This window comes from Trachurus trachurus (genome assembly GCF_905171665.1).
Source record: "Trachurus trachurus genome assembly, chromosome: 20".
NCBI classification, from domain to species: domain Eukaryota; kingdom Metazoa; phylum Chordata; class Actinopteri; order Carangiformes; family Carangidae; genus Trachurus; species Trachurus trachurus.
The window spans coordinates 21413148-21895789 of NC_139911.1; the positions used below are offsets into that span (position 1 = coordinate 21413148).

Genomic DNA, 482642 nt, shown 5'->3' on the forward strand with positions numbered 1-482642 from the left:
TTTTCAAATGAGACATTGTCAAAAGTTGAACTTTTAATGTTTAATGCCCAATTTATATTATAAATTACACCCACATCAAATTAAGCCTCTCCTCAGCAGTAAAGCAGACTTGTAAACAGATTAATGAACTGACGTCATATTCTGAGGGCTGGAGGTCACTTGACCAGATGCAGCACAAAGAGAAAATTCCACTCACTCACTACATCAATGGATGTGCTGCGGTCAGCAAGACTGTTTACACTGCTTTGTTACATAACCCACAGGTGTGATAACCAACTCGCACGTACTGTAGCTTTATTAGTTGAAATTGAAAAACCGTCCAAAATCAGTCAGCCATTGTAAAATAAGAGAAAGTGTGCCTGTCGACCGAGCTCTGCCCTTCAAGACAAACAGAAAAGTCAGTGTTTTTTTTAATTTGTTTTATTGCTCAGCAGTAAAAAGTACAGTGTATACTACAGTACAAAAAATACATAATGTTGAACACTGCTCCACCGTGCCACTGAACGTTTTGTAAAATATCCACTTTGTCAGCGTGCAAAACAACAAGCCCAGCTGTGAGCATCCAATGCAGGAAATATCAATATGTTTAACCGTGTTATTCGCCACCACCGCATGAATCGGTGATTTCAGAGCAACATCGCACAATGCAGAGAATCTTTAGCGACAATAGAGGCAGGCAGCATTGATTATTGAATAAAACTGCAGCAATGCAAAGTAAAACAGATGATCGAAGGACCACAGGTTTGATAAATGAACAAAATATTCAAATGCCTCCGTATGTTCTCACAGTAAATATTCAGCATACATTTTAAGTGTCAGTGTTTTCTTCGTTTAGGGCTTTTGAGAGCCTCTAACACATGTTATGTGGTCCAGCAACTGATTCACTATCATTCAACATTTCAACAAACACAGTTTGCATTGCATGAACAAACACGTTATTTGTGGAGTTGGACACTTCTAGTAGCAAGGGATGGTCTAATGGTTTCCTACAGTGCTGAGAAAATCCTTCTCAAACTGGGCTGTAACCTGTAGCCACTCCACAACACAGACAACAGACATAAAGACACACATACAGAGGCACACACACAAACAGAGGCACACACACATAGAAACAGACAGAACTGAGCTGAAAGTGATACAAAGTCTTGTTCGACTTAAAGTAACAGTGATATTTGGTTAAGGGGGCAGCACATTTCAACTCATTCGCCCACACTCTACTGCACACTCATACAGTACGCTAACATGCATGAACAAGGCATTCACACATACACATACTGATATATAAAGGGCCAACATAAAGAATTTAAGACATCTATGTGGTCCCCCTTAAGAGAAGCTGGTGACACATGAGGGCGAAAAGCCATTTTTAGTCAGCTCCATGTGACTGACTGATGCACCATCATTCAGTCCTGCCAGATGTAGACCCCACATACCATTCAAATAGTCCACTCTAATTAACCATTAAAAATCTGGGCTCGTATTTATCAAACTGCTGAGAGAGAAAAATGACAGTCCTTCACTTTTACTCCTACTTTCAAACTTAAGTATAAAATCAATTACTCCAATTTTTTACGACACAAAATTATCTTAAATTTAAGAGAGGTCCTTTCAATTTAGTTAAAAGGTGACCTTCTGTGTAGACCACTTAAGGACAGACACATACACTTTTGGTTTTGAAATGTCAATATTTTTGGCCATGATGAACAATACATTAACTCTAAAAGTCATAATCAGATTTAGGTTCAGGTTTACACTGTTACTTACATTTGATAATGTGTTATCCCACATTTTCATTCATTCCATGCATCTTCATTGTCTCCACTTGTAACTGTGGTACTAATTTATACTATAATGGTCTCTGATGTACCTTCTCTAGGATCAGCAAATTTCTCTCCTCCACCATTTTCTCTTATCCTTTTGTCTCCATGTTGTCCCATCTGCTGTTATCTGCTCATCATGCATAAGGTACTGTATATAGACCTATAAAGAATGTTTTTTGAAACCTTTTATAACCTGCTTGACATGTTGGATCTCAGATATGTTTTTCTCTGTTCTGTTGCTTTACAACTAAAATATATTATTATTGTGATTATTATTAATATTATGTAAAAATATTATATATTATAAAAATAGGAGAATGCTGTTGTTTGTTGACATATTAATTGTAAGGATTTCACACAAATAAATGAACTTTTCAAATATCACCGAAGAAAATATAAGGATGTTGTTTTCTAAACAATGAACAATGGGGCAGATGCAGGTTACATCCCTGTCTCTGATTGGCCAATCCTGCCCTGAGCATACATACATACCATTAATAATCCGATCATTTGATAGTTTCCACTCTGACAATTCAGTTCTCCGACTTGATGGCATTTGTAACTTTCTTCGAAGTTTGATAAATACAGACCCTGATTTCATACACAGTAATTTGCAAGTAAATATTTTAGGTGCTATATTCAAGTTCAACAGGCTATAAGTATTTTGGGATTGATTTTTAAAAGGAAAAAAAAAATAAAATTACAAAGAACAGCTTAAATGCTTTTGTAGCACGTTTCTCTCTCTAAAGCAGATTTCATGTGGCAACATCCACAGTGCACTCACCATCAAGCCACTGTAATGAAACAAAACCACATATACTCTGTATTTTATAAAGACAATAAAAACCTTTTTATCACAATTAAGCCTTTTGTAGAAAATGTACATCAGAAAAATATGCAGGTGCATCCTCATAGTAAATAGTGTCTGTTTACATCACTCTCCTTTCTGGTTGCTCTTTGTGTTTATAATATACAGTATAAAGTCAAAGTCTCTGAATATTTACCACATATATAAAATAGACAACAACAGCAGGGGGGTTGGGGGGGGGGTAGGAGAGGAGAAGCTCTCCTTTCTGTCTCTAGATGGCAGAAGCTTTGTCTCTGTTGATGAAGAGGGTCTCCTGGCAGAAAGGGTTAACCAGGACCACGCTGCTGCCGCTGTAGTCTCCATTAGGGGGTAGACAGGTGTCCTGCTCCTGCAGATGCACACACACACACACACACACACACACACACACACACACACACACACACACACACACACACACACACACACACACACACACACACACACACACACACACACACACACACACACACACACACACACACACACACACACACACACACACACACACACACACAGAAAGGAAATTAACCCAGGTGTTAAAGTGTTAAACAATAGCTGTGATTCACCATTAAGGAGTGCACTGCAGTCTACTGTTTCTAAGTCAGTCTACAGGTGAGGAGCAGAGTCACACAATTTGGTGTGGAAGGCGAACAGAATAAAATATGGGTTTTGTGCGCCGCGGGGCTTTTAAAGGAGATGGTGAACAAAGATATCTGACAAAGCGAGATGAACAGAGAGGTAAGAGGGAGGCGGAGGGGAGGACGAGGATGTAAAAGCTTGATGATTGCAGAGACAAAAGGGAGAGATGACTCAGAAGAAACAAGGTACAGTAAGAGAGGGACTTAATGTAAGGGGGAGCGGGGGTTGTTTACGGTGAGTCAGCAGTAATGAGGCAGTGCCGAAGGAGAGAGGTGAGAAAAGGGAAATCATTTGTTTTACAGCAGCGATGAGGCCATTTTATCAGCGGGATCCAATCAAATCAAATTAATACTTCTTTATGATCACTTCCCCCAGAGCTCTCTCATTTGACCTATAGCAGCGGGGAAGCTATAAGGCTGCTGCACTACAGACGCAGGGAAAAACAACAACACCTGGGTGTCACCAGGGGCATCCTATACATGATCCAACCTCAGCTTCCCCCTCCTGATGCCCCCACAGGCAGCAGAGGAATGAAAGAGACAGAAAAGATTGAAATGGTCACTGGGCAGAAGACGATAAAAAACACACACATGCAAACTGAACAAAGCAATGGCAACGCAAAATGACGAGAGGAGGAGGGAGATTGCAGGTTTGGTACTCATTGAAACCCATACCCCTGTCATAGACTACCACATCCAACAGATGGTGCTGTAATGCACCAAGAAAGTGCACAAGCTGTTCTCCAGCTGAAGTGCATTATCAGTATGAAAACCTTTGGCCTTTGAAGGTTACATGAGAAAATATGTCTCTTTATGAAGCTACGGCATAAACCAAAACTATAGGTTAAATAATGAAATATGTAAAGAAGAGCATAAGCCCAACTATCAGATATATAAAGCACAGTGCAGAGTGCTAAACTTGATACAGATACAAAGTATGAAGGAAGTGGTGGCCATTCCTGACGAGCAACTGTGTTGTTCTTAAAATTACTTTTAAAGGGATAGTTCAACATTTTGGCAAATTGGCCCATTGCCATAATTGCTATAGTCATAGCAGTAGGTTCGTTACCTTGATTTGTCGGTGCAAGCTATTTTTAGAACGGCGGAGCAGAGCCATAAGCTGCTCAGAGCTACGCTACGGAGGCTCATGGGATTCGTTTTCGAGGTAAATGCAGAGACTGCTTGCTGAAAAACTGTCCCTGAAGGCAGCGCGCATCAGCAGTTTTGCATGAATTTACCTCTAAAACAACTCTGTCTGGTAATGTTCTGTTATTATCTCATAGCGTGGTGAATGTGCAGGTCACAACTTGTCCACCAGAGCGTTGTGGAGTTGTTGGATTGTGTATTTGATGAGTTTGATGAGGGAAACCAAGAAATCCCATGAGCCTCCGTAGCGTAGCTCTGAGCAGCTCGCGGCTCTGCTCCGCCGTTCTAAAAATAGCTTGCACCGACAAATAAAGGTAACGAACCTACTGCTATGACTGTAGCGATTATGGCAATGGGCCAATTTGCCAAAATGTTGAACTATCCCTTTAAGAATCCTAAATGTGTTTTTGTTTTTTTAATGATGAGTGATTTAATGAGATTTTGTAAAGACCAAATATTCTGTATCGTTTCTGATATTAACACCTGACCTTCTGAATCTGTGGTTCTGTTTCATACAATTTGCTGCGACAAGACAAGACAAGACAACAAAGACGATGACCAAGAAGATGGTCATCATCTTTGTTGCTTTCTTGAGAGCTCATATTGACTGGACACCTCTTGGTGCAAGACGCTCAAATAAACCAGTAAATCAATGCAGGCAGATGGGATTAATAAAGACTGCAACCTAACATGGCCTGCGTTCACAGGACTATACATCTGCAATAATGCTGCATTATTGGCCTGCACTTACTCAAACACTCAGTTAATATAAAGGTTATAAATGTTGCAGAGAGAAGACATGAAGTGGATGGGTGTGGAACATACATTCACAAAGTATGCATTCATATGAATGCTGTTCTGCTTTTCTCAGATTCTCAATTCAAGGGAATTCAAAGAATGGTGTGAAAAACTGTCAAAGAATTACTTAGAAGTACTCTTAACGTATTCTTGCAAGGACAGCATCCCTATAAATCATAGTAATACTGTGTCATGCTCAAGTGCTCTTCAGCAGGCCATGGGGCTTTGCTGACAGAGAAGATTGGACATGGATCCTCTTGTTCTTTCCATACTCATTAAAAGCATTCTGCTGACTGATGGTGAAACATCGAGTCCCACCCAAATATCCCACCACCTGAGTGTGCAGTGTTGTGTACCAACAGAGACACCGTGCCAGTTAGTTTGTACCTCGCTCTCCAGAGTGTGTATCTCTCTGGGCAGCTCCACGGCGTGTCTGCTGAAGTAGTCCATGGTGATGGCGTTGTTCCAGTAGCTGAGGTTGTTCTCCTGACTTGACGACTTCTTCTTCCTCCTCATGCAGCACATGGTCAACAGCACAGCTACGGCAGGCGGAGGCAGAATAAAGGAAATTGAGGGTTAGAGCAGTTAGTTGGAAGAGCTGCTGCTTCAAATAGCCTCTGAAAGCACCCACATGAGCTGCTCAGGTAGAGACTGTCACGTTTCTGGAAAATATATGCCACTGGTGGAATAAACTGTGGTGGAAAAGAGAAAAACATTTTCCAGCAAATGGTGATGTGCCATGTTATCATTTTCAGTTTTCTGAAACAACTATGTTGTCAGTCTCTTAAAACCAAATGGCAAGGACAAAAGTTTGGATATCATAACAGAAAAAACACCTTATCAAAGGGAATAAATACTTATTGCTCCATCTTTAATGGATCACAGTGTAAATGATGTATTTTGCCAAAGGTGCTTGATAGAAAAGACTTCTGGTCCTTTGCTGTCAGTATTGTGCTGTCGACTTTAAAGCAGTGAGATCAGGAGCTCAAGGGTGTCTGGTGTCTGTCTAAAGATAACACCAGACTAAAGGAATCATTTGAAAATACATTCCAAGAGTTATGAATATGATATATAAATTGATATATGTCTAAAAGACAAGCATACCTGCATATTTGTGTGGGCTGGACATGATTCAAATTCAAAGCACAGATAAAGCAAATAAGCCAGTTTCTGAAAATATCCAACTATTCCTTTGTATAGCAACCATTTTTAAATAACGTCCATCCAAGTAAAGTAATTTAGCAGCTTTATTGAATCTTTTACTGGCTGCTCTGACTGTAGGCTACTTACAACATGAGGACACAGGCACGCTGATGGCCAGCACGATCCACACGATGTCCATCCTGCTCAGGCAGATGGTCATGCGTGATGGCGGGGAGTCGACGGTGGGGCCCGAGCTGTTGCTGGGGGTCCAGGGCTCCTGGGTGGTGGCGGGCACCTGCCTGTTCAGAAAGTTCTTGCTGGCTGTGGAAGGAGCCTCCGAGCCGTTCCCCCGAGCCGGCTCCACCTCCACCGAGACGTTGCCGGGGGACAGGCCTCCACGTGTGGTTTCATCCTTCATGGACCGTCCCGTGGCGGGATTGTCTGTGCCGTTACCTTGAACAACCTGATCATCAGTGATGGGTACAGTGTGGTTGACTGTGGGAACCTGGGTTTTTAGGCTCGGCTCAGTGGACAGGGCTGGTGTGGACGCCGTGGAAGTCTGACTATCTGACGGGCTCTTGACTGAAGAAACCGCCGTTGAGTCGACCTCCAGCTCATTGGTGGGGGTCTCATCTGCTCCGTTCACCTCCCTCAGGGTAATGGTGTGGTGTGCAGCAACGCTCCCATCACGCTCCCTGAGTTTCAGGCCGCGACGCGCGGGGTCGGCATCTATGGATGAAAGGGGTCGCGGGGAGGGCTGCGGATCGGTGGGGTCGGTGGGCTCCTCCACCACCAGCTTCTGAGGCTCTACATGATGATGTGCAGTGAGTGTATCTCCTCTGTCTGATCCAGAGCTGGACATGAGAGCCAGGGGGTTTGGAGCACCTCTGGCAGTAGATTCCACAGCTATATTTGGGACCCATGTGCTGAGAAATGTAGGGCTGCTGCTGTTGCTGCTGCTGCTGCTGCTGCTGCTGGCCTGCTTAGTGCTGACTGTAACTGGGTTATGGACTTGAGGTGCCCTGACCAATTTCTGCATGTGGCCTTGGTTTACAATATCAGAGCTCGGCCCCTGGGGCTGGTTAACCCAGCTTTCGGCGCTCACAGTGTTCGGGGTGACAGTATTTGTGTCGTGAATGGGAGGGGGATCTTCACGGGCCAGGCCGGAGGTTTTGGTGGCGGTGTGTAGCCGGGCCACGGTGGGGAGGACGATGTTTGTGGGTCGGGTGCCGCCTTCGGACGACCACTCGCCGCTGCTGGAGCCTTCCTGATGCCAGCTGGGGCGGGCGTGTTCAGGGGGAGACAGGGGGTTGCTGTGGGCGGCTGCCATGGAGACAGAGTCCTGGGACGTCTGGCTGAGGTACAGCTCCTGTGCTGATGACACCAGTCCTACTGGCAGTGCTAGGAATGCTAGAACACCTGAGGATGGAAAGAGAAGAGACCGGACAGTTAGCACATGATAATAAAGGACATGTACTTTCATTTTAATTTCTCCTTTATTTATTCAGGGAAGGTCAATTGAGAGCGAGCTCTCTTTTTCAATGACGCCCTGATTACAAAAACACAATTATACAATATACAAGGTCATGATCCACAATTACATACAGGTTGTAAAACATTCGATAATAAGTTTTTAAAACTATCTAAGGAAATAAGATGATCCAGTTTCAGACAGTTTTGTAGGTTATTCCACTTTTGGGGGGCATAAAACTGAAAGGCAGTCTTCCCCAATTCTGTCCTGATACTGGGAATTTGTAAAACCAAGGTGTCCTGTGAACAAGTGTGCAAGTTACACATTCTAAGTGAGATTAAGCTGGTAAAATAAACAGGTAAGATTTCAAGTAAAGCTTTGTAAATAAAAACCATGCAATGTTGTTCCCTCCTTACACTTAAGGATGGCCAGCCAACCTTATTATAAAGAACACAGTGATGGGTTCGGAACACATCTCCAGTAATAAAACGAAGAGAGGAGTGATAAAGTGATAAAGCATGGCATCCATTTTTACATCATTTTCCCACAAATCCTGCTCTGCAAATGCAAACATAAGCACCACAAGCACGTCAGCTGAAACCGACTGCTCGTGTGTTCAGGCGAGACATGTAGGCTTATCATTCATTACATCCACTACACCCTTCAGCCTTTAATCTAATGAACCACTGTGTTTGTCAGTCATCTGGTTTAACTAGATTGCTTTATTAACTGCATTATTCACCAGACGGGCTCCACTGTGTGTAGCTGTGTAGCACTGAAGTAGCAGCTGTGTCTGCCTTTAGACGCAGTTCAAACAAAGCTGGATCAGTTTTAAATGCATCAGCGAGTTCACTCTCCACCTGGGTTTTAAAACAACAAGCAATTATTCTATTACAAAAACAACACCACAAAAATCACTGAATGTATCAATTTATTTAATTCTCAGAAAGCTTTAATAATTTTGACAATTCTCCATATTTAGAAAAATAATATGATAATGATAATAAGATCCATGGTTGCCAAGAATACTGTATGTCCGTTTTCAAGCGCAACAGGACAAAAAAAGACATTTTTACAAATTGTGGCTATTTTGACACTGTGATTATTAGTCACAGTGTCAAAAAAGCCTACTTAGCATGCTAAAACCATTTCAGACAGCCTGACAGATTCTCTTTCTTGGGCTCAGTCCCATAAGGAAGCCGTGTAGTGACAAGCCATTAGCAGGTGCCTGTGGGGAATATCGGTCCTATTATGTTATCCAGACAGCAAGAAAGTCATAGAGGGAGGGACGTGGAAGGATTTATTAATTTCCCCTTTGCTCCCTCTCCTCCATCCTTTATTGACACTGTTAAACACGGCTAATGTGACACATTAGCGGAGCTCCCATTGACTCATTTCCATGCATTCAGCTGAGAAAAGATGATGCATTAACACACAAAGCTGCCGTCATTTAAATCCCTGTCTGAATGACATTATGTAGCATGTTCCTGGCTGCCATGGGACAATAGGCTGTGGAAAGGGAGAGAATGTGATTTTAATGAATATTATTATTGTTATTATCAACTTATTGGTTCAGACTGACTATAGTCTGTAATTTTCTGATTATCAACAAATCCCACGAGGAGACGAAAACCCAACACTTTGACTTCTCAAATCATATTGTTCCTGCAGAAGATGAAAATGGGTCACAGATAAGCAGATTTGTTTTCTCACAGTAGTTTTCACCAAATGTTATGAAGACAGGAAGACACAGCATATTCTTTGGGGACCATTTTCAGCAGCGGAGTAGTATTACAGTATTACATATTTGGTTTGCTTCTGAGTGTTTATGGCAGCAGGCCTAAAAAGGATTAAAAAAACACTAGGGTGCCCCGTGTTTGCAGTTATGAAAGAACATGTCGTGCAGTGCAACAGTGGAGCTCAATGATGCGTTTTAATATTTTTTTGAAAAGAGTGTAGCTCTACGGGAGAAAGGAAAAAGATATATCTGACAATACCAGTTGGTAGGATCGAGTTCATTGATGTTTTTACTCCTTTTTTAATGGGATTTGTTGAAAATAAGAAAAATGGAGAATATTGCCCGGCTTATCCTTGGATGCTACTCTGTGAAAGAATGGATCCATACAGCTCAGTATGAACAAATTCATTTATTAAAGACTGCAGCTGCTTTTAAACTGCCATTGTGTATACTGTATGTACATTGTTGAAATGTATTCTAATAAGCAACAGTGCTGCAGATGCGCCCTCCCTCCTGAATGAGCATCCGACTTATATCAAAGAAAAGCCTCAAGGCAAAAGAAAATTAAATGTACAGAGCTGGGTATTCATGAGGTCTCTACAATAGGCTGCTCAGGAGGGAAACAACCGTCAGTGTTGTGATTGAGCCTGTATTGTTCTGATAAACCCCTAAAAAAAGACGCACAAAACACACTTTCTGAAGTGGCCTATGTGACCTAGATGTTGTTGTGGCCATCATTTAGCTCCTGTGTCCTTCAGTAACTATGGAAACCAAGTTTCCATTACCAAGATGGGCAACGGAGAAGGCGATTGGAGAGGAAGGTGAGGAGAGAAATCTGTTGAACATCTAGTTAGAGAGATGGAAGCAAAGGACGCACAGACAATTAATCTTCAAAAACTGCCAAGGATTGGCCTCTATCAGTAATCTCTAATTTTCTTTACCATGAAAAGCTTCTCCGTCTCTTTCGTCTTCATCCTCAGCAGGATTTAAATAACACCACAGCAGAACCCTAAAGCTCTGACTATTTAAACTCAGCCTCTGAATCATTAATCATATTCCTCCATACTCAATCACACAGGCTACCAGGACAGAGGACCTGGACCCTGTCTTCCATTAACCAAGCCTGTCACGTCTCTAATCCACCGAGCCCACTCCAGACCCATATGAGGAGATAACACATATGGTCATCTTTGATTTATGACTGCTCGTCTTTCCTGAGATGATCCTTCAGGCAGACAAACCCAAACTATCAAAGCTTAAGTGTCTGGGTTATTGTTGATCACTGGTAATGTCACATTAGGACAAATTTGCCAGATAAAGCCCCTTGAATCTGAATAATAAATAAAACACAAACTCATGGTTTTAATATATTACATACTGACTTTGAAGACAGGGAGGGTACTTCACATACTGCTGTAATGTGGATCCTTACAGCTGCAAGCAAGGCAGAGTAAAAATTATGTTTTTCAATGTTAGAAAAAAAAAGCAGATAAAAGACATAACATGGTGCTGTTTAAGAGCTGTGCTGGTTTGAGTCGTACCTTCAATCAGTACCCAGAACCTGGCTGTCACAACCTAGCAACCCGACACTCTGCTGCTAATGAATAAAACATAATACCCTGACTCCTTTTGCAAAGTAAGTCGCATCAGAAATGGGCTAACTAAATGCTCTGGCACACACACACATACACAGGAGCACATTCCTCTGATTTGTCCAGATGATTGGAAACTCAGCAGAAAAAACATGTAGTTTCACCCTGATCTGTAACCAACATACTCTACAGTTTAGTCAAATCATGTTTTATTAAAGATCACATCTAAAATGTTAAAGGGGAGATCTGCTTTTTAAGTTCACTTGCACTCAGACTGACTGCACATAGTCATTAGTGCTGAGCATGTAGTCAGGGTAAAACCAGTCCTCAGATTCTGTTTCAGGCACCGTGTTGGGTTTGTAGGTCGCTTATTTTGTACGTATTCAAGTGTTTGACTGTAGGGATCAATCACTTTTTTATTTAGCCTTTGAAGCCCTGCAGTTAGCCAGCTAGCTAAATGGAGGAAAATAGTGACAGTACAGTGACAAGGCGTGGTTTCTATTATTGGACCACCAGCTGAGTGCCTTTGTTATAAGTTAGTTTCTACCTAATTGTAAGAAGTAAAAGAAAAAGAGGACAAGGAGCAGTAGCTGGTTTAAATCAGCTTTTTGGCAACACAGAAGGAACCTCAAAGTCAGAAACACAGAGCACAGAACACAAACTAACTTGCTAACCAACCAACCGACCGACCTATTCACCGAACGACCAACCAACCGGCCAAACAACCAATCAACCAACCGACCAACCTATTCACCGAACGACCAACCAGCCAACCAACCGGCCAACCAACCAACCAACCAACCAACCAACCAACCAACCAACCAACCAACCAACCAACCAACCTATACCAACCAGCCAACCAACCAACCAACCAACCAACCAACCAACCAACCTATACCAACCAGCCAACCAACCAACCAACCAACCAACCTACCAACCAGCCAATCAACCAACCAACCAACCTACCAACCAGCCAATCAACCAACCAACCAACCAACCAACCAACCAACCAACCAACCAACCAACCAACCAACCAACCAACCAACCAACCTATACCAACCAACCAGCCAATCAACCAACCAACCAACCAACCTACCAACCAACCAACCAACTAACCTATACCAACCAACCTACCAACCAACCAGCCAACCTACCAACCAACCAACCAACCTACCAATGAGCCAACCTATTCACAAACCAACAAACCAGCCAACCAACCAATAAGATAACATGACATTGTTGCAGTGTGTTCTCCATACCCTGCTATGTGTGTGCTCTTGTTTGTTTGTAGAAACATGTCTGTTTTGACCTATAGGCTACAGTAGGCCTGTGTGTTACATTGCTGATTGTATGTATATCTGTGTGTGTGTGCATTTACACATGCACTGTGTTGCACTCTGAGGCAAATGGGTGTAATTTGTCACAGCGTCTGTGCGCCTGGCTGATGGAGTGAGAGTGTAAGCAGGGTGAACACAGACAGAGAGCCCGGCCCTGCCTCCACAAAGACATGCAGCTGAGAAGCATGGCACTGGGAGTGAATTAACAAGAGAAATGATTGAAAAGGCTCAGGAAGTGAACTGAGCTTCATGAACATCTATTATTGAGTCGAACCACTGGGAGGAACATGAGAAAATTGGACGGAAAGGGGAAAGAATAGCGAGGGCAGACAGGGTGAGAAAAGGTGCAAAGAGAAGGCCAGAGCCAGAGGCGTTTCATCTGTGATAACATATGGACAAAAGCAAAAAGGCCGGATTAGACACATTAGACTCTGCACCAAAAAAAAGACATTCACAGGAAAATAAGGTGTGAGAATACAGGAGGCATTTCTTGAAATATTTGTCTTGCTCAGCAGCACTCGTCCACTCAGCATGATTCTTTCACTACAGTGCCTGTTGGCTGTTTCTGGCTTGACATGATATTTTCTCACAAGCACGAAAAACACCCACAAAAAGAGCCAGACTGTTTTCAGTAGTGACAACGCGAGGGAGGAGGCACACAACAACACTTTTCTGAATCTTTTCACAGAGGAGGACAAGGAAGCCATAACTGGTGAGAGTAGATTTCAGTGGTGACATTGAATAGCGGCATAGTCTTTCTCTTTGTCCTTCTACCATACGTTGTCTTCGGCTGGGAAGCACAACTGTTATCACTCACACCAACCTGTTGCCCTCCCTATCTGTATCACCATACTGATCACCTTAGAATAGCACATGCTAATACCATGGAGACAAACAGCAGCAAGGAACAATTACAGTGATATTACAACCTTATTTATTTGACTAATGGTGTCATGCTGGTTTCCATTCACTAAACACAGAGTGTATGGAGCAGGGTGGGGAAATTTATGCAGGAAACCTGCTGAATTAGGGCTCTTTTGAGTGAATGAGAAGCCAGTGACATTCGTTGGAGTCCTCCATTGATGCCATCAGGGACATCAATAAATCATGTTGCAAAGCAGGGTCCTGTGCACTGATCCAATGCAGGCTTTGTCCCAACAATCTTTCACTATTAGACTCAATGTCAGGGGACGGGGGTGCCACAGCAGCCGGCACTGAATCCAAAGTCACACAAAACAACATTTACTCCTGCTGAAGAAACTCTGCATTTTATTTTTCCTCCATGGATCCACTCATGAGATAAGATCCTATTCCAGATGAACAGTATTGTTGAGGCACACTGCATTATGACTCTTCCAGCCTCATCAATCATACTGGAGCACTTAGTGTGCGGTATGCAGGCGATCAGTGCTTATGCACCAGCCTGGCTGCATGATCAATCCTGAGGGAGGGGGGGTGGCTACTCATCACGGACGGTGGGATATTTATCTCTTTTTTTGCAGGGGTCACCTCATGCTACGTGCCAACGATGTGGCTTTGAACATGCACGCCAACAAATCTGCCGATGAAGTGGGTGCTGGAGCCAGGCCGGTTGTGCCGCATCGGCAGTGGGCAGCTGGCAGTGGCACTATTCGAACTGGAGGCTCCACGGGAAGCCAAAAATAGAAGCTGCAAAATCATCCATCAATAAGGCTTGTGACGGTTCGTCGGGCTGTTCTTCTTAACTGTTACTGCCCTGTCATCTCCCTGCTCAGGCAGCATGACGGGGAATAACGAAAGAACTGTAGCACAGCCAATGAGAGTCTGTCAAGGTCACTTGAATAAATGAATCAAGCTGCAGCACAATGATAAGATCTGGATTAAGATTAAACACCTGATAAAGTAGCACAGAGATGTCTTATTTTATATATTTGCCGGCATTAATGTCCTGTTTGATTATTGTTCTGCGTGCTTATTCATCATTTTAGTAACCGTCTAAATTTCATTTAAAAACGTCTCCAGTTACAGATGAAAAAACAACTTCTGTCTTTTTAATGTTTGTTAACGTGCACCAAACTAAAATAAAACAAAGTATGTTTTAGGCCTTTGTAAAGGACAAAATAAAAAAAAATATTAATTAATAACCAATTAAGGAACTGTTTACATACTAGAGAGTGGTTTCAGTGTGAGTCCAATATTTTGCCATTTGAAGTGAATTTGCCATGGAAGAAAGGTGTGTTCCTGGGACAGTCTGGCCCTGATAACAGGAGGCAGAATCATGTTGAGGCATTGGAAATCAAAAGAGCTTATCAGTTTTAATGAATGGAGAGAGGAGCTGGCTGGGATGGCTTCCTATGAGCAGCTTACCCACAGAGTTAATAATAGACTAGATGGATTTAGGAAGATATGGGGCCCACGTTTGAGTGCAATAGGTTGAGGTGACCAAGGCAACTGACGTCCATGTAGCCCATCCTCGTTCTTTATGCATCATATGTTCATTTTTCTATGCATGATGACAAACATGAAGTATAATATTTCATTAGTTTTTTTTGCTTCCTTTTTTGCTTCCTTAAAATTGTATTTTTAGGTCTCAAAAGGAAGAAATAGGTTTAATCACAAAAATAACTCTTTATTTATTGTCTAACATCAAGGGCTCAATGATTTCCTTTAGAGAAACTCTGAGTCAAAATTCTGCAATTTATAAACCTACTTTCAGGCCAAAAACAAAAAATATCCAACACCCTGCAGGCTGCTGCAACCTCCAGATCTGGAGAGAAATGACAAAGCATGACGAAAACCTATGCAATCAATCGCTATGAAATGTGTAAGAACGTTTGTTTGTCTCTGCCCCCACTTTTTCAGAAACTGTAAAAGGAGTTTTTCTTGGATGTGCCTGGCCCATGAACTGAGACTGAAGGCATTTGAAGAATAATATATATTTGAAACAGTGTGTGTCCATCAATAACAATCTCAAAATGCCCTTGTGCAAGATGTCGACTACCCGCCTGTGATCTCATCTGAAGTTACACTGGGTTAAACCATTAACAGGCTCTCTGACATGAGGCCTGAGATGTAATTATAAATTACATGACCATCTATTTATCCAATGGCATAAACACACATAAGTGCTGGTTTTGGTGCCCCTGGGCATTAAACTATAACCAGGAATTAAGGATGTCCTGCTCACCAGTCGGACGGCCCTCCGTGGATCACATTTAGCCTCGTTTATGCTAATCACAACCACTCTACAGCAGCAGACAAACCTCCACGGGATTCCCCCCAAATCCCTCAGGGCAAATGGAGCCAGTTTTATCTACAGCGCTCATCAGAATACCAATAAGCCTATATCACACCATAGCAGCACACACATACACACCATGGCTCCACTCGCTTAATGGAAAAATGAATCCATATCTCACTTCGTGGGATAAAGGCTGACAGACCCAAATCAAAGTAATCATAAGCTTTAAATTGGGAGTTTTGTTGAAGGTAGTCCGAGCCTTTAATTTGAAGCTTTGACGAACCGTCAGAGAGAACCACAGAAACAGATCAGACCCATCAGCTTCAGGCGGACAAAAGCCTTTATCAGCACCGCGGCTGTCTGGAGAGCTGTCTGACTAACTGCTGGGGAGATTGGATTATCACGCCTGGACAGAGCGCTGTCGACCCACACTTCAATGGACCCACTGCACTTGTGCAACAATTACCACAACCAACAGGACTACACACCTCTACTAGCACCACTACGACTTACTAGTAGTTACTATGACAACTTCTTATCTGCTAATAATGAAACTAATAATGAGAAGAATTATGATAAAGTTAAAAAATAATAACAACTATAGCCGACAACAACTACACCTGTGCCTCCATATGATTATTGCACGACCATTAACTATTAATATCACTGCTGCTACTGCAACTATTATCTGGGAGATGTGCAATAACTGATGCTTGTTTGTTACTTTTTAATCTTTTTAACCCCTAACTGGGTGTGTCATGAGTGTGTGTATATATGTATGTTTCAAACTGTCATTTATGTATTTTATGTATATTAAGGCAGCTTTTACCATGCACTTGAGTCCACAACAAATTTCCCCTGTGGGACAATAAAGTTTATTCTATTCTATTCTATTCTATTCTATTCTATTCTATTCTATTCTATTCTATTCTATTCTATCTACAGTACTAGTGTTAAGGTGGCCTGCTCTCCCTGCCTCCCTTGCCTACCAGAAGCTTCCTTCTTCAGCTCTTGTTAACATTTCCATGCTAACCACATTCTCTGTTATAAACTGTTTTCTTGTCTGTAACAACATCTATTGCACGTCTGTCCGTCCTGGGTGAGGGATCCCTCCTCTGTTGCTCACCCTGAGGTTTCTCCGATTTTTCCCTGTTAAAAGGGTTTTCTATGGAGTTTTTCCTCAGTGGATGTGAGGGTCTAAGGGCAGAGGATGTTGTTGTGATGCCATGTAAAGCCCTTTGAGACAAACTGTTTGTAAAAACGGGCTATACAAATAAAATTGCCTTGCGTCACTGTCTACCCATACTGTTACTACTGCTGTAATAATACTATGTCTAAAAACACCTGTACTTCCATCTGCTGTGGCTATTTTTCCACCTGCTTACAACAATTTATAACCAACACCACTTTACTTTTTACACTACTACACCATGCAGCCTTTATACAATTATTCATAGATATTCCAGACATATATTGTCTTGGTATTTCATATACTTTTTTAGAGTTCTCTTCTGAATATATGAAGATCTAAGTGGCCTGGTTCAGTAATACCAGTAATAATAATAATAATAATAATTCATTAATTTTGTATAGCGCTTTTTCAGTGACCCAAAGACGCTTTACAGATGCAGTAAAATACAACACAAAGAATATAAATAAAAAATAAATAAAAAACTTATGGGTAGGGGAGGTTAAATGCTTGGGTGAAAAGGAAAGTCTTCAGTCGGGATTTGAAGAGGGGAAGTGATGGAGAGTCTCTGATGGGCTGGGGAAGGGAGTTCCAGAGGCGGGGTGCAGTCCGGGAGAAGGCACGATCGCCGTATGTTTTTAGCTTGGATTGTGGTACAGTGAGGGAAGAGGTAGTGGAGGAACGGAGGGTTCGGGTGGGGCGGTGGCAGGTGAGGAGGTCAGCTAGATATGGGGGGGCCAGGGAGTTGAGGGCTTTGTAGGTGAGGAGGAGGATTTTAAAGGTGATGCGATCTTTGACAGGGAGCCAGTGGAGGGAGTGAAGGACAGGAGTAATGTGATCACGGGACCGAGTGTGTGTGAGTAGGCGGGCAGCAGAGTTCTGGACCATCTGGAGTCTGTGGAGGGAGTGAGCGGTGATGCCAGTGAGGAGAGAGTTGCAATAGTCAAGACGGGAGGAGATGAAGGCATGAATGAGGGATTCAGCAGCTGGGGGGGAAAGACAGTTTTTGATTTTGGCGATGTTGCGGAGGTGCAGGTATGAGGTTTTAATGACTGAGTTGACGTGAGGATCGAATGACAGGGTGGGGTCCAGGATGAAACCAAGGTTACGTGCGAGAGGGGAGGGGGTGATGGTTGCATTATCAATGGTGAGTGAGATGGGACCAGATGTACGGAGGGCGGATTTGGTGCCAATGAGGAGGAGTTCAGTCTTGTCAGCATTGAGTTTGAGAAAGTTGTGGGTTAACCATGATTTTATTGCAGAGATGCAGGTTTCAATGTGGGCGAGAGGTGGGTTCTGGGTAGGATTTGTGGTATTGGTGCAGAGGTAGATTTGAATGTCGTCGGCATAGAAATGGAAGTCCAGTTTGAAGTTGCGGATGATGTGGCCAAGAGGGAGCAGATAACAGATGAAGAGGAGGGGGCCAAGGACAGAGCCTTGGGGGACGCCCTGTGTGACAGGGGAGAGGGGTGAGGTGTGTCCGGAGAGGGAGATGAAATGTTGTCTGTCAGTGAGATATGAGGTGAGCCAGTCCAGTGCGGTGCCCTCAACACCCAGCTGGCGCAGCCTTTGGATCAGAATGGAGTGGTTGACCGTGTCAAAGGCCGCGCTGAGGTCCAGGAGCAGCAGGATGTTGAGGGCACCGGAGTCTGCGGAGATGAGTAGGTCGTTGATGACTTTAACCAGGGCAGTTTCAGTGCTGTGGAGGGGACGGAAACCAGATTGGAAGGGATCATAGAGATTGTTGAACTGAAGATGAGAGTGGAGTTGAGCGGAGACAACACGCTCAAGGGTTTTGGATAGAAATGGAAGGTTGGAGATGGGGCGGTAGTTGGATAGGATTGCTGGGTCAAGGGAAGGCTTTTTGAGAATGGGAGTGACAGATGCAAGTTTAAAGATGGAGGGAACATAGCCAAGGGACAGGGACTGATTGTAGAGGGTGGTGAGGTGGGGGAGGAGGGGAGGAAGGCAGGCCTTAGTTAGGGGGGTGGGGAGAGGATCCAGGGAACAGGTGGTGGTCTTGGAGGCAGAAATGATGTCAGAGATAAGGGAGGAGGTGACTGGGGTGAAGGCAGTGATCAGGTGGTCAGGGAGGGGGAGGGTGATTGGAGGGGGTGCTGGGGCAGAGGGGTCAGAGATGGAGGCGGCCAGTGAGGTGTTGATTTGGGAGATCCTGTTGCTGAAGGAGTGGAGGAAGGAGTTGCAGAGGTTAGTGGAGGAGGGTGGGTTGTTGTTTGAAGGATGAAGAAGCTTCTTGACTGTGGAGAAAAGGATGCGAGGGTTGTGATTAGAGCTGTTGATAACGGTGGAGAAGTGGGAAGTCTTGGCGGCTTGGAGAGCATCACGGTAGGAGGAGATGTGACTCTTGTAGGCCTGAGCATGGACGGTGAGGTGGGTTTTCCTGTACAATCTTTCCAGTTGACGGCCGGTTTGTTTCATATTGCGCAGTTCGGGGGTGTACCAGGGGGCGGAGGTGACAAAGGAGACTGTGGTTGTTTTCCAGGGGGCCAGGGAGTCGAGACAGTTGGAGAGAGTGTGATTCAGCATGGTGGCATAGTCTTCGGGGGTGGAAGGGGCTAGGTCAGCGGGGGGGAGAGCGGAGGATATGGACTGGGAGAGTGTAAGTGGGTCAACAGATTTAATGTTACGGAAGGAGATGGAACGTTTCTGGAGATTGTGAGATGAGGGCAGAGGGACGGAAAAGAGGATACAGTGGTGGTCAGAGAGAGGAAAGGTGAGGGGGTGGGGGCTGGATATAGGTAGGGAGGAGGAGCAGACGAGGTCGAGGGTGTGGCCTTTTACATGGGTAGGGAAGTGGATGTGTTGAGTGTATTGAAAGCAGTCGAGGAGGGAGAGTAGGTCGGACGTGAGGGGGGCGCTGGGGAGGTCGACATGGATGTTAAAGTCACCTGTTAGCAAGAGTCGGGTGGAGAGGGAAGAGGCGATGGTGAGGAGCTCAGACAGTTCAGTCAGAAAGGATGGGTGGGGCTTCGGGGGGCGGTAGAGTAGGAGTGTAGTTATGGAATTGGGGAGAGAGAGGGCAAGATATTCAAATGATGAGGTGGGTGGGAGGTTAAGGTTAAGTTCAGTGACAGAGAGGGTTCGTTTATGGATGACTGCGATGCCCCCGCCACGCCCAGAAAGGCGTGGCTTAGCGATGTAACTGTAGGTGGGGGGAGTGGCTTGGTTGAGGGAAAAGAAATCAGAAGGTTGTTGCCAGGTTTCAGTGAGGAGAAGGAGGTCAATGTTGTTGTCCAGTAATAGTTCAGATATGAGAGGAGCTTTGTTGGAGAGGGATCGAGTGTTCAAAAGTGCAAAAGAGATGGATGGGGCAACAGGGGGGGTGAGGTGATGGTTGTGGAGGCTGGAGGTGGGTATTGAGCAGAGGGTTCGAGGCGCTCGGTGAGGGCGTGGTCTTTTTGCCCTGGGCCTGATGATGATGTTTATGGTCTGAATCGGGGAACAGGTGATGGGACAGGGGGGGGGTGCAGGGGATTGGGGAGAGGGAGGATTTGTAGAGGGGATGGGAGGGGAGGGGGGGGACACAGGCAGGCAGGGGCATGAGGTGTGTGGGAGGGTAGGGGGGGAGGATTCAGAGGGGGAGGCGCGTGAGGTAAACAGTCAGTCCTGTGCATTTACTGAGTGGTGGAAGTTGGAGGCCAGCATGCGGGAACCCAGGGTGCTCAGGTGAAGACCATCGCGTGCGTAGTAAGCAGGGCGCTCCCAGAACAGATCGAAGTTGTGAATGAAGGAGAAGTTATTAGAAGCAGAGACAGTTTGGAGCCAGGAGTGGAGATGGAAAATCCTGCTGAAACGACCTGCACGGCGGCCGAATGTGGGGAGTGGACCAGAGAAAAATACAGATTTACCCCAGCTATTGAGGAGCTTGAAGAGGTGGTTGAAATGTGGTTTTATTTGTTCGAGCTGGGTGTTGGCGGTGTCATTTGAGCCACAGTGAATAATTACTTTTGTTATTGTTGGGGGGGCTGACTCCAGGAGACGCGGAAGTTTGTCCAGGATGGTAGGGGCCGTGGCTCCTGGGAAGCAGTGCGTGACCGCGTTCGCAAAGCGTATGCGCCGGACGATGGAGTCGCCGACGATCATGGCAGTAACGGGAAAGAGTGGAGTAGGTGTTGGATTTACAGGAGTGGGGGGTGGTGTAGCAGCAACGGGAGGTCGGTGGTCAGTCGTGGCGGCTTCCGTGGTGTCTGTCACGGGGCTGCTGTCCGGTTCTGGAGGCTGCTCCACAGGTGGCTTGGGGTGGGTGAGACCAGAGCGTCGGATAACAGCGTCTTTAAGTAGTTGAAGGCGGGAGGAGGAGGAATTCCCCGGCTGATTGTGTCGCCAGGAAGAAGCTGGGGGAGACGCAATCGGCGGGGAGGACAGGTGGGATGGGATCCAGGTAACCGGGGGATGTGCTGAGTGGGTCGTCGCGGTGAGCGGAGAGCCCCCTGTGGAGAGACTGAGGACATGTTCCCCAGGTCGGACTCCAGCGCTGGAGCAGGTAGCGGCGGCCGCTGGCGGAGGACCAGACGCGGCGGCGGCAGGCAGTGGGGGAGCCGCGGCCGCTGTCATTGCTGGGCTCGGCTCGGTGGACGGAGAGGGACCAGACGTGATGGCGGCAGGCAGCGAGGGAGCCGCCGGCGCTGGAGAGGTAGGGGTAGCGGCAGCCGCTGGTGGAGGACCAGACGCAGCGGCGGTAGGCAGCGGGGGAGCCGCAGCCGCTGTCACTGCTGGGCCCGGCTCAGTGGGCAGAGGACCTGACGCGGTGGCAGCAGGCAGCGAGGGAGCCGCCGCCGCTGAGCAGGTAGCGGCAGCCGCTGGTGGAGGATCAGGCGCGGTGGCGGTAGGCAGCGAGGGAGCCGCCGCCGCTGTCACTGCTAGGCTCGGCTCGGTAGGCGGAGAGAGGCAAGTGTCGGGGGCAGGGGGAACATCAGGCAAAGGGAGGTCGGTAGGATGAGCAGTGACATCGGGCAGCAACACGGAGTATTGGTTTGAGAGGCTGAGGGGCGGGGGCGAAGTAGTACGATTCACCCCTTTTCTTCCGCGTGCCACCACCGACCAGGGGGCTTGTCGGGCAGGGGTGGAAGTGGAGGTGGAGGAGGGCCGACGACATGGTGATGGTGGATCCCAGGGAATAGTGTCGGCAGCAGCAGAGTTCATAGTGGAGATTATTATAGACTGTGTGGTCGCGGTGTCGATGAACTCGGAGAGGAGGGAATCTTTTTTCCTGAGTTCTTCAGAGAGTCGTTGGATGTCTTGTCTGAGGTGGGTGATGCTTCTTTTTTTCTTCTTGCAGTGGACACAGGGCACGGTAGATGATGAGGGGTAGGATGCCATGGTTGGAGCAGGCAGCTGAGGAGACAGAGAGAAAAACTCCGACAGCAAGGTGTATGTTGACAGGAATAGCTAGGAGCAGCCGGCTGATGCTAGCTAGCGTAGCTTCAGTACAGTCGGCTGGTGCTAACTAGCGTAGCTTCAATGTAGGAACAGGAGGCAGCAGAAACTTACACACAAGGACTCCAGTTGGAGTCCAGGGCGTTAGTTGAGGCAGAAATTAGGCAGGATGGTTTGATCGGCAGGTGAGGAAAACGTACCGGCGTGGGCCCAAACACTGGGCCCGGTGAGATGGTTGGGTGTCCGGTAAACGTTGTGTGGTTGACAGTCCAGAGTCCAGAGTTCAGTCGATTCAGCGGCGGAGCAGCTGAATCGACTGACCATGAATACATATGTTGCTTTTTAAGGTCTGGCAAAGATTCCCCCTCTATCATCACCTCAATGCAATCCAATGAATAAAGTACATCAGCTGCTTCAGTTGAGCTGCTCAGTGGCCCACGTCCCAAACTGTGTGTGAAACTCGACTGGATTCATAATTTCTACTACTCATCTTGCCACCATTAGCGCTCTTCATCCTCCTCCTTTGGCTCTTCATCATCATCTGTGCACTCTGTATTGTGACTGAATGCCGGGAGCATAAACTGACTCATTGGAAATGTTCCCATTTACAAATAGTTTTGGTTGTGTGAATCACTTTCATGACATTTTCTTTTTTTTCTTCTTGTACCTTTTTTTCCCACACAGAACGACACACACAAAGATGCACCTGCCACAGGATGAATCACGAGCCGAACCCTGCATCAATCCATGAGTAATGGTGGCGATTTTAACGCTTCTTCATCGTTGACCTTTGAAAGAGCTTGAAGTGCTGCAGACGAGGTTCGACAAGCAGTCACGATTTTGGGGCCCTTCACTCACGTCCAGAAACTTGAGCATAAGTGTTGTTGCCACTATCACAACTACTAATCATCATCTGATATACTAAGTCTCACTCTTTTTTATGTTATTCTCAGTTATGAGTCACAACTTACTTCATTCACGCTGCTTCGTTGACAAGCTGTACATACGCAGAGACACAGCATTCGTCTAACGGAAAGACGTATGGGTGTATATAAATAGCATCATCTTTACAGTAGCACAAACAGAGACATTCTTTTGGTTTGTTCTTGGGTGTGTTCCTCTGCCACTCTGGCTAGAGTGTCTGTCCCGTGGGGAGGGAAACAGACAGATAGGGCACATCCTGTGGACCGTTGGGACCGTCCCGGAGGAGGACTGGATGGGTTATAGGGTGGTGGAGAAGGCGGAGCGGGGCGGGCTCTGCAGATGCGAGGCCCGAGATAAGAGGGAAAGGCTTTCGCAACGGGATAATGGCTTCCTGTTTGAATGCTCCGCAAATTGTTTGTCAGCTTGCAGCGGCTTTGAACAGAGACGTGTTTATCTGAGAATCAGGCGGTGGGAGAATGCAAAAACAAGAGTATAACAAAGAGTCCTTCTGCTGTTTACTGGGGGTAGTGATTTAACTACAGCCCACTGTGACAGGAGCAACTGATCCGACAGGAAGGAGAAACATTAAACAGGAAGTTGTCTGGAATCTGGGAGTGAACACTGAATTGCAGGGCAACAGTCAAACAGTGTCACAAACACTGACAATAATGATTCCTAGTGAATTTTAACATTTTAACTGATGTTGGCAGCTTTAAAAAGACCAGAAATGATTGCAACAGCACACTTTAAATCACAAAAGACTTTAAAAAAAAGTCAGATTGGAGAGATTTCTCCAACCCTGTGTATTTGTTTACTTCATGCCAACGAGTCTTGGAAGCGACTGCCGTACTTGTCAGGCTTTGTTTTTGAAAGCCAGACTGCCAGACTAATTTTTAATTTGCTAGAAACATAAGATAAGCTCCCTCCATTGACATATGTGTGTTTTGTCTTCCACCCAACGTGCACACATAAAGTACGCGGAGCACTGACACACTAGGAAAACACTGCCTGCCAATATGTGGGATCATCCGTCTTAGCTCTTTTCTATCTGCAGCATCTCTTCTCTTGCCTGCAGCCTGAGGATGTTAAGGCACATCTGTCTCCTTTCAGATGGCTGGGCCAGAGAGAGAAATGAGAAATGTCAGAGACAGAGATTCAGGTGGGCTTCTTAGCACTGCACTGTAAAAAAAAAAAAAAAAAAAAAAAGGTAACCCCTGGTGGAGGTGTAATGCGTCCGAGCAAAGTCAGACCTCAGCCGGATCTCCAACAGAAAGCATGAAAGCAAAAGTGAACAACCTGGACTCAGACTTCCTCTCTTTAGATTAAACCGCAGCAAAGTAACCTTGTCCCACCTCTGCTACAGCTTAGAGCACTTGGTTCACAGCAGTCCAGTCCCAGTTTATCACTTGTGAAGGATTGAGGCAGATTTGTCACAGGCAGCCTTCGGCTCCACCGCCCTGAGGTGAAGCTTGGGGGTGCATACGAGATATCATCAGCCTGTTTAGCTAACCGTCCAGGAGCCCAGTGGGTCCCGGCCTGACCCCCATGTTCCATATTCATGTGACATTCTGCGCTGGGAGCCTGCCAGAGCTTTGTACATCCACTCCCAGAGCCCTGATCCTGTCCCCTGAATCTAAAGCAGCGCGCACTCACAGAATAGTAAGAAATAGTGGGATTTAGCACATTAGGTACAGTATCTCATTGACACGCCGGGGGTGTCTGATAGCATTTAACAGGGTCTCTGGAAATGAGGGAATCATGTTTCATTCAGAATCAACTGTACTGAAATATCCATTAGTAAGACACCTGAGTCCTACTGAAGCTAAAAAATCATTCCTACCGATATCAGACAACCAACTCTGCAGCCACACAACCAGCTTTATTGTCCAGTGATGGAAGCACTTTAACCCATAAACATGTGAACCCCCCCCCCTCTCTGTGCCCAGTGACTGCACCCTCACCCATGGTCCTCCTTGGGTCTCAGCTGTGTGGGTTTAAATAGCTCTGCTCTGTGAGATTGCAATACTGTGTGCTTTATGACCTCACTTGATGGATTTTTCTTTCTCTTTTTAAACACTTTTCTTCACATTAAATCAAACTTTTTTTCTGTTCACAACCAACTATGAAACCTTGGTGTGTATGCTAGCGCGCTGCAGCTCATATATCATGCTATTTTATTTATGTTTTCCAGTTATTATACCGATGAAAATTACATGAGGCCTGTCAGAATGCCTGACACAACTTTACCAGATATTTCCTGTTTTCTCTTTGCACATGCAGTCCCCACTGGCACACCCGGGCCCCGGGTTGAAACCCTGCTGATGCTCTCACTGCCCTCCTCCTCCTCCTCCTCCCCCCCCCACTCCCCTCCCTTTAGGTCCACTCACTCAGCAGCTGGCAGCGCAGGACCTGCAGGCTCGTCTTCATGGTATCATGTGATCCGACTCCTCCTCCACAGTGCTCATGGTTCTCTAGGTAGGAGAAAAGAAGAGATGTAAGATGAAACTGAAGCGCTCAGATATCAAAATCACATTCAAGTCGTGGTCAAGTGTCAGAGTGATATGCTGCGATTGCGTCTGGGCAGGTTTAAAATGGACATGGAAAAGGAAGAAGGGATTGTAGACAACATTGTGCAGCTTAAAGGGATAGTTCAACATTTTGGCAAATTGGCCCATTGCCATAATCGCTATAGTCATAGCAGTAGGTTCATTACCTTTAATTGTAGGTGTAAGCTATTTTCAGTACGGCGGAGCGCAGCAGCTGGCTGCTCAGAGCTACGCTATGGAGGCTAATGGAATTTCTTGGTTTCCCTCATTAAACTCATCAAATTCAACATCCCAAAACTCCACAGCGCTTTTGTAGACAAGTTGTGACCTGCACAACCACCACGCTATGAGATAATGACGGAACGATACGAAACGGAGCCGTTTTCGAGGTAAATACAGGGTAAATACGGAGACTGCTTGCTGAAAAACTGTCCCTGAACGCAACGCGCACCAGCGGTTTTGTATGAATTTACCTCGAAAACGGCTCCGTTTCGTATCGTTCCGTCATTATCTCATAGCGTGGTGGTTGTGCAGCTCACAACTTGTCTACAAAAGCGCTGTGGAGTTTTGGGATTTTGTATTTGATGAGTTTGATGAGGGAAACCAAGAAATTCCCTTAGCCTCCATAGCGTAGCTCTGAGCAGCCTGCTGCTGCGCTCCGCTGTACTAAAAATAGCTTACACCTACAATTAAAGGTAACGAACCTACTGCTATGACTATAGCAATTATGGCAATGGGCCAATTTGCCAAAATGTTGAACTATCCCTTTAACCTTGATAGTTTAATCCATGTACAGTAATGACTGCCACACAGTTACACCCCTTGCAGAGCATGATATGAATGATACATTTCTTATATTTCACAATGAGTAAAAGGTCTCAGCACACCTGAAGGCACAGGTGCGTAGGAAGAGGGCATAACCCAAAAAGTGCAAAAATCACAAAAAGGCTCCCACACACGGTCTCACTCTGTTATCATTTTATTGAAGGCATATCAAAAAACATTGCAACATTACATATATTCCCGGTGGGTGCGACTGACCAATCAGAAGACTGGAGGGCTCAACTTTTGGATGCATCACCTGTCAGAGGGCAACAACACTCAATTAAAGGGATAGTTGAACATTTTGGTAAATAGGCCCATTGGCATTATCGCTATAGTTATAGCAGTAGGTTCGTTATCTTTAATCATTGGTGCAAGCTATTTTTAGAGCGGCGGAGCAGAGCCACGAGCTGCTCAGAGCTACACTACGGAGGCTAATGGGATTTCTTGGTTTCCCTCATCAAACTCATCAAATACACAATCCAACAACTCCACAACGCTCTGGTGGACAAGTTGTGACCTGCACATTCACCACGCTTTGAGATAATAATGTAACGTTACGAGACGGAGCCGTTTCAGAGGTAAATTCAAGCAAAACCGCTGATGCGCGTTGCCTTCAGGGGCAGTTTTTCAGCAAGAAGTCTCTGTATTTACCTCGAAAACAACTCCATCTCATAACGTTCTGTTATTATCTCATAGCGTGGTGAATGTGCAGGTCACAACTTGTCCACGAGAGCATTTTGGAGTTGTTGGATTGTGTATTTGATGAGTTTGCTGAGGGAAACCAAGAAATCCCATTAGCCTCCATAGTGTAGCTCTGAGCAGCTCGCGGCTGCACTCGGCGGTTCTAAAAATAGCTTGCACCGACAAATAAAGGTAACAAACGTACTGCTATGACTGTAGCGATTATGGCAATGGGCCAATTTGCCAATATGTTGAACTATCCCTTTAACATACAAACACATCACAAAGGGTTAGGGTTAGGAAAAAAAAGGTCTAATCTTCTGATTGGTCAGTCGCACCCACCAGGAGTAATGTTGAGATGTTTTTTGATATGCCTGATGTAGGTCACACCGACCGGAACAATGCTTTAATAAAATGATAACAGAGTGAGACAATGTGCGGGAGCCTTTTTTGATTTATATTTCACAATAAAAGCCCAAATCAGCAGTGGTCAGCATCATATGCTGTACTTCCGATCAGCATTGGCATCCTGCAGGGCGCGCCGGTCAGTAAAACCAATTACAGAGTATTAAACATTGACCAGTAAGCCATGTTCTAAGACAGTCACTGTGTGTGTGTCAGTGAGACGAGGACCCAAGGGTGCTCTTTAGGAGAATGACTCACTGATGGCCTTCTCCTAAATGAAACGCCACACACACACACACACGCACACACTCCTCCGGGGGTGAAAGATGTGCGAGTGTGTGCGCGTTTGCTTCTCTTTGTGGAAATGCCCTTGGGCAACACGCACGCCCACGCCACTCACCCCCCCTCACGCAAATCCACATAAACGGACAGTCGGACACATTACGTCTAAAGAAGCGTATTCAAACATTGACACGCGCACACACCTAAGCACCCTTTACCCCACCTGCATGAATAATCTGTTGTGAGTGTGACGTGTGAAATTGGATTTGCGCCTCCCAGGACGAGAGGTCTGGTTGCGGGCAAGCCGTGTTTCTGTGGGAGATGAGTGAGATGAGAGGGGGCAGACAACAAAAGCACAGGGTACTGATCCCTTCATAAGGCTTCATTTCTTATAAACACAGCAGCAGAGAGGAGGCAACACGCTACATCTGAGTCATCCGCTTTATATTGCTGCCTCCGTGGCAACCTTTTAATGCCTGTAAACTACGTGGAGCTATAAATCTGAGTGACACAAGCCTGAAAACATCTGTATCAATCTATCCGACTATCTATTGATTAGGCTGCACAACACGACATCAATGCAGGAGATTTAAAGGAGTGACGGTGTGTTAGCTTCATGCGAGGGTGAAATAATGTGCACAGCATGGTATCAAATGAAAAACTGGGAAAACAATTTTTCATTCCTGCCCTGCTCCTCCTGGAGAGAGAGCTACAGAATGAAATTAATGAAAACAATAATGTAAAACAAGCAACTAAATTGCCCATCTATACAGACATGTGGACACAATTTTGTTCTTGTTCAAATTTTTTTTTTAAAAGGAAAACAGAGACACTCACTGCTTCAAACACTCTTAACTCACAGCTTTGACTATAATGGCGTGGGCGCACTAGTAATATAGAGCGAGTAATTGCAAAAGAGATGAGGCTGCAAGAATACAGAAGTATCAGGAGCAGAAAATGAGTTTTCCACTGCTTCACATCTGAAGAAATGACACTAGCTCGCAACTGTCCCAAACTCACACCCGCATCCCTTCGCAGCAACATCATAATTCTGCAGTGATAGCAACTCTCTAGTCTGTCTGTGCCTTATTTTTTTTTATTTTCTATTTTTTTGGCGGCATGTTGCTGGCCTAATGAGCTCAATGGCAGGGTGGGAAGAGAGCAGCTGAGCCTCTCCACGGTGATTACACCTCATCAGTGATGCCGAGGCTGGCGAAGGCTCATAGACACGCTCTTTAATTTCCAGGGCACAACGGGTGAGGCAAGTGGGCAAAGGAAGGTGGGCAGGGGGAGGGAGGGAGGGAGGTAGGGAGGGAGGGAGGGAAACAGGAGATAGTGACAAGGAGTGTTTCATTTATACACGCTATCAGAGAGTAGAGCAGGGTTTTTTGTTGAGAGGGGATGACAAGTTGTATAGACAAAACCCAGGCTGGGCAGGGCCCCTGCTGGGGGAGCTGAATCATAGTTCAGCTCTGCCCACATGTGCAGGTGAAAGATAATATGAGGTGACAGTTGGGGTCACAGCGTTGTTAAAACCTTGGGCAGGAAGAAAGGTTCATGGGCAACTGCTGAGTGGTTCGTTTCTACGAGGCTAAACACTTATTGCTGAAGAATCCCAAGTTCAAGTCCGCTACCTTGGACTTGTTTGCTGATGGGAAGCCAGTGAGGGATTGTTTTTATTGCTGCACTTCAGACCCCTTCCGTAGTGCAGATGGACAAGGGCTGTTTTCAGACATTAGAAATAGGAAAGGACGTGAAAAAAATACAGAAAATTAGACTTTCTTTCAGTGAAACCACTATGTCAATGCATTTGAATTTGAAAAATATTTTCAGGGTTGTCTCTCAAAACAAGTTAAACACGACTCAACTTTTGCTACAACCTTGTACCATACCATCAAACAATGAGAACTCACAGGAGCACATTCACCTGCCGAACTAAAACAGCCAATGCAACATCTTTGTCTGTACTGCAGTGCTTATCCATGTAGGGCCATGGGGAGCTGGAGCCAATCCAAGCTGTCATAGGGTGGGGCACCAGGTCATAATGACCAACAACCTCACATACTCATGTTAATGCCTAAGGGCTATTTAGAGTCTCCAATCAACCTGTCGTGCACATCTTTGGACTGTGGGAGGAAGCTGGAGAACTCACACACGGAGGCACAGAGCGAACATGCAAACCTGGGCCTGGGAATCGAACCCTAAACCTTCTTGAGACCACTATACTTAACTGTACCACCACCCGCCCTGCAGCGTCTTGTGTTTTAATTTCGTGTGTGGTCTGAACGCCTGGAGGTGAGCAGCTCCTGTTGAGCAGGGAGTAGATGAATGAATGGATGTATACTATATGTAAACCCTTGCAATGGGCAAGTCAAGGAAGACTGGAGGAGGGTTAAAAACAGCTTTAAAGGGACATTGTGTAACTTCTCCTGTTATCTATTAACGAAAATCTTTTTAATTTAAAAGTCTGTTTTTCATTAATCAGTAATCCCCCCCATCAACAAAGTGAAGTGTTCCTTTCAGCTCTGAATGAGCCGTTCATATCTTTCATATCTCCATGGAGCGGGTAAGCTCGGTGCTGCTGCCATGTGGTGTCGCCATGTTTTTACGTTCAGTGGCAGCGTGACGGTAGGAAACCACGGAAACTCAGCGGAGACACCGGAGCTGTCGGCTCCGGTCGAGGTGGCGTCTGTGAAAAGTCACCGTGGTAACGCAGTGAGGAGGAATGGAGCGTTACACTGATGCTGCATTCACCTGCAGTCGGGAAGACGGCCGTCGCTAACAAACCAGATGTCATTTTAGTCACAGAAGTCGAGAGAAAGCCGGTAAAACGTGGGTCAGGTAAACAATACGACATCGCCATGACAACATATTGTCACGTGTATTGTTATGCCTCGTGCTGACGGACCACTTGTTTACATAGAGGCTTGTTTATGCCGTTACGTGCAGCGGCTGTTGTCCGTCTGCAGTCTGCCCAATTTCATGTGAATGCAACATGAAAAATATGATTGAGTTGCTTGCGATATAAAGATGGGAGTAATTGCTACACAATGCACCTTTAAAGTCTGTGCAGCATTTGAAAATCTCTGTCCTTAAAAAGTGGTAGCCTAGTGTTAGCAGTCAGCAGGCAAACAGGTGGAAATAATCCCCCCCCCCCCCTCAAGAAACACATGGAAATCCCACGAGAGATCAACACTGTCCTCAGCAACATCAGACAGATTCACAGGTGTAAATACATTAACAGTGTCAGCTTAGCACTTTGCACATAGCAGCCGGGCTTTCTGCAGGAGAGGAGGAAAAAAAAAAAGTTGCATGGCAACTGACATGCACACAGACGGCAGCCATCACCATAGCAACCCTGATAGTACATTATATTCAAATTCATTCACAAGGACACTTTGGGGCTCAAACAGAATTGGGGAGAAAAATGAATAAAACGGGAGGAGGTTTTTTTGGGAGAACAGAGATTTTCACTCAACACAGGCAGAGTGAGTGATCCAGTGACAACCTGCCTGTCTGTGGGACTCGGTATGGGTCCTGGTTGCTGGAGATCCCACACTGCAGAGCTGAATAGTGTGTCTGGAGGGGGGCGCAGACTAGAGGCCGAAGCCAAGGTCACTGGAGACGGCACAATGAATTAAACCTGTCACTCCATCGCTCCGTGGCCACCAGCCGCAGGGATAACAATGCTTTTAATTTTGGACTTCCCTCTATTCTGTGGTTATGTATAGGAGCCGTGGCAGCACTCTGGCTGCCTGCCCGCAGCGGCTGCAGCCTGAAAGCCTTTTCCATAACGAGAGAAAAAGAAGGAGGGAAGGGAAGTGTGGGAGTCGACGACGACAGTGTGAACTACAGTGTTGTGCTCTCACAGTCAACTGATAAGTGGACCTCCAATCAAAAGGGCTCTAACTGATGCTTCTCTCCCTCCAGTTTTCGATGCCACGCTCTCACGCTTCGGCTTATCTCTTTTTATGAACTGGAGAGCGATTTCTGCCGGCTCCAGTCTGAGGAGGAAGGTACAGAATAAAGTGAGGTGAAGTGTGAAAGCTGCAGCTTTGAAGTAGCTGGACAGATACATACAGCAAAAAAATACAGACGGGCAACTGAAGCCGAAGCCACATAAGCTCCGTTTCAACACGTCCTACTTCTTGAAAGTCATTCATTAAAAATTTTCTTTCACATCTCTCAGCGTTTACGGCAAACTTACAGTGTGATCACAGTGGATCTGTGGATGCGCTGGGCCATATAAAAAGCTGGTTACATCAGTGATTTCGTTGCATCAAAGCCAAGACTCGATGTGATCTCAGAGAGTTTAGCTCCATTTCGAGTTGTGTAAAGCCAACTTTCCTCGGCCCTGCCCTTCCACAGCGACCCAGGGGACGCGCCCGCACAGAAGGCGTCCAGTTCTCCTTTGATGTTGTTTTACCCTTTGATGGAAATCAGCAAACAGTCCCTGATAGCGGCCCGGGCTGTGCTCGTGCTGTATCCATGTGTTTCCTGCACTTGTGCTGATGAGATCCTGACCGGGCTGAGACTGTGGCTGTGACTCAGGAGTAAGGCTTTACCTCTGGGGGCTACGGACGCCATTTTGGTGACCTTGCAATGCTGCTTGGCACCAAACATGGAAGACTGAGGCTTTATTGTGCAAATGGGAAGCTGATTACTGATTACGACTGAACAATTCTGTTATGAAACCTTTTTTTTTTTTTTTTTTTTTTTTTTGTCAGTGGGAGGGTTAAAAGCCAGAGCTGAGGACTCAAGCACAAGAGAGACTCTGGGGCTCTGATAACTTAATTGTGCAGCCAGGATACACACAACAAGTGATTGATTACAGGTATTGATTCAGTGCAACAACAGGCTGGAATTAAATGCAAGCAGCGAGAAGTACAAAGCAGGAAAAAGCTTCCTGGTAGGTAGACTTCTAACCCTTCTATCCAGAAAGACGCACGGCCATAATGCTGAGTCACTGTCACCGTCAGCTGTGGCCCTAGAAGGTAAAGGCTGGCAGGATGAATTGCTGATGCTGCGTCATGAAGGCTGGCGGAGGATGTGCGGGTTATCAATCAGCGCCATCTCTCCCCTCGGGGTCCTGCCCCTGGTTACAGCAACGCACCAGCCATTAACAGGACATTAGGCTCCCAGCATGCACTTCAGTCTGACCATAACGGCAGAGAGGGAAGACGTCTCCCTCCCAGCTTGAGCCAGCCACCATGATGTCTCACATGGTTACATAACAGTGTGTGTGTGTGTACACTGCTGCACTGAGGATGTGTGTATGAAAACGACAAAGTCAACATGATATTGGATAATTAAAGACACGTCGATGAGTGTAAATGTGCAGAACAGTCAGTGAATCACAGTGAGGTCAGGGGCCACTTCAGGATCCTACTGTATGGTGTCCAAAGGCAGAAAGAAATATCTCATACTTTAATCTTAATCACAGTGTTATTTCCTAAGAGTTTTGGTAATATTTTGACCAAAAAAGGAAAAAAAAAATCTAAATCATAAGACCCACAACAACAAAACTGATGGAGAAAGGCAAAATGTTGAGTCTCCTGGTTGTGAGTTTTAATAACATTTTTGATGGCATTAAGTGCTAAAGTCTCCTGGTTCCAGACCTCAGACCTGAATTTATTTTTTCCAGCACTGCAAATATCGTCTCATATTATTGTCTATGTCAACCGAAACAGGTGTCCTCTGTGGAATGGTTTGCCCATGCCTGCTCTAACCAGTCAAATGCACAAAGAGCCGTGTCGCTGCAGGTTTTTGTTCCAACCAAGCAGCAGCACACCAGACCTTACACATTTATTAATAGTCTGGGGCCATTGACTCGCCGTTTTAGTAAGCAACCGGAACCAGGGCGAGAGAGACAGGCCTTTCCGTCAAAATAAAAGCACAAAGCTAATAAAATGTGATGAAACTTTTTAATTTAAAGGGATAGTTCAACATTTTGGCAAATTGGCCTATTGCCATAATCCCTATAGTCATAGCAGTAGGTTCGTTACCTTTAATCCACATTCATTATTTTTAGAACGGCTCAGAGCTACGCTACAGAGGCTCATGGGATTTCTTGGTTTCCCTCATCAAACTCATCAAATACACAATCCAAAAACTCCAAAACGCTCTGGTGGACAAGTTGTGACCTGCACATTCACCACGCTATGAGATAATAATGTAACGTTACGAGACAGAGCCGTTTGAGGTAAATTCATGCAAAACCGCTGATGCGCGTTGCCTTCAGGGGCAGTTTCTTCAGCAAGCAGTCTCTGTATTTACCTCTAAAACGGCTCCGTCTCGTAACGTTCTGTTATTATCTCATAGCATCCACAAGAGCGTTTTGGAGTTGTTGGATTGTGTATTTGATGAGTTTGATGAGGGAAACCAAGAAATCCCATGAGCCTCCGTGGCATAGCTCTGAGCAGCTCACGGCTCTGCTCCGCTGTTCTAAAAATAGCTTGCACCGATAAATAAAGGTAATGAACCTACTGTTAAAACCTGCAGCCACATGGCCCTTTGTGGAATAGTTTGCCCATGCCTGGGTTAGAGCATCAATCTCTTCTGAACAGAAAACATGGACACATGTCGAGTAAAGACGTGAAACATTAAAAAAAAAAAAACCTGCAATCCAGCCTCACTATGACGCTTCAAGTCTCATATCTGCAGTACTATGAAGCATCTAAAGACAAGTCTCTGGCTATGAAACAGTTAACAGTGTCTGTGCTGCTGTATCATGCTTATACTTTCAGATTTTATGTGCTCAGTGAACAAGCTGTCAGCTCACATCCATGTCTTGGCAACAGTTCCAAGGTTAACATATTGTACATGTTGGTACAGAGGAAGCAGAACAGTGTAGCATTAAAGATGATACACCTGTCAATGGTCATTAATGTTAAAGGCAGTGAACGCAGCACCAGAGCCTAAAGGAACCGACTGAGTGTTCGACTCTGTTATCTGTTGTCAGACATATTTTTTAGAGTGTGTTTTCAGCTTCCTCCACACACACACACACACACCCCAAAATACAATATTTCTGCTTCACACTCACGTCACGTTAACAATGAAGAGGCCTGCAGTGGCTCAGAGGATGAATGAATTTCTAACTCGTTGAGAGGAGGACTCCCACTCAGCAGGAGCAGAGCAGCACCTGTGCTCAGGGGCAGCTGAGGAGGAGGAGGAGAGCAGCATCACCGGCCTCTTCATTACTCAGCACGCACACACCCAGCCACAACCATGACTAAGGCAATTTATCAGAGGAAAAATCGTGGCTAAAGCCTCTGTTTTCTGTGGGTGTGTGAGCACATGTGAGACACAGAACGGTGGCCGGATAGAATTCATGCTGATTTCTGCAGCCACCGCAGAGTCCATTTTACAAGCAGGAAGTTTTACAGCACGAGTTTCCTTTGCACTTACTGTAAGAGCTGTTTTCTGGAGCAGGTCCAAGTCTCAACAAGACCGAAGTCAGGTTTCAAGTCCTGAAGAAGATTTTTACTCAAAGTCTTTTAGGTTGAAGGAAGTCAAGCCTCACATCAGTCAAGATCAGACCGTGGGTTCAATTTTTGTGCTCAATTTGAAGTCCAGTCCTCAAGGAGGAAAGTTTCAAGTACGACAAGTCATGTTGACTACAGCTCACAGTAGGTTTAATTTAACAACCAGAAATCAGTGAACAGAGACAAAGAAAGAGACTGATTAGTGGATTGCTGAAAACGTTTTTGGTTTTGTGAAAGAAAAAAAACATGATGTAAAACTGAATTCATCTAACACAAATGCAGTTAAAGGAGAATTCCGGTCATTTTCTAAGTAACGCTCTACAGCTCTAGGTGCCCGAGTGCGACCATAGGAAAAAATCTGAGAAAAATATATGCAGACCAGACCTAGCTCTCCTCCTGCTAGCTGTGCTGCACTGCAGATAAACAGCAAAGCAATGGGGGCAGTTCTTCTACAGTAACCGTGACTTTGGCCTCTATATAATGCTCTAAATATCACTACAAATGCTTTGCAACATCCACCAGTTCCTTACCACACAACACTGAGTGTGCATAACTCTGTTAATATGAGAGAGCAGTGTGTTTTTATCACGTAGCTCTGTTTACTCTAGCTTCCTGGGTAGACCTTATAGTCGACTGTCGAGCTCCAAGACGACAGCTGGAGGTCTGTGGTCTAATATAGGGTAATTCATGTCAGTTCATGGGTCCCTGGTATGAACCCCTGGTCTATACCACTATAAATGTGATGTATCATTTCAGTTTATTTACTGCTTAATTTCACTGCAGCAAACTCTCAAGTTCAAACTTTGTTCAGCAAAAACACTCAAACTCTTCAGTCTCCAATGTGTCAAGTTTCAGGTTCAAGCCAAATACCTGCATCTCTGTGCTTTTACCAAAGCAAGGCCAGGCGGTCTGACAGATTCAGCGGGCGATTGAATCGGCCGCGGCAGCTTCGGCTGTACGCCAGGTAACACAAACCTGAGGTCGGGTTGGGAACAAAGAGCGAGGCAGGTAATAGAGCCCCGGGGAGAAACCTGTGACAGACTTGTTACATCACTGGAAAGAGGACACCACAATCTGGATACACGGCACTTGAGGCGATTGAAAGAGAAGCGGCTGTCAATGGAAGGATTTGATTAGTGTTGAAGTCAGAGCTGACTGCCCGACGCCGACGTCCCCTGTGGTTCTGTCTGTGTCCTGACAACGCCAGAGATTATCATTTTGCACTAAAGTTCAACTCTCACCCACTGTGGAATAAACAGAGAATAGAAGAAAATAAATCATCAATAAACAAAAGCCTTATTTGACAGAGAGAGTGGGTGATAAAGGGAGGAAAAGAAGAGAATGAGCCCAGCAAAAAACAACAACTAAATCCAGGGGCGTTTCTAGACCCTCTGGAGGCCTCAGGCAAGAGGTAACTTGGAGGGCCCCCAGCCCCAACCGAGACCACAAACATTAACTGTTAATGAATCCAAAAATCCCAAACCATTGATGATTCAATTCTGCATACTATGCCAACCCAGTCTCATATAAAACTTACCTTGGCTATTTTGGTCCAACGTGCAAAAACATAGAGGGTTTACAATAACGGCTCTTAAATTGTATGACTGTTACATTTTTTTCCCCCTATTTTTTTGCGTCCAAGTCATGTGACTTTCAAGTTTCCGGCCTGATAACAAAAAACATAGCAAATATTCCTAATATTTTTAGCGGAAAAATCTATATTTTGAGGTAGTTTCTGCATAAAAATGTCCTTTCACTGTATTTCTAGCGAGAAATATATTTTTTATTTTTAAAATATTCCTCAGTGAATGTACATAATCACTCACTTGCTTGTTGTTGCTATGTTGCTAGGGTGGTTATATTTTTATATATGATACTGGGTTGACTATGCACAACATTCGATACACAGCCGGTGACAACATCAGGTTGTCACCGATATGGACCAATGCCAGCCGTCCCTGGGGGCCCCCTTCCAGCTCAGGGCCCTAGGCAATTGCCTGGGCTGCTGCCCTGTTGCAACGCCTCCGACTAAATCGCTTTATAATACCTCAATGTACTGAACAACACAGACGTCTAACATTATATCCAATGTAATGGATTTCACCTGTAAGGCCTCCCCAGTGTTTGATTCTCTAATATTGCCGGTTCACGGACACCAACCACCTGGAGACCGACCTGGCTGTGATACCTGCAAATTCTCAGCACGAGCGTGTTCGTCCTCTCCTGAGAGTTATGGAGCCGGGCAGTAAAGGAGCAGACATTGGGATGCAGCTCACCCGCCCGCCACTGTCTGAGTTGTAAATATCCTCCTCTCCATCTCTGTCCCCCATCTCGCACTCTCCCAATTTCTTCTTACCGTCCTTATGTGACCCCCCCCACCCCTCCTCCTCCTCCTCCTCCTCCTCCTCGCCTCCTTCCTTGACTGACTGACTGACTGGCTGGCTGATGAAGAAGAGTAACATGAAACCACACTGTGTCAAGTCGTGCTATGCTTATCACAACCGGGAAACACAATCAAAAAATAACATTGCTGTAAAAAAAAAAAAAAAAAAAAAAGGGTGGGGGTTCAGGATGACAGTTCAACTCACTGCACTCACTGAATACATAACGACACTTACAGGAGTCTGATGCATCAGTCTGAACCCGATCCAGACAGATGCACGTTTTAATGCACCCCGGCTCTGCAGAGTTCATGTCGCAGCAAATGTACAGCCTGTCCTCACTGCCGTCCTGATAATAATGTAGTGCTTTCAATACTAATGTGGCTGCTTGTGTATTAATGTGAGATCATTTGACTGATCTGATTGAGATTTGTGCGAAGTATTACATTAAAAAGCTGAATAATGAAGTGCTTTCTAACAACTGTGCATCTGTGCCGTTTTGTTCCTTTCCTCCGATGTGACTCTGCTCCAGTGAGGTGAAGTGAGCTGCCGTGTCGTCGAAGCGCTGCTTATTCGCTTGTTTCGACAAAAACAGAACAAGACGGGAGAGGGAACAGGTCAAAAGGCAGGATGAGTAATATAAAAATGTCTTTTACAACTTTCAGATCAGCAGACATGAATAATTAGTCTGGATATGGAGATCTGTTGCCTCACCCAGCATCACAAAAATAAAAAACAAATCAGTTTATAAGAATGAAAGCAAACCATTCTTTACCCTTTCTCCTCTTTTAGATCTATAACAACACACAAGGAAGGAAACATTTGATCAAAGCCTCAACTTGAGCTCCTGCCTCTCAGAGCGCTGCATCTCGCGGTGCGGCAGGAAACTTGTCAGGCCCCAGAGACAGATTTATTTGTAAAGTCTGCCTCTCTCGCCTGGCTGCATTGATTATCGGACCGGTGGCGCTCAGCAGCGAGTGAGGCCACAATAACGAATAACACGCGCATAATCCTCCACGTAATAGCTGTCAAAGATCTAAATTTACACCAGGAAAATAGGCTGGAAGACCTTTGATGAAGTACTTAACCTCATCGATCAATGCTGGATAGATGTGTGTGTCTCTGTAGACGCTCCTTCTCTGACTTGTGAAGCATTATTTTTACATGCAGAAAGACTATTTTTGGAATTGATTTTAGAGCCAACTAATGCGCTTTTAACTGCAGCTCCTGATTTAGCATCCAAGAAACCCCCGACAACTGGTTTTAACTGAGTGTCTGTTTGGTGATAATATTCACTGCTGTTCTCCGGGCATGGCTGGGAATGATAGACTCAATCTGCACAAGAGCATGGCTGTCTAAGCCCCTGAAGCCGGGAGATGTCAGAAGGAGAGGCTGTTGCTCCTCTGTAAAGGGATCTCCAAGTTCGATTATACTACGAGGCTTGATGTTGGAGAATAGCCCGGAGCTGCAGACTCCTTTTTCCTCCTTCATCCCCCATCTCTCTCTGCTCCCCATTTCTTTAATGTCACATCATACTTTCATCCGTATAAGTATCCTCTGTTCTCTCATCTTTACTGCGGGCTCATGCTCTGAGTCCCTTCAACCAAAAAGGCTATCTTAAGGCCTGAAAGCTGATTTTTTTTTTTTTACAGGAGGGATGAGAAATAATTTCAAGGCTTCCACTCAATAATCACAGGGAATGCCAACATTAATTATGACTTATTATTTTATCATACAGTACGTGTCCTTGTGTAAGGCTAGCAGTCTCTCTCTGCTCTGCTCTTTTGTTTTGCACTAACGGGAAATTACACCGAGCAAGTCCTGATTGAAATGAATGAATCTGTGACTTTCACCAATTATTTCATATTTCAAAGCAAATGGCTGCTAGAAAATGGATTCACAAGTAGTTATTATTTTTGCAGTACATCATTTAAAGTTGCACGAATTAGCAATGGAACAAATTACTATATTTGAGCATTTAGTGTCTTAGGTGTTATGGCCCACAACTTTAATTGATTTTGTCTCACAATGACAAACACAACGCACACAGTGCTTCCCCCTGAACCCCACAGCAGATCAAATTAGCTAGTGCAACATTTAGCCATTAAACTGTCCAAAATGTTTTTTTTTTTTTTAAAAGGCACAGTGAAAATTAAATTGAAAGGTTTAAGACTGTTCATGTTTTGCGTAGAGAGCAACTGTTGGCTAACAATTTGATGATAATTGTGAAATAATCATATGACGTTGTCTTTATTGTGCTTCCATCTTTTTCTGCTAACTCCAGGGGGCGGGAGAAAAAGCTAACCCTTCATTCAGCTTCTGTGTGAACGCACTTACAACAGAGCGAGTGCTGGGATTTTGACGCAGCTCGGCTCCAGAGTTTGATATTTGCTGCAACACCCAGAGACACTTAACAGTTTGTCATCCTGCAAATGTCAGTTTCAAAATGGAAGCAAGCAAAAGCTCTTATTACGCCTGTAAGACAGACAGAAAAACTGTCAAAATGTAAGAGGTACTTCAGCACCGGGAACAACTCTAATTGATAACATTTTGGCAGACAGACAGTAGATTGACACCACAGGCAGTTGAGAAATTCAAGGTTTTCTGTTTGCGTAGCAGCAAAGTGACTGAACAGCATTGACATTGTAAGGAAACGTCCACTCTCCCCCCGGGTGCCACTGATCCTCAAGGGCACCTGGAAAAGCTGCTTCAGCATCAAATGCATAGAGAATTTATCTGAGGAAACACCTGCTCTGCCTCGCCTCCTGCCTACATTCAGCCCACTGAGACATTTTCAAGCATTATAAAGCATTTTGTGTTTTATGTAGAGACAGGTTGAAAAACTGAGAATGCCACTGCTGCAGATATAAGAAAAACGAAAGGTGCCATTTGGTGTGGAAAGTCGCCAATTCAGTGTATGCGATGTCTATAAACTCACTGATGTTGTGTGAAGGAGTAGTGGTGGTCAACACCATACATCAGATTTCCTGTAATGCAGGTGACGTGGGTGTCGACCATCTGACAAGTCCGTCTGCAGCAGGTCCAACATCTGTCACAGCTCACTGTCTGCCGGGTGGAAGTAATGGTCAACCTGCTGGTGGCCACGCCGCGCTGACAAGTTTGAGAACAGGCACCAGCAGAGAGAGGAAAACTCCACCACAGATGATCGACATGAGTCAAGAGACATTAATTCATTCATTAATAATTTGTTGAATTTTAATCTAATATCCAAACGGGATATAAATATGACTTTATTGAAACTGGACCAAAGCCAATTTCAGTGTAAATATAGCCACAACTCCGACCCTGCTCATGTGCTTTATTTTGAACTTGGGCTGCACATATTGACTTTAATATGACTCATGATGATCATTTTTGCATTTACCTTTATCAAAAAAGCAAATTCTGTGATTTGAATATTGCACTTTGCTATACTACAATTTCATATATATTTTAATTACTTGTTCAGCTTTGTTTTGAAGTGGGTCTAAAACAAAAACTGCACACATTTAATGAAACTTGAGAACAAAAGAGAAAAAGCTAGACAAGCCTTTCTGCATCTCTTGATCCTCCCACAAAGGAAGAAAAATGCAAACTAATCTGTGACTGAAGACTTATAGAATATATATTATTAAAAAGAAAGAAAAAGGAATTTGTCACTAAAGTGTGTATGTACTAATTCAGACATTGATAAATCAATGTGAATTTTTCCTGTTTAAGATGCATCAAGAAACTGGTTAGCAACCTCTGTGGGCCAGTCCATCCTATCAGATCTCACTCTCCAACCTGTTCTCTGCTGTGATTGGTGAGGCAGAAGGTATTTTTAGCCACAGATGTTCAATAAAAGCAGACACTCCTCCAGAGATTTTAAATTGAGACAAACAGACAAGGCAAAACCACAGCAAGATAGCATGACACAGCAGTAGCGCTCCAACGCCAAGGGTGCTGTCAGCCACCATCTATCCTCCTGACTCCCGACGGGCATCAGCGTTAACACAAGGTCTCCATGAACGCACCTCGCCTCCTGATGCCGAGCAGGTAAACCGTTACAGCAAGCCAGTGATACGTCATTGCAGAGAGCTAGAGCACAAACACATGCTCTGATAGTCAAAACTTTGGGTCCAGTGAGAGTGGAGGAACTATTAGTGCACTGCAGGACAACTGCTGCAACATTACATTGAGAAGGACCATTTGTCAAAGTGCTCCCCAACAGAAGTCCCTACATGTGAAGCTGTTTCTGAGAGGAAGGGGGGTCTTTAAGTGGTCTTAAAGACTCGTCCGACGGCCTCAGAAGAGACGCTGACTCATACGTCGATGGAGGTTAACCGAGCCGCACTCAAATCCAGACATGCTTTGATGAAAGGATGGATATTAAAAAAAAAGTTCACACATGAAAGAAGGACACAGTTTGCAGTCGAGCTGCGAGACTAAATGATTCATGTCATCTAACAAAGTATAAGTAGCAATTATATTCGCCTTGAGGGTGAGAGATTAAAAATATAGTGGCGCAAAATGACAAAACCAAGGGTTTGCCAGCCGAGCCCTGCTCTGCTCGGTTTTATTTAATGCAAAATAAGATGCCTGTGGTTTCCTCCGACACAGAGGGCATAATACCATAAACAAGCTTAATCCCTTCAAATCAACATGACAGATGTAACAGGGCGGGACAGTTTGCTTCTTTCAACACGCTGAAGGGGCGAGGGAGAAAACAAACTATGTTGTGTTTTGTTGTTATGGGACTCGAGTTTATCATTACTGTACTTCTAAGAAAGACATTTCACAATCTAATGCAACACAACAGTGTTTCCCAATCTTATATTTGAGACCCCCACTGTGAAACACTGTATATTGGATAACGTAATCAACTCAAGATCAGCTTCAGATCAGGAGTTTAAAAGTGCTGAGTCTTTAGTGCAACCGAGACCTGAATGCAACCGAGGACACGGTGGACACTGAAGTAGCTGTAGTAGGAAATAACTACCAAAGGAAATCCTCTTGTTCTAGGACAATGGTATGAATTTCAAGATGTAAGGCAATGAGAATGTGACAATAGACGGTGGAATTTACTCTTTCCTGTGAACGTAAGAGCTGATAATCCAACTAAAAGAGTACGGTAAGTATATGGACCACACAAGAGATATGTCCACAGCAGGAAGGAAACAAGGCCCTTTGGCGCATGCAGGAATGTCCATGAGGTAGACACAGCGCTGCTTCACACAAGAATTTGCATTACCAAGGAGGAAATCCATATTGTTTCCAATGTGTTTCTACACTTCCCGTCTCAGTTAGGCTGCTGCAAACGGACAGTTTTCCACAGCTTTCTACAGACACGGTCAGTAAAACGCACAACTCAGTGAGGCACAAGCAAAAAACTCCAGGAAGTTCCACACTCCTCACACACATATCCCTAATTTTACCTCTTGACGCAACCTCTTGTGCTGTGACAATGGCAGGAACGAAAGTCAGTGGGGAGGGATGTTTGTCGGAGCTGGGGGGGGGAGCGTATTGTACCTCGTTTCCTTTGAGTGGTGCAGCAGAAACCTCAGAGAGCCAACTGAGACGAGTGTGAACAAGAGGAGCGACATCCGCAGAGATCGTCCAAGGTCCAGACGCTTTCCCGCCGGGCACCGACCACGTGTCAAGAGACGGAGGGAGAGATGTTGTATTGTTCTCCTCTCTCCTCCTCCTCCTGCTGCTCCCCCCTCTGCTCAAACCCCCACTATTAGTGGGACGGATTAACTCCGAGAGCTGCTAGTCTGTGTCTGACTCGTATGCACACACACACACACACACACACACACACAATCAATTAGGGCCGTCTCCATGTGATTCAGGCTGACAGATGAAGGCAGATGCACACCACAAAAAATGACAATGACAATTGGCCCTAAACTGGATAACTGACTCATGGATGAGCAGCCCAGTTGTCCAATTCTCCAAAAAGACTAAAGGCCTAATAAGGCAATTACATAGAGTCTAAATTGCATGTGGTGCAACACACACACACACACACGCACACACAATTGCTTGAGGGTTTGCGAGTGATGGGAGCCTGGAGTCTTCTATCCGGACAGAGGTGACCTTACTCCCTCAGCCTCCGCGGGATAGAGCAATGATTAAAGAAGTAATATTTGGTCAGGAGGCGGGAGAGTAAAACTTGGTGGAAAAAAGAAGCAGTGGCAACTGCAGCTGTAATGAGTTTATCCGGCGCTCCCCGCGGCTCAGGGATTGATGTTTACCTGGAGATGACAGAAGATATGACGGTGTGGGGACCTGACAGGTTGACATTTTAAAGTGAGATCCCACCGACGCCAGTCCAGTGGGTGTCCAGTAATAGTGGAGGAGGCGATGGAAGGGCAGAGCTCTGACACATTGTATGAATTATATTACACAGCAGACGGCACCATGTGGCGCAGATATTGTTGACAGAGAAGAAGCAAATAACAAATGGGATTTATTAGAGCTGGCAGAAATTGAAGAATCCAGTTTGTCTGCTGACAGAAGGGGGGAAAGTATCAAGCGGACAAGAGTGTATCTCTGACGGAGCCAAAAGAAATCTGACATATTGTTGATCACTTGACTTTACTTCATTGTCAGTGTCAATGTGTAGGATTTTTATTCTGTCACTGTCAAAATGTATGATCTGACAAATGCAAATGCAAAAATATCTCTGTCACAGATAGGCTAACAATTCCTACTTACATACTATTTTCACTATTGGTAAATTTAGCCTCGCGTCACCAAAGAGCCTGGTGTCTGTTAACTCTGAATTTTGTTTGCATTCTGGTTCCTGTCTGTAGCGGAGACGGAAATCACCAAATTCACCAAAATAAAAGTGTTCACCAACATAAAACTTATAAAATAGACATTAACTTGTAATACAATAAGAGCAAAAGGTTAATTTAATGGCTTGGGGACTTTCTTGTAAATTATACAGTATTCCCTAAATTAAAGAGTTTCACCGCATTTTATTAGCTTGGTGCTTTTATTTTGACGGAAAGGCCCGTCTCTCGCCCTGGATCTGGTTGCTTACCAAAACAGCGAGTCAACGGCCCCAGACTAGGATATATTCATAAAAAAGTTCAATGTTTATAAAACTTCAAAACTCAAATTAATTCAGCAAAGACACAAGTCCAGAGGCTAAAACAAGTAAATGTATGCAGATCACTGGGTAGTGTGCTAACATTTAGCATGTTCATCCATGGGCAACTTAGCATATCAGCGTGTTAGCTTGCTAAACACTTCTACTGTCCTAATGTTGCTGAAAAACATCAAAGCCAGACTCTGCTGACACATTGAATCTGTAATAAATATTAGCACAGAATTCAACACACTGAGCTTGCACAACTTGTGAGTGGATACAATAAAAGCCCTTCAGAAACACCCAGAAAGTTTCAAAGACACTGATTAAACGTCCTCATCTGTGACTGGAACCCATGCTGAGAAATGGCCGCTAATTTCTTTTAGCTTACAAAATATAATCCTTTTCTGTGAAACTGGGCCACGCTGGGCTGATAAACGCCGTCTCGCTCGCAGCACCAGGCTGAACCGCTGTGAGTGAGAAAAACAAACCAATTACTCCAGACTCATTCAAACAGACGAGGATCTCTGAGCCCCGCTGATGATGAACATTTGGAAACAAACCTCTCTTACACAAACTTCACACTCCCGAACGGGACTCGCGTGTTTACGGCGAGTTAACTACACAATGGCGGAGGGTTAACTGCATTGAGCTTTGGTTGCATCGAGAAAATATGACGCAAGAGGATCAGCATCAGGTGTAAGCTCTTTAGAGGTGTGAAGTAGCCGCAAAGTTTGAAGAGCATGATGCGCGTATAAATAGCTTTAGCATGGATTACTGTCAAACACGCAACATCCATCAAACATCTCGTAGGGACGCCTATCGGAGAAATAATGAAGCAATCAGTGCAACCACTCAGCACCCTAATTACCAACAGTAGCCCAGGATGCCCACCAGCAGCATCTCAGAAAGAGTGTGTGTGTGTGTGTGGGTATTAGTTTTTAAAATGCTTTCAAGGGGGAAAATGTCTCACCACCAGACGTTTAATTACCACAGGATGGAGAGCTTTGGTTTGCCTGTGCCATCACTCATGGCTGAATTAATGAATAGGTAAACAGCAGAGGAACAAGCCAGACTCAGCATGATCTGGATGAGCTCCGTGACACCGTACACACTCACACAGAGAGGACAGAGGAGAGAGAGAGTCAGTAGCATTTAATATTATGGATGAAGAGGTGGTTCATGCCATGGTAGGGTGGAGATGGAGCTGAGAAGAAGAGCTGCATGGGCTTCTGGGTGATTTGTTTGGCGAGCCTTACACAGCCTATGATGAAGTGATAATACACAGATGATGCACGCCCTCTTGTTCTGGCTTGCGATGGGGAACGTAATGAACAACATGAGAAAAAAAAGATTAGTGTGTTTCATCACAGGAGTCCATGATGTTATCATAAATCCTGGTCTCCACTAAACAACAGTAATAACACAACACAAAGTGTCTTAGTAATGTGTTTTTCCAACAACGGCTTGGCATCAATCCTACAGCAGTAACCACAACAATACCATACTTCCTCATAGTGTTGTTGTGATGATGATGGTGGCGCCGCCCAGTGCTGCTTAACATGTCAGACTAAAATCTCACATGGGGCTCAATTAGGCTAAGATCCAGTGACTGTGAACATCCTAACATGTGTCTCTATTCAATTTCATATTCAACAACAACAGGCACGCTTCCCTGAGGCTATAATTGCTGCACAAGTTAATCTTTTCAGTTGGATTTGGTCAAAAATAAATAACAAAATTGATGGTGCACACTGGTTATGACTGGATAAGGAATATGATGAAAAATTGAGACACAGCTGTCTTTAGATGATGAGAAACAGAGATACTCTCATGAATATGTGCAGAATAACCAGGTTTATTGTGCTCTATATGGAAACTAATGTGCATGTAAACATTAAGATGACTGACAGTTAATAGTGAATCAAATGTTCTTGTTCGAGTACAAATTGCTTTTAACACCTTTGGTCAACTTTGTTTAAAAGTAGGCTATCTGATTCTTTTCTGAGAGGGAATAACATTACTGTGTTACTGCTTTTTCACAGTTTCACCAATGCTTTCCATACAATTTCAAAAAGTTGTATTATTGTGTGTTAAGCCCTAGTATTAAAATGTCCATCATTATTTCCCAGATCTCAAGGTGATGGCTTTAAATTGTCAGTTTTGTGCAACCACTACCCAGCAATGCTGAACTTATTTAACAATTAACTCAACTCAAATTCTCAATGTTTGAGAGGCAAAAAAAAATATGTTTTTCATGATAAATGACTCAAAAGTCAAATATTATAATGACCGTCAGTCATTATTTTAGTCATTTAACAGTTGTTAAAACATAAAACCTGCCCACTAACAAAAATTCTTTTACATTTCACTTTTGGCTGGAGAGAAATGTCCTCACATTCAGACAGCGGCACTGAACAGAGCGACAGCGAGACAAAACCAAGCCAGTGAAAAAAACAATATACCAGACAAAATGAATGTCAATGGCATTCCAGCGGCCTGTTTACGGCTATCGTAGTTAAATGTCAAATGGTTGGCCCCGCGGGGAGACAGAGCAGACTGGGAGAGAATTTGCAGGTGTCTCTCCCTCCATCACTTTACCGCCTCTCTCCTCCGTGTGATGTGGTGTGTGGGGATGGGACGATACAGCGGGATGAGCAGCAGTGTCTATTATTAGTGAAAGAGTGAGGGATGGAGCGAGCGCCAAGGAGAGAGCAGAGGAGCCAGCCAGACCTCACTGACATTATTTTAAGAGTTGCTGTGGTGACAACTTCTGCAAGAGATTACTTGTGTACCGCAGACGACAAAGCCGTGTGTGCACTGAAATGTAAAGGAGCATTCCAGTGTTTTTTTTTTGCGAGTTGTAGTCAATTTTATTTAATTTTAGACATATTTTGTTAACATTACATCCATTGGTTTTCATCCATTTTATGAAAATACAGTGCCTTGTAAATTTTTAGCTGGAGTCTGGTCCAGAAATGTGTTGTGTGACCCGATTGACGCACTTTATCTTTCCATTCAGTGTACATCATACCTAGGTTTACACATTATTTATAAAGTGCATGTTTTAGAGTGGATAATGGACGATGATCATCAGAACAATCACTGACATGTGATTTGTTTTCCCATTAAAGTAGTAACTTATAATTTAGAGTATTGAATTAATATTCAATTTAATTTGGTTACCACAGTTTCTCTTATATAATGTTTCTTGTATATGACGATGGGACTATGGTTAAGATGATGAAACTTAATCAGTGAAGTAGGCAGAAATAGACTTTAACTTGGGGCTGCTGCTAATAATGCAGGTGCTGCCCTGTGGCCCCTGTTGTTCTAGTTTATAATGTGTATTAATGGAGCTGAAAATAAACAAACTTGCAATTAAATAAATTAACACAAACTAATTACAACATGGTGAACAAAGGTCCTGGAGCAATTCTCCCCATTTTGCCCAGTTACCAATTCAGCCTTGATTAATTGGTAACAGCAAATGAATGGAACCTAATACATATGTGCAGGCAAAAGGTCAGTAGAGTCATTTCTACAGAACTTGTCGAATACCTTTCCTGACACTCCCTACAATATTAAAACATTTAAATACTATTCCAGGTATTTTTTCCAGCAATAGACATTCAATATTGCCTTTCCTTCCATATACTGTAGTAGGCTACCGTGTCATTGTTATCTACCTTCTAACACACACAGGAGGCTGACAGAGCAGCATACGAGGCAGCACTGTAAATACTGCATTTCATTTTTGATTTTTAAGTCTCTTTATGAGAGCAGCATGAATTAATGAATCCAGTGAGCCTACAGTTTGTTTGGCTGCACTGTAACAGCTGCTGTAAGACACTCGGTTATTCTTCTGTTACATTTCTGAAGGACAGCTGTTCGGTCTCCGTGAGGGGAAGATACACATGCCACTTTGAAAGGAACTCTGGGACATGCATGTTTAATTTCGTATTATTATCATTATCATTATTATTATCCCACTTAGTGTCAGTAACCACTTCCCCAAATCACCCAGGGCAGAAATCTTCACATCGTGGGGCTAAAATTCACTGAAATTGAGTCGACACAGCAAACAGGTAAGACACAGAATAATTCCAGTGGCACCAGATGCATAAACTCTCATTGCACTGTTGTGAGAGAGGAGAAGAAAAAAAAAATCATTGCAGTTGCTCCGGAGTGTTTGACATATCGTGTGTAGCACAGCGAGCTGCAGTGTTTTTACAGCACAAACAGCCTGCGCAGCGACTACTGTGTCCAATTTATTTGCAGCTTCTGACAAACCCAAAACGTCAAGTCATCTCTTCTCTCCAAAGGACGGTCTCCTCTTCAGGGAGGAGGAGGAGGAGGAGGGGGGAGAAAAGGGGGGGAAGAGGGGTCATACCAACAGCTTCAGCAGCAGTTTCATTTGGCTCCTGCTGCCCGTCGCTCGCGGCGCTGCCCTTCTCAGTTCATGTGAGATAATGTGCTGGTGAAACATGGATCTGGTGGATTCGGTGGGACCGGGCCAGAACCAAGTGCAGGTAGAAATGTGAAGGACTCTGGATGACACTTAGAGGAGGAAACACGTCCAAGTGCCTTGTTTGTCGTGACGCCAAACATCTGTCCAGCTGCTGTCCACTGTGATTTAGTTGTTGCCATGTTGCTCCTTTCTCCTGCCAATCCTGAACGCACTCCAGCATCAACGTCCCCCCCCCCTGTACAATGATGCCACTGTCTCCATGGTGATGTAGCTGCCATAAAACACCACAACCAGCACCACCACTGCACACGGGCTTTTGCACAAACAAACAAACACATAGATACAAACATGCCAGGCGAAATCCCCCCCCCCCCCCCCCCCCCCCCCCCCCCCTCCCGACACGCTGCTCTGTGTATGAAAATTAATTTGCGGTGCCGACGCCTCGCTCCATCTTATCCAGTATTAATGCTGTCTCAGATTACTAGACAGCTTTCCAGCCCCCCGGGGGCCGCCGATCTCTTCGACCGGAGAGTGAGACTGAGGAGGAGAATGAAAGCAAAACCATATAAAACGGCTGCGTAATAGGGGCTGACAAGCGGCAATAGTTTTATATTTGCAGAGTTCTCTGAGAGGTGGTTAATGCAATGATTACAATGAAATGTCAGCTCCCATGACACCTTTCGGAGGGGAAGACACCAGAAACACACTGAGATTATCCGGCTCCTGGTTTGCACAGTAGCTGTCACGTAGAGTTCAGTGGAAAGCCGCCTTTTCCTGTGCATTTGTTTTGAAGAGCATTTTGGCACAAGGTGCAACTCTGTCACCGTCTGATGAATCCCCCCCCACCCCCCCCATCCCCCCCTGCCTTCTTCCATCTCCTATATATTTCCTCTCTTACCTCATGTGACCCCGCTGAGGACTTGGCTCTCGCCTCGCCAAGCGCTGTACATGAGGAGCATCAGCACCCGCCGCTTTTCTACCCATCAATCAGAGTCTCCAGCAGCCATGAAATGAGCCATATGCAGCACGGGCAGGGCTCAGAGAGAAAACAATGGTTTTATACACTCAAGGGCTCCTGGTTTCTTTTCCTGGCTGCCTAACCTGCTACTCACAGTTTAAACAAGTCCCAGAATCAAATGTTGGCTTTGGCATTTAGGTGATAACAAATACAAAGTGTATGTTTTTTGGAAAAGCAAACACTTTGATTTAGCGAGCGGGGAAAAGTAAAGATGACCGAGCATTTAGGACAAGATAGGGGAGTTCTCTCAATCCTCCACAACAATTAGTTGCTGACAATGACATAGAAGCCCAATAATAAGCCACGACCACGGGGAGGGGACTACAGCATATGGTGCCACTTTAATCTGCAGCTTCTATCAGACAAGTCTGGCTGGTAGACAAGGTTTGATTTGAACCGACTACATCCTCCAAAGCTTCAACATAACAACAACAACCTAAAAATAAAACACTTAAATGCGACTATATTGTGTCTTTCCAAACTGTAGCACTGACAGGTATTCACACGTCGAAATTGAAAAGATCTTCGGTCGTTCACTGCTGATCTAACAAATATCCAGCTTTGAGGAAGTTGCCAAGGAAACCACAGAGACCAGAGGATCTCGCAGTCCTTTTTCTTTTGTGATTTGATAGACTAGCACTTTTCTGGGTGAGAGGGTGGTGATTTGCTTCCTTGTTATCCGGGGTCACAACCTGTTGTCCATTAGAGGCTCGGGAGTAATCCTCATAGGTGAACCCGGCTCCCAGACCCCGTAATCATCAGACTGACACCTGCTGGTATTGTCCCCTTTCATCACATGACCCCCATGGGCCGGCCCAGGGTGACGTGCAGCTCCTGGCCACGACTTCTCCTCCCTCCAGACCTTCTGATAATCCTATTAGACCCAGTCATCTGCACTGCATTAAAAAAAACTGTGCCGATTGATCCTAAAACACAAACCCTCTGTGTCCCCTGAAGCTGCCTCCAGAGAAGACCTCATCTCACCTGTGTTTCACTTTTCATTCCTGGATCCTATACACACAACTGTAACTGTAATGAAACAAACCACTATACCTCCTGCAGGAACTTTTATCAACATCTCCTGTGTGAATAAACGGTTAGATTAAAGAGACTCAGATGAAAACACTCCTCAAACAGAGGAGGGGGAAATAACTGTTGAGAAACTACTAACTGTCAAGCTCAAAGGCCTAGCCTGCGGAAAGAAAGAAAAAACGTTTCATGGACTGAGGGGATAAAGACTAGAGCTAAGCCCAGCCTTATGACTTCCAAACACAAAAGGCACCAGAGAGAAGGCTTAAGAACATTCAGTAACAAACTTCATATATATATATCCACACATTTAAGTTGATTGATTACCCGATTAGAAAATACTACTGCATGACTCATCAGTATAGACATGTGAGTGTGAGCTGTGTAACCCTTCAAAACACTGAACTGGGAATTACGGTGCAGTAGTGAGGGATCATCCTGTAGTTTGACATAAGCAGGTTAAATATTTGACCACACAGCAGCTCTTTGTTCAGTTTAAAGCTGAAATACACACAGTTTTCTTATCAAAAAGCTTTAATATATAAGTCTGTAGGAAAATATTGGAGAAACTCTACAATGCTGCTAGCAGCTACCTCAGGTTAGTAGCCTACTGTCACTGTGATGCTAAATGGTAATGTGAACATGCTACCATGCTCACAATGTTTAGCATGTAAAATGTTTTCCATGTTCACTTTTTGATTGAATGTGTTCATAATTATGCTAACACTTGAACAAAACGTATGACTCAGACTGGCAGTAATATAGTTTGCAGCAGGCCAAATTTAATTTTGTAGCCCTGATGATGGCGCTCACCTACAAATGGAAAATTACAGGATGACTAAGCTTTTACATTTCACTCTGATGGGAACCTGGGAGTCTGAACCATGGCCATCCATTAAAATAGTGTTTGGTGTAAATGTGAACCTTATAGCAGCACTAGAGTTAAAGCCAGGGGATCGCCAAAGGCTGGGAAACATGAATAACCTATCTGTATTTCATTCCTACTCAGCTTTTTCAGCACTAAAGTGATGGACCAACTTAAATGATCGGTGACTTTCCCTGCTAGCCTGACTGAAAATAACACATTTAAAATACTCGGCCATCAAGAAATGTTCACCATTCTTGCATTGGACTTGTTCAGTTCAACAACACCAGCTAACCCTAACCCCAACACAAACAACACTTAATTGAAACTCACGTTAAAAGCTTCATCGTTTTGCTGTTGACTGAATGTGTGGAAAACTACAGGACTCAGGCTTTAACTGAAAATCTCCTTTGTTCCCATTCAAAGCTGAAAACAAGCCTTTGCGTGGATTTTAGCTCCCCGGGGATCTACTGCAGTAAGTATTAGCTCAGCGTGTCGCATTAGCTCTATCAAATACACCTAAAAACCTCTGCAGCAACGCTCTGAGAAAACAATCGCCTTACATAACACATTTACCACTGCTTTTTTTTTTTTTTTTTTTGTATTACGAAGGAACTCGTTGGGCCCTTTCCGCCCCTTGGGTCCCTCTTGGCACAGAGAGTGACCATCAGTGGGTGGAGGTGCAGATTGGAGTGGCATGGCTGCAGCTGAGGAATGTGAGGAATTCCCCCTGTAAACACCTCATGCTCGGACGGTCACCACACTCTTATCTCCCCATGCCCATCGCCCCCTTTAATCTTCATAATGGTTAGTTATTCATTACCAGTGCTCTCCCTCTCCCTCCACCTCCTCCCCCTCCTTCCATGTGCCTCTGCTCCATCAGGTGGCAGGTGAGGCTTGGCTGCCACCAAGGACTCAAGTTTTTGTTTATTTTAGACTGAGGCATCACATGCTTAAATTATTCACTCTGATACCCCCCAATGGTCAAACAAAGGCTGCTCTGATACTACTGTATACAGTATAATAATGGCTTTCAAATGTCAACACCTTGAAAGAAAGATGCTTTTTCTTTTGGAGCCAAGCGGTTCTGCACGGCTACCCCAGGCAGGCTCCTTCTGGTCCTATGGGAACCCTTTTAGCTGATAGGATCACAAGTGGCTGATGGGGGAAAAAATTTATTTTTCTTCTTGGTTGAATAGAGCGACTTTCACTTGTTCTCCAGCGCTGCACCTCCCCCTGTGGTTCCTGTGTACTCTATGAGTTCCCCCCCTCTCAGCTTAAATGAAAGTCATATCGAAAGCAGCTGAAGGCCTTCGTTAATACTACTTGGCATTTAGAAAACACAGGAAAAAGAAACGCTGAGGCAAATTCCTGTTTTGCCAACCTGCTCTTTTGTCAGGCTGGAGGAAGGTACAAAGTCCATCCTGAGCACACACACTGTGTAGCATGAAGGGGCCCGGGGGGGCTGCATTCCTCCTCACGTACCACTCTCTACCAGTCATGACGGATGCTTATGTACAAGGACAAAACCCCGCTCACGCCGTCGTAGCCACATTCCCCAAAAACTTTCCCATCAGCTCAGACTTTCAGCTGCTCCAAGAGTCAGAAACCAGATTTTCCTTTTTTCCTGGAACTTCCCTGATAAGTTTGTTTAAGGGAGGTCTGTCCCTGTGGATGGGAAAGCTGATATTTTCCGACTGTTTTTTCATTGTTAACATAGGCTTTTCCTGACAGTGCTGATAAAGAGAGCATCTGTGGAGATTGTTGTACCGCTGTCCTCTCAACACTCCTCCCAACACTAGATATCGCACCAAATAGGAAGGAATTGGAAAGACTGACAGGCACTTCGCCCTCCATCTCAGTGGAGTGCAGTATTATTAGACTTAATGTCCTGAAAATCATATCCTCTGTATATTATTCATTCAGTCTCCTTCAGTGTTTAGAGTTTCTAACACTTATCATATGACTCAGGGACAATAAAGTTGGTCTGTCATTAAGAAATACCCCAACAATGAGGTTATTTGCCATTTAATTCTATATATCTATTAATGGTCCCCAGAGGATACATCCTAAAGACTTTGTTGATGCGGTTGAGGTTGATAATTGTGGTTTTAGGTGAGATACCACAACAACATTTGGATGGTTTGCAATGAAATTAGGTTTGGACATTCAGGGTCCTCAGAGGATGAATCCTAAGAACTTTGGAGATCCCCTGACCCTTCCTCCAGAGCAACCTGCAGGTTCACATTTGCCTATTTTATGTAAAAATGCCTCCACACATACAGATGGATTGTCATGGTAATTTGTACGAACATTTATGTTCCCATCAGGGTGAATTGCGATGACTCAGCCAAGTTCTTCGATGGAAATAAACATAATTTGATGTAAAGGAACCAAACAAACCAATTCAATCGAGTCAAATATAGCTAGATAACAAAATTATTTGAAGCAAATATCTTCTATTTATTGCAATGGGGGGGAAGAAGTTCTGGTTTTTCCAGTCAATAAAAAATGCTTGATATCTCTCCGGACATATGACTGGTCTTAGATCATGTTTACACAAATCATAAATGTTCTCATTACCATTAAGTGCTTTTCTCATATGTTCCCTAATACCCATTCATAGTATCACAGCATGTCAGCTCGCCCCGAGGACGCTGTCAGCTACAGATGTCAATACCCCCACTGACCCCGCTCCCTCCCCCTCCCCCCGCCACTGCACACATGGCACTGGAGGATTGTCCCCCCAGAACAAAGGAGCGGGGGGTTTCTGTGGAGAGCATGCAACCAAACATTCCTGTCACAATGGGGAGAGTGGCCGGCAGGTTCAATTAGTACACACTTTAGACTGTGCCTCCATACAATCCTAGTTGGGCTTGAAAACAAAGCTGGAGCTCCACATTCAAAGGGGGGTATTTGGTGATGCCCGTCTGTTCGTGGTGGTCTTACGTTTTAAGAGACTTTCCTCTATTATCTGCTTTGTTGCTGCCATGTTGCCTGAGAAATAAAGCACTTGAAGCGTACCCAGGGCAGAGATCTTCAAGTTGAAGGATTGATGGTTTTCTCTCCCTCTCTTCACAAACTTTAACGTGGCTATTTCATGTTTGGAAGTAAACAAACCTAGGTACAGCTGTAAATAAACCGAGACAGAGCCATTACCTGCAAATCTATAGGCTGCCATCGATTTCCCCAAGGGTAGTGCCACCCAAAGTCCAATGAAACAGTTTACAGAGCATTTTCCTAATTGATCATGATTCTCCATTTCTCAGCTTCCTGAAGAAACAAATCATCTCCAGACTGAAAATCTCAAATGTTTCTTAGTGAAATAATTGTGACTTTCCAGGAATCTCACAGCAGCAGCAGCAGCAGCTCAACTTCAGATGTCAAAATTTCCACGTCTCATATCAAGGAAAGCAAATCACGAGGGGACATTATTGATGCTCTCAGCTGATAGTGTGAATTAATGTTGCAGTGTTGGCTGAATGCAGCACTGACAGTGATGTGATGCTTTTGTCTGTGACTCTCTGCTGCCCATGACTGCCTGGGAACCCTCAACCAGGCTTTCAACAAATCAGATGCTGGATATATCATCCATATAGAAGAAAATGCACCAGAGGCACAGAGCTGTTAGATGTAAAGTAGGAGGAATCAGCTGATGGACTTACCTATTCCACAAGGTGCGCCGTAACGTCGGGTAGCCCCACTTGGCGTATCCGAAAGAGATGCAACCTCGAAGCCGCTGTGTCACACTTCACACACCCCGGGCGCACATGTTGCAAGTCCCCGCCGAGAAATGTCACAATCATGAGCTGCAGCCAGAGAAGCCAGTGAAGCCCCAGCGGCGGACTGCAGGGAGCGGACTGTCTGTCCCCCCTCCCTCCTCACCGGCCACTGGGAAGCGACACGGTGTGGTGTGTGTGGTGGTGGGAGTGTGTGCTGTCCAAGCGCGGGATGAGATGTGCGAGGAGGCGCCACCCTTCGCCGGAGTCGGACCTCCCTCCCCCCGGACTCACCTTTCCTCCCTCAGCCTGGGAGCTGGAGATGTGAGGTGGACGTGAAGCACACACACACACGCAGCGTGATCCGCGGCCACTGAACGCTGCACAACCCGACCGCTCGTTAATGCGTGGTGCGCAATTAAAGAGGCGCGCGCAGGACGCTGGTGCCACCCACTACAGGAGGGATTGTGTGTGTGGTGAGTGTACGGACAGGGAATTTTAATGAGGACTGCTGCAGAGTTTCTTCCCCGGGGGAGAGAGAGTCGGGATCCGTCTTCGCCTGAAAATCCACCGGCCACCGTCCCGACAGGACAAACCTTATAGCACGCGGGAAAGGAGAGCGAGGAGCCCGGCGTCAGTGGAGCACGCGGCCACCTCCTGGCCACCTGCCAGTCAGAGCAGAGGGACACTACTGGCCCACCTCTCTGAGACACCTGTTGATTCAGAGATCATCTACACCAGTTTTTTTTAACATCAAGGACCCCAAAATTGACACAAATTAGACCACGGACCCCCATTGGACAAAATTTTGAAGGAAACAAAAGAAATACACAAATATTTGTTCTGAGTTTTGCACATTCAAATTAGGGCCAATGGCGTGATTTTTTTAAGAAATATTATAGAGAAATTCTCTGGAAAAAGTGGTACAATTTCTCCAAAAACATTCAAACATTTCTAGGAAGAAGTGGTTAAAAAAAAAAAAAATTCTAGAAAAAAAGTGGTACAATTTCTCAAAAAAAAATTTTTTTTTGCAAAAATCTAGAAAAAGTGGTCAAATAAAAAATGAAAAAAAGAATTCTCAAAAAAAAAAAAGTTGAACAACTCTAGAAAAAAGTGGTAAAATTTCAAGAAAAAGTTGGGGACCCTCTTGAACCCTCTACAGGACCCCTGGGAGTTCCCGGACCCCACTTTGAGAACCACTGATCTACCCATCCCGATCCAAAGAAAGGACACCACAGTGCAATGAGACTGATTGATATTTCTCTTATTACCTGTTGTGCTGCTGCAGAAACAAAGAGCTGACATCAGCTGCAGCGTCTCTGACACACAAGCATCATGACAGTCTGTAAACTGATTAGTCGATTAATCGATGATTTTGTAAAGTCTACCCCAGTAAATATTTTTCATAGTTTCTACCTACTTAGCAGGTGAAATGATTTGTATTGACTTTTGGCTCTAGATCAGACATACTTTGGCCTATCTTGGTATATAATATTATTTTACATTTTTGATTGATGCATCTAAAACAAAAGAAAACTAAGCAGTTAATAAAATATAGAAGATAATAGATAGTTAGATGAATGGCAAGAATGGCACATTGCTTCTTCTGAGTCACGGACTGTGAAGGTTGGAGAACAGAATAAAGAGGCCGGCTGTCCTAGTTAGTCACGAGCATCACTTGAAGACAATAATAGATGTGTGAAATAATAAACCTGCTGCATAGTTTTGACTCCTGTGGCCTTATAATTAACATTTTTTTTTCATATTTGAACAAGCATCCTGAGCAAATATTGCTCCACTTTGCTCCTCTATTTAAAAAAAGTTGAGAACCACTGGTGTAACTGAAGAAGTGATAGCACTGTTGGTGGTTTGCAGGGAAATGTTCTTTTTGTGCAGACATCTACAAGTGACCTTTTGCTACTCCCTGTTTCAGTGGAGGCCCCTGGAGTCTGAGTCATGTTTCCCCTGTCAGCACAGCTCTCCCTCCTCTAATCCCACACCTCTCAAACAGCAGCTCAACCCTGAGTCCGTCAGATGGTCCATCTATTCTGAGCTTAAACCACTTATCCGTCCATATGGGAGGGGCCCGGGGCCTCTAACCTCATCTGGCACCCTGAAATAGCACATCAGTGTAGTGAACCAGCCTAAACCAAGACCAGGGTAAACAAAATCTGGTGTTTTCAGCATGTGGAGATCAACGGCCGATACAAGAGCCTCATGATCGCTGGGTGGGGACGAGCATGTTCGTTTCATCCAGGTTTAAAAGAGTTTAAATTAATTTCATGTCATTTCAGCTGCTGGGTGACTTATTATTGACAAATGAGTCAGCACCACCAGAAACACCAGAGTTCCTGGTATAGATTATAACAGATAATTTTATTTTGAAAAACTATTTTTTTTAAAATAGTATTCACTCTTTCAAAGTAAAAAATTGCAGGAGGTCAATCCTGAGCATTTAATGAGCCTAGATTTTCAAATAAATAACGTTATAGATCAAATGACTAATTCACTCTGTTGAGGTGATCATCTTTAAAACCAGCTTCAGTCACATGGTGACAAACTACTGCCCCCTACAGGTCAGAAAATACCATTGCACCCAATTACAAAACGTGACTCAACATTTTCTGCAGACCTTCATTGAGTCATCCATCACGGCTCCAGTCTCCCCATGCAGGCGGCAGCAACTGCAGTGCTCTTATATAAAAGTGACAGGATGACAAAACCAGTGCTACATTTATTTTATTTTCATACAGGAAACAAAAAAGTAATCTAATATACACTCATTTTCACAGGCAGGAGGAGGGGGAGGTTTACAAGGACAATGTATTGAAGAGTTACATTTTATGCCAGACGGCTCTTTTTCAGTCTGGAGGTGTCGGCTGCTGCTTTACGTTTACGTGACGGAGTGCCAGGGGTTTCCTCAGGGGGAGCTTCACTCAGGTAGTACGCTTCAACAGAAGGAGTTGGCTCCTGCAGGAAAGAAAAACAAGGATAGGACAAAATAAAGCCCATTTTAGCATTTAATCTGATATTAAAACTGACCTAATCACATGGAGGGAATCTGACTTCTTTCAAGATTAGTTATTGTGACATAAACTGACTTCAAAGCTCAAACGCAATTTGTTTTCAGCGACGTTACAATGGCCAGAATGCATAAACAAAACAGATGTTAGCATCCATTTTTCCACGCTTTGTTTCTTTGTTGAACTTTGGCGTTGAACAAAAATAACATTAAGCCAGTGTTGATCTGTGTGAAGGGCTCTGTTCACCTGCATGAGGTAGTCTGCGATGTACTCTGGCTTCAGGCACGTGACTCCTTGGGCGGTGGCCTCCGATACGTCAACTCTGAAGTCTCCAGGCTTCAGCCGACTGAAGTCTGCAAACAGGTGAGTGGCCTCTTTGTACAAGGATGGAGAGGGGCCGGATAAAACCTGGAGAGAAACACAGGTGAGAACCAGGATGTCACTACTGTACCAAAAAAACACTACAGTCACAACATTGTGGTAGTTGAGGTAGTGTTGGGGCAAATGCAGAGACTGCTTGCCGAAAAACTGCCCCCGACGGAAACGTGCATCAGCGGTTTTGCATGAATTTACCTCGAAAACAACTCTGTCTGGTAACGTTGTGTTATTATCTCATAGTGTGGTGAATGTGCAGGTCACAACTTGTCCACCAGAGCATTTTGGAGTTGTTGGATTGTGTATTTGATGAGTTTGATGAGGGAAACCAAGAAATCCCATTAGCCTCCGTAGCGTAGCTCTGAGCAGCCCAGAGCAGGGATTATGGCAATGGGCCAATTTGCCAAAATGTTGAACGTTGAATGTTGTTTAATAGAGGTGAACCATATGACACAAATCCACATTTACTAAGGTCACAAAAATGTAAATGTAAAAATAAACCTTTGAGCATTTGCAGCTTGTTGGACAGAGTTGCTGCTCCGTTGCTGCCATCTAAAACCTTTCCCTCTCTTTGCTCTAAATGATCTCGCCAGGCGAGGACACGTGATTTTTCAACTTAGGTCAAAACAACAAATAAACAAGCGCCAACCTTTGCTCCACCGGACTGCAGTAACCGCCTGAAGCCTGATTCTCTGTTCTGGTCAATGTTCAGCATGACCGTCCATCCACTGAAGGCCCCCTGCAAACCACAAAGACTTGATTAAGACTGGAGGGAGGAAAGGTTTCACACTCAGTCTGGTTAAATGTCCAGTAAGTGCGTAGTAGTACCCCTTGTTCAGAGCGCCCTTGCAGGGATTTCCTCCAGCGCATGGCAGCCAAGGCCAGTCTCTTCTGCTGAGAGGTGGTGGAGGGCAACGCATCTAGGATGGAGCTACTGCCCCACTCATACTCATCCTCCTGGAACAGAAACATAGTCCAGTGAGGATTTAGCTAGTGAAAATATTAAAGGTACATTGTGTAGGAATTACTCCCATCTAGCGTTGCGGTTGTATATCGCAAGCAACTCAATCGTATTTTTCATGCTGCATTCATGTAAAATTGGGCAGACGGCAGACGGACAACAGCCGCTGCACGTAACGGCATAAACAAGCCTCTATGTAAACAAGTGGTCCGTCAGCACGAGGCAAAACAATACACGTGACAATATGTTGTCATGGCGATGTCGTATTGTTTACCTGACCCACGTTTTACCGGCTTACCCGCTCCATGTATATATGAATGATATGAACGGCAAATTCAGAGCTGAAAGGAACACTTCAGTTTGTTGATGGGGGGGATTACTGATTAATGAAAAACATACTTTTGAACGAAATAATCGATTTTCGTGAATATATAACAGGAAAAGTTACACAATGTCCCTTTAAACACTTTTGGGGGGGATCAACCTGTTATCAACCTTTTAGTCTGAATTTACTGAACATAGCTCAGGAAAATCATGAATATCAAAATGGGTGGTATCAGTCAGGGCATTAAATGACAGGCTATAGACATAATTAGCCTATTTGTGGTGTTAAAACATCTTTAAATGGCTTCACATTTGAATGATATTTAAGGGTCTCTGTGTACACACACTATGTTAGTAGTTGATAGCTCATAGCTCTAAAACCATAGGCAGCAGATCTTCTAATTCTGACCTGGATGAAGCGGTCCACAGATCGACAGGCCTCCAGATACGAGCGGTGCAGGATCCACTTGCCGGCCGCCATCGCTGCCAGGTACTTCTCATTGCGCAGCGGAGTCCCTACGATGATGTGGGAGCAGCTGGAGTCAAAAGACTGCTTGTCCAGGACTACGCCGCCTAATACACCGAACAGAAACAGACACAGACACAGAAGACACAAACATACATTAAGATGTACGGTATCTAAACAGCAGCTAGAGCCAGATGCTCTAAACAGCTGATCCAGCTCGTCCACATGTCCTTGAGCAGAACTTGCTGAGTCATGTGAGCTGCTCTGAGTGAACTCTTTCACCTTTCACCACACACACACACACACACACACAAATCAAACTTTTCCTTGATGTTTCTCATTGTGAAAGATGCATTCTGGGATTTCTGGGGGAGTAGACTCTGTAACATTCAATAACTACCCAACTTGTGTTGAGCAGTGAAAACCTGACTCATGTGATGATGCTGATCTTCGGCTGGAGGAAATCTTCCCAGACGCCAGAGGCAGATCCTGCTGTTTAGTCATCAGGGATTAGCTCCTCTGACTCCAGGCCTGTGATTTGTTGCCTGTTTTTTGCTGCAGCATGATGAAACACTGTTAGAGCCCTAATTAGCTGGGAGACTCACCAAGCTCCTCTATGAGGTGGCTGTAATCAATGCGTTCCTGAGGGCTGAGGGAGGAGAGCTGAAATCTGGGTGGCTGCTTCACTTCCTCTTGCACCTCCAGAGAGAGAAACAACTTTTTTTTAGCACCAGCAGCTTCTTTGAAAGAGACACATTATAAATAATGTACTGTCCAAACACATTATATATAATTTGCACTTAAACCCTGCCTGCAAGTTCATTTTCATCAAATTAATTCATTTAAAAATGGTTTCTTACCTGTGGCTCAGGAGCTACTGGAGGGTTGGCAAGGGGGAAGGCGATGCTGGGGGCTTTGGGGGTGAGGATGTCACTTTCTGGCTCTTTGGCTGGAGGGGTCGCGAACCTCTGGCCAATATGCTGGTCAATGACATCACAAGCAGCTGAGAGAGGAGAGAGTGATTCATTAGTTACAGCTGAAGCCATGTTTGGACACATTTACAGCCTCATTACTCTCTTTAAAGGGGAACTTTGCAAGTCCGGTCACTTTTCTGCTGTTTTGCTAACCCTCCTCCTGGCCATGTGCATTTGTTTACAACAAAGCTAGTGTGAAATTAATCAATAGAACGGTACATAACGTTATATATGACATACGATGTTAGGACATGTATATTTGTGTAGTCTTATCTGTCATAAACAAGAGATTACGGGTTACGGGGCGCGTTTGTGTCGTGGTGCCACCGAGACAAGAGCTGGGACACCGGGGCGGCGGCGCTAGGGATGTCACGATTACTTGTTTTCACAATTAATCATGGTATTAAACGTCACAATTAATTAATCTCAAAGATTCTTAAATACCATCACTTCCCAAAAAAGATTATGTCGGAACCATATCGGCAGATGTGCGCCAAAATAAGGGTAAATGCTCAGACACTGGTCCATTTTACTAACGTAACATTGAATTGGTAGGAATTTAAATGTTAGTGTCATTTGTATTAAAAAACAAAACAAAACAAAAAACGATTACAATAAATGTAAACATTTGGTATAGATGACAATTTATGACCTGAATATTATAACACTTCCCCTGGGGGATTAAAAAATTGTCATATATTAATAGATACTTGAAATATTTTGTGTAAACAATGAGTAATGTAATTATATTTTGATTATATTTGATTTTACACATTCATAGTGTTGTGAAATTAATTAATGCATAATAATCGTGATAATCCTAACACCGTGATTATTTCTCTGACAATAATCGTGCTACGTGGAAGGCAGAGAGCCTCCATTCTCCCTGTAACAAGTTAAGCCATTTATTAAACCATCACAATTCTCCACAGCTGTTTAATTGATTGATTGTAAAAATGTAGCATAGTTAAGCTAAAAATCCTGCATAGTTCCTCTTTAAATGCAGGTAAATAAATAGGCCAAGTGTAAATGAACAGTTGGTGCAGAAGCTGATCTCTTACCCATCTCCACCAGCTCAGAGTCTGTCATGGAGTCTCTCATGTTGGAGCCGTCCTCTGCTGCAGAAGGAGGTGGTGGTGCCAGGGGCTCTGAATACTGAGAGGGGCTACCAGGCCACTGTAAATTGTCAGCCAGTTTTGCCCTCTCCTCCCTGGCAGTGGGGTCATCCCAAACTATCTGCTCACTCTGGGACGGCTCGGTGTTCAGGTCCATGGCTGCCTCTCTGGTTACCCTGGAGACAGGACAGAGCAGTCGGCGTTACAGCAGGAGGTTTCACGCCGGGCTGAGACGTTTGGCTTTGAGGCTTCCTCACCTCAGAGCTTCCAGGGTCCGTCTGCTCCCGCTACGTCCGGCCCGGCTCCCGTCGGGCGTGTGCGGCCTCGAGTCGGCGCCTCCGGACCCCATCCTGGTGAGTCTGACCGAGGTGCGCTTCCCTGTCGTCAGCTTGGTGGCAGACATGATCTCCTGGAGCTGTCTTTGCAGGTTCTCTCTCATCTCCAGTTTCTCTGACATATCTGGGAAAAGATAATCAATCAAATAAATCGCCACGTTTAGAGAATACAGAAACTACTGCTTCTATCACCAACACCCACCTGCAGTGTCGTTCATCTGATCTCGATCTACGCTGCCATCGCTTACACGACGAGCTGTAGCGTCTTCAGCGTCAGACTGAGAGACACACAATCAAACAAGTTATCAATTGGGACACAGATAATTAATATAAAACATAGAGACAGTCTCTACACTACAAGGTTCAAGTGGCCAGATTCAGATTTTTTCCTCTCAAGTGGCACAGATCGGATCTGTAACATGAACGGGGAAAAAACACATGATATCGGATATTGTCAGATCGGATATTCCCTGGCAATGCGAGTCGTATGTCATCAATAACGCGTCAATAGCGCATATTGAACATGTAAACAGACGGACGAAAAAATCGGATATAGGCGGCAACAGATCGGAAATTGGGCATCAAGGCCTGTAGCGTAAAGACAGCCTTAGATTCAAGTATCCAGCATCTTGACATCACACACAAGGCTCAGATGTAACATTATTATTACACCCACTCTGTCGTCCGTTGCCTCGGTGATGTCTTTGAGCTGTGTTCGTGTCAGTGGAGGAGACCGCTGGGAGCTGGTGGGCACCTGGCTCAGGTTCAGGCTCATCTTGGGGTTGTAGGTGAAGGGATACAGAGACTCTGGGACGTGTTTCTGCTCCTCAGCACACTGCACAAACAGCACAGGGTGATTGTTAGTACATGCAGCACATATCTGCACAAATGTGTCAGACTAGCTTGTTTTTTTTTTTTTTCTTTAAGAAATTAATTGAGCAAAACAACCATGAGGGGGAACATAGCTGAAACTCCCATCTGTCTCCAGAATTTACATATCAAAGCTGCTGATGGGAAGATAATTATTTACCCCCACTGAGCTGTGGTGAGTGAGCACTGAATGGCAACAGGAGGCACAAAGCTGATCCCAAATTGATTCAATTGTATCTTAACATCACTTCGTGTAGCTCCAGAAAAACATAATATCTTTACAAGCCTGTTTAAGCAAAAATGAAAATATTTTTCATGGTTCTCTTCACAATGACAGAGCTTGAATATTGTCCCTGATTGTTTCCTCTGTGGTTTCTGAATGGGTTTATTCACTCTGATTGTAGAGGAGCAGTGAAGTGAAAGCTAAATTGTTTCTGAGTGCGAATGAGGTCCTCTGTATAATAACTGCTCATGTTTAAGGCTTCTCTTGCTTTTTACCCAGAATATAGTAGAATAGAACTCAGCCAACTCAAGATCTTTATTTGGAATAAATGGTTATATCAAAAGATGGACGTGGTTTTACTTACTTTACTAAAAGAATCAGAAACTGCTGTCGATCAGCCAGTAATTTCAGCATGAATTCATCGCTCACAGATTAACTACAGACCTAGAAAAACACTGTGAGCATCTCCGGCTGCTTTATTGAAGATTCCCCGCAATAGTTGTAAGAAAATTGGAGATGAAACACTGCAGACACTCTCTGATTTTATGCATTTTGTGTAATCTGTTTTAACTTGTCATTTATTTCATTTTTTCTCAGTTTATTATTCCATCTCAATTTAGTGTTTGAAATATGTTCTACAAGTACAGTTTAATGTTATCATTATCAATGTTTTGTTGACTCTTCTTTTTATATTTGCTAGTGGTGAACTTACAGCCTCCAGCCAGTACTGTGACACCACATGAAGTCCTCTCTCCTTCACTCCTCTGTATTCTCGTGTGTTGTCCCCCACGCGGCCCTGGTAGATGTAGTGTGTCACTGTGTTGTCACAAGCCCACCTGAAAACAAGGTGAGGAAGACATGGATGAACTATTTGCATCCATGTTGTTTAGTACATCAAGAGTAAAGAGGAGTTTGTAAAAACTTTGTGGATTACCTGAAATCAGCTCCAAGTGAGGCAGCGATAGCGTTCAGCTCACTCTGCATTTTACTCAGCTTCTTTCCCACACAGATCACAACACCAGCCAGAGGAGCAGCTTCTTTCTCTGGTTCCTTGCGTACAACATTTACAAAATTGATATTATATTATATTATAATGGATATATTTAGCATTCATTTGTCCACAGAATTGTTTCCTGTACATGTGCGAGTCAGAGTTTATGTACTGTATTTCAGGCAGTGAGGTTTACCTGCTTCGCCGTTGTCTTGGTTAGCTGGGGGCTAGCTGAGACTGCTTGCATATCTGAGACTGCACTCCGGGAGCTATTAGCCAGCGCCATCTTCAGGTTTCTGTTGATGACATCTGTCAGTGGAGTTTCCACCTTCTCCTCTGGCCTGGATCTTCCACCTGGAGTCTCCAAAGCTCCTAGTGCATCCTAAAAAGAAGAGTCAGCACATGGATTATGAACTGCTGGAGCACATTTACTGCTTTACTTCAGCGCTCTGTTGCCTCCAGTTAGCCCTGACCTTGATGTCAAAGGAGGGCCTGAAGAGCTGGTCTCTGCTGAGGAAACGAGAGGGAGTGTCCAGCTGCAGGGACGGCTCCTTTTGAAGCGGCTTCCTTCTGCCGCCCTCCTGGTTTTGTTTGGGGGTGCTGAAGTCTTCTTTGGGCTTCATCTCGTCCAAAATAGAGCGGAAGGATTTGCTCTGAAAGCGACCCAAATCCAGCGGGGTAACAGCCTTACCCCCCTGGATACCCAGCAGGGGGATCTCTGGAGAGGAGCGAAGCGGAGGCAGCGGTGGCAGCGGCGGCGGCATGGTCGGCTTCTGAGAACCACCGACAAAACTCTCCTCATCCCTCTCTGTGAGAAAGGAAAGTACAGATTCTCAAAAAACAACAAACATGCCTCAAAGCGTTGTATCTTTGGTAAACATGACTGTCAAGACTTTAACCACTTCAAATATAATATCAGTTGATTAAGATTACTATTAAAAGAACATGAGACATCAAAAGACACGGACATCCTACAAACAATTCAAACTAAGTGCTGGACCACAATGAGGAGTGAATCAAAAATAGAAAAATAGAGTCTGCACACCGAAACGTCACATGTGGTGATATTCATATTAAAGGGATAGTTCCCCCAAAATGGAAATTTCACTCATTATCTACTCACCCTCATGTGGACTAAGGGCTGGGAGAAGTTTCAGAGTCCTCCATGGCTTCTCTGAGTTACAGGGGGTCTCGGCGTAGCAGTGCATGTCCATATAACGGTTGCAAATGGATACCAACTGTCTTCGTAACAAAAAGACACACCAAAAAACATCCAAATACCTCCATGCTGCTCGTATGTAATGTCCGGTGTCTTGTATTGAAGCCCCTAAATGCAAAATTGTCCCGAAAAAAATTGAATAAGTCTATATTTCAAGCTTGTTTTGTAGCGGAAGCTTCTCGAAGCTCCTCTTCCCGGTTCGTCAAATTTGGACGAACTGGGAAGAGGACGGACCCTGGTTCGTCCAAATTTGACGAACCGGGAAGAGAAGCTTCCGCTACAAAACAAGCTTGAAATATAGACTTATTTAATTTTTTTCGGGACAATTTCGCATTTCTGAGCTTCAATACAAGACGCCGGACATTACATACGAGCAGCATGGAGGTATTTGGATGTTTTTTGGTGTGTCTTTTTGTTACGAAGACAGTTGGTATCCATTTGCAACCGTTATATGGACATGCACTGCTACGCCGAGACCCCCTGTAACTCAGAGAAGCCACGGATAACTCTGAAACTTCTCCCAGCCCTTAGTCGACATGAGGGTGAGTAGATAATGAGTGAAATTTCAATTTTGGGTGAACTATCCCTTTAAATAAGGAGCATATTCCATTTTTCTATTTTTGATATCAAAAGATTGGATTAGGGTTAATTCACATGTGACACCTGCTAACACTGACAAAAAGAGCACATTTAAAAACACTAATTAGCTCTGGTTCAAATCTAAAATTCGGTGGCCCTTCTGGCCCCATGTCATCCCCCCTCTCTCTCTGCCTTCCTGTCTCAATTATCTTATCAATTGAAGGCAAAAACTCAAAAAAAAATACACTTAAAAAAACAAAACAAATTCACTATGATTATTTGAATCCATCGTGTTCAGCCATTGCAAATAAAATGAAAAACATCCATTTCCAAACAACCCGGAGCAACAAAAGTCCCGACCTACCTGGTGAGGGTGGGAGGTCAACCAGAAATCGCTCCTCCTGTGCCCTCTTCCCGGTGCGAGCAGACTCTAATATCCAGCGCAAGGTCACAGCAGGAAGTCCCCATTTCTTCGCCGCCTGGTACTTGGTGCCTTCGGGACTCTGCAGCACCAGATGAGTGTTGGCCAGCATGCCTTTCTTCTGGTTAGCCAGGCGCACCAAGTAATCTTGAACACTGCAGGAGGGAGAGAAGGTGTAGATGAAAATGAGGGACAGGCCTCATGAGCCTCATGAGGGTAAAAAGGTAAAGCAGCAGCAGGGAGAGTGGATTTACGATGGAACAATGTTTATATCATGCAGATCCGGAGAAAGTTTAAAAAGAGAGTCAGACCTTGCTCCAAGGTGTTTGGCCAGCTCCACCAAAGACTCTCTCTCTGCTCCAGTAAACTGGCTGACAGAGAGAACACAGTCCTTGAGAGGGACACGTCCGTCCATCACAGGCACAGGGGTGAACAAAGGGTTGGAGGAAAGCGGCAGAATACACTCCTTCTCCACACACATGGCCTTGAAATCAACAAGAGCAAGACATAACTGTTAGCTATCAAACTTACAGAGCTCGGATTCATAAAATCAGTTTACCTGATGATGACTTTATGATTGATCTATTAACTGTTTAATCAATAAAAAGTATACAAAAAGAGCTTTCCAAAGTTCAAGGCAACATCTTTAGGTATCCGTTTGTCACATCATACTGCCTACATGAGTTAAAATCAAACAGCATGTCTGTGATCTTACCAGCCAGGTGTCAGTGACCACCTCGTCCACTGTGGCTTCCACCGAGCAGCCCAACAGCGGCACCACGGCGTAGTCGGCCACGACCCGCGTGCGACCCATCAGCACCCTGCCCCCGTGCTCTGTCACCAGCAGAGACAGCTGGGCCTCAGACTCTGCACCAAAGCCAACGAGAAGGAAGCATTTCCCGCCAAAGAGACCCCCCTCGCTGCCCCTCTGAAGGATCGAGTCCGTCTCTGGTCCTGTGGTCTGGTCCGGCGCCCAGGGTTCAGCCTGAGGTTCAGCGACTGTGCTGACTGACTTTCTGCTGCTGCTCCCTGGTGCTGGTGGGGGCATTTCAACTGGAGGATAAAAGTCCAATAAGATATAAGCACCAGTCTTAAAGGGATAGTTCAACATATTTGCAAATTGGCCCATTGCCATAATCCCTATAGTCTTAGCAGTAGGTTCGTTACCTTCAATTGTCGGTGCAAGCTATTTTTAGAACGGCGGAGCAGAGCCGCGAGCTGCTCAGAGCTACGCTACGGACGCTCATGGGATTTCTTGGTTTCCCTCATCAAACTCATCAAATACACAATCCAACAACTCCAAAACGCTCTGGTGGACAAGTTGTGACCTGCACATTCACCACACTATGAGATAATAATGGAACATTAAGAGACGGAGTTGTTTTAGAGGTAAATTCATGCAAAACAGCTGATGCGCGTTCCCGTCGGCTGCAGTTTTTCGGCAAGCAGTCTCTGTATTTGCCTCGAAAACAACTCTGTCTCGTAACGTTCCATTATTATGGAACGTTGAATGTGCAGGTCACAACTTGTCCACAACAGCGTTTGGAGTTGTTGGATTGTGTATTTAATGAGTTTGATGAGGGAAACCAAGAAATCCCATTAGCCTCCATAGCTTAGCTCTGAGCAGCTCGCGGCTCCGCTCAGCCGTTCTAAAAATAGCTTGCACCGGCAATTAAAGGTAATGAACCTTCTCCTAAAACTACAGAGATTATGGCAATGGGCCACTTTGCCAAACTGTTGAACTATCCCTTTAAACATTAACATCACAGTGTATAATCACACATACATACCTATCGTTGGGTCATCATCCATGTACTGTGATAGCAGATCCTCCTCTGCTCTCTTTTGCCTGGGAGTGCTGGGACTGGCCACTGGGGGGCCAAGTGAGGCTCGGGAGGTGGAGGTGAGATGGGCCGGCACAGATACAGAGGCAACAGTGGGGGGCAGACAGTCTGGGTGGAGGTAGTCTGACTCTGGACGTAAACTACCTTTGGTGAAAGTGTCCAGCAGCCACTGCACTGTGACTACATGGGGCCTGGGAGGAAACACACACAGGAAACAGCAGTTATAGTTCAATTATAGGCAATAACTATTAGTTAAAGTAGCATATTTCTGGGGTTCAGACCTGTGAGTGGCTTTGGAGAGAAAGTTCTTGAGGTCCTGATCCAGCTCTCCCATGACCACATGTGTGAGTTCCTCACTGGGCTGGTTGAAGCGCAGACCTCCTGCGGTGTTCACAAGACGCCGCAGCTTCTCCAGTTTCTTCCCCGGCAGGCCGCACAGATACAGCTGCACCACATTTAACTTGTGAAACAGAGCCTCCAATGTTTCTTTCATGTTATTAATCCAGAAATGACCAGATCAAAATTAGGGAGTAGGAATTTTTCTATCATATATTTTATAATTTTACCGACCTTACAGCCATCCAGTATATCATCAGCTGGACAGACAGTGAGGTCCAGGGTCTCTATTGGATCTGGAGCCTCCAGGCGGCTGATGGTGCCATTGGTGAGGGCCGTGTCGTTTATTGTCATGCTGGCGTTGACAGAGATGTGGCTCAAGCCCAACAGGGATGGACCTTCTAGAGTTAAACAAATGTATTAAGAATTCTTCATTATATTATGTTATGGGTCTAATCTTGCAAATCAGATGTATGAACTTTCTTGATACTGCTTTGTCTTGCTGTGGGAAAATAAAAGGGAAGAGGCTGGATGGAAAATATGCCCACTGTTACTTATTTTTATTTCCATAGTTATTTTCTATTTACTCTACCTACACACCCACATTCTGCTGTTTTTTCTTTTTCTGTCATGTCTGAGCAGTTCTGTGTTTTACGTTTTGAGAAAATGTGATAAAAATATTTTTCGAAAAAAAAAAGAAAAATTAACTTAACGGCATTAAATATTCTCCGCTACAAACATGTGATCTGTCATTCTGTATCTCACCCTCCTTCTTGCTGGTGCCAGTCGGGGTTGAGGTGTGCGGCCGAGTGCTCTTTGATGAGTTGCGCTCCACAGTGTATCTGCTCTCATCTTGACAAAAGCCCTTCTCTATGCTGTCAAACAACCAGTGCAGAGACACACAATACACGTTCCACTTCCGAGCACACTCGTATTTCTGACCTGCAACCAAATACAAATTATCAGAACCAAAATGAGTTCAGTGAGGGCGCCACATTCAAGAAAGCAGTGAGAATGGTGAAGCATTTTTACAAACCTTGATGATACGCAAAGATTTGTAATAATTGGCTGTTGAACAGTTTGTACTTTCAATATTTGCAGAACAGAACAAATACTGATCAGGCATAGATTTCTACACTGCTATCATTAAAGGGATTTCTTCGTGTCTTGCCTCACTCCCGAGTCCATGGCCAGCAGATAGACACCATCCTTTCGACTGTGCGTGCAGTAACAAGGGAGATACGGGCAGAGCTGGCGCACCGCTAATTAGCTTAGCTCAAACACTGGAAGTGTATAGGTAGTGTTAGCCTGCCTCCCCAAGCCGAAATCAGCAGTCAGAAGCTGTTTTCATTTTAGCTTTAAACTCTGTAAATATATCACTTTATCAACATTTCAAACATTTGTAGGCGAGAAAGTAGCCGTTTAGATCAGCAGTGTGTCGTTAATTTGTCTAAATACCAGCTGTTTACAGTTTTGTTTGGACAAATTCGGCACTACTCAAGCTAGCCGTTGTGACTAACGCACTTCCGGTTACTTTCACAAAATAAAACACCCGTTGCCCTTTACATACAGAAAACCAAGACGATAGAATTTGTGCTTTTACTTTGAAATAGGAAGCTAACCTACCCTCGATGTAGCTAGCTTGAACCAAAATAAACCGTCTTTGCTTGAACCCTCCGTTTTGACTGATCTCGTCTCGTTACTGGAGAGTTTTGTCAGCTCTGAGACGAAGATCGGCCCGCCGGTTTCCGTTTAGAGTTGCTGAAGAGTTTCTCTGATGACTCTAGGTGGAGGCAGGCTAACACTACCTATGCACTTCCAGCGTTTGAGCTAAGCTAATTAGCGTTGCGCCAGCTCTGCCCGTATCTCCCTCCCTCTGTGCACACACAGTCGAAAGGATGGTGTCTATCTGCTTGTCATGGACTCGGGAGTGAGGCAAGACACGAAAAAAAAAGTTGGCGTATCCCTTTAACTGAGTCTTGCAGAGGTTTTAAATTGAAAACGATGGCTGATGTGCTGAAACTGCTGATGACTTACCTGTGGGATCACTAACAATGAGGTGTGTGCACTCGTTCATTTTCAGCTGACCGGTGTAGTTGCCTCCGTGCTGCTCGCAGAGCCGCTGCACCTCTTTGCGCTCTGTGCTGGAGAGACCTGTCACACACACAGTGCAGCCTCGCAGCACAGGGCACAGATAGTCCTCAGTGGGCAGATCAGTATACCTGAACAGACTGAAGGAGGAAGGAGGGAAAAAAAGAGTTATTGTTTTATTCCCATGTTGCAAATATGATTAAAACTGATATGATGCCACTGGGTAACCAAATCATTGCATACAGTTATCAGAAACAACATGTGAGTGTCAGTGATACCCAGTACCTGTCCTGAGATTTTTCCCAGCATGCTTTGACCCATGTAGGCAGCAGGATGGGTTTACCCAGGCTGGCAGCCACCAGGTACTTCTTGCTGCCCACTTCTCCTGCTATCAGGTGTGTGACGGACACATTTAGGTCAAGATAGACTCGTCCGCCCATGAGTTGCACCAGATCCATCACCTCTGTCTGTGTGGAGAGACAGACATTTAGACAGACTTCCTGACTCTAAACCAACTATACAAGTTGTGCACCACATTACTATGTTTGTACTGTAACTACATAGATTAAGACAAGCTCCTTTCCCTTGAATTAGTCAGAGTTTTACCATTAGACACTCACAGTAAAAAGTGTATCATTGACTGTGACCATGTCAATTCAAACAATGCTGTTTATGTTTTTATGATTTCTGACCCGTGTTCCTTTATCCAGGCTGGTGCAGGAAACAGTGACATCAGCCATGGCCATGTTATAGACAGGCTGCTCTGCTTTGGGAACACAACGCTGATTCTGCAGGCAGTACAGCACCACCAGTGGACTCACAACTCGGCAGCCAAGCTACATGACAAACGACGGGGAGAGGGAGGAAAAGAAAAGAATCAATCTCCATTACAGCTTTTTAACCACTTCCTGTGAAACTTTGGATCCTGGTGTGGACGTAGGGGTCAGACCTTCTTGCAGTGCAGAAAGGCTGGAGAGGTGAAGCTGCTGAAAACAAACAGAGACTTGTCCCTCTGGTCCAACCGTAATACAGCATCCTCATCGATGGTTTTCAAGTACTTCTCAGACTGCAGCTCCACAATGGCCTGCACACACACACACACACATACTGCATCACGTCATGGTCTCAAGCCTCTCAAGTCACTTTGAAACCCATAATAGCAATATATAAGCAAGCAATAAAAATTATGGATCAAAAACCAATGAGATGGCACCACTGTGGCATCCTGAGAAAACACAACCTTCTAGCATTTGAAAACTTTATAATTTACTGTAATATCAGACTGGTTTTTAAATGTCTTCATAACTGTGTATCATCCCTGTTTTCTGCACTGATAAAAAGACGCCGTAGCTCAAGCCGCGTAAACACACGAGCCTCCCACAATGGCGACTGCATTGTTCCCAAGTGTACAACATCATTTGGACAGTCTGCCTTTTCAATAAAAGGGGTTAACCTATGGAACACTTTACCCACTCACCTGAAACTGGAGACTGACACAAACACGTTTAACAGAGGATTAAAAGCATGGTTAAAAGCAAAACAACAATGCTCACATGTATAAATATGGACTTTTTCATTGTTACTATTTTTACTGTTAGGATCATGATTTCTGTTTGCTCAATCTCCTCTCGTTGATCTTGTGCTCTGTATTTTTTAGTATGCTACTGTCATTATGTAGTGTCATGCACTTGGTTTTATCTAATACTGTTGATAATATGTTCTGTATTTTTAGATTAGCCACCTATGGACTGGTGTTGAAAATTAGCACTTGTGCTAAACACACTCAAGCAAAGCATCTGGTCTGTCCACTGGAACAGTCTCAATGTATTTGTGATGTCCATATCAAATAAATAAACATAACACAAGCTGGCAATGGCAGAAAACATCAATATAAGTGTGATTTACCTCATAAGCCTTGGTGGCATACTCTGTTTTTTGTCCTTTACTCTCCACAAACTTCACAATGAAGCCTTCTTTGTCTTCTTTAGACATGGTCAACCTGTGGAAGCACCAATGAAAAGACTTCAGCATCTAGGTTGACAGCAATGATCGTTTGCAGGTTAAGCAGCACTTTACATTTCGGTAAACAAAAATAAAACCGTCCATAGAGTTGAACAGCGTTACACAGACAACAACAATAATAACCCACAACGACAAACAGTCCTGTAACGTTAGGTGAACAGATGGGTCCTTACCTCCTCGTAATGGACTCAGACAGTCAACAAATGTGAAGTCTGTACTGTGACAGTAATCAGTCTGAGCTCTTACTAGTCATAGGAGACCGGCTTGATGTTATTATGGCCTGGCAACAACAAATTCATCGGAATATACCAGTTTATCTCAGGCTACTGTCAGTTTTACAGAGGCTGCTCTAGTTACTGACCCTGTGACCAGTCAGCTAACTTAACAGTCAAACAACAGCATTTAACTTCACCTGAACATTAAAAATGATTCATAACACATCACTGTTCACTCTGCCGTAGACGAACAGTTACTAGTCTACACACCACGGACGACATTATTAAACATTTTACAATAAATTAATAATAACAGCTCAGCGACACTAAAATACAAGCTTTGTTGTTATTCGCGCCTTTTGCGCAATATCCGGTGTTCACTGCTAATCGGACCGGGAGGAAACAGAGTCCGTTAAAGGTTCCGCCGCAGAAAACTGAGCACTTCAGTGTCATAAAACTGAAGCAGAGGAAAGTAGCCTACAACTGTTGTTGACATTTTTTTAAATGGTCAGTACATTTGTGTTAATATTTAGTAGGAGAATAATCAAATCTATTATATCAATCTAAAACAATTTAGTAAAAGCCAGCTGGCTAAATTCACATTACGACATTGCACTAAATCCTGTATTTTTGTTCTTTTTACAGTCTATGGTTATTGCATGACTCCACGAGGCTTTTAGGCTAAATATGTTACTGATATGTTGCAGGTGATATTTACCTTATATGTACCTTCACAAGAGGTGACAAGTCAAATATGTTGAAGCTTTTATTTAAAAAGCCCACTAGTCAAACAAGTGCAAGGAAAACAGAAACACATTTATTCACTGTGGAAAAACTGCTTTAATTTGAGGCCATATAGCTATAGCCTACCTTTATTCATAGATAACATTACAACACTTTCCCTGTGCGCCAGCCGCCAGTAGTTAGGCTAATCTTGGTCAGTTCAAGTTCAGTTGTGGGAAGCAAAAGATCTGATTTACTCTTCCACTCTTCTCTGGTCGTTGTTTGTGCTGCTGCTTCAGACACTCACATGATATTACATAAGGAGCCTCGTGCTCTCTGCAGCTGGTTTTATTGTGGCAAGTAACAAGGGCTCAGATTTCCTGTGTCCAGCTGCCAAAGTATGTAGCTAGAGATACTTTATTCAACTAAACAGTGTCAGTGTAGCAATTGAGCTGGAGTCAGTGTGGTATTAATGATATAATCTAGTGATGGTATGAGCATAGCATAGCATTATATACTGTAGAAATGGATACGAACACGGATGGGATGTTGGGAAGTTGTAGGCTACTCACTACTTTATAGAAAAAACCTGTTAAACACAAAGTAACTGAAATCAGTTGTTTTTTCTTCTTCTTTTATTAGACAGTGTTACATCAAGTACAGTGACTTTACAAGCAAAGTTAATTTATCACAGCAGAATAATTGTAAGAAAATATAACAATAAACACTTTGATTTTAGACATTTCAGGATGTCAGACTCATTAGACTGTAGTCAAACAAGCATGCAGCAGATTAAGGAGTTGACGATTATTGAGTGCTTTGACTAATATACTGTAAGAAGATTATTGTATGAAGCAGGATGCTTTTATCTTGATATCTTTTAGCCGGTGGCCAGAGCCAAAAGTGTGGGAGCTCCACTGTTGTAACTCATTTTTTTGCAGTGGTCTGTCCTGGTTCTCCTCATTTCCTGAAACAGAAGCATACAAACATAAGGGCTGTCTGCTGTGGCATTGTTGTACAGAAATGGCACACATGGAGGCTAGAGTAGGCCAAGTTTCAGTTCAAAGTTAATAAGAATTTAACATAAACTGGTTTCTGGTAAATGTCTGTGGACTATAAGGTGGAAGAGCGATTTCATGCAAAAACCAAGATGCTGTTATTGAACGTTACCTCTGTGAGTCTTGGTCTCTGGATACAGTGAACATATGGCTTGGGTACGGCCTCTATCTGACCTGCAACTGTCTTGTAGCAAACTGCACAGTCCATCATTGGCTATGAAGGAATTATAGAAACACAAAAAGAGCATGAGGATGCTGTTGATTTAAAAAGATAATTATGGAATGAATGCTTCTGTTTTTGACATTTGCTCACTCTGTTCACTCTGAAGGGGCATCTCCGTGGGTCCGACTCTGTCGTTCCTTTAGGACACGTGGTGGGTTTCAGGTAGAAGTGGTGGTAGAGGTATTTCACACCGAATCCACCCTGCAAGTGAGCACAGGTTTATTTCAATACAAGTTACAACATGGTAAGGTCAAATCTGCCAACTCATTTAAATTCAGTATGGATTCATTTTCTCTCTGTCAAATCAAGATTAGGCTTATGCTCAAACTGATAAAAGCTACACCAGGAAAAATTTATCCAAACAAAAGGATTCAGATAAATGTAATTAAATCAAAGCAACCTATAAAATGTTACGCCTTCATTTCCAAGTACGGTAGTTTTTTAATTGTCTCCAAAATATTCTGTGGGGATAGTAAAAGAATACATTTCAAAGTGGATGCAGGGATAACATTTTCAGTAATAAAAAAGAAGAAAATAATAGATCTTTATTTATTTATTTATTTTCAATACAATTATTTCTAGAAAATTCATTTTCTTTTTTGGTAAACTTCACACCTAAAAGATAAAAAGAGTTTCTATCCAATCTACATTTACACATCCTGTTATGAACAGACGTGTTGGACAAGTGCAAAGTTTGACCTGTTGGTGGCGCCACATTAAAAGTCATTGGGCTTCGTCCTCTTCAGGACAAACAACTATGTAACAAATTTCACCTTACTTGAAAATATTTTCTCTCTTGCAGGACATTGTGTACAAGCTAATGATGCTTGGTAGCTTTATTTCAGAACAGAAAATATCTTCAAGAGGCTGTGATGCACAATGTGTCATAGATCAGCAGAACATCTGGCAGGTAATTCCAGTAAGAGCTCATTTTCCCTGTCTGACTCTGACTCAGATTTGTCTTCATAGTTTAGTAACTGATTTAACAGAAACTCATAATATCAATTCTGCAGAATCAGAATCAGATTTTATTTTTCAGCACATAAATCACTGTCCGTCACAGATCAGGCTGCAGGTCACATTTTAAAACAACAACAAAAATCCCACCATCCCTGATACTTGCACTGAATGCAATAGTCATGAAGCTTATTTTTCCTCAGATAATGTTTTCAGAACAGGGCCGTTGCTAGGAATTCTGGGCCCCCTTAAAGAATACTAAAGTGGGCCCCTAACCCCTGACTTTTCCCTTTTTTTTTCTTAGATTACGTATGTATTATCATTTTTTATATAGCCTACTTTTTTGATGTTAATGCAGCATTACTATGAGTATTAGTCAGGGTCTTATGCAGAATAATTCAGTCATACAAAGATTAGACTACTGGGGTTTCTTGTGGGCCCTACTGGGCACTGGGCCCCTAGAATTATCATCACCTTTCCCCCCTATACAACGGCCCTGTTTCAGAAGATAAGATTCCTCTTAACCTTATGTTGCCTATATTGATAATTTATTTCCTGTTCTGTAGCCTATTTGTGCTATTTTTATACTATTTTTAAAAAATCTTTTCCACGAGTGCAGCATTTTTTGTGTTCTTAATAAACATACAATCAGAACATTCGTGCAGACACTTCAGTTTCTGCTCTAGATGTTGGCTCTTGTATGTCTTCATTGCTTAATACCTGTTTTGCAACTGTTTGATATTCCACTGGTGGCTTTTCTATATATATATATATATATATATCTCAAAGCCATGAAATCTGCCAGTTCAAACCATCAGACTGACTGCTTCAATTAAAACACAACACATAAAGAGGTCTTCCCTTTTGCCAAAAGCAAATCCCTACTCGCATTACGCGGACATTTGCTGGTTCAGAGCCAGCGTGACCTGAGGCAGATGTGAAAACGAGTATGAACCAGAATGACCCGAAGATAGAGTGAGAGTGCCAAATAAAGTGAGAAAGTTCAAGAACCAGAACTTCAGATTTGTTTTTTCTCGCTCTTTCAGATCATAATTAAATATTAGATTTTTTTTTAAACTTCAATTAAATACTTAAAAAACATTCTAGAGGACTTTGGAAACTTGTGACTTTAACCTCATGCCATTGTGTCCAGTAAAGCGACTATTATTCATTAATGTCATATTAAACAAATACATTGATATTCTAATTAAAAGTCCTCACACACAACATTAAATAAACACATAAATCCACATAAATTCTTCCATGCAGAGAGCTGATGATAAAATCAGATGCCACGTTTACCTCGATCTCTGACTTGTCCACACTTTTATGGAAGCGGAAATGGTTCTGCACCCCAGCATGGGAGTTGAGTTGCTCAAATGCCAGATCGACCCCCTGCCTGTAGCTGTCAGCCAGGGCATGATAAGACTCCTGGGCCTCGGCGGAGTAGAGCGCAGCTCCAGCACAGATCAGCAGCAGCAACCTTGCAGCCATCTTCCTCTGAGTGTGTGTCTGTGTGTGTGAGTGTGAGGTCCCTCCTCTCCCAATGCTCTCATCCAAACAAGTCCTATTATGGTTGTGGGAGTAACGTGAAGCTAAACACACTAGACAGGCCCCTTGTTCCCTCTGTTTACTTGTCGTGCCCCAGTTCCCGTAAAACCCCCAGGCCATTCTAAATCTTGTCTCAAAACACTCACTCAGTGGAGACAATTCACAGGAAACACTGTTTGCCAGAGTTAGAAATAATACAATCATACACAATGGAGATGGATGAGTGGTCCAAATGTTGGAAACAAAGCCAACATGCAGTTTAAAGGTCGAAGTCAGTGGGTGAATGAACTCTTTTAGTTTCTTTTTCCACCTTGTTGACTCTGTTGTTGCATTAACAGGAAAGCAGCTGATTTATGGGAAACAGAGATTTTCTTGGGATCAGTGGATGTGGTGGTTAATAGCTGAGCCAGTTAATGAAATGAAACTAAGTGCACAGTAATCTCTGAGTCACGCACAACCAAACAATCTGGTAGCTGTCATTCCAGTTTGCTATTTTCTTTGATTTATGGCCAAAAACCTGCAAAAGTAACGACACTCCCACAAAGTGGTGCTCTGTATTGTGTGCTATTTAGAATTCAAACAAAAAACTGGCATCACAAACATGGCAAACACAGCCAGATAAAATCATGGAGACTACATTCATCTTTAGTTGTCTATGGTTTCAATTAACAAGCTCATCTTTAAAAAAGCCTAAAAACAAGTAATTGGAACACGACATTTTCCCCCATGTTTTTTCTTTCTTGTTTTTTGTTTGTTATTTGGCAAAGTAAGTAATGCTTGACTGATGATGCTGACTAAATTGATAACAGAAACACTCTTTTCACATCAGGGCCAAGTCCAGAGGTGCAGATCCGATGTCAGGATTGGGGGGGCCACAAAAGTAATTTTCTTTTTTGCCCATATGCAACTCATACCATGCCACCAAATCACAACTTTAGAGGCTCACCATAGCGTTCAAAAAGTGCTGCACAGGGAATCATTTATGTGTTTACCTTTCTTGTTTATTTGTTCTAAACAGCCAACAGCGCGTATCACCAAGAGTACCTGTAGGGGAGAGTGGGGTAATTTGTGCCATGGGGCAAGTAGTTCCACCCCTGTTATCTCGAAAACCATAGAAGAAGTTGGTCATGTGACCACATATTTTTGAAGGGGCATCCATTTCACTCATCCAATCAAGAAGGGAGACACATGGCTTGAGAAGAAAGCACATTTATGTTCAAAAAACAAGTTTTTGCCCTCCAAAGTAAAATTTCTATGATCAAGGTTTTTTGATTGCCGTGTTTGAACAATTATAGATAACTTTGAAAACAGTTCACACATGTTTTAGTGCTTTATTAAGCTACACCATGAGTCTATACAGTTAGCATGATGCCAGCTCAAAACAGCTGGGGAATCCTTTTTTCTCAAAATGCTGGGCATGGGGTAATTTGTGCCAAAGGGCCTGGGTTAAGTTGTGCCAGTGGCAGTGCTGTCTGTGTATTGGAGAAACATGGCAGTGGCAGTGATTTGCTTGAAACTTAACATGTGTGATGAGGGGCCGCCCCTGAACACACCTGCCCAGTCTGGTTGTGCTCGTAGCCTGGTGGATGAACAAAACATTGCGTTTCTTTGCGACACAGCCCCCAGCGTGCCTCAGGCCTCCGCGACTGCATGGGGACAAGCGAGGGCCCGATCATCGCCGCTTCTGGCTTTAATTTTGTATTGAATGTCTTGCTTTTATATAGCATTATCATTTGTGAGATTAAAATGATCTGTTTTACTTCAATTATCAATGGCACAATTTACCCCAGTGTATTTTCTCTAATGGCACAACTTGTGCCACAAAACCACTTTTTTTTCTAAAGCTATATTTCTGAAACAGTTAATTTAAGATTCAAAGTGATTGTTCCCAGGGATGCACAACATCCTAAACTATATGTACATATTTTAGTTGGGGGCATTATAATAATCCCCTTGCTTTAAAGGCAATTTAAGTAAAAAAAATTGGCACTACTTACCCCGCTCTCCCCTATGCAGGGACAAGGGCCTCAGAACTCCCAACTGGAAGTTGGTATTCTTCGTGTAATAACTCAGTAACTCAAACGGTCCATGGAAAACAATATTTTTTTTCCCAGCGTAGTTACAACATCATTGAGCCAACTGTGGTATTCATTCAGTTTTGGGGAATCACGACGTTTAAAAGCATCAGCGGCTGCAGCTGACAGACCAGCTAACAGCAGCAAAGCCAACATCAGGACGTCATTTGTTAAAACCTCCCGTTGTCGGACACGTCATTAATAGTTAGCATGTTGTATGATATCATGTTGCAACTAAGGCTGTCTTTACTTTTTCTTACTTGTATTTTCTTCTTGGCTGTGTTCCTCTGATCTTGTGCACTTTTGTTTTCTTTTTCTTGGTTCTGGTTTGTCTCTTGTTGGTCTCATGTCTGTCCTGTGTGCAGTAGGTCTACTGTACATCATCAATTTCAACTACTTGCATCAGATTATAAGGCATTAATTTTGATTCTGCTTGTTAAATCATTAGTAAGCTCAGCTGAACCATGCAGCCATGTTGCGAAAGCCCAACACACGTGTGCAACATTAAATGTTCAGTGCTTTACTGACCTCTCCTGGATTGAAGGTTCACTTCTCCAGCTTCCTAGAAAGCAGGAGAGGACAGTCATTAGTGAGCTGGGGTCAAAAGCAATCACATAAGCGTTTAAATTTAAAAACTTTGAAAATTTCTACCAAGGCAATGGTACAGTACATGCTACAGTTTTGAAACTTCACCAAAATGTCGCCCCAATACTGCTGAAACTTTTGTCCACTTAAATCTCCTCCCACAATTTTTGCTCGATTGTCACCAAACTTGCTCGAGAGCATCTTCAGACTGTCCTCCACAAATGATCCACACAGATTTTTGATTTATTGAAAATTGAGCCTACTGTACAGTGCATGAAAACGTTTGACTGTAAACAGTACTGTAAACATATACCACCCAATTCTTGATAAATACATTTTCAATCTTCCTAAAAACTAATTGACAATATTTTGGAGTCGTGGTTGATGAAGTTTGGCAAATATCAGAATTGTATCTCAAAAACTGAATTTTTGAGAACATTTTGAATTCTGCTCTCATGGGAACAACTGCAGTCAATCTAAGAGTGGCATTTTTAAACATCAGATTTTCTCTTATGAAGAAAAACACTTACCATTAAAAACAAATCACTAACATTTCCATGCTGTCTAGAATCTGCAATTTATGTATTATCAGATTTTTGTTTAGATAATACAATTTGTGACATTTTGACAATTTTCGAAATCTGCTACAACAACTGTTACGACAGATGCTGCCTGGTCGGTGATTCCCTGAGTCTATTTGAGAAGCAACACAGCAGGTCTCACTTTAAGACAATTAGCTCAGTGAGTTAGACACTGGTTTTTGGTGTCAGAGGTTGTGGGTTCAAGTCCCAGTAAGGGTGACACGTTAAAATACCAGATGTCCTCAATGGTGGTGTCACAGCATGCCTCTCAATTTAAACCAACACTAAGGAACTTTTCAACCTTCATAAAATATTTTCATAACTTTTGTGATGATACATCGACTTACAACAAGTTGAATGACACCTCTGTCATGGCCTGAGGGGGTCTGTATCTCTTTCTCTGGCACTAAGCAGCTTTGAGGAGCATGGTAGGAACCCTGCTCTCACGCTAGTGTTCATGGGAAATGGAGTCTTCCTTCACTTTCACTTTTGCGAGTCACAACAAGGAGGGAACAGGCAAAACAGCACTTTAGCAATGGATTATGGTTGTGTTTTCACTTTGAAATGATCCACTGGAAACAGAAACTTAGTTTTGATGTCTTTTGTTAATTTTAATGCAGGATATTTACAGGGCTTCACGCTAGTGTTCATGGGAAATGGAGTCTTCCTTCAGGCAAAACACTACCGCTTTGGTCCACAGGCGCCGCCAAACTCAACCAAAACTGAAAGTTCTTTAGTACTGCTTTAAAAAGGAAAAAAAAAACTTGACCAGCGCCAAACATTGACTGTGTTGGTTAACCCTAACCCTCTTCCTCCTACAGTGGATGAAAACGTTTGACTGTAAACATATAGGCTACCATCCAATTCTTGCTAAATCAATTTTAAACCTCCACCTGCACCCTGGACCCCATACCCTCCAAACTCATCAAGGACTGCCTCTCTGTCATCTCCCCACTCATCACTAACTTCATTAACGCCTCCCTCTGCTCTGGTTCTGTCCCCCAAACCCTCAAACTGGCTGCCATCATACCCATCATGACCCTGACAACCCAAATAACTTCCGCCCCATCTCCAATCTCCCCTTCCTGTCAAAAATCCTGGAACGTGCTGTCGCCTCACAACTCAGAACCCACCTCACCTGCAATAACCTGTTTGAATCCTTCCAATCTGGTTTCCGTACAAAACACAGCACCGAGACAGCCCTCCGGAAAGTCACCAACGACCTCCTCCTCTCCTCAGACTCCGGACACCTCACCATCCTCATCCTCCTCGACCTCAAAGCATCCTTTGATACCATCAACCACTCCATCCTGCTCTCCCGTCTGAAATCCTCTCTCCACATCACCGGCACAGCACTCACCTGGATCCACTCATACCTCACCAACCGACAACAGTTCATCAGCATAAACAACTGCACCTCCCCCACCGCTCCCCTGTCACAAGGCGTCCCCCAGGGATCGGTGCTTGGCCCACTCCTCTTCATCCTCTACATGCTCCCCCTTGGCCAGATCATCCGTCAACACGGACTCCAGTTTCACTGTTACGCCGACGACATCCAACTGTACATCTCCACCAAAGCCATCACCAACAACACCCACTCCACCCTCAGCAACTGTCAGCAAATCATGGATGTAAACAAACTATCTTCAACTGAACAGTGACAAATCAGACATAATCATCATTGACCCCACATCCCGCACCAAAGCCAGTCACAACTTTTCCCTCACCTTTGATAACTGCATTTTGTCTCCCTCATCCCACACCCGCAACCTAGGAATCATCTTCAACAGTAAGCTAAGGTTTGACCACCACATCAACCACATCACCAGGACCGCCATAGCCCGTCTCCGCCCCTCACTCACCTTCTCTGCTGCAGAAACCCTCATCCACGCATTCATCACATCCAGACTGGACTATTGCAACAGCATCCTCTATGGTTCACCATCCAAACTCCTCAGTAAACTGCAATACATTCAAAACTCAGTCGCACGCCTGCTCACCCACACCCGCTCCAGAGACCACATCACCCCCGTCCTCCGTGACCTGCACTGGCTGCCCATAACTCACCGCATACAGTTCAAAATCATCCTCCACCACCTGCACGGACCAAGCACCGAACCTGGGGGGACAGAGCCTTCTCCATTGCTGTCCCCTCCCTCTGGAACTCACTCCCCAAACCCATCCGCATCTGCACACACCTCCCTACATTCAAGACCATGCTCAAAACCCACCTTTTTAAATTAGCTTTTAATATATAATTTTTGTGTGTTCTATACTGTTTTCTGTGTTTTATACTGTCTCTGCTGTTTTTAACTGAATTACAATTTAAATTGCTGTATTTTATGATTTTTAAACTGTAAAGTGTCTTTGAGCATTTGAAAAAGCGCTTATAAATAAAATGTATTATTATTATTATTATAAATTCTGCTCTCATGGGAACAACTGCAGTCAATCAAAGAGTGGCATTTTTAAACATCAGATTTTCTCTTAAGATGCAAAACACTTCATCTACAGCCTGACCGGTGACTCCCTGAGTCTATTTGAGAAGCCACACACCAAGATTCTTGTCCACACAATTTCGCTCACTGAGTTAGGAGCTGGTTCTTGATGTCAGAGGTTGTGGGCTCAAGTCCCACTAAGGGTGAGGAGAACACATTTTTAACAAAAAAACTTAACCAGCGGCAACCATTGACTGTATCGTTTTCCTTAATCTTCTTCTTTTTCCTTCTTGTTCTGACGAAATCCACACACTAGGACTCTCTTCCAGACAATTAGCTCAGTGAGTTACAGTAGGAGCTGGTTCTTGGTGTCAAAGGTTGTGGGTTCAAGCCCCAGTAAGGGTGACACATGAGGACACATTAAAATACCAGATGTCCTCAAAGGTGGTGTCATGGCATGCCTTTAAATTTAAACAGGAAAAAAAAAACTTGCCCACCGCCAACCATTGTATATAATTCTAGACGTTTCTCCAACATCCAAGTGCAGCAGAGCTTTCACTTCTTTCTCCAAAAATTATTATTATTTTTTTTTTTCACAAGTTGTGTCTGATATTTCATATGTTGCTACACACTTAAACGTTTTACATTCATCACTGATCGACCAATCACATCCCTGGAGGAGGAGGGAATTCAAATACATTTGGAAAAATTCGGCTGTTCATTCCATTTGCCTGTCTGTCAAGCTGGTACATGTTGTTTTGGCAGCATGGAGCACCAGGAAGTAAGGGAAAGCAGTAAGGGAAAGCAGTTCTGTTGTTCTGCTGTTCTGTTGTTCTGCTGTTCTGCGATCACTGAATTTCTGTTTGCTCAAACATTCAAACTTTAAAGTAAGTAGCCTACTTTTACACAATATACAGTTAAAACTGCTAAGGGTAAAGCTATATGTTACTCATATGATCTTGGTAAACATTCTGCTTTACATGTACTCAGTAGCATCAGGGTTCATGGTTACCAACCAGTTTTAATGTCATAACGTACAGAAATATCCTTCTCTCTCTTCAGTGCTGTGCTGCAGTGTTGCTCAGTTTTGCCAGGAGAATGACCAGAGTCGAGTACATGTTTTTGGCGTATGTGATCTTTCAGTGGAATTTGAATCTTTGCAGAGGAGGTGAGTGTAGTGTCACAATACAAATACTCTGTCAATTTGTTTGTGTTTTTTCACAGAAGAAGATTAATTATTTTATTAGTTTACGGATCCATTTGGGGTTTACTGATGTTTATCTTGCTGTTGAGCACTTTGAAACATTGTTTGGACAACTGCTTTATAAAAATGGTTAATTGTTATCATTTATGATATTATAGGAGTTTATAGTTATGATTTGAGTATTTTATATCTAACTTCTTACAAGGCCAATGTTGTGACAATTTCACCTTTAAGTGAAACATTACTGATGTCTTTGATGTGTTACAGACACTGAGGAGTTTGGTGTTTTCATGGGGAGCTGCATCTTACCGTGCAGCTTCCAGAGCAGCACTGATACAGTCATCCACTGGTATCAGTTGACACCAGGATTTCATCGTGTCCACTCCTACTACGACCATAAAGACCAGCTGGAACACCAGGACCAGCGCTTCAGAGGGAGGACGTCTCTGTTCAAGGACCAGATCTCCAGAGGAAACGCCTCCCTGCAGCTGACAGGGCTGGAGGTTCAGGACCAGGGCAGGTACAGGTGTGTCACCAGCACCATCAGAGAAGAGAGGACTTCATTTATCAACCTGAATGTGGACGGTAAGAGAAACACAGAGTGTTAACACCAAATCATCTGTGTTCATGTTAATGCACTCATACAAAGGCTCCTCTTTTTACAGCTCCAGTTGGTAAAGTTGATATTCAACAGGTGGACAAAAACATCACCTGCAGCTCAGAGAGGATCTACCCTGAGCCTCAGCTCACCTGGTCCACCAGTCCTCCGTCCAATGAGACCTTCAAGAACACAACTAAAGTCCAGAGGACTGAACAGCTGCTCTACAACATCAGCAGCTCTCTGATGCTCACAGACCCTGATCTGACCTACACCTGCACCGTCAGCACTGACAGAAGCAGGAGGAGAGCCACTTTGTTTAAACCAAGTTAGTGTTGAAAAAGATGCAATCTTTTTATTTGCTCCCTTCCTGATATCTTATTTTTCTTGCATATTTGTCACATTTAAATGTTCATGATCATCAAGTTCAAGTTCAAGTTCACCTTTATTTGTATAGCACGTTTAAAAGACCTGTCACGGTCAGCCAAAGTGCTTTACAGCGCAGAAGTAAAAAGACAAAAATTACATAACAATTCACACACGCATATCAATATACATACAGAAATATACAAATGCTATGTACATGTATAAATATATACACATAACCATGGCGAGAACACAACAATTCAATCATGATCCGAAAGCCAGGGAAAAAAGATATGTCTTTAAGGCGGACTTGAACCTCTCCACTGATCCTGCAAGTCTAATATGTAGTGGCAGGCTGTTCCAGAGCTTGGGGGCAGCTACTGAGAAGGCTCGGTCACCTTTGGTTTTTAATTTTGTTCGAGGTATATCCAGCAACGGTTCTCCAGATGAACGCAGAGCTCTAGCTGGATATCGGACTTGTATGAGTTCTTTAAGATATAGTGGGGCCAGACCAGTTAAAATTTTTAAAACAATTAATAACACTTTAAAATCAATTCTAAAACGGATGGGAAGCCAGTGGAGGGAAGCCAGAACAGGGGTGATGTACTTTTTTTGGTACCAGTCAAAAGGTGAGCAGCAGCATTCTGTACCAGCTGCAGGCGGCGAAACGAGCTGTGGTCTAGACCAACATATAGGGAGTAACAGTAATCAAGTTTGCAGGATATAAAAGCATGGATGACACTTTCCAGGTCATTAAAAGATAAATAAGGCTTGACTTTAGAGAGGGTACGAATTTGATGAAAAGATCCTTTTACCACTGTGCTGATTTATTTTTTAAAATCAAGGTTGGAATCAAGAGTTACACCAAAGGGGGTGGTTTTAAAAGCAAGGAGATCCTGTCCATCAAATGAATTTAAACAGCCTTCAGGAAGGCCAAAAACAGTTACCTCAGTTTTACTATCATTGAGGTTAAGTTGGCTGAGGCTCATCCAACTCTTAATGTCGGCAAGACAAGCTAAGAGAGGTTTCAGTGGGTCCTTGGCGTACAGCCGGAGAGGGAGGTAGATCTGCACATCATCCGCATAACAATGGAAGGCTATATTGTGCTTACGGAAGATAGATCCCAGAGGCAACATGTACAGAGAAAATAACAGGGGGCCTAAAATCGACCCCTGGGGTACTCCACACGTGAGGGGGGCCACGATAGAGGAAAAACTGCCTATCTGTACAGAAAAACTCCTATCACTCAAATATGACTTAATCAGCATGAGGGCTGTCCTGTCCCTTTAATACACACATGATGCTCTAAACGTGACAACAGTGTCCCATGGTCTACAGTATCAAATGCTGCTGTCAAGTCCAGAGTCATTAGCATTGCTGGGCATCCTTAATCTAAATGTGACAGTGGTGGTCCCTGTCACTATGCCTCCAATTGATCATGTGCCCTGGCTACTTGGCCAAGGGGATGTCCCTTTGGGTGACTGGCAAGCGCGCATGGCTCTTACCCGGGAGGTGTGGGTTCAATCCCCGCCCGGGCCCTCTTCACCTTGCCACATTCTGGCGTTGTTGGCAGGATCCATGTAGCACTAGGGGTGGGTCCATGGATTCCTAATGTGTGGCAGCCTGCGCGGAAGCACGAGGGGGAGAGATGTGACAGTGGTGGTCCTGTCACTATGCCTCCAATTGATCATGTGCCCTGGCTACTTGGCCAAGGGGATGTCCCTTTGGGTGACTGGCAAGCGCGCATGACTCTTACCCGGGAGGTGTGGGTTCAATCCCCGCCCGGGCCCTCTTCACCTTGCCACATAAAGTTAAAGCAATTTCATTAAATACTTTCAGCAGGGCAGTTTCACAGCTATGACGAGACCTGAAGCCAGACTGAAATTTTTCAGAAATGTTGTTCTCCTCCAAAAATGACGATAGCTGATTAGCCATTACCTTCTCTAGCACTTTGGATAAAAATTAAAGTTTGGAGATGGGTCGGAAATTAGAGAGAACAGTGGGGTCGAGGTTAGGTTTTTTAATAAGTGGCTGTACTATAGCATGTTTCAAAGATGCTGGGAAACACCCTGAGCTGAAGCAAGCATGGACTAACCTCAAAATGAAAGAGCCAGTAGAGTTTAAAACATTCTTAAAAAGGCGAGAGGGAATACAGTCAGACGGGCAGTTTGTGGGGCGAAGCTCTTTAACAACATCTGACAGCTCCTCTAGTGATATCAGCTCAAACTGGTTAAAAACAGCTGAGCACAAGTGAGGCTCAGAGGGGTCAGGGGAAGCAACAGGTGAGACTGATCGCAAAGCAGAGATTTTGTCAACAAAGAAGTTAATAAAACTATCACAGAGAGCAGGTGTTATCGGGTCACTATTACAAGGGTTGACAATGGATTCCAGAACATTAAAGAGAGCTTTAGGCCTATTACCTAATGTTACTAGACACAAGGTTGGAAAAATAAGTAGTTTTTGCAACTTTCATCGCTTCATCATCAGACAAAGATAGCCCAAGTAAATATAAACGTAGTTTTTAAATGATTATTTCATTTATTAAGGTAAAAAATAAATACAAGTGAAGTAGGCTGAGAGATCTCAAACACCAAAACACCTTGCCCTGATCGAAATAAATTCAAGAACAGATGCAGAAGCTTTGTGACTCCAGTAAACCACGGTGAGAGTCATTATCCACTAATGGAGAAACTAGTCCTTGACCTTGAGGTCACGAAATGATGGCCGGACATTCTCCTTCAGGATTTTCTGGTTGAGACCAGAATTCATGCTTCCATCAAACACAGCAAGTCGTCCAGGTCCTGAAGCAGCAAAGCAGCCCCAGACCATCACCCTACCACTGCCATGTTTTACTGGTCGTGTGATGCTCTTTTTATGAAATGCTCTATTAGTTTTACACCAGATGTAACGGGACGTACACCTTCCAAAAAGTTCAGCTTTTGTCTCATCAGTCCACAGTATATTTTCCCAAAAGTCATCAAGACGTTTTTTGGCAATAGTGAGAGGAGCCTTTGTGATTTTTTTGGTCAGCAGTGGTTTTCACCTTTGAACTCCACCATGGATACACACGCCTTACCTCTTTAGAAATTGTTCTTGGTTCTTTTGTGACCTCCTGGATGAATTGTTGCTGCGCTCTTGAAGTATTTTATTCGGGCGGCCATCTTGGGAAGGTTTTCACCACTGTTCCAAACTTTCTTGATTAGGTGATAATCTCACCATGGTTCACCAGAGTCCCAAAGCTTTAGAAATGTAACAGCGACAGTATATCAGTGACTTTGTTCTTTCATCTGTTCTTAAATTTCGTTAGATCGCAGCATGATGTGTTGCTTTTTGAGATCTTTTAGCCCCCTTCACTTCCCAAACCCCAAAAGGTTCTATTGAAGTGATTTCTTGATTCAACAGGTCTAGCAGTGATCAGGCCAGGGTGTGGACAGTGAAATTGAACTCAGCTTTCCAAAAAAATTGATTTATCACAGTTAGTTCATGATTTATTAATAAATGAAATCATCATTTAAAAACTGCATTTCATATTTACTTGGGTTATCTTTGTCCGATATTAAAATGTGTTTGATGACCTTAAACATTTAAGTGTGACAAAAATGCAAAAAAGGCAAATACTTTTTCACAGCACTGTATGTACAATCACTATGTATCTAAAAAAAAAAAAAAACGTTTTCTCATTTTTAATTTTTTTGTACTTTGTGTTGTCATCATTTCAGATTCTGTCAGTTGGTCCAGTTCTGACATAACAATCCCCTGCATGGCCTTCAACATCTCCAGAACAGACTTCAGTCTCACCTGGAGCTTCAACCACATTGAGATCATCCTGACTCAGACCAGAGGGGACGTCCTCTACACTGTCTCAGAGGAGTGGAGGCAGCAGGTGAAGAATGTGTCAGAGTCAGGAAGTCTCACGCTACAACATTTATCTTCACATCATAAGGGAACATACACCTGTGAACTGAGAGATGCTGAGGAGACGCTGGTAACCAACACCTTTCTAGGGACACAGAAAGATGGAGGTGAGGCAGCATCAAGGGAGGAACTGGTAGCCTATCTGTAACATCTGTATGACCAGAATACTCCATCATGAGGCATCATGGGAAAGTTCAAGTAACTGACTTTTTGTGTTTCAGAGAATTTGATCAGAGGCATTAAAATCACAGGGGCTGTATTCGGTATTGTATTGGTCATTGCATCAGTCTGTGCTCTTGTATTCTGGTGGAAAAAGAAAAGAGGTAAAGTCATGTTTTTCCTTTACTTTAAAAAAAAATCAATTTCTTGTTTGTTGTTTGTGTTGGTAATGTTTTATGGGTTTATAACCTCAGGTCAACAGATTAACACAGGGCAGCACTGCTGTCTACAGTAAGTAAACCTGTTGAAAGTCCGATTACACCTTTCATGAAATCACAACAGAGTTTCTACTTTTAGGCCTAAGTTTGCAAGTTCCACGTCGTTTTCTCAAGCATTTTTTCATTAACTACTTCAGTGGAACTACAGTTGATTTCAGTATTTCAATCTATAAAGATGATCACAATGAGAGTCAGAGTGTCAGCCAACTGAAACTTTAATTTTTAATTGAATGCATGACATGGAAACATAAAACTAACATATACGAAATAACATAAAAATATCTGCCTTTTGTTTACAGGGAGATGCAGGGGAGAGAAGATGTTGATGAGTCAAAACCTCTTCAGAGTGATGATGCCGCAACCTACGACTCCCTGCTCCAGTCAAATGAGCAACAACAGAGATAACTTAGGACAAAATGACTTCTCTACTGGTCACTGATGTATGACACTGTCACAGTCAATTTGCCTTTGCAGTGAAAAACATCAGGAATCATTGCTACCAAGACGTGATCTGACTTCACATTCAGTAGTATGCCTCTGCTGGGGTTGGAGGGAGTGTGTTATACTACTTTGTTTTGTAGCTGCCCTTTTTCCACTTTGCTGCTGGAAAACCATTTACAACTGTGCATAATAGAAGAAAGGATAAATAAATACGTACAGGGAATAGTGCTGAAAACTTTAGGAAAGATGGTTTGAATCATTTACTAAATAAAACCATCAGCTTTTAATGCTGTACATACAGTACACTGCAGAAATATATTTTGTAATATTGATTCAGGTCATCATCAGTGAATCCAAGTATAAGGTTATGTGTCATTTTGCAGCCTATGTAGTGACATATATGCTTAGGATAACTAATTATGAGTGGATCATATTACATAACATTGCATTACCACAGTGTGTGAACTCATAACTTTTCATTTTGATCATCCTATGTAACACTGTATATCTAAAAAGCTGCTGTTTGTTGCCTGTGAGAGAATAAAACTCAATTGTACTGAACTCAGACTCTCTCCAGTGTGTGTTTGAAGACTCCAGTTTATTTTATTAGTTTATTGAAAGTAATAGTGGTGAGGTAGAAGTCTGGGACTGCCTTTAATGGTGCAACACAAATGCCGAATTTCACTTAATGGTATATTTATCTATTGCCTTTATTTTATTTGTAAAGGAAATCCCTTCTAGAGCAATGACAAATCAGTTTCAGTATCTGTCCAGCAGAGGATGATGTAACCCCAACAGCTAACCACTCAGTAAACAGGGGAGGACAGACTGAGAAACCTGCACTCTCTTCACTTTGTTCTCTCTTATTTAACACAGATGCTGAGGTCCCAACAACTACAGCTCGAGATCAACATTGAAAATATAGGCTACTGTAAATACACACAATGTTATAGAGTTTCTTACACAAAGTATCTTTAGCCCCAAACTGTAATTAATTGTAGCTGGAGAGGCTTCTACACTACGGATAGAAGGGTGTCCTATGTCTTTTTCCCTTTTCATACATCTGATTAGTCAATGAATAATAGAAGGAAATGAATTGCCAATAAACAGTCCAAGTAGACTGACTCTGCAGTCCTGTTATAAAGAGACGATTTTCAGATGTTATGTTTCACTGAAAGTGAAAGTAAAGTCTGCGACTTGGTTGGAAATTTCAAATTATGCCAAATCCCCTCCCTCCCTCCACACATGCAGAGACACACAAGGAGAGTGTGTTGCTACGTCTTCTGTGTGTGTGTGTGTGGGGGGGGGGGGGGGGGGGGGGGGGATTTCTGACCAAGTCACGGACTTTACTTTCACTTTCTTTTTGCCAACTGTAAGCTAGAGTGAAGATACAGATATCATAGGCTATTAAACCAGGAGACACGAGGCATCTGTTGGTACCAACCATGTCGTGATAGCTTGTCAGAAAACAGGCTAAATAATGCTCCAAAGTTCAGCTAGATTCTGGTGGGGGGAAACTTTTAAAAGGGGATCCTGAACCCTCCTGTCATCCGTGTGTGTGCCTCTTATGTGCCGTGTGTGTGCTGTATGTGTGTAATGTGTTACAATTCATCTGGTCCTACTTTATAGGCTTGGCTGAGCTGAAGAAAATAACATTAGCCTAGCTGTAAGCTGTAAAAACAGATTATTTAATAGATCAAATTAAAATATTAATGATATCTGGTGACACTGCAGGCAGCACAGACATGAAGAGAAATGCTATAGGGAGAGGCCAGACAGAGACATGCCCTGAAGATGCAGAAGATCAAGTAAGACACAGGAATAGGCCTATATTAAAACAGCATGATAACAATATATTTTTTAAAGCCTAGTCCAAATAAAACTAGTAATAAAAGCAGAATATTCAAATTAAAATGAATCTCAGGGTCAGTCATTGTTCTTTTGGTACAATAACTTTGTCTAGTACTAGCCTAGTCACACTGCAGACAGCAGAGAGAGACAGAGATTGAGGGATTGAGTCCTTAATGTTCTAAAATAGCTAATTTTCATATTAATTGAATTATGGGAAATGCTTTAGAACATTACTACTGTTTGTTTGTTTTATTTCCACTGGATAGGTTAGACCCAGCATCACCTAGATGTAAAATAAATAAAAATAAAATATTATTAGCCTACACATTGTCATTTTAAAAACTACATTTGAAGTAGGCTTAAATTAGCTAAGTAGCCTATAATCATAGCCTATTACTCACAGTGTGAACAAACCTCAGTGTTAAATGTTTTTACACATTTAATTGTAGGCTACATTTTGACACTGAATTGAGTAGAATTAACTCTATTTTACTCTAATTTGCTTGGGCCGGGCCATGTTATTTGAAACGGAGTTAAATTCAACTCTCTAACACTGTTTTCTACTGTGTGGAAGCACTAACCTAAACAACCTGACTTTTTACTGGTGGACTGAAAAAAACGCTAGCTACACAACGGGTTTATTCTTTTGTGACGGGACTTCGAGTAACGGCGTTATAACGGGGAAACTGTTTTTTTTATGATGATGAAAGTAGCGCTGTGAACCAGCTGTGGACCGACGCAAGACCGACTGCGATTCACGTCAGCGCGTTGTCTCCCAGACCCCCCCGCCCCCTTCCTTCCATCCATGTTCCCTTCCCCTCCCTAAGTTCCAACTTCCTGCTCCAAAGCCACAGACATGAACCATGTCCTCACCGTTTACCTGTCTGTGGCTTCTCCCGTGGCTCCTGACTTCTGTTCAAGGAGGTGAGTGACGTTACTGTGTTTTAGTCTAATCGTCGCGTGAGACGCCAGTTGCGACCCGTGCGCTCAAAATCACTGCTGTCTCAAAACCACTGCTGTCTCATACCACCCTGCTCTACTCTGTTCCTGTCTCTGTCTCACTGTAATGACCATGTAGGATAGCTACGCGGTCCGTGTGCGTTTTGTTTGTTTGATTTTTCCTTTAAACCGAACTGTCAGAGAAAGTGAAAGAGAGAGAGAGGGTGGGGTCTCCCTGCTTCCATTTCCCTGCAACTACAGAGGAGTGTGGGATATCACATGTTCACTCCTCCCCAATGAGTCTGTGAGTGTGTTGTGTGCCTAATGTTGTCTAAACTAAGTGAGTCTAGCTGACGTCTTTATCTGATGTGTTACAGACTCTGAGGTGTCCTGTGTTTTCATGGAGAGATGCGTCTTACCGTGCAGCTTCCAGGACGGCAAGGATGTGGTCGTCCACTGGTTTCAGCTGACTGCTGGTGAGCTTCATGTCCACTCCTACTACCACAACCAGGACCAAACTGGACTCCAGGACCAGAGCTTCAGAGGGAGGACGTCTCTGTTCAAGGACCAGATCTCCAGAGGAAACGCCTCCCTGCAGCTGACAGGGCTGGAGGTTCAGGACCAGGGCAGGTACAAGTGCTTCACCAGCACCATCAGAGGAAACAAGGAGTCATTCATCAGCCTGAAAGTGGACGGTATGAGAACACACAATAAATAGCCTACCAACGACCGTTCAGTTTGTTGTCAAGCTGAATTAGAAATTAATATTTTACAAAAAAGTTAATCTGAAAGTAGGATTGAAGTCTTTTCTCTTTTTATCCTGGCAGCTCCAGTTGGTAAAGTTGATATCCAGCAGGTGGACAACAACATCACCTGCAGCTCAAAGAGGATCTACCCTGAGCCTCAGCTCACCTGGTCCACCAGTCCTCCGTCCAATGAGACCTTCAAGAACACAACTGAAGTCCTGAGGACTGAACAGCTGCTCTACAACATCAGCAGCTCTCTGATGCTCACAGACCCTGATCTGAACTACACCTGCACCGTCAGCACTGACAGAAACAGGAGGAGAGCCACTTTGTTTAAATCAAGTGAGTATGATGCAAAGCACACACTCCTCATCTGATCAGGGCGGGATATTTAACCCGCGATGCTCTCCTGATCACTCCTGGCTGCTCTGCTGCTCTGGCTGTCTGTGAAGTTTCTCAATCCCACCACCTCCTCAGCATCCACCTGTCTGTGCTATACCATGCTATGCTATGGATTGCCTGTCATGTCTGTCAAGCAGATCATTTATCAGGGAATGAATAAATTGAGACAAAGCCAAACTTGCTTCAGCCATGCTAAAATGATCTACACATGCTTCAATTAGGCCAATGTGTACTATGCTCAGAAAAAATAATGAACTCTATCCAGAGTTGTCTGACTGGAATGAAGACATATACAGTCACTATGAAACTCAAGAGAATTCTCATCTAAAAAAAAAACAAGCAAACAAAAAACTTTTTTTTTTCATTTAAATTTCTCAGCTCACTACATGAGCATTATGTCAAAACCTCATCTGTTGACTCACCAAAAAGTCAGGTTCATATTTCCTCCTCATTACATAATAACAGAGTCCTCTCTGGTAGCAAATAAATAATAGCAATAACTTATCATTACTAATGGAATGCCATCACATTTTGCACAGACTTGCATGGTCCCAGAGCTTGAATCCTTTCCTGACGATCCCCCTCCAGCAGCAGCAGCAGGTAAACACCACTAACTCAGTGAGGTAGACTGACACCAGTTGATGGATTGGGGCAACATGTTGTGCGGACAATCATGGTTCTGACGGGATGAATCCTCAGTTGGATGACCATGATGGTGCCTTTATTCTTTCTCTGGTGTGACCATAAAGCTGACATTCATGGCTCTCACTTGTCCAGGTCATAGTATCTCAAAGGAGGTTAAATCGAAAGCAACTTCCCAAACAAATAACTAAGTCCAGTTGCTTTTGATTTAACCTCCTTTGAGACATTCATGGTTTTTAAGTTAAATATCTTGACTAACTGTTAGAGAAATTGTCAAGAAATGAAGTTAAGACACATCTCTGTACACTAACGATCCTCTTCCTAATGTCCTAATGATTTTGATTATGCCTTACTGTACCTGTGTTGTTCTTTTTAGTTTATGACCAAATACCTGAAGAAGATTGGCTGTTCCCATCAGCCTCAGTTGCACTCATTGATGAGAGAAACCTGGTACTGTTGAAGAAATCACTCTGATTTAACTAGGTTTTGAAACAAACTACAATTAAACAAAGAGAAAAAACTACAAACTAAAAAAAAAAAAACTTAACCAGAGTTACCAATTCTACTGTGAAGTAAACACACACCTCACACCAGGCACGAGACTGCAGAATAACTCTGTAATATCATTTAACTCCAGTCACTCATCTTGCACAATATATCTAACTCTTTGGTTGTTTTTCTGTCAAATCATTTCAGACTTTGTCAGTGGCTCAAACTGCGAAACAACAATCCCCTGCACTGCCTCACACATCTCAGTGACTGACTTCAGTCTCACCTGGACATTCAACCGCAGTCAGATCATCCTGACCCAGACCAGAGGGGACGTCCCCTTCACTGTCTCAGAGGAGTGGAGGCAGCAGGTGAAGAATGTGTCAGAGTCAGGAAGCCTCATGCTACAGGACTTATCTTCACATCACGAGGGAACATACACCTGTGAACTGAGAGATGCTGAGGAGACGCTGGTAACCAACACCTTATTCAGCATACAGAAAGGTCAGTGAATTAAAAAATCTGATATTATTCTAGAGCCATCAACTGGAAACATGAACAAGAAGTCACTGTCTCACTGTTGGCTGCTCCCACAATTTAAGATAACAGGTTATCATAATATTAATTAATAGTGTGAAATGTTACAACTGCTGTGTGAAGAGTTGTTGTCTTGTGTTCTATCTTGAAGGAGTTCTTAACTCGTAACAAGTCCGAGAAGATGTTTGTGGTGGGGGTTGCTAGGATTTTGCTTGGTATTGTGTGTTTGGTTGTTTCCTAGGCCGGGTGTGGAGCTTATTAAGTCTGGCATCATAGATTGTCCACCATATGTCCATATTTGGAGGATGCACACTCACTGTTAAAAGTCACTTTGCAGTTTGATGCTACTGCAGTCCTCTTGTCAGTCTGTAGTGGGAGTTTGGTTATTAAAAGGTTAACAAACTCTTTTTTTCCAGTTACAGGGGGTTGGACCTTTGCTACAGTTGAAGCTGTTATTACAGTTGTTATTATACTCCTATTACTTGGACTCATTGGACTGTTAGTCTGGAAGCTGTACGGCAAAAGGGGAATGGTAAGAAAACACATTCTGCTTTCACCTGATAATTACTTTTTGTACTGATTATTATGTGTTTGACACAGATGGCAACAAGACTGCTTTCACTTTGATGTATGCCATTCTGTTTCACTTGCAGGGGAGATATGGTTCAAGAAGAGAATGACCAGAGTGTGGATGAAACAAGGTTTTGTCTTTAAGTTGACCAACAAGCCAGACAACCAGCCGCTGCACTGAAGAGCTACTGATCCAAGTAATGCACCAAGAGCCCAACCAAGTCAGTTATCCTGATCGATATTGTGGAGTAGAAACTAAACAGTTGGAGTGCTAACACTACAAAGTGTGGCTGCTGAGTTACACTGTGCTTCTGCACCGACACTACATCCAGCTGTAGTTTGAATCCACAGAGCTCTGAGCAGGAGATGTGTGTTAATTTAATCTGACTATGGGACTTACATTTGTCAGGCACTTTTATCCAAAGCAACCTATGAGTAAGCTCCAGTTGTGTAGGAAACTGAGTTACCTTTAAGTCAAGTCACTTTTATGGCCTATTCAAATAGAGAAAGTTAAAGCAGAAGTAAGCAATCCGGTTGTTTTGGCTCATGCTGCGTTCCAGGCAGGCTTTTGAAACCGTAAGTTACGGCTTCAAGTCACGACTTACGACTTTGTAGCGTTCCAGCCAGGCAACCCGTAACTCATGTTTTTCCGACCTGTTGCCTGTGAAAGTCACTATAACGGCCACTCGTAACTTCCGACCCGTGAACTCGTACCAGATCGAACTGGTAGGCCTACTTCACAGGTCGGAAAAACACGAGTTACGGGTTGCCTTGAACGCACCATAACTTCTTGTCAGCCGATGGAGTTAGCAGCCCCCGCCCTCGTCCCTACGTCACCACATTCACGCGCATCCCTTGGCTGCACACACAGAGAGGACCGCCCCTTTATGCCGTTCTCTCTCCTCATTGGATAAAACTTGTAGGATACAAGGAAAGTTTTCTCCTCGGCTTACAGCAGAGCAGAGTGACTGACAGACCCGTGTTTCGGACCAAACACTCTATGTAAGTGATTGCTGTCGGAAGATATACCTATTTAAGACTTATATTAACACAAACATTCTGCTTACTTCTGCTTTAATAATAGTATAGTATACTATACTATAGAAACCACACAGTTCCCACCAAGAGCAAGTGCACATGGCAACAATGGCAGGAAGAGAGGAAGAAAGAAAAGGAGAGGAAGAGGCAGTGGCGGACTGGGACAGAAAATAGGCCCTGGCATTTTTGACAGAGAGAGGCCACACATATATATATGTATGTATATATATATATATATATATACATTGCTGTGAAATAACAGCAATATGAATGGAAAGCATAAGGAACATCCAGATCTGGACGTTTCTTATGCTTTCCATTATTTAAAAATCGGCTGACAGAGGGAGAGCAGCCTCGTTTGGTGATAAGAAGAACAGGTTCTTTAGGAACATGAGGAGAAAAAACATGCAGGTTTTCTGTAACATTATAAGACTGCGCCATCCCCCACTCAGGGTGGATGTCCAACTACCAAGAGATAAAGAGAGGTATTATTAGTAAAGACCAAATCTTTTTTTTTTTAGTAAGCCAGTTTAGGTTTTTTATGGTAAGTCTTACCATTTTCTTGATTTCATGATGACCTTGGCCTTGTATCCAATGAGCACCTGTTTTTGATACTTCGACCTATGAACAACACTCCTTAGCCAACCTTTTGGCCTTTTCTCTTTTATGATTTTTTTTCCTTTTTAGTAAAGACCAAATCTAATAACACAAACAAAAAATTATAGTATAGTTTCTGTTAGACAGGATCCTGCAGAAGAAGGTGTTTCACAGCTGCAGATCTGGGCTCTAAAGCTCTGCTAAGTACTAAGCTATGTGTACCAAAAGTGCCCATAAGTCCTAGTTAAATGTGTTAGGTCTTTAGGAGAGGAGGATGAGGAGGATTCCTGGATGGAGGTCTTCTGTGCTTGTCCAACTAGGAGGAGGCCCCGGGACAGAACAGAGCTGAGTGGAATTATCCAATCCTCTTTGCCCTTGAAATCCCCTTGAAATCCCTCAGGAGGAGCTGGGAAGCATTTCCAGAGGGAAGAACATCTGAAACGCTCTGCTTAACCTGCTGCCATCTGACACAAGCCCAGATGGAAGAAAATGATGGATGGATGGATGGATGGAGGCTGGGAGGTTCCCACATCTTCATTGTTTTGTGTTTCTGTTGTCATTTTGGGTCCGTTGATGGTCTTTGGTCACGTCGTGGTCATTTTGTGTCCCTGTTACACAATTTAACAGAGAAATCTTGACATATTAGCAGTATTATTACAGTTCTCAGTGCCTGCATTGCTTGAGTAAATTGTTGCCTTTGCTAAATATTCAGTGAAGTGCATGAAGGAAACATGTATACATCCCTAAGTGTCTGAAACCAAATCAGTTAACATTAAATGTCCACGTATATGAATGTAATTTCAATATCATGATTTCTCAACACTATCTCATGACGCTGTATGGTAATACCATCTAGTTCAGTGACATCATATTTCATAATTTAATATACTACCATATATATACAGTATCTCTGGTTCAGTGTATGTTTTTGTTTCATGTTACAGTTACTGCAGCTGTTGTTGTCAGTATCATCAGAATGAATGAATGTTTCTAACATCATACCAATGTCAAAGACAGTTTGCAGTATTATTTACCATATAACACTAAATTGCACTATATTAATCACATGGCAGCTTAAATTTTTTGTTTTGTCTGACTGTTATTTTCTTCCGTAACACAAACTCTTTGATTGTATTTTTCACCAGTCATTTCATTTTCTAACCCATTTAAGGGTGGAGTAAGTTATTCTGACCTAACACACATTTTGTTAGATTTTGTGAGTAGGTTAACATGGGTCAGTTGTAACACTTCTAATTTCTTCAATCAGGAACAAGTTATGAATCATCTGATTGACTCTGTATATGTTACAGCGTACCTTTACTACGGTCCCAGCGGTTATCAATGGGCTGATTGCCTGCTGGGGGCGTGGCTAAATCTACAAATGTTTGTCATTCATATTTTGTGTCTGTGTGTGAAAGCAAGTAAAAAAAAACCAAAAGCAATGGAACTATCTGTCTGTCTTCATTGAGAAATTGAATTCTGTCATGCAACAGTATATGCTCAGTTTAGCATCCTGTGGCAGACAGACAGTTTTAGAGGGAAAAACTAATTTTGAGACATGAAAGTATTTTTTCCCTCCGTTTATTTTTATGATACAATAGACTCATCAAACTTAAACCATGCTTATTGTGTGTCTATGTAGATATCTTTCATGCAAGTTGTAAGTGCTAATGTTTTAGTTGTTAGCTGTAAGGTAAGCTAGTTCATGGCTACAAGGGTCTGGGTTAGTAACAACAATTTATTATGTTAAAGGCAAGGCCCTTGCTTTGCCTTTAACATAACATAACATAACAATTTTATTTGTATAGCCCGTTTTTACAAACAGATTGTCTCAAAGGGCTTCACATGGCATCATAACAACATCCTCTGCCCTTGGACCCTCACATCCACTGAGGAAAAACTCCATGGAAAACCCTTTTAACAGGGAAAAATCGGAGAAACCTCAGGGTGAGCATTTACAGAGGAGGGATCCCTCACCCAGGACGGACAGACGTGCAATATATGTTGTTACAGACAAGAAATCAGTTCAGAACACAGAATGTGGGAAACATGGAAATGTTAACAACAGCTGATGAAGGAAGCTTCTGGTACTCATTTAATAACCCCAGGGTGTGTTACAACTAACCTGGGGTGAAGAGTAACATTTCACTCCTTGTGTTTGAGACTAAACCATGCATTTTCTGTTTGTGTTGCAGAGATAACATCTATGTCATTTAACAGCAGACACATTGAACTAGTTTGTCTCACATTTTGAACGCACTGGCTTAAAAGAGTTCCAAGATATAGACAGAAGTGTCAAAACTGTCACAACCATCCGTGGTCTCCCCTATCGCCTCCTGATTGGCCAACGGTGCAGAGAGAAAAATCTACAGCCAGTCAGAGGGGGCTCATTCATGTCCGTGTACAGGAGCAAGGAAAAAACACAAGGCAGGTCGGTACATGCTGATCATAAATGCTGGTCCATGAATTACTAGGGAAGAGTTGCTCCCAAGCCATGTTGAGTTTTGAAAAGAGTTGATGGACAAGACAAGAGAACAGTGATGATATGTGCTGTGATACTCCAGAAGTGAATCCTATTGTGCACAGGTAGAGAAGATATTGCAGGAGCAGCCAAAGAGTTAACAGTGTTGCGGAAATTTCCTTTAACTTTTGAGAGAGAAAAACGAAGTCCAGCAAAGAAGGGTTTCACTTATTTGATCTTGCAAGAGGTGGACTGTCATACACACAAAAGTCTGTACGAGAGTGCACACTGAGATTTGGTTACATCAGGTTACATAGGCACAAGAGCGAGAAGGAGCCATGTGCTCCTCCTTGGAGGCGGCATCATATATTGTCCAATTACATTATTGCATTCTTGCAGAATAAGTTTGCACAGTTTGCATTAAGCGCCTTTGGCATATCTTGGGTTATTATAAGATCAACTCATATGTGAAGGCAGGAAGCTCGTGGTTGTCTGTAAACCGAGGGTCTGATGTGGTCTTTTCACACCTCAGCGAGTTGACATTTCTTTGACATCTCACTGTGATTTTAAATATGTACAGTAGAGACGACTGCTTGCTTAAGCGTTATCATCACAAAATAACAGGAACCCAGTCGGACACTTGTATGCTGCCTCATGCACAGCAGAAAGTGCAGCTTTGCGCTTTCTTCAAAGTTCACCTAAGGTTCATGAACGTACATCTTCAAAGTTCAATCAAGGGTCATAAAATTTCCATTACAACAGTCAGAAGAATTGTTTGCTGTGACCAGGTCAAGACAAAGAGCAGTGGTAACACCACTGAAGCTTTCCAATGATGGAGTGCTGGCTGGCTGTCGGTCTGGGAAAGAGAAACAGGCCTGGACTCTGATCAGCTAGGAATATCTGAACCTGACAGGCACACAGAGTACAGACTAGAGCCTTGGTTCTGGTAAAGTGCTGTCATGTCAAACCAGTCTGCTTGAGGCATGTGTTTTACTTTCACTTGACTCAAAGATTCTTGTCAGCGAGTGACGCAAAACAAACAGGTCCTGTCAGTCCGCCGCTGGACTCAGAGAGATAACATGTCTTAACTCTGTCCCGCAGTTGTTTGTTCATCATGGGAGCGTATACGTTTGGTCTGATCCTCTCCTCTCTGCTGTGGATTGTTTCTTTGGTAGAAGGAAAAGGTGAGAAGTCAGGTTCACGTGAGTAAGAAAAAAATCAATTACTATGAAAGTACTTTAGAAAATACGCTTTGCAGATGCAAGTAGTCTCTAAGATCTAAAATTCTATGAATAATCTTAAATATAAAATAATCTGTCTCTGAAATCTTTGTTCGTCTTTCATTCATCACACCCCCTCAGACTTATTCTGTGACCCTTGTGAGGGGCCTAAACCTGAGGTTGGGAACCACTGGATTAAACTATAGGCTATAGCTGCATGCAGTAAACAGCAGCTCCACTCTGAGTCAAACTGTGACATGATGTTATTCATGACAATAAATCATTCAAGGGAGCAAGTTTTGCATAGGCTAATTAAGATTTTACTTTGATGACACCTTTTCATTTATGGATTTAAAATGCAGGTGTTATGTGAATGTGAACCCATAAGAACTTAAATTTAAAGGGATAGTCCAACATTTTGGGAAATTGGCCCATTGCCATAAGGAGTAGGTTCGTTACCTTTAAAGGTGTTAAGAAAAGAAAATTGAATTTGATCCCACTATGGGTCTTAAAATTAGTGTAGTACTCATCTATCAGACGTTGTAGCCCAAATGTTGTGCACAATTTTATTTTCGAGTTTATACGGGGTGAAAGTGAGGTCGTTTTTTCATCAGCCAATAATCAGGATCTATTATCCGTCAATCAAACATCTTAGAAAAACAAGGGGTACGATGGAGGAGACTCGTCCACCACCACCACCGACACAAAACTCTCCTCCGTACTCCACTCTCCTCCTGCAGATCCCTGCGGTCCATCACTAGCCTAGCTAGCTAAGTTAGCAATCTATGGGAGCGTGCCTATGTTCCCTCAGCCCTATGTTCCCTCAGCCCTATGTTCCCTCTGGACTCTCTCTACCTATCTGGACTCTGTCTATCTGGCCTGTCTAGCCTCTACCTGGTCTTTTTACTAAACTTAACCAACTCCTTTCTTCATTGCCTAAACCCAACCAATGGTGGGACCAAAGGGCTGTGGGAATAGGGCCTAATTTTCAGTGACAACAAAAGTTAGAAATGAGGGAACATAGGGCTGAGGGAACATAGGGCCTAATTTTCAGTGACGACAAAAGTTAGAAATGAGGGAACATAGGGCTGAGGGAACATAGGGCTGTGGGAACATAGGGATGACCCCCAATCGATAATGTAGCTAGCCTACTAGTTAACAGTAAGCTACGTTAGCTAAACGCACACACACACACCGAGCTCGGTCCCGCTCCAAACATTGAATATCCTGCCCGCTCGATAACGACCAATCAAATTCGTTTTCCTTACTCGTGGAAACTCATGGAAGGAGGCGGGACAAACAGGACAAACGGTCATTTCTGAACACCTTTTGTCAGTGCAAGCTGTTTTTAGAACGGCAGAGCCGAGCCGTGAGCTGCTCAGAGCTACGCTACAGAGGCCAATTTGATTTCTTGGTTTCCCTCATCAAATACACAATCCAACAACTCCAAAACACTCTGGTGGACAAGTTCTGACCTGCGCATTCACCACGCTATGAGATAATAACGGAACGTTACAGACAGAGTTGTTTTCGAAGCAAATACAGAGACAGAGACAGAGACATACAGTGCTTGCCGTTTTTGTTTTTTTGTGATGTGCTCCTGACGTCTGTGATGTGCTCCTGACGTCTGTGATGTGCTCCTGACGTCTGTTACTGCCATGTTATGTTAACTGTGTCATTGAGTCATTGAAACCAAGATGTGTTACTTAGATAAGGTAACAAGATAGGTCAGATGAAACTTGAAAATACATTCCTGAGATATCACGTGATATTCACAGGCGAAGCCGTCTTGGTTGGGGTGGTGGGGCTTGTACCTGGTCGAAACACAGTGTTGTCTTTAGTCTGGCAGGAAATAGCTAGCCTGATGCATCAGCCGCTTACTTCATTACATTTCATATAGCGTCTGAACACGAGCCATAGGGATTCGTTTGCTTCCGGGAGGCGGTTGCTTACATTTGCTTCAACTAATCGCTGCTGCTTGGTGGTCACGTGTGCTATACACCGGTTAAGCTCATAGGTTAATCTTGAGCGCTTGAGTTCAACGTCATCGCCTTCACTTACCCGTCTGTTCGCTGATTGGTCCGTCCGCTCTGGCGGACGGAGCAAACCGAAACGCATTGCTAGTGTCCTGACTACATGTTTGAGGCAAATGAAATTTGCCGGAACCAGTAGGCGGCGCTAGCCTGGCTAGGAAATAGCTCCCACTAACATTCTATTTAACATAACATCCTTATTTAAAGCAGAAGTGAGTGATATATTTGTGTTAATATAAGTCTTAAATAGTTATATCTTCCGACAGCAATCACTTACATAGAGTGTTTGGACTGAAACACGGGTCTCTCAGTCCCTCTGCTCTGCTCTGAGCCGAAGAGAAAACATTTATCGTATCCTACAGTTTTTATCCAATGAGGAGAGAGAACGGCATGCAGGGCTGTGTGTGCAGCCAAGGAACGCCGTGAATGTGGTGACGTAGCGACGAGGACTGTTATGGTGCGTTCAAGGAAACTCGTATTTTTCCGACCGTGAAGTGGTACCAGTTCGATCTGGTACGAGTTCACCGGTCGGAAGTTACGAGTGGCCGTTATAGTGACTTTCACCGGTAAAACAGGTCGGAAAAACACGAGTGGGTTGCCTGGAACGCTACAAAGTCGTAAGTTGTGACTTGAAGCTGTAATTTACGATTTCAAAAGCCTGCCTGGAACGCAGCATTAGCGAAAACGACCGGTGTTATGCCGAGAAATGCCTGCTTGCCGAGATCTGCATGCCGCACAACAAACGTGGAACTGGATCATTCATTACGGGGACGGGGATGCAGTTTTCGGCACAGCAGTTTATTGGCCCTGCCGAGATTTGCATCCCCTGGCATTCCACGAGCGACATGCAGATCTCGGCAAGCAGGCACTTTTCAACACATGCCGAGAAGTGCCTGCTCTGCTGGGGTTACGCACAATACGGTTTAGGTGTTTATACAAAAGAACATGCATTTCATACATGTAGCAAGTAGTGTATTTGGCTAAAACAGCCAGGGGATGCAAATCTCGGCAGGTCCAAAAACTGCTGTGCCGAATACTGCATCCCCGTCCCCGTAATGAATGAATGATCCAGGTCCACATTTGTTGTGCGGCATGCAGATCTCGGCAAGCAGGCACTTCTCGGCATAACACCTGATCACTCACTTCTGCTTTAACTGAGGAGGAGGAGCCAGTGGGGGGGGGCAGCTGAAGTGCTGACAGCAAAGTGACAAAGATATGACTCTATCCTGAAGAAAAAGAAAAAAGAGGCTTTTATACATGTAACTTGTGTCTGAATGTTTCTCTGTTTCCAGTGTCTCTGCCTCCAGAGTTGACAGTCACCTGTAAGCTTTCAGAGGAATGTGTCCTGCCCTGTCAGTTCCAGTCAAACCACAGCGGTGTGAGGGTCATGTGGACCAAGATGGAAACGGGTGTCGTGGTGAACTGCAGACGCTTCGGGAACACCACATTTGTTAGGGGCCACAAATCAGCAGCTGATGAGTTCAAAGGAAGAACGGGCCTGTATGAGGAGGACCAGGTGCTGGGAGGAAACGCAACACTGCTGCTGAGAAACATCAGGCCCTGTGATGAGGGGAGATACATGTGTCGCACCGAAACTGGATCTGGCACCGTCCTGTCTGGAATCATCTCTCTTGGTGTAAAAGGTACTAGCTGTTTGAAGGGATTCAGCCTTTAGTAACTACAGTTTCAGCTTTAGGGTGATTCTCTGAATTCAGTGCACATTGCATCCCTCAGGTTTACCTCAAAGATTTTTAAATGCATTTTAAAGCCATACATTAATGGATCCATGTGTTTTTGGGTTATAAAACACAAAATAGAAAAAAGAAAAAAAAAAGTTGCTAAGGAGAAGATGACTTTTTCATTTCATTTAAAACAAATAAAAATTGCAATTAACTTTGTTTGTTAACATAATAATATTCCTGACTACTTTAACCTAAACAGTACAAAAATCTGAAAATAAAAAATAAATTATTAATGAAATAGCAATATTTTAACACATCCCCGTTTTGTTAAACCCTGTAACAAGATGCCCCCGTTTAAAAAAAGGTTCAGTCAAACATCCATTGAGAAAGTGACATCGCTCAAGTCTTTAGAAGAACATACTGTAAAGAGAAGAAGGTGTTGGCATCTTTTCTTACATATATATCATTGTTTTTATTATGAGATGAAGTCAACCTTTCAAATAAATGTTTAGGAAAAAGAAAAAATCAAGTTGAAAAGTATTATGATTTCAATATTTTCAAGTCATGTGATACTACATGTCATGGCTACTTTTAGCCAAAATCTTCAACCACATAACATCCAACCCTGTAACAAAAACACTGATTGAGTTGGATTGAGTTATTGTTACAGGGTTGAAAGTTTGCTTCAAAAATCAATTTTCACGGAATTCAGAGAATCACCCTTTGTTTGTAGCTCTGTTAAAAGGTACAGTCTACAGTGTTTTTTATTGAACAAATTGCCTTTTATTATTGTACAGCACGATCACCTCTCTGGTGCATGCAGGCAGAGTATTTATGAGAGTTTCCTCTATAAGGATTAATGTAGGCTATTAAGCCAAAGGTGGCCCGAATAAGAGATGCATGGTAAAAACACAAAACATTTGTCATCTGGGTTACCAGGGTAACCAGGGACAACATCCTGTGGGCATTCCTGATCCAGGATGCATAGGATGAACGACCAAGTCTAGTAAACTTCCACGTATAGAGATATACCTTGTGCTCTGGACGAGGATCCCTCTTTGCCATGAAAATTAACTCAAGGAGAGTGGTTTGGTTTAGTTGTTGTGAAGAAGGCTTCAGGGCGCCCAAGAAAGTCCAGCAAGCTCCAGGGCCAGATCTCGGCTCCATCAGTGCAGAGCTGACTCAGGAATAGCAGCAGGCAGGTGTGAGTGCATCTGCACAGTAAGGCCAAGACTTCTGAAGGATGGCCTGGTGTCAAGAAGGGCAGCAAAGACGCCACTAGTCTCCAGGTCAAACATCAGGGACAGACTGAGGTTCTGTAAAAGGTCCAGGTACTGACCTGCTGAGGACTGAGGTACAGTCTTTTCTCTGATCATTTCCCATTGTTTGGGGGATCTGGAAATAAAAAGGTGAGCTCTGCCATCAGTCCTGTGTCATGGCAACAGTAAAGCATCCTGACACCAACTTCTCCCAACCATCCAAGACACTTGATAGACTCAATGTAATTGCAAATGAAAGCCTTTGACTCTACTTCAGTTAGCCCACCATACTAACATCTGACAAAAAGATCTGCAAACACTGAAGCAGCAAACCTTGTGAAGATCAATACTTGTGTCATTCTCAAATCTTATGGACGCGCACCGCTCTACAAAGGATCTCATTTGTGACAGATACCCTCCATCGTTGTTTCTCCACAGCTCCAGTTGATGAAGTTGATATTCAGCAGGTGGAAAACAGGATGACCTGCAGCTCACAGGGGATCTACCCTGAGCCGGAGCTCACCTGGTCCACCAGTCCTCCATCCAACATGAAGCTCCACATCACGACCACCATCCAGCAAACTGCACAGCTGCTCTACAACATCAGCAGCTCTCTGATACTTCCAGACAGTGATGCTGATCTCCGCTGCAGCTGCACCATCAGCACCAGCAGAAGCTGGAGGAGAGCCACTTTGTTCAAACCAAGTGAGTGAACACCGACACACACACTGGTGAACTTTACTCTGTAACAGTCAGTACAAATCCACTGGGGCGCAGGGCAAACCCAGGTATTTTTTCTCTTTTTTATGTTTGGTTCAATCCAGTATCTGTTCATTCAGTTAGTTGTATTGCTTTGTTTAACTTTATGATGATTTTCAGTCATTTAGAATCTTAAATATTATATACAGTTTCCCTTTTGTGTCATACCAGCCTCTATGGTTGGATCCAGCGTTGAAACAACGATCCCCTGCACGGCCTCAAACGCCCCCATAACAGGCCTCATCTGGAAGTTCAACCACAGTCAGATCATCCTGACTCAGACCAGAGGTGACGCCCCCTACACAGAGGGGCTCAGAGTCTCAGAGAGGTGGAGGCAGCAGGTGGAGGGTGTGTCAGAGTCAGGAAGCCTCACGCTACAGGACTTATCTTCACGTCATGAGGGAACATACACCTGTGAACTGAGCGATGCTGAGGAGACGCTGATAACCAACACCTTTCTAGAGACGCAGAAGAATGGAGGTGAGGCAGCATCAAGTGACCAACTGTTGGTCTCTGTGAGAGAATTGTCTGTATCTGTAACATCTATGTCCAGAAAACACCATCATGAGGCATCATGGGAAAATAACTGCCTTTTCTTATTTCAGTTTTGAGATGCACCGTCAATGATATTGCGGGTGGGGCGGTAGGATCACTGGTAGCAGGACTGGCAATAGCACTAGCGGCAGTAGCACTAGCAGCTGTTGTGGTATGGAGACGTTGGGGGAAAAAAAGGTAAAATCATTCTTCCTACACTGTTTTATTCATGTTTTATTTGTCGCTTCTATTCATAATGTTGATGTTTGAACATCACCAGGTCCGCAAAGAATCAGGAGTCAGTCAGAGTAAGTAAATCTTCTGTATTACAAAGGTACTAATGTGAAAAACAGTACAGACAGTATGTTGCAGTGTTAAAGGGATATTTCAACATTTTGGCAAATCACCATAATCCCTATAGTCTTAGTTCTTACCTTTAATTGTCGGTGCAAGCTCTTTTTAGATCGGCGGAGCAGAGATGCGAGCTGCTCAGCTAACGCAACAGAGGCGCATGGTGAGCTCACATCTCTGCCCCGCCGATCTAAAAACAGCTTGCACTAACAATTAATGGTATTGAAACTACTCCTCAGACTATAGGGATTATGGCAATAGGCAAATTTGCCAAAATGTTGAAATATCCCTTTAAGGAGAACTGAACTGGAAAAAAAAAATTCTAATATAAAATCAAATGAAGGAATCATGATGATGTCACGGTTTGTTTGTCAGTGTGTGTCGTGCTGAAGGAGAATAAGAAGTTATTTTTTTACATTGATGTTGAATTTTATCTCATTTTGCAGACAAACGGTGTAAAGGACACCTGCCCCCCCAGCCACGATCCAGACCCACTGCTTAGGTCACACTCTGCAGCCTTGATGGAGAAATGTTGAACACTGTGAACAATGACTGTGAGCAGGACATGAACATTCATATCACATGCCATCTCTCCCTACTGTGTGTGTATGTGTGTATGTGTGTGTGTGTGTGTGGTATGGAGGATGGGAGGGAGAGGCTTTATTTGTAAATGTTTTTTCTATGTTTCTATTTTTTATGTGTAAAGCACTTTGGGTCGCATGTCCATGCATTAAAAGTGCTATATAAATAAAGTTTGATTTGATTTGATGGACACGAGTAGTACAGAATAAGAGTTCAAGATGAACAAACCTCTACTGGACTGAAGAATCAGATGACGCTCTGATGTATTAGTTTTTCTCTTCTGGTATCTCAGTGACTGATGGTACTTCCTTTGGTTTACGTAGGATTTGTTTTGCTGTTGCTATGGAGTTTGTGTTACCATTGTGTTACCATCATTTTTTCCACGGTTTCTTTTCCTCCACTGGAGTTAGCATGCTAACCAGTTAGCCCTGGTGCAGTTGTTATGTCTGTAATATCCTGGCTGCCGAGCAGCGCTGCTCAGAGGATGTAGTCTAAACTTGTGTCTTTCAAACACAACCAAGACTCAAGCTCTGAAATGAAAATTTTGTCTTCCGAGTGTAAATGTTCATTCAAGCCACACCAATAAAATTAAAACAATAACATATCGATCTAGATATTCACTTCAAATTGGAGGAAAAAACACACAGCTATGCACGTGAAAAAAATGATCAAACAAATAATAAAGACGTAATAACACTGTGTGTGTGTGCGTGTCCCTGTTACAGCAGGCGTGGGTTCTCCTCTCTGTAGTCATGTGGGTCTCCTTTGAAGGGCAGGTGTGGAGGGTGGTTGCAGATTCCCATCAGGAAGATGATGATGGTGCCCAGAGTCATCACCGGAGTCACCAGGAAGAGACAGAGCCGGTCCACCGTGCGGGCGATGCCGCTCCAGTTATCTTTCTCCTGAGACACAGCAGCACGGTCAGAGTTAGTTTACACTTTACTGATGTACAGTAGATATGTGGCTCAACATCTGACACAGATTCAAAACTCACACTGAAACTGTCATGAAGGAAGGATTCACTACAGACCAGCTGTCTTATTTTCACTGTGTTAGATGCAGAGAGGCGTCCAAAAAAAACCAGACATCATCCAAACCCAAAGCATTTTAGAAAGGACACACAAATGGGGCGCCGTTTAGCCCAGTGGGTTGGACAGGCCCCATAAGCAGAAGCTACAGTCCTCGCTGCAGCCAGTGAATCCAGAATCTGGTGGCTCTTTGCTGCCTGTCATTCCCTCTCTCTCTGCCTCCCGATTTCCTGTCTCTCTCAACTAACCTATTAATTAAAGACAAAAAGCCCCAAAAATATACAAAAAAAAAAAAACAGGACACATAAAAGGAACAAATAAGGGAACAAAACACTTAAACTGGGTTTTAAAAAAGAGAAAAACAAAAAAACAAAAGAATACAATTACAGTGAGTGGATGAATGTCCAGAGTTAAGATAGATTAAAAAAACAAAACAATGGCAGACAGAAAGGGAAATAAAACCTTTGACTTTTCTCAGTAAAATAATAAATGAGTGTTTTCAGTGATGATGAGCTCATCAGCTGATCGTCCCTCTGCCTCTCTCACCTCGTTGAAGTCGTTCTTGTTGCGCATGTGTTTAATGATGTAGTTGGCTCCGTCCACAGCTGGCTTGATCTCTGCAAACAGCTGGTCTGTTACCTCGCCCTCTCCCTGTGGCTTCACCACTACACACACACACACACACACACACACACACACACACACACACACACACACACACACACACACACACACACACACACACACACACACACACACACACACACACACACACACACACACACACACACACACACACACACGGGAAAGGTCAGTGGGCGTGTGACAACATCCTGCATTAAGGGGAGAAGGGACGACCTGGATGAAAACAGAGGACGTACCTCCGGCGTGCGTGGTCCGTGTCACCAGCCCGTGTCTCTCTGACTGTTTCTCGAACATCAGCTCACTGCGGGACTTGACGCTGTAGTATTCCTCTGCTGAAGCAATGTAACCCACTGAGCTGGAGCGCCGTGGCAGAGCGCCGTCCCAGTACGGCTCCGCCTCCGCCGGGCGGGACATACGCAGGATCTGGGGCAACTTCTCCAGGAAGAACTGGACAAAGAAGAAGACGTATACATCTGTTACGATTTGATATGACAATGTGATCAACACAACACCACATCAATGTATCAGTTTCATGAGTCTGATGGCGCTTATAATCTTCCTTTAAACATACGCTCATTGACTTCTTTTCATAGGTTTAAAGCAGAAGTGAGTGATATATTTGTGTTAATATAAGTCTTAAATAGTTATATCTTCCGACAGCAATCACTTACATAGAGTGTTTGGACTGAAACACGGGTCTCTCAGTCCCTCTGCTCTGCTCTGAGCCGAAGAGAAAACATTTATCGTATCCTACAGTTTTTATCCAATGAGGAGAGAGAACGGCATGCAGGGCTGTGTGTGCAGCCAAGGAACGCCGTGAATGTGGTGACGTAGGGACGAGGACTGTTATGGTGCGTTCAAGGAAACTCGTATTTTTCCGACCGTGAAGTGGTACCAGTTCGATCTGGTACGAGTTCACCGGTCGGAAGTTACGAGTGGCCGTTATAGTGACTTTCACCGGTAAAACAGGTCGGAAAAACACGAGTGGGTTGCCTGGAACGCTACAAAGTCGTAAGTTGTGACTTGAAGCTGTAATTTACGATTTCAAAAGCCTGCCTGGAACGCAGCATTAGCGAAAACGACCGGATCACTCACTTCTGCTTTAAATATTTTGAGTTAAATTGCAACATGTTTCAGATGATGTTATATCAATATTATCTGTAACACAATGTAATTTCAATTTGCAATATTATGTTATTATTATACATTTCTCTTAGTTTTACTAGGCTACTGCTATGGCCCTTTGCAGCCATCAAGAGGTTGTGCTGTGCTCATTCTTGTACTCATTTCTTTTATGTTTGTGTTGATGTCTGTTGTCTTTGTAGTCCAGTCATTTTATGAGAAAAGGTTAAACAAATTGCAACAGAAGCAAACTCAACTGATTTTGTATCCTCAGCATGTCCTGATTGAGGGAAAAAAAGCCCCGAAGAATCCCATTAGGGGAAAGTTTTGAAAAACACCCAAACATATCCCATTTATACGCATATAAAAAAAAATTTCACATGAGTAGGGTAAAATTTTTAACCTTTAGATATCTCCATGAAAATTACTGAGTTGATTACTTACATTAAGACAAACAAAAAATGTATTACAAGTTTTTTGAAATTCTTTGTTAACATGAGCAAATTTGCATAAATCTGCATAAATTTGCATAAATCGCACCGTTTTAACGGCACATGTATATATGAAGTTGCTGTGGTGGTACCGGCATGAAAATTGGAGTGAGTTGACTCCATCGGTCAACCGACAAGTTGACCACTTTAAATTTCAAGATGACTGTAAAATCCCCTGATTCGCACAAACTGAAATACGCTGCTATGGCCGGGTTTTGGTTGATTTTTCAAGACAGCCACATCCTTAGTAGAGCAGGTATGACATGAGCCAACAGTGCATAATCCAATTACGTATGGCTAATTTGCATACATACAGCACCTGATCTAAACATTGGGTAGAGCAGGTGAAAATGTCTTGTTCAATCTTGTTAATATTACAGTTAAAAAGCTTAAGGAATGGAACCAATTTAGGCCCATGAGCATTAATAGAGACGGAGCGTGTCATACCTGCTCTACTAAGGATGTGGCTGTCTTGAAAAATTGCAGTCATCTTGAAATTTAAAGTGGTTTCGTGTTGGTTGACCGATGGAGTCAACTCATTCCAATTTTCATGCCGGTACCACCACAGCAACTTCATATATACATGTGCCGTCAAAACGGTGCGATTTATGCAAATGTATGCAGATTTATGCAAATTTGCTCATGTTAACAAAGAATTTCAAAAAACTTGTAATACATTTTTTGTTTGTCTTAATGTAAGTAATCAACTCAGTCATTTTCATGGAGATATCTAAAGGTTAAAAATTTTACCCTATTCATGTGAAAAAAATGTTTTATAGGCGTATAAATGGGATACGTTTGGGTGTTTTTCAAAACTTTCCCCTAATGGGATTCTTCGGGGCTTTTTTTCCCTCACTCAGGACATGTTGAGGATACAAAATCAGTTGAGTTTGCTTCTGTTGCAATTTGTTTAACGTTGACCCCTTTTTTGGCCTAAAATTACTGGACTATTGTTGTTGTATGTTTGTAGATTGTTGATTGTGTTTTGTCCCTTTTTTTTTTGGTTGTAATGTATTTTAGGACCCCCTCGAAAACGAGAGGATTCTTCTCAAGGGGTTTATCCAGTTAAATAAAATTTCTGAATGAATGAACTTTAATCAAATACTTCAGCATCATCTTCACTCCAGGGAAAACTAATGTTTAGTTGGAATAAACGAGTAAAGAGGCAGAAAAATAGATCTGATGAAATTAAAACTCAACATTTCATCAACTACAAAACACAGACACATACAGTAGAAACACACAAAACAACCAACTATGAGTTAGACTTTGTAGTAACGTTTGACCAGTCCTGACATTTTAAAGACATCTGGGTGTTTAAACATCTGAGTGTTATTACTGTTGTGAAGAAAAGGTCAGCGCCACAACACCAAGCCTGTGTAGAGTGTGAGTGTGTGTGTGTGTGTGTGTGTGTGTGTGTGTGTGTGTGTGTGTGTGTGTGTGTGTGTGTGTGTGTGAGTGAGTGAGTGAGTGAGTAGTTTTTACGGTGGCCCTGAAGTGCAAAACACAACGGCAAATCAGACAACAACGGCAAATCAGACAACAACGGCAAAAGAGAAAACACAACGGCAAAAGAGAAAACACAACACAAAAAGAGAAAACACAACGGCAAAAGAGAAAACACAACACAAAAAGAGAAAACACAACGGCAAAAGAGAAAACACAACACAAAAAGAGAAAACACAACGGCAAAAGAGAAAACACAACACAAAAAGAGAAAACACAACACAAAAAGAGAAAACACAACACAAAAAGAGAAAACACAACGGCAAATCAGAAAACACAACAAAAAAACAGAAAACACAACGACAAATTACTAAACAACGGCAAATCAGAAAACAGTGTATTTATGCATGTGGGGTGTCTGAGTATCTAAGTGTATGTTTAATACATAAACAAATATATATATAAAATTATTTCTAAATTTTTTTGTTGTTGTATCATAAATATGTGTCTGACATTTATAATAAACCAAACGGCTTGAAAATCGGTTGAATATTCGGTGAGTTATGGCGATTTTAATGGTTGATAGACCTCTGCCTCTGTTGACTAGTGCAGTAAGTAGACAGGCTTCCCCCTGACCAAGATGGCGGCCGCGTTGACGTATTCCACTCGAGGGTACCTACCTTTTCCGGTTTGGTTAATGTTGTTGTGTTTTCTCTTTCTGTGTTGTGTTTTCTCTTTTGATTTTGTGTTTTCTGATTTGCCGTTGTGTTTTCTCTTTTTGTGTTGTGTTTTCTCTTTTGCCGTTGTGTTTTCTCTTTTTGTGTTGTGTTTTCTCTTTTGCCGTTGTTGTCTGATTTGCCGTTGTGTTTTGCACTTCAGGGCCACCACAAGTTTTACCCTCTTGGTCCATTCAGGCATCACATGTGTGCTTGGTGTCCTGAAGTGCAGGTTGAGGACGACCGCACAGTTCAGCACCACCACGGTAACCAACACCATGATGAACATTAAAGGGATAGTTCACCCTAGAATGATATTTCGCTCATTATCTACTCACCCTCATGTTGACTAAGGGCTGGAAGAATTTTCAGAGTCCACCGTCCCTTCTCTGAGTTACAGGGGGTCTTGGCGTAGCAGTGCATTTCAATGCAACGGTTGCAAAGGGACACCAGAGCTCTTCGTAAAAAAACACACACAAAAAAACATCCAAATACCTCCATGATGCTCGTATGTAATGTCCGTCTTGTGCTGAAGCCCCAAATTGCGTAATTGTCCCGAAAAAAATTAAATAAGTCTATATTTTAAGCTTGTTTGTAGCGGAAGCTTCTCGAAGCTCCTCTTCCTGGTCCGTCCAAATCTCGCGTGATTTGCGCCGGCGTCAGTGCGGTTACTGCGAATCACGCGAGATTTTTGCAAATTTGCAACCGTTGCATTGAAATGCACTGCTACGCCAAGACCCCCTGTAACTCAGAGAAGGGACGGTGGACTCTGAAAATTCTTCCAGCCCTTAGTCAACATGAGGGTGAGTAGATAATGAGCGAAATATCATTCTAGGGTGAACTATCCCTTTAAATACCTGAGGGAGGCAGACACACACACACACACACACACACACACACACACACACACACACACACACACACTCACTTGACTCAAAGATTCTTGTCAGCGAGTGACGCAAAACAAACAGGTCCTGTCAGTCGGCCGCTGGACTCAGAGAGATAACATGTCTTAACTCTGTCCCGCAGTTGTTTGTTCATCATGGCAGCGCATACGTTTGGTCTGATCCTCTCCTCTCTGCTGTGGATCGTTTCTTTGGTAGAAGGAAAAGGTGAGAAGTCAGGTTCACGTGAGTAAGAAAAAAGTAAATTACTATGAAAGTACTTAAGAAAATACGCTTTGCAGTGACATCAGATGCAAGTAGTTTCTAAAATCTAAAATTCTATGAATAATCTTAAATATAAAATAATCTGTCTCTGAAATCTTTGTTCGTCTTTCATTCATTACACCCCCTCAGATTTATCCTGTGACCCTTGTAAGGGGCCCGAACCCGAGGTTGGGAACCACTGGATTAAACTATATAGCTGCATGTAAGACGGTAAACAGCAGCTCCACTCTTGAGTCAAACTGTGACATGATGTTATTCATGACAAAAAATCATTCAGGGAGCAAGTTTACTGCATAATTAAGATTTTACTTTTATGACACCTTTTCATTTATGGATTTGAAATGCAGGGGTTATGTTACAACATTTTTGCAAATTGGCCCATTGCCATGATCCATACAGTATAGTTTTAGGAGTAAGTTTGTTACCTTTAAAGGTGTTCAGAAAAGAAAATTTAATTTGATCCCACTATGGGTCTTAAAATTAGTGTAATCACTCATCTATCAGACGATGTAGCCCAAATGTTGTGCAAAATTCTATTTTCGAGGTCCGGGGTGAAAGTGAGGTAGTTTTTTTTGCATTGGATAATGCAGGCGCGTGAATTATTGTAATATTGATCAGCCATTGATATCAGGATCTATTATCCGTCAATCAAACATCTTAGAAAAACGAGGGGTACGATGGAGGAGACTCGTCCACCACCACCGACACAAAACTCTCCTCCGTACTCCACTCTCCTCCTGCAGATCCCTGCGGTCCATCACTAGCCTAGCTAGCTACGTTAGCAAGCTAACGTAGCTAGCCTACTAGTTAACAGTAAGCTACGTTAGCTAAATGCACACACACACACACACACACACACACACACACACACACACACACACACACACACACACACACACACACACACACACACACACACACACACACACACACACACACACACACACACACACACCGAGCTCGGTCCCGCTCCAAACATTGAATATCCTGCCCGCTCGATAACGACCAATCAAATTCGTTTTCCTTACTCGTGGAAACTCATGGAAGGAGGCGGGACTAACGGTCATTTCTGAACACCTATAATTGTCAGTGCAAGCTGTTTTTAGAACGGCAGAGCCGAGCCGCTACAGAGGCCAATGGAATTTCTTGGTTTCCCTCATCAAATACACAATCCAACAACTCCAAAACACTCTGATGGACAAGTTGTGACCTGCGCATTCACCACGCTATGAGATAATAACAGAACGTTACCAGAGTTGTTTTCGAAGCAAATGCAGAGACTGCTTGCCGAAAAACTACCCCTCACAGGAACACGCATCAGCGGTTTTGCGTGAATTTGAAAAGTAAATAATAGGGTTTTTTGTTTTTTTGTGATGTGCTCCTGACGTCTGTTACTGCCATGTTATGTTAACTGTGTCACTGAGTCATTGAAACCAAGATTTGTTACTTAGATAAGGTCAGATGAAACTTGAAAATTCTCATTCCTGAGATATCACGTGATATTCATATTCACAGGCGAAGCCGTCTGACTCTATCCTGAAGAAAAAGAAAAAAGAGGCTTTTATACATGTAGCCTAACTCTCTGAGTCTGAATGTTTCTCTGTTTCCAGTGTCTCTGCCTGCAGAGTTGACAGTCACCTGTAAGCTTTCAGAGGAATGTGTCCTACCCTGTCAGTTCCAGTCAGACCACAGCGGTGTGAGGGTCATGTGGACCAAGATGGAAACGGGTGACGTGGTGAACTGCAGTCGTTTCGGGAAAACCACTTTTATTACGGGCCACAAATTAGCAGCTGATGAGTTCAAAGGAAGAACAGGACTGTATGAGGACCAGGTGCTGGGAGGAAACGCAACACTGCTGCTGAGAAACATCAGGCCCTGTGATGAGGGGAGATACATGTGCCGCACCGAAACTGCATCTGGCACCGTCCTGTCTGGAATCATCTCTCTTGTTGTAAAAGGTACAAGCTGTTTGAAGGGATTCAGCCTTTAGTAACTGGGTCATTCCATGAAAACTGTTAAGTTTGGGCTTTGGGAATTTGAGTTTTTTGATCTTAACGTTTTTTTTTTTTTTAGTTTCATTGCATGCAGAACATGTAACACTTGCAAAAAAACATATTTTTCAAGCTCAGACACCCTTTTCTGACGGTCTTTTAGCACATTAAAACCCCGAAATCAGAGTTTCTTTTTCCACAGGACAAAGGTTAACAAATTGAACAGTAATTTTAGATTAAAATAAGACTAACAAAAAGTTATTCACTTCAGAAGTTGTCTTTTTGTTCAAAAACACCAATAGTTTCTTTAAATTATTATTTTTTAATCTTTTTTTTTTTGTTAAATCACACTGTGACGGGGTGGAATATTGTGACGGGGTGGAATGGACAAAATTTAAGAACATACTGATAACACAGAACAAAGTGTTTAATTTGATGCTGGGGGAGGGAAATGTGAAATTGATAGAGATTTAAATATTTTATACTAATTCAATTTGAAGAACAGTGCCACCCATCACAATGATTCCACCCCGTCACAGGCTTTTGTGTGACGGGGTGGAATGTGACGGGGTGGAAAATCTAAAGCAATATGGCCGAATTCCTGGATGTGCTAAAAGCTAACACTGCAGTTAGCATGAAATTACATCGTAAAATTAAGGATTTATACAAATGTAATTTGAAATTTTGATTTAAAAATTGTTTTCTCCACTTTTTGTGTGTGACGGGGTGGATATGCTATGCTTAACAGAGAAGGTTTTGGAGGAAAATTTACCAGAAATGTTCTAAAAGAAAAATCAGAACTCACCATTGTTTGCACTTCCCTCCTTCAAACTCTTGAATGATGTCATTTCCTGTTTCCTTATTCCTTACAGGAAGTGTATTGCATTTTGGCGCAAAATTACATTGGTGTGACGGGGTGGAATATGAAATTGATGGACATGGAGAAATTATGCTATTTTAATTAAAAAATATGACATTTTAATATAATTAACATATTTCCTATTAAGAAAGTATTTCTAACTATAAGAACAATAAATGTTTGAGATTTATTTGATATTTTTTAAGTTTTACATTTACATGAATGAGAAAAATGGTCAGAGCGGACATGTTTAACACAAAAAGTTATATATGTGCAAATTGTATATTTATTATTTACTTTTATTTTGCCTCATGCTAGAAAGTAAACTTTAATTAATGGCTTCAGACACTGAAAGTATTACTGACAGTTTTATTATGCCTCCTATACCTCTTTGAATGTTGGGGACCCAAACTTAACAGTTTTCATGGAATGACTCAACTACAGTTTCAGCTTTAGGGTGATTCTCTGAATTCAGTGCACTTTGCATCCCTCAGGTTACCTCAAAGATTTTCAAATAAAGTTTTTTTTTAAATGCATTTTAAAGCCATACATTAAAGCAGAAGTAAGCAATATTTTTGTGTTAATATAAGTCTTAAATAGTTATATCTTCCGACAGCAATCACTTACATAGAGTGTTTGGACCGAAACACGGGTCTGTCAGTCACTCTGCTCTGCTCTGAGCCGAGGAGAAAACTTTTCTCGTATCCTACAAGTTTTATCCAATGAGGAGAGAGAACGGCATGAAGGGCTGTGTGTGCAGCCAAGGGATGCGCGTGAATGTGGTGACATAGGGACGAGGACCAATATATCCATGAGGAGGGCAGGGGCTGCTAACTCCATCGGCTGACAAGACATTATGGTGCGTTCAAGGCAACTCGTAACTCGTGTTTTTCCGACCTGTGAAGTCGTACCAGTTCGATCTGGTACGAGTTCACGGGTTGGAAGTTACGAGTGGCCGTTATAGTGACTTTCATAGGTAAAACAGGTCGGAAAAACACGAGTGGGTTGCCTGGAACGCTACAAAGTCATAAGTCGTGACTTGAAGCTGTAATTTACGGTTTCAAAAGCCTGCCTGGAATGCAGCATTAACCAAAACGACTGGATCACTTAGGCTACTTCTGCTTTAATTAGCAACTGTAAACTGTTTTCTTGTCTGTAACAACATCTATTACACGTCTGTCCGTCCTGGGTGAGGGATCCCTCCTCTGTTGCTCACCCTGAGGTTTCTCCGATTTTTACCTGTTAAAAGGGTTTTCCATGGAGTTTTTCCTCAGTCGATGTGAGGGTCTAAGGACAGAGGATGTTGTTACGATGCCATGTAAAGCCCTTTGAGACAAACTGTTTGTAAAAACGGGCTATACAAATAAAATTGCCTTGCCTTGCCTAATGGATCCATGTGTTTTTGGATTATAAAACACAAAATTGAAAAAATAAAGTTGCTAAGGAGAAGATGACAGCCCAATTTGCATGTCCCTGCTGACCAGAGTCACTTTTTCATTTCATTTAAAACAAATAAAAATTGCAATTAACTTAATTTGTTTGTTAACATAATAATATTCCTGACTACTTTAACCTAAATATGGGAACATAGGGCCCTGGGAACACAGGGCTGACCCCTTCCAACACCACTACTCCAACATAGGGTTGAGTGATGAACCCTTATACCGAAATTAAACCCACCTCCATGAGTTAGTGCAATTTAAACAACAAACTTCTACAGTAGTACAAACAGTGTTAGTAGTAGTAAACAAAGCATTAGAAAGTTTGTACAGTAAGTACACCAGGAATTCCAGACATTATTAGTGGGGTAATTTAAGATAACTGCTTGGTAAAAATTAGCGCCATTCGGTTAATAGCCGTAACTCAACCACTGTTCGAGCAAGGGAAAACAAGCTTCTGGGGGGGGGGGGGGGGGGGGGGGGGGGCGTTTGGCTCAAGGTCATGGTGCAAGGGACCCTAGGTTGAAATTACTCTCAGGTTGAATCATCCCTTTAAAATAAAAATGACTTGACTTAGAGTTTAATTTTGAGAAAATTCTTAGAAATAAGAAAATTCTTAGAAATGAGGCAACATAAACCTGAGGGAACATAGGGCTGTGGGATCATTGGGCTGTGGGAACATAGGGCTGACCCCCTCAGGGGAATAGCAGCAGGCAGGTGTGAGTGCATCTGCACAGTAAGGCCAAGACTTCTGAAGGATGGCCTGGTGTCAAGAAGGGCAGCAAAGACGCCACTAGTCTCCAGGTCAAACATCAGGGACAGACTGATGTTCTGTAAAAGGTCCAGGTACTGACCTGCTGAGGACTGAGGTACAGTCTTTTCTCTGATCATTTCCCATTGTTTGGGGGATCTGGAAATAAAAAGGCGAGCGCTGCCATCAGTCCTGTGTCATGGCAACAGTAAAGCATCCTCACACCAACTTCTCCCAACCATCAAAGAAACTTGATACACTCAATGTAATTGTCAATGAAACCATTGACTCTTATAAATGCTTGTAAATATATTTCAGTTAGCCCACCATACTAACATCTGACAAAAAGATCTGCAAACACTGAAGCAGCAAACCTTGTGAAGATCAATACTTGTGTCATTCTCAAAACGTATGGCCACAGCTCTACAAAGGATCTCATTTGTGACATTATTTGTTTCTCCACAGCTCCAGTTGATGAAGTTGATATTCAGCAGGTGGAAAACAGGATGACCTGCAACTCACAGGGGATCTACCCTGAGCCGGAGCTCACCTGGTCCACCAGTCCTCCGTCCAACATGAAGCTCCACATCACGACCACCATCCAGAAAACTGCACAGCTGCTCTACAACATCAGCAGCTCTCTGATACTTCCAGCCAGTGACGCTGATCTCAGCTACAGCTGCACCATCAGCACCAGCAGAAGCAGGAGGAAAGCCACTTTGTTCAAACCAAGTGAGTGAACACCGACACACACACTGGCTGAACTTTACTCTGTAACAATCAGTACAAATCCACTGGGGTGCAGGGCAAACCCAGGTATTTTTTCTCTTTTTTATGTTTGGTTCATCTGCCAATCCAATAGAGAGCCTAAGCGGAAGCAGGAAGTAACGGTCACCATGGGACCTCAACTCTGAAAAACTCGCCATTCAAATGAATGAGACTGAAAATTGTATTTCGTGATCCGTTTGAATTGTGCCATGAGAAAAAAATATGTCCTCTACCTGTTTAAAACATCACGTTTCATCCCGAGAAATCGGCAGTTTGTTGTAAAGCTATTGTAGAATAAAATTCAGAAGAATCTGTAAGCAGAAAGACTACAAGTCGCGTAGGTGACGTCACACACCAAATGCCGCCCTTTCCCGTGTCAGTTGGTGACGTATTTTCTGTGGGACACAGATCTGTAGTCCGTGGAGCGTCTTCACCTTCTTTTTACAGTCTATGGTCTTCACACAAAATACATTCTTCTGTTGCCGTTTTATGATAAACGGCTGATTTCTCGGCATGAAACGTGACCTTTTAAACAGGTAGAGGACATATTTTTTTCTCATGGCGCAATTCAATCGGATCACGAAATAAAATTTTCAGTCTCATTCATTTGAATGGCGAGTTTTTCAGAGTTGAGGTCCCATGGCGCCGTTACTTCCTGCTTCCGCTTAGGCTCTCTATAGGGGAGAGTGGGGTAAGTTGAGCCACTTTTTGTATTCAGGATCACTACATCAAGACAATTATAGTTTTGTTCCTAACTAACACATCTGCATATATTTCAGGATGTTTTGCATCCCTACAAATTAACAGAATAAGTGTAAATATAACTGTTTTTAAAATATAGCATGTTCAAAAAAAGTGGTCTTGTGACTCAACTTACCACCATAGGAGTGGGGTAAATTGATCAACCCCCCCTTCTTTCCTTCCATCCATCTCCTCCCTCCCCCTTTACTTAATATTTCATCTGTCCAGGTTACAGGTGAACACAAACTGCAGGGACTTCCTACTGAGCCACCAACTCACTGAGATTTGGGGAGTTTTGCAATTACATTGCATCTTGGGAATAGATATTTTTCTTTGAAAGTAAAGTTTGGCACACTATAAACAACTTTTCCTGTTTATAGGAACATACTTACTGTAATCAAACATACAGAATCTTGATTTAATCATTTGGACATATACAGCCAAAATACATTCATTAAGTGTATAGGATAGGTGGCTCAACTTACCCCTGGCCAAATGGATCAACTTACCCCACAGCTACCTTGGCTTGGGTTTATTGCTCTCACAGCTAAAATGGTGCAGTTTCATGCTAGGTTTACTACCTCATGTTGTAGCTCATAGATACCACAACCCATGTATAAAACAAATTTGCAATCATCTCTTTTGGTCTAAACACAATTCTCATGAAACTTATGATCGACAAAATTCACTCTCGAGGGTGAAAAATTATTTTATGGTCATAAATGTTAAACCACTTTACTCAACGTGGTTCTAATCTACACAGACTCCATGAAATGATGCCTGCCTCCCAAATATTTGGTCACATGCTAACTTTTTCCTATAGTTTCCTAGAAACAAGGGGTGGGTCAACTTACCCACTGGCTCATCTTACCCCACTCTCCCCTATCTGTTCATTCAGTTAGTTGTATTGCTTCATTTAACTTTATGATGATTTTCAGTCATTCAGAATCTTAAATATTATAGTTTCCCTTTTGTGTCATACCAGCCTCTATGGTCGGATCCAGCGTTGAAACAACGATCCCCTGCACGGCCTCAAACGCCCCCATAACAGGCCTCATCTGGAAGTTCAACAGTCAGATCATCCTGACTCAGACCAGAGGTGACGCCCCCTACAGAGAGGGGCTCAGAGTCTCAGAGAGGTGGAGGCAGCAGGTGAAGGATGTGTCAGAGTCAGGAAGCCTCACGCTACAACATTTATCTTCACGTCATGAGGGAACATACACCTGTGAACTGAGCGATGCTGAGGAGACGCTCATAACCAACACCGTTGTGAAGGTAGAAGAAGAAGAAGGTGAGGCAGCATCAAGTGACCAACTGTTGGTCTCTGTGAGAGAGAACTGTCTGTATCTGTAACATCTGTATGTCCAGAAAACACCATCATGAGGCATCATGGGAAAATAACTGTCTTTTCTTATTTCAGTTTTGAGATACACCGTCAAAGATATTGCGGTTGTGGCGGTAGGATCACTGGTAGCAGGACTGGCAGTAGGACTAGCAGCAGGAGCAACAGCTGTTGTGGTATGGAGACGTTGGGGGAAAAAAAGGTAAAATCATTCTTCCTACACTGTTTTATTCATGTTTTATACAACAGTTAGTTCCGACCGGTCCCAACCGAGCAATTTGATTGGACAAGAGACGTTCCATGAGTGCTGATATACAGTATAACAGCACTGCGACTTTTTACGGACGTTATCACTCCGCTGTTCAGCAGTGGACAGGAGCTAAGTCAGAGCCAGGCTCCACATACAGGAGCTGCCCCATCTCTCTGCTGCTACTACAGTTAGAAATGGACCTGAACATTAAAACCTGGACCTGACCTGGTCCGTCTAATTGGAGATAAATCTCTACTAAACCCGGCTGGAAAAAAATGGCCGCGGGGGCAATTACGTTTTGACGGCGATGTGTTTTGATATTAGTGTTAGCTGTTGTTAGCCACGTAGCTCAGCTACTTAGCTTCAACTGTGTTTATATTGATTACATAGCAGATAAAAAAATGTAATACGGTATCGATAACGTCTCTGTATGTCTTCATGCTGGTCCTGTTGCTCCGGTGCTAATCAGACACGGGCTCCGAACCAGAACCAGCACTGAAGCAGCTCGGTGGAAAAGCTTGTAGCTAGCAAACTAGTATGAAATGTTTATGTGTTGCCTGGCAACAGCCTTGTCTCCCTTCCAGTTGCGGAACTATTTCTGTTGGCGGAGCCAAATGAATGATTAAATAAACAAACAAATCATAATCTCTTGTAGTTTATTACTGTTCTAAAATGCGCTCGTAGCACTGTTGTATAAAAGCAATATCACACTCGAGGTCGTGCTGTTGTACTGTATATCAGCACGGTGTGATTATCTGCGGCACTCGGCCTGCGACCGAATCACAGCCGTGCTGATATATACAGTACAACAGCACTCCCTCTCGTGTGATATTGCTTAATTATTTGTCGCTTCTATTCATAATGTTGATGTTTGAACATCACCAGGTCCGCAAAGAATCAGGAGTCAGTCAGAGTAAGTAAATCTTCTGTATTACAAAGGTACTAATGTGAAAAACAGTACAGACAGTATGTTGCAGTGTTAAAGGGATATTTCAACATTTTGGCAAATCACCATAATCCCTATAGTCTTAGTTCTTACCTTTAATTGTCGGTGCAAGCTCTTTTTAGATCGGCGGAGCAGAGATGTGAGCTGCTCAGCTAACGCAACAGAGGCGCATGGTGAGCTCACATCTCTGCCCCGCCGATCTAAAAACAGCTTGCACTAACAATTAATGGTATTGAAACTACTCCTCAGACTATAGGGATTATGGAAAATTCTAATATAAAATCAAATGAAGGAATCATGATGATGTCACGGTTTGTTTGTCATTGTGTGTCGTGCTGAAGGAGAATAAGAAGTAATTTTTTTACATTGATGTTGAATTTTATCTCATTTTGCAGACAAATGGTGTAAAGGACACCTGCCCCCCCAGCCACGATCCAGACCCACTGCTTAGGTCACACTCTGCAGCCTTGATGGAGAACTGTTGAACAATGACTATGAGCAGGACATGAACATTCATATCAGATGCCATCTCTCCCTACTGTGTGTGTAAGTGTGTGTGTGTGTGGTATGGAGGGTGGGAGGGAGGGGCTTTATTTGTAAATGTTTTTTCTCTGTTTCTATTTATTATGTGTAAAGCACTTTGGGTTGCATGTCCATGCGTGAAAAGTGTTATATAAACAGGGTGCGATTTGCCGGGGGGGATGGTGGGGATTTTCCCCCCCTCTGTTTTCGATGTCCCCGCCCTCTGGTCATTTATTATTATCCCCGGTGGGGATACGTGTTGTCCCCCCCTCTGGTCAGACAGAGCCTACTTTAGATTAAGTCTACATCATTTGAACCGTGAGCCTTCTCATCCCCCCCTACAGTAGCGCATAGCGTCTCCCAGACCGTCATATGTAGCCCAGGCTACTGTAAATTCTCAAAAAAAAGAAAAGAAAAAAAGGCAAGTCTCGAGATGCCTGTTGCACTGGGCCACCATCCGATCCTTCCTCGGGACAAAGTCTCTTGGACATATATTGTGTTTTTCTTCTCTTTAACCATCTCATTTCAGTTTTTGTCGGTTGGCAATCATCTGGTGCACCCGCTGTTTCTCTCTCGCGCTCGCTCACTCACTCTCTATGCGCATATAAATGTTATAAAACAAAATAAAAAGGAAAAAAACACAGATGCGCTAATTGAAATGACCTACTGTAGACTGACCACAGCTGATCACAGCTTGTCGTGCCACACCTGTTACGTCTCTATGAACACAACTACAGGTTTTTTTTTTTATTTGCTCAAACTTGGAGCCAGACCGCCGCGCCGCACTTAACACTCTGGTCTCCTAGTCAGTGGCGAGCAGCGCTGCTCAGAGGATGTGGTCTAAACTTGTGTCTTTCAAACACAACTAAGACTCAAGCTCTGAAATGAAAATTTTGTCTTCCGAGTGTAAATGTTTATTCAAGCCACACCAATAAAATTAAAACAATAACATATCGATCTAGATATTCACTTCAAATTGGAGGAAAAAACACACAGCTATGCACGTGAAAAAAATGATCAAACAAATAATAAAGACGTAATAACACTGTGTGTGTGTGTGCGTGTCCCTGTTACAGCAGGCGTGGGTTCTCCTCTCTGTAGTCATGTGGGTCTCCTTTGAAGGGCAGGTGTGGTGGGTGGTTGCAGATTCCCATCAGGAAGATGATGATGGTGCCCAGAGTCATCACCGGAGTCACCAGGAAGAGACAGAGCCGGTCCACCGTGCGGGCGATGCCGCTCCAGTTATCTTTCTCCTGAGACACAGCAGCACGGTCAGAGTTAGTTTACACTTTACTGATGTACAGTAGATATGTGGCTCAACATCTGACACAGATTCAAAACTCACACTGAAACTGTCATGAGGTAAGGAATCACTACAGACCAGCTGTCTTATTTTCACTGCGCTAGATGCAGCGAGGCGTCCAAAAAAAAACAGACATCATCCAAACCCAAAGCATTTTAGAAAGGACACACAAATGGGGCGCCGTTTAGCCCAGTGGGTTGGACAGGCCCCATAAGCAGAAGCTACAGTCCTCGCTGCAGCCAGTGAATCCAGAATCTGGTGGCTCTTTGCTGCCTGTCATTCCCTCTCTCTCTGCCTCCCGATTTCCTGTCTCTCTCAACTAACCTATTAATTAAAGACAAAAAGCCCCAAAAATATACAAAAAACAAAACAAAACAGGACACATAAAAGGAACAAATAAGGGAAGAAAACACTTAAAGCTATGGTCTATGATTTGAAAGAGGATGAGAAAATTTGGAAAAAAGCACCTCTCACACACCCCCGCCCCTCCCCTCCGAGCTCGTATGGCCCGCCCCTCGGGGCCTCCTCGCGACACGCCTCCCTCCCCCCCTCCCCTCACAGAGCAGAGCGGAGGCTGCAGAGCAAGCAACAAGCCTGCTGCCTTCAGAAACCAAATGAGGCTTTGAATGCGGAGTAAAATGTCATATTCACAGTCACAACTTCCACAATAAAACCAAAGATTACCTGTTCAACATAAACTCAGCACCGCTGCAGCCTGAACGGGTGTCTGCACCGCGGCGCCGCGGAGCTCCAGGCCCCGACTCTTCCTGCTCCTCTCCCCCAGACACAGGACCCTGTCCTGGGTCACCCAGCGCAAAGAGTCTCCCTGTAGCATGAGGCTGTGCTCGGCGCCAGCCTACTAATGGCGGCGGCGCCAGTCCCGATGCCGCCGCTGTGCACCAGCTGCCGGTGATGAGGCGGTGCCAGTCGCCGTCGTCGCCGTCCCCGGCAACGGGACCGCGGCGACCGCTGGTACGAGCAGCGCCGCCGTTAGCAGCTGTTAGCACAGCCTCATGCTACAGGGAGACTCCTCCACAGGGTGCTGTGTCTGGGGAAGAGGAGCAGAAAGACCGGGGACTGGAGCTCCGCGGCGCCGCGGTGCAGAGACCCGGCTGCGGCTGGGAGCGGCTGTGTGTCGGGGAGAGGAGGAAGACCAGGAGCTCAGCAGGGCCGCGGTGTGCAGGGTGCAGAGCACCCCGGTCAGGCTGCGGCTGGAAGCGGCTGTGTGTCAGGGAGAGGATCAGGGAGACTCGACGCGGCACCGGTACCGGTAATAACGGCAGCAACACATTCTGTGCTTATGTACCGTGCTTCTCTGAATCCTAGTGGGCCTTTTTCGGCAGACTGACCGGGGGTGGGGGGCAGCAGGAGCTGAATTGGTGGGTTCATGTGTCTGTGGCTGAGCAGCTCAGAGCGGTTACAACTACTTGTAGTTTCTAAGCGGAGGGGGTGGGGACGAGGCGGGTCGAGGAAGAGCAGGCGAGACGAGGGGATTGGATGGAGGATACGAGCCAGTGGGAGCCGGATGGGGCGCGCGGCGCCCATTGGTCAATTTCTATGCAGGCCCACGGCTGATAGACTGAATGGATTTTTTTCGTTCTTTTTGCTATTTATATTGTGTATATCGGACCACAGGACCATAATCGCCATATAACGATGTTAATAATAATTACCAATGCTCCAAATCGTAGACCATAGCTTTAAAACTGGATTTTAAAAAGATAAAAACAAAAGAATAAAATTACAGTGAGTGGATGAATGTCCAGAGTTAAGATAGATTAAAAAAACAAAACAATGGCAGACAGAAAGGGAAATAAAACCTTTGACTTTTCTCAGTAAAATAATAAATGCCTCTCTCACCTCGTTGAAGTCGTTCTTGTTGCGCATGTGTTTGATGATGTAGTTGGCTCCGTCCACAGCTGGCTTGATCTCTGCAAACAGCTGGTCTGTTACCTCGCCCTCTCCCTGTGGCTTCACCACTACACACACACACACACACACACACACACACACACACACACACACACACACACACACACACACACACACACACACACACACACACACACACACACACACACACACACACACACACACACACACACACACACACACACACACACACACACACACACACACACACACACACGGGAAAGGTCAGTGGGCGTGTGACAACATCCTGCATTAAGGGGAGAAGGGACGACCTGGATGAAAACAGAGGACGTACCTCCGGCGTGCGTGGTCCGTGTCACCAGCCCGTGTCTCTCTGACTGTTTCTCGAACATCAGCTCACTGCGGGACTTGACGCTGTAGTATTCCTCTGCTGAAGCAATGTAACCCACTGAGCTGGAGCGCCGTGGCAGAGCGCCGTCCCAGTACGGCTCCGCCTCCGCCGGGCGGGACATACGCAGGATCTGGGGCAACTTCTCCAGGAAGAACTGGACAAAGAAGAAGACGTATACATCTGTTACGATTTGATATGACAATGTGATCAACACAACACCACATCAATGTATCAGTTTCATGAGTCTGATGGCGCTTATAATCTTCCTTTAAACATACGCTCATTGACTTCTTTTCATAGGTTTAAATATTTTGAGTTAAATTGCAACATGTTTCAGATGATGTTATATCAATATTATCTGTAACACAATGTAATTTCAATTTGCAATGTTATGTTATTATTATTATACATTTCTCTTAGTTTTACTAGGCTACTGCTATGGCCATTTGCAGCCATCAAGAGGTTGTGCTGTGCTCATTCTTGTACTCATTTCCTTTATGTTTGTGTTGATGTCTGTTGTCTTTGTTGTATGTTTGTAGATTGTTGATTGTGTTTTGTCTCTTTTTTTTTTGGTTGTAATGTATTTTAGGACCCCCTCGAAAACGAGAGGATTCTTCTCAAGGGGTTTATCCTGTTAAATAAAATTTCTGAATGAATGAACTTTAATCAAATACTTCAGCATCATCTTCACTCCGGGGAAAACTAATGTTTAGTTGGAATAAACGAGTAAAGAGGCAGAAAAATAGATCTGATGAAATTAAAACTCAACATTTCATCAACTACAAAACACAGACACATAGAAACACACAAAACAACCAACTGAGTTAGACTTTGTAGACGTCGGGTGTTTAAACATCTGAGTGTTATTACTGTTGTGAAGAATAGGTCAGTGCCACAACACCAAGCCTGTGTGTGTGTGTGTGTGTGTGTGTGTGTGTGTGTGTGTGTGTGTGTGTGTGTGTGTGTGTGGTTTTACCCTCTTGGTCCATTCAGACATCACATGTGTGCTTGGTGTCCTGAAGTGCAGGTTGAGGACGACCACACAGTTCAGCACCACCACGGTAACCAACACCATGATGAACATTAAATACCTGAGGGAGGCAGACACACACACACACACACACACAGACACACACACTAGATGAAGTAGAAACTCTAATACTGTATTGTACTGCAGAATTAATCTTTTATCAATTAAACACCAAGCTCAGCTTTACTGGTTTAAGGGTTTGACTGTGTTTCTCACTCTAATGTTACATCATCATGAATGTAAACATAACATACATTTCTGTCAGAGTGTCAGGTACAGCTAAGCCTCCCTGATGTTTCCAGATGTGGCTGTGTTTGTGGCTGTGTGTGTGTTACTTACTTGACAATAAGCGGTACAGACATTGAAGTCTCGGGCAGCCTCTGAGAGATCAGCAGCAGGAAGACAGACTGAGCCAGGAGCACAGAGATGGACAACGTCATCTTCTCACCACCTACACACACACACACACACACACACACACACAGGTCGGGGGGGGGGGGGGGGGGGGGGGGGGGGTCGGTGGTTGAGTGGTTAGAGAGCACCACCCATGTTGGCATATGTCTAAAGCTAGTGTTGTGGTACTAGAGACCAGTCTTCACCACATTTTTAAGGTCTTGGTCTCATCTCAGAGTTGACTACATTTTTACTCGTTTTATCCCTGACCCCCCTTGGTCTTGGTCTTGACTTGGTCTCGATACGCTCTGGTCTTGGTCTTCACTCGGTCTTGGATTAGGTGGTCTTGACCACAACACACTAAACTCCCGACCAAGTCAATCTTTAGTGCATGTCACTCCCCCAATTTATCTCCCTGTTTTCCTGTCATTCTATCAAATAAAGGAAAAAAATAGCCTTTACTTTAATATCTTAAAAAAAAAAAAAAGTCCTGATCATGAGGCGCCACCGTAGCAAAGGGTTAAAGTCAAACTCATGACCTTTTGCTGCAGGTCATCCCCTCCCTGTCTCCCCAACCCTCCCTACATCGTCCTGATCAATTAAAGGCAAAAACTGCCCAAAACAAGAATTGAACACGCCCTGATCACAAAAGCACTACTCAGGTCAACAGGGGCAGTTTGATGCAGTTTTTGCTTTAGTTTATGACCACCATAAACATTGTACAGTACTGTGATGATGATGGAAAAATATAATGTGTTCATTTAACTTGGTTTATCATATGTCCTGTTTTGCAGAGAAGTGTGAGAAGGCTTTGTTCAGGAGAACAGCCTTGAGATAGTGGAGGTATGCCACCTGCTTTGATACAGCAAAGTTTCAAGAACACCTTCCTTGCAACGTAAGAGATAACATGGCTGTTGCTAGGCAAGGTGATACACTGTGTTTAAATACTGAGAGGCTTCTTTGTTTGGGGAGCTCCTCTCCCACAACCTTGTATGTGTGAGATCCTGTGCACTGTTTGAATAAAGAGATACTGACTTCATCATCCTTGCTCTGAGAGTGGTGACTTTTTCACCCACAGATGACAGCAGAGATCCGGAACAACAATTGGTATATATAAACCTGTATCTGTATGTTTAGACACCAACAGAGGGTAGAAAGTATTTTCTTTTTGCATTTTCTGTAAGCTAAAGCTGAATCTTTCATGTTGTGTGTGTTTGTAACGGGGTGAATGCACTGACTGTCAGCGGGCAGGTAGTAGACGAGCGAGGCCAGGAAGGAGATGAGCACACAGGGGATGATGATGTTGACGATGTAGAAGAGAGGTTTGCGTTTGATGACCAGGTAGAAGGTGATGTCCTGGTGCTTGTTGCTCTCCATGGGAATGTGTTTGTAAGTGTTCCTTTTGGCGGGCCGGTGGATGATCTCCCACTCTCCGTTCTCTGTCAACACCAGCCACGAAACACAGAGGACAGAGAAGGGACAGACACAGAACAGGGACAAGATGATGATTAACCCCTAAATGTGTGTTAGAGTGAACCTGATGCTCCCCAGGGTCACTGAGAGGTCACATCCTCAGTAGTGGCTCTGAAACCTGGGATACAACAACTGACACTTTTAACTATTAACCTTTAACTGGATTTTTAAGAATCCAATCATATCAACAACACTGACTGTCTTGCATGAGCTGCATGAAAGGAAAATGGACTGAAAGGCCCCACAGGGGAAACTATGGAACATTTTATTCTGCGTAATGTGAAGAAGTCTTGAAAAGATCATTTTAAGCAGCATGTGCTGAGTTTGACGTCTTTCTTCTTACCTTCTTTTTTCTACTAAAAGCCTAACTAGGGACGGGAGTTGGAAACTAGCATTAGCTATAATCTCTGTATGCAGAACATTAGTCACATTGACTTGTTTGTAACGAGTGGAAGTGTCACTATGTTAACCTGCATTGTCCCTATCAAATAAACTGAATTAAATTAAAAACATTTACAGAACATACAGTATGCAATGTGAGTTTCTGATAAACAAACCATAAGCTTCATAAAAGTAGAGACGTTAAAGGTCCAGTGCGTAAAATGGAAGTGACGGTGGCCTCCGAGGACAAATAAAACTTGTTTACCAGGATGACTGGGAGTATTTCAGGAGCAGTGAGCGATGAGGTGAAGATCTAAACCATATTACAATATGTCTGCTGTTTCCTCCTCCTTCTGCCGTACAAACATGGTGGAGCAAGATGGCGATACACTCTAAAGCAAGACCCTTGCTATATGTAGATATAAAATAATAATTATAAGGCTATGAAACCAAAATTAATTTTATTTTATAGCGATTATATACAAATATCTTCATGGGTAGTATATTCAGATTTTGCTAATAAACCTTGACAGTTTTTACACACTGGACCTTTAAATATATCCATAAAAACCACTCACACTGACCCAACAATCACTGAGCAATCACATCATTACTAATATACAAAGACAAGATGAAAAAAAAAGCACAGTATCTCAGAATCAGGAAGTTGATGTGCGATAACTACTGAAATATCAAGAATAGATCAACCAACCAGTTCTGCTTATCTGTGTGTGAGAGTGTGTGTGGTAGGACACCTGTAAAGCTTGCGGGGTCAATGACGATCCATTCCACCTTCCATTTGCTGGTTTCATCCTCTTCCTCTTTCAGCAGCATCCTGATCTCTTTGGCGTTGTAGGTCAAAGATCTGCAAGGCAGCATGGGTAACGGTCTGATCTGTAACGTTCTTTTTCCTTTCCTTAATGAATTTATCTTGATCCTGCTGAGCTGTGATCTATCATACACCCTTGTCAATCCAAAGGTTATCAATGTGCAGTTGTGAAGTGAGCACATCAGTGTGTGGATTGTGTCTCACGTGAATTTGAGCGTGCAGTTCTGCCAGTCGAAGGGGAAGTAGTTGACGTTGATGGAGCAGGAGGAGCGGAAGATGGCAGGAGGCAACCAGTAGCACAGACCATCAGTATAGACCAGGACGTTACTGTAGTAGGCCACCTGGAACTGGGCGTCGTTACTGAGAGGAGGCACAGATACCAAACATGTCTGAGTGCACACTAACACAGTAACACAGCCCTGCCAGCCCTCATTACTGGGAGCAAGGAAAGTGAGCCTTTGCTCAAACTTGCTCAACTGTGCAAAAGTTTTAGGCACTGTACTGTAAGTGAAGTGAAGATGCTTTTGACAATAATGCCATGATTAGTCTTAAAGCCCCTGTACAGACTTTTCATTTATTGTTGATTTTGGCGCCCCCTGTGTACAAAAGCGGTGGTGTTTTGCCAGAATGAAGACTGCATTTCCCACTGTCATGAAGACATTTGTGTAGATTTGTTTTGGAAATGTCGGAAAGAAGACAGGACTTGCATTTTTTTTTTTTTTTTTGCAGCGTAATGTATCTGTTCGTATCGTTTCGTCAGTGGTCCGACCCGACCATGCCTTCCAGAGGTATAGAATTAGACTACTTAGAAATAGCGTATCTTCACACTGATGGGCTCATTTGCTGTTGTAGGTAACAGAGACACATCAGCAGAAACCAGAGACTTTTGCGTATCCAGTTAAAGCAACATTGCGGAGTTTCAGCTCAGTGCTTCCACCATCTGGTTGAGAAGCGCTATCGTCTGGGGGGGAAAACGAAAACGAAACTTATCAGCCAGCGCATCCAGCGTTTATTCCCATTAATAAACGACAGTATTTCCCACATGTTTGCAAGGAGACTGTGTGGCGGGTGGTCGGGGGAGGGGGTGTGTGGGGTGGGGGGGCGGCGGCAACGACGACGACGACGACCGGAGGGGAACCGTAAGTTTCGCTTTTACCCACCACGTCTCTCCCTCGACGCAGAGGGGAGGGGGGAGGAGGGGGGGCGGTGTTTCGTACCCGTGCAGGGAAGTTACATAGTGCAGTTTCAGCCGACGCGACCCCGCTCAGGCTGCGGCGGCAGCACCATTCATCCTATTAACCATTCTACCATTGCAATGAGTCTGGAAACATTATTTTAAGGCCGAAAAACTCTGCAATGTTACTTTAAAAGCTCCGTACAGGGGCTTTAGTTTAAACAAATCATAATTTGTTTAAGACCAGCACCAGTTCTCCTCCTTGCATGCAGTTTTTCAAGGTTCTTGACCGGCAGGTCGTTGAAGCATCTTGGAGAACTTGCCACAGGTCTTGTGTGGATTGAGGTCGTCTCAGTGACTTTTGTCTCTTCATATAATCCATTGGGTCGTTGTCATGCTGCAGAACACATTTGGGGCCGATTAGAGTGTTATGTCTGAAAACAATCCATAAAGTATTGTGTTTTGTTGTGTCGTGCCGTGTCGTGTAAGGCAGTGGCTCTTAAACTTTTTTTATCAAGGACCCCTAAACTGACACAAATTAGACCACGGACCCCACATTGGACAAAAGTTTGAAACAAACACCAGAAATACACAAATATTTGTTCTGAGACTGAATAACTACTTTTAAATGTCTGGAAAAAAAAGTAATATTTCTGGAAAAAATTGTAAAATTGTGAGAAACGTTTGGGGACCAACTTGAACCCTCTCAAGGACCCCTGGGAGACCCCGGACCCCACTTTGAGAACGTAAGGTTGAGGTTAGGATACCAGTGACAGGCTGTTGTGCCTTTAAGAGTTTCAGCACTGGTTGTGTCGTAAACTGTTCAGGCCAAAAGTTCAGTAAAAGCAACGATATGAAGCTACACCCGTGTGATCGTTGAGTCCATACAAACACAATACAGAGGCCTGTCGAATGGTACTGCATCATGGATAAGAACCTAAACATCTTCAGTGCCTAAAACAATTGCACAGTACTGTACAACATGTTTTCTCTTGGGTTTCTCTACCTCCATTAACAAATAAAGGAAACTGAATCTCACTTGTTTTCCAGCACGATCTCTGGCAGCCACAGCATGCTGGACGGCAGCCGGAGGACATCGATGCCATCAAACTCTGTTGAATTCCACGTCAGCCGGTAGTCCACCCATGTCTGTAACACACACACACACAGTTCTGTTCAGTTCAGACAATTGCATGGGGGGAAATAAGATGCTGAGGAAACTGTGACTTGTTTACATACGTGATCTATCCACACGTTGGTCAGCAGTGTCTCCTCCACTTCTTTCTACAGACAAAGGACAGCAAAGACGGATTAGAGGACGGACAGTGTTCAATTGTTTTGACAGCTTTTTTCACCACTCAACATTATGATGGGCTGAATTTCACTAGTTGTCAACCCATTAGATCAAACACAGATAATGTAGAAGATTGGATTAAAGGGATACTTCACCCAAAATGGATAATTCACAAATGTTCTACTCACCATCATTCTGAGAACTTTCAGAGTCATCAAAATGCTTTTGGATTTTCATATAATGGCGGCGGATAGAGTTCACTTTTGAATCGTCCAAAACACACACTATGAAACATCCAGATATCTCCATACTGCTCGTTCTACTGACCCAAGTGTCTTGAAGCCGCAACATGAAAAAGTTGTTCGGAAAAAAATATTATGATCTCTGTTTTCAGCCTTGTTGTAGCAGTAGCTCTCACTGGCTGCACGAGATTGCTGTGAGATGTTCCATCGTGTTTATATCACACATCCAATGGTTTACAACGACAAACGAACATCTCGCAGCAACATCAACAGAACCACCAGGAGCTACTACTACAACAAGGCTAAAAACAGATCAAATTACTTTTTTTCCAAACAACTTTCATGTGGCGGCTTCAGGACACTTGGGTCAGTACGGACGAGCGGTATGGTGAATTATCCATTTTGGGTGAAGTATCCCTTTAAGATTTAATCGCGTGGATTAAGATTTAATCAATTAAAAGAAAATCTAATAAAAACACAGACATAACAGGCAAGTGAAAGTTTAAGTGGAAATACAGTCATCAGGACTGAGTCTCACAGTGCACCTGATGACATCCAGCCAGTGTTTTTTGTGTGTGAGCCTCTGGAAAAGCAGGAGTTGAATTAGAGAAAACACCACATGTACAGTCACAGGCTTTTTTGTTCAGGCAGGTGGTTGAAAAACACTCAATACACCACTATAAACCTGACAGTGAATCTACCTACAGAACACCGGGGGCCACTTGTGTGGGCCACACTGTGAGAGGGGCTGCTCTCACACACTCTCTCACACACACACACACACACACACACACACACACACACACACACACACACACACACACACACACACACACACACACACACACACACACACACACACACACACACACTAGATTTCAGCCATATTGGTCAAATCAAATAGGGTAATATGGAAAAATGGTTGAACTCAGTGCAGTTTTAAAGTTTTCATCTGAAATTTGCAGGAGGTCCGAGTGCATTTACTGCTTCATTCCACTGTAAATAGAAGATGATTGTTCTGAAAACACACACACACACACACAGAAAAAGATGCTCTATACCAGAGAGATGAGGTTGGAGAGTGTGAGGGCGAGGTAAACATCGACAGCCTCCTGCTGCCTCTCCACAGGTCGCAGTTCTTTGTTGTATCCTCGCTCCTTGAACAGGTAGTTGATCAGACGCTCCTCCTCGTTCCTGCCCCAGCACTCTGACAAACAGAGTTTATTCTTATTAAACAGAATCAGTCCTCTTGCTTGTGTCCAAATCAAGATTCGCTAAAACTGAAACAGTTTATTTCAGTGGAGTCCTTCAGGAGTCTTTCATACTGAGTGTACTTGTACTTGCCTTCCCTGAAGCTGAGACCCTCAGTGATATGCTGTTCTCCTTGTGTCTGCTCAATGTACTTCTAATTCTGACACTTGATTATCATACTGTGTACTTTGTTTAAAGTTGTGTTTGGTTCTGCTTGTTTGCTTGTTTTGGTTGGTCGGTGTTGCTGTTGTGTTGTTCTATCTCTGTAATCAGGGCGTCATTGGAAAAGAGATCCTGCTCTCAAATGGCTTCCCTGAATAAATAAAGGTTTAAAATGAAATGAAATGAAATGAACTCTATCAAGGAACAGCAATGTACATTATTATACAGAGCTATGAAGGAGTGGAATGTCCTTCCTAATTATGTTATACAACAAAGAAACATGGTTAGTTTGGTTTGTATTGTCATTTATGAAATGAAAAGCTGCTGCCTTGCAAAAGCTAATGGGGATCTTAATAAACCAAACCAAAGCATTTATGCACAGTACACGCAAACAAATACAAGTAAAATACAAACGGTAAACAGAAATATATAACACGGTTTGTCCTCTGCATCTCCTACAGTACAAGCTTCACCTTCATAAAGCCACTGATGGCATGCGCACACACACAAAACAAACAGGGTCTGAGTGTGTGTGAATGCTTTCGTGCCGTTCATGTTTCACTCCATCCCAGCAGCTGTTGTGATGCCAGTGCACAGGCAGACATTTCCCCTCCACACACTCCCACTTCACCACCCAGCCATGTTTGTTTTGTTTGCAGATACAGTGATTTGTTATTGAATCAAAGCGCAGTCAGGACGTAAAGCTTCCTTTCAGCAACTGACTGTGACTGAGTTATTTTTTATTCTTTTAAGTTCACCTGTTTTGTTTTTGACAACAGGAACTAGTGTAGGGCTGGAACTAACAAACCTTTTTTTAATATTAATTAATCTGATGATTGTTTTGAGGACCATAAAATAGTCAAAAAAAAATGTGAATCTAAAGTTCAGGTTAACAAACTCACACTGCTTCATTTCTCCAAGTATTGTTAAAAAGAAATTACGAGAAGAGAAGCTAAAAGTTCTTAATTCTTTTGGAAAAATATCTAAATGGTAGCTCAGTTATAAAAACTGATTGGCAGCATATAGTTGCTGAATCAAACTGTGTAATTTCAGTTGAAGAGCTACTGAAGTGTCCCGTGTTGTTTCTACAATGCTCAGCATGTGATTGTGGGAAAAAGCTCTTTTTTTTTTACGTATGAAGATGACAAAATATCTAGAAATGACACCAAATCTTTGTAGCTTATACGCAAAAAAAGTGAGCAGAGGAGTTCAAAAACACACATCAGACTTCAACTGGTGCAACATAACAAATTTCACATGTGTCAGAACCAATAAGAGCTTACCAGTGGAGAGCAGAGTTAGCAGGAACACAGAGGCCAGTGCTGCACGCTGAAGCTTCATGGCTGACTGGTGGTGAGGGGAGAGGACGCCTCACACACACCGACCTTCTGCCAGTGGACTGGGGGAGTGGGTGAGTGACAGGCAGCAGCTGCAGCTACACAAGGAGGAGAAAATAGAAAACAGGCGTGAGCAGCCGGCTGCTGTCACCTCCACACTCTGTACGGGAAACAGACACAGGGAGGAGGAGGAAGAGGAGGAGGAGGAGGGGGGTGGGCAGGCATCACAACATTGATCCGACCTGATGATCAGGAATCTGAAGGTGTTCGTAAGACATGAGAGAAACATCACCCTCACATCCAATACTAGGTGAGACCGATCTCAACACAAAGCCTTCGTTTCAATATAGTGTGTATACATCTGTAGAATATGCCTAAAAAGATAGGCGTCAAGGTACAAAACTACACTGCAATTAAAAAAAAATAAAATACAGAACAAGACACAGAATTACTATTTTGGCATTTGGTCAGCCACCTCGAAAGCAGGCCAACTGCTGAGGTTGAACATGACAGATTTAAACCTCTGATGAAGCTGTTACAATTCAAAACAAAATACATCTAGTGTTTCTCAAGCAGATTTCTTGTAAATTTAAGCAAATTTGAGTAAAAAGAAAACTTAAATCACTCACCTGCTGGAAACAAACCCATGGATGACGATTTCATGTGAGATTTTTATAGGCTATACTGGAAAAATGGGATAGTGGCACATATACTGTATGATACTATCAACTACCTCACTTACAAATATTCATCTTTCCTAAACTCATGTTTACAAACCCACAGCCCCATCAAAGCCACTGAATGTGCGTTCTGTGCTTTTACAGCTCAGAGCTGCAATCAACACATTTTATGAAATGAGAACATAAACCAAACAAAACATACTGTATAACAGACTAAGTTCATGTGTGTATTTCACAGCTGCCTCTGAAACCTGTATGATTGAAATCCATCATTTATTTAACACAACAAAAAACAGACAAAACATGACACATACAGACATTATTTAAATATGATACATTGTTTTGTTTAGTTTAGTATAGTTCATTAAGAATGTTTTAAAGATGTATTAAAACATTTAAAAATCAAGATCATTGTTCCTAAAGTTTGGTGAATTAAAAAAAAAAAAACAGTGTTTCCTCCCTCCTCTGCACTGCTGCTTGTTGCTCAGAGCGACAAGTTGACGTCGCTCTTCGTCTTGTTTCCGCTGCTGATGCTGTGGATCATGGCGATCATCGCTGAGTTTTTGTTCAGCTCGTCCTCCTTCTGCTTCAGCTTCGTCTCCAGCTGGCTCTTCTGCAGCTCCAGGGACGACGCCTGGAAAACAGGGACGCTCGCTTTAGAGGCGGTTGAATTAATCCCTATGTGGGATCTTAATGTCCCTCTCCACTGTCCTGTCAATTAAAGGTGTTGCTCTTCGTTTTTCATCTGTTCTATGATTTGTCTTTCTTAATCACTAATTTTATATAAAAAAAAAAAAATTTTTAAAGATCAAATTTAGCTGGACGATACTGATGCCTGACAAGGTGAAAAATTTAAACTCCAAATAAAGAACAAACTCAGATTTTATAAACTTCTCATGATGTAATTTTGTTCTAAACAGTGTTGTTCACAGATTTAAACAGAATAGTGGCCTGTATCTTTTAATACACTTCTCATTTAAAAAATGAGAAGTGTTTATGCTTATGCTAGTGTTTACTGCCTGCAAAATGTTGATGATTAATATTCATGTCTCTATATGTGCCACAGAAAATGTCAGCTCCTGTTCCATACGACTCTGCTTTAACTCTCTTCATTACCTTGATACTGGCGTCCTTCCTGGCCTGCTCTGTCTTGTTCAGTTCCTTCCTCAAAACATCCACCGTCTCCTCCAGGTTTCTCCTCTCTTGATCTTTTTCCTTCAGCTTCTCCTCCTCTGCTCGCAGTTCACCACGCAGACCTGCCAGCAATGAGGCAAAGCCTTTAAATCAAGCACTTTCACACAGTGACCACCACGTGGTGCTAGAGTGATAAATGTTGGGTTTCACATCCACTTTTAACTACAGCAGCTTTAAACCTGTAAATTAGTCAGAGTTTCCAAGATGCTGAAGTCTGACTCACATGTAATGTCACTATTCTTCTTGTGTAGATCTGACTGGAGGGACCTGACCTCCTCGCCCCTCTCCTCCAACACTGACGCCATCCTAAGAGAGGAGAGAATTTAATCCTTTGACTGAAACTGATTCATTGTCAATTTTTACACAAGACAGTTTTATTTAATACAAAATAAGGATGAAGAGATAAATAGCATGATTGAAATGTGTGTTTGTGGATTACTTTTCGTGTTGCAGCTGGAGAGCTTCGTGGTTCTTCCTCAGTGTGTCGTTCTGTTTGGTGAGACAGATGTGAGCTGTCTGCAGCTCCTTCAGCAGCCGCTCGCTCTCATTGAACCTGCACAGAGAACCACCCGTTACACATCTATGAGACTGTATGTGACAGTAAACCTCCCCCACCTAACTGACACACCCCTCAGAGAAGAACACCTCGTCTCTTACAGCCTGAGCGTTTAGTGAAGTCAAGTCAAAACCTTCAGTGAAGTAACCAAGACTGGATTATGTGTTCACCAGTCAACCAGTAAAGGTGCGTTCACACCGGACCTTTTGTTTTTGTCGCTGTCGCTCGTATCACTCTGAAAAAAACGCTCCGTCGCTCAGGTGCAGACGCTCGTCAATTTGGCACAGAGCCACAGACTCGCATTTTCGCTTTGATGACGTCATGCCCACTGCCATGTGTCTCTGTTTACACCGGCACCACCGGGATTACGGCAGCCAATCAGAGCTGAGCGACGAGCGACTGACGGCCGGAGAGTTGGGATTTCTCATCTCGAGCGACTGGAGCGAAAAAACGCTCCGACGCTGTCACTCCGAACCCCAGCGTTTTTTCCCAATCCTGATCAATCGGACACCTTCGAAGGGCATTATCCCACTTTATCCCCCAAAAAATTTGGGTTAGAAAAGGAGTAACCCAGGTGTCATTTTCAGGTCTTTCTCTCTTTTTTCATCTAAGATCTGTCATGTTGATTTTTATGTGATAAACAATACACTAGCACAACAATTTTTCAGCTTGAATAACCCAAGGAGGTGTGAATTTAATTTATAAGTATGTAAAAAAAAATGTTTATGTTTGAGTATGTCATTGTTCATGTAATGTGGCATGTTTAAATAAAAAAAAATAATAATAATAATAATTCAGTTTTTTCAAAAGGGTTATTGGTGTTTACATGGCCGTGCGTAACCGGGTTACTGCTAATATTCCAGTTATGAAAGGGTTAGTGACTGCATGTAAACATAGTGAATGTGTCCGTGTATGGTAACAGTGTTGTACACTGTCTTATCTTCCAGCTGCTGCCTCTCTGTCTCTGACCTGTTGAGCAGGGTGTTGTAGCCTCCTTTGAGGGCCTGGTGCTCCTCAGAGTCCCGCTGCAGCCTGGCGTTGTGTTGGAGCAGCTCCTCCATGTCGGCCTTGGAGCGCTCCACCTCCCGCACCTGGTTGCTCAGCTCGCCCTGCAGATCCTCACGCCGGCGCTCTGCGTCCTTCAGCAGACAGCCGAGCTTACGTGCCTGAACAACAACGTGGGAAAAAAAAAAAAAACTGTTAGCAGCTGGAGACCGGATGTGCACTGTAGTGTTTAGCAACCAACAGAAAATGAATAATGTCGGGCATATTCATGTGGCTGCATGTAAATTGTTGTGGTTGGTGTGTAAATGTCACCTCGGCCTCAGCTTGAGCTCGCTGGAAGCGATACTGAGCGATGAGGCGGTCGGCCTGAGACAGAGCCAGGGCCTTTGCCTCCAACAAGTCCTGCAGACGACTCTCTTTAGACTGAGGGGATGACAAAGAGACAAAGTGACAACCTTAAAAGAACCATAGCCAAGACTTTCATATTTTAAAATCAAGACTTATAGTTATTATTACTCATAACAGAGGAAGAGGACCTAATTCCTCTTTCTTGTAACTAGATTCATCAGCCACAGCTAACATGCAGCAGCATGCGTCACTGTCAGTTTTTCTTTCATCTGACAAATGTACTCACAGCAAATGCAGAGAGCTTCTGTTCATAAACATCGATGATCTCAGACACATGGGAGTCCTTCGCCTGCTCCTGCAGCTACAAACAAGACAACACTGTTAACAGCTGACAGCAGTTCATTCTCATCATTACACTAAGCTGTTTGGCAAAACCAAGATTCTGAGTGTCTAATGCTGCGTTCAAAACAACTCGGAAGTCGGAAAAAAAACAAGCTCCGAGTTGTAAAAAATGAATTGAACAACATGGAACTCGGAAATTACAGGTCGGAAACTCGGGTATCATTTCAGAACTCTGACTTTCCAACTTGACGTCACGACAACATCAAAACATGGTGGATCTCGTCTTAAACGGTTAGAATTTAGAAATTATAAGTTATTTGTTGAGGTTTTAATGCATATTTTTTGTGTATTATTGCAGTGCTGTGATTGTTGTATTGTGTGAAATTGTGGTCCTCGTATGTAACGGAAATAACGTTTAACGGTTATCAAGGCTATAACGTTATATGTGCACTCATCTGCAGCGTCTCCTTTCCTCTTATTTTGCCGCCTGCATATCGTTTTCGTATTCAGCGATGAGCCACAATGCCAAACTTCCTTCTGGTATCCATGTTTTTTCTCTTCCGAGTTCCTGCAGCGTTAACGCAATGATGTCGGAAGTCAAAAATTTCCGAGTTGGGAATTCCAACCTCCGAGTTGTTTTGAACGCAGCATAAGGTCCAGTGTGTAAAATGAGGGGAAAACAGTGACATCTAGCATTCTGATTCTATTATTTATCTATTAATTAATTATATTGTTTATTTATGTATATTTATGTATGCTCTAGAAACGTGCTCTCTGGTTGGCTGGATTTCCATTCCGTACAAACATGGCAGCACAAGATGGCGACACTCTCTAAAGCTGCGTTCACACCGGACCTTTTGTTTTTCTTGCTGGCGACGAGTTTACATGTTAAGTCAATGCAAACGAGCAATTAAGCATTTAATCACTCAGGCGAAAAATCGCTGGGGCTCCGAGCGACGGCGACGGAGCAGTTTTTCGCTCTGTCGCTCTCTGGCCATCAGTCGCTTGTCACTCAGCGCTGATTGGCTGCCGTAATCCCGGTGGTGCCGGTGTAAACAGAGACACATGGCAGTGGGCATGACGCCATCGAAGCGAAAATGCGAGTCTGTGCCAAATTGACGAGCGAATGCAGCTGAGCGACGGAGCGATTTTTTTGGAGCGATACGAGCAACAGCGATAAAAATAAAAGGTCCGTTGTGAACACACCTTAAGCAAGACCCTTGCTATATGTAAATATAAAAGAAGAATTATAAGTCTATGAAAACTAAACAGATTTTATTTTATAGTGATAGGTAGTAGTATATTCAGATTTTGCCAATAAACCTTGACAAATATTACACACTGGACCTTTAACTAAAGAAAACAGGTGTTTTTTCTATTGACTGACATGTTTTGTTGAGAACCATTAAAAAGCTATGTCCTTCTGACTGTAACCACTGTCACTGGTAGCAGGTAAAACATAAAGGATAGGCTACCTTACCTCCTGGAGTTTAGTAAGGACATTGCACAAGGTAGAAAGGAATGGTTATATCTATATATCTTATATCTAAATAGAAAAAAAGGTAAATAGAAAATGATCATTTGTTAATTATCTTGTAATTGTATCCTTTAATTTCTCTCTTAGAGAATGGGTGAAAATCTATTGATGATGATGAGAATTCCTCATTGAATCATCAATACAACTAAAAGTCAAAACAAAAATAAAAACTGAGTGATAAATTCTACATGATACAATTCTTACACCAAACAATATACAGGAGCTTCCCGGTAACTACTTATAACATATACATGCTGTTACTGTACCTCCAAACCAGTCTGGATCCTCTCAACCAGACTGTGGACAGCTTTGCTGGAACCACAGGAAGAGTCCAGGACAGTGGTGTTTGACCTGGGAGGCGGGACTTCCTGCACAGCAACACGTTTGACGGACAGCTCAGCTTCCCTCTGGCGATAGGCGTTGTTGGCCGCAATGCTTTCTCCCAGACTTCAATGAACAAATAACAAAAACTTCAGTACAGCATACTGGGGAACGGATTAATGTTTTGTCTTCAGGTTTGACTGTTTCCATATTATATACTTTTTTCTTCTTCTTTTTTTTTACATTAAAATACATTTCCATGTGTTCTACTAATGTCACTGTATTCGTTGATCACAACAGTTACTGAGGAGTGGTTGTAATAGCAGGATAAAATCTTTCTTTCTTTTTTTAATTAACCCAACAGAGAGTTGACCCATAAAGTGCACTATGATGTGTCTCTGTGGTTACTGTTGTATCAACCTTATATCAGATCTATTTATCATGCGGCCAACTTTTATCATCAACATCAAAATCAACAACTTCTTTTCAAATTTCCACAATTCTGCCTCTATATAGGCCAGGGCACATTGTTGATGAGATGATAAGTAAATGCAGTCAGTCTAGTAGTCTCTGTGGTGGTTGGAGTTCCGACACAAAACCAAAAGTTAAACTGAAGAGTTTATCTGACTGTCTCACCTGAACTTAAGCATTGAACGTGTTGTTTTGCTTTTATTTTCATGACTTTTATTCTACTGAAGTAGACAGGCTGACCACCTGGCGCCTTGCGATTACCAAAAGTGAAAATGAGAGTGACTGCATTTTGTGGCTGTTTCGGTAAATGAAATGAGTGAAAAGGTCAACGTTTCGTTGACCTTTTTTAAATCATTTGGGAGCATTTACCAGTGTGCATACATTGTTTCCTCTTTCACCTCATTTTGCTTTGTGTTTAGCACCTGGGCACACAGCCAATGTGCATGCACTACTTTACCCATGTTTCGGTGAATAACTCACACCAATGAGGGGAAATCTGGTAGAGGCGTGGCTTCAAACAACAGAGAGAGACCGGTGTGTACGCGCTCTCTGTGGTGGGACGTCAGGGCAAGAGAGAGGGGCGTAACGATCCTCTGATCCTGATAGATAAAGACAGAGAGAAACAGGTCACAGAGGAAACCACTGAACAGGAAAGAATGTTTGAGGTGAACGGTGTGTGTGCATGTGCAGGGTTTTCCCTGCCTGTTTAAGACTACGGCGGGCCGCCTTGGTGATTTTGGCTGTCTTCTTGATTAAAAAGCGTGAGTACATGGGGGCCGTTCACATGTAGTGTCTTTTGTGCGCATTACTTTCAATGTAGACGCGCGTCATGTGCGCTCACAACCCAAAGCGACGCCACAGCGGCGTGCATTCGGTGCAACATCCGACCTGCTTCTCCCTCCGGTGTCCGGTCTCGGGTTGTGTCTCTTCAGTTTCACTCGGAACCGACTCGGTGTCTAAGCGCGGCGATCAAGCTTTGATAAATACAGCGGCGTGTCGTGTTGGGTCGATACCGCGGAGCTATTTTTAAAAAATGAAATAAAATAAAAGCGCTGGTGGAGCTGACAACAGCGGAGTTTTCCTCTCCTAAAGCTGACGTGTGGTCAGGTCACAGTCTCACAGTGCACCCTTAATAAATATAAACTTCAACCTTAAAGCTCTCTGTCTGTCCACCTACTGTCCTGACCTGTCCCTGAACATCACACAGGAACAACATGGAGCTGCTTGTGTGACTGTATATTGAGTTTTAATGTTTACATCAGGCTGAGTTTAACAAATCAGTTTATACTACTGTGATTGAAGTAGTTAAAGCAGATATCAGCTTCACAGCCGTTTCGGCTAATGCTGCGTTCAAGGCAGGCTTTTGAAACCGTAAGTTACAGCTTCAAGTCACAACTACGACTTGGTAGCGTTCCAGGTAACCCGTAGCTTGTGTTTTTACCATCCTGTTGTCTGTGAAAGTTCCCTATAACGGCCACTCGTAACTTCCGACCCGTGAACTCGTACCAGATCGAACTGGTATGACTTCACAGGAAGGAAAAACACAAAGTACGAGTTTCTTTGAACGCACCATGAGTTAGCAGCCCCCGCCCTTGTCAGGCATCAATTGGTCCTCGTGCCACGTCACCACATTCACGTGCATCCCTTGGCTGCACACACAGCCCTTCATGCCGTTCTCTCTCCTCATTGGATAACACTTGTATCCCACAAGGAAAATTTTCTCCTCGGGTTACAGCAGAGCAGAGTGACGGAGAGACTCGTGTTTAGGCTGAAATACTTCATGTAAGTGATTGCTGACGGAAAATAGGACTATTTAGGACTTATATTAACAAAAACATTCCACTGATATCTGCTTTAAATAATAAGATATAGTTTATATCAGAGTTAATATCATAATAATAGTGTAGTGGCAGGAAAGACCAATTCACCAAATATTGTGTTGGTCATAATATACCTAGAACAAGTTACTGCTTGTGTCTGTTGATTTAAAAAAAAAAAAAAAAAAAAAGGCCTCCCGGCCCCTCGCCACCTTGGTCTCAAAAAAACCCAGGGAAAACCCTGAATGTGTGTGTGTGTGTGTATACCTGTAACATCCTGTAGAAGCTGGTCTCCATGTCTTTCACCTGCTGTCTCAGTTTGCTCATTAACTCCAGAGTCTTGAGCAGAGCCTCCGCACACACCTGACTGTACAGACACAAAAACGCAACAACAGTAAAGTGTATAAAAGTATAATACACTGTTTGTTTGTCAAGTATTAAAGTAGAAATTAGAGTAGAAAGTAGAAACAGAAATAGAAGCCAATGACCACACGCTGCATCGTTTGGTTCAGAACAAAGCAAATACGACGTTGAGGCAGAAGCGCTCGTCGGGGGCAGAGTGAGTGATATGGCAGCATCATCTCTCACACCTACGGCACACAGGCAGCTGTGATGTGTGTAACCTAAAACACATCTGGACACGTGTACTGATCCCATCGATGTCAGTGTTTACTGGGTTGTTATTTTTGCAAGCCTTTAGTTTATTATCAACTCCAGGGGCCTCATTTATCAACCGTGCATAGGGTTCTAAATTCGTAGGAATGAAACTTAATGTGTGTAAGTACAAAAAAATCCACAATTATCAAACATACGGACAGCGGTCGTACGTAATCAGTGATGATAAATCCCATCTTAAAGCTGTACAGAAAAGAAAATTTAATTTGAACCCACTGTGGGTCTTAACATTAGTGTAATAACTCATCTAATGCTAAATGCAGGTGTGACCAACAAAAGAAAAAATGAGGAGAAAGTAACAACTGCTGTTAATTCTGTTGGGTCAGAGGAAAGATCACTCTCAGAAATAAACAAGCTTTTATAGCTTGTCACACCAATTATTCAAAATGTCTGCTAAATTACTAATTGAGATTTTTTATTAATTAGGAAACAGGGAACATGTGTGAAGTTTGAGATTGCTGAACACTGTGACTCCACTGGGTTCTATTTGCAGTTTCACTGTTCGACCACTAGATTGTGTGTAAGCATGGTCAGAGTTGTGTTTAAATTTACACACGTTCCTAAGCACAAGTACAAGTTGATAAATTCCATATTTTGCATGGGAATGTTCTTACGCACTCATTAATCAGATCTGTGTGTACGCACGGTGGATAAATGAGGCCCCAGGTGTTTTACAGTTGTTCTACCTGGAGGTGGTTCGGCCTACACACCCACAGAGACCGGTGACTGGACTGGACAGCAGCCCAGAGATTTATGACGTTATGTTATAAATCAATAACCATTATAAATGGCGGTGAGTATAAGGTGCTTAGTGTTTATTACCAACATATCACTGTTTACTAAATCAACATCTAGTCTTACAAAATAAAGTTTGTGCAGTGTCTGCATGGAACGGACCTGCTGGACAGATGTGCAGCTGAAAGGACAGTTTCCTCACTGCTAAACCTGAGCCACTGTCCGTTCCTCCCTCGTTCAAGTCCTGAGGATGGGACACGGTCTCCTGGACATGCATGTATTCATGGGTTGCAGTGACGTCACGTCGAAGGGACCGCCGCCATATTTGTGTCCGATTTGACAGTTCTCCTCATATGACAGCATGCAAACCGCAGGATGGAAATGACAGTTTCTTGACAGAATGACAGGGTTTCATACATCCTGTCTGGGTTTATATCTCTATAACAACAGACTAACTCTATATTATCCCACTTATTACACAGTTTATGAATTAATTAATTAATTTGAGACGTAATGTTGATCAAAGTCCGAGGTCACTTCTCCGCTGTTTGCTCCTCACCCTCCTCCCGGTCGACTCGTTGTTTTCAACGAGCTTTTGATAATCAATCAGTAGATTGATGAATTATCATGTAAATGTTACAATATGCGCATTTATGTAGCCCTGTCTGTCTGTCATAAGAGATTACGATACGGGACACGTTTGTGTCAGGGACTCGCGGTGGCACAGACACAGCTGGTCACAGCTGTGACACTGCGCTGGCCCGTCCGCTCTGTCCGCTCTGATCGCAGGTTTGGTTCCAGCAGCGGTGAGGGAGGCAGAGAGCCTCCACTCTCCCTCTAACAAGCTACAAGTCATTTTTCTAATATCACAGTTAGTCTGAAGCTGGTAAAAATGAAACATAAGGTAAAAATCCTTGATAGTTCTTCTGCCCTGCTCCGCTGATCAGAGCGGCGTCCCTAGCAACGGCCCGTTTTACTTAGCAACGGTCTGTTATACAGAAATAAAAGACCCTAGATGCAGAATCAGTGAGTAATTAATAAGAAAGTAATCAAAATGCAGAATTCAATATATCCATGTTATTAAAAAATAAAGTGAATCCCCTCTTTTTGTGAGACTTGTCACAGCCCATGCTGCCACTGATAGACTGCCTGCAGTCAACCATTTATTCCGCCTATAACTTTACGTCTTTTGGGATGGAATAAAACTGCAGTCCGGGGTTTCTTTGGCGACTGCTATCACAGTCAACAGCACAATATAATCCTGGCATCTTTCAAATAATGTCAATTTTCGGTCTCTTGCTGATTTCCTCCTACTACTCCACTTGTTCTGGTAACGTAACATGCTGTGATCTGTGCCCAGATTGCCCTGATTCGGACACAAATATGGCGGCGCAGAAACACAGTGACGTCATGTGAATCTAATGAATAACTATATTCTTTGTGTTTTTCCTCTTCATTTCTAATCAACTAGTTTCAGGTTTTGCCGGTAGCTACGTGAAATTCACATTCACACTGTATATACGTGCAAAAACGAAAATGCATACATTGTGATAACTCCTGTGACCACAGCGGTCTTTAACAGGTCATAAGAAAAACCCAAACAGTCTGACAGACCGTAAATTCCCCATCCAATGAGATTCGATAAGAGAATCGATAAGGAATCCGACCAGTAAGCAATACCAAGAATGGAATCCTAAACGCTAAATTCTTATTAATTCTTATCAATTCCCACCTCTACTTGATGCATTAACACAGACAGTATCATGAAAGCGAAGCTGGCTGAGAACAGCACAGTGCTGCTGAGAAAAGTGTTGATTGTGTTGACGGTGTGGTCAGAGTGTCAGCGTGCAGAACATCACACGTCTTTATACAAACTGAGGCCTTGTCCACACGAGCCCGGGTATTTTTGAAACCGTGAACATATGTTCCCGGTTGTATGTTCTGTCCACACGCAACCGAGCTTTTGGAACCCTGAAACCGTGGTTTTTTGAAACCGGAGTCCAGGGTGGGGTTTTCGGCCGGGGTTGGTTTCACCGGGTGCGTGTGGACACTGCAACCGCGATTGTTTTTCTCGTTTACGCCATAGCTGCACACGTGCTGATGTAAACACTGCCAGCCCGCAGAGGTTGTTTGCAGAAGTTGACGTGAGCTCGCAAAAATGGAGGTGACAAAGTGGATTTTTCACTTTTCTTTTTTTTCTATTTTTACATCATCTAAATGCTATTTGTATAGTTTTTCGATGTGAAAAATATAACGAAACGGTCGTCAGGGCGATCCTCTTGTCAGCTCCAAACTCACCTTCAATCACAGACCACAGCTGGTTTTCCACACAGCATCATTTACAGTAACAAGTGACGCTACAGATCAGCTGGGCCGCTGCCGGTGTGTTTTTAAAATTACAGAACTACTAGCCTACAGTAGCGCCGCAGTTTCTTATTCCCCACCTTGTTTGATTGAGAGTTTTTCGGGATGATTTTCATGAATGAACAGGCAATAGCCTATGTCACTGTCAGACCGGGTACGATGGGAGGGGGGGGGGGGGTCGCACTGCTGTCATGCAGTGATAAAAAGAGCCTATGCGGAGATAAACGGAACGAGCCAAAAGCCGAAAATGTATTTGTGACGTCCGCTGTCGATATAAAGTGGATATGTTTCATTCATCCATGTTTTGACAACAGCCAGTGATAATGAGTTGCGCCGCACCGACAGCTCAGCCAGCCAGGTGATGCACACAGCACAAGAGTCAAGACACAGCGCAGCAACATGTGCAGGCTGCTGCAGCAGTGCACGCCAAAGGAACACCGCTGAAAATAAAATAAATAGGCTACACGTAGTTTTTAAATTGTTTTTGCGCATGTTTTCATCCATAAAATGACCAAAAACACTATAAGCGGATTTCTTGATAACGAATTATTTAAACAGCATTTGTATAGAAATTATTCCGTTCCAAGCCTTTTGATCCATAAGCGGTTTCCACTGTATTTTGATTGGTTAAAACAGCCTTCCACACGTGCATTGCGTCACTTGGTAGCGGATTCCACGGTTGCGTGTGTACGGAGTGTTTTTATTACACCACTCGTGTGGACGCGGAGCAAAACTCCGGTTTCAAAAATACCCGGGCTCGTGTGGACAAGGCCTGAGAGATGCAAACAAAGCACTTACAAACTTCAACCCAGTGCAATCACAGTAACATCTCCGTATGGATGTGTACAACATTAGCAGGTAAACATGATGTCACTCACCTGAGATCGTTGTCAGAGCCTGGGTGGAGGCTGCTGAGGGGGCTGTTGCTATGGCAACAGGAGAGAAGGAATTCCACCTGCGAGAGGCAGAGTTGAGCGCTGACCTGACGGGCCACTAAGGACCCGGTGGAGTCCTCGGCACAGAGGAGTGGGAGCGTTAAGGCTTCACAACCAACCAGACACACAGATATAGAGCAGGAGACAGAGCAGCGCTCAGGTGAAGGATATTAAGCAGCAGACGGGTCACATGTGTGATGCGGTGGCAGTGTTTCCTCAGGTGAGCGTCGTTGGCAGGATGAGGACCCTTCAGCAGCCCCAACAGGACCGGAAACAACATTTCCACAAAGCTCACCACATCAGGTCCACTGTCTGCTCCCAGTGCCTCCTGATGGGGGGGGGGGGATGAACAGTAAATAAAAAAGACGTATCCACATACATACTGTATATACACACATATGTCTATTTTATGCAATTATATACGTATATACACAACCCTGCCTAAAGCTTTAAAATGTTTTTGTAACACTTTCCAAACTGAAACATGTCAATGATTTAGTTTTTTCATCCGTTTTTCCTCCCCCCCCAATCGTGGCATCATGTGCTGCTGTTTAAGATCTTTTAGCCTCCTTCACCTCAGTCAAACAGGTTCTATTGAGGTGACTTCTTGATTCAACAGGTCTGGCAGTGATCAGGCCTGGGTGTGGACAGTGAAACTGATTTATATTTACTTGGGTAATCTTTGTCTAATATTTAAATTTGCTTGATGATCTGAAACATTTCAATGTGACAAATGTGCAAAAAGATAAGAATTCAAGAAGAGGGTATATGGGTTTATATAAGTGCTGGGCCATTAACGGCGTTAACGTGCTGCGTTTACACGAGACTCTTTAAGCGCTATAAGAAAATTGCTGCACGTTAATTTATTTATTAAGTTGGGTCCACATCCGCCCCACGAGAGCAAAACATCTGGCCCGCGACGATTCACCTGCACTGACGCACCTATTTATAGTATGAAACTAAGTGAACAACATGAGAGATAAGGTGTGAACTGCTCCACTCTGTATGTAGACCTATGCTTGTATAGACCTTTTCAGAGAGTATAAACAAAGACAGGTGTTACCAAGGATACGAATTAAGGCTCCTTGCTGGCTCATTAGAAAAAGCTCTGCTACACTAAATGGAATGGAGCCTTAATTCGTATCCTTGGTAACACCTGTATTTGCTTATACTCTCTGAAAAAGGTCTATAAAGAGCGCATGAAGTGAAGACGTATCGCGCCATAACATGGCCCGCAACAAAAGGTGGCAAAGTAACTGGACTGATGAGTTTTGTTTTATTTGACCGGACCTTGTCGACGCTGAGAGTGACAAAGTGACACCTGACACTCTCTCTCTCTCTCTGTATGTGTGTCTCTCACACACACACAAGTTTCAGCTATGTTTCAACTTATTTAACCCTAACTGACGCAGTCTCATTTCTAAACAAGGGAAAGGAGAGGAGAAAGGAAAGGAAGAAGAAAGGGAATATCGAATCAAGCAGCTTCACTCTTTTTACTGTTTTGTGATTGCTTATTTCTTTTATTAATAAATAACAAATTGTACATTTAAAATTTTTATTTTTTATTTTTTAATTAATCAGAGTTGTAACAGGGTAGGCGTAATAAGCTATGCTTCAGCCTATGCCTTTTCGGTCCAAATTTTCTTTTTCTGTTTACTTATTGTTTATTCTGATTGATGTTTTTTCTTTATTTACTTTTTTCTTTCTGGTTTGTAACTTTTCTTTTAATGACATGATTGACTGAAATAAACTAAACTAAACTAACAATCATGTCTGAAGACACATCCAGTGGTCGTAGAGAAGATGTTTATCCGTTTCAGAAGGGTTAAATTATTGGCATCAAGCAAATAAAACATCTAAGGAGATTGCTGAGACTTCTAAAATTGGGTTAAGAACTGTCCGACGCATTATTAAAAACTGGAAGGAGAGTGGTGAACCATCACCTTCAAGGAAGAAATGTGGTCCAATGTGACCACAGAGTCCAGACCTGAACCCCATTGAGAATCTTTGAAAAATTAATGGACGGAAATAAATATTGTGACATTGCAGTAGCTTATTGAAACGATGCCACAGAATGTATGTCGTAATATATATATAAATAAATAAATAAGCGGGTTAGCAGTGAGTATTTACAGCAGTGAAAATGAAAAATTTGAAAAAATATGCACTCTGTAGGTGGAGCTCCATAGAGAAAAAAAGCTACCAAAACATAGAAAAAGGGACCGACTTGCATAGTTCCCCTTTAAACAAAGGGTGGAGCACTCTGAGGTGACATAGGGTGAGGGAGACAAACAACCTCTCACACTTACAGACAAATTCAGTCTTGTTAATCAACCATATGTGCAGGCTTTTAACCGTGGGAGCCTGGAGGAAGCCGGAGTACTTGCAGAAAACCCACAAGCATAAATGCAAACGCCACACAGACGAGACCCTCCTGCTGTGAGGGGCCGGCGGGCGCTAACCGCTGCACAGGCCTCCCGCTGACACAGATACAGACAACCTGTGAAACTGACTGAGATACAGACAACCTGTGAAACTGACTGAGATACAGACAACCTGTGAAAATGACTGAGATACAGATAACCTGTGAAAATGACTGAGAAGGCAGCAGAACTACGCCACTAAACCGTACTCCTCCTTGTCTTCCTTTGCAGCTGACTAACCGCTCAGGGCTGTCGTACCTCCAGCAGCTCATTCAACAGGTGCAGGACCTGCAGAGAGCAAGACTCGGCGCCGTCCACAGGCGAGCTCAGCCACTGCACCAGAGCCAGGCCGGGCTCCGCCTTGCGTCCGCCGTCCAGTCCCGCCACCTGCCTTCGACCTGCTGCTCTCAGTTTGGCGCCCGCTGGTTTGAAAACCACCTCGCACAGGAGCGGCCGCAGACCTGACACGCTGCACATGGCCAGGAGGAGCTCCAACACCTGTCAACAACACACACACAAATCAGGATTCTTTAATGGTTTTTCACCGTTTTCTGACATTTATAGATCAAACACCAAAAATGTTGACTCAAGAAAATACTGGACAGATAACAGATCCTTAGAAGTACATTGGACAATGTAAACTCTCTGAAACTCAGCGCTACAGCTTGACGTTTTTTTTTTTTTTTTTTTAGTTTTGAGTACCTGTGTGTGTTACAGCCTGCAGATATCAGCATGTACTGACGTTTTAAGCCTCTTCTTCTAGAATTACAGTACTGTGCAAAGGTTTTAGGCACTTCAGATGTTTAGATTCTTTTCCATCATGCAATACCATCCGAGAGGCCTCTGATCGGTCCCAAATTTATTCTCCAGCATGACAATGACCCAAAAATTACAGCCAGTGTCACACCAAATTCACCTAAATCAAGTCATGATTTAGGTCTCTGCTGTTGATTGAACTCTGTATGAAGTTAAACCATAAATAAAGCCTGTTCATGGCATTATTTTGGAGCATCTTCACTTAAAGTTTACTTACAGTATGCCTAAAACATTTGCACAGTATAGATTTCACTAAAATGAAATCATTGCATGCCAGATTTCCGTGAGATATTATTCCCCCCTCATTTCCTGTTAACATGCTACCGTCTACCTGGCTAGCTAATAAAGGCCACCTCTTGTTCACCACAGAACAGTAAAGCAAGAGTGTATTTATAACCGTCTGTGTTTTGCTACGCATCGTTATATAAAAACATTGTGAATAATGTGCTGTGTGCAGATGCGGTCTGGTTTCTGAACTCTCACCTTGGCTGCAGAGTCTGGGTCTTTTGACTGCAGTAGTCCTAACACCTGAGACACGCAGGCTGAGAAGTGCTGGTACCTAGCAATGGAAAATTTGATCTCTCAGCGATACGGTTCACAGTCAGCCCATCACTAAAAAAAAACACTGAGGGTTTAACCTCAGTGTTTTTTTTAGTGATGGGCTGTGAGACTGTGATACTGTCAGAGCCATGCAAATCACATCTTTGTACTATATATACCTAGTGAGGAAGTCTGCTATTTTGGGATTCTTCAAGAGGTCAACCAAAAGGTCAACCGAGTACTTTCTCGTCAGAGTGCCGTCGCCGTTCACAATGATGTTGAACACCAGCTGGAAAGTTTGGTGTATGTTCTTTGCATCAAAGAGCTGATGGGGAAAGAATGAAACACAGAGACAAGTCAGAGTAAGCGGTAGTTATCATCTTATCTGCAGAGGGTGTAAAAGAAATGATATAAAAAGAGGAACCATGAGTTGCACATGTTGAGATAAGAAAAAAAAAACTGTCATTGTCATTCTAGGAAAGCCAACACACTATAAAAAGGTTTTCTAACAGGGGGCTTTATTAAAGGGGAACTATGCAAGTCCGCTCGCTTTCCCGCTGTTACGGTTACACTCCTCTCACCCATGTGCATGTGTTAACAACGAAGCCGGCCAAAAATCAATAAATGTCCTCAACTCGGAAAAAGTCTCCATGTAAGTGAACGGGAGTCAAAGTTTTATTTTGTGATCCAATTGAATTGTGCCATGAGAAAAAAATATGACCTCATCACGTTTCATGCCAAGAAATCTGCAGTTTGTTGTAAAACTATTGTAAAATAAAATTCCGAAGAATCCGTAACCGGAAAAACTAAAGGTCGCGTAGGTGACGTCACACACCACATGTCGCCCTTTCCCATGTCAGTTGGTGACGTATTTTTTGTGGGATAGATCTGTAGTCCGTAGAGCGTCCTCACACAAAATATATTCTTCTGTTGCCGTTTACGATAAACTGCTGATTTCTTGGCATGAAACGTGATGTTTTAAACAGGTAGAGGTCATATTTTTTCTCATGGGTGAGACTTTTTCCGAGTTAAGGACCCATGGCGACATTACTTCCTGCTTCTGCTTCGGCACTCTATAGAATAATACTGGGCATGATGGAAACTCTTCTCCATGTTGACATGATTGCACCATTAATTTCTGCAAATCATTCACCGTGTAGATTTCTTCTACTATCAGTCAGATTAAATTTGTAGTGGAGTGACTCAGCAGGGGCACTTGCATTTACATTGCGACATTGTGACATTTTGCACAATGATGACACGGAAAACCTAAACACTGGCTCAGAGATAACATTTTTCCGCCACATGTTTGATGAGAACTGTATCTGCAGGATGTTATACAGACTACACTGCTGCCACATCATGAGCTGATTGGATCACATATGAATAAAAGAGATCAAGTGTAAGTGTTGATCCAAACATGTATGCTTGATAGATCAATAATGTTAAAATGACAAACATGTTTTAATATCTGAAAATATAGGAAGTGGAAAATGTTAATACAAATTCCCATAATGCAAAATTCCATTCCAGAGTGCGAAAATCTTTGATTTACACTATCAAAATGTTTCCTAATTTGAGGGTGAAAAGATGGAGAATGAAAGTGGAAACAAGTATTCACAGTATGTACACCTATCTACATAAAATATTAGGATGTTAACTCAGTCGCTTTCCCACCTACCTTCTCTCCAACCTTTTCATTCAGAGTGAGGCTGGACAGGATTGACAAGGTGAACACCACCACAGTGAGACTGTTGTGAGCCAGGAAGTTGATCAGAGTTCGATAAAACGGCTTCACATTGTCCTACAAAAGCACATGAACAGAGTTGTCACATTTACAACCAAAACCAGGGTTTTAATGAGACAAATGTCATTCATCATGGCTTCCCCATTCACTTGTTCCTTTATTGCAATTTGTCAGAAATCTTGCAGAAGCAGCTGTTGGTGGCCGATTTATGGTAAATGGTGTTATTTTCACTTCCAGCCCCAACAGGTGTTAAAAACAGTCTGTAACCAACGCCACCAGTATGTTTTTCAACATAATGTTGTGAAGGTGTTGACAGAGCTCTTTGCTTTGACCCATCAAAGGTGTTGTTCACTCATGACGGACAAATATGGACACATGTGCAAACACACACGTAATCTGTATGTACTGTCTAGAGCTAGACTTCAGCTCTGCTTACTACCTGTTGCCAACATGTTATATCGAATGTCATAAGTAAAAATATGTTATATCAAAATGTAAAAAAAAAAAAAAAAGCAAAAAGAAAAGAAAAGACTATGATATGATCTATATACTACTAATGCCGTAACATATTATGTCAAAATGTCATAAGTAAAAGAATGTTATATTGAAATGCAAAAGAAAAAAAGGGGGGGAAAAAAGGAGAAAAGATTATGATAAAGATTTTATTCTGTGGGTAATGGGGGCGGGACTAGATAAGCTTTTGCTTCTCCCGCTTTCCCTTTCGGCCATGTGTATTGTATTATTGAACTAAGATGAAGTGTGATGATGATGATTTAAATTGACATGCCCGAAATAAACAAATTGATTGATTGATTGATTGATTGATTGATTGATTGATTGATTGATTGATTGATTGATTGATTGATTGATTGATTGATTGATTGATTGATTGATCATGAGATGCTTCTTGTGTGACACCTTGGTGATGAGAACCTTTATATAGGAACCAGTTAGGACTAAAGCAGCTGATGATAATGAGCTCTGACAGGAGACAGGGGGAGTTTCTAAACAGTCAGTACGTTTACATGCAGAGCTTAATCGAGCTATGCTCAAAATTCGATTTTGGCGTCTAATTGGACTTCTGTTCTTGTCCCAGTTTACATGCAACTGAGAAAATCGAATAACTGACGGGGTCCGCCCCCTCATGCGGCGTCACCCGTTGTTTCAGCGGATTAATACGCCCCCTGTCCTGTTGACTTTTCTATTACCTCGTAAAAAACTGAATATAAACAACTTAGTGAGCGTAATAATAAATTCTCAACTGCAGTTCCCGACCAGACGCGTCAGTCTGGGCCGGATACGCGCTGAGAATAGGATACGGGCTTCCTTTTTTCCTCTCTCTCTCTCTCTCTCTCTCTCTCTCTCTCTCTCTCTCTCTCTCTCTCTCATTTAAAAAAAAAAAAAAACTCTCTTGCTGGTGGCGCTGTGTGAAATGCATTGAATCGGCGCTGACGTGGGGTTTTTTTCTTTACTTTGCCGGGTTCGGGCGGCTTCTCTGCTCCACTTGGTGCCGTTTCTACGGTTGTGGAGCATGCGCACATGCATTGTCCAGTTATACTCCGACTTCGGCGTATACATGACGGAGAAAATCGAATTCCAATCGCATTATCTGGGTGTCTTAATCGGAGTTCTCCACCTCCGATTTCAGTCGGACTAAGGTGTTTACATGCACTTCAGTTGTCCAGTTATAGTCGGATTAAGGCAATAATTCGTTTTTTTCAAGTGTCATGTAAACGTACTGACTGACACATTTCAGCTGCTTTTTTGTCTTTCATTCCTTTCTGCTCCTCCTCCTTTTCTTGATGTGATCAATACTTATTCCCTGTGTCATTTCACTTCATTACACACAACTTCATTTATGGAAATATACTGTATGTTTTGATTTCTTTGTATAGGTGGATTACTTGGGTTGTTGCCAACATCTGATGAAAATTTCATATCAATAGCCTGATTAGAAATATATTTTCTAATTAAAGTGTTGACACGTTCAATACTTGTTTTTCCTGCTGTATGTGAGACTCACCAGAGACTTGATGTGGCTCTGCACAGAGTGGTTGTCACGACACAGGTTGGCCATGAGGCCAAGGCAGGCCATGATGATGTCATCATTGTGAGATTGGCTGAAGTGAAAGAGCATTAAGGCTGGATTGCACCAACAAGGTTTAATTTAATCTAAGATTAGCTCTAATCAGAGATTAGTAAAACTCAGTTTAAAATGAGTTAATCCATGTTTAAAATTAAGCAGAGCTCTGTTGCACCATTTAAAATTAATCTCAGTTTAGTAAAACTCAGTTTAACTGAATTTAAACTGAATTTAAACTGATTTAAATCAGTAGGGACAAGTGTGTATAAAGGAAACGAATTAAATATGCAAAATGGAGTTTTGTTCGTTGCAGTTTGTAAACAAAACATTCAAGCTGGGCAGCCTCAACTGTGTAGACTAGCCTCCTGCCCCTGACAGCAGCAGTCAAGACCGCAGAGGAAACGAAATACAGTCTGGGCAGATACCCGCTGTCACCAACACCAGGAGCCTCCAAGAGGGTCTGGTGTCACATGTTTTGTTTTGTTTTTTAAACAGGAAAGCCGAGCTGGGAAGACGGTGTTAGCAGTGGATGCTAACCGGATTTAGCATCGAGCTAGCTCCCCACAACGGTCCTCATACTTGTTACCAGTCGAGGCTTTAGTTGTCAGTGACGGTGGGGAATCGGTCTGCAGCTCCAGCGCTTCACTCAGACTGTATTTCTTTCTTTTGTCCTCCTGACTGCTGCTGCTGAGAGAGAGAGACGTGCTAGCACTCGTTAGCATCAGAGACAGCTAGTGCAGCTAGCAGCCCTGAGCCTCCTACTCTGCTGCAGTAGCTTCACCGAGCTCCGTCAGAGAAAACACTGTCTCTCTCCGCCCAGAAACGTCTCTGTGCGCAACAAAACAAAGCAAAAGAGAGAAAATTGAGAGACAGAGCTGCCTGTCTCTCAATTTTCCTCAAGGAACTTCATAATTTTGCTCACTCCAGCTCAAAAATGCTGCCATTGAAAAAATTAAACCTCCTCCACTGTCAGTTTAAAATTAACCCTAGATCACAGTTTAAACTGGAGTTTAAAGTTCTGGTGCAACAGGATTAAAATTAAACTTAGTTTAGAGTAAAAATTAAACTGAGGTTTAAAGGGAGGTTTAAATCTAATCTGTCTTAATTTTGAACTAGGTTTAAAGTTTAGTGCAACCGAATTTAAACTTAAACCATGATTTAATCTGGTTTTAAAGTTAAACCTTGTTGGTGCAATCCAGCCTAAATGGTTAGCTGGATGGTGTAATGTTTCACATTCATTCTGTTACAGAGAGTGATGTGAGATGGAGGTATTTACATGTTGGTCATGAGGAAAGCTATGAGCTCGTGGATGAAGTTTGTTGACTGGAAGATGCGAGTGTTGTATGTCAGTTTCTGCAGCACCTGTAAACACTGAAACACAAGTACAACGCATTAACTATTACAGAGTTCACAAAGGCTGACAACACTCATTGCAACCTGATTCATTACAATGTCAAAAATCAGTACATGACATCAAGATAATTTAGCAACAATCCTGTTCAATCAATGCATTTTATTCAGTATGATCTTCAAAATGCACACAGAGAATATACTGTACAGAAAAGAAGCAGACTGACAGGGTAACATTGGACATACCTGCAGTACCAGTGGCTCTCTAGGCGTGGCATTATGGCAGTGGATGACAGAGGCCAAGGTGCTGGTGAGGTTGTAGCTGCTGTGGAGTAACTCCTGACTGTCATCATCACAAGCTGAGGGAGTGTGTGCAAGTGGGGAAAAAACACAAGGATTTTTAAAAACTGCCCCTTCAATAAAGGTATGCCACATGGTGGTCATAGTGGTGCAGGGTTGCTACACATTTGACATTTCAAAATTCCATACTTTTTCCAGACCCTAATTACCAGACTTCTCAAAAAAAAAAAAATCTAATAATTTGTGACATTTGAGTAATTAGACGTGTATCATGTAAATAAATTATGCAATTGATCTTTTATTTCATTTAATTTCATTATTCTGAATTTTTGTGCCATTATGTCACCAAATAATTTCCAGGAGATGGTAGTGCATACAAAATAATTAACCCAAATAACTTCAGATCAGACCAAACCCAGATACGCATTAAGATAAATATATCTCCATATAATAGTTTCCATTTTCCATACTTTTCCAGACCTAGAAAAGTATAAAATCAAATTCCATACTTGCGTAGGAACCCTGGTGGTGGATAATGGCTATAGTGGGTGTACAGTATGTACACAGGTGAATACTACCTAATTGTGCCAGCAGGGAGATGATGGAGCTCGTCAGGGTTGGACTGGTGTTTGGGTTTCCAACCAGCTCTACTAGTCCACTCACACACTCACTGGGTAAAACCTGGCCTGAGGACAGCAGCTTCTCACATTTGAGGCCTGAAACCTCCTGTAAAAAAAACACACACACAGTATGCATAGTGCACATAAAGTAGGTTACATTAGTGTAAAACAGACAAACGGTACAGACATAATATGACCAAGTTCCCGAAAAGCTGAAATGTGTGTACCAGTTTTTGTCTTGTTATCACAAGGCTGGATTACATTTGTATTTTAGACCAGTCACATCTACAACTCCTCTGTGTTGGGAGACAAGTCTGTTGTCTTGTGAGGCAACATCACTACCCATGACAGCCACTCAACCATCAAACACTGTCCTCATTCTAACATAATTTGGTCTATTCTGTGAAGCATTTCAGCAATTCTTCAATTACTTTAATAAAGACATGACAAGAAAGACACCATCTCTCTTTATAATGCAACACAGGTACTGTCCAACAGCAGCACAATATAGTCTGTCAACAAAAACTGAACGTGTTGTACTGGACTGTATAACATTTGTCTGGTGTATTATTATACAGTAGTGTTAACTGACAACTGACCCCCGTTGGATGGGAACATGTAGTTTGTATTTTCTGAACAAGGAACATTGTGGTATAAATTTGCTTTGTGTTACTTCAGAACAAACTCTGTTGTGTTGTCTGAGGATGAAGACATTGTCCCACCCTGACCCCTATGTGTTTATGGGTGAGACAGTTGAGCCTGTGACGCAGACAGCAGCGCTCACCTCCACTTGTTGCTGTAGCTGTGAAGCATTTTGTGGTGTCCTGCTGGCTCTGTACTGCTGCATAGCCAACAGCAGAGACTTCAGACACGTAGTCAGGTCCATTCCTGTGAACAAAACGAGACATAACACATCTGCTCACACGGACAACAACGACCACTTGAAGTTAGGTGCGTTGCTAACAGCAGCTAGCAAGACAACCCCCGGTCTTTCATAACAACAGCAAATTAAACAAGCTATATTTAAAAAAAAAAAAAAAAAAGTGGCATATGATGTTAGCGGCTGCTCGTGTCTATAAAAGAATCACGTAAAACGTTATCCTGCTTATTCGTGGCAGACTACCTTTGACGTTATTTATTTCCTCATTAGCAACAACCACAACCTGCACAGCGACGACAGCCTCCTCCCGCTTCCAGCTTTGAACGAGCCGGAACGGACCATGTTCGAGAGGAGGGGGAGCAGACGGACGGGTTAAGTCTTTATCGATGAATATAATATTGATTCATGTGTGATATAGGTTTTATTCTGTTACACAACTAGGGGAGCCTAATGTTGGTGCATAATGTAAGCATATTCATCTTTAATTGATACGTCTTTGATTAATTAAATAAACACCCCCTCTGGTACATTTGTTGGAATAGGCCATGCGAGTACGTAATCAAAGGGGAGGAGTAGGAAACAGACGCACTACCAGAGCCAGTCTCTGGCACTACTGCAAAAAGTTTTTAAAAAAAAAGAAAAAGAAAAGAAAAGAAAAGAAAAGAAAAGAAAAGAAAAGACAGTTAAATTGTTAACTCCCCTTCCAAATTACCCCCCCCCCCCCAAAAAAGGAAATGTGAGATTTAAAAAAAAACATTTTTTATAAATCAGTCATGGTAATCATGGTATACCTGCAAAATGGTTTCTAAATTGAGGATTGCTGCCAACTATGACCAATGGGTGCATGCCATGCGTGCAGGTTATGTAGTGTGAGGGGGTTCGAGGTAGTTGCTTCTGTATTTAAGTGTGGAAACTGTGGTTAGACCATGCTTGTGTCTCAAAACTCACCACTGACTTTTTCCACTTTTTTTTCACTTGTGTCTTTTTTTGTTTCCTTTATGTGCTTGTTTGGTCACACAAATTAAACTGGCATATTCATGCATACACAATACACATGTGCACTAATAAATGAATCTCCCAAAATGAACAAACTAAATGTGCAAAACCCATGACTTATGGTACCAAGGTGTAATGCTTGAAAGTAGAAGGTCAGTGACAAACTCAGCTCAGATCAGCTTGTGTGAGAAGGGTGAGAAAACAGGATGTGTGGTGATGTTTTGTCCACAGAGTACAGACAGTAAAACCCAGGTCTTATTAGATAATACATGGCTGTAAACCTGACCTGCACAGCAGAGAGAGTCTATATTTGTGTGCAAGGCAAGAAAATTATTATTAATAAACGTTTTTGTGATTTCTCTATGACAGTCACAGACAACCCCACAGGATTATAACTGTAGCTGTACAGTGAGTTGACTGCAAAATTCAATTAAATATCCACAACAAATACAAATAAATGCAAAAATGTTGTTTTTTATTTTCTTTCTTATATAAATAACAAAAATAAAAGTACAAATAATGTGACATCCTTTCGCCATACAACCTCTAAACAGTGCTGGACAAGGCAGCGTTGTAAAGTACGTGTTCTCACACCAACATTTGGTTTTCTGTCCAGATTCTCTTGTCTGTTTTGACAAACACAAATTTACAGGAAATGACAAACAAGGCTCAACAACACAATAACAGTCTCATAGACCGCAGATCAGATCAGCTGTCTGACAATTTAGAGAATAAAAATCTACTTTAATCTCCTATCAAGTTAGAATGAATCATAAACATCCTTGTCAATACTAAAATACAGTATGAGGGGTGGGGGGGGGGGGGGGGGGGGGGCATGTGTTTGTTCCCAGGGGCCTGTGATCTCATTCTCATCGTGCTCTTTTTTTTAAATAAAAGCACATTTGTCAAAAGCATCAGAAAATCTGTCCATATCACTAACTCTAATGCTGTATGTTTGAATTGTATATAAAAACTAGTGGTAACATTATATTACAGATTGTCTTTAAAGCATCAAAGTGAGTCCAGGTTGTGCAATATGATCTTTGTTGCATTCATGAATTTTGTATTAATAAATAGCCCACTGAAAATCTGAGGTCTGTCCTTCTGCAATATTTTCCTGAATTTCAAAACAAGACCAAACCCAACACAGAGTGTATCTGGTCAACTCAAGGGGGCAGTTGTCGGTCTGAGAAGTGAAGCTCACTTCCGCGTTCAAAAAACTGCAATCCCCTCGGATTCCTATGGGGGCTGGTGTCAGAAGGGAGCATTCCCCATAGACCCCCATGTTAAAATCGCCGACTTTACATCCTCAGTAAACATGTTAAAAGCCTGGTGTCAGAACGTTTTTTCGTCTCAATCGATAGTTTCTACCCCCGCACACACTCTGAGGGGGGTGAATTTTTTTTTAACTCTACTGTTTTACTGTTATAAGGTTAAAACTCTGGCCAATTAGGGCGCGGAAACGTTGAGTGGCAGGTCCGAGCAGCTCCGTGGACAGCTGCTTCGAGGCCAGTGGGCGGGTTCTCGGCCGGCCAATCCAACATGGCGCTGTTCAGGCCGCCATATTTGAGTCACAAAAACGACTCCGCAAAACCAATGGGTGACGTCACGGACGCTACGTCCATTCTTTTTACAGTCTATGGGTCAACTCAGTTAAAGCAGAAGTAAGCGATCCGGTCGTTTTGGCTAACTTTCTGTCAGCCGATGGAGTTAGCAGTCCCCGCCCTCGTCATGGATCTATTGGTCCTCGTCCCTATGTCACCACATTCACGCCCATCTCTTGGCTGCACGTACAGAGAGGACCCCCCCTTTATGCCGTTCTCTCTCCTCATTGGATAAAGGTTGTAGGATACAAGGAAAGTTTTCTCCTCGGCTTACAGCAGAGCAGAGTGACTGACAGACCCGTGTTTCAGACCAAACACTCTATATAAGTGATTGTTGGAAGATACTGTATAACTATTTAAGACTTATATTAACACAAACATTCCGCTTACTTCTGCTTTAAGTATAAGTCTGATGTTATTCCTCTGGGCCAATGAGTTTATATGTTCACAAAATGACTGTGAACCTTACTGTTACACTCAATGACCTGCTCATATTCATCACCATTAACCCACAACCTGTAGTTTATTTTGACACCATCCCACGCACACATCTGCTGTGCCAAATACTCACTACTGCACCATACAGTATGTGGATCAAAGCACCGCAGAAAATAGTCCCCAACGAATTCCCCTGTGTCTGTGGTAAACAGTGTCCAGTGATTTGAGGAAATCAGTTAGTCTGTAAAAAAAAAATCAAAGAGCCAGAGTAGAGGAGTTACTGGCAAGTGATATCACTGTCCATTCAGTTCTTCTTCTCATGAAATGATTGTGACAGTGCTATTTATTCTTGATAAATAAAGTGTAAATCTTCTCAAAACTTTATTGATAAATCTCTTCCAAACACACCACTGCAAAGATTAAACCACATTTACCTTTGCAAACTGTGTATTCAGGCTTAAACAAAATTGGGGTTATTGAACAATAGGAAGGGGGCTTTGTTTCAATTTGTCAGCTTTGGTATTTGGTTAAACTTTATACAGCCAATTCTGAAAATGTGGACTTACTGCATACAGACTTACAGCAGGAAAAGGACAGCATATCAAACATCCTACGTTGTATAGCACCAACAGTTGTTAAGTATTGGTTTATGTACGGTAATCATTGCACTTGGTCAAAGGTGATTACTGATGTGTATAAAGAGGAATAAAAAGAGGAATATGTCTGAAAACAAAATTATTCCAACTTTATGGGCAACACTGTAGTTAGATTTGAGAACTTTTGACAGATGGAACATTTACACCAATGTAACCATTCTGTGAGTTTCCTGTTTCTGCATCAATTACACAGTCCAGAAACTGCCGTGAGTGGTTAAAATTGTTTTCTCTCGCGGTTCAACAACTGAGCCACAAACTGAAACTGTTCTCAAGCAGGATGCCTGGATTGCGCAATGAGTAAATTTTGAATCCTTCAAATGGCTCAAAACGGCTCAAAACTTTCCACAAGTTCATAATTTAACATTTGTCATATATACAAGTTATTATCAACATGAGTCCGTAACAAGTCCCGAAAAGATGAAGATCCCTGTTCCTAAGCACAAGTCCATTGTCCAAGTTCCTTATTCATTATTCTGAATTGGGTCCAGTCTGTGGTTCTTTGTGTGCCCACTGTTCAGACTTTTTCCCCCAAACCATCTCTGACGCTTTCTTCATCTATTTGATACGTCCTGTATGTCTCCATCAGGTAGGACTTCAACGTACTCGGAGGAAGGAGCATCTAGTAGAGGAGGAGCAGAAGGTCAAATACACCATGAGTCACATGAGTCACTGTGAGATTAAGACAGAAAGATCAGTTTAAAAAAAACAACTGAAAAAAACATACTTTCATAATCGTGGTCTTCAAATGGAGACTCCGCCCTCATCTCTGGCTCTCTGGGACTCGGACTCGGCGGCTCAGGACTCGGACTCGCCGGTTCAGACAGGCTTAAAGACGGCCTCTGGTGTTTAATCAACAAGGCTGTCTTCCTTTTGACGGAGTGGCGCAGGTGCATGGCCAGGCCCTGGTTCTTTCTCTTATAGTGACGAATCAGATCGTCCAAATTTTTAAAAAATGTCTCCTCCACGCCTCCTGACGCCTGAGGGAACAGCAGAGTGAACGGTGAAGAACAGTCAGTGGGAAGAAGAACATCAAGGAGGAGAGGGCACAGAGCATGACTGCACTGCAGCTGTGTTATCTGTTACCAGCTTTATTGATATCAGAACTACATGCTTTGAATGCTTGATTGCATACAGTGCTATTTATATTGTTATGTGACATTTGCATTCAGCTAAATACAGGTGCATCTCAGTAAAGTAGAATATGATGGAGGTCAGTGTTTTTTCCCATGATAGTGTAGCTACTGAACCAGACTAAAGCAGGGCTGTCAGACATGCAGCCCATGGGCCAAAACCAGGTCCAATCAGCCTGCGGGATGAATTTGCCAAATGTGAAAATTACACAGACAACAGAAGAGGCATAATATTGTTTAAATGTTTCAGGTTGTTCCTAATGTTCTGTAAAAGGACAGTTCATCAACTATATTTTGATTAAACAACATATACAGCTATTTTGTGTACTTAACAGAACATATCTTTGTTTTTTTTAATATACCAGTATATATTTATATTCTTGTACATAGTAAATCCTTTATATTTTATTCCATATTTCTTTATGCATCCTGTATTCTTTGCTACTGTTACAAGAGAATTTTCCACATGTGGGATCAATAAAGAGTCTTATGTCTCGTAAACATAAACATAAACTTGTACTTCTTTGCGCTAAAACAAAGGGAACAATTTAGACTTCTTGTTAGTCATAGTTTATTATTATTTATTTATTATTTTACTGGTCCGGCCCACTTCAGTTCAAATTGCACAGTAGCCTACAGCACAGTAGCCTACAGTGTGTGGCCCCTTAACTAAAATGAGTTTGACTCTGGTTTGAAGCCTCAGGAAACCTTTAGGTGTTATGAGTTCATTAACTGATTAGAGTGAAAAGTGAACTTTTCACAATATTATAATTTTTTGATTTACTAAATTTGGGTTTTTCATTAAATGTAAGCCATAATCATTACAATTAAAATAAATTCAGTCTGTGTGTAATGAATCTGTATAATATATGAGTTTCACTATTTGAATTGAACTACTGAACTTTTCCATGATATTCTAATTTATTGAGATGTGCCTGTATAGTGCTTTGTTCTACCTTCATCTCTGTTACTACCACTGCTGAATCTTTTTACTGTAACTTGTGTTCTACATTATTATTGCACATACTTGTTTGACTCCTTGTTTGTGTATATGCATATACACACATACAACACTTTGTCTATTCAGTTAGTATATTCTACAGAGCTCCTCTCTATGTTCGACCTTGTGCCTATTTGATATCTTGTTCTAATTTATCACATTAGCATTGTTCATACGTTGTCAGTGCGTAGCTGTGACATACAGGTGGACAACGCTCCATTTCTCTGAGCAATATGGACAATAGACCAATGATGAAGCAGTTCAGAAATGTGGAGCGTTAACTTCTGCTGTTTGTTGTCAGTATTCATACACATGGGTGGTGACTTCATGTCTCAAGTGTGGTGGAAGTAACTGGCCCTCAAAAGCTGTTAAGCACACCCTGAGCGATACAGGGTATTGTGTGGTGTGTGTCTGTGCCCTAATTAACGTCAGAGAAGTTTCCTGTGGTCTGGGGGTGAACTGATAAATACCATGTTCCTATTCTGGAGGCTGAAATGTTGATTAAAAGCAGCAGAAATGACAGGGTGAGTGATGACTCTGTTTTGGCTCATGGATTTTTTTTTTTAAATAATGAATGCTTTAGAGTGAAGTGACTTTTTGGTGATGTTCACATTACCAACACTACTCTAAATGCTTTTTTTTATTTAGGTTTAATTTAGGTTGAATATCTAAAACTCTGAACGTTCTTACAGCCGCCTAATAAAGACTCATTGGTCTTGTCTCCAGTTATTACCACGGACTCAACGCTCAATAGAACAATGCAGAGCAATGCTGAGCTGTGTTGCCTCTCAGGTGACACACAGTACTGATTAAGGTTGTTAGTGCTGTATGCTGACCCTTAAGACAGCAAAGGGTATTAAGGGTATTTTACAATGTAAAATATTAATTACAAATCTGCGTAAAGAATTTGCCCCTTGGGTTTTCTGACTGACAGTACTCTATGCAGTAAAGATGCACCTACAGTATCCAAATATCAGATCTCTATGAAGGACACTGAAAGGAAAAACTGTTCAAATGGGATTCACTAAAGTAACACAAAGCTCAACTCAATAAGTGCAAAATCAATGCAAAAACCAAACACAAATGATCACTTCAACATTTACAAGTGTGGGATTTCAAATGTTCTTCAACTATTATCTGATTTAAAAGTCTAGAGACCAGATACTTCACAGTGTGAATGTTTTTGACTTTTAAATGCTCCCTCTCTATCCAGATGACAAGTAATGAATGAATGTAATGACATTTTAATTATGGTTTTCCATCATTGGGGGTGATGTCTCACTGTCTCACAAATTGGACCAAACTGCTCACATACCTGGGCAAAACCAAAAAGTTACAAGTCAGTTGTAATTGAATCAGAACTGTGCTGCCGGACCAATTATGTCCGACTGATTGTCGGACATCATTTTAACATTTGAATCACTATGGTCCTACCGGTCCTTTCTCTATGGAATAAAAAAAGCTTTGGAATAGTTTTCTGACTATCTGAGAACCCCGCAAATTTGAGTGGTAAGATCCAACACTCAAGTGCTGCATCTTTAAATCTTTAAATAAATATTAGATATAGACTTGAAAGCTGTATTTCTAGTCTGACTTTTGTTTCGAGCAGACATGGGCAAACTAAGGCCCGTGGGCCATATGCAGCCTGTTGGGCTTTTCAATCCGACCCGTCGAATATTGGTACAAAATTGTCCAAATTCCAGCAGAGATTTTGATGCCCTGGCAACACCAGCAACATTGATCCTACTGAGGCTGAATGGAATTTGAAGCTAATGGCCTCTACATGTCACTTATATTAGTTTACACAAACACTCTCTATTCATCTGATACTGGCCCAGCCCGGCCGTCAAATTTTAAAAACTCATTGTGGCCATTCATCCATTATATTTGTTACTGGCATCAGCAACTGTAGTTTCGTTTTTTTGCATCTTATTATTAGCTTGTCAGACATAAAGCACTTTGAAATGCAATTGTGTGTGTGTGTGTGTGCGTGTGTGCGTGTGTGCGTGTGTGTGTGTGTGTGTGTGTGTGTGTGTGTGTGTGTGTGTGTGTGTGTGTTTACCAGGAGAGTGTACTGTCCAGTGTGTGACTGAAGCAGTCTGTACGTATACACAGTCTTCTTTTTACTGCAAAGATAAACAAGATAGACATTTTGGACACATGTCTTTGAAATTCAACCATTAAACATGAAGCTGATGAGTGACAGGCAGCAGCACAAACAGGAACCTGTTCCATGACCCTGTCATGCACAGTCACCCTGAGAAGAGACCTTTGTGATGCACAAGAGCGTGACGGAAAAATTGCAAAGACGTGGCAGCAGCCCACAACAATGGAATATCACAGCATGATAACAATTTACGATTTGCATATGTGAACCTTTTATAAACACAGTAATAAGACATGAATACATGTCTGTGTTTTTCTGTGTTTTGTGTTTTATTGTGTACACTGGAAATGCACAAAATGTAGAAGGAATGCATGTAAATGTTAAGTACAAGAAAAGTACTATATGCAAATCTATTTAGCATTCACTATATTTCATTATTCTTTGAACCAGCTCTGACTGAATGAAATCAATTATTTATATGTCCATTATGGCTGCAATATGTTTGTTGAAATAGCTGCTCCAAAATGACAGCAGCATGAAGCTAAAAATGACAATCAACACAAAAACTAATAAATAAATGACAGATCTAATATGGTTTAAGAAAATTATAAATCATTAGGTATATGGACAGCTGAAAAAATACAAAAAAAAAGTATATAGATACATATATACTGTATATCTATATGTAAAGAGGAAATGACCCTGGCCAACAGAGTGCAGAGTACTCACTAGACACACAGACACATGGCTCCCTGAATGGTCTCACTGTCTCGGATCAGGTAAGCTCCGTCTTTGTTCTTCTTTCCCAGCAGCTCCTCACACTCTGTCCTGCTGAGTGCACCGTGGTAGCACAGGGGCAGAGATGCTGCCATGGCTGCAACACATCCACTGCAACGACCTCCTGCTTCTGCTTTTCTCAGGACAGGTTCATTTCTGAAGAAAAAACAAAACAAAAAAACTCTGTATTCCCCTGTGATTTGATACAGGCGCCAAGGAAATCCAGTCTGGCCAGATGAGCAGCTAAGTGTTGATTATTTTGTCCTCCAAGGTCTGGTGTGGCTGCAGCAGAGAGCGTGGAACTGAAGAGGCAAAGCACAGACAGGTCAGCTGTGAACACACAGAGGTGCACGGAAGAATGACTGCTGGAGAGCACAGAGGGAGAAGAAAACCACTGAAGCTCCACAGGAAGTGTTTATGTGTAGATCTGTGTCAAATGTGTCAAAAGAAACAAGAAGTAAGCGGAAAATATGTCTGAGCATCACAACACTATTAATAGAGAGAGGAACTAACAATAATACAACAATATCATTTAAATATTCCCTCAGGGGAGGAAATTCACCTTGTACACGTTACGTTCTTGAATAAACTTTTTTTTTTTACATGGTTCACACCGTCACCACACAGTAAAAAGGTTCTGTGGCTCAAAAGCTCAGAGGTGTCAAGTTGTTTCTCTCTTTATGTCTGTCCTGTCAGCTGACACTGGCTGTGACCGTGTGTAGCTAATGGATGATTGGATTGATTTGCAAATCCAGTCTGGATTAAAATATTGGTTTGTGTTTATTCATAAAAATATGTTTTTTGGCCATATAAATATATACACATATGTATATTTTTTATAATAACTCCCTCATCTCCTCAGAGAGCAGATTTCTTCCATCTCCACTATGTCACATTATCATTTATCCAGGAATAGCTCTTTCTCTAGACTTGGAGCTGATCTCTCATGGTGCTGGTATAGTATTGAAGCATAATAGTAGGCTACATACAACATGATGAAACATGATTTATGATTGGGCTACACGTGATTAAACATGCACTTCAACTGGTAGCACGAAAGTCTGGTAGCTCTATTGTCAACTACTGGTGGATACGTCTTGCGTGGAGAAGAGTTTGTTCAGGAGAGGAGCTTCTTTCATTGAAAACGAAGCAGGTCTGGAGGACGCCGCCCTGTTCCAGCTGAGATGAAGAGGTGATTTCATGGTTGCTGTGCTGCTGCTGGTGCAAAGATAATATAAAGGCTTGAAGTGGAGATGTACTGTAGGTCCTTTCTGCTGCTAGGCATCATGGGAAATATCAGGAGGAGGCTGTTCTGAACAACTCACATCATCCAGACTGGTGCAACAAGAACAACTTGTTGCTTAATACATCAAAGACCAAAGAAGAAATCTATCTATCTATCTATCTATCTATCTATCTATCTATCTATCTATCTATCTATCTATCTATCTATCTATCTATCTATCTATCTATCTATCTATCTATCTATCTATCTATCTATCTATCTATCTATCTATCTATCTATCTATCCATCCATCCATCCATCCATCCATCCATCCATCCATCCATCCATCCATCCATCCATCCATCCATCCATCCATCCATCCATCCATCCATCCATCCATCCATCCATCCATCCATCCATCCATCTATAAAACTAAGATGACCTTGACCAGACAGAGAACACCATGGAGGAACACTTTGATGGTAAAGGCTCTGAAAACAGAATGCAGGAAAGCTGAGCGTAAATGGAGAAAAACTAAACTTCAAATCCACCATGACCTCTACAAACAAAGTCTTTGTAATTTTAACAATGGATTATTCAAGGCTAGACAGCAACACTTTACTGAAATGATTACAGTTTTTCTCAATCGCTTTGGTGCTTTTCTCACATCAATATTAACATTTGCACAACAGTTAGTGCATTTCTGAAAACAATTATTACAAACTTACAAACCTAGTGGATGACCTGCAAAAGCGCGTCACTTGCTCAAAATGGATTGTCCATCCCTCAAAAGCAAGTACTCATGTCAATGAAACTGTCAGTGTCGTCAACATGAGAAGTCCTGACACCATCGTTTATGAACAAGATGGTCAAATGGCTTTGTCATGTTTTCATTAGGACACTTTATTCTCTAAGTGTTTTCCAATGCAAAAAGTGATGATACTACCTGAAAATGCTCAAGACAGCACTATACAATACTTGTACAGCCATGTGAAAACTACAGTAAAGTTACACATTACTGTATTTAGTGGAGTAACTGATACTGACTACATATTGTATGTTTCACATTTTACTGCATATTTCCTGTAATTCTATTTTGTTCACAGTTGTTTTTTTTGTTGTGCAAAAGAAAAATATTCCTAAAGGTATTGTCATCGTTGCTTTGTCTCTCAACCTCATGTCATTGTTTGCAATCACCATTGCACAAATGGCTTTTTCTTGTTGCAAAGTAAAAAGGGGCCCTCTTCCACCTCTGTGAGGTTGTGTTGTAATCCTATGTGGTGCAGAGTAAAATTACAGTAATGTACAGTACATATACTGCATCAACCCATATTACTGTAGTGTACAATACTGTAAATATGGCAGATCTTTACTGTGAGTAGGTTGCTGTAACACACTACAATACAATACATCTGTACTGTAAAGCGGTGAGTCTAAATGTAAAATGTAAAAAAGTTCTTGTCCCACTGTATCTTACAGTAATATAATATATCCCCTCTATAATATAGTAATAATATCTTACAGTGATACATGTCCAAAAGCATTTGCAATTTGTTCAGAGGAAGGAGAAACTGCTACTATGATGTGGACAAATGACTACATGTTGTGGAGGTTGAACTAATAGTTATGAGAACTTTCATTCATGAGAAAAACTGTAATAAGAACATCAACAACACTCGTGCTCTGTTTGCTATGGTTGATAAGCTTACAACCCCCCCAAAAGAGATAACTTCAGAACTCTTTTCCACAGAAAAATGCAATGAATTTGCTTACTTCTTCAATGAAAAAATCAAATCTATAAGGCTAAATATCAACACATATCAGCAAAATAATACAATGATGCAATCCCTAAAATCACCTAGGAATAAATCAACTGTAATGTCAGAGTTTAATACAGTTGACCAAAAAACCTTAGAAGAAACAGTTCAGCATCTTAAACCATCGACATGTTGTCTTGACACAATACCATCTGACTTTTTTAAAACTATTGTAAGCTCTGTCCAAACAGATCTGCAGCAAATAATAAATTGCTCACTTCAATCAGGCACGTTTCCTAAACCCCTAAAAGTAGCTGCCATCAAGCCACTCTTAAAAAAGAGAACATTGGATACTACCATTTTAACCAATTACAGACCCATCTCAAATCTTCCTTTTATAGCCCAGATCGTTGAGAAAGTGGTTTTTAATCAACTCAGCAACTTCTTGAACTCCAGTGGACTCTTATTAGAGTGTTAAATGACATAAGGTTGAACACTGACTCAGGCAAGGTGTCAGTTCTGGTCCTGTTGGATCTCAGTGCTGCGTTTGACACTGTGGATCACATCATACTGCTGGACAGGTTGGAAACCTGGGCAGGACTCAGTGGGACAGTCCTAAAATGGTTCAGGTCCTACTTAGAGGAACAGAGTTATTTTGTGACCATCAATCCGATCGAGTGGCTATGACATGTGGAGTTCCTCAGGGGTCAGTCCTTGGACCCCTTCTGTTTAACCTGTATATGCTGCCTTTGGGTCAAATTCTACAGAACTCTAATGTCAACTATCATAGTTATGCAGATGACACACAGATATATCTTGCACTGTCTCCAGATGACTGCAGTCCAATAGAGTCATTATGTCACTGTTTAGAGCAAGTCAAAAATTGGATGAGCCAAAATTTCCTTCAGTTAAATCAAGAAAAAACTGAGGTCATTGTTTTTGGAAACAAAGAGAAGAGGGTTGCTGTCAGTAAACACCTTGAGTCACTGTCTTTAGAAACTAAAGACCAAGTCCGAAACCTTGGTGTGCTGAAAGACTCAGATCTGACCTTTAACAGCCATATCAAATCAGTCACCAAATCAGCCTTTTATCAACTGAAGAACATATCCAGAATTAAGGGTTTTTTGTCCCAAACTGATCAGGAGAAGCTGATTCATGCTTTTATCTCCAGTAGACTAGACTACTGTAACGGTCTTCTGACTGGACTCTCCCAAAAAAGTATCAAACAGCTGCAGCTCATTCAGAACGCTGCAGCTCGAGTTTTAACCAGAACAAAGAGATCAGATCACATCACCGCAGTTCTTAAGACCTTACACTGGCTCCCAGTCAGCTACAGAATAGATTTTAAAGTTCTGCTACTGGTTTACAAATCACTGAATGGTTTAGGTCCAGAATACATGAATGACATGTTAGTAGAGTATAAACCCAGCAGAGCTCTGAGATCTACTGACTCAGGTCAGATAGTGGAGCTCAGAGTTCAGACCAGACCTGGTGAAGCAGCATTTAGCTGTTATGCTACACACAAGTGGAACAAAATACCAGCAGAACTGAGATCAGCCCCAACTGTAAGCACTTTTAATTCCAGGTTAAAAACATTTCTCTTTTCACGTGCTTATAGCTGAGAACTTAACTTTTATTTGCTCTTGCTTTTAACTCTGTTTTTAGTGTTTTGTTTGTTTGTATTCTGTTTTATGCTTCTTTTTTTAATGTTTTGTCTTTATGTAAAGCACATTGAGTTGCCTTGGTATGAAATGCGCTATATAAATAAAGATGCCTTGCCTTGCCTATCTATCTATCTATCTATCTATCTATCTATCTATCTATCTATCTATCTATCTATCTATCTATCTATCTATCTATCTATCTATCTATCTATCTATCTATCTATCTATCTATCTATCTATCTATCTATCTATCTATCTATCTATCTATCTATCTATCTATCTATCTATCTATCCACTTCATGGACCAGGACGGCTCCTCTCTCTTCACTGCAGGACAGAGAGAATAGAATAGAATAGAATAGAATAGAATAGAATAGAATAGAATAGAATAGAATAGAATAAACTGTATTGTCCCTGTACAGTCCCCTAGGGAAATTTGTCATGGACTCAAGTGCATGGTCGTAGCTGCCTTGCAGACAACAAATAGCCTATAGCCTACATAAAATACATATGACAGCTAGAGAAGTAGCCAACATGCATGCACAAATACACTCATGACACATCCAATAGAAGAAGACCACAACACTGATAAGACTCTGTTGATATACTTTTATTATGAACAACGTGTTTTGCTTACACTGAAAGCGAAACGCGTTGTTCATAATAAAAGTATATCAGCAGTCTTATTAGTGTGCGGTCGTCGTCTTTTTCTATTGAATTTACGCACTCCTGCTACCCACCTGCACCTGAGGAACTGTGTCTGTGCAGGGAGATTCGCTTTTCTTCAACATCCAATAGAAGATTTAAAAAAGGAAAACAAACAGAACACCAAGTCATTGCACACTTCCCAGGCCTCAGAGTCATAGCCTACTTAAAAAAGACAAAAATCCACAAAGGCACTCAAATAGACACAGCGTTAACATCTGAAGTCTTTGGTTAACATCTAATTTTGAAATAAACACTATTTTTAAACCTTTTTTTTTGTCAAAACCCTAATGCAGAAGTTCATGAATTGAACCCCACTCACACAAAGCCGTCGTAAACAATAAGCTTTCAGAGCATAACCAGCAAAGACATTACAAAGAGGTTCAGCATACAGTTTTTAAAATAATGTAAATGTGACAGTGGTGGTCCTGTCACTATAGTCCAGTAATTTTAGGCCAAAAAAGGGGTCAACGTTAAACAAATTGCAACAGAAGCAAACTCAACTGATTTTGTATCCTCAACATGTCCTGAGTGAGGGAAAAAAAGCCCCGAAGAATCCCATTAGGGGAAAGTTTTGAAAAACACCCAAACATATCCCATTTATACGCATATAAAAAATTATTTTCACATGAATAGGGTAAAATTTTTAACCTTTGGATATCTCCATGAAAATTACTGAGTTGATTACTTACATTAAGACAAACAAAAAATGTATTACAAGTTTTTTGAAATTCTTTGTTAACATGAGCAAATTTGCATAAACCTGCATAAATTTGCATAAAATGCACCGTTTTGACGGCACATGTATGAAGTTGCTGTGGTGGTACCAACATGAAAATTGGAATGAGTTGACTCCATCGGTCAACCGACAAGTTGACCACTTTAAATTTCAAGATGACTGCAATTTTTCAAGACAGCCACATCCTTAGTAGAGCAGGTATGACATGCTCCGTCTCTATTAATGCTCATGGGCCTAAATTGGTTCCATTCCTTAAGTTTTTTAACTGTAATATGTTAACAAGATTGAACAAGACATTTTCACCTGCTCTACCCAATGTTTAGATCAAGTGCTGTATGTATGTATGCAAATTAGCCATACGTAATTGGATTATGCACTGTTGGCTCATGTCATACCTGCTCTAAGGATGTGGCTGTCTTGAAAAATCAACCAAAACCCGGCCATAGCAGCGTATTTCAGTTTGTGCGATCAGGGGATTTTACAGTCATCTTGAAATTTAAAGTGGTCAACTTGTCGGTTGACCGATGGAGTCAACTCATTCCAATTTCCATGCCGGTACCACCGCAGGAACTTCATATATACATGTGCCATCAAAACGGTGCAATTTATGCAGATTTATGCAAATTTATGCACATTTGCTCATGTTAACAAAGAATTTCAAAAAACTTGTAATACATTTTTTGTTTGTCTTAATGTAAGTAATCAACTCAGTAATTTTCATGGAGATATCTAAAGGTTAAAAATTTTTACCCTATTCATGTGAAAAAAATGTTTTATATGCGTATAAATGGGATATGTTTGGGTGTTTTTCGAAACTTTCCCCTAATGGGATTCTTCGGGGCTTTTTTTCTCTCACTCAGGACATGCTGAGGATACAAAATCAGTTGAGTTTGCTTCTGTTGCAATTTGTTTAACCTTTTCTCATAAAATGACTGGACTACTATGCCTCCAGTTGATGATGTGCCCTGGCTACTTGGCCAATAGGATGTCCCTTTGGGTGACTGGCAAGCGTGCATGACTCTTGCCCAGGAGGGACTCAAAAAGCCCCGAAGAATCCCATTAGGGGAAAGTTTCGAAAAACACCCAAACATATCCCATTTATACGCATATAAAACATTTTTTTCACATGAATAGGGTAAAAATTTTTAACCTTTAGATATCTCCATGAAAATTACTGAGTTGATTACTTACATTAAGACAAACAAAAAATGTATTACAAGTTTTTTGAAATTCTTTGTTAACATGAGCAAATTTGCATAAACCTGCATAAATTTGCATAAAATGCACCGTTTTGACGGCACATGTATGAAGTTGCTGTGGTGGTACCAACATGAAAATTGGAATGAGTTGACTCCATCGGTCAACCGACAAGTTGACCACTTTAAATTTCAAGATGACTGCAATTTTTCAAGACAGCCACATCCTTAGTAGAGCAGGTATGACATGCTCCGTCTCTATTAATGCTCATGGGCCTAAATTGGTTCCATTCCTTAAGTTTTTTAACTGTAATATGTTAACAAGATTGAACAAGACATTTTCACCTGCTCTACCCAATGTTTAGATCAAGTGCTGTATGTATGTATGCAAATTAGCCATACGTAATTGGATTATGCACTGTTGGCTCATGTCATACCTGCTCTAAGGATGTGGCTGTCTTGAAAAATCAACCAAAACCCGGCCATAGCAGCGTATTTCAGTTTGTGCGATCAGGGGATTTTACAGTCATCTTGAAATTTAAAGTGGTCAACTTGTCGGTTGACCGATGGAGTCAACTCATTCCAATTTCCATGCCGGTACCACCGCAGGAACTTCATATATACATGTGCCATCAAAACGGTGCAATTTATGCAGATTTATGCAAATTTATGCACATTTGCTCATGTTAACAAAGAATTTCAAAAAACTTGTAATACATTTTTTGTTTGTCTTAATGTAAGTAATCAACTCAGTAATTTTCATGGAGATATCTAAAGGTTAAAAATTTTTACCCTATTCATGTGAAAAAAATGTTTTATATGCGTATAAATGGGATATGTTTGGGTGTTTTTCGAAACTTTCCCCTAATGGGATTCTTCGGGGCTTTTTTTCTCTCACTCAGGACATGCTGAGGATACAAAATCAGTTGAGTTTGCTTCTGTTGCAATTTGTTTAACCTTTTCTCATAAAATGACTGGACTACTATGCCTCCAGTTGATGATGTGCCCTGGCTACTTGGCCAATAGGATGTCCCTTTGGGTGACTGGCAAGCGTGCATGACTCTTGCCCAGGAGGTGTGGGTTCAATCCCTGCCCGGGCCCTCTTCACCTTGCCAAATAAAAGTAGGCTCCAACCAGCTCTTATTCCATGACTGTAAAAGAGGACATACTGTATTTGATTTAAAAAATCTATTTTAAAAACTTTAAAACACTGCGAATGTTGTTTAAATGTACAGCAATACACGAACATCTTCAAGACTTGCGTGACTTTTGTCAGAACATACATCAGTTTGTCATGATGTCAGTTTAGTTTAGTTAACGTTAGTTTAGTTTAGACTCCCTGGTCCTCTTCCACCTCCAAGGTGAGTCTTGCCTGGCCCTGCCTGGGGCGTCCAGGTTGTCTAGAAACGCCCCTGGCTGCTGCCTGTGGGGTTAACATTGGACGTTTGGTATCACAATAAGACATACAATTAATGTAATCTGAGTGAGTTTCTGTCTGCGGTCAAATATTCATTTAGTCCGGTCTGGTCTTTGTGTTTTGTACAATACAATACCAAATAAATGAGACTTAATCTTTAACTGAAAAAAAGCCGTTAACCATAAATGACACATGTTCTTTGTCATAAGAGATAAAAAAAAAAAGTCTTATTGACAAAACATAAGTAGTGACTAAACTAAGAAGTGGACCTTGTCCTACGTGTGTGTGTCCTGCAGGAGGTGCTGTGTGCTACATCCAGACTATGGGGTGTTCAGGTGGAGCGGGTGGAGCTCAAGGACCTAACACTGCCTGTCAACCTGCAGCGCTGCATGGCTTTAGAGGCTGAAGCTGCGAGGGAGGCCAAAGCTAAGGTACACACACACACACAGACACACACAATCTGCCCGTAAGGTGCTCCCTGTCAGTTTCACTTGAAGAGAAGAGTTACAAAACACAGGAGTGTGTCTGAGCTCCTGCCATCTGTTTGATTTAATCAGAGCAGGATGCCCCAGTGACATTTAGACATTAGACATAATATGATCTGTGGACGTCAGCGAAGGGTTTGAGTCCAGCAGCTGGACGGCTGACAGGAACACACTGGCTGCAGGCTCAGGAGTTTTCCATGTTCTCTACATGAACTGTCACAACAGTGAACTGTCAGTTCAGATGCTCTACTGTGATTGGTCAATCACTTGCTGTGTATAACAGACCTTTGCTAGGGGGCGCCGCTCCGATTGGCACTGACAGTATTTTCCTTTCCATTGGGCTACTGCTTCAGAACAATAAAAAAAGAGAGGAGCGATTGAAACCCTTCATTCATGACTAATGGTTGAAAATTCCCCAGAGAATTTCCTGTCCTTGATTTTCAGGCAACAGTAGCAGATCGCTCTCGTAAAGCGGTATTATTATTATTATTATTATTATTATTAATAATAATTATTATTATTATTACTTAGCGGTAGTATGATAACTGTTTTTTTAAATTAAATTTTAAAAACTTTAAAACACTGCGAATGTTGTTTAAATGTACAGCAATACACGAACATCTTCAAGACTTGCGTGACTTTTGTCAGAACATACATCAGTTTGTCATGATGTCAGTTTAGTTTAGTTAACGTTAGTTTAGTTTAGACTCCCTGGTCCTCTTCCACCTCCAAGGTGAGTCTTGCCTGGCCCTGCCTGGGGCGTCCAGGTTGTCTAGAAACGCCCCTGGCTGCTGCCTGTGGGGTTAACATTGGACGTTTAGTATCACAATAAGACATACAATTAATGTAATCTGAGTGAGTTTCTGTCTGCGGTCAAATATTCATTTAGTCCGGTCTGGTCTTTGTGTTTTGTTTTGTATTTCCGGTCTACGGCCGCTCACCGGGGTGGTTCATGTTGCGGGGCAACGTGACGTAACAGGGCGGGATGAACGGGCAAAAAACCGACACTTTTTCACTGTTTGGAAACAACACGCAGCCGTTACTCTCGTCCCTCTATGTCTATGCTCTCACCCACACCGACTGAGTCAGGCCGCACGGCGGCGGGGGGCGCGGCCATGCCCGGCAGCAACAGGGTCGGACCCGTGTGCGGGGACGAGCTGGACGTCTCACACAAACACAGAGGTGAGTGGAGGTCGGTTAGTGTCGTTTACCTCTCTCCTCCCCCCGTCTCACTGACCTCCGACCAGCTCAGGGTTCACTGTTTCTTCCACCTCGGTGCTGTTGTTAGCGGCAGGCGGAGAGACGAGCAGCGGCCGTGTGATGGAGGTTATCGCGGCGGTGCTGACGCTGCTGTCCGCCACCTTCATCCTCTTCACCTTCCCACTCACGGTGTGGATCTGTGCCAAGGTGACCTGACATTTAAACACACCACACACTGAGCAGCAGTGGAAGAAAGTAGCTAAGAGCATGTAACGTTACTCCACGAGTGTATAAACTTTGTGACTTTTGTCTTAGCACTGTATTCAAAAGTAATGCAAAGAGAGAAAAAAATCAGATACACTTCAGTATTTTTTTTTTTTTTACCTCAATCTAGAAAACAAAAAGTAAACAAGTTGATTTAGATTTAAAACAGGTCAATAATGCACAATTACACATGAATGAGAGATAATAAACACCGGTGAAACGTGTTTTATCCATAGGTTTTATCGTTGCAGTGTTATAATAAATACAGAGTGTAAATGGAAAAAGAAATAAAAAAGTTGCAATGTGCTGAGTGAGTGACTATGTGTATTTCACCTTTTGTAAAGATGGCTCCATAGTGGCTCTTTGTGTTTGTGGTGTTTGTCTTGCAGGTTGTGAAGGAGTATGAGAGAGCTGTGGTCTTCAGACTGGGCCGGGTCATCGGAGGACGAGCTAAAGGACCAGGTAAACTGTGTTTCCTCTAGGTTTTTATTCCACATCACCAGAACTGTCAGGGCCTGTTCTTCTCTTTCTCCTAGTCTGTGTCCCACTCTGAGGGCCACAGTGTTTAGTAAATGACCAGTAATGACTGAAACGTTGCGCATACATGTGGTGATTAACTATTAAATGCACTTTGTTTGATTAATAAATGACCAGTGCCACGGCTGGGATCCTGTCACCTGACTGTGTCTCTGCAGGTCTCCTCTGGTTCATCCCCTGGCTGGACGTCATTCGGAAAGTGGACCTGCGGACTGTGTCCTTTAACATCCAGTCACAAGAGGTCAGCAGCAGCTCTGTCATGAATGAATCTGTCTCTCTGAACATACAGTGAGCAGGGCCTGGAGGCAGATGAGCTGCAACACTCAACACATGGAATATAAAAATATGAGAATGTACATGATTTGGTTTTCCACCTTAGCATCAGACTGTTGACTAGTTTTGTCATGATCAAATGGCAGGACGTCCTTCCTTCACTGCTGCTATTACGCTCTAGATCAGAGGTTCTCAAAGTGGGGTCCGGGGACCCCTTGAGAGGGTTCAAGGGGGTCCCAAACTTTTTTCTAGAATTTTTAAAGTTTTTCTTTTTTACTTTTTTCTCTACAATATTTCCAAAAATTCATGCCATTGGCCCTAATTTGAACGTACATTGACTAAAAAAGTAACGTTCTTCATCTTAAGTCTTAAGCTTCCAAATTGTGTCCAATGAAGGTCTGGATTTGTGTCAATTTAGGGGTCCTTGATATAAAAAAGTTTGGGAACCACTACTCTAGATAACACGACAGCAGGGAACTCAAACCAATAACAGTAGCAGTGATGTCTTCAGTTATATCCACCAATGTAAGGTGTTTGAAATGTGTGAAAATGTTGATTTTTGTTTTTTCACAAAAAACAAAAACACTCCACATCTCAAAAGTAGTGGGATTTGTCTGAGAAGATCTTTCCCTGAATAGAATAAACTCTGATATCATCAAATGTATAATGTAATACCCAACCAAAGAATCAGTCGACAGGACTGTAACCAGGTGGAAAGGAACTAAATCCACAGTTTTAGTTCAGATTCAGATTTTATTCACATACTAAATAATACAGTTAACAAGCAGATGTGCATGCAAGTTAACCTCAAAAACCAAGAAAATGCTTGTAGATAGGGGACCCAAGCAACAGGAAACATCCTCACACACACACCATATTCTACATATTTCACACACACACATACACCCACATAGGCACGCCAACACACACATACTCAGACAGCATCACTTGCCAGAACTACAAGAATCCGACAGAGATTAAATTACACATAAGAGGTGTCAATGTGTCATGGGAGTAATTCGTAACATTTTTTTTTTTGAAGGCAGAAAAGGAGTGAGAATTCAATGAACCCATCTAGCCCGTTCCAAATCTGCAGACCCTTGCAAACACCACTCAGGCTGTTACATTTACACTTTTTCACCAAATTTTTTTTTTTTTCTGGTGTTGCATGTGGGAGATTGGGATGAGCTCAAAAGCATAAAGCTGTAAAGACTGCAGTGTAGTTAGATGAGATGACTTGGGAAAGTGTTACACTATATTAAAGTAGCTGTAGGTTTGTGGTTCAATCTATATAGAGTAAGGAGAGCAGAAAGTGGAAGATAATGTCTTAATTTGAAGAATAAACCCGTATATTTATATTTTATTTTTACATCGATGTGATACTTAGAATTAGTGAATTCATGTGGATACAGTACCAAGATATTTACTTTTTTGAATTTATTCTCTGGATGTTTTAGCCATTAATATTAAGATGGATATGATCTATGTTACTTTTATTTCTGTTGGAATGTCATTTTTTTTTACATGCTTGTGATTAGAGATGTCACGATTACAGATTTTCTTGGTATGATTATTGTCAGAGAAATAATCACAATTATCACGATGATTTCGATTAACAACACTATGAATGTGTAAAATCAAATAGTCAAAATATAATTGCATTATCAATTATATAAACAAATTATTTAAAGTATCTATTAATATAGGACCAATTTTTTCATCTTTTTTTTTTTATTACAAATGAGGCACTAACATTTAAATTCCTACCAGTTCAGTGTTAAGTTAGGTAAATTTGCATTAACATAATTTAACCCAGTTACCGTGTATTTACCTTTACTCTGGGGTAGAAAGCAAGGGGGAGCATACGTCAGTCCGACTGCCCAAAACTCCGACGGCTCATTTCTCCGACTACCCATTCTACAGTGTTAAGGTTAGGTTTAGGGTCAGGTTAAGGGTTAGGGCTACTTAAGTCGGAGAAGTGGGAGGTCGGACTAATGGACGCAAAAATAAAGAAATGTATGGTCGGAGAAATGGGTAGTCGGACAGACGTCATGCGCCCGAAAGCAAGGTGGTTATCTTGCAGGTGATGATTCATATGGTTCATAATGTTGCGTAACTTTGTTTACATTCTGTGCGAGTTGCGCTGATCTGCCGACATGGTTCCGACATAATCTTTTTTGGAAAGTGACGGTATTTAGGAACCTTTACGATTAAATAATTGTGCCGTTTAATACCGCGATTAATTGTGAAAACAAGTAATCGTGACATCCCTACTTGTGATCAGACATTATGGACTTCAATTATTTATATTCACATTTTCTTCGACTTGTTTCATAATGAATAAAATGAACATTCCAGGCAGCAGTTTCACCTCACCTCTGTCTGCTCTCCTCAGGTCCTGACTGCAGACGCGGTCCCGCTGAGGTTGAACGCTGTGGTGTTCTACCGGGTGGTGGACCCGTGTCTCTGGGTATTGTGTGTTAAACACGGCCACAAGGCCACACACACGCTGGCCCGGACCACACTGAGGGGCGCGCTGGGAGCACACACACTGGAAGACGTCCTGACAAAGAGGAGAAGCGTCGCAGAGAGAATGGAAGTGAGTGAAATGATCATGGACACTACACCAAAAAGGTCAAGACTTAGAGTCGTTTTTAACTCTTCATTATCAATACTTGCTCTTTTTAAACATGACTTTATATTCAAAGTTTTGTTTAATGTGAAATTTTCACTAATACAAGTTTAATATGGACCAATATCTGTCCATCGAGTGCACAAAATAAGAATACATTCTTTTGCCTGTTTCCCAGGTGCAGCTTTTATTTCTTTTCTGTTTTAATATTTTTATCGAGGTTGTGGATTAATAAACATAAGAGGCAAGAAAGATTAGTTTTACAGGGTGCACTTTCTTAAAACATACCTTACAAATGCAACTTATGACTTATTCAAGTAATTTTTTTTAACAAGAAATACAATAACAAATAAATGAGACTTCATCTTTAACGGAAAAAAAGCTGTTAACCATAAATGACACATGTTCTTTGTCATAAGAGATTTTTTTTTTAAAGTCTCATTGACAAAACATACAGTAAGTAGTGAATCTAAGAAGTGGACCTTGTCCTATGTGTGTTTGTCCTGCAGGAGGTGCTGTGTGCTACATCCAGACTATGGGGTGTTCAGGTGGAGCGGGTGGAGCTCAAGGACCTAACACTGCCTGTCAACCTGCAGCGCTGCATGGCTTTAGAGGCTGAAGCTGCGAGGGAGGCCAAAGCTAAGGTACACACACACACAGACACACACAATCTGCCCGTAAGGTGCTCCCTGTCAGTTTCACTTGAAGAGAAGAGTTACAAAACACAGGAGTGTGTCTGAGCTCCTGCCATCTGTTTGATTTAATCAGAGCAGGATGCCCCAGTGACATTTAGACATTAGACATAATATGATCTGTGGACGTCAGCGAAGGGTTTGAGTCCAGCAGCTGGACGGCTGACAGGAACACACTGGCTGCAGGCTCAGGAGTTTTCCATGTTCTCTACGTGAACTGTCACAACAGTGAACTGTCAGTTCAGATGCTCTACTGTGATTGGTCAATCACTGCATTCTAAGGTCTGTTGTATATAACAACCTTTGCTAGGGGGCGCCGCTCCGATTGGCACTGACAGTTTTTTCCTTTCCATTGGGCTACTGCTTCAGAACAATAAAAAAAGAGAGGAGCGATTGAAACCCTTCATTCATGACTAATGGTTGAAAATTCCCCAGAGAATTTCCTGTCCTTGATTTTCAGGCAACAGTAGCAGATCGCTCTCGTAAAGCGGTATTATTATTATTATTAATAATTATTATTATTATTACTTAGCGGTAGTATGATAACTACGACCACTTCTGATCATAAACATTTTGTTCAGTTTCGTCCCACAGCACCAGGAAAACACAGACATTCATTTTAACAACACTGAAGAAGTCCCACCCCCGTCTCCTTTCACTATCAATGGCAACGTCCAGTTTAAAGTGATTAATACATTTACAGATCAATAAGATCGCATTTTAACCAACATTTTATCTCAAATTATGTTTTCACTAGTGAGCCGTGAAATGAGCTTCACCTCAGGGTTACAGTATACTGTATCTATCCTGTCTGGGTTTTTCCTTTCTCTTATAACAACCTGCTCACTCTACATTATCCTTTACAAATCACATATATCATGTTGAGACTATGAGCAGACCTCTGTATATACACAGATGCATCTCAATAAATTAGAATATCATGGAAAAGTTTATTGATGTCAGTAATTCAATTGAAAAAGTGAAACTAATACATGATGTTACACACAGAACAAAACATTTCATGTCTTTATTTATTTAATTTATTTTATATTAATTATGGCTTACCTTTAATGAAGACCTACAATTCAGTGTCTTAAAAAAATTTAATATTACAAAATACCAATTAAAAAAGGATTTTTTTTATGGACAGTATGTCCATCTAAATGCACTCAATACTTGGTTGGGGGTATTTGTCTTTTCCATGATATTCTAATTTATTGAGATGCACCTGTACACTATATATAGATGTATGTACTGCTAGAGCTTGAAGGTCGAACAAAAAGGTTTTTTTTAGGTTATTTATTTACATGATTGTTTCTAAATGTCATTTTCATTCTCCTGCAGTCTAAGTTTTTCAAACTGTCCTGGTCTCTGTTGCAGATGATCAGAGCCGAGGGGGAGGTGTTGGCGTCTCTTACTTTACGGGAGGCAGCTTCAGGAATGTCCCCTGTGGCTATACAACTCAGATTCCTTCAGTCCATGTCCACCGTCTCCAGCAAAGCGCCCATCGTGGTCGGCTGCTTCCCCGCAGAGCTCCTGGACAAGATCATCTCCCTTCGGCCCTCGCTCTCCCACAGGCTACACAACCTGAAGATCTCTGTGAAAAAATAATTTTGGAAAAAAATGCTGACTCAGCGGAAACAAACCTGTTGATGCAAACGGTTCATTAGTTCGTTCAACGCATCTTTTAGAGGAGGTTTACAGTGTTTGTGTTCTTTATGGCTCTGTTATTATTTGTTAATGTGTGCGTTTTTGACATAAGATATAAGTCTCACAGGGCTCAGAGCTGAACCTACAGCTCATAGTGTCAGAGAGCGGATACATGCTGGATCCTATTATCACAGCCTAATGCTTCACACATGAATATGTTCAGGTTCGACGGTTTAGCTGTGATTATCTCAGCAGATTTAGCTGAAGCCTCTTATAATAGAACATCCAGCCCTTCCTGACCCCCAGAAACTGGTTATTATACCGTTATTGTCTATCTGAGGCCCTGACTGATGACACTACTGCTCTTTAGTGCAACAAGATGTTCATTTTCTCTATCTGTTCCTCCCTTCAGCGCCTTAACCTGCGTTACACCAAACACTAAAATGTCACCATCTCTATGACAACCACATACAATAGAAATATTTTGGAGACTAAACTGGAAGGTGAGCTTCTGTTGTAGCTGGTCACCATCGAGGCCAATGATTGTTTGCTGCTGTTGATAACACACTCACTCGACTTTTCTTCTCCTATGTGAACTGTATTCTGACGTTCAGATGATTGTCATTGTTATTTTCACTGTGTTTTACAGATGTCACCTTTGACCTTTGAGACATGTATGCCAAGACAGTATGTAATAAAATGATTTAAGATCAAATGTCCACTTATAAGCTTACAACTGCATCTCCCAGCTTTAATGTGGTGAATGGGGCCCAGGTGCTGTCATGGTATTAACAAATATATTATTGTGTAACTCAATAAAGGTGTCAGGGGGATTTCTAATGATGCAGATTCAGTTTCCTCTCAGTTTAAATGGTTGATTGGACCAAATCTTCAAAACTGACTGGACTAAATTGTGTCAATGTGCTCATCTACACTACTGTACTGTCAATAAGGAGACAAATCAATGTATTGGTGGATTTGGATTCAGGGGCTGATGGCCCAGGAGGGTTTATTGGCCTGTCTGCATTTTAATTTAATTTTAATGTATTGGTTTATTTGACAGGGACAGTGCAACACTGATCAACTGAATTTAAAAGAAACTGCAAGTGAGCCAGAGTTAGTCAGTAAGGGTCATTTTTATACGCTGTCCCAGGCCAGATGTTACTGGCAACCTAAGAACCGAAAAAAGGGTAACAATTAAGCAATGCATTAAAATACAGCTGAACTTACATATCAATTCACCTAGTAGAGCTCATTATAACATGTACATAAGAGCTCATGAAGGCAGGTGACACATAGCAACACTGGCACGCAGACAAGGGGGAAAAAAGTAGATACATAGAGCTATGACATTAGCACAAATGGTGACAGACATTAAAAAGCAGGACATGCAATGACAAACATGGAGAAACAGCACGAACAATAACAAGCATTGGAAAACAGGACATGGACATAAGACAGTGACAGACATGTGGTTCACATGATTAGTGGGTAGACACGGCATAAGACAGTAACAGACATCAAATATAAGAATAAGAATTTTGGAAATGTTTTTGGAGGGAGGGGTGGTGGGGTGGCACAGTGGTTAACACTATTGCCTCACAGCAGGTTTGATCTCTGGGACCGGGGCCTTTATGTGTCTCTGTGGGTTTTCTTCAGCTTCCTCCCACAGTCCAAAGACGGGCACACTAGGTTGTTCTTTAAAGTATCTACTGATGTGTATGTTTTTACTGCACCTGGAGATTTGTTTTGGCCACATTTTCATGTTTTTGACACATTCTTGTATTTAAAGTTTTAACAGTGTGGCACCAGGAACTACAAGGCAGAATTCAATAAGAGGATCGCTGACCGACCCCCAGGTGGACATGGGTGAAGAAGAGAACGCCTGCAGGGATAACTGTGTTCATCTGGAGAAACAGCACCAGCAGATTATGCCAGAATAAAAAAAATAACTGTGTGATGACTGACTGTTGAATTTCCCTAAAGTGGACAGGCTGCTCTGTTTTGAGGCCGAAGCTGAAACTGCACCGGCTGCACTTTTATAGTGACCACATTACTGGTTTTATACTGTCTTCAGCTCAGTTCACACCAGCCTCTATTATTTGCCAAGTCAGGTGACTGATGAGAGGGTGTGGTCTCCAAAGATAAGCTCTTTACTGTAACTAGCCACAGAACATCGTGACCCTCCAGTGATCTTTCACCTGGTCAGTCACGGCCTGCAGACACAGACCGAGAACCCTTAAAACTTCATGACAGGTCAGTTAGGTCAAATACTCAGATTAACGCAAAGACATCAGGAAATTTGAATGTACATTTTCTCCCACTATCCAATCAGATTCCATTCGTTGCAACACAAACTCTCAGAGACACAGTCCCGATGTCATATCACAGCCATCAAGCTGTCAACTCTGCTGCTAAAGAAATTCTTATTACTGCATTCAGAGCGACTTTGTCATTCCTTTGAGACATGACAGACAGCTGAAGGTTTAACCTCTCAGCTGTGTGACAAGTGCTAAGAGACTCGACTACACAGTGTAGGTGCTGTAGGACCAGGTCTGTACTGATCCTGAACCCATCAGGTTCTAACAAAGCCTCTGCTGATAAAGATGTGGGTCAGGCCTTGAGGGACAGAGGTTTGGGTCTCAGTTTCAGGTCGGAGCAGAACTCCAGTGCAGTTTGATCTTCATTCTCAACGTGTTTCCCACCAGAGGCAACTCTATCATAAATGGGAATTACAGCACCTGCCCACAAGAAGATGCTCCGTAGGACAACATCATGCTGCTCCAAGAGCTAAGTTTTCATCCAGATGTTTACACTCAGTGGCAGCGAAAGAGATGAATTCAGTATTTATTAACGCTTAGCTAATGCTTAAAGTAAGGAAAACAAATTTGATTGATCGTTATCGAGCAGGCGGGATATTCAATGTTTGGGGCGAGACCGTTCGATTGACGGATGACGGATCCAATATCAGTGGCTGATGAATCGTGAGCAACGCGACGCATAATTCATAATAGGCATAATGTGCCTGCCCTGCATTATCCAATGCGAAAAAAAACTACCCACTTTCATCCCGGGTTTACTCGAAAATAGAATTTTGCACATAGTCTGGGCTACATCGTCTGATAGATGAGTTATTACACTTTTATGATAGTGGAATCAAATTCATTTTTCTTTTCTGTACACCTTTAATAGTGTGTACTTATTATAAAGTGTCACCTTGTCCTTTATACCCCAGGAAGGGGTCAATAGGAAATAAATGAAAATTAAAAACAAAATGAATGATTCTGGATGAGTTTGTATGGTTGTCAGGTTGACAGGTGAATCTAAGTAAGTCCCGTCCTCACACTGTGTCAGCTGCATGGAGGAGCAGTAGATCAGATCTTGCAGAGTTAAGTGTGTAGTCTCGACACAGTCACGTCCTGGTCAGTAAAGTCAGACTGGGCCTCTGTTCTGCCTTTGACTGTACGCTTTCATGGTGCGCTCTTACATTACATGTCTGCTCTGTTTCACTGCTTTTGAAGTGTTTTCAGAGTCAGAGCTCCCAGGAGAAGTTAAATTACATGTGTTCTTGTTGAATCAATCCAGTGAGTACAGGGTAGGATGGGCTGGGTGCGCTGTGGTCAGAGACTGTGGAGCTATTAATATATATCGCTGGTACGGCTTCAACTTTTGATGGCACAGATTACCCACAATCATGCTTTAACCTCACTAAGCAGTGATGAGGAGCAGCTGGGTTGATGGCCACCTACCAGGTTTTAGATTTTCATCCTTGTCTTGTAGTTTTCCACTGCACTCTGTTTTGTGTTGTGTTATACAACATTATTTTTAAGGGCCCTTCAGCAGAGACTTAAGATGCAGTACATGAACTAGTGCTGTTTTAAAGATATTTTTTGACTTTTTGGGGCTTTATTGTGACAGGGACAGCTAGAGAGTGACAGGAAATCAGAGGAGAGGGGGACGACTTGCAGCAAAGGACAGCGAGTTGGATTCAAACCCCAGCCACGCACCCCCTCAGACACCACCTCTTGTATTAGATAACAGTGTGCTAATGATGCACAATGTGTTCAGGGGCTGACGGAAGAGTCCAACATCCCAGCCTCTCACACTGATTAATAAACCGGTCAGAGGATCAATCAGTTCATGACACGCTACAAAACATTTTACATTTTAAGCACATACAAATAGTTTTTACTGATGAGCCATTCTTGTTTCCTGAAAATGAATTAGTCTTTGCATATAAAGTCACTCAAATGGGACATTAGGCGTGACTAACGACCTCCTCTGTGCTGCGGTTTTTACGACCACACAGTTCTCCTTGATCGTCTGTCACACTGGGTCTGCATTTCCGGTTCTAACATTGATTGGCTCTGTTCATACAACTCAAATAGACAGTTCATTGTATCCGTAGGTGGCTCCTAATCTACACTTGCAAACATTACATGTGGGGTCCCACAAGGTTCAGTTCTAGGTCCACTTCATTTCTCTATGTACATGCTTCCATTGGGAAAATTATCCAAACTCACAACATCGTCGTCCACTGTTACTCTGATGACACGCAGGTCTACCTCCCCCCTTGTTTCCAAAACATCAATGACTGGTCGGCTCACAATTTCCTTCATGAGGACAGAACAGACGTCATACTCTTTGGCCCCCTCCCACATCGTACTGCTCCTACTGCCCAGAACCTCAGTCACATCTCCGCCTACATCAGACCACATGCAAATAACCTGGGTGTTTTATTTGACAGTTTTTTGTTTTATTTGACACGTTTTAAAGCGATAGTTCACCCAAGATTGAAATTTCACTCATTATCTACTCACCCTCGTGTCGACTAAGGGCTGGAAGAAGTTTCAGAGTCCTCCGTGGCTTCTCTGAGTTACAGGGGGTCTCGGCGTAGCAGTGCATGTCAATATAAGGGTTGCATGCTGCTCGTATGTAATGTCCGTCTTGTATTGAAGCCCCGAAATGCGAGTCAATTTTTCAAACTTGTTTTGTAGCGGAAGCTTCTCAAAGCTCCTCGTCATATTTGGACGAACTGGGAAGAGGAGCTTCGAGAAGCTTCCGCTATAAACAAGCTTGAAAAATTTACTTATTTAATTTTTTTCAGGGCAATTTCGCATTACGGGGCTTCAATACAAGACGGACATTACATACGAGCAGCATGGAGGTATTTGGATGTTTTTTGGTGTCTTTTTGTTACGAAGACAGTTGGTATCCATTTGCAACCGTTATATTGACACGCACTGCTACGCTGAGACCCCCTGTAACTCAGAGAAGCCACGGATAGCTCAGAAACTTCTCCCAGCCCTTAGTCGACATGAGGGTGAGTAGATAATGAGTGCAATTTCAATTTGGGGTGAACTATCCCTTTAACAGACATGTGAATTCAGATGTCAGGTCTAGTTTCTTTCAGCTCAGAATGATTTCAAAGGAGTCAAACCCCATCTACTCAGGCATCTCTCAGCCATAAGGTCTACAACTAACGCTGCTGCCCAATTATTAATAGTTATAACAAAATCAAAGAAGCTAGACCACCTCACTCCTATCCTTGCATCACTACACTGGCTCCCTGTTCACTTTAAGATACATTTCAAAATCCTTTTGAGTGTCTATAAATCTCTTCACGGTCTTGTCTCTCCATATATCTCAGAACTTTGTCCTGTAATAGTCTGCCAGAAGAAGCAACTTAAAACCCATTTCTTCTCTTTGGTTTTTAATTGTATTTGATCTTTTTGTATCTTTTATACCTTGAGTTTTGAATAACCTTTTGCATGTTGCTTGTATGCACATATTGTTTTCACTTTGAAATCACATTGTGGCCTCACAAATATGACATCAATTTACTTCTACACAAAGAGACTTTCATTAACTTTGTAGGTAATTTAACAAACTTGAAATGTGTTACTTATATTAGTTTGGGTAACATTTAATTATTGTTCTTTACTTTTTAAATGTTGAATATTAGACAGAAAGTGACATCATTTGGTTTTTCTGCACTCATCCAGATTTCCTCATTTTTAGTCACTACCCCCTGCTTCTTGTTTTTGTTTACTCTTCTTTCTCTTTATCAGTCTCCACCTCCCCATCCTTCTGATCCTTACTGATAGTGATGCCACCTCCCCTCCTTCCTCCTCCCTCCCTCCCTCCCTCTCTCCCTCACAACAATCCTCCCTCCTTCAGTCACCCCCTCCAGTCTGCAGTCAGAGCTCCTTCTCTCAGTCTGCCTCTTTACCTCTGTCATTCCTCGTTGTCCCTGTGCTTGGAGGAAGGATGCTGCCTTGCAGACTGCTGGGTCTGTTGGGACTTCTCGTGCTCTGCAAAGGTAAGAAAAACACCAATGATTATGACTTTAGCGCATGAAATCCATCTTCTGGACAGTTTGGATGTGAAATCTTAAACCTGCATAGAGTTCCAGACTTACCTTTGAGGAGGGATCGACCCGGTCAGAAACTGAGATAAGAATAACTCGTGTCAAACTCTAAATACCTACAAACTTCAATTTGTGTGTAGCTGCAGACAGACAACAGCTTAGTGAAGTGTAGGGAGGAACAGCTTATATGAAGTCACCTCCCATCTGCCTCAGGATGAAGTTAAAAATGGAAAAGCCTGTTTCTGTTTCTGTCTGGTCGTGTAAAAGTAAATATACAGATGGTCAGACCCACACACAGTCTGTTGGTCAGTCATCTTTTAATTCATGGTTGACTAATGTGAGGCTGGATCAGGGGCATTTCCACCCTTTAGCTCCGCCCTCCTTGTTTGACTGACAGCTGTAATCACCTCTTGTGTTGGAGGTTGGGCGGGTGTTGACGGGATGAGGTGTTTTTTTATAGCAGTCTGATCCTATTGAGGGCAGTGTAGTACCTGTGTGTACTAATTGCAGAGCGGGGATCGCTACCGGCTGCAGCCAGCAAGCACTGATGCTAAATGCTAACCGTTTGCTTTGTTGCTAAGAGTCAGATGAGGAGATGGAGGCCACACACGCATACATGTGTGTGAAGCACTGAGCTAGAGCCAGGAGATGCTTAGCATAGCTTAGCTTAGCATTAAGACACAGCATGGAGGGTTTTATGGACATTTACTGTGGTGCGTTAAAGTAACATTGCAGAGTTTTTCGGCCTTAAAATAATGTTTCCAGACTCATTGTAATGGTAGAAAAATGGTTAAGGATGAATGGTGCTGCCGCTGCAGCCTGAGCCGGGTCGCGTCGGCTGAAACTGCACTATGTAACTTCCCTGCACGGGTACGAAACACCCCCCCACCCCCTCCCCCGACCACACAGTCTCCTTGCAAACGTGGGAAATACTGTCGTTTATTAGTGTGAATAAACGCTGGATGCGCTGGCTGATAAGTTTCGTTTTCGTTAAGTTTCGTTTTTCCCCCCAGACGATAGCGCTTCTCAACCAGATGGTGGAAGCACTGAGCTGAAACTCTGCAATGTTGCTTTAAAAAGACAGTGGAAATGACAGAATAAAATGAACAAAAATTGGGTGAGGTGGTAAACTTGATGCATTGAATTTTGAATGTTACATCATCGGTCCAAAAGGTTAAAGTCCCCTAAACCAAAAATTGACTTTTAAAAATGATTAACATGTCAATGTAGTGTTTGGGTTCTGCTACAAGACATTGGGAGTGTTACTATGTTCCCCTGGTCCTATGAACCAGATCGGGATAGGACCCTCTTTTTCAAAAAGGGTCCTATGTTCCCCGTTTTTCCCAAAAAGGGTCCTATGTTCCCCTGTCGCAATACATACTGGGGAACATAGGACCCTTTTTCTGAAAAAGGGACCTATGTTCCCCACTGTTACCGGCGGGGAACATAGGACCTTTTTTCAAAAAAAGGGTCCTATGTTCCCCGCTGTTGCTGGTCGATGGACTCTCTCTACTTATCTGGACTCTCTCTATCTATCTGGCCTGTCTAGCCTCTACCTGGTCTTTTTACTAAACTTAACCAACTCCTTTCTTAATTGCCTAAACCCAACCAATGGGACAATTACACTTCTCACTCAAAGTCACAACTCAACTTCTCACTCAAAAATAGGCAAAAATATGCCAAGTCATTCACAACTCCATTTCAACACAAAAATTGCATGTTCCCCGGGTCCTTTTGGGGAAAAGCAGGGAACATCGGATCCTTTTTCTAAAAAAGGGTCCTATGTTCCCCGGTCCGGACACAGCGGGGAACATAGGACCCTTTTGGGGAAAAGTGGGGAACATACAAAGTGGGGAACATAGGACCCGGGGAAAATAGGGATGATCCCCAAGACATTTCAACAGCAAAGTCGCTAATGCAGCCACAACTGAGCATTTTAGATTTGAAAATGCTGTTTCAAAGCCAGAGTCTGAAAAAGTTTTTTCAGCACTCAGTCAGGTTTAATACGCCAGAATCCCTAGCAACCAATTCCGTTGATTTTTTTTTGCATCTCATTTGTTGTTCACTGTGATGTGACACTTCACATCTACTTATACAGCTAGATGTTCAACAACAGTATCAGTGGGTGATGTCATGTAGGGATGTGCACGGTTACCCGAGTACCCGGGTACCTGAGTAGGCAATCTGCTATCCGGTTATGAATTTATTATCCGGTTAACCTAGGATTAAAAAAACGGCACATTAGAGCGCAGTCTAGTGTCGGATCAAACTACATTATCATGTCATGGCTTTTTGTAGTGTTAAACAGTTTCGGATCAAGCAACGTGATTTTCTGCTGTGTAAAAGTGTTTTTGGATCGAGCCTCGGACTTTCAAACCTTTTACAATAATCAGTAGATTATTTATCAGACTAATAAATAAGCACCGCTAATGATTTTAAAAAAAGAAAAAAAAGTTTTCTCCTCCGAGGCAGCTGCGGCATAAATGCGCTGCGCTCAGCGCTCAGAGCGCATGCAGCGTATTTATTTCCAGACATAAAGATGCACATCTGCCCCATATGTGCATCTTAAACTCCAGTCTCTACTCTTATTATCCACCTGATATTTTGTCTGACGACGCTGTGTGTCAGTAATGCGGACTGTCTGACGGACAGAGTGCATTTATGCAACGGCTGCGCTCTGACATGACGTCATTTTATTTTTTATTACAGTATTCGGTTACCCGGTTACGACAAGGTTAGGATACTCGGTTAGAAAATTATTCAAAATGTCCATCCCTAATGTCATGTGGTTTAAAACTCAGTGCGAGACTCATGTTTTGACATCGGCCCTCCACCTCCCCTAACCCTGCTGTCGCGCACCGCCGCCACTGAGCAACCCGGTGGCGGTGGGTGGGCGCAAGTCACGATGCATTTGCATACTCATGTATATTCATAGAATCTGGATTTTTCAATGAGGGAGAAATAGTAGACGTGTTTTTAGCCTCTTTGAGAGTTTTTTTTTTAACAACTTTTTTGTGGGAAAACAATTTTAATCAAAAAATAGTCATAGCTGAGCTTTTTTTTTTAATTTTAAAATGCCTCTTTAGGGGGACTTTAAGAATGAAGAACAAAAAAAAAGTGCAACTTTAGAAAGTCAACAGCAAAGAATGAGGCAAGAACCATCCAGTCAGAGCTCGAAACTCTGCGATGTGGTGGATGGAAGTGGAGAACATTAGAGATGAGTGGACAGACGCTGCTGTTCTACAGAAGGAGTAGATGTTGTAGTGTGTCTGAACAGGCCTAACAGAGACTGTGTGACATTAGTTGGTGTGTCGACGGTTCAGATTCTGAATAATCCTCAACTCTCCTTCTCCTTTCCTCATTGGCTCTATATAAACTATGTCCAGGAGTCTTATACAACCAGTATCTCTCTGCACAAAGCTTTTCCTTTTCAGTCTATTTTTACCTGACACTTTAATATCTCCAGCCTTGTAAAAGTTCTCAAATCATCTCATAAGTCAGTTCAGAATACTGTTCCAGACACAGCTGTACCAGACTGACTGTTGAGTCCAAAGAGCTGAGCTCAGATGAGAATCTGGCCTCCAAACAGAAACATTAGTGTCCATATCAGGCTGGTGATAATACCATCTGAATGGGACAGCGGAGCGTGCAGGCTGAGGACACTTTAAATAGGCTAGGAGACTCTCAGTTATCCTGGATACCTGCTTAATCCTCACTTCACAGCTAAAGAGGTCAAAGTAGACCAACTCTGAGAGCGGGAAGCCAGACAAAGAATTGATCCCAGCATTTACCGTCAGTAACCTTTGACCTCTGTGCAGAGGTCAGATTGTACAGAGAGCAAACATTTCAGCAAAGACCATGACAAAGGTGTTTTTTAAATATTGATTTTGGTCAAACTCTGGTTGCTTTTGTTAGAATCAGGGAACTTCTCTTAATAATTTAAATTTTTGAGAATTTTGCAGAAAAAGATTTACATAACATTCATGAAGGACTTAATTACCACCTCATACCTGTGCACCAGCTCATTCATGCAGTTATCTAATGAGCCAATCGTGTGGCAGCAGTGCATAAACTCCTGCAGATCCAGGTCAGGTAACGTTCACTTCCGACATGTGACTGTGGTAAAAATATGATCAGAGGCTTTGACTGTTTTTAGATGAGCTGGTCTGAGTATTTCTGAATGTGCTGATCTCCTGGATTTAAACATAACAGCCCCAGTAGGTTTTACTCTAAAACCAAAACGTAACGTGGCCTGGTCTCATGAATCTGGACTTGTTGGTACTTGAGGTTGTGTAATGTCCCTTGGCTGATAAGATTCTGTTTAATGGTAAAGTTCAAATTAGACCTAAAATTGAATCCAGTCTTATATGATTGTCTGAATTTAAAGGGATAGTTCAACATTTTGGCAAATTCGCCTATTGCTATAATCCCTATAGTCGTAGCTGTAGGTTCATTACCTTTAATTATCGATGCATGTGGTTTTGAGATCCACGGTGCAGAGACGTGAGCTGCTCAGTGAACACAATGGAGGTGAACGGTACAGGTCCCCTGTCCCTCATCAAACTCATCAAATACACAATCCAACAACTCCAACACGCTCTCATGGACAAGTTGTGACCTGCACATTCACCACGCTATGAGATAATAACAGAACGTTATGAGACAGAGTTGTTGTTTTTTTGAGGCAAATGCAGCCGGAACTACATTTGAGTATTTGTGTCGTAATGTTACATAATTATATACATGATTATCTCATAGCGTGGTGAATGTGCAGGTCACAACTTGACAACAAGAGCATTTTAGAATTGTTGGATTGTGTATTTGATGAGTTTGATGAGGGACAAGGGACCTGTACCATTCACCTACATTGTGTCACTGAGCAGCTCACGTCTCTGCACCGTGGATCTCAAAACAACACGCACAAATAATTAAAGTACCCACTGCTATAAGTATAGGCATTATGGCAATACAGGAATTTGCCAAAATGTTGAACTATCCCTTTAAGAAAGAAAAATGCAGTTCATCTGTCAGGAGTTGTGTTGGTCTTTTCAGAGTAACATGATACCTTTTTTCAGATTAAATTGCCTAAATAGTCAAAACAAATACACATATTTTCTCATGAAACCAAGAAACTTGATTATGAAATAATGAACCTGTAATCTTCCAACAATTAATTCTCAGCAGCCTCTGAATTTCAATCTGTCTTTGATAATTAAACTCCTCATCCTGCTAATGCTTCAGTGACCTTTGACCTCATCCTATCTGACTCGTTTGTGTTTTTTTAATTTTTAATTTGTGCTTTGTGCCCTGCTGTATTGTTTGATTCTATTTTGTTTGAGTTAAGTGGAAAGTAGAAAGGTATTCAAGAGACATAGATGAGAAAAGATAAACTATAGGACATATATAAGGGGTCAAAGTTCACTCAACTTTCACAAAGTAAGGGGCGGTGCGTGGCGCAGTGGGTAGAGCGGCCGTCCCATGTAGAGGCTACAGTCCTCGCCGCAGGCGTCCCCGGTTCGAATCCCGCATCGGGCAGACCTTTCCTGCGTGTCATTCCCCCTCTCTCTGCCTCCCCATTTCCTGTCTATCTCTACTGTCATCACTATCAAATAAAAAGCAAAAAAAGCCAAAAAAAATATACTTTAAAAAAAAAAAAAAAAAAAAAAAAAAAACTTTCACAAAGTAAATCTGGAAGTTTCATCCTCTCAACATGTTTAAGTGAAAGTCTGAGCAGATTGTTATGATTCCTCTATGAAAGACTCAAATCATGTCCTGACATCTCCTCTCGCACCACTATGAGGTCAAAATACAATTTTGTCCAACATAATTCCAAATCATTCCTTTCCCATGAGCCTCAGCTGTGGCCTGTTTTGTGCCTCCAGGCCAGGAGGAGGTGAGCGGCGAGGGCGAGTACTGCGACAACTTCACCGACCTCAACCTGTCCCACTGCTTCATCGGAACCAGCCTGTATGTGCGGCTGCTGCTCTACACCCGCTCCAACCTGGACTGCGGCCGCGAGATCAACCACCACCACCTCTCCTCGCAGCCCCTCTTCAACCTGTCGCGCCCCACCGCCTTCGTCATCCACGGCTACCGGCCCACCGGAGCCCCGCCCATCTGGATCGACCACATAGTCCACCTGCTGGCCGAGCAGGAGGACATGAACGTCATCGTGGTGGACTGGAACAAGGGCGCGGCCAACCTCAACTACTTCACCGCCGTCACCTACACCAAGGAGGCAGCTCACAACCTGACCGGCTTCATCATGACCATGGAGGTGAGGCTCAGAGCTTTACAGACTCTTTATGCCTCAGTTTTCATGTTGCAGCACATTTACCTAAGACAGTGAAGCATCTGGCAGCTACAGAGACAGATGTTTTCACAGGGAGTTGGTTGAGAGTTGGTTTTCTCATGTTCTCAAGCCAGGGAGTTTTATTTTATTTCTCCTCCTTATTTTTGCTTGAAGTTATGAATTATAACCAAGAGTGTGATAGCAATATGGACACCTTGAAATGTGAGAGTAGAGTACCTGGATTGTGACGTAGAGTTTTGAATGTTGTGCTTCTGCAGGAGGAAGGAGCTGCTCTCAGTTCAGTTCACCTCATCGGCGTCAGTCTGGGAGCTCACCTGGCTGGATTTGTCGGCGCAAACCTGAAGGGGAAGATCGGACGAATCACAGGTGAGAAGAAACAGGAGGAATTTACCAGTGAAGCAAACAAAGCAAGTTGAGAGATTTATGTGAAAACACTTGAGAGATTTTGTAGTTTCCTCTCTTCAATGTTTTTTATCTTTTTATCTTCTTAATTTTTCTATTTCTTGCATCTTCCTTTAATGTTTTCTTCAACTTTTTAAAGAATCTTTGTGTTTTATAATAATTATTGTTCATAAATCTAAATAAAACACCTACATAGATATTTGTGCCAGTGGCTTTAATGTGAATTTTAGAGCTACTCACAGCTAAGGTGTAATTAAAGCAGAAGTAAGCGATCCGGTCGTTTTGGCTAACTTCCTGTCAGCCGATGGAGTTAGCAGTCCCCGCCCTCGTCCCTACGTCACCACATTCACGCGCATCCCTTGGCTGCACACACAGAGAGGACTGCCCCTTTATGCCGTTCTCTCTCCTCATTGGATAAAGGTTGTAGGATACAAGGAAAGTTTTCTCCACAGCAGAGCAGAGTGACTGACAGACCCGTGTTTCAGACCAAACACTCTATGTAAGTGATTGCTGTCGGAAGATAGAACTATTTAAGACTTATATTAACACAAATATTCCGCTTACTTCTGCTTTAAACCAAACCAACACTGTTATTAATTGACATCAAACATGAGGTTAGTGTTTTATAAATGCCTCATCAGACTCCCTGTCCCTCCCTCTCCACAGGTCTGGACCCAGCAGGGCCCATGTTCACCAGTGCTGGACCAGAGGAGAGGCTGGACCCCTCAGACGCCATGTTTGTGGACGTACTGCACACCGACATGAACTGTGAGCATCTGAAACTCAACCTCACTGACCACAGATCGACAAAAATCTAAATCAACCTTCAACTTCAAGGTGACTGTGGCCAGTTTCATTCTCAGAGCTGAATCTGTGTGCTCTGTGTTTTTCTGCGTGCAGCTTTTGGACTGATAGGAGCTCACGGTCATATCGACTTCTACGCCAACGGTGGAGCTGACCAACCAGGGTGCCCGAAAACCATCTTTGCAGGTAAACACACACATACGAATGCATGCAGAGAGAGAAAACACATCGACACCCAGACACACTCAATTACAGCACCATCCTTCTCTCCCTCAGGTAAATCTTACTTTGTGTGCGACCACCAGCGCTCGGTGTTTCTGTACCTGTGTGCTCTGAACAGAACCTGCAGCCTCACCGGTTACCCCTGCTCCTCCTACAGCGACTTCATCGATGGGAAGTGTCTGCACTGTGAGGCCTTCAAACCTGCCTCCTGCCCTGTGCTCGGTAGGCGGCTGCATCCGAACACATCCTCAACACATGTAGCATCACTGTCCAGATTAAAGGGATAGTTCAACATTTTGCCAAATTGGCCCATTGCCATAATCCTTATAGTCTTTGAAGTAGGTTCGTCACCTTTAATTGTCGGTGCAAGCTATTTTTAGAACGGCGGAGCAGAGCCGTGAGCTGCTCAGAGCTACGCTACGGAGGCTAATGGAATTTCTTGGTTTCCCTCATCAAACTCATCAAATACACAATCCAACAACTCCAAAACGCTCTGGTGGACAAGTTGTGACCTGCACATTCACCACGCTATGAGATAATAACAGAACGCTACAAGACAGAGGTGTTTTCGAGGCAAATACAGAGACTGCTTGTGGAAAAACTGCCCCCGATGGCAACGTGCATCAGTGGTTTTGCATGAATTTACCTCTATAAACGTTCTGTTATCATCTCATAGTGTGGTGAATGTGCAGGTCACAACTTGTCCACCAGAGCGTTTTGGAGTTGTTAGATTGTGTATTTGATGAGGAAAACCAAGAAATCCCATTAGCCTCTGTAGCATAGCTCTGAGCAGCTCACGCCGTTCTAAAAATAGCTTGCACCAACAAATTAAAGGTAACAAACCTACTCCTGAGACTATAAGGATTATGGCAATGGGTCAGTTTGCCAAAATGTTGAACTATCTCTTTAATAAACAAACAGTCAGACCTACAGCTTATGCAGATGTAGAGCCTGACACCATTATTATCCACAAGCCAAAAATCGACAGGTTACTGTTCTTCAGACATTTTGATCAGTCACAACCTTGGATCCTTAGAATGGAAACTTTTTTATCTAGTTTACAACCAAAAGGTCCAAATAAATAAAACACACACTGAGACTGAGCTATTGCCACGACGACTGATGACTGATCACCTGTGTGATCTCACCTGCAGGTTATGATCTCAGCCAATGGAAAGACACTCTGCTGAGACTGGGACAGACCAAAGTCTTCTTCAGCACCACGCCTATGCTGCCCTACAGGAGTGAGTCCAGCACACACATGTCAAAGTGTAACATGGTCAAACATTTAGATCCAGTGACAGCAGTTGTCTTCTGCTCCATATAAAGTTAAAGGGTCAGTGCAGTCTAATTAGATTTATATTTTTTGCGATTTTTGCTCTGATACATTCATTTAAAGATGAAGATTTTTGCATACAAACATGTAGCCTAATCATCTTCTGAATTATATTTAGAAATTACTCATTAGTAGTAAAATCAGAGAACCCTTTAATATAAACCTTGAATAAATAGTGAATGAGACTAGCTCCCAGTCCTGATTATGCAAATTAAATGAAGAACTCATTAAATAAAATGAGATCATTTCAGTTATTTCAGTCTCTTCCAGCTTCCATCAGCTTCAGTTCAGTCAGAATGACTCAGTCCCTCAGGTGTTCTGTTAGTTTATAGAACAGTTTTCAAGTGGAAAATAAGAGTAATGTTGTGTGTCCTGTGTGTGGCAGAGCTGAGCTACAGAGTGGACATGGTGACCTGGAACCAGTACCTCCGCTGGGGGGTCTTCTACATCCGGCTGCACAGCGGCAGAAGCTTCACAGAGGCTCGAATAGACCAGTGAGTCCGTCACTCAAACGCCTCACACCACCTGTCACAATGAGACATCACACACATCTGGATAAAACAAAAAGCTGCAAAAGAAATTACACAATGGACAAATGAGATATTGTTGATCTAATCCCACATTGTTTTACCAACCTTTGATCTTTGTTCTTCATATTTACTCTCAGTCACAGCTGCTTATAAAGCTGCAATTCTGATTATGGAATTAAAAGCAAAAACATATAAATTTTACATGGAGATGAGAAATTATAACCTACTTGTCTTCTGATGAAATCAGATCATCTGTTATTATGAGAACAATTAAATTCATCCATTGATGAGGAGATAATGAACTAGTTGTTTCAAGATAATAGGATGAAATGGAGATAACTACAACTACAGCAGCTCTGAGCTTCCAAACATCACCCTCTAGTGGTCCACACCCAGATATTGGCTCTCATCCTCAGGCCTCGTTTACCAAGCTTCAGTCTGCAGGTCAAAGCATTACCTCTCCTATTTCCTCAACTCTCCTCCTCTTCCCTGGCAGTAAGCGCTTCCGGATGGAGCAGTACACCTCCACCCGCCTGCTGGCCCAGTTCGACGACGACCTGCAGCCCATCCAGAAGATCTCCCTGCGCATCAACACCGGCAACGTGATCGGCCCTCGCTACAAAATCAGACTGCTGCGGATACGCCTCACGCCTCTGGGCCAGCCTGAGAGGTCAGTCCTACCTCCTCCTCCCAGGCTGCTGTTCACTGCTGCACTGGGTTTATACTGTCATATTATAGATTATTGGTTCTGTATCATCTCACTGCTTTAGTTAACACATTCCCATCTCATAGTAACAGGAAATAACACTGATAATTTCTCTAATGTTTTACAACCAGGTGTATCTAAACTTAAACTTTACTGTTTCATTTGTGTCACTGAGAAACACGCTTGTGCCTATTTTGGAAACAATCAAAAGATTTTGCAACTGCAGTACAATGACTGGGATGTACAGTCACCATAGTGACACAAGGCAGCTGACTTTTAGCACTTTTTGAAAATATATTCTCTTGTTTATTTGTCAAAAAGTTATTTGTTGGCAGAATTGGGTTATTTTTTGACTAGTTTTGAAGTTTTTTCAATGTTTGACCAAATGATGTAAAGATGAATGAATCTTAACAAGATTATTTTTACATATATGCTATAAGAACTCCAGCCTATGTGTGTATATAGAGCAAGGTATTGGTTAATTTAGATGATCAGGTAATTGGAAAAAAACAACACAGTTGAAAGGAGAAGCTCAAAGTTCAAATGATGTTAAAAAAAAAGTCACAGATTAATTTCTGGTCAGCTGACTGGTAAATGTGAGCAGCTCTATATGGCATTGATGTACTTCTCTTCTCCTTCAGGCCTGTGATGTGCCGCTTCGACATCATCGTGGAGGAGAACATGGAGGTGGCGTTTCGTCCTTTGCCCTGTGACTCCCACCTCTGACCCTCTGCACAGACAGACTACTTGTTCTATGGAAACACATCTGAACTCACCCCCAGCCCTGCTGAAGCAGACACAGACGCCCTCTGGATGCTACAGGGGTGTCCCGGCTGCGGGTGGACCCCCGGGGGCCCCACAGGACGAGCTGCAGCCTCGTCACTGGCAAACAAGCTGTGGATAACTGCTGCTTACTGGAAAGTCAGGATATTCTTCTTACGTATGATTGAAGCCACATCTCTGCTAGTGCTGACGGGAATTTTGCAAAGTTAATAAAGAGCGACTGATGACGAACTGTGAGGTCAGGAAACGCAGCACCAAGGTTTGTTGTGAGATAAAGGAGAGAGCTGCTGCAGGAGACTTACGTCACGGTGAGATCAGTCCTGCTGATGGATCTCCACAAACCTGTAACTGTAGTCAGACAGACACACAGTGCTGCTGCACACCTCACACATTCAGACTGGAACACACAAAACGTAGTTAAATCAGATTACGTCACAGCTTTCTAATCCTGTTAAAGTATGACTCAGGGTTAAATACTAACATGTACGTAGTAAAATTAGAGACATAAAACATATCATACATCATATTTTACCCTGTAATCCGAACATAGAATTCATTTGGCTGGTCCCTTTATATAATAACTTCAATTTATACAGCACCTTTCAAATAACCCAAAGTCACTTTATAAAAATAAATAAATCAAAAAAATTCAGTTAAATAAAATAAATGAATAAAGAACAGAACTTTATATGACAGAATAACTGTTTGACAAAAATGTCAGAAGTTAAAAACAGAACTCTTTATCTTACCACCTAATTTTTCTAATTCCTGAATACAAAAACAGAAAGCATAAAAAAAGAAAATAAATAATAAAATAAAAAAGATTATAATATCAAAATGTATAATAACGAGGTAAATAAATAGTCAGCCCATAGGAAACACTGGGTCTTTACTGTATGCAGTGACTGTTGGGTCTTTATAATAATTACTCAATGTGAAAATGATAAGCTTATTTTTATTGTTGTACTTTTTCTTAAAGGGATAGTTCAACATTTTGGCAAATTTGCCCATTGGAGTTGGTTCATTACATTTAATTGTCGGTGCGTGTTGTTTTGAGATCCGTATAGGGATTATGGCAGTGGGCGAATTTGCCAAAAATGTTGAACTATCCCTTTAATGTATACCCTGAGACAGAAATCTGAACTGATTGGATTCATCACATTGATTATCTCCTCTCTGTGCCTTATACCAAGCTGTTCTCAAGCTTTTTGCTTTGCGACCCTCTGCAGGTGTTTCATGCTACAAACATTAATCTACCCTGTGAGGGGGATGGGGGGAGGGGGGGGGGGTGCAACCTCCAGGCTGAGAGCTGCTGCTGTATCACTGATGCTGCCATGACGTTTGTCCACATTAATATATATGAACACACGCGCCGTTTGGCTGCAGTAGCTGTGTATCGTGTGTGTTGTTGTACAAAGTGAAAACAAGGCTGTTCACCAGAGGACTGACACCAGCAACACTTGTGTAAGAAATAACTGAGCAGCCAATACAAGATACATTATGTCAATGTTGACACACAAAACTGTTGTTTTTTATGATGAATTTCCATCCAATGTTTGAAATAAATATTGATTTCACAACATGCTTGATCAAATTTGTTATGTATCAACTTCACATTTTAAGACAGGGTCATGATTGGAAATGAGTTCAGTCTGTGACCAAAAAGAGCTCAAAGTGTTTTCGCAGCATAAGAAAAATTCAATTGGTTGGTTGTGGTAAATGGAGTGAATAGTGAATTTGACTCTTAACTGTGAAACAACTGCAATTAAATATCTTGATCAGCTTTTTTCCAGTAAGAGCCACAGAGATCCTTCAACGTCAAACCCTCTGCTGTGAAAAAACCTTTAAACATTTGTTGTAAAATATTCCCGTAAGTGATCAGGTCAGTCTGCCCAAACCAGGTCACCTTTAAAAGACCAACAACACTCAAGACAAAATCCAAATCACAAATATTTTTATTTGAACAGTAACATTTCCTGAGCAGCCTGTGATGTCTGCTCATGTGTCACTGACAGAGAGGCTGGTTTAATGTCATGTTGAACTGTACAGATGGAAAACAACAGAGCCCAGAGGAAAACAACAGGAAACAGTGCAGCAGTGTGTGAACTAACAGACCTACATCATCAGTAACAGCTAAACCGTCACTGCTGCTGTGGACGCTACTGATAATTGTGTGGGAGGATGTGATGGCTGGAAAATCTGACATATCATTACTTCAAATGAGTAAATGTTCAATTTCACCTTTGACATCTCTAAGTAATAGTTGAGCTGCTTACATTAAAGCAACAATATTCCCATGAAGAGCGCCTGTTAAAATTATTAAATGACGGCTAAAGAACAAAAACATGAAGAGAACTCAATAACTAAGAAAACACAGAAAAACAAAGATGTGAAAACAGAACAGGTGTGAACGGATCACAAAGTCTCTTCGAGTGAAGCTCCAGCGCTTCAGGTATCAACATTTCACCTTCAGGTTAATCAGTCTCAGGTCGTCGGCTCTTGGTCGCACCGACTTGTTCACAGCTTTTTACTACATGGATATTGTGCTGTTGATCACAATCAACACGGGCACAATTTGGCCCAAGTCAGGGATAAAATACTTCTTATAATTGGCTGGTTTCTACTGAATCAGCAACATCCAAATGAAATACCTTTCCATTGTCCGGTCACCATTTAGGACCTATGAACAGCAGAGCACAGAGAGAGAAGAGGTCAGAGAAATGTGGGTCAGGGCCAGAGTTTAGAGAATAAACTAACAATAAGAGAGGATTTGACCGGTGTCAGTGGAGAAACGGGAGGGCAGAAGATGGGATTGGACCAGCTCAAGTATGATTAGAGGCTGGAAACCTCTTTAAAACAGTATCGTGTCAGCAGAAGGAGCAGGAGGCTGCAGGCCTGTTACACAACAACAGCTAAGACAGGAAATCTGACTAAATGTGTCACTTTGAGTCTGAGACGGGAGCTGCACGCAGGACGGGACTCAACTGGTCACCAGCGCACACACCAGATCTGAGGATGACTTGCAAAGGGGTAAGGACCAAAAAAAGTGAGTATTGATGTGGGGGTGGGGGTGCTTAGCACGATGCCACTCCTAACTATTAACAAATAATATGAACTGAAGATAATAGAAGTGGTAGGTACAGTAACAGTATATGCAATAATTAATTACTGCATACATTGACAGCTGGACTTTCAGCTCCCACATGCTTGAGCTTTACACTGCTGACTGGTATAATCAGAACAGACATGTCCATTTTCATTATATTTGTCGGGTCTGATGAGTGGTGATACAATTCGCTTCAGTTACACATGATTGTCAGCCTGTTACAAAATCATATCACTGACCCCCCCCCCCGGCAAAACATTTCTGGTGAAAAGTGACTTGTTTGCATCCCTGTTCTCTGATTGGTCAGCAGTTTCTTTAAGTGATGTGACTGAACACCTTTTACGGCTTCCTGACTGTGCAGCTTTATTGAGTTACCTGCAAAGTTGTTGCGGTGGTTTGGTCGTCTCATCATTCCGCCCCGGTAACTGAAGCGGTTGTTCCTGCGCGGGGGGCCTGTGTTGGGTCTGAACAGACCTCCTCTCCTGGGGCCCTACAGAGAAGGAGAGACACAGGCTTCAGAGTCACTTTGATGTCTTTGTGTAATCTCTGTTAGTTGTGTCACATGATTAGAGGGTCGGAGGTGGAACTCTGCCGTAACCCTTTCATAACGCTTTCACACGCACCATGTTGTCTTCTTGTCTCCTGCTGTCCTCTGGCCACGCAGGAAATCCCTCGTCCTCCACCTCAGCCATCTCATCACTGTACTCCAAAGCTGGCTCACTGACAGAGACATGAACACAAAGGCTTCAGCTACACCGAGAGTATGACTGTCTCCAATAACCCAATGTGTTACCTCGTGGCTTTCAAGAGCACGACCAGGGGTGAGATAATTAAAACACTGCACAAACCTGCTTCGACAGGTGAGAGAGGAAAAAAAGTGAGTGTAGTTTTACCTGACTGGACCGAGCTGGCGTTGTGACAAGCTGCTGCCTGGTATGGTGACCTTCACCCCCTCAAGTCTCTCCTGCCTCCTCCTCTCCAGATCATGCCTCAGGTCTCCTGGGCCTCGGACCGGCTGCTGGAGCAAACCCTGACAACATCAGTGCAATTATTACAACCACCAGGAGAAAAGATGATGTGAGGAAAGGAGCTGTTCATCTACCTGCATTGCCCCCAGTCTGGAGAAAAGAGGCTCGTCATCATCCAACAGTGAGTCGATATTAAGACTGAATCCTCTGCAGAGAAAACATGTTTTAAAATGTGAGAGGCTTTTATTAACCACATTTTTTCTGAAATTTATGACTGGTATGTTTGACCTACCGGTTTGAACTGAACCTCTCATCCAACGTAAGCTCCTCGGCCTCCTCCACAGGGAAGCTGTCTTTCTGAGGAGCTGAGAAGCGTTCGTTCAGAGAGACGCCACCACCTCTGAAATACTGCTCTGTAAACACAGACAACCAAATGATTATTTGTGGGGAAGCCAAATTGCAATGAGGAAAGACGTCAACATTATGAAATATTGATACACCTGCTACAATAACTCCATAGCTACACAAGAACATAACGTTTTGTGTTCTGCTGACGCACGTAAAATACAACATGTGGAAAAAGTCCTGAGTGTTGACTGTGCCGGTTAGACAAAGTCTTCAGAGTTTTAAAATGACGACAATACTGCAGGCAAAAACTACTTGGACTACGCTATAAGTCAATATAATCAATAAGGGTGACTATATGACGCTTTATATCCAACATAATCATGATCTAGTCTGTCCTTAGCTTACAAAATAAGGTTTGTGAAATGTCTGCATGGAGCACACCTGCTGACAGGTGTGCAGCTGACAGTGGCAGTTTCCTTATCGCTACCTGAGCCACCATCCGATCCTCGCTCTCTCACGTCCTGAGGAGTCTCCTGGACATACAGTATCCTGTATTCTGTGATTTCCTCTTCATTTCTAATCGTACCGTTTCATTTTTTGCCGGTACACGCCCAGTGTCTTCACTCTTTCTTTCTTTCTTTCTCTCTCTCTCGCTCATGCGTGCTCACTCCAGATTCACATATACCGGTAAAAATAATGGTGATGAGTATGAAATCATTACAAATAAGACAAAAAAATAGATGCGTGAAAAACTTGAAATGGAAACATTGTAAAAATTGCTGTGACCATAGCTGGACACAGTGTCTATTACTGCTGTTTTAAGCAGCGGTCTATAGGACCAATATTGGCCATCTAAGGTATAAATGCTCAGAAATCAAGTTTGTTTACTTTTAATAAGTTGTAAGCTTCAGAAACCATCTAACACGTATATTTAGGAAAAGTCACGGACTAAGAGACCTGTAGCTTTAATGTAACAAAAGTTATTTACGAAAGAAAACCCCAAACGGTCTGTGAGACCGACTTGGCCGTTCTGGTGTTAACACACACACTCTAAATATCATAAACCTCCTGCGTACTTAAACAATACACTAAAACCTCACATAAATTATGGCACAATTCCTGCCTCTGTTTTCTACCAATCATGATATAGACATGATCTGCTGTGTGTGCGTGTATATACACGGATAACCTTCACTGCAAATAATGAAATCCAAAAAATGTCTTATATTTTTGAATCAAATAAAGATATTTAGGAAGAAAAAAAACAAAATAGGATTTCCACTGTATTTCAAAACAGTATAAAATCACAACACAACAGATACAGACGTGTACGGTGTGCTGACCTTTGACCTGGTGCACTAGTGTGATGATTTCCTGTGCAAAAGTCCCAGTGTGCATGGCCGTCTCTCTGTACGTCCCAGAGTGCTCCAGCATGGGCAGGAAGTCCAGACGCTGCCGACCCACGTTGACCAGATCTAACGAGAGCTGCCTCTCTGAGGAGTAGCACAGCGAGCTGCACAGGAGGAGGAGAATGACCAAGGTTTAAAACAGCCAAAGGGCAAATAATGTTGGGAACAAGATGAAGACGACCCCTTGGTGAATAAAGAAAATAAAGGATCTTGTAGATTTAATCTACCAGTGACTGTCAAGGGGAATTCATAACTTTTTTAATACTCATAAAAATGCTTTGTTTTTACAAGTGGAAAATGCCGCGTGAGTCATCATTTTATGGTCTCTGATGATTTGCAGTGCAGTGCAGTGCAGCAGGTAAGCTGACAGAGTTACACTGTCTTACTACTGTACTGTGAACTGACAGTGACAGGATGACTCCTCTGAAAGACTCTAAGTTTTAGACGTCTCCGATGAAAGTTTTAAGTCAGATTCTAAATGTTCTTAGTGGAAGCTTTACATCCATATTATTTCAATATCTCATTGGTATTAAAAGTATCCATCTGAGAAAAAAAAGAGATAAAAACAAAAACCACAGCGTTACCTTACCCAACACACTTACCTGTCGTATGATCCACAACCAGTGTTTAGTGTAAAACTACATCCTACATACTGACTGAAAAGACTTAGGTGCACATAAGCATACAAATTCATAAACTTTTAAATTATGTCGATAAAGGCTTTAGCTGAAAGCTCGGGGAGTCCAGGATATCTAACAGACAGGTGAGTTAAAGGTAGGGTAAAAGTTCACACTTCTTTTCTAGTCATCAATGTGGCTTCATCTTCTTAGTTCTCCACTCGTCAGATGTTTCAACTACTGATCACAGTCCGGTTCATTTTTTATGACCACCACTGTGTCTTTAATTTGCCCAACAGGTTCTTCAGTGCGTCACTTGATCCTCAAGTAGCTTTAGGGGACAAAGTCTGTGACACTGTTCAGCACACCAACATCTCCTTTGGGTTACTATGGTGACACTTCTTTCCACGTCTTTCAGTGTTTCAGCGATGTTCATGGTGTCAAATCTTCATATCTCTTGACTGCTTTGATGATGCTTCAGTGAATTCATATTTTTGTCTTTAGGTTCGGTTTCTTCTTGCAGCAGAATTGATGATATTTCCCTTCAGATTTCTCTTTGTGTTAGTGCTGTGGATGCCAGGTTATCCATTCAGAAGCATCAGTTATGTTCAAAGCTTTGATGCCTTTTTATCCACTGGTGACTGGCGTCAACTACTCACACAAACAACTTCAGTCTCCTCAGTTTTGATGATGATTTTTAGTGTCACTGCTTCAGTTTCACCTTTTTAACATCAGTGTTGTTGTTCAGTTTGTCATTTCTTCCCAGCACTGATGTTTGTCCATGGCTTCCTTTCTTCTTCCAACATAGCTGGTGATATTTGTGTTCATGCCTTTGACTCCTCCTTTTGATAACACTGATGAGGCTGCTGCCATTTCTCCATTTATAATCACCGATGATGATGATGGCTTTCTCCTTTTCTTATATTTATGATGTTTGTGTTCATAGGTCCATGTGTCTTTCCTTGCAGCACGTTGGACAAGAACAAGACTATCAGACTGATCGTGTTTTTCTGAACTTGGATGGCATAGCTCAGTCTTTGCACAGTGAACATGCTTTGAATCCTCTTCCCAAAATAAGAAAGCCTTTAAATAAACATAAAAAACTCCAGGAGTACATTTCAGAGGATGTCCAAATAAGAATATCGTCTTCGCCAAGCCAGAAACACAAACACTGCACACAGGGAGGGGAAGTCCTGGTAAGTTCCTCGACTTGTTCTTCTCGTGTTCTTCTGTATATTCAGTCTGATAGAGCATCTAAATCAGCTGCTCCTGTCGAGCTCAAAACTTTGCCCATCTACTGTTAACATATTCAGATTATTGTCCTTTTCATCAAAAAGCACTGTGCTTAAAACATCCTTCTGTTTTACTGTGCAGGTTTCTTTAAGTGACACTGCTATGTCATGATGAAAGTGATGTTGTACGACAGTTAAGGCTGGCACAGCTGAACATCCATGTTTTTACAGAGCACCATCTGTCTCTGCTGGCACAGTTCAGTTATTGCTCTGAGACAAGAGCAGTCTACAGACATATCCTCCACAAGATCCAGGTTTGGTATTAAATCTTCTGAGCCAGATATTCAGACATTCATGTCTCAGATGAGTTGGTAGAGACAGTGAAACTTATCACAATCAGACATGGAGGTGCTGCTTTCACAAAAAAAGAGAGAGTGGGCTCCTCATAGATGGGAGAGAGCTGTATATATTATTTGTCCACTTCCAAACACAAATGAGGACAGTCTTCCATTTATCACAGCTGTTCAAAAAAAAAGTCAAAATAACAAAACGTTATACTGAAGATTTCCGACATACCAAAGCACCACATGACTCTTCCAACAAGTAATGACAGGAAATCTGTGGTAGCAGTAACAGGAACCAAGAGGGAATCAGTTTCTGTTCCTGGCCTTGTCAACACTGTCTTCCAGATGTGCTCGTCTTCACAGAGGGTCACAGTGACCGTGGTGGTGCATTTCTGCAACTCAATCCTCTTCTTGAGATTTTGTGGTCTTCCCTCTTCCAAGGTCCTTGTGATAAACAGACACCTTGGATGGTGCTGTGGAACAGGCATCTGCATCTGCATCTGCAGCCATGGGGTGTGGACTTGCAGGACTTATTGCCAGAACATCTTCACACATACCCCTCTTCCTTTTCAGCCTTTGAACTGACTTAACCAGACCAAAACTTTTCTCCATTTGATGAAGACATTTCCATTATGGTTGTCTTCTGCTGACCAAGCTGCCCAGCCTTGTTCTCAGTAATGGCTTCTTTTTGACATATTCTTCACATGGAAACAAGAGCAAATTTTAATTTGTATGGTCAGACATCTGGAGGTGCTGTGCTTTTCTAGAGACTTGATTTTTTTTCAAATTCCAGGTCCTTTCATTTCATCAGTGCATTATATTTCCATTTAATTCCTCCACACACATGCTGAGAGTGATGTCACCCATTCGTGTAGAATGAGACACAACTTGAACTCACATCAGAGAAAATACTTTGCTTCTTCATGAGAACAGGCGATGCAGATTTCTTTACAATGGCGCAGTCATTTTCTCAAAATGCTCCCAAACCTCAGCTTCAGTACTGCATTTCTACTGGGTATTTTTCTCCAGCATGTATGAGGTCTTCAGTTTCAATAGCAGCACATGTTTCTTCCTGGTGTTATCTCACATGAGGTCAAGTTCACCTTCATATCAATATGTAGTCCAGTGTAGAAACCTCTGTACATCAGACGATGGGGTCCTGAATATCATCTGCTTGATGCTTGTATCAGCAGTAACTTGCAGACGTTATGACATTTCATGTAAACTCTCCGGCTCTGGATCAACTTCCGCCAAATTCACATAGATGAAAATGTATTTTCTCTCCAGTAATTATTCGTCTTTCAATGAAGTCTCCATCTTCCATCTATCTCTTTCCTACAGCAGCTTTCCATGAACCTAGAAACAGAAGTGTGAACTTTTACCACTCACCACTGATAATTTGGTTTAAAAATACTCTACCTCTTTTGGTTAACGGGTCGGCTCATGTCCACTTTAATGGTCAATGTTTCCTCCACTGCGGCGGTCATGTTATTGGTTTTCTGAACGTTCCATGTGCGTTCCCTCTGACGGGGCATTTTAGGGTCCAAGTCTGGTAGGCGTCTGTCCAGACTTGTGCCTCTATCATCTTCCCACTCCTGTGCCCAGTTGGGCTCCGCCTGAACGGGATCCTCAAAACAATCTTGTCTGAAGGGTCGGTGCGCCGGTCTTTGCTCTTCTTGAGGAACGTCTTGATATCCCTGGGATGACTGCTGTAATCTTTGCTGATTCCTGGCTGGTCCGCTCCTTCCGCCTTGTCCACGATTCATCCTCCCTCTTGGAGGGCGAGGACCGCCCCTCCCCCTTGTGGGACCACCTCGATTGCCAAATCTCATGGGGTTTGGTCTGTCTTGGGGCATAGGGCTCCTCCTAGTTTCAACATAGTCGGAGTCTCTCCAATTATCTTGCAATCGGCCTCCTCTCATGTCTTCGTCCAACCTGTTGTCTGACGCCCTGAAACGCTCCTGTGAGGGTCCTGAAGGGCGGGGGCTCCTCTGTTGCTCAAAGTCGGGGTCACGGTCTCTGTAGTCATCGAATTTCTCCCACCTTGGCGGGTCTCTGCTCTCTGCCCTACCGTGATCATGTTCAATGACAAGTGGTCTCGAATGATGACTGTCTTCGCGGGGGCGGCTCCCCTGAACATCTCCATCAAACCCATCTCTGGGTGCGTCCACTGAGTAACGCTGTTCCTCAAAGTCCTCCTCATTCCTGTACCTGTGACAGCATGAGAGGAGGTAACATGGTTCAACAATGACACATGGAACCATTGCATCTTCAAATCTGGTTTTAAATTTTCACTTGACATTAGCTTTGGATACATCTCACAATCTATATCATTAAGCATTTTGATTCATCAACAAATAAAAAGAATGCAGCATACATTTTTTAACTACTTTTGCCATTAAAGCTACCATTAGCATTAACAAGTACAGTCTGTCTACAGTAACACATGCAGAAAGCTTTTGAGAAAAGACAAAATTTAAGCCATGCAATATTTGTTAGTGTTTTGAGTTGTGAAAAAGAAAGAGCATGATGACAGACAGTGAGGACAGGAGTTTGCTTTAAGAAAATAAGGAAGATGAGAATCCTCTGAATTCTTCGTTTCCTTTCTCCCTGCGATAGTGCTGCAAAGCATTTTGCTTAAAATTTACCCAAGGTGATCGCCGTCAGCCATTTCTCTTCTTTGCCTTTTAAAGGGGGCATTCCTCTCTTGGTGGTGATCCTGCCGTCGCCTGCCTCTGCTGGGATCCTGAAAACCCCTCCTTCCTCTTTCCCTACCTACTCCCCCTCTTTGGTTAGCCGTTCTTGCACCAGGACTCAGGTCTCTGAACCTTCCTCGACCTCTGCCCTGCCCCTCCCTCCAGCCCATCCTCTCCTCTCTCGGCTGGTGGTCTGTGTGAGACCTTGGTGTCTGTGGCAATCTTTCCCTCGCCAAAACTGAGGGGGAGTGAGACAACCTCTCCCTGTTTCCGTAACTCTGGAAGTGTTCCCTAAACCCCCCTCTGCGTCTGTCTCCGTCTCCTCCTACATTACGTGGTGTTGGTGGTGGTGAGGGCCTCCGGTCATCATAGCCTCCATCGTAATTGGGTGATGGCCCCCTGTGGTGAAATTCCTTGTTTGGACGTCGCTGATGCGAGAACTGGCGGTCTTCAGGGAAAGGAGAGGATCTTCTCTGGCTGTCCGGGTACATGTCTTCCCAGTTTTCTTCAGGATCCTTTCTCGGTTGGTGACCCCTGTCCGACGGGCTCCCATCCAGTTCCGCAATGACTTTATAGGGATCAAAGTCCGGCTCCTCCCATGGAAACCGCCTGATAATTGGATAAAGCTCAAGTTACTGCCAGGAACTGGAAAACAGATAATTAAACTTTAACTTATTCATTTCATTTCATTTAGATGACACTACAAATCATCATTTCTGTGTTTTAAGATACAAACATCTAAATAAGACTATTCCAGTACATTTACCTATAGTGTGGAGATCGCGACCGTGGTCTTGACATTTTGTCAACCTTAAAGAAAAGAAGAGGTTTTCATTAAGATTACCACTGCAGGCAGAACTACAAACCGCAGTACAGGCAGATGTTACAAAAGCAAGGTCAGTTGGTCTTGTTTCATATATAATGTAGATTCAATGTCAATAGGGTTACATCTAGTGGTGTTCAAATTCACCTTGATATCTGTGTTGAGCTCACATGATCTCACAAGTAAATCTGAACAATCCTCAAACCCTGACAATAAACAGCAAAACAACAGACTGTAGTCATATTGTCTGGACACAAATCCTTGAGTTGCTCAAACAAAAAAGCAACCCAACAATTGCTAAGAGATTATCATGATTATACAGGTACACCACAACACTGTCTGGCTGCTGTACTGCTCTATTAGTGTTAAGATGGAGGAGTTTAACAACTTTCTACAGAATCATATGATGTGTGGAAAAGTTTGTTCTCATATGAGTTGAGAAGTTGAGACAAGAAATCTCCAACAAAGATGTTACCCTCATGAAAGTGTTAGCTTCAGAGGCTACTGGTTTCAGCATTGTGAGTTAGCAGGAAATTCACTGTTAGATAAAGAGGAACTTGTCCCATGTAACACTTTGTACCCTGTTTCCAGCTGAGTGACGCGGTTGTCTGTTTACAGACAGGAACAAGTGAAGGACAACATCATTTCAAAGTGGCCAGTTTACAGGGGCACACATGGTTATCAGTGGATAGACTCCTCAGCTTTGCCCTTCACAGTGACTGTACAATGTTAGGACTTGTTTTGTAGACTCATGACAGCAGTGTTTCAATTGATTAGAGCCAAGACATTTTAGAGACCGCATGGACTGAAGCTAACATGCTAGTCAGAGTCAAACCAGTAATTAGCCGTAGCTGTGACACAAACGCAGACCAAAAACACTTTCTGGATTATATAACTGTGAGCATATGATTGCAATACAACGAATTCCTAATATTAACATGACCTGAATATGTATCAACAAATGTGTAATAAATAAATTGTTCGTGCAACGTAAGGTGCAAGGTTGAGAGTTGCATACGGTTAAATGTGTTAAACAAGAACAGTGTTTGCCTTTTTGTATCACACCACATACACACATGTAGCCTACATTAAGGCAAAGCTAGTTTATTACCATTAAATGAAACATTAAAACGTTGGTATTTAAGCTAGGCTAACGTTACGCAGTTGACTCACCTCCGCCACCGACACACGCCGGGCTACCGCGGCTAACGTAAACTAAAGCAAGGACAGATACGGGAAACACCGCAATGTAACAGTTTGTAATATCAAAACACAACCCTATGTCTTTCCAAACATAACCATAAACTAGCTAAAAGCGCTGAGCTTAGTGCTGAAGTCAGAAAATGGCTGTGTTGTCGTTGCCTTCGGCAACATCCACAAACCAGTAAACACGAGGTAATCGCTTCCGCCGCGTCCTTTCAGAATAAAACCACTGCTGGTGAACAGCCAGTCCATGAACCAGTCTCCACTGTGAACCACTGACACTCATTACAGGTGCAATTAATAATAATATCGTGAAAAAATAATTTATTTCAGTAGTTCAATTCAAATAGTGAAACTCATGTATTATAGATAGATTCATTACACACAGACATAAATATTTCATGTCTTTATCAGTTATGTGTTACATTTAGCCTATGAAAACATAAAATTCAGTAAATCAGCTAATTATCTCCAAACACCTTTAAATGGTCTCTTATTCTGGCTCAGTAGCTACACTCTCATGGGGAAGACTGCTGACCTCCATCATCTTCTACTTTGAGATGCACCTGTAGCCTATATAAAGTAATACAGTGTGTGTGGTCAAGCAACAACAAATCAACAGTGGTTGAGTACTCATGATCAAAGTATTAACCTCACAATGTAGATATATTAGAATATTATCAGAAATGTTCTTTTATTATAAAAATAACAGACTGTCCTATTTCAGTATCATTAATGCATAATTTTGTTAGAATTATCATTAAAGAAAAATTTTAATGTTGGTATTTTTTGACATGCATTATTCTCTATGAACTAATCATTTGTACCTGCTATTAGAAATGTTTTGGAGTAAAATGAAATTTCCCTCTGAAATGAAGTCAAGTGGACACATAAAGGATTTGCAAAAATTAAAATACATTACAAGAATATGTTTTACTATGTAGCCTATTTGTACATTATGGTCCAGTTTGTTGTAGAATGGTATGAAATGTCCCTGTGAATATGGAAAGTCATGATGATTATATAAACCTGCTACTGTACCACTCAAATGTCCAAATGCTGAGCTAATAGATCATATGTATTGTCATTGAACATATGTTGTATGGAAACAACTGTAAGAAAGAAAGAAAATTCTCAAAAATGTCTTTAAAACTTTTTTTTTTTAAAGGCTTAACAATTAGATCTAGTATTGTACTTTTGACTCACTGTCTGAAATATGACTTTGTATCTCATGTTACAGATTTATTGTTATTTGACTCACTGTCAGCATATATTATCATTCACCTTGGTTACAGTGTCTTGTGTCTACCATCCAATGTTGATTGATCAGGTTTTATTTTGAAGATCGACAGGCTAAGCAGGAAGTCATATTATGTTGTTAATGATAACTGAGTCTAATGTAATCAGGCTAACGTAGCCGTGCAAGCAAAAATTCATAATTCACTCCAATTTTTGCAGATCAGTTTTAATTTCAGTGCAGCATAAAGTCAATACACAGTGAGATATAATGAGAAATAAGTGGCTTCATCAAACCCTACACTAGATTTGTCATTTTTATATGTCACTTATGAATGTCAAAGACTAAACATCTCATACAGACTGAATCTTTATTATTTCACTTCAATCTGTCACCAGAGGCGACTGTTTCCCAATATCATACATCTGTTCATTTATCCAGCTCACTGACACAAATGGCTTGATGAAGTTTATTGTTCTTTTTCAGCAGTTATCCATGCACCACTTCTACAATGATATATTCCACCAAGCTGCAGTGTCACAGAGTTTAAGTAATATTAGGATAAACATTATGTCCTTTATTTTTATGTCATATACAAGGGGACCCAGGAGACCCTCTGACAATGAGTTACAGCAGAATCTGGTGGAGTGGGGAGCGAACATGGAGAGAGGGAATCTGACAGGAGTGTGAAAACTTAAACCAATGTGCTGTGGGTTGCAGCAGTGACGAGAAAACATCTTTTTCCTTCAGTGTGGAACTTTGGAGCAGCGGTAGAGCCACTTCCCCACAACAGGAAACCAAGAACTCCCTTTGAACCTGGATCCAATTTAGTTATGATGCCCCTAAAAAAGTCCCACTGACAAAGATCATACATTCACCACCACCACCACATCCTTTCTTTCGCTGATTTATATCAGAATATTCACCGAATGACCACAAAATAATCTGAAATAAAGAAGGTGTAAGTGAAACTGTTGAGGATACTGGAGGTCAAGTATTGACGTTGGGAGTTCATGACATAAAGGCATTTACATTCTACAGTTAACACATATATGACACATGTTGCATTTTTAAGGCTGATTTTGATATTTTTACAGTTTCAGGCCCAAAAGACCTTCGATGAATGAAATTTAAGAAACTTATTGGTATACTGACTGAAATTTTAGACATCACACCATGATGCAGGGTCATCAAAAATATAACTATTTAAATGAACAGCTGGTTTTCCTCAAACAGTTGTAGAGTTTGGTTAGCATTGTTCACTAGAATTAAATACCAGACCATCATTTCAGGAAATCAAATGTACAAAATGGCACTGCAGAATGAATAAAAGGAGATTTTTCTTGAATATGCAGAAATTTGTTTGGTTGGTGGCGGGTTGAAAACTATGGTCGGGGCCAGGCAATTACTAATAACCGGCAAAACCAATAGGTTCCCAGCAGCTTATGCTGCCTGGCCCCTATCTGGTACTAGACTATGACAAAGGGAAATCTAATGTAGGAAAATTACAGCTGAACAGTTAGAATATTGATTTTCTATTTTCATTAAATACTCAGAAATTTGGTAAGTGGCTTCGGAAATGTACATTTCTCTACCAGAATGAACAACTGGCACGATTAAATCAAAACATTGTGGTTTTGCTCACAAAATTGTACAGTTTGGTGGTCGGTTTGAATTGTCATAGGTGGGTGGGGTTTTTCTGGGGCGATATAGACTGTTATTATTTCTAAAATCCTGGTTATGGTCTTGATCATCCACACAGTGAATCTGGGAGTCTCAATATTCATGATTCATTCAAATCATAATCAAACCCTCCTTCCACATTATCACTTCTCTAGTTCCTGGATCTTTCAGTGAACAAGGGCCTTTAAAGAGTGAAAAGTGCACATGCTGAAGCAGCCTGAGGGTGAAGCACAGAGGACAGGTGTCGTAGGAGACGATGGTAACTGCACGGAGGTTTAAGGCCTCAGAGGTGATGAGCTGCGAGGTGGTGAACGCTGTTTAACACCAGTGTCTGTTTTCAATTGGTGAGGTATATTTTATTTGGGGGGAATGAGTTGAGGTGGTGATGTAAGCGTCTTCAGAGCAGTGAAACACAGAACTACTGTTAAGTACTATAAACTGCAGCTTGCATGGTTACAGTCAGTGCCAGACAAATACACAACACACTGTGTTAATATTTCCCTGACCTGCAGATAAAAATACAGGACATTTTGATTTTCTTTTTTTTTTTCACCCTTTTCCTTCCAAGTTTACTTCATATCTTTGCTGCGGATCGTTGCTAGTCCACAGAAAGTCCATCAATTAGGTGATGAGCAGCAGAAAAACCAAAGCTATAGGCTCTACGTGTTGGGGTGGGTGGGGGGGCAACAGTGGGGTTATATGTGATAGTTTTCTCCAGCATCAGGATGACACAAAATCTACAGCAGACTGAGTTTTTATAGAAGCAGGAGTCACCGTCGGCAGAAGAGCAGGTGAGCGGGGAGATAAACACACAGTGACCATCAGAAACACTGACGAGAAAGAGAGAAACTCCCACACACTGTTCAAGTACAAAGCTACAACCACGGCCATAAAACAGCTCGACTAGCTAGTCCTCACTGAAGATGCTACACAAGATTCACACGACAGCGTCTGTTTTACGGCGTCCCTCCAGATGAACTGCTACAGAGCCGCTCCCCGTCCCTACCATGACAGACTACACCACCCAGTCGGATCTATTTACAGAGTTTTACAAAAAGCAAGGATGAGAGATTAAAGCAGATGATACTCAAGTGATATTTGGCGGCAGAGCAGCTGGGCAATATTGTGCTCGAGCAGAATAATTGCGGACGAGACTTATGACACATGTCCACACCTTCAGAGGACTGAGATCAAGTCTGAAGTCGGGGGCTTTTGAGAAGATGTGTGGGATCTGTAAACGGTGGTTAAGGTGTACAGACACAAGCCAACATTGATCTTGAATTGCCCCACCTTATGCATACAAGCTTTACAACAGGAGCAAAGTCTTATCGTGAGTAAAGCTTTAGATAAATAAACCGGACCACTTAAGTTTACAGCCATTTTTACTTTACTAAACCTAACCGTTTCATATGACAAACATGCAAGAATCCAGGTATACTTCACATTATTTGCATGACTTTGTCAAACTCTTGCTTCTAAGAGTCAAAATTGCCCATTTGCACTGCCTGAAGAAGATGTGGCTGAAAGCTCGACAGTTGTGTGTGTGAGTGGTTTTGTAATAGAGATGAGAAACCAGGTATCCAGCTGCTGTTCCTTGTGATGACTGTTGTTTGTTGCAGAGGGAAGCGATGGGATCTTGGTCTGTTTTTCCTGGCTCCTGTTTCTACTGAACCCATAAGCTCCTAAAAAAGGCCCTACAGAGAGACACAAGACAACACAGATCATTTTCAACTTCCTGTCGTTGTTAGCCGTTAAGTTACCTCTCATTTCTGCAGCTCTTTGTTTCCCTACTTTAATTTTCTGCATAATATTCTGATGGTCCACCGCTAACCAGTTTAAAGGGATAGTTCAGCTCTTTTGAAGTGGGGTTGTATGAGTTACAAATGGCGATTAAGTATAATATCTGCAGTAGAAAGGTCTCTGCCCCCCTCCACTGAGAAACATCGCGCTGCACCGAGACACAAGCAGTACACTGTTGTCAATGAGGGACAATTAATCAGCGTATTTTCGCCGCCTACGAGAAGTCCCGTCTCAAAATAATACACCACTTCAAGAGTATGAGCCAAGTAGTTTATCTGGAACTAACCAACTCACCCAACCTTTCAACTCACCTTTCTACTGCAGATATTATACTTTTCCACTAGCGGCCCGGCCCGCTTTTTTTGCTTTTCCACTAGCCCTAGTACCTGGTACCAGGTACTATTTTTAGTACCGCCTCGACCCTGGTTTCAAGCGAGCCGAAGCAATACTAAAATGTGACATCAGCCGACTGCCTTCCACTGATTGGGCAGAGCGTCGTCACTGGAGGAGTGCGAGCACTACGTCCGACATGAGAATCAAACCCGGAAATTTCAAAAACAGAGCGGCAACAGCGACCGCTGATCTGTATCAAGACTGTTGTTGTTCCTTCACCCGAGTTAAATGATGATGTGAGTAAAACCACACTGTGGTCCTTAATCAAGGTGCAGACAAGTGAGTTTGGAGCTGACGAGCGGATCGAAAAAGGCAATCCAGCCCCGCGATCGCCTCCGCGATCACCCCCGTGCCGCCCCCGCCCCCGCTGAGGAGGTAGCCTACTAGAAGAACACAGCTGTAGTGGAAAAGCACCTTTACCGAGCCAAGCCGTGCCGTGCCATGAAAGTGTAGTGGGAAAGCGCCATAAGTGGCCATTTGTACCTCATACAACCCCACTTCAAAAAAGCTGAACTATCCCTTTAAAGATGCTTGACAGTTACAACTGCATTTATTACTGCAACTGTAACTGCTCTGACACTATAGTTTGTTCAAGGTGTTACATATATTTCCATGTAATGTGATCATCCTGTTTTGTTTGTCAACCATTGTATTTACACTCTTACTACAACGATTTTTCTAGCACATTTAAATTTTTTATTCTATTCATTATATTTATTTTTATTTATATATGTTCATGGTGTAATCCTGTATTTGCATCATAACAATTAAGCTGATAAATTCAGTTGAAGACAAATTCAAGAAACAACATAGACGTCAAAATCAAAGGTCAAATGTTAGGAATCCTCCAACTCCCATGGTGCAACTCAAAAACTACTTAGTAAAGCCTTCCTGCCATGTTCTCTCTCTCTCTCTACCTGGCTACTGGACGTCCAGTTTGCTCGGGCCGACGCTGTGGATGAGCTGGGTGGTTTCAGAGGCGGCGCTATACGCTTGAATCAGCAGGTTTTTGTTGAGGTCCCCGACCCCGCTGCCAGCCTGCAACTTTGGGTAAGGGGGTGTCTCTGCACCCTGACGCTGTCCCCGCCCCTGGGCGTCCAGGTCCATCAAGTGCTCCAGAGGGCACCCGTCGGTTCCCTCGGTGACGGGAGAAAACTCCTGAGCGCTCGCCTGCTCCTCCCTGGACACAGGACTGATGGAGACAGATGGAGAGCTTAAAGGAACAATGATGACAGAGACACAATATTTGGTTTATTAGCGCTTTTCAAAACACAGCTGAAGTATCAAATTGATATTTAGCCATGTAGACAGTTGATTCATTAATTACCAACTCAAAATGGCTAATCTGCAGCTTCTTGGATAATTAGTTTAACCCAGAGGTCAAAGATCACAACTACATTTCAACTCCTACTTGATTTTAAACAAATACTTAAGAGTTGTTAGTTAGTAAATGAAGAGTTCATTTACAAAAGCAGATAAATGCCATTTTGAAAAAGATGAGCTGATGCTTTTGAATTATTCTTTGCATAGTGTTGTTTTCAATAAAGCTTTAATTTTTGTAAATGTCCTGTCCAGCCCCTTGAAAGCCCCCTTGTCCCAGTTTTTCAGTTATAAAGACGTGTTATCTTTATGTGATAATAAATCAACAAAATAAATCGGTTTGGGTTTTAGGAAATTATAAAAGAGCATTTTCCACCGATCTCTGGCCAAGAGATGAAACAATAAATCAAAAAACAATGAATTGATCATTGTTTGCAGCACTAATCTGTCCAGTGACAATACATAAATCCTTGCTCCTTCATTTTAGACAAGACACTGGATGTTTGGATGAGCAGCGTCAACACAGGAAGACAATGAGACACAAAACTGGAAGAATGGGGCCACAGAGGCTGATTTGTATGAGGGGAGTCACCTCAGTGCAGACAAGACTTGGCGGACACTGAAATGAAGGAGAAATGAGCAGAAACATGGATGAAAAAGAACGACAGAACAACAGTGATTCGTCTTCTTACACTCTGCATCTATGTTCATTGAAAAAACAACGTGGGACAGAGCTACTGTATAATATATGTCTTGTGGACAGTTCAAAGACCGTGACACAGAGACAAACAACACATCCTACCTGACGTCCATGGACTGGACTCCGTCAGACAGCTCGTCCAGGCAGGTCTTCTCCAGGGGTCCCAGCATGATGACGGGGGTCTCAGCAGGAGTCGAGGTGTCCTCCTCCAAAGCCACAGGAGCCTCAGCCCGGGTGTCGGACGCTGCCAAACACAATCATGTCACAAATGATTCTGAGGAATTCAGGTTTCATTGTCTACAGTCGCTGTTTGACTTAGATGGTGTTGGATTTTTATTTATTTTTCCCATCAGACTCAGCTTTAAAATATCTCAGTCCACATAAAAAGGTTTTAGTTGAGTCTTTGTGATGATGGGTTTTTATTTAACATCTCTCAGGTTGAGAAGACTTTAGGACTTTAAATGCTCCAGGTAATAGAAAATAAACACTGTGCATATTCACATATGTATAAATGTGATGTCCACTGTATTTCTATGTAGATGATGGTGTTTGACATATTTTGTAACACTGCAGGCATCAGCGTGTTTCACCTGAGCTGTGCTTTGAGTTCATCACACGCTGCAGTATTCTCAGTGTTGGTGTTAGTGCCAACAACCATGAGGAGGCGCTGTCCCCCTGCCTGATTAACTGCTGAGTCACACTGCAGCTCAGCCTCATCTCATTCACTTCCATCAAAAACGCATCATGTTGGAGAAACAACAACACAGAGGCCGTGAAAATATTTTATGGCCAAATAAAAAGGGGGGAAACAAACAACTGACAAAAAATATAAAAGACAAATAAATTGTGTGTGTGTGTTAGAGGAGGCTTCATATGAAACTCTCACCTGAGGCACCAGATGGAGGCTCCACTTCACTTTTCCTTGTTCTCTTCATAATCTCTTCAATTCTCTGTGAAAACACATGAACAAACATAGACAGCTCTTCAAAACGTTTTCTGGAGCTTTTGGTCAGATGTTATGATCTTCATCAGCAGATGTGGTTGTAGGAGTTTTCTCCGTTGTCACAAAATTGTATGTGTTCATAACACCATTTCATGGTGAACAAAGAATATATTCTCTCTGGGTTTTTGTAGATGACATCTTGGCAAAATCATTGAACTGATGAAGATCATGTGTTAGGATAAAAAAAAAGAAAGAGCAGTGACTAAATGGAGCTTTGGTGTGAAATTGTTGTCAACTGCAGTTTGTAACATTTAGGATAAGTAGTAGTGTTGACACGGAGCACGGACATTTGGCAAACCTGTCTCTATGATTTATATATATAGTGTGTGTGTGTGTGTGTGTGTGTGTGTGTGTGTGTGTGTGTGTGTGTGTGTGTGTGTGTGTGTGTGTGTGTGTGTGTGTGTGTGTGTGTGTGTGTGTGTGTGTGTGTGTGTGTGTGTGTGTGTGTGTGGTACCTTCTTCCTCTGCAGTCGCTCCTGCTCCTCCTGGATGTGCAGCAGCTCTCTCTCCTGTCTCTTCCTCTCAGCCTCTTTCTGGGCTCTGAGGAAAGCCTCCTCCCTCTGAACAACACCCAGTAACAGGAACAGGCCGTCAGTCACTGGTTCTGACTGCAAGTAACTACACTCTGGCTCTCTGCAGGGGTCTCTGAGGTAAATCGCTCTTTGACTCTTTAACATCTTTTTAATTTTAATGACCATGCTGTTCAAAGTATTACAGATATCACAGAAGTACGAGCCAAATTAGGCTAAAATCTTAACTGAAGTCAGTGCAGCTCTGAAGGCTACAGTATACACAGCAGTATACTATATACTTGTGTAATATTAGATTTCAAATATATCTCTATATAATCACATTAAAAAAATAAAAATACATTGAGAACAAGATATAAGAATGCATGTAACCTGACCTCTCTGTCCAGCTGATCCTGCATGTCCTTCCATCTCTGCTCCTTCTGTCGTCTCTCCTCCTCCTCCTTGCTCCTTCTCTCCTCCTCCCTCCTCACTCTGTCCTCCTCAGCCTGCTGTGCAGCTCTCTCCTGCCGCTCCTTGGCCTCCTGCTGCCTCCTCAGCTCCTCCTCAGCCCGCAGCCTGAAGGAGCAAAGGAGGGTTGAATTGTACGTACATACATAGCAGTATTTCTCAGTTGGATCCAATCATTTGTTTTTTTTCTCAGAATATTCTCTAAACCCTATTTAAAGATTTTTAGAGGCTCCATTAGAAGATCAGACACAGCTGACTGGGTATTATTGATTACTGTGATGAGCATTGCTGGAAAAATAAGGTCAAAATAAAATCTATTGTCCACTGACAGAGAATTAATACTTTCCAATGTTTTAACAAAACAGAGAGACTGTGTTCCTCATGCACCACTGTGATAAACATCAGCTGGACAGACAACAACAGCTTATTTTCTAATATACTGACATCAGATTGGTGTTGTCCCTGTCAGTCCTACGGGAACAAGAACACACACCTCTCATCCTCCTGCCGTTGTCTCTCCTCCTGCTCCTTCTGTATCCGGGCCAGACGTCGTCTCTCCGCCAGCAGCCTGGACGCCTCCTCAGCATCCGTCGTGCCACCAACGCTGCGCCCCGTGGGTGTGCCTGGAGACTCTGTGCACAGAGGGGAGGGGGTTTAGTCGAGAGGTGGTCCTGTCTCTGATACTAGATACTACATACACACACACACACACTGGGCCTTTACCTGCGGTCAGTTCTCTGCTGGTGGATTTGGGGATCTTCTTCTCTGAAGTTTCAGATTTGGTCGATTTCCTCTCCAAGGTGCCATGACCTTTGGCCTCGGTGTGACCCCTGTCGTCGGTGCCGGGGGTGGTGGCTCTCTGCCTGAGTGGGGAGGGTGGGTACTGTCCAGGAGAGCAGGGGGACTGGGCACGACTCCTGTTTGACCTCACCCTAAAAAAAAACACACACAACCAGAATGGATCATCCAGCTGAGGTGTGTGTGTGTGTGTGTGTGTGTATGTGGGGTGTGCACGCGTGTCTGCATGTGTATGTGGTACCTTTTTGGTGTGGCTGGGCCTTTGCTGTTGGCCCTGAAGGAAGAACTGCGAGCCGGTGTGTTTGGAGTCTCCCCCTGTGAATCAGATTTAATTCAATAATGATGTGAGGAGGATGCAAAGCAGAGATGCTAAAGAGATAAAGTCACAGCAGACATCCGGATCTGAAGAAAATGGTCCAACTGCTACAGAAGGAGATGGTTTCAGGTAACTGCTGCTAAAGGAAGGTGAACACGCTTTAAAGGAGACATATTCTGCCCCTTTTCCACAATTTAAAATAGTTCCCAGGTGTCTGTTACATGCTTTGGTCAAAATACCTCAAGGATCAAACATCACAGCTCTTTCCATCCTCTCAAAACAGCTCTGTTCAGAACGGCTGCTTTCAGTGTCTGTCCCTTTAAATGCAAATGAACCACTGCTTGCCCCGCCCCTTCTAGGGTTGGTGTTATGCAAATTCAAATCCTAGTTACATCACTGGAAGACATCTGAGGGAAACCACATGAGGCGTGTTTCCATTGCAGGAACTTTGAGGTAATATTACGGGGCCAACCCCGTTGGTGTGTGTTTCCACTGCAGGAACCTCCCCCACAGGGCCATTTACAGGAACTTTTACGGGGGCCAACGGAGTACCTACCCTGGGCCCTGAAAAGCTCCTGGGTGGGGCTCGAGGTTAACCCGGCGCTGATTGGCTAAAGCTAGAGCAGGCTCTGATGCTACCAGAAAGCACCAAAACCACCGGCATTTTTAAAAGGGGGAGCAGAAGGGGAGCATTAGCCTAGCAGACACCGCTGTAAACAACAAGAAACAGCAGGAAGATGTACGACAAATGGACCGACGATGAGGTGCAGACATTGATTGCAGTCTACAGCACCGAGGAGATTCAGAGGGGGGTTGAGTCATCGCGGCGAAATGAAAATATCAGCGAACCTCGACACACTGGGGATCCATCACGCCACAAAACAATGCCGTGAAAAGTTAAAAAAACAATATTATAATAACTCAAGCAGGATTACAATCAGCCGCCATGTGCACAAACACACAAACCAGAAACACGGCTACCGCCTCAGCTCCTTCCATCCTTCTTCGTTGTTGTTATGATTTTTGTGCATGTGCTTGTGACCCGCCTGGGTGACGTCACGGTCGAAACTGTCGCACAACGATTAAGCGGCGATCGAAACTCATGACGTCGCCACGGGGTCCTACTCTGCAGTGGAGGCACGGCCACTGAGAGGACGTAGAAGTTCCTACCCCCTCCCTTTACCAGGAACTCCTGCAGTGGAAACACGGCTATGGATTTCAACCTAGGGAGCCTTCACATTACAGATTTTTTTTTGTCAATTCTCACATTTTGGAAGAAGGCAAGGCAAAGACAAACACTCATTAAAGAGCCTTCAGAAAGTGATATTTCCATAATATGTCCCCTTTAAATCTATGATCTTATTTTTCAGCAGAACTGAGTGTTTGTGTATGTGTTCAGTGAAGACATGGCCATTAGCTGAAGTACAATGTGCTTCTCTGTACCTGTGGTTCAGATGAGGATCATCAGATCACATTTTACGACCTATTAAAGCACAAAAGCTTCGCTGACTGTATAGAACTATACCACTGAGAGTGACTAATGCCTGCTGCAGCTCTCTGACTCACTCACTTACTCAATACAACATGAATTTTTAAACAATATAACTAGTGAACACAACAGATGAGGATCACTGAGGCCTGTCAGCAACACACGAGTCTGATGTGACAATCAACTCCTCCTGTCATGTCAGAATGATCCATCTCCTCTGCTTCATCTTATCATGTCTTCCTCTCTCTCACATTTAGCAGCAGACCTGTCTGAGCAGTAAAATATACTTCTGTTCTGATTGTCCTCACCTGCAGACTGCAGAGTACAGAAAGCTTCAAATGTCATCATGTGGATCAGACTTGTTTCACTTTTCCTGATCTGGCTCCGATTTGTACGAGAGGCCTGTGACTGATTTCCTGAATTTATATTGCAAACTGCAGATAATAATGTGGTAATTATGGTTCACTGCTCCCAGGATTTAAAAAAAAGATTAAAAGGGATTTTTATCCAGATCTTATGTTTCCACCTACACTGACAGCTTTGTGTTTTTATTTCTCTCTGTTCATTTTCAATGGACCAGATTCTCTTTAGATCACCACAGCCAAGAACATGCGTAATGGATCGAGGAGAAAAATAAAAACAAAAGCCACAACTATACATAAATGACATAAAGAGTTTATCATTAAAAAACAGATTTTCATGGAGCTTTCATTGACTTGAAAAACAAGCTGTTTAGCAATGAACGTTACTGGGTTTGTGTGCCATTAACAGATGGTGGCTGAAGGCACAAATCAGTTGAACAAACAGTTGCTGATGTAAAAGACACTAAAGTGTTTGACTGAGCCAACAGGGCTCTGTTTCTAAAATAAACTGAAAAGATGTGTCAGAAATACGGTCATTCATTTTGAAGAAACAATAAAACCTAAGAGACAGTCATTTATCACCAAAGTCGTGTGTGTGTTATTATCGTTGCAAACAATTGGTTCATGACTCCTGCTAATTTCCCCTTTTAGCTGTGAAAACCTCACTCACAAGCGTCTAGTGCTATTTGTAGGGTGTGTGTGTGTGTGTGTGTGTGTGTGTGTGTGTGTGTGTGTGTGTGTGTGTGTGTGTGTGTGTGTGTGTGTGTGTGTGTGTGTGTGGTCTGACCGTGGGTGTTTTGGCTTTGGCCTCATCAGGGAATCCAGCGATGCTCCTGCGGTTGGAGGAACTTCTGTACGGTCTGTGGTTGTTAGGGGACGAAGCTGTTCGATGGGACACAAAAGACACTGACGGGTCACAGACCGACACACACACACGGACAGATGGTTTGAACAATCCACATAAACACATGTAAACAACGATGATCGACACAGAGAAATCAGAAACTACAGTGAGAGAAGATCTTTGATCCAAAAATACATTTGATTAGTTTGTTAGATTAAAAACAATTTATATGAATATTGTTTTTTCACATAAAATGCTTCAATGTTCAGGGTTCAAACATATTTCATTCTTTTAATTTACAATTAACTAATTGAGATTAGCATCTTCTTTCATATCTGATGAAAACAGAGGAAATTAAAGCAGAAGTAAGCGATCCGGTGGTTTTGGCTAACTTCTTGTCAGCAGATGGAGTTAGCAGTCCCCGCCCTCGTCCCTACGTCACCACATGCACGCGCATCCATTGGCTGCACACACAGAGAGGACCGCCCCTTTATGCCGTTCTCTCTCCTCATTGGATAAAGGTTGTAGGATACAAGGAAAGTTTTCTCCTCGGCTTACAGCAGAGCAGAGTGACTGACAGACCCGTGTTTCAGACCAAACACTCTATGTAAGTGATTGCTGTCGGAAGATATAACTATTTAGGACTTATATTAACACAAACATTCCGCTTACTTCTGCTTTAATTGATTTTTTGCTTTTTTTAAACACTTTATTTGTAAATTTCCAATTATAAAACAGAGGAAATTAATTGTTTGTTTGTTTTTTTTAACACTTTTTTTTCCAATTATAAAACAATCATATTCTCGAAATTAATTGTTTTTAGCAATTTTTCGGACTCTCTCTTCATTATCTCTGCCCCTTCCTAATCCTGCATAGGAACGAGTGTAATTTCCTCTGGGAATGGGGATTACATGACCCCCTGACTTCTATCATCTCAGGTTGATTTTCTTACTAGCGCAATTTCTTCTTACTTCCTGGCTGCCCAAAACCCACATAATATTACGGAGAGGAGCTCAGAGCTATAAACTTTACAGGCTTTTGGCCACAGATTTTCTCTGTCTGCCTCATTATTCTCTGCCCTGTTTACTTTTCAAAGGCTCGTGCAGCCTGAGGGGCTGCAGGCACTACCCAGGGCAGAAATAACCATGCATCTCTATCTGCATTTCCTTCATTAAAAACAATCACATAGTCCTAGTCTTACAATCATTATAACATAAACAAAGTCCATTTTGGTTTTTGGGTTAAACTTCATAACTGTGCTGCTGGTTGATTTTCTACTTCTCTCATATTTTACACTTTTCATGTGTTGATCCATACGGAGCTGTAATCAGAAGAGATGAGGTTCTCATTCTCTCTTCTGATTGGCTGACTGTTTTCTGAGTGAGCAGGTAAAAATAGAGCAGATTTTAGGTAAACACCCACCACAACCAAATCCAGCAGGGTTTGATGGCGTTGCTGCTTCGGTACCAGACTGTTTAGGTTCGTACTCAGGGCCGGCCCTGTACATCTGGGGGCCCTAAGCAGGATAAAATTGGGGGCCCTGCCTCACAGTGTATATATGTACCATCAAATATTCATAAAACCAGCTACCGTATGCAACCTTGCATATTTTATTGTACTTTTATCAACATGATGGCGAGCAGATATTTTATTACTAATTAGAGTCACTGAAACACTTAAAGCTGTCTAATTGCACTTGTCATTTTTTCTTCTACTTTGTTTTTGTCTGAATGTTAATGTTAATATTGTGAATGGCAATAGGTGGCTCCAAACCTGCAGTATTAAATCACTACTTTTGATGTAGCAGAAAGATAAAAGATTCTACAAAAGATTACAGTTTGAACAGATTTATTTTCTTTAAATTATCTGTACAGCTAAATTCTAGAACCCTTAAAACAAAACTTCAGTTGAGAAGAAGATAGAGGATGTTGGTTGGTCAGCAGCATCATCAGCAGTGACCATTGGAGCTGTGGAGAAGATTAGTAGAATTTTTTTAGCCACTTGTGTACACACAATTTAATTTTCCAACAGAGATAAACATATTGTGGCAACAAACAAGAAACTTACCAACTGTATGACTGGAACCAGCCACAGGGGGATGAGGATGTGGCAACATGACATATCTAAGCAGCCATTAATAAATGGGTGATTGATCCTTTATCCCCTCACAGGAAAACAGCTGTTATCTTTTCACTGCAAACAGACCTTAAAATCAGCCAGGACATGTGAACTGCAGCAGGCTGGTACATAAGTGAGCTAACACAAGCACCGACATGTTTTTCAGCTAAACGTTCATCTGGTAAACATAACATTAATTAGCCTTACCTTGTCCTTGTTTTTTTTCATCCTCGACCTTCTTCTTTTTCCTATTTTCCGCACCTGACGGATATATCCTTTAGGACATCGTCGCTGTCCAAAAGCTAATCACCTCCTCGCAAATCGCGATCTCAGTGAGTGAGGGAGGGAGGGGGCCAGAGGAGAGAGAGGGGGGGAAGGGGTGGTGCGCGCTCGTTACCGGAGAACGGCCACAGTCTGCGTTACGTTTACGTATGCGTGTCACGGTCATTGTTGCCAGTTGGGTCAAGGGTTACACGTTGCCGTTGTCAGAGACGGTTAGACAAATGATTGAGCAAAGTTTGGGGGCCCCCTAGTGGCTGCGGGGCCCTAAGCAGCTGCTTAGTTCGCTTATAGGGAGGGCCGGCTCTGTTCGTACTGCACCTACCCATCTCTAGTGTCATAAAACACCTTTGAATCATGTCTGAATGTGGACAGTCATTCTCACCTCTCTCTGTGGAGTGGAGGGCGGCTGAAGAGTTGGAGAGCTGTTTGTTGATTGGAGGGTCCATGGCGGGTGGCGACAGGAAATCAACGACTGATAGAAAAAAACATAAAAAATAACTCACCATCATCGGCAGCACTGACACATTAACATGACAAAAGGCAGCAGAACAGACTGCTGCTGAAGCTGCTGCACACACACCGACGAAGGCAGCGCCACACAACACATTCAATAAACGCCCTGATCCCAAAACAAACACCCATCACACGACAAACACAAAACTGCCGGCTCACACAGAAAATAATCCTGCCGATCGATGAGCCATGCTGGCCGCGGAATGAATTAACCTTGGTGATGCAAGACAGAAATGAAGCAGCAGAATAGAGCAGAGCCCGTCTGCAACCTGCTTCATCATGACACCGAGGATGAGGATGACGAGGCAGATGATGCAGTCCCATGAAACAGACAAACATGGAACTTTACAAGAGCACTGATGGAAATATGTTTACAGCAATGTTCATGAATTTGTATGGTCCATTTTTTTTTTTTATAAACCAATACCTAAATAAATAATTATGGTAATATGGTTCTACTGTTACACTTGAAATGTCGGTAACACTTTAGATTTGGCTATTCACCATTAACTAGGTGCTTATTTATATGCATATAAGTAGTTCACTAGCTCCTTATTAGTAATTATTAAGCACATATTAACACCTTATTCTACATAGCTTTATTCTACCTCTATTACACCATGAATTAAGATTTTTCCTGATATTAACTCCTAATTATCGCTTATTCATTGTAAATGAATGCATTGTTGTTTCTGAATAATGATGTGAATAACCAGTGGGTTATTAAGGCCTTGTACAGGGGCAGTAGCACAAGAACAGTAATTCTTCCTTTATCACTCTGAATTAGTATAGCATTAATGCATTCATTTACAATGAATAAGCGATAATTAAAATAAAATAGGTAAAAATCTTACTTCATGGTGTAATAGAGGTAGAATAAGGCTATGTAGAATAAGGTGTTAATACGTGCTTAGATTAAAAAGAAAATAGAACGGCTCGCACACCACAAGGCTCCAAAATGCAGTCCATTTATTCACAGGAGAAGTGTAACGTTTCGAGCGACAACTGCTCTTCGTCAGACATGACGAAGAGCAGTTGTCGCTTAACGTGCTTAATAATTACTAATAAGGCATGTATTATGTATGTGCATGTATTATAATTACAGAATTAGTTAGATAAGTCAACAAATGTATGTCTTGTTTTTAGTTTATTCTGATGCTTATTGATTGAACAGACAGAAGCAGAGCTGCAGCTGGTGCAGTGTTAGTGTGGGAGGCTCATGTTCATCTGTTTGTCCCCGCTGACCCAGACTCAACTCCTTCTCCCCTCTAATGATCCTCTCTGCATCCGCCCTGCGTTCACACTGCAGGCAGGTCCACAGTGATATTACAAATCAACAGTCTGACTGTTCACCACAGTCTGGTGGTGAAGTTTAACTTTAAAACACAATAAACAGTGTGAGGGTTTTGTGAAATCCCCCTCAGGGGTTTGAACTGAAATGCAGCAGAGGTTCAGTTCAGTACAGGGAGGGGGGGGGGGGGGGGGGTGTCTGCTGTGGCTGCATTTGTAATATTGGACAGGGATGATTGAAAATGTCTGGTGGGTGGTGTGGGTGTGTGTGTGGGGGCGTTTGTGTGTTCTCTGTCTGTGTGTGCATGTGCCACTGTGTGTGTGTGTGAGAGAGAGTGTTTTGATCTGATTGCACTCGCCTGTGTGTAGGTGGGGTCTAATAAGTTTCATAGATAGCTACAGGGTAAACGTCTGGTATGATGCATGTGTATGTATGTGTGTGTGTGTGTGTGTGTGTGTGTGTGTGTGTGTGTGTGTGTGTGCATGTGTGTGTGGAGGGGAGCTGGGCGTGTTATAAAGTGCGCTCCCTGCTGAGAACGATATGTATGCATCGCTGAACACGGCTCTGGGCCAGGAAGACAGGAAGTGGAGCAGCCCTTTGTTGTGATAATGGTGGGGGTGGGGGACTATACATGTGTGTGTGCATGTGCATGTGTGTATGTGACACTCATTAGCTACAGAGGACACCGTGAGTGGAAACGTGAAGTGTAGATGAAAACGGGCTCGTTCTGTTACACACCCACAGACCCAGACAGAGAAACACAGATACACTCTGTAGACACAGTCGGTGTTGGAGGTCACACAATTATTTGCTTTTAAACAATAAAGCAGAATATTAAGTCGTTTTTTGTTTTTTTTTACCTGTTGTTACTTACTTTAGTAGAATATTCACAGATTTAATAAGAGTCCTATTACAGTTGCCTCTGCTGTCTGTGTGTTTTTAGACAAATATTATGATGTCATCAAATGATTAGTTTATTATGAATATATGCTTTGTCAATTCTAAATAGTGAAAGTAAAGTAGAGATAAGAGTATTATTCGGGGGTGACAACAAAAGAAATGAAGAGACTGTGATTTCACTGAGGCCTGGCTTTGCAGGTGTTTTCTACACGTTGTGTTGTTGTATTCTTGTGTAATAAAGAAGGTCACATTAACATCTAAACAGTAATTGGCTTCAATATGCAAATAAGTCATATCAGACTGAAGGAAGAGAGATAATAATAATAAGATGGAGCCTTAGCCAAGGTCATATGAAGTTATTTTTAAATTCCAGCTGCACAAAATTGAAAGTCAGGCATGTTTTAATGCAGACTGACGCACTGCTCATTTGCTGTAGTCTGCTGGATTCAGGCTTCAGTTTTGAATGAGATTCTCAATCTGCCTGCAAACACCTCCAGATACGACTCCAGCTTTTCCCCATGGAGTCTGCCAAGAACCTCCCAAGGAACATTAATGTGTGCACTGGAGGGTAAGTTGCGTGTACTGGATCAGATTGTGCATAAAAATAAGAATTTAGACCTAAAGAAGTGAATTTTAACTATCTGGTTGTTTGTTTCAGCTCCATTTGGGGCGTCGGCTGTCTGTGCTGGATATTGTTCTATTGATCTGTATGACACAAAGGACCACAGCTACTATTAATGTATGGGAAGAGCTGTGTACAAATTGCCATAAAGAACTTAATAGTCCAATACAGAATTTGACTGGAAATTAAAAGTAAGGTTCAACGTATGTGAAAGAACCTAATGTGGAATTGTGTTGGAGAAAATGTGGAAATACTGGGGATCATTCTCATATCTTTTGGGACTGGCCAGTAATCCAAGGATTCTGGAAGAAAGTCAAGGAAGAAACTTACAAGATCTTACAAGTGAACTCCCCTTTAGACCCACTGATATTCCTGCTGGGAGCTATACCTCAGGAGACACATAGTTCAGATCAAAGATACATGTTACGGATACTTTTACTGATTGCTAAGAAAATGATAACTGTGAACTGGAAGGATCCAAAACCACCGACCATAACTCAGTGGGTACAGAGACGAAAAGGGTCGACACCATGGAGCAAATGACAAGTCTACAACTGAAAATGGACATTTTTGAACTACTCTCTATCTGGGGGACTAATGGAGGAATATGGGTTATTATAAGATTGTTGTGTATATCTATGATTGATTGTACTGCTGTAACTCCCCTTGGTGCAAATATCCGTTTTCCATGTGTGATTAACTTTATGGTATTTCTATTGCTTTTTTTTGTATGTATTTTAATTCATAGGGTCCCATGTCAGTGAATGTTTTGTTTTGTACAGCTACTATGCATCTAAGGGTAAAGGAGACAGAGAGGGGCAACAAAGGACCATCGGTGGGATTCAAACCCAGACAGCTGAGGTTAGGGCTGGGCTTTCCAGGTGAGTCACTGCATCTCGGCATAAAGAGATGTGTATGCATGTGGATCGGTGAAGAAGCATGAACTTGTGAGTGTCTCCATAACAGAACTGTGAATATAAAGAGAAGACAGGCTAAAAGAAAGATTTGTTCCAACACGGCACTGAACATCACATCACGGTGTGACGGCACACAGACGTCCACAGACATGCAGACACGGGGACAGCCGCAGGTGACACACAGCAGGTGTGGTGGCGGGGTGGTGGGGGGGTAGGTGGTGGTGGGGGGGTAGCAGTGTGAGCGGGGCACACGGAGAGTCAGGTGGTCTGTACCGTTACGGGATTGGCTGGCACTGGAAGCAGCGGGAAGCTCATTGGGCTGAGCGGAGCCAATGGCAGGGCAGGGCGGGGTCTTAGGGTTACCTGGGCAACAGGTGAAGCAGAGCGGAGAAAGCAAAGCGTTACGCACTCACACGCTCGCATACACGGCCGCATCACAGACACACAGCTGGGAAGAACAACAACCGACTTCCATCCACACACGCGCACAAACAGACATTAATGACACAAACCACAGTCTGCACAAGGTTCCCAGCAGCAAGAGCCACATCAGAGCCTCCAGACGGACAAACAAGATTAAGTAGATGCAACATGAAGCTGAGCAGGGACAGCCTGTGCATGGCTGAACAGTGAAGCATCATGCAGGTTGGAAGGAAATCAAAGCTTCCTTCAAAACCAGGAAGTGTCAATACTCCAGCTCATCGACTGACAATGACAAGTTGTAGCACGGTTCAATAAGCTTCAGAGACTGCCTCCACACACACACACGCCTTTAAAGGGGACATATTTTGGAAATATCCCTTTTTGAAGGCTCTTTAACATATATTTTGGGTGTTTGTCTTGCCTTCCAGCCCCCAAAATTTGAGAATTGACAAAAAAATCTGTAATTTTCAGGCTCCCTAGGTTAAAAAAAATGATTTGAATTTGCATAATCCCACCCCTACCTGGTACCAGTGGTTTCTGTAATAACTTGTTTTTCTGGGAGTGGGTTATCAGCCCTCAGCCCAACCCCCAACCTGGAGCGCTCTGTGAAGGCCCTATGTGCCACCACGGCACGAAGTGGATAGAGAGAGAGAACTGGTACCAGTAGAAGGGGCGGGGCAAGCAGTGGTTCATCTGCATTTAAAGGGACAGGCACTGAAACCAGCCGTTCTGAACAGGGCTGTTTGGAGAGGATGAAAAGAGCTGTGATGTTTGATCCTTGGGGTTTTATGACCGAAGCATGTCACAGACATGTCTTTAAGACACTTGGGAACTATTTTTAATTTGTGGAAAGGGGGCAGAATATGTCTCCTTTAAGATGTTAGATGAGGGAGAGTTGACTGTGTCCAAGCATTTCTGGAACTTTCTAGTGAAGATTAGCCTAGAAATCTAGACGCACCCTAGCGGCAGCAAAAATATTTGCTCCGTAGGTGGGTCTAGAAACGAGCCATAGGAACTTTTTGAGTCTCGAACACCGATTGTGTTCACCAATCACAGCGCTCTATCTGTTTAGAGAGTCGTTGGGCGGGCTTAACACGATGACGACATACATTTTAATTGGCTTGTCAGGCTAACGGCATCCTGCTCTTTGCTCTGATTGGTCGTAGCGCTACCCTATTGCGTGCAGAGGCAGTTTGAAAGACAGCCTTCATCCCGCCCCCTGGATTGAGCCGACGTCTACCGGTCGTTGCCAGACTATACATTTTAATGATATAGTCTGGCTTGTCAGGCTAAGTGAAGATCATATCACTTCACAACTGGCCGGCTGTGTGGAAGCCAGTTTGACCTTCTCTCTCAAGTTCTCTTTGTGTGTTTGTACGTCAGATAATTCAAAAACGTAACCTTTACCACTAATGTCTTCCAATGTCCAAATACAGGCACATTTAGGTTTTAAACAACATTGTATCTCCACCTTGCTCATGAAGGATGGATTTTTCTCGTCTTCCAGTGTGGATGTCTGAAACAGCTCACACACAACATGTCGTCTGAACCACTTCCTGTAAAACCTAGTCCTCACACAGCCACAGCTCTGTGAGCACTAAACAAACAAACAAACAAACAAAACAAGCTGACAAACAGATAAACCAAAATAAATTTCTGAAACTGGAAAGTCTGGCCACCACCGATGCTCACAAAGAACATCACCAGTCTACACCAGGTTGCATTAGAAATCTATACAGGGGCGTCGTTTGCTTTGCTGCATGTCATTCCACCTCTCTCTGCCTCCCCATTTCCTGTGTCTCTCCACTCTCCACCAATTAAAGGCAAAACTGTAGAAAAAATATATTAAAAAAAGAAGAAATCTATACAACAGTCATCAAGACGAGTGGCGCTGGAGAAAAACCCAGAGAATCATCCAATGGGCACCATGAACATCAACCTTCCTTTCATGGTAATATGATACCCTGATACGTCTTTACAATGTGAAATATTTTCACATTTCTCCAAAACCCAGCTCTGATGCTTCTGCTGTCTTTAGTAACTTTTTTTAAAGGTTCTGTGGATCCAAAGTTAGGAATAAAGTTTCAATGCACAACATGAGTCTATAATGTCGAATCATCAACCTTCTGTATTATGCATATATTAACATTTTGACATAGAGTTGTTATAGCTGATTGATTTATAGCCAGGAAGGTCAGTGTATAGATGACTGATCAATTGCCCCCATTCTTCTTCCCATGACAGTCTGTTGTGATGATTTTCTGTCTTAGAAAAAAACAAATGGCTGCCATGATGGACGGAAAATCTTCTGAGAATAAATAAAATAAAATAAACAGCTATTATAAGTGCACAGATTTCAAAGTGCACTCCCACAGTGACAGAGAACTGCGCAGCATGAAACCCACACATACACACATTTTGTGTCTTTGGTGAGTCTCTGTCCTTTAATCGAGTGGAGCTGTAAGATGAGATGCTGCTGTTTCTGCTGCAGTGAGCGTTCTGCTGGGTCCGACAGATCCCAGAGCAGCCTCTCTGCCAGTCAGCCGAGCCCGGAGCCAGCCGAGCTGCTGGGTGGACCCTGATCCCGGGTCAGTGCCAGAACGGCGAGGCTGATGGGTACTGTGAATAATTGATGGCGTTATGAATGCACCACAGGATCTTGGAGCCTGGCTGGTGGCGCTCTTGGCCTCCTGCTGGCCGACATGACAGCAGAGATATCTCGGAAAAGACGAGACGAGAGGAGGCACGTCGGGAAAAAGAAAGAGGCGCAAAACAGGAGAGATTGGATTCCTGCACCGTAAACAGCCTCATGTCGCACTTATAGTCTGCGCGGCCTTGTCGCGTTCAAGGTTAGATGTGTAACTCCTGCTCTTCTGGGAATTACACCTGTCTCCCATTTCAAAAATAGAACAACAGAGCGGTGACACACACGCACACATATGTACACACACATACACACACCTGTAGCACATTTACAAAGCCAAAACCAGCAGTAGCGAATAAGCACGGCTTGAGCGTGTGTGATGACACAGTGACGCCTTGGTCACTGTCAACAAACAACCGGAGCCCTGGTGAGGTTTACAGACAAAGCGCTGAGCAGCTCCTGCATTGCAGCCTCCACACCCTTTTCCATCCGCTGCCCTTCTCCTTCCTCCAGCACCATCACTCCATCTCATCTCCCTCTCTCTATCCTCATTTCACCTGCTCTTTTTTTTTCACCCGCTTCTGTTTTTGTCATCCCTGCCCTTTCATCCCATCCCACCATCCCCCTCTCCCTTTTCCCCCTGACCTCCAGACCTCCTCCCCAAACACCTCTCCTCTCTTTTTTCCTCCACTCCCAGCCCCCATCATCTGTATCCACCCGTTTGTTCTCCCCCCATCGCACATCTCTAAGCAGCCCTGCACTGACATCATCACAATCTCTCTCCTTCTTTTTCCAGCATCTCATCAACAACACCGCCTCCCGTCATACTCACCCTCTGCTCCGTCAGGCGGTCCTCCCCATGTCCATCGCTTGGGTCTGTTATCCAAGTGGTCCCGAGCCTCCCCTGCACCTCCTGCTCCTCCTCCTCCTCCTCCTCCTCCCCTTCTTGTTTCTGCGCCCCCACCTCTCCGGCGAACCAGGGCCTCCAGCCTCTCCTGCTCGTTGCGTTCAGAAACAGGGAAGAAGAGACACTCTCTCACTGAGCCATCGCTACGGCGACGGATACCCGGCGATGCGCTCGGAGACGGCAGCGCCATGGTTACTGCATGCAACCGCGGCAGCCTCACCCCTCCGTCCTCTTCACACTTCGTCTGCTGGCGGTCACCAGCGCTCGCTCGCTGGCTTGTCTGTCACTCAGTGATACATTATACAGCGGCTCGCTCTCCTCCTCTCTGCCGCTCTCTCTCTCTCTCTCTCTCTCCGTCTGCCGCTCCCTCTAGGTAGCACTGATTCCCTCTCTATCTCTCTCTTACCTCACAGTTGCCCACCCCACCCTTCCTCTCTCTCTCTCTCTCCATCTCTCACACTCTCTCTACCTTGATCTTTCTCTCTCTCTAATGACTGAGTCTATTTCACAGATCTCTCTACAAGAGGGGACAAAATGCAACCAGTCACCACCCCCATGTACACAATCACACACACACACGCATGCATGAACACACACACACACACACAGACTGGTGGGTGGATTGGATATTGACACTGGCTGCATTTCCTCTCCTCTTTCCTTCACTTCATTTGGACTCATTCTGTTTATATGCTGTAATTTCATTATAATACACAACCTTTAACAAGACAACACTGCAATATATTTCATGCATGATAAAATATTATAATGATCCTGTATCAACAGATTTTCAGTCTGTAAAATAAAAAAAATAAAAAAAACATTCCCTTAAAGGGATAGTTCAATATTTTGGCAAATTTGCCTATTGCCATAATCCCTAGTCATAGCAGTAGGTTCATTACCTTTAATTATCGGTGCAAGTTTTTTTATGAGATCTGCGAGACAAAGACGCTAGCTGCTCAGTGAACACAATGGAGGTGAACGGTACAGGTCCCCTGTCCCTCATCCAACTCATCAAATACACAATCCAACAACTCCAAAACGCTCTTGTGGAGAAGATGTGACTTGCACATTCACCACACAATGAAATACTCACATGAAGCAAATACATGATACTACTTGCGTTTTTGAAATCACTCCGCCCAGCAGCCATGTAGTTCCGGTTACACATTTGCCTCAAAAACTTGTCCACAAGAGCGTTTTGGAATTGTTGGATTGTGTATTTGATGAGTTTGATGAGGGACAGGGGACCTGTACCATTCACCTCCATTGTGTTAGCTGAGCAGCTCACGTCTCTGCCCCGTGGATCTCAAAACAACATGCACTAATAATTAAAGGTAACAAACCTACTGCTATGACTATAGGGATTATGGTGATAGGCGAATTTCAAAATGTTGAACTATCCCTTTAACATGTCCGTCTTCTCATCTTTTGCTTGTTTTTTGTTCTGTAGCCTTTGTGTCATTATTGTTATGACTAAACTGGAAACAGCACTCAGTGTAATGCAGCACAGTTCAGTAGCACTGTAAACTACTTCCACCAAAATGTCGGTGAAATTGAACCAGCAGATCTCAAAGCTACTATAACCTTCATGAGAGTAGGATTTAAGGTGTAAAACTTAATTTGTTTTAGATATGTGTAGCTAATAAACGGCACACGTGCACACTGGTCTATAAAGGATGAGTTGTGTCCTGTTCTGTCCTGAATATGTTACTGTAGGTAATAATATTTGATATGGCACACTATGTCTTGAATTGGGGAAAATAATATTCTGGTCTTTCTGTCAACACTGCATTTAAACATAGGTATTCATCATTTAATGAACAAAGATATTCTGGGGTTGTAGAAGTCCATCTTTTCATTATATTGTAATTATGAAGACTGTGAAATATTGTCAGAACTACTGATATTACACTGTCTAATCTATTATTCAGATAACATATTAATATTAGATATTCAAAGAGACTTCATGGGTTATTACAGAGTCTCTGAAGGGATCACCAAATTAAATTTGAAGTCTTTTTAATACCACACGGAATGAAATTTAACACCTGTTTCACAATCAGTTGAAGGATTAAGTATGATAGAAAACCTAAAGAGCTGATCTACAATTATTTATTAGATATTTCAGTGTTCCCAAATGACTGCTACTACTTAAATTACTGCCATTGAAAATGGATGGATGGAGTCAGGTTTGTGTCAGCTGATGAATCTAGATTCAGTGTCTCATCTTTTTTAGCTCTGTTTTGGGTCTCCACCAGCTCAAGCTCCTGAAGGAAATGCTTTTTAAGACCATGTAATGCATGTGGTTGTCTTTAGTGGATCAGTTCCCACCTGCCTCTTAACTTCAGTGCTGGGTATTCATTAATTATTGTGAAAAAAAAAACTTTAAGTTTACTTTAAAAGTAACTTTAAGGAATCACTTGTGCTTTTTGCTTCTTTTTTTCTATTCATCATGTATAATACTGATATTGATGAAGGCTTGGTTAAAAAAGTAACATCTCATTGTGAGTGGCATAAAAATCCAGTTGCAAGCAAGTGAATTGTTAAAAATGAAAGGCCCTTCAAATAAAAATGGGCTCATAAATTATAAAAGACATACCGAAAAGTACAGCTGTCTTCCTCTGGATGTCTAATTTGTCCGCAGTTCTTTTAAGTTCTACATGATGCCTTGACTTTTTTTAGATATTTTAGATAATTTATGACATTGAGAAATGCTTTTATTCTACCGTATATTTGTTAGAATTTTATATTTCTCTACCCTCTCTCTATGTTGATGATCACATGCAGACAATATTTTCTTCTGGTTACAGGGCCAGAAAAAGAAATAAAGGTTCAGTTTAGGAGAGGAGACTGTCTTTATCTTTGCTGTGTCTATCTTCCACCTTCATCTTGGCACGTGGATCAGTCTTTCTATTTACAACCACATCTCACATTGGTTTTCAGTCAGTGACTGACTATTAATACTGTAGTGTCCGTAAGCAGACACATATACACTAATTGCACAATATAAAGCTGATCCACAGCTCCAAAGCACTGTTTATGTAAAAAGTGTGGAAAGGCCCCACCTCAGCATTGTGCAGGGATTGCTATTGCTGAAGGTGCATGCAGAGTCACGCACTAACTGCAGGAGGGAGGAGAGACGAGAGGTAGAGGAAGGTTCAGAGTCAAGAAGAGGGATTTAAAGGGAGAGAGGGAGGCACCAGAAATGTAAAGTGTGGGAGGGGGTGGTAGAGGTGGACAGAGATACAAACGCACTGTAGATAGAGATCAAAGAAGAACTAAGACAGAGGAAAGAGCAGACTGCAGTCTGAGTCATTTGGTGCAACTTGATTCAGGACTAAAGGAGAACTAAACTAAACTAACTCAGTTAATAAAGGGCTGCAAAAGCTTATTGAACCACTCGTTACGTCATTCACAAATGTAGTTTGGTCATGCAGTCCGTGCCTTATTTCTGTGTAAAATCATTTTTAGTTTAGTCTTGGTAAATTCAAATCAGGGACACTGTATTAATCAACATTAATTAGCAGCAAATGTTCCAGAGTGAGTCATGATGGATGAATTTACATCAGCAGTGTCTTATCAAAATGTGAAATTACCCTATCTGTCGAGATGAAAAAACATGACAAACTACAGAATTAACCGCAATTAGGGAAAACCACAAATAAAGTAAAAACTGACACATTGATTAAGGATTTTAAAAAACAGTGAGCCTAAATGTTTTGCTACAAAACCATCCAGAAACACTGTGATCAATACAAATCAATCTCCCTGCGAAGACGCGTTTTTCCTCCACCAATTTTTAAAATGTTACATCAATCACATGGAATATAATTTAATTTAATTTAAACCTTTATTTTAACTCGTTGGTCATAACTTATAATAATAACCAATTAAAAGACATTTTTCAAGTTAACAGTGGTGCTGAGAAGCTGTTAACGGCCAATCGAATGTGCAGAGGCTAAAAAATGCATTTAACACTAAAAGAAAATAAAGCTTATCAAATGAAAGCTTAGATAATAATAAAAACAATCATTAAAAGCTGCAGCTCCAAGTGTTTTATTAGAAAGCTATGAGAAATAACTAACATAAGATTTAAATCCTATATTAATTCTTCATTAAACTGTGCTTCAGTATAATCTAGGTCACATTGATTCTACAGCTTTTCTTCTCACAGTAGAAATATGTGCTTGTCACAGCACTGCGAGCATCGACGGCCTGTTCCGGTAATCGGCACATGATACGCTGGCAGTGATGTCATCGCCCCGTGAGACTGACCAATCATTATGTCATTACATTATGCATATGAGTGTGTGGAGGAGAGGGGAGGGGAGGGGGCTGTTAGCATGCAAACAGAGCCTTTAAATCAATAGAGACAGTGACCCCCCCCCATAATCCTCTGGGGTGACTGGTGAACCCTCTGTGGACACGACTGCCAGTGACTCGGGGCTTGTTAACCCTTCACGTGCCGCTCAGCATCTGAACAAGGCGCTAATAATTGATGTGCTCTGTGTGGAAGTGACGAGATTGTTGCACAATCACAGCAGATAAATGTCGGACTCTAAAAAGAATTCATAACAATATGAGTCAGTGGTTCTCAGCCAAGTGGTGCCCACTCATGACTCACGCAGAGCAGTGAACAAAGTGAGGGTCCTCATGTTTTAGGCTTCATCACCACTTACTGAGAGAAAGCCAGTAAAGCCGGGCCGACGCTGCACCTTTTTATTCAATAACTCACACTACATTAATCAGCTTTCCTGAGCCGACTTATATGCTCACAGTACAGGATCAGCTGTTAAACAGGGACAAGGAGCTCACACTGAAGGTAAGCTCAGAACCTCTGGTCAGCTCTGCTATCTCCTTTTATTTTTAATTATTAGTGTATTCTAACACATTTGACTAGATTAAAATGGGACAATAATGATGATGTCATTCTAAATAAAAGAGAAAAATTATGTCGGGGCGTTTGGTGAATTGCTTTTACAGCGGTTTTGATGCAGAGAGCCACCCAAACATCTCATGTTTCATTTGGATGCACACGATTGGTCAGCTGACAGAAAGTCAGTAGAGTTTCTGCATTAATGACTCGCTATTTCCTTTAAAGTCGGGTTCAGCCGAACAGCACCTGGGAACACACGACTCAGTTATAGATCGGCTTAATTAATTCAGACAGTGCCGGAGAGCAGAGAGCTCAGGCTGAGAAAAATGGTAACAAGGTGAAGGATCACTGGTGCCCGGTGGTTTTCATTACAGAGGCCAGTTCCTCCAAATCCTCCTGAGGCCTTGTTTCTGAATCCAAGTTTGTGAATGTAAACAACTAGTGATGAAGAGGGAGTAGACACAGCGTTTTTGTCTGAACCGTCAGATGAACTGAACCTTGATCACGTTATAGGATTGTTTCACCAAATTCTGTTATTTAATTCAGTCTAAATGTAATTATTTCAAAATAACTCACAAAATAAGTAGTTCATATTTTTCATTTCCTTGTGTGAAGAGATTTTTCTGATGTAGGGAATCGTAAAGTAACAACTCGAATCCTGCATCGGGCAGCCCTTTCCTGCATGTCATTCCCCCTCTCTGCCTCCCCGTTTCCTGTCTCTCTCTGGACTGCACTATCAATTAAAGGCATTAAAAAGCCCCAAGGAGGCGATGTATTAGATGGCAGAGTAGTGAGCAGTCTGTTTCTTCCATGTGATATCAAAGAAATATGACCATAGCCCTTATTAGAAATCGATCAATTGGAGATCGCTTTATTAGAAAGCTAAGAGAAATAACTTTTCTATACTCGTATTTAGATTAAAGCAGAAGTGAGTGATATATTTGTGTTAATATAAGTCTTAAATAGTTATATCTTCCGACAGCAATCACTTACATAGAGTGTTTGGACTGAAACACGGGTCTCTCAGTCCCTCTGCTCTGCTCTGAGCCGAGGAGAAAACATTTATCGTATCCTACAGTTTTTATCCAATGAGGAGAGAGAACGGCATGCAGGGCTGTGTGTGCAGCCAAGGAACGCCGTGAATGTGGTGACGTAGGGACGAGGACTGTTATGGTGCGTTCAAGGAAACTCGTATTTTTCCGACCGTGAAGTGGTACCAGTTCGATCTGGTACGAGTTCACCGGTCGGAAGTTACGAGTGGCCGTTATAGTGACTTTCACCGGTAAAACAGGTCGGAAAAACACGAGTGGGTTGCCTGGAACGCTACAAAGTCGTAAGTTGTGACTTGAAGCTGTAATTTACGATTTCAAAAGCCTGCCTGGAACGCAGCATTAGCGAAAACGACCGGACCACTCACTTCTGCTTTAAGTAGCTGCAGCGTAGCTTAACTGGCAACCCGGAGGCCGAAATGCCACTGACGCTGTGATTGGGAGAGAGCGCTGGGTGGCGCAACAGGCCAAAACACAAAATCAAAACATAAACATTTGTGGTCTGCAATTTTTTTTTTAATGCGAATATTCTGTCTGTACTATTGTTGTTAGTTAGATCAGTATTTCAAATGAACATGATTTCTTAGTCTCTGGTGACATAGTGAGTGATTTTATGATTAATTGTTGTATTTCTTACATACAGCTCCTTTAATGTTGTCATCGTTTAGCATCGTGGAAAATATGAAAACAGCTGAAAAACATATAATGTCTGTCATTTTAATATCAAAATACTTGGTTATATCTAGTAAAATGTTAGCTAATTCTTTGAACTGGTTGTATTAACAAACAGCTCTGATAAGCTCATGTAAAACTGTTTATGTCAGTTAACTGACAGATAAGACACAAGGTTCAACAACATTATTGTTGTATTGATTTTGTTATCGTTTAGTTGTTTGATTTTTTTTTTATAATTATTTTTATAATTATTGTTGTGATGTTTACCATGCAGCTTTTCATATTATTTGGAAGTTTAGTTTCATTTCATGTGTGTTTGATTATTTTCTGTGGCTTTTTAATGGATCCCAGGAAGAGTAGCTGCTACCAGGTGCAGCAGCTAATGGGGATCTTAATAAAATAAAATGAATAACAAAAAACTTAACTCTACAGTTTTAATATTCAATACACTTGTAAATATGTCTGACAAATTGGTGGATTTCTCTGATTTTTAATAAGATGCTGTGGTGGTTGTCATGGAGCCTGTGAGCCCAGCGACAAGATGTCATTCTGTTCTCCCACCTCCTCTAATGAGCAGTAAAGGCATCATTAGCGTGCTGTGACCTCTGACCTTTTCAACCCCCTGCTGCTGCCGTCTCTTCTCCTCGGCTGCCGCCCTGCGTTGCTGCTCCTTCCTCTTCTGCACCTCCATCTTCCTCCCTCGCTCCTTGGCGCAGCGCTCCAGCTGCTGCTGCGCTCTCAGCTCCTTATCCCGCAGCGCCTCCGACAGCTCTGAACACACACACAGTGAGACGTAAGAGGAGGGGACTTTGGGAGGTTGTGTTTCCTTCATGAAAAATGTATATTACATGAGGAAGATTGTAACTTTGCAGGAACTTTTCTTCATTTGACTAAACCCAGAGTGCTGAAGCTTCAGATCAGTCCCACACATTTTTTGCTGTGGATCTTCTGAATGGTCAGTATGAGCAGAGGGACTGCTTCAGTGTTTCCAGTGGGTTCCTTGCTATTGTTTTAAGACAGACATGAAGAATTGTTGTCCTATCCTTTAAACCCCCAAATGACCTTAGTGTCCTCAATTACAGCAGCAGCTCTGGTGGCAGAGCACAAGCTCAAACTGCTCCATGATACAATCAGGCTTGTCTCAACTCCCCCCCTCCGTCTTGCATTACCTTTTTCTATCTTTTGCTCTTTGTTTTTTATATTAATTAATGCCTCTTTTTAATTCTAATTTATATATTTTATATTTTTCATATCAAAGCTGGAATAAGTGAATACTTATATCCCGGTTCCTTGAATCTTCTATGATTAAAGCTACAGTGTGTAACTTCTATCGCCCCCTAGAGGATTTCTGCGTTATTACAACAATACGGCCGGCACCTCAATATGGCGTATGGCCCGGTGTAACCCGCCCCTCTCCTCCCCACCGCTACCGTTTGTCACTCTCTTTCTCGGCCAACAGACCTTCTGCCGAACGGAAAGGCTTTTTCTTTTTAGTAGGATCCACTTCTGAACCTCTTGGTCGCTTCTTCAGGTTGTCCGCCATGTTGCTTCTAGCAGCGCTCTCCTCCCCCCTCCCTTCTCGTTGTCGGGTAAAACCGAGTAGAACACGTTATTTCCTGTGTGCCAGCGCGGGAATGTCGCCAAAGACACCAAATACAAAAAGAACAAAATTGAAAAATACCGCGAGGTGTTAGAGGAGCCGAACGGTTTAATCAGCGTTGTATCATCTCCTCTTGTAGTGGCTTGGGTGAAACAGATATTTACAGACATGTACAAGTTACGCACTATAGCTTTAACATATATATTTTTAGGTATTGGACAGCTGGTACAGAATATAAAGATCACTTTGACATTTAGAGAATGTCTACCATTACAGACCAAACATCTTATTGATTATGTGAGATCTGTTGGGGTACTTGACCAGTGTTCCCCTCCTTTGTTCCTCTCCAGTTTGTTGTTTTCTATGTGTGTGGGATCCTTCCTGATCCACCTGAGCCGCTGTTCCTGACTCTGCAGTATGTAAAGACTGGATCGCTGGTGCATCCGTTCACCCATATGGCTTAATTGGGCCGACCCATGCTGAGAGGAATCTGGTTTCTTTTACTTCACTAGTTCGTGTTTACCTGTGACTCAGGTCCACTCTCAACATGTCCTGTCCTGTACCCTTTGTCGCCAATTCCAGGGGGAAACACAGGACCCAAATGCAGACAACAAAACGCAGGGTGCTGGGGTAACAAAGGTTATTTATTTAGGAAACACAAAAAGGTCTTCAGCTGTCCGGAAAAATGTTTTTTAAAAATCCTGAGAAAAATCACGGGACTAAAATCCCAGAAATCACAAACAGGGAAACAAAAGGATCTTCAACCAAAAGGACAAACACAACTCAGGGAACACCGAAAAAAACAAACAGACCAGAACCCAAAAGATGACAGAACCACAAAACTTGCAAGAATAGCTGCATAAAGGGGGAACCAAAGGGGGATATACAGTATATACTATATTTAAGGGGAAGACAATGAGACACAAGTGCAACACATTAGGGCGAGGCAGGTGCTGATTACAGGTGGGAACACGAGAGCAGGAAGAAGACACAAGCGGTTTTCAAAATAAAGCAAACTAAAGAGGGAGCACATGGAGAACGTGACACCCTTCAGTCTGTAAACAGCAGCTCATGATCCTGCACACAGCCTGTAGTGTCCAGCCTCAACCATCACTCTGCTCCTGCCAAGTTTGCTGCTGCTGCTGCTGCTGCTGCTGCTGCTGCTGCTGCTGCTGCTGCTGCTGCTGCTGCTGCTGCTGCTGCTGCTGCTGCCTTGTTGTCAACTGTTCATTCTGGCACAGATAACTGGTCAGCTGCCTGAACCAGACACTTCTCTATAACAACCTGTCTCTGTGTCTGGTCCAAACTGAACAAGAGCATAACCAACACTCTTATTCACTGACATAAGTTTGTAACGGGTTGTGCAATATTGTTGTTATTGTGTATTTTTGTGCATGATGCGTGTTTGTGGTCTTGTGCTGTCTTTCCGCTGCTGGTAACATTGTAATTTCCTGCAAAGGATTAATAAAGTATCTTTAACTTTAACTATCTTTAACTTAACAGATAAATCAATAATTAAAATAATCATTATGTCATTTTCAGTATTGCCACTTGGCTCCACAATATGAATTTGAATGATTTTTTTTTTTCGTGTCATGCCACCACTGTGGCCCATAAGTAGCCTACTAATAGTTAAAATCAATTCTATTAATTGAAATGACCCAAAATCACATCTTTGCCATTAGAGGCTTTACAGTCAGTCTGTTATACAATAAATAGATATTTATGAAGTTCTATTTTCCACTGTGACGTTTAACCACCAGCTAACGCACACTGTCTCCACAATGTGTGTCTGTGTGTGTGCCAGGGACAGATGAAGAGGACAGACCCCATAGAGCCCCACCAGCTGTAGAGTTACTCATACCTTGTGTCTTCTCTCTGTCCTCCTGACGCTCTTGTCCTACATGTAGATAGCGACGGGAGCCTTCAAATAGGTGGAGGAAAAACTGAGAGTTAGTCCATTTGTCTCTTAAATATGCTTTCTCTCTTTTACTCTATTTTTTATTCTCTCTTCTATTCTTATAGTGTTTATGATTAACTATATTGTATTTTCACAACTGTACAGCACTTGTTTTAAATGTGCTTTATAAATAAACTGTGACTTGACTTGCCTTTTTCTGTGGAAGATATAAAAACACAGAGACAACCAAAGACTCAAATACTGCTTGTGTTTGTCTTCACCCGTGGGCTCTGTCATATTTAGTTTATTTCTGTCCTGGATTATGATGATAATGGAGGCACATCAAAGAATGGCACCTGATTTGAAGTTTACCTGAAGGACTGCTGTGATTGGACGCCGATCGGGCAGGTGATGCATTCCTACTGTTGAGCAGCAGAGGAGGGGCCAGCGCTGTGTTTTGGAGAGCAGTCAGATGTGATTCATGCAACACTGAGCGGCTGAGAGACAAATATGAGGTTGAAAACATGAAGCTGGTGTGATGAACGTGACTCCTGCATTCGTCAATCACACAGACTTGTAATGGCTTCCCACTGCGATACATCTCCTGTCAGTCACCACCACGTCACGTTTAAGGACAGGCGTCAGAGCAGGACCCCCGAGCGTCGCCCTCAGCCCATTCCCCTGCTAGGTTTTTATTTTACAATCTGTCAAGCTGACATGGAAGTGGAAATCTATCGACCGACTGTAACAGCTACACACAATACAAGAGAAATCTGAGAAAAAAAAGGTCCTCTCATCACACACACACATGCAGCCATTATATATGCAAATATATGCAAATCTGAGCCAAGTCCTGAAGTGTCTCATGGGTCCTGCTTAGGATCATCCTTAGTCAAGATTACATAACGGACAAAAAACACATAAATGAGCTGAATCACATTTAAAGCCTTTCACCTCCATCTTTCAGTTGAGGTACCTGACTACACTGTGACTATGATGCTGAACATCTGATGCTGCATTAGTGTAGGAGCGTTTAGCAGCGCCTGTCAGTGACTGAACAGGGATGTACTGGAATGTGTGAAGGAAGAAACATAATGTTGGATATAAAAAGAGGACTACATGCTGCCTTGAAATAAATGGCAACATTTTTCTTTGTCAAAAATACACTATATAGCCTGCTCTAAATGTAATGACATCATCTCATCGTGTATAATTCAGTCTATATATAACTTGCAGCAGTAATGGTTAAATTCTTGTGTGTGCTACAGATTAATTTCATGCATATTTTCCTTGTTAGAGACAGCATTGAGCTCATATGAAGGTCGTCCATTAACAATATAGAAATAATATAGCTAGTACTCCTGACTGATGTGTTCCAGTGTTTAACACCTATGATGTCATACAGTCACAATAATCCCCATATGCTGAAAACCTACATTAGCCTACCCAATTATGCTGACATCAAATTCACAGCATTGCAGGATCTTTAAAGGGAAATTCTGTGTATTTTAAGGGCGTAACTCGGTCAATTTTCTTACACATTAAGTGTCAGCATGAGCATGGAAACTGAAAGCCCATTCAATTAATGTGGAATAGCAGCATCTCCTCACCTGTCATGTCCGGGCAGCTCGCAGCCACTTCAGTCATCTTCCCGTCCCTTCACCGACCTGACGGCAGCCAGAGAACCGTCAACACCCACAGGAGACCGCCGGTCTTATACAGCACAATGACTCAGGAAAAGACGACTGCAAAGAAAATACACTGGCAGGAGCTTATGGCAGAGAGACGGAGGAGGGAGGGGAGAGAATCTATGGATTTATGGTCCTTTCTCCGAGCTAAACCTTCCTCGCTGCCAATACGGTTAATGATAATTAACGGGTGGTTCTACTTTCCGTTTGCCTCAAAAATGAAAATACTGTGTAATGTGTAAAAAAGAAAAGAAAAAAGAAAGAGTTGTCACTACTATTTTTCTACGTATAGCCTGCTACGTCTTGTCATGTATCTGAAAAGGAATAATTTACTTACAGGATAAATTAAATAAATCTTGAACCGCACCCTATTTTTGTTCTTTCGTTGGTTTTTTAGCAGAAATACAAATCTGTAACCGCCTCACAGTTTGACTCATTTACATATTAATGCGCATGAAAATCATCACTCACGCCCTCAGATGCTCACGCCGTTATGGGTTGCCTGGCAACCAGGTATAGTGCTGCCAAAGAACTACACATCTTGGCGGAGCAATAAAAACAAAATTTATACAATTATAATAATTATAATTAAACTGATTTAGTGTTCTCAGATAGCAGACAGTAGATAGTAGACACATTAAATTCATATTCAAAGAAAAATAAGTAAATTTAAGAAAGTGGAAAATAGGAAATGCAAGTGAATCGACGGATGGTTTCTGCTCAGTCTTTTGGTTATGTGGAGCCAGCATAGAAAACATACCACACCTTAAAGACCCCACTCGTATAAAGATATCCTACTTTCATACCACCAGTGTAATAAAAACAGTGTTAATGATATTTGATTTCACTGTATTATTATTGTGGCCGCCCGCTCTCCCTCACGTGGCTCTCTGGCTCGTGTCAGAGCGCACGTGCCGGGCACAAGCGAGCCCCAGCGGCTGCGTTACGTCATTGTTGAAGCAAAACGAGGCGGGCTGCTGTTGACATGCAATATGGGTCAGTGCTGCTGGCAGTCTGCTCACACACACATGCAGGTTCACTGAGTCATGTCAGATCAGCACCATAAATAACTACAGTTAACACTATGAGATAATAACCAATCAGCACCTTATATTGTGTTGATAGGCCTACCACTTATAAACTCCACAGCCAGAACTCTTCAGCAGCTTCATATTAACACCAACAGACTATGAAAACAAATTCAATCAGAAAACTGCAGTCCATTGCATCTGGATTACAAGTATGATCCAATAAGCAAAATCAAGACCCTTCATCCTGGTAATGACTATCAGCAGTCAATTGAAACAAAAAACCAAGAATTAAAAATCAAAGATCGATAAGCAGGGAAAAAAACGTACACGGCACTTTAGAAACAGACACTAAAAATGCCTGGCATTAAGATCTTGGTCTTAAAACAAGGCTAAAATCAATATTGGAAAAGTGGATTCTGCATTGTATTTAAAGGAAAAGACATCAAGTCTCAATATCAGTGCTCGCATCTTTTGCTACAATTAAGCCTCTAAATTCAGATTAAACAGACACCATTTTAAATTGCTTGTTGGAAGAATAATACAAATCTGAAGATCTATCTGTAATCTAAATAACATAATTTTGCTAAGAAAAAAACACATAGGAGCTGCAGTGATCACAAGCCACAACACAAAAACAAACAGCAGTTAGGTACTGAGCTGCGACAGGAACGTTAGCAGGGCTGCTTTATGTTTCATCTCCACTACGTCAACAACACCAGTGGCTCTGGACGTGGTCGGCCCATGCTGTGAAGGGCATGAGCCCAGTTACCCCCCCAGAGCTCCTTCTGTTTTAGCTCGGCCTCTGTCAGACCAGCACAAAGCGTTAGGCGCCTAAAAACCACTTTGTCAGGTCGGTGGAGTTAAGATCTTTATTGGAAACCCAGCCTTCAAACATCATAGTACATTTTTTTTAGTAATTCAGAGTTACAGCAACAACAGCAACAGGCTCCATGTGGTCTAGAACAGTGGTTCCCAAACTGAGGTGCTGCCCCCCCCCCTCGGGGAACATGAGGAGGTTTCCAGAGGGAGGAAAGGAGAAAAATAGATGTCTTGTATATATACTGTATGTGACTGTTATTTGATTTTAAAGAGGTTTAGAGAATAAGACAGAAGGCTCTGCTGTGAGGTTTTACTGGTATGGATCGGTGGAGGAAGAGTTTGGGAACCGCTGGTCTGACGTGAGACAGAGCAGCCGGCCGGGCCGAGCTTCACTGTGTGTTGAAGCTACAGAGCGAGCAGCGAAGAGTTCACAACAGAACATGGAAACACACAAAAAAAGAAGGAAAAAAAAAAAACACAAATAAGGGAAACAACAGAAAAATACATTTGATTTTCCTTTAGATTTCAGGGGAAAGGAATTGTCTTCATTCGGCCACGGTTCAATTCAAAATGCAAAAAGTTTACTGTAAAACATCATCAGTGGGATATGAAGTTGACAAAATGACAAACTCTAAGGATTCAGAGCCATACTCAGTGTTATTACCTTTCTTCTATCATTAATAAACAGCTTTCAAACTGTCTTCAACTTTATCAACTGTCTCACAGGCTACAGCTACAATGATACAGACTGCCAAAGGAAAAAAAATAAAAGTAAAAATACACAAAATGGTTTATCTTTTTATTGGCGAATCCAGAGATTCTGTACTTGTTGCTAAATTCCACATAGTGTGAAATCAATATAAATACATTTTTAAAAGATGACGCATTTGGTGCAAGATATTTTGCAGTCATGTATCGGCTCGAGCCTCTACAAAAACAGTTAAGTGTTTGAATTATACCAGAAAATAAAGAGTACAAGTGATGCGGCACATTCGCCATTTTGTTGATGTTTGAAACAAAAAGGTAAAAAAATCTAGTAATGCTCCAGATATTCACCCCAAATATGATGCTGGTGATCAGCCTACTCTGATTCTCCAATCCAACTGCATGAAGGCAGAAAGGGGAAACTGTCTGCGTCATCATCAGTCACTAGGCAGCCTGCTGCATCGCCCTCCGGTTGCTACAAGTGATAACTGAGACAGTTGTACTGAGGCAGAATCTCACGTTCATTCATGTTAACAATAAACTCTAAGTACTGATGTCTTTTCTACCCCTTATGTGAATGCACTTAAAGTTCTCCATACATCAAAGACTGGTGATAAACAAATGGAATAAATTGAAACATACTGTAATGTAATAAACTGTATTGGATTGGCATAGGCTGATCTTAATAAAAATAATTGTTATTGGTGCGGTGTGTCGGCTCAAAATATCCCAATTGGAGCATATCTAGTAAAATCCCACTTCCTCCCTCTAGTTGCAGGTCTTTAGATCTGGAAGGGAAAAAGAGAGAAAACACAATTATTTCAACTTTTGTTCACACTTGTAATCCATGGTCATTTTCTGCTTCAAAGTTAAATTCCTGAAACATTTTTGGAGTTTCAGCTCATTTCAGCATTCAAAGCAAAACTGGTTCAGCCTTTGGTTTAGTAGCTGGGCTGATTTAAAATGACATAGATAATGAGCAAAAATAGTTGGTATAGTATAATATAATGTGTGATTAATCAACAAATTGTTTAAGCTTTCAACCACACACTGGGAGGAACCAGTTACTCCAGGTAGAGATGGGTGTCAACCCTTACTACTTAACCTGACTGAAAAGTGTCTGTAGCTCTGAATAAGCTGAAAACACAAGGTAGTAGAGCTGCAACTTTCAATTCTGTCGATGAATCAATACAGAAAATAAGTTGTAAAGTCATTTGATACGTGGTTAAATATTTGTCATTTTCCAAGTAAACATTACAAATGTTTCAATTCCAATGTGAGTAGTTCATCTTCACCCATCACAATCAAATCTGTATATTTGAGGTGAAAACAAATCTCCTTGGGCTGCTACAAATTATAAAATGGTCAATTTGGCTTCTCACTTAGTTTTTTAAAGACCCAACATAAGAACATCACAGGCAGACTACCTGAAAAAGCTGATGATGCATCACTGATCACATTAAAAAGTTAGTTTTCCCTGTTCTTTTATCAGAAATAACTGATTAATAATCACAATTTAACAAACTGATTTGGAAACTAGCCCTTAGCACAAAGGGGAGAGGAGGTCAATCATAAAATCAGAAGACACTTACGTCATCAATGTCCTCATCATCATCGCCAATGTCATCAAACTGGATCTCATCGTCGTCTCCGGGCCCGAAGGTGTCTGTCTCGTTGATTTTGGCTGAGGAGAGAAGACAGAGAATGATGTTGAAGAGACAGGAAAAAGTAAACTACATGTTCAACAATCAGAAAACCATGTTTCTATTATACTAGGATGAAATGACTGAATATTGTGAGAGGTTGTAATAAAGGTCAGGACAGTGAGGACCTCTGCTGGTGGAAGTCAGAAACTACACACGTCATCACCCACTGCTCCTCTATGAAACTCTCATGAACAGAACAACAATGTGAGCCTCATAAACAAGGAGCTACAGAGACTATAAATAAATCCCTGGACATGTGATGACCAGTCCCCCAGCTCACCATGCTCTGGCAGCTCTCCGTAGGCTTTCAAACTGCGAGCCTCGTCTGCGTTGTACTTGAGGATGACGTCGGCTTTGTTATCCTGAAACACATGAGGAGGAATGAGACCAAGGCTGAGGCAGCACACCGCTGGGTTCTGTAGCTACCAGGTCAACTTGTTACATAGATTAGAAAAGCGTCAGAAGGAAATACTGACTAAACCTTCATCACATGGACATAAACTGATATGTACAGTGACATTAGAGCTTTAAAAAACAAAAATATCAACAATCAAGGTTTAGGAAATGTGATGAGAGCTTTTTTGCTGATGAAGCATACGTCCTTTTAGGCAAGAGCCTGATCTGCCAGAAACTACATTTGGTCACAAATAATATCATTACTTAAAAGGATAGTTCAACATTTTGGCAAAATGTTACCAGACAGAGTTGTTTTCGAGGCAAATACAGAGACTGCTTGCCGAAAAACTGTCCCCGACGGGAACGCGCATCAGCGGTTTTGCATGAATTTACCTCTAAAACAACTCAATTTTGTAACGTTGTGTTATTATCTCATAGAGTGGTGAATGTGCAGGTCACAACTTGTCCACCAGAGCGTTTTGGAGTTGTTGGATTGTGTATTTGATGAGTTTGATGAGGGAAACCAAGAAATCCCATGAGCCTCCGTAGCGTAGCTCTGAGCAGCTCGCGGCTCTGCTCCGCCGTTCTAAAAATAGCTTGCACCAACAATTAAAGGTAACAAACCTACTGCTATGACTATAGGGCTTATGGCATGGGCCAATTTGCCAAAATGTTGAACTATCCCTTTAATCATTAATCATGCATAGAAGCAATTGGATGGATGAACATATGGATTGAATATAAATAAATATTTTTTTTTTTAAATCATCTAAGTTTGACATAATTTTTTCCCATGGTCTGATATCTGGAACACGGGAAACCTTTTAGTATGTGTGAAACAAAGGGAGCAACAAGTTGTGTGATACGTCCTCACAGTGAGGTCACTACAGTGTTGACGGCCAAGTGTGTGTCATGTGAGCCAACACACCTGGTAATCTCTCAATCCCACCAGGATGATGTCTGACGTGTTAATCCAGACCTGATGGAAAACGAGACAAAGCACAGATTACACCTTGTTTCATACAGCCATAGAGTGCAGTACGTACACACACACACACGCTCAACTGAGTCCATGCTACCACATTAACGGTGGCTGACAGACCATTGAGCCCGTGCTGATTCAGCATTACGTCAGGGGGGGTTTCTCATGTGTGTGTGTGAAAAGGTGTGAGATGACAGTCGGGACATTCCTACCTTTTTCCGGAGTTTTCCTCTGATGTGGCAGAGCCGCTTGGTGCCATCGAAACACATGGCCTCCAGACGTCCATTCCCCAACATTTTTATCACCTGAGCGTATTCTGGAAAACAAGATGGTGCAAGCAACAATTACATCAAGGAAATATCTGGACATGTCCTTTAAATCACTTGGGCAAAGGTCTTTAACATCCAAGAGTAGGACGGTTATTCTGAGCCACTTCTGGCAGCAACTTTTTCATTTCTATCAGGAACATAGAACGGTAATAAAATGTGGAGGTCTAACTTTCAATGCCCATGAAGCTGGAGAATTTCTTAAGAAGGTGAAAAATAAAAATATAAAACTAAACTATAAGAAATAAAATACATAATGACTAATTTACCACAGGGTATTATGATCAAATCACTTCCCCTGAGTGTATCTGGTTGTATCAGACGAATTTGTTGCATTTTTATGAAATATTACATTACACTTATATTGAGCTCTAGAGGAAAAATAAGCACAACCATGCATTTAATGAGCCAGGTCAGTGTTTCATCTGTAGTCCAGTGCAATTCTAGAAATGTAATGTATGATAGAAAAGAGCAAAGTGCAGACAAAAGGATCTGAGGAGAGAATAGACACGGCTTCAGTGTTGCTGGGATCTGAATAGGAAAGTTCTTGACACAAACACACAAAAAACTGTACTGACAGAGTATCTGAGGTCAGAACAAGTAGAAACAACATTGCTCTACATTCTGCTCTTAGACTGGATATTTTAATTACATCACATTCATGCTCCTCTACACAAATAGGGACTGAATTCACTGTTTATCATCTAACATAATAATATGCCCATTTCATTTTACAAATTAGTGATTGAAGAACACAAATTTGTCATCCAAGATGAAGCTATGAACGAAAACAGTAAGTCAGTTTTCTTTCTGACTGATTCATGAAATATTGAGAGCTGAAAATGAGTTCCAGTTTTATTTCCATCTTTTTAAACTCCAGTGGAGAGCCTTCATAACCTACGATACCAACCACTAACATCAGGCTTACTGCTTCTTTCTCCTTCATTTCCTATTATATTATCTACTGTCTGAATTAAAGGGGAAAATTATGATATTCTTTACACGTTGACACAGTCTGGTGTGATGCACATGAACTACACCCGAACTATTCAAAAATATTTACAAACTGCGTGACCTAAATATTCACAGGCGATTCTGCGCCCGGCTCTAAACATGACTGTGCATTGCGTAAGCGTTGCCTTCAGGAGCAAATCCTCCTCCGTACACTGGGCTCTCTTCCACATAGCAGGGATGTTGGCATCGCTGTTCACTGCAGCTGAAGCCGTGAGCATCGCCGCTCTGGAACTACTGGTCCTGGATATCAAACAGCCCAGTAATGAGCAAATTTGTACATGGTTGTGCACATCATTCATGTGATTCATACTCAATAACATCTGTTATATTAACAGTGTTTATCCCAGCTATTTTTTTATGCTCCTTTATAGTCTTTTTTTTTATTTACCTTGAATGTTGCACCAACTGGTTTGGCATTTTCATTTCGTTGTACATGTGACAATGACAGAAATTACAAAATAGTTGCAAAAAAGAAGAAAAGAGCTCATTCATTCATTGCAACTTCCAAACCCGAGCTGGTGTCTCCGGGCTGCTTGTTTTGTGTGTCCTAAGGTTTATTGTCTTGACTATAAAGAACATATTTACACTAGAGATGCTGGAACAGGTTTTCTTGGCTTCTTTTGTTTTTTTGAGTAAATAATCAATGACTTCCCCAAACTTGCTGCCCAGGATTATCTGCTGGTTACAGCTTTCCACTACTGTAAATTACAGCACAGACCTCCAGCCCGAGAAAAGCCTCAGGAATACTATAAAGTATTTATATTCCTAGTTTTGCTCGGTGTTTATTGATCATGTTTAATGAGATGTTCACTAGAACTGTGACTGTTTAAAGCGATGACAAGCTGCTGGGCTTTTCAGGCATCAGTTAATTCCCTTTTAGGGTTACTATAGGTAACTTTGTTGGCAACCACACTACAGTGTTACTGTAACCGACCCTGTTCACACTGTCCAACCAAATGCTGGAAAACACTTTATTTTCATGTCCCTGGTCACTTTATCACTTTTGGAAAGACTCCAGTGTAACAGCTGGCTCCTCTCCCCCGGGATCAGACCTGGTACTCACCCTGTCCATCCTCTTTGAACACCAGCTCTCTCTTCTCTGACTCATTCTCGTTCTTTCCACGTCGCCGATTCTTACCTCCCTTACCTGTAAGCAGAGTCAAAAAGATACAAGTTACAACTCTCCATTCATTCATTTCATCATCCCGCTCACTGGGTTAAAGGTCAATGTACGCATCAATTAGCATAATTCATTTTTAGCCAACAAAATTCATTCTTTATCACACAATCGGCCTGTAAATACGTGTGGGGATCATTTTTATATAAGTAGTGGTATTTTACAGTCCAGCTGGGACGCTACAGAAGATAAGATAACGTGGTACACGCTGACAGATACCGAGTTAACTTAGTTTAAGCGACGTTCAAGAAACACTAATGACCTGGACCCTCACACTACATCCCCATGTAAGTTCAATAAGACAGTAGAAACGACCAGGCGTTATCAGGGGTTAATTCCACAGAAACAAACCTGTCACAGGCCAAACCGGGGTGGGGTTTAACTAGCAGCTAGCCCGTTAGCTGTACCGGCTAGCCGCGAAATACACTGACAAACAGATAAAAAGTATAAATCATATTAATTTATCCAACACTGGCTCCATCACTACCGCGAGGAAATCCATCCTCGGTTGGGTTGACTCAGACGCCGTTAACGGTTCGGTAGCCGACTCTAAAGATGGTGCTAACTAGCGTTAGCCGCTCGGTGTCACGTTTTCACTGCGTGTCTCCGCGGCGACTCGACACAATTAAACAAACACCGACACAGGAGAACACGCGGTGACTTGTTCCTGTGGCTCTTACCTTTATTCTTGGGCATATTCTTTCACGCCTTGGCAACGTTAGTCCCACTCGATAGAAACGACAGGCCGTTAGACAGGAACTGTTTATAGTTGTCAGCGAAAGCTGAGATGTGAACCGAGCTAGTGAGCTACCGCTAATTCTTTCCGCCGGTCTGCGCGTGCGCTTAACAGGGCGTTCAAAATGCCGTTGCTTTATTCATAAGTCACTGTTGACAGTTACAACAGCCAGTTACCTTAAAATGCTTTATGGCGGTTTAAGAACAATATGTGTTTAGGTAAATTAGATTTTCAGTTTATATCTGTTTGGATGATCTCTTTCCATTCACATATCCAGACCACGCCAGGCTGATGTGATATGTGTTAATGGTGATTTCAAATGATTAATAGTTGGCCCTTTATTATAGCAGGTGAGACAATTTAGCTATTAAATATATCTATATATATATATATCCCGAACATATATGGAAGAAAACAGCAAACACAGGAAGAAGGTAGTAGTATTTAACAAATTAAACCTGAACAACTAGGCCAAATAATAGGTTGACATTCAGTTTTTTCATCACAACTAAATGACTGGAAAAGAATTGTTCATTGCTGCTTTATAGCCTATTGTATAAAGAGACCAACGAATGGTGATGTCTTATTACCCAGCAGCATAAAGTAATTATCGTTAACACTAAGGTGCAACATGAAAATGATATGATAAGATACAATGACTTTATTCATTCCCAAAGGGAAATTCATTTGTCTGTCAGCTCATCTTTCATTAGCAGAAGAGTTAAAATGCCTGAAGGTACAAAGGATCTTCTGTATGTCTCTGTCCTGCAGTGAAGAGAGAGGAGCCGTCCTGGTCCACTAAGATGTTATGAAATAGATGATCCCAGTTGTTCATAACGGCCTTCACCATCTTCAGTGTAGCCTACATCTCTCCACCACCTTCTCCAGTGAGTATATAGGCTAAAACAAACATGATTGAAGTCTCCTGATATTATTAAAAGTGCCTCAGGATGTTTAGTCTGTATCCTAGTGTTAGGGTGAAAAGTGTCTGTTTACCTTTACCTACCTGAATATTTACCTTTACTAACTGAGTTTGATATTACTGATTAACAAATAAAACAGAACATCATTGTTTTACTGACTGATGAAATAAAGCTGAACCTGTGTCTCTACACTGGAGATTTCCAAGCTGCACACAGATACCTCATCAGAACTAACACTGAACATAGCCTATATTCTCCACTTTGACATTACTGATCAATATCTCACTGAGGATTGTTTTATTAGATTGAGCACATAGACATTTTACCCATTTAAACAAGTTAATCCTGTGTGTGAAACTTTTGCCTTAAGTAAGTTGTTCTGAACTGTATTTGAGCTGTTGTGTCCTGTTGAAGAATGAGAGGGAGTCAAGCATTAGCCCCGTGGTACGAAGGGTTTACACATGGAGAGATAGGACAGAAAGAGTTAGGCCTATGTCTGTTTATGCTTTCACTTTAAGTAGTAAAGTTTAGTCTCATGTTTTAACTAACCTATTGTGTCTTTTATTTTTGACTAACCCATTGAGTTTAAAGACAACTGAAACTTGTAAGCAAACCATATAGATTTGTGTTGAGCTTGATTCATAATGCAATGAATACCAGTAACCTGTTTGATCATTCAGAGGTAAACTGAGGGCACACAGAGCCACAGTGAAAGCAAAACATCTCCAAGGCCGAAGGGAGGGGAGGATGAGAGGCTGGTGGCCTGCTGAATGAAGCATTGTGAGGAAGAGTTTTATGATCTGTATTATCTGCCCTGGACCTGGGATGGAAAATGTATGCCAGAGTAGGGAGGATTTTGTTGTGTTTCAGTGTTTCAGTTCGAAGTATTAAGAATTAATACGCCTTTGTCTTGGGCAGATGACAGAGATTCTCACTCTCTTGGGATGGTGGGTGCAGATAACTGCTTGCAGACTGTGATTTCCTGAACAGGAGAGTTTTTTGTATCTGATTCCTTTGATGATCCAATTTAATAAATAGTTAACCGGAATGTCGTTGTTTGTCCTCTCTTGGAATAAACAAACACGCATGTCAGTGTTTCTGTTGTTTCAACCTGACACTAGCAACAACTTCATGGAGAACTTCAAATAGAACTTCAGTGGTTTCTATGGGTGAGATGTACACAAGTATTGTTAGGCTATATGAAAAATAGGCTACTTTCTCTCCACCAGTATCTCCAGCTCATCACTCTTGTTGGACAGAGAGTTGACATTTCCCATGATGCCTAGCAGCAGAAAGGACCCACAGTACATCTCCACTTCTTTGCACCAGCACCAGCAGCAGCACAGCAACCATGAAAACACCTCTTCATCTCAGCTGGAACAGGGCGGCGTCCTCCAGACCTGCTTCGTTTTCAATGAAATAAGCTCCTCTCCTGAACAAACTCTTCTCCTCACACACATATTCATAACTAGTTGACCACGTATGACCAAAACATAGAACAAAAACACACCATGAATAAAGCAAACGTTGAGTAAAAACTCAGAACTACCAGACTTTGCTGTTGCCAGTTGAAGTAGGAGTGTTTACGCCATTATGCCTACAATTTGTTAATAGAATTCATAGCAATATAGACCTAGCTACATTTTAAAGAAATTCTGCTTTCTACTTTGTGTTCATTGGAACAACGTTTATTTGAATACGTAAATGTGTGTTGTAGTAACAGAGTGGAAAGCTTTCAGTACTTCTTTATCCTTTTTTCCCGCCACATTTCATTCAGCATGCTGAAATCACTTTATAAAACTCTTATGGTGAATTTCCACTGAGTTTAGCTCAAAATTTCGGCCCAGTCGTTGGGTATTTTAATGGTAAATCAATGAATCTATCAATCCGCCCTCCCTCTGTTGTTATCCCTCCGCGCCACCAGGGGGCGCCCTGTCCCCTCGAGCTGCTACTGATGTTTTGTTTTTCCCCGGAGAGAGAATAGACATTTTGGGGGCTCTCGGCTCTCGGCTGCTGGATGAAGCCTCCTCCGCTCCTGCACCGAGCGAACGCTGATTTTCGTCCCGGACGATCACCGGCGCGTTACAGCCGCCTGCTTCCGCCGGTACCGAGCCCAGCGGGGCAAAGAGAGAGAGAGAGAGACGGAGGAAAGAGAGCTAGACCCCCTCGGCCTGGACCCCAGCCCCCCGGCCCTCCCCCTGCTCTCCACCTGCCTGCTTGTTTTCACATAATCTGGTCAACGAGGTTCCTGTGTGATGGCTGACTTCAGCAGCAGGGTCACGGTGAGTGTCTGCACCGTCCTACCGCTGCTCAGCACACACACACACATACACACACAGAAATGACACGCTCTTCGCTTTCCACTACTTTGTTACTTTACTACCTAGTTGTGCGTATGTGAGTTGTTCACAGACTAGAGTCAATAGTCAGTAGTGTGTGTGTGTGTGTGTGTGTGTGTGTGTGTGTGTGTCAGTTAGTTGCAGGCAGCATGTTCATCAGCTGCTGCATCATGTTGTTAACAACACTATAAAGTTTAACTTCAGTTTAATGATAAGATCTGTTACCCCCCGACCCCCTCAATCTTAGGGCTTCATATTTTGATATTCATCCATATCAATTAATCATGCATAAAGTAGTGCCATTCACTGGAATAAAAGGAAGATGGTGAGAAGAATTGGCGATTTGAGAAGGTCGGAGGGAGGCGAAAGATAAGAATGTGAGTAGACATTACATACCAGAGACCCCTAAAATTATAATTTACTAATATAGGCCAACAGTTGAGTAAGCAGTGATTTGCGCTGTTGGCTATTTAGGACAAATAAACAAGAAAGGTAAGCACAATAAATGATTCCCTGTACAGTTGTTTGAATGATATGGCGAGCCTCTACCAAGTTGTGATTTATGGTGGCATGGTATGAGTTGCATATACCGGCAAAAAAAAAAATCACTTTTGTGCCCCCCCCAATCCTGACATTGGATCTGCACCCCTGGTTTTCTGTGTTGATGAGTTTTCTTTTTTTTAAACACTTTCCAATTAGCCTATCATATAAAACAACAACAAATATTAGTAATAATTACAATTACAAATATTAAATATTATAATTTAACAAATAACGATAGCAAAACAATACTGACAATAAACAAAGACAGACCAAACCCAAAATCAACGTGACAAACTAGTCACAACGTCCCTGATCCAGTGGTGATGTGATGGAGGAGTAGCAGCTTTCATTTGAATAAAACCAAGTTTCTAGTAGCTAATAAGGAGGAAGAGGCAATGACCCTCTGTAAATGAACAGGAGGAACAGATCCTGTTACGGACAGTTGTGTTATATATATTTTATTCCATTGTTCCTCTTTTTAAAGGTTGCCTTGTACAAACTGGCAAAGGGATAATCGATGAAAACTAGCTTTTTAAGCTAATTTGAGTGCATTTAAATGTGTGTTTTTTATACAATGTTTATTAATGTGCATTGTCCCTTTCAAATAAACTAAACTGAATCTGGATCAGAAAACCAACCAAAAACAGATTTTCCACTGTTTTCTGACAGTTTGTACAGAGCCGTCACTGCAGGAGTGAAGTGTTTGATTCAGATCAGCAGCAGAGTCTGTGTAGATGGACGGATGCAGAGAGACAGGTGACGTGAAACATAAAATGATCTTTGTTTGTCCTGTCAGACGTCCACAGAGCAGCTGGCGGTCAGAGCAGCAGGAAACGGAAACTGGGACGGTGCCGGTGGGATGGACCAGATCACGGTGGTGAGGATCGACGACAGTCACATCGCAGAGGAGCAGTCTCACGTCCAGGGGAAGGGGAAAGACGGCGGTGGTGGCGGCGACGAGTTGTACGAGGTGGAGTACTCTCCGCCGGCGGAGGAGGTGGCGGCGGCGGGGGAGGAAGAGGAGGACGGCGTGTACGTCATCGAGTATTCAAACCCAGAGGAGGAGGGAGAGAGCTACCAGTTCACCATGTCTGTGGACCGCTCGCTCCCCCACAAAAAGCCCGTCAGACTTCCTGTGGTGAGAGAAAACGCCAGAGCTCCTCCGCCCGTCGTCAGCAGGCAGAGACGGCCGAAGAGGAAGATGATGACAGAGGAGGAGGAGGAAGAGGAAGAAGAAGAGGAGGAGGAGGAGGAGGTCAGAGTGGTGAGCAACAAGAGCGTGTTAGAGTTTGGAGAGGACTACGACGCCATGATGGGCTCGGGGAAGCAGCTGCTGGTGTGCTCGCTGTGCCCGCCGGGCCGGACCTTCAAGAGGGCGTCGGGTCTGGCCGTGCACATGAAACAGATGCACCTGAGGGAGGGCAAGAAGACCTTCTTCTGCACCTCCTGCAGTCAGAGCGTCCGCACTCAGATCGAAATGGACACGCACACGCGGCGCCACGCCAACCACGACGCCGTCTTCACCTGCCTGCTCTGCGCGGCGGGGACGGAGGAGGCGTCGGGCTACAGAGGGTCCAGGAGGGGCCTGAAGAAACATCTGGACAAGGAGCACCCGGGCGTCGTCCCCCGCTGCAACATCTGCAACAAAGGCTTCAAGACGCTGGCGTCCTACCTGGCCGACCAGTTCCGGCACGTGGGCGTGTCCCCGTACTACTGCGCCCAGTGTCAGATCTACGAGATGACGGAGCGCGGGCTGAGCGTGCACAACAAGAACCACAACAACAAGAAGAAGGAGAGGCAGGAGGAGAAGCAGCCGCCCGCCGCTCCTCCCACCGCCGCCGATAACTCGGCCACAGACGACTCGGACTTCTGACTCTGCAGAGTCCGGTCTGGTCCCGTCCCCTCAGACTGAAGCAGCTCAGACAGACCCGTGGGCCGGTCGGACCTGAACTCTGGACCAGAACACGACTGGTGCCACATGTGACCACAGGGGCGTTAATGCCTCCAGGAGCTCCTCCATGTTCACCTCACACACCCAGTCAAACTCAACATTTCCTCTACACTTTTCACAGCACTCCATTTTTTAGGAGGCTTTTAAAGGGATAGTTCAACATTTTGGCAAATTGGCCTATTGCCATAATCCCTATAGTTTTAGCAGTAGGTTCGTTGCCTTTAATTGTCGGTGCAAGCTATTTTTAGAATGGCGGAGCAGAGCCGTGAGCTGCTCAGAGCTACGCTACGGAGGCTAATGGGATTTCTTGGTTTCCCTCATCAAACTCATCAAATACACAATCCAACAACTCCTGTTGCTATCAGCTGCAGTTTTTCAGCAAGCAGTCTCTGCATTTCCCTCTAAAACAACTCTGTCTGGTAACGTTGTGTTATTATCTCATAGCGTGGTGAATGTGCAGGTCACAACTTGTCCACCAGAGCGTATGGAGTTGTTGGACTGTGTATTTGATGAGTTTGATGAGGGAAACCAAGAAATCCCATTAGCCTCCGTAGCGTAGCTCTGAGCAGCTCACGGCTCTGCTCCGCTGTTCTAAAAATAGCTTGCACCGACAATTAAAGGTAACAAACCTACTGCTAAAACTATAGGGATTATGGCAATGAGCCAATTTGCCAAAATGTTGAACTATCCCTTTAATGTGAAAATCCATCAGGTGTATTTAGTCTGTTTAGTGTCATAAAGACCAAATGGCTGGAACCTTGAGACAGTGATGTGACTGTGGAGCAGGATGTTGTTGGCTGCAGCTGTTTGCCTCAGTGTTTCTGTTTGGTTTTTAACCTGCTCCTTTTGTTTAAACACTGAGGGATTTTTGAATGAGAGTTTTATATTTCTGACTTTGCCATAGTCTGTGTCATTTGACAGAGTGCCGTCCCTGTAGCGTCCATCAATGTCCTGTGTAAAATAAATCCAGTTCTATTCTCAGACTGAGTGGGAAATTAAGTTTTTCCACAGCCAGAGTTGTGTTGCAGTCGTTTCTCACATGTTTCAGCAGCATGTCCCAAAATCAAAAGACACACAACTGCACAATGTGATACAGCCCAGTGATATCAATCAATATATAATTGAGAAGAAATTATTACATAGACTATGAATTAATTATTTTTTTTGTATTATTATGACCCCTCAGGTTTATTTCCACAGATGGAGATCCACTGAGGACGAGTGTCTGGTCCTGTCTGTCTGTTCGTCCTTCACAAATGTGGATTTAAAAACTCAGACGTTACATCCAAACACTTGTTTTATGAATTTTATTTTTAAAACCCCTGTACCTTAAAAAAAATAAAAAAATAAAAAAATTAAAAGACTAACTTTTTAAAAACTCTTCAGAGACCTGAGTTTCTGTTTATGAAGGTTTTGGAGGATAAAACGAGGGTTAAAGGTGCGTTAACTGAGTTTGGGCAGAAACACTGAGATCTGTTTTCAACCATCATTTAATATGTTTTAATGTTTTTATTTCTGACAAGAAAATATGTTTTGATAAAAAAAATCTTTGTTCCATGCACATTGATCAGTTTCTTTCTTTTTTTTACTTGTGCAGGTTGATTTGTCTCTGCAGCCTCATTCATGTCTTTTTTTATGTTCTTATGTCATTAAAGGGAAACACCACTGATCCCTCAGCTCTGTGTCTTCATTCTCTGCTTTCGCCTCTTTATGGAACTGAGATCAAACCTCAAACTGATTATTTTTATTCTAAATCTATTGATCATCATCTGATTGTGCTCTCTGTGAAATGATGTACACACACCCCGTCGCCTTGGTTACCTGTGCTCACCTGGATCTGCGTTCAGCAGTGTGTCTCAGTCTCCCTCCAGATGTAAAGTGTCTGAGCCGACGTCTTTAGTCTAACCAGATGTTCTGTTGGGTCTTCACGTTGTGTCTCATCAGACCAGACTCTCCCTCAGGCCCTGCTGGGGTCTGGGTCCAGGACCCCAGGATGAATCCTACTGGTTCCAGACTCTGGGCTCCAGACCTGGTTTAATATCCTCAGTCATTGTGCAAAAAGTCAATTTCACATATGATGTGTGAACTGAAACAATAAACACGACTGATGAGCTCTGATCTGGATCAGTGAAGCTGGTTGTTAAGCTAGTTGTTTCTATTTTCAGTGAATTTCCTCTTTAAAAACAAACGTGTCCACACTATCCCACAAAGGACCAGTGTGGCTGCAGGTTTGTGTTCCAGCTGAGCAGCAGCACGCCAGACCTGACTCATTTAATCAACTGATCTCCGCCTTCAGACAGCTGATTGGTCGAACTGTGAGCTCTTGATTGGACCTGCCTGACCTACAGAGTGCAGTGACCAGTCAGTCATCTCGTGTTACTGATTATCCTTTTTATTTATCATTTTAATAGAAAGTCCAACTCTCACTGCAGGTACAAAAACAGAGAGCTGGCGTAGCAGCAGGGCTGAATGCGTCTCTGACAGGATCAGAAAGAGGAGGAGGAAGATGGAGAGGGAGAGGGAGAGAGAGAGAGAGAAAGCTATTCCCCTGTTTATAATTACAGAAAAAAAAGAATCATTCCTTTTACATTCCTTTATCCCAGAGCTGTACATGGAGAGACGAGGCAGAGATCAACACTTATATATTTCATTTGATATAGAAAATAAAAGAAAGTCAAACATTTGTGTCCGAGCCGCGACGTTTTGTCCCTTTATGTTGACAGACGTTCACGCGAGCGCAGGGAGGGAGGGAGGAGCAGTTTTCAATCATTCACCTACACATAATCATTCATGTTCATGTTACAGATGCACCACTTCTGGAGGAAGAGGAAGTTGCTCTTTTGTTTTGTTTCGTCTTTATAAGGTCAGTGCTCGCTGATTGTCTTCAGTCCTCCTCCTCGCCGACACGACAGGTGTGGGGAGGTTTTTGCAGCAGAGGCACACACAGGTAAGGAGAGAAGGCAAAGCACAGAACAGACGCCCTGAACGATGAGATCACACAGCTCACACCCAGCAGCTCACTGTGTGATGTGTTGGTCCGAGCTAAAGGAGCAGTTCACCCAAACTACAGAGAAACCCACTCTGAAGGACACAGCTGCATGGGAAGCCTTAAATCTTATCTCACTGTCATGGAAACAGTGTTAATTATCAGTTTATTGTGCTGTTATCTGAACTCCAAACACTGAGGAGAGCTGCAGCACCACAGAGACTTGGTTTAAAATGTTAATTTGCTTAAATTGCTTCCATTTTGTGAAACACACTGAGATAATGTTGTCTGATCAGGTGACTGTTTGGGTGAAGTGTGAACAACGCACACTTATACAACCTGTGACGCAGCAGGCGGAAGGAGAACACACTGGTGATCAATATTCAGCAGATTCTTTTGAATTTGGACAAATCTGACTCAGATTTCTGCCTTTAGATGAAAAGAAAACAGAGAATTATTCACTGTTAATAGAAAAAATCCACACGTCACTGTGAGGAGTTTCTGCTTGAGCCAGGTGGTGAAAAAATCTCCCATGACGCAATGTGTAACCTTGAAGTGGTTTTCTTTGAGTGGTTTGGGTGAAGTAACTCCTTAACTCCTGATTTGGTTACATGACAGGTAGATGTGAATGTGGTTTCTCTGCTACACAGCTGAGTTTAAAGGGTTTAGCAGACAGCAGACACACACACACTGACACATCTGCTTGGACAACAACGCCACCACTCGCTCGAGTGGACGACACTGAAGAGATGAACGACCACAGAGACGAAGCGCAGCGTGACCGGTCTGAGCCTGTGTGTCCTGCTCACCTCCCATCACTCACAGTTGTGTGCTTTTTTTTTTTTTTCCTCTGTCCCCCTCCCTCCTCCTAGACATAGAAAACTGCATTGTCTTGATTCATAGAAACCTGAGTTGCTCGACGTGTTTGTATTTACAGTTCAGCTCCGTGTGGGCTGCACATACAGAGATGATGGGGCGGCTCCTACAGAAGGTTCAGGTGCTCTCAGACCAGCGGCGGCAGCAGGAAGCTGGTTCCTTTCTTTTAGCTCCATCCAGTATGTTGTCTGCTCGTTGGGTAACGAGCTGTGAGCTCAGTCCTGCTGTCTGTTTGGTGTGGCTGCTGCCGGTCTGGAGAGTGATGCACCCACACGTCCTCTCATCACCCGTCTCCTTCAGTTAAAGCCATGTAGTAGCACCTGAAGCCTCAGAGTGTTTCTTCAACCTCAATTTAGATTCACTGGCGCGTTAAAGCTGCACAAGGCAAGATCCCACCAGCCTGAAAGATACTGTCCATTCTCATTTGCATAAATTACGTTGAGCTCTGGAGGTTAAACACTGAACTTTAAGAGTAAAACTATACCACTTTGTTTGTTTTTCCACCACTGAATTTCCTCCTTATATTGCTGCCACTGCCGGCACTTTGCATACATTTAGTCAAGTGCATCAAGTTATATTAATATTCAGGCATGCTGTGGCCACCAGGGGGCGTTCACAGCCTGAACTTGCCTTGTGAAGCTTAGAAGTGAAGCTAAAAATGTAGACAGTGTTTGTTCCCTTTCATTGATGAGATTCTTCTCACATGTTGAGTGAGAATGGCTGAAAAAACTAAAAAACTAAACCAAAAGAAAACCTCTATCTGTATCTGTTTCACCTCTCACACTGAGGATGGTCCTAACAGCTCACTGTTATTTAAATGCCAAGTCTGGTCATTCTATATATTTTTCTTCTTGTCACCAAATCCCATATACCAACCCAACACTGACACAGCATAGCTTTGTAGATAGTTCCCTGCAAACACTCCATCTCTTCCTGTTTGTTTGATAAAAAAACTAAAAGATTAAAGTTTAAGAGTCAAACCGACAAACTGTTGGTTTTGGTTTTTCCATCAGATTTGTCGACAAACACTAAAATCTACAACTGCCGGTGACTTTTCTCTACGTTTCTGGGCTGGTGGCCAATTGACACTTTGACTCAAACAGAATAATGTGTAGAGACTGTTGGACTGAGGCAATTTTGTTTTGTTCATCACCTAAAAGGTTAAATACTGGAGGCCGGACGTCTTCGACTCTGATGCACTGAAGTTCATTTTCTGAACAAATCCTGAGACTTGTCTTCATTCAGAAACATCAGGAACGACCAGATGTTTCCCCTCTCACACTAAGATTTTTGGAGATTTTCTGGCAAATGTGAAGAAACACGTCTGGAGGCTGCTCTGCTCGCTGAGGTGAACGTTCCTGTGCGCTGCTTCACGCCCTCTGTCCTGTTCTGTAGACGCCGTCATCTCAGAGGCTACTTGAGGTTGAAATGCAGGATCTACAGCTACGCACGACTGTGACGCCACTATAATAACATGATCCTAGCTCTTTAAATGCATACATTAGATTACCATGTTCCTATGTTCAGATTCCCCCCTGTTGAAGTAAATAAATACAGTACTTTCATTTTCCTGACGCGCTGATTGTCCAAAGCAAAAACGCCGCAGGAGGACTCGGCCTCCGCGGCGGGAAAAGAGTCGACGGGTCGTCGTTACAGCTGAGTCCGCCGTCGATCAGTGACACCACAGCTGAGACTCTACAGTAAGACAGCAGAAGATCCAATCGGAAGAGTCCATTAAGGTGCAGGACAGGGAGGGGAGGTGGGGAGGGGAGGAGGGGGGGTCAGTGGTGCTCTCTGTGCTCCTATTTGGCGTTAGCGGTTCCCAGGTCCATCAGTAGTCTGTCCCGCCGGACTGGACCGGAGTGGACAGGAGGGGGAGGGGGTGGTGGTCCGGCGGAGGTCAGATCGAGGTCAGAGTTGATGGGAGGAGGTGGAGGTGGGGGGGGGGGGGGGGGGGGGGGCAGTTAAAGGTCACAGAGCGGTGGAGGTGATCTTCTTCACCCCCCTCCGCTGGGCCAGAGTGGAGCAGCCCACCGGCTCCAGGACCGGGGGGACGTTCCTGTTGAGGGCTGAGTAGGTGGCTGCCATCGCTCCCTGCAGAAATGTAATGTCAAAGTTAAAGGTCCAGTGTGTAAAATGAGGGGAAAACAGTGACATCTAGCATTCAGATTCTATTATTTATCTATTAAAGAATTCTATTGTTTATTTATGAACGCTTGGCAGAGGTTCATAAAGGTGTATTGTCTTGAAATTTCCTACCAAGTCGCAGAGTTTACTTTCACTTTCATCACCTTACCAACTGGAGCTTTAATGTAAAGCACATTGAGTTGCCCCTTGGTATGAAATATGCTAACCAAAATCCTGTGTGTACATTATTTTATGTCTCTTTCACAAAACCACTCAGGAACAGGATCAATGTCTCACTTCTGACTAATGAAGAGAAGAAGAGTCGACACTGACACATAGAATTCTTCATGGCTCATTGAACTGGTCGGTCATGACTCTGACTCTTCGGCTTCATCCTTTCTTCACACTCATCTTCACGCTTTTATTGTGAAATGTTTTTAATCTGCTTTGTGCCTGGGGTGAACTGGATTAATGCTCCGCAGCATGTAAATGTCTGTGTTGTTTCCATAACAACTAACAGGGACTAAAATCTCCAGCAGCAGCAGCGGTCCGGTCTGAGTCACGTCCAGCGCCGCTGCTGCTGGAGGATTTTGGAGGATTTAGAAGATTCTTCCCAGCACCAGTCCAACAGGAACAGGACGTGACCAGTCTGTTTCATACAGTGTGTGTGTGTGTGTGTGTGTGTGTGTGTGTGTGTGTGCCCATGCGTGCGTCACCTTGACGAGGTGCGGTGCGTCCTGCCTGTTGAGGGTGTACTTAGGCAGCTGGTCTCTGTGTGTCACCCAGGGGTGTCTGAGGACCTGGCCCGCTGTCAGCCTCTGGTGGGGGTCCACATGCAGCATCTTAGACACCAGGTCCTGAGGACAGACAGAGGTCACACAGTCAACGCACAGCAAACAGAGCCTGACTGGGAGACGAAGAGGAGCCATGTGTCCTCACCTTGGCCTCAGCAGAGACAGACGTCCAGTATCCTCCACTGAGGGAGAACTTCCCACTGCCGATACGAGCCAAGATCTCCTCTGGAGTGTCCTCAGGACCGTTGGCAAAGGGAGTGAAGCTGGAGACAGAGGAGGGGACAGAAGGAGCAGGAGAGGGAGACAAAGATTATTTTATATAGGTGCAGCAGTTCACAAACAAATGATCAATTGGTAACTAGAAAAAAATGGCAGATTAATCAATGATGAGACCACTAATTGAACAAACTCTTTTAAACTGATTTATTTAATTAAACTAAAGTGACATCACTGAGAAAGGTAAGGACCAAAGTCAGCACCAACCCTGTCAACATGGTGTAGAGCAGGACTCCCAGACTCCAGATGTCACAGGCAGCATCGTAACCCTGCTTCTTCAACACCTGACACAAACACACACAGCATGTACATCAACATCTGGGACAAAGAGCTTCAACACACACCTAGAAAATGATCTCATTCCAAACTTTCAGGCACACATTTATTTATATACTTGAACGCCTCACAAGATATACAACTTCAGACTGAGCTGTGAAATCCAGAAATCCAGAAACTCATCACCACAAGTCAAGTAGAAAACATCAGCTCATTCAATTCACCACGTCCTCCCTTCATCCTGACAGCTCATGTTCATCTCATAACTAACAACATGAGGAGTTAAAATGATCATCTGACATCAGTATAAAGGTGGCGGGGACGAATCAGCATTATCACAGGGACAGCTGACCTACCTCTGGAGCCACAAAGTTAGCGGTGTAGCACGGTGTCATGAGCAGGCCGTTCTCCGCTCTCAGCTGTTTGGCGAAGCCGAAGTCACAGATCCTGATGGACTCGGCGTTCCCGCTCTCGTCCACGTAGAGGATGTTACTGGGCTTCAGGTCTCTGTGCACCACCTGCAGACACACATGGAGGACATGATAACAGATACTCTTCAGGTTATAGTCACTGTTTACTGTGCAGTGTCAGCACCAAACCAACTTGGACATAACTTTATATTATTTACACTGTTTTGCTGAACTGGGAAAATTGTTTGTGTTCTGAAAATGCTTTAATTTGGTTTGTGTAGATAAAAGCCTTTTGTCTTAGATTACAGCCTTCCTTTTAGTGGTGAGAAGATGAAGTATCCAAAAGGTTTTTTAAAGGCAACCAAACAGTTACAGTAAACATAGAGGCCGATGCCTTTGTATCGCTCCCAACTGTCATAGCAACATTAAAGGAAATGTTGCAAAAACATTTCAGTTAGACCAGTTGTGACATCTGCAGTTATTTCTCAATGTGAACTTTAATTGCGAGGACAGCTGAACTACACAAAACAAAACTTCCAATAATAAATAAAGGAAGAATAAATGGGGTTTAAATTGAGGAATTGAAAAATTAAACTCTTTATTTTGTACTTGATTTTTCCTGTAATTAGAACTACACATTTCTTTCCAGGAAGCTTTTCAGAGTCATTATGACAGAGCAGAGCTGACACTTTACTTTCTGTGCTTCCTCTTACTAATCACACCCACATTTACCCAGTCACTGCTTCCTCCAGCCTGTCACTGGGAAACACACCAAATTAATTCAGCGTGAATTCTACCAATGATTAAAATGACGTTTTTCTAATTAAATGCACCTCTAGCACCGAACAGCTGTAATTATGAGTGAACAGCTGTAATCTGTGTGTACACACACAGCCCAACTTCCACTGTCTCGTCTCCCTGTCGTACATGAAGCATCATGAGTCCAGAATCCGGCGGTTCAGTGACGTACCCCCTGCACGTGCAGATACTCCAGTGTCTTGGTGATGGTGTAGAGAACAGCGCTGGCCTCTCTCTCGGAGAAAAACTTCTGTCGGAGGATCTTGTCCAGCAGCTCGCCTCCTTTCATCAGCTCCGTCACCAGGAACACCGAGCGCCCGTCGTCATACACCTACGACGTGGAAACAGATCAACACTGAGTCACTACAGTTTAGTCACTGGCTGCTCTGTTAATGAACTCATCCACTCACAGTCATTCACATTTCACTCGATGTCACAGTTTCAGACATGAAAGAGGCTGAAAATAAAGATTAGAACAATTTGAAAATTGAAAATTTGTATCATTTTTTTCCTGATATCTAAGGGTAATGTTCACAATTTTCAATAGACAGATTAATCAATGAAATAATCAACACATGTACTGCTAAGTGCTCAACTCTGTATTTTGGTGCAACACAATGGACTTCACTAACAAAACGTTGAGAGAGAGCATGTGTGGTGGTGAATATGTGAAAAGTGTGAAAATTTGCTAATAGTTGGATTTCGCAGTCTCCAAATGTCTCCAAGACCAAAGTCATTCATATATAATGAAATGGTTTCAGATGAATTCCATGATTTAAGGTATAGTCTTGATCTATTACTGTATAAGAAGAGTAAGAAGAGAAAAATGTGTGAAAAAAAGGAGAATTATCATTGTTTGGACCATAGACTTGCAATTATGACATTTTTATCATGTAGTGAAGTGTTGAATAACACAACGCCCTTCTGATCGCTGACTTTAGAGTAAGTGGGATATTTCTTCTTATTAAAATTGTGAAATTCAGAGCGCCACAGCAGCAGAGAGGAAGTAAAGCATAGATGTACTGATTCGATAATGAATCAACTGAAATGAAAAAGCTCCTGAAAACCACTTTCTTTCTGGTGTTTGGACAAAGGGCTGAATCATGTGTGCAGCAGCCTTCTCAACACAGGAACTAAACAAATACATGAATACAGATAAAACTGTCTTTTGTTACTGGAACTGATGCAAGTGAGGAAATTTTCACCCAGCAGCAAAATTATATTTTTAACTCTAATTAAGACTGAGTCAGAGAAACAGTGAAACTCGAGTGAAGCCGTTAGCATCGAAACAGGACATTGTTTCTTAATCTTAATCTGTCCAGTGATGAACGGTTCAACACCTTAAAGTAAAGACAGCAGATGTTCACAGTCAGACGCTGAGGGTGGATTTCACTTGAATCACGTAAAACCGTTAGAACCACAGGATTATTGACCACTGGTTGTGTGTGTGTGACTCACGTCCTTGAGGGTGATGATGTTGGGGTGCTGTCCGTATCTCAGCAGGATCTCCACCTCCTCCGACGGGTCTCTCTTGGCCTTGTTGATGATCTGTGAAACGGACAAACGGACGTTAACGGTGTTGAAAAGCAGGAAGCAGACGTTACACTGCAAACCACCGTGCACGGATGCCATGTGTCTTTTTTTTTTTTTTTTTTTTTACCTTGACTGCGTACTCCATGCCAGTTCCTTTGTGTACGCAGCGTTTACAGATGGAGTAGGAGCCGACGCCGATGTCCTCTTTGATCTCGTAGGCGTCTGAGAACTGCGATGTGCTTCGGTGCAGCTGCTACATACAAAGACACAAAGATAAATATTATATCAGTGTTGATAATTGAGGGTGTTACAGTGTCGCTTCGCAGAAATAAGCACTTTTGTGGGTGGGTGTTGTTTGGATGCGTCCTATTGAAAGCTTTTGTTGACGGCTATTTATTTATTCATTACAAAATAATCTCAAACTGACGTCCACTTAGTGGCTTTTTCAGGAGCTTTGAGTGCATCTGGCACATTATCAGTAATCTACAGTCTTTCAGCCTCAGACACTTGCACGACCCAATTGGAGTTACTCACTAATGCCCTGCAGTTAACGATCAGCAAACTGGGAGAATAATGGAAATGATTTCTGTTTCAGTTTCTATGTGTCCTCCTTTCCTTTCACTGTGCAGCAGCAGCATTCAATAACACAAATTCCTGCTATGAATGAAGCTGCACTGCAGTTACGGTCCAGTGATCACGTGTTGGTCCACTCATTACTGTTGTAATGTTACTGTTGTTGCACCATAGGGGCTGATGACGATGTGACAGCATTATATCTCAGGCCCTGTTCAGGCCTGCTGTTGAAATTTACCTTCAGTGAAGTGGTCAGCTCTAAACACAAACAGTTCAAGCCTGAGGCCACTTGTGATTGGATCTCACCTCCCAGCTTTACATGCAAATAAACAGACGTGAATGAGGGAGAACAAGGAAGTGAGAGAGAGACAGAGAGATATAGAAATGGGCAAGGAGGAGTTCAATAAATTACTGTGGGTTAGGGTTATAAAGTTAAGTTTAAAGGGATAGTTCAACATTTTGGCAAATTGGCCCATTGCCAATCCCTAAGGAGCCGCGAGCTGCTCAGAGCTACGCTAATGGGATTCCTTGGTTTCCCTCATCAAACTCATCAAATACACAATCAAACAACTCTCGTGGACAAGTTGTGACCTGCACATTCACCACGCTATGAGATAATAACGTTGTTTTCGAGGCAAATTCATGCAAAACCGCTGATGCGTGTTCCCATCGGAGGCAGTTTTTTGGCAAACATTGTCTGCATTTTCCTTGAAAACAATTGTGTCTCGTAACGTTCCGTTATTATCTCATAGTGTGATGAATGTGCAGGTCACAACTTGTCCACCAGAGTGTTTTTGGATTTGTTGGATTGTGTATTTGATGAGTTTGATGAGGAAAACCAAGAAATTCCATTAGCCTCCGTAGTGTAGCTCCGAGCAGCTTGCGGTTCTGCTCCGCCATTCTAAAAATAGCTTGCACCGACAATTAAAGGTGACGAACCTACTGCTAAACATTTATTATTATTATTATTATTTATTATGGCAATGGGCTGATTTGCTAAAATGTTGAACTATCCCTTTAATCTATTTGAAATAGTAGAGGACATCAGGAGAGTTGTTGCTCCTTCAGTGTGTTCAGGATGTGTTCACTCTGCTAAAAGAATGAGGCCCTGAGTGATCAGCTCTCTCGCTGCATCTTGGATTCATTCACTCCTCAACGTAGATCACTTGTGATCAGATCACCTGAGACAGATGTTAACACCTGGCCTGAATGGGGCCTCAGGGCATGTCTGCTTATTCATTGACCTGGCTCATTAGTCCCTGTGTCTGACAGCTTGTTTTACAAGTGATATCAACCTCTGGAAGGTCTACATCTATACAACCAGTGTGTGCTTGTACCTTAACAATAGCATTGGGTAGTGGTTGTGTCTCCTCCTCTGTTATGGCCACAAAACTGAATCCTCTGAACAGCTGGTGGGCGTTGGCGCTTGGAGGAACCCCTGGAGAGTCTGAGACAGACACGGGAACAGCTGTTAATCCTCACCGCTCAATCAAATGAGACTTCATTGAGAATGTAGTTCAGTGTTGAGTAAAGAGGAGGAGGAGGAGGAGGAGGAGGAGGAGGAGGAGGAGGAGGAGGAGGAGGAGGTGAAATGACAGTTGGGCACCTCTGGGTGTTTTAGCTGTGAACTCCGGATCAAAATAGAAAGTGTCATCAGGTCGTCCTGAAGCCGGCTTGAAAGGAGGAGGGATCTCTCTGCGGAAGAGTTTCTGTGGAGAGAGAAGAGCCAGGATGAAACAGAGTCAAGACAAAATAATGAAAGAAATATATTCAGTCCAGGTTTGTTTCTGTGTCTCTGAGTGAAAAACACTGACATTCCAGTCGATGGTGCTGAAGAACTGGTGTCTCTTGATCTCTTCTACTCCATCTGGTCCAGCTCCTGCAAAGAGACACACGAGCAGTGAGTCCAGAGCAGCACGCGACAGACCAGCAGGGGGCAGAGTGACTGCTCTGTACATCACAGCATCACTGTCTAACCCCCACAGACAAATACTGAGCCACTGTCAGAGCCCACTGCTTCCTGATGAATCCTTTAAAGAACACCTCATTTGATCTGTTTTATTGTTTTATCAAGAGACAGTTATTAAGAAACAGCATTTGTTTATTTCACCATTTTCAGCAGCAGATTTATCTGTCACTGTCTCAACATAATGTACTCAAAATAAAAAAGATTTTCGGATAACCCTGGTCTCCATTGAGAAGATACTGTTCAAGTTCACTGAACCTGAGTTACAGACAGTGACTATTCCGCCTGTAACTGGACCTTATGTGTGGAAAACACTTTGAAGCCACAGGTCTGAACCAAGTGTGTGTGAGCAGCTGCTGCAGTGATGTGGGGATCCTAAAATACTTAGCACAGATACAACCAGGTGGTCTAGGTTGTGGATTGACTAAAACAAACAGAAAGCACCACTAGCAAAATAAATAGTCCATCCACATTTGGTACTGTAGTGAGTCAAGGATGGATGGAAGATGGTGTGCGAGTTCTTCTAAACTCCTAAATGAGCCCCGGCAGGCTTTCGTGTGATTACGCTGGAAAGAGTGAGAGTGAAATCCACCTCCTCCTTGTTTTCTGCAGTGACTCAATAACAACAGTGTCCTGCTTTGTCTGGAGGAGGTGAGCAACTGTGTCTTAAGATGTGAGGCGCCTTCATTGATTCAATCAGGGAGCAAATGATGCACTTGGCTGCAGTTCAACACAAAGCAGTGATAAAACAGTGAGTTAGACCTAATCTGTTGGCAGGGTTGCGCTTGAAAAGGTTCCTGAGGAGACTCTGAGCTTCTGAACTCAAGAACTGTGGCATCCCCAGCTTGGCCCTGCGAAGACACAGAGAGACACAGAGAGGGGGGGGTGAGACTGAAGGCTGTGGGTTTATTACTGAGGAGCTGTCATCAAATGTCCATATTGCATATCCAAAATGAAAGTATCTGAAAGACTAGACGATAATATGTCTCACACACAGGAAACACAGTCAGCAGAGTACAGAGAGTCTGCTCAGCAGTTTCTACAGTCAGAGGCTGAGAGAGACGACAGAGGAAACAGGAGGGGTTAATATTTCCTCTCCTTTGTTTTTTTTCTCCCATTATCTCAAACATAATTAGACTTTCTCTCTTCTCTTCTTCCAAATCTTCTTTCCCCTCCTCTGTCCCCTCCCTCACTGTTCTAAATGGATACCAGCACACTCCCAGTCCAGCCCTCCTATCCCTCCTCTGCTCTGTCCATCCTCATCCTCCTCTCCCTCCTGAGAGCTGCACTTTATCTCCTCTATTATAAATCCTTCACTTCCGCCTGGGCTGATTCTGTGGAGGGAGGGGGGCTGTCAGTCTCTCTCTGATGTACAGTAAGCTGTAATAAAAGCTGTTAGGTGGCGACTATATCGGACTTTTCCGGCAGTGTGGAGCGTCTTACTTGAGGATCATGGTCATGGTCTCTTTCCGGTCTTTTCCCTGAAACGGCAGTGTTCCCGTCAGCATCTCAAACTGGAAGAAAGAGAAGAGAGCACCACCACAGTGAGATTCACATGTCTGACACTCAGCTGCTGCTGTAAACTCTGGAGGTTACAGGCTTAATGCAATAAAATATAAATAAATAAATACATGCATACAACAATATAATAATATTAATTTCAATGAAGAACTCCCAGTAAATAACTCTCAAGCTTTAAAGTACAATGTGCTTCTGTAGCTTTGTTACACATAAGCACACAGTGTAAAGATTGTATATTATTTTGGATACATTGGCATCACTGTAATCAACTGAGGTCATAGTGTCAATGATTTGTGGCCAAGTTCTATGTTAACTTTCCATATCTAGTCCAATATAGAGTGTGGAGTGTCCAGATGTGTTGTGTGACAGTGACTGTGTAGTGCCAACTATTGTAGCCTATACATCATTGTAAGATACATTATATAAAATACTCCAATAAATGGTCTGTAATTATTGGGCACAAATCAAGTTCATAACAGATGCTGGAAAAGTAAAATTGAATGAAATGGCTGAAACTCTTCTAATACCCTCTGAACTACAAGAGTGGATAAACATTATGGTTAAAACAGCTTCATATGCTCAACAAGATGAATAACAGGAATAAGATCAAGGCACCAGTCTGGGACTTGTTTTGGACTCACATCACATTGACTGATGAACCTACAGCTTGAAAACCTTTTCCTGAGTGTATCCAACATGTTGTATGTACAGTATATGCTCTCCAGCTATGTAAATGCATCAATATGTCCCCTATACATCATTTACGAATATGGTACTTTTATTTTCTTGTTTTGCTATGCCACTGATGCTACATGTAATGTGCCTAAGATGTCTCACAATGTAAAATGTTCTACTGTCAAACACCAGAGATAAAAGAAATAAAAACTTGAATTACAAAAAAAGAAACTCTTCTAATAACTGATTCATGGAGTGATTTTAAGCAAATATACTGAATAATCTTTAGTTCCAAGTTCTTCACTTTGAAGATTTGATGTTTTCCTTTTACTGTTTACAGTTTAAAGCAGATAAAACAACTGTCATCTTAATTGGAAATAAAATTAGTATTTGCAGCCCAATTTCCAATTTAAAAACAAATCAAACACTGATGTTTAAAAAGCTCAATCTCCAATTCTATTTCATTTTTTATTCCAAGTTTTTTTTTAAATATGCGGCGTGGAACAGGATCCAAAATGCAGACAGCATCAGAACTTCTCCACTGGGTTTCTTTAAGGCGTTACACCTTCACATTTCACTGACCCGACTATTTGAGGCCGAGTTAATTATCAAACTAACCCTAACCCACACAATTAGCAGGGAGCGTCATGACAACCCTTCCCTCCCTGCAGCCTGTGGGCCTGCAGTGTGACCAATGAGCGAGCAGCGTCCCCTCACCATGAGCACGCCGTACGACCACCAGTCGGCGCTGTGTGTGTGTCCTCGCCTGTTCACCACCTCAGGAGCCATGTACTCCACGGTGCCGCAGAAGGAGTAGGCTTTGTTCTCGTGGTCTATTGACTCTTTGCTGAGGCCAAAGTCTGAACACACACAAACCAGAGCGTTATCTTCATTTACAGCAGTGAAAATATGATATGCAAACAGACCTCAGTGATAAAGTGTGGCACGCAGCGGCTGAAATGAACAACTGAAGCAGACACACACCAGAGGAAACACAATCTTTGAAGTGTTACATTACGCACCGGTCAGCTTGATGTGTCCCTCCTCATCCAGCAGGATGCTGAAACGACAGAAATGCTTTTTGTATTCTGAAGGAAATGTCTGGAGGGGGAAAAATGCAGCATGACTCTGAGTCTCAGTGTGTGTGTGTGTGTGTGCCTACTTCTCAGGCTTGAGATCTCTATAAATGATGCCGAGGCTGTGAAGGTGATCGAGTGCCAGAGCGAGTTCAGCGAGGTAAAACTTCACATCCTCCTCTGTGAACATCACCTGCAACACAACACAAATTTATGTTATTGTTGCATTGAACGTCACAGCATACCACTGCTATTCAACATCAGCACCTCGGTGAACAAACAGTGCTGTATATTCATGTTAATGGACAGTGACATTGCTGTGGTATTGTGTGTTGCCTTACACAACATGCTCAGTCTTAGTTTGCAGAAAATGGAGCACCCACACAGTTATGTAGTGCAGCTTTAAATTAATCTGAGGTAAAAAAAAATAAAAAATAAAAATTAAAGCATCTTTTACAGGAAATGTGCGTACTGAATCTTTTTCTTGTTTGTACAAGTACAAGTTCAATCGTTTTCATACTTGTGTTGTGCTGAAACTCCTGTGAAGCGGAGTGTGTAACATTGACAGGATCCATCCTCACCTTTGTCAAACTGTGCTAACTAGTCTACACCAAATGTTCCCAACCTATGTGTTACCTCTGGGTACTGAAAGTGTGCTGAAAAATCATTGCATCAGGCAAAACAGCACAATGTTGATGAAATGTGTAATTAATTAACAAAATATATAGTGGGAAAAAATAATGGAAATTGTGCCTGTGTGCTGAAATATCCCATCCATGGTATAATATGGAGTATTAAAATGAAGAGCTGATTAGCAACAGGAAGTACTGCTGGTCACTGTGTGGTTTGGGGTTTGGATGTGGGCCATCAGCGTTTTTGTTCATGTTCAATGAACGATCGCTCATTAATATGTAGCGGAAAACAACACCAGCCACCACAGTGTTGCAGCGCTAATGTAAACCCTGGTTGGATAAGGATTCAAAACTGGATACGAAGATGAAATCTGACACATAGTTTGATAAAGTTATTGCTCTCTGTGGTTCTATATGGGCTGTGGCAATTTTCTTTTTTTAAATAATAGCTTGCAGCAATGTACTGAAAAAAAACAAACAAAAAAAACTATGAACTAGTTCATTTTTGGACCCGTGAACTTAGTTCATAATTTAGTTCATTTTAAAATTTGTGAACTGAACTTTGAACTAGTTCATGTAGAAAGTGGACTTTCCCAACACTGCCAGTCTACACCTCACTTCACCCGATTCCTTTTCTCCGTCTATTTCTTATGAGTCTGACTTCATACATTCTGATTAATTCTATCTCCTGCATGTTAGTTTTTTAATGCTCTCGAGCTGAAACAGGTGAAGCAGGTGTCACCTCCTTAGAGAGACGAGTGAAGAGATCTCCTCCTCTGAGAAAATCCAGGATCAAGTAGAGCTTCCCCTCCGTCTGAAACGCTGCAGGAAGGAAGGAAACAGAGGAAAGTGAATTTAGATAAGATCGGAGAAGTTCCCTGCCTGCTGAACGTTTCCACTGCCAGCTTTGTTGCTTGCTAAAAGAGGAGCAATGAGCTCTGATTGGCTGGAGCGGAGCTGGTGACTCATCAGGGAGGTCTGTTATTGTCTGACTCACCGTAGTGCAGTTTGACGATGAAGGGATGGTTGACCTCCACCAGGATGTCTCTCTCCATCTTAGTCCTGACCCGGTCACGCACTGAGTACACATAGAGAGAGAGAGGGAGAGAGAGAGAGAGTGGAAAACACATACATCAGCAGATAAAGCTCTTACTGAAAAGCCAAAATAAAACAGCCTCTCCCTTATTGAGTTTCTGTTTGGGCTGGAGAGGCGCCGAGATGGCAGCGACGACAAGCAGGATCACAGGGAGAAAAGCAGAAGAAACGCAACAAGAGAGAAAATAGGAAGAAAAGGGAAGGAAGGAAGAAACAAACAAACTGAGAAAGAGGAAAAAACACAAACAAAGAGGAAGTCAGAAAAGAGAGAAGAAGGAAACAGACGAGCTAAAGGAGCAGGTTGTATTTTTTTCACCAGCAGATGGTGCATGAGCTGAACATCATTCTCCTCCATCTTTAGCTCCTGTTATCTGTTCGGTTTCACGTTCACGTGCAAAATTCCATTTTGGGAGACGACGACTGAGCAAACCAAAAAACAGCTAAAACTCCAGATGACTTCATCTACTAAGACCCTCCGCTGACTGAAACTGTCCAACCCAAACTTTTTGTCATCATACACAGATTTACTACATTGCCTCTACTCAATTTGAAGTTTGATGATGAGCAGTGGGAATAAAGGAATAGAGGAATTAGTCACTACAATAGACTTTCCAGCACAGCAGCACTCAGATCAGCCTTATTACAGTGTATTCCTGTCTGTTTACAGCCAACAGGTTAATGTGATCTGTAACTTTGATTTTAACCTGCTGTTTCCAGACATCACACGTCATTAGGGCTGTCACAATCATGACCTTCTAGTTGACGATTTTATTGTGTTGATTGTATGCCACTATTATAGTATCAGCCTAAACATAGTTTAATGATACACTGTATGAAGAAGAGACATTTATTGGCATACAGATGAATGGAAATCATTTTAACGATTATGCAAGTCAAATAATTGTGATCAGTCGAGTATGTAATAATTGTGACAGGTCCTTAATCTTGTTTGTGGAAATGGTAAAGGAATATTCAGTCTTCTCTCGTTAGTATTTACAGTTGAGTTTGTTTTTCTCCAGTTTCTCTGTTTTTTTCCTCTCAATAATCATGAAGGGAAGTCAGACAGTTGGATTAGAGACAAACATTTAAAATAACATGTCACAGGAAGTGACGGCTCTGTACCTTTCAGTGTGGCTTTCTTCAGGACCTTCATGGCGTACAGCTGCCCAGCATCTGGCCCAGTGATCTTCCTCACCAGAAACACCTACACACACACAGTTACATGCATACATGCACAAAGTGAAAACCTAAGTCTCCAGCTGAAGCATTTAATTGATACGTGTGTGAAACAGTGTATAATTTACACATTGTTAAGTCAAAGTATAAATGGGAATCAAAGTGTGTGTAGCCTACTCGTTGGTGTTTTGTGTGTTTGAATTTTTTGGGAGGTTAGCCCTCCTTTTCTAGGTTATACTTGTGTAGACCAACAACACACACACACACACACACAGACACAGACACACACACACACAGCAGGAAGCTAATTGTTCATTCATAAAGATGATGATATAGAGCTAGAGTGTGAAGGGCCCTCAGCCTGCCATTTCCATGGCAACGGGCTCTCAAACACTGGCACAAGGGAAACACTCCAGGGATCTGAGTGGAAGTGAAGCCCACACTTAACGCTGAAGTACACACTCACACAAACAAACACACACACACACACACACACACACACAGATGGAGGTACCTTGCCGAAGGAGCCTTGTCCCAGGACTTTGCGCAGCTCGAACTGTCGAGGGTCGGCCTTCTCTGAGCCCTCCTTCACATGGTGGGTGATGCTGATCTCCTTGATTGGCACGTCATCCTGAAACACACACACACACACAAACCATCAGGATCAGGATAAAGTTGTCTTCTTTTGTTCCAAGTGTCGCTGGAGCTTTTTGCTCTTTTCAAGCACCATGACCATGATTAAAGGTATAGTATGTAGCAGAGGAGGCTGGTCCATTGAGGCAGAGGAGGTTGGTCCTCCTCTATTTTTGAGAGGCAAAAGGAAAATTTATTTTTTATTTAAGAAAGAGTAACTGGTTGAAATAAATCATTACCAAATCTCAGTATAATTTATAAAATATTATATATGTATTTTATCATAAAAAAAGTTTGTTTTTTGGAAGAAAATCCACTTAAAACGGCTCAACTGCGCCGCCAGCAGGCTCAGGAGACAGAGCAGGCTGTGTGAGGAGCAGGGAGCAGGAAGGTGGGGGCTCTACGGAGGTGGCAAGATTTTTACTTCCCTAACTGGCCTCGGGGCGGGATCTTCTTCCATTGACTCAATGCATTTAGGATGTCTTCATCCTGACCTGTGATTGGCTAAGACACGTAAAATGACGTCATGACGGAGGAGGCTCTTCTGTACCAATCAGCAATCAGAACACAAGATTGACAGCAGGTTGGTCCAATGACAGTTCTCCAACCCCCCTTGGTTACTGTTGCTATGTGCGCCAAACTTTCACTCCCAGCCGTGCTGCTTATGCTGCTCCTAGCACAAGAAATACGGAGTTTTCAGAGATATTGGCATCGATTTGAAAGGAAATATCAGCAGATTTCTGGATAAACTGTTAGGAGATATCAGAGAGAAGCAGTCAGAGAGATTGTTAATAGTTTTCAGTTACGTGACCTGGGCAGCTGGAGGGTAAACAAAGACACGACCGGACTTTTTTTTTTTTTCTCCGCCATCAGCTCAGGTAAAAGCATAGCTATATCTAAGAGGTAAAAGCCAAATATGTATGTAATTTGAGTGGAACACTTTGTTTTGTTATTAATAATTACAGATTTTCATGGTTTTTGTTTTTCCTTTTTAAATCAGAGGGTGTAAATCCCCACTGTGGCATTTACAGGTGTTGAACACTGGCCTGCTTTTTTTTTTTTTTACATCCCACATCCAAGATCATGGCTCTGTCTTTTTCATTAGGCCTGTGTTAATCTGAAAACAGTAAGATTTAATAAAATTATGTTGTTTTTAAGAAATCTTGTAAGACATTGTTTTACTGTTTAATTTTCATTGAATATAATAAAGTAGGGAGAAGTAGTGCTATAAAATAAAATGAGGCCGTGGACTGGTGTTCCTCCTGTCCTCCCTAATTTTTTCAGTCACCAGCCGCCACTGGTATGTAGGAATTCCCCCCATCTAGCGGTGCGGTTGCATTCACGTTAAATCAGGCAGAAGTCAGACAGACAACAGACGCTGCATGTAACAGGATAAACAAGCGTCTATGTAAACAAGTGGTCCGCCAGCACGAGGCAAAACAATACAGGCCTGACAATATGTTGTCATGGTGATGTCGTATTGTTTACCTGACCCACGTTTTACCGTCTTTCTCTCGTCAAGTAAAATGACATCCGGTTGGTTTGCCGACGGACGTCTGCCTGACTGCACCTGAATGCAACACCAGTGCCTCCGTCCTTCCTCACACTACACAGTGGTGACAGTTTTAACAGGCCGAGCCCACAGCTCCGCTGAGTTTCTATGGTTACCTACGGTCACGCTGCCACTCAACGTAAAAAATGGCGATGCAACATGGCCGCCTCGGTTCGGTGCGTCGGCCACTTATGTATTTGTAACGACTTGTAACAACTCATTCTAAGGTACGAGAAAGCTTTCATTTGTATGCGGGTGTGATTCGACCACGGACACAGTCCAACTACCAACCCTGTCCAGAGGAGGTTCACCCACTGACACCCAGGTTGCCATTGAACACAAGGTGAATACAAGGAACTCAGTCCACGGAGCGCCTCAATCAACCAGAATGCATTGCAGTTGCTGAGCCCTAAGACAGGTTTTCACAGAAGAAGCGGTTACACTGAATCTCCTCCACATTCAAACACAAGTGATGAAGCAATGCGGCTAATTCAGACATGGTGTGTGTCTTCTAAAGGCCTGCTGGGAAATGTAGTGCATCAAGGAGCCGGTTATATCCAAAGGTAAAGTACAACAACGTTGACCGTGTCAGAAACTGGATTTTTCCAACTCATCCAGACTTCTTCACATCTCAGTGACTCACACAACAGGTTGAACAGGGTTCCCAAATGTTCGTCATCCACACAGCGGGAATCTACAACACACACACACACAGTTGTCATGGAGCCACCCCCGATACCTGGTTCCCGCTGAAGCTGAGTGACTAATGACACCATACTGTGCATGTGTGTGTGCAATCAGAGACACCACAGCTCCTTCTGCCGTTAACCCTCTCTGAAGCTTCCTGTTGATGCTCCACATAACCATGGAACGGAGCAGCCGGTGAACAGGTAAACAGGAGAACAGGTAAACACATCCATACTGCATTCGACCCGTCAGCGTCCTCTCCCTGCCTCCCCTTCATCCTCTCTATCCTCTTCCTCAGTCCCTCTCCTCCCTCTCCTCGTACCTGCAGTTCCCAGGTGTTGGCTGCTGGGTGTCCAAGTGTATTATGGGTCCTGTAGTCCCGACTGCGGCTGAGCTTCTGCGGCGTTAACATGCTCCTGTGCGTTGACGGTGAGGCGACAGGATGGAGCCAGCGCTGGCTTCTGCTCATCCTCTCTCTCTCTCTCCCTCAGAGAGATCTTTCCCTCCCTCCCTCCTTTCCTCCCTCGTTCCCTCCTACTTTCTCACTTTTTCTATCTTTATTTGAACCGTTCTCACCTCTCCTTCTCCATCTTTCTTATTCTCTCACTCCCCTGTCTCGTGAGAACAGGTTGTAGACTGGAGAGGGAGAGTGTAGCCAGATGTGCAGTAGTACATCTCATCTCACTCAATGGAAAGTAAAAGTCTTGAATATAAAATTAAAGTTACAGGTACATACATATTATTAGAATATAATTAGTTAAAAATCCTAATAAAAGCTCTTATGAAGCTTGTGCAAACATATTGTGCGCTTTTTTGTGAATTGATTTTTAGATAAAACTCACTGTTAGACCTATCTTTTATTTTCTTTATTGATTCATTTGCCTGTCACACGTAATGAACTAATTGTTGGTTTGTCTGATCTCCTTTGGTGTCTTCAAAAATCCCAGAATATTCAGTTCACCATCAGAGAGATTTAAACAATTGATCAATTCTCAGACTCCCTGCAGATAAACCAATGAATCATGTCAGGTCTGATACTGCGCACAGCTCCACTCTCAGCCACACAAGGACACACAAACATGCAATTAACACTGCATGTCATCAAGTGTGGAGCATCACATCGCCGTATGTAAATGAGACTCGTCCTCCAGACGGAGACGACCGAAGACCGCGTCTCTGAACGGAGCTCAGCGACACAAACAGCTGATAAACGCACAAAAGCAGAGTTCAGACGCTGCTGCCAAAAGAGACGGAGAAATGTTTGAAAAGCTGCATAGTTTAAGACTGTTGACATTTTAAGTGTGTGTGTGTGTGTCTGTCTATGTGTGTGTGTGTGTGTGTGTGTGAGTCAGAACACAGATGGAGGATCAGAGCTGAAGCGACAGGATGCTCATGTAGCACCTCTTAATCACAGGATTAAAACTGCAAACCCTGCACCTGTGATCTGAACACACACGTGTACACACACAAAAATGACACGTCTACACACCTGCCCCCTCCCCCCCCCCTCCCCCATCCAGACACACACTCTACCTCTTTCCACCTGTTATCATCCCCGTTTATTTCCATCCAAATTGTGCGATGGTGAAACTCACCAAGAGAAAACAGACGCGCGCGCGCACACACACACCCTCCGATTCACTCTTCTGTTGACTTATTAGAGTGTATTTCTGTCACACACACTCATGCAAAGCAGTGAACACAATGTCCACACATGCAAAGGGCGCAATGAATCCAGTCTTTGAGAACTGTGAAATCACTGCTAGTCAGTGGGAGATGTAGTCCACTCTATCACAGTCAGTACTGCAGTCAGTGGTGCAGCAGCAGCAGCAGCAGCAGCAGCTGTCACATCAAACTCATTCACAGAAAGGTAGGCCACCTGTCAGGAGAGGATTCATGTCCGTGATGGCTTGGAAAAAACTAGTTAGAGAGGCTGTTTCCATTGTCAAGAATAAACCACAGGAGGTGGAGCTTCATCCTCTCCACAGTGGTCCAGGTGTGCATCCAGCGTGGGCCATTTGGATCGTACCCTACATTTCCTCTCTGATAACATTGAAAATGAAAAATTTCTTTAAAAGGAATAAACCTTAAAACTCAATGTCTTTGCCTAAGAAAATGACAATATCCACAATTGCCTGACAACTGGGCAGACTCAAGGTGCTGGTGAAGATTTCCTTATATAATCACTACTGGACAGTGACTATGAGCTCAAATGATCCGCTTTAGTAAACTTAGATATATAAGATAAAATAAATATATAAAATAGACCACACACTGTGTTGATCACAGGAGAAAAAACTATCAGAGCAACTCCTCCTCTGTCAGTCGTGTGTGAACCTGTCAGAGTTCACTGGTTAAAGATGAGGCAGAAGATTGTTCAGAGACCATGATCTGATCCGAGGCCAGTGTTTGAATTGAGACATTTTGAAATTCCTCTAGTTTTAAATATCACAACCACCAAGCTTCAACAAAAGAAAAAAGAAAACAGCACTTTAGTGATTGTTTCACAGTCAGTTCAGTCAGCAGCTTGGTTCAGACTCATGTGTTTGTGTAACTGTGGAACAACACAACAGTAACAAACTAAAATGCACTGTTAAATACTAAGCACAGCTTTCTAGTCATTTATTTGAGGGAGAAAAGTGACTGAACAATTTCCACTTGTATCAGAGCAGAGTGTGACCTGGAGGATCTGTACTCCGTCTCCAGTGATGGAGCTGAGGACTTTGTCCACCTCTGGACATAATCAAATCAACAGCTGCTAAATTAGTCTCAGATAGTCAGAGCTGTGTCCTCAGAGGTGTCAGTGCAGCAGAGGATGGTCTCCTGCACCTGCTCTCATTCTGCTGCACTGGAAAGAACACTCTGCCTTGTTGAAATTCTTCAAACCAATCTCCATCATCTGACCTCAGGATGCAGCGACGGTGCACAACACTGATGGAACATTTTCATAGGCCAGTGGACTGTCAGTGCCTGCAAAGTAAACGTCTCGAAAATCAGCAGAGGTGTCGACTGTGTGACTGCACGATGCAAATCTTAAGAACAACTTGTCATGTTGAGTGGAGGCTGCAGCTCTGAGGTTGTTGTTGTGTGTTGTAGTGTGAGCAGAGATGGAGGAGAATGCCCAGTGGCAGGATTATCCCCACAGCTCAGCCTCCATCCGGAGAGTCAGACGACTGCTACATTAATTATGAGCTGCATTGGTTTTGTCAACTAGAGCTGCAACAGTCCATCCATCCATCCATCCATCCATCCATCCGTTTCTGTGCCACTTCTCCTTACATGGTGGAAGGGACTGGACCCGATCGATCCCAGTTGACATTTGGCAAAGCCTGGTTACACCCTGTACAGGTGGCCTGTCACAGGTCAGCGACACAAACAACCTCACACTCACATTCACACACATGGGCATTTTGTCACCATCTTTGGACTGTGGGAGGAAGTCGGGCACCAACACAGACAGGACCCATACTGATACAGATTAAAAGGAAACATATAACTGATATTAGAACCGATATTCATTTGCAGTAAAAATTTAAATTTTGGTGTCAACATTTCAAATACCACACCTTGGATTAGACTGGATAAAGTATACTTTGTGTTTGCTTTTTATACTGTGGAAATATGTGATAAAAAGACCTTCAATTTATGGAGAATAACACAAATCAGAGCCAATGAAGCGTGGTTTCAAATAATTTCATTTTATACATTATCAGTGAAAAAACAAACAGCCAATGCAGATTATCATAAAAATGTTGAATATCGGCCGATATTATCAACCATGCAGTCATTATTTTCTACTATTTTTATTTTTGTCGTCTCTTTTTCACCGGTATCTCTTCTCTCTGTTTCTAGCAGAACACTCTGTTGATTTTACTGTTTCAGACAAATATCATACGGAGATGTTCTATTGTTTTTTTTTTACCTTGACATGTTTCAACCGGTCACTGCAGTCTTCACCAACCGATAGTAAAAGCATTGGTAACAGAAGACAAAATGAACCTATTCAAGCTAGAGCAGCAGCTGAGTTTGTGTTTGTGAGGTGGAGGCGTGGAGGTCTAGAGCTAAAACATCAGGTGAGTCTGGTCACTTTTCCAGCTATCCTAATCTTTTAAAAATCAATCTTTAAAATTGTACGACATAAGACATGTGGCCCTCTCCTCCTGGTACCGTCTCTGACAGCTCCACTACACAAAAAGCAGCGGACTCCCTCAGACGCGGCGTGGTGAGCAGGTTCCCAGAGAGCCGTCAGTAGCACAGCTGGAGCGCACGCAGCACAGCAGCCCTGCAACACTTCACATCATCTGTCCACCATCACATCTAATTAAAGAGGTCTCCTGAGTGGAGTGAATCAGTGTGATGTTGTTATAGCGATCTGCGCACAGCAACAACAGACCTTAGCCAACAGACAGTCAGTCCGATTAAATTAACGTTTTTAACCTTTGGACCTCTGGACGGGGAAATCGACACAAGTGGGTGTGTGAGTGTCTGGCTGCAGGGCCGGATCATTTTCTTATTAAGCCCAGTGAAGACTCGGAGTGTGTGGTGGGGGCCGCTGCTCCGGAGCTCAGGGTCATGATGCCGCTGTGAAGGTTGGAGGGGTTTGTGATCACTGCTGAGTCAACTCTCTCTGCAGCTGCTCTTTTATACAAAACTCTAACTTTCACTCAGACACTGGATGTGACGGGACAAGAGAAAGAAAGACGTGTAAATATTTCATCTCTCTCCAGCTGAACAGAGCCGATGACATTCTCTACAACTGTGCTACAGCTGTGCACTCTTGAGCTTGTTTACTTTAAACCACAGAGGTTTATACTTTTCATTACTGGACTGATGTGTTGACATAAAAGTGAGATATTGCAATAGCACAGACAGAATTAGCTCCACAGCAACAATAATTGCCATTATTGATTTATTTGTTGATTATTTTTTATGGAGAAAAGAAACTGATCCTTATTTTGCAACAGCAGTTTTCCTGATGGTTTTGTTGTTGTCAATCAGTCAAATCAGTCTCTTTAACTATAATACACTGAAATAAACACTGTAGGTGTCATGTGCTTTACATGGAGAGAAAAAGTCTAAAATATTTGATATATTCATGTTTTTGGTAACTGGTATTTGTCACAATCAACCGGTTCTTGCTGTGTTCAACAGTGCATACTGTATTTGAAGCTGATGTTAGGACACGTCAGTGTTAGAGGATGAGGGAAGTGGTAACATGACCCCCCTCCCCCACACACCCCTCACTGCCCTTAAACACACACACCCAACACAACACAACACATAAACACAAATGTTTGCAGAACGTTTCCATGACTTTTTTTTTGCTATTGATGGATTTTAAACTTGCTGGTTTCAAAATAAACCAAACTGTGTCTGTGTGTCATCAGGGTTTCTGAAGCAGCACCACCACATCAGCTGATTTCACCAACAACTAACAACACTTCAGCTACTTGTGGCTGGAGATCCCCTCTGTGTCACTTCACTACATTCTCCAGCAGTGTGTCGGTTAGATCTCCAAAAACATTCATCAGATCTGAGGTGACAGGAAGCTTAAACAAAACAGTCACATCAAAGATCCAACGCAAACAGCTTCATCCAGACAATGTTTTAGACACAAGAAGACCACGACTTCAAATCTATTCACCTGTCTATATTACATTACATTAGATTATATCTGTTCTAACCAAATAAACAGGACAAAGGCTGCACAACATCCAGGTTGATGAAGCCACATCAGCAGCAGGACCAGGCTGTCCCTGTCAGACAGCTGACAACTTCTCAATCTATTCAGAACTACGTTTTCCAGTATTTAGTTGCACGCGTACAGGACACACTAACATGATATGTTAGCCCCGGCCTCACCTCGTCCTGAACCTAACCACCTGTTGAGGTGTTTAGGGTCTGTCGCCCGGCGCTTTGTAACACGATTTCAAGCTGTCATGCTTTCATGTATATGTCTGGCGGTGTAGCGGTATGTTAAAGGCTGGGGGGGGGGGGGGGGGGTATATCCTGGAGTCCAGTGACCGGTGGAAGTGCAGAAAAACAACATCAGTACATACGTCCTGTTCATTGTGGGTCAGCACCTCAGACCACTTCAACAGATCTAAATCAGCTGATATAGTCCGACCAGAAGACATGAAAGAGGTCACATGCTGCAGCACGTGCACATCTGATCTGACAGTGTAAGGACTTGACCTTTGACACATGCACGGACAAACTGACCCTCAGAGACTCAGGCAGGACTCAGGATTACTCACAGCCAGACTGGGGTGTGCTGGTCCACAGCAGCCTAACACCGTCTCCCTGTTCTTCCCGTTGAGCAGCCACGGCTCGCCGTCGAAGCTCCGGCTGGGCTGGCGGCGGCCGGCGAGCAGCAGGAGGCGTCGGAGCGACTTGAGCCGATCCCTGAGCGCCCTGACCAGGCCAGCGACGCCGCGCGCGCACGCCGGCTTGGCCTCGGCCTCGGCCCTGGTCCAGTGTGTCATCATGAAGTGGACTGAGAGGACCGGAGGCAGCGAGAGGTTTGGACCGGTCGGTGGCAAACAAGTGGATATGTGAGTGAGTGTGAGGGGATACCCGGAGGAAGAGGAGGAGGGGGGACGGGGGGGCAGATCCAAATTGGGATGGGGAGCGGGATCCCCCACCCGGCCCCTCCCCCCTCCTTCTCCTCTGACATGCAGCTGTAACCTTCCACCCAGTGTTTCCATCAGGTGTCCTGGAGATCCCCGTCTGCTGCCCACTCACATAACTCACTGACCAATGACCGACTACCACGACAACACACACACACACATACACACATACAAACACACACACACACACACACACGCCTCATTCATTTATATCTCTTTAATTAGCATGTCGAGTCAGCATTCGACATGCTAATTAAAGAGATATAAATGAACGAGGCGGCCCAATCTGTCAACTAAATGTGTGAGAAATTATTTACTTCATTTAAAAATCTGATCCATTCATTAATTCCCTTTCATTCTCTGTTCTCAGATCAGCCTGGGAGCCACAGAGTTTAATGTTGACACAAAGATAAAATGATCAGTGAATATAATCACACACCAAACAGAAACACAGACAGTCCTGTTAGTTTTCTGATAACTCTCTGTGAATAATAACAAAATATCAACACACGCAATGCACACACACACTCTTAAACTACTAAACAGTGGAAAATGTGTGTGTGTGTGTGTGTGTGTGTGTGTGTGTGTGTGTGTGTGTGTGTGTGTGTGAGAGTTAATGAACAACTTTGCACAGTTTCAGAGCCTTGCAGAGGGATTGTGCAATAAAACTAACGATAGAACAGAGAAGTGCAACAGAATAAGAGCAATAAAATTATCTGTGCAATAAAATGTATGACAGAACAGGGGAGTGCAATAGTGCAAAGGGAGAGAGTGTGTATGTGTGTGTGGTTGGAGGATGGAAAGACTGTGGATCTCTGGTGCTTCTGTCATGTTTCTATGATTGTATTCTCCCACAGGAGACAATAAAAAGTAACTAAACTAAACTAACTACTGCATTATAATCAACACTATATCAGCTATATCAACACATGATAACATGATTTGTAGCAAATGATAGTTACACATAACCCATGTGTAAGTATTGTCTACAGTAATGGGTGCAGTGAGACATTTATTAATTGTATTAAACAATATATTGGACTATTAATATATTTCAAAAGGGCATAAATAATAAAAATCAGATCAAAATCACATGTAAAAAACTGAAAACTGAGAATTCTTCAGTTTATGTTGAAAACACTAGTTGCTGACTATTTTCCTGTTCATTGATAAATCAATGTATCTCATTGGAACAGTCACTTGTTCAGTATAATAAACAAAGATAAAACTGACTGAATGTTCATCTCCCTTTTTGCATCAACCGCACACACAGAAACAGACACACACACACACATTCAGAACGACAGAGACATTAACCCGACCAACACAAGCTGACCCGCAGGCGACAGTGACGCAAATCAATTATCCCCAAGACCCACCGACCAGGACGGCGGAACACACTCCAACACACTCCAACACACTCCAACACACTCGAGCACAGACACAATGTGGACACAGACGCCCAAAATCCTCCACCTGTCACTTCCCCCACAACCAATACACAAACACAATGTACACAATGCTGGTGCGGACCGTCGACAGGATGCGTGACATTTCTTGGATTACCTCCACCTGTTGTCGCCTTCCCTGACACTGCACTGGTTTCCACACACACACACACACACACCAGTGGACGGAAAGCAGAGTGGACTGAGCACCTGCAGCGTTCTGAAACGTATTCAAGCTCAACATGTTGCTTCTACGTCTCTTCAGCATCAGTGTTTTATTCAGATCAACAGAACGATGATCAGATTGTGTTATGTCTTATTAATGTCCTGCATCTGTCAGAAAGGCTGCTTGGCTGTGTTGTTGCTTTGTGGATCCTGTGGATGTTTTGCTGTATGAATGTTTCTCATTTGCTGTTTCCTGTTAGTCTGCATGTGCAGCGCCTTGAAAAAGCTTACGTTGTTGTTGCTGCTGTCTTCATGGTTTCCTCCGTCTACCACTGTCACTGAACATCTCACCAGAGGAACAGCTGAAGATTCATGTCTGACACTAGTACATTTATAGAGAAGCTGATTAATGTGACATAGATGCATTAATTCATTTCAAGGGATAGTTCAACATTTTGGCAAATTCTCCTATTGCCATAATAGCAGTAGGTTCATTCCCTTTAATTATCGGTGCATGTTGTTTTGAGATCTGCAGGGCAGAGACGTGAGCTGCTCAGTGAACACAATGGAGGTGCACGTCCCCTGTCCCTTAGTATCTCATAGCGTGGTGAATGTGCAGGTCACAACAAATCCACAAGAGAGTTTTGGAGTTGTTGGATTGTGTCTTTAAAGAGTTTTGAGGGGCAGGGGACCTGTACCATTCACTGAGCAGCTCACGTCTCTGCCCCGCAGATCTCAAAACAACATGCACCGATAGTTAAAGGTAATGAACCTACTGCTATGACTATAGGGATTATGGTAATAGGTGAATTTGCTGAATGTTGAACTATCCCCTTAAGTTTGTTCAGTTATGAAAAGCCACTGTGTTCAATGTGCTCAGCAGCAAACAGCTGGAGACGTAGAGAAGCACTCGGCCAGATGTTTCCATCTGGAGCCGGTGGAGACCAAACACAGAGCTTTACTAGGTGACACATACGTGACTCTCAGTGAAATAATAAATAGAGGTGTCTGCTAACACATCAGTGTCTCACACATCTGTGTGTGTCAGCATGTTGTGGAGCTGTTCTCAAAAATCCTCACCCAAAAAGACCAGGAAATCAACTGTTGCAGCTTTTAGTGAGGGCAGACACCAAAAATATTCACTGCTTTATGCTACATGTGTTGTGTTTCAGACAAACCAGAAAAACTGTTGGTTTGTGTCTGTGTGAACAGCTATAGTTCTATTTCTCATCCCTCACCGTTTCTCTGTTCAACCTTCACCCAGACGTCTTCTTGTAAAGTGATATCAGTGCTGGGCATGAGACGGACTCACTTAGCCCTGACTGAGGTTACTGCAATAATGGATGGCAAGTGAGAGTGTGTGAGTGTGTGTGAGAGACAGAGGGAGGGGAAATGAGTGAAAAGTGACGCCACATTTCCAGCTTCACTTGCATAGCCCTTATTAACTCTGCTCATAAATATAGATGCAAGTGGGACTTTGGTAATAACACCAACCAGATTGTTCTAATGTATTTTTATCCCTGCTGTGTGTGTGTGTGTGTGTGTGTGTGTGTGCTCATAATCCTGCTGATTATCATCATGAATGTATGATGTGGATATCCCGACAGTCACCTGCAGCACCGACTCCTTGATTAAACGAGCTGAGACCGACTGAGGAGCTGTTTACTGATGCACAACGAGGGTTTGTAATAAATACATTTCACTTGCAGAACTTAATGAAATCATTGACAGAATCTATTTACTGCTGGAGAGGATTAGTTTAATAATAATAATCATGTTTCCCTGAAGTGGGGCAGACTCCAAACTTCCCCCATGTTCAGAGCTCAGACTGAGAGATTACACTGGAAATGAAAAGCATTAAATATGAAAAGTCAATTGTCACCATTCATTGTGGGGACTTGGGACTCTATTCTTATATTAAATTTAATTCTGCACAGAACATTATTTTTGGGGTTTGGCAATGAGAACTTCACAAAAAAGTACAACCACTAACTAGAAAATGCATTTCCTGAAGGAAATACGGGTGAATGCTGAAAGCTGGAAGCTGAATGAGCTGAATAAATTGTTGAAACTATGCTGAACTAAGTTAAGAAACTGCTGAAGAAATCTTGAAGAGATGAAATAATATATGAAGAGTATGAAATGGTTTGAAATTACTTGAATTGTTGAAGATCAGTATGAAGAAATTGAAAGTCTGAAGTCTACTCAGATTTACTTAAAACTGACAGTTTGAAAACATTTTTGAACCATTACTAATGTAGATTAAACAATATCTGAATAGTAAAAGTAGAAGATGAAAGATGGAGGATGTATGAAATGGGTGGTAATTACTTGAATTAGTGAAGAATAGTATGAATGAATTGAAGGTTAAAGTGCACTCAGATTTATTTAAAACAGTTTGAAAACATTTTTTGAACCATTACTAATATAGATGAAACAATATCTGAAGTGTAAAAGTAGAATAATATAGAAGTAGGGCAGAATAACTAAAAAATAACTACAACATCTGAAGGGTAAAAGTAAAACATGTTAATAAAACGTTTGAGGAAAATGTAGAAATCCTGCATATTTATAGTTTAACAGTTGAATGGTTGAAATCTGAAATAGGTGAGAAAATATTAAAAAGAAAAACTTATAAGAAGGATGTCGAATTTGTATGAAATGTTTGGAAAATTGCTTGAATTTTTGAAGATTAGTATGAAAAAATTAACATTTAAGTCTTCTCAAATAAATAAATAGATTATTAACAGCTTGAAAGCATGAACAAATATGTATAAAGATGTAAGTAAGAGAAATAGATTATTAGAGATGTTTAAAAATTCCCATCAAAGATATGAACTAATTTGGAGGCTGATTATGAGCTGTAAGCCTGTGTGTGTGTGTGTGTGTGTGTGTGTGTGTGTGTGTGTGTGTGTGTGTGTGTGTGTATGTGTGTGTGTGTGTGTGTGTGTGTGTCTCTGTCCGTCTGTCTGTCTGTCTGTCTGTCTGTCTGTCTGTCTGTCTGTCTGTGTCTGTGTGTCTCTCTCTCTGTGTCTGCACCACACAGAGCAGAGCAGTGAGATTTGAGCTCTGTGCAGCTCCCGAACAACAGCCTCTGAAAAGAGAACCGTACCTCTTACCAGAATGTGGTGATGACTATCGGGGCAAGGAGACCTTCCTGAGCGAGCCAATGTGCATTAAATGTTTGTAGGGCAAAAACTTTTCTCACAGTCGCAAGAAATATAAGGAGGTCATTTCTGCTTTTCTCAGAAAATCTGCTCCTACTTTTCAATGGGAGTCAATGAGAGGAAGAGAGGGAACTGGCTGCACTTAGAGGCTCCGAGTTTAAATTCTGTTAGTCTCTCTGCGTTTTCGAGCACACTGTGAGACACAGCACAAGTTTGTCTACCAAAGTGAGGGAAATTATGTGTCCAGAGTGAAATTTGTGGCCGTGGCGACAGGATAGAGAGCAAAGTGTCAGAGGATTTTTAGACCCTCTGTCACTCTAGCTGATGTCATCACCACTCTAGCTCTGAACATTCCGTGCCATTGACTTGCATGTTAAATTTGAATTTTGTCAAAAAATGATCATGAACAGTTGAAGGGTACTGATCAATAATGGTAGAAGATATGAAAAAGTTGAATGTACCATGAATACTTGAATGTTTTGTGAACGTTTTAAAAGTTGAATGAAGTCTGTAGGTGAAAGTATGTTGAAGCAGTTGAAGTTCAAAGAAGGAGAAGATTTGAACAGTTTGAAGACCGTTTCAATGTATTTCTATGGGAAAAAATGTTCAATAAAGTTTGAATATTTTGAAAAGTATGAATGATATGAAAAAGTTGAATACATGCTGTAATCTCCTGAAGAAGCCGCACGTTTTGATATATGAATTGTTTGAATAGTAGAAAGTATGAAGAAGTAGTTAAGGACCGTAAAAGGGAAGAAGAACCCAGAATAATAATATTAACTAGAAAATGCATTTCCTGAAGGAAATACGGGTGAATGCTGGAAGCTGGAAGCTGAATGAGCTGAATAAATTGTTGAAACTATGATGAATTAAGTTAAGAAACTGCTGAAGAAATATTGAAGAGATGAAACAATATATGAAGAGTATGAAATGGTTTGAAATTACTTGAATTGTTGACGATCAGTATGGAGAAATTGAAAGTCTGAAGTCTACTCAGAAAGTATGAAGTCTACTCAGATTTACTTAAAACTGACAGTTTGAAAACACTTTTGAACCATTACTAATGTAGATTAAACAATATCTGAAGAGTAAAAGTAGAAGATGAAAGATGGAGGATGTATGAAATGGGTGGTAATTACTTGAATTAGTGAAGAATAGTATGAATGAATTGAAAGGTTAAAGTGCACTCAGATTTATTAAAACAGTTTGAAAACATTTTTTGAACCATTACTAATATAGATGAAACAATATCTGAAGTGTAAAAGTAGAATAATATACAATCCGTTAAAGGGCAGAATAATTAAAAAATAACTACAACATCTGAAGGGTAAAAGTTAAACATGTTAATAAAAAGTTTGAGGAAAATGTAGAAATCCTGCATATTTATAGTTTAACAGTTGAATGGTTGAAATCTGAAATAGGTGAGAAAATATTAAAAAGAATAACTTATAAGAAGGATGTCGAATTTGTATGAAATGTTTGGAAAATTACTTGAATTTTTGAAGATTAGTATAAAAAAATTAACATTTAAGTTATTTAAGGGAAAATGTAAAAATCCTGGCTTTGTAATAGGTAATAGGTGATTTCAACTTAAATTGTTGAAGATTAGTATGAATAAATTGAAAGGCTGAAGTCTCCTCGTATATAAAACTGACAGCTTGAAAACATTGTTGAACCATTACTAATATAGATTAAACAATATCTGCAGAGTAAATGTAGAATAATGTAGAAGTAGTTAACTAATAATAACTATCTGAAGGGTAAAAGTAAAACATGTTAATAAAAAGTTTGAGGAAAATGTAGAAATCCTGCGTATTTATAGTTTAACAGTTTAAGGCTTGAAATCTGAAATAGGTGACTTCAATTTGAATTGTAATAGATAATAGCTGATTTCAACTTCAATTGTTGAAGATTAGTATGAAGACATTTAAAGTCTGAAGTCTACTCATATATTTAAAACTGACAGCTTGAAAACATTGTTGAACCATTACTAATATATATGAAACAAAATCTGAAGAGTAAAAGTAGAAGATGGAGGATGTATGAAATGAGTGGAAATTACTTGAATTGTTGAAGAATAGTATGAAGGAATTGAAAAGCTTGAGTCTACTCAGATAAGTTTAAGTAAAACTGACAGCTTGAAAAGAGGGTTGCCCTGTCGGTCTCTACTGTCAAGTGGGGGAGACCTGAAAGCTGAAGTAACAAATGAAAATAGATTAAAATCCCGATCAGCTGATCATTCACATGTTGTCCTCATCCAAATAAGCTATCTCAACCCCCCCATCTTACCTGCTCCTCCCTGGCTATATTACTGCTGTTGCTGCCACTTTCTGCTGCTGTCACCACTGCTCTGCTGCCTTTCCTGCTGCTACTGCTGGCATCTTGTTGCTATTGCTCCTGCTGCCCATTGAGCTTTTGCAAACCCACCAGTGTGTGTGTTTGTGTGTGTGGGATGTGTTAAATTGATAAACTGAAGTCTGAAATATTTCTCAAAACTGACAGCTGTAAAAACATTGTTGAGGCATTATTAATATAGATGAAGCATGTGAGAGGTAAAAAGTAGAACATGTGAGCAGGAGGTTGAATTATATGACTTGGTGGAAAAACACCTGAATTGTTTAACAAAAGTGTAAAAGATGTGTTTAAAGGTCTAAAACCAGTAGAAATAGATTTCACTGATGTAATTGTTCAAACACAATACCTTTCTTCAGTAATGTGGAATGTATCAACAAAAAGTACTAGGTAAACATAATATAAGAATGACTGTCCTTGGGATAGTTAGAATCTGTCTTTATTACAGCACTTGCAGGAAAGGAGGTTCATTTGTGCAATGCATTTCTAAAAAACGTTGTCTCCAAGTGCTTGACACAGCAGCATTACAACACTCTGCCCTTAGACCCTCACATCGACTGAGGAAAAACTCCCAAGAAAACCCTTAACAGGGGAAAAAAAACGGGAGGAACCTCAGGGTGAGCAACAGAGGAGGGATCCCTCACCCAGGACGGGCAGACGTGTGATAGATGTTGTGACGGCCAAGAATAAAACCTTATGGGCTCAACAGTATATATCACATGGGCACAGTCCTGACTGCAGTGGCCCATGTTCAAATTTGACTTGGCCATTTGCTGCTTGCTGCACAGATTGGATGGTGTTGTCATGTGTGGTCAATGACAGCACGATGGCTTGGTGGTTCTGAGCTGTGTGTCCATGCAGCAGTGCACCTCATCACTTGCCAGATGATCAACAGAAGAATGAGGGAGGTGAACCTGACAAGACAAAATAGAAAAATGTTTTGGAAAGTGAAGACCAAGACATAAATCACATGTTCAACACTTCCTTCCTAACTGATTATCATTTACCTTAAGTAAACACCTGCCAGAGAATCATCAGCCTGTCACCCTCAGTGCTCCGTCACACAGATCACAAGGTCCAGAAAGCTGTCCAGCCCTGTCGGTCTCTACTGTCAAGTGGGGGAGACCTGGAAGGAGAAGGCAGTGGACATGATATTGTTGTAAACCTACATTGTCAACAGTGTCATCCAAATTTTTTAATGACAAAACAACAAAGCGGTACCTTTGGCTCTGTTGTGAGCAGGCATAGAAGCTGGCAGCAGGATGACTTGTGTATGTGCGGTCCAGCAGTGAGGGCTCTGCAGACTGACGGTTTTGATGATGCTGTTGTTTCTGGTCAGACGTGGCTGGATGATGATGAGGTGGAAGTAGGTGCTCCTGATAAAAGAGAAGAGAAAGATGTTGTACGTTTTTGTGGCATAAAACATATGCAGAACTTGTAGCCTATAAATCACATACTGTCTGTCATACCTTCAGCAACCAGCAGCACCACGACAGTCTCATTCTCTTCAGCGAAGAACAACCAGGGCAGGCAGGAAGACGAACTCTGTGGAACCCAGTTGTGGTGGATCCACTGTTGACAGGATGATGCTGCAGTGCCTGGGCAATGGCAGACTGACAGCCACCATGTCCTGGCCGTTCCCAGCTGATCCTCACAGTTTTGGAAGTGGTGTGGTAAAGGTTGGAGAGGGGAACGTTGAGTAGGGGTCAGAAAGCACACAGAGTGAATGATCTCTGGTCAGGCCACCTGCCCTGAGGCAGGGGAGGTGACCATCCCAGCTCACACAACACAGAGAACATGTACTTTCAGCAGTTGCATATAAATGTGTATTGATGTTTTTTATTAATTTAACAGTTAATAGGATATATTATATTAATTGATAAATATTATTTATTGAAATTCATTTATTTTATTGTTCATTTTTCAGTGTCTGTTACACATGTAGCACAGGTATTGTAAACACTGGCTGTCCTCGGTTCCTGAAATTCTTTTGGCTTGTGCATTTACCAACCCAAAACCCAAAACCCTCCCTGGTAAATGCACAAGCCAAAACACACTTTTTTTTCCTTTTTTTTTTTTTTTACACAGATGATGCTTCAAGAATTTTCCTATTGATTGCAAACTGAAGAATGTACATGGTGATAACAACATGATGAAAATACAATTTTATCAAATGAGTCACTTGTATTTTACTAAACCTGTATGGCTTACCGCACTGTTTCATGAACTGTTAAAAGACAATACACAGTAAATGGGGTTGTGATAGCTGTAGTAGGTCTTCAGCACACCAGAATGGAGACACTGCTGAGGTTGAGAGATGAAAACCACGTCCAACAGTGTGTTCTTCTCTGTGGTTGGATCAGTGATGAGTTGTTGAAACCCTCTGGACTGAAACATCTCCAGTATTGGCTTTTTTTCTTCAGACTTCAGATTCTCGTTGAAATCACCACAGACAATGATGGGTTGAATATCCATGATCTCCAGTGAGTCCACAAGGCTGCTCAGGTTCTTCAGGAATGACTCGACACAGTAGTCTGGTGGTCTGTACACGGCTGCAATTAGTGCTCTCACTGGGGCTTCAATCTTCAGAGCCACAAACTCTAGGTCAGTTACATTATGTATGTACTGCTTCTCGTGCACTTGGATATGATTTCTGACATACATGGCAACTCCACCACCACCTTTCTTTGCCATCTGGGGAACATTGGTGTAGGACAGGTGTCTGTTTCGTCTGAACATGTTGTAGCCCTGAAGTTGAAGACTGTCTGCCACAAAGGAGCCCTGTAGGTGGGTTTCTGTGAGACACAAAACATCCGCAAGACACAGTTCGTGATGGCTCTTGATGTCATTGATGTGAGCTGGCAGTCCCTCTGTGTTGTGGTGAACAATGGTCAGAGTGTCAGGTCGGCTCAGTGTGTCTCTGAGATGAAGAAGTGGCATCATGTCATCCAGGTTCAGTTGTCTCATGGCCTCAAGCGCTTCAGTGATTTCAGTGTTGGCGTAGATTTTACTCTCATCCATGTCCAGCAGGTGCAGTCCACTGAGAGAGGTGACTCTGCTCAATGCCACATAAGCCATGCCAGGCTCAAAAATGTGTTTCAGGGAGACAACAGCTGAATGTCTTGTCATGCCTTGAACCTTGTGAATAGTGCATGCAAAAGCCAGCTTGATGGGAAACTGTCTGCGCACAGCTCCTTTCTGTTTCAGGTTGTCCTCTGATCTCTCGATATAAACAAGGTTGTCAGCTGATCCTGATGCTGTTTCATTATCCATTTGGAGTCCGAGCATGTTGACATGTGCAGATCCAGCCGGTTCAGAGGTTACCACTTTGATAAGAGTACCAAACGAACCGTTCACCAGTCCTTTGGAAACATCCAGGTTTCTAGTCAGCATGACACGTACGCCTTCTGCAACTTGGAGTGTGTCTGGTAGCTCATTTGTACCTCCTTTGAATGGTTGTTCTTGTCGTGTCATTTTCCCATTCCTCGGATCCTTTTTGTAGTCGTCTGCATCAATTTTGGTGACGTTGGAGTAATTTTTCGTCAGTATTTCAGTATTGTGAGCACCTACCTGTTTGTTGGTGGCAAAAATGTGCAGGGCATCAGCAGGGCGTTGAGCTGGTTCAGTGATGGCTTGTGATAACAAAGCTCTGTCTGATTCAGACAACTCTTCTGACTTGTCTTTCACACGGATCCTGTTCAGCATCTCTGCAAAGGCAACATCATCCTTCTGACGCATGATCTCAGTGAGCGTGATCATCTGAAAGTTTTCCTGCCACAGGTCAATGTCTTCTGGGTCGTGTACACACAGAGGTTTAGACTGTCGTACTGGTGGTAGCTGATAGAAGTCTCCAACAGCGATGACTGACATTCCTCCAAAAGGTTTCTGGCTGCCTTTGATCTGTTTCAGTCTGACATCAACATATGCAAAGAGGGGCCTTGACACCATGGACACTTCATCAATGATGAGGATTTCAGCGTTGATCAGTTCTGCTCTGACTTCATCCAGTTTGTTACCCAGTCCCACAAAAGGAGGTTTCAGACTTCTGGGGAGCTTCAGCAGAGAGTGCAGAGTTGTTCCACAGATGTTAAATGCTGCGGTTCCAGTGAAAGCAGTCAACAGCACAGTGGGGCTTGATATGTCAGTGTCGTCTGCATGTCTAGGTACTTTGCACAGTATCTTTGATGCCTCTGCGTGGATGCATTTGATCAGATGTGACTTTCCTGCTCCAGCTCCACCATTGATATAGATGAACTGCGGCTCTGGATTTAGGCGACGAACACGCTTAATGCACCAGTCTCTGATTAAAGAGAAGACACAGGCTTGTTTCTGGTTCAGGTTCTGGTACATTTGACGTAACACAGCAGGATCCATTGCAGGGGGCTCTCTGATGGCTCTGGCTTCTGTTACAGCGTTAACCTGGCGACTGTAGTCTGGGACATTTTCTTGTACATTATCGTGATCTGGCTCTGCTGCTTGCAGTTCATCAATGCACTCCATCCTCACAAGTTCAGATTCAGGTGCCAGGTTGTTCCATTCATCAATCAATCCTCTGTTCTGCTCGTACTCTTCCACAGCTTGCTCAATCTCTTTACTGTTTTTCTCATATTTGTCTTTGTTTCTTTTCACAATGTATTTAACTAGCTCACCGTGCTCACGGCCAGGCAGACGTGCAATGCCACTTTCGTAAAAGGACTGGTACGTTGGTAAGAATGGCCTTTTCAGTTCTGCATCTGATCTGTAGGGAAGGTACAGCTTCAGCAGTGATCCATAGTGCTGTTCAGGACTTTTTTCCTTCGAGGGGCGGTAAAATCTGATCACAGCAGGCTTGTCGTTTTTTCGCCTTTGAACAAATCCCGAGTCATTCAGCAAGCGGAGAACATCTTTGCCTTTTGCCTGATTGCCATAGACAAGTCTGCATGTTGCTGCAAAATCAGCCAGACACATCTCCTCAAACGCTGGTGTCTCAGGTCTGTTTTTGTACTTGTCTGTCAGTGATGTCATCCATATACTTGCACTTCCTGGTGTTGCGTCTTCCAGGGCTGACATCGGGCGGCTCATTTTAACTGGGTTGTCATCAGTTGGTAGGAATACAACACCTCGTGAACATTTTTTCAGTTTGATTCCACATGCTCTTGCGACCGCTTCTTGGGCTGATATCTCTCTCTTTTTCGAATATGCCTGCATGACTTCTCTCATTTCGTCACATTCGTTGACATGTTCCTTGTTGGAGTTCTCAATGACTGTTTTCAGATACTCTGACATTTTGGATTCTTGCTTTGTTATGTAGCTGGTCAGATACATGATGCAGGAATAAGCATTTAGGATAAAAGACACGTCAATATTTGCATTCCACGCTTTGAGAAGGTACGGATTAAACCCATTTACCCAGCAGTCTTTGGGGTCACGTTTCAAGGTCACTGAGCAGGATGTGGCAATTAAGCTCATGCATTTCTCATATTCACTGACTGTCAGTTTATAGCGAGCCAGGAGCTGCTCTAAACTCAGGTGTTCTGCAATCTCAGGTTCGTTCAGGAGTGCATTCAGTGGTTTGAGTTTGTCTTTGGCCTTTTCCACTGCTTCGGAAATGTCAGTGTCACTTTCAAATGGTCTGGTGATCATTGTCTCTTTGCAGGGTTGTTTAGGAAATCCAAATCTGCAGGCAGAGCCAAAGCTTCTGAAACATGTGCGAGAGTGGTTTCTGCTGTGCATCTGTAACTCCTTCACTTTTCTGTGCAGTTCAGGTTGTTTGCGTGGGTCAGGGAGCTGAGCTGTGATGTACTTTGAAACAAAGTCACACACCGTTTTGTCACTATCGGTCTCGAACACCGGTGCACCTTCTATCCATAACAGGCAATGAATGTGCGGGCTTCCTCTGTGCTGAAACTCTACTCTGTAGAAAAAATCCAGCACTTTCCCAAGGGGTTCTGCTTGTGAGAAAATCAGGTCTCTGAATAAAGCCTCTACTCGTTTATCAAACATTCGCATGGCTGTCACAGGATTGCTCCTCAGTATGTCACACTTTGCGGACCAGTCAAGCTCGTCAAAATTAACATCCTCACCTTGTTGTCTTTTTATTGCCTCGATGACCTCAGGCCAACGCATTTCAGCCGCTGAGAATGTACAGAAGAATGTCGGAACTCCCAACTGTCTGATCATGGCAAAGAGATCTCTGGTTGTTTTTTGCCAGTAGGCTGGAGTTCCTCTGAGTGGCTGCATGAATCTTACTGCATCTTTATTCCTCACAAGTCTTTCCACCTCACGTTTATTCAGTAACATATCAGATGTTATTCTGCGTCCGTCTCTGGTCATAGGCTTTGCTTTCCTTAACTGAATGCTCATGCTGTTTGTGGCCAAGTGAATTTCTGTCACAAACTGGGCAAAGAACAAGTAGTTTGTGTCTCTGGCAAAACGATTATCAACACAGAAAAGCCTAGCTTTGAAATAACCGCTGGGCGACAGCTTAACAAGTCTATTTTCATCCAGTGTGTTCTGACCTGTAGGGAACTGCATAGGAAAGGATATGGCCTCCAGTCTGGGGGTTTTGAAGAAACCAACTGGACTGTTTCTTTCAGCAGGCGCCACGGAGTAGATACCCTCACTAAAACTTAATATCTCTTCTGACACATCAGTTGGCTGAAGGCACGAGTCAAGCGCGAATCCGCCATTGGGCATATTTTCTTCCTGTTCCTCATCGTCACGTCTATGCTCAGTTGGCTGCTGCTCAGCATTGTCATCATTCTGCCCGTCATCAGGTTCATTCTCTGTCTCCTGAAATGCTTCATTCTCAAACACATCAATTTCCAACAGATCACCTTCATCATAATCATCATCATTCATTGTTTCACCTTCCTCCTCCTCCTCCTCATCAGGAAGTGTGGGATCACACAGTTCAGCATCATCTCTGATACTTACATCCTTGTACTCTGGGTGAATCTCTTTCAGTTTATGCAGCGCGTGAACCAGTTTAGACCAGGTGACAGTCTGAAACAGCTGATGACCTCTGTAACACAGTCTTCTCTTCAGTTTCACTCTCAGAACCTGAGACTCACTCCTCACTCTGGGCAATGCCTGTACAGTTTCTTGAACTTCAGAGGGGACACACACTACATTACCTCTTATTAAATTTTGTCTGCCTTTGGGAAGAGGAATAATCTTGGCAAATGGGATGCATTTGGCGATGAGATGTCTCTCCAAAATGTTGAGGTCACACAGTTCAGGTGGAATGTCAACGAGCTCCATGTTGTTGGCTACAGCAAGAGACGGCATGGCTCCACGTTTAAGGTGATCATGACAGGTGTGACAGATCCATTCTTTTCTCCTCTCATCTGGCATTGTGCACTGTTGTTCAGTTCTGCAGACTTCATCACAAACATGAACATATTTACCTGTTAGGCAGGATGCAACTAGACGTGGGTTTTTCACATAGGTTGACCTCTTGCACTGTTTCACTTGGTTTGGGAATGATGCCTTATGACACACGGTGCAAGGGTACGTTGGACCAGACTTTATATGGGATCTGAATATAGATATGGCCTCTGCGATCACACTGTTGTCACTCTCCTGTGCTTGTCTATCGAGACGTCTGTATTTCCTTTTTATTTTCGTAGCACATCTCATGTTGTGCATAGTTTTAAAAGCAAGATTGTTGTGATATTTTTCTCGCATCCTTTGCTTCATCAGCTCTCTGTGTCGTGCTCTGTGTGTCTGGTCATTACTGTAACGCCTTGTAATGTAAGACCGCTGCCGTTCTCTGAATTGGGAGTTTTCTTTGTAATTTTTGGTCAGGTACAGTTTCTGTTTTTCTTTAAAGGTTAAATCCTCTTGGTATCTTTTGGTCTGATAGAGCTTTTGTTTCTCTCTAAAAGTCACATTTCGTCTGTATTGTTTCGTGATATACTCCTGTTTCTGTTGTTTAAATTCAGGATCGGTCATGTATCGGTTCTTCATTTTTTCTTTGTTCTTTTGTTTAATTTCAGCGTTGTCTCGATAGCGTTTGGCAAAATATTGCTGTTTTTTTTCTCGGTTTAAGTCATTACAGTTTTTGTTCTTTTCGTAAAATTTCTTCTTTTCTCTGTATGTTTCATGTGAAGCATACTTCTCTCTTTGTTTTGTTTTTTTGTCTTTTTTGTTTGTGTCTTTTGCTGAGAGCATTAGTTTCCTCATGAATTTTCTCTTTTGGTTTTTATTGAGTTTGGACAGTGTAATGGAGATGTGTGAGACATGTGGAGCAGTTTCATTTGGTGGATCAGGCAACCCGATTTGATCCTGTTGTGCCACAGATGAAGTGATGTCTTGGGCTGTGACAGAAGTTACACTGGGCTGGCTCAATGGTTGTGCTTCTGTTTCCATGGCAGTGCACAGTTCATAAAGTAGCTCATCAGAGATCTCAGTGACTGCACTCGGCTCACTGTGAAGAGCATCATCTACAACAGAGGATGTTGTTGCAGCAGGAGTGTTTGTTGTAATCAGCACATCAGGGGTGGTTTCGTTGTCATGGGTTGCATTAGCACAGGGAAACGTCACAGGTTTCAACTCATAGTTGCAGGAGGAGGGAGTTCTGATCCCCCTGTGAAATATTTGGATTCTTTTAATCACTTCAAAGAGACTTGTGAATGTCACCATGACAGCCCTACCAGGTAAAGGGCATCCCAGCGGTATATGTCTACCATCCTCTTTTCTGCCGTGTGGGTCAAAGAAACCAAACCTACCAGATCTGGTTCTGAACAGTGCGATACACAACCCAGTCATCAACAGCAATGCATACTGCACTTCTGACAGCAGACAGCTCAGTCCAGCCATTAGGTCCAGAAAGTAATCAACACTTCCAGGGTCAGGGTCTCCTAACGTACCATATCGTGACCATATGTTCATGTTTACATTGTACACATGGCTGCGTGCAGTCACTCGGTCAGGGATCTCATCTGCTGTCAAATGGATAAAGTTTGGGAACCGTTTCCTGGCCTCTATGTACATTGCATTACCTTTATCCAAAACTTGATTGAGGTTCTCTGTTGTGATGTTTTCATTCTCATAAAGAAAGGCCAGAAACGTCAGGGAGTTACAGGTACACTGTTGGTTTCTGTATTTACCATATCTCACAGAAGCCTGGCTGCGCATCGCACAGACTCTTTTCTCACCAAGCTGAAGCTCCAGGATATCATTGTAAGCATGAGAGGGAACAGCTACATGTGGAGCATTACTGCCACGTCTCCTTTTTGCAATGTTTGCACAAGATGTTTGTCCTACATCTGAAGTATCATACTTGTGTTTGGCCTGGTGCACATGAGAACAATCTGCATCACTGTTATGTTGCTCCTTTATAATGTCAACATAAGAAACTTGTGGCACTTCTGAAGCAGCTACCTGATTTTTCACTGGGTCTGCATTGGAAGCCGCTGCTGGGCACGTAGCATCAATGTGACTTTGCCTATTTATCATGTCAGCATTGGAAACACACAATCCATCAGGTGGTCCTCCCTGTGTTACAGTCTCACTAACAAGTGTCGTAGACTCACTCACCATGCTGCTCTGAGAACCGGTACCCTCTGCTTGTTCACTTGGTGCTGCACTCTGAGATTCCCTCTGCTGTTGCCACTGGAGTTTTCTAGCTTGAGACTTCTTGTTTTTCCTTGGCATTGTTGATGCAGACAAATAGGCACAATACAGACAAACAACGACACAGACTACGCTATGAGAGGTTTGTTGCTTATTAAAGCAGAGACTGGATGTAAAAAGTTAATTCAAGTTAAATTAGTCTCAATATTGAGCAGGAAAGAAAATAGGGAACCTCTCTGTTCCAACACTCCAGTGCTTTTAGGACTGATGAGCCAGTTAAATCAATTTCTACTGATTCAGAAAATACTTGCCTCTTTAAATCAGTAGGAAAATTACTTTACTGAAACAGAAATGACACACTGGAGAAAATAGATTTTGCTCAAATTCAATGGCGATGTATACTTTCAGATTGCAATTGACCAACAAGAGTTGTTTCTTAATGAGGCAGAATTACTTGGTACTGGTGAATTTAAACTACTTGTTTCAGTTTTGATCAATTTCAAAAAGTCCCAATTTGGAACAAATGGACAACAGAGAAAAGGTAAAGCCAGAGTGTATAGAGGTAGGACAGATTGAGCGTATCAAAGGGAAAATAGGGATAGCATAAGAGGAAATGTCTCATTCAAGTGAAAATTCTTTTCGTTCAAGGGAGAACTACTTCAATGACAGTCTTTTTCGTTCAAGAGAGAACTACTTCAAGGAGAGCTGTTTTCGTTCAAGAGAGAACTACTTCAAGGAGAGCTGTTTTCGTTCAAGAGAGAACTACTTCAAGGAGAGCTGTTTTCGTTCAAGAGAGAACTACTTCAAAAGTGTATCTTGAGTATTCAGTTTGTATCTTGAGTATTCAGTTTGTTTCTTGAAGGCTTGGTACGTTTGAACAGCAAGCCTGAAAGCGTGAAACTTAGGGAGAGAGAAAGAAGGCAGAGACAATAGATAGAGCAGGATGGATGGATAAAGGGGATGGGGGGGTGAGAGGGACAAAACAGGACGGTCTGGAAGGCAGGTCTTCTTCTGCAAAATATGAAACACAATAAAAAAGGACAAATTGTTAGGTCTGAAACTATCCCTGTTATACTTGTATAACAGTTAGTTCCGATCAAGTAATTTGATTGGACGAGAGACATTACATGATATACAATATAACAGCACTGGGACTTTTTACAGACATTATCACTCTGCTGTTCAGGCGTTCAGGAGCTAAGTCAGAGCCACGCTCCCCATTCCGGAGCTGCCCCATCTCTCTGCTGCCTACTACAGTTATTTTAAAAAAGGACTGGAAAATTAAAACCCGGAGCTGACATGATCTGTCTAATTTGCGATCATTCTCTCTGTGTTGTTGTTAGCCACGTAGCTCGGCTACTTGGCTTCAACTGTGTTTATATTTATTACATAGCAGATAAACAAATTTACTACGGTATCGATAACGTCTCTGTATATTAAAGCTGGTCCTGTTGTTCCGGTGCTATTCAGGCACTGGCTCCGAACCAGCTCAGTGGAAAAAGGGCCACTAGTAGCAAGCTAGGAAATGTTTGTGTTGCCTGGCAACAGCCTTGTCTCCCTTCTAGTTGCGGAACTATTTGTGTTGGCCAAATCAAACAAATCACAATCTCTTGTAGATTACTGTTAACTAATAAAATGCACAACTGTTGTATAAAAGCAATATCTCAGAGAAGGAACGGAGGACTCTGAAAATTCTCACAGCTCTTAGTTGACATTAGGGTGAGTAGATAATGAGTGAAATTTGAATTTTGGGTGAACTATCCCTTTAAATGAAATATAAGATATTTATACTAGCCTACATGCAATTTACAACATGCAAAATTGTTCCATGTGTAACCATTGTAAAGCCAGCAATATAGTGTTAATTTACACATTACTATCAGTAGACTACGTGTCATTTTACATTTGACTAAACCATCTTTATTTTTTAAAGACTGGGTTAATTCTCACGCTCTCATCACTAGCCATTACTAGCCAAATCTCTTTTTAGTACGAGAGTACGAGGCTTGATTCTGGGCAAAAAAACACTCTTCAGACTCAGTAAATGTGGTGTTGCAACTGACTCTGTGTGACAAATCAAGTGGTTGTCAAAATCAATCATTAGTTCAATTTTTTTTTTCTGGTCTCTGTGAGGCACTACATGAGGACTACTGTTCTCCTTGTCTCTTTGATCTTAACATTAATTTCAGTTCAGATTTTCTTGTACTCACCAATCACGTGCAAGCGCAGAATCTTCTTCTCTTTCTCTGGGAAAAGAAGTAAAATGTTATGATATTTTTCATTGAGTTTTAGATTTTAATAATTAACTATTTTGTAGGGCTGGGCAACGATTAAAATTTTTAATCGCATGATTTCCCTGATTAATCATGAATAATCGCATTGCAAAATCCAATATGAATTCAAAAGTAGTGTAAAGTGCACTTTTATTTCAATGTTATGCTGCCATATGAACGAAAGTGCCATAACATTTGTTGTTAAAATAAAATAAAAAAAACTCGTCAGTCCAGTCACTTTGCCACTTTTTTATTCAGGACATGTCATTAATTATCTGCAGGGCCGTTGTATAGGGGAGAAAGGTGATGATAATTCTAGGGGCCCAGCGCCCAGTAGGGCCCACAAAAAAACCCTGTATGACTGAATTATTCTGCATAAGGCCCTGACTAATACTCATAGTAATGCTGCATTAGCATCAAAACAAAGTAGGCTAAATAAAAAATGATAATAAATAGGCTAAGAAAAAATATTGAGAAGTCAGGGGCCCACTTTTATTCTTTCAGGGCCCCCAGAATTCCTAGCAACGGCCCTGTTTATCTGACTAACTTGCATATTTCACTCAGAGGACCAGTGGATCAGCTGGCTGTATGAACCATTGTTTTCCCTCTCTCCATCACGCTGTACATCTTCACAACAAGCCATATGCTTTCTCCACATTTATGTTATTGATCACTCAGCCATATTTAAATTATTTTTATTATTATTTTAAATCGCCAATCACAATTAGTAGGTTTAGGCTATATTAAAACTGAGCAGCTTCAGACTACAGCCCCTCAACATCTCATAGGCTACTTATGCAGAATACCCTCGAAAAAATACACAATTTAAAATAGGCAGGACAAGCAGCATGGTGATATTTTGAAAACAAAGTAATGACAGGAGCCACTGTAAAACTCACGTGTCTGCTGAAGTCGGTGTCGTTTTGGAAACAGCGTGACCTGCTGTTAATATGTTAAACCATGCTCATTATAAACATGAGAGTCCAGGATCCTTTTAAAAACGTGATCCTGTCGCAGTTCATTCATGTTGTTTACCAGAGACCGGACATTGAAGAGGAATATGCTGGACATCCCGATAGCAACATTACCAACATGAAGCCAACTTCAGCAGAGACGGCCGGCGAGTTTAGCACGTAACCTTCCCCGCATGAGAGCTCTCTGGGCCGGCGGAGCGGGGTTAAGTGTCGCCGCTGTTTTGTCCGTCCCTCTCCCACCTTGATGGTTCTAACTTCACCACAGTGCAACAAGCGTCCGCACAGTCAGAGCAACCTGCGCGTAGTGCGCTAGGCTAAAGTAATCCAGCAACAGACTTTTACAAAATAAAAGCATGGGAGCAACATGCACCATTAGGATAATTATTAGATGGCATTTCATCACATTTTCACGTCACTATATCACCATTTAGAATAACTCTAATGCCTCTGCCAGCTGCAGCCACTGATGCTTTTGTAGAATGAGGGGTCGTTGTGGTGGTATAATTGATGATCAGGAAAACAGGCAAACAGGAACGGGGGAACGGAGACGGACGTTACACTCCACTACTGACCGGCCTCATCACCATGACAACCACAAACAATCTCCACTACACACACACACACTGAACCGATCACCGGCAGGGGGAAACAGCTGATGATTACCACAATACAGGCTACAAAATAACAACTATTAACTTTACACTTTCTAGACACCATGAATCCCCCAAACTGAACAACACAAACCTGCTTTGCTTACACAGGCGCTTTATAGCAGCAACATAACCGTTAACTTCTGAACGACGGCGTTTGTTTAACGACAACAACCGTTATCAACTTGTTTGTGGATAGCCGTTATCTTTAAAAGAAAGCAGTGCCAGCACCGTAATCTCACAGGTCTTTTATTATATTTTCATGGAAGTTTAATAAAGACATTATCATATCTGTTTGACCATAACACGTTAAAAAAAATACCGTCATTTAAACCGCTTCACAACAGAGTCTACGGGAGAACCGTAAGTGCATTACTTACCGCTAGGGAGTCCGAGTAGAATGAGCCTTCAGCCCGATGACGTAGGGGAGTTGAAGTTGTTTGATATGTTCAGGGACAATCGGATTCCTCGGATCTTTTCACACGGGTCTGCTGCAGGTGGCTCTGTCTCTCAGTCGTCGCTCTCAAACAATCAAATACTCAGGCCAGCTGCAGGCCACATGCACTTAGGCTTTTTTCTTTATTAAGCAGCACTTATATATTTTTATTAAGCAGTCTATGCATCAAAAACGTCTCATGACTGTAAAATAAGTTGAAAAAAAATGTAAATCTGATATTACACAAAAACGAATAATGCATCAAAAGTATTATTATTATTATTTATTTATTTATTTATTTTAGAGACTGATAACACGTAGCCTAATGTTTCAGAACCATGGACAGCAAACCACATCTACCTTTTTTCTTTTTTGCACTTTTTTGCAATTCCATTTGTTGAGAAACACCTGAATAACTGTTTTAGATGAGTGTAAAAAAAAATTACACTCATCTCAAAAAATAAGAAACTGCTGAAGAAATCTTGAAGAGATGAGATAATATATGAAGAATACGAAATGGTTTGAAATTACTTGAATTGTTGAAGATCAGTATGAAGAAATTGAAAGTCTGAAGTCTACTCAGATTTACTTAAAACTGACAGTATGAAAACATTTTTGAACCATTTCTTATGTAGACTAAACAAGAGTAAAAGTAGAAGATGAAAGATGGAGGATGTATGAAATGGGTGGTAATTACTTGAATTAGTGAAGAATAGTATGAATGAATTGAAAGGTTAAAGTGCACTCAAAACAGTTTGAAAACATTTTTTGAACCATTACTAATATAGATGAAACAATATCTGAAGTGTAAAAGTAGAATAATATAGAGGTAGTTACAATCTGTTAAAGGGCAGAATAACTAAAAATAACTACAACATATCTGAAGGGTAAAAGTAAAACATGTTTGAGGAAAATGTAGAAATCCTGCATATTTATAGTTTAACAGTCGAATGGTTGAAATCTGAAATAGGTGAGAACATATTAAAAAGTAAAACTTATAAGAAGGATGTCGAATTTGTATGAAATGTTTGGAAAATTACTCAAATTCTTTGAAGATTGGTGTGAAAAAATTAACATTTCAGTATACTCAAATGAATAAATATATTAACAGCTTGAAAGCATTTCTTGAACAAATATAAATAAAGATGAAGCAATACCTGAAGAGTAGCCTATAACTTGTAAGCAAGAGGCTGAATGATATGGAATGGATGCAAATGCAAGAATAATTAATAAAGAATAATAAAAATAAACTAGAAAATTTCCTCTCGGGAAATTTTGAATGGGCCGCGGGGCTACTGCCGGTTGTGCCATCTCTGTCAACATGGGAATCAAACCCACGATCTTAAGGTCAAGACAGAGCTGATCAGACAGACACATGATCATCTTTCTATAAGCACTGATGTGGAGGAGCTGTAATCACATTAGGTTAACTGTGTGTGTGTGTGTGTGTATGTGTGTGTGTGTGTGTGTGTGTGTGTGTGTGTGTGTGTGTGTGTGTGTGTGTGTGTGTGTGTGTGTGTGTGTGTGTGTGTGTGTGTGTGTGTGTAACTGTAATCACATGAAGCTGGTTCTAGAGTCTGTGTGTGTGTGTGTGACTGACTTGACACATAGTTAGTTAGTAGCTGCATCCTGTGTCAGTCTGATTTAGCTGTGTCGGTGTTTATAAACATTTAAACGAGCGCCAGGTGGATTGTTTATGAAGTTAACGAGCTCTGGCCTGAGGATCAAAGAGGTTACCATGGCGATAGGGGCCCCCGCAGGCTGAGACAGACAGAAACGTGGAGAAAAAGAGCCATTTTCTGCCTCTGCACCGGTCTCACAATTAGGCCTAGCATGACAAAACGGTAACTCCTATCAGAACAAAACACAGATCAACGTTGCTCTAAGGACTTACTGAAAATTTTGGTACGATTTGGTGTTTCTACAGTAAATATTTTGGCGACGCTGGCAGTTTTAAAACATCAGGCCGTTCTGCTTCTCTCAGAAAATATTTGTATTGGAGTCAATGAGGAGCAGAGACAGACGTGGCCACACTTAGAGGCTCCGAGTTTAAATTCTCTAAGTCTCTCTGATATTTTGAGCAGATGATAAGAGAGATAACAAGTTTGTCTTACAAATTCTGAAAAAATTATGTGTGTAGAGTGTAAATTGTGGCCGGGCCGAGTTTGGAAAGAGAAAAAATCTGGAGTTTTTCTGGCATCTCTCCCACTCTAACCGATGATGTCACGCACTCTGACACGAACATTCCGTGCAATACACACCCATTATAATCTCATAATTTCTCCAAAAATGATCATGGTCATTGATCAGGGATTGATCAAAAACTATATGACCCATCAAAACGTGGAGTAATACGACAATACACAAGACTTGTGTCTACTGTTTAAAGTTTAAATGAAGTCTCTAGGTGAAAGTATGCCTGAGCAGTAGACGTTTGTTAAACTCCAATGATTGGTCTTTTTCGCTCTTTTTTTTTCGCCCGTCCCATTGGTTTCAATGCAAAATTTTGCGCAGTTTTTCGCGACTTACGTCGCGAAAAATTCGTAAACTGTTGAAAAAAGTAATAGCATAGCGATCCCGATGAAGACGCACGTTTTGATATATAATATGTCCTGCAACTCTTCGAGTTGCAGGACTAGTCGCGAATCGAAAAAGCGTCCGGAAGATGAAAAATAATAAAAACTAGGAAAAAATCCACACAATAACAGTAGTGCCCGGGCTTCGCCCGGGCACTGGTCCCTGCAGCTATTTCATAGCTGTTGGGACCAGTGCCCGGTGCGATTGCCCGCGGCCCTAATAAGTGTAAAAAATAGTGTGAAAATATATATTTATGAATGAAAAATGTGAAACTCCTGTGTGTGTGTGTGTGTGTGTGTGTGTGTGTGTGTGTGTGTGTGTGTGTGTGTGTGTGTGTGTGTGTGTGTGTGTGTGTGTGTGTGTGTGTGTGTGTGTGTGTGTGTGTGTCTCTCCTGCTCTGTGTCGCACCACACAGAGCAGAGCAGTGAGATTTGAGCTCTGTGCAGCTCCGAACAACAGCCTCTGAAAAGAGAACCGTACCTCTTACCAGAATGTGGTCATGACTATCGGGGCAAGGAGACCTTCCTGAGCGAGCCAATGTGCATTAAATGTTTGTAGGGCAAAAACTTTTCTCACCGTCGCAAGAAATATAAGGAGGTCATTTCTGCTTTTCTCAGAAAATCTGCTCCTACTTTTCAATGAGAGTCAATGAGAGGAAGAGAGGGAACTGGCTGCACTTAGAGGCTCCCAGTTTAAATTCTGTTAGTCTCTCTGCGTTTTCGAGCACACTGTGAGACACAGGACAAGTTTGTCTACCAAAGTGGGGGGAAATTATGTGTCTAGAGTGAAATTTGTGGCCGTGGTGACAGGTTAGAGAGCAAAGTGTCAGAGGATTTTTTGAACCTCTGTCACTCTAGCTGATGTCATCACCACTCTAGCTCTGAAAATTCCGTGCCATTGACTTGCATGTTAAATTTGAATTTTGTCAAAAAATGATCATGAACAGTTGAAGTGTACTGATCAATAATGGTAGAAGATATGAAAAAGTTGAATGTACCGTGAATACCTGAAAGTTTTGTGAACGTTTTAAAAGTTGAATGAAGTCTGTAGGTGAAAGTATGTTGAAGCAGTTGAAGTTCAAAGAAGGAGAAGATTTGAAGAGTTTGAAGACCGTTTCAATGTATTCCTATGGGAAAAAATTTTCAATAAAGTTTGAATATTTTGAAAAGTATGAATGATATGAAAAAGTTGAATGTACCCAATAATCTCCTGAAGAAGACGCACGTTTTGATATATGAATTGTTTGAATAGTAGAAAGTATGAAGAAGTAGTTAAAGACCGAAAAACGGAAGAAGTGTACAGAATAATAATAATAAAGATTTGAATAACAATAGTGTGAATGCTTTCAGCATTCACCCTAATAAACATGAATCAATGTCTAATACTATATAATTATATCATAATTATTATTTTAATTCTGTCATTGAAAACATTTCAGTTTTTTTATTTTTCACCATTTAAAAAAAACATTCTTATAGTATTATGAATATGTAATTGATGTTTTGTCTCTTCTAATCAGCTATTTTATACATTTTCAATTTTCGATGAAAGCTAAAACGCGATATATATATACACTGTATATACACACACACCGGTAGTGAAGAATAATGATGGTGATCTAAAGGTTTTTCCACTGCTGCTCTCAGTGAGTGTCTGACTGAGCGCATCAACTAAACGCCTCAAATGTCAATGTATATATAAGTGTGTGTGTGTGTGTGTGTGTGTGTGTGTGTGTGTGTGTGTGTGTGTGTGTGTGTGTGTGTAAAGCCTCTCCATGGCAGCAGCGATCATGGATTGAGCGAGTGGGATTCCATTCCAGACAATCTGTACCCCCTAAGCCCGTTACGCAATCAAATTAACAGGCCGGATGGACACACATGCGTGCACAGTGCACACACACACATACACACACACAAGCTTGGGATTTGTCAGGTTAGAAGCATAAAGTGCATTTCCGCTGGCCTTGCCCGCGGCTAAGATATCACACATACAAAGGCACGGGGCCACCGGTCACCTGTCCAAGTGGAGAGCCTGGCTCCAGCGCTCAAATACTTGTATGGAAGTATTTCAAGAATAGACTGTGGTAAAGTGTAGGGACGTGCTGCTAACAACGTCAGCACGCTGCTCGCTTGTTAATAATAATAATAATCTTTACATTTTATAAAGCTCCTTTCATGCACAAATGCAGCCTTTTCTTTTTAAAAATGGCTAACGAGTCCGCTGTTCTCAGGTCTAAAGGGAGAGTGCTCCAGAGTTTAGGGCCATTACAACAAAAAGTAGCTTCACCAGTTTTCTTGTGGGACACACACAATATTTCCAAGATCTTGTCATTTTACTTCACACCGTGTTGCAGCAGGTTTGGATGTTTTCTGCAAACTGACACTAGCTGGTTTATTTCTGTCCACTGCTGTGCCTTTGTCATGAAGCACCTCTGTATTTTCTGCTCACACTCTATATAGTGTGAAAGTCTTGAGCTGCAACAATTAATGGATTATCGCACAATAATTGATTATTAAATACATTTTCAACTATTTTGATAATCAAATAATCTGTTTGGGTACTTTTTGAAGAGTAGAATAAATGTCCAAATTCTCGGATTTCAGCTTCTTAAATGTGAATATTTCTGGTTTCTTTGTTGCTTTATGACAATAAACTGAGTCTCTCTTTGGTTTGTGGACAAAACAAGACATCTGAGGACGTCGTCTTCTGGTTTGAGAAACACTGATTGATATTTTTCAAAATTTTTTAACATTTTACTGACAAAACAACTAATCGATTAACCGTTTAAATAATTGACAGATTAATCGATAATGAAAATAATCATTAGTTGCAGTCCTGAAAGTCTACAATCAAATTTAAATTAAGACTGAGAGTATTTTAGTCTCAGATTTACACAGGTTTTAGTGCGTCAAGCAACATTAAATGGAGGAAGAAAACCAAACCTACACCTTTAAATGTCATGTTTCAACACAAAAGCTGAATATGAAAGTTCAAGAACACACACACACACACACAGGTTTCCAGTTGATCTTTACGAGCAGTGACAGTGAACAGAAGAAGACAGCTCCACCTACAGAGACTCCAACCACATCGACACATGGAGCTCTGCTCTTTGACTGACAGCTGATCTGTGTGTGAACACGCTGACACGGCAGAAAACCTCACAGTTTGCTCGTGTGTATCATCTCCCGGTCCCGACAGCCACTGCCTGTAACACAAATAAATCCTCCGTTGCTGTTTTCTCTTTATCGTCTCAGTCTGACTGAACTGGAAACCTCAACAACATACATCATCAATATGACTCAAGGATGTATGTTGGTTTTCAAGGAGTGAAGAGGGTGGAAAGAAAGAATGGGACAAACAATGACAGAAAGACTTCAACATAAAGACCCAGAGAGAGATGAAGATGCAGCAGACCGAAGATGAAGGAGGGTCAGTGATGAAAGGATATGATTTGCAGCCGAGGCCGAACTTTATAGTACAGAGAGAGAGAGACAGCATTAAGTATAGATGAGGAGGAGGAGGGGGGGGGGGGGGGGGGGTCATCATTAATTCAGGAGCTGGCAAGACAAGATCCTCAATCACTGCTCTGCACATACACACACACAGTCTGAGCAGATGAAGGAGTGTGTGTCCTCTCCTGCGCTCTGCTGTTAACTGATCTACAGAGGAATACACAGAGGGAAGAGACTGCAGGGACGCTGCTGTGGACCAGATCACAGAGGAGAGGAGGAGAGGAGGAGAGGAGGAGAAACCTAAACCTGCTTCTTCTGATGGTCACAGAGCGCTCTCTCTCTCTCTCTCTCTCTCACCCTCTCGCTTTCTCGCTCTCTCGCTCTCTCTCTCTCTCTCTCCAGACCCTGTGGTATGTGCATCTTCAGTTTGTATCTCTATCAACCATCTCACATACAGGGCCGTTGCTAGGAATTCTGGGCCCCCTGAAAGAATACCAATGTGGGCCCCTGACTGGCCCACTTTTTTTCTTAGATCATTATCATTTTTTATTTAGCCTACTTTGTTTTGATGTTAATGCAGCATTACTAGGAGTATTAGTCAGGGTCTTATGCAGAATAATTCAGTCATAAAACGATTAGACTACTGGGTTTTTTGTGGGCCCTACTGGGCGCTGGGCCCCTAGAGTTATCATCACCTTTCTCTTCTATACAACGGCCCTGCTCACATACCAGCAGCAGAGGAAAACACTGCGTGGATTAATATTAATTCACTTTTCATTTCATTCATTTTCTTAGAAATCGACCCGACAGCAGGAGTGCGAGGGCGAGAGACATCAATTAACACCAACAGTCAGAGAGAGAGAGAGGAAGAGGAAGAGGAAGAGATGAGGTGGGGAGGGCTCAGAGTTTGGAAAAACTTTGTCGCCATGCCAACCAGGTTACCATGGTAATCTGTCCATAACACACACACACACACACACACACACACACACACACACACACACACACACACACACACACACACACACACACACACACACACACACACACACACACACACACACACACACACACACACACACACACACACACACACACACATCCCTGTGATCTGTTGGACAGTACAGCCACTGTCTGTGTACCCATTCCAGTCCTGACTCTCTCTCTCTCTCTCCAACTTCCTCTCATTCTCTACCTCGCTCTGCCTTCCTCTCCCCACCCTCGCTCTGTGCCCCCCACCACCACCACCACCACACACACACACACACACCGCTGTCGCTCTCTCTCTCCCCTCATTAGTGGAAATCAAAGCTCTTCATCTGTTGCCAATGGAGCCTCTCTGATCAGGACGAGGGAGCCTCTTAATTACACCTCGCTCGCCAGCCGCCGCTGCACTACAGGGAAAATTAATGAATGATCACACTCTCTTGTTACGCCACATTTTAAATCATCTCAGAGCCTGACTGCAGCCCAGATCACATCGCTGCTCCTCAAGAGTCACAACTCGGTCCAATGCTAACACACACACACACACACACACACATACAGATCACAGCAGCAGCAGCAGCAGCTCTCCACTCTGCCTCATCGCCAGGCTTGTCCCTGGTCATCATCAGTGTGAGAGAAGTGATGCTGATGCTGATGCTGATGCTGATGCTGGCGACTGTTGTTGGTCACGCGGACGCAGCCTGAGCGTCCGTGCTGTGTGTGAACAGTTAAATCCAACAGGGCTCAGGTGGACCCCAGCTGTCTCATTGGCTCCGTAGCAGCTTTCTGTTTACAAGATGGCAGCAACACAAATAATGTTCATCCCAAACAGAAATTAGAAGAAGCCTGAGCCACAACTCTGCACATGGCCACGGTGACATCATGGAGGACTTTCATGGTCTGATGGTGAAGAAATAACAGCACATGCTGACCCTCCATTTTCACAAGAACACTCACACCCTGCTGCTGTCTCATATTAAGATTAGATGAGCCCAGATATTGATTAATATCTAAATCTTCTTCTTCCGTTGCTGCTCCTCCAGGGTACACAGGCTGTTGACCAGTGTCCTCTTGTTCACTAGTTTTTCCTAGACCCCCCTGATCTAGAAACAGCTAGATCAGGTATCAGATAATGGGGCTGGTCCATGCAGCAATCTATTCACTTCAATTCTATGTTTGTCATGCGTGCTACATCACGTGTCAGCAGCACGTGCAGCACGCTGGTGGACAACAAACACAGAGCAGCAACGTTTTACACGGTTGGGAATGTAATGTTAAAGGACAATTCCAGGCTAATTCAACCTGGAATATAGTTTCCTTAATATTTTCAAGTTGATGGCTCAGTATGTTTAGGTAGAATAAACAATATCCAAACTTATTCTCACTGCTACGAAGACGTTGTGGCTCTGAGGTGATATTCCTTTGTTGATAAAACAAACGGGAGCTTACGGCCTGTAAACATAGTTAGCCGTCAGCTTAACTCTCACGCTAGACTTTGCGATTTCGCGCAAGACTTTGTATTACAGCTCTGTTCACAAACATGTCCTCTTGCTTGAAGACATTAAAAAGAAAATCTTCATATTCACTCTTTTAGGCCTAAAATATTAGGAAACTACAGCCCCAGGTTGAATTTGCCCGGAATTGTCCTTTAAAGTCAAGTCTGATTCCTTCACTGTCTTCACCATGGAAAGGTATACAGTTTATCAATTCAACAGTGGTATCAGATACTCCATAATAACTACTTTAAACAATCATAACAAATGCTTTAAACTTCAGGTCCAGCTCACGTCAGTGGACTATAAAAAACTCCCCTGGTTTATATTTAGGTAGACCACGCTCACAAGGTGGGTGGGGGTCAAAAGGTCAAGAGTACTACACTTCATGTGAAATACAAACACCTCCACAAGCAGCATAATTACTGAATTTTTATGAAATAAAACATCAACACTGAGGAACAAAGAGCGACTACCCTGTGCACCCTGTTGACAATGAGTGTGTCTATTGTCAGAGCTGTCGTCTTCGCCTGTAAATACCAATATTAATATCAATCCATCAGTTTGTTACGTAACATGTCAGAAAGTCATTTAGTGCACGTCAAAAGTTTCCAAAAAGCTGACCTGATACAGTTGATTTGTTGTCATTAAAACCAGCAAAACTTCAGCAACATTTCAAGGACTAAAAAAGACAAATAATCGATCAATTATCAAATTGAATAAGGGCTGCAGCTGATGATGACAATCAATGTGGGAAACACTGGGTATGAAAAGTCAAGTGATCAGTTAGACTAATGAACTAATCACATGCGTGTGTACAACATTTTGTGTTTGTTGAGTCAACGTCTCAGCTCTGTCCTCATCTAGCGACAGATCAGTGCCAGGATCAAGCAGGTTTAGCGCCTTGTGTAAACACGCTCCTCTGGGAAACCTTGAGTCTTAATGATTTCAAACTGCATCACATTTGTTCTGTGTGTGTCGGTGTTAAACGTGTCCCTGAACATCTACAGCAGTCGTCCGTGTAAACTGGAGGTGGCGGCAGCGCAAACAGCTCAAGGCTCGCAGGGTTAAACTAGACTTTTTTTTACTCTGTTGCCAAAGCAAAGTGCCAAGTCTGCTCACAACACAACACCCAGCTAGACCCGACACACACACACACACACACACACACTCTCTACAAATACAATATAAACAGACCGAGTCTATCAGGATGTCGAGTCTGTCTGAATCACTACTAACTAATGAAAAAACACAGACAGCCAACAAACCAGCAAGCTATATTAACAGTCCGTGTGTGTCTGTGTGTATGTGTGTGTGTGTGAGTGTGTTATACCTGGAATTGCCTGTTTCTAACGTGGAATAAAAGAGTCTTCATCGCGCTCCTCTCCTGTCACAGCGCCGCTCAGACTGATTAACTGACAAACTCGTTACAACACACAGCGCTGAGGGAGGCGCACACACACCCACAGGAAGACCCTCCAGCTGTTCATCGCCGCGATTAAAGCATGTCCTGTCATTGTTTCCCTGGCAACAACATCTGCACAGGAAGGTACACATCTGTCCTGGGACTGGAGCCCCCCCGCCAGCCACACATACATACATACACACACACACGTCACAAGCAGGAAGACCACGAACATGACAAACTTTAAATCATTGACTTCTGCTTGGTTTGAAGTTTCAGAGAGGAGAGGAGAGGAGAGGAGAGGGGAGGGAAGGGGAGGGGAGGAGAGGAGAGGAGAGGAGAGGAGAGGAGAGGAGAGGAGAGGAGAGGAGAGGAGAGGAGAGGAGAGGAGAGGGAAGGAGAGGAGAGGAGAGGAGAGGAGAGGAGAGGAGAGGAGAGGAGAGGAGAGGAGAGGAGAGGAGAGGGAAGGGAAGGGGAGGAGAGGAGAGGAGAGGAGAGGAGAGGAGAGGAGAGGAGAGGAGAGGAGAGGAGAGGAGAGGAAATGAAAAGGAACCAAAGGAAAGGCGTACAGGAAAGGAAACAGGGAGAGAAATGGAAAAAAAAATAGTAATAGGTAGGAAAAAGGGAGTGAGACAGAGGAAACAAAAGTCTGATAAATGACGTGAAAAGTTCAGCTTGTGAGACGAGGGGGACGACCAGTGAGAGTCTGACATCAAATTCCTCTAGAGACAGAGATGACGAAGAGGAGGAGGAGGATGAAGAGGAGGAGGGGTGGAAACAAGACGAGACGTTGGTTTTGAGTGTCTGTGTCAAATTCCTGCTCAGGTCAGCCAGACATTTTTCCCCTACAGCTCCTCAGTGAACATATAGGAGACTCCCATCGGCCGTCCCTATAGGCCAGATATGGCTGCAACTAACACTTGTTTTGTTACTGATGAACAGCAAAACCTCCCAGTGGAGAAGAATCAGTCCTCTCTCTTTTAAAACATGGAGGATCAATCTGAAACTGTGTGCTTTAGCTTTGCAGTAAAAGTTTCTTGCAGATTGGAAGTGTTTAGTGTATCAGTGCTGAATAAACACGCTGACTCCCAGTTGAGGAAACATTAATTCAATCTATACTGAATAGAGCTTGGCATTACTCACAGTACATTTCAATCAATTCACTTCCCCGTGGCCGTACATCTATTCTGTGTGAGGTGAAAACATGTCGTGCACATGTGAAACGTGGATTAGTTGTTGGCCAGTTGTTTCCAGTCTAAACCTGACACATTAAAATGCCTCTCAGTGACAAACACTGAACCAGTGTCTTGGTTTAATGCTGACACAATGCTTAAATGAACGAATGAGTTAGTCTAAAGAGGTTAAAATAAGGATTTGCTACTTTTATTAAAGGGATATTTCAACATTTTGGCAAATTGGCCCATTCCCATAATCCCTATAGTTTTAAGAGTAGGTTCGTTACCTTTAATTGTCAGTACAAGCTATTTTTAGAACGGCGGAGCAGAGAAATGAGCTGATGAGCGTTCCTGTCGGCAAGCAGTCTCTTTTTGGCACGACTCTGTATTTCCCTCTAAAACAACTCTGTCTCATAACGTTCTGTTATTATCTCTATAGTGTGGTGAATGTGCAGGTCACAACTTGTCCACCAGAGCGTTTTGGAGTTGTTGGATTGTGTATTTGATGAGTTTGATGAGGGAAACTAAGAAATCCCATTACGCCGGGATTCCACTGGATGCGGAACGATTCCGAAACGGGTCCGCTACGGAATGGCTGCGTACTCCGACTCCGTCAACTCACACCGGTTCCGTCCATGATGTTGATTGTTGCGGCTCCGCCGCACAGCGGGAACACGTGATCTCGGGTTGTAGTTTCCATAAAGTGAACCACAAAATCAAAAACAATTAATTTAATCCAGAGGAGTAGAAACAACTTGGTGCTGACCTGACTTGATTTTGCAATCACTATCTTCTTGTCCATGGTGTAAACGGGGTGAAATGATGTCTGAAAACCTCCGAGCTGCTGACTTCAGGCCGTCGCTGCCCATTACAACGTTTTCAAGGTGTAAAGCAGGATATATATAATATATATATATATATATAATATGCTCCGCTGTAAACATGGTGTATTTTATTTTGAAAATTAACCGGGTGTTTTATTTTGTATTTTGCCCACGATTTCCTGTCATACACGACCTGCTCTGTGCTGATTGATGCGCCGTGCTCCGGCGTCCGGCAAAAATAGAAGCTCTGCGTATGTGTTGCGAGGGCTGCCGGATGCCGGTGCCGTTCCGGACCCACGACGCAGCGGACCCGGAGTCGGTGGACGCTCACACGGTGATTATAATTAATACGTAACGGCTCCGCCGCCGTACCGGAGCGGATCTGCAGCCGTTCCGCATCCAGTGGAATTTAGGCGTTAGTCTCCGTAGCGTAGCTCTGAGCAGCTTGCGGCTCTGTTCCGCCGTTCTAAAAACAGCTTGCACCGACAAATAAAGGTAACAAACCTACTCCTATGACTATAGGGAGTATGGAAATGGGCCAATTTGCCAAAATGTTGAACTATCCCTTTAAACTTGCAGTTAGTTGTGTTTTGAAACAAATATACAGTCACCTTAAACTCCATTTTGGTCTCCACCAGCTCCTGAGGGAAACATCTGGGTCTGTAGCTGCCAACTGCAGAAAAACGCTGAGTTGAACTCATTAATGAGGAACCGCTACAATAATAATTAGCCTATCTGTCGGCCATATTAGTTCCATTTACTAGCTAAAACTCTCAGAGTACTCTGTCTCTGTCTCTTTGTTTGTGTGTCTTCTCTGTGATTGGTCTGTTCTTGGAGAGAGGGTTGCGTTCAGGAAAACCGGCGCCGAGTTACACAGATTACATCATCGCCCCATGACCTCACAATGGCCGTACCCACAATGCCTTGTTCACAACACGCACGCACACACACTGACCCTTCCCATTACCACAAAGGAATGAACCGACTGATCCTGAGCAAAACTAAACTGGGAGGACACTGGAATCTTTCTTCCTTTTCCTGCTTCTCTAAAACACACACACACACACACGCACACAGCGGATGGACACACATGGACACACACACTCATGCTTTTATGCCTCTTCCTATCAATCAATATTTCCTCTTTCTCTCTCATTCTCTGTGCCCATCAATATCCACTCAAGCCAGAGTGGGTGGGGTCAACAGTTCCATTGTAGGTGTTTAGGCCTGAGCGCACACACTTCCTCCCTCACACATCAACACACACACACACCAACACACACACATCTATTAGAAACCCAAACAAAAATAGCTGTTTTTATTTTTAAAAAGTAAGAGTAAAATGTGCCAAACTGAGAACATCTATTTTTCTGACCTTTTGTTTGTCTGGGCATGTGCTCGCACACACGCACACACACAGACGCACACACACACACAGACACACAATAACAGTCTACCACTTCTTGCTCCACAGTCAGAGGTTATGACCATTTAAACCATAAGTGGATGAGCTGCTTCCAAGGAATGTCCCTGTCTATCTGCTCACTCACTCTCACTCACAAACACACACACACACACATGCAAACAAAACATGCACAAGCACACACATAAACACACACACCTGAGCATGTTGAATAAGAGAGTGCCATGTGTTTGTGTGTGTGTGTGTGTGTGTGTGTGGGCGTTTAAAAGACGCCAGAGAAAGTCAGTCCAGATGGCCAGAGGAGATTAAACACCATCTGCCAGCTAGCGCACACACACATACACACACACACACACACACACACACACACACACACACACACACACACACACACACACACACACACACACACACACACACACACACACACACACACACACACACACACACACAGGAGGTTGTGCAATGATTTATGAAATGACTCTAATAAGGAAATTCATTACATTTTTAGCATTAGTGATAAAGGCCTTTATCTGAGGGAGTGATGAATTATTTAGTTTTCCTTTTGTAATCTGTCAGAGAAAATATGCTGAAAAGGGAAATGAGGATCCACATGTTGTGTCAGACTTCATCTCTCTGTGCTTCATTACTACAACTGCAGTGTGCGTGTGTGCGTGTGTGTGTGTGACCACTGACTTTCTATTACATTAGCCTGCTGCAGCTAGCACGTGCAGACTGGCCAAATGTCCAGTCTGGTGTGTGTGTGCTGGATCTTGAGTTGAAAATGGGGGAGTGTGAGTCTGGACAGGACCTTAAAGGAGACATATCATGTCCCTCTTCCACAAATTAAAATAGTCACCAGGTGTCTTAAAGACATGTCTGTGACATGCTTTGGTCAAAATACCTCAAGGATCAAACATCACAGCTCTCTTCATCCTCTCTAAACAGCCCCGTTCAGAACGGCTGGTTTCAGTGCCTGGCCCTTTAAATGCAAATGATCCACTGCTTGCCCCGCCCCTTCTACCGGTCCCAGGTAGGGGTGGTGTTATGCAAAATCGAAAACTAGTTACATCCATCGTTGTCAGACAACTGAGGGAACAGCTCATAAAACCATGGGTTTCAACCTAGGGAGCCTGAAAATTACAGATTTTTTTTGTCAATTCTCACTCACAATCTCAAACACCCAACAATGAGAGTCAGTGTGCCGTGTGTTTTTATTCTTGCTCAGCTGTTTTAAAAATGTAGCTCTTTATCATGTAAATGTCAAGTTTTAGTCATCTTGCATTTGCCAGACAAAACAAATCCTCAGTCCACAGTTAAAACCCAAAAACATGTTGACAGTGGAACCAACAGTTCAGACATTACACTGGGTCTTATTTAAGGAAACAGCAGTGTTGTTTCTGGGATAAGGAAAGATTGTCTCCAGGACTTTTCAGGTCGACCAGAAAACTCCACCAGTGTTTCCTCCAGATGTTCAACTTGTCCTGCTGTTGCGCTGAACAGCTGCCGTTCCACTCACTGAGCTGAAGTGGAGGAGACGACTCGGTCAGGCTCAAACGCTCATCACAGAACAGGAACAGTCAAGATGTACACCATGTGTGAGCTGGAGCGGCCAGCGCAGAGACACGACCTGACTCAATACCTCACTGAGGAAGAGATGTGTTGTTCAGGAACAAGCTGACTTCACTCCACACTGGAAGGCTGGGATCTGTCAGTACATTTATCAGAACTGCTCATTTGTCATATAAATATTGGGATGGCAGCCTCAGGACACATGTCGTCACCATAGAAACGAACTGGGCTGGTGATGCTGACACAAAGTGCAGAGAGGTGGACAGACAGACATTAAAGTGGTGGTCGGTGTCGGCCGCTCCCACAGTGAGTCAGTGACCTCATCCTGGACCAAACATGATACGCTGTCTGTCACACACACACTCACACACTCACACACTCACACACACACACACACACACACACACACACACACACACACACACACACACACACACACACACACACACACACACACACACACACACACACACACACACACACACACAGCAGATGGCAGCAGATGTTAGTCAGTTCCTCAGAGAGCAGCGATGTTCCTAACACTGAGTCTGGAAAACATTTTCTGCCTCGCTGGGGGCATCTATGAGTGTGTGTGTGTGTGTGTGTGTGTGTGTGTGTGTGTGTGTGTGTGTGTGTGTGTGTGTGTGTGTGTGTGTGTGTTACTGACTCAACAATGAGCACTACAGTCTGTATGTGAGGTGATTGTGTTGCCATCTTGTTCATATATGAACTAGTGATGATGAGTGTAGTGTGTGTTATCCATTCAGCACTCTTGAATGTGAGGGTTGTGTGTGTAGCTGTGTGTGTGAGTGCATGTTCTTCTTTGATTGTGAGGTCTAAACTGTGGACAGGACCATGATCTGTGTTGTGAATTTTATTCATTAGTATAAATCCCCCCCCCCTTCTCTGCCTCCCATTTCCTGTCTCTCTCGCAACTGTCCTGTCCATTAAAGGCAAAGAAAGGCCCAAAAATATACTTTAAAAAAAAGAAGAAATCTCTAGTTACACAGAGGAATCAGGTTCAGAGTCAGGCACCTATTTGATCATCTCATAAAAGAGAAATGAGACTCTGAGACTTTGGTCAGTATCCTACTGTTACATGATGGTAAATTGAAGATCTTCAGTATTTTGGCTGATCACTTTGTTCAGACAGAAAAAGACATCTGATGGCAGCCGTATGATCAAAGGCTGTGTATTGTTACAGCACTTACTTCACATTTACTTAATATGTCGTATTTTTGAACTGTGAAGAAGAATTCAAAAGGTTTTAGAATAGGGATGCAACCAATCATTATAAACATTGAAAGACAAAGATCAACTGATATCCAACAGGAGAATTTCAGTTGATGCCTCCATCCTTCAGGCTCATATGCCACGACCAAAGTTGTCAAATGTGTGATGAATACAAGCAGAAAATCCTCACGCCAGCCGCTGGAATCAGAATCGTTACATTTCTAATAATAGAAACTCAGTAAAACGATCACTGCTGAAGTGGTTTAGTGAACTTTTGTCAATGAGGTGCTCACAGGTACAGAAGTACTCCTGTCACTTTCACACTGAAAACGTCAGCAACATGACACAGTGAGGCTGCAGCATTACCCCAATTTAACCTGAGACCACACACACACACAAAAGAGTCACACTCAGTTAAGTCAGTGGAACAACTCACTCATTAACAGCTTTATAATAAATTCATCCTCACATCCCTGTAACATTCACACCGTTTTCACATCTAACTTCCTGCCTCAGAGGCTGTGAGTGTCTCTCCCTCTCCCTCTCTCTCTCCCTGTCTTTCTATGTATCTGTCTATGTGTGTGTGTGTGTGTGTGTGTGTGTGTGTGTGTGTGTGTGTGTGTGTGTGTGTGTGCGTGCGTGCGTGCGTGTGTGCTGCAGACTCTGGAGAGTGAGGTAATGAGTGCTCAGCTCTTCTCAGACGGTCGATCCATAAGCCATCTCCTCTGCATTTAAAAATCGATGTGTGCAGCTGGCCTGCCTGCCGCCGACACACACACACGCACATAAAACTAGGAAGACCCTAAAATAAGATCAAAGTCAGATTTGCTTTTATTCTGTAGGCTCTTCACCAGTGATTCCAGGACAAAGTAGCTCTCAACCCTTTGACATGAACAGCTTCCATTCACAGCCTTTCCCACACTGCTCATTCTTCATCACTATAAAGGGCTGAGGAGGTTCAACTGTTTCATGATAAAATACAAGTAGAGAACAAGCAGGGAGTGGCTGAGTCATTTGTCTGCAGCACGCGTTTGAGCTTTCTGTTTAATATCAGTTGTGTCACAGGTCATTAGTGACCCTGACGTGTTGGTCTGTCTCTCCCATGTCACTGTCTGTCTATCTATCTATCTATCTATCTATCTATCTATCTATCTATCTATCTATCTATCTATCTATCATACACCATAAAATACACCTGTCATTGAATTGGATGATCCAGTCGTCTCACCTACATGGAAACAGACAAACTGAGTCCAGAAACAAGCTCCATGTAAAGAAGAGTTAACAGTTCATTGCCTCCCAGTTATCTGTGTCAGTACAATGCAAATGTTGTCATTAATATTCAGATGTCAAGCAACTTTGCCCACACTCACTTCAGCTGCTGAGCCGCTGCTACAGAACAAAGAACTGGTCTTTTTTCTTTTCTTTTGCTGGTGCATGCAGTTACACACACACTCACTTTTTTACCTGATTGTGATGTGCTAAACAAAAGTTGGCCCTATTAATGATCAGTGATTTGAATTCTGAATGTCCAATGAGCGTGTACTGAATTTATGACTGTTCCGTTTTGTGTTTTGTGTTTTGTGTTTTGTTGTGTTGGTTTTAATCTGTTAAAAACAATGTAGACATACACAACCAGTACAATGCATGAAACTGGGACACATCATATGGGATTTTTCAGACCCCTCACCACCTCACAGTGTTACAGCTGTTACTGTGCTGATAAACAGACACAGCATCATTTCACATGAACATGTGTGAAACCTTTCTGTCAATTTGTAATTCACAGATTTATACAAGAGGATGAATTAAGAAAGGATTCCTATTCTAGTACATATATTTTCATTTATTTATATCCACCTCTCTTTAACGTGAGCACGTAATGTGCTAATGTGCATTAATAGCACACATCATTGTGTCATTTTGCCAAAAAGAATAATATTAAAGCCCCAGCATGTAACTTATTTGGCTTTTTATTAGCAAAAATCAAATATGTCTTTCATAAATACGTATTTTACTGAAGTGGAATCACACCCGCATACAAATGAAAGCTTTCTGGTACCTTAGAATGAGTTGTTACAAGTCGTTACAAGTACATAAGTGGGCGACGCACCGAACCGAGGCGGCCATGTTGCATCGCCATTTTTTACGTTGAGTGGCAGCGTGACCGTAGGTAACCATAGAAACTCACCGGAGCTGTCGGCTCGGCCTGTTAAAACTGTCACCACTGTGTAGTGTGAGGAAGGACGGAGGCACTGGTGTTGCATTCAGGTGCAGTCAGGCAGACGGCCGTCGGCAAACCAACCGGATGTCATTTTACTCGACAAGAGAAAGACGGTAAAACGTGGGTCAGGTAAACAATACCACATCACCATGACAACATATTGTCACGCCTGTATTGTTTTGCCTCGTGCTGGTGGACCACTTGTTTACATAGACGCTTGTTTATCCTGTTACATGCAGCGTCTGTTGTCTGTCTGACGTCTGCCCGATTTCACGTGAATGCAACATCAAGAATACGTTCTGATATGCAACCGCACCGCTAGATGGGGGGAATTCCTACATATTACACCTTTAACAAAGTTAGAATTTGTTAATAGCTTGAAACTGGATAAAAAGTAAGTGAAGAAGAAGAGTAAAACAAGGTGGGTTTACAATAAGAGTAAATAAAACATCTAACACAGAAATAACTGCAGGAATGTGATGAACGTCACAAATAAAGGATGGTATCGAGCAGTGCACAGGATCTGAGGGAGGAATTTTTTTTTGCTATAAGATGACTCATGACTTTAATAGTGAGCCATGCTGAACTTCACTTTCATACCAGCAATTATCCTGCTGCAGTAGGCGTCAGTTTTCTCACACGCTGGATGAATTATCTAAGAGCTAAACTGTGTGTGTGAGTGAGTGAGTTTCAGCTGCACTCACACAGCGCACACACAAGGTCGCACGTGTCCATGTACAAATGACCTGGAGGGCTATTTACTCGTCAATAATGTGCAGTCAGAGTCATGAGTGCATATCACACACACACTAACACAAACAGCTGCCATCAGTAAGTGCAGAGTGTTGCGCACTAACACACTGTTTACAACCAAGGCTCACTAGTGTCAGACAAGACCAACAGGAACCGCCGACGCCATGTAGAGCTTGGTGTGTGTGATGTGAATGGGGGGTGGACTTACAGCGCAGGCCGGCATGGAGTCGTCCTCGCTCACCAAGTCCTCTACTTCATGATGAACGTCCTGTAATCACACACACACAGATGAACACATTAGCATACATAGTAGTTAGCCTCAGTGTGATGCTGCGAGGCGGCTGCTGCGTCACTGCTTCACCTGAGCAACAACTGCCCCCACAACATCACCGCACATACTGTACAGGACTGTTTCACACTCATCACCCACCAGTGAGGATTTGTCACATTTACCTTGAGTGTCCACTTTATTAGGTACACCTCCAGTCTAATGCAATACGGAACAATCACTTCTATACCAATGTTGCCTATAGTGATCGTTTTTTTCTGACACATTCATTAAAGGAGACATATTATGGAAATATCACTTTAGGTTGAAATCCATGTGGTTTTACGAGCTGTTCCCTCAGTTGTCTGACAATGATGTAATTATTTTTCGAATTTGCATAATAGCACCCCTACCTGGTACCAGTAAAAGAGGTGGGGCAAGCAGTGGTTCATTTGCATTTAAAGGGACAGACACTGAAAGCAGCCGTTCTGAACAGAGCTGTTTAGAGAGGATGAAAAGAGCTGTGATGTTTGATCATTGGGGGATTTTGACCGAAGCATGTCACAGACATGTCTTTAAGACACCTGGGAACTATTTTAATTTGTGGAAAATGGGCATGATATGTCTCCTTTAATATGTTATCTCAATTATGAACTGAGCACTGAGGTCATAGTGCTGGTGGAGTATTGGCCTGCATTATAACATTCTGCAAAAAGCACATAAAACTGGAAAGACCTTTCATTATAATGAACTCCAGGTCAACACTTAAAGCTGATTGGCTGAGGATGATCGGCAACATCTCAAGTGTGTGCAAGTTGCCGGCTGATAGGAAACACAACCTCTGGATGTATTTAGACATAAAGTCTGGATGAAAATCAGTAACAGATTTGGAGTAACATGTTTACTGGCATTCATGGCTGTATCAGAGACTTCAAAAAAAAAAATTGCATTACGCACACATTTTGTGGTGTCAATAGGAGAGATGACAGAAAACGATGCTGTAAGAAGAGGTGAAATAAAGGTCCCCGCCCCCAGCAACACTGTACTTAACAGTCAGCACCTTAGACCCTATAGTAAGCCATAACTTAGCCTGTCAAGCATCTGTATATGTAGAAACACCACTGATTACATTAAATGTAGCTGTATGTTTTTTTTGTTGAGTGCACATGATTAGCCAGACTTTTCCTTTAATTCGTCACCATCCGTATGTTGTTGTTATGATCAATCTGGTTTGAGTGGTGGCGAATCTGGAAGGAAGCTGTAAACTGTAAAAAGTGGCAAAGCTAAATAGTGGATCTCAACGTGCAACACAGTAACAGTATCAGCATCTGCCCTGAGTGACCTCCACCAGATAGCGTGCTTCACACCCCAGGTCTGGGCAGCGCCCGGCCGCTCCCTGCTGTCTATTGCAGTAAGTAAGATACACATCAAGGACTGTGCTGTCTACCAAACACGACTTGTTTTGATTTTTACGCTGACAAACGTTCAAAGGTGAAGCGAGCTGCTCAATGGGTAGGCGTCTTCTACTTTGAAACCTCGCTCCTGCTCCCCGTGAGGAGGAATCAAAGCAGAGTTCAAACTAAAGCGTGAAGCCGGGGGAGAATATTCTCCAGACGGTCGCAGTGTGAGATTTATCATCAAGGACACCAAGCTCGGACGGTGTCTACCTCATCTGCTAGGCCAAAAGGGAAAAGCAAAAACAACAGATATGAATTAGCATTACGTAAGGCAGATTATCAGCCGGTCTGCTTTCCTGCTGGAACAACAGCTGCGATTCAGACACTGATAGCACTGATACTACAGCCCGACAAAAACAATAATAACAATAAAAGCGATTATGGTGATTATTTACTTTGCTGGTAAGAACGGAGTCGGGAGGATAAGCCTGGAATCAGCACAGCGGGGCGACAGAGGGGGGGGGGCAGAGATGAGATGGACGGCAGACAGGTTGAGAGAGCGATGGATTATGATGAGAGAGAGGAAGAAACATGCAGAGATTGAAGGTGACGGAGAGGACGGGGCAGTGGATGGAGAGGTTGTCTCAGGCTCTGCAGTGAAGGACAACAAGAGCTGATCTAGCAGCTTGTCTCTGATGCAGGGGATTTCAAAGACTGACAAGAGCGGGACAAAGTGGGACAAAGCAGGTACCTCCCCCTCAGACAAGAGCGAGGAACGTCTGGCCCATGCAATTTTAAATACGGGATAAATCCTGCTCCAAGTTTTGTAGCTACTGTGCTGATAATTTGGCAGCGATGGAATCAGACAGTAGACTGTGAGCTGCTGCTTTCTCAACACCTGTATTTGTTTACATGGCAGAAAAGTAGCCCTTCAAGTGTGTTGAATGAGCAGTTAGCAGTTCATCTGTACTGTATACCCACGGATTTAAAAAAAGACCGATAAAGTTCTGCAGTTAGCAGCGTCTTTTTATCTTTGATGTCTATGCAGATTTATGGACATTTATTCATGTTGGACATCAAACACAATGATATCAACGGGAAGTGTGAATGACACTGAATCTAAAATTGTGTCTGTGTTCAGACTTGAGCTTTGTCTCTAAGAAGAAGAAGAAGTGTGACTTTAGGAGCAAACTGTCGTGAGTGTTGTATAACGCCCTAATAGCGATGCATCAATTACAAGAAAGCGATTTCCAGCTGTCTTCAGAACATTAGCATGCATCGTCCTGTTCACCACATGCATCTTTGCCTGGCGCCTCTCCCTCCTCGTCTCCTCTGCAAACCTCTGAAGCACACTGACTGCCTGCATGATGTCTGTATAGCAGCCAGCGTCAAATCCAGCCCAGTACTCGGAGCTCGAGCTCTCAGGCCTCATCCGACTCTTGGATCCCGTCTCCACCTGGTACCGGCATGTGATAGATTAACACCTGGCATTAATAAGCGTTATTGTTACCATGGCTCTGCCGGCAAAGTAATCGGATATCATTATGCAAAAAATATGCAGTGCTGGCAGACTTGCCAAGAGACATTGCGGCATCCGGCGCTGCTGTGGGGGCTCCGCTGATTTTTTCCCTCACAGAGGAAGGGCGTGTTTCTGGCTTTTTGTTCAGGTCGCAGTGCTGCATGTGGACAACTGTCCCTGATGAGTGTCTTTTACAGCTAACAACTTGATTACAAAATTCCCCTTTTTGAGTCAGCACGGCTCAGTGAGGAAACTCCAGCCAGAGAAACCTCAAGCAGTGAAAAACCAAACACCTGCTTGTTTGTCAAATTCATTAGAAATCTGTCTCTGGCTGAACTTATTCCAGGTTTTCTTGCACAAAACAGTTCTGTGGAACTCGAGTTGTTAGGCAAAGTATGAACAGGAGGAGCACTCGCAGCATGTTGTATCTATTTCAGTGTCTCAATGGGAATAAAGGATTATAACAGCCTGAAAACATGTGAACCTGTCTTTTAAAAATGTAAAACTGCCCAGATTGCTTTGGTACCTGGCTGAGATCCAAACACAAAATTAATTTGCACGTGTCACTGATCGAAGCATTCTGTTCTTTTATTCTTCTTCGTCTTGTTTCCTGTTTTAAAAGCTCAATTTGTTGGGCAAGAAACTTATGAGGTTGTTTCTGTGGAGAAACCCAGCCACACACTCTGGTATGATCAGGCCGATACCTCTGCCTACACCCAGACACAATGAGAACCTTTATTTTTACTTGGACGCTCTGATATTGAATCTGGAAATCACCACGTAGGTGATGGCATTTCTGTGGTTTCTTGTTATGAGAGGTGTAGTCTTTAAAGTGAATCCTCCAAGATAAACATGGTGCAGGTGTGATTTAAGTAACGTACTGCTGCCCTCTGTGTCTTTCTTTGATGTTGTTGGTGCACCACTTTATTTTCAGTCGTTTCACTTCTGTAGCTTTCTAACAAGAGAAATTCAGTTTCTCTGCAAAGTACTGACTAATGTGTGTTGAGAGGAATTAAGCAATAAATCCTGTTCTCTTACTCAAGGAAACTAAAAAAAAACGTATGTTCTCACAACGAGCTCAGACAGGCCCCCTCATATTTATGCAAAACGGATATTTATCTGATGTAGCTCATTCTTCAAGAGCAGAATGAAACGAATCGAAGTGTCACTGACGCTTAAAGAAAAAAAAAGAAAAGAATGGAGCAACAGATTTCCCAGAGTTCAGCGGGACATATTTGTCTTGTTATGTCCTAACACACAGATATTCACTTTACTGTCATGAAAGATTAAGAAAAGTCTCTGAAACCAGAGAACTGATGAAAGACTTGAAGAATAAATCATTCATCACTAGAAATGGTTGAAGATTCTTTTTCTTGATTTTTTTATGTGAATTATTGATCAATCCATTGATCGGGCAAAGGATTCAGCTTATCATGTTGGAGTGGCTGGAAATGTCTCAGCCTCAGCTAATCAAAACAAAACCCCAGGTCAAATTCAGGCTCATGGATTAATAAATAATGATAAATTGATTAGTGATTGACATAATGAGCTACAATTGTGACTTTAACTCCTCAGATATGAATATGACAGGATTTTATTACTCATTTAATCAGTACATTTAAAGGAACATTGTGTAGGAATTACTCCCATCTACCATTGCGGTTGTATATCGCAAGCTACTCGATCGCATTTTTCATGCTGCATTCACCTGAAATTGGGCAGACGGCAGACGGACGACAGCCGCTGCACGTGACGGCATAAACAAGCCTCTATGTAAACAAGTGGTCCGTTAGCACGAGGCAAAACAGTACACATGACAATATGTTGTCATGGCGATGTGGTATTGTTTACCTGACCCACGTTTTACCGGCTTTCTCTCGACTTCTGTGACTAAAATGACATCTGGTGACCGCGGTGACTTTTCACAGACGCCACCTCCACCTGAGCCGACAGCTCCAGTGTCTCCGCTGAGTTTCCGTGGTTTCCTACCGTCACGCTGCCACTGAACATAAAAACATGGAGACACCACATGGCAGCCAGCACCGAGCTTACCCGCTCCATGGAGATATGAATGATATGAACGGCTAATTCAGAGCTGAAAGGAACACTTCAGTTTGTTGATGGGGGGGGTTACTGATTAATGACAAACATACTTTTGAACCAAATAATCGATTTTCGTGAATAGATAACAGGAGAAGTTACACAATGTCCCTTTAAGTTTCAAACTGTTAGATGAACAATAAAATTACTACAACTACTACTACTAATATGTAATATTTTTTTATTTTAAACATAACACTGATAATCTAATCAGTAATTAAAATGCCATTAGTTGCAGGTATATAGTAATCTATTATTTGTATTATTGCATGAAAAGCACTTCATAAATACAACTGAATTGCCCTTTTCTTCTCTTATTTGTTATACCTGATGGTAAACTGGATGTATTTGGGCTGCAGACAGTTGGGTGGATTAAATAGGATCTCTGTATGTCTCATCTTGCACTCTGGGAAATAAGAACCAGTATTTTTATCTACTGATAATGCAAACCATCCTTTAATAAACGTGTGGTTATGATCCGGCTCTGTAATGCACTTCTTGTGAGCAGAGCGGTGTCACCGCTGCAGCCATGATCATCTACACTCAAACACACTTTGCATGTTTTTAAAAGGCAACTGCGGCCCCTCTGTGCTCTTTGTGTTCATGTTGAATGATCTTGTCTTTAGGGCAACAATCCTCCAGCGCCATGTCCACTTCATTCCACAGCTTCACCGCTCGCTCCTTTGTGTGTGTGTGTAAAAGAGAAAGAGTGTTTTTTTTGTTGTTGTTCTGCGGTGGCCTAGAAAAAGCCGGTACAGCGGCTTACGCTCCGCTACCAAACACATCGCTGCAAGTCAAAGGGCTTAGAGGTGTAACATGCAGGTCAAAGGTGTGTGTCATCCAGCAGAGTGTCAGCACGTTCCTGTCTGGTTGATAGAGCGAGGGGAGCAGGGCGCTGTGGGAACACGGTGAGCAGGTACCAGCTTGTCAGGACGCCACGCAGAAATGAGAGAGGCCGGCTGCGCTGGTGACTCAGTGCTTTTTTTGGTGAAACGTGAATCAGGTTTGATTATACACAATCTACACAGTGACACACACGTACGCATGCATGCAGCCATTTCTCCATGCAGCCATTGTGACACCTCATGCAGGAAATGGACACACACCACACACACACAAAGACGTAAGCTCTTCCTGAATCATGCGTTCTCGGTGGCACCGCCTCTTTCTCTTTATCAAGATTCAAAAACTTGTCGGAAGGAAGAAGTGAAAAAAGAAAAGAAACAACACACTCACAGGAGCTGTTGTTGTTTCAATCTTGTATTGAGTGTGAGAGACAAAGAGCCTTTTACACCAGATGAATCCCACACTTTGACTTTTCCACCATGCATCTATTGATGTTATGTTCTATAACCAAAAAAGAAAATCACGCCAAATCAAAACCACGAAACGGGGATTTTTCACACTGTCCTCAGCACGTAGAAGCAGAGACTGACTCGCAGTGACTGAAACACTCAGCAGCATCGACTCGAAAGTGCTTCTACTCAGACTACATCCTTGCATGTTCCAAGGTCACCCTCTAATTGAATTTCCAGCCAAACATATCCAACCTTCTAAACAGCAAGGAGGAAACATAAACACACAGCCTGAAGACATCTAGGGTTCTCTGACAACCTATAGAGTAGACTACATTAACAGGTCAAAATGCACTAACACTAATAAATAGCTCCATGTTAAGTTGCAGTCCTATGTTTTTACATTATATTTTCTATCCTACAATTTAGCAGCCACTCCCCCAAATGGAATCACAAGAGAACACAAACACGCTGCAGTGTCCTCTATGCGCTGTTACAAGACAGACAAATAGAAAAAGGAAAGTGAAATGTGGCACAACATAGTGGTTTTAGTTTAGGTGTCTCCAGTGTATAGCTACAGCTTCTAGTCAAACCTGGTATCACTTTAATGTCCTTATAGGAGCTTAAACAGTAGCTGCTGCTGCTGACACTCAGTAAGTTGATTGTCAGCTTAAGTTCTTCTGTTCACAAGGATCATTTGAAGTCTCTAAATGCTCTTATAGAGTCTACAGACCTAACATCTTCTTTGTGTGTATGTATCTTGTTTGCTGCCTTCTTGGCCAGGCCTTGCTTGGAAAAGATAATTCTTATTTTATCTCAAGCAATCTGCCTGGTAAAATAAAGGTAAAAAAAAAAACACACTTTGTAGTTTGTATGGTATAAGATGCATTTTGCGATATTACTTCAACACTTGTGTGTTTTTTGAGCTTTGCAGCATGTTTCTGTATCCACCATGAGTTCACTTTTTTGGCCCGGTGTCCCCATGGCAGCTTAAAGCAGAGCTGCTGCTGTCACAGTCGTCTTATAGCGACTTTAAGGAAATTTAGAGGAGATGACTTATATATAGTGAGTCACACTTTAGCCGAGAGTGAAGCTTCAACCTCACTACTTAGGGATGTGTTGCACATTGTGTGCAGATTAATGCAATTTTATCCCCTACATGTGTGTATGTGTTACGTGACCTGTAATACTAATTTAATGTGCTTGTGCCTCGATGTAGATGCCCTCAATAAATAGGGCAGCTAACCCACTATCATTAACCACACAGTATTATTTTTATACTTTATCATATTTGCAAACTCACAGTCGAGCAACATTGCTATAGTGATGTCTGTGTACCTGGTAGTTCTATTATCATTAACAGTGTTACAACCTATCTGTATGATATTATTACTTCATATTATATCCTTATCACATTTGCTGTGCCCATGGGACCTGTAAGAGCAGCTGGGTCCATAGTAATCTACACTAATTGTCACTAAGTGTATTGTCAGATTTCAGTACCTGGGGTCGCTGTCCCGTCTTCACAGGGGCTTAAAGTGGAGCCGCAGCTGTTGACAATCTCATCTAATTGTGACTGACTGTATAGTTTTTACTGTATGCATCTTGAACCTCACCGTTATAGCACCTTGACGTGGTTATTAAACCCCTAAGGATTTTTTTAACACATGTTTGGTAGTTTACAGTGACACTATGCGACTTTATAGTACAATTTACATCTACTTTGAGGTGTTTTTTTAAATCATGTTTCAGCCTCTATAGCAGCGTATAGAGGAGTAGAGTTAATGGTTATCTACAGGAGAGTTTACAGTGCTACAGGCTGCTCTCTACAGTCGGTCAGTGTTACTCTGCGAGTCAAAGTCACTCAGCTGTCAGTCAAAGTCTGCCTCCCTCCCGGTGTGTGACTGTCTGTGTGACCGGCTCACCTCTCCCGCCGCCGCCGCCCCCCCCAGTGGCATCTTCTGCCACGGATCAGCCAACTGAGCCAGGGGCATCTTTCCCGTCTTCCACTGCCTCTACTTTTCTTTCTTCTTCTTTCTTATTCCTCTTTTCTGCTCCGGCTTGTCGTCCCTCCCTCGGTCGACACTTTCTGTCCGGTCTCGTCCTGACTTCTCTTCTCTTTTCTTTTTTTTCCCCCCTCGGTGTTTTTTTTTTTTTTTTTTAAGGTCCCGTCTCTCCGTGCCTGTCGGCTGCAACCAAACCTCCGCGGACTCCACCGACCGACCGACCGACCGACCGACTGACCGAGAGCCGAGGGAACACGGTACTATTCCGGTTGCGCTGTGGCGCTCAGACCGCCCCTTCCTCCGGGGAGACAGACATGAGAGAGACGCAGAGAGGCGGACGCCCTTTTTCGGAAACTGATTGACTCAACACACGAGTTATCTCCCTATCTGCTGCTCTCTCTCCCCCTCTGTCTCTCTGCCTCTCTCTCTCTCATTTCCGTTGTTTCCCAATATGGCGGCCGGTGTCGGCTTACCTGTCCGTCAGACCGCTGCGTCACGCTCACGTCACGTCAGGAGGCGGCTTCCTTAGGTAATAAGGAGAGAATCAACAACTTCTTTGGCTTTGACTTCATACCAAACTTCTATTCATAGAGACCACGGTGTTCATGGCTAATTAATCATTTCTGACTAAATATATTTGGTTTATTTAATAATATTTGAAGCAAGGCAGCCTGATTATTTTCCAAGACCAACTCCATTTCTTGTATTTTTTAAAGAAATATGACAGTTGCTGACGTAATCTCTGTCAAACTGTACGCAAGAGGTTCAACGACTGAACTGTGCCTGTTGTGAAACATGAAGAACACGACCACAAACAGGTTCATTTCCATACGACACACACAATTACCATATGAGACGCAGAATGACCACAGACATATAACATTACCACTAAGGACAGCCATAAAAGACACATACAATGACCACAGAGAGCCTGGAAATAACCACAAGGAGATATAAAACAAGACAAAGAGACAGAAAAGACTGAAAAAAGATGCAAAGAGACATAAAATGACCATAGAGATGAGCACATAGAAACATGGAGTGATTAATAAATCAATATAATGTGTTACTGCATTACTGAGTGACAACATAAGTGGATGATTTTCATCAAGTGTCAATAAATGATTGGTGTAATGAAAAGTCCAATTACAACCAAGCTGCTGTTTATCATACTGTGCCTTGGTTTCCATGGCTGTGGATAAATAAACAAAGATCTATCTGCAGTCTGATGGTGACACACAGTGGATGGATGAGGAAAACTAAACTCAACATGGTTCAGTCTTCACTTTTTTTTTTTTTTTTTTTTTTACATATTTTATGTTTTTCATTAAATATTTGATAATATCAAATCATATTGCTTTATATCCAAATATGTTATTTTTTATTTATGTCTCAATATGTCACCTGTGAGGTCTATCTTTTTTTAAATATTCATTTGATATTTGTCTAGTAACTCAACTTCTGATCAGAGTATAAAAAATATTAAGACACCAGAAACACAAACGTTTCAGCTCTCATTTCTTTCCACATTTATTCTAAAGCCAACCAGTCTTTTAGCGCAACACACAACATTAACAGTTGAGTATAGGTCCAAATCTGTACAGGGTCATGGTCACAATCTGAAACAGAAAATCCAAAATAAGTGTAACACGGCTGCAGTTCATGTTTACATGTAGCAAAGACATAGGTTTCCACACCAAAACCGCAAACTCTTTATATTCATGTCCTGAAAACTGAAAAAGCAAACGAAAACAGAGTATACTGCAGTGCATCTAGAAGACCAGGTCCTTCAAACATCTTTATATCCACAGAGACTCTGAATTGTAGATTTGTGTCACATGTAGAGGTCACACTTGGTAAAATGAAACAGCTGGTTATAGTTTGGAGGTTCAGGTCAGTAGTGTCCTGCTTTGCCACTGGATCCGCTCTGAGAAATTGCATTGGCTCATAATTAAATATTTAGGGCAGTAATAGTCGCCTCTGCTCTGCAATCATATAGTCAGACTCACTCTTTTAACACGCATCCCTTTAAACTCATCTTGCTCTATAGCGCATTTAAAAACAGTTTTCACTAAGTGAACGAGGTCCGAAAGAACTCACGAGACTCGGCAAGTGATTTAAGAACCAGTGACTATGTTCCCGAGTTGGAGGTCATTTCTTGGATCCAGAAACCTTCTGTACGTATTCATTCCACTTTTTCTGCACAGTTAAAAGCTTGGAGAAAATTCACAACAGACATGTCACGATGGGAAAACAAAGTTTAAAATGTGAAATGTAACTTTTGTGCGTATATTGCGCTGCCCTGCAGTAAATAAAACTTTTTAAGTAAACAGTGTGCTCAGAAGAACGGCTCATCTTCTCATACTCCATAACCTTGTTCTTGTTCTCATTTTCAAACGATCTCTGGCTTGATGATGGTTCGATAGCCAACAGACTGGTCAGATGTACGACAGGTATGAGCAGGATAAATATAAAGACAAGGAATAAATCTTAATTTTTTCTATATAAAACTATAAATAAATAACACTGACAGGTTTCAAGCCAAAGCTGAGTCCCTTTAAGGTGCTGGAATGCTGCGACCTAAAGTCGAAGGAAGAAGGAGGTGCTGATTGTTTCTGGATATTTCTGTGAAAGTGAGAGGGCCGTGGTTAGTGCCGGGAGGACTCTCCTCCACCGACGGGTAGAAGGTTGGTGTGTATAGGTTTCTCTTTGGGCGAGTGTGTACGGTGCGAGTCTAGCTGACGGACTTGAGCTTGGACCAGGGGTTCGTCCCGCGGACCTCCAGAGGGGGGCTGTTGAAGAAGATGTGGTTGCACAGCTCCTCCAGCGGCGGCTCTGGATCCGACGTGGCGAACTGAGCGGCGTCCTCCACCTCCTTTCTGATGGCGATGTCGATTTCCTGAAAGCAGAGACATTGGTGACTTCTTTACTACAGTGTGTCTTATCGTATGTGCTCTCACGCGACCTCATTTTAACTCCTTTGTATTTGACGAGGTTCCCATGCCTGTGGTGAGGGAGGAGCTGTTAATCTGCGATCTTGGCCCACGTAGTAACGCTAAAGAATCTACAGCGACCTGTCTGTGCAGCTCAGGGTGGAGACTCCTACGTTCTTGTCATACGGGATTGAACTGTTCTCACTCTGTGGGGACCACGGATCTGTGCTGTGCTGAGGCCATTTGCAAATGTTACATGGAGAAAAAAAAAAAAAAAGACAAACCTGAGTCTTTCAGTTTTAAGATTTCAACAACGCAGCTGCAGGTTTAATTCAATTTAATTTAAAAACCAAGAAAACACATGACGCAGACTCCTGTTTGTGGTTTAAACACCAAAAGCTGTTGGATCGGTTCTGGTTTAATATAAATAAATACTTTTTTCTGTATTAACAAGACTAGAATCTTTCCCCCAACCTCAGCCAAATGCCTTGAGAGTCTTAACAGAACTATGAAGCAGTAAAATTATGTTGTCATTGCACCTGGATTTTGTTCTGAAGAATCGGATGTTTGCTGTCTGTGAAGATTTTAAGAATATGTTTAGTATCAACATAATGATAAAATCATAAATTAAATATTTCCCCATCATGTGAATAATTACGTATCATCTTGCTGTTGCAGTTTAGTTTTCAGTTCAGTTTATCAGTGGGTTCTGTGGGAGAAAATGCTGTTACTGTGAAACTTGAGTCAGATTGTTAAGAGCTGATAACACTGGAATAACTTGACGATCCAGTTATTTGAAACGTGTGACTGTGACTGACTACCAGTGGCAGGTTGCAGCTGAGCTACAGATTTATTAGCGTCAAGTTTGAACAATAATTTAATCTGAGATTCATTTATCATCTACAGAAGAAGCTGTGGAAGTCAATATGCATAGAGTTCTGTTTCGGTACAATCTAATGTTTGTATTTAGTAAAAACATCAAACAACCCTGCAGGCAACAGAACTGTTACCCAGACATCTAAAACCCACTTGTTATATTATTATATCTTAGTCAGTAGAATCAAATATGACCAGCGACAGATCAGAAACACGGTGACTCAACCTTTGTTCTTTTTTGTTTCCTGAGCTCAGCTGCATGTTTCACATTCATCCGACACAACATGCGGTCAGATAATGAGTTCATATAAATGCGTAGGTGCGTTTGAGGTTCAGTGTTTCCATTAGGTTTGCATTTCTTCTAAGAATATCTCCTCTCCTCAGAATTTCTCAAGAAACTCTGATAAGGCCCACTCCCCTCTTTTTAAAACCAGAAATGACAAAGAGACATTTTCCCTGAGCTGAGCTGAAACTGAATTCATCCTGCAGACGTCTTTATTTCTGTCTCAGTGTGATCCAAGTCTGCAGCCACAAGCTGAATTAAATGCTATATTCATCTTTGCAGCAGTAAATTTCCACTTCCCGTCAACACGAGAATCAGTGAAACCACCGCTGGTGTCAGCGGTTGAAGTGTGTCAGGGTTAGAGTTCAACTCTTGGTTTGCATCAATAATATCATTTGTGGTATTTGTGAGTGAGTAAGTGCCCAGTTGTTAAACAGTCAGTCAATCTCAAGATGGTGAATAACAAACAATGAGCTGAAGCTGGGATGTGATTAATAAAGCCAATTACAACTCTTCTGATAATGAAAAGATTTGAAGCTGAATTAAGATTGATTAATTCATTTGAATTAAGATGGTCTAGCTGCAGACACAGTGCTGCCAACTACTGGAGCAAACAGGTGCAGCTCTGTTCACACTGATTCAAACAGGTACTGGGAGTTGTGTCTTAAGTGTTTAGACTTGAGTGCACTGTGTGTTGGCGTTTTGATGATGCATGACACACTTGCCTCCTACCTCGCTGTGTGTAAATGTGCTCTTAATTGCTCGAGAACCAACAAAGAGTGTATTCAAAGATTTACCTATTGGAACCTGAAACAGCAGCTGATCCAGACTCAGCTGGGTTACGGCGTGACAATAACAATCATGTAGGTGTGTGCTCAATGTGAGGCACGTCACACACTCTAATGTAAACTCAGTAAACTGTGGTGCTATGACGTAAACACACAGCAGGGGAACTTTATAATCCTCAACTGATCATCCATCTACACTGCTACATTTTGAAAATGTAATACAAAACAGGCTTTGGCCTGGCCTTTGGAGGAGGTCAGTGTTCTCAATAGGTGTGGGAATCACCAAAGGTACAATACTATAATGGTACTATCAGCTTTTTTCAACTGCAAATGATGCCTCCAATAAATAATTTCTTAACATCTATTTTTTCTAATAAGATAAACTGTCTGTTCAGATCGATACCTGACATACTATAAATCGGATGGGGGAGATTGTGTCATGTCGGTTCTGATAGTTTGGTGATAGAGTGTTATCACAAATTGCCTCAAATTCAATCCAAAGCTCCCACACCTCTCTCCTTCCTCATGTTAGAGGTTGTGTTTGTTGTGAGCACTCACCTTGAACTCCTCTATAGCAGCCATGTTGTTGCTGAGCATGCGATCCTTCAGCAAAGATATGGGGTCGCTCTTACTGCGGACCTCCTGGATCTCCTCACGAGTGCGGTAGCTGCAGGAGGATGCATGAATCAAGTTATTTAAAGTTATATTGAAATAAATTAATGCTGATTTTTCACTTCATAAAGAGGATTTCCCCCCAAATCAGCACTTGAGGGTGAAACAGATTTCTTAAACTTAACTGGAGAGGAGAGATTTAAAAACAACAGGAGCCTTTCCTTGAGAGATACAGAGGTCAGTGTCGAACATCACTCACCTGACCCCGGGGTCACTCATGCTGTGTCCATGGTAACGGTAGGTCTGCAGCTCCATGATAATGGGACCCTGAAAACACACACACGGTCATTTCTCACCCACAGTGCAGACTGCATCCAATGAATGCAGAACTGGATCTGTCATTGTGTCCTGTCTCCTGAACAGTGGGTGTGTTACGTGTTTAGTGTAAATATAATGAAGGTAAATTATTGGATGTGTAAAACTGCAGAGAAAAGAGAAAGAAGCCACAGGAAGAATCAGGATGTGCTGTCTAACTCCAAGATGAAACAACATGATAAATGACAATACAGGACACAGAGCGAGGATGGAGCTGTGAGGATGTTACACTCTCAGATTGCTCTTAAAGGAATAGTTCACTAAAAAAATGAATTTCAGTCATTAGTGACTCTCATTGGGCTCTGACGTTCACGCACATTAACACGAGAGTGCGCCCCAGGCAAATTCAATACAGGACTGTTTAGGCTGTAAAATGTCCTAAATTACGTAGTTTCGAGTAAACTCTGGACTATATCCCTTCAGGACACTTGGATTGCAGTGGACGAGCAGTGTGGAGGAATATTTCAAGGTTTTTGCGTAGTTTTATGGGCGTTTTTGTGTTGGGCTCTATTACTCTCATATAAAGCTTCTGTTGGACTACGAACCGGCCTCCCGGCTCTCTAGATGCACTTTGAGGAATAAAAAAAACTACTCAGTATTCATCAGCATGAGGGTGAGTCACTAATGACTGATATTCATTTTTTGGTGAACTATTCCTTTAACCCTGGAAGTGGACCTCACCTTTCCTGATCTGCAGTGATCTGCAGCGAACTTGGTGGCCTCTCGGACACACAGGACATCCATCCCATCCACCTGTGAGGAGAGAAGACGAGGAACAAGACGTATGAAAAGCAGGAAGATGTACTGTGGTACAATTCAGAGCCAGTCAGCGTCATTCAGGTTGTTTGTATGCAGTATCATACATGAGCATCAGACAGCTGTATGTATGCTCACACCTGCAACTGCCAGGAGCTGATTGTCAGTCTCCTGTTATAGTCTAGGTCCACACAGGCCAGCTGAGGCGTACGGCCCATAGGCACACTGCAGCTGTTGCCCAGGACCCCACTGGCTTAGGTTGCTACATCAACGTGCAGGATCACAATCAATTAGAGCTTTTTCACCACAGAGCTGTTTGAATCAAAGTTGTGTCTCACTCTAATTCCTGGGATGTAGTCTCCTCTCTTGTAGTAGTCGGTGCTGGCTGAAGCTCTCTCCACCGACGTCCCCATGCCGTACTTGTTGTTCTCACAGATGAAAATACACGGCAGCTTCCAGAGGGCAGCCATGTTGAAAGCCTCAAAGATCTGGCCCTGATTGAGGACAGGGGACAAGTGTTTCCATGTCAACATAGGACACATTAAACTTCTGGCTGTTGGTTTTCCCTTTTCTCTCTCTCCCATTTCACGTGTGTGTGTGTGTGTGTGTGTGTGTGTGTGTGTGTGTGTGTGTGTGTGTGTGTGTGTGTGTGTGTGTGTGTGTGTGTGTGTGTGTGTGTGTGTGTGTGTGTGTGTGTGTGTGTGTATATATATATATATATATATATATATATATATATATATATATATATATACACACACACACACACAGTATATATATATCCATCTATATCTATTCTTTGTTATACTCTCTTCTCATGTTCTAATCATTCCAGTTCATCCCTATTATTTCCAACACACGCATATCCACACCATAGACTGTATATAAAAGAGATCCACACTCATACACATGCACAGACCAACACACAAACATGCAAATTCACATACATATGCACAGACCCACCTTCCACCACAACTCCAATCCATATGTAGCTTATAGCATTTGTCTTTGTTTAATAGGTTGTTTTTGTCTTTCCATTAGTCTTGTATTTGCACGTAAAGGTAACGAACCGAAATGTTGAACTATCCCTAACTAATTGTCGGTGCAAGCTATTTTTAGAACGGCAGAGCAGAGCTGCGAGCTGCTCAGAGCTACACTACGGAGGCTGGTGGGATTTCTTGGTTTCCCCTCATCCCTCATAACAGAACGTTACCAGACAGAGTTGTTTTAGAGGTAAATTCATGCAAAAATGCTGATGCACATTCCCGTCAGGGGCAGTTTTTAGACAAGCAGTCTCTGCATTTGCCTCGAAAAATAACTTGGTCGTAACGTTCCATTATTATCTCATAGCGTGGTGAATGTGCAGGTCACAACTTGTCCACCAGAGCATTTTGGATTGTGTATTTGATAAGTTTGATGAGGGAAACCAAGAAATCCCATTAGTCTCAGTAGTGTAGCTCTGAGCAGCTCGCGGCTCTGCTCCGCCGTTCTAAAAACAGCTTGCACCGACAATTAAAGGTAACAAACCTATTCCTAAAACTAGAACTATAGGGATTATGGCAATGGGCCAATTTGGTTGAGTTGAGTTTTCTCCCAGAGTGATTTCAGTGTGGGGGACATGGGCTAAGCATATAGATCTAGCCAACAATGCACAGCACTGTGCTGTGTTGCATGAAAACAATGAGTCAGGTCATTTCATTGTTTATGGCTCTTCCACCACAGTCACACTGGGCTGACAAAAGTCACTGCATGAGCATGTGTGGAATCCATACATAGACAGAGGGTGATTTAAAGCTGCACTGCCTCTTTCTGGTCAGTCTCACCTGATTGGCTGCTCCGTCTCCGTAGAGTGTGACACAGATCTGATTGTTGCCTTGGTACAGGCAGGCCAGAGCGATGCCCGCTCCCAGAGGAACCTAGACCATGTCACAGCGGAGACATTCAGAAGAACTGAAAATTTTTTCAGTTTCCAACTTTTCAAATCTTCTGGTGAACAAAGTTTTCTTTATTTGAATTTGTGTTCATATGTCGCTGCGTGTTTACCTGCGCTCCCACGATCCCGTTGCCGCCATAGAAATGTGGGGCGTACATGTGCATTGAACCGCCTTTGCCTTTGGCTATGCCCCCTTTACGACCTGAGCAGGGGGCAAAGAAACACGAGGGGATGAACCCAGGAGCCACTTCAGACCTGTAAAGGTGTGGTTAACCCACGTGAATCCAGATTCTGTGGCTTCTCCCTCACCTGTGAGCTCGGCCAGGATCTCTTTGACGGACACGCCGCGGGTGTATGTGTATCCATGGGCGCGGTACGCCGTGATCAGGTGATCAGAGGGGGTGATGGACGCCTCGATGCCTGCAGCACAGGCTTCCTGTGGGCGGAGACAAACCTCATCACAGGCGTGTAGTGGAGCATTTTATATTCACATGCAAATTCACTTGTATTCTTTTCTGTACTGGCATTTAAGTAACCATGTGATTCTTGATCTGAAGATGTGTTGATGCTTTTCTCACATCTATTTAAATATTACTGTCCCTGTGACTGTATATTTTCTATGTCCAAAACAATAAATATATTGTTTGAGCAGAGCCACAGGAGTAACTGTAATCTGATGGTACCTGTCCATCGTACAGGTGACAGAAGCCTCTGATGATCTTCTGTTTGTACAGCTGGTCAGCTTTGAGCTCCATGCGTCTCACTGTCTGCATGGTGCGGTAGTACTGCAGACCCTGATCTCGGGTCAGCTCCGCCTTCAGTGGAGGACCGTCCTCTAAACGGTGCACGTCGCATTTCTGTTGGCGGTGAGGAGAAAAATACAATATAGACCAAAGATTAGAGTTTGCAATGCAACCTTTCCCCAAAACCTCTCTATTTGCAAAACTACTCTGTTTTACTTTTATTTTCTTCTTTAAATTATGTATTGGTCTTTTAGTTTGTTTGACCATTTATTTAACCTTCACCCCATAAGTTGTATATTTATTTATTATTATGTATATTATCTTTTTGACACTGCAGGTCATGGTGGCGACAATATACCTTTCTGAACTCACCTGCACATTGTTTTTTTTATACAATTCACTCTTTGTAGAGTGATTTGCATCAAATGTAAACAGTTTTATTTTATGTGCAAATAAATAAAAAGCCAGACTACACATTTCTTCATCTTATCCAGTTCACCTTAAAATCAAAAATCTGCACTAAAATCAAACTGATATACACTGATCATCATCAGCCATAACACTGATTCTTGACTGAGTTATAGACAATACAGACCACAAATTAAGCTTAAAATCTAACTACTAATGGTTGAGAACTCGCCTGTTTTAATGTTCTGGCTGATGTGGTGTAGGAAAATTGATTTTGAACTCACCTTGATGTCGAAGCTGGCCTGAGGAGTGAAGTCGGCGTAGGAGCGGGAGACCACGACTCTGGCGCCCTGGCAGATGAGAGGACACAGCGGACATTTATACAAGAACGTGCGGCTTAAAAGATAAAAAGACTGCAGCAGTGTAAAACACACGAGTCTTCCAGCACACAGACAGCGTGAGGGCTGCGCTCCTCTTCACAGCAGCTGCAGGGTTAGTGGGTGCAGAGAGACGGGAGGTCGGGTCTGAGCGTGGCGGTGCGAGCTGGACTAGACTGCTACTACGACTGTGGAGGGGAAAGACATCAAGCCACAGTTCAGACGCCAGTTTGAAGCTTGTTTACTCCTCTAACCACTGGCCCCGAGGTGTCGTTAAAAAGCTACTAATTACCTGTTACAGAAGACAACATGAGGTGAACACATCACTCATCATCAACAGATACCATGACAGCTCTTACTGACATAACCACTGTGTGTTTAAATGCAGGAGAGTTTTTAGGTTGAAATGATAAGTGTTATGATGCGAGTGCTCTGAACTACAGAGGTCATCTCGGTATGAATACACCAGTGGGTGCATTTAAGTGTTTTTGTTTCATGTTGGATTTTTGTCTAAAGTTGTGCAAGACACTGACAAACAGTTCAAACAGAACAACTGTTGCCAAATTCTGATCATCAATTAATCATTCGAATCAAATCATTTTTTAAACATTCTCTGACCACAGCTTCTCAAATGTGCTGATTTATATCTGTCTCAAATTTATATGTTCAAATTTGGACTCAGATAAAACAAGCATTTAAAATTCTCAAATGTTACCATGAACTAGTTCAAACATTTTTTACTTGTAGACTGTACAGTATGTTAACAGACTAAACACTTCATCCATTAATGAAAACAGAAGTGACAGACATGAAAGTGATAGTTACATGCAGCCCTAGTTTTACTGTTAATGTGTGAAATGTGGGAAACTTGAAAGAAAAACATGCATCTGATCACTTTGGCAAAGTGGCCCATTGCCATTTAGGAGTAGGTTCGTTATCTTTAATTGTCGGTGCAAGCTATTTTTAGAACGGCGGAGCAGAGCTGCGAGCTGCTCAGACCTATGTTATGGAGGCTAATGGGATTTCTTGGTTTCCCTCATCAAACTCAAATATACAATCCAACAACTCCAAAACGCTCTGGTGGACAAGTTGTGACCTGCACATACCACTATGAGACGACAGAACATGGTTGTTTTCGAGGTAAATTCGTGCAAAACCGTGGTTTTTAAAATATAGCATAGCTCTGAGCAGCTCGCGGCTCTACTCCGCCGTTCTAAGAATAGCTTGCACCGACAATCAAAGGTAACAAACCTACTCCTAAGACTATAGGGATTATGGCAATGGGCCAATTTGCCAAAATGTTGAACTATCCCTTTGACTATATTTCCCCTGGAGAAAAAAGACCAAGGAGGGACAAGGACCCAGTTACCCAGAAACAGAAGGACAGAACCACTAAGTGTCTCTTTAACAGGTTATTTCCCCTTTCATTCAGAACTTCTACACAGTCCCGTTAGTGGCAGGCAGACATGGAGGATGCTACTGGTTGTCTTACTGGTGTGTCTAGCGGGTCGGCCTGGGAGCTAGCTAACTGTGCCACAGATGCTCTAGTACTGACTGGTGGTGGTTTAGGTGGTTGCCGCTGGGTCGTTGCCAAGGCAGGCGCCTCCGGTGAGGTTAGATTGACGTACTCTGACAGGTCAATCAGCAACTGGGGGAACACAGGAGCCAACCAATCAGACCAGAGCACAGCACAGCCTGAGCAGCTCTACAGAGCTAGGGGGACGAGGAGAGGCGTCTACAGGTGAGAACAGAAGCAGCAGCTAAATGGAGACACGGACACACACAGATGACGTCTGGCTTCTGGAAACTAAAGACAAGGAGGGAAAACATGGAGACTGTGCAGCGGCCCAACAGTGTCTACACCTCAGCTAATGTTGAAGGACTGGCACAACATTTTAATAAATGACATCACACCTACAGTGTGTGTTCAAATGACTGATCAGTGATCAATTCATTATGAAAATATTTTTCTCTGCGCAACTACAGCTAAATGTTGCGTGACTAAGAAACATCACCATGTTAAGCAGGCAACAGGGTGGGCCAAACTACTACAGAGTTATCAATGATGTGATTATATTAAATCTTATGTCAAGAAAAAATAATATCATAAAATAAAAACAGAAAATGTATGTTAGGAATTGGAACTTTATATGAAAATGAGCTGCTTTTAAGTCTTATGGACTTTATGGAGAATAAAAAAACCAAGAGCCATTGTTACTCATGCTGAATTCTTTTAGCTTTTAGCCTTTAGCCTTAGCAGTTAGAGCAGCTCCTACAGAAACATGACTGCAGAGGGAGGGGGCGTAGGACTGGGCCTACAGACACACATCAGCAGAGTGACAAGCTCCTTACCTCAGACACTGTTTGGGCTCCCTAGGGTTCAGGCGAGGGGGAACGAGGAGAGGAGGGAGAGAAGCGAGAAATAAATAGGGATTGTTGTGAGTGTTTGTGCGTGTGTGAGAGTAAACAGGGAGTGGAAGCAGGAGGGAAAGAGCGACGGCTAATTCAACACAAAGCCATAAAACGGGGTTCCTACAGTCACCTGGAAATCAAGTGGCAACTCTCATGACGGTTATATCTAAATGTGGTTTGTTTTTAGAATCAGACATAAAAAAAAAATGCCTGAAAAAAATATACATAGGTTTAATAATCATTATAAAAATCTCATGTATGATGGTTTGTTTTCCAGTGGCTGTGGAAACCCTGTGAACACAGATACAACATGCTGATGCAGCAAACTAAGAGGAAATGGATGCACTGGTGTGATCTTACTAGAACCAATATTTGCCATTTATCCACCCATTACTAAAATAATCCTGTTAAGACTGAAACATAATCAGTTTTTCTTTTTTACAAACTAATTTAGAAATGCAGGCCAAGCAGGCAGAGGATCAGCTGAGATAATGAAAGTAGGTTTTGACACAAGCACTTAAGGCTCCTCAGTCAGTGATACTGTGCTAGTCTAAGCTGGATGCCAGCCGCCATTCAAATTGAGAAGGGAAGTAGAAAAAGGACATTATAGTCTAGAGGTGAAACACTCAAACAGAAAATTGGTGGCCATGTAACTTACGGAAAACTTAATAAAGTTGATTTCAGGGCAACTTAAATAATCACTTAAGTGAACTACCACATCAAAACCACCACAGGTTTTTAAGAATTAAATCTAATACATGTTTTGCTATTTATAACAAAGGGAAGCTAAATTTAACCTTAAAACAAACAGTAGAAATAGTCGCCGTATTGATCCCTGGGCTGAATCTTACAGCTGATATTGGCAAATATTGATCACATCAGTGCATATTTAACAGTAGAAGCCGCTTTTCTGTTGGAGGAGGACAGACCACCACCACGAGCACACAGACACAGAAAAGTAAGAGGAAGAATTAAAACGGAAAAATAAAGAGACATGACCGCTCCTGCTTTCCCACCGTTTCTCCCCGTGCACAAGCTTCATTTCACCGTTAAACCATTCCGTTAAAAACGTGCTCAAACATTATTTATCCGACCAACACACGTCTGAAGCAACTTTAAAGCGGGAGTCAAACCAGCCAGGAGGATGCTAATGTTAGCCGCTCGTCACAAGGTCAGCACCAGGCCGAGCGTTTCCAAGCTAGCTGGCTGTTAGCACGGACCAGCTCGGCTCAGAAACGGCCTCCAGCTCGACGTTTGTCCCGGACCACTCACCACATTCCTGCCAGTTATCCGACAAAGAGCGTTGGAGATGATGGTTAACATGTTTTGCATGCTACGGAGCGACGACCGGCCGGCAAAGGGATTAATTAACGGCTCAAGGCGCAGATATATCGGCTTAGTGGGTTGTTAGTGTCCGTCCCAGAAATGTGTCCGGTCAACACGCTGGCGGAGCAGACTGTTGGTTCCGCCTAGCTTTTTATAGCTGACGGGAATGCGTCACATAGCTCAAGTTTTTACTCTAGTGATTCTCCATGGATCTTATGATCTTTTAAATTAATAATTTAATAATTAACTAATAAATGTCTGTATGTCTATTGCCTGTTATGTCTGTCACTGTACTTATTGTATTGTTGCTATATGGCTCTATGCACTCTTGCTCAAGACACATTTTCCCTTTGGGGGACAATAAAGTTTATCTAATCTAATCACACTTAACTTTATGTGATTACAGTCACACACACAGCACAGGGGCAGAATCATCAATGACTGCTCAAAGTGAGAATGTTAGTGTGAAATAAGTAACACATGTTGTTTTCAATAAGCCGGTGCATATTCTCATTTGTCCAGGTCATAGTATTTCAAAGGAGGTTAAATCGAAAGCAACTGGACTTAGTTATTTGTCTAGGAAGACGTTTCACCTCTCATCCAAGAGGCTTCATCAGTTCATGTACGCATCTGGTCCAACTGTCTGGTGTGGAGACTCACTATTTAACCTCTTGTGTGGGCGTTCACAAGGGTGATTATGTCACTGGTTCCTTTTTTGTGCTCCAATATTGTCTTCAATAAAAAACATTTGCACAAAGCAAGCCTATCCACTTTTCCATGTTGATAAGAGTATTAAAATGATAATTCAAGGGACATTTAGAATAAATAAAAATGTGCAATTGATTTGCGATAAATGGTGAGTTAACTATGACATTCATGAGATTAATCGGGATTAAATATTTTAATTGATTGACCGCACTAATTTCCATATGACTCAAGAGACATGTATTTGAAAATAAAAAAAGCAAAGACATCTGAACACTTGAAGCCATGATAAATAAGATTTGATTTATTGCATACAAGTAATTTAAGGCCAAATAAAGACACCATCCTTCCTTTCGCAGCTGTCTGACATATTCAAGATACAGGTTCCCATTGCACACAATAAAGAAAAGTAAAGCTGTTTGTGCGTATAAGCGACAGTAAAATATAAAACTGTAACATAATGTAATGTAACGTCAAGCACAGTGACTAGGATATATATGAGGTTACAACAAAGCCAGAAAACAAAACATTTGTTTTAGTTTCTTGAGTAAAATATGACCGCCGTGACACTGTAAACACTGACTGGCTGTCAGATGAACAACTTGGTGTTGAGAACAAGAAAATAAAATAAAAGCTGTCTTTGTGTCTTTTCTGCTGTAGTGATCCAAACAAATGTAAACCACCACAAGTAATGTAACAGGAATTGGTTGTGAAAAATGTGCAAAGCATGATATAAAATGATGTATTATACAGCATACACTCACACACATACACATGCATTCACTCACTCACACACTCACTATCTTAGACCTTATTGGTCAGACGCTGGAGGGCTTTAATGGGACGTAGATTTGATCAGTCAGTTCTCCACGGTTTGGTTAAAATGTCTCTTTCCATCCAGGTACAACATGGACTCTGTTAGACAAACACAAAAACATCAGCATCACATGTTTCAGGTGGTAAAGCAACAACATTTGTTTAGTTTTGTTGGATTTTTATTTTAAAAGGATAGTTCAACATTTTGGCAAATTGGCCCACTGCCATAATCCCTATAGTTTTAGGAGTGGGTTTGTTACATTTAATTGTCGGTGCAAGCTATATTTAGAATGGTAGAGCAGAGCCGTGACCTCCTCAGAGCTACGCTACGGAGGCTAATGGGATATTTTGGTTTCCCTCATCAAACTCATCAAATACACAATCCAACAACTCCAAAACGCTCTGGTGTTGTTGTCAAGTTGTGACCTGCACATTCACCACGCTATGAGATAATAACACAACGTTATGAGACAGAGTAACTTGATGCAAAACCGCTGATGCACGTTCCCGTCGGAGGCAGTTTTTCGGTAAGCAGTCTCTACATTTACCTCGAAAACAACTTTGTCTCTTAACGTTCTGTTATTTTCTCATAGCGTGGTGAATGTGCAGGTCACAACTTGTCCACCAGAGCATTTTGGAGTTGTTGGATTGTGTATTTGATGAGTTTGATGAGGGAAACCAAGAAATCCCATTAGCCTCCGTAGTGTAGCTCTGAGCAGCTTGCGGCTCGGCTCCACCATTGTAAAAATAGCTTACACCGACATTTAAAGGTAACAAACCTACTCCTAAAACTAAAACTATAGGGATTATGGCAATGGGCCAATTTGCCAAAATGTTGAACTATCATTTTAATCTTAAAACACACATAAATATTGTGTTTTACATCGGTGCAAGCTATTTTTAGAACGGCGGAGCAAAGCTGTGAGCTGCTCAGAGCTACGCTACAGAGGCTAATGGGATTTCTTGGTTTCCCTCATCAAACTCATCAAATACACAATCCAACAACTCCATAACAGAGTTTGGAGTTGTTCTTGTTAAAATGGTGGGTGAATATATGGGCCAGTGTATGCGCATGTGTGTGGCCTACCTCCATATGTCTGTGGGATGATGTTGGGGACTTCCCGGTCTGAAGCGAAGGTGAAGTGGAAGACGTTGGTGGTGTTGTGCTGGCGGGTCAGCGGGTCAAACACCTCACTGTGAACTCTGACCTGGATGTACTTCCCCTGTGTGTAACACACCTGAAACACACACACATTACTCAGAAACTCTCCGCTCTGCACTCTCTCTCCCTTCAGTAAAAACACATTGATGCACACTCTCTCTGACCTGTGACGAGAGCAGCAGCAAGGAGCCGATCTCCACCGGCTTCTGGAACAGGATGTCATCAACAGCCACCAGACTTGGTCGACAGCCTCTGCAGCACAGCAGGAAAGGGACGGTTCTCAGTTTGTAACGTCACACCAAACAAATAAATATCCTGCTATGAACCAATGGTCTGTCAGAGTGTCTCACCCGAAGGAGCAGGCGTTGGCCCAGCCCAGCTCGTAGGCCTTCCTCATCAGGAAACCTCCAAATATCCTGTTGAAGATGTTCCTCTCCTGGTCCAATCACACACACACACACACAATGGATTAAACCTCCACAAACAGTTTATACTGTAAATCACCAGCATGAATTAAGGAATTATAATCAATAAAATTGATTGAACCCCCTGAATACTCCCTGAAGCTCCAACATACTCAACCCAGAATTGAGATTGAGTGTGTTGCTTTTATTTTGTACTTGCAGCCGTCCCTTCCTCTCACCTGTGGGTGGCAGATCTCCAGTCCTTTCAGTTTGGCGTCTTCCATCCACACCGAGTTTGGAGGCAGAATTCTGCTGCGGAAACTCACTGTCCTGGGGGAGAGGAGACATACGTCGTATATTACCACCTATAAGAACCTATTTTTAAGCCATGACAAGTTTATACATAGAGTTTGAGATGTTTAAATATTTTTGATGACATTTATTTGATCTTGTTTTGGATTTTGTTCCAACAGTTTGATTAAAATTTCAACTTAGAAAAGAAGTAAAGTTGGAGACCCCAAACTGGGGTGATGGGGTGAGAGTTTTTGACTAAATTTTACTTGTGAGGTATCTCAGCCATACTTTGAATCCAGGGTGTTGAGGAACAGACTGTGGACGATCTTCCTCTCCTCATCTGTGGGAGCAACCTTCAGCAGCGACGCGGTGCTCAGCTCCACGCGGCGGGATTTATTTGCTGGAAGGAGCAAAGAAACGAGGTCAGAATCAAAAAGTGAATATTTTAGCATCTTAACCAAGGCAATGAAGTCCAACCATACCTTCTCCTTCCTGGAAAATCTTTTCCTCCTCTGGTCCGCTGGGCTTCAGAGGATTTACAAATGCTGCCCTGAAATTAAGTGGGACAGAAACAAACAGGATGAGAGTGTGTAAACACACTCAACACACTGAGTCCCTACCACACGTGACAGCATCTGTCCATTTCAGTTCTATCATGAAGGAATTCATGTGTCCACAGGCTGAGCTGAGGTCCTCACCTCTTGTTCTCTGGGTCCCGAGACACCATGACAAACGTAGCATCCAGAACTGGGGCGTAGGCTCCATCACGGTACTGGAGGAGGAGGAGGAGGAGGAGGAGGAGGAGGAGGAGGAGGAGGAGGAGGAGGAGGAGGAGGAGGAGAGGGTTGTGGGTGTTTTAATTCAGGAGGAGATGTAGCTGATCTGCAACATTTTTGTTCTGATATTTATCTTACGTTTCTTCACTCTATGAACCAGTCATCTGTCAATCAAACAGTCTGAGTGGGACCACGACAATTTTACTTTTACATCCATACTTGTTAAATCTAGCTGCTTCCTTCTGTAAGACTGTGTGTAAAGGGATAGTTCAACATTTTGGCAAATTGACCCATTGCCATAATCCCTATAGTTTTAGCAGTAGGTTTGTTACCTTTATTTGTCGGTGCAAGCTATTTTTAGAACGGCGGAGCAGAGCCGTGAGCTGCTCAGAGCTACGCTACGGAGGCTAACGGGATTTCTTGGTTTCCCTCATCAAACTCATCAAATACACAATCCAACAACTCCAAAACGCTCTGGTGGACAAGTTGTGACCTGCACATTCACCACACTATGAGATAATAACGGAACGTTACAAGATGGAGTAAATTCATGCAAAACCGCTGATGCACGTTCCCGTCAGGGGCAGTTTTTCGGCAAGCAGTCTCTGCATTTGCCTCGAAAACAATTCTGCCTTGTAACGTTCCGTTATTATCTCATAGCGTGGTGAATGTGCAGGTCACAATTTGTCCACCAGAGCGTTGTGGAGTTGTTGGATTGTGTATTTGATGAGTTTGATGAGGGAAACCAAGAAATCCCATCAGCCTCCGTAGCGTAGCTCTGAGCAGCTTGCGGCTCTGCTCCGCCGTTCTAAAAATAGCTTGCACCGACAACCTGCTCCTAAAACTATAGGGATTATGGCAATGGGCCAATTTGCCAAAATGTTGAACTATCCCTTTAAGGTTCACTTGATTTTTTTCATTTATGTTTTTTGGTGTTTTTGTATGTCGAATGCACAATGTTGCAAAATGTGTATGTTGCCTTTTTAATGGCTACAACATGGATGTAGAGCCCACAACAAATTTCCCACCTGGTGAGACAATAAAGTTTATCTTTCTTACTTATTGTTACATTAAATCTATCAATGAACACAAATGGAATAAATGCATAATATAAACACAGCTTTACATCTAAGTGTGTGTCAAGAGGCAGGTCAGTGTGTTTACCTGGGACATGTGCATCTTGGCTTCAATTGACGTCTTTCCCACCCACGTCACATGACCAGTGAACTTGATGTCACAGTCAGGATAGATGACGTGCTGCCTCATATCTGACCAACAAAAAGACATCAACATTAATGTGGAACTCCTCTACACAGAGCGGCGTTGTTTAAACAACTCAGGCTGCCCCAGATTATCACTTTCATTGTTAAAACTGTTTTTATTTTCAATTGTCAAATTAACAGAAACCTGTTGAAAAGTCCTTCACAGTTTCCTGTTATATTTTCTGGCGGAAACATATGAAACATTCCATTGAAATCAGAACCAAATTGCACAAATTATTCACTTTACAAATATTTAAGAGACAATAGAATAGAGGAATTTCCTGGAGGCTGGAGTGACGTCAAATGTCTCGTTCCAACCCGCCAAGCCATAAAACGAATAAAGAAAATCAGCTCTTTAATCTAGACAAGTCAAAACAGTTGATACTGTTTTAATTGACTGATTCAGGAATAAAAAAAACAAACCAATTATACCAAAGGGACATACCCACAGCACAGAAGGTTGTCAGAAATGAAAACAATCAGTGTGCTTGAAGCAAAATGCCATAAACGCACTGGTTCGTTTAATTTAATTATTTTTTTCTGGTTTTCATTGTCCTTCATTAAAGTAAACTGAATGTCTGTGGTTCGAACAAATAGAAAATATCAGAGACTCTTACCAATTTTGTCCACCAGCGCAGTAACAATGGACAGAGGAGACCTCTTCAGTGTCGAGTTGTAGGTGTGAGAGTAAGATATGAGAACTGTGGATGGAAATGAGAAGAAAATGTATCAGTGTTTGATGACTGACTGAGAATAATGACAGCTTGTTTTTAGTGTAATGTGATACCTGCTAAACTGTCCAAGTCCTCCAGGATTCTACCAAACCTGCAGAGACAAGAGAGAAGAGGCAGACGTCAAGTTTCTGTTGTGGTTGTTTATCTGTTCCCCTATCCCACATGCTGGTACTGGTGTGTGTGTGTGTGTGTGTGTGTGTGTGTGTGTGTGTGTGTGTGTGTGTGTGTGTGTGTGTGTGTGTGTGTGTGTGTGTGTGTGTGTGTACCTGACAGTGTTGTGGAAGGTGAGGTATTTCTCTCGGAGCTGCGGCTCGGAGCCCAGCGGCAGGTGAACCTCCAGGTAACTGTCCTTCATCGTCTTCGCTGGAAGGTCCTGTTGAGAATTCGCCAACATGGACGACAGCGACACTCGCTCTGCCATGGCCTGCCGGTGGTCGCTGTGGAGACCATTAGGAGATACATTACAGATTTATTACATATATTACTACATATACAACCTCTCTGAATACGTTACTGGTAAATACTGGAAAAGAAACAAGGATTCAGAATAACACTGAGTTAGATATCTAAGATTAACAACTACAGATATGAACAAAAGTTTAATGTACACATCACAAGTGCAAATGCTAAATGTTCAAGCAGGGCAAAGATCCTTCTGTGTGAAAAGTTTGCCTATTTATTGATTTGACATCTGAAGTTAGAGAGGAACTGTGCACGCTGTGTTGCTAACCCTCCACCTGGCCATGTGCATTTGTTTTCAACAAAGTTGGCGAAAAAGCAATCCTCGAAGCGGTGGATAACATAGATAGATAGATAGATAGATAGATAGATAGATAGATAGATAGATAGATAGATAGATAGATAGATAGATAGATAGATAGATAGATAGATAGATAGATAGATAGATAGATAGATAGATAGATAGATAGATAGATAGATAGATAGATAGATAGATAGATAGATAGTCTGCCCCAAAGGGTAGCAGAAATTTGTCTTTGACAGGGCTCATCACATTACATACACTCAATAAAATATCTGTGTAGTCTTGACTGTCATAAACAAAAGATTGTGGGTTATGGAGCGCGTTTGTGTCGCAGGATGGGTGGCAGCCAGGTACTACACTGATGTTGCCAGGTTGGTTTTCAGCCATGAGACACCAGGTGAAGACAGAGAGCCTCCGTTCTCATTGTAACAAGTTACAAGTCATGTAGTTAACTATCACAATTACTCTGGAGCTTTTTAATTAAGGTTTTTACCTTAATTAAAATGTAATGTAGCATAGCTTAGCCACAGGAGAAATCCTGCTTAGTTCCTCTTTAAATTGATGAAATATAATTTTTGAGTCAGCGAAGGAATACCCACAGACTCTAACAAATGCAGGGGGTTAGTAGAGCTCCAATAATACAACTAATTATTGTGGATACTACATATAAAAAGAGATGACTACAAAAAAATAATGATGAAAAAGAAATGAAACAGATACAATCATAGGAAAAGGAATAAACAGGAGACTGGCTGGCTGTGGCACTGTGGCTGACTGTGTACTTAAAAAAACAAATACATATTGTAATATATTATATTTTATATTGTATAATATAAAACGTTTCATTAATTTAATGAGACACAAAAAATCCAACTAAACCAAATGAAACAAACACTCAAACACTGTCATGTCGGCCTGGTTCAGTACCTCCAGTTAGTGGAAGCTCCCACGATCTCTCTCAGCCTGTTCCGCACTGAAAAACACAGAGGAATCCGTCAGATCTGGTGTGTATGTACGTGTTTCCTCAGTCTACAGTCAGGCAGTGAATGCACCACAACTTACAGGAGTCAGAAGTTGCATGACGAACACTGAGACTGTTTACAGCTGCAGCCTTCAGACACAAACTGTTTGGCTTTTGCAGCACGATCAGGAAATATAGTTGTGGGCTGTGATTATGTGCTGCAGTGCCACCCAAAAGTGTACGTGCACACAGTAACAACACCAATCCAAACACAACTTCAAGATCAAAATCTTCTAGTTTTTAGTCTGGAGGCTGCAGCACGTCGAGGCCAAAACAGTGCGACGGCATAAAACAACAGAGAGAGAAGCAGCAGTCAGGTGGAGACAGGCATCATGTAGGAACCAGCTGCACTACAACACTGAAGCTCAGTGGCACAGAGGGAGGAAGAGAAGAGGTTAACAAACACCACCTCTGAACGCTGCAGGGAGGGATTAGCTCTACTGTGGAGCAGGAAGAGAAATCCAGACGGCCTGAGACCTACCAAGAAGCACAACGGGTGCACTGCACAGTAAAAGATGCTATACGTGAAAAAACGACGTCGGTGCCAAACATGCAAAGGAGAATTAATAAAGAATTAGAGCAGACGAGAAAAGAATTCGGCAGTAGTTTAGGAATTGTCTGATTTTTACCAACACACACCATTTGAGACGTGTAAGAGTGGATCTCCTGTGGACAAACACACATGATTTAATAATCTGTGGGATCAAAGTTAAAGGGATAGTTCAACATTTTGGCAAATTGGCCCATTGCCATAATCCCTATAGTCATAGCAGTAAATTTGTTATCTTTTATTTGTCTGTGCAAGCTATTTTTAGAACAGTGGAGCAGAGCCACAAGCTGCTCATGCTACTCTACCAGACAGAGTTGTTTTCAAGGTAAATTCATGCAAAACCGCTGATGCATGTTCCTGTCGAGGGCAGTTTTTCGGCAAGCAGCCTACCTCAAAAACAACTCTGTCTCATAAGGTTCTGTTATTATCTCATAGTGTGGTGAATGTGCAGGTCACAACTTGTCCACCAGAGCATTTTGGAGTTGTTGGATTGTGTATTTGATGTGTTTGATGAGGGAAACCAAGAAATCCCATTAGCCTCCTTAGCTCAGCTCTCTGCTCCGCTGTTCTAAAACCGACAATTAAAGGTAACCAACCTACTTAGCCAAAATGTTGAACTATCCCTTTAAGTTAGAATGTGCACTCGATTTATTTAGGATTAAACAGTTTTTTCCTCTTTATTTTACTCAGTTTTCAGATCTGAAATCACAGAACAAATGTGCATTAGTCATGGAGTGTTCAGACAAACATACCGTCTCATTTATACTTATTATATTCTATATTAGTTAAGTTACTCATTTGGTCTCAAAATATTTTTCTGTACATTATCAAGTCATTTGTGTGAATGATCTGTTACACACATGTTGTAGCTTTTACACTGGTGACAAGCAAAGACTTTAATTATGTTCAGGTCGTTTCAGATGAAAGTAGACACCGTACCATCAGCCATGTCCGGGGCCCGGCCCTTCTTCGACGCCCCACCTGTGCAGAGCGACCTGGTCGTCAGGGACGCAGCTGACCGGAGAAGCAGCAACCTGTGGTCCATGTGAGGACATAACAAAAAAACAAAAACAAATCCTAAAATAACCTTCAGATCAAGAGGTCCAGACATCTACCGTAAATGCATCCTCCACTTCTAATTATAGCCGTCCACAGCATCTGTTCTGTGATCCACAGAGAATGAACAGCTGAGCAGACACACTGACGTGGTGTGGTCACTGTGTTTGTAAATGCATCTGCTTCGACATTTTCCATCGTTAACACAAGAGCAAAGTGACAAACCAAAGATTTACCTAATATAGTGAGATTAGCTCATCAATAATCTATTTTGAGCAACTAATAGCCATTTCTACAACTTTTGATTTCACTTGTCTTTTTAAATCTGATCTTGCACAATTGCAAAATAATTCATTATGCTGAAATAATGATTTTAGTATAGTGATTATGGATTGTATTTTTAGATATGGACTGTTAATGCTGTAAGTGCTTTTAACAGTGAAGACTAGTAACATATTCTTACATATTTTACACACCCCTTATTCTGTGGAGGAGATGAAGTATTAGTAGTAGAGGTAGTAGAGGCATTACTTGAAAATACTCCAGTTTATACTGTAAATCTGTACCCATGGCTGAAATTACCCAGAAGTCATTTGTGCATGGTGAAGTACTTGTGTTACTGGTTCTCCTCTGTAGCAGTGGTATGAACATGGCACCACCCTCTGTGTATACAGTGACCCACCCTCTTTGGGCCTGACTCACTATTTCCAGGTGAAGCACGTTTCTTCATTCATGCAGCACAGGAGTCATTCAACTCCACTGAAACTAACAAATCACGATACGTTCACCTTAAAAGGCTGTTTACTGTTTCTAGTGTGAATTAGCTGCACTGGAAATAAGCTAATAGTTTAGCACTGATTTGACCGAGGTTTTGAAGAGCACTGACCTCGGGGAGAGCATGGTTCAGTCCGGGTGACAGAGTTCAAGCTTCAGGCCTCCAAATAAACCAGGTGAGCGGGTTAAAGGGAGAATAACTGCGGGGTTTCTCTCCTCAGAGCCGAGCCGTGCCAGGCGGTCAACAAAAAAAAAACCTGCTCAGGATGTTTCCGTGTTGCATTTCAGGCCCCGCCCACTTCGCGATGACGTCAGATGCAGCGTTTAATAAAATTGGAAATTTAAACTCTGTACACATTGTCACACCTTTCATCAACCAAGCACTAAAACGTTATTTATGGAGACCGTTTTATACAAAGCAGCCCTAAGTACTATGTTAAAATAATAAATAACAACCCCCCACCCCCTATTCCACATTCACATCACACACACAAATGTACTTAAATAGAACAAAAAAACATGAAGCAATTAAGAATTCTAACTTACACTAAACAATTTGCAATTGAGAATGGATAAAGTAAAAGGCATAGGTAAAAGGCAAGAAATGGAATAAAAAATAAAAGAATAAATAAATAATACAAAAGAATGAAATGGTAATACTGCATAAATGTAAAAAATCTGTGAAGATCTATTAAAACAAAAAAGGAAACTAAAGAGCAAGAAAAGCAAATAAAAACAATAAACAGTGCTAATGATCTAAAAAATAATAAAACTTATAAAAGTCAGTTACTTGCACTGTTCCCTCTAAGGTGTCACACTGCTCCCCACCTCTTTGCCCAGAAGACAAAAAAAGTTGCACACTCAAATATCCCCGACTAGTTTACTGTTTATTTCTCCCTAATTGTGCGCTTTGAATCGTGAAATTTATGACCTAAACCGTGGTCGCTCAAGCAGGTCATCAGGGGAGTTGAATTTCTGCTCAGGAGTTTTGAAATTTAGAGGGAACATTGGTTACTTGTACAATTTGAATGTGCAATGACCGTAAAGATATTCAGTTCTATTCCACTCTAATGCCCTTCTTTAGTTGTTTTTATTGCAGTGACTCCTGCACAGATTCAGGGTCAACCCCAGACCCCCAACCCCCACCCCTTCCCACTGACATGTCTTAACACATTTTCATGTAAACATGCATCTGTGGAGGTTCAGATTCTATGAGTTCATAGTCACAGACTACAAACTGAATGTTTAGAGTGGTGTGAGCGCTCTCCAGGCAGAGAGGGGGCAAACAAAAGACACTATTGTTTGCATTAGGCTGAAATGCACGATCCGGTGTCTCTGGACCTGGTCCCACACTGGCATCAATTTCTACTTTTTTTTTTCTAAATCTGTCTCACATGAGTTGACTTTACAATTGTGCTTTGATTTTAACACAACGTGTATGAAGTGTTTGTAGTCCTTCCAGACAATTCCAGCTTTTCAAATGTGCAGACTTAAAGTTTTTCTTCGCATTTATGTAAACTTTTACGTCGGTTTGGACTTTTGGAGTAGTTTTGGAGTATTTGAATCGACGACGATTTTTAAAAATTTCAGCCAAGTCAGGAAAGAAAATGAGTCTTAGATGCAGTCGACCACAAAAAGCTCAGGAGTATCTTCACCTCATCCTGCTTCAAAAACTTCCACACTTTTCCTCCACCGCTGTCTCTGCACTACCTTACGAGACACTGGAAAGAGTAATTTTCCATGTACATCTTTGACTCGAGTCTTGTCAAGGTGTAAAATCTTTTTACTCTAAATGAGGTGGTACTAAATGTGAAAGTGCCACTTTTACTAAAAGCAGAAAATACTTTCCGAAACGTTCAGCTTTTCAGCCTTGAAAACAAAGATCTTATGACCTTAACAGGATCAAAACAGACCCTGATCACGTCCACATTCCGATTCTGCTGTCCATGATTGGTTGAAACCCCCACCAGAGGGTGTCGCTGATTCGTCAGAAACCTAAGAACCTCGCCGGACTGACCAATCGCGTTGCAGCCAGAGCCGGGTATAAAAGCCGCGAGGTAAACAAAGGCAGGAGTTGTTTAACGGCAGCGACCCGGCCGAGGGGAAGTCTTACTGGATGTTCTTGTGTCGACGAACGCGTCCTGACCAGAGGCAGACCGTGGGGGAAAAGCCACTCTGAAGCGAATGAAGAAACATCTTATCTTTCACTTCACATACCGAGGACTTCTAACGAAAGGAAAAAAGAGTAAAAGAAGAAAATGGAGTATAAATTACGAAAAGCTGAACCAAAGGACGTGTCTGATATATTACGACTGGTGAAGGTAGGCCTGTTGTCAAAATGAGACGTTATTGAACTTGAATTCGAACATAACGGTCAGCTCACGCGCTCGGCTCGGTGAGCCGTTAGCTATCTGTGACGGGCGCAGACGGTGACAGGTAAAGGTCAGCCAAGGCCCAGGCCTAAAACCACGGATTATATCAGATCATAGTGACGAGGCGGCAGGTGGAAAATGTCCGGAGGATGTCCGAGTGTGAGCTCAGTGTCAGGGGCCTTTGTTTACACCCAGCCGAGTCACATCCGCTCAGTCTGCCTCTATTCCTAATATGGTCAGTCTGTTTTGGAGACCCCGCTCATCTGACTGCTTCACCCCGACCTGGTTATTATCAAGCTGTGAAACCCCTGACCTACATTTACAACGCTGCTGCGACGAGCGTTTTCATACCTGCTGTGGCTAGTTGACAAGTTATTTAAGAGGAGAAACGGTTTCCTCATCTAACAACACAACTCAGGCTGTCAGTCCTGAATAAACTTGAGCTCAGGTCCCTCACATAACGTTAACGTTACAACTTTAAAAGGCATTAAATGACAATCTACAAAGTGTTGAATCATTTCCAACAAGGAAAATCTGATATTTTACATAATAACCCGAGGGATGAGTATTCAAATAATGTAACACAACCGTTTTCCTACATGATGATTTTGTGCACCCCTTAGATTTGATTTGTGAGCTTTTTGATCACGTAATGACTGGGGTTGAGGAAACACACTAGACAGGAAAGCAGCCAATCCTCACCAAAGAGGATGATACTATTTAAATTATTTGGTGTAAAATTACCTCAAAGATTGATCTGCTGTCAAAGTAAATGTCTTACACGGTGCAGTCACCATTTGAAGTATCTTTATCCTTTCATAAGTGTGAATTTGAGCAGTGTTGTGACTTCTGCCTGTTAGATTACAGTCTTAATGTTTTGTTTTGTTGTTGCAGGAACTTGCAAAATATGAAGAGATGGAGCACCAGGTGACACTGACGGAAAAGGGTGAGCTTTAAGTCACATGATACAGTTAAATGATCAATGCCCCTCCTCTTCTTCCTCTCCTTGTGCTTAAAGTTTTTGTTTCCTGGCAGAACTCCTTGAGGATGGATTCGGTGACACCCCGTTCTACCATTGCATCATCGCTGAAATCCAAGGAGAGAGCAGCAGTGACGGTATGAAAGACTCCACTTCCCCTAAGAGAGGGGGGAAAAAAACCACAAAAAGGACAATCTGCTCCTTTGTTTGAGCCCAGCTCTCCGTCTCGGTGTCCTCTCCCTCCACCTGGAGCCACCAACACACCCAGCTTATTGATCTGTTTGGTTACCCGGCAGTTTCTGATCTAAATTTGACCTCACAATGCTGCTCCCTCCACCATCTGCTCCGACCAGCAGTGTTTACCTAACAGACATACAGTACAGCCTGCACTTCCTGTTTTTGTGAAGTAACTATAGATCTCATCAGAACTGAATCTGTAGCCTGTTTGAGGCAGACGCCGCTCTGCCGCAGGTGTTCCCTTTCTGGTAACAAACTCTCACACACTTGTATCGCACTTCTCTGAGTGCTTTAAAATCTGCACAGTTTCTGACTTGTTGCAAAAACTTTGATCACAGGCGCCTGCTGAAAAATAGATTATGTAATTACGGCTTTGCCTTTTTTGAAGTTAAAATCTTCTTAACAAAGCATAGAACAAAGGTTCAGTTTGGACCAGACATGTGGTCCTCTACTATTTAGTTTTTGTGTAGCTTAAACAAACAATTGAACAATTCAGAGCATGTGCCCTGTAGTCACAGAACACATTAATGTACAATCTGACCCAGAAACTGCTTAATGTGTCACAGCAGGACACAAACAGTCTAAAGAAGACGGATAAAGAACTTTTTAAAAGGAAATGTATGAAATAACAGATTCAATATATATGCTGACATTTCTGTGTAGAAACACTGTGTATATGCAGAAGTCAGGTGTGTATGCACGATACCGCACATAACCAATGAGATAAGACCGGCTGAAGTGAGTGACTCTGTCTCATAGCAACGGCACATGTAAATGTCTGGCGTTTGTTACCAGGTGGAGTTTACGGTCAGATGATCAAAGTGTGACAGATGTGCTGCTGTGAAGCACCAGCAGTGTTCAGCAGAGTCAAACTGAACTGAACAAGCTTTTATCTATTTGTTTAAAAGTGATGGCATCTATCTCTTACTGCTGTCTGAACACTGTCAACTGCTTTGGACAAAAAGCATCTGCCACATTGATATAATGATGTATAAAAATGAATAAGTAAGATATTGAACTGTTTCTTCATGTCTCCCTCAGATCCGAAGGTGGTGGGCTTTGCCATGTACTACTTCACTTATGACCCCTGGGTTGGCAAACAGCTCTACCTGGAGGAGTTCTATGTGATGGATGAGTACAGAGGTGAACACAACTCATCTGCTTCACTCTAAGTTTATTTATATCTTAGTAACTTCTTTGTTAAAAAGCCATCTGTTTGTCTGTGGCTTTTTTTTCCAGGGCTGGGCATCGGTTCGGAGATCCTGCGGCACCTCAGTGACGTAAGTTCACCAAGCCGGAGTCTCTCTTTCATACACTGTTCTCATCCAGTCTGCCGACCGTCCCCGTAACCCTGTCCTCCCTCTTCCAGCTGGCGATGAAGACGCGCTGCACCGGCATGATGTTTGTGGTGGCCGAGAACAACGAGCCGTCGGTCCAGTTCTACAAGCGTCGCGGTGCGGAGGACCTCTCTCAGGAGGAGGGCTGGAGGCTGTTCCGCTTCGACAAGGACAGCCTGGTCAAGATGGCCACTCCGGCTGAGGAATGACAGAGGTCCGGCGCGGCACAGGAGGGAGGGGAGGCTGAGCGAGGGTCTGACCTCCGCGTCCGACTCCCCGAGTCAGACGAGAGTCCTAGAAGTTCAGCTTTTTAAAAAGGGGAAAACTATATCACAGTAACATGATTACGTGTGTAGTTCAGTTTGATTAAAAAAACCTCTTGTCTCTTGTTTAATCACATTTTCTAATGTGTTTCTTAGATTCACTTTTTTGATTTCTCTCTTAACCTTTTATCACTTGTTGTCAGTAGTGATGCGTAGATGTTACTATCAATTATGTTTGCAATAAAACAATAAGTGATCACACACCACGGCCTCATGCTTCAGCATAGTGTCTCCAGCTTCTGTTTTGATTGTTTAACACTGAAATCAATCAAGTCTCAAATTCGGATTGATTTGATTGATCCCTGAAAAGCTGACTAGTTTATTTCATTATGGCGCAGTTAGCAGTTATTTAATATGTAAACCTTGTTCCATTACAAAGTCCAAAACGCAGCTCCAGCGTCTGCAGACACAGTTGGTCCACTTCTCATGTTTATGTCTGTTTATCATGTTTTAAAGGTTGCAAAATTGATCATTCTAATATAAATCAAATCAATAAAACTTTCACAGAAGGAAAATTTGTCTTAGCTGCAAGCATAAAATAAAACAAACAAATAGTAAACACAAGGAAAATTATATGTTGTCATACAATCAGTGCAAACGGTTACTCAAAATGTTGAGTCATGATGAACAGCTAAAAATAAAATAAAGGTTTCATAACATTGCACCAGCCCAGAAGGTAAGAACTAAAATGTGACAAATAAAAACTATAGTGCAGATAAAACAGTCTCAAGAATAAATCAGTGGCTGGAGTAATAATAATTTACAACAGTGTTTAACTCCTTATTCCCTCGTTTCAGTCTCTGGATATTCATCTTTGTAATGGTAAATTTGAATCTTTCTATGTTCCAATCACCTGAGATGTTCCTACACCCTGATTTCTCCCCAAGATATCAGATCTCCTTTTGTTTGTTAACCATTTGTGTATTTTAACGTATAGACCTCTTAACACAAAACTGTGCAGGATACCCCAGGTGTGAAACACGCCCTCGGGGGTCGGTGCCGATACCTGCAGCAGACAATAGGGTGTGAAAACACTCTGGGTATGGGGACGACCCCTGAAGCAGACAAAGGGGAGACCTTTGAGGCGTTCCTCAGGTATATACTGTATGTTTAGGTTTCCCCTTTCTTTGGGTCTTTCCTTTACCTGACTGACCTTTCCTTGCAAGGAAATAAAAACTTGTCGGCCGGCAGAAGTCTCTGTTTCATCATTCACCAACAGCAAACAGCTAAAAACTTCCACGACATCTTCTTTTCATACACTGTAATCTGCTTGAATCATTTCCTGTGTAGATGATGTAAATATAAAGTATATCCACAGCTACCGTCACACAATCCTGTTCTAACCAAAACATGACTGATGCTATGTGGGTATGTTATTACTCCTTTCAAACCAAACAAACCATAATTGACATATACTGTATATAATATAACCATAATAATCAGATGGACCCATTGTGAAAATAATCCTCAGCTACAGCCTGGGATGATTCAGCATCCTGTCTGTCAGTAAAGACTGCAGCAGCTGAGAAAACCTGACTGACCGTTAGTGATGGAGTCACCGGTCTAAACTGGAACTGATTCACTGTAGCTCATCAGATATGTAGCCTATCACAGCCTCTTATGGTTCTTCTATATCTGAGAATAACTTTTATTGTTTTGCCTCCTATGTTTTCTGCTTTTTGCTGCTGTGTGAAGCACTCTGAAAGCCCTTGCTCCTGAATGGTGTTTTATAAATAAAGTTCTCTCCTTATTTAATACCTGGAGAAGTTTCTGCTTCAAACTAATGACATACTGACAGAAGTCTGGCACACAACTGGCCTGCTGGAGAGAATGTGGAGAGGTTTTTGCTGATCAGGCCCATGTTTTTTTGGTCTTGCTCCTCCATCCAGATTTTCTGGAAGTGGCAACAATCATTTCAAAGGTTCTGTGTTTCTGTGTTGTATCAATGTATCATTCACAACTCTCTGTTTTGGAAATATGCTGTGGATTGAGTAAAACTGATGTTTTTCTTCTGAGGGTCTTGCTGGCTGCAAGTAAATAGGCCATCATAAAACACTGGCATCACCACAGATACTTTTGTTAATGTTGTAAAACAACTTCATGTCCTAGAGCAAATGACTTGACTTCAAAAAGATCTGGGTGAAAAACGATGGCACAACTGGCATGTTTATTAGACCAATGAGTGAGACTGTTTATGGTCTGTTGTGTATGGTCCTCTGTCTCAGTCCTGTGTTGATGGCTGTGTGTTCTCCAGCTCTTATCGTGACCAAAGGTTCCTGGGCATCATAAAGGAGTTCATCTGAGTCGACTGGAGATAATTGAACACAGCAGCCAATGGGAAGATGCCGCTGACTTTAACCTCACGGTGGGAACACAGTGACCATATTGCTCTTATTGTCTCCTGGTGTTTACGATGATAAACCCCTTCAGATGTACATCTGTCACCTTTGATCCCACCTTTATGTCGGATAATTAAAGGGACAACGAGGAGTTTCTATTCGGTTATAAAAAAGTCTCACGTTAATGTGGATGAATCTCCGCTACTCACACTTGTTAATGGCTCCATTTTCGCTAAATATATCGATCTGTCTCTATCGTTATTTTGTTATTATTAGTGGTGGCGGAAATGCTGGTCGAGCCGACCAGCATTTCCTTCATGGCGAGTTATGAGAATAACGCCGCAGAATCGCCGTTTATGGTCGGAACTACGATGGTATGTGAACCTCTTTGAACCTCTGACTTTAATTTTTGATGAATGAAAACATGAGTCCGTCTTGCGCCGGGTCAAAGAAATGTACGGTGCGCGCGGAGGCTCATAAATGTAGTGTGAAAACGCTTCGCTTTTCCAAAACTCCTCGTTGTCCCTTTAACCTGGTTAAATGTTCACCAGGGGGAGGGGTCTGACAATAAAAACAGACTGGGGGTCAGAGCGAGTCGACGGTGGAATTATGAACGTTTCTTGCATGAATCACTCCATTTGTCCTTGTCTAGGTGTTTGCTCTCAGGTCAGAGGTGACGACCTGTCTCAGCCTCTCTGAGCTCACCATACATCCACTGTTACAGTAACACTTGGGTTCTTTCCCAGGATGTGAAGTGTCTCTTATCTGGATGCGTTCATTGTTCAGAAGGGAAATCCAGTGACACTGAACTCTCTCTGACAGTTTTTACCAGAAGCTCCAACAGAAAGTGCTCTGTGGAGTTTTTATTTTTTAATTTTTGGGGCTTTTTCACCTTTAATGGACAGGAGAGTTGAGAGAGAGACAGGAAATGGGAGGCAGAGAGGGGCGGGGGACTCGGACCGGGGCCGCCTGCAGTGAGGACTATAGTCTCAACACATCAACACATGGGGTGGGTGCTCTACCAACTGAGCTAAACACTGCCCCATGCTTTGTGGAGTTGTAGTATGAAAGTATGATCACTTTAAAGGGATAGTTCAACATTTTGGCAAATTGGCCCATTGCCATAATCCCTATAGTCATAGCAGTAGGTTTGTTACCTTTGTCGGTGCAAGCTATTTTTAGAACGGTGGAGCAGAGCCGTGAGCTGCTCAGAGCTACACTACGGAGGCTCATGGGATTTCTTGGTTTCCCTCATCAAACTCGTCAAATACACAATCCAACAACTCCAAAACGCTCTGGTGGTGAACTGCACATTCACCACAGAGATAATAACAGAACGTTATGAGACAGAGTTGTTGCAGAGACTGCATGCATTTTTGCTTGAATTTACCTCGAAAACAACTCTGTCTCAAGAAATTCCATGAGCCTCCGTAGTGTAGCTCTGAGCAGCTTGCGGCTCTGCTCCGCCGTTCAAAAAATAGCTTGCACTGACAATTAAAGGTAACGAACCTGCTGCTATGACTATAGGGATTATGGCAATGGTCCAATTTGCCAAAATGTTGAACTATCCCCTTCAAAATGAAACTGCTACAGTAACACACTATGTTCTTCTGTTGTTTGATACACACTGTGGTGACTGAAGAGGATTGCCATATTTGGTGATGCCTCTTGTTTTTGCTGTGTCATATTTCCCCATGTTGTTTTAGATACATGTTTCCATTCAACAAACTTTGACTCTTGATGGAGATATCTACAGCTTCAATTCAGCTGGAACATGGAGGGTAAATACGGAAGCCCAGAGGTGTCAAACTAATCAGTATTGGACAAACAGCAGAAGAGGTTCCTCCTCTGTCTGACCCGAGCTCTGAAACCGAGTAGTAAGAAGTGACATGACAGCAGGTTCACGTCAGTAACTCTGCTGTGGTTGAGGAGGAGCTGCTGCTGCTGCTGCTGTGGTTTCTGTAAATACAACAACAGGACGTGAACTATTGACAGCGATCACGTTCACTCTCACTCTGAAGTTTCTGCTACATCCAAAATGGGTGAGATCCTCCAGTGAGATCAGTGTTGACCTGCTGTCTCATGGTCTCAGGAGGAACTGGACTGTTCTACTTTGGATGTGGTTTGAGCAGCTCTCACTGTTCCCATCAGCTCCTCTTGACTGCACCATCCCATATTCCATGTTGTGAACTGTTTGTCTGAACACAACATCTACTACACGTCTGCCCGTCCTGGGTGAGGGACCCCTCCTCTGTCTCTCACACTGAGGTTCCTCCTGTTTGTCCTCAGTCGATGTGAGGGTCAGAGGCAGGGTTATTATAGTCAACTAAAACTAAAACTAAAACTAGCAGTGAAAAAATTATTTAGTAAAACTGAAACAAACTTGGAAGTTCATCTTCAGAGGTCCGACAGAGGCTTTCTCCTAAAACCTGGAAAACTAAAACTAAGCCTAAGACTAAGACGAAATAAAAACTAAATAAAACTAGTCAATTCCTCAAAATAAAAACTAAACTAAAACTGCTTCATCACTTGTTGAACTAACTAAAACTAAACTGAAATATAAAAGCAAACTGAAAAACTAAATAAAAATAAAAACTAATGAAAATGTTAAAACTATAATAACAGAGGTCAGAGGATGTTGTCATGATGCCATGTGAGCTCTGGACTCTGACTGGGCTGCTCCAACATGTGGGTCGTTACAGAAGTAAGTTTTGCTTTCACTTCCACATGACGTGTGAGAAAAATGAGAGAAATTCTAGTGTTCAATCAATACAGGACAGAGCATCTTACTTACAGACTTTTTGTTGCAGCCCTATGCACAAAAGTGTGCAATTGATGCAGGTGCACTGCGTCAAGTAAGAACGAGGCAAGAGAGCAGCGAGAGCTGTGATCTGACATACATGCATCGCTGCAATGATTGACAACAATCGACATCTGACCAATCACTGGTCAGAGGCTGCAGGTGAAGAGACGTCAGGAATCAGGAGCAACAAAGAGGAATAAAAAATAAAACTAGAGGAAGCTGTCACTTCACCTGAAGGTTAGTATGTTGTGGTATGTTGTTTGTCTCTGATCTGATCTGATCTGATGTCAGCACTTCACCACACTGTGCTCAGGCTCCAGCTTTGTGCTTTTATGTTGATGTGCTATTTTGTTGTTGGTTTTATTTATTTAATTTTATTAGCATATTTAAATAAATCTTAACAATCACTGTGGTACTGGTACTTGTTGGGGGAACAGCATTTCATTTTTTATGAACATGCACAAGAAATGACTAACACAAATTCTTGTAATCTTGAAATAAAAAAGTAAAACGTTGCCTGCATAGACACATAAAAAAAGTCTCAGAAATTTGGAGAAGTGAAAGTCAAGAGTGAGAAGTAAATGTAGCACTCGTCTGCATGGCTGATGACTCACAAGACTAAAACAAACCTGTTCAAGCGAAAGAATCATGAAGAAAGAAGCCGTCACCTCGGTTAGATGTTTAATTACATTAGGATAAAACATCATATATTATATACAGTGTATTATTACACATGGACAATGACATCATCCAGTTCACTGACAAGAAGGAATGTGTACGTGATTTGGCCCTTTACTGTAGCACGTGGAAATAAATAGTGAAGAATGAGCGTGTGAACGCATCACACTGAAACTCACACACGAGACATGACACAGAGACTCAACCACAGAGGAGAGGACACCATCACACTCCCAATTCACTGTTGGTGTCTCTGCAGCCCCTCCACTGAAACCACCGAGTACACACACTTCCAGCTCAGGGTGAGTCAGCTGTCTACAAAAAGACCCACTACCATCTTTACATTGCTGCCATTTGTGATTTTGAATTTCTCAAATAAAAAATAAAAAATATAAAAACAAATGAATAATCTGCTGAAAACAGGATTTTTTAAAATTCCTGTTGGTTTTAACTGAGGTTTGAGGGACCCAACACAGGCCTGTCACATGTTTCTGTGTTGAATAATGCGGTGAGGAATAATTTAATTTCAGAGCTCACCTCTTCTACATAGTTTCATATCAAATGTAACTTTCTATTTCATTTCTTTACATTTCGAGACAACAACACAGACTAGGAACATAAACGGCTTCAGTACTGGTGTTAGAAAGTGGGAAATCTTTACTATTTGTATTTTTCTTACCATTGTAACTAACAGTTATCTTTAACATGGATTCATCTAAAAGAGATCTGAAAAAGGACACAGTTACACAAATGCCAAGGCCATGTCTTCTGAACAAAGAAAGGTCGCGCTCATATTTAAAGGGATAGTTCAACATTTTGGCAATTTGGCCCATTGCCATAATCCCCGGTGCAAGCTATTTTTAGAACGGCGGAGCAGAGCCATGAGCTGCTCAGAGCTATGCTACGGAGGCTCATGGGATTTCTTGGTTTCCCTCATCAAAGTCATCAAATACACAATCCAACAACATTTATTATTACAACATTTACCTCTAAAACAACTCTTGTCACAACTTGTCCACCAGAGCATTTTGGAGTTGTTGGATTGTGTATTTGATGACTTTGATGAGGGAAACCAAGCTAGTGAAGCTCTGAGCAGCTCACGGCTCTGCTCCGCCGTTCTGAAAATAGCTTGCACCGACAATTAAAGGTAACAAACCTACTGCTATGACTATAGACATTATGGCAATGGTGCAGTTGGCCAAAAATGTTGACCTATCCCCCCTTTAAGGGGCTGCAACTATCTAAAGTTTGTAACTTGTTCTTTTTCGGTTGATGAACTCATGGATTAATCTACTTACTATTCAATCTGCATCTACTTTATCAATGTTTACCAGTTCTTCTAAGCTTTGAAAGTCACCGCTTTCTGTGCAGTTTAATTGAGCTTCAACAAATACCAGAACAAAGTGCTGGAGGCAGACATCATGAGTGTTTCTCTGCCCATCGGAGAGCAAACATCGTAAACAAGTTAACGCTGAGCTGCTGTGTCGAACTAAAGGTCATGGGAGGAGAAAGGCTGGTTCCAGAAGCAGCTACAAGTTGGAGTTATCAGGGTGAGAAGAATGAGAGAGGAAGGTGACCAGAAAAGTGAGAAAACCTGCTCCTGGACCAGGCCCTATGTCTAGGTCTGGAAGCCTTCAACACAGTCTGATTAAGCAACACAAGGTCCTCATCTGCAGCTGGGAGAGTTTGGATGTGAGGAGCAGAAGCAGAGAGTTCATCTACAGGAGTTGCGCAGGTGTGAGTGTGTGTTACTGGGAGGTGGAGAGGTGTGTGTGTCCTCCTGTCGCCTCAGCTGGTCGAGTCGTTGCTCTGTGTTTGCTCTTTCTTCTCGGCCTTTGGGAGAAACATGACAATAAACCATCAACATCGATGTACACAACAATCTTAAAGGGATGCGCCAACTTTTTTTTTTCATGTCTTGCCTCACTCCCGAGTCCATGACAAGCAGATAGACACCATCCTTTCGACTGTGCGTGCAGTAACAAGGGAGATACGGGCAGAGCTGGCGCACCACTAATCAGCTTAGCTCAAACACTGGAAGTGTATAGGTAGTGTTAGCCTGCCTCCTACCCAGGCCGAAATCAGCAGTCAGAAGCTGATTTCATTTTAGCTCTAAACTCTGTAAATATATCACTTTATCGACATTTCAAACATTTTGAGGCGAGAAAGTAGCCGTTTAGATCAGCAGTGTGTCGTTAATTTGTCTAAATACCAGCTGTTTACAATTTTGTTCGGACAAATTCGGCGCTACTCAAGCTAGCCGTTGTGACCAACGCACTTCCGATTGCCCTTTACATACAGAAAACCATGACGATATAATTTGTGCTTTTACTTTGAAATAGGAAGCTAACCTACCCTCGATGTAGCTAGTTTGAACCAAAATAAATCGTCTTTGCTTGAACCCTCCGTTTTGACCGATCTCGTCCCGTTACCGGCATTTGACCGCTCAAGATGCCTTACCGGAGAGTTTTGTCAGCTCTGAGACGAAGATCGGCTTCGTTTAGAGTTACTGAAGAGTTTCTCTGATGACTCTAGGTGGAGGCAGGCTAACACTACCTATGCACTTCCTGCGTTTGAGCTAAGCTAATTAGCGGTGCGCCAGCTCTGCCCATATCTCCCTTGTTACTGCACGCACAGTCGAAAGGATGGTGTCTATCTGCTTGTCATGGACTCGGGAGTGAGGCAAGACACGAAAAAAAAAAGTTGGCGCATCCCTTTAAAGTTTTAATCTTTGGACGACAGAGAAAACCTTCACCTTCTTCTTGCCAAACGGCGGGTCCTTCCACAGAGCTTCCAGACTCCCACGGCCCTGCTGAGCCCAGGTGTACGCAGAGTCTCGACTCACCTGGTGGAAACACGAGCCAAGCGCACAAACACATCACTGACTTACTCTTCTTACTAATCAGATGGAGGGCGGCAGGACTACTATGACCATTTTTCTATTCTATTTGCACATACATATAAAAAGAAACAGTAAACAGTTCATGTAGAGTAGAAGGGAATGTATGGGTGAGGTCAGAAACCCAGCTTGTTATTACCAGTTACTTGCGTATGTAGAGAAAACTATTTATAATAAATAACGAGAATAATTTAAAATGAATAACAATAATCATTTTATTTTTGTGAGTTGTTTTCGAGGAAAATTCATGCAAAACCTCTGATGTGCGTTCCCGTCGGAAGCAGTTTTTATACAAGCAGTCTCTTCATTTGCCTAAAACAACTCTGTTCCGTTATTATCTCATAGTGTGGTGAATGTGCAGGTCACAACTTGTCCAATTCAACAGCTCCAAAACGCTCTTGTGGACAAGTTGTGACCTGAACATTCACCACACTATGAGATACGGTAATAACGGAACATTACGAGACGGAGTTGTGTTAGAGGCAAATGAAGAGACTGCTTGCATAAAACCTGCGTTTTGGAGTTATTGGATTGTGTATTTGATGAGTTTGATGAGGAAGAGATCCCATTAGCCTCCGTAGCGTAGCTCTGAGCAGCTCACGGCTCTGCTCCGCCATTCTAAAAAAAGCTTGCACCGACAATTAAAGGTAACGAACCTACTGCTATGACTATAGGGATTATGGCAATGGGCCAATTTGCCAAAATTGCCATCTAATACCTAAAAACAAGGGAAACAAAATTGCATTTAACATGACAAGCCAGTAGCTGCCACGTCTGGAGCAAAATCCGCTGGTTCAACATAAAGCAAAAAGAACAGCAGGGTTTCCAAAAGTTAAGTTTTCCATTCTCTTCAGTCATTTTAAAGAAGGACAAAGGATGAATAAAAACAGAGAAGCCTGAAGCTGCAGATGCTGACATGTCCTGACTTTAAAGGTTCAGTAAACTACGTCAGAGCTGCTTGTTGGACGGCTTCACACACTCCCTCCACCCAGAACTGCAAATGTTACTCTTGTGACTTTCCAAAAGTGATGATCTGACACTCCCGCCCTTTTCACACAGGCGCTGATCAGCCGTATCGAAGTGAGAAACACCATGCTCTTTTCATTAAAACACTGCATCAGGAGAGTGAGTGCATCTTTCTGTCTGTCTTTTAAAACGCGAGGCTCAACATCTGCTTTTATCTGGTCAGCTCATGTGTTTCCACAGCTGTCCCCTGCCCTGCTCGTCTGCTCCACCTCTGCATGTGTGTCGGGCTGGAGCGTGATAGCGTCAAGGCGTTGTCCGCGTGGGGTTCGTGCCAGCCGCGTCTCTGGGTGGAAATACAGTTAATAAAAATGACCCAGACATCAGTGAAAATTAGAAACTGACTTCACAGCCAGGACTTCCTCCAGGAAAAGCACCTCCCTTTCCTCGGAGGAAACGAGTCAGCGATCAAACGCACACAAACACTGATACGGCGCGGGAGCCGGCCTGGAAAGTTTTTTAAATCTACGTGATGTCGGTCAGAGCTGCAGACGGACGGTTTATAAGGCCAGGGTGTGATTTTCCTCAGTGGTTTCCTGTCAAAATTAAACTCTCCTGGGTTGAACTTTGTGCCGCACAGCGCCCGGGGCCTCAGCAGCTTCTACCTAAAAATACACTGACACATGCAGCAGAGGTGAAACTGCTGCTGCTGCTGCTTTCACAGCTGTTTCCTCACTGTGTTTCAGCAGTAGGAGAAGTGAGGGGAGTTACAGGTTCGACAGGTTGTCTGTCTTGTGGTGTAAATGTTTTTAGACTTTGTTTTCCACGCTGTAACGTTGTAATCTGAACAAAAGTAACACAGTCAAACCGTGACACAGCTGCAGTAAATGTTATCAGCCTGTTGAGACCTGGACTCTGGTTACACAACGTTACTCTGAACCACAACAAATACTCAAGCAGCTACAACAGTTTTGCATTGCGCTCCCTGCTGTTTATTTTAAACATTTAGATCCGTCACATGGCCGCTGTGCTGTGACATCATCCAACAGTAAAACCAAGCTGACGTATAGACCTGGATCACAGCTTTACAGCTTATGGAAGGTATTAACTGGTTTTCCTGGATCAGTGGCCACTGATCTTTTACTGTTAGTGATGATTTCAGTAATTGGCTGTTAGATTTTTGTTTTTTTAACCGACCAAATGTAAAGATAGATCCCATTTACATATTAAAGATATATATAGAAAGATATATACTATATATATAGTATGTTTATGTATGGATGTATGTGTGTTCACTTTTATTTATTATTTAATTAACTAATTAATTTATTTATTTTATCTATTTATTTCCCTATTTAATTCCTATTTGAATTTTTCCCCATTTTCTTTTCCTTTTTAAAAAAAAATTTAATTTAAATTTCTATGTGCTAATGCGAAGATCAATTAAAACCACAGTGATCTGTGTGAGTGAGAACATAATGGCTCTGATGATATTGACTGAAAACCATCATGTTTAATTAGCAGCTCGATACCGGCAATTCTATTCTATAATGTGTAAATATTAAAGGTCCAGTGTGTAAAAATTGGCAAGGTTTATTGGCAAAATCTGAATATACTACCCATGAATATATTTGTGTATAGTGTATAATCGCTATAAAATAAAATCTGTTCAGTTTTCGTAGCCTTGTAATTATTCTTTTATATATATATATAGCAAGGGTCTTGCTTTAGAGAGTGTCGCCATCTTACGCCGCCATATTTGTACGGCAGCAGGAAAGAAGGAGGAGGAAACAGCAGAGAGAGTGAGTTAATAGTTAGTCAGAAGTTTTTGAGTTATAAATCTGAAAGTTTGTGAATGGATCATCAACGCACTAGTTTTTTTGTCTTCAGATGCCACCGTCACTAAATGTCACGGTTTCCCCCAATTTTACACACTGGACCTTTAACTAATCACTCAATACACTATAAATTAAATTTTAAAAAAAAACCACAGGACACCTGGTTTATCTGATGTGTCAGAAAGAAACACACACACACACACACCTTTAGTAAGGAAGCAGCCTGCTGAGGATAAAACATGGAGGCGCTCAGAGCCATGAGTCCCAGAGGGAAAACCAGACGCTTGATCCTGGAGCCTGCAGGAGACAGAAACACAAAACATGTTTTTAAAAAGGTGGGAGAGGACTATGAACTGGTGTGACCTTTCCTACCACTCCTCGTTACCTCATCCAGCACCAGTGTCCAACAGGCTGGGGGTGAGAAACACTGGCCCAGGAAAAACACATCAATTCTTAATTCTGACTACTTGAGGCTCAACATCTGTCTTCACTGACACACCATCGTTCATTCATTTAAAAAGTTATATTATGTTTCCATATCTGTTCTCAGGAGGCTGATAAAGAGGTTCCTGGCTCTGAAGGAAATTAAACTGAGACTGAGATAAACTGGCTGCATGTAAAATATCAAACTCCAGCTTTTCTCCCCAGGTTGAAGGTTATTCCTGGAAGAGGAACTGGACTAACAACTCCTACATAGACCAGAAATACTGTCATGTGTTTCAGATTCAGATTCAGTTGTTTTATTCATGTACTAAGAAAAATATGATACACAACAACAGTTGGGGGGCAACCGCCATTCTGACATCATTCCGATAATTCTTGCCTCCTATGGCTGGAAATGACGGTATTTTTTTAAAAAAACATCCTGCCTTTCCGACAATTCCTTTAATAGCGTATTTTTTCCTAAAAAGATTTTGCACTGGTTGGGCTTAGGCAGTGATGAAAGGAGTTAGAGTCCACAAGTAGAGAGTCCAGATAAGTAGGAGGGAGTCACCTGTTGAGTAACGCACATAGTGGGGACGATGGCACGTCGGAATACCGGTATGTCAGAATGGTGGGATGTAAGAATGACAGTATGTAACCAGAACAGTTTACAAGTAGATGTACATGAAAGGGAACCGCAAAGAAGAAGAAGATGCCTATAGATAGACCCACCATCTGTCTGCATCCACCACTCAGACTAGTTAGACGTCACATTCTGCATTACACCACCGCAGTCTAACCAGCTCATTGAGTCCAAATTAAAGTTTGGCCCCCAGCTGTAGGAATATCCTGCTGAGATATTGTGTTCGCAAGGTATAAACCATGTTAAAGGGATACGCCAAAAAAATTTTTTTCGTGTCTTGCCTCACTCCTGAGTCCATGACAAGCAGATAGACACCATCCTTTCGACTGTGCGTGCAGTAACAAGGGAGATACAAGCAGAGCTGGCGCACCGCTAATTAGCTTAGCTCAAACGCTGGAAGTGCATAGGTAGTGTGGGAGCGTGCCTATGTTCCCACAGCCCTATGTTCCCTCAGCCCTATGTTCCCTCTGGACTCTCTCTACCTATCTGGACTCTCTCTATCTGGCCTGTCTAGCCTCTACCTGGTCTTTTTACTAAACTTAACCAACTCCTTTCTTCATTGCCTAAACCCAACCAATGGTGGGACCAAAGGGCTGAGGGAACATAGGGCCTAATTTTCAGTGACAACAAAAGTTAGAAATGAGGGAACATAGGGCTGAGGGAACATAGGGCTGTGGGAACATAGGAATGACCCCGGTAGTGTTAGCCTGCCTCCTACCCGAGCCGAAATCAGCAGTCAGAAGCTGATTTCATTTTAGCTCTAAACTCTGTAAATATATCACTTTATCGACATTTCAAACATTTTTAGGTGAGAAAGTAGCTGTTTAGATCAGCAGTGTGTCGTTAATTTGTCTAAATACCAGCTGTTTACAATTTTGTTTGGACGAATTCAGCGCTACTCAAGCTAGCCGTTGTGACCAACGCACTTCCGGTTACTTTCACAAAATAAAACACCTGTTGCCCTTTACATACAGAAAACCATGACGATAGAATTTGTGCTTTTACTTTGAAATAGGAAGCTAAGCTACCCTCGATGTAGCTAGCTTGAACCAAAATAAACCGTCTTTGCTTGAACCCTCCGTTTTGACCGATCTCGTCCCGTTACCGGCATTTGACCGCTCAAGATGCCTTACCAGAGAGTTTTGTCAGCTCTGAGATGAAGATTGGCCCGCCGGTTTCCGTTTAGAGTTGCTGGAGAGTTTCTCTGATGACTTTAGGTGGAGGCAGGCTAACACTACCTATACACTTCCAGCATTTGAGCTAAGCTAATTAGCGGTGCGCCAGCTCTGCCCATTTCTCCCTTGTTACTGCACGCACAGTCGAAAGGATGGTGTCTATCTGCTGGTCAAGGTCAAGGTCAAGGTCAAGGTTTCTTTATTAATACCAGCTGGTAAATTTGTTGTGCAGACAGGCACTCAGCAGTCCCAGTACAAAAAACAGCCGCACACACACAAATCACAAATATAAAAGACAACATAATCAAAATACATGGTCAAAGTCATAGGAGTAGAAATAGAAAAGTGCTTCTACATAGAAAAGTGCTTCTACATGTCCCTAGGGTCAACTAAGTTCAATATGAACAAGATCACCTTGTGGCTTTACTATTCAGCATTACAATTGCTGTGGGTATGAAGCTACTTCTGTACCGTTTTGTCCTGCCCTTAGGGGCCACAAAACGACAGCCAGAGCGAAGGAGCTGGAACTCGCCATGCAAGGGATGTGAGCAGTCATTACGAATAGCGCTGGCTTTACGCTGCAGCTGTGTGTCATAGAGGGCTGCCATGGTAGGTTGAGGCTCACCAATTATCCTACCAGCCCATTTGATAATCTGGTTCAGGGAATTTTTGTCCTGCAATGACAGATTACCAAACCAGGACACCAGGGCAAAAGATAACACAGACTCGATAAAAGCTCGATAAAATAGCCTGAGCAAAGTTTTGTCAATGTAAAAACTGGACAATTTCCGAAGATAAAACAGACGCTGGTGTCCCCTCTTACACACTGCTTCACAATTCTTGTTGAAAGACAGTTTAGAATCGATTACAGTCCCCAGATATTTATAGCTTTCCACACATTCCACAGATTGGCCCTTAATGACTGTGGGATCACAATTTGGAGTCTGTGCCCTAAAATCAATAGTCATGTCCTTTGTCTTGGATGTGTTGAGCACCAAAAAAGAAAGATCACACCAACTAATAAAATCCTGCAAGACTGGGCCATGGCTGGATTCATTGTTATGCAACAAACTCACAATGACTGTGTCGTCTGCAAATTTTAAAATGTGCCTGTTTTCATGGACACTCCTGCACATGTTTGTGTAGAGAATAAAAAGTAAAGGGGAGAGAACACATCCCTGAGGTGAGCCAGTAGAGGAACATAGTGACTCAGATAAGATCATGGAAGACACACAAAAAAAAAATGTTGGTGTATCCCTTTAACCTTGACCAAAGTGTAATCAGTTCATCCTTGAGTCAAAGTGAATGTTTGAAGAGACTCTGTAGCAGAGTGGGACAGACTGACAGTCTTATGGACAATGTCTATGTCACACACTAAATAAGAAGCACAAATACAGACACATGTGCATGTAAACACGATGCATTAAATGTATCTTCTGCTTCCTGAGTCTGTGGAGCGAGTGCCATCAACATAATCACCTCTTATCGTCCTGTCTGCCACCTCTGACCCGTTTACTGCGTCGTCTGAGGGCGAATGCGGGTCAGTGGGTGTTTATGTGAACTCTACACACGCACTGTTTACCTTTGGCCAAATACAGTCCCAGGAAGCCGGAGAAACCCACCACGGCCACACTGGGGTAGAGGTCAGGAGGGGGGTCGCTGAGGAACTGGTACATGTCTGGAGGATCAAATAAAGGAGAGGAAGGAGAGAGGCTGAGCTGTTGAGAAATATCTGATAAGAGCAGAGGAGTCACACGGTTCATGTTGTTTACGTTTGTGTTTGACTCAACGTGAAGCAAATCTATTTCAGGAGGGAAGCAGCAGCCAGCGTTGTGCTGTTTGAAGAGAGAACTACATCTGGGTCAATGATGTGATGCAACCCAGCGTCAAGTGGTGTAACCAGTATTTTTTTATATGATATAAAATCTGACTACCAGTATATACAGGAAAATAAATCTGGACTCAAATGTGGAGTAAATGAATTTCCTCTACAATGCAACATTATGTTTCTTGTCAGATTTTACATAATTTGTCACATTATTAGAAAAATTTTAATTAAATATAGAAACGCAGCAAAGAAATCTATTTCAATTCAATGCTTTCAGAAGAAAGCATATTTATTTTATAACTACACTTAAATCCACTGTAAATGGATCAAATATTTAAATATTAATAATTTTTTGTGGTTACACCATTTGACATTTTTAGGACAGTCAGTCTGACATTGTGTATCTGAATGTTGTGTCTTTCATACCCTTTACTTGTCTTGTATGTTAGATATGGAGGAGTAAGTACTTTTTTTCTGAACGACATTTCTTTTCTCAATGACTTTCACCACAATGTTTTTTTAATGATATTATATTGTTGTTTCCCTGGAATGATAAATCTTTTGAGCTCCACACACTTTTTTTCCCTAAATGACATGAAGCCAACATGAATACGAAATGTGCATTTTAACAAATCTGATGCTTTTAAATGTTGAAATAGTTGCAGCTATTTTGCCTAAACACAGAACAGGATGTTCACACAGATTCCTTTCTGTGTACAATCTTGTGCTGCTCAAAGAAACACCAGCTTTACAGTAACGTCAGCTATAAATGTATCACTATCTCTAACTGACACAATGACTGGCCTCTAAGTTGTAACTTGTAACCCTGACTGGAGACACAGGGACCTTGGAGCAGTTTGTTCTGGAAAGACAAAACAACAGATAGAAACAGAGGAAAACAGACTTCTTATTTGAGTCAAAAATGATTGTTTAGTTTTTATTATTAACAATATTCCATGTGTCTACAAGTCAAAGGTTTAGAAGATCTGAATCTGTAGATTTTGATGTGGATTTAAATCGGAACCATTTCTCTTCATCTTTCTGTCTGTCAGCTCATCTGGATCTCAGAAGATGATATCTGGCCTTGGGCAGGTTCGTTATAGAGTATCAGTCTTGCAGCTGATAGTGAAATTCATTGTATTCAATGCTTTCTCTACCGAGCACCTGTCATGTTGTTCTTTATACAAATACAGGGATGATAGTAAAAAATAATAATAATATTATCCAACATTTTTGAATCCAAAAAGATTCCTTGTCATGGGGCCGAAAATCCCTGGTGGGGCCCCTGCTCTTGAGCATAAACTTTAAAGGGATATTTGAACATTTTGACAAATTCGCCTATTGCCATAATCCCTATAGTTTTAGGGGTTGGTTCATTACCTTTAATTGTCGGTGCAAGCTGTTTTGAGATCGGCGGGGGCGGGCAGAGACGTGAGCTCTGCATGGCGCGCAGTATTTCCAGGCTTTCCCTCATCAAACTCATCAAATACACAATCCAACAACTCCAAAACACTCTGGTGGACAAGTTGTGACCTGCACATTCACCACGCTATGAGATAATAACAGAACGTTACAACGAGTTGTTTTAGAGGTAAATGCGTAACCAGAACTACATCCCAGATACGGCTGCTCGGCAGAGTGACTTCAAAAGCGTGAGTAGTTCTGAGTATTTGCTTCATGTGTCGTAATGTTACATAATCATACGTTATTATTTCATAGCGTGGTGAACGTGCAGGTCACAACCTGTCAACGAGAGCGATTTGAAGCTGTTGGATTGTATTTAGTTCGACAAGGGAAACGTAGACATACCATGAGCCTCCACTGCGTTAGCTGAGCAGCTCGTATCTCTGCCCAGCTGATCTCAAAACAGCTCGCACTGACAATTTGAGGTAATGAGCCTACCCATAAAACTCTAGATAAAACAATAGATTTTGCCAAAATGTTGAAATATCCCTTTAAGCCATAATTTTTGGACACTTCTTCTAGGTCTGTCCCAATTATTACTGATCGCCTGATCGCAATCATTTGAGCTGGCGGCAATTATTTTGCATTATCATTAAAATGTTTGCCAAACAGCCGGATGAAACAGAACTGTCATATTTCATCACTGTTTTCTCATCATTTTCCAGCGTTTGAGGATTGACATCATCATTCTGTGCCCTCTTCATATTTTGATACGCTGGAGTCATGAACTGTTTATCTGGAGGCATTTACTTTCTAATATTCAACAACTGCATTTCAATCATCATCTATTGACAGCTTTATGGATTTAGTAACAAAGCCTAAAGGCAAACTGAAAGGCAGTTTTTATTTATGTTCCAATTTTAAAGAGGAACTAAGCACTAAGCAGGACTTCTCCCGTGGCGATGCTTCATTTTTACCTTTATTAAAAAGCTCCGGAGTAATTGTAATTCTCTGCCTTTCACCGGGCGTCTCATGGATGAAAACCAACCTTGCATCATCAGTGTAGTACTTGGTCGCTGCCCCGGTGTCCCGCGACACAAACGCGCTCCATAACCCGCAATCTTTTCTTTATGACAGTTAAGACTTCACAAATATACACGTTGTAACATTGTATGTGTTATATAACGCTATCCACCGCTCCATGGATTGATTTTTTGCCATTAAAAACAAATGCACATGGCCGGGAGGAGGGTTAGCAAAAGAGCGGAAAAGCAACCAGACTTGCATAGTTTATCTTTAATGCCAATAAATGTCCCTTCTTCTTCATAGGATGAGTGTGTTTTATTAAACTATGTTATACTTATACTATTTAGTGGCATAAAATGATCAGAAAAAGACAACTAAATCATTCATTGCAATTAAAATGTCATGATTGTGACAGTTCAGTCACAAATGCAGCTACATTGATGATTATTCATCTTCTGCAGTGACATTGGATGTGTGTCGTCTCACCTGTGACTGTTGTTACTGACGTGTTGATGGTCGGCTCCACAGTCTTGTACACTTGCTGTGGTTCAGAGATGATCAGCAGAGACACACACACACACACAGAGGAACAGACAGTTACTCTCATCTGATAACTGGCTGTATCTTGTGCACTGAGCTTTTTGAAATGTGGATTAAACAGCTCCTGCCCTCTACACACACAAAGAGTCAAAATAAACAGAACCCTCTCAACTTTCAAGTGAAGGGAAAAGCTGACAGCTTTGACGCAGATGGTTCAGACATGTTTTTTTGTGACATCAGTCACTGAGCTGCAGCTGGTAGTCATTGAACAAGCATGTACAACAACATGTACATAACTCAGAAACTACTCTGTTTTGTAACAGCAACAACAGCTCCACTTCAAAAAAAGAAATGCATTTTAACTCTTCACTCACTTCAGCTTTCTCCAGCGCAGTCAGACCCATTTGCTGCAGAAAAACAAGACAAGAAAATAAAACTTAAGTTCACTGGTTTACATAAGATTTAAAGGGATAGTAGCATTTTTTTTAAAGTGGAGTTGTATGATCTACAAATAGCCCCTAAATACTTTAATTGCAGTAGAAGACTCTCTGCACTCCTCCCGTTAGCAACGCCAGCCCATAACCCTGCCCAGAGATTTACAGCATACAGTGTTGTGAACAGACCCAAAGAAACGGCCTATTTTCACGGCCTAAAAGAGGTTTTACCTGAAAAAAAATACACAGTTCCATTGTTCGCTATAAAATAATTTTTTCCAGCCCCTCGAAGTGCAGGAAAAACGCAGTTTTTATTTGGACCTAACCAACTGCTGATCGGCGGGCGCTAACCCTGGGCGGTGACCTAACCTGAGTTGGTTAGCTCCAAATAAAAACTGTGTTTTTCCTGCACTTTGAACGGCTGCTAACGGGAGGAGTGCAGAGAGTCTTCTACTGCAATTTAAGTACTTAGGGGCTATTTGTAGATCATACAACCCCACTTTTTAAAAAAATGCTACTATCCCTTTAACAACATTCAGGCCCAATTCCCTCAAGGACCCAACATGGCAGCGTTGACACAGATCAAAGCTAATAAATGACACATTATAGCTACATCTGTATTATAATAAGTAAAAACTATTAAAAAAGAAACCAAAAACTTCAATTATATTTTTGCACATAGTGTATAAATTCAAGGACTTTCAATGACCCTTGTCTATTTATGTCAGTATTCAATAACTTTCCAGGCCACTGAGGACCCGTGGGAACCCTGGAAATGAAACTACATGTTGGTTTATTGGGCCCGTCACAATTTGACCTTCTGGGCACAGGGAAAAATACATATTGTTTCCGTGGGTGGAGTCAGTCATAAAAATAGTCCAAGTTTTCCTGTGTTAAATCCTGCAGGTTCAAAAAAAAAAAAAAAGGAAGTGAATAGAAACAGATGTGATTGAAGCTTGATGTGTCTTCGTGAACATGGCTCATTATCTCCTCTCTTTGGAGTAAAAACTCTACATAAGACTTGGGTGTCTCCATGACGAAAGCTCAGTGGGAATCTATTTTAAAAAAACACAACAGCATCTTCTAAAAGATATAAAACCATTCAATTTAAAGTTTTGCATAGAGCTTATATTACACTAAACAGATTGAACAAAATGGAACCTTCCCTTTCTCACTTGTGCATGGCTGTGGAGAGGCAGGGACGTTAAAGCTATGGTCTACCAGCAGCGTCTGTGTCTGGGATGTAGTTCCAGCTACGCATTTGCCTCGAAAACAACTCCGTCTCGTAACGTTCCGTTATTATCTCATAGTGTGGTGAATGTGCAGGTCACAACTTGTCCATGAGAGTGTTTTGGAGTTGTTGGATTGTGTATTTAGTTTGATGAGGGAAAAGCGAAAGCACCGTGCACCTCCAAGCAGCTCGTGTCTCTGCCCCGCCGATCTAAAAATAGCTTGCACCAACAATTAAAGGGAATGAACCTACTCCTCAGACTATAGGGATTATGGCAATAGGCAAAAAATGTTGAAATATCCCTTTACAAGATGTTTTGGAAATTCCAACTAAAACAGCTGCATTATTCATAACAAAAATCCAACTCAACATGTGCTGTTAATGGTTTTCAAATGTGAGGTTGTGTTTTTCTTTGTAGGGATTCACAGCTTCACACTCTAACACACCTGACACTGGCTGGTGTACGGCTCGGCCCATTTCCTCAGCGAGGCCACGCTCTCCTCCAGCGGCCCGGCCTCCGGCTGCACACACCGAGGTTCTGGTTCAGGTCTGGTGTATAAAGACGGCAGCTGAAACAAACAAACAACAACTGGATGAGCATCATAATGATGAAAGATGTTGGACACAGACATTTTCTTTGTTTGTTGAACAGATGGTTCGATAAAGTTTTTATTGACCTTTGACTTTTTATTGCACTTAGAGTTCTGGTTGTGTTTCCTGTGCAGGCTCAGCTCTGATGTTCACTCTATACAACTATACAACAACTAGATTAATACATAGAAAAAAGAATTTGATGCAGGCTTGGTATTCTCTTTCTTTCCATCCACTGCAACTTCTGTGCTCCTGGGTCAGAATAGACCCGATCTGAAGTGTAACATTATAATAATTATAACACATTACACTTTTATTTTATGGTCAATAAATCTCATAAATATAATATTATACCTTATTTTTTAATAAGAAGCTGAAATTGTATTTTATTTTTTTCATTTTTATTTTTTTAAATATCATAGGAACATGTCTGGATGAGACAAGCATATGCCAAAGTTTAGTCAGGAAACTGCTCTGAAACAATATACATTTTTTTTGTCTTTAGACTGTTGATAAAGCACATCATCACCAAATTCTCTGTTTAACCTTTTAGCCAACCTCATTACAACCTTTTACACTTAGAATTATCACAAACTGGTAAATGTCAAAGAGGAGGAATATACTCAGGTTACAACTCTATGTTATTCACAATCATCAAAGTCAACAAAAAGCAAAACCAAGTTATTCACAAGGAACAGAGCCAGAGTTCAGTTCCATTGGATTGTAAAATAAAACAGAATATCCGTTGTCAGTTGCAGTAAATTCTCGTACGAATTCTTGAGTTACAGCCATAATCGTGCTCTGCGGGTTCACATGAATGCTTGTGCCCAATTAGTAGGGATTCCAGAGAAGCTGCGTTCATGTGGCCAAACACATGTTTCGCCATTTCATTTGCACATCCCATTCTCACAAACAGTCCATCTCGAAAGGCTTTAATACATCGCATCATGAAAACAGCCTCTAACCTTAGACCCTCACATCCACTGAGGAAAAACTCCCAAGAAAAACATTTAAACAAGGGAAACCATGGACTGCTGTACTGATGGGAGACATTCTTCCATGTGGTGCATTGTGAGAGAAAGATGTTTTACCCAGCTCAGTTCTGACGAATGGAATATGAAGCAACAATCTGTGAGTGGGTACCAATGTTTTGTCATTTCATAGTTAACAGAGATGATAAATAAGGAGACAATAACTGTGACAGGGCTTTAAAAATGGATAAAAACCAATGCTGTTGTCCCCTTACTGTCAGAAATGACCAGCCAACATTTTGATAAAGAGTGCAGTGATGAGTATTATATGAATCATTGGAAATGAATTGTAAGGCAGAGAGAGATGACGCTATTAATTTCAAAGGAGGTTAAATCGAAAGCAACTGGACTTAGTTATTTGTCTAGGAAAGACAAGGGAAAGACATTTCCTAGACAAATAACTAAGTCCAGTTGCTTTCGATTTAACCTCCTTTGAAATACTATGACCTGGACAAATGAGAATATGCACCAGCTTATCATGACGCTATCAAAAAAAAAAAAAACTTCAAAAATGTGTTCATGCATTCCACTTGGTCTGTGTTACACCCCACTTCATTTTCCTTCAAGTATAAATGGGTCTGTGTTCTTATGGGTTAACAGGAGCGTGAATTTAAAATAATCTTTTTACATTCATGTCTTCAAGGAAGTCCAAGACAAGTTTACATATTAAAGCAGAAGTAAGCGATCCGGTGGTTTTGGCTAACTTCCTGTCAGCAGATGGAGTTAGCAGTCCCCGCCCTCGTCCCTACGTCACCACATTCACGCGCATCCCTTGGCTGCACACACAGAGAGGACCGCCCCTTTATGCCGTTCTCTCTCCTCATTGGATAAAGGTTGTAGGATACAAGGAAAGTTTTCTCCTCGGCTTACAGCAGAGCAGAGTGACTGACAGACCCGTGTTTCAGACCAAACACTCTATATAAGTGATTGCTGTCGGAAGATATAACTATTTAAGACTTATATTAACACAAACATTCCGCTTACTACTTCTTTAAGTCAATGCAAACGGGCGACTGAGCGATTGATAGTGAGTTTTGTCTCCATGATTCATAAGAGATATGTAGACAGGGGTGTGTGACGTTTTAAAACCTGGACTATTATGTTCATATGAACAACCAGGTGTCACCATAGATATATATCGTATATATATCTATGGGTGTCACCGTGATGATGTGTAAATCGCACTCATCTCTCCGGCATCATCACCAGTTCTCCATCACCCATCCACCCACCTCCTCCAGGCTGAGCAGCGGCGGTGTGCTCTTCTTCTTCCCCTCGGCGGCCGCAGCCAGCACGGAGCCGCTCAGCAGGCCGGCCAGCCCCGGAGCCACGGCGCACAGCGACACCTGGCGGCACAGCGGAGGAACACATGACATGAGCCGGTTAACGGGCACGGAGAAACACAAGCACGGAGCTAAATTAACCTGTAGCCTCTGTTAAACCTTCAATTCAGACGCCGTAGTTCACCAGTACATGTAGCTACATACTAGATGAAATAAAATACATTTAACCTCTGGTGTTATAAAGAAGGAGGCGCCTGTTTAACCGACAGCTAACCATAGATATACTGACAGCTAACAACATGATAGCTGTAGCTGTTAGCTATCTCAGCATCGTTTCACTACATGTCAGTCAGTGAGTCAGACGTGAATTACACCAGAGGCGGCAAAAGGAGGGTGTTTTAAAGGTAGATTTACCACTTTGACATAGGACATCTTTCTCCTGCACTTTAGTCTTCAGTCCGTGCTCTCCTCTGTCTGTACCATAGACTGTAAAGGTCTGTACCAGTGATGTAGTGGTAGCGGGCGTGTGAAACGTCATCAGTCACTGCCCAGATGCTGCTGCATTCAGGGACACTGTAAAGTCGGAAACCTCAGTGTAGCAACGTCCGAGTTTTCATCAAGTAAAAAAACTTGGAAAAGAGCAAGAATAGCCAAAGTACAATACAACAACAGTAGCCATCCCATGTTAATAGCAGCGATGTTCCAGTTGACTTGAGGATCAATATCGATCGTTGTTGTACACCGTACACATTGCCATGTTTTTATAATGGCACTGACTTAATTTTGGTGATAGGAATCCCACCCTGAGATGTTTTCTAGATGAGTCTGAAGTCTTTTCCCACATTATTTATTACTTAAACCATGAGTTACAAGTTTTCATAAAAGATGCCTGTGTAAATAGTCATTTTAAATACATGAATGATCAATTATTAATCCCTTTCTGCTAAATTTCACTCATTCTTATTTATCCTTTCTATTTTTGTAACACCAGTGAGATTCTATTCATTCTGAGAAGGACACGGACACTACAAAATAATTTGACAATTTTTTTCAATCAGTCATTTGATTGGTCTCAAATCACAGACAACAGAATCAAGTTACAAACAGCCATAAGAATCAGAAACAGGCAGGTACAAAACCAGTCAGAGAACCATCTGAAAGTTGACCAATATGAACATTTATTTCTGGAAAGAAGTTACAAATCGTTTCCAAAGAGTTTCTACTCAGATTATAAGATATGTTAATCTGATTTTACTTTCTTTTTCGGATACAGTCGTTGTAGCAAGGTATGTTTTTTTTGTAATTTTTTAATCCTCTATTCTGTTTTCCTACTGACAGACTGAAGACTGGTGGACTAAAGGATGCTGCGCTATGACAGAATGTGCCTCAACTCAGGACAGTAGTTCTTCATCAGGTACATGTTTCTTCTTTAAACGGCGACATGAGGAGGAAGAGGAGGAGCAGCGAGAGGACTGCAGAGCGACAGATGTGATGTTCATGGTGTCAGGGTGATGCAAGAGGGACATGGATTTATGAAAGAGGCTCATTTCCAGTGTGACCATGTGTGTTCAACAGATGACATGATCCTTTCAAGGGTTGTGGAGGTGTAAAAAAAAGAAAACTGACCTGGGAAAAAATGTGCAAAACTGGGAAAATATGTAAAGAGTGGGCAGAATTATGATAAAGAGGTAATAAAAAAGGCTGAAAGTTTAAAAAGCTTTGAAATTTGGGGGGAAATTGTGTCTGAAGGCAAAAAATAGCTTATTTTGCTTTGACTTAGTGTTCTATAGTTTCATTTTGTTCCTGTTTTACCAGGTTCGAAGGCAAAACATTTGTAAAATGACAAGTAGTGCAATGTCTGCATTTTAGAGCTGAAACCACTTTTTGATTTCTTTGATTTTCTTAAAGACCGGATGATTTCACTAAAGAAAATACTCATTCATTTTAGCCCTACTGTGTTAAATGCATTTCTTGAAAAACATTTGTTGCTTTCAAACATTTTCCCAAATTAGAAAACAGATTAAGAAGAGATTAAGAAGTCACACACAGCCTCTCACTGCTGAGCAGGCGTTCACATGAAGGGAAATGTACTGGACTACACAAACTCTAGTAGCATTGCATCAACACTGTAAAGCTGTGGCGAAGGTTTTGAGGTTTGTGTGTGGACACAACAGAGACATCGCTGATCCAAAGAATTGTGAATTGAAAAGATAATACCAGAGAATAAAACAGAAAATCTGCCACCAACAATTTGTGTTTTCGAAAATGATAAAAAAAAAAAAAAAACCTGTAAATATACCATCTGGTAAATGAATTGCTGGACACAGTAATGACTGAAACGACACCAGTGTTCTCCTTTAAAATCCACCTGTTCATGAGGGAAAAACCCAAGTAAAAGTTGCCACCTAGAGCCTCTCCGTTTGTTTGTTTTCTTGGGAATGTGGTGACGTGACACCGGAGCAGAGACTGTCTCACAGCGTCCATTCATCAGCCACATGCAGAGCTGCTGAGGTGGAGGACAGACAGCCCAGGGAGGGACGAGGTACAGTTTGAAAAATGAAAAAAATAAAAAATAAAATAAAAAACACAAATGACTCACAATGAAATTCTTCTCATAATAAATAAACCTACTACTGTTACTGCATAGCTCGGTGAAAAGCAATACCTCTGAAAATAAATAACTTAAATAGACGGCTGACAGACGGAACTGCATCAGTGTGTGCTCTAGCCCTTTTCACAGTTGGCTCAATGGAAATAAAAGAAATAAAATAATAATAAATATCCAGAAAGGACGAGGTCCCGAACACGGAGCTGCTGGGCTGCGGGGGGTCGAAGGCGCTGGACTGCTGCGCTGTGAAAGCTATGACAACGGTTTGCACGTTTGCATCTGCTGTGTGAGACTCCTCTGACGTGGCTGAAACCATGCAGGTGAACATTCAGTGTCTGGAACTAACAGACCGGTGGTGGGCGGCGGGAGGGGGCGGCGGGAGGAGAGGAGGAGGGAGGAGGGAGGAGGAGGGGGAGGGGGGGTCAGGTGAAAACACTGGCTGGTCTCAGCAGGTTTTAAAGCTAAATCGAGAGCGAGCGTCGTGGAAAACGGCTCCTCTTCATCTGTTCTTCACCGGCACTACGAGACATTTAGGAGAACTGGTGAGCTGTGTGCAGACGGAGGGAACACAGAGTTCAGATTCTGCTCACCCTCTCATCATCCTCATCATCATCATCATCATCATCATCATCATCATCAGCAGCAGCAGCAGCATCACGGCTGCCAATTTACTGAGAGCTTTCCTGCTTCGAATTTAGATTTTCATTTGGCTTATTTTGGCACAGAAACGTATACATATCGGCCGCTGTTGGAAGATTCTCAAATACGGCGGAGTATCACCCTCAGTCTGACAGTTTCCTCCTGGCTCATGTCTGTGACAGTCAGTTTAGAAAGTCCTTCTTCAGCTTCTTCCTCATGTCATCATCTCTTCTGACAAAACGCAGCTCAGCTGTTGACGGCTGGACGATGGAGCGAGTGGATTAATCGATTGATGGCCAGTGTCGACTGATTGACTGTTCCAAACATTTTTCAGTGGTGAAAAGTGGCTTAAAACGCCAACTCTTCTCCACTTTAAGCTTTGTAACATTTCATTAAAGAATAAGTTATCTGTGGGTTTTTATCCAAACACAGACAATTAAAAGATGTCAGCTTCAGCTCGGAGAAGCTGTGACGTGCTAAAAACAAGATCTCCGGATCAATCAGTAGTTATTAAATCTTCAGTTGTAGCCGTACGGACCTGAAGCTCTGCAGTGTAAAAAAAAAAACTTCCTTTCACCGTTTCCCACAAAGGGAGCGGAGCAGGAAGCAGGTCGTCTCCATCACGCTGGCTAGTCTGTGTAGTTACAACAGACGCACTGATATTTATTTATAGATTATGAACGTGAACCTGTTCTTACAGGATCCCTGATGCTTCTTAAAGGGATAGTTCAACATTTTGGCAAATTGGCCCATTGCCATAATCCCTATAGTTTTAGGAGTAGGTTCGTTACCTTTAATTGTCGGTGCAAGCTATTTTTAGAACGGCAGAGCAGAGCCGTGAGCTGCTCAGAGCTACGCTACGGAGGCTAATGGGATTTCTTGGTTTCCCTCATCAAACTCATCAAATACACAATCCAACAACTCCAAGACGCTCTGGTGGACAAGTTGTGACCTGCACATTCACCACGCTATGAGATAATAACAGAACGCTATGAGACAGAGTTGTTTTCAAGGCAAATGCAGAGACTGCTTGCTGAAAAACGCGCATCAGCAGTTTTGCATGAATTTACCTCGAAAACAACTCTGTCTCGTAACGTTCTGTTATTATCTCATAGCGTGGTGAATGTGCAGGTCACAACTTGTCCACCAGAGCGTTTTGGAGTTGTTGGATTGTGTATTTGATGAGTTTGATGAGGGAAACCAAGAAATCCCATTAGCCTCCGTAGCATAGCTCTGAGCAGCTAGCGGCTCTGCTCCACCGTTCTAAAAATAGCTTGCACTGACAATTAAAGGTAGCAAACCTACTGCTATGACTATAGGGGATATGGCAATGGGCCAATTTGCCAAAATGTTGAACTATCCCTTTAAAGATTTTTACTGGCTGTATATTTCACTTTCAGCCCTCGCTGACACATCAGCCAGAGAGTTAATTTCAGACACTGCGACACATCTCCAGTGTTACAGCTGTTTGGAAGCTCCAGCTGATAGACTGTGCGCTTACACTCGATGAGAACCGATAAAGTGCAGGGAATGTAGATGAGTTGAGTAAAGCACTGCCAGTGACCAGACACATACATGACCTCTCAGAGACCAGGATCCGCCTCTCCTCTGCCCGTCCCTTTCGCTAACATCCTACCACATCATCACCATCGACACATAAAGAACGAGCCCTGGTGTAACCGTGGAGCTGTGTGGGTTGGTTTTGTTTTTTTCTCCTCTCAATCTCGCGTTCAGCTCTCTCTCATCCACGCACGCGCGCACACACACACACACACCAGTATCCTCAAACTATGAGACAGAGGAAGGAGAGGAGACACAGAGAGACAGGGTGACGTTATATGGACATGAGCACGGTATAGTGGATATCTGGGAGTAAAGAGCAGAATTAGGAGTAAAAAGCTGGAACGCACTGGAAGCGAAACCTGGATGTGTTTTGTTTTTACTGCGACAGATTAGAGCCGGGAGCAGCCTGAAGCATCAGCAGCACCTGTGTGATGATCTCCATTCTCTACAGTCCGCGTTGTATATTTGGAAACAGTCTATAGTATTAACTACACTACAGTATATAGTGTTTACATTTTGTTTATATACCTCATTGCTGTTATATGTCTTATAGGGCTTTTTGTGGTTGAAATAGTCACACCTCGGCTTTTCACTAACCTATTTCTGATGAGCAACTTGATTAAAGATATACAGGATGTTTGTTTGCTTTTAAATAGGTCAACGGCTGTGATGCAGTAGAGGAAACGCCTAATTCAAAGGAGTGTGTGATAAGAGGTTTGATCGGCGGCTCAAGTGACGTAAAAGCGGGTTTCCCTTTGTGAGTGAACGGCTCTGACGCTTCCAGTGCGTTTCTGCAGCAAGCCTGACTGGACAGCCTAAATACAGTAGGTGAGATAGTAGAATAGGAAACTGACCACAGTCCAAACATAAACCAGCAGAATGAAACCTTTTTTTTCTCCCCCATCATTATGTTTTTTCCTTAATTTTCTGAGAAAGCTAATTCTGAAAATGTTCAAGCTGACTGTTAACGTGTGGCGTGTCGCCGCGCCACGCTTCGACCGCCTTCAGTAAGAAGAGCGAATCTATGGCCCCAGCCATCTTTTCCTTACCTTAGGTAAGTGCTGGTCTCTAGTTTTAAAAGCCTGCACATCTTTAGAGTCTCTCACCTGTAAACACCTCGTCTCCCCCCCAGCGGGAGACTTCAGTCCCTTGAACAGTTGCGTTCCCATTTCTAGAAAAAAAAAAGGAGGCGTGTGGTGGAGCGGACCTCAGCTACAGCGTCTGACGTGCTCTAGCACATACTCTGGGAAATGCAGACTGCACACCTGCAGACCGTCCAGTTTGCAAGGCATCCTGGGATATTCGTCCTCCTTCCACTTGTTTTCGTCGGGGTCGAAGGTGAGGATGGAGTCACTGTAGTGGCCGTTGTAACACAGGCCGCCCAGCACCATGATCTGCCTGTCCAACACCGCCACCCCGTGGCCGCTGCGCCCGATGGGCATGGAGGCCAGGATGGTCCACTCGTCAGTCTCTGGGTCGTACACCTCGGTGGACGGGCAGCCCTGGGACTCGAAGGAGGCCCGCAGGATGACGCAGACCCCCCCGAACACGTACAGCTTCCCGTTGTGAGAGATCATCTTGTGGAAGCAGCGGGCGTAGTTCATTTTGGATTTGTTCTCCCAGCAGCTGGCGTGGGTGCCGGGCAGCAGGGGGCCCCGGCCGGCGCGTGTCCTGTGTGCCTCCGAGCCGCCCGGGTTCCCCACACCCCCCCCTCCTCCTCCTCCTCCACCTCCTCCACCTCCTCCACCTCCACCTCCACCACCACCTCCTCCTCCTCCCCCTCCTCCCCCTCCTCCGCCCCCGGCTTCCCGCCCCGGGTCGAACACGCACACCTGTTTGGAGGTGGAGGAGGACGTGATGCCGCCGGTGATGTAGAGTTTACCGCTGAGGACCGTTCCCTCGTGGCCGTACTTGTTGACGGGGTACGGGTCCACGAACTCCCAGCGGTCCTCCGTGATGTCGTAGCGCTCCGTGGAGTAGAAGGTCTCGTCTCGCGTCCGGCCCGCCACGGCGTAGATGAACTTACCGATGACGCCCACGGCGAACTCTGACCTGCAAACAAGTACCACATCAATGTGTGTTAAAGCCCCAGTATGTAACTTATTTGGCTTTTTATCAGCAAAAATCAAATATTGCTTTCATAAATACGTATTTCACTGAAGTGGAATCACACCTGCATACAAATGAAAGCTTTCTGGTACCTTAGAATGAGTTGTTACAAGTCGTTACAAATATACAAGGGGGCGACGCACCGAGGGCTATAATAATTACTGTAAGCAAGAAGAATATGCAAATTATAAAAATTAAGAAAGTTGAATTCCATTCTGACTAAAAAAATTAATAAAACTAAAACAAGATCTGCTGAGCTGTGAAGTGTGAGTGAAGTTCAGTCAGCGTTCAGGTGCAGCAGGAAAAGTGTTGACAGCTCATTAATGCAGCGCTACATGATGTGCGATGGTTGCTCTTCCCCCCAGGCTGATGTTGTTAAAGCCTGCCTGGTAATGTTATTGGTAATATTATTTTGGGACAATGATTGATCGGTTGACTTTAGGTGATTAAAGATACTGTATTTGAGCCAGGGAAGCCAGACTGCTGAGGTGCACAGGGGGGATCAGCATTTTTTTCACCCTCAATTAAAAAAAAAAAACCCCAAAAAACTTGGGTTCAGTCTGAGTGTTGTATATGATGATGTTTCGGACTTCAAGTCACTCAGGTCATTTCAGTTTTGGGTTGAATTTTTGGGCCCGTTGAGAACTCTAATTCCTTGTGCAGTGGAAAACTGAGTGAGTTGGTTAGTTTCAGATAAACGAGGGTTAGAGTTATTATTAGGGGGGCATTTTATTTTAAAAAAGTAACGCTTTTGGTTACTTTTCCTGGTAATTAGTTACTTTTAGAATGTAGTAATTCAGTTACTAACTCAGTTACATTTTTGCAAAAACTCTAACTAGACTAAGTGCTTTTTAAAAGTAACTTGCCCAACACTGCTTGGAATTAATAAGTGACAACAAAGTGAAAAAAGACAGTTTAAAAAAGACAACAATGACATTATCACATTATCATTATCACTATAACAGTGTGAGGACTGTAAAGACACAGACTCTGAGCCGCTCTGACCTGGGCACAGACATGTCAGCCATCCGTAACCAGGAGTTCTGGCGAGGGTCGTAGCGGTAGACTTTGGAGGAGGCGTGGAACTCCCCGTCGGGCCCCAGCTCCTCTCCACCCAGCAGGAAGGCAAAGTTGTTGACGATGGCCAGGCAGTCCGGCCGTAACGGCACCTGTGGTCCCTCCAGCTCCCACCACACCTGGAGGATCACAACACCAGTTACTGCACCTGAGACTCACTGAGGGATCAGGGCCGTGTGGAAACGTTTGGATGGTACCAGCTCAACTCCTCATCTGAGGTCAAGTTCAGCTACAGGGAGCTCATTAGCTGTGAGGAGACACAGATGGACCTCACCTCACCCACTGAGCTGAGCTGTAGATGCAGCAGTCGTTCTGACAGTGGAATTAATTAGCGCTGTAACTTATGATTATTTTAAAGGGACATTGTGTAACTTCTCCTGTTATCTATTCACGAAAATCAATTATTTTGTTCAAAAGTCTGTTTTTCATTAAGCAGTAATCCCCCCCATCAACAAAGTGAAGTGTTCCTTTCAGCTCTGAATTAGCCGTTCATATCATTCATATCTCCATGGAGCGGGTAAGCTCTGTGCTGCTGCCATGTGGTGTCGCCATGTTTTTACGTTTAGTGGCAGCGTGACGGTAGGAAACCACGGAAACTCAGCGGAGACACCGGAGCTGTCGGCTCAGGTCGAGGTGGCGTCTGTGAAAAGTCACCACGGTAACGCAGTGAGGAGGAATGGAGCTTTACACTGATGCTGCATTCACCTGCAGTCGGGCAGACGGCCGTCGATAACAAACCAGATGTCATTTTAGTCACAGAAGTCCAGAGAAAGACGGTAAAACGTGGGTCAGGTAAACAATACCACATCGCCATGACAACATATTGTCACGTGTATTGTTTTGCCTCGTGCTGACGGACCACTTGTTTACATAGAGGCTTGTTTATGTGCAGCGGCTGTCGTCCGTCTGCCGTCTGCCCAATTTCATGTGAATGCAGCATGAAAAATACGATTGAGTTTCTTGTGATATATAACCACAACACTAGATGGGAGTAATTCCTACACAATGTACCTTTAATAATCGATTAATTGGTTGATTTTTTTTCAATGAATCGGATAATTGTTATTCAAAAACAGAACATTATGTCAAATTGAAGGTGCAGAAAAGTGCACAAATGACAGGTTGCTGCTTCTGAGGTGTTAACAAACTAAATGTTGATGTCAAACAGCTTTAACAACAGGCCATGGATCAACACAAAACTAACTGTTAACATGATTTGCTTCAACATTAAAACTTTTTCTCTACACTTATGCTGCAAAAACGTAAGTAAAAGTGATCTTGCATGGCACTATCACACAGACTTGCATTCACAGACGCACACACACACACACACACACACACTCAGACCCTCACTCACACACGATTCTCCCGTGCCATGCCATATCACGTGTACATGTTATGAATGAAATGCTCCTATACTTAGAAGATCAGCAAACAGTTCCGCCACATAGTGAGTGACATATTAATGGCGCAACACAACGAATCATTAATGAAATTTGTTGCCAACACTATTAATAATCGATTTTTGTCTATTTTATTGATTCATTGTTGCAGCCGTAGAATTAATCAAACCAGAAAGGACTGGCATTCATTCTTACAGACCAAACATGCCCCTCCCAGACAGAGAAAATAAAAAGCCGGCACCTTTGGGCGCTGCAGCAGCAGGATCTTGCTGTTGACCATGCTGTGACCGATCATTCCCCTGAAGACGGCGGTCTGCGGGCGGACGGAGCGGATGCGGTTGGATCTCGTCTCCACCAGAGGCTGCTGGTTGACATCGTGGAAGTAGCTGAGGGCCTGGTCCACCTCCTGCCTCAGCTGTCGGGAGTAACGGTAAAACTCTGACGTCTTCACCTGAGGACAGAGGACAGATAATGAGCCGCAGCTCGAGGAGAGACTCCTGGAGAAACACAGTCAAACTCTGGATCAGCCCGCCCCCCACCTTCTCGAAGATGTTGGCGGGCGTCATGAGACAGAAGCGGATGGACTGCACGATGGTGTCCGTGTGCCTCCAGCGCCGCCGGTCGTGTCGTAGCCACCCCTGAACGGCTTCGTACAGCTCGATTTCTGGGAAGCGGCTCAGAGCGTCGCTGTTCAGGTACGCCTGGTAAACACACACACACACACACACACACACACACACAGAATGGATGTTAAAGGGATAGTTCAACATTTTGGCAAATTCGCCTATTGCCATAATTCCTACTTTTAGGAGTAGGTCCATTACCTTTAATTGTCAGTGCAAGCTATTTTGTGATTGACAGAGCAGAGACGTGAGCTGCTCAGCTAACGCAATGGAGGCGCATGGTATTTCTATGTTTCCATCATCAAACTAAATACACAATCCAACAACTCCAAAACAGTCTCATGGACAAGTTGTGACCTGCACATTCACCACGCTATGAAATAATAACATATAATTATGTAACATTACGATACATGAAGCAAATACTTGGAACTATTTCCGCTTTTGAAGTCACTCTGCCAAGCAGCAGTGTCTGGGATGTAGTTCCGGTTACGCATTTACCTCGAAAACAAGTCCGTCTCGTGGTGAATGTGCAGGTCACAACTCCACAAGAGCGTTTTTTTTTTTTTTTTTTTTGTCTGCATTGTCTGAGTGGATTACCTCCACAAGGGTGGTAACCATTCCAGAGTTTAATGCATTTTTTTAAAAATATATTTTAGTGACTGTAGTGAAATAGAAAGGGGGAAGTGAAGGACTGTGAAAACAAAAAAAGAAGAGGTGAGGAGTGGGGGAAGATAAATGTTGATAGTAGATATAGTGCATAAAAGAAGGTGCAGGGGGGGTGTGCCTGTGTGCTTCTGAACACTGTTGAGAGCCCATCAGGGGCCTGGGGCCAGTGTGGTATCCATCCCGGCAGCAGAGGAGCCCCGAACCCCCAGCCAGCGGCCCATGGAAGCAAAAGGGGGCCAGACGGGATCCCATGCCCGGACCAGCAATGCACGGCACCGCCACGGAGCCAGGGCCAACCCCCGGTGCACCGGACAGGGAGGCCTAACCGTCACCCTTCATACCCCCATCCGCAGTGCCTACCGCTGGGGTTCCAGATTTTGACTTTTCCTGCCTTCTGTGTGGGTTGTGTAGTGCATTAAAATAGGTGAACTTGGATAGTGGACGAGAGACTTCCCGGACACCACTGATCCATGCTCAACCTGTAGGTGTGTGTAGTGCTTTAAAATTAAGTGACAGATGGGATATAGGTGGGGTGTAGGATGGGAGGCCATGGCACACTACTGCCCCACGGCCTACTCCATCGTAGGTCCCCTTGATCCACAACAATTCTGCCCCTTAGAGAGTGAATGTTTTGTGTAAAATGTAAATGAAAGATGTGTGGAAGTTTTAAGGAAGGTTTAATTTGAAATGGGCTGGTGTGGGTCTGATTCAGAACCAGTCTGAGTCTGGTTGGAGATGTGAGACTGTGGTGTCATCTGGACCCCACTGGCAAGAGCGGAGGCGGGAGGGGGAGGGGCGGCCAGCCAGCCCACAGCACCAGAGGTCGGCACCGCACACCGGACGCACCAGCAGGAGCGTTTTGGAGTTGTTGATTGTGTATTTGATGAGTTTGATGAGGGAAAGCCGGAAATACCATATACCTCTGTAGCGTTAGCTGAGCAGCTCTGCCCCGCCGATCAAAAAACACCTTGCACCGACAATAAAAGACTATAGGGATTATGGCAATGGGTGAATTTGACAAAATGTTGAACTATCCCTTTAACTTAATCACTGGTTGTATCCACAGGGCTGGAGTCAGGATACACTTCAGTATGAAGCTGACCTATTTCTCTGCTGTAAACTGTATTTATGGTTCAAGTGTGTGGACAAGGAGCGAACCTGCAGTCTCTCCAGGCTGAGGTAGGACAGGAAGTCGGGTCGGCTCATGAGTGGGACGAAGTTGTCAAGTAGGAAGTTGTCAAGCTGTTCCTGGACGCCCTCCACGCCCACGCTGAAGTCCTCCAAGAGGCGCATGACCTCGGCACAGTTCTCCAGGCAGATCTTGGCCAGCAGGAAGGAGCAGCAGAACTCCACCGCCTCCGTCAGCTGGACATACATGGCCGCCTGCCGGGACGGGAGGAGGAGAGAGAGGAAGAGAGTCAGAGAGTCAGAGAGAGCGTCGTGATGGAGACGAGACACGGGGACAAACACGCAGCTGCCGCTCGTGTGTGCTGCTACCTGCAGGATTTCTTGGACAGTGGGCATGCTGAGCTCCAGGGAGCCGTAGTACATGAAGCGGAGGATGTGGCCGAACCCAGCGGCCGTCAGCCCCTTCATGTGGATCTTGTCCTGGTCCCTCTCCCTCATGTCCGCCGTGAACATGACCCGGAAGTAGTCGCTCTGAGTGGCCAGGAGCGCCTTGTGGGCCTGGAGGAGGACAGACAGACACGTTGCATGTCACACTGTTTAGTTTACTGCATGATGTCTCACTGAGCTTTTTGATTTCTGTCACAGATCTCAAAAAGAAAAAAAAATTGTAACAGAAAAAATGTTAAAAATACAAACTCACCAGATGGTGCAAAAATATTCCTAGCTAATTACAAGCTGTAAAAAAACACGTCTGTCAGCTCCGAGGTAAACATCACCCACGATTCACTCCAAAAGAGGAAGCGCTGAAATTGAAGTGACCTCTCTGTGTAGTTGGAGTTAAAATGGTTTTTTGGTTGCCATCAAAATTTAAACATGTCGCAGGACACTTCTCCAGAACAGCATGCTTTACTCAGCCAACACTCTCAGCCATTCAGCTAGCTTTCATCAGGGTGCTGTCTGAGGCCGTCTCCACCTCTCTGATACTACACCTTCCTGACCATACATAGAAATCAATTGTTATACACACATATATACACGTACTCACATATAGCGCTATATATGTGTGTGAATTTATTCAACACAAACACTATTTATAAATCTATTTGGCAAGCACTGCAGTCACTTCTGTATTCTTTCAACTTTATTCCTGTCTTTCAAAACACATTACGGTATATTAAATTGTATCTCCATCATTTAATATTTACAAATAACTCATTCAAAGTCAAAGTCCATGTGTTTCAACATCTCAAATAGTCCCCAAAGAAATCCAGCCAATACAGAACAAAAACAATCCAGTAGTCTTCAGAAACGGCCTCAGGTCAAATTCATCCACTTTACACTGCCAGACATTGTTTTTTTCCCCAGTCTCTAAATTACTTAGAGGATTTCCTCCTGTTTCGTGCTTTTATATTTTCAACACTTTGTATTTTCAAGAATGTTATGAACAGATCTGTGTCTGAAACTCTGGGGGTATCGATGCAGAAAGATTACATGCAATATCCTGGATCAGGGCTACAAAAACACCATGCAAGTCCATATTTTCCTCTTCCTCTGTGTTTTATATGAACTGTCGATCCATGAGAAGATTTATTTGTGGTTTTAAGAATTAAAAACAACCTCAGTGTAGTTTTACACCTTCTCTCTCAGACGTCTCTGCGGAGCTCTAGTAACAACAGGCAAGGCTGGATAGGCTGTAGGTGGGCGGGGCTTGGGGCACGGCTGAGGTTATTGCCTGCTATGTTATGACATCACAAAGTTGCTGAAGGCCTGACGGCTGGTTTTAAGGCTCAGTTTGTGAATACAGGCTGTGTACATTTTTCAGGCTTTGACACTTTCACAGTAATAATATAGAACCTAGAGCTGCTTTATTATCACACAACGAGTAATCAAAAAAGTTATTGTTTTCCCCGTTACAACGCCGTTATGACAATAGAATGCGCGCGTGACACCCTTACTTGACTCAAGAAGTACCATCAGAAAATAATACACCCGTTTAAGCGTAGGAAGTTATATACACATTATTTTCAGTTCATCAACTGGTCGGAAAAAGCCGTTTATCTGGAACTAACCAACTCACTCCTCCACACAGCCAGGCTCCGCGATGCGCTGTATCACTCTGCCTATCAGCTGTTGGGATCAGCAGCATGTGGAAGAGGGTGGAGAGTGATACAGCGCGTTGGTTGCAGAGCCTGCCTGTGTGGAGGAATACTGAGTGAGTCGGTTAGTTCCAGATAAACGGGGGTTAGGGAGGGAAGTCCATGTAATTTGACGTATTTGAGCATTTTATTAAAAAAAGTAACGCAATAGTTACTTCCCTTGTAATTAATTACTTTTATCATGTAGTAACGCAGTTTTTTTTTTTTTTTTTTTTTCAAAGTAACGTGCCCACCCTGATGGAACCTTTAATATACACATCTACCTCTATACTGTATGGGACCTTTAATACAAACATTTACCTTTATACTGTATGGAGCTTTAACACAAACATCTACCTTTATACTGTATGGGACCTTAAATATAAACATCTACTTTTATACTGTATGGACCTTTAATATAGACATCTACCTTTATACTGTATGGGACCTTAAATATAAACATCTACTTTTATACTGTATGGACCTTTAATATAGACATCTACCTTAATACTGTATGGGACCTTTAAAGCAACATACATTTGTGTGTGAATGTCCAGCTTTATGTCTGTACCTGGAAGTGGTGCTCCTCTATCAACAGTGTGACATCCAGCAGCAGACGCTCCTCATACAGCGCCCGGAAGCCCGACGACACACTCCCATCGTGTACCTGGGACAGGTACACCTCCACATCCGCCCCCGACATAACACACCTGAAGGCACGAAGGAGAGGAGGGGGAGGGAGACAGGGTGGAGTGTTAAAACCGATCTACACGGTGAGAACGCTGAACTTGCCTACAGCTGTCTAGTGCAGGGGTGAAACTAGAATTAAAAGCTTCTAGAGAGTTAATTCAGCAGATAAGAAGATGTGAGTTTCTCCCAGGAAAAGGTTATGTTTGTTTGTTTGAAACAGTGAGTCTGGGACTGGAAGGACATTCAATAGGACACTCAGCATTAAAAGCTCAGCACTTTCATGCATCCTAACAAGCCGTTTCTCTTTCACCGCCAAACATACTGTGCATGATTCTTTGCTGACACACTGGGGAAATACCCCGCTCCACTGCAACAGTCAGGTTAGTGGAAAATGAAGAGGAAGAAAAGAAAAGAAAACATCCAGCAGGTCATTACTCCAATCTCTTCAGCATGGAAATACACAACCACAACCACACACACACACACACAAACCACAGAGGGGAAACAATCAGACGACAGGAACATTCAAAATGTAGATTTTACACAGGAAAGACTTGGAGACACAAACACATCTTCTGCACACCTACACAAACTCAGTCACTCATCAAAAATGCAAAAGGTCAACAAACACACACACACAGCACACTCACCTCTGATTGGCCACGGGCATGTCAGAGGGGGTTGTCCGAGCCAATCAGAGGACAGTGCCCCTTGTGTCCAGTAGATGCTAACAAAGTCCCTTTTCTGAGCTTCAATCACCTGGACGACAAAGCCAACACAACCGCCACATTAAAGCATGAACGTCTGCAATAAAATAAAATAAAATAAAAGCCAAACAAGAACGTCTGCGCATGTTAGACATCTTGTATCATGGCCAAAAGTATGTGGAGCGCTCTGTGTCCACATACTTTTGGTCATGTAGTGTACATTAAAACAGCGATTTGTTCACTTCTCATATATTTGTTCACAAATAATTGCAGAGAAATTTACAACGGCTCCTGTTTCAATATGAAAAACATGATGATGACATTTCTGTTGGTTGCAGATTTGACGGGTGAAGGATTGTTCCAGTTTATTACAACTGTGGTATTGATGTTTGTGTCCATCATTTCTATCTGTAATAATGAGCTTGTGCTCAACATCTGTGGTCTGGGAGTGCACCAACATCCTGATGAGGGAAGTAACTAATTTTCTGATGAATGAATGAGTCAATAAGAAAAAAACTGAATGGGTATCTTCAACTTATTCTTTTGTGTAACCGACAATCCATTCATCATAAGGGCAAAGCTGGAAAAAACTGCATTTAAGAAGCTGGAACCAGCAAAATATGACAACTGATATTCAACATAAAGGCTTGTCGATGACAAACTGATGAACAGATTAACAGTCACAGCACTAATCAGGAAAGCGATCAAACTAAAACAAGCAGACAGATTGTGGACAAACTATTTGGAAGAGAAAGTAAAGGCAAACAATCAAATGACTATCCAAACTGTTTGCTGTAGAAATCCAGCACAGGTGACAGATGTCCTGCCTCGACTCCTCTGAGCTTTGTCCAAGTGGTGTGTTCACACTTCAGTCATGTTTAACAAGGGATTATCAGAAACATCTCAGGTGCACTCACTCACTATCAGTTTCCCTTCTAGACAAAGAGTTGTCTCACTTCTCATATATTTTTTTCTTCACTTACATTAACTGTGCTGTGTTACCGTATCTGACAGAAATGATGACCAAAACTATGAAAATAATTCTCAAGTTGTAATAAACCAGAATCATCCTTTAAATCCTCCACAACCAAGAGAAACAAACACAGACCTTCTTCCAGCTGAACATGACCAATGTAGCAGACAGTTCATGAAATGAGATACGAGGCTTTTAATAAGACGTATAATATTGAATGTCAGAAGTGTTCAGTAGGAGTGAACAGTAAAGAGTGGAAATGTGGAAATGTTGGTATTACAGTGTTTCACACACTAATTATTTTTATTAAAACACGACTTTATAACTCATTTCAGACTTTCAAAAGATTTAATCATCAACAAACACTTTCACTGATGAGAATAGAAATATGGTGGTGTGTTGAATCTGACAAGCACACCGGTGATTCTCACTAATACAACCTTGGCCAAGATGTTTATAGTCAGGGCCGTAGCGGAGAAAGGTGATGACAATTCCAGGGGCCCACAGCCCAGTAGGGTCCGCAAAAACACCAGTAGCCTAATCTAAATTATTAGACTAAATTATTCTACATAGCAAAAGGTTCATGAGACAACTATTAAGCCAGAATGACTGTCACTATTGCCCTGGTTGAGATAAATAAAAAATGATAATACATAGTCTATGGAAAAAGTGGTGATCAAAAGTCAAGGGACAGGGGCCCAACTTAAGTATTTTTTCAAGGGGCCCAGAATTACTATATTACGGCCCTGCTTATAGTGATACAGTGTCTTGCTACAGGACACTTCAGCAGTGCTGTGACTCTGCCAACAAAGAGCTCTCTGACCTTTAACTACTCATCTGTTACATTTCAACGTCGAGGGGACTTAAATGAAGTGGACTGACAGAGAGAGGGGATGGATGAGGAGTAACGAGGGTGGTGCGTTAAGGTGAGGGACGACTGGAGCTTAGGTCCCAACATGCAGTGCTTCTTGTGGAAAATTGTACCTTTTGGAGCCCGGGCGAACAATCACAGGCTTTGACAGCTGAGCGCTAAGGGGCCGCTCGCATTTCCTGTGTTTATGTTTCCCTGGTTCTGACAGAGGAGACAAGAAAAAAAGACCCATAAGACAGTGGTGACAAACAGAAAAGGACACAACTATTTTCCACTCTTATTTTTCTGGGCTGGTATTATTCGTTATTATAGATCAATATGCATTATTTTCTCAATTAAACTGATGCATTAGTTAAACAATAAACAATGTCTTATAATTTCGAGATAGATAGATAGATAGATAGATAGATAGATAGATAGATAGATAGATAGATAGATAGATAGATAGATAGATAGATAGATAGATCTGGATATTTTGTTTGATCAATAGTCTGTGAAACATTTCAAGTTCAGATGTCACAATAAAATACTAGAAAGCAGCTTGTCACTTTGCATTTCACTGTTCCAGTCTGTCTGATGTACTTTTCCTTTGATAACAGACTCCACTTGTTCAACAAATTATTACTACACATGTAATAGGCTATCAATCAACTGGCCAATCGTGTAGTAGCATGACCATTACAGCAATCATCTACATAACTTCTCAATATAAAGGTTAAAATTGTGGAGGATACGTTGCAACTTATAACGTAGAGTTCTCCTCTTTCACATAAGTCCTGGTGTAGTTTGATGTTAGGATGTGTCAGAGAGAAAAACAACAGGTTGACAGTGAGCAGTCTACCAGCTCACCAACCAGCAGCCAACTTCATTTCCTCTACACGTGTTACAAACTAAAGGCAGGTAGTTGACTGGTCGGTGTGTCTGTGTTTGTGTGTCAGTAGTAGAGCAGTAGAAACCCTGACAGACACAGTGCCGCTAACAAAGGAGCCGCGCTGCTCCACGTCCAACAGCGGAGAGGCTGGAGATAGAGGCGACCGTCCTTCACACCTGCTGGTCTTAATTACACCGGCAGGTACAGGTGTGCGGCACACACCTCTCATGTCCGAAAACAAAGGCTAACGCTGCACAGTGCACACATAACGGTGCTCGCTCAGCTCCGGTGCAGGGCATTTAAAGGCGACAGCAGCAGCTGTAGCCACCGTGCTCCGCGCCGGAGGAACCGGAGCACGGGGGCGGGTGCTGCAGCAGCTCCGACCCCGCACACTGTCACCGCTCTCAGCTGTGGTGACAGGAGCTACGGGGGGGACAGACCCGGGGAGCGACGCTAGCTTAGCCGCTGAATACAGCCGTCTCACCTCGGCGGTGCGAATCCCCACAACCCCTCTTCGACCAGGCAGCTCTGGCTCCTTCGGACATGAAGGTGCGGGTTCGATTCCGGGATCAAGAAAGCGGACGGCAGCGGTGCACTGCCATGTTATTATTATCCATCTGCCAGACGGAGACCCCCCTTCACTCGGCTCTGAATTAGACGGGTAACAAACCACAGCAGTACACAGGCTTTGCGGACGCCATTTTCTGCGCCGGCGTCATTTCCCTTCTGGGCGGAACTGAAGGGCGTAGTGCGGTGCAGCAAAGATTGTATATGGACAAGATGTTTGACTCTTCTCTGTGTTACGGCTCCTGAAAACGCTCATCAGCCTCTGGACGGGTGACTGGGAAAAGGCCAGAGGCTTCAGGGGCTCAGAGGACTCTGCTGAAGAGCTGTTGACATAGTCAGACTTGATTTCTACAATGAGATGCTACAACAACAAAGATACTCATAATAAGACTTATAAAGAGACTCAGGCTTCAGCTACAAATGACTGCAAAGTAATGGGAAACAACCACAAAAAGTTGCAAATCATTGAGGAATGGGCAAAAACCATCTACAAACATTAATAAGAGATGCGACACGACAACAAATAGGTGCAAAACAACTACAGAGACTCGACATTATCTCAAAAGAGACAAAATACCTCAAGTAGATGCAAAAATCCATAAAGTGAATCTGAATGACCACAAGCAAAACACAAACTAACCAACAATGACCCAAAACGAGCCACCCCACCCCCCTGCCCCAAAAAGGAAAAAAAAAATCTAAAACTTCTGCTAAAAAAAAAAGCGGCTGACAGTACAAAACAATGAATCTCAAAACAAACTCAAGGAAACATAAAGTAACTATAAAGTGATACAAACACATCCTGTCAGTTGTAGTTGGTTAAGAGTAAGAGTAGTGTAAAAGAGATGGGGGCAAAAAAAAAAAAAAAGAGATGGGGGCCGTTTATGTCCAGGGTCCTCATTCATGGTTTCAATGAGTACACGTGCAACAAAAAAACAAAAAAACAAAACATAAAAATGATCACCATAATTGCTGACCCAATACATACAAGGATCTTGTGTGTGTTTTTTTTTTTTAATTATTATTTCTCATCTAGAACTACAACCCCCATAATAGGACTACAAAAACCTCAATCTATGTCGTCATCAACAAACGACGGACCTGACACATGAATACGGATTTTTATTTACTTAACTAACCCAGTTGAAAGGGAAGAGTTAGTCAAACGTGTGTTCGTGTCAGCCATATACCGTCTTATATATTATATAAACAGCCACAGTGGTAATTAGCTGGCACGTTTTTCACAGTAGAAATAAATTGCATCAGCCGTTGGGAAAGGACCCCGTTGCCGTTACTTAGATGAATCACGCGGGTTCCTAAATGAATTGTATGTACACAGAGAGTTTTTTTAATAAAACGTAAAAGATGTCACGCGTTTTTAGCCTCAAGTCAAACGATATCTGATTCAATAAGCGACCATAGGAACAGAAAAGGCACTTATTTCCCGGGTTAATCAGGCATTCTCCGCAGCCGCCCTCCTCATTCCCTTTTCATTCAAGATGGCGGGGGACGAGTCTGGTACAACGCTTGGTCAGCCTCACTTGGCCAGACAAGACCTAAATTCTCTGGTAAGTGTCCATTTCTCATAATTCACTGCTTTGTACTTGTATGTTTGTGTCTGTCGGACCGTTGTATCGGTAAACAGTCACATTAAACGGGGCCATTCCTTACGTTATTAGACACCGGTGCTGCGTCGCCGCCACCCGGCACATGACGACAGGCCTGCCGGGGCGGAGAACCATAGACCATCGTTTCAATACTGACAACGACTACACTCAGTTTATTCATAGTTAAAGGATAAATTGACTTTTTATTGTATAAAATTAGGCCTCCACTACGGTCGTCATCTTGTCTTCATTATCAAAACGGCATCGTTAGCCTGATGAAATTAACGTTAGCAAAAAATGTCAATGGTCTTTGTATATGAATGATGATGGAAGCACAGTTTATTGAGTAAATTGGTATGTATCTGCATGGATATTGCTGTAGAGCAGGTATACTCCACCTTTGATAGACAGTCATGGTAATGCATAGAGTTATAGTTCAGAAACAACGTGCTTTTTATATAATCAGGCTATCAGCTTCATCAAAGGGGGAAATACTGGTTTGAATGCTGATCCATTTTAAGTGCTTGGTGGGAATGGGTCACAGAGGATAGGTACACCATCTTTCCTTCCTGGTCTTTGGACACAACACCTGGATCTCACAGCTTTATTGGCTTTACATGAACCCCATTATGTTGCTGCCTCTGATTAAACCTTCATAGCAGGGTCATTGTTGTGGCTCTGTTTGTGTGGCTGCCTGTCACTGTGCTGCTGCTCTTTGTCCGTATTCATCTCCAGGATTAGAGGGGTGGTGTGCTGCTCTGCCATGTTGTTCAGTGTGTGTGTGTGTGATCAGTCTAATGTGTGTTATCGTCATTCCAGGATGTGACCACCCTGACGCCTCTGTCCCAAGAAATCATCAGCAGACAGGCCACCATCAATATTGGTATGTATCAGGCTTTGGACTGAGTTTTATTTTGACTGTGGTTGGTGCACCTGCTCCTGTTATGGAGGCTGTGTACTGTCTTCCTCTGGTAACCCCCCCCCCTTCCTCCACTAGGCACCATCGGTCATGTGGCCCATGGAAAGTCCACAGTGGTGAAGGCCATCTCTGGTGTTCACACTGTCAGGTTCAAGAACGAGCTGGAGAGGAACATCACCATCAAGCTAGGATATGCCAACGCTAAGGTAAGTGGGGGAACTGCATGTTTCTGTTGACTTTTTGTTTGTATGTGGGCCAGTGATTTGTTAAAATGTACATTTTGCATTCATGTTGGGTTTATATAATTTAAAATTATATTTGAACCTTTTTTTCAAACAAAAGTAAGATTGAGTTCCTCTGAAAATATCAAATGGTGTAACCACAAAAGAATGATAAATATTAAATATGTTATCCACCTACAGTGAATTGTAGTACCTATAAAAAGTAAACTTTCTTCTGTAAACATTGAATTGAAATAGATTTTTTGCTGTATTTCTTAATTTGAATTTTAATGCATTTTAGCAACACTGGGCTGGACATCCTAAAAACAGCTTTTCTTCTAAATAATGTGACAAATTATGTAAAATTTGTCAAGAACCATTATCTTGCATTGCAAAAGTAAATTACATTTATTCCACATTTGAGTCAAAATTTTTCTTGCAAATCTGATTTTTATGAAACAAAACAGTTAACACCCCTTGACATTGGGTGCATCACGTCATTGACCCATGTATGTTTTGTAATTGATTGATCATAATCTGAACACTTGTCAAACACACAGATAAAGACATTTTGACAGTCCAGAAAGGGGCTGAGCTCTCGTTTAGAGGAGCTGATAATCACTTTAATGTTTTTATCCTTCCATCTTGTCCCAGATCTATAAACTGGATGATTGTCCCAGGCCAGAGTGCTTCAGGTCATGTGGCAGCAGCACTCCAGATGAGTTTCCCACAGACATTTCCGGCACCAAGGGCAACTTCAAACTGGTCAGGTGAGATTTGAGAGGGAGGCAGTCTCGTCCAAGAAACACAGATTACATGTGTTCATGTCTTTAATGTAGATTTTCCAACTTCTCTTCAGCAGTCTGACCATAACAAGGTAAAATCTTTGCACTTTATCTTCTGTCTTCCAGACATGTGTCTTTCGTGGACTGTCCTGGTCACGACATTTTGATGGCAACTATGTTGAACGGAGCAGCCGTCATGGACGCAGCCCTCCTGCTGATCGGTGAGCCTCCAACTACCTCAAACACGAGACAAACTTTTGTGTTATGAACTCCCAGTCTGAGTTTTGTTCTTGTCCCTCTCCTCCTCCAGCGGGTAACGAGTCATGTCCTCAGCCCCAGACGTCAGAGCATCTGGCAGCCATAGAGATCATGAAGCTGAAGCACATCCTCATCCTGCAGAACAAGATCGACCTTGTGAAGGAGAGCCAGGCCAAGGAGCAGTACGAGCAGATCCTCGCTTTCGTACAGGGTGAGTCCAAACAAGCCAAGGGGCATCGTATAGCTGATTGACAGAGCCGGGCAGGTGCCCTATAAACAGAGGCTATGTCCTCGCCGCAGTGGCCTGGTTCTTTGCTGCTGTCCTGTCAAAATAAAGGCATAAAAGCACAGGGGAAAAAAATACCAAAAAAAGGTTCGAACAAGAGGAGGGTCCATGAGGGGGTTCTTACAAACAATGTGAAAGCAACAGAAGGTCTACGTTTCCATCTAAAACAGATCCTCTTCAGGATTGAAGAAACAGGAAGTGGGCATGAACTTTAAAAAAAATGCCCCACCATGAATCTGATTGGCTGGCCACACCTAAACCAGATACAGGTGGAATCAAGGAAATATGCTCCAGGCGGAGAGCAATCCAACCGTATGGAGGTCCTGAGGCTCAGACCAGTCCAGTCCAACTCATTAGTCAAACAATTAAGCCCAATGAATATCATATGAAATACAATGCGTGCACAATTATTATGCAAGTGAGTATTTTGACCGTATTATCATTTTAATACATATTTTTCAATTTCAACCTATATACAGGGATGCAAACAGCGCGCCGAAAAGCGAAACTCGCTTTTTTCATGACCAATTAGGTGACTTGTGTGAATCGTTCAGATCCGAAGAGTTTTTGTTTTTTGGGGGGGGGGGTCTCAGCGTCTCAGCTGGGGTCAGTAAAATGTTTTTCTAACAGGCTGACAGTGACAATCACGTGAAACTGAGGCGAACTCATTCATGGTTGTCTCTGATTATACTGGTAACAGCCTACCTCCAATGTAGACGCGACATGCGCGCTCATTAAAGCGGCGCATAGCCGCGTGCAGTCGGTGCGACGGCGACGCCGTGTTTTCCCCCGTGCATGTCCGTGGAGCTGTGCGCTGCGGACATGCACAGTTCCCTACATGCGCTGTGTCAAGCAGGTGTCTCCCACGGAGCTCTGCCCCGTTTCAGAGGTGAAGGAAGCCCTAATGAGTGGAAAGACGTCGCCTCTGCGATGTAGAAGGTGTTCAATTCAAAAGTGAAACTAACACATTATATAGGCCTATATGTCCATTACACACTGAATGGAACATCCCATGTCTTTTATTTATTCAGTTTATTTTAATAGTAATAATGACTAACATTCAGTGAAGACCTAAAAATCAAAATGGAAATATTGCAAAGGAATTTTTTTTAAAGCATTTTTAATATAGAAATGTTGGCCTTCTGAAAACTATGTCCATCTATATGCACTCAATACTTGGTTGGGGTTGAACTCCTGGAAATTGACTTTTCCGTGATATTGTAATGTACTTATTTGTTAATGGTGAGGTCTCTTTTTTGGTCCTGACCCGTTTGCATCCCTGTATATAAACTTGGATGTTTGTTGGATTTAAGCATTATGCAATACACCTGGCACTTTAAACTGAGTGCACTTTAGGGCACCGTGCAATACAACTTGGTACCCATGTACTCCTGCACTTTAGCACCTGTCACTTTGGCCCAGCACTTTTGCACCTTGCACTTTATCTCTCAAACTGTCCAGGTTCCACTACTGGCCTGATTATCTGACCTGTTTTTTATCTTGTTGTCTGCTTTGTCATGTCGCGTATTTAACTGTGTCCTCCTGTCACTGTATTGTTTTTATGTTTTGGGACTCCGGATGGAAATTAGTATTGCTGCTATAATCCGGCACATTTACATGTTTTTATATGTACATTGATGTGCACTATCCCATCCAAATAAACAAATAAAGTATTATGAGGTGATGTGTGTATTGAGGAAAGGTGTGGCCAAAGTGATTAACACCCTATATTAAGGTGTGCTAAATTATTAGTCAACTTGTTTACCTCAGAGAAAATGGGCCAAAAAAGAGATTTAACAGTCAAAAATTGTAAAATGCCTTCTAGGTGGATGCATGGATGATGATGATGATACTTTGTTTAAGCAGTGGTACAGCAAAAAGTGCTGGACTGCATCAAGTCTCATTTCATCTGTCCATAGTGTATACAGATGTTAGAACAAACAGCTGGACCATAAAAGCAGGCAGGAGATCATGAAGAACATAGGGAGGAAGGAAAACCTCAATCAAAATAAGAATGTTCAATATTACTCACAAACAAACAATGACATGGATGTCCAGCTCCCTGATGGGCTTTCATCAGCACCGGGTTGTCTTTGCAGCAGCTGTCGTCCCGTTTTAATACCGCAGCTCTTTGTTTTTGTTAATCATCTTCAGAGCAGACAGCCTGCTTCCTGTTTACACCAGCTCAGTGTGTGATTGTTCCAGTATGTTTGTGTTTTCAGGTGTAGTATGGTCACAGACTGTTTCCTATATGCATCTAAAATGCATTTTTGTTTTAAAATGAAAATGTAGTAGTGTGGATGTAGTCTTAATTGCCCCTTGCAAGAAAGCTATCGCACAAAGCTGCCTTCAAAGACACATTTCAGTTTGGACTCTGTAAACCTCTACACACCTCTTTCCTAAAACATCTGTATCAGACTGAGAAAGCTTCAGTGGTTTTACAAACACTTTCAAGCTCTCACAGCTGAGAGTGTAACACAACGATCAAACACAAATTTAATTTAATGTTCAAATGACACTTCACATCACCTTCTCCGTGTAACTTTGATCACATTCGCCTGATGGTGTGTGTGATGTTTCTGCTGCAGGCACAGTGGCAGAGGGAGCTCCCATCATTCCCATCTCGGCCCAGCTCAAGTACAACATCGAGGTGGTCTGTGAATACATCGTCAAAATGATTCCAGTGCCCATCAGAGACTTTATATCCGAGCCCAGACTCATTGGTAAGAAAACACCTTTAGCCTGCTTCTATTTTCTTTATTGCAAATATCACTGTGAATATCTGTTCACATTATGAATTTTCCATTTTTCAGTCATCAGATCCTTTGATGTAAACAAACCTGGCTGTGAAGTCGATGACCTGAAAGGAGGCGTGGCTGGAGGCAGTATCCTGAAGGGCGTCCTGAAGGTGAGTGAGCGTCAGACTAAAGATGCTAAAACCCACAAACATCAGCTTAGAAACTGTTTGCAACGATGTTCACGGCTCCTCTGTTTAGAGAATGTTTTCGAGGTTTGGTCTGACTCATGTTTCCGTTCCCTCATGTGACCTCCAGGTGGGCCAGGAGATCGAGGTGCGGCCGGGCATCGTGTCCAAAGACCAGGAAGGAAAGCTGATGTGCAAACCCATCTTCTCCAAGATCGTGTCTCTGTTCGCCGAGCACAACGACCTCCAGTACGCTGCGCCCGGAGGCCTGATCGGTAGGTCCACACTCACATTTCAACTCAGCTACATTTATGATAAGCTACGTTAATCAGTGGAGAGATTGCCACATCTTACCGTGTGTTTGCGTGCAGGTGTGGGCACCAAGATCGACCCAACGCTGTGCCGTGCCGATCGTATGGTGGGTCAGGTGCTGGGGGCCGTCGGAGCGCTGCCAGAGATCTTCACCGAGCTGGAGATCTCCTATTTCCTGCTCAGGAGGCTGCTGGGCGTGCGCACAGAGGGAGACAAGAAGGCTGCCAAGGTGAGTCGTCTGTGGTGGAAATTAGGGCTGGGGGGTACGACCAAATTTTCATTTCAGGTTTTTTTTTTCCATTTAAAGGGATAGTTCAACATTTTGGCAAATTCACCCATTGCCATAATCCCTATAGTCTTAGGAGTAGGTTTGTTATTAATTGTTGGTGCAAGCTATTTTTAGAACGGCGGAGCAGAGCCGTGAGCTGCTTAGAGTTACGCTACGGAGGCTAATGGGATTTCTTCGTTTCCCTCATCAAATACACAATCCAACAACTCCAAAACGCTCTGGTGGACAAGTTGTGACCTGCACATTCACCACGCTATGAGATAATAATAGAATGATACGAGACAGAGTTGTTTTCAAGGCAAATGCAGAGACTGCTTGCCGAAAAACTGCCAAATCCCATTAGCCTCCGTAGCATATCTCTTAGCAGCTCACGGCTCGGCTCCGCTGTTCTAAGAGCAGCTTGCATCGACAATTAAAGCTCCTAAAACTATGGGGATTATGGCAGTGGGGCTATACCTAGAACTATCTCTTTAATCATATCGGTTTCACGGTATTTGAGTTTTTTGTTTTTTGTTTTGTTTTTCATGCTAGAGTGGGCTTACCCACATTTTCTCCTAAGGTGAAGACAGAGAGCCTCCGTTCTCACTCATACAAGTCACAGTCATGTAGTTAATGATCACAATCACTCCGGAGCTTTTTAATTAAGGTAAAAATGTAGCCACGGGAGAAATTCTGCTTAGTTCCTCTTTAACCCTCATGCTTGTTTAAAAATATGCAAAGGGTCCAGTTGCCCCGAAAACATTGAGAACCACTGGTCTAGCAGAACGCCTGTTTGGTGATCAGCGGTGAAACGGGTCCCCGCTGAAACACTTTCTGCTGTGCACGTTCCAGGCATCTGGGTTATTCACCGGTATTTCCGCATATTAAAAATTCATATATTACAAAAATAAAGACCGGTTTTCAGCCCAGCCCTAGTGGAAATGTAACCCAAGATCTTCTGAGCTGCAACTGTGGTGTGATATTTGTTTTGGTGGTGAGAAGACAAACTAGTTTCAGTTGTAAAATAGTTTTCTTATATTCTTAAATACAGTGAAACTCTAAAATCAAGCAGAGACTAGTAGTGTTTGCTGTTTCCTGGTTTGGGATGAACAGTGTGCTGACTGCAGTCCTCGTCTTTCTGTGTCCCTGCAGGTCCAGAAGCTGTCCAAGAACGAGGTGCTGATGGTGAACATCGGCTCGCTGTCGACCGGCGGCCGTGTCAGCGCCGTTAAGGCCGATCTGGCCAAGATCGTCCTGACCAACCCCGTCTGCACAGAAGTCGGAGAGAAGATCGCTTTGAGTCGACGAGTGGAGAAACATTGGCGGTGAGGATCCTGCTGAAACACGCAGTCAGACCAACTTTATACAAACGGTGTAAACATTGACTAGTTGTAAATGTGGGAGTTTTCTCTTTGCTACCAGCCAGAGTCCTATCATCTCAGCTCACAGACTTTTATTTTGACAGTCAGTGTTTGATGGTCTTCTCTGTCCTCTGACCTGAACTCTGCTCTTTTCTACCGACAGTCTGATTGGCTGGGGACAGATCAGGAGGGGCGTGACCATCACACCCACAGTAGACGACGACTGAGGAGAACAAACCAGGACGTTACCACAAAGCTCCCATCAGCTGGACAACACACCCACCACACTCTTCTTGGCTTTTTTTTTGTTATTTTTTGTTTTTTCCCACAAAGAGGAAGGAAGGGAACAGAGCAGGACATATCGTCGGTATAAGGACGCCTCCTCCCTCTGCTGCTCTTCCTCTGCAGCCACATGAGAGCATCAGATCAGTGGAGCCTCTCTGCCGTCTGTTACCTGTTTTTACTGCAGATGGAGGAGGACGGTGGAGGAGAGGAGGTGCTTTAGACTGATTATTCTCCAGAGAAGGTTCACTTGCTGCTTTCAGAGTGAGCCAAAGGTTTTATTTAGTACAGACATGACACTGTACTGTCAACAGGTTGCAATCCGGTCTAATAAAATAAATTTGGAACAAATGAGTTTGTCTTTTTTCAGGTCTGTCGCCCTCCATTAATGTTGAACATCAGATGCCTGAGCTGCAGATAAGTAATGAGCAGGTCAAGGTCAATTCTTTTTATATTCCACATGAAAAACAAACTTTAAACAACCTTGCAAAATGAGTTACCTGCTTGAAGCGTGCGTGTGTGTACACAACCTTATAAATTGCAAAATAGACCAAAATACATTAGTTAATTATTGAATCTTTGGGTTAATCGGACAAAACACTGATTTGAAGCAGCTTTGGGGTCTGTGATTTGCTTTTTCAAGGATGGATTGGCACTTTGGTAACACAGCACTGAGTGTCGATTCAGAAGTGCAGCAAAGAGGATCCCACATGTTACCCAGTGCTGTGGCTCTTTTCCTAAAACGTATTCTCATATCTGAGTTCTTGACCTCACATGGTCAGATTTGCCAAATAAAGTTGTTTTTACTAAATAATTCAGACACAAATTCTTATGATTCTACACAATTTATAACTTAAAATGTAATGTATAACCTTAGAACACAGGTCATTGCCATGGACATGTGATTATAATGAGAAGTATCAATAATTAAAAGATTTCAATTGTATACCTCTGTCAGTATTGCACATTTTTAATACATTTACAAAATAAAAGCAGGTTCCAAAAGTGACTAAAAATAGATTGTGACAGTAAATGACACAAACTGTTCATTTCACACAAGTAGATATTGATGTTCATCATCCAGCATCAACTATATTACCTGCTTTTATTTTGAAGGTTTTGAAAAAGGAACATTAGAACATCTTTTATATACAGTCTATGAACATATTTAATTTGACACAATATGTATATGGAGGATGAACCATGGTTATTTTCCTTCGTTTTATATATATTTCTAACCAGTTTGAATGGTTTTTAGTGAAGGGACAGTGATGCCTGCGTTTGCAGAGGAGTCGTGGCACTTCCGGGATGATCCACCTGACGAACACGGGACCTGACGTCATCCAGGTGTCAACCCGAGAGCAGAGCGGAGTGAAGCTACTTTACATAGTCCAGAGTTATCAAAAGCTGCAGATATGACTGAATGAATGAGGACGTTACGAAGAGAACAGACGGCTTCCTTTCTTTAAACGTTTCCTCCTCCACTAACAAAGTAAAACAAAACGTGGACGCGTCGCCCGTGCCTCGAGTTTCTTTATTTTCCTATCTTCTTTTTTTTTTTTTAATCCTGTCGGTGCACATGGAGCCTGCAGGTAAGACGAATTTAGCCTCAGTTTTGTCTAAATGAATGTGTTTGTGCTGGTTTTAATGGTTCTACTGTGTTAACTGCAGCAGTGTAGCAGCAGCACAGTGATTCCTGCCTGGAGGCTGCTTCTGATTTACATTTTACTATTCCTGCACATCTGCATATAAACTGAAAGACAGTCTGGGAATCAGAAGTAAAACACTTTAAGCTTTAATCCCTTCAACTATTTCACTTCTTTCCACAGGCCCATGTTAATTATTAAAATGACTCTTTCAAATGTTAAACTTTGGAATGTGTTTGAGGAGTTGATTCTTGGAGGATCCTACCTTAGCTCCATTACATTAATATGATTTCAAACAATACATCATATAATTACCAAAAGTCTTACTTTTTTCATCTTTATCTCTCCAGTGCTCCTTCAATTAGATAAGGCCCAAGTAATACAGCAACACAGCAAACAACAAATTGAGACCAGGAGGACTCAAACTAAAATGCAGGGTGCAGTTAATTAGGTAAAATAAATTAAAGGGGGTATATATGATGAAATGAGATAAGATAAGAAAAGATTGGATAAAAGTGTTGAAACAGAAGAAGGCAGAAAAGTAAAGCTAAGAGTCTGAGTAAAACTGACCTTTAAGTTGAATTAGTGAAATTAACCTCTAAACCTGTCTCTTCTGTTGTTCAATAAGATGTAATGTAAATTCATTAACAATCCCTAATTATTATTAAATTATTTATCGAACTGTCATTCAATTCATTACATACAGTAGATATATCCATAACCCTGTATGTTGCTGTCTTTCAACAAACTTCAGCCGCTGAGGAACTTAAAGCTATTTTGTGACGCATCCAAAAACTCCAAGGATCCACGATCAGTTTAAAGTGTTTATTGTAACAAAAAATCCAAAAGAGCCAACAAGAAGTTATAGCAAAAGGGAAAATAATACATGCCCTTTCAATAAATAATAATAATGATAATGGTGAGATGTGTCAACGCAATGACGTAAAACCTAAAGCAAAATGGAAGGCAAAAATATATTTTAGCTTCTACACTGTAAACATGCATAAAGCTGCACCCACTAAAAAGATCCTTGAATTACAACATTTGTAATACATTCATCTTTATTTCTTTGGTAAAATGTATTTAGTTGAGTATCATCAGTTTATTTGAATTTCTGTTGATTGAGCATTTGTTTTCTATCTCTCTGGACAGATGGTCAGCGTGGGCGGGACGGCGGCAGCCAGAGACGTTCCCCTCTCGACGTCATCATGAACCAGATCCGGCGGAAGCGCTCAGCCTCAGACAGGAGGCCGCTGGGACGCTTTTTGTCCCGAGGCTCAGAGCGGACAGGGATCCCTGAGGATGGAGAGACGGAGAGGGGACAGGGCTCAGGTGTGTTTTTTGACTTCACATTGGACCCTAATGGTGTGTCAAAGTGTCACATGAACAGTCAGTCTGCTTCTAAGTGTGTTTTTTCATTTTTCTTCATAAACCACTATGGCTTTCATGCTTTTGAAAATGATTCGAGGATTGCAGAAGACATGTATATGTGTGTGTAAAGAAACTATAGAGAGGATTATTAAAGGTTGCGTGTCTGTGTGTGTGTGTTTCAGGTTTTGCAGAGGCGGTGGAGAGTGAGCGAGACATTGGCTGGGGACAGGTGTGTGTTTTCCTGCAGAAGCTGGGGAAGACGGCAGACAGCAGGAGCCTCAGTGTGGCTCACTGTGATCTGACCGCTACAGACCTGCTGGAGCTAGGTGCGCACACACACACACACACACACACACACATACATACATGCACGCACACACTTATACAGCCATGTTATTTTTTCTGGTTTCTCTTCCTCAGCCATCCTGCTGCAGTTCCTCCCTCAGCTGGAGGAGCTGGACGTCTCCTGGAACGAGCTGATTGGTGGATGTCTGAAGGCGTTGACCTCTCACCTCCATAATGTGGGCGGGATCAGGATGCTGAGGCTCTGCAGCTGCAGGCTGAGTGATGACGACATCACTGCCCTGGGTGGGGTGAATGTATTAATATTATGATCATCATTAATGTTTACAGAGTCAAACAAGGTCAAATATTCATCAAATCTTCTCGGCTTCTTTTCTTTTTCAGCGAAATGTGCAAGAAAATGTTTTTCCCTCCATCTGTTTCCTCAGTGACTATAGCTCTGTGGCTGTGAACTGATGATTCAGACAAATTAATACTTGTTTTGAATTTATTTCAAAGATATGCTTACTGTACTTTTGCATCATGATACACTGCATTTTCATTTTTCATCATATAAACAAGAAACAAACAGGAATGTCAGCAGATGAAATATCAAACTACTTCAAGTCAAAGTCAAGTCAAGTCAAATTTTATTTCTAAAGCACATTTAAAATAACCGAAGTTGCCAAAGTGCTGTACAGGTAGAAAGATAAAATAACTTTTTTTCACATACAATACGAAAGAGGATTAGGGCTGCTGTGGGAAAAAAGTTCTGACTTTTTTCTCAGAATTCTGAGTTCAAAATCAGAATTCTGAGTTAAAGTCAGAATTCTGAGATTAAAGTCAGAATTCTCAGAATTCTGACTCAGAATTCTGAGTTCAAAGTCAGAATTCTCAGAATTTAATCTCAGAATTCTGAGTTCAAAGTCAGAATTCTGAGTCAGAATTCTGAGATTAAAGTCAGAATTCTGAGTTCAAAGTCAGAATTCTCAGAATTTAATCTCAGAATTCTGAGTTAAGTCAGAATTCTGATATTAAAATCAGAATTCTGAGTTCAAAGTCAGAATTCTGAGATTAAAGTCAGAATTCTGAGAGAAAGAAGTCAGAATTCTGAGAGAAAGAAGTCAGAATTCTGACATTAATCTCAGAATTTTGAGAGAAAAGTCAGAACTCCCTTTTTTTTCCACAGTGGCGCTAATCCTCTTCTGTACATATACTTGGTGCATAACACAAAGCAAAAAGGGCTCTACCGCAACCTGAGTAGACTGCCATGTCGAATAAAGAGAGAGGGCTTAAACACCTCTAGGCTCTGACTCTGGGCTGATTTTATGAAACCATATTGTAAAACAATGATGATGACATATTGACCTAACATGATGAGGAGATGGTTACCACAGTAACAGAGTGTGGTGTGGTTGTAGGCGAGGCCCTCGGCTGCCTGTCTCTGTTGGAGGTCCTTGATTTGTCCTGGAACGGCGGCGTCGGGGGCGGAGGCTTGCAAGGCCTGCTGGGTAAACTACAGCCACCGCTGAGGGAGATTCACCTGGTGTCCTGCCAGCTCACTGCAGCTGATGCTACTACTCTGGGTAATAAACCCAACTACATCCTTACTTATTTATTTATAAGATGGCAAACGATCAGATTAGGTCAGAGAGCCTGTCTGCTGTATTTCTGTTTCAGGTAGTCGTCTGTTCTCCTGCAGGCTTTTACCACTGTATGCTGTATGAAATTTACACATTTCACCTTCTAAAATGTCATTTATGTGTCACGTATTATCTATTATTTGACTTTGATTTCTATTGTATGTAGGCTACTGTATGTTTTTATTGTGTGTGAGAGCAGCCGACCACTGTTGAATTTCCTTCTGTCTGCTGTGTGATGTGATGATGTTTATCCTCTCAGGAGGAATAGTGTCCGTCCTGCCTGGACTCAGTGTGCTGGACGTCTCCTGTAACCCTCAGCTCGCACAGGAAGTGGACGACGGCGGCTTCAGGGAGCTGACCGCCTCCCTCTCTGACGCCACCTCTCTCACCGCGCTGCGACTACAGGGCTGCGGCCTGACAGCGGACTGCCTCCACAGTCTGGGTAGGAGATCTGATCTGCACTGTGTGTATGAGACCATGGTAGAAGCATAGTAGAGGTTTTCACTTGTTATAGTGGAGGGATCACATACTGACGCTACTGTAAATACTCAGAACCAGGTTTAGTTGACATGGAGTTTAGATGTTCTCTCAGTCATCATGATAATTCATGACATTTAGGGTCGACTTCCTCCCTACAGACAGGAAGAAGTGATGTGTTGTGGGTACAGGCAGCGCCACCATAAATAACTTTACCTTCCACTAGGGATGCACCGATGCATCGGCTGAACATCGACATCGGCCGATGTTCGGCTCGTTAACTGCCATCGGCCATCGGCAAAAAAAGATGATATTCACCGATGGCAGTGGCCGATGTTTATGTTGGTTTAAATGCCGCATGAACACTGTGCTCGGGAGGAACTTTTCTTTTTCGGATCAATATCTTCCGTTCGGCACACATGTGATCCGCGGATTGATTAATTGGCTGCCAGCCATTTTCAGATCAGAGAGCCCCATACTGCCAGCCGTTTTAGAGCATTTTGAACGATCTTATAAGACCCACAGAATATTGTGTTCTATGACTATATAAACACCGAAACTACCAAGAGAAAGAGTAGACTCTCTTTGTTCAATAGGAAAAAAAAGTTTGTTTCTACCTTTTTCCGTTCTTTTGTAAACAGCAGTAGAACATAGGCTGGTTTCGCCAAAAACACCAGTTTTTGACCAAAACACTGAGAAAATAAGCTTTTTGTGGAAAGAAACATGTCAAGCAGAACAGTGACTTTGACGTTGATATTTTTTGCTTTAGTGACACCTCACACATCTGAACAGTGTTCTCCTTCTATAAAACAACAAAAACAACACTGAGAAAGGACTTTTGATGGCAAAATAATAATTTATTTACAAATATCAGTAAAAATGCATTAACTTTTTTGTACGTTTGTAGCTGTCACATGACCTCTGCCCCATGGTCGACCACTGCTCGATCCACCACCTGTAAATTATAGAAATATATAGAATTACCATAAAAATACATCTCTTAGATGTAGTCAAGTGTGATGTGGAGTTTTTTTTTTTTTAACCTTTCCGATCAAAGCGATCCGCCCTTCTCTAAGCAGTAAAAGTTAGCTCGCTAGCAAGTTAGTTTATTTTATTATTTTTACCATTGATGTATTATATTATTACCTTCATGTCTTTCTGGAGCGTGGGGACGAGTCTCTGCTGCTCCTGGTTGATCCGGATGGAATCGCTCGGGTCACGTCCACCGAGCCGTCAGTTGAGCTGGGCTCTGGTCTGTGGTGACGCACCGTCAGCTGCTGCTCTCACCGGCCGCTCGGCCCGGCTTGATCGCCGGTGTCCAGCGTCGGTGTCGGTCGTCGGTGTCTTTTTCAATGATCTCCGTCGTTTTCTCACGATCGCGACATAATGTGCCGACGTGCGGAACACATAGGCTCCGTGCATAAGTTTCTTTAGCATATCTCTTGCAGAGCCAGTCTGTCTCTTGTCATCTCGCTTCTTCTTCTCATAATCAATGCTGATCTCTCATCCAAAGAGGGCACTGCTGCCACCTACAGGGCCTACAGGGCACCTACACGTCATTACACTAGTTTACAAGCCTGATATTGATGGACAAGCTCCGCCAGACCGTCCTCCAGCCCTTCCCGTTGAAAAACGCAATTGACGTCTATCGACGTCAATGGCAGTGAACGGTTGTAATTAGATTGACGTCTATAGACGTCAATGGCAGCCAATGAGTTAAGTTGCGCACATGTTTAATAAACACACTTGTTAAGTGCAGCGCGGTCATGGCGGAGGAACGGAGGAGCTCGCTCGTCATTTAAATCCCCTGTATGGGCTTAATACACCGTTAGAGAGGAACTCGTCTGGTCGCTTTTTTTTTCTAACCTCCGCCTGGCCACGTGCATGTGTTTACAACGAAGCCAGCGAGAAATCAATAAATGGAGCGGTGGATTACGTAACTGTTATAAACGCAGCGCGTCTGTGTTGCGGTGCCACAGAGACAAGGACACGGACACCGGAGGAGGGCGGCCAGGTAGACTACTACACTGATGTTGCAACGAGAGAGACGCCAGGTGGAAGGCAGAGAGCCTCCGTTCTCACTCGTTACCAGTCACAAGTCATGTAGTTAACTATCACAATTACTCTGGGGCTTTTTAATTGAGGTAAAAATGTAGCATAGCCACGGGAGAAATCCTGCTTAGTTCCTCTTTCAGTGTACATTATACAGATTATTTTTAGTTCATCAACCGTTTAGAAAAAAACCTTTCATCATTCTGTCTCTGTGTTACTGCAGATAAAGGGGGGTAGGGAGAGAAGTCTCAGTAATTTGACATATTTGAGCATTTTATTAAAAAAAAAAGAAAAAGTAATGCTATAGTTACTTTTCCTGGTAACTACTTTTACCATGTAGCAACTCTAATACTAGCTAACTCTAGGCCACTGTAAGTGTTTTAAGGTTATGTCAACTAAAAATTGACATTAAAGGTTGTTTTTGTTTCATAAATTTGTCAAACTGAATTTGTGCTCATTAAATAATAATATGATGAAGAGCTGAAATACTTTTAAAATAGTTCAGTAATGTTTCTGTGGCACCAAAGACGGAATAAATAACAAAAAGAAAAAACATCGGCATCGGCCATCGGCCAAGTTGTTATTTTAAACATCGGTATCGGCATCGGCCCAGAATTTCACAATCGGTGCATCCCTACCTTCCACCTAATTTTTCTTCATTTTAAAGCTGACTGACTTTTCTCTGCCCATGAAGTATTTCTTTAGTTTATCAGGAAGTAGAGTTTCTTCTCTCTGTGTCCATGTGCATGTTTGTTTCCACTTTTTTTTTTTTAATTAAAAAATATATATATATTAGGAGGTAAGGCACATTAGAACAAGAACCAATGTCATAATTACATTGAGTATCACATCACTTCTGCATCACAATTGAAAATATAAACATATCGATACAATAGAAATACTGTGCATCACGATGAATGAAGAGCAAGACATACAGTCTCCTAAGCCTCCTAGGATGTTTTCTTATTTTAGTTTTGTGGCCCAATAGGAACGTGATCGGGCGAAAACAAACAATGTACAAATCAAAAAAGAATAAGTGATTGAAGATTCTTGTACATAATAAGTTTAAGTTGCTTGGTATAAACAAAAACACAAGGGAAGCCAAAGGACAGGAGAATAAAAAAATTCTCATGTGTTTTGAAACAAGCACATACCAGCCTGGAAAAAAGTCTCTTATATTCCAAATATAACTAGTTGTCCATTGTGAGTTTCATCTTCTTGAAATAACTAAACTGTATCAAATCAAATCAAATATGGATTACTGGTTTTTCTGTCTGCTCCCCCCTCTTTGTCCTGCAGGTGGTTTGCTCCAGCGTCTCCCCTCAGTGCGGGAGTTGGACCTGTCCTGTAACAAAGGTCTGGCTGGAGGACTGAACCACCTCACCCAGCACCTCACTCCCCTCACACACCTGGAGAGCCTCGACCTTCACATGTGCAGCCTCACACACAGTGACCTGGAGGCCCTGGGTGTGTGTGTGTGTGACGTGTGTGTATATGAGTGTGTGTGTGTGTGTGCCCATGCAGCAGTCATGTGACTCCTTGCTTTCAGTCCAGGTTCTCCCCTCTCTAACGGCACTGAGGCAGCTCGACGTGTCGTCCAATAAGGAGGCAGGTGGTGTGGTCCTTCCTCTGGTCTCCTCCCTCCCTCTGGCTCAGATGAAGCGCCTGCCACTCAACGGCTGCAGCCTCACTGAGGAGTCATTCACAGCTCTGGGTAAAGATGACACTGTTACTAGTCTTAGTGCTGCCGAAGCTCAACAACAAGTGATTCTGCTACACAGAGCAGTAGAGCTGCTGCTGCTGCTGCTGTACTCTCTATCTGAGACAGTGGAGGTGATAGTGGATGATAGAACTAAGTGTCGTTTTGCCCAGACGAAGACACACTTGGTCTTGTAGAGAAATGGATGATTTAATTATGGATTTGGACTTTTTAAAATTTTATTTCAATGACAATCTTTATTCAACATTTTAAAACATACAGACAATCATTATGTATGTAAAAATAGACATTGAGTAATAATGAGACAATATAGTGAGGGTTAGTGAAAATGACTCTTTAAAGTGTTGCAGGGTGCGTTCACTTTTCTTATTTGACATTTACAGTACTTCAACATAAAATATATGTCCATATAAAAAATCTATTCTTCTGTGAAGACATTAAAGTTGAGTAGGGACTTGGATACCGCCAGAGTAGAGAAATGGTTGAGTTAATTATGGATTAATTGAAGGCAGGGGCAGACAGGCAGATGGAGGCGGGGACAGGGGAAGATGATGGAAGCAAATACATGAAGTAAGAAAACATGTTTCTCTAAAGTTTTTCTAAATACTACACAAAGTGTTGTTTAATGGGTCTTTATTGTAACTGATGTTGATCATTGTGAGTCATAGGAGGAGGGGAGTAATGCACACCGCAGGTTAACCTGTGGAGGTGCTGGAGATGGAGCAGGCAACTTAGAGAAAAGGACAAAACACCACACAATTAGCTCAGAGTGCAGATTTTTTTTTCTATATTTAGACGACACTCCAGCACAGGGCCTTTGTCACGTCTAACATGAGACAGTTATCATCTAGATGTCGACAATAGAGAGCTAACACATAAACAAATTCCCCAAATACAATACAAACACATTGAAGATCAGATATTGTATCATTCTAGAGAAATGGAAAGCAATATTATTATATTGATTAATATGATTATTTAAAAATCAGAAAAAAAGGAGTTTGTATACTCCAAACATGTCTATACAGGACGCCAGTGGACACATAGGCACAAAATGCCCAGATATAGCCTACACACAACATGATACAAAAGATATTTTATAATAAATAAATAAATAATATATTTATTTTCATTTTGAGTCTTATTGGATCATGGAAATAGTGGATTTCTTCAAGCATTATTTTTACATCTTAAATGTGAAGTTAAGTTAGTCTGCTGTTGTATCAGTTTGCAGCTTTCAGTTTGAGATCTTCCCCCCTGATTTGTGTGTGTGTGTGTGTGTGTGTGTCAGCCCTGGCGGTGCCGTACCTCCACAGCCTGGATGTTTCCTGGTCTAAGGTGGTCGGCGGTCGCTTGGCTCTGCTGCTGGACGCTCTGCAGCCGTCGGTCCTGGTGGAGCTCCGCCTCAGCAGCTGTGACCTCTGCACTGACGACCTACGTCACCTCGGTAACCGGAAGTCATTGAAGTTATTTTATTTAATTTTTGCTTGGTTTTTGAGTGTTACAGTGACTCATAGTGTATTGTATGAACCACACACCAATAGGACACTAGATATCCACTCTCAGGTTACTTTATCATCACTTTCCACCTGACTTTATCTGTGCAGCTGCCGTGTGCACGCGTGGTTGTCTGTCCTCCCTGCGGGTGCTGGATCTCTCCTACAACGGCTCGGTGGGCGACGGCGGCTGGTCGGCCCTGTTGGCAGCGGGAGGCCTGGGCTCGCTGGAGGACCTGGACCTCAGCCTGCGACCGTCGGCCTCCGCGTCCTGCTCGGCCTGGCTGCCGGCGCTGCTCTGCGCTCTGCCTCGACAGCCGGCGCTGGCCCGGCTGGCCCTGCAGAGGTGGACCATGGGCTCTCAGGACCAACAGCAGCTGAGCCACTGCCTGAGGAAGAGGAACGTCCTGCTGGAGTGGGATCCAGACAATAAAGACACAACATCATCCTGTGAGACAACCAACCAGGAGAGTCCAGAGGAGTAGGGACCAGGGAGGAGGGACCAGAAAACATTTATGGCACCTGCAAGATTTCATTTCATTTCAGCCCGAGAGGCAAACTCACTGCAATTTGGATTTTAGTTAAAGGGATATTTCGACATTTTGGCAAAATTGCCTATTGCCATAATCCGTATAGTCTTAGCAGCAGGTTCATTACCTTTAATTGTCGGTGCAAGCTATTCTTAGATTGGCGGGGCAGAAGCGTGAGCTGTACAGTATTTCCACGTTTCCCTCATCAAACTCATCAAATACACAATCCAACAACTCCAAAACACTCTTATAGACAAGTTGTGACCTGCACATTCACCACGCTATGAGATAATAACGTATAATTATGTAACATTAATACAAAGCAAATACTCGGAACTACTTGCGCTTTTGAATTCACTCCGCCCAGCGGCCGTCCACAAGAGCGTTTTAGAGTTGCTGGATTGTGCATTTGATGAGAGAAAGGTGAAAATACTGCGTGCCGTGCAGCGCTCACGTCTCTGCCCCGCTGATCTAAAAACAGCTTGCACCGACAATTAAAAGGCAATGAACCTACTCATAAAACTTTAGGGATTATGGCAATGGGCGAATTTGCCAAAATGTTGAAATATCCCTTTAATGTACAGATAATTAATTTAAATAAATGTCACATTTCAGTTGAATTTACAATATGATTTACATGATGAATAGTTTTAGTTTCCATCTTCTGGTCAAACACTGTCACTCATGACTCATCACTCACTGAATCATAGAAAAGTATGAACTAAAATGTAACATCCTCCAGCTTCGAAAGAAATGAGTCTGTTTTGTTGGAGTAGACAATTCACAGTGGTTTTTACATCATACAATTAGCAGAATTGCTCTTACCTGCAGGGTTTTTTAGAATGAGTGAAAGGATAAATGTAAGATTGATATGTGAACTAATGACGTGGTGGATCAGAGATCAATAACCTCTATTGCTTTAGAAATAAATAAACTGAATGGAATTTGAAAAGAAAAGACAAACACGTGATCTATAAATGTCAGAATTTTGAATATTGTTGATAAATAACAGGGTAAAGAGAGACTGTTTTGATAATATGTTTCCTGGTCAGAAATATTAAAACTGTGACCTCATTATAACCCAGCAGATCAGAGGAATCACTCAAAGTATGGATGGTGAACAGATGATTTTTTTAATGGCTACTGAAATAAAACAACAAATAAAAGAAAACAGATAACAATCTCATTTATTGTGTTATTTTTGTGTGTGTAGACATCTGGGTGTGTGTGTCTGTGAGCAGGTTCTGGGTGTAGTGTGACCTCAGCAGAGCGGCAGAGAATCAATCTGCTGCTTCTCAATGATCTTGGTAAAGGTGCAGTCTGTCCTGGCGGCTGGGTTGGAGTGGCAGCCTGAACCACGGCCGTCTGTCCTGTTGTAACGTCTCCTCACGTTGTGGAAGACCTCGGCCAGAAACACCCGACCGTCCACCTGGTACGCGCTGACGTCTGTGTGCTCCGGCTGCAGGCGGCCGCTGGAGATCAGCTCTCTGAAGGCCTGAGGGGGGCAGCAGGGAGTCAGGGCTGAGGGACATGTGTCTGTTGCAGCTCAACAAGGAAACAGCATGTCTGTGTGTGTGTGTGTGTGTGTGTGTGTGTTACCTGGCACACAGGCTCCTCTAGTAGGTTTCCCCAGATGTAGATGTGTGTTAGAGTTGTGTTAGCTTTCATAGCCTGGGTCAAAGACAGCAGCCCCTCTGTCCTGATGTTGTTGCTTTTGACAGACAGCCTGACAGACAAACACACAGTGTGTATGTCACAAACTGTATGTCAAGTTATTTTTATTGAGTTTTTGGATAGAATTTAGTAAAAAAAAAAAAAAAAGTGGAGAAATGAGAAAAACAAACAGGAACTTGTTTAGAAAAACCAAGAACCACAATTGCATACCATATATGGATACAATAAACCCATAAAATATACATTATTTACTTGAATTTTCAATATCCAACCCATCCATGTATGCAACAATCGGCAAGAGAAATAAATAGTATTAATAAAGGCAAGCCAAGTTTTATGGAATCTTTTTACAGAGCCCTGAACCGTGCTTCTGATTTTTTCTAACGTAAGAACCTCGCGAAACCCAACGTGAATGGGATGGAGGTGTGGGGGATTTCCAGCCAAAAATAATGTTGAGAGAATGCCATTAAATACCATTTTGTTTGGATAGCCCGCTGTCGCCAAGGGATCTGGGGCAGTCCTCTTTTCTTTTCTTTTTTTTTTTTTACAAATGTAGTAGAATGTGTTAAAAAAAAATATCTGAACAGAATGTGTGATGTGTCACATACCGTATGTCAATATCGTATGTCAGTTACCTAAGTGAAGTCTGGAATTAGATAATAATCAATCACTTGGTTCAAATGGTCAATGGTTCAAATCTGGAAACCAGGAGCCACCAAGCAGGCATATGATACATCAGAGGAGTCACAAGAGGGTTAGTTATTATTTTTCAATGTGATCCCACTGCTCTCAACAATGTTTTGAAACTTCAGAGGGTGAAATGTCCACTTTAAAGGGAACATATTATGGAAATGTCACTTTTTAAGGCTCTTTAACATATATTTGGGTGTTTGTCTTGCCTTCCAGCCCCCAAAATGTGAGAATTGACAAAAGAATCTATAATTTTCAGGCTCCCTTGGCTGAAATCCACATGGTTTCACGAGCTGTTCCCTCAGTGGTTCATTTGCATTTAAAGGGACAGGCACTGAAACCAGCCATTCTGAACAGGGCTGTTTTGAGAGGATGAAAAGAGCTGTGATGTTTGATCCGTATTTTTATCAAGGCATGTCACAGACATGTCTTTAAGACACCTGGGAACTATTTTAATTTGTGGAAAGGGGGCAGAATATGTCTCCTTTAACTCTGTCCTCGGAGTTCAGGGTGAGGCCCTCAGGCCACTGCTTTGTTGCACCAATCAGAAAAACAAATACTGTAAGTCCTTCATTCAGTCTGTCTGCCATTAGGCTTTTAAATCTCGAAGCAGGATATCTAGAATGAAACTTCTGCTCCTTCTCTGTTGGTTTTACAAAAGTATTAATATCACTATTTATTTATTTATTCTGTGTACCTTGTGGTTACACTGTATCTATTTTATCTTGATTTTAGTCTCTTTGTTTTAGCTGTATTGCACTCGCCCATTTGTATTTGTATTTGTTTCTCAGATGTCCTCCTGTTTGTTTACTACAGTTTTTTTTAGGTAACTGCTTAAACTGAATTGCTCCCAGTGGATAAATAAAGTTTTCTGAGTCTGAGTTTAACTCCTTAGCAGTGCAGGAGTCGTGTCTATCTGATTTAACACTCACTCTCTCAGGGTGCAGCCAGGCCAGGCAATGGCTTCACTCAGGTACACGGCGCCCTCGTCTTCAATCCGATTGGACGAAAGATCTATGATCTCCAGGGCCGGGTTCCTCCTCAGCACCGCAGCGAGATAGTGCACGCCGTCACGCGTCACTCGGTTACTACGGACGATGAAGACAGAGTCATCTAACCGGCACCAACAGTTTGCCCCATGCAGCGTGTGATCAGCTGTTGTCCTCCCTACCAGCGCAGGTCCAGGTAGCGCAGGCTGCGGTTCAGCATCAAGCCTTCACACAGACTCTTCATCCCAGTGTCAGTCATCCCCATCTTCCCCAGGTGGAGCTCCACCAGGCTGCTGTTCAGCTCCAGCATCTCAGCGCAGTGCACCGCCCACTCTTCCTGAGAGACACACAGAGGCTCAGGTTGCAGTTGGACAGGTGTGACTGCTGCTTTGTGTCATAATTGTAATGTGTGATCAGTGTGATGCTCTGTGTTGTCCAGTCCGTACCTGGTGGCTGAAGAGCAGCGGTCGGCTGATGTCCACACAGCAAAGGCTCCTGTTGCTCTTCAGCAGGATGGTGAATGCTATCACACTCTGAGTTTGCTGCAGGGCCAGAGGAGAGGTCAGAGAGTCGGGCTCCTGGTCGGATTCTGCTGCTCTGATACAAGTTAATACAGCTGATACGACATCATGGACGGCCTGCGGTGCTGTGTGTGTTTACCAGGTCGCAGTCAGCCAGCTCCACCTCCTGCAGGGTGGTGTTCACCTGCAGCATGCCGGCCAGGGCCATGGCTCCTCTGTTCCCAATCTTATTACCTGAGAGCCTGAGAGAGAGCAAGGTGCTGTTCAACTGTGGAGAGAGAGAGAGAGAGAGATCATTAATTAAAGGTACATTGTGTAGGAATTACTCCCATCTAGCGTTGTGGTTGTATATCGCAAGCAACTCAATCATATTTTTCATGCTGCATTCACGTGAAATTGGGCAGACGGCAGACGGACGACAGCCGCTGCACGTAACGGCATAAACAAGCCTCTATGTAAACAAGTGGTCCGTTAGCACGAGGCAAAACAATACACGTGACAATATGTTGTCATGGCGATGTCGTATTGTTTACCTGACCCACGTTTTACCGGCTTTCTCTGGACTTCTGTGACTAAAATGACATCTGGTTTGTTAGCGACGGCCATCTGCCCGACTTTGGATTGAAGTGAAGTTTGTTATGGTTGAAAATATCTTTTTTGTTTAAATCAATTCTTTTTTTTTGATTGAATTAAAGCAAAAGTAAGCGATCCGGTGGTTTTGGCTAACTTCCTGTCAGCCGATGGAGTTAGCAGTCCCCGCCCTCGTCCCTACGTCACCACATTCACGCGCATCCCTTGGCTGCACACAGAGAGGACTGCCCCTTTATGCCTTTCTCTCTCCTCATTGGATAAAGGTTGTAGGATACAAGGAAAGTTTTCTCCTCGGCTTACAGCAGAGCAGAGTGACTGACAGACCCGTGTTTCAGACCAAACACTCTATATAAGTGATTGCTGTCGGAAGTTTTAACTATTTAAGATTTATATTAACACAAACATTCCGCTTACTTCTGCTTTAATGTACCTCCACACTTATGAAAGTCAAGTCAAGAGATATATGAACATTTATATATAGCTTATAAGCTTTAGAAATGGCTTTGTAACACTTTCCAGATTGATAGATTTTTTTTTTTTCTACATCACAGCATCATGTGTTGCTGTTTGAGATCTCTACTTCACTTTGGTTCTACTAAAGTGACAGCTTTTCCCCTTAATAAATGAAATCATCATGTAAAAACTGCATTTTATGTTTACTTTGGTTATCTTTGTCTGATAATTAAAATTAGTTTGATGACCTTAAACATTTAGGTGTGACAAAAAGTAAGAAATCGGGAAGAGGGGCACTGTACTGTACATTTGTGTGTGTGTGTGTGTGTGTGTGTGTGTGTGTGTGTGTGTGTGTGTGTGTGTGTGTGTGTGTGTGTGTGTGTGTGTGTGTGTGTGTGTGCGTGCGTGTGTGTAGATAAACCTGCAGGCTCCTGCTGAGGATTTCAGCTCCCTCTGTCAGTATGTCATTGAACATCAGGTCCAAAGAGCGCAGAGCTGAGTTCTCCTCCTGCTCAGGGAAAACATGTAGTTTAACACAAATTACAACTGCAACATGATGCAGTGTTAACATCCAAAGGCTGTGTGTGACAAGTAAGATGAGAGTTTGAGTATAAATGTATTCACAATCAATGAAATATCCCTCATTACCCACCTGTAAGAGTTCAGCCAGGTGGTCCGCACCTTCATCTGTGATGTTATTGTACCTCACATCAAGATCTGTTGACACACAAACTGTGAACCGAGTGTTTAAATATCCTGACCTATAGTGAAGTTGTTTCTGAACCTGACCCGCTCACCTGTCACACACTTGTTTTTCAGACATTTACACAGAATATGAAGGTCTTCATCGCTGAGTCTCTGAACGTGTCTCAGTTGCTTGTTTCCAGCCAGTTTCAAAGCAAAATTTCTGCCAAACACACAATAGAGTTTTATTGTAACAAGACCTATGTGGTTTGACACACACATAGGCTACTGCAATGAAATAGGCCTACATAACAACACGTTATGACAAAAATGTTCTGTTTTGACCATAGACTGTAAAAAATAGATTTTGACTGGCGAAATCAAAGTTCTTATTAATGTATCAGATCCTGAAAAAAGGTAACCTCAAAATAAACCATGGTTCTTCTGAAAATGCATAACCAAATCCACAGCGAACTACTTTAGACAAAAATGTGATGATGTCGAGTGTTTGCTTGGAGTAAGTTAACTCATTTGGAAATACCGGTAGTCCATTTGAAATCAGCCTTCGAAGGAGTAAGTTATTGTTTGTTGTATTAAAAGGCAACATGTGAATAAAATTCAACATTTCATCATGTGAAAAGTTCAGTTCAACACATACTCAGTCAGCGTCGTCTCCTCTAAAACTTCTACAATGTTTGGGTTCATCTTCATCTCGTGCTCTGCGCAAAGAGCTTCATAAAAATCGCGCGCCATCTTTGTTATTGTAACATTTGAGTTGCTACGGCAACAAAGGAGTACGGCGTCTCGCAAGGGCGGAAGCCCAAATAACTGACAACGATTTTTATTTATTTTTTAAACATGGATATTTATTTTGTTCTGTAATAGGCATTAATGTAATATATATGCATTAATGTTAACCCAAACATTTTTTTAAATAAACAGTTCTAATCAATCATTTATGAAAGGTTTATGGGTCGATTATTAGCCAAGCACAGGTTTTGGGTTGATATTTTGGAGAAAATCCTTCTCTACTGCAACACTAACCATTTGTTTTCCTTAAAAAACGTGCTGACACTGCAAATTTAATTTGAAGTTAATTGAATTTCTATTAGTTCACATGTAGGTACGAGCTGGGCTATTTTTACAATACACAATCCCCAAAAATGGTTTGATAAATGTGCCACATGTGTCCCTTTTGTTTTTTATTTTATTTTCTTGTTCTGTTGTACAGTTTTATACAGTAGTGAAGCAGTGTATGTAATTCACATTTCTGTACAATTAATGCAGACACTTTTTATTCAACACAAAAGAAATAAATTGTGAACCAGCTACTTTCAAGTTGACAGAAACACTGGAAATGATGCAGTTTTCTAACTTGAAGCACACACACATTTCTGACCTGACCTGAATTACCTGAAACAGCTGCTTAAAAAAATTGTACTAACTAAAAAAAACGCCAACTATATTACAATGAATCAAAACCTCTGTTTGCATTAACAGGGCTGTGTTTACAACAGTAAAGCCACCATTGCTTGTCAACACTTAGAGGTGAAACATTTACAGATTAAAAAGCTCCAGCTTTGTTAAAGACAATACAACATGGACTCATTTAGAGCTGCAACAATTAGTGGATTGATTGTCAGAAAAAAGAGATACCATTTTAACAACCAATCAATGTTCACGTTCAGGCAAGAATGGAAAAAAAAGGGCAAATTTCAGCCCCTATAATATAAAGACTTAGTTTTTTCTGTCTTACATCACAGTAAACCAAGTATCTCTGGGGTTTGAATTATTAGTCAACAAAAACAAGACACATCTGCTCATTTATTGATGAATACAATGGTTACCTGCAGCCCTAAAATCATCAGTGTTGTTTGTGTGAAGCAAATCGCACACCAATTGTTTCAGAGTTATGAAAACACTAGGTGAACCAGGAACTAAATTAAAGTTGCTATGGTTACGGAGGGTTATCTGCTCTTTCTGATAGATTTCTAGGGTTTGTGTAAATGTGGCTGAGTTCTTTGTGTCAGGGACAAGAGAACAGGAGACAAAGCTTAGTTTCCTTTTTCTCTCTCTCTCTCTGTTTTTTTTTTTTTTTTTTACACAACTCAGGCGTCATTTTGTATTTTTTCCATCATTTATAAAAGTAGTTACATTATACAAACTCAGGGCAACAGCTGAGCTCTGGAAACAGCAAAATCATCTCACTCAAGTTTAATGACACATGAGAAAAAAGCGGATGACCAGACAATCTGAGGTCAAGTGTGCACCAGAAAAGTGAAGCACAGTAGGTCATCCTGGTTTCTTGATCTGTCTGGCTTCATTTAACTGATTTAACCATGTAGTGATCAACTTTAGGAGTCCAATCGTTTTATTACTGATAGAAATGAAGGGCAAAAACTACAAAAACAAGACCCAAGTTGTAATGAAGCAGGTTTATCCTAGTTTTCGTCTCACTGCTGAGGAGGGTTGTTTTCGGCAGTGTCCACTGTCCTGATGATGACGATCTGCTCCAGGCCCTGGGCGGGGGATGGCGGGGGCCGCAGCTGCTCCACCAGAGCGTGGAGGGTGTCCGAGTTGATGGTCTGCTCCTGGTCGGCGTCGAAGGACACCTGGTCGGCGGCAGTGATTGGCTGGTGAGTGGGCTCCGTCTTGAAGCCCTGGATGATGGTGGCAGTGGAGGCGTCGTGGTCGGTGGGGATGTCGCCGTCTGAGGACGGACCCATGGCTTTGGGGTTGGGGGTGTTTGGTTCCGGGTTGGCCGGCTCGCCCTCTTGGATAGACATCAGACCTTTGTTTTCCTGGGAGAGTTTGCTCTGGACGAAGGCCATGGGATGGCTGGAGGCCAGGAGGACGACTGCTCACACACACACACACACGAACACAAAGTCAGAAACTGAACCTGAATCTGGGTCATGATCAGGACCGGCCCCTGGCATGAACACTCTATGCGGTTGTTTAGGGCCACAGCCGTTAGGTGGGGGGCCACATGATCATAAAGGTACCGGGGTTCATCAAGTCATTTAAACATCCTGAGGTCTGCAGCACGCACGCTATGAGCTTTATATGTAATTTGAAGTCAATATTCAGCTTCTTTTATCTCACATTTGAGACATTTGGTGAAAATAGAACGGCAGAATGACAACATTTGTGCTCAAAAAGCAATCTTACAAAATTTCATTTTAGACTTGTTTTCTACACTTATCTATTACTGTATTACTGTATTCATATCCTATTTCAAGCACCAAAACAGTTCATTCTCATGACTGAAGGAGTGTTATCACAAGGGATTTGAAATTTTTCAAAAAGCAGACCTCAAATTTCCAGCATTTGGCCTAAATTATTTCTTTATACAGTGTTCTAGGGCAAATTGGCCTCAGTGTGCTTACAGCGGAGGTTCTAATATTTAGACATAAAACACTTGACTATTGTTACATCTGCAAGTATCTTAAAAAGATACATTTAAGAAAATATGCAAAAGTCGAGAAAATGGCCTCAAACCTCAGAGGGCATAAACACGTCTGTATTCAGTTTTAACCAGTGATTTGGTGTTTGCGCTTAGAGTGGGCCACAAACAAAAATCTTGTTTGGGGGCCACCAAAATCCTAGGGCCGGCCCTGGTCATGATCTTTTTGCATCTTTGTCTGTCACAACAATATAGTGAAAATCTCAGTGCTGATGCCTCCACAGGAGCAACACCCAGATGAGGTAACAGCTCACCAGCTCTGGCTCTCTCCTTGTGTTGCCGCACTTCATCAGCGTGAGCCTTCTCCTGGTGTTTGATCATGTTCTTCACGCTGGCGAATCTGTTTCCACACAGCAGGCACTGCACACCATTATTCCCTTCTGTGCAAAACACAAACACAGTGTGAGACAGACGAAACCCCCCCGTGGCCCTCTCTCCCTCCGCTCTGTGAGGAGCAGCTTTGTTAATAACTGGCTGATCCACTGGGTCCAGTCCTGCTCAGCAGAGCTGGGTTATTACAGTACATCAAAAACATGCACATCGAGTATAGAGGCTGACATTTTCTCAGGATTCCCGCAGGATTCCCGTGATTCGTCAATTTACCTATTAGCAACGTGATTGGGACGTGACAGGAAAAATGTAAACGGGAGTCTGTTTAATTTGCAGTTGAGGCTGAACTTGTAGCGATAACTTGACAGGTGGTGTTTTTATCCTTGAGTTGAGTGAACGTTGGTCTGTGCCTGTATTTTGTTTTGGTAACCAATGACTGCCAATCGCCCAATAGGCAGCTGGTTAACAGTTAGACTGGTTAGCCTATTACAGTAGCTTGTTCCAAATCTTATCGACTTTGCAAAGTAGACCTGAGTACACTTTAGATATTATGAAATTCGACTCTGTGGAGCTGTCACTCAGCCTGCAGGATCCGTCTGTCATCACAATCGTTTACATGACGACTGTGTGTTCTAAAATAGAAAATATGGTAATGGGACAGGATCAGGAGTGATTTATTCGGGATTGGGACAGGACGGGATTATTTTCTGACATGGGACCAGGATGGGATGGGAATTTTTTTGTGGGAGCAGGATGGTACAGGATTGAAAGAACACTCCTGTGTGTCAGCCTCTAATCGAGTATGACTTAACTAAAGAAATGACTACAGGCACTGTTTTGGAGTTTGGCCCGGGATCTGGAAACTCACCTGGGTGAAGTCGTCGCATGTGTTTCTTCAGTTCCGAAGACGTCACAAAACGTGCGTCACATTTTGGCTGCGAACATTTGTACGGAGTCTCACCTAAAAACAGAAACACACGCACAAATATGTCAAGAACCAACACAGTTCATGTTCAAGCTTCAGTCCGTCCAAACACGTTGGAGGGAAACCAGAGCGGCTCCACTGTTCCATCTGGCTGAGCTTCAGGCTCCTCGTTCACTCTGCCAGGAGCTGAAGACAATGCGACGTCTCTCACCTGTGTGTTTTCTTGCGTGTGCGATGAGAGAGGAGGAGACGGAGAACGACATGCCGCACAAGTCACACTGGTACGGCTTCTCTCCGGTGTGTCGTCGTTTGTGATACGTCAGGGTGCTGGACTGAGCAAACGCCTGACCACAGATGTCACAGACGTACGGTTTCTCCCCGCTGTGCAGCCTGTAGGACGCACACACACACACACACAAACCCAAACATTTAGACTTTGTATCTAAACAGAGAAATATAAGCAATGTGAAAAACTAGAGTGTCAAGAAGAGAGGCTGAGTTGTCACATCACTGGTTTTGTACCTGATGTGTATTTTGTAATTGGACGACGTAGCGAACTTGAAACCGCATCTCTCGCAGGTGTAAGGCTTCTCCTCGCCGTGGTGCATGCGGCGATGAGCGACCAGCTGACACTTCTGAGCAAAACACTTATCACAGTCGGGACAGTTGAACGGCTTCTCGCCTGCAACGAGCAGCAGAGAGACAGAGACACAAAGAGTTTAGTCACACAGCAGAGAAAAGAGAAAACAGTTCATCGAACTTCTGATGTGTTTGATTTGGTGCTGAAACTACCGGCACTTGTCAGCAGCACCAAACCGTCTCCACTCTGATCACAGCCACTAATAACACTGAGGGTTTCTGTTAACCTCATGTTGTGACCTGCTGATCAACAATATAATCAATAAGTCCGTCATCTGCTGAGCTGGACCTGATGCATCTTGTCCTGTAGTTAAGGACCTTTACTCCATCTGTCTCCATTATCTATCCTTTTTTTTTTTATCCCCCTCCAAATGCACTTAAAACTATGACTACTACACCTAGTGATAATAAATAATCAATACAAATGAGAAATAAATAATCCAGAATAGGGACACACACATATTGCACTGTTAATGAATAGAAATTATTAATTAAAGAAAAACTGTTAAAATGTCAAAAATCTGATAATACATAAATTGCATCTAGACAGCATGGAAATGTTGGTGATTTGTTTTTAACGATAAGTGTTTTGCTTCATAAGAGAAAATCTGATGTTTAAAAATGCCACTCTTAGATTGACTGTAGTTGTTCTCATGAGAGCAGAATTTAAAATGTTCTAGAAAATTTAATTTTTTAGATAAAATTCTGATATTTGCCAACCTTCATCAACCACAACTTCAAAAATATTCTCAGTTTTTTTCAGGAAGATTGAAAATGTATTTAGCAAGAATGGGATGGTATATGTACTGTATACAGTCAAACGTTTTCATGCACTGTAGGACAGCATGAAGATGCTCTCCAGCATGTTTGGTGTCAATTGAGCAAAAATTGTGGGAGAGTGATGGACTTAATAATTCGTAATGAGTTCAAGTGGACAAAAGTTTTAGTAGTACTGGGGCGACATTTTGGTGAAAGTTGCAAAACTGTAGCATCTACCGTTGGTTTGGTAGGAATTTTTTCACTGTTTATGCATAGGAAGTAGCTTGCGCTGCCCGGCCCCTAATTATGAAAATACTGATGACTGTCCTGAGCTGCTCCAGTCACTCACCTGTGTGAATGCGCAGGTGAGTCTTGAGCTGCGTGGCCTGTCTGAACGTCTTGGAGCAGAAGATGCAGACGAACGGCTTCAGGCCCTTGTGGATCTTCTCGTGCCGCCGCAGGCTGCTGGCGTCTTTAAACAGTTTGTTGCACTCGGTGCACGACAGCGACATCTCGTCCATCTCCGACGGGTCCTGTTCTCCGATCTCGGCTCCCTGGTCCTCATCGTCGTCTTCCTCCTCCTCTTCCTCCTCCTCGTCCTCCTCGTCGTCGGCCCCCATGGAGCCGCTCTCCTCCTCTCCCTCCTCCTCCTCCATCCTCCTCTTGCCTCGGCCCCTGCCTCTCCCTCTCCCCCTGCCTCTCCCCCTCCCCCTTCCTCTCCGCCCCTCTCCGCTGCTCAGGCGAGCCTTCTTGGCCGGAGACTCGTCGTCCTGCGAGGGGCTCCAGTCGGCCGAGGTGTCCCCGAAGTCCTTCACACTTGTGTCCGAATCTTCTAAAGACACATCTTCATTGTTATAACTTCCTCTTCCTCTTCCTCTTCCTCTCCCTCTCCCTCTGCCTCTCCCCCGGCCCCTCCCTCTGCCTCTCCCCCTCCCCCTGTAGCCCTGGGTTTTGGGGGTGCCGTCGGCCGAGCTGCTGGGCTCCGCCTGCTCGCTGCTGAAGCTCTTGGGCCGTCCTCTCTTCCTGCCCGGTCCAGTGCTCCTTGGCGTTGTGGGGATGTACTCTTCGTCGCTTCTGTCTCCCTCTCCCATGTCTTCGCGTTTGATCACGCCTTCCCGCTCGATGCCGGCCCTCCCCTCCTCCCTCCAGTCCCCACCCATGGAGACAATAGACAGGGGAACCGGCGAGCTGGGGCTCCCGGGAGAAGCTGGACTGGGGGGAGAGAGTCCGGCCTCTTTGTCCGCCTCTGACTGGGAAGTTTCGCTCGGCTCGGACCAGTGGGGGATTTCCTCCAGATACTTTGTGGCCTCAGGCATTCCCAGGAACACAGCTGCTCGACGCACAGCTGCTTGTCTGGTGCTGAAAACATGAAAAATTCACAGTTAAAGGGATATTTGAACATTTTGGCAAATTCGGTGTTACCAGTGCAAGCTATTTTTCGATCGGTGGGGCAGAGACGCAAGCTGCTCAGCTAACGCTACGGAGGCTAATGGTATTTCCACGTTTCCCTCATCAAACTCATCAAATACACAATCCAACAACTCCAAAACACTCTCATGAACAAGTTGTGACCTGCACATTCACCACGCTATGAAATAATAACGTAATTATGTGACATTACGCCACACGAAGCAAATACTCTTAATATACTTACTGTATGCTTTCAAAGTCACTCTGCTGAGCAGCCGTGTCTGGGATGTAGTTCCGGCTACGCATTTGCCACGAAAACAACTCGGTCTCGTAACATTACATTACTATTTCATAGCATGGTGAATGTGCAGGTCACATCTTGTTTTGGAGTTGTTGGATTGTATATTTGATGAGTTTGATGAGGGAAACCCGGAAATGCCGTGTGCCTCTGTAGTGTTAGCTGAGCAGCTTGCGTCTCTGCCCCGCTGATCGAAAAAGAGCTTGCACCGACAAGTGAAGGTAACAAACCTATTTGCTATGACTATAGGGAGTATGGTAATGGGACAATTTGCCAAAATGTTGAAACATCCATTTAAATCTGACTTCTCTTCAGACCAATCAGACGGCCTGTATTTAAAACCTGTCTTACCTGCTGAGGTTCATCTGTCCAGTGTAGATAAACTCCAGTAGCTTCTCCAGGGCGTAGCGGCTGACCTTGTCGGGGTCCAAGGTCGTGACATCTTGAACTTTCTCGGCCTGGGAGGAGAAGTACTTGCTGAACGCAGCCAGGATGTTACGGTGAGCTCTGAACTCCACGTCTCTCACCATAATGGTTATGTCGCACAGGAAGTCCATCTCCCGCTGCTGGTGCAGACGCTGCAACAGCAGCCTCCCATGATTGGTGACGTGAGTCATCTCTGCTGCTGGAAAACGACAGACAGTCAACATCAGTGTCAGTTACATCAGTTTAAATTCACATTAAGTCGCTGTTCTCTCTCTCTGTATGAGCTGTTGTCTTCGGGGAGAAGCTGTAAGAATTGAACTGAAACTGAAACTGATATTGGCTGAGAATATTCACATTTCAAATGGATCATCATAATGAGCTGCAATCTGCAGGTAGTGAAAATTTTGACATTTACACTTGTCACGTTTTTTTTTTACTGTATTACATTAGGTCTGTTCATGTACTAAACAGCTGCTGCCTTCAAGGTTACTGTTGCCCCATGTTCCTTATAACCCGTATTCACATGTTTCACTATTATAGACATTCTCACTCATGCGACAGCTCATGAAAACAATGTTCCTTCATCATACAGAATAACAGTCATGCACTGCATTTGTATTTTCAGATCAAATCACTTTGAAATCAGTTAAACAAACTATGTTGTGTTACATTAGAATTTAAAAATTAATTGGTTTGTCTACAAAAAGCCAGAAAATAAATGTTTATATTTCCCCACACTCAATAACATGATCTATTCATATGACTTTTAGTCCCAAAAAAATGAAAAAATTTTATTTATGAAGAGCAAAACAAACAAGCTAAATCAGAAAAGTGTTACACTTGAGACATTTACAAAAAAATTTAAATCTTGTTTGAAAAATCATTAAAACACCAAATTGATCTTCAAAATTGGTGATGAAGTTTTTGTTATGCTGACAATAAAACAACATTAGTGAAGTCTTTTTCAAGTGTGTTTATTTTCTGTTTAAACCTCAAATTAAGATGAGTGATTACATTTACAGCATCTAGCCTACTCATTAAATTGAGTTTTATAGTTTCTTTACAAAATTCATTCCCGTCATTAAAACCCAATATTAGCCTATATCTAGATCATGGACACATAATATTTCAATTAAATGCATCATAAAAAGATTTCGTCTGAAAGCACAGGGGAAAATGTGAATTTCACGAAGTTATGATCAAATGGTAAAAATAAAAACTTACTCTCAGTAGTGTATCAGTGATGCTGAGAAGTTGAGACACAGCTTCACCTCCTTTTAGATTGTAGACCTCTCTGTTGAGCAGAATTAGGAATAAACACCACATTATGTGAATGTGTTAGCAGACAGTCCACAGCCTATAATAACAGCCTCAATAATGATTTACCATCTAAATAACAATTCTTCTACAGATAGGACTCTCTGATTCAGCAGCGTTGACAGGTGAGATGAAGAAATGGTTTTGGAAAATAAAAGCTCCCGCCTGCTTCCTGAGCAGGCCTCCGGCTGCGGCTAACGCTAGCGGCGGTGGCGTAGATAGGTCAAAATGTCCCCTGTCTCCCGTTTGTCCCCACACACAGATGGATGTAAAGTCTGTGTACAGGAGACGCCACCGTCGGAGTGGTTATTAGTTGTTCATGTCTCACAGGAACGGGTAGTTGGTGGGGCTGAAGCTAGCTGTTTTCATAGTGGTAAAAAGCGCGGAAAACATTGTGCTCTTATTTCGAAGGTTTGTCGGTTTGCACCGGTGGTGTCGACGTAAGTTGGCACAAAATGCCAGAAACGCTTGTTTCGGATACTGGTCGTGCAAACATGTCATTAATTGTGTTATTTAGTTCAAATAAATGCATCAATTTGATCCAGAGCAAAGTAAATAAAAGCAGTAAAGTACCTTCTAATATCCGCGATCTCCAGCCATTATCCTGTGACGTCGTAAGTTCTCGCGAGACTGCACGTGACCAAAGATACTAGGTATTGTCAAGATGAACACTGCCCCGCCTCGACAACGGACGGGAGTAAGGTAAGTTACCATCTCAAAATTACCTAAATGACCCAAAACATGTCATTTGAATCAACACACAGAGAACTCGCTGGTCTTTATCTTGCAGTGTTTTGCAGCACAGCACTTATTCACGTGCATATGGGTCTGACTCACTCAAACTGGGTGTTATCAGAACCTTGCAACACAGGGCTGATATAATGTAGCTACCAACCTCCACTCGGGCCCAAGTAAAAGAACATGAAGATTTAAGGGGAGCTCTGAAAACTTGTGGCTATCCGAGTTGGACTTTTGATAAAACAGCAACTGTTTGATGCTGAGGAAATGAACAACACACAAAAACCATAGTCATCACATGTGTGTCTGGAGAATCAGAGAAACTCAGGAGGATATTTTGAAACATCCATTCCCTATGTTTCAAACCCCAGTAACACTCTCAGGCAAAGGGTACACCCAAAAGACAGGGTACCACACACTTGCAAAAGCAACCTGATAGCCGATATGCTGTCCAAGGCAGCGAGGAATGCAAGGACTTACATGGGTGAAATGAAACAACCTGCAAGCAAACGCATGGCACAACACAGAAGGGCTAACTCCTCAGGTCCAGTTTCAGCTGTCTTTCACACCTAAAAAGGCATTCAGCAATGATGACAGCAATGTTAAGAGTTTGGACAGATGGTTTGAAAGAGGAGTAAAATAAGCCGTCTATGTAAAAGTGGAAAAACCATCCCTTAACAGGGGAGGGGGTCTGAGACACACACTACCCATCTCCCATTTATAATGTTGCCCTTTCATCCATACCAAGAAGAGGAAACAACTCAACCTCACATGACTCTTAATTAACACACCCACAGAGGTTAAACTCCTGGGTCTTACTCCACTGTTGGTCAGACTAGTGAAGAGGATGCTGATGAAGCCCCTTGGATAAGAGGCCAAACGTCTTCCTAGACAAATACAAGTCCAGTTGCCTTCGATTCAATTTATTGAAATAACGATGACCGCCAGTGAATGAGAATACCCATCCATCCATCCATCCATCCATCCAGGGTATGCCCCCCCCCCCCATCATCATATGCACACACATTCACACAACTACAGGATCCCTGGACTCTTGCACACACCTTGACTTTTAATCCTATTTTATATGTATGATGTTTTTAATGTATGATTTGTTCTGGCTGGAAATGGGAGGAGAGTTTTTTTTTTAAGTATGAAATGTGTTGAGTGGAAATGTGGGGATTGTCGAGCACAAATTTCTGTTAAGGACAATAAAGGTCTTTTAAGTTTAAGTTTAACTGTTCAAGAAAGCCAGAGACAGATTTGGGGGGGCCTGTAGATTTAAAGTTTTATTTATTTTTTATTTAACCATAATTATCCGGTAAAAAAAAAATAGAAATACAAATGGAGACAGGTGACAGGTGTAATAACTGCATATGACCTGGGATTCCATATGACAGCAATTTTATATTTTAAAGGCTGTCTGGGGTGGGAGCTCTGCTGAGCTTTACTCGTCCTCAGGCTTGAGAGGTCAGAGAAATAATTAGGGACTGAAAGCAGGATCCAGGACAGCAGTGGGGTCAAGTGAGGAGGATAGTGACGGATGAGACCAGAGGGGAGAGCTAGGCCAGTGAGTGAAGCTGTAATGTGCCGGGAACAAGGGGAGATCAGAGAGTGGGAGGGCAGGGTTTGGAGTTTATGTGGCTCAGCTGGAGTCTAAGAGGAGACATTAGCTATTTTTCTTTCCAGCCTCATGTTAAAAACACTATAACGCATGGTTATTGTGGTTCCAATCAATGTCTGTTCATCCTGCCTAGTCTATGTGAGTGTGTGAGCCCTAAACAGTGAAGCATGTTTCACTGGATTGTCTAAAAGGAATAATTTTTTTAAATATTGTCAGGCATTCTCACATTTTCCTTGTCTTCCTTCTTTGGCAACAGTGAAAATGACCAGCTGATTATGAAAGCAGTTGTACAGTTCCTGCATCAAACTGTGTCTAGAAGAGAAAAAAACAGCTGCTGTCCAGTGGAGGGGCAGTAATATGCTGCCGGAAGAAGGCTCAGGTGAGGGTGTGTATGATGTCAACAGTTAGTCACGTTAGTCCAGTTTATATGTGTGGACTCCATCTGTCCTGTAGAGGGAGGAGTGGTTCCAGAGCAGATTCAAATAGTTGATAAGTAGTGAGTAGCAGGTGGACTGGAGCCAGGTGTTGATGCTGCTAAACGCTCTGCATCGAGGGACAGCGCAGAGAGAGGACCACAGATAAAAACACACTCCCATCTGGCAGCATGAGTAGCAATCAGTTCTTCAATGGATTTCGAAGAGTGACTGAACATGGGCAGAACACGATTTTTGCTGACCTCTAGTGGCTGAAGTGAGACACTGTGAGACCTGAGAATGTCATCATGTGTGGAGGAAATGGAAGGAAGGAGATCAGTAAGCACTCTCCCAGGTAAATACATGATGGGTGCACGGCTCAAACAAACATGAAAGAAGTTAAAGGGCCAGCACTCGCAAAATGTCCTTTATAGCTTTAAAGGGACATTGTGTAACTTCTCCTGTTATCTATTCACGAAAATCGATTATTTGGTTCAAAAGTATATTTTTCATTAATCAGTAGGCTAATCCCCCCCATCAACAAAGTGAAGTGTTCCTTTCAGCTCTGAATTAGCCGTTCATATCATTCATATCTCCATGGAGCGGGTAAGCTCGGTGCTGCTGCCATGTGGTGTCACCATGTTTTTACGTTCAGTGGCAGCGTGACGGTAGGAAACCACGGAAACTCAGCGGAGACACCGGAGCTGTCGGCTCAGGTCGAGGTGGCGTCTGTGAAAAGTCACCGCGGTAACGCAGTGAGGAGGAATGGAGCGTTACACTGATGCTGCATTCACCTGCAGTCGGGCAGACGGCCGTCGGTAACAAACCAGATGTCATTTTAGTCACAGAAGTCGAGAGAAAGCTGGTAAAACGTGGGTCAGGTAAACAATACCACATCGCCATGACAACATATTGTCACGTGTATTGTTGTACCTCGTGCTGACGGACCACTTGTTTAGAGGCTTGTTTATGCCGTTACGTGCAGCGACTGTCGTCCTTCTGCTGTCTGCCCAATTTCACGTGAATGCAGCATGAAAAATACGATTGAGTTGCTTGCGATATACAACCACAACACTAGATGGGAGGAATTCCTACACAATGTCCCATAAATGTAACAGGTGGCCAGGTATAAACGTTTCAGTACAGTACACTGAAGAAGACTATATTGTCGAAACGTTTGTACCTTGCCATCTGTGGAGGAAATACCTGGTGCTAGGGATTTCTAAGTCTTTTTTTCTCTCCTGGATATTTCTAGATCAAACCCTCACATTCATGTGCTCAGAATGAAAAAGGTCTGGCTCTTCTCTGGAACAGCAGCAGGGATTTCAGTCTCTGCAGGTGGGTTTAATAGGAAGATAAGTGAGAAACATTGCACTAAAAAATCAATAAAACCTTCAGCAAGTGAGCTAAAGAGCCCATCTCATCTTCATCGGCACCAGCAGCATCATTTTGGTGTTTTGCAGGAGCAAATTACCATCCAGGGAATTTTGCGCACGACATCAATCTGTCTTCGCTGTGGTTGAGAAGAGAGCAGGAGTACAATGACTTCCCACATTGTCGGCAAAAAACTGAGGCTTTTATAGTCTAAATGGACTGGAGCACTGAGCCTCAGGCGGCAACAACAGATTCAATTAAAACTCCACACCGGGAAACACTAATCTCATCTCACCCACATACATGTGATAAGTTTAAAAGAAAAACCATTGATTCTTTCTGAAGCCTTGGAAATAGATAAACTATCACACAAACTGACATTTAATTGATCATCATCCAACCTCAATACTTATCATGGGACGGTCAATTCAAACCAGTTAATTTTAGATGTTGATCAGTGAGTGCTTTTCATAATAAAGAAATCAGTCAAAGCTGACTTGAGACTCCATCTGCACTTACTTCTGTAAATTTAGGGAGCTATTATTTTTGCTTTGCTTTTCTTTCTTCTTTCTTTAGGCAGCTGGAGGTTTTGCTCCAACAGTAAACTGCACAATGACAATAATGACAGGATCACAAACCCCCGCAGAGTCTGCAGGAATCTTTGGCTGCTCAGGAATGTTCCTCCTATATCATACCTGCAGGTACACACACCTACATGACCCTCTGTTATACTCATGTGAGTGAAACTGTTACTCACATCTGAGAAATGTGACTAACTATGTGTGACAGTTGAGGTTCCTGTCACTATGCCTCCAATTGATCATGTGCCCTGGCTACTTGGCCAAAGGGATCTCCCTTTGGGTGACTGGCAAGCGCGCATGACTCGTATACCGGGAGGTGTTGGTTCGATCCCCGCCCGGGCCCTCTTTACCTTGCCACATATGGAAGATCTTTTCTAATCATCAGGACAATGCTGTGGAATCTGTAGGGAGTTGTGTTCAACGCATGAGAAACAATGATGGAAATATGAGTAAATAAGTCAGGGCTGCAACTAACGATTAGTTTCATTATTGATTAATCTGTCAGTTATTTAAATGATTAATTGATTAGTTTGGTCAATAAAATGTTAAAAATGTTGAAAAATGTCCATCAGTGTTTCCCAAACCGCAAGATGACGTCCTCAAATGTTGTTGTTTTGTCCACAAACCAAAGTCATACTCAGTTTATTGTCATAAAGGAACAAAGAAGAAGCTTTAAGAAGCTGAAATTTTGACTTTTTTTCCCCCCCAAAAAAACGAATATTCGATTTTCAAAATAGTTAACGATTAATTGTGCAGTTTATATTTTGTGAACCTTGATATAATGGGAATAAAAAAACAGCATTAAAGTCATTGTAGCTATATTAAAATAAATATTTAAAAGGAAGAATTGATTGCTCATTTATTGTAACTTAATGGATACAGAGGCGGTTTTCCATTACCTCATTTCATACATCGTGTCTCATGTTACTGTAATTCTGCTCTTTTGTTTTTGTATTATGTACTGTCTCCATTCATTCTTCGATTTTTATTTTCTTCCCCTGCTCAAGGTGCATTCTGTAGGAATTAGAGGTCGGACCTGCAGGGAGGGAGGAGTGGGCTGATCTGGTTTTTATGCTCATGTTCTTGTACTGTGGCATTATTCAGCTCATCGGCTGTTATGTAAATACAAAAAAAAAATCAATAAAGACAATGTTGAAAAAAAAGGGAAGAGAAGCAGTTTGGCATTAAGTAAGAAATTATTCTGTAGATTTAAGGACATGAAAGTCATATGCTTAAAGTTACTCTGGAAAATATTGGCACAATATAATAAGAGTAAGATAGTCCAAGGAGCAGCCACTCTTTTCTTAACAACATTGTAACAGTGCTTCACTTGAAAGACCAGACATGTTTTTATTATGGGGAGAAAAACATGCAGTAAAGAGGAGAGCTGCAGAAGTGGAGTGGAGGAGAGGTCACAACCTTCCATAAGCCTTATACTGTATATAACTGATATTCCTCATTCAGCAAAAACACTGAGCCTGAAGGGGAGCAGTGAGTAATGGAGGCCTGTTGGTTTTATTGATCCCTGTGGGCATCGAGCATAACTGCAACAACACAGAATAAATACAGACAGACTTTGATGATGTGCAGGATTAGCTAACTCGACAAGAAATGCCACTCAAGTCAAGTCTAATGAACAGACAAAAGATGCTACAGTGTAATATTCATCAGACTGCCTGGTGTGTATGTGTGGGACTGGAGTCATTCAGCTGTGTGCAGTGGTAAGCAGCAGCAGTCACAGTGGTCAGAGCGTGTCATCAGTCTCTGCAGCTCTGTTGTCTCAGCTCTGAGAAGCGGCACATGCAAATAATGAGCTGATCCAAATTAGAGTGACAGAGATATTAGCAGCTGCTCCAATAAACACAGAGCTGATGATCTGTGTGTTAACACACCAGGGGTCTGTTAGAACTCTGTTTTATCGTCTGAGAGGGAGGAGACGAGGCTCTGCTGCTGTGATGCTGTTTAATTCCCTCTGACTCCTCTGCTGCTGTGTGGTGTGTGTGTGTGTGTGTGTGTGGAGTGTATGAGCATGCACATAATGTGTGTTGGTGCTTGTGCGGTAGGTTCATGTAAACTAAATGTCTTGAGGCGTCTGATGGGCCCGTGTGAGTGTGTGTGGGTGGTTATTAAGGCAAGAGAGAGAGAGAAAGTGTTTGAATATATGAGATAAGAGAGTGAGTGTAACTGGCTCAGTGAAGAGATAACAGAGGCTGTGGTGAGGAGGAAGAGGAGGAGGAGGAGGAGGAGGAGGAGGAGGAGGAGGAGGGTGCTGATGGGGCTCAAGGAGGCAGCTAACCCTAACCCATGAGAGGTTTATCAGGATTGGTCGTCAGAACAATGACAGTTTAGGTTATACTGTTTTATTATCACCAGGCAGTTTTAGAAACGGTAATGCAAATAAAAGACACCACATGCAGGTGAGGGTGATCCACTGAGACTAGGCTTTGTCAAGCCCTGTAATGATTGGTTGATTGAGGGACTGGAAATTGACTGGAAACCATCCTGGTGTCATTTATTTTCAGGTTTCAGCCTCAGACTTGATGATTTGATATAATTCTTCGTTCCACATGACAGGAAACTCGGTATTTAAGGGGTAGTTCAACATTTTGGCAAATTGGCCCATTGCCATAATCCCTATAGTTTTAATAGGTTTGTTACCTTTAATTGTCAGTGCAATTTTAGAACGGCGGAGCAGAGCCGCAAGCTGACCTGCACGTTAACCACCATATGAGATAATAACGGAACGTTATGAGGCAGAGTTGTTTTCGAGGTAAATTCATGCAAAACCACTGATGCGCGTTTCCGTTGGGGGCAGTTTTTCGGCAAGCAGTCTCTGCATTTACCTCTAAAGCAACTCTGTCTCGTAACGTTCCGTTATTAGCCTATCTCACAGCATGGTGAATGTGCAAGTCACAACTTGTCCACCAGAGCATTTTGGAGTTGTTGAGTTTGATGAGGGAAACCAAGAAATCCCATTAGCCTCTATAGCGTAGCAGCTTGCATCTCTGCCCCACAGATCTCAAAACAACATGCACCGACAATTAAAGGTAACGAACCTACTCCTAAGACTATAGAGTCAATTTGCCAAAATGTTGAACTATCCCTTTAACAATTAACTGATGATCAGAAACATGCAGCAGACTTCAGAGGGGAAAAAAAAAACTTTAATTCACAGTGAATGATCTGCCCTGAAATTTGATATGCCCCCCCCCCCCTGCACCAACACTTCATCCCTCCACCATGTAAATGTAACTTGGCACCTGCTGCTTTATGTGCATGCAAACAAACATCTAACCAACAGTAACTCGGCTGCATGTGGAAGTGCCTGAAGGTAAAGTGAATTATGAAATGTTAATTCTTACTCTCAGCAGCCAATAATACAGTGTCTAGCCCCAAGGGCCTTTTAGTTGTTGCTCTGGAGCTTTTGATCACATCACATTATCCTCGTCAGCAGGAGCAGAAACTCCAACTGCAGATGAAGATCATGTGATGCAGTGTGTATGTGTGTCGCTCAGTTCATTGCAAATTTTGATCACTGACATAAAAATCATGTCTGTAATTAACTGATAACATGAATATGGGTGAAAACAGAAATATACAGCTTTAGTTTTCCTCCCTCTTGCACTTTCCCTCTCCCCCGTCCTCCCTACCTCCCCCTCATAATCACAGAGCTCCTGACAGATTGATTATGGAGTTTGGCTGATTGCACATGTCAGCTGGTCTCTGCAGAGGGAAGGTTTGTTAGTTTAACTGTGTGTGTGTGTGTGTGTGTGTGTGTGCGCGCGTGTGTGTGGTGTGTGTGTGTACACAAACCCCTGATTAACCATAAATCATTCTAATAGTCCTTTAATATCCTCACCGCTACTTATTAAGTTCACACTGTGGATTTTCCATGATAATGTATGTCTCATAATGTTTGTGGTGTGTTTGAACACATCACAGATCCCTGTAGATGTAGATGTCTCTACTGTATTTCTCTGCTGTGTAAAGAAGCCAGAGGTTGCAGGCGTGGTTAATCAGAGGAAACCACTGGTGGCGATCAGCTGCATCAAGTTAGAGGGAAAACAAGTTTATCCGGAAACAAAGAAATTCACCCTTCAAAATAAATCAAAAATAATAAATCATATCGAAAGGACTCATTGTGGAGCACCACGGTCACTGTCGTGTTAAGTCATGAATGTTGCATATTCATTCAGTTGATAAACATTTTAATTAATATCTTAATAATAGGCTACAAAATGTAACATCAATAGTAATGGCAGTGAATGGATAAATGAATAGCTGTAAAGCTGCAGCTAGAATAATCATGATGATATTATAAGATCTGATAGGCTATCGGACATTTCATTTAAGATGATTTAGTTTTTTTTCTTTTTCTTTCTTTCTTTCTTGTAACTTGTGGCAACTTTGCACCTTCTGTCTCCTGAATTTACCTGAATGTAGGCTATTATGTGTATTGTTCTACTGTTGTTGCAGAGGTATCTGGCACTTTAGCCCACAACAAATGTCCTTCGGATAAAGTATTCCTTCCTTCCTTCCTTCCTTCCATCCATCCATCCATCCATCCATCCATCCATCCATCCATCCATCCATCCATCCATCCATCCATCCGGACTTTTGCTGGTTTGCGCTCCTGCTGCTGGTGAGTTTTATTGTGAAAGTCCGTTGAGTTGACTTCCTGTGGTGAGTCCCTGTGTCTCAGCTCCGTGTCCTCTGGTGCTTTATGTCTCTGCTCAGTGCGCCGCCTCTCACTCCAACCAGCAGCTGCTGTCACTTCACTTCACATCAGGAGGTAAGGACGACGCTCCTGTGTGTGTGTGTGTGTGTTTGTGTATGTGTGTGTTTGTTTCTCTGTGTGTGTGGCCGGTTTGTCCTCACGTGTTTCTCGGTGAAGTTTGTCTCGCGGCAGCACAGTTTGTCTAATTACTAATTAGTGATCATTTACCGTGAAGTTGGTGCTGATTGGTGATGCGGCAGCGGCGGACGTGGGAACACTGTCGCGGCATGTGAAGACATCCGTCCTCTGCAGTGGTCAGAGCATCCCCCGATGTGTGTGTGTGTGTTGTTGTTGATGTGCGCTGGATTGCAGTGGGGAGAGGGCAGCCATGTGTTGCGGACTGGAGTGGGTGATGATGTGGACCTCACCGGGCAGGTCCGGATGAGAACGGGTCAGACCGGTACTGAGGAGCTGCTGCTGGTTCACTGCGCCTCTCTTCCCTTTTCTCATTCCTGGTTACGCTGCAATCACACTTACAATAAAAACCACTTCCTATTTAAAAAATCAGCCAGTCCACCACAGCTTCTGCACAACAACACACCGCAACATCAGCAGCCCCTGTGAACCTGGACCTGAAGCTGCTGCAGCCTCTAGTTCTGCTGGCTGCGGTCTACACACAGTAGCTGTGTCTGGATCAGTTCATGGAAACTTGGTGCTTCTTCACACCAGTGTTGGGCACAATACTGTTAAAAAGTATAGGTTTGGCTACAAGTTACTATCCCCCAAAAGTAACCGAGTTAGTAACTGAATTACTACATTATAAAAGTAGCTAATTACAGGAAAAAGTAACTACTGTATTGCATTACTTTTTAAAAAATAAAATGCTAAAATATGTCAAATTACTTTGACCCGCCCACCTAACCTCCCATTTATCTGGAACTAACCAACTCACCAGTAGGTTAGTTACAGATAAACAGCTTTTTTCTGACCAGTTAATGGACTGAAAGGACAGGGGACCTGAACCATTCACCTCCATTATGTTCACTGAGCAGCTCGCGTCTCTGCCCCGCAGATCTCAAAACAACATGCACCGATAATTAAAACTAATGAACCTACTGCTATGACTATAGGGATTATGGCTATTGACAAATTTGCCAAAATGTTGAACTTTCCCTTCAATGGGTGTATTATTTTGTGATGGGACTTCTTGAGTCAAGTAACAGCGCATTTTATTGTCAGTAACGGTAACAGCGTTATAATGAGGGAAACAATCACTTTTTTTGATAATGTTTTTGGAAAAAAGGAGCACTGTTATTCCAGGGTTCCTATGGAATTTGATTTGATACATTTCCAGGTCTGGAAAAGTGTGGAAAATGGAAGCTATTGTAGGGAAATATATCTTAATACTTATACAGGGTTTGGTCTTACGTGAAGTCATTTGGGTTAATTATTTTGTATGCACTATTGTACCTACAATCTCCTGGAAATTATTTGGTGACATAATGGCATTCAAATTCAGAATAATGAAAACAATTTTGAAATTTAAAATGTGTAGGAACCCTGTTATTCCCATCACTGCTCCTCACACTTGAGTCTTGAATACTTCCCCCTTCATGGCTCCTCATGATAAGCATTGATATCATATGACATATAGCTACAGTCAGTGCACAGTTAGTTAGGTAGGTGTCAATCTGAGGCAACAGGTGGATGATGTGCCATCTTAACATGGACAACATAGATGTTAGACTGCAGCAGCTGACACAGGAGCAGCTTCAGGTCACAGTCAGGTTCTGTCCTCATATTTACCTTCACTGATCGTTTGTGTAACTACATCTCTAAAGGAGCCATGCCACAACACGTCACCCAGAGTTTCCGCCCAGAAAATAATACTTGACGTCCTTATCTTATCTCATCATCGTCTGTGGACATAAGAGGACACAGGAGGAGACACCCTAGTTTGAAGGAACCTTTACTTTGTTTATTTCATTTAAATGTTAGAGGAGCCCCTTTTTTTTTTGCAGATTACCACCACTTTACCACAATGAATGAGTCATCTTGTGGTTAACACATATGTATTATGGGTGTAAGTGATGCATTTGTTTTCCAGATAGAAATCAGTAGCATCAAACTAAAACAGATGTCGTGGTGTGAACGTGGCTGCAAACTGATATTTTTGCAGACACTGTCCTAGCTTCAACTTAAACAATTAATGTTCCTCTGCTTGTGAAGCGTAACACACATTTACAGGTTGGTATGGGATGTTGATCTGTGGTCAGTTTGAGTCTCTGGTTGGTAATAATTACTGAGGTCGTTTTGTGGTCATTTGTACTAGTCCTTAACTGCGCAAAAGAAATGTTAACAGCCTCTTCAGACTTGAGAGGTTCTGACTCCGTTGAGTTTTATGACCTTGCAGTGCTTGGTGTGTCGGTCTGCAGAAAGTCCCTCTGCTTGTGTGGCAATGCTGCAGGATGTCTGAGCTGAAGACACAGCCTGCAGGCCGCAGCCTGGTTGTAATGTGGAGGTGAACAGGAAGTGTAGACACCGGTCTGAAAGAAAAGGGTGAGGAAATTCTTTTTTTTTATTGATGGGTATTCCACTGTTTGTGTTATCTTTTTGTAATGAGAATAAATAATAATAATTAAAAATTTAGTGTGTGTGTGTGTGTGTGTGTGTGTGTGTGTGTGTGTGTGTGTGTGTGTGTGTGTGTGTGTGTGTGTGTGTGTGTGTGTGTGTGTGTGATTGCTTATTCATGTAATAGCTCTTCCAGCAAACACAGTGGACAGCATACAGTAGGAGTGCTTAATTGACTTTGTGGGTGTGTCTGTAAACACACACACACACTCAGATAGAGAAAGGAGAAGTCAGGGGGCAGTGGGCGCGGTGGGAGAGGTTCAGCCTTTAATCAATAGTGTCTACAGAGAAATGCCTCCACTATCATCTGCTCCAGGTGATTAATGAAAGACTTTAGTCCTCAAAAATACAAATAAAAACATAAACTGAAAAAAAGATCTGCTCCCTGATCAGAGGTGTGTGACGCTGTCGGTTTCTCCTCTGTGAAGATGAACCTTTGGCCTGAGGTCCAGCCCTGATAGTGGGTGATAAGATCCGGTTCATCCATAAGGTGCAGGATGGGCTTGACTTGACTTCAGGCCGGTCGAGTCCTTCCAGAGCAGGCTGGTAAACAGCGATGACAAACAGTGTTACTAACGACGCTACAAGTAATCATAAAAGTTACTGTTTCCCCCGTTACAACGCTGTTACCGTTACTGGCAATAAAATGCACCGTTATCTGACTCAAGAAGTCTCGTCACAAAATGATACACCCATTAAAGTGTACATTATACTTTTTTTTTTAGTCCATTAACTAGTCCTGCTCAGGGCCGTTGCTAGGAATTCTTCCCCCCCTGAAAGAATACTAAAGTGGGCCCCTGCCCCCTGACTTTTCCAGTTTTTTTTTTATCTAAGACTACGTATGTATTATCATTTCTTATTTAGCCTACTTTGTTTTGATGCTAATGCAGCATTACTATGAGTATTAGTCAGGGTCTTATGCAGAATAAATCAGTCATACAAAGATTAGACTACTGGGGGTTTTTGTGGGCCCCACTGGGCGCTGGGCCCCTAGAGTTATTATCACCTTTCTCCCCTATACAACAGCCCTGGAATACTGAGTGAGTTGGTTAGTTCCATATAAAAAGGGCAAGTTCAAGTAATTTGACATATTTGAGCATTTTATAAACCAGCAATGCAATAGTTACTTTTTCTGGTAATTAGTTAGTTTTATAATGCAGTAATTCAGTTACTTTTAAAAGGAAAGTAACTAGTAGCTATAACTTATTACTTATTAAAAGTAACATGCCCAACACTGGTGGTAAAACCATTTCTTCTCACACCCCTGACCCTGATGTGTCCACATACCTCTGTCTGTATACAGTCGTCTGAAGACAACCTCACCTATGTTTCCCAAACAAGGAGTTTCCTGTGGGGTCTCGGTCACCTGTCGTCCTAGTCAGAACATGCTGATTCTCAGTCCTTGAATTTCATAGAAAACACCTTAAAGTCATTGGAATCACAGATCTGCTGCACCACCAGTAAATAGTAGAAAGTGGGAGAGAAAAAACAAAGTGAGGAAACCAAATGAATCCTTCTTTCTGTCCGTGTCCATAAACCTGATGTGACATTGTGTCTCAGAGTTAAAGAGATTACTGTGTATGCGAAAGGTCACGGGTTTGATCCTCACTGCAGCTGTGTGTCGTGTTAAATTAACTCTGGGTAACACGCTGTCGGCCTCACACTGCCCACAGACAAGCACCACTCCATTCATCTCCACTCGTCCTCATCATGTCAGGGTCTGAAGAGGCTGCAGTCACATCAGACATGTTTTATCTCTTTTTTTTCTGGGTTAAATACATTCACATTGAAAGTGTTTAAATGCTGCTAATATCATTATGTGTGTTATACAGTGTTAAGAGTCTAATACTCAACCATAAGTGCACTTTTTAAGGGTCAAGGATCTGTCCCAGTCCCTCCCTGTCTTTACCAGAGCAGCTGGTTTATTGTTGCTACAGGCGTCAGACAGCAGACGACCTGATATAATCCAGAATCTCCTGGAAACCAGCAAACATGACTGAACTGCAACGGCTGGACATGCACATGACTGTAGACCCAGGTGTGCTATGCAAATCCCTGGAATCGTCCTATATTAGTAATATAGTGTGTTTTATGGTCGGTAATCATCAAACGAGACGAGTTGAGGTAACAGTTATTGCTGTTGACATGAACCATGTAGTGAGCAACAGGCTGTCCAGCTCTCTGTCTTATTTATAGCCCCATTTATACTGTAGATTGCCATGTTGTGATGATAAAGCAGCTCTAGGTTCTATATTAATACTGTGAAAGTATCAAGGCCTCAGTCCACAGAGAAATGCACACAGCCTGTATTCAGAAACTGAACCTTAAAGGGGAACTATATATGATAATATGATGTGTATATTTGTGTAGTTTTATCTGTCATAAACAAGAGATTACGGGGTGCGTTTGTGCCGCGACGCTGGGACACCTGGTTGGAGGCTCTGATCTTACAAGGTTGGTTTTCAGCCAAGAGACGCTATAGGTGGAAGACAGAGAGCCTCCATTCTTCCCATAACAAGTTACAAGTCATGTATTTAACCATCACAATTACTCCCAAGCTGTTTAATTGAGGTAAAAATGTAGCATAGTTAAGCTAAATATCTTGCATGGTTCCTCTTTAAATCGAGCTGTTGGAACTTCCTGTAACTTTGTGATGTCACAACAAAGCAGTCACTGAGCCCCGCCCACTGACCAACACTGGCACGATTTGGTTTCTCTGAGTGTTTTATCTGAAATCCGCTCTATTTTTAGCAACTAATCAGAAGAGATGATCAGAGGCTATACTCTCCTCTGATTGGCTGACACTGAGGCCTGAGAGACAAGATGTAAAACTACACTGAGATGGCTTTTGGTTCTTCAAACCAAAATCTTCTTATGGATCATATCATGAGAGGTGTGGTTTGAATCTAACAGTGTGTGTGTGAGAGAGTGTGTGATGGACAAGAGACACATATTCAAAAGGCCTCTAAGACTTTGAATACTGAAAAATATACAAATAAATCATATTTTTGGCAGATATTGGTACTGTAGCGCCACAATAATGAAAAAAAAAATTCAGAAAAACACTTTTCAAACAACAGGTAATTTTTTTCTGATTGGGTTTGGTTTGTGTGTTTGTTTGTGTGTTTGTTTGTCAGTGCAACAGAAGCTGATTGTGAATTGAGCCGTGACATGAGCTTCCTCCTGCTGCTTATAACGTTAAATTAGGGAGTGTCCTCTGAATGCCGTGAAGTCTCTGCAAATTGGACACACTGACTCACACACACACACACACACACACACACACACACACACACACACACACACACACACACACACACACACACACACACACACACACACACACACACACACACACACACACACACACACACACACACACACACAGACTGCTGTTGTGCCACAGGTTTGGCTGGTAAACTGTTCAGAGTAATGTCGTTGAGCATCTGCTGATTCCAATCAGCTGATAGAGATGAAGATACCAGAGGAGTCTTAACGTCGGCTAGAAATCAGGCATGTGCTACCTGACCTCTCTCACACACACACACACACACACTCAGGAATACACACGTTTACAACACGAGAAAGAGGAAGCGCGTTGCCAACAGGCGGTCACATGCTGCAGGATGATGTCAGGCTGCGTTCAACAAACTGTGTCATGTTGTGGACAACAGGCCACAGATGTTTCCACACATGATGTGTTTGGTTGATGCTGGAGATATGATTGATACTGAAAACCAGTAACTGCACTGGGAAGTGTCTGAAACAGGTTGTGTTGTGTTGTGTTGTGTTGTGTTGTGTTGTGTTGTGTTGTGTTGTGTTGTGTTGTGTTGTGTTGAAATAACTTCAGACAGCAGAGATGCAGAAGTTTTTACACAACAGGAAAGTGATGAAACATATAAACTCTCCGCAGCTCGAGGTCACACAGTGTTTAGTTTAACAGAGGACGGAAATGACACCTGGAACCTGTCAAGACGTTTATATGTCTGCACACTTTAGATTATGTTGCTATTTTATTTGTGCTTTTCCATGTCAGGAGGAAAAGTTTTCATTCAGATAGAAAACCTTTTCCCTTCTTCTCTATCCTCCTCCTTCCCTCTGAGATGGTGACACTCCCCAGAACTGGAAATTCAAGGCTGATTGACCTTAACTTCCTCGAATACTCGTCCTGTTTTGAATTCTTGAGATCATTTAAGTGTCTGTGGTTTTGGGGCAAAGGTTATCTCCACCTGTCATCTGTGTGGAGAGAGTGAGTGTGCCACTCATTTGAGTCTCTCACTTTCAAGCGGTGAACGGATGAGGTGAGATTATAAAGTTGAAGTTAAATGAACTGTGTGTTGGTCAATAGACCAATGTTGAATTTGTTTAACAATTTACAACTTAGACGGAAAACAACAAATCATATGGAAACATGATCCTTTATTTTACATTCTTTTCTGTAAGATTTCTACATCAACCCCTGCAAACCTCATGTGAGGGAGCAAAATTAAAAGGCTGGATCTGTTACTCTTGTGTATTCAAAACTTGAATGGGATGTTTCATTATATTTCAACTGAACACTAATCATCTTAGAAACCTGCAGCATATTCCTAGAGATTGTTCTGAACCTGGATTTGACACCTAAATATTTATTCAATTTTATTTTTTGGAAGGAGCGAGGGTTGTCTGACTTGTTTTTGTCCGACAGAGTCAGATCAGACCCCCCCCCTCTGTAAAGAACCAGCCAACAGGTCGTCTGTGGATAATGTTATGGTTATTATGACCTGTTACATTTGTGAGACAGGAAGTCATAGGAGGTTGTAGTAGCCAACAAATATAACACAGCGCGTGTTGTTTCCTTTTATTCAGGAGCTTTTAACTAACACTGCTGTTACTGTGGCAACCATGACACAAATATCATCTAACCTAAAATGACTTAATGCAACCAATCTTTTTTTTTTTTTGTCCAAAAACATAAGCAAACATGTAACCACACAGGAAACTTAGATACACCACTTTTGATCTTGTGTTTTTTGTGGTAACCATGACAACCGAGATCCAGTAGGCCGACTTTATCAGTTTTTAGAAGGGTTTTATTGAGGGAATAAGACTAAAAGCTGTAATCTGTGGTGTGTGAGAGCTGCACATCCCCAACACACGATGAAACAGTGAGTGGTGGGTGCAGTAGTCAGAGCTGACCAGTAGGAGGCAGCGTCACATTGTGTCTGCAGAGAACGGACATTTACAGTAAAGCGAAGTAGCCATCAGTTTGAATCTTTTACAGTCTATGCGGTTTGAATCAGAGTCGGTACCCTGGGCTCATCCATCATGATGCTTGAGGGGGTTCAGGTCTCTGCATGATGATCCTGAATCAGTGTTTTCTCTGAGTCACAATGACACAGTGACACAACGCTGCACGTTCAACCTGGAAAACCTGTTTGTGTTCAACGGAAATGACCTCAGTTCATTGTTCTGGAGAGACGAGACTCTGATTTCCACAAATTACAATACAGGCTACAGCATTTTGGAGATAAAGTGGATGATTTAATTCCCTCCTAAGTGTGGGAAAGTCCAGTTTTCATCTGCAAAACAAACAGTGGACAAAGCTGAGCGTTTTGTAATGGTCTGAGCTCTGTGAGATCAGCAGGAACAATCATTAAGATGTCAGCTCAGGATGATGATGGTGGAGCTGATTGCCTGTAATGAGCAGCATTACAAAGACGAGCTGACACACCGTATTGATCAGGAGCAGGAAACGGCCAAGTTGCGTTCAGGAGTTAAACTTTTAACTGCGTCTTCAATCATCATCTACATTATAAATAATGTGCTTATGTCCATGCTTTTATTGTTTTCTGTCTAATACAATCTTGTTTATTTTGTTATGCTCATAATGCATTTATACTTTTAAACTTTGAGAGAAGTTTAAAACTGTTGTTTTGTATCTATTAACAAAATCACTCAGAGACTCTGGAGTGTTTCCCAGATGCTGAAATATTTCACATGGTGCTGTGATGTTTTCTTTCCTGTGCTGTCAGCTCTCCAGTCTGCAGCTCATGTGATCAGTTTATAAAGATAATTCAGGTCTAGAAATAAGTGTTTCCTAAACTCAGTGCTTTATTGTGTTTTCCACCAGAGTCCAACAGAAACGTCCAAATGGCAGTGATAGGTCAGCAATTTGCAACATTGTAGTATTTCACACAGAAAACCATTCTCGCAGGATGAAACGTTGAGTAACAGGAGCAGTGAGCTGATGACTGAAAACAAAGATTTAAAGGGATAGTTCAACTTTTGGGGAAATTGGCATAATCCCTATAGTCTTAGCAGTAGGTTTGTTGCCTTTAATTGTCGGTGCAAGCTATTTTTAGAACGGTGGAGCAGAGCCGCGAGCTGCTCAGAGCTACACTACAGAGGCTCATGGGATTTCTTGGTTTCCCCTCATCAAGCTCATCAAATACACAATCCAACAACTCCAAAACGCATAGCATAGATCTGAGCAGCTTGCGGCTCTGCTCCACCGTTCTAAAAATAGCTTGCACCGACAATTAAAGGTAACAAACCTACTCCTAAAACTACAGGGATTATGTCAATGGGCCAATTTGCCAAAATGTTGAACTATCCCTTTAAGACTGACAGGTCCAGATGTCAGTGTTAACCATGTTGTACTGTATATTACTTGCTTCCAGGGAGCCACTGATTCCCATTAATGTCCAAGTGGCATGAACCCTGTGCCACAATCGGCACTTACACTCATGAACACTCAGCAGTAATGGAAGTTCCCTGTGGTCATTCATGCAGGTTTCATGAGTCTGCTACAGTAAGTGGTTTACATGTCTTATGGAAAATTGGCCTGTTGGTGAAAGGTGGTTCGGTGTCAGGACCAGGAAGCTTAGACTAAACTTCTGCTGAGGAGCCTGTTGTTTCAATTAAACATACACAGTTTATTTTGGTCACGAACTGAGACTTTAAACCCACTTTATAGGCTAAGGCTACTGTATATCTGGTCAGAAAAAAGATATAAAAGACTCTTTGTACCAAATGCTTTGCCACTGATGTTTGAACTTGTGTGCGACTTCATTGTTTTGTTGGGTTTTTTCTAGTGAGACAAAAGCCAAATACAGTTGTGGGACAATAATGTCCATTCTCTTCTTTCCTGGATCTTATTGGACGACTTAGACCACCTTACTGCAGGTCAGAGTTCAGTTTGGCTTTGGATGGATGCACATGAGGCAGCAGCAAATCAACTAATGTGAGGACATGATTCTTTAATTTTAGGGGATTGTTTATTAATTATAAGAATCTATGGACTGCAGGAGTGAAGGCATTTTTGGAAATGACACATAACAGACACCAGAGAGACATGTTTCAGTATCGTGTGTGTGTGTGTGTGTGTGTGTGTGTGTGTGTGTGTGTGTGTGTGTGTGTGAAGGCCTGAGCAGCTCCCGCCCTGAGACAAGGAGGCCAACATGACTCATTGTTGACATTCCACTGAAGGACCAACGCAGTCAGACTCCCTCCTACATGTGAGCACACACACACACACACACACACACACACACACACACACACACACACACACACACACACACACACACACACACACACACACACACACACTGAACTCTAGCTCAGCCAGTTTCCTAACACAATGCCCAACACCCAAACTGAACAGGTGTGTGTCATCAACCTGATACTGATACACCCACTTTTTAAAAGGTCATAACCTCACGTGTTCCTGGGTGGGACTTCCTGTAGTGGTGTCACTTGAATCAGGTGGATTTGGTCTCAAGCTGATCAAATGATCAGGTGTTTGAGGAGGATTAAGGTTCTTGATAACAAGGACTTCCTCCTCTTTGGCTCTAGGACTGCTGGGTGGACAAACCATGTGTTTTTTTTTAGTAGTGTAGGTGTCACCTTGTGCTTCAGGAAGTTGTGAAGGCAATTTCCTCACTATTTTATATCATTTGGCAGATTAAATGATTAACAGATTAATGGAGAGAGCAATCTGGAAATGAACTGACTGAGGAGGGAACAGTTTATATTTTCTAGAAATATGCTTGTTTCTTGTCTTTGCCAAAAGTGAGACATGAGGCTCAGTATCACTCTCATATCAGTCCTCTTATAATGAAGGTGGAGCCAGTAGCCTGTCGCCCCCCCTCCACCCACCCACCCAATGCTGCTGTGCCCTGCTGGTGGCAGAGCCAGGCTGCTCAGTGAAATCACTGCTACAGTCCAAACATGCAGCAGCACGTCTGGTTCTCAGACTGACAGAAAACTCTCTGTCCTCAGACCTCGTCCACCAACCACTCACTCATCGTCTCCCTGTAGATCTGTAGATGAACAGAGACTCCTCCCTCGGCGCTGCCAGGCAGGAACTCTCACTTTCCTCCCGTGAGGTGTTGGAATCAGTTGCTGTTGTTAAAGACTTCCCAAAAGCCAGGAAATAGTCCGCTCCTGGCCAAGAAACAGTCTGGCATGAACAGTGTTGGGCAAGTCACTTAAAAAATAATTTGTTAGGGGCGGTGTTTAGCTCAGTTGGTAGAGCAGCCGCCCCATGTGTTGAGGCTATAGTCCCCCGGTTCGAATCCTGCGCCGAGCGGCCCTGTCCTGCATGTCATTCCCCCCTCTCTCTGCCTCCCATTTCCTGAGTTACTGAGTTAGTAACTTAAGTACTACATTATAGCTAAAAGTAACTAATTACCAGGAAAAGTAACTATTGCGTTTTTGGTAGGTTAGTTCCAGATGAACAGCGTTTTTCCGACTAGTTGATGGACTGAAAAAAAAGTGTATACTGTAACCTACACTTTAACGGACAGTATTATTTTGTGTTGGGACTTCTTGAGTCAAGTAACAGAGCATTTTATTGTCAGTAATGGTAACACCATTATAACGGGGGAAACAATAACTTTTCTTTCTTTTTTTTACTGATTACTTTGGAATTTTTTTTTTTTCAGACATGTTTTTAACTTTTTCTTGCAAAGCAGATGCAACAGGAGCAACAGAAAATAAAGGCTCTAGCGACAGTGCACAAAATACAGACACTTAAACCTGAACATTAACTTTTTTGAATAGTCATTACTGAAAGTAGCGCCGTTAACTCCCATCACTGGTGTTGTTGCACTTTCTGTTAAAGACTTTCCAAAAGCCAGGAAGCAGTCCGCTCCCGGCCAAGACATAGTCTGGCACGACCCACCACCCACTGATCAGTGAGCTGCTGCTTCTCCCTGCTCCCTGTCTAAACTCACCACCTGATCGACTCATTTAACAACAGGTTTGTTTCCCAAACACAATGATTGACATGAATGTTTGGAGTCATGTCATCATGTGTGAAGCTTCAGTGATTTGATTTGATTGATTTTCCAGTTCAACTGAACTGAACCACAGCCATTCTCAGTGGTTAACATCTAAATCTCATAGTGTTGTACTGTGCTGATAGCAGCTGCAGTTCAGACGCTTAAAGAGGAACTGCAGGATTTCTCCCGTGGCTATGCTACATTTTTTTTTACCTTAAAGGGACATTGTTTAACTTCTCCTGTTATCTATTCACGTAAATCGATTATTTGGTTCAAAAGTATGTTATTCATTAATCAGTAATCCCCCCCATCAACAAACTGAAGTGTTCCTTTCAGCTCTGAATGAGCCGTTCATATCATTCATATCTCCATGGAGTGGGTAAGCTCGGTGCTGGCTGCCATGTGGTGTCGCCATGTTTTTACGTTCAGTGGCAGCGTGACGGTAGGAAACCACGGAAACTCAGCGGAGACACCGGAGCTGTCGACTCAGGTCGAGGTGGCGTCTGTGAAAAGTCACCGCGGTAACGCAGTGAGGAGGAATGGAGCGTTACACTGATGCTGCATTCACCTGCAGTCGGGCAGACGGCCGTCGGTAACAAACCAGATGTCATTTTAGTCACAGAAGTCCAGAGAAAGCCGGTAAAACGTGGGTCAGGTAAACAATACCACATCGCCATGACAACATATTGTCACGTGTATTGTTTTGCCTGGTGCTGACGGACCACTTGTTTACATAGAGGCTTGTTTATGCCGTTACCTGCAGCAGCTGTCGTCCGTCTGCCGTCTGCCCAATTTCATGTGAATGCAGCATGAAAAATACGATTGAGTTGCTTGCGATATACAATCGCTACGCTAGATGGGAGTAATTCCACAATGCAACATTTTTTACCTTAATTAAAAAGTTCCGGAGTAATTGTGATTACACAATTACATAATTACTACACGACGTGTGACTTATTACAACTGAGAATGGAGGCTCTCTGCCTTCCACCTGGCGTCTCATGGCTGAAAACCAACCAACCTTAACCGGCAATCTTTTGTTAAGACTGCACAGATATACACATCATTATGTTCTATAACATTATCCAATGTTCCATGGATTGATTTTTTGCCAGCCTCGTTGTAAAAAAATGCACATGGCCAGGCGCAGGGTTAGCAAAACAGCGACCAGACTTGCATAGTTTCCCTTTAACTGTAGCTTAACTAATAATTGTCTTTTTTTTTAAGGATAATTTTGTTTATTGATTCTTAAAGTTTCATAAAACAGTGAAATTTCATGTCTAACCGGTGAATTCACTCAGTTGCAGGTCTGGACTGATAAGAGACACTGGCTCATGAAAACCTGATGTTGCCCCTTTAACACAGACAGGTGCCTTGACCCCCTCCCCTCCTCTTCCCCCCTCCCCTTCTCATTGGTTTTGTTCATGCTCCTGCATCCCTCTCAGGCCAATGGCGTGTCCTCCCTCCCCGCTGCGTCCCGCCCCCAGCCGAGTCTTCCTCCTCTCTGGCCGTGCTGCTGCTGCACTCGGCTCCCAGCCTCCCAGTCAGTCTGCGAGGAACTCCGTGCACGTGTGCGTGTGTGAGTGTGGATGTGTGTGAGTGTGTACTGTATGTGTGTGTGCTGCAAAGAGTGGGGAGAGAGAGAGAGTGTGTGTGTGTGTATGTGTGAGAAGACTTTAAGAGAGAGAGACAAGGAGGAGAGCAGATCTGTTTTTGTCTTGAGTGACAGTGTTTTGTGACGGAGAGAGACAGTTTAGGGAAGTGAAGACGTGAAGATGATGATGATGAAGATGATGGTGATGGTGGGCTTCCCTCAGCCTCCGCGGGCTCAGGTCAGTGGATGCAACACTGCAGAGCTGCTGTCTGCTGTCTGCCGTCTGAGAGAGTGTGTGTGCACAAGAGAAGGGAATTCATGCTCCTCTTGCTATTGGATCATACAGAGTTCTCCAGTTCCCACACTGCTTCTGTGTGTGTGTGCGTGTGTGTGTGTGTGTGTGTGTGTGTGTGTGTGTGTGTGTGTGTGTGTGTGTGTGTGTGTGTGTGTGTGTGTGTGTGTGTGTGTGTTCATTTTTACCTTAATTAAAAAGCTCTGGAGTAATTGTCATAGTTACAGTAACTATATGACTTGTGACCATAGACTGTAGCTTGTGACTTGTTCCGAGTGACAACGGAGGCTCTCTGTCTTCACCTGCACACTGCGACACAAACGCGCTTCGTAACCCGTAACCTTTTGTTCATGACGGTCAAGACTACACAAACACACACGCTGTAACATCGTATATGTTATATAATGTTATCCACTGCTCCATTTATTGATTTTTCGCTGGCTTCGTTGTAAACAAATACACATGGGCGAGAGCAGCGTAACGAAACAGCGGAAAAGCGAGCGGACTTGCATAGTTCCCCTTTAAGTTTTTAATGGTCCTGTTGTCTGTACGTGATCAACACTAACAAAGCATCCAAACACCAACTGGAGCTGAAACAATTAGCTGAAAATTGATCAGCAACAAGTTTTATCATTCAACTATCATAAAATAACAAATATTGAATGGGTGCAGCTTCTGAGAGAGAGGGAAAATGGACAAAATATTTGAGAGATTCATTGATACTGAGAATAATTGATAGTGGATTGGCTGAAAAAACAGAGAGTTGATTAAACAGCCGAAACCACATGAGAAAAACAGCGTGTCAACGCTTCAGACAGCTCAGTCGGTCAGTATGCAACACACTGCCAATGTACTTTTTTTATAAACATAAAACTACACATTTAAATTAACAATCCATCCAAATGTTTGTATGTGATCTGTCATCTGTGCAACCAGTGTTTGTAAAACCCACAGTTACTTTGAGCTTCATCACAAACAGGACAGAATCAGTTCCTTTGCGGATTTGTTGTAAAAATGCTTTGAATTCTTCAGAGTGTAAAAGTGTCAGGATGCAAATGCCAAACTCCTCCACAGGAGATATTTGAGATTGTTTGCAGATGTAACTGTTAAGGTTTTATATGATTTGTTTCCTGGTCCAGACTTTTTGGCTGTTGGTTGAATAGCAAGTCTGGAGTTTACAGATTTAGTCAGAAATTGGAACCATGAGCTCCATAACTAACCTTTCTTTGTCAGACAGAGACTTCATTTATGACAATTTTAGACATTCATACAGACATTCAAACTTCTCTATAAATTAATTTAAATTTTTTTTTATCTATTAAGTAACTTCAGATGAATCATTTTCAAGACTGTGATCGATCACTGATGAGTCAGGAAGGTAAAAGGATGATTACAATGTGAGAAAGTGTGTTTGTGTATGTGTATACGTGTGTGTGTGTGTGTAGACTCAACAGCCTGCCACCTGGCTGGCGAGTGATGAAGAGTGGTGGGGTGATGGTCCACACTGTACCCAATTAATGTGAGTGCTCACTGGGATGGGCATAACACACACACACACACAGACACACACACACAGACACACACACACAGACACACACACACACACACACACACACACACACACACACACACACACACACACACACACACACACACACACACACACACACACACACACACACACACACACACACACACACACACACACACACACAATGCCTGCATTAATGATTGTTCTTTTCAGAGTCTCTCTGGAGCCACAGAGACTCTGCAGAGTCACTCAGCCTGTGTGCTTCACTGCCAGCAGCTACAGCTGCAGACAGATGTTTCAGAGGATCTGAACCAGAACAGGTTATTGATCCCTGGGCCCAGTTGTTCAAAAGGTAATCTGATCGGATAATGGATTGGATCAAATCTTGAAAATTGTTCAAAACAAAAAAACGGATTCTGCGATCGGATTAGATCATGTAATCCAATCTTGGTTTTAATCTGGATCAAACCCTCAGTTTGTGTTGTTCAAAACTTTTTAGTAGGATCGGGATAACTTTGATCCCCCAAAACGGGATTATTCTGATCCCAGCAGTTTGGTGGATTCAGGGGGGAACCAGAAACAAAATGTCATTTAAATTAAATTCAAATTGGTCGTTTAAATACATTGATATTTTGCATCTGATTTTAAAATTTTAGTGTTAAAGTAAATAAAGTTAACTTTTCATTATTATAAAAAACTTTCCCCCAACTATTGGATAATTCAATGAGAACTGAAATTTGTATGTTGAATTTTGAAGTTCGAATTTGAAATCGAAAAATATCCATGTGTTATTAATGAATTATTATATTACAGTATTTATTAATTTGTTGTGGGTTAGATATGGTCTGGCTGTTTAAAAGACATGAAAGAAACAAAAAACAGCACAGCAAACAATACATACACCCCAATCAACACACTTTGAGTGACCTCATGCTGCTCTTCTGATTTTTATCTATCAGCCTTCAGCGTGATACACATTTAGAGCACTCATTATCTGGATTTGGTGATCTTGAAAAGTTTGGATCAGGATCAGACTGATCCAATCCAACTTTGCTTTGAACAACTGGGATAAAAGTAAAACAGAGTACGTGATCCTGGATAGTAAAAAAAAAGAAAAAAAAGAGGATTTCAAAATGTGGATAATTTTGATCCAGATGACACCTTTTGAGCAACTGGGCCCAGGGGAACATTAGCTCAGCAGTTGGTGGAGACAACAGATCAAAAAGAGCAGCAACACTGGACTGAGATTCATCATGTGAGAGGACATGATGTCATGATAATAGTGAGATCTTCATACAGCTTTATAGGCTGGTTGTTATGTTTTAGGTGGAGAGAAGTAAACAGGGTGCACACACTGTGTTAGGAGAGGGACATGGATCTAAACAGAGACTTGTTTACAATGAACTCCACAGGAGGCTCTGAAAGCCCTGAGAAAAAAACAGATAGCTTTTACTGAATATAAGAATTTAGTAAATGTATAATTGTCTATTATCTCCCGATGCGATATCGTATTTTATCAACCACCTTTTAAATTTGAAGATATTGTGCAAATTCATGTTTTATCTTCTACTTTACAAAAATATGACCTGTCCTGTGGTCTAGAGGTTGAAGGCACTAATCAAAACCTGGTTTGAGTCTGGTAGGACCCTTCCTCCTCTCTGCCCAGCAGTACCCTGTAGTTTCTAGAGATATTAAATATGCTTTACTGTAACAAAAATGTTAACTAAGTATATATTATTTTTATCTCCACATAGGTGTAAAATATCTCAAACATTAGTCAGTTTGACTCCATTTAGATGCTTTAAATTCCACCTTAAAACTCAGAGAGCCCTTGAAGTGGAAGTGGAGTTTCACTTCCTTTATTACCAGATCTAGTTCATTGGGACAGGTTTTTATTTCTGTGTGATATTTAGTGCTGATAACATCATTCCCTGGAAGAGTAAAGAAGGAAGACTGGTTCCAGCCAGCCGTAACAGAAAATGAGCAACTTTCTACAAAGACTATATCATGAAACACAAGACAGGAATATGAGCAGTGGGGGCTGACCTGCCGTCTCTGACCCACTCCCACCTTTTCTGCTCGGCGCTGACCACCCTCCTTCACGGTGGCCACTCCTTTATGTCCCTCTTTCTGGTTTTCTACTGTATATTGTTTTTTTTTTTAAGTTTCCTGCATCACCGGTTCTACCAGGAGTTTTTGTTGTGACACACCTCGTGCACTCTCACACATTTCCCTCTCACACACTGAATGAAAGACACACAAACTAGAGGCTATTGTAAATACTGTAGACTGTTTGAATGTGTGGATTGTGAAACCAGATGTAGCAGTGACATGGGCAATAAACACTGCTGTATTTGCATGTGATTTGTTTAAGCTCGCACTAAGAAACAGTATTTTTCTAACAGTGTATGTATAGCCTACATTAGATAATGTATCTTCACGTCAGGTAGGAACATTGGTGTTACTCAGGGGTTGGGAGCAAAGCATTATTAAGTAAGGTATTTTAAGATGAATGTCATGGGTGGAGAGGTGACTGCCCAGGATGAAATAAACAAAGAATGAATGAATGTTGTACTGAAAAGCAATTCTGAATCCCAGAGCTCATTTTACATAAAAGAGAGTACAGTTGCTGTGGATTCGGTACTGGTAAGACCTCCTATTTAAATGTATAACTTTAAAACGTCTTGTGGGCAAAACTGTTGGCAATATTGAAAACCATAAATTCATAATAACTGGTCTTCATTTACCCCACCTCCATCCTATTACATCAGATCTGAATGATAAGCCTCCTCTTTTGATTGGGAGCAGTGACTGTTTTGTTGTGACATCACAAAGTTACAACTGGTTTTAATGCTCAGTTTCTGAATACAGGCTGTGTGACTGAGGTTTTGATACTTTCACAGTATTAATATAGAACCTAGAGCTGCTTTATAATCACACTACACATGGACATTTAACTTTATACTGTATGGAGCTTTAACACAAACATCTACCTTTATACTGGATCACTGGCTACTGTTTGACACTGTTTGGTCGCTGTGGGTTTCACACCGGTGACATGTTGGATATTGTGGTTGATGGTGGTGTGATTTGGTGGAGGAAGTGAAAGCAGACAGGCCACAATAAACCATATTTTGGAGAACCAAAAGCTTCAGTGTTTCCCCTACTAGAAAATGAAAGCTCAGAAAAAGTTGATCTGGTGTCTGGGTACGACACAGATTTTATTTTCCTATTTTTTCATTAATTTTTAACTGCTTTTTCATTTTCCCATGAACTATGAGTGCTGTGTTCCACTGCAGGCCTGGTGCTGCTGTTTATACCATGTTGAACAGTTAGCCTTCATGTTAAGGCTCCTTTGTTGTTATGCAAGAATTATGTTAAGTGTGCATGGTTGTCTTGTGTCTGAATCCACATGAATTGAGGAAGGATAGATCAGTGAGGCCTAACAGGCTGAGGAGTGACCTCTGGGAGACATAAAGGACCAGACAGCCACGAAATGACCATAAAGAGACAGATGGGCACAAAAGACGAAACGCTTATGGAAAGAACATTTTCACAAAGAGACTCTTAATTTGCAGGTGTCTTGCTGGTGTGTAGGAGGGGTGGGGGGGCTGATACATGTCTGTACCCAGGGGGCCGTTGTCCTGTAATCTGTCTACACTCTCCAGACCCTGTGTGTGTGACAGTGGTGGCTTCACCTATCTGTTGAAAGTTAAAGCTTGGTGTCATTGGTCTGTTTTGTTAGTGTTACTGCAGCTTCATTCAGAGAGGAGAGAACAGAGTCGCTGCTGAGGACAGGAAGAAGTCTCTTTCACTATTTGCATCATTTACTCTGCCTCACGGTGGTCAATAATAAAGTAAACAAAGGGATGCTCACTCACTCTTGTTGTCACAGTAAATTTCCCCCCAGTGAGTTATTGCCAGAATTACCCAAATCCATTACCCAATGCTCTCAGCTCTGTTGAGCATTACAACATCTTTTGATTATAGTTTGGGTGTATTAACTACAACTTTGGTGTTTTAGTTCCCTCTCACTGCTCTCATAGCCTCATTTCAGAGACACAGCTGAAGCAAACAGATAGCTGATGGACATAGTGAAGTATATAACAGCTTAAAGGTCCAGTGTGTGTAATAATTGGCTAGGTTTATTGGCAAAATCTGAATATACTACCCGTGAATATTTGTATAAGTGTATAATCGCTATAAAATAAAATCCGTTTGGGTTTCGCCATATCATTCTTCTTTTACATAAAACAAGGGTCTTGCTTTAGAGAGTTTCGCCATCTTGCGCCGCCATGTTTGTGCGGCAGCCCGAATGGAAAATCCGGCCAGTCAGAGAGCACGTTTCGCAAGTTCCGCGTACATGAACAAACCAACAAAGAAGAAGGCAGAAAGAATATTATCGTAAAATGGTTTAGATCTTCACCTCATCTCTCCGTGCTCCTGAAATACTCCCGGTCGTGGTAAACAAGTTTTTTTGTCCTCGGAGGCCACTGTCACTTTGCCAACACGAGGGGTGAGTGTGAGAGAGTGAGCGCTGCAAAGTAGAATCTGAATGCTAGATGTCCCGGTTTTACCCCCCATTTTACACACAGGACCTTTAAAGGGATAGTTCACTCAAAATTGAAATTTCACTCATTATCTGTCGACTAAGGGCTGGGAGAAGTTTCAGAGTCCTCCGTGCCTTCTCTGAGTTACAGCGGGGCTCCGTGCAGCACTGCATGTCCATATGACGGTTGCGAACGGGGCTCACTTTTCTTTGTCCAAAAAGACACACCAAAAAACATCCAAATACCTCCATAGTGCTCGTCTGTAATGTCCCTCTTGTATTGAAGCCCCAACATGAGAAATTGTTCCGAAAAAAATTTAATAAGTATGTTTTAAGCTTGTTTGTAGCGGAAGCTCCCAGTGTCTCAGTTCACTGCTTTGCCTGTGTCTGTGCAAATCTCACGCGATTTGCATTGACACCCAGTTCACGGCTCCGCAAATCGCGCGAGATTCCAGCAGAGCAACACTGGGAGCTTCCGCTACAAACAAGCTTAAAATATAGACTTATTTAATTTTTTTTGGAACAATTTCTCATGTTGGGGCTTCAATACAAGAGGGACATTACAGACGAGCAATATGGTGGTATTTGGATGTTTTTTGGTGTGTCTTTTTGGACGAAGAAAAGTGAGGCCCATTCGCTACCGTCATATGGACATGCAGTGCTGCGCCGAGCCCTCCTGTAACTCCGAGAAGGCACGGAGGACTCTGAAACTTCTCCCAACCCTTAAAAATTTCAATTTTGAGTGAACTATCCCTTTAACAGACATATATTTCCCTCGGGAGCTGGTGGAGACCAAACACAGAGCTAAAA

The 482642-nt window shown here is 42.6% G+C and overlaps 23 protein-coding genes across 31 annotated transcripts; 6 read left to right on the top strand and 17 right to left on the bottom strand.

Moving 5' to 3' along the window:
* Window positions 1-433: 433 nt before the first annotated feature.
* On the bottom strand, window positions 434-56688 carry tmem108 (transmembrane protein 108). The gene is made up of 5 exons (XM_083995661.1): window positions 56000-56688; window positions 25651-25734; window positions 6543-7814; window positions 5640-5791; window positions 434-3016 (listed from the first exon to the last, which is right to left on the bottom strand). The coding sequence occupies exons 2-5, from the start codon at window positions 25688-25690 to the stop codon at window positions 2900-2902; spliced, it is 1581 nt and encodes a 526-aa protein (XP_083851787.1). The 5' UTR covers window positions 25691-25734; window positions 56000-56688; the 3' UTR covers window positions 434-2899.
* Window positions 56689-58775: 2087 nt separating this feature from the next.
* topbp1 (DNA topoisomerase II binding protein 1) lies at window positions 58776-74784 on the bottom strand. Its single transcript, XM_083995660.1, has 28 exons — window positions 74396-74784; window positions 74106-74199; window positions 73150-73284; window positions 72893-73036; window positions 72486-72667; window positions 72147-72340; window positions 70875-71051; window positions 70344-70510; window positions 70055-70218; window positions 69720-69964; window positions 68645-68982; window positions 68241-68413; window positions 67873-68084; window positions 66184-66518; window positions 65907-66092; window positions 65654-65769; window positions 65432-65555; window positions 64303-64461; window positions 63829-63904; window positions 63549-63750; window positions 63238-63467; window positions 62063-62205; window positions 61808-61901; window positions 61146-61309; window positions 60280-60408; window positions 60101-60190; window positions 59323-59484; window positions 58776-59023 (listed from the first exon to the last, which is right to left on the bottom strand). The coding sequence occupies exons 2-28, from the start codon at window positions 74190-74192 to the stop codon at window positions 58895-58897; spliced, it is 4557 nt and encodes a 1518-aa protein (XP_083851786.1). The 5' UTR covers window positions 74193-74199; window positions 74396-74784; the 3' UTR covers window positions 58776-58894.
* A 993-nt stretch (window positions 74785-75777) lies between these two features.
* Window positions 75778-78954, bottom strand: LOC311003582 (uncharacterized protein). Its single transcript, XM_083995350.1, has 4 exons — window positions 78701-78954; window positions 76532-76642; window positions 76331-76432; window positions 75778-76127 (listed from the first exon to the last, which is right to left on the bottom strand). The coding sequence occupies exons 1-4, from the start codon at window positions 78890-78892 to the stop codon at window positions 76041-76043; spliced, it is 492 nt and encodes a 163-aa protein (XP_083851476.1). The 5' UTR covers window positions 78893-78954; the 3' UTR covers window positions 75778-76040.
* A 15270-nt stretch (window positions 78955-94224) lies between these two features.
* On the top strand, window positions 94225-98279 carry LOC311003287 (butyrophilin subfamily 1 member A1-like). Its single transcript, XM_083995001.1, has 6 exons — window positions 94225-94364; window positions 94757-95074; window positions 95207-95467; window positions 96866-97162; window positions 97612-97727; window positions 97849-98279. The coding sequence occupies exons 1-6, from the start codon at window positions 94304-94306 to the stop codon at window positions 97873-97875; spliced, it is 1080 nt and encodes a 359-aa protein (XP_083851127.1). The 5' UTR covers window positions 94225-94303; the 3' UTR covers window positions 97876-98279.
* A 12051-nt stretch (window positions 98280-110330) lies between these two features.
* Window positions 110331-116009, bottom strand: LOC311003540 (acetylcholine receptor subunit delta-like; the record flags this gene model as incomplete). The annotated part of the gene is made up of 4 exons (XM_083995307.1): window positions 110331-111183; window positions 111856-111974; window positions 112191-112401; window positions 115911-116009. 4 exons carry the CDS (start codon window positions 116007-116009, stop codon window positions 111001-111003), a joined length of 612 nt encoding a protein of 203 aa, XP_083851433.1. The 3' UTR covers window positions 110331-111000.
* An 11406-nt stretch (window positions 116010-127415) lies between these two features.
* On the bottom strand, window positions 127416-139759 carry LOC311003982 (acetylcholine receptor subunit delta-like). The gene is made up of 12 exons (XM_083995909.1): window positions 139607-139759; window positions 137972-138117; window positions 136614-136658; window positions 136414-136523; window positions 134405-134560; window positions 134127-134236; window positions 132756-132956; window positions 131464-131575; window positions 131071-131185; window positions 130038-130248; window positions 129671-129789; window positions 127416-127760 (listed from the first exon to the last, which is right to left on the bottom strand). The coding sequence occupies exons 1-12, from the start codon at window positions 139662-139664 to the stop codon at window positions 127578-127580; spliced, it is 1566 nt and encodes a 521-aa protein (XP_083852035.1). The 5' UTR covers window positions 139665-139759; the 3' UTR covers window positions 127416-127577.
* A 1065-nt stretch (window positions 139760-140824) lies between these two features.
* cip2a (cellular inhibitor of PP2A) lies at window positions 140825-163405 on the bottom strand (the record flags this gene model as incomplete). The annotated part of the gene is made up of 21 exons (XM_083995122.1): window positions 140825-140974; window positions 141457-141596; window positions 141758-141840; window positions 141974-142087; window positions 143060-143256; window positions 143408-143518; window positions 143730-143804; window positions 145589-145769; window positions 146595-146713; window positions 148199-148298; window positions 152584-152746; window positions 152824-152968; window positions 155322-155561; window positions 156363-156438; window positions 156599-156744; window positions 158101-158223; window positions 160190-160286; window positions 161526-161620; window positions 161846-161958; window positions 162478-162625; window positions 163304-163405. 21 exons carry the CDS (start codon window positions 163403-163405, stop codon window positions 140825-140827), a joined length of 2718 nt encoding a protein of 905 aa, XP_083851248.1.
* A 4239-nt stretch (window positions 163406-167644) lies between these two features.
* Window positions 167645-172202, bottom strand: LOC311003541 (SH2 domain-containing protein 1B2; the record flags this gene model as incomplete). The annotated part of the gene is made up of 4 exons (XM_083995308.1): window positions 167645-167712; window positions 167818-168070; window positions 171286-171349; window positions 172060-172202. The coding sequence occupies 4 exons, from the start codon at window positions 172200-172202 to the stop codon at window positions 167645-167647; spliced, it is 528 nt and encodes a 175-aa protein (XP_083851434.1).
* Window positions 172203-180449: 8247 nt separating this feature from the next.
* Window positions 180450-188599, top strand: LOC311003542 (stomatin; the record flags this gene model as incomplete). Its single annotated transcript, XM_083995309.1, has 9 exons — window positions 180450-180467; window positions 181107-181241; window positions 182381-182477; window positions 182584-182702; window positions 183149-183221; window positions 183455-183537; window positions 185965-186168; window positions 186711-186845; window positions 188274-188599. The coding sequence occupies 9 exons, from the start codon at window positions 180450-180452 to the stop codon at window positions 188502-188504; spliced, it is 1095 nt and encodes a 364-aa protein (XP_083851435.1). The 3' UTR covers window positions 188505-188599.
* A 6214-nt stretch (window positions 188600-194813) lies between these two features.
* lipib (lipase, member Ib) lies at window positions 194814-205952 on the top strand (the record flags this gene model as incomplete). Its single annotated transcript, XM_083995352.1, has 10 exons — window positions 194814-194865; window positions 200796-201190; window positions 201484-201592; window positions 202295-202396; window positions 202529-202618; window positions 202709-202876; window positions 203809-203898; window positions 204376-204484; window positions 205017-205190; window positions 205868-205952. The coding sequence occupies 10 exons, from the start codon at window positions 194814-194816 to the stop codon at window positions 205950-205952; spliced, it is 1374 nt and encodes a 457-aa protein (XP_083851478.1).
* Window positions 205953-208034: 2082 nt separating this feature from the next.
* Window positions 208035-218921, bottom strand: LOC311003845 (uncharacterized protein). 3 transcript variants are annotated; one of them, XM_083995737.1, is made up of 11 exons: window positions 218726-218921; window positions 217496-217539; window positions 216682-217338; window positions 215453-216244; window positions 211775-211944; window positions 210376-210496; window positions 210218-210290; window positions 210009-210130; window positions 209739-209835; window positions 209491-209605; window positions 208035-208689 (listed from the first exon to the last, which is right to left on the bottom strand). In XM_083995737.1, the coding sequence occupies exons 2-11, from the start codon at window positions 217528-217530 to the stop codon at window positions 208676-208678; spliced, it is 2196 nt and encodes a 731-aa protein (XP_083851863.1). In that variant the 5' UTR covers window positions 217531-217539; window positions 218726-218921; the 3' UTR covers window positions 208035-208675. The 3 variants fall into 3 exon arrangements, with proteins under 3 accessions (XP_083851863.1, XP_083851862.1, XP_083851861.1); XM_083995736.1 differs by having other exon boundaries at window positions 210009-210133; XM_083995735.1 differs by having other exon boundaries at window positions 210009-210145.
* A 5868-nt stretch (window positions 218922-224789) lies between these two features.
* Window positions 224790-242493, bottom strand: map7d2b (MAP7 domain containing 2b; the record flags this gene model as incomplete). The annotated part of the gene is made up of 12 exons (XM_083995353.1): window positions 242223-242493; window positions 238597-238686; window positions 234463-234552; window positions 231624-231742; window positions 228911-228984; window positions 228595-228803; window positions 228365-228503; window positions 227799-227979; window positions 227347-227451; window positions 226775-226838; window positions 225991-226132; window positions 224790-225081 (listed from the first exon to the last, which is right to left on the bottom strand). Exons 1-12 carry the CDS (start codon window positions 242485-242487, stop codon window positions 224790-224792), a joined length of 1770 nt encoding a protein of 589 aa, XP_083851479.1. The 5' UTR covers window positions 242488-242493.
* A 13481-nt stretch (window positions 242494-255974) lies between these two features.
* Window positions 255975-263087, bottom strand: eif1axb (eukaryotic translation initiation factor 1A X-linked b). The gene is made up of 7 exons (XM_083995974.1): window positions 262925-263087; window positions 262131-262214; window positions 259940-260043; window positions 259674-259724; window positions 258630-258711; window positions 258236-258327; window positions 255975-257431 (listed from the first exon to the last, which is right to left on the bottom strand). Exons 1-7 carry the CDS (start codon window positions 262938-262940, stop codon window positions 257426-257428), a joined length of 435 nt encoding a protein of 144 aa, XP_083852100.1. The 5' UTR covers window positions 262941-263087; the 3' UTR covers window positions 255975-257425.
* An 8122-nt stretch (window positions 263088-271209) lies between these two features.
* On the bottom strand, window positions 271210-346192 carry rps6ka3b (ribosomal protein S6 kinase, polypeptide 3b). Its single transcript, XM_083995860.1, has 22 exons — window positions 345679-346192; window positions 337383-337442; window positions 288041-288157; window positions 287473-287554; window positions 286253-286333; window positions 285998-286077; window positions 284710-284816; window positions 284570-284607; window positions 284265-284407; window positions 282795-282865; window positions 282114-282202; window positions 281200-281264; window positions 280992-281094; window positions 280723-280832; window positions 278940-279065; window positions 278738-278827; window positions 277452-277610; window positions 276428-276589; window positions 276003-276079; window positions 275665-275782; window positions 275442-275582; window positions 271210-274692 (listed from the first exon to the last, which is right to left on the bottom strand). The coding sequence occupies exons 1-22, from the start codon at window positions 345745-345747 to the stop codon at window positions 274570-274572; spliced, it is 2211 nt and encodes a 736-aa protein (XP_083851986.1). The 5' UTR covers window positions 345748-346192; the 3' UTR covers window positions 271210-274569.
* A 1089-nt stretch (window positions 346193-347281) lies between these two features.
* Window positions 347282-359690, bottom strand: pdha1b (pyruvate dehydrogenase E1 subunit alpha 1b). 4 transcript variants are annotated; one of them, XM_083995556.1, is made up of 13 exons: window positions 359528-359690; window positions 358196-358216; window positions 357336-357491; window positions 355751-355816; window positions 354999-355172; window positions 354625-354751; window positions 354426-354517; window positions 354206-354298; window positions 352721-352876; window positions 352308-352379; window positions 351511-351578; window positions 351198-351306; window positions 347282-348658 (listed from the first exon to the last, which is right to left on the bottom strand). In XM_083995556.1, the coding sequence occupies exons 1-13, from the start codon at window positions 359585-359587 to the stop codon at window positions 348494-348496; spliced, it is 1359 nt and encodes a 452-aa protein (XP_083851682.1). In that variant the 5' UTR covers window positions 359588-359690; the 3' UTR covers window positions 347282-348493. The 4 variants fall into 4 exon arrangements, with proteins under 4 accessions (XP_083851682.1, XP_083851684.1, XP_083851683.1 ...); XM_083995558.1 differs by lacking the exon at window positions 357336-357491; XM_083995557.1 differs by lacking the exon at window positions 358196-358216 and having other exon boundaries at window positions 359528-359684.
* Window positions 359691-360578: 888 nt separating this feature from the next.
* On the bottom strand, window positions 360579-370172 carry acot9.1 (acyl-CoA thioesterase 9, tandem duplicate 1). 3 transcript variants are annotated; one of them, XM_083995932.1, is made up of 16 exons: window positions 370011-370172; window positions 369008-369102; window positions 368158-368184; window positions 367425-367470; window positions 366001-366171; window positions 365788-365825; window positions 365618-365701; window positions 364903-365006; window positions 363661-363734; window positions 363445-363512; window positions 363251-363362; window positions 362908-362998; window positions 362615-362700; window positions 362429-362516; window positions 362190-362340; window positions 360579-361201 (listed from the first exon to the last, which is right to left on the bottom strand). In XM_083995932.1, exons 1-16 carry the CDS (start codon window positions 370022-370024, stop codon window positions 361146-361148), a joined length of 1305 nt encoding a protein of 434 aa, XP_083852058.1. In that variant the 5' UTR covers window positions 370025-370172; the 3' UTR covers window positions 360579-361145. The 3 variants fall into 3 exon arrangements, with proteins under 3 accessions (XP_083852058.1, XP_083852059.1, XP_083852060.1); XM_083995933.1 differs by lacking the exon at window positions 368158-368184; XM_083995934.1 differs by lacking the exons at window positions 368158-368184; window positions 369008-369102; window positions 370011-370172 and adding an exon at window positions 367560-367598.
* A 1808-nt stretch (window positions 370173-371980) lies between these two features.
* Window positions 371981-375347, top strand: LOC311003575 (diamine acetyltransferase 1-like). Its single transcript, XM_083995343.1, has 6 exons — window positions 371981-372219; window positions 373165-373216; window positions 373306-373386; window positions 374528-374629; window positions 374726-374766; window positions 374856-375347. The coding sequence occupies exons 1-6, from the start codon at window positions 372157-372159 to the stop codon at window positions 375030-375032; spliced, it is 516 nt and encodes a 171-aa protein (XP_083851469.1). The 5' UTR covers window positions 371981-372156; the 3' UTR covers window positions 375033-375347.
* A 3622-nt stretch (window positions 375348-378969) lies between these two features.
* Window positions 378970-398747, bottom strand: apoob (apolipoprotein O, b). Its single transcript, XM_083994997.1, has 10 exons — window positions 398690-398747; window positions 398225-398338; window positions 395817-395939; window positions 394080-394112; window positions 393652-393706; window positions 390490-390585; window positions 386872-386963; window positions 383722-383811; window positions 382127-382799; window positions 378970-378994 (listed from the first exon to the last, which is right to left on the bottom strand). Exons 1-9 carry the CDS (start codon window positions 398705-398707, stop codon window positions 382755-382757), a joined length of 666 nt encoding a protein of 221 aa, XP_083851123.1. The 5' UTR covers window positions 398708-398747; the 3' UTR covers window positions 378970-378994; window positions 382127-382754.
* A 4147-nt stretch (window positions 398748-402894) lies between these two features.
* klhl15 (kelch-like family member 15) lies at window positions 402895-417042 on the bottom strand. Its single transcript, XM_083995410.1, is given in 12 exon segments — window positions 402895-404711; window positions 404848-404884; window positions 404887-405137; window positions 406200-406390; window positions 407916-408125; window positions 408214-408375; window positions 410125-410349; window positions 410464-410652; window positions 412801-412939; window positions 413570-413678; window positions 415584-415671; window positions 416826-417042. Coding segments are annotated over 10 exon segments (1842 nt in total). The 5' UTR covers window positions 413590-413678; window positions 415584-415671; window positions 416826-417042; the 3' UTR covers window positions 402895-404293.
* Window positions 417043-418398: 1356 nt separating this feature from the next.
* Window positions 418399-426475, top strand: eif2s3 (eukaryotic translation initiation factor 2, subunit 3 gamma). Its single transcript, XM_083995088.1, has 12 exons — window positions 418399-418476; window positions 419335-419398; window positions 419513-419640; window positions 420310-420425; window positions 420567-420661; window positions 420751-420909; window positions 423573-423707; window positions 423798-423892; window positions 424038-424182; window positions 424279-424448; window positions 425640-425812; window positions 426012-426475. Exons 1-12 carry the CDS (start codon window positions 418408-418410, stop codon window positions 426073-426075), a joined length of 1413 nt encoding a protein of 470 aa, XP_083851214.1. The 5' UTR covers window positions 418399-418407; the 3' UTR covers window positions 426076-426475.
* Window positions 426476-427709: 1234 nt separating this feature from the next.
* lrrc31 (leucine rich repeat containing 31) lies at window positions 427710-437302 on the top strand (the record flags this gene model as incomplete). Its single annotated transcript, XM_083995310.1, has 10 exons — window positions 427710-427722; window positions 428929-429108; window positions 429330-429473; window positions 429568-429735; window positions 430851-431015; window positions 431332-431514; window positions 434901-435068; window positions 435151-435315; window positions 436613-436768; window positions 436929-437302. 10 exons carry the CDS (start codon window positions 427710-427712, stop codon window positions 437300-437302), a joined length of 1716 nt encoding a protein of 571 aa, XP_083851436.1.
* A 1306-nt stretch (window positions 437303-438608) lies between these two features.
* On the bottom strand, window positions 438609-442986 carry lrrc34 (leucine rich repeat containing 34; the record flags this gene model as incomplete). Its single annotated transcript, XM_083995312.1, has 8 exons — window positions 438609-438842; window positions 438947-439073; window positions 440644-440799; window positions 440883-441037; window positions 441147-441242; window positions 441361-441489; window positions 442687-442770; window positions 442918-442986. Coding segments are annotated over 8 exons (1050 nt in total), but the record flags the coding sequence as incomplete, so codon positions are not given.
* A 1197-nt stretch (window positions 442987-444183) lies between these two features.
* mynn (myoneurin) lies at window positions 444184-453136 on the bottom strand. 2 transcript variants are annotated; one of them, XM_083995105.1, is made up of 9 exons: window positions 453093-453136; window positions 452427-452496; window positions 451128-451401; window positions 449418-450427; window positions 448193-448352; window positions 447882-448060; window positions 447614-447706; window positions 446670-446795; window positions 444184-445806 (listed from the first exon to the last, which is right to left on the bottom strand). In XM_083995105.1, exons 3-9 carry the CDS (start codon window positions 451391-451393, stop codon window positions 445403-445405), a joined length of 2238 nt encoding a protein of 745 aa, XP_083851231.1. In that variant the 5' UTR covers window positions 451394-451401; window positions 452427-452496; window positions 453093-453136; the 3' UTR covers window positions 444184-445402. The 2 variants fall into 2 exon arrangements, with proteins under 2 accessions (XP_083851231.1, XP_083851232.1); XM_083995106.1 differs by having other exon boundaries at window positions 451128-451398; window positions 453093-453118.
* Between the last annotated feature and the right edge of the window lie 29506 nt (window positions 453137-482642).

Excerpts from the sequence above, each read along its gene's own strand:
- tmem108 (XM_083995661.1), bottom strand. The coding sequence starts at position 25,690 with ATGAAGACGAGCCTGCAGGTCCTGCGCTGCCAGCTGCTGA. Across the intron at positions 5,792-6,542 it reads CGTGCCTGTGTCCTCATGTT|CTGTGCTGTTGACCATGTGC; the intron begins GTAAGTAGCCTA and ends CGCCTGCCGTAG. Across the intron at positions 3,017-5,639 it reads TACACACTCTGGAGAGCGAG|GAGCAGGACACCTGTCTACC; the intron begins GTACAAACTAAC and ends GTGCATCTGCAG.
- topbp1 (XM_083995660.1), bottom strand. The coding sequence starts at position 74,192 with ATGTCTAAAGAAGACAAAGAAGGCTTCATTGTGAAGTTTGTGGAGAGT. Across the intron at positions 72,341-72,485 it reads TGGGAAAAATCTCAGGACAG|TCTGTTCAGGTATACTGATC; the intron begins GTACTGGGTATC and ends TTCCTCCTTCAG. Across the intron at positions 69,965-70,054 it reads CTCTCCAAAGCCACTCACAG|GCCCCATGTAGTCACAGTGC; the intron begins GTCTGAACCCCA and ends GTTTCCTCCCAG.
- LOC311003582 (XM_083995350.1), bottom strand. The coding sequence starts at position 78,892 with ATGGCTGCAAGGTTGCTGCTGCTGATCTGTGCTGGAGCTGCGCTCTAC. Across the intron at positions 76,643-78,700 it reads TGGACAAGTCAGAGATCGAG|GGTGGATTCGGTGTGAAATA; the intron begins GTAAACGTGGCA and ends GCTCACTTGCAG. Across the intron at positions 76,128-76,330 it reads AGAGACCAAGACTCACAGAG|GAAATGAGGAGAACCAGGAC; the intron begins GTAACGTTCAAT and ends CTTCTGTTTCAG.
- LOC311003287 (XM_083995001.1), top strand. The coding sequence starts at position 94,304 with ATGTCCTCACCGTTTACCTGTCTGTGGCTTCTCCCGTGGCTCCTGACT. Across the intron at positions 94,365-94,756 it reads CCTGACTTCTGTTCAAGGAG|ACTCTGAGGTGTCCTGTGTT; the intron begins GTGAGTGACGTT and ends GATGTGTTACAG. Across the intron at positions 95,468-96,865 it reads AGCCACTTTGTTTAAATCAA|ACTTTGTCAGTGGCTCAAAC; the intron begins GTGAGTATGATG and ends AAATCATTTCAG.
- LOC311003982 (XM_083995909.1), bottom strand. The coding sequence starts at position 139,664 with ATGAAGCTTCAGCGTGCAGCACTGGCCTCTGTGTTCCTGCTAACTCTG. Across the intron at positions 134,237-134,404 it reads AACTGCACGCTCAAATTCAC|ATCTTTGACCTACAACGCCA; the intron begins GTGAGACACAAT and ends GCTGCCTTGCAG. Across the intron at positions 131,186-131,463 it reads TCTGTACCGCTTATTGTCAA|GTATTTAATGTTCATCATGG; the intron begins GTAAGTAACACA and ends TGCCTCCCTCAG.
- LOC311003845 (XM_083995735.1), bottom strand. The coding sequence starts at position 217,530 with ATGTCAAGACCACGGTCGCGATCTCCACACTATAG. Across the intron at positions 210,146-210,217 it reads CCAGACTGGGGGCAATGCAG|GGTTTGCTCCAGCAGCCGGT; the intron begins GTAGATGAACAG and ends TGATGTTGTCAG. Across the intron at positions 209,836-210,008 it reads CGCCAGCTCGGTCCAGTCAG|TGAGCCAGCTTTGGAGTACA; the intron begins GTAAAACTACAC and ends TGTCTCTGTCAG.
- eif1axb (XM_083995974.1), bottom strand. Across the intron at positions 259,725-259,939 it reads GAGGAAAACTCCGGAAAAAG|GTCTGGATTAACACGTCAGA; the intron begins GTAGGAATGTCC and ends GTTTTCCATCAG. Across the intron at positions 258,328-258,629 it reads CGGAGAGCTGCCAGAGCATG|CCAAAATCAACGAGACAGAC; the intron begins GTGAGCTGGGGG and ends TTCTCTCCTCAG.
- rps6ka3b (XM_083995860.1), bottom strand. The coding sequence starts at position 345,747 with ATGCCCCTGGCTCAGTTGGCTGATCCGTGGCAGAAGATGCCACTGGGG. Across the intron at positions 282,866-284,264 it reads GGTCGTACGGCGTGCTCATG|TTTGAGATGCTGACGGGAAC; the intron begins GTGAGGGGACGC and ends TCTTTCTTCCAG. Across the intron at positions 276,590-277,451 it reads AGTATCTGCACGTGCAGGGG|GTGGTGCACAGAGACCTGAA; the intron begins GTACGTCACTGA and ends GTGTGTCTGCAG.
- pdha1b (XM_083995556.1), bottom strand. The coding sequence starts at position 359,587 with ATGCAAAACATGTTAACCATCATCTCCAACGCTCTTTGTCGGATAACT. Across the intron at positions 358,217-359,527 it reads GGATAACTGGCAGGAATGTG|GGAGCCCAAACAGTGTCTGA; the intron begins GTGAGTGGTCCG and ends CCTGAACCCTAG. Across the intron at positions 357,492-358,195 it reads GAGCCCAAACAGTGTCTGAG|TTGCTGATTGACCTGTCAGA; the intron begins GTAAGGAGCTTG and ends GTGTTCCCCCAG.
- acot9.1 (XM_083995932.1), bottom strand. Across the intron at positions 368,185-369,007 it reads GGCCCCGGACATGGCTGATG|GAGATCCACTCTTACACGTC; the intron begins GTACGGTGTCTA and ends GTTTGTCCACAG. Across the intron at positions 365,826-366,000 it reads ACCTTCCACAACACTGTCAG|GTTTGGTAGAATCCTGGAGG; the intron begins GTACACACACAC and ends TTGTCTCTGCAG.
- LOC311003575 (XM_083995343.1), top strand. The coding sequence starts at position 372,157 with ATGGAGTATAAATTACGAAAAGCTGAACCAAAGGACGTGTCTGATATA. Across the intron at positions 372,220-373,164 it reads ATATATTACGACTGGTGAAG|GAACTTGCAAAATATGAAGA; the intron begins GTAGGCCTGTTG and ends TTGTTGTTGCAG. Across the intron at positions 373,387-374,527 it reads AGGAGAGAGCAGCAGTGACG|ATCCGAAGGTGGTGGGCTTT; the intron begins GTATGAAAGACT and ends TGTCTCCCTCAG.
- apoob (XM_083994997.1), bottom strand. Across the intron at positions 394,113-395,816 it reads CGTACACCAGCCAGTGTCAG|CAAATGGGTCTGACTGCGCT; the intron begins GTGTGTTAGAGT and ends GTTTTTCTGCAG. Across the intron at positions 386,964-390,489 it reads GGGACTGTATTTGGCCAAAG|GCTCCAGGATCAAGCGTCTG; the intron begins GTAAACAGTGCG and ends TGTCTCCTGCAG.
- eif2s3 (XM_083995088.1), top strand. The coding sequence starts at position 418,408 with ATGGCGGGGGACGAGTCTGGTACAACGCTTGGTCAGCCTCACTTGGCC. Across the intron at positions 420,662-420,750 it reads CGCAGCCCTCCTGCTGATCG|CGGGTAACGAGTCATGTCCT; the intron begins GTGAGCCTCCAA and ends CTCCTCCTCCAG. Across the intron at positions 420,910-423,572 it reads GATCCTCGCTTTCGTACAGG|GCACAGTGGCAGAGGGAGCT; the intron begins GTGAGTCCAAAC and ends TTTCTGCTGCAG.
- mynn (XM_083995105.1), bottom strand. The coding sequence starts at position 451,393 with ATGACTCACGTCACCAATCATGGGAGGCTGCTGTTGCAGCGTCTGCAC. Across the intron at positions 448,353-449,417 it reads TCACCTGCGCATTCACACAG|GCGAGAAGCCGTTCAACTGT; the intron begins GTGAGTGACTGG and ends TGCTCGTTGCAG. Across the intron at positions 445,807-446,669 it reads CAAGGAGAGAGCCAGAGCTG|TCGTCCTCCTGGCCTCCAGC; the intron begins GTGAGCTGTTAC and ends GTGTGTGAGCAG.